This window comes from Elephas maximus, chromosome 17, assembly GCF_024166365.1.
Source record: "Elephas maximus indicus isolate mEleMax1 chromosome 17, mEleMax1 primary haplotype, whole genome shotgun sequence".
NCBI classification, from domain to species: Eukaryota; Metazoa; Chordata; class Mammalia; order Proboscidea; family Elephantidae; genus Elephas; species Elephas maximus.
This window is the reverse complement of record NC_064835.1, coordinates 9711139-10281762: the sequence shown is the minus strand read 5'-3', so window position 1 is coordinate 10281762 and position 570624 is coordinate 9711139. Positions and strand designations below refer to the sequence as shown.

The window sequence follows — 570624 nt, the reverse complement described above, 5'->3', positions numbered from 1 at the left end:
TTCTCCTTAGAAACGAGACCTTTCCCTTCTCTCTCAAGCTTCTTAGGGGTGTAGGTTGAAAGACGATGGGGGGAAAGGACTAAGATAGAGGAAAAGCAGGATCTGAAAAAAAAAATGCATTCCTTTAGCTCAGGACATCTATTCCAAGTGCTGTCGAGTGGGTTCCGACTCATGGCAACCCCATGTGTGTCAGAGTAGAACTATGTTCGATAGGGTTTTTAATGGCTGGTTTTTCAGAAGTAGATTGCCAGGCCTTCCTTCTGAGGTGCTTCTGGGTAGACTCAAACCTCCAACCTTCCAGTCAGCAGCCAGGCGTGTTAACTTTTCACACCACTCAGGGAATTCAGAACATCTATAGAGGCTACAAAAATCACGGATGGGGGTGGTGGGTCTTCTCAACTGGTCCAGGGTCTCCAGGGAGATGTGTGTATGCAGAGGAGGAGTTTCTGGTGATATTTTCCTGTGGTCCTTGGATTCCAGGCTTCTCCAGGTACCAGCCAAATTTTCTGGCTCTGTCAACTCTGTTGACTGCTGAATTTCCATGAAATTTCCCTGGGGAAGAAGGGGAGGGTGGAAGGAGTGCATTGAGGGTAGGGAAGATGAAGTCTCTTTGGAGAAGGAGCCAATTACAGCCTAGTTGTCAATCCAGATGCCTCTGGGGCTTGGTTAGATTCCCAAGGGCCATTGTTTCCCATAATTGCTTCGTCTTTATGTCGATGTAATTGGAGGACGTCGGGAGATGGATGTGGACAGCGCCTCGTATTGTTGATGATAATGATCATACCCAGTAACCCAGTGCCGTCAATCAATTCTGACTCATAGCGACCCTCTAGCTTTTGCTGAATGTTTGCTATATGCCAGATGCTGAACCGAACATCTGATGTGTATTATCTCCTGTAAGTGCAATAACCCTGTGAAATAGGCATTGTTATTACCCCTGTTTTAAAGATGAGAAAACAAAGGCCAAGATAAGCACGTTTCCCGAAAGGAAACTACGGCTAAGTGGTGGGGCTGGACTTTGAATCCAGGCTGCCTGATTTTAAAAGCTGCTTTCCAAAGCCAGGTGGAACCCTTCAAGCTCTGATCTCATAGGGTCTGCCATCTGGCTCTGTGTATCTTTCTACCCCAGGCCTCTGGTGTGGGAGGGACAGGATGGGACAACTTCCCAGAGGAGGTTGGGCACACCCCTCAGAGTGTCACACGAACAGAGGCCTAGACCATGGGAGGGGGGTTCCTGACACCTACCCCACCCTAGTCCCAACTGCATGGTTCCTGGGAGGCCCTCCCATGCTATGACAATCTGTCACTCCAGGACACCTCCTGGTCACCTTGATATGGGTGGATGGCTCTGAAAGACACATGCCACTAATTCCCCACCTCCTCTGCACTGGCCCAGGCCTTCTGTCTCTTGTAACAGCTGCAATCAACCCAGGAAGCAATTGCCACCTGGTCTTATAATGAGCCTGCCCAGAGAACAGGGAGGACTGTACTCTGGGGAGTAGCAGCCTGGACCATCCAGGCAGGAGGCTCTTTTGGATGAGTCCTCTAAAAAAGGTGAGAGTACTAACCACAGCTCAGCTCCTTCCAACAGGACATGGGCGTGGAGACAACAGCATGCCTCCTCTGTCCAAGCCCTGAGTCCCAGAAGAAGTTCTTTACTTTTCGTACAAGGAGGGGGCTGGGAGTCTGCTTTGGATAATTCCTTTTAATTACCCTGTTGTAGTGGAGAGAGCACTGGAGTTGGAACTGGAGTACCCAAAGGTATAAATTCTAGCTCTACCAATTAATTACGTAGCTCTGTGACCTTGGGCAACAGGTGAGGTTTACAGGTGACCTTGGGCAAGCCAACCTCTCTGTTTCCTCACATGTAAAATGGAGTTATCTAGCCCACATGTTGTGAGCTTAAATGGGATGTAAACACACAGTACATAGTGACTGGCATATTGTCATCCCTCAACAAACGTTGAATTGGCAGCAAAGGGGTGTGATCCTTCACTCCCACAGCCCTTTACTCATACTGGATACCAGCAAAACCAGTTGCCATGAGCCAATTCTGATTCATGGTGACCCCATGTGAGTCAGAGTAGAACTGTGCTCCATGAGGTTTTCAATGGCTGGGTGGACTCAAACCAGCAACCTTTCAGTTAGTACCCTAGCACATTAACCATTCACACTACCAATGAGATGCCCACTGCCATTGAGTCAATTCCAACTCATGGAGACGCTATAGGAAAGAGTAGAATTGCCCCATGGGGTTTCAGAGGCTGTAAATCTTTACGGAAACAGACTGCCACATCCTTCTCCCACAGAGTGCCTGGTGGGTTCAAACATCCGACCTCTTGGCTAGCAGCTGAGTGCTTTATACCAATGAGATAGGTGAGGAAAATTTAAATAAATCTTCAGATCATAGGAAATGTGGGATTTCTTTGAAGAAAATTTCCCCCTAATCTTCTAGCAATGGGCTGATCTTCCATGGAGCATGGAGCATACGAATGTCTGATGGTTTCTCTAAGTCATATGGTTCTACTGAGTTGAGCTTACTCTGCTCTCTCTTGTAACCGATGGGATCAGGATGGCAACATGTCCCTGGAAGAGTTCTCCTCTAGAAGTTAGTGCCCCGCCCTGGTGACCTCTGACTGCTTAGCCAATGGAACTGACAGTTCAGGGCTGTGAGAGGGCACATATTTTTACCCCCCACCCCAAGCATTCCTTAACCCACAGCCATCTGGTTCCTGCCCCACCATGCCTGTGAACTCACCAAGGCCACCAGGGACCAACCTCCATGTTGCCAAATCTAGTGCATACTTTTTAGTCATGATGTTACTGAAACTCTCTGCAGCATTTAACAGTTGAGTACATCCTACTTTGTGAAACTACCATGGCTTCCACGGCATCAAGCTCTCTCAGTTCCTCCGGCTGCTGTTTCTCAGTCTTCTGAAACCTCTGTAAGTAAATGTTGGTGTTCCCCAGGGGATCAACCGCTGCTCTCTTCTCACAGTAAATGCTCACTACTGGCCATCTCATCCATTCCCAGCTTTTCACCTAACACCTATGGAGCCAGCAGGAATTTGCTCCATGTCACTAAGGGACAAGAAATATCACCTTTCTTTTAAAAATCAGATTAATCTGACTTTGAGCTGCTGCAGCCCGGCTAAAAAACATCCCCCTTCATGCTCTTCCCCAGGAAACACAGCTGGAGGAGAGCCTGCCCACCGCTCTCCAGCCTGGGTGCTTTGTCTGCAGTGCTTGCAGCTACCTCTCAGAGGTCCTCTGGCCCTCTCTGTTGCACAGGTGAAGGGGAAATCTCCTAAATGTGCCATCCTCTGTACCCCCAGTCTCAGGAATCCCACAGTCCCTGGAATAGGGTTCAGGCTGTCCCCCTCTTCTCAACCCCTAGAACTCCATTTCCTTGCAGACAGTTCAGATGTGTCTCCCTTAGGAATATTGGCTTTGAAAACAAAGGCCTTTAAATTGTCTTTTGGATCAAAGCCTTCCTTCCTGATGAGACTACTACAGAAATCAAGATAACTGTATATTTCAATATTTGTGTACAGATTTTCATGTGAACATGCCTTTTCATTTCTTTAGAATAGAAATAGATTCTATAGATAGAAATAGATTCTATAGATAGAATTGTTGGGTCATAGACTTTTGTAAGCAACTGCCAGGCTGTATTCATAGTGTACCATTATGCATTCTCACCAGCTACGTAGGAGTTCTGGTTGCTCCACATTCTTGTCAGCACTTGGTATTGTATTTTTTTTTTTTATTAACTTTTATTAAGCTTCAAGTGAACGTTTACAAATCCAATCAGTCTGTCACATATAAGTTTACACACATCTCACTCTCTACTCCCACTTGCTCTCCCCCTCTTGAGTCAGCCCTTTCAGTCTCTCCTTTCGTGACAATTTTGCCGGCTTCTCTCTCTCTCTCTATCCTCCCATCCCCCCTCCAGACAAGAGTTGCCAACACAATCTCAAGTGTCCACCTGATATAATTAGCTCACTCTTCATCAGCGTCTCTCCCCCACCCGCTGACCAGTCCCTTTCATGTCTGATGAGTTGTCTTCGGGGATGGTTCCCGTCCTGTGCCAACAGAAGGTCTGGGGACCATGGCTGCTGGGATTCCTCTAGTCTCAGTCAGACCATTAAGTTTGGTCTTTTTATGAGAATTTGGGGTCTGTATCCCACTGATCTCCTGCTCCCTCAGGGGTCCTCTGTTGTGCTCCCTGTCAGGGCAGTCATCGATTGTTGCCGGGCACCAACTACTTCTTCTGGTCTCAGGATGATGTAGGTCTCTGGTTCATGTGGCCCTTTCTGTCTCTTGGGCTCTTAGTTGTCGTGTGGCCTTGGTGTTCTTCATTTTCCTTTGCTCCAGGTGGGTTGAGACCAATTGATGCATCTTAGATGGCCTCTTGTTAGCATTTAAGACCCCAGACGCCACATTTCAAAGTGGGATGCAGAATGATTTCATAATAGAATTATTTTGCCAATTGACTTAGAAGTCCCCGCAAACCATGTTCCCTAGACCCCCGCCCTTGCTCCACTGACCTTTGAAGCATTCATTTTATCCCGGAAACTTCTTTGCTTTTGGTCCAGTCCAATTTAGCTGACCTTCCATGTATTGAGTGTTGTCTTTCCCTTCACCTAAAGCATTTCTTATCTACTGATTAATCAATAAAAAACCCTCTCCCACCCTCCCTCCCTCCCCGCCTCGTAACCACAAAAGTATGTGTTCTTCTCAGGTTTACTATTACTCAAGATCTTATAATAGTGGTCTTATACAATATTTGTCCTTTTGCCTCTGACTAATTTCGCTCAGCATAATGCCTTCCAGGTTCCTCCATGTTATGAAATGTTTCACAGATTCGTCGCTGTTCTTTATCGATGCGTAGTATTCCATTGTGTGAATATACCACAATTTATTTACCCATTCACCCGTTGATGGACACCTTGGTTGCTTCCAACTTTTTGCTATTGTAAACAGAGCTGCAATAAACATGGGTGTGCATATATCTGTTTGTATGCAGGCTCTTGTATCTCTAGGGTATATTCCCAGGAGTGGGATTTCAGGGTTGTATGGTAGTTCTATTTCTAACTGTTTAAGATAACGCCAGATAGATTTCCAAAGTGGTTGTACCATTTTACATTCCCACCAGCAGTGTATAAGAGTTCCAATCTCTCCGCAGCCTCTCCAACATTTATTATTTTGTGTTTTTTGGATTAATGCCAGTCTTGCCGGTGTGAGATGGAATCTCATCGTAGTTTTAATTTGCATTTCTCTAATGGCTAGTGATCGAGAGCATTTTCTCATGTATCTGTTGGCTGCCTGAATATCTTCTTTAGTGAAATATGTATTCATATCCTTTGCCCACTTTTTGATTGGGTTGTTTGTCTTTTTGTGGTTGAGTTTTGACAGAATCATGTAGATTTTAGAGATCAGGCGCTGGTCGGAGATGTCATAGCTGAAAATTCTTTCCCAGTCTGTAGGTGGTCTTTTTACTCTTTTGGTGAAGTCTTTAGATGAGCATAGGTGTTTGATTTTTAGGAGCTCCCAGTTATCGGGTTTCTCTTGATCATTTTTGGTAATGTTTTGTATTCTGTTTATGCCTTGTATTAGGGCTCCTAGGGTTGTCCCAATTTTTTCTTCCATGATCTTTATCGTTTTAGTCTTTATGTTTAGGTCTTTGATCCACTTGGAGTTAGTTTTTGTGCATGGTGTAAGGTATGGGTCCTGTTTCATTTTTTTGCAAATGAATATCCAGTTATGCCAGCACCATTTGTTAAAAAGGCTTTCTTTTCCCCAATTAATTGACAGTGGTCCTTTGTCAAATATCAGCTGCTCATACGTGGATGGATCTATGTCTGGGTTCTCAATTCTGGTCCATTGGTCTATGTGCCTGTTGTTGTACCAGTACCAGGCTGTTTTGACTACTGTGGCTGTATAATAGGTTCTGAAGTCAGGTAAGGTGAGGCCTCCCACTTTCTTCTTCTTTTTCAGTAGTGCTTTGCTTATCCGGGGCTTCTTTCCCTTCCATATGAAATTGGTGATTTGTTTCTCTATCCCCTTAAAATATGACATTGGAATTTGGATCGGAAGTGCGTTAAATGTATAGATGGCTTTTGGCAGAATAGACATTTTTACTATGTTAAGTCTTCCTATCCATGAGCAAGGTATGTTTTTCCACTTAAGTATGTCCTTTTGAATTTCTTGTAGTAGAGCTTTGTAGTTTTCTTTGTATAGGTCTTTTACATCCTTGGTAAGATTTATTCCTAAGTATCTTATCTTCTTGGGGGCTACTGTGAATGGTATTGATTTGGTTATTTCCTCTTCGGTGTTCTTTTTGTTGATGTAGAGGAATCCAAGTGATTTTTGTATGTTTATTTTATAACCTGAGACTCAGCCAAACTCTTCTATTAGTTTCAGTAGTTTTCTGGAGGATTCCTTAGGGTTTTCTGTGTATATAATCATGTCATCTGCAAATAGTGATAACTTTACTTCTTCCTTGCCAATCCGGATACCTTTTATTTCTTTGTCTAGCCTTATTGCCCTGGCTAGGACTTCCAGCACGATGTTGAATAAGAGCGGTGATAAAGGGCATCCTTGTCTGGTTCCCGTTCTCAGGGGAAATGCTTTCAGGTTCTCTCCATTTAGAGTGATATTGGCTGTTGGCTTTGCATAGATGCCCTTTATTATGTTGAGGAATTTTCCTTCAATTCCTATTTTGGTAAGAGTTTTTATCATGAATGGGTGTTGGACTTTGTCAAATGCCTTTTCTGCATCAATTGATAAGATCATGTGGTTTTTGTCTTTTGTTTTTTTTATGTGATGGATTACATTAATGGTTTTTCTGATATTAAACCAGCCTTGCATACCTGGTATAAATCCCACTTGATCATGGTGAATTATTTTTTTGATGTGTTGTTGGATTCTATTGGCTAGAGTTTTGTTGAGGATTTTTGCATCTATGTTCATGAGGGATATAGGTCCATAATTTTCTTTTTTTGTAATGTCTTTACCTGGTTTTGGTATCAGGGAGATGGTGGCTTCATAGAATGAGTTGGGTAGTATTCCGTCATTTTCTATGCTTTGGAATACCTTTAGTAGTAGTGGTGTTAACTCTTCTCTGAAAGTTTGGTAGAACTCTGCAGTGAAGCCGTCCGGGCCAGGGCTTTTTTTTGTTGGGAGTTTTTTGATTACCGTTTCAATCTCTTTTTTTGTTATGGGTCTATTTAGTTGTTCTACTTCTGAATGTGTTAGTTTAGGTAGGTAGTGTTTTTCCAGGAATTCATCCATTTCTTCTAGGTTTTCAAATTTGTTAGAGTACAATTTTTCATAATAATCTGAAATGATTCTTTTAATTTCACTTGGTTCTGTTGTGATGTGGTCCTTCTCGTTTCTTATTCGGGTTATTTGTTTCCTTTCCTGTATTTCTTTAGTCAGTCTAGCCAATGGTTTATCAATTTTGTTAATTTTTTCAAAGAACCAGCTTTTGGCTTTGTTAATTCTTTCAATTGTTTTTCTGTTCTCTAATTCATTTAGTTCAGCTCTAATTTTTATTATTTGTTTTCTTCTGGTGCCTGATGGATTCTTTTGTTGCTCACTTTCTATTTGTTCAAGTTGTAGGGACAGTTCTCTGATTTTGGCTCTTTCTTCTTTTTGTACATGTGCATTTATCGATATAAATTGGCCTCTGAGCACTGCTTTTGCTGTGTCCCAGAGGTTTTGATAGGAAGTATTTTCATTCTCGTTGCTTTCTAAGAATTTCCTTATTCCCTCCTTGATGTCTTCTATAACCCAGTCTTTTTTCAGGAGGGTATTGTTCATTTTCCAAGTATTTGATTTCTTTTCCCTAGTTTTTCTGTTATTGATTTCTACTTTTATTGCCTTGTGGTCTGAGAAGATGCTTTGTAATATTTCGATGTTTTGGACTCTGCAAAGGTTTGTTTTATGACCTAATATGTGGTCTATTCTAGAGAATGTTCCATGTGCGCTAGAAAAAAAAGTATATTTTGCAGCAGTTGGGTGGAGAGTTCTGTATAAGTCAATGAGGTCAAGTTGGTTGATTGTTGTAATTAGATCTTCCGTGTCTCTGTTGAGCTTCTTACTGGATGTCCTGTCCTTCTCCGAAAGTGGTGTGTTGAAGTCTCCTACTATAATTGTGGAGGTATCTATCTCACTTTTCAGTTCTGTTAAAATTTGCTTTATGTATCTTGCAGCCCTGTCATTGGGTGCATAAATATTTAATATGGTTATGTCTTCCTGATCAATTGTCCCTTTTATCATTATATAGTGTCCTTCTTCATCCTTTGTGGTGGATTTAAGTCTAAAGTCTATTTTGTCAGAAATTAATATTGCTACTCCTCTTCTTTTTTGCTTATTGTTTGCTTGATATATTTTTTTTCCATCCTTTGAGTTTTAGTTTGTTTGTGTCTCTAAGTCTAAGATGTGTCTCTTGTAGGCAGCATATAGATGGATCGTGTTTCTTTATCCAGTCTGTGACTCTCTGTCTCTTTATTGGTGCCTTTAGTCCATTTACATTCAGTGTAATTATAGATAAATAAGTTTTTAGTGCTGTCATTTTGATGCCTTTTTATGTGTGTTGTTGACAATTTCATTTTTCCACATACTTTTTTGTGCTGAGATGTTTTTCTTAGTAAATTGTGAGATCCTCATTTTCATAGTGTTTGACTTTATGTTAGTTGAGTTGTTACATTTTTCTTGGCTTTTATCTTGAGTTATAGAGTTGTTATACCTTTTTGTGGTTACCTTATTATTTACCCCTATTTTTCTAAGTAAAAACCTAACTTGTATTGTTCTATATCGCCTTGTATCACTCTCCATGTGGCAGTTCAATGCCTCCTGTATTTAGTCCCTCTTTTTGATTATTTTGATCTTTTACCTATTGACTTCCATGATTCCCTGTTATGTGTATTTTTTTTTTTAATTAATCTTAATTTGTTTGTTTTTGTGATTTCCCTATTTGAGTTGATATCAGGACGTTCTGTTTTGTGACCTTGTGTTGTGCTGATATCTGAGATTATTGGTTCTCTGACCAAACAATATCCTTTAGTATTTCTTGTAGCTTTGGTTTGGTTTTTGCAAATTCTCTAAACTTGTGTTTATCTGTAAATATCTTAATTTCACCTTCATATTTCAGAGAGAGTTTTGCTGGATATATGATCCTTGGCTGGCAGTTTTTCTCCTTCAGTGTTCTGTATATGTCGTCCCATTCCCTTCTTGCCTGCATGGTTTCTGCTGAGTAGTCTGAACTTATTCTTATTGATTCTCCCTTGAAGGAAAACTTTCTTTTCTCCCTGGCTGCTTTTAAAATTTTCTGTTTGTCTTTGGTTTTGGTGAGTTTGATGATAATATGTCTTGGTGTTTTTCTTTTTGGATCAAGCTTAAATGGGGTTCGATGAGCATCTTGGATAGATATCCTTTTGTCTTTCATGATGTCAGGGAAGTTTTCTGTCAGGAGTTCTTCAACTATTTTCTCTGTGTTTTCTGTCCCCCCTCCCTGTTCTGGGACTCCAATCACCCGCAGGTTATCCTTCTTGATAGAGTCCCACGTGATTCTTAGGGTTTCTTCATTTTTTTTAATTCTTTTATCTGATTTTTTTTCAGCTATGTTGGTGTTGATTCCCTGGTCCTCCAGATCTCCCAGTCTGCGTTCTAATTGCTCGAGTCTGCTCCTCTGACTTCCTATTGCGTTGTCTAATTCTGTAATTTTATTGTTAATCTTTTGGATTTCTACATGCTGTCTCTCTATGGATTCTTGCAACTTATTAATTTTTCCACTATGTTCTTGAATAATCTTTTTGAGTTCTTCAACAGTTTTATCAGTGTGTTCCTTGGATTTTTCTGCAGTTTGCCTTATTTCATTTGTGATGTCTTGAAGCATTCTGTAAATTAGTTTTTTATATTCTGTATCTTATAATTCCAGGATTGTATCTTCATTTGGGAAAGATTTTGATTCTTTTGTTTGGGGGGTTGGAGAAGCTGTCATGGTCTGCTTCTTTAAGTGGTTTTATATGGATTGTTGTCTCCGAGCCATCATTGGGAAACTAGTTTTTCCAGAAAATCCGCTGCGTCCAGTCCAAATCCCGGCAGGATGGTTCCCCGGCTGGGACGCTGCTCTCCCTGTTCCAAGACCAGTCACTGCCTCCCGGGGACTTCTTCTACCGACTGCGTCCCATGCCGCCCGCGGAACTGGCTGGTCCCCCTCCCGGGGTTATTTCAGGGGGGTGGAGCAGCTCTCTGTGCTTGTGCCGTACCTGACTGGTATGCTGGCTCCAGGCTCTGAAAACAATCGCTGCTTCCCCGTATTAGTTCGTTCTCCGCCTCTAAATCTGTGTTTGTTGTTCAGGGTTCGTAGATTGTTATGTATGTGATCGATTCACTTGTTTTTCCGTGTCTTTGTTGTAAGAGGGCTCCGAGGTAGCGTCTGCCTAGTCAGCCATCTTGGCTCTGCCCCCGGTATTTTATTTTTACTGTAGCCATTCTAATAGATGTATAATGGGATCTTTTTGTGGCTTTAATTTGCAAGTCCTTAATGACTAATGATGCTGAGCTTTTTTTTTATGTTTTTATTTGCCGTATTTGATGGTGCCTGTTGAAATCTTTTGCCCATTTGCTTGTTGGGTTGTTTATTACTTACCGCTAAGTTTTGAGAGTTCTTTGTATATCCTGGATTCAACTTCTTTTTTGAATATGTGATTTGTAAATATTTTGTAGCTTGTCTTTTCTTTCTCTCAATTGTGTCCTTTCAAAGAAAAAGCTTTTAATTCAGTGAAGGCCAATTTATCATTTTTTTCTTTTTGGATCATGATTCTGGTGTCATATTTAAGAAAGCAATGCTGAATCCAAGCTTATAAATACTTTCTTTGATGTTTTCTTTTCAGAATCCTATTGTTTTATGCTTTATATAGATCAAGAGGCAGTCATTTGAACAGAACGAGGGGATATTACGTGGGTTTAAAGTCAGGAAAAGTGTGCTTCAGGGTTGTATCTTCTCGCCATACTTATCCAATCTGTATGCTGAGCAAATAATCTGAGAACCTGGACTATATGAAGAATGAGGCATCAGGGTTGGAGGAAGACTCATTAACAACCTGCATTATGCAGATGACACAACCTTGCTTGCTGGGGTGAAGAGGACTTGAAACACTTACTGATGAAGATTAAAAAACTATAGCCTTCAGTATGGATTACACCTTTACATAAAGAAAACAAAAATCCTCACAACTGGACCAATACGCAGCATCATGATAAATGGAGAAAAGATTGAAGTTGTGAAGGATTTCATTTTACTTGGATCCACAATCAACACCCATGGAAGCAGCAGTCAAGAAATCAAATGACCCACTGCATTGTGCGAATCTGCTGCAAAAGACCTCTTTAAAGTATTAAAAAGCAAAGATGTCACTTTAAGGACTAGGGTGCGCCTGACCCAAGCAATGGTGTTTTCAATAGCCTCATATGCATGTGAAAGCTGGACAGTGAATAAGGAAGGCTGAAGAAGACTTGACACCTGTGAATTGTGGTGTTGGCTAAGAAATTGAATATACCATGGACTGCCAAAAGAAAGAACAAATCTGTCTTGGAAGAAGTCCAACCAGAATGCTCCTTAGAAGCAAGGATGGGGGGACTTCATCTCACATACTTTGGACATGTTATCAGAAGTAATCGGTCCCTGGAGGAGGGCATCATGCTTGGTAAAGAAGAGGGTCAGCAAAAAAGAGGAAGACCTTCAACAAGATGGATTGACACAGTGGCTGCAACAGTGGGCTTAAGCATAACAACGATTGTGAGAGTGGTGCAAAATTGGGCAGTGTTTCGTTCTGTTGTACATAGGGTCGCTATGAGTGGGAACCAACTTGATGGCACCTAACAACAACTTGCTTTATATTTAAGTTTTTGATCCATCTTGAGTTAACTTTTGGATACTGTTGAGGTATATATTTCAGATTGAAGGTGTTTTGTTTGCTTGTTTTTGCAAATGGATGTCCAGTTGTTCCAGTACCATTTGTTGAAAAGACTACTTTTCCACCCAATTGCCTTTGTCTTTTGTCCAAAATCAGTGGAGCATATTTGTGTGGGCCTATGTCTAGGCTCTATTCTGCTTCATTAATCTACATGTCTATTCTTTCACCAGTACCCGGCCTGTCCTAATAGCTGAAGCTTTATATTATGTCTTAAAATCGAGTAGGCTGACTTCCCCAATTTTTTTCTTCCTTTTAAAAATTATTTTGGCTCTTTTACCTGCTTTACACATTCTTTATAAGTTTTAGAATCAGGTTATCTATATCTACAGTGAATCCTGTTGGAATTTTGATAGGGACTGTGTTAAATCTATAGATCAATTTGAGAAGAATTGCGTGCTAACTCTACTGAGTGTTCTATTTCCATCTGTCAGTTTGTTGTACTGTGGTGGCTTGCATGTTGCTATGATGTTGGAAGCTATGCCACTGCTATTTCAAATGCCAGCAGGTTCACCCATGGTGGACAGGTTTTAGTGGATCTTCCAGACTGCAGTGCAATGGGTTTCTTTCATATATGGCCTTTCTGGACTTGGGTTTATAATTCTGTCAAAGGTGATTGACTGGGCCACATCTTGCAACGGATTTGATTGATAACTATGCAAACTGAGTGGCTTGTGGTCTACCAAGGTGCTTGGTCAGCTCATGGTCTGGCTGGGAGGGACATGCCTTGAAATTGAATACAAGGGCCAATCCCACAGAGGCTAGGTGGAGACCTCTCTACCATCAAGAGCCTGGAGCAGAGCACATGCTAAGGATCCAGGGGCCCTATGCTGAGAACCTCCTAGATCCAGAAAAGAGAGCTGTAACACTGAAGATGGCAAGAAGACAACAAACAGTAGAAGACAGCTGTGGTTTGCCAGCCCACAGAACGAGAGAGAACTGAGCACGTTTGGGCAGAAGGCTTGCCAGCAGAGTGAGGTGCCACTGGGCACTTGTTGGCAGAGCTAAAGAGCTATAACATTTGCCTGAGCAGGGCAGAGGCCTAGAGAGGGGTCTGCTGGCACAACCAACAGGATGGCTCAACCCCAGGGCATGACCAAGAGGGAGCTGTGTTCGGTCCTGGTTGGCAGCTGTCCTGGTTGGTAAAGTTGATCCTGTCTCCTGAGTTATATCCTGTTGCTTCCATGTTGATCCTGATCCCAAGTTGTAGCCTGTTACTTCCATAATAAACCTCATAACTGTGAGTATGGTCTGTGAGTTCTGTGTGGCCATCGCAACAAATTATTAAAGCAGCAAAGACACAGAGAATGTTTTGGAGGGCAGCGGCCAGTGTCAGAAATGGTGAAAAAGTTGGAGAATGGAGGTATTTCTGACCTCCACCTCATAGGAACCAGCTTTATGCTGATTCTTATTCTCATCCTCCTCAAGAACTTAGAGGAGTTCTGATGCTAGATTACATAGACTAAAACAGATGAGGAAGGAAGGCTGCCTAATCTACTTCTGAAAATTAGCCAGTGAAGACCCTATGGATCACAGCAGAATACTGTCTGACACACTTCTGAAAGATAAATCCGCTAAGTTGGAAGGCACTCAAAATACACAGTGGCTACAACAATGGCCGCAACGATGCCAACAATAGTACAGGTGGTGCAAGACTAGGCAATGTTTGTTCTGTTGCACGTGGGATCGCCGTGAATCGGAGTCAACTCAAAAGCAGCTAACAGCAACAACACATGAACATGTCTCTCCATTTATTTAGATCTTTTTTGATTTATTTCTTCCAGGTTTTGTAGTTTTAGCATACAGGGCCTGCACCTATTTTGTTAAATTTATGGCTACGTACTTCATTACATATTAACATAAATAACATCTTTTATTTAAAATAACTACATTTTCCAAAACAAAAAAAAAAAAAATCAGGAGAAGAGTGGCATTGTTTTACACTTCTGCAAATCTCTTTAATGGTTGGCTTAATAAAAGACAACTGGATTCTCATCTCTACTTCTGCATTCAATCTGTTGTGATATGTTGTTCTGGTTTAAGTGTATGAAGAAAATCCAATTTCACACAGATATGTAGTATTTTTTTTTTATCATATAATTGTGGATATATTCTTTGGTATTATGCTCAAATTTGATAAGTAGTAGTTTCTTAAAAGCTATGTGCAACGTGAAATCTGAAACTGTCTCAATGAACTTTTTGTACTCAATTATATTACAACCTCTTGGTCTATGCTACAATCTAGATGGATCTTTTACCTATGCCTAAATAATAATTTTTTAATTTTATACTCCATGCATTGGTCCCTTGGAAAATATTGGTTCTGTGAATTATGACCATCTTTCTAATGTTGACACATTTTATTATAAAATATTAAAAAATTATGTGTGTTAATATCACACTAATCTCATCAGAATTTTAAGAATTGGGAAGCTGTCAAGCTCATGGTGAACAAAAATCCAAACCCATTGCCGTTGAGTCAATTTCGACTCATTAGCGATCCTAAAGGACAGAGTAGAACTGCCCCATAGGGTTTCCAAGGAGCACCCAGTGGATTTAAACTGCTGACCTTTTGGTTAGCAGACGTAGCTCTTAACCAGTACGCCACTCATGGTGAAGGAAGAAAAATTAGAATTCATTAAATTTTATCATCAGCCACAAATACTGTCAGTTGTTTTCTTTGAGATGACAAGCTCATTTCATTCATTTTTGGAGAAAATGATTGCCAACTATCAAGTCTGAAAAACCATAGTTGGTCTTCCAGTTTTCCTTCAAGTAAAAACAGGAAGAAAAAAAAAAAACCCACAGCTAGTTTAGCTCGCAACTCAAAAAATTATACAAGTGCTTTTCCTTGAAACAACCATGGTACTTTAGTATGGAGCCAAAGTAGTTTATGCAGACTTCACATTTTGTCACACAAAATATCAAAAAGATGTGTACTCAGGAACAAGATTTAATAAAACTAATCATTTCTACTGCTTCATCAAGGATGTTCTTAAGTGGAACTGGCAATGTTTTTATTGCAAGTGGGTGACAATGAAAAACACAATGATTACTAGTACAATTTGTTGCCACTGCCTTGAATCATGTGAAATTGCCAGCAGAGCAAATGTCAACACAGTGAAAAAGGAAAATGACATCACAGCATTATTATGAAATAGTTTTGATGCTGCTGATCCCCTGAACATGACTGGGGGACCCCCAGGTATTCTCAGACCACACTTGGAGGACTGCTGTATTAGACCACACAACAAGACACAAAAAGGGAAATCTGCAGATACTTTATGAATAGGTACTTACTGGAAATCCTGTTGGAACCACGTCCTTACTTTACCCTCATTGTCCACCCTCAAGATAAGGCAAACCCGCCATCGTCTGAAGAGGACTAAAGCTAGACAGCTTTATGCTGTGATATTGAGTCTTGTTGAAGAACAGAGATGTTAATTTAATTGCAGTTTAATGAGGAGTTCAGTGGATGGGAGAAAGAAGAGTGATTGGGAATTTGCGTTTTCTTAACTTTCTGGGCTTGATAAGTCCCAGGTGAATGCTCAAATTCTGGTTAGAAATGCTTCAGTCATTCTGCCCAAGCTGGGGGAGGGAGGCTGATGCTGTCAATAATAGAGATGAAGTCTGGGGTGGGGTCTGCTTTGTGGTTGGGACTAGAGACCAGAAATCCATTAGGTTCCTCTCTGATAATCCCTTCAAGTGGACAAATGTTGTTGATAGGTGCCATAAAGCTGCTTGTAATTCATAGTGACCCTATATACAGCAGAGCTAAATTCTGCCCGGTCCTGCACCATCCTCACAATCATTGTTATGCTTAAGCCCATTGTTGCAGCTACTATGCCAATCCATCTTGTTGATGGTCTTCCTCTTTTTCCACTAACCCTCTGCTTTATTAAGCATGGTGTCCTTCTCCTTATCCTCCTGGTAACAAGTCCAATGTGTGTGAAGTCTCACCATCCTTTCTTAGGAGGAGAATTCTAGCTGTACTTCTTCCAAGAGAGATTTGTTCATTCTTTTGTCAGTCCATGGTATATTCAATATTCTTTGCCAACATCATAATTCAGAGGCATTGGTTCTTATTCTGTCTTCTTTATTCATTGTCCAGCTTTCACACACATATGAGGTGATTGAAAACACCATGGCTTGGGTCAGGCGCACCTTAGTCCTTAAAGTGATGTCTTTGCTTTTTAACACTTCAAAGAGGTCTTTTGCAGCAGATTCGCCCAATGCAATGCATCTTTTGATTTCTTTCTTTTTTTTTATTCTACTTTAGATGACATGTCAACACTCTCCCTTCTCGACTGGGGGTTTCCTTTTTCCAGCTTTCCTGTTCCGTCCTGCCTTCTAGTCCTTGCGCCTGGGCTGGTGTGCCCCCTTAGTCTTGTTTTGTTTGATGGCCCTGTCTAATCTTTGGCTGAAGGGTGAACCTCGGGAGTGACTTCATTACTGAGCTGAAAGAGTGCCTGGGGGCCGTACTCTGGGGTTCTCCAGCTTGTCAGAACAGTAAGTCTGGTCTTTCATTGTGCCTTAGAATTTTGTCCTACATATTCCTCCAACTCTGTCCAGGACCCTCTATTGTGATCTCTGTCAGTCCGTGGTGGTAGCTGGACACCATCTAGTTATACTGGACTCAGTCTGGTGAAGGCCGTGGTAGATGTGGTCTATTAGCCCTTTGGACTAATCTTCCCTTGTATCTTTAGTTTTCTTCATCCTTCCTTGCTCCTGAAGGGGTGAGACCAGTGGAGTATCCTAGATGGCTGCTCACAGGCTTTTAAGACCCCAGATGCTACTTACCAAAGTAGAATGTAGAACATTTTCTTTACAAATTATGTTATGCCAATTGAGCTAGATGTTCCCTGGGACCATGTTCTTCACAGCCCTCGGCCCAGCAATTCAGTCCCTCAGGGAGTTTGGATGTATCTCTGGAGCTTCCATGACCTTGCCTTGTACAAGTTGTGCTGGCTTCCTCAGTATTGTGTACTGTCTTACCCTTCACCAATGTTACAACTTATCTATTGTCTATTTAGTGTTTTTCCATTCCCACCCCTCCCCTCCCGCGTAACCATCAAAGATCGTTTCTTTTTGTGTGTAAGCCTTTTCATGAGTTTTTATAGTCGTGGTCTCATACAATATTTGTTCTTTTGTGATTGACTTAATTTCACTCAGCATAATGCCCTGCAGATTCATCCGTGTCATGAGATGCTTCACAGATTCATCGTTGTTCTTTATTGTTGTGTAATACTCCATCGTGTGTATGTACCACAGTTTGTTTATCCATTCTTCTGTTGATGGGCATCTAGGTTGTTTCCATCTTTTTGCTATTGTCGACAATGCTGCAATGAACATGAGTGGGCATATGTCTATTTATGTGACAACTCTTATTTCTCTAGGATATATTCCAAGGAGTGGGATTGCTGGATCATATGGTATTTCTATTTCTAGCTTTCTAAGGAAGCTCCATATCATTTTCCAAAATTATTTTATCATTTTGTATTCCTAACAGTAGTGCATGAGAATTCTGATCTCCCCACAGCGTCTTCAACATTTGTTATTTCCTGTTTTTTTGATTCTTGTCAGTAATGCCAGGGTGAGATGGTATCCCATTGTGGCTTGGCTTTGCATTTCTCTAATGGCTAGTGATCGCAAGCATTTCCTCATGTGTCTGTTGGCCACTTGAATGTCTTCTTTGGTGAAGTGACTGTTTATATCCTTTGTCCATTTTTTAATTGCATATTTGTCTTTTTGTTGTAGAGGTGTTAGATTTTCTTGGAGATTTTAGAGATTAGATCTTTGTCTGATTTGTAATAGCTAAAAAATTTTTTTGACTCGACGGCAGTGGGTTTAGGTTCTCTTTTTACTCTTTTGGTGAAGTCTTTTGCTGAGCATAAGTGTTTAATTTTTAGAAGATCCCAGTTATCTAGCTTATCTTCTGGAGTTTGTGTACTGTTGGCTGTGGTTTGTATCCTGTTAAAGCCATGTATTAGGGTCTCTAGCATTGATCCTATTTTTTCTTCTATGAGCTTCATCATTTTTGGCTTTATATTTTGAATTAGTTTTTGTATATGCTGTGAAGTATGGGTCCTGTTTTTTTTTCCTTCTTTTTTTGCAAACGGACGTCCAGTTTTGCCAGCACCATTTGTTAAAAAGGCTGTCTTTTTCCCAAATGATGGAATTTGGGCCCTTGTCAAAGATCAGGTGACCATAACCCAAACCCACTGCAGTCGAGTCAATTCTGACTCATAGCAACCTATCGGACAGAGTAGAACTGCCCCATAGAGTTTCCAAGGAGCACCTGGTGGATTTGAACTGTTGACCTCTTGGTCAGCAGCCGTAGTACTTAACCACTACACCACCAGGGTTTCCCCAGGTGACCATAGGTGGATGGATTTATATCTGGGTTCTCAATTCTGTTCCATTGGTCAATGTATCTGCCATTGTACCAGTACCAGGCTGTTTTGACTACCGTAGCTGTACAGTAGGTTCTGAGGTCAGGTAGTACGAGTCCTCCTACCTCATTCTTCTTCAGTAGTGCTTTACTTATCTGGGGCTTCTTCCCTTTCCATATAAAGTTCATGATAAGTTTTCCATCTCTTTAAAGAATGTTGTTGGTGTTTGGATCAGGATTGCATTGTATTTGTGAATTATTTTGGGTAGAATTGTCATTTTCATAATGTTGAGTCTACCTCTCCATGAGCATGGCATGTTTTTCTATTTATGTAGATCTCTTTTGGTTTCTTGCGGTAGTGTTTTGTAGTTTTCTTTGTATAGGTCTTTTACATCCCTGGTTAGATTTATTCTGAAGTATTTAATTTTCTTAGGGTCTATTTTATAAACAGTATTGTTCTCACAATTTCCTTTTCATTGTTATCTTTATTGGTGTATAGGAATCCAATTGATTTTTGTGTGTTTATTGGTTAAGTGCAGCCATAGCTAAACAAAGGGTCAGCAGTTCGAATCTGCCAGGCGCTCCTTTGGAAACTCTATGGGGCCGTTCTACTCTGTCCTATAGAGTCGCTATGAGTCGGAATCGACTCGACGGCACTGGGTTTTTGGTATCTTGTATTCTGCTACTCTGCGGAATCTTTCTATTAGTTCCAGTAGTTTTCTCGTGGAGTCTTTTGGGTTTTCTATGTATAGTATCATATTATCCACAAATAGGGACAGTTTGACTTCTTCATTACCGGTTTGGTTGCCCTTTATTTCTTTTTGTTGCCTTATTGCTCTAGCTAGAACTTCCAACACAATGTTAAATAGTAGTGGTGATAAAGGGCATCCTTGTCTTGTTCCTGTTCTCAAGAGGAATGTTTTCAGTCTCTCTTAAGAATGATGTTGGCCATTGGTTTTGCATAGATGCCTTTTATTATGTTGAGAAATTTCCCTTCTATAGTTGTTTTACTGAGAGTTTTTATCAGTGTTAGACTTTGTTGAATGCCTTTTCTGTGTCAACTGAGATGATCATATGATTCTTTTCTTTCCTTTTATTTATGTGGTGGAATATGTGGATTGATTTTCTAATTTTTAACCATCCTTTCATACCTGGTATGAATGCTACTTGGTCTTGGTGTATTATTTCTTTGATATGTTGCTGAATTCTATCGGCTAGAATTTTGTTGAGGATTTTTGCATCTATATTCATGAGAGATATTGGTCTGTAATTTACTTTTTTTGTGGTATCTTTGCCTGGTTTTGGTATCAGGGTTATGCTGGCTTCATAGAACAAATTCAGCAGTATTGCTTCCTTTTCTATGTTCTGAAATAGTTTGAGTAGTACTGGTGTAAGCTTTTCTCTGAATGTTTGGTAGAATTCTCCAGTGAAGCCAACTGGGCCAGGATTTTGTTGTTGTTGTTGTTGTGAGGTTTATTATTATTATTACCTTTTCAATCTCTTCTTTTGTTATGGGTCTTTTCAGATTTTCAACATCATTTTGAGTTAGTTTGGGTAGGTAGTGTATTTCTAGAAATTGGTCCATTTCCTCTGGGTTTTCAAATTAGTTGGAGTATAGTTTTTCATAATACTCTGTTATGATCCTTTTTATTTCAGTTGGGTCTGTTGTAATGTCTCCCATTTCATTTCTTATTTGGGTTATTTGCACCTTCTTGTTTTTCTTTAGTCAGTTTGGTCAGTGGTTTGTCAATTTTGTTGATCCTTTCAAAGAACAAATTTTTCATTTTGTTGGTTCTGTTGTTTTTCTATTCTTAATTTCATGTATTTCTGCTCTGATCTTTATTATTTCCTTTCTTCTGGTGGCTGTGGCCTGCTTTTGCTGTTTTCCTTCTCTTTGTTCAAGTTGTGTAGCTAATGTTTTGATTTTGTGTCTTTCTTCTTTTTTGATGTGTGCATCTATTGCTATAAATTGACTTCTGAGCACTACCTTTGCTGTGTCCCAAAGGTTTTGGTATGATGTGTTTTCATTATCATTTGATCTAGGAATTTCTTGATTCCATCTCTGTTTTCTTCTGTTACCCAGTGGTTTTTCAGCTTGGTCTTATTCAGTTTCTGTGTAATTGATTTTTTTCCTTGCTCTTCCTATTGTTAATTTCTACTTTGATGGCATTGTGGTCAGAGAAGATACTTTGCCTTATCTCAATGTTTTGAATTTTGTTGAGGGTTGCATGGCCTAAGATGTGGTCTATTCTGGAGAACGTTCCATATGTGTTGGAAAAGAACATGCACTTTGCAGCTGTTGGGTGGAATGTTCTATATACGTCTGTGAGATCAAGTTGGTTAATTGTGCCCTCTAGCACTTCTGTATCTTTGTTGAGTTTCTTTCTAGATGTTCTGTCCTTTACCAAGAGTGGTGTGTTGAAGCCTATTCTTGTGGAACTGTCAATTTCTGTTTTTAGTGCTGTTAGAGTTTGTTTTATGTATTTTGGAGCCCTGTCATTGGGTGTGTAGATGTTTATTATTTTTAGGTCTTCAAGATGGATTGTTTCTTCAGTCATTATATAGTGCCCTTCTTTGTCTTTTATGGTGGATTTTGTTTTAAAGTTGGTTTTTCTGAGGTTAGTATTGCCACTCCTGCTCTTTCTGGAAGTTATTTGCTTGATATATATTTTTCCATTGTTTGATTTTTAGTAAATTTATATCTTTGTTTCCAAGGTGTGTCTCTTACAGACAGCGTATTGTTGGATCCTGTTTTTTTGTTTTAGTACATTCTGTAATTCTCTGTCTCTTTATGTGTACATTTCGGTCATTTACATTTAGTGTAATTATTGATAGGTGTGATTTTATTGCTGTCATTTTGTAGTACGGACATTTTCTTTGTTCCTCTTACTCTCCTGTGCTGAATTCCTTTTGTTTGTGGAATTCTTTTTCATTTCTTTTGTTTTTACTGTGACTTTGTTTTTCTTCTTTATTTCGATGAGTAGGTTTGTTAACTTTCTTTGTGGTTACCTTGAAATTTATTTTACCCTTATCTTCCTAGTTTTGAGCCAGTCTATTATTACTTGGTATTGCCTTGCCTTCCTTTCCATCAGAAAGTTCTATGCCTATACTTTTTTTTTCCCTCTTTAATTGTTCTGACATTATTGTCATTTACAGATTAATCCCTCTGGTTCCCTGTTGCAATTTTTTTTTTTTTTTGAATAGTCCTTGGGAGTTTATTTCCTAGGTTGGCACCTGGCTGGTACAGTCTTGCATCCTAGATTCAGGCTGTGGTCTGATGTTGTTTGTTCTCTGACCGAAGGACTCCCTTTAATAATTCTTGTAAGTTTGTTTTGGTTTTTACATATTCCTTTAATTTCTGTTTATCTGGGAAAATACTAATTTCATCATCATATTTGAATGAGTGTTTCACAGGGTATATTATTCTTGGTTGGCAATTTTTTTCTTTCGAGGTTTTACAGATGTCATCCCAATTTCTTCTTACCTGCATGGTTTCTGCTGAATAAAAAAAAAAAAAAAAAAGAGCTTAATCTTACTGTTTCTCCTCTGTATGTGATTTTTTGTTTTTCTCAAGATGCTTTCAGGATTTTTTCTTTGTGTTTGGTTTTAGCGAGTGTGATTACAATATGACTTGGTGATTTTCTTTTGGGGTCTATCCTATATGGGGTTCATTGAGCTTTTTGGATGGGCAGCTTTTCATCTTTCATGATGTTAGGGAAGTTTTCTGTCAGCAATTATTCAATGATCCTCTCTGTGTTTTCCATTTTCTCCCCCTGTTCTGGAACTCTGATCACTTGCAAATTTTTGCTTTTGATTGTATTGCACATAATTCTCAGGGCTTCTTCAATTTTCTTCATTCTTTTTTCTGATTTTTCCTCAAAGTCATGTCCAAGTGTTTGTCTTCCACTTCACTGATCCTGTCTTCCATCATTTCAAACCTGCTCCTCAGCCTATTTATGATGTTGTCCATTTCTGAAATCCTGTTGTTTAACTTTTGGATTTGTATTTGTTGTTTTTGTATGATTTATAGTTATATATTTATTTTGATATTTTGTTCCTGTATTATTTTCCTGAATTCTTCCATTTTTTTGTCTGTGTTTTCCTTGAATTTATCTATCTTTTCCATGATTTTGTCTATTTTTTCCTCATTTTTGTCTGCTTTTTGCTTCAACTCTTGGATAGCTCTGAATATTAAAGATCTGAATTCCCTATCAGGTACTTCTAGTGCCTTTTCTTCTACTGGAAAATCATTTGGTGTTTTATTTTGGGTGCCTACTGGAACCATCCTGTTCTTTTTTTTTTTTAATTTTGGTATTGTTTGCTGTCTTCAGGACATTCAATAGTTAATTTTTTCATTTATTGACTTTAGTTCTGTTTGTTTTGTCCTGCTTTTTTGTTTTATTTGGTTATGTCTGAGCAGGTGGGCTGTGCATTCTTTGTTGTTTACTTGTCTGTGTTCATGATACTTTTCACTTCCTTGTCCAATGGGCATGGCCAGATGCTCATCTACGGTGCAGCAGGGCAGGCCCAACTGAAGGGGAGGGGCTGGGATGCGTTGTTTGTGGCACGTACTGGGGCCAGCAGGGCAGGCCGGGAATCAGTGCATGGCAGGTTCTGGTAGGCTGTGCCTGTGCTGCCCTGGGGTGTGATGTTCAGCACATGGCGCAGGTAGGCAGGCAGGAGGGTGGAGTTTGTCGTGTGTGAAGCTGATATGGGTACGGGAAAGAGGAGAGAGAAACAGGAGCCAAAAACAAACAAAAAAAGAGTGCTAAGGGAGCTTGCCATTGGAGTGGAGAGATGAAAAACTGAGAAATGGAGAAAAACAAAATGGAAAAAAAGAAAAAGGGAAAAAGGAAAAAATAACTAGATAAAAATTTGGAAGAAAAGAAAAGCCATGGGGGCCCCACTGGTACAGCTGCAAAGACCAGGAACATGGCTCCCGGACTGTGCAGTATAACCTGGTTAGAGGTGGGACATATGTCACAAAGCACCAGGTGTTCAGGAAACAGGAAAAGAAGGTAAGTACAGAGAGGTGAGAACTGAGCAATGAAGAAAGACAGAAAGGGGGAAAAAAAAAGAAAGAAAAAGAAATGCCCCCAGGAATTCCACCTGCATAGCTGCACAGATTGGGGAAGTGGCTCTTAAGCTTGCGGTGCAGCCTGCCGGAAGGGGCTCCCAAGACATGAAAAGAAAAAGAAAACAAATAAACAAAACAGAACAAAATAAAACAGAATAATAAATAAATCCCCAGGGATCCCACCAGCATGGTGTCATGGGCAGGGGGAGTGGTTCCCCACTCGAGTGGCACTTCACGACCTTTCAAGAGGAAGTGAAAATGGCACATGGAGCCAGGTTTTCAAGAGAAAGGAGGGGGAGATGGTGGGAGGGACAGAAAAAAACAAAAGAAACAGAAAAAAAGCAACATCACCAGCAGACAAAAGCTCAGAGAGCTGGCCAGTGTGGGCGGGGTGAATCCAAGCAGCCCAGGGCTGAAGCAGTTGCCTCTGGGCTAGGAGACTGCAGCCAGCAGTAAGCAGAGGAGGCTGGGTAGGGAGGGGGAAGAAGCGTGGGGGTTAGGAAAGCATATATCACTGGTTACCAGGTGGTCTGTCTCCTGCTGGGAACTACGTGAAGCTGCTTTCCAATACTCCTTGTCTGCCAATCTCCAATGTGGGTGGGGCAAATCCAAGCAGCATGGACGTTGCACTTCCCTGTCGGCTGAGCTACTGCTGCCTGCCAGGAAGCACAGAGGTAGAGCAGTGAGGAGAGGATTGGGGGTGGGAAAACGTGTGTTGCTTGTTACTGGGTATTCTGTCTTCTGCTGGGAGCTTCTTGAAGCTGCTTCCCCATGCTGCCGGTTCGCCAATCTCCAACAGGAGTCTAAGATTCCAAATCCGTGCTGTGTTAGCTGATCGGAGACCTCCGCAGATATCTCTCTTCCCTCTCTGTTCTTTGTTTTCTCTGTCAGTTTCTTATTCTATTCAGTGCTTAGCTGAGTTTGTTATCTCTTCATTTGAAACTTCGGGTTCCAGGACTGACGTTTGTCTTTGTTTTACTTAGTTTTTTGGGTCTTTGCTGTGGAAGGACAGTGTGGTGCTTCTGTGTATGGTGCTGTGTTGGCCAGAAGTCTCAACTGATTTCTTGACTGCTGCTTCCATGGGCATTGATTGTGGATCCAAGTAAAATGAAAACCATGACAACTTCAAACTTTTCTCCATTTATCATCATGTTGCTTACTGGTTCAGTTGTAATAATTTTTGTTTTCTTTATGTTGAGGTGTAGTCCATACTGAAGGCTGTAGTTCTTTGATCTTCATCAGTAAGTACTTCAAGTCCTCTTCACTTTCAGCAAGCAAGGTTGTGTCATCTGCCTATTGCAGGCTCTTAATGAGCCTTCCTCTAACCCTGATGCCACACGCTCCTACTTTCCACCCCGGATTTCCCATGTCCATTCAACCAGCTCCTGTCCCTTTTTGCCATCTCATCTAGCTGCTAGACAGGAGCTGCTCTTTTATTCTCATGTATCTACTTGAGCTAAGAAGCACTGTCTTCGCAAGTATCATTTTATGTCTTATAGTCCAGTCTAATCTTTGTCTGAAGAGTAGGCCTCAGGAATGATTTCATTTCTGGGCTAACAGAGAGTCCAGGGGCCATGTCTTCTGGGGTCCCTCCAGTCTCAGTCAGACCATTAAGTCTGATCTTTTTACTGGAATTTGAGTTCTGCCTCCGCTTTTCTCCTGCTCCATCAGGGACTCTCTGTTGTGTTCCCTGTCAGGGCTGTCATTTGTGGTAGCTGGGCACCATCTAGTTCTTTTGGTCTCAGGCTGATGGAGTCTCTGGTTGATGTGGTCCTTTCTGTCTCTTGGTCTAATATTTTCCTTGTGTCTTTAGTGTTCTTCATTCTCCTTTGCTCCAGGTGGGTTGGGACCAATTGATGCATCTTAGATGACCACCCGCTACCTTTTAAGACCCCAGATGCCACTCACCAAAATGGGATGCAGAACATTTTCTTAATAAACATTGTTATGCCAATTGACCTAGATGTACCCTGATACCATGGTTCTCAGACCTCCGACTCTGCTACTCTGTCCCTCAAAGTGTTTGGTTGTATTCAGGAAACTTCTTAGCTTTTGGTTTAGTCCAGTTGTGCTGACTTCACCTGTATTGTGTGTTGTCTTTCCCTTCACCTAAGATAATTCTCTGGTTAGTGAATACCCCTTTCCCTCCTTCCACACTCTCGTAACCGTCAAAGAATGCTTTCTTCTGTGTTTAAGCCTTTTCTTGAGTTGCTATAATAGTGGCCTCATACAATATTTGTCATTTTGTGACTCACTAATTTCACATGCATAATGCCTTCCAGATTCATCTGTGTTATGAGTAAATTTCCCATTCTTTGCAATGTTATCCATAATTTATTATGATCCACACAGTCAATTGCCTTTGCATAGTCAATAAAACACAGGTAAACATCTTTCTGGTATTTTCTGCTTTCAGCCAAGATTCGTCTGACATCAGCATCGATATCCCTCATTTCATGTACTCTTCTGAATCTGGCTTGAATTTCTGACAGTTCCCTGTCGACATAGTGCTGCAACCACTTTTGAATGATCTTCAGCAAAATTTTACTTGTGTGTGATATTAATGATGTTGTTCAATAATTTCATTATTCTGTTGGTTTCCCTTTCTTTGGAATGGGCACAAATATGGATCTCTTCTAGCTGGTTGGCCAGGTAGCTGTCTTCCAATTCCTTGGCACAGATGAGTGAGCACTTCCAGTGTTACAACCGTTTGTTGAAAAATCTTAATTGGCATTCCATCAATTCTTTGTTTTTTGCCAATGCCTTCAGTGAAGCTTGGACTTCTTCCTTCAGTATACCAGTCCTTGATGATATGCTACCTTCTGAAATGGCTGAATGTTGACCAATTCTTTTTAGTACAGTGACTCTGTGTATTCTTTCCATCTTCTTTTAATGCTTCCTGTGTCATTCAATATTTTGCCTATAGAATCCTTCAATATTGCAACTTGAAGCTTGGATTTTTCCTTCAGTTCTTTTGGTTTGAGAAATGCTGTATTCTCTTTTGGTTCTCTAACTCCAGGTCTTCGCACATTTCGTTAAAATACTGTACTCTTTCTTCTCAAGCAGCCTTGAAATCTTTTGTTCAGCTCTTTCAGTTAATCATTTCTTCCATTCACTTTAGCTACTCTACATTCAAGAGCAAGTTGCAGAGTCTTTTCTGATGTTCATTTTGCTCCTTTCTTTCTTTCCTGTCTTTTTAATGACCGATTACTTTCTTCTTGTATGGTGTCCTTGATATCATCCCACAAATCGTCTGGTTTTCGGTCATTAGTGTTCAGTGCCTCAAATATATTCTTGAGATGGTCTCTAAATTCAGGCGAGATATACTCCAGATTGTACTTTGGCTCTCATGGACTTGTTTTAATTTTCTTCAGCTTCAACTTGAACTTGCATAAGACCGATTGATGGTCTGTGCCACAGTCATCCCCTGGCCTTGCTCTGACTGATGATAATGAGCTTCTACATTGTCTTTTTTTTCACAGATGTAGTTGACTTGATTCCTGTGTATCCCATCTGGTGAGGTCTACATGTATAAAAGAAAAAAAAATTTTTTTTTTCATGTATAGTCACTGTTAATGTTGTTGACAAAATGTATTTCCAATGAATAGGTCATTGGTCTCACAAAATTCTGTCATATGATCTCTGGCATTATTTCTATTACCAAGGCCATATTTTCCAATGACTGATCCTTCTTCGTTTCCAACTTTTTTGTTTCAATCACCAGTAACTATCAATGTATCTTGATTGCACGTTTGATCAATTTTAGGCTGCAGAAGTTGGTAAAAATCTTCCATTTCTTCATCCTTGGCATTAGTGAGTGGTGCATAAATTTGAATAATAGTAATATTAACCAGTCTTCCTTATAGGCGTATGTATATTATTTTATCACTGACAGCATGGTACTTCAGGATGGATCTTGAAATGTTTTTTTGACAATGAATACAGTGCCATTCCTCTTCAATTTGTCATTCCTTGCATAGTAGACCATATGATTGTCTGATTGAAAATGGCCAATACCAGTCTATTTCAGCTCACTGATGCCTGAGATATTGATCTTTATGTGTTCCATTTCATTTTTGATGACTTCCAATTTTTCTAGATCCATACTTTTTACATTTCGTGTTGTGATTATTAATGGATGTGTGCAGCTGTTTCTTCTCATTTTGGGTCATGCCACATCAGCAAATGAAGGTCCGAAAAGCTTGACTCTAACCACGTCATTAAGGTCAACTCTACTTTGAGGAGACAGCTCTTCCTCAGTTGTATTTTGAGTGCCTTCCAATGTGAAGGGCTCACCTTCTGGCACTATATCAGACAACATTATGCTGGTTATTCATAAGGTTTTCTCTGGCCAGTTTTTTCACAAATAGACTGCCAGGTCATTTTCCTAGTCTGTCTTAGTCTGGAAGCTCTGCTGAAAACTGTCCTCCATGGATGACCCTGCTGGTATTTGAAATACTGTTGGTGTAGCATCCAGTATCACAGCAACATGCAAGCCACCACAGCACCACAGTATGCTGTGTATAAATTATCATTTTACTCAATGTATCAGTGGACATCTAGGAAGGTAGTTTGTTTCCAGTTTTTTACATTATGAAGAATGCTCCAATTAATTTTTTTGCACATGTGCATTTCCATTCTGAAGCAATGATCTCCTACGGATAAATTGCTATAATTAGGATTGTTTACATTTTTATTCAAAATGCTAAATTATCTTTCAGAAGAGTTTCATTAATTTCTACACCTTCCAGCAGTGTCCAAATCCTTTCCTTGAAAGAATGCTAAAGGAATGCATTAAAGTACATGTGAATGTGTGTTTTTGTATGAATACTTTTCTGTGTATGTGTATTGTCCACATGTGTAAGGGTTCATTTATTTATGTATTCATTTAATAAATATATTTTGAGCATGTATTATGGGGCAGACATTGAATTAGGGATGCAACTTTAGGAAACACAACATGAGCCCTGCTCTCATGGAGCCATTCACCAAAACCAAACCAAACCTGTTGCTGTCAATTTCGACTCATAGTGACCCTATAGGACAGAGTAAAACTACCCAATAGGGTTTCCAAGGAGCAGCTGGTGGATTCAAACTGCTGACCTTTTGGTTAGTAGCCAAACTCTTAACCACTGTGCCACTAGGGCCCTAAAGAGTAAGTCACACATACATTAAAAAACAAACTGATAAGTTCACAAAGAAAAATTCTATAAAGATAGGACCTCCTGTAACTAGACCTGTCCTGGTCTGGTCAGATGGTGATGGCTGGGGGTAGTAGGGGGAGATCAGGGGAGGTGTCTTAGGCTGGGTTCTCTAGAGAAGCAAAACCAGAGAAGCAGATATATATAGACAGAGAGAGATTTGTATCAAGGAAATTATTTGTGTGGTTGTAGAGGCTGGAACATCCCAAGTCTGTGAGTCAGGCATCAGGCTGGAGGCTTCTCCTGACTCACGTAGCTGCAGGGTCTGATGAACCGAAGACTGGCAGGTCAGATGGCAGGCTGCCGGCTCACAGGTTGTGGAAGCTGATGAATCCAAGATCAGCAAATAAGACAGCAGGCTGCTGCTTCAAGTCCCAAGAACCAGAGGTCAGATGATGAGCCAGATGCAGGATCCAGAGCAAGCAAAACCAATGAGATGTTCCAGAAAGTCCATATATATTGGATGCAGGTTATGCCCAACGGAGACTCCCTTTCAGCTGACTAGCTTCTCATAGCAGATCTCATCATGGAGGTGATTGCATCATTACATAACTGACAGACTACATCAGAACTGCCAAACCATTGAGAATCATGGCCCAACCAAGTTGATGCACAACTTAACCATCATAGTCCACCTTTGTCCACTTGGTACCTGCACATATCTCCTTAAACCACACATAATTTCTATAAAGACAATTATAAAGTCCTACTTGAGCCTAACATGATACAACTAACAAGCATACAACTGAAAATGCACTAACTCTGTTTGCATCTTGTGTTTTACAAATGAAGAAAACAAAAACATTTGATGCACACATATAAGGAAGAAATACAGTAATTACAGTCCTCATTTCTGCAACTGGTCACGTGTTCGTATTTAGAACTACTTTCTTCCACCACCCATTCTGTATTTCCTCTACCCTCAGCAAGCACCTCAGCTGGTTGTGGTTCTTTGCCTGATGGAGTGACCCAAACCCAAACCTTAGTCATGTCAGAATTGGTTCCTGTAGCTTCCCATTGGGTTTAATCACAGGGCATGGAAATACTGAGAGACATACTAAGGAATCTCTTGTACTGTAGACATACTCTTCTTTAATTCCATTATGTAACATCAGTCCAATTTCCTCTTGGTAATCAGAGTCAATCGCACCAGTCAATATGGTAACTTTCTTCTTTGCCTGTTGATCCAGAGGCGTGAGGAGGAGCCCAAAGCGGCTGGGTGGCATTCATAACTTCCAGTTCAATGGAATCAGTGTTGTGCCTCTTGGTAGGAGCATTCCTCACTTTGGAACTAAGACCTCTAGACCCACAGAGCATAGAGTCATAGGGACAAGAAGCAAAAATCTTGCAAGAGGATCACTAGGGATAATAGTGTTTGGTGCCACTCCCATTTCCATCCCTTGATTCCTGGACCCATGAATCCTGGCTATGGGATAAACAGCACCATATACTGGACACAGGTTTAGAGCATATACAGCCTCCTGGAGAACATTGCTACAACGCTGCAAGGTACTGCCACCTAGCTGGCACCGTAATTGTTCTTTAGAAGGCATTCCACTGCTCTATCAAGTCAGCTATTTCAGGTTGGTGGGGAACATGGTAAGACCAGTGAATTCCATGCACATGGACATATTGCTGCATTTCATTTGCTGTGAGGTGAGTCCCTTGATTTGAGGTGATGCTGTTCGGGGTACTATGACAGTGTATAAGGCATTCTGTAAGCCCACAGATGGTAGTTTTGGCAGAAGCATTGGATGTAGGAAAGGTAAATCTTATCCAGAGTAAATGTCTATTCCAATAAGAATAAAACACTGCCCATTCCATGATGAAAGTAGTTCAGTGTAATCAACCTGCCACCAAGTTGCTGGCTCATCACCTCAAAGAATGGTGCCATGATGGGGTCTCAGTGTTGGTCTTTGTTACTGGCAGATTGGGCACTCAGCAGTGGCCTTGGCGAATGGAAGTCCATGTTGCTGAGCGCATGCATAGCCTCCATCCTTGCCACCATGGCCACTTTGTTCATGAGCCCATTGGGCAATGACAGGAGTGGTTGGGGAAAGAGGATGACTGGTTTCTACAGAAAGCATCATTCTATCCACTTGATTGCTAAAATCCTCCTCTGCTGAGGTCACCCTTTGGTGAGCATTCTTATGAGACACACATATCTTCACTTCTATCATGGATTGAATTGTGTCCCCCCAAAATATGTGTCAACTTGGTTAGGTCATGATTCCCAGTATTGTGTGGTTGCCCTCCATTTTGTGATTGAAATTTTACACTAAAGAGGATTAGGGTGGGACTGTAACACCTTCACAAAGGTCACATCCCTGATCTAATTCAAAGGGAGTTTCCCTGGAGTGTGGCCTGCACTACCTTTTATCTTAAAATAGATAAAAGGGAAGGGAAGAAAGCAGAGAGAAGGGACCTCATACCACCAAAAAAGCAGTGCCGGGAGCAGAGCATGCCCTTTGGACCTGAGGTTCCTGCACGGAGAAGCTCCTAGGTCAGAGGAAGATTGATGATAATGACCTTCCTCCAGAGCTGACACAGAAAGCCTTCCTCTGGAGGTGACACCTTGAATTTGGACTTGTAAATTACCAGACTGTGAGAGAATAACTTTCTCTTTGTTAAAGCCATGTGCTTGTGATATTTCTGTTATAGTAGCATTGGATAACTAAGACAACTTCTTTGGCCCATTTGGTGAGGTGTATTCACATACTTCTTCCCCATACCTCTTTGTCATCAATTTTCCAATCATGTTCCTTCCAAGTCTCTGAGCATCCAGCCAAACCATTGGCCACAGCCCATAAGTCAGTATACAATGGCATATCTGGCCATTTCTCCTCCCACACAAAGTGAATAACCAGGTGTACTGCTTGAAGTTCTGCCCACCAGGAAAGTTTCCTTTCACCACTGTCTTTCAAGGAGGTTCCAGAAGTGGGCTGTAGTGCTGTTGCTGTCCACTTTTTTTTTTTTTTAAATAATTTTTATTGTGCTTTAAGTGAAAGTTTACAAATCAAGTCAGTCTGTCACATATAAGCTTATATACACCTTACTACATACTCCCATTTACTCTCCCCCTAATGAGTCAGCCCACTCCCTCCTTCCAGTCTCTCCTTATGTGACAATTTTGCCAGTTTCTAACCCTCTCTACCCTCCCATCTCCCCTCCAGACAGGAGATGCCAACACAGTCTCAAGTGTCCACCTGATACAAGTGGCTCACTCTTCATCAGCATCTCTTTCCAACCCAATGTCCAGTCCCTTCCATGTCTGATGAGTTGTCTTTCGGAATGGTTCCTGTCCTGGGCCAACAGAAGGTTTGGAGACCATGACCGCCGGGATTCTTCTAGTCTCAGTCCAACCATTAGGTCTGGTCTTTTTATGAGAATTTGGGGTCCGCATTCCACTGTTCTCCTGCTCCCTCAGGGGTTCTCTGTTGTGTTCCCTGTCAGGGCAGTCATCGGTTGTGGCTGGGCACCATCTAGTTCTTCTGGTCTCAGGATGATATAAGTCTCTAGTTCATGTGGCCCTTTCTGTCTCTTGGGCTCATAGTTATCAAGTGACCTTGGTGTTCTTCATTATCCTTTGATCCAGGTGGGTTGAGACCAGTTGATGCATCTTAGATGGCTGCTTGTTAGCATTTAAGACCCCAGATGCCACACTTCAAAGTGGGATGCAGAATGTTTTCATAATAGAATTTATTTTCCCAATTGACTTAGAAGTCCCCTTAAGCCATAGTCCCCAAACCCCGGCCCTTGCTCCACTGACCTTCGAAGCATTCAGTTTATCCCGGAAACTTCTTTGCTTTTGGTCCAGTCCAGTTGAGCTGACCTTCCCTGTATTGAGTATTGGCCTTCCCTTCACCTAAAGTAGTTCTTATCTACTAACTAATCAGTAAATAACCCTCTCCAACCCTCCCTCCCTCCCCCCTCTCGTAACCACAAAAGAATGTGTTCTTCTCAGTTTATACTATTTCTCAAGATCTTATAATAGTGGTCTTATACAATATTTGTCCTTTTGCATCTGACTAATTTCGCTCAGCATAGTGCCTTCCAGGTTCCTCCATGTTATGAAATGTTTCACAGATTCGTCGCTGTTCTTTATTGATGCATAGTATTCCATTGTGTGAATATACCATAATTTATTTAACCATTCATCTGCTGATGGACACCTTGGTTGCTTCCAGCTTTTGGCTATTGTAAACAGTGCTACAGTAAACATGAGTGTGCATATATCTGTTCGTGTAAAGGCTCTTATTTCTCTAGGGTATATTCCGAGGAGTGGGATTTCTGGGTTGTATGGTAGTTCTATTTCTGACTTTTTAAGAAAATGCCAGATAGATTTCCAAAGTGGTTGTACCATTTGACATTTCCACCAGCAGTTTATAAGAGTTCCAATCTCTCCACAGCCTCTCCAACATTTATTATTTTGTGTTTTTTGGATTAATGCCAGCCTTGTTGGAGTGAGATGGAATCTCATCGTAGTTTTAATTTGCATTGGGTTTGGGGTTTAATGGCTAATGATTGAGAGCATTTTCTCATGTATCTGTTAGCTGCCTGAATATCTTCTTTAGTGAAGTGCGTGTTCATATCCTTTGCCCACTTTTTGATTGGGTTGTTTGTCTTTTTGTGGTTGAGTTTTAACAGAATCATATAATGATTTTAGAGATCAGGCGCTGGTCGGAGATGTCATAGATGAAAAATTTTTTTCCGGTCTGTAGGTGGTCTTTTTACTGTTTTGATGAAGTCTTTAGATGAGCATAGTGTTTGATTTTTAGGAGCTCCCAGTTATCTGGTTTCTCTAAATGTCATTTTTGGTAATGTTTTGTATTCTGTTTATGCCTTGTATTAGGGCTCCTAAGGTTGTCCCTATTTTTTCTTCCATGATATTTATTGTTTTAGTCGTTATGTTTAGGTCTTTGATCCACTTGGAATTAGTTTTTGTGCATGGTGTGAGGTATGGGTCCTGTTTCATTTTTTTGCAAATGAATATCCAGTTCTGCCAGCACCATTTGTTAAAAAGACTATCTTTTCCCCAATTAACTGACACTGGGCCTTTGTCAAATATCAGCTGCTCATATGTGGATGGATTTCTATCTGGATTCTCAATTCTGTTCCATTGGTCTATGTGCCTGTTGTTGTACCAGTACCAGGCTGTTTTGATTACTGTGGCTGTATAATAGGTTCTAAAATCAGGTAGAGTGAGGCCTCCCACTTTCTTCTTCTTTTTCAGTAATGCTTTAATTATCCGGGGCTTTTTTCCCTTCCACATGAAGTTGGGGACTTGCTTCTCCATCACATTAAAAAATGTCATTGGAATTTGGATCAGAATTGCGTTGTATGTATAAATGGCTTTTGGTAGAATAGACATTTTTACTATGTTAAGTCTTCCTATCCATGAACAAGGTATGTTTTTCTACTTATGTAGGTCCTTTTTAGTTTCTTGCACTAGTACTTCATAGTTTTCTTTGTATAGTTCTTTTACATCTTTGTTAAGATTTTTTCCTAAGTATTTTATCTTCTTGGGGGCTACTGTGAATGGTATTGATTTGGTGATTTCCTCTTCGATGTTCTTTTTGTTGATGTAGAGGAATCCAAGTGATTTTTGTATGTTTAGCTTATAACCTGAGACTCTGCCAAACTCTTCTATTAGTTTCAGTAGTTTTCTGGAGGATTCCTTAGGGTTTTCTGTGTATAAGATCATGTCATCTGGAAATAGAGATAATTTTACTTCTTCTTTGCCAATCTGGATGCCCTTTATTTCTTTGTCTAGCCTAATTGCTCTGGCTACGACCTCTAGCACAATGTTGAATAAGAGCAATGATAAAGGGCATCCTTATCTGGTTCCTGTTCTCAAGGGAAATGCTTTCACGCTCTCTCCATTTAGAGTGATGTTGCCTGTTGGCTTTGTATAGATGCCCTTTATTATGCTGAGGAATTTTCCTTCAGTTCCTATTTTGCTGAGAGTTTTTATCATGAACGGGTGTTGGACTTTGTCAAATGCCTTTTCTGCATCAATAGATAAGATCATGTGGTTTTTGTCTTTTGTTTTATTTATATGGTGGATTACATTAATGGTTTTTCTAATATTAAACCAGCCTTGCATACCTGGTATAAATCCCACTTGGTCGTGGTGGATTATTTTTTTGATATATTGTTGAATTCTATTGGCTAGAATTTTGTTGAGGATTTTTGCATCTATGTTCATGAGGGATATAGGTCTGTAATTTTCTTTTTTTGTGGTGTCTTTACCTGGTTTTGGTGTCAGGGATATGGTGGCTTCATAGAATGAGTTAGGTAGTATTCCATCATTTTCTATGCTTTGAAATACCTTTAGTAGTAGTGGTGTTAACTCTTCTCTGAAAGTTTGGTAGAACTCTGCACTGAAGCTGTCCGGGCCAGGGCTTTTTTTTGTTGGGAGTTTTTTGATTGCCTTTTCAATCTCTTTTTTTGCTATGGGTCTATTTAGTTGTTCTACTTCTGATTGTGTTAGTTTAGGTAGGTAGTGTTTTTCTAGGAATTCATCCATTTCTTCTAGGTTTGCAAATTTGTTAGAGTACAATTTTTTGTAATAATCTGATATGATTCTTTTAATTTCAGTTGGGTCTGCTGTGATATGGCCCATCTCGTTTCTTATTCAGGTTAGTTGTTTCCTTTCCTGTATTACGTTAGTCAGTCTAGCCAATGGTTTATCAATTTTGTTAATTTTTTTCAAAGAACCAGCTTTTGGCTTTGTTAATTCTTTCAATTGTTTTTCTGTTCTCTAATTCATTTAGTTCAGCTCTAATTTTTATTATTTGTTTTCTTCTGGTGCCTGATGGATTCTTTTGTTGCTTGCTTTCTATTTGTTCAAGTTGTAGGGGCAAATTCTCTAAGCTTGTGTTTATCTGTAAATGTTTAATTTCACCTTCATATTTGACAGGGAGTTTTGCTGGATATATGATCCTTGGCTGGCAATTTTTCTCCTTCAGTGCTCCATATATGTCATCCCATTGCCTTCTTGCCTGCATGGTTTCTGCTGAGTAGTCTGAACTTATTCTTATGGATTTTCCTTTGTAGGAGACCTTTCTTTTATCTCTGGCTGCTTTTAAAACTTTCTCTTTCTCTTTGGTTTTGGCAAGTTTGATGATAATATGTCTTGGTGATTTTCTTTTTGGATCAATCTTATATGGGGTTCGATGAGCATCTTGGATAGATATCATTTTGTCTTTCATGATGTCAGGGAAGTTTGCTGCCAACAGATCTTCAACTATTCTCTCTGTATTTTCTGTTATCCCTCCCTGTTCTGGAACAGCAATCACACGCAAGTTATTCTTCTTGATAGAGTCCCACAGGATTCTTAGCGTTTCTTCATTTTTTTTTAATTCTTTTATCTGATTTTTTTTCAGCTATATTGGTGTCAATTCCCTTATCCTCCAGATCCCCCACTCTGCATTCCAATTGCTGAGTTCTGCTCCTCTGACTTCCTATTGAGTTGTCTAATTCTGTAATTTTACTTTTAATCTTTTGGATTTCTGAATGCTCTCTCTCTGTGGATTCTTGCAGCTTATTCATTTTTCCACTATGTTCTTGAATAATCTTTGTGATTTCTTCAAGTGCTTTATCAGGGTGTTCCTTGGCTTTTTCTGTAGATTGCCTTATTTCATTTTTGAGGTCATCCCTGATGTCTTGAAGCATTCTGTAAATTAGTTTTTTATATTCTGCATCTGGCAATTCCAGGATTGTATCTTCATTTGGGAAAGATTTTGATTCTTTAATTTGGGGAGTTGTAGAAGCTATCATGGTCTGCTTCTTTATGTGGTTTGATATCAACTGCTGTCTCTGAGCCATCTATTAGATATTGTAATGATTTATTTTATATTTGCTCACTGAGTCTTATCTTGCTTTGTTTTCTTTCAATATACGTGGATGGGCTACTAGATTGTGCTGTCTTGATTGTTGTAGCTTTTGAATCACTTATGTCCTATTACCAGCTGGTTTGGGCTATTGCCAGATATATAAGCCTAAAAGTCCATTCACTATTCTTGAGTAGAATCTGATTTTGGGTCACCAAGTGTCCGGTGTAGACTGTCACCTCTTCACAGAGGAGTAGTGGTGATAGTTGTGTGCACCAGATTCTAGTAGCAGCAGGGGGTCACACTCTGGCGGGGGCAGGAAGCTGACAGGCTTCCCCCAAGTGCCAGTGAGGTAGGTGTGTCTCTATTCCTAAAGCACTTTGGTGGGTGGGTTCTGCAGCTGTACCTTAGGCACCCAATGCACGTACCTCTACAGATTGGTAGGTGTCACTATCCTCAGACCCCTATGGCTGGAGGCTAGGTGGTTTGGGTAGAGCTTCAGCCCTCAGTTCCCTGTTGTGGGTCAGCGAGGGCTCTGTTTAATAGGTAGAGATATCAGACCTGGGAAACTTGTCTTTCCAGTAATCCGCTAAAACAATTACAGTCAGATCACTATCAGAATTGCCTTTGCATTATAATAGCCACCTTGTTCCCTGTAGGGATGAAAGCCCCAGACTGGATCTCATATGCTTGGCTGGAGCTGGTTCTGTATTTTTAGTCCAATTTGGGGAAGTCAGGGAAGGATTTTTGGTCCCTGGGTTTTTTGTAGCTGCCTCTCTCAGGCCAGGAGAATCGATTAGGAAAAGACGAAAACAAACAAACAAAAAACCGCAGAGCACTTCACTCTCTGGCCCAGAAATTCCAATGTTAATGAAGCCACCTGGGAAGGGGAGGGGAGGGATCAGATAGATAGGAGAGTAGCACCCAGGAATATAGACAAAGTTACTTATCTTGCTTGGTGATGACTGTTTTATCTGAGATTCCTGAGGGGTGCATAGCCTGTCCACGTTGGCTGGGTTGAGATTGCCCCCGAGGGTCAGGACCGTGTCCTGTGCTTGTGCTGTCTCAGAAGCCGTGGTCAGTTCCTCTGCTCCCAGTCCAAAGCCCAGCACCAAGGTTCCCCGGCTGGGGCGCCACATTCCAGGCTCCAAAACCAGTCACTGCCTCCTGGTGACTTTTCCTCCTGTCAGCCGCATCACTGCGCTGCCTGTGTGCACTGGCTGGGCTTCCCGCGAGGTCACTTCTGGGAGCTAGGGCTGCATCCCGTGTTTGTGTCATCTCAGGATGCCGTGCTCAGCTCCCCTGCGATGAGCCCAAAGCCCGGCGCCAAGGTTTTCTGACTGGGACGCTGGCTCCAGGCTCCGAAAACAGTCACTGCTTCCCCGTGGTTGCTCGTTCTCTCGTTAGCCACGTCAGTGTGCAGCCTACTTGCGCTGGCTGAGTCTCTACGGAGGTAACCCCAGGGGGCTAGGGGTTAGGGCTGTGTCCTGTGCCTGCCCCGCCTCAGCAAGCTGCAATCAGCCCCGCCTCTCGGCACCAGGGAACTGCGAGGGCTCAAGGCTGTGGTGCTGGATGCCGGCTCCAGAGGCAGTTGCTGCTTCGGGATGCAGCTTTTCACTCACCTGTCACTCAGGTCAACTCTTTAGATCTGTGTTTGATGGTCAGGGTTCATAGATTGTCATGTGTGTGATTGATTCACTTGTTTTTCCGAGTCTTTGTTGCAAGAGGGATCTGAGGTAGCTTCTACCTAGTCAGCCATCTTGGCCCCCCATCTGCTGTCCTCTTTTGAGTGGTGCCTGCGTATCATGCAGAACCATCTCTTTCTCAGTCAACTGATCATAAGGAACTCCCCATGAGGCCATAGGTGCGGACTGTGAGATGGAAGGTAATATGACAAGAGTGGAGACCATGGGCATTTGGGCCACTTCCTCGTGTAACTTACTTGTGTCTTCAGATCCTGCTCAGGCCTGATGTCATATATAGCACTTCCACTTAATGATGGAGTGCTGCTATGCATGTCCGAATTTATGACTGTGTGGGTCAGACAACACTCAGTCCGTGATGGGTAGCTCAGGCCATATGGTGACTTGGTGGGCCATGATTCAGCCTTCAGTCTCTACTAAGGCCCAGTAACAAGCCAAAAGCTGTTCCTCAAAAGGAGAGTAATTATCTGCAGAGGATGGCTGGGCTTTGCTCCAAAATTCTAAGGATCTATACTGCGAGTCACCAATTGAGGCCTGCAAAAGACTCCAAAGAACATCTCTATCTGCCACTGCCATTGCCACTTAAAGCACCATTGGATTAGCCATATTATATGGCCCAAGGCACGGAAGTGCTTGCATGGCAGCCTGAACCTGTTGCAGGGCCTTCTCTTGTTCTGGGCCCCACTCAAAACTAGCAGCTTTTCCAGTCACTTGATAAATAGGCTGGAGTAGCACACCCAGAGGAGGAATATGTTGCCTCCAAAATCCAAAGAGGCCAGCCAGGCATTGTGCCTCCTTTTTAGTGGTAGGAGGAACCAGGTGCAATAACTGATCTTTCACTTTAGAAGGAATATCTCAACATGCCGCATACCACTGGATCCCTAGAAATTTCATTGAGGTGAAAGGCACCTGAATTTTTATCAGATTAATTTCCAAACCTCTAGCATGCAAATGTTTTACCAATAAGCCCAGGGTCATTGACAGCTCTTCCTTACTAGATCCAGTCAGCATGATGTCATCAATGTAATGGACTAGTGTGACTTCTTGTGGAAGTGTGTCTTAGTTATTTAGTGCTGCTATAACAGAAATACCACATGTGGGTGGCTTTAACAAACAGAAATTTATTCTTTCACAGTTTAGGAGTTTAGAAATCCAAATTCAGGGTGCCAGCTCCAGGGGAAGGCTTTCTTTCTGTGTTGGCTCTGGGGGAAGGTCCTTGTCATCAATCTTCCCCTGGGTCTAAGAGCTTCTTAGCGCAGAGATCCCAAGTCCAAAGGACACATTTTCTTCAGACTCTTCTTTCTTGCAGGAATGAGGTCCCTTTCCTCTCTGATTGCTTCTCTCTTTTATATCTCAAAAGAAGTTGTCTCAAGATACAACTTAATCCATAGATTGTGTCCTGCCTCATTAAAATAACTGCCTCTAATCGTGCCTCATTAACATCACAGAGGTTAGGATTTACAACACATGTGATAATTACATCAGATCACAAACTAGAGGACAACCACATAATAGTGTAAATCATGGCCTAGCCAAGTTGACACACATTTTGGTAGGACACAATTCAATCCATAACAAAGGGAAAGGTGATTAAGGTCCCCGAAGATCAAATTATGACATATGGCTGGAAAGTTGATATACCTTCGAGGTAGGACAGTGAAGGTTTATTGCTGGACCTGCTAGCTGCAGGCAAACTGCTGCTGGTGTTCCTTCAAAACTACAATTGAGAAAAAGGCATTGGCCAGATCAATAGCTGCATACCAATTACCAGGAGATGTATTAATTTGCTCAAGCAATGAAACTACACCTGGAACAGCAGCTGCAATTGGAGTCACCACCTGGTTAAGTTTACAATAATCCACCGTCATTCTCCAAGATCCATCTGTTTTTTTCACAGGCCAAATAGGTGAGTTGAATGAGAATGTGGTGGGAATCAGAACCCCTGCACACTTCAAGTCCTTGATGGTGGCAGTAATCTCTGCAGTTCTTCCAGGAATGCAGTATTGCTTTTGGCTTACTCTTTTCCTAGGTAGGGGCAGTTCTAATGGCTTCTATTTGGCTTTTCCTACCATAATAGCCCTTACTCCACTTGTCAGAGATTCAGTGTGGGGGTTCTGCCAGTTGCTGAGTATTTCAATTCCAATTATGCATTCTGGAACTGGGGAAATCACTACAGGATGAGTTCAGGGATACAGTGGACCCCCTGTGAGATGGAGATGAGCCAAGACTCCATTCATAACCTGATTTCCATATGCCCCCATTCTGACTGGTATGCCACAGTGACATTTTGCATCACCTGGAATTAGTGTCAGTTCAGAGCCAATATCTAATAATCCCTAAAAGTCTGATTATTTCCTTTTCCCCAATGAATAATCGCTCTTGTAAAAAGCTGTAGGAAGCCTGGGAGAAAGATTAACAGTATAAATTGTTGGCAGAGTAGTGAGGTCCTTCCTCAAGCAGGCCTGGCCTCCCCTTCATTCAAGGGAATGTGGGTTTGTAAACTGGCTCAAGTCTGGGAATTGACTGAGGGGCCATGACTCTCTATTCTGGTGGTCCAAATTAGACAGCCGTTCACTTGACTTAGAATACTTTCACATGCACAGATCAAGTAAATATTTAGTAGATTTCCCATCTATTTCACTCCTAGGAACACCATGACTAAGTAGCTGATGCTATAAATCCATACGAGTCAGATTATTCTGATTATTGCTCTGACTCCACTGTCCATTACAGTAACCTTGCCCGCCTTGTCTTTATCAACTGAGTGTTGCCACTTGGCCCCTACCACCATGGGGTCCAATTAGCCGCATTGTAGTTAGATGTCTTAATTCAGTTAGGGCAGTTCCCACTGTCAAATCTGACTTATATAAAACAGCAATCACAGCAGTCTTCAAGGATGCTGGGGCTTCCTTAATAAATGTTCTCCTCACCATTGCAGTAAAAGGTATGTCCTCAGGGTACTCCATGTGTGGGCCTGTGGGTCTAACCTGATAAATCCACTTTAACATACCAATTTCACTAAGCTTCTGGATATCTTCTTCTACAGTACACCAGGTCTGGTACTTCAACTTGATTTAGTATAGGCCACTGCATAATCCATACTTCAGCAAACCAATCAAATAAACTATTAGCTCCTTTCCTAACCTTTCAAGCTGAAACCTTGAATGAAGAACCTGTGCTTCATGGGCCCGTATCAGTAAATTCAGACTGATCCATCTTTATGTTCTTTGCACCATTATCCCACACCCTTAACAGCTTTTCCTACACATATTCCCCAGGTTTCTGTTTGTACATATTAGAAAAGTCAAGCAGTTCTTTTGGAGTATGGTGTATTTCCTCCTGGGTCACACTTCGTACTTTACTTCTTGGGGCTTTCTGGGACTTAAGTCTAGTTATAGGTCTAGACACAAAGAAATGTGGTGGGAATGTCTTTTGATAACATTCAGCAATGTCTTCTAAGTCATCTGCTGCCATAGATTGAATTATGTCCCCTCAAAATATATGCCAACTTGGTTAGGCCATGATTCTCAGTATCGTGTGGTTGTCTTCCATTTTGTCATTTTTCCTATGTGTTATAAATCATAATCTCTGCCTGTGGTTAAAAAGGATTAGGGTGGAATGTAACACCCTTGCTCAGGTCACGTCTCTGATCCAATGTAAAGGGAGTTTCCCTGAGGTGTGGCCTCTACCACTTTTAATCTTACAAGAGATTAAAGGAAAGGGAAGCAAGCAGAGAGTCGGGGTCCTCGTACCACCAAGAAAGAAGTGCTGGGAGCAGAGTGCATCCTTTGGACCTGAGGTTCCTATGCTGATACGTTCCCAGACTGAGGGAAGATTGATGACAAGGACCTTGCTCCAGAGGGGACAGAGAGAGAAAGTCCACCCCTGTAGCTGGTGCCCTGAATTTGGATTTCTAGCCTACTGGACTGTGAGAGAATAAACGTCTCTTTGTTAAAGCCATCCACTTGTGGTATTTCTGTTACAGCAGCACTAGATAACCAGGACATCTGCCTTAGGGGATGTCTGTGGCAATGGCTCAGGTGCTTCCCCTGGCGATATCTCAGACAAAGGCTCTTTAGACACAACTGGGTTAATTTCATCAGATGGCAATAGATGGGTTAATGGTTTTGTTGGCAGGAGCGATTCAACAAAATTTAGGGGCTCAGAGTCCCCAGCTCCCTGATTATCTGCCCATATGTGCCTATTGCAAGTTTCAGCATCCCATTTCTTCCCAACTAATGCCCTCACCTTAACTTCAGACACTATTCGAGTATGGGAATTCAATGAGTGTTGTAATTCAGCCACTCTTACAATAAGACTCTGGGTTTGGTTTTCGACAATATCATCTCTGTTACTATAAGAAGCAAGGCTTTTTTTCAGGGCACAAGTGGCGACTTTGAGGTCATTTATGTGACACTTGAGCTTTGACGCTGAAACCCCTAGCTCATCTCTTTCTTTTACCACTTTGTCTAGTGAAAGTAGGACCAACCAACCAGCTTCCTTATACTTCTCATTCTAACAAAATTGTAGGAAATATCAAACATGAGATCACCCAGAACCCTGCCTCTCACCAATACTTGATCTATCGGTGGAGATATTTTGTTTATTTCTATTGTCGCCTCACATCATGCATTAACAGTGCTCTTAGTACTTTTTTTTTTTTTTTAGTACTACTGGAAGCAGAATCACCAACATCTTTGAGACTAAGCAGACTTGAGAAGCAGTTTAGAAAACTCATCCTTACAATTTTGTTTCTCTAGAACCATTCTCAGTACCAAATATCTTAGGCTGAATTCTCTAGAAAAGCAAAACCTGTGAGTGTATGTATGTATGTGTATATATATATGTGTATATGTGAGTATATACATAAAACCAAAAACCAAAACCGCTGCCATAGAGTCAATTCTGACTAATAGCGACCCTATAGAGCAGAGTACAACTGCTCCATAGAGTTTCCAAGGAGCGCATGGAGGATTTGAACTGCTGACTTTCTGGTTAGCAGGCGTAACACTTAACCACTACGCCAACAGGGTTTCCAAATATATACATTATATATATATTTGTTGTTGTTAGATGCTGTTGAGTCAGTTCCAACTCACAGCGACCCTATGCACAACAGAATGAAACACTGCCCAGTTCTGAGCCATCCTCACAATCGTTATTATGCTTGAGCTCATTGTTGCAGCCACTGTGTCAATCCACCTCGTTGAGGGTCTTCCTCATTTCTGCTGACCCTGTACTCTGCCAAGCATGATGTCCTTCCCCAGGGACTGATCCCTCCTGACAACAAGTCCAAAGTATGTAAGATGTAGTCTCACCATCTTTGCTTCTAGGGAGCATTCTGGTTGTACTTCTTCTAAGACAGGTTTGTTTGTTCTTTTGGCAGTCCATGGTGTATTCAATATTCTTCGCCAACACGACAATTCAAAGGCGTCAATTCTTCAGTCTTCCTTATTCACTGTCCAGCTTTCACATGAATATGATGTGATTGAAAATACCATGGCTTGGGTCAGGGACACCTTAGTCTTCAAGGTGACATCTTTGCTCTTCAACACTTCAGAGAGGTCCTTTGCAGCAGATTTACCCAATGTGATGCTTCTTTTGATTTCTTGACTGCTGCTTCCATGGCTGTTGATTGTGGATCCAAGTAAAATGAAATCCTTGACAACTTCAATCTTTTCTCCGGTTATCCTGATGTTGCTCACTGGTCCAGTTGTGAGGATTTTTGTTCTCTTTATGTTGAGGTGCAATCCATACTGAAGGCTGTGGTTTTTGATCTTCATCAGTAAGTGCTTCAAGTCCTCTTCACTTTCAGCAAGCAAGGTTGTGCCATCTGCACAACGCAGGTTGTTAATGAGTCTTCCTCCAATCCTGATGCCCCGTTCTTCTTCATATAGTCCAGCTTCTCATATTATTTGCTCAGCATACAGATTAAATAGGTATGGTGAAAGAATACAACCCTGACGCACACCTTTCCTGACTTTAAACCAATCTGTATCCCCTTGTTCTGTCCGAACAACTGAGTCTTGATCTATGTAAAAGTTCCTCATGAGCACTATTACACACACACACACACACAGAGACATTTTTATCAAGGAAATGGCTCATGCAGTTGTAATGGCTGAAAAGTCCCAAGTCTGAGGGTCAGGCTTTTCCTGACTTATGTAGCTGCAGAGGCTGATGAACCCAAGATTGTCAGGTCAGGTGGCAGACTGCTGGCTCACAGGCTGTGGAGGCTGACGAACCCAAGATTGGCAAGTAAGACAGCAGGCTGCTAGCTCAAGTCCCAAGAACTAGAGGTCAGATGATGATGAGCCAGGTACAGGATTCAAAGCAAGCAAGAAACAGCGAGATTTGCCAGAAAATTCATATGTATTGGATACAGGCCATCCTCCAAGGAAAATTCCTTTCAACTGATTTGCTGCGTATCGTGGAGGACATTGCATCATCACATAACTACCAAACCATTTAGAATCATGGCCCAGCCAAGCTGACACACAACCTTAACCATCAGAGGAGGCTTCCTTGAAAAATGGATATTAGAGCAGAGATTTGAAGGGTGAGGAGGCATAAACTAGACAAAGAGTAGGAAGAAGAGTGCTCCAGGCAGAGAGAAAGTTTTTTTCTCTTGTTCCTACCTCACAGGTAACCATCTTGCCAGGAAAATCTCCTGCCATTCCCATACATGACTGTTCCTGCCTTTCTGCTTTTGCTTGCTGTACTCTTACCTTTTTCCTCTTGAGGCAGGAGGAGCATAGCTTGAAGAATGCAAAGAAGGCTGGAGAAGCTGGAGCCTAAAGGGAAGCCAGAGGATGAAGAGTTAGGCAGGGACCTTGTGTTTGAACATGTATATGCATTTGATTCCACTCGTGGATACCTAAGTGTTTTTGGAGACATTGGTAGTTCGATGGTAGAATTCTTGCTTCCCATGCTGGGGACCTGGGTTTGATTCTCTGCCAAAGCACCTCATGTGCAGCCACTACCTGTCTGTCAGTAAAAGCCTGGGTATTGCTATTATGCTGAACCAGCTTCAATGGAAAGTAGGTAGGACCAACCAACCAGCTTTTAGACTAAGATGGACTAGGAAGAAAGGCCTAGTGATTTACTTCTGAAATTTGGCCATTGAAAACCCTATGGATCACAATGGTCCAGTCTGCAACCAATCATGGGGATATTGTAGGACCAGGCAGTATTTTGTCCCATTGTACCTGGTGTCACCATGAGTTGGGGCTGACTTCATGGCAGCTAACAATGACAAATGATGTTGGGCAGTATCCCAACATCAGTATCAGTGCAGTCGTTCTCAAAGTGTGATTCTCTGAGCAGAATCACCAGCATCACCTGAGGCTGGGCCTGCAACCTGTGTTTTATCAAGCCCTCCTGGTGATTCTGATCATGCTATGGTTTGAGAACCACTGGCCTGGAGAATGTTGGTCTGAATGTACTTGTGTGTGAGGCTTAGGGATATTTGACTCGCAGGTGGAGATTTGCATCTAGGCTTCCTAAGAGCAGGAAGCCCACTACATCTCACTTGACCTTGTCTTCTCAGAACACTCCTGAGTCTAAGGCAGGCACTCTGGAGTACTTAGCAAAGATTAAATGATGATGAAGATGATGGTAGCCAGATACATCTCCAGCCGAGAACCTGTTTCTTACCAGGCCCTGGGGTATACTCACCACAAGGTATCATCCCTTTATCACAGACAGAAATCTAATCTCAGCAGTGCAGGAAGCAGGAGACTGGCACTGGGAGAGCAAGAGAAATGGCCAATTCAGCATGGAAAAACACCCCCCTGCACTTCCCTACACAGATTGCTGGGGCAAAGAAAACAATTTCCTGCCGATCCCTGGCTAGTGGCTCTGAGCATGCTGAGTGAGACAGAGAGGGCAGGGGTGGGGACCAGAACTTCAGCCCCACAGGGGAGGGTGTCCCGGCAGGATTCTTCATTGGAAGAAGGGGCTGGAAGTACAGAATGCCTGAAAACAGTGGGCCAAAAGTGCATCTTCCCCAAACAAAACCCTGATCAAGTACCTATGCGGCTCCAGACTGGAGGCCTGGCTCTGCCAGTTAGAACCTGAGCAACTTTGGGAAAATTACTTAAATTCTTTCAGGCTCAGTTTCCTTGTCTCTAAAATGGGGGTAGTAACTGTATCTATATCACAGAGCTATTATGAGGATTAGATGAGGTGACTTACGTGAGCTGATTAGCACCATGCCAGGCATATAATACTCAGCTAAAGTAGTTGAATTTGTGTTACTTCCTCGAAGCCTTTCCCAGCCAGAGAATTACAATTAGTTCTCTCGCTCCGCTACCTGACCCAGCTCAATAAGTTAAATTGGGTTGATCAGGGTCCCCCAGACATGGGGCTGATGTCAAGACCTCTTCCATCCCTCCTGGAGCACTCGGTTTCCTGGTAACCTGCAAAGATATACTAGCTCAGAAAGCAGTAGGCATATTCTTCTCACTTCACAGTTGTTGCTGTCTTATGTCTCCACACCGTGACTCAATGCTCTCCTCATGGTCTGTGACATGGCAGATCTCACCATAAAGAGAATCAGTGGTAAAATGGGGAAAACGCCTACCCCACAAGGTTGCCCGTGGTAAGGTGCCTAGTTCAGTGCCTGGCACATAGTCGGTACATAATGTTATTAGCAGCTGTCTTGTCGGCCCTGGTTCGTGAAGACCCCATGCACAAAAAGATTGGACCGTTGTGAGCCATAAGATTTTCATTGGCTGATTTTTGGGAGGTAGATCACCAGGCCTTTCTCCCTGGTTTGTCCTAGTCTGTAAGCTGTGCTGAAACCTATTCAGCATCATAGCAACGTGCAAACCTCAACTGACAGGCAGGCGGTGGGCGCACATGAGGAATTGAACCTGGGTCTCCCGTGTGAAGGGCAAGAATTCGACCACTAAACCACCATTACCACTAGATCTAACAGGAGTCAGTTAAAGATGAAGTACTATGTTGGGGCCGGTCAAAGTGGATTTAGTTAGTGCAGGAGAGTTAAAGAATGAATAGTTATTAAGCAATTATCATTGCCAAGCACTGCGGCAAGGATTTTATATGTGTTATCTCAATTGATCCTCACAACAAACCTATGGAATAAGTGATATTATTAATACCGTAATAACACATGGTGAAACTGATGCTCTAAGAAGCTAAGCAACACCAACAGTAATTAAGTGGCTAATCCTGGATTCCAATTAATGATTGTCTATGCTCATTCCACCACACTCTCACTGCCTTCCAGAAGAAACCTGTTCTTCGGCATGAAACTGCAGACAGCATTATTGATCTCTTCAATGAACAAGAATCATTTGCCAAGGAAATAAATTTACCAACCTCACTTGTTTTGCCCACTCAGATCACAGGGAGATTTCTTCCCTCTATCTGGACTTGACCCCTCCTTCAGGCAAGATTCCTTCTCTCAAAAAAACAAACAAACAAAAAAAACAAACCAGGCTTGCTGATCTGGCGGAGACTGGAGAAATCCCTAGAGTATGGTCCCCAGACACCCTTTTAACTCAGTGCTAAAGTCACTCCTGAGCTTCACCCCTCAGCCAAAGATTAGACAGGTCTATAGGGCCAACAATAACACAATTGATGAGGAACGTGCTTTGTAGTTCAATTTAACATAGGAGACTAATGGGCACACCAGCCCCAAAGCAAAGACGAGAAGGCAGGAAGGAACAGGAAAACTGGACGAATGCAAACAGGGTGCCTGGGGTGGAGAACGGGAGAGCATTGACACATCGTGGAATTGGCAACCAATGTCACAAAACAATTTGGGTATTAACTGTTTAACGAGAAAATAATTTGCTGTATAAACTTTCACCTAAAGCACAATTTAAAAATAAGGGGGTGGGGGGAGGGGGAGAAGTACAGTAGAAGCAAACATGAAAAGAAAAAAAGATTCCTTCTTTCTTGTTTAGTCCTCAGCAAATGGCAGCTGGGAACATTGAAATCGCTTGCTCCATGCCAAGTGGCTCTTAGGAAAGAATGGTAAACTAAAAATAAACTCGGTGGGGTGGTGTCTCTGAGGCCATCTTTCATGATAAAAAGGGGCTGAGTCTTTGAGGTGAAAAAGGCAGAAAGCAGGAGACGGGATGCCAGGTTCCGTAGCTCATTTGGTTGTGGGGGCTGGCCCTCCCCCGGGCCAGCATGGTGGGGCCTGGGTGAGGGCTTGGGAAGTCTGTGCGCCAGGTCATCCCACTTGGGCACTAGCCAGTCCTCCCTCCCCTCTGCTGGTGGAGGAACCAGATGTCCTTAGATGTAAACTGTTAAAACACTTTTTACATCACATCAGGACCTTCTGTACTTGCCAAGCACATCAGCCTGTGCCTTCCACACATCTCGTTTCCTACCCCTGTGTCTCAGCTTGTGCTTCTCCCACCCCAAGTCCCTGTCTACCTCCTCCAAAGGCCAACTTTTCCAGGAAGATGTCCCTGATTAGTCCCGCCCCCTCTTCTGAGCCTTCTCTTCTTTCTGGGTGCTTTTGGTATTTGAGCCTTAGTTGGGGCATTAATAATTGGCACTCTAAAGTACATAGCTTAGTTTAATGTTTCAAAATATTTTCCATGCATTTAGAAAACTGCATGTTTTCTCACTCCTCAGAACACAGAAATCCCAAGAGACCCATGGGGCAAGGGAAAGAGGATTGGATCAGCACTCAGGAGACTTCATTCTATTCCTGACTCAGCTGCTAACAAGTTATGTGACTGTTACGGATTGAATTGTGCCCCCCACCAAAAAAAAATATGCATTGAAATTCTAACCCATGTTTCTGTAAATGAAGTCTCTGGGTGGTTCAAACAGTCAAGTGTGCAGCTACTAACCAAAAGGTTGGTGGTTCAAGCCCACTCAGAGTCAACTTGGAAGAAAGGCCTGAAGGCCTGCTTCTGAAAGGTCACAGCCATGAAAACCCTACGGAGTGCAGTTCTACTCTGCAGCACATAGGGTTGCCATGAGTCAGAAGCAACTTGACTATAACTGGTGCCTGTAAATATGACCCTGTTTAGAAATGAGGGGGGTTCTTTTTTATGTTAATAAGGTCATATCTGAGTAGGGTGGGTCCTAAACCTAATCATCGTCTAAATTATAAAAACAGCAAAGTAGACACAGACACACAGGGAAAGACAGACACCAAAGAAAGCCAAGGAATGTCAAAGAATGCCAAAGAACTCTTGGAGCTAACAAGAGCCTCCACCTAGATCCATGCCCTGAATTTGGACTTGTAGCCTTCAGAATTGTGAGATAATAAAGCTCTGTTCTTTAAAGCCACCCACTTGTGGTATTTCTGTTATAGCAGCAGTAGGTAACAAAGACAGTTGCTTTCAGCAAGTCAGTCACCCTCTCTTGGCCTTGTGCTCCTCATTTGTGAAATGTTCTCTAGGGTCTCATCTGGCTCAAATAGTCTGTGGCTCTTTCTCTTTGGTTCTCCTCCCTTGTCTAGTTCAGGGCTCCACATACTGCAATCTCTCACTCCTACTCTTCCATGGCTCCGCCTTTCTGAGGTTGTCTGATCCCTCTTACATGAGCATCCCCAAGTGGTGCTAGGGCTCAGATTCACTGTGTGTGCCAAGACTTCAGACCCACCAAGATTGCAAGTCATGGCGGAACCAGGCCACAGGGGAAGTCAGTGGGAGACTCGACTCTATTTCCTAGCTCCAGGGAGGTTAGTTTCCATCCTTCAGTGTAAATCAAAATCACTGGGGGTTCGTTAAAAAGCACAGGTGCCCAGGTCCTGTCCCTGGAGAGTCAGATTCATGGGCCTGAGGTCAGGCCCAGTCACCCTGTCCAGTCCTCGACTGCTGCAAAACAAATACCCCCAAACTTTATGTTAGAACAGCAACCATTTTATTTGCCCATCATCTGTGGATTAGGAATTTGGTCAGGGTCCACTAGAGGGGCTGTGTTCATCTGGGAACTTGGCTGGGATGGAAATGTCCAGGCCTCTCTCTCCCCACATGTTCCCTATTTAGTCTCTACATGGTCTTTCTCTCTCTCCAGCCAGGCAGTCTGACTTCTTACAAGGCAATGGGCACCCAAGACGCAGTATTATTCCAGATACCTAAGGCAAAAGCTGAAGATCTCTGAAGGTTCCGTCTAGAAAAAGTCATACGATGATAGTTGTGTCCTGTAGCTATTTGTTAAAATAAATTACAGAGCCAGCTAAGATGGAAGTGGAGAGGAAATAGACTCCAGCTGTCACTGGGAGAAAGATTCATTGCAGGAGAACATGTGGACAGGAAGGTGGCGTCAAGGCTATCTTTGGAAATACAGCTTGCCACAACATTAGAAACACTCACTAGATGTGCCCAGGGTCTGTGACCCATGTCCCAGGGGCCTGCTAGCCATCTCTCCCTTTCTCCTACCAAGGTGGCAGCATCAGACTGACTCACAGATCATTGATGCTTATTGGTTTTCTCTGTCAGTACCTTTCCTAGCTTTAGAGTTCACCAAATATTCACTACACACCCATTAGATTGGCAAGAAGGAGCCTTGGTGGCACCATGGTTAAACAGCTTTGCTGCTTTTCAAAAAGTTGGAACCCACCAATGGCTCTGCGGGAGAAAGGTGTGGCAATCTGCTTCCTTAAAGATTACAAACTTGGAAACCCTATGGAGCAGTTCTACTCTTGTTTTGCAGGGTGACTACAGGTTGAAATCGACTTGATGACAATGGATTAGTTTTTTTTTTTTTTTTTTTTAATTGGCAAGTAGCAGGCATTCCTTGAATAATGCCGTTTTCTTACATGTTATGATTTTCCTGGGAGAGACAAAGTGAGCTTTTATTTCAGACTTTTCCCCACCCGACTGCATTGGCTTCCTTCTCTTCCCCAAATCAAGACCCTGCTATAAAGGTATCTGAGGAAAGGAACTGTGCAGGATCCACTCCAAGAAGAGAATCGCTGGTGAAAAGAGTTAAAAACATAAGCCAGACACCCCTTCTAGTTCTCAAGTTATCCACCATATAAGAGCATAGAACTTAGTCTCCTGGGCTAAGTCACCATATCCTTTCTCCTGATTCTAGAACAGAAAGTTCTGAGTTATAGTTAAGGAAGACACTGTGGACTCTGTTTTTAACAATGTGCCAGGAACAAGATGAGTTTCAAAGGCTAATGACAGAGTGAATGGCCAGAATGGTGAGGGTTTTATGCTCATTACCCCCACCAGCCACATCTAAGGTCCATACAAGGCCTGAAAAATGAAATCAATAGAGATAATGCTTTAAATGGTGGACATGAAACATGGCCCCGGTCTAACAGGCAGTAACATAAACAGAATCATCAGAGAGATTACTGAATTACAGGAGGGCTGGGAGGGATGGACAAGTCAATAGATCCAAGAGCCCATTATAAACAGATAAGAGAGGGAGTGCCCCTATGGCCACAGTGGTCTGCTCAGCTGCCCAGCATCCTTCTTGGATACCCATGGCCATAAGAGATGAGCCCTCTTCCCAAGACAGGTCAGGTAGATCTAGGATGCTGGCCTCTGGGCACGTTGTGCCTCCTTGGGAGAAATACAGGTTTGTGTACAAGCACCGAGTTTGCTCCATAGGGAAGCACTTCTCTACCCTCTTGGCAGTTAGCCAGCAGGCTTCATGCGACTTCCTTATAAAGAAGTTCAACTATCTACCTACCAGTCCCAAATCATTTTTATCATCTTTCCAAACATCAGCCCCAGCTTTGGGGTGATGCAAAGGAGAATAAGTGGATTCAAGTCAGTCTTACTCACCAAGCAAAAATGACTGGGCAAGTGAGTTAATGTCTTGTTGCAAAGTGGTTCTACAAGCTGAATGGAGGTGCCTGCTGGGTCCCTGTGATTTCTCCTGGCTCAGAAAACTCAGTGACAGCCTCTGTTCTGAGCCTGGATCTGGCGGTTTGGAGGACAGCGTATGATGATAAACAGGTGCCTCTCCCCACGAATGCTGGCTCCAGGCACTCAGGGAGGGGTGAGGCGTTCAGTCGCCTGCTTCTGCTAACAGGCTGTCAGTTTTTCTGTGTACGAGGAAAGCAGAAACATGAAGCTATTCTGGTTTTGTCCAAGGAGCCATTATGTCTTGAATTTCCAATGTCATTATCTCCAAAAGGCAATATCACTCAGATTTTCTCCCATTTGCATTCACTGGGAAAAGACAAATGGCTGCATGTTTGCAGGGGGAAAAGGCTACGGGGAGGAGCGGTCATGTGCTCGAATTTGGATAACCAGCAGCTCTGGAAGGTGTGTGCTCATAATTAGAGATCAGCACCTCGAGGTGACATTTCACACTTATAAGGCAAGTTGAAGTTAATCAGGCAGCAGTTGGCTCTCCAGGCTAACGGGATTGGGGTGGATCTTTCACTCAGAAACAAATCTCATCCATCTTTCGGCATGCCCTAAATAATGCCGTTTTCTTTCATATGTTATGAGCTTCCTGAGGGTGAGACAAAGTGAGATTTTATTTCATACTTCTCCCCATTGCAACTCCCTTTGCTTCTCCCGTTCCCAAAAATCAAGACCCTGATATAAAGGTATTTAAGGAAAGGAACCATGCAAGGCCCATTCCAAGAAGAGAAATGCTATATTGGTTTCTGTTTTTTGCTGTGCTGGCATCTGACAGGAGTGTGCTAATGGGGTTCACGTGGTATTACTGGGGAGTGCCCATGGGGCTGCAAGTGGTAGGTAGAGGTCTTCTAGGGGAGAAGGGGTAGTGCAGCTTTACAGAATAGGAGTTTAATTTTCTCACATAACAAGAAGTCTGGAATGAGATTATTCATGGCTAGTGTAGCAACTCCACAATGTTGTGGAGCTCCTTCCAGCTTCCTGCCCTTCGATTCTTAGTTGGAGGCTTCTTTCCTCACGGTTGCAAGGGGGCTGCTCTACTTCTAGCCACCAAGTCCTTATTCCTGAAAGGAAAAAGAAGGAAGAAGGAAGGACAAAAGACAAATGACACATACCTTTGAGTCTGTCCCTTTTTATTAGGAAAACAATTGTCTTAGAAGTCCTACTCTGTATAATTCTGTTCACATCTTGGCCAGAACTGGGTCATATGGACACCCCTAGTTGCAATGGAGTTTGGTAAAGTGAATAGTTTAAACTGAGCACATTGCTGCTCAGTTTGAAAAATGTTGTCTTTATAAAGAAAAAGAAGAGAATAGATCTGAGGTCCACCCAGATCTGGGGTAGGCAACCAGCAATGTCTGCCACAACACCCAGTCCCTCCTGAGCAGCTCAGCGCCAGTGTTATCTGCTCTTCCTCTGAGTCAGTCTGGCCTAGGAGGTCCCCAGGACCCATGGCCTGGGAGAAGGCCTTCATGTGGGGATGATCAGAGCCCCACGAGGCTCACTACCCTCACTACCCATTTTTCCTCTGCCCGGGGCCTCAACAACACCAGGTTCTTCATCCCTTCACCTTGGGAAGAAAGAACAAAGCAATGCATTCACAGATGTAGTCTAGGCCCAGGGAATCAGTTCTAAAGCCCCCTTTTGGTTAAGCTGGGAGGTTGCTGGCTGGAGAGAGAGCAAGGAAGGAGGTGTTCAAAATAAGTCTGACCAGGTTGATTGGGGCAAGATCATACAGTGTCTCATAGTCAATAGCTACTGTTCACTTAAATTCAACAAGTTATAGGTGGGGCACTGTGCAAGGCATTAGGACCGATAAATGGAGTAAGATGCCAGGCCTGACCACAAGGAGCTCCCATTCTATTGGGGAAGCTGATACATGCATGAGTGAAACTCAGAATATGATTTATACAGTTAGAGATGGAGAGACGCAACGCTGTTAATGACAAGACGGCACTAATTTTGATAAGGTACTATTTGAATTTAACTTTGTACAGTAGGTAGGATTTTTACAAGTAGAGAAGGGAAGGGAGAGGATGTTTCAAGCAGAGAAACCTGTATGAGCAAAGGTTTGGGGCAATAAAGAAGGCAGAGTGCTTAGATAATTGTGAGGGGCCCTGTCTGGCTGGGGCACAGCGTTTGTAAGGATTGGGGTATTGAGGGCGATAGGGTTGGGTAAGGAAGGGCAGAGAGTGGGTCAGGAGATAAAGCAGGAAAGGCAGGTAGGGGCCAGGTTGTCAAGAGTGAATGTCATGTTGAGAAGTTGGACTTTACCTTGTAGAAGATAGGGAGATGTTGAAGGTTTTCATCACATTTGAGTTGTGGAAGACAACTCTACCAAGCAAAAGTTGATAGACTAGGGGTGGGGAGAGGAGGCAGAGTCACTAGTGGGAGGCTGACACACGGAGGTCTGGCCTTGAGCAGAAACAGTGGGGCTGGAGGGAGCTACAGTGATGAGAAGCAGCATGGAGAGAGGAGTGAGGATAGCACATTCTTTCCTGGTGAGGAACCAGTTTGGGACAGTGCCCTTTATAATCTAAGGGGGACATGGGGAGGGCGGAAGCGGCTGTGAGGAGTTTGGTGATGGATTGATTAGGAGGAAGGCCCTGGGGTTTACTTGTCTGGGTCTCTGGGGAGAGGACCAGGCTGGAGACTGTGGGGCCATCAGCCCTAAGTGGGATGGTAAAACCACGGTCGTGGATTACATTGTCCAGGAAATATGTAAATGACAAATTGCCCAACAAAGCTATCCAGGGAGAAGTGGAGGAGTTCGAGAAAGAAAGGTCAGGGTAGGAGGGGTCCAGGATCAGGAGTGGCTTGGAAGTGATAAGAGCTCTATTCAGCCAAGGAGTTAGGAAAGCACTGTTCTGTCCTAGACACTGGGGCTCATCATTTGGCTGAGGGGCGAAGACACACACTCAAACTTGGACAGAGCAAAACCAGTTGCCGTTGAGTTAGTTCTGCCTCAGGACGACAAGGTGTGTGTCAGGATAGAGCTGTGGCCCGTGGGGTTTTCCCAAGCTGGTTTTTTGGAAATAGATCACCAGATCTTTCTTCTGAGGTGCCTCTGGGTGGACTCGAACCCCCAACTTTTCGGTTAGTAGCTGATCATGATAGCCATTTGCACCACCCAGGGACTGTATGAAGCAAAGTGAATGCGAATGGCACAAAGCAGCAGTTTGTGAGCTGCAAATGGTCCGGGCCAGGTGCTGCCTGGCAGGGTCTGCTCAGGTTCTACAGTCTACGCCCCGGTATGAAATGACATCTCATAGCTTCCCGTGGCCGCCTTGGACAGTTACCTGCTAGGAGTGGCAGGGGGTGTTCCCTGATACTTCTGGTCTCCCTTCTTGTCAGTGGCTGGGTAACCCAGGCACTAACTTGTCGAAGGGCTATTTTTGCCACAGTACAAGTGGCACGAGTGCTATCCAGATGGGGTTTTAACTACACAGTTGTAGGGTACTTAGCTCAGCACAAGCTTGAAGTGTGGAGCAGTCGCTTCCATGCCCAAGGATGATGCTATCCTCTTAGTCCTAGGTCTTCCCGTGGCTCCAATTTGGGGGTGGGTAGGAATGGTTCCTGTTCTTTCTTGATCTCCTTCCACCACTGCTGTGAACCTCTTTGTATCTTGGGCCTCTAGAAGAGCCTTCTAGAAGGACCCTCTAGCCCTAGAGAACGACCAGGCCTACTGCTCAGCAAGTTACCACTGTTTTCCTCACAGTGCCCTGAGCCCTGACTGCGGGGTCCGTCATTCTTGCTTGTAACAGTTTTCTTAATGTCTTTCAGTGGCTTCCCACTGCCCTAAGGATAAAAGCTGGAATCATCCAGGGACTACCAGGCCTGCCCTAGCCTGACCTCTGCTTCCTTCTCCAGCGTTCCCACTCTGCTCTATGGCCACACTGGCTTCCTCCTGCCTCAGGGCCTTTGCCCATGCTTCTTCTGTTCCTGTGGCAGAATCGTTTCTCAGCCCTGCCTGGCACACCAACTCCTGGCCCCTTCATTTCATCCTCCTGACCCTTCAGCTTGCTTCTCACATGCTACATCCTCAGGGCCCTGATCAGTGTTTTGATGACACACTTATTGCAGGACTATTTGATGAATATCTATCTTTCCCATTAGGTATACTTCACAAAGGCAGGGACCGTGACTTTACTGTCACCACTGTCTCCCCAGAGCTTGGTCCAGGGCTCAGCAGAGTGGCTCCTCAAATCAGTTAAATGTGTTGAAAGAATGGTAGCAACTGGTGACCTCTTTTTATCCAGACCTGCATTTTTCATAGGGTAGATGCATTTCTTTTTCCGCTAGAAGGGAGACGTGACCCCCCCCCAGAACAAGCTGGTTTGTGACTGTAACATCCCAAATTCCTTCAGCAGTGCCCTGGGATGGAATGTGAAGAAGCACTATCTGAGGTCAAGCCACGACTGTTCCTCATGTGAATGTGGCTGCTACTATCCTGTCACTGGTCTGCAGTGACAGGCAAGGTGACATGGGGGTAAAGTGGCCAAACACTTTAGAATTCCCTGGCAGAAAAGGGGCTGGCACCAACAGGTGGCCCAGCTTTGGAGTCCTGACCCATTGGCCCTTCCTTTCTCAAACAGGTCTGCAAAGCCTAGGTTTTTTACATGTCCTCACCAATAGGATCCCTGAAAGGAACACAGAGAGGTGGCCAAAAGGCAGACGTCAAGGGTGCCTGGAAGGGATTCATCTACTTGCCCAAGGACATGCGCCTAGCAAGTGGTGCAGCTTTGCCTCTCCCACCCAGAGGAAATGCAAAGGGGATAAGACAGTTGTAACAAAGTGCTCAGTTAAAAAAGGAAAAAACAGAGGAACAGAACGATTATTTGGTCTGTTTAACGTCACAGAGCTGGGCAAGATTTGAGGTAGAAGAGCTTTACCTTTTACCAGAACCCAGAGTTTGCAACTGGGCCACAGCGGGGTCCATTCTCCTCAAGGGCTTGTGCTAAAGGGGCCAGACTTGTCTTCCCAAGGGTTGCCCTGGTGGGGCTCTCTTCCCCTCTCTTTCTCAGTAGTCATTTATGGTTCCTCTCTCTACTGGCTCCAAACATACTCAAATCCTTCTTAAATTAATTTCTCTCTTATGCCTTGGGGTATTGAGACTCAACCATTTATTAAAATAATTAAATCATCTAGGGTTAGAATGGCATCCACCAGACGGAGTCCAGTACAACAAGATGGTGCCTGGCTACCACTGCTGGCTGCTCTGACAGGGATCACAATAAAGGTTCCCGGACAAAGCCGGAGAAAAATGTAGAACAAAACCCTAGCTCACCAAAAAAAAAAAAAAGAGGAGACTTACTGGCCTGATAGAGACTGGAGAAACCTCAAGAATATGGCCCCCAGGACACCCTTTTAGCTCAGTAATGAAGTCATTCCTGAGGTTCACCCTTCAGCCAAAGATTAGACAGGCCCATGAAACAAGACATAAAGCAAGACTAACGGGTCACGCCAGTCCAGGGGCAAGGACTAGACGGCACGGTTTCCAGAAGGCAGGAGGAGACAGGAAACCTGGTCATAGGGAATCCCAAGGTAGAGAAGGGAGAGTGTTGACATGTCATGGGGTTGTTAACCAAGGTCATAAAACAATACGTGTACTAACTGTTTAATGAGAAGTGAGTTTGTTCTATAAATTTTCATCTAAAGCACAACACCAACAAAAAAAAGAACTTAAGTAGAGTCTATTAGAAAAAGTATTTTTTGGGGAAATATGGAACTAAATACTTGTTCACTGCTGCTCCTTCAGTGATAGCACAATTCCTGGTGTTCAGTAAATCTTTGTTGAATAAATGAACAGAGTGCTACAGCAGGATGAGTAATGGCCCCCGAAGATATCCAGACCTAATCTCTGGAACCCGTGAACGTTACCCTGTATGGTGTAAGAGATGGTGCATGTGTGATTAAGTTAAGGATCTTGAGCTGTGGAGATTACGCTGGATCATCTGAGCGGGCCCTAAATTAATCACAACTGTCCTTTTTTGTCCTTATCAGAAGGAGGCAGAGGGAGATTTGACTATACAAGAAGAAGGTGGCTATGAGATGACAGGCACAGGGGAAAGATGGCAATGCAGCCACAAGCCAAGGAAGGATGCTGGCCTCCAGATGTTGGCAAAGGCAAGGAAACTTTCTCCCCTAGAGCCTCCAGAAGGAACCAGCCCTGCTGACACCTTGGTTTTATCGCAGTGAGACTGATTTTGACTTTGGAAATATAATAAATATGTGTTGTTTTAATAAATAAATAAATAAGTAAATCATCTAGGGTTAGAGCTGAAAGGGACTGTGGGGAATATTTAATCCTCACCCTTATTTCACAAATGAGAAAACTGAGGCCCAGGGCTGGGGATGTGGAGGCAGGGCTGGGTCTCCTGATCCATTACCCAGCTCTTCCTAGAAGCATCTATCACCATAGGGTTTGGGGTTTGTAAGGAAGACCCTGTGGCCCTACCCAGACTTGGACTGTCACAGTGTCTTTCAGGACTGCCCCCTTTTCACCCCTTCCCTCTCACATCTTGGCTCAGGCTGAGCAGCCTCCACCCACTTTCTGGGTACTACCAGCATGGCTGCCCCTCGCTGTGTTCCTGTGGTTTCTGCCTGTGCCTGGCCTTCCTGTCTTCCTACAGGCTCTCCTCCCGGTAGTCACAGCCAGTTTTTCAAGCGCTCACCGTGAGCACTGCGCTAAGCCTTCCAAGAGGTCAGTGTTAATCTTCGCCATTTTCACATGAGGAAACTGAGGCTCAAGAGGGTCCTTCTGTGATTTGCCCAAGATCACGGAGGCCAAATCTAAAAATTCGCAGTTGTCATCTGGAACTTTGACGCGTGAGGACTGGAGTGGAGCGGGGCTTGAACAGGGAGCAGTGAGGGGACCGAGCTGTGGCCTGAGAGTGGGGTGGGGGTCTTGAAAAGCGGGCCTGGGTACATCTGTGGTAGGGATGAGGGCCCCGCCGCCAGCACCCCACCTGGCTCTCACTGAAAATGACAGCTACAACCAGAGCTGGCTCCTGCGCCTACGACACTGCCATTCATGCTTTTAGTTCACTTCCCCTTAATTGCCAAGGCTCCCAATTAACGTGGGTTGCTGTGTCTGGTGCTGCGTTCTTTTCTCTGATTTTTCCGTTCCCCTCAGTTTACTATTTCACAGAGTCACTGGCTCTGGCACTGTGTTTGTCTCGCTCCCTTCCCACCCGCGCCAGAGGAAAACCAAAAAGCAACAGCCGGGCGCAAATCGCTCCCGCGCCGCACGCCCCCACGGGCAGGCTCCTGTTGCTTCTCCGAGCGCCGCTGGCCTCGGGAAAAACCGCCCAGACGGAGGGCTGCGCGCGAGCCGGAGCGGGCCGGAGGCAGGGGACGCGGCCCGCGGCCAGCAGCCAGCCGACGCCGAGGCACCGGGCCAGGGGCCCGGCCCCCAGCAGCCCCCGCCCGGCAGGCCGCGCCCCTCGGGCCCCGGCGCCGCCGAGCGGGGAGGCGGGAAAGCGCGGAAGCCGCGCCCAGCGCCCGCCCCCAGCCCAGCCACTCCCCGGCGCCTCGGGGCTCGGCACGTCCTCCAGGATCGGCTCCCAGGGGTCCGGGCTGAGCAGGTAAGGCGCTGGGGTGGGGCGGGGAGGCCGGGTTAGGTTCTTCTTCGAAGGAGGGCAGGAGGCTCGGGTGGGACCGACCCCCGGGAGCGGCGGGCTTTGTCTGTGACCGTGGATGTGTGCGGTCCTTCGTGGCCAGCGGCCGTCCTCGTCCCCGCCTGAACAGCTGGAAGCGGGTCTGGGGATGTAAACAAGGAGGTGGGCGTCGGAAGGGCCTAGGAGCCGCCGAGGGGAGCCAGGTAGCGCGGTGCGGGTGAGGCTGGTGACTGGCAAATGCTCAGGATGCTGCCTTGAGCTTGGGGCTATGGTTTTGGGAGAATGGCAGGGCGGCTCCCACCATGTCTTATCCGGAGGGTGTTTTTCCTTTGTTACTTGGAGGCTGTGGAGACTTGGCGTGGGGCGTGTGGATGTGAGGACGAGGGAGTGTGAGCACACGAGCCATACAAAATGGAACTTGCTTGTTTGGTGCGTGGGGGTCATGGCCAGGGATTGGAGCTGGGCAGCAGGCAAGGGGGTGGGGGCAGGTAAAGAAGGGCCTGGAGTTCCAGGGTATGGGGATTGAGGAGAAGGTCTGCATCAATTTTTTCCCCGGTTCTTCTTTCCAATCTGTTTTCTTCCCAGGGTGGAGGGTGGGGGGACCCAGTCCTATTCCCTCCTCTCCCTCATGTCCAGCCCCTCTTTCCTAACAGGGCTGACCTCAATGGAGCCAGGAACCCTGTTTCCCCCACTGTTTCCTTGGGCTTCGGTGGAGAGTTGGCTGAGCAGCCTGGGTCTCCTGGTGCTTGCTTCCAGCTGTTACAAGTGGTGGCTGGTAGAGAAAGTGCCCAAGGGTGGGAGCAGAGAGCAGCCATCCAGGAGAAATGGATCTGCCCATCCCCTGCTGCAAGCCTCCAGGTGCAGGGGCTGTGGCAGCCAGGGGCTTCTCCCACAAACGTGGCCTCTGTCTTCACTTCCTTTGTCTCTTGGCGTTGTGCTCTATGGCCGGGCCAGAATTTCCAGGCTTGGAGATGGATCAGTGGGCAGCCCACTCTCTCTATGACAGAACCTGCACTCTGGAGCTCAGCCGCCCTCACATTGTATATGTGTGGATGTGTATATCTGTTTCCGCAACTTAGCCTTTTGCATGTGACCTGCCTGGTGGTTGCCATGGAAACTCCTCTCTAATTCTCAGCCTCCCTCCTCCTTTTTCTGCCCATTCCTCACCTCCATTTCTCTTCCCCTCCCCCCAATATGGTTGCCTGGATACTGGTTACCCTGGCTTCTCTGGATTGGAGACCCTGGATCTCAAGCTCCCGCCCTAACCTGACACGGCCCCTTACCACAACACGCACATGCACACACCACTTCACACACACCCTATAAACGTACTCTTAAACACACACCCCACATATATACTACACACGCTCTGTAAGTACACCCTCACACATACTCCACACACACACACCCCCCACATCCTACTTGCCACGTAAAAAAAAACCAGTACTCCATAAACACAACCTCACACACCAGACACACATATCACACTTGTATCCTGCACACACACCACCCACAATGCTACACATACACCCTACCTCATGCTGTGCGTGCTCTTACATGCTGCCAATAATAACATGTACCATCACCTTCCTCAGCACACACCCCTTCTTCCCTCTAAACAGGTCTCAGGCTGGGATGAGGGAAGGAAGACAGAGGGAGTTTCCTGCCTCATCTACCTCTATGCTCTGGGGGGTGAAGATGTGGAGGCTCAGGAGCCTAGAAGAAAAACCTTAGCATCTCCCTGGGTGCCCTGAAGAAGGTGGAGGAAAAGTTGCTTCTAGATTCCCTCAAAATCAGAAACCCTCTCCTAGGTGCCAGACTCGAGCCTAGACGTGGACCAAAATTGCTTCTGTATGCAGTGGGCCCAAACATAGCAATGATCTTGAGGCTGGCTCATGGCTGGACAACGTTTCATTCCATCGCACATCCTCGCCTCCATATGATCTTGAAATCTTTCGACAGATTCTCTTAAGTAATGCACTCAGCTGCTAACTGAAAGGTTGGCAGTTCAAGTCTACTCAGAGGCACCTTGGAAGAAGGCCTGGTGATCTACTTCTGAAAAATTAGCCATTGAAAATCCTGTGGATCACGGTTCTGCTCTGATACACGGGGTTGCCATGAGTCGGAATCAACTCAATGACAGCTGGTTTATGTGCTAGGTGACATATTAATTGCTGGGGACAGATGGTGAAGAGGGAGACACGGTCCCTAAGCTCAAAAGCCTAGATTTCTCAGAGCTGGAAGGAGCTTTGAGGGAACATGCAGTCTGGACATTGTAGATGGGGAAACTGAGGCTCAGGTCACATGACAATAGGGGCTGGGGCCTTCTGACTCCTCAGCCAGGAGTTTTGACCCTACACTGCCTGTACTGTATTCCTTGCCATCCTTCCTTTATGACCATCAGCCCTCTGGAGATTGGGATGTTCCTTATAAAGTGTGGCTCCTCTAGTGGGCAGGGACCATCAGAGCACCTGCTCTTTTATGTTTACTTGGAAGGTGAGGCTGGAGGGTACAGCAAGGCTGTGGAGAGGAGCAGCTCCCTAGACCCTGGGAACTCCCCACAAGCCATGGGTGAGTCAACCTCACCCTAGATCTGCCCTCCCATAAACCAGAACATGTATTCTCCCCACCCTCAGCCCCGCTGGATTTAGTCTGCTGCCATCTGGATGGCAGACTGCCAGGTAGCCCCCAGGACTCATCATCTAATGAATCACCCACACTAGCTTCTGCCCCAGTGCCCTGGAGGAAACAAACCCTCATGAAAGGCACAGCCTGAAGGAGGCAGAGAGCCTGGAGGCTCAGACGTGGGTTCTAGTCTTAGCTGTGCATCCCAAAGGCAAATGCATTCATTCCACAGAGATCTTTTCAGACGCACATTGGGTTCCTGGTGGAACCCAGAAATGGACTAAGTTTGTGCGCAGTAACAGAGCCTCCACGATTTTAGACCTCTGTTTCTGCATCTGGCAAGAAGGCGGTTTAGATTTCATGATTTCTAAGATTCTTCGTGTTCTGAATTTTTATGGATTATACCGCCTTGAAAGATAAGCTGTTTTCTCTCCAGGTCCCAAATTGTACATACTGTTCTGCAATCAGGGCTGCAGCTGAGCTGAGCCGGAAATGGGCTGATCTCTGGTTACTGCAGAGAAGTCTCTCCTTTCTCCCAGTGGGACAGAGGTGCTCAGGAAGTTGAGAGCAGGGTTTTTCCTCTCTCGCTGAGGGGGCCGCCCCCTCCTGAACGCTGTGGTCTGCCTGGTCTGTTCTGCTAGGCTGTGAACTGGAGCTGGGTGGAGCCTTTAAAGAGATGTCCTCTAGAGAGCATGAGATCCAGGCCCACTGTTTTGTGGGTCTATGAAATTCTTTGGTGAAGGGCAGTGATGGTCCGGTGGTAGAATTCTCGCCTTCCATGTGGGAGACCCAGGTTCAGTCTCCAGCCAGGGTACTTCCTGCACAGCCATGCCCATCTGTCAGTGGAGGCCTGCGTGTTGCTATGGTGCTGACCAAACAGGTTTCAGCGGAGCTTCCAGACTGAGAAAGACTAGAGAGAAGGACCTGGTGGTCTATTTTTTAAAATTAGCCAGTGAAAACCCTATGGATCACAGTGATCTGAGCCTCAACCGATCATGAGGATGGTACAGGACCAGGCAGCGTTTCGATCTGTTGCGCATGGGGCCTCCACGTGTCGGGGCCGACTCCACTGCAGCCAACAACATGAAATCCTTTGGAGGGAGAGCCTTTGGGCAGCCTAAGACAGGAGGCGCTGGTTATGGGCAGACCACACTGGCTGTCTGTCCTTGGCATCCGAGAAGCAGGACAAAGGCTTGGAACCAATTTGGCAGCACATTTCTGCTCTGGAATGGGTGGGAGGCCCTGATCTGGGAAGCTGTGGATTCAGCTTGGAGGCTATACAGGCACAAGCTTATTATAAAGATATGCGGGGGAGCACAGGGCCCAGGAAGGGGCTGGGCCACGTGGGCAAGGCTGGGACAGGGGAATGCGCTGCCCCAGCTCAGAGTATCCAAGTTGTGACAGAAAGGGCCAGGAATGAGGGGGCATCACTTTGGGGTGACAGTGACTGGCCTCACAACCACTCTTCCACTCTACCCAGCAGAAGGGCAATGCCAGGCATTGGTTGTGAGACCAGAGCTCTCAAATCCTTTTAATAAATATTCACTGAGTCCCTCCTTTATGCCAGGCCCTGCGGGCTTCTTGCTGGAGCCCTCCTGCTGGGGGGATGCGGGGGGGACCAATTAATTTGTCCTGACTCTTCCTCTGTCCCCCTGCCACCCTCACATCCACTCCTGCTTTGGGATTAGGGTTGGAAGCTCCACTCCCACGAGGAAGGCTCTTCAGCCTTCTTCTTCATCAGGAAACCCCTCCCCATGCACTCACCCTTGCGCACACACTCCCTTTCTCACGCACAGGTAACCTGACACATAGGCCTGAGCTGCCAGGTTCCCATACACCTCCTCGCCTCACCCAGCCCAGCAGCAGTCTCTCACCCTCCTACCTCTCACCCAGTGGTCCTCCAACTTCCATTCTCAGAGCCCCACCCCACCATACCCGCAGATCCAGTTATACCACTCCTCTACTCAAAATCCTCCCCTCATTCTCCACTAAGGAGCCCTGGTGGTGCAGTGGTTAAGCACTCCATTGCGAATGGAAAGGTTTGAACCCACCGGGTGCTCTGCGGGAGAAAGATATGGCAGTCTGCTTCCATAAAGGGTACAGCCTTAGAAACCCTATGTAGCAGTTCTACTCTGTCGTATAAGGTCGCTGTGAGTTGGAATCAACTTGATGGCAATGGGTTTATGTTTTTTTTGGTTCTCCATTGCCTATGAATCAGTACTGATGCCTGCCACTGACATTCAAAGCTCTCTGTAATCTGGCTGCAGGGACCTGTCTTTCCAGGCACTCTCCCAGGCTAAGTAGAGAGTGGCAGAGTTCGGAGACAGACACGCGTGGGTTCTAATCTGGGCTCTGCTACTGTCTACTCACCTTAACTTTTCTAAACCTCCATTTCCTTACTTGTGATATGAACAGGAGGATTGAGTAGTATAAGCTATGTGAAGTGCTTAGCATGGTACCTAACTCATAGTAAACACTTAGTAAATATTTTCTGGAGCCCTGATAGCAAAGTGGTTAAGAGCTCAGGCTGTTAACCAAAAGATCAGCAGCTTGAATCTACCAGCTGCTCCTTGGGAACCTTATGGGGCAGTTCTAGTAGGTCCTGTAGGGTCGCTGAGTCCGAATCGACTTGACAGCATACAGCAGCAGCCAATATTATCTGCTATAATAACGATAGTAACGGCAGATTCTCATCATCGTCGTAATCATCACATGGGCGTGAGTGACAGGAAGGGACTCAGCTTTGAGGGGCAAGTGGACTGCTGGTGGGTGAGGACCTTCATCACATCCTTCAAAGCTCCTCCCAAGTATTCATTTTTTCAAGTAGCTTTTCCTAATCCCTGGGAAACACCCACTTTCCCCCTCCCCTGTACACATCCCACTGGGCCTGCGTTTATATTCACCTTCTCCCCTCTACCCCACTTATCTCTCCAAAGGCAAGGTCTGCCTTATACACGGTATCCCCCACAGTGGCTGGCGTGGTGTTGGACACATGGACAAAACCCAGTCAACATGTACGGATGGACATGTATGGGGAAAGCCCTACCCACCAGCGGGTGTTAAAAGCCCACTTGCCCCTCAAAGCTGTGTCCCTTCCTATCATTCGCGCCCACATGCATACAACACATCCCTGCCCACGTGTGTATTTCTTCATCCCCTGTCATCCCCTCATCCGCCCCGTTCCTTTGTTAGGGTCTAAAAGCAAGGACTCTGACTCCTCTGAGGTCTGGGAGATGCTCAAGGGCTGACGTCAATGGAGGGAGGCTGGTTCTCCATGGCGTTTTGGTGGTTGGGATTTGACAGACCCAGCCAGCAAGAATGAGGAAAGGGGGCACAGAGAAAGAATTTAAATTCCTTTAAAGTTCCGTACAGATCGTGGGGTTGTTCTGAGGTCAGATGGCATTACAACTAAATGGGATGATGCCACTGTAGCGTCCGTTTATTCATTCATTGGCACTTACTGAGCAGCTACTGTGCTAAGTGCTGGGGACACAGAGATGCCCAGAGTGTGCCTCTGTCCCCAAAGAATTTATAGTGTGATGGGGGAGGCACACGCACTAGTGATGGCTAGCCCTGGGAATCAGGGAAGGTGACAGGAAGGGAGGGGACCATATGTTTCCTGAAACAGAGACAGACAGGGTTGAATAGCCCCTGCCTTCCATTGGTAGGGCACATATCCAGTATCCCGCCCATGGTCAGGGCACATCCCCATGCTGCCCCCACCCCCAAGGAAATGGCGGGGAATGTACGCAGAGCTCTGTGGGCTGTCTGGGCTGTGCTTTAAAGGAGGTAGGCTATTGCGCAGACAGCGGAGGGGGCCAGCCCAGCCACCTGGCACTGTGGCCTGGCTGTGGGCAGCCTGGCCCTGGCCACTGCCCTGGGTGTATACTTCAGTGCTGGGACTGCTTGTCTGGCCTCTCTTGAATGGACCTTTGTTAGCAGGCATGTGAAGGAGGCAAGCCACACTGCCCTGACATACTCTCCCCTGCCCAGCCTGTGGGGACTGGCCTGTGACTTCTGGGCAGTGCCTCGACATGAACTCTTTGGAACCTGGCTGAAACCCTCTCAGGGCTGGGGGCCTCAGGTCACTGTGCTGGCAGGCAGGAGCCTGAGTCCCAACCCCTGACTCACTTTGTACAACTCATGTCGTTGGTCTGTGCTCACGTTTCTTTTTCTGCAGAGCTGGCCAAACAGTACTGCTCTGTGTGCCTCTAGGGGCTGTTATGAGAAGCCCTGGAATAATGGTGCATTAGATCTTAGTTGGCAGTGACAGTCAGGATAGCAGCCGGGCACTGGTCCAGTGGTGGGCCAGCATGGGGTCTTTCCAGGGAGACTCCTAAAAACCAGGCCTGCTTGCCTTTCTCTCTTCATGGCCAGCTCTTTCTCTCCTATCTTTTTTTTTTTTTCTTCCTTTGACCATGTTTCTCTTCCCCAGAAGATTAAGGGGTGCCCCAGGATAAGACAACAAGTCTGTTGCAATGTAATAAAGAGACCGGCCTCACCTGCCCCACCTGTGCATCCAGCCGGGTTAAGGCTGGATCCAGGGCTGGGCTCTAGGGAGACAGGTTTGATTGATGGGGATCTGAGTTGCCTCCTGAACTGACTGCCTTCAAGAGTCCAGCCTCCAGCCTCCCACCTGTGGGGCGGTGAGTAATGGTGGGGCAGAATCCCAGCCACTGGGCCACTCAAGGAGGCCCTGCCAAGCTCGAGGGCCTGGTAATAGAGAGGAACCCAGTGGGAAGGGTCCAGCCCAGGGAGGGGTCAGCAGCAATGATCTGGGCCAGAGGTGCCCCTCCCCCACTCATAAGCTGTCCAGGGACCTTCAGGGCAATGTGGGGAATTCGGTAAGGGTGTCCCCAGCCCCTGAGACTCCTGGTCTCCTGGCATGTGCTCTCTCCTCATCCCTAGCCTTTTGAGTCCTCTCTCGTCATCACTCCTTCTCTGGAACTTTGTAAGGAGGCCAATCATTTCAAGTTAGGCTATTAAACAGAATAATTGGTATTTGTTTATTTGATGGGCATTTAAAATGCAAATTGAAGAAACAAGTTACATTTCCCCCAGAGGCCACAGATCCATCACTGGCCTCCTTTGGACCCAAAGCACTTGTTTTAAAAGCTTTAAAAGCCTTTGTTGGCTTTTGACTGTGTGGTTCTGAAGCACAGTCCCCATTACAGGAGCACCGAATGCGGTAAACAGGGCAAATAGTTTATGCCGCCAGTCAGGCAGGGTGAGCAGATGTGGGAATGCTGCCGTGGGTTGTGGGACTGGTTTTTTAAGATGAATTAAAAAGTTAAAAAAAAATTATTAATAGACTATTTTTTTTAGAACAGTTTTAGATTTATGGAAAAAATTGAGCAGATACGACAGAGTTCTCGTATACCCCTTGCACCCAGTTTCCTTATTATTAAGATTTTTACATTTGTTGCAATTAATGAAGCAATACTGATACATTGTCATTCACTAAAGCCAATACTTTATTCAGATTTCCTTAGTTTTTCTGTTCCAGAATCCCATCTGGGATACCACATTTAGTTGTCATTTCTTCTTAGCCCCCTTTGGCTGTGACAGTTTCTCAGACTTTTCTTATTTCTGATGACCTTGACAGTTTTGCAAAGCACTGGTCAGCTATATTGCAGGCTATCCCTCAGGTGGGATTTGTCTGATGTTTTTCTCGTGATAACCACTACCAGTTGCCATCTACTTGATTCCAACTCATGGCGACTCCATGTGTGTCAGCGGAGAACTGTGCTCCGTAGGGTTTTCATAGAAGTGGATCTCTAGGCCTTCCTTCTGAGTTGGCTCTGGATGGATTCAAACCTCCAACCTTTCAGTTAGTAGCCAAGCACGTTAATCATTTACCCCACCCAGGGACTGCTTTCTCATGATGAAACGGGGATTTGGGGTTTTTGGAAGGAAGATTACAGATGTAAAGTCCCATTGTCATCATATCATATCAAAGGTACATACTGTCAACATGATTTATCACTGTTGATGTTGACAAGATTGGGTTTTTAACTCCTTTTTAGTGTCCCCATCCAGCACGATGCCAGCACCAGGGGATTGGTGCTGTGTTCTTTCTACTCCTCCAGACAAATGTATCAGCTTGTCAGCCAGCACTTACTGGGTGTCTGCACCATTCTCAGGTCTTGCAAGTCATAGGGTAACACGGAGACTTTTCAGATAGAACTTTATCAAAAAGGGCATAAGACAGAATTGCTATGTGCCAAATCAGTTTGTGCTAACAGCAGACAACAGACGCTTGTTGAGTCTGGAGAAAGAAGCAATGAGTCTCCAGGCTGGAGTGGTGGTTGGACAAAGGCAACAGTTCTCAACCTTGGCTGTACCTTAGTCAGTGGGGAGCTTCTCATAATTACTGATGTCTTGGCCACCTCCCCAGAGTTTAGAATTGAGTGGGGCATGACTATCATTAAAAAAAAAAAAAAAAAAATCCCCTGAGTAGTTGGGGCTGGGGCCTGGGGACCATAGTCTTGGAGGATATCTAGGTCAATTGGCATAACATAGTTCATAAAGAAAATGTTCTACATTCCACTTTGGTGAGTAGCGTCTGGGGTCTTAAAAGCTTGTGAGTAGACATCTAAGATACATCTATTGGTCCCATTCCATCTGGAGCAAAGGAGAATGAAGAAAAGCAAAGACAAGGAAAATACTAGCCCAGAGGACTAAAGGAGCGCTTGAACCGGAGACTCTCTCAGCCTGAGACCAGAAGAACTAGATGGTGCCCAGCTACCACCAACAACCACTCTGACAGGGATCACAACGGACAGCCTTGGACAGAGCAGGAGGAAACAGAATTCAAATTCATGAAAAAAGACCATACTTACTGGTCTGACAGAGACTGGAGGAACCCCCAAAACTATGGCCCTGGGACACTGCTAACCCAGAACCGAAACCGTTCCCAAAGCCCACTCTTCAGACAAAGATTAGACAGGCCTATAAAACAAAAAATAACACACGTGAGGAACATGCTTCTTAGTTCAATCAAATAAATGAGACCAAATGGGCAACTCCTTTCCAAAAGCAAGATGAAAAGGCAGGAAGGGACAGGAGCTAGACAATGGACACAGGGGACCTGGGGTAGAAAGGGGAAGCATGCTTTCACATTGTGGGGATTGCAACCAATGTCGCAAAGCAATATGTATATAAATTTTTGAATGAGAGATTAACTTGTACTGTAAACTTTCACCTAAAGCAGACACATACACACAGACACAGACACACACACACATGCACACAAGCCTGTCCATGTGATCTGAAGGTACAGCCAGGGTTCAAAAGTGAAATAACGGAGACTGAGAGGGCATTCTAAGTAAAAAAAAAAAAAAAAAGTAAAGGGACTAGAAAATACAAAGCACGGAGATAGATATGCACAAGGCAGGAGACTAGGCTATCTTAGCTGAAAGTAATGCCAGGAAATACTGGAAGGGTAGGAAAAGGCTAGACCTAAAAGTACTTACAGAAACCCCGGTGACGTAGTGGTTAAGAGCTGCACCTGCTAACCAAAAGGTTGGCAGTTCAAATCCACCAGTGGAAACCTTGGAAACTCTACAGGGCAGTTCTACTCTGTCCTATAGGGTTGCTATGAGTCGGGATCAACTTGATGGCAACAGGTTTGTTTTTTGTGGAAGTACTTACATGCCATAATGAAAAGTGTGGATTTTTTTTTTTTTTTTTTTTTTAAACTATATAAGACACTGAAGCACCACTGAATATGTTGAGTTTGGGAGAGAAGTGATCAGTATACACTTTAGGGAGATTAGTCATGCGGTTGTCAGTCAATGTCCAGGACCGATTTGAGGGAAGAGGTTAAAGAGGGGTGACCTTTACGTAGCTACTACAACAATTCAGGAGAGCAACAATTAGGATCTGAACTGGAGCCAGCAATGGAAGAGAAGGGCCAGATTTTAGATTATTACAGGAGTAAGCATGGCTAGGAACCCCAGTGGTGCAACGGTTAAGCGCTTGGCTGCTATCCAAAAGGCTGGCTGTTTGAACCCACCCAGTGGCCCCCTAGGAGAAAAAAATCTGGTTATCTGCTCCCGGAAAGATTACAGCCTAGAAAATCCCATGGGACAGTTCTACTCTGTCGTAGAAGTGTGGCTAGGACTTTGCCACAGACACAGTGTGGAGGCTGGGAGAGAAGGAAGCACTTAACTCCACTATATTCTAAGCTCTGTGAGGCAGAGACTGCGTCTGTCTTGTTCATTGCAGTACCCTCAGGCATGAGCAAAGTGCCTGGAAAACAGCAGGCAATCCACAAATGTTTGTTGGTTTGATTACCGAAAGACAATGGTGCCTTTCTTTCCAAAATGATACCCTGTTCCAAAATACCCGTCTCTTTCTCTCCCAATTTCTCCACCTTAATGCACACAGATCTCAGCCATAGGGAAAGCAATCTGATTTAAATAACTCACCAAAAGAAAAACGCAAACCCTTTTCCATCAAGTTCGTTCTGACTCATAGTGACCCGACAGGACAGAGTAGAACTGCCCTATAGGGTTTCCAAGGAGTGGCTGGTGGATTCAAACTGCCGACCTTTTGGTTAGCAGCTGAGCTTCTAACCACTGCAGCACCAGGGCTCCAAAACTCACGTCAAGATATAAATGACTGTTAGGATTGGGAGTATTTACCTTTTAAAAGAAACCTTTTTTGAAATTTTAAAAATCTGTCCTTGAGAGAGTGTTGGGGTGGGGAGGTATTTTTGAGTAGGGGTGGTCTTTATTTCAATTCTATACTGTAATCTAATCCTGAGCCAGACCAGAAAAAAGGGGATCTTCAGCTTGGCAGCCCACTCACGAAAGGCTGCCATTCCCTGGGCTAGCAGCTGTATTGGCATCCCCTGTGACCTGGGCTCCGATGGGCAGGATCCCCTACAACTGGTCCTGGGAGGTGGTCCAGCTCCCAGCATAGATGGTTCTGCTGGGCAGAGAGCAGCAGGCACCATAGCTGCTAGGAGGTAAGTGGAGGCTGAGGAGGGAGATGAGAAGACCTTCGTCATGCTGAAGCTCAGCCGGGAGCCGTGGGCCATAACTGACAGCCAGGGTCCAACAACAGCTGACAGATAATGCTAGCCCTCTTTTCTCCTCCTAAGAGGCTCCAGGGTCGCCGCCTCACCCCAACCTCAGCCACAGCGGGCGAAGCAGAGTTGAGCAAGGATAACTGTGAAGGGAAGAAAATCACACATGTATGTCGAAATTAAATAAAGCTAGATTTTGGATTATCTGTGGCTTTGGTTATTCTCACCATAGCTATTCTCCTCCAGCCTGGATAAAGAATCAAAACCAAACCAAACCTGTTGCTGTTGAGTTGATTTCAACTCACAGCCACCCTATAGGACAGAATAGAGATGCCCATAGGGTTTCCAAGGACCAGCTGGTGGATCTGAACTGCCAACCTTTTGGTAGCAGCCGAGCTCTTAACCACTATGCTACCAGGGACAAAGAACACCCCCATCAAATGAGCCCAACTTGGTTGTGAAACAGGGTCAACATTTTCATTTCCCTTAAGCCAGTTGCCATCAAGTTATTTTGATTCATGGCAACCGCATGTGTGTCAGAGTAGAGCTGTGCTCCATAGGGTTTTCAAGGGCTGATTTTTTGGAAGCGGATTGCTAGGCCTTTGTTCCAAGGCATCTCTGGGTGGACTCGAACCTCCAACCTTTCCGTTAGCAATGAGTGCTCTCTGCACCACCCAGGGACCCGTCATTTCTCTTAGTCTGTGTATTACCACACTTGTCAGGAAGGCAACACCAAAGGGTGGAAAGAGCATAGCATTTGGAATAACGGAATCAGGAGCTATGCCATTGTTAGCTGTGGGACCTTAGGCAAGTAACTTAACTGTGAGCCTCACGTTTTCTAATCTGTAAAATGGCAGTAGTAACCAACATCACAGGTAGTTGTGAGATCCTTTGAGCTAATACTTGTGGAGTTGCCTGTTCAATAAGTTATCTTAGAAATGCTTCGTGTTAAAAATGCTTGTGTTAACATCGTCACAGTCATCGTGTCCTTCAGACACATGGGCAGGGAAGAGGAACAGTGGGGTGTGGAACATACAAAACACAGTGGTTCCCCTCTCTCATCTGACAGCCACAGGCACGCTGGAGGGTCTAGGACTGAGGGCTGAGAATCCCTGTCCTGCTGCATCTGGCCCTGACTTCTGAACCTGAAGAAGCAAGAGGACCAGCATCACAGAAGTCCACTTAGCTCTGCCTGTGTTCCAGGGCCCAGCCTGCCTAGAGAGGCACACTGCAGGGGCCCCTGGGGAAGGAAGAAGATTGGGCCTGCTGTCCAGAGGTGTGGGGGCAGGGGGGAGGTAAAGACCTCAAAGGCTGGACCTCAGGCTGGGGCAGCACGGTTCCTGGCCCTTGGGAAGCGGCTGCCTGGACAGCAGAGACACTGTCTTCCATTGGCAGCCCCGTGCAGCAAGGGGGAGGGGGTGAGATGTTTTCTCCCAGGAAGAGCAGCTGTCTGTTGACTCCCCCGCTCCCCCCCCCACACCATGCTCAGCCCTGGCACGTTGTCCTTTCTCTGCTCTTGAGAGCATCAGTGTGTGGCTAGGTCACCCAGGGGCAAGGTTGAGGCAATGGGGCAGCCGAGGGGCAAGGGCCCAGCTAGAGCTATGAGGGAGGAGAACAGCGTGGGGACTTGCCAATGTTTCCCCCAGAGCAGATTTTCTTTTCTCTGGGCCATCTCCACCTGTCCTTACTCTGCCACCTACGTCCCTCCCTGCCCCTCACACCCAGTTCTGCCGTGACCCCTGCCCCTCTGCCAGCCTCCATTTGGTCTTGCATCCTCTTTCTTTTGCTTTGCCCTCCTCTCCCCACTTCTCTGGGCACCTCCCTGTTTCAGTTTCTCTTCCTCTGGGGTTTCTCTCCTCTTCTGCTGCGTCATCTTCTCTGTTCTCTTTTTCTTGCTTCTGTGTCTCATAGTGGGGGCATGGAAGGATATCACCGGTCTCCAGCTGCCCCGTCCGATGTGCTCTCCCTATGCCACCTGCCTGCAGCCCTGGATGACGCAGACTGTTTTTCTTGAGGCCGGAGAAGGCAGTGGCTCAGGGGAGCCTTTTTCATCTGTCAAGCCCTGCTCTGCCCTGTCAGCTGTGGACTGAGGCCCCTCCTGCCCTGTGTCAGCACAGGAAGTATGCTGGAGCCTTCCACAGGCTAGAGCGCAATGAAAGCAGGAAGCAAGGGAAGTGAGAGGAGGTGACTGGGACCCCATTCCTTGGTCCTTGTCTCTCTCTCTTTCCTATCTTCCAGGAGAAGGTAGAAAATGGAGGAGGAGGTTGAGGAAAGAGTCGGGGAATGATAATAGTATCAATACTACTCACAGTTGATGCCCAACAAGCAATCACTACTGGCGAGCATTGCGCTCAGCTCTTTCCACGTGGCACCTCTCTTCACTGCAAGTGACAGGGATGGAACTCAGTTGTCTAGCAAGGCAGGAGTTACCGGTTCACAGAGTCAAATTGTAGTTTGAGAACCCAGCCAGGACCCTCTCCCTTCTGTTCTCCCTCCTTCTCTCTGCCTGCTGCTGGGCTCTTTACCTGCCTGCTGTTGGCAGCTCAGTCCCCCCACCACTCCCCCCACACATTCTTTTCAAAGCTTTTCTGCTGGCATGTGCCCTCCCTCCCCTGGTTCTTCTGTGACAACACCTACTGGAAGGCTGACATCTCATACTCATTCCTTTTAGCTACAAGGGAGGGGCTGTGGTTGGCTGCCTCCAGGAGGCCACCATGGTTGGAGTCTGGGAAAATAAGTCTCCAAAAGGAAGTAGAGCTCACAGAAGCCAGGGGTGCAGACAAATGAGACAATAATTGCCGCAACACAAGGGCTACCTCATCTAATCTTCCCAACTCCTGAGATGCATATTAGTATCTTCATCTTGCTGTTGCAGAAGCAAAGACTCAGAGAGGTTGAGTGACTTGCTCAAGGCCACAAAGCCACTAAGTAGCAGAGAGGCAGGATAGCAGAGTGGTTCAGAGCAAGAACTCCAGAGCCAGGCTGCTTGGATCTGAATCTTGACTGTGCTGCTTTCTAGCTCCAGGACCTTGGGCAAGTTACTTAACCTTCCTGGCTTCAATTTCCCCATCTGTATAATGGGAATGATCATAATTGCCACTTCCTAGGATTGCTGTGAGGATTGAATGAGTTCATATGTGTAAACCACTTGGAACAGCACTTGGCTTAGCATGAGTGCCTAATAAATGTTAGGTATTGTTTTCACACTGCTTTAATTTTTTTATAGTTTACAAAGAACCTTCAAGTGCAGTATCTCCCTTGACCCTTATAGTAGCTTTGGAAAGTGGGCAGGGGACTGGACTGGTTGATTGCCCACTGCCCCACCCCATACTCTCGTCCCAGACCTAATCAGGTACACAATTCTATAATCTGTTTTTTTTAAAAAATTACCATCTAGGGTAAGCAGCAAGGGAATATAAATTCTCTCTCAGGAGTGAGCTGGCAGGGACTGTGCATCCTGCTGTCTCTCTTTCTCTGGTATTTATGAAGCTGGAGATGTTGGGGAGCCTGGTTGGTAAATGTTTACCTAGAGCCTAACCCCTTCCTTGTGGCCCTTTTCAGAGCTTGCCCTGAGCCAGCTGAGTCTTGCAGCCCTACCTGCCGGGCTAGGGTAGGAGAAAGAAACAGGATAGCAGTGCCTGGGGGAGACGGGGAGCCTCTGGAGAGCCACAGTGCAGGTGGGTCATCATGCCCTTCACTGCTGAGTGGGTGAGGGCTGTCCTCTGGGGTGTCGGGCAGGAAGACCACTCTTCCTCCAACAAAGGGACAGACAGCAGGGTTGACGTCTGGAATCCAGCACTCACTTGCCAGAGGACCTCTCTCTCTGCCTTAGTTTCTTTACCCATAAAATGAGTTTGATGGTAACACATACTTGATAAGCTATTTCTAAGGGTTAAATGAGAATAAGTATTTAAAACGCTAAGAATAGTGTCTGACCTGTGTTGTCTGTCATGATTATTATTGTCACCTCTTGTACCCCATCTAGACTGCTAGTCTGGGCCTCAAATATGGGCTTTCTACCTCGAATGTTCAGTTCTTCTCATGTCCTTCTTTGGAGTCTATGCTCCAGCCAGACTTTTGTCCCTCACCCCCAAACACCCAACCACTAGCAACTTCCTACCAGCAAGCTCACCACTCTCTCCACCTAGAAAACTAACTTGTCTTCTCTCCACCTTCCCTTTCACGTTTTGTCCAGGGCTTCTGGCCCCGGAAGTGTGCAGTGTAGGTCGGGGTGGGCTCCGTCAACCTGCAAGGAGCTTCAACCCTGAGCATCCCTCTTCAGGAGGTCCTTGCTCTCTGGCCCTGGAGGTCCAGGGTGCCCTCTTCACTGTGTGTGGGAGGACCTGGGAATCAGGGCCCACTGTCCTAGGCTGGCAGCATTGCACAGAGGCTCTGCCATCCAGGGAGGATGGAGCTGTATCTTGTAGCTACACCAGGAAAGGGAGCTTCGAAAAGCTTCTCAAAAGACGCCAGAGATGAAGAAGAACTAATCCTCTGTTTTCATAAAACAGATGATGAAACTCTGGGTCACTGTGGCCAGGACCTTAGCGGTTAGAGAGTTTAGGGCACAAAGTTGTGCGTTTGAGGCCACAGTGTGGTCCTTACAACTGTGTGTATGTCGCATATACAGTCCCTGACAAGCATGTCACATAGGACACGAGGTGGGGGCAGCACGCAGCGATCCCTGAAAGCAGATCTGATACTGAGGGGGAGCTGGAGGCTGGGGTCAGCTGGGAAGGACCCCAGAAGAGCCCCCTCTGGAGCTCTTCTAGAAATGGATCAGTCAAGCAGATAACAGTCCCTTTGTTCTTTGCTTTCTTAAAAAAAAAAAAAAAGAAAAAATTGTCAGCAAGTAGATTTCAACTCATGGCAACCCCATGTATGTCAGAGTAGAACTGTGCTCCATAGGATTTTCAATGGCTGTGACCTTTCGGGAACAGATTGCCAGGTCTCTCTTCTGAGTTGCCTCTGGTGGATTCGAACCTCCCACCTTTTGGTTAGTAGCTGAACACATAGCCATTTGTGCCACCCAGGAACAACCTGCTTACTTTTTCACTCCTGCACATAAACCCCAAGAGGACTTTAAGCCAAGACATCTTAGATGTGAAGCAGAAAGATAACGAGCAGTTTGCAGAGGAAAAGGGTGGCTGTGTGTGCACAGAGGTGGCTTGTTTTGGCGCCAAGGTCATCTGCTCACCCCAGCGGGGAAGCAGGGAGACACAGGTGGTGGTGAGGTGAGGGGTGGATGAGTAGGGGTGCACTGAGGCCTCACTGAAACCATCACGATGCCTAAACTCCCGTAAAAGTAAAACTGCACCCCAACAGCAAGCCCAGGGTTTGGGCCTTGTCTGCCACTTTGTACTGACCACCAAACCCCACTCATTAGCGTGTGTAGTAGAGAATGGATGGTACCGCCTATAATGTGCACACACAGCCCTTACATAGAATCTGAAGGCTAACAAGGCCTTCAGGGCCAGTCCGCTCTCTCCAAAAAGGTCTTGCTAACATAAGTCCCTCAGACCACCCTCCTTTATTCTCTTCCCAAACAGTAAGACTTACTAATGGCTTAGAAATATGAAGTACTCGCCTCTCTGCCACTACACCTGACCAGTTTGTCCGTGATAATTTTCAGCCCTTAGGCCAACCTCAGACTGCTCAGGTGTGTGCTGCGGTAACAGGCACCTGTGCCAAGCTCACCCACAGCACAGCCAGCAGAACCGGAAAGGGCTCCTCTGATCATCTGTCTGCTCCTGCAAAAGTGAGTTGGGTTTGATGCCTTCAAGTAAAAGGGAAAAAGAAGCCACTAGTTGATGATATAGCAACATGCTACATTATTTTTGATTCTGTGCAGCAGTGAGGTAGGTCAGAATACATGATCCCACCACTCGCCTTCCCAGGAGTCAGCACCGGCCCCCAATCAGAGATTGTCTTCTCGTGGTGAACCGAGGAGCCTCTGTCAGTTGCTCCCTCCCCACCTCCTCTCATTGTCCCGGCCCCCCTTGTCCTCTGCCTTGGCTCCAATTACCTCCAGCCTTCCTTGCTTATCCTGTGTGGCCACTGCTCTCCACCAGCCCTGCCTGCCCACCTCCCAATCCCAGCACTCCAGAGCAGCAGGAAGGAGCTGAAACGTGGGTTCTGAGCCAAACTCTGCACCTGACTACCTAGGTGAAGCAGGTACATCACTTCTCTTGAGCCTCAGTCTTTGATCTCAGCCGTTCTAATCCACTCTGGCATTCTGTGATTCTAACTCCATCTGGTCCACTGTACATACTGCTAATACCTCATTTATACACAGTTGACACTTATTTTAACAGCGTTCTTTAGTGCGAAGATTTGAATATGTCACAGGCTAAATTGTGTCCCCAGGCATACAGTAATAATCCAGGGCAACCAGGTAGCCTCAACAACGGGGCCAAGGCGCTCTGTGGCCCCAGGAAGGGTCCCTTCCGGTATGCCCTGCCTGGAGTGGAGGCCTCATCTCTTCTTTCTCAAGTACTCAGGCCTTGGTGAGCACTCTGGCCTGTTTTCAGCAGACGGAGTCTGAAGGAGGCAAACAGGTGGGTTAGGAGGGAAGGACAGCAAGGTTTTGAGAGCGGAGGGAGAGAGGCAAAAGGGGGAGGTGATGAAGGTTCACTGTAATTTGTAGCCTATGCCTTTTAAAGGGAGGTTGTTTCTGAGTTTTTTAACAACAAAAACTGGGCATTCTGATCTACCTCACTGCTGTGTGGAATCGAAAATAACGTAGCGTGTTGCTATATCATCAGCTAGTGGCTTCTTTTTCCGACCGGCTTTTACCCAGCAATTAACGTGAAATTATGTGACTCAGTATGGAAAGAATAGCCACCGAAACTCTTCTGATTGCTTTTTCTTGTACATGCTGAGAGCAACTGCTCCAACGGCAGGGAGATCAGAGAGAAAAATTAACATGGAAATGCTGCTGCCAACCAAAACGTCCGCTATTTACCAATACAGAGATGAATGAGAACAGGAAGGGAGAAGAGAACTGAGCGGAAACCTTATTAATGATTTCTCATGATATACCCAAAACGAATCAGCTGCTATCAAGTCGATTCCAACTCAGGGCAACCCCATGTGTGTCAGAGCAGAACTGTGCTCTGGAGGGCTTTCGGTGGCAGTGCAGACCTTTCTTCCAAGGTGCCTCTGGGTGGATTTGAACTGCCAACCTTTCAGTTAGTAGCCAAGCTCTGAACCATTTTCCGCTACCCAAAGACCCATAATATACTAAAGAGAAAGCAGTAACAGAATTGATCCTGTTTTCCACATGAGGAGAATGATCTGAGTTACAGAGTTGGGGAGCAAGAGGGTGAGGAGGCTCCAGAGTCTCCCACTCTAGCACCTGATGATTTCTCAAGTGCCCTATCCCAGGGAGCCAGGCCCTCAGGCCCTGAGGCCCTCAGACCCCCAGGCAGGGGGTGTGGGCCTCACAGTGAGGCCCCCTACACGTGCACATTGAGGATAATGCAGCGTTCCTGATCCCCTCGCTCCCAGATCTACCCAGCTCTGCCTTGCTTTTCACTCTCTCCTAAAGATCCCCTCCTCTGCTCTTCCACCTATTTTGTGGCCTGGAAATGAGCTGTATCACTGCCCTGTCTCTGCCAGCAAGCCAGCCCCATGCAGCCCAGCCTCCTCCCTCCCCAAGAGAAGGGAATGTGTAGAGGGGAAGCTGTGCCAGAAGGAGGAAGGGGAGCTGAGATACAGTTTCTGGATGCACTAGTGAGACAAAGACATTTTGTGTCCCCTCAGAGGGTATGTGTGTCTACTTGGCCACTGGGCTCAGGGTCATGCCAGCACCACCACTAATAAAACATGTTTTAAAATGGATTGAGGGGTCAAGAGACTGATGCCCCTTGAGGAGACCTGTGCTGAGGTGTGGCTGGTGTAGCCCAGGCCCAGGGCAGCAGCTTGAAGAGTAGGGAATTGGTGGCTTTTCAAACCTATAACAGTGTTTCCTTCAGCACACTGTAACTTGATCAGAAATGTTATTTTTAGAATACAAAGACAGGTCTTAACTCCTTAACTTGACATTCAAAGCCCATTGCAATCTGACTCCTGCTGTCTTACTGGAATTTTCACCCCTGACTCCCACTTTACTCAAACTGGTGCCACACCCCCTCCAGGGCTAGGCAAACATTACTAATGTGGATGAAAACACTCCCTCCTGCTGAACTTTATTCAGAATCCTTCTTGGAAGCCACTTCAGGCTGCTACTGCCAATGGATTGGAATGCCTTGAGACTCAACTTGAACTGAAGTTGAACCTGAACTGAATCCTGTTTGTCATTCCTGCTTTCCATTTTCCACTCTTCATTGCCTTTGCTTATGCTGTTTCCTCTGCCAGAGTGGCCTTCCTTTTCTGTCTCTCTATCCCTGACTATCAAAATTCTGTCCTGTTTTCAAGGTTCCATTGAAATGTCTTCTCCTCCATGAAAACTTCCCAGGTTCCCCTAATAAGCCACTTTTTGCCCTGCTGGACTCTCCTGCATTGAGTCTCTACCTCTTGCGAAGCTCTCTTCAAATTTGCCAACGTATCAGCCCTTTGCTTTCAAACCCTGTATCAGCTTGGAAGCCAAGGCTGTATCTTGTTCACCTGTTTATACCTTGCACAACCCAGAGTAGTATGGCTCTTTCTAGGAATGCAGTGTTTGTGGAATTGTTTTGAACTTGAGCATCTATGGAGGTGATTGTGGGGAGATGAGGGGAAGGAGCAGCAGTGACCTGAGCTGCTGACCATTGTGCCCAGCAGCCTGAGACCCTTGGCATGTGTCTTTCGTACTCTTAGGAGGGCCCCTACTTGCCTAACCCTCTCCTGGCTAGAGCTGGTCAAGGGGCCACTCTGAGAAGCCTGACCCGTTTGTCCTTCCTCTGTCACCTCCGATCCAGTATTCACCTCATGACCTAATTTAGGATTTGAAGATTTTACTGTCCAGTTTCATACTCTTTCCAGGTCCTGAGTCCAGTCTGCCCACTGACTGAGCAAGCTGCAGAATGAACTTGAAGATGTAATTTGGAGATGGGACTTAGTCTGGGAAGTAGCAGGAAACCTGCCCCCTTCTCTCCCAAACAAGGAAACATAAAGGTTTTGCAAATAGCAAGTGCTCAGAACTAATTTTATTACATAGTTTGACAGAAATGTAGTTAAGGCAGTGTGGTTGGCTGATACATTGAAGGAAATTTCCACTACAAAAGACTTGATCCTGTGTAAACCAGGTTTGTTATTACAGGGTTTAACTCAGAAGAAGTAAGGGAAATTTCCAGTCACCTGTTACCATAACCTCCCTCACACCAAAAACTACCCAAAACTGAAAATGCCAAAAGCCATCAGATAAAACTAGCACTGCCTACGTGAAGTGTAACCAGAGTGAAGCCAGATCTCCACTGAAAACAGATGCTCATTGACATCACTGCATTCCGGAGACTCAACAAAATTGGGAAGCCAACTCTGAGACTCACATTAAGCCCAAACCAAAAACCAAACCCATTGCTGTCAAGTTGATTCCGACTCATAGTGATCCTATAGGACAGAGTAGCACTGCCCCACAGGGCTTCTAGGGAGTGGCGGGTGGATTCAAACTGCTGACTTTTTGGTTAGCAGCCGTAGTTCTTAACCACCGGACCACCAGGGCTCCAGTCCAGGACCCTTAAAATGGGCTCAAGTGATCTTAGTTGGTATCTGCACCCCCTCAGGCTCCAAGATAAAGCAAACATGAATCCTCTCTGGAGAAAAGCATTCCATTTTAGAACTGCCGATTTTCCATATATTAAAATCGAGCAAATAGAAGCTCATGATCAAAGATTACCAAACACAGAAAAATAAATAAATAAAAACCACTATGATTGAGAGCTACAGAAACAACAAATAAATTCAGACCCCAAGATTTAAGATTTTGGAATTATCGGATATCGGATACAAGTTATAAAATAACTATGTAGGACATGTTGGAAGAAATCGAGTGGGATCACATAATGAGGAGGCATTATGCCCTCTCACATTTGAGGGGAGGGGATTATACAAAGGCTTGAACACTGGAAGGTGGGAATTACTGGGGATCACCTCAGGTTTGTCATTTCACAAGGGTGAAATGAAAACATTTGTCAGTTAAGCAAATAGATTTTCATTAAAGAAAATTCTAAACTGTTCTTCAGGAATAAAGAAATGGTTTGAAGGATGGCTAGAATTCAAAAAGAATGGGGAGTAAATCAATTAGTAAATATGTTGTTTTAGTTATCTATTACTGCTTAACAAATTACCCCCAAATTCAGCCGCTTAAAACAACAAACATTTATTATCACACCAGTTTCTGAGGGTCACGAATCTGGGTACAACATAGCTGGGTGGTTCTTGCTCAGGATCTTCAATGAGGTTGCCATCAAGCTGTCAGGCAGGGTGGTAGTCATCTGAAGGCTCCAGGCTTCTACGTCCAAATTCACTCATGTGGTTCATGGCAGGTCTTAAAACCTCACGGGCTTTTGGACTGAGGCCCTCAGTTCTTTGCCACATGGACTTCTCTACAGGGGTGCCTACGTATCCTCAAGACATGACAGCTAGCTCCCCCCAGAGCAATCTGAGAGAGAAAGAAGCCTTTTATGACATACCATCACTTCTGTCACTTCCATGGTCACACAGATCAAGCCTGGCACATTGTTGGAGGGGCCCATACAAGGATGTGAACACTGAGAGGTATTGGATGCCACCTTCTAGGCTGGCTTCTACACACATGGATAAATCTAAACAAACATTGTTTTCATGAAATACAAATACTAATAGCCACATCGTAGGATTAAATAAAAGACAGGGCTGAAATTTTATTGTACAGTAATAGCATATATATCAGGAGGGGGGTGATTTGAATCAAAAAGTTCTGCTATTCTATTTTTCAAGGAGGGTATTATCTACTAACTATTATACTTATTGGAGCCCTGGTGGCGCAGTGATTAAGAGGTTGGCTGCTAACCAGAAGGTCAGCAGTTTGAATCCACGAGCCGCTCCTTGGAAACCCTGTGGGGCAGTTCTAGCCTGTCCTGTAGGGTTGCTGTGAGTCAGAATTGACTCGATGGCAGTGGTTTTTTGTTGTTGTCTATTATACTTATTAACTAGACATTTTGGTCTTTGTTAAATGGAATAAAAATTGAATACACATCGTAAAATTCCAAAGGTAACCACTAGAAGGCTAGAAATCGCTTGTATAATTTTTAAACCAGTAGAAAGGGAAATGAATAAGAAAAAAAAAAAAGTCCAAAAATAAAGTCAAAATAAAGAAGCACAAGGAAAGTGGGAGGGGAGGAGGGAGAATGGCAGAAACAGGACCAAATACATCAATAATCACCTTGGCAGATAATAGAGACTATCAGGTTGATTTTTTAAAAAAATATTTCCAGCTCTTTGCTGTTTATAATGGACACACGCAGCACATAAGGACAGAAAGAGGTAGAAAGTGAAATAGAATTTAAGACAGAGAAATCACTACATAGTCCTCGAAGATCCAACTCCTAAAATATAACAATTTTAAACTTTCTGTTAGAATATTATAAAAAAACACAGGGATAAATTTATAAATGTTCCCTCGTAGTAGTAAATTTCAAAGCACCTATCTCAAAAAAAAAAAAAAAAAAAAATAGAAAGGACATAAAAATGTAAACAACACAATAATTTAAAATATTTGGGACTTACATAGAACTTCCTTCCCAACAATTCAGGAATTCACAATCTTCTAAGCATACATGGAACATAAGTGCTTAAATAAATAGGCCATAAAAGAGTCTCAGTACATATCAGGGCATCTGTATAATATGGAGCACATTCTCTGATCACAGTGCACTTAAGTTAGAAATCAATAACAAAAGTAAATTAAAAATCACCATAAAAAAAAAAAAAACCCAGTGCAGTCGAGTCACTTCTGACTCATAGCAACCCTATAGATTTGGAAAATTTTAAAAACATAACTCTTAATAAAGCATGAGTCAAATAAGAAATTATAGTGGAAGTTAAAATTACTAAGAACAGAAATTTTAAAAAGTCATAATGGGAAAACCTGTATGATGGAGCAAAAGTGGCACTTAGAAATTTATAGTCTTAAATGCTTATATTAGAAAACAAGAAATTAATGAATTAGGTATCCAACATAAGATACACATAAAGAAAGAACAATATAATAAGCCCAAAGAATGTACAAGGGCAAGATGCAAACTTGAAACATACAATAAAGAAGATCAATAGAGGCAATAATTGGCTCTTTGAAAAGATTGATAAACCTCTGGTGATACTGATGGAGAATAGAAGCAGTTGTCGCAAGCAATATTAGGAATGAAAAATGGACATACCTACAGATCCGGCAGAAATTAAAATAGTAATACATGAAGATGTTAAAAAAAAAAAAAAACCCAACTATGGTAATAAATTTGAAAGCAGGAAATTATATTTTGTATAAAATCATGACTTCCTTAATGTACTGAGGAAGAAATAGAAATCTGAAGAGTGCCATGACCGTTCATCAATTAAACAGGCAATTTAAAAGTCTTCCCATAAAGAAAACACCAAGTCCAGATGGTTTCACAGGTTACTTTTACCAAATTTTCAAAGAACAGATTATTTCAATCTTCTGCAAACTCTTCCAGGGAATAGCCAGAGAGGGCATACTTGTTCTGTGAGGCTAGTACTGTCATGATACCCAAACCAGGCAAGGCCAACACAGTAAAATCACACTTATAGCCCAGTCTCACTCATGCACACTGAGGCAAAAATCCTAAATATCAGCAAACCAAACCCAGGAGTTTATTAAAAAAAAAAAAGTTGCCATAGACTCATGGTGACCCCATATGTGTCAAAGTAGAAATGTGCTTCATGGGGTTTTCAACGACTGATATTTTCAGAAGTAGATCACCAGGCCTTTTTTTCCTAGGCACGTTGGGGTGGATGCAAACATCTAAGCTTTCAGTTCACAGCTGAGAGTGTTAATTGTTTGCCCCAGAAATGCAAGGATGGTTTAGAATTAGAAAATCCATATGTATAGTTTACCTCATTGATAGACTAAAGGAGAAAAAGCGTAAGATCTCAGTAGATACAGAACACTCATTCATAATTAATGAAAACAGAAGCCTCTCAGAAAACTAGGATTAGAGGAGAACTTCTAAATTACTAGAAGCACTCCATTTAAAATCAGGAATAAAACCAGGGGGGATGTGTGTGTCCCTTACCACTGTTACCCCTTATTTTACTGGAGGTCCTATCAAGGGGAGTTAAGACAAGAAATAGAATTAAGCAGTATAAGAATTGGAAAGAAACAATCCTGCATCATTTACAGAGGACATGTCTACAAAGAAAATCTACAGGTAAATTATTGGAAATAATGAGAGTTTAGCAAGATTACTGGATTTAAGATCAGTACATAAAAATCAGTTGCTTTTTTCTATACCGGCAAAAATTAGAACACACACACATAAGTTAGCACTTAAGTAGTAATAAAAATTATAAGATACCTAGGAATAAGGTAATAATGGGATATCATAGCTGATGTCACATGGATCCTAGCTGAAAGCAGAGAATACCAGAAGGATGTTTACCTGTGTTTTATTGACTATGCAAAGGCATTCGACTATGTGGATCATAGCGAATTATGGTTAACATTGTGAAGGATGGGAATTCCAGAACACTTAATTGTGCTCATGGGGAACCTTTACATAGATCAAGAGGCAGTTGTTCGGACGGAGTAAGGGGATACTGAGTGGTTTAAAGTCAGGAAAGGTGTGCGCCAGGGTTGTATTCTTTCACCATACCTATTCAGTCTGTATGCTGAGCAAATAATACGAGAAGCTGGACTGTACGAAGAAGAACGGGGCATCAGGATTGGAGGAGGACTCATTAACAACCTGCATTATGCAGATGACACAACCTTGCTTGGTGAAAGTGAAGAAGACTTGAAGCACTTACTAATGAAGATCAAAGACCACAGCCTTCAGTATGGACTACACCTCGACATAAAGAAAACAAAAATCCTCACAACTGGACCATAAAAGCAGCATCATGATAAATGGAGAAAAGATTGAAGTTGTCAAGGATTTCATTTTACTTGCATCCACAGTCAAAACAAAAGATGCCTTGCATTGGGCAAATCTGCTACAAAAAAAAAAACCTCTTTAAAGTGTTGAAAAGCAAAGATGTCACCTTGAAGACCAAGGTGCGCCTGACGCAAGCCATGGTATTTTCAGTTGCCTCATAGGCATGTGAAAGCTGGACGATGAATAAAGAAGAATGAAGAAGAATTGATGCCTTTGAATTGTGGTGTTGAAGAACGAAAAACCAAACCAAACCCGTTGCTGTCGAGTCGATTCCGACTCAGGTATTGGAGAGGAGTGCTGAATATACCATGGACTATGAGAAGAACGAACAGATCTGCCTTGGAAGCACAGCAAGAATGCTCCTTCGAAGCAAGGGTGGCGAGACTGCGTCTCACATACTTTGGACATGTTATCAGGTGGGATCAGTCCCTGGAGAAGGACATCTTGCTTGGTATAGAGGGTCAGTGAGAAAGAGAATGACCCTCAACGAAATGGATTGACAAGGTGGCTGCAACAGTGGGCTCAAGCGTAGCGGCAATTGTGAGGATGGCACAGGACTGGGCAATGTTTCGTTCTGTTGTACAGAGGGTCGCTGTGAGTCAGGACTGACTTGACAGCACCCAACAACAACAACAGGAATAAATCTAACAGAAGATGTGTGTGATTGTATTAGGGTTAGGATAACTCAAAATCAGAAAATGTCAGTTCTCCCGAAGTTATTTTTCTATAACTAGATCCTTTGCAATGCCCATGAAAATCCTATATATGCGTGTGTGTTATATATGAAGACATTCCTGAAGGAGGAGGAGGAAGAACAGAAAAAGAAGGGAGACGCTTCTGCTGCCACATGGCAAGATTACTATTTGTTGTTGTTACCATCAAGTCAGCCCTGACTCATGGCAACCCCATGTACAAATCAAAACAGCTACATTGAACAATATATTATTTATATTTTCATATCCATGTGGTAAATGTGTTTTTGAAAAGAGAATATTGCTCTGCTATAAAAAAGGAATGAAGTTTTGATACAGGCTACAAAGTGGATGAAGTTTGAAAAGAATGCTAAGTGAAAGCCAGATGCAAAAGGCTGTATATTTTGTGATCCCATTTATATGAAAAGTCCAGACGAGGCGAATCCACAGAGACAGAAAGTAGACTACTGGGTGCCAGGGGCTGGAGGGAGGGGGAGATGGGCAGTGTCTGCTAATGAGTATGGGGCTTCTTTCTGAGGTGATGAAAGTGTCCTGTAAACTGCTGATGGGAAGCTCAGGTCCCTGGATGGTGCAGATGGTTTGCGCTTGACCACTAGCCTAGAGGTTGGTGGTTTGGACCCACCCAGGGGTGCCACAGAAGAAAGGCCTGGCAATCTCCTGTACAAATTACAGCCAAGAAAACCTTAAAACCTTATGGAGCAGTTCTACTTTGTCATGAGAACCAACTTTACAGCAACAGGTTTGGTTTTTGGTTTTGGATGAGAGCAAAACTTTGTGAATATACTAAAATCCACTTAAAATGGTGAATTTCGTGGCATGTGAAATATGTCTTAGTAAAAAAATTTCTTTAAAATAAATATGAGGGAATACTTAAAAATATATATTTTTATAATACTGGCTACCTCTAGGAGGGAAGGAGGGGGAGGGACTGGAGGAAAATATCGGCAAGTACAGCATTACTTGTGAAGTTTTAGTTCTTAAAGTAGATGCTTATGGGTGTTTATCTCATTGGCATTATATTCTGCATGGATACAGATATGTAGCATGTCTTTCATTGTGTGTGTGTTTTGCGTTATATTTTATACATATACAAATATACGTAACATATAATGAAAGATACGTATGTATTACATATTTGTATACATATAAAATGTAATGCAAAAATTAAAAGAAATAAAAATATTGAATAGCCTTAAAAGCAACTTACTTTTTAGGCTTTTCGAAAAACGCGTTTTGCATTGCTCCTCTGAGCCCAAGGTTTGTGCCTTGGGCCTGGCTCTGGACGTGGTTGTTCTGACCTCTGGTGGCTGAAGGGTGAAGAGCAACAGTTGCTACTTAATCCAGACACCTCTGGGGCCTGGGAAAACCCACTTCGAACCCCTGCTGAGAGTTTGCATCCCTAACAAGTTCCCTGCTGAGAATTTTTATTTCCACCCCAGATATACTGAATCAGAATCTACATTTTAACAAGATCCCTGGGTGATTCTTAGGCATAACTTCCTGGGAACTTATTACACATGCAAATTCTCAGCAAGGGTACAAACTGGAATAGCCCTGTTTGAAGCCCTGGTGAAAACAATGTGGGTGACCCCTCAGAGCAAGCCCTGCGTGGTCCTGACCACTAGACCTGTATTCAGGGGTTCAGGCCACTGCCAGACCCACCCCACTTGGAAAAGAACAAAGGGTTTGGGGCTTTCCTGGTTTGGGTTCCTTCCGCCTTTTCCTCTCTGGCTCTTTACATATCTAATTCCAGCCATGAGGTGTGTGTAACTCCCCCAAAATTTGTCTCTCAGAGGGACCAACTGGTCCTACCTCTGCCTCCACCCAGATGGCCCACCTGGGGCCCCCACCCGAGACCAGGGACTTGAACTCATGAACAGAGCTTGGGTATCTTCTGGGGAAGGTGCGGCCAGGTGTTGAAGCTCAGAGAACCCTATCTCTGAGCTCCCTTTGTTTAACCGCCTCTTCTGCTGGAGGCTCTTGGAGGATTGTGGAAGAGTTGACTTGGGTGCCGTAGCCATGAGGGTGTGAGGGGACCTTCAGGGAGAACAGGGCTTACCACACAGAGTACAGTAAACAGTAAGCTTCCCTCCATCTGGCTGACTAGATTAGCAGGTTGTGGGTTTACCGGCCCCCCATTTAATCTGGACATGAACAAGAGTTTCTGACGGTACATGCTGGCTGTGGGGAGCCAGGCCAGAAAGTCCTAGACATCTTAATGAACAAGGGTTGGCCACAGAGGGTGGCCTGGAGAGAAGGGCCCAGATGAGATCATCCCCAAGGTCCTTACGGCTTTGGCACCAGACAGGCAGTGTGGCGGAGGGGTTACAGAGCTGGCTTGGGATCTAAGCTCTGCCACTCACTATCCTGGGTGTTATTTAACCTCTAAGCTTTAAGTTCTCTACCTGCAAAGTGAAGTTAGTAACAGTGCCTGCTCGTAGTATTAACTCAAGTGTATGAATTGAATTAATGCATGCAAAACATTGTGAAAGTTTGATACATGTCAGCTGCCTCTGCTTTGGTGGTGGTTCGAACTCTCACATAGACAGCAGAGCTGGGGAATCCCACTCCACCCTGGTTAGGCTGGTGGTTGGGTGGGGGGTCTCCTATCCAGAGACTCTTTTTCCTCCCTCTGTCCCCAGACGCCATGGAGGTGGTGCTGGTCTTTCTATGCAGCCTTCTGGCCTCTGCGGTCCTGGCCAGTGGTAAGTGCCCCTCTACGAGCTGGCTAGGGCAAGATCCGGTCACAGCCCTTTCTGGTCGAAGCTGCTGGCCCTTTGAGACATTTAGGGTTGGGGGTCCTACTTTTGACCTGACCCTTGGGCGTCAGACCTGCACATCAGGCTCAGAATCGTAATAAAGCAACTTTCGCCCGATGCAAGCTGCTTGTCTTTCCTTAGCTCGTGTTTCCTTGTCTGTAACAAGAGGATAACCACCCCTGCCTTTGGGGGCGACATGTGCTCTGATGTGCTGTGCAAGCAGGGTCTCTGCTGGGGCTCTGAGCCGTGCCTGTCCTCGGCTCGCAGGTGGGGCCTGACAGCAGGCCCACCCTCCGGTGCTTTTCTAGGTGACTGTGCTTATTGGGCCCACTTCCCAGGAATCCCTTTATGGGGGGTGGATCTGTGAGGCAAGGGAAGGGAGTTGGGAACCAGGATGTAGGCGTAGAAGTGGCTGTCTTCCTCCTGACCGTGTCTGTTTATTGTTTGCAGCAACTGAGCAGGAGAAAGAAACGGACCCTTTTCATTATGGTGAGCGGTGGAGGCACCCCTGGGTGGAGAGACGTGAGGGTGAGGGTGCATGCAGGGAGGTACATTCTGTCCAAGGGAGGGACAGACAGGCTCTCTCTGGCTCCTCCCTTCTTCCATCTCTCATCCTTGGTTCCATTGGCAGACTATCAGACCCTGAGGATCGGGGGCCTGGTGTTCGCCGTGGTTCTCTTCTCGGTGGGGGTCCTCCTTATCCTGAGTAAGTGTGATTGTTCTTTTGCTCGCTCTGTAATGACTGAGGCTGCTAAGTGGGTGAACAGTGTAAGAGCTTGGCTATAATCTCTTCTGGAGAGGGAATGAGCCTATCTGTCCTCCGTGGTATCTCTAGGTCCTGACACAGTGCTGGGCACATACTGAGTGCTCAGTAAAACAGTGGAACAGGAACAGAACACATGCTGGGTGAAGGGAAGCCCAGATAAGATGGGCAGGGTGAGCCCTCTGGGTGCCGTATCCAGCAGGGCATGAGTGGGGAGCCACAGGAGATGGGTGGGAGGTACTGTCCTTGGGGTGCCCTGCAGGATAAGTCTTGAGTTGGTTTCTCCACGTGACCCTGGTCTGCACAGAGCCCTCGGCACCTTCACAATCACGCAGCCTGTGGCGGTGTAACCCCCAGAGCTGTCCAGTGTACCACCTTGTCCTCCTGAGGCCTCTACTTCCACACAGGGTTGCCGCATAAACCTGTGCAGCTCCAGGGGTGCCGTTTCCACAGTCACAGGACTACACAGACTCGGGGCAACCAGCAGCCTGACCTTGCGTGGTTTCTTTGCCTTTCAGGTCGGAGGTGCAAGTGCAGTTTCAGTCAGAAGCCCCGGTAAGGCGCCGTGGCTGTGGACATCTGGGGTGACACTAGGAGGGGACATGGACGGGCCCGTGTTGTGTGGCTCCCAGTGGGCGTCCTCTTGGATTTTTGTCTCAGAAAGAGGGTGTGTGTTGTAGATGGTAGGGGTAGAAGTTTGAGGACTGTCAGGCAGACTTTGGGGCAAAGGAAAGGTCAAAACATGGAGAGTTAGCCCATCTCTGACTCTCCTGATGGAAACGGGTGGGTAAGAAGGTCCTGGAACCTTGTCTGCAGAGCAGCAGAGGGCTGTGTGGCCTCCCTTGATGTTCATCCCCTCTCTGTAGGACTGGGGCACGGTCCCTGCTCGCCACTTGTTCATTTTGCTTTTGGGGCTGAGTAGAAACTTGGACCCCCTTTCATTTCTCCCTCTCCCTTGCATAAAGGTCACACCCCATAAAGGTCACACCCACACGACCTGAGCCCCCATGTGGCCGTAGGCCACCCCTTCCCAGTACTCGGTTCTCTCGGGGGCTGACATTGAAGGATGCTGTGAGTTCCTGCTGACGGGCCCCTTCAGCCCCGCTCCTCCCTCTGCTCCTGTGCCCATGGTAGAGCGTGCTCCAGCCCCTCAGGTGACTTGAGACTGATCACGTGGCCCTGTCCCAGCCATGGTCTTCCCTGGGCATCTCTGACGAGGCTGTGTCTCTTCTCACAGGGCTCCAGGGGATGAGGAGGCCCAGGTGGAGAACCTCATCACTGCAAATGGTAACTCCCCATGGCCACCTGCCCAGAGGGACTGAGGGAGTAGGAGAGGGTACTTGTATGGCTGGGGACGGGACTGTCACCAAGGTACCTTAGCCTTCCTAGAGCCAGCCAGACATGTTCCCACAGTGCCAGGAGAGAGGTCCCCAGGACCTCAGTGCATTACCATCCTCACACCCCCAAACTCCCAGTGACAGCCACTGTTGACTGCGCACCTGCTTTGAGTCAGGCACCGTGCAGTGTGTGACAGGCCACATCATGTTTAACCTGCGCATGGCCTCATAAGGTGGCCATCACTCTCCACAGTTTACAGCTGAGGAGCTCAGTTCCTGTCACCCACGAGCAGTAGGGTAAGGTCCAGCCCCCAGGCCTGTCTGACTCTGAATCCCTTGGCTCCCCCAGGGTCAGGTATTGGCATGGCTGCTGTGGGGGTGGCCCACCGTGGTCAAGCTCCCCCGGAGTCAGGCACTGGCATAGCTGCCGTGGGGCGGCCCACTGTGGTTAAGCTCCCCCAGAGTCTGGCATTGGCACAGCTGCCATGGGGTGGCCCTCTGCAGTAAGGGATCTGTTTTCTACAATCTGTCCTGATTTTCTTTCTAGCAACGGAGCCCCAGAAAGCGGAGAACTGAAGTGTGGCCCTCGGATGGGGAGGTGAGAGGCTTTCTTCCTGGATCTTTCCCTGTCACCATCACTATCCTCGACAAGGTCTGGGCCATTGCTAGAGGAGGCCCTATCAGCCAGGTGTGGGAAGTTTTGGGCTGGCTTTTGCAGCAAGCACAGCTCTTACTGGGATTCATCCAGGAATCTCTTAATTTACAATTTCAGATAAAGGTATATATCTGTATATTATACTTTATTTTATGGGAAAAAAGAAAGCAGAAATGAGCTATAAGTTGGAATCGACTCGACGGCAGCGGGTTTGGTTTTTTTGGTTTGATATGTCTGAAAGGAAACCCTGGTGGTATAGTGGCTGCTAACCAAAAGGTCAGCGGTTCGAATCCACCAGGCACTCCTTGGAAACCCTGTGGGGCAGTTCTGCTTTGTCCTGTAGGGTCGCTATGAGTCAGAATCGACTCAACAGCAATGGGTTTAGTTTTTTTTTTTGGTTTTTATGTCTGAAGGGGGCAATGATACAGCTCAGGACCAGACAAGCCCCAGGCGTCCTGTATATGCGCCCAGCAAACAGCCGAGGAGTTGGTCCTCCACACAAAGCAGTGGACACGGTGGTAGGGTGTCATCCTAGGTGCCACAGGGGCCTGACTTGGGAGAGCATTAGAATTAGTGAACTACCCTTCAGGTGATGGCTTTCAGTCATGATTCAGGAAGTACTTTAGGACCACTTTTTTTTTTTTTTTTTTTTGAACGTTTTATTATGAAACTTTAAACCTAAACAAAAGCTGGGAGAATGATATAATGACTCACCCCCCGCCCCCCCCCCCCGCCCCATACCAGTGTTATTAGTTATCAGCATTTAGGTTCCCTGATTTAGCGTCTGTTTCCATTGTTCATTGCCATGGGCACGGGAGTGTAATAACGGTTGAATGCCTTGTTGTGAGGTGCTGTCCAGTCGATTTTTGACTCAGAGTGATTCATTGTGATAGAATAGAACTGCCCCATCGGGTTTCCTAGGCTGTAATCTTTACGGAAGCGGTTCGCCAGGTGTTTTCTCCCAGAGCCACTTAATCTTTGTGACGTACATTTAAGCCTGGCAGGAACTTAAAGAAGTAGGACAGGTGGGGTTTATCCCCCATTTTATAGATGAAGAAACGGAGTTCAGATGATGTTTAGCCACATAGACAGACTGGAACTTGAGCTCAGGGATTCTGGCCACGCTTTAGTGCCCTTTTCAGTTCATCTCCCTTCTCTTGTCTGACTTTCTGACATGTTCTGGAATATGACCGCTGGTTGCTGTCACGTTGATTCTGACTCCTGGTGACCCCACGTGTGTCAGAGCAGAACTGTGCTCCACAGGGACTTCAGTGGCTGATTTTTCAAGAGTAGATCCCCAGGCCTTTTTCCCGGTGCCTCTGGGTGAAGCTGAACCCTCAACCTTTTGGTTAACAGCCAAGCACCTTAGCTGTTTGTACCACCCTGGAATATGCAGGGGCAGGGGATCAGTCTTCTATCAACTTATTTCTGCCTTTTTTTTTTTTCTTTTTTGCATAAAATAAGGTGTAATATACAAGTATATAAGGAGCTCTGGTGGCACAGTGGTTAAAGCAATCAACTGCTAACTGAAGTGTTGTTGGTTCGAAATCGCCAGCTTCTCTACAGGAGAAAGACGTGGCAGTCTGCTTCTGTAGAGATTGACAGCCTTGGAAACCCTGTGGGATCACTATGAGTCGCCATCAACTCGATGGCAGTGGGTTTTGGGTTATACAGATATAAAACTTTATTCTAAATTGTGAATTAAGAGATTCCTGGATGATAAAATATCTGATCTTTGTTTGACCAGCTTTTACTGTGATTGTAATAATCCCATGTGCTTTCGTAGCACATTCATTGTTTTCCAAGGGCTCTTATATCCTCGTAACAGCTGGGGGTGGGCAGAGCAGGGCTCATTATATCCCTCTTCTGGGATGGAGCTCAGGAAGGTGAGTGACTTGCCTAAGTTGTGATGATGGTAGAACCCAGCCTAGGATGCAGGTACCTACATCTGATAGCTTCATGTCTACTCATCAAAGCTGGCAGATCAGACTGAGACCCTGTGGAACTGGAGTGGGAAGTTTTCTCAAGGAAGGTAGCCTTGAGCTAGGTATTGCTTTTTCATGTTTTTTTTAAACTAGGGCTTCCTGGGGGACAGTGGTTGTTCAGTGGTAGAATTCTTGCCTTTCACGCAGGAAAGCTGGCTTATGTTCTTGGCCAATGCGCCCCATACACAGCCGCCACTTGTCTGCCGGTGAAGGCTGCGTGCTGCCATGATGCTGAACAGGTTTCAGCAAAGCTTCCAGACCAAGACAGACTAGGAAGAAAGGCCTGGCAATCTACTTCCAAAAATCAGCCAGTGGAAACTGGGTCACAATGATCCAATCCCATTGTGCATGGGGCCTCCATGAGTTAACAGCTGACTTAACAGCAGCTAACAACAGGGCTTCCATAGGGTTTCCGAGGAGCGCCTGGCGGACTTGAACTGCTGACCATTTGGTTAGCAGCCATAGCACTTAATGTGTGGGTGTGTGAACAACAGGGCTTCTTCAGAAACCCCTTTTTCCTAGGTCTCAGGACTGTGAGCAAATACTGAGATGACCTCAAATAGAAAGCCCAAGTTTAATGTCTACCAGGTCCCAGCCTTGGAAGAGCCCCTCCCCTGAGGCCCACCATGCTCCTACGCCTTCATCTCCTCTCCCCGCAGACTTGTGGGCCATCCCTGTTCCTTGGCTTCACTAGGCGCAGGGGGCTTAGAACAGAGTTTCAGTGGGAAAAGGGGCTGTGCTAAAGGTAGGGAGGGAAGTAAGTGAGGATTCCTGAGATGAGCCAAAGTTTTATTTTTTAATTTAAATCAACTTCCTCCTCAGCCTCCAGTACCTGTTGATGCTTCAGAGAACCAGCCACTTCAGCAACAGATCTTTCCCCAGGAGAAGCCAAGAACTCGTGTGTCCCCTGTGCCCCCAATCCTTTCTAACACCAGTCCTCAATGTAACGATGCACCCACCACTTGCCTCCCTGTCCCCAGCCTGCGGTCTCGTCCACTCCTGTGATGTGTCTCTGTGTGTGTGTGTTTGATGACTGTGGTCTTCGTGGCTACTTGTTCGTGGGTGATGTCATATTAGTGAACCCTGGACTCACATTCCTGGGCAGACGCTGAGCCACCATCAGCTCCCCGCTGTTCCCCTGTGGCCCGCCATCACCTCCCGCTCCAAGAAGCCTGCTTTTTCCCTGAGACACCAGTCCCTTCTCTTGATTTAGGGGTGGGCGTAGGGATAGGAAGGAGCTCTGGTGGCTCAGTGGTTAAAGCACTCGACTGCTAACTAAAAGGCTGGCAGTTTGAACCCACCAGGTGCTCTGTGGGAGAAAGATGTGCCTGTCTGCTTCTGGAAAGATTACAGCCTTGGAAACCCTACGGGGCAGTCCTACCCTGTCCTGTAGGGTCGCTATGCATCGGAACCAACATGACAGCGATGGGTTTGGGGCATTTGGGTAGGGGTAGGAGCATGGGGCAGGGAGTCTCTCATGTCTTGGAACTTGGGAAGGTTTACATTACATCCCTTTTGTCATCGCTCTTCATGGCCTCTCTTCACTCCTCTTACAAGAACCTACTTCCATATTCCACACCTGACCAAGTCTGTTCTGAGGGCCTTGAAGCAATTGGAGGTTCAAAGCAAGGAGCTGTGATCCCCGGCTTTGCCCTCCGGCAGACTGCCCCTTCTGTGCTCATCTTCCATCGAGGAGTCTCCACCTCCCAGGCCCCATTGTAGAGTGGCCAGGGATTCCAGGCCCAGAGCCTCCACTCTGCCCTGGGGAATGTGCCCCTGGCTTGTCTTCTCAGCAATAACCTCATGGGCCCTGGAACTCGGCCCCACTCTCCAACCTTCCCTGCTTCCGAGACCCCGGTCTATAGCCCAGCCCCTCTAGACTCAGACTCCAGTCCCTGAAGCTGAGTCATTTGGCAGGTGATGGTGAAGGGGCCCCATTCTCTATGTGGTCAGCAATCGGGATGGGCAGCAGCAAGAGCAATGGGGTCCTTTGTTCTCCGTCCATGCCCCATGGGTCCAGCAGCTGCCACAGCTCCTGCGTCCACTGCCTGGTCCATCAGTGGGCAGCACAGTGTGGGGCCGACAGTGGTCAGAGGCTGTGCAGGGCTCCGCACAGCCCCGCTGCAGAGGGAACAACAAGAGGCTGAAGGTTATGAAGTGAAGGGAGTGAAAAGTTGAATCAAATCCCACCCCTAGTGTCCATCATATTCTCGTGGAAACTAACCAAACCGTGCCGCTGTGACCAGGACTGCTGTCCTCTGTATTGTGATCTATCCTCTCAAAAAAGGAATAAAGCGTCACTTGTTTCCTACTGGCTCTGAGGTGTTCTCTGCGCTGTAAAAGGACTTGGGTATTTGTTGGGCTTATGGCACTTAAGGAGCCCTGGTGGCGCAGTGGTTAAGAGCTCAGGCTGCTAATCGAAAGGTCGGCAGTTCTCATCCACCAGCCACTCCTTGGGAAGCCCTATGGGGCAACTCTACTCCATCCCATAGGGTGGCTATAAGCTGATATCAGCTCTATGGCAACAGGATTTATGGCCCTTAAAGGCCCCAAGCAACTCCGTCCTTAGTCGGAGGGGCCATGTGAAGACTGCAGAGCCAGCTGTGCTGGATAGGTTGGTAGGTTTGAGTGTATATTCCCACAGTTTTGCAGTTCACTCCCCACCCTCCCGCTTCTTCTCTCACCTCCTCTACCCTGTGCCCTCTTCCCTTCCCCCTTATCCCCACGCCCCCTCCCCCTCCCCCTCCCTTTTCTTCACTTCTCCCTCCACTTGCTCCCACCCTTTTCCCTTCCTCCTCCTCCCCCTCCCTTTCTCTCCCTGTTTACCTGCTTCCCTCATCTCCTTCTCCTCCCCTGTTCTCTGGGCCCAGGCTTCATCCTATACCAGAAACTATACATTTTGCATCATCTTGGAGAGGGAAGGAAACCCTGGTGATGTGGTCAAGAGCTACGGCTGCTAACCAAAAGGTCAGCAGTTCAAATCTATGAGGCGCTCCTTGGAAACCCTATGGGGCAGTTCTATTCTGTTCTATAGGGTTGCTACGAGTCAGAATTGACTTGGGGATAGGTTTTTTGGTTTTAGAGAGGGAAAGGGGGTCACAATGGCTTGATCTTGTGAAAACCGCACGCTGGACTGGAATAAAAGAGTCTAATGTTTCTCTTTGGTCAATTCTCCACCAACCAAACACTTGAAAAAGAGGGGCATGGGTGGGTCTCAGGTTATGACCAAAGCCCTTACCCACTTATCTTTCTCCCAACTCAAATACTCCCCCCTCTGCGAAGCCTTCCTGAACTTTAGGCAAATGAGTCCTTTTTGTGTGCTTGCTCCTGGCACCCTTGTTCTTGCCTGTACTGTCACACGTAATAACCTGTACCTGGAATCCAAACCGTAGCAGCCAGGCAGGTGAGCTAATTCGTGAATAAATAGGGCAGAGGGTTCTGGGATCACCTAGAATGTCCTCCCAAAGACATTCCAGTTCCATTTTTTAAAAGGTACTCTTGGTACATCCTACTTTGGTGAGTAGTGACTGGGGTCTTAAAAGCTTGCGAGCGGCCATCTGAGATACAACTATTAGTCTCTCCCCTTCTGGGGCAATAAGAAGTGAGGGAAACCAAAGACTCAAGGAAACAATTAGTCCAAAGGCCTAATGGACCACACGAACCACAGCTTTCTCCAGCCTGAGACTAGAAGAACTAGATGGTGCCCAGCTACCACTACCGACCGCTTTGACTGGGATCACAATAGAGGGTCCTGGACAGACAGAGTGGGAGAAAAGTGTAGAACAAAATTCAAATTGATTAAAAAAAAAGACCAGACTTACTAGTCTGATAGAGACTGGTAGAACCCCCTGAAACTATGGCCCTTAGACACCCTGCGAACTTGGAACTGAGCCCACTCCAGGGGAACACCTTTCAGCTGAACAGTGGGCAGGCCTATAGAGCAAAACGATAGCACCTGTGAGGAGTGAGCTCCTCACAACATTCAAATACATGAGACTAAAAGGGTAGCATTTTCTCAGAAACAAAGTTCAGAGGGCAGGAAGGGGCAGAAAAACTAGGCGAATGGAAAAGGGGAACCCAGGGTGGAAGTGGGGAGAGCACTGACACATTGGGGGAATTGCGACCAATGTTACAGAAGAAATCTGTGTACAAATTGTTGAATGGGAGACTAATTTGCTCTGTAAACTTTCACCTAAACTACAATAAAATGCTTTTTTTTTTTTTTAAATGCTGTTGGCCAAACAAACACAGCTATGGGCAGACTGGGCTTGTTGGCACCAGCATGCGGCCCCTGCCCGTTGTATGCTCTGTGTGTCTTTATCATGAGGCTGGACTCTTAAAGGGCAAGGACTATGTTTTGTTCTGTCTAGCGTAAGAACACCTGGAGCATATTAGGGTCTCGATGAATCCTTACATAGCAAGGCATGGGTCCTGGAGGCCCGGGCTAGTCCAGCCACTCCCTGGCCACCCTGGGATGCTTGGTGTCTCTCCTGCTTCTGCTCTTGCTTCTACCCCCAGTCCACATATGCAGGACTTTGAAAAGACTCAGCTTTTTAGTTGAGATCAAGCTCAACACTATTAACCCAGTGAACACAACGGTTAAAAACAAAATCTCTGGTCACACTTAACAGTTGCCATCAAGTTGATTCCAATTCATGGCGACCCCGTGTGTGTCAGAGTAGAGGTGTGCTCCGTAGGATTTTCAGTGGCTGATTTTTTGGAAGTAGATTGCCAGGCTTTTCTTTCGAGGCACCTCTGGGTGGACTCAAACCTCCAGTCTTTTGGTGAGCAGCCGAGTACATTAGCCATTGTACCGTCAGGGCTGGTCACACTTAGTAAATAAACTAATGGCTACCATTCATGGAATGTTTATTATGCATCAGGTAATTCATAGCCCTTGTGACAGACACTCAGATTAGACCCTTAGAGGTCCTACACACACAAATGATTGCGGATACCTCCTCCATATGTTATTAAAAACAAAACATTAAACTATAAAAGTAAGTGTAAGAAAGTCCAATGGAGGAGGGTCTGGGTTTTCTCAATAATTATGTTAATAATAGAGAATATTAGTCATCAGGTCCAACATATATATAAAAGAATTGCCCCTAATTTGCTAGACTCTAAGCTCTCCCTCAGTTTTCCTCCTAATAGCCCCGAGTTATGTCTGAGATAGGTAGGATATTCACATTTCACAGATTCTGTCCGATAAATTTGTAACTGGTCTAAGACCACACAGGCAGGAGGTGGAGGCACCAAGAATTTAACCCAGGCTGCCTATCCCTGGGTGGGGCACATGGTTAACGCACTCGGCTCCTAAACAAAAAGCTGAAGGTTCGAGTCCACCCAGAGCTACCTTGGAAGAAAGCCCTGGTGATCTGCCTCTGAAAAATCAGCCGCTGAAAACCATATGGAGTACAGTTCTACGGTGATACATATGGGGTCTCCACGAGTTGGAGTCAACTCGATAGCAGCTGGTTGTGGTGTCTGTCCAGAGCTCTTTATAGCACACCACACAGCCTCGCTTCTTTCTTCAGGAGAAGGCTGATGTTTGTATGAAGGGTGGGGTATGATCTGGGCTGGTGAGGCCACATCTGGGGCATGGCTGTCCCTGCCACGCTTACACTCCCCAGCATGTGCTCTGGGGAATGGTCTGGAAACAGGACACAGAACAGTCAAGGGCACTGACCATGAAAACAGTAATAATAATAATAAATAATCAAAGCAGCCCACATTTATCCAACACTTACTGTGTGCCAGACACTGGACAACTCCTTTAGAACTCACAACAGCCCTACATGATGCATCCCTGTATTATAGATGAGGAAATTGGGGCTGGATGGGACTTGCCTGAGTTTGCACTGCTGGTGGCAAAGCCAGGGTCCAGTCCAGGCCTGCCCAGCTCCAGGCCAGTTTCACTCTGTGAGTCCAGAGGAAAGGGCTAGACCCATCAAGTGGACATAAGAGGAAGGCAGAGCTTGGCTCCATGCAAAGGAGTCCTTAGTTTCCATAGCCATGATGATGTAAGAATCCAGTGAGCTCCCCATCACGGCAAGTGGTCAAGCTGAGGGAAAAGGATCACCTGATGGGATCCTCTAGGCAAGATGGACTCTGAGAACCAGGATCATTTAGGCTCCAATTGCAAAAACCCTCCTGCTTGCTAGGAGAGACCTCCCTCTCTGGCTTAGCCCTGCTGGGCCAAGGAAGAAGAATCCAGCATCCAGGCATGGATTGCTGCTTACTGTGTCTTCCTTCTGGACCAACACACCATGATGGCAGGACCATGTATGTCTGGTCACTCGGCCTCCAGACGTGTGACGCCCATTTCCATTTGCTCTTTGTTGTTAGGTTGGACATAGCAAATGCAGCCTGACTGAAGAGGGAAGCTGCAGGGCCATTTCCCTGAAGCTGATGCTAAGTCCCCAGGTTGCCGACAGTGACCCTCAAGTGCCCTGCACATTTCACCTCCCAACTCCCTCCCTCCCCCATGAGTTCCACTCCAAAGGTTTTCGAGTCTGTTTGCATGGAGGTGTTTGCGTTACTTAAAACCACTGTAAAATAGGCCAAGCTGGCCTCTGGGCCCGAGTGGGGGCCCTCCCTATGTCTCCGGTTTTTTTTGCAGGCTGTGGATTGGAACTTGCCAGATGGTTGTTGGAAGAGAGTTAGAGGCAGAGCGCAAGCAGCGGGGAGGGAGGGCTGGCAGTGAGGGGACATCAGGCTGAAGCACACACCAAGGTCACCAGACGCCTCCCCCCTTCCCGGGCTGGAGGGGCAGCTGGATAGAGCCGGGTGGGAGAGCGCTCCAGCTCCATCTGGTTCACGCCACGATGTCCCAGGCCACTCTGCCTCCCCCTGGGCCCAGTGAGGGAGAGAGAGATCAGGTGCTTGCCTGTGCCAGGGAGAGGCTTTGGAAATACCTGTCTCCAGGCCATAAGAGGAGGAGTGACCATTAGTGTGATTCATTGCTGTCCCAGGAGAGCTCCAGGGGGCAGAGTCAGCCAGATCCAGCCGGCTGTTGATTTTGTGGAGCCAGCCCAGTCCCGTACCTGGTTGCATGACAGCGGGGCACCTGCCAAGGCAGTGATGGCTGAGCAGGTGACACTGACAACAGGTGTCCTGAAGGGCTTGGGTGCTAGGGACTGGCGGGGTGCGCCCCTGCACTGTCCAGAGAGTGGGTTCCTGCCTCAGAGTCAGGCACGGAGGCAGTCTGGTGGAGCAGAAGGGGGTCCAGGACATTCTCTTCTATTTAGCTGTGTGAACTGAGGCAGACACGCCATCCTCATCAGCTCTCTTCTCAGTAAAACAAAGTCCCTCCTAGCTGTTGATTTCTAGCTTACGAGCTCTTACGCAGAAAGAACCACGGCTGTGATGTTCTGAGTCCTATGGTAAGCTGGGTCTCTTGCTAGCTGTGTAGCCCTGGGAAAGCTACTTATGCCTCAGCTCCCTCAACTGTCAAATGGGATCATCACTATCTATACTCTTACTTCATAGGGTGAAAGTGAAGACGGACAGGTACAACGGATATAAAAACACTTCGAAAATTCCTCACAAATGCATTATGTAATTATTATCTATTATTTTTATTATCATCCATTTCCCCATCTCCTCTTTCTTTGACTGCAGGGTTCCCCTTTTGTCTGTTAGATCTGGGTTCAATTCCTGACTTGTCCACATACCACCTGTGTGACCTTGGCGGAGCCAGCCACTTGCATGTTCCTCCTCTGTAAAATGGATATCACAGAACCTGCCTCACTGCGTTTTGGGGAGGAGCGAGGCTGGTCAAGGAGGCAAGGGCTTTTTGAAACTCTTGGGGGTCATGAAATGGACGGAATTGTTAGTGAATGAGACAGCTGTTCACCAGACTCAGTGAAGACAGAAACCAAGTCATGTTCGGAATCCTCTTGGAGACCGGGGTAGATTTGACAATCTGTGAAATAAATAAACAGAATGATTTCAAAGCCACACCTGAGCTATAAGTCATGGCAGTGGAATCCAGAAGGCTGTGGAGGAAAGGAAAAAGCAGTGTGGGGTGGGCTTGCCCTGGGAGGTCTTCCTGGAGGTGGTGAGCTTCAAGTTACTTTTCACATAAGGAGGAATGTGGTTACCAGAAGGAAAGGGTTGCAGCTGGAGAGAAACCACCTCTGTTCTAGCTCAAGCACAGACGTAAGTTCTGAGAGAAGTCAAGAATGCATTCCTCTCTGGGGAATTCGCTTAGGGGGGTGAGGGTCAAATGGGTTTGCCCTCTTCACCAACCATAGAAAGAGGACAGGACGTCCCCATCCCCTGCCTGTTCAGGGAACAGAAAGGAGCCGGTGACCTTGCAGCTTGGAGTACATTGCCCTTTGGCAGCTCCCAGGACCTGCGTGCCCCACTGCTCAGGCCATCTTGAAACTAACACTTAAGGAATGGACTCTCCAGGGCCACCTCCTCCCAACCCTGCTTTATAAGACCCCAGTGACCCTGGCATCTGCAACCATAGCACTCCTAGGGGTTCAGGTCCTCCGGGCAGCACAGATTAGGCCTATAAGCCAGTGCTTTTCCTGCCAAGTGGCCCTACGCACCACGCAGCTGAGGACCAACTTCAGCAGAGAATCAGGGCCTTCTAGGGGCTTCTGGCCTTTGCTCATAGCAGCCCCTTTCCAACTGTGATTCAACACCGGGAAGAATTGATTTGGAGGCCTGGAGTTAAAGGCCGTGGGCTCTGACAGGCGGCCCTCTCAAAGCACCAGCTGGTGGAGCCGGAGAGTCCGGTGTTGGGGAGCCTGGTGGTGAAGGTCTGCCTTAGAGCACCAGGGAGGCAAATCTCAGCTGGATTCCTCACCCTCTGCCCCCCTACCCTGCCAACCAACAATGACCACCCTAGACTGCTGCCCTGAGACTTAAGAGTCAGGGGACAAGTGGAGGCCTGCTTGGGAGAGGGGGAGACTGAGGCATGGTGACCGAGGGACCAGCAGTTGCTGGCCCTGCTTGGGTTACCTCTTCACACCTCCCAAAGACTTCCTTCATCTCTGGATCTTGGGGGGAATGAAGACCATGGCTGGGTGTCTGTCTCTGCCCTCAAATCTGGAACATTCAGGCAAAGGGCTACGGGCTGGGATCTTCACCTGCCCTGTCGCCTTTCCTGGTACCTCACTGTGGACACCACAATCCCCGGAAAGACCAGAAGAACAAGAATTGGGACAAGATGCCATCAGGGAAAAGCTGTTCTGCTTGGGTTTGTACTGGGAAGGAAAGGAAGGTTGGGGATGCAGGTGGGTGGTAGGCCAGAGAGATCACCTGGGGACCAGGGAGGGGAGGTGCTCTCAGGGGAGCCTGCTTTAGAGATCACCTTGGTTGGGGACTGAGCCAAGCAGAAAGGGTTTCACTGAGTGTCCTTGGTCCCGTGAGGCCAGCTCAGAGTGAGTGACCCTGAAGCCACTGGCATTTACTAGGACCTCGTTTGCCAAGGGAGTCCCTGGGTGGTGCAAATGGCTAAAGCGCTCACTGCTAACCAAAAGGCTGGAGGTTCAAGTCCACCCAGAGGTGCCTTGGAAGAAAGGCCTGGCGATCTACTTCCAAAAAATCAGTCGTTGAAAATTCTAGGGAGCACAGTTCTACTCTGACACACATGGGGTTGCCATGAGTTGGAATCTACTCAACAGCAACTAGTTCTTTTGCCAAGTGCTTTACCTACAGAATCTCTATTTCTGCAACAGCTCTGTAAGGTAGATGCTAGCATCTCATTTTATAGATGGGAGGAGCCCCAGAGGGTTATCTTCACAAGGGCCACACAGTCCATTTGTACAGAGTCAGAACCCAAAGGGACTTTGCCCTGCTGTGTCTTGCCTGCAAAGGCATGTGGGCGGAGAGGCTCTCCTGGCTACTTCCTGGGAAGCTGGACTGGAGTGTCGTAGGGGCCAGGGCCCTTCTGGAGGAGAGACAGGCGTCTCTGAGAGAAGGGCCCCCTTTCCCAGTGTTGGCCAGGACCTATTACTTTTAGTCAGCCTGGGGAGGTCGAGGAAGAAGTCTGAGGAAGGACTTGGGTGTGAGTGAGGTGAGAGGGTTGGGACCTCCACCATCAGCTCCTGGGCCTCTCCTGAAAGAGGTAAAGGAAAGTTTCTCTGGAAATTGCCCCAGGGCTCGGGGAGGAGAGGAACCGGAATGAGGGGCAACAGGGAAATGCCCAAGAAGGACTCTGGGCAAGCTGTTGGCAGGATGTATATGTGTTTGTGTGTGTTGGCTAGGGGGGAGGGTGCTGATCACCCACTGTCTCTCTGTTGGGGGCAAACAGTCTTGTTACCCTATTGTAGGGCGGGTGATATCATGGAAAGAGGACTAAGTTAGGCACATCTGGGTCTGCCTCGGTCATTGATGAAATTATCCTACCTCTCGGGAACTCATTCATTCACTTAACAAAACTGAGGGTCCACTACATGCCAGCCCTGGTTCTAGGCTTTGGGATCTAGGAGTGAACAAAGCGGACAAAAATCCTTGCCCTCCTGGAGCTTAAATTCTAGTTGGGAGAGAGACAAGAAACAAGATAAGTAAAACACAACTTATTAGATAATAGCAAGTGCTAAGGAGAAAAAATAAAGCTGAAGGTTTGAAATGTTGCAGGGGGTGGTATGAAAATTTTAGACAAGGAGGTCAAGATGGGGTCTTCTGAGTAGGTACATGAGGAAATACTTGAGGGCAGTGTGAATTTAGCCGGGAAGCTGTCTGGGGAAAGTGTGTCCAGGAAGAGGGAGCAGCCAATGCAAAGGTCCTGAGGCAGGAGCAAACCTAGAAGGTTAGAGAACCAGCAAGGAGACTAGTGCGGCTGGAGAAGGGACAGGGAAGCAGAAGATGTGGTCAGAGAGGTCACGGGAGCCAGATTAAGAAGGTCCTTAGAGAATACAGAAAGAATCTTGGTTTATGTTCTGAGCCCTTGAAGGGTTTTTACGGGGGGAGGGGGGAATTGTTTGTAAGGTGAAGGGGTTGGGAGGGATGACCTTGGAGGCCCTTTCTGGTTAGTCAGTCTGGGACTCAGTGTCTCTGTTTGGGATGGAGCTGCCTTCTTTCCCAGAGTTAGGCCTCAATGTGGGGAGCAGAGTTTGTGTATATGTATGTCTATTCCGGCTGAGATTTCCACTTTTCTGGACCACTCATGACATGTTTGGACCAGGTAACCTTTAAAGTCCCATCCAGCCCTGAGACTTACATGCCTCTGGGGGAATTTTCCACTCAGCAGCACTGGGCCAGCCACATGTGCAGGTCTCCACCTGGAAACACTGTGACAGGCCTGACCCCGGGCAGGAGCAAGAAGCCTGGGGTCAGAGCTGCCTGCCCAGTCCTCCACCACCGCTGACCTCCCACATCACAGGCAATGTCCCTGTAGGCTTTCTGCCTATTTTCAGAACATTTTCCTGCTCCCAGGAACCTCCCCATGGCGTCATTAGTCCTTCCTTCTGGGCAGGAGGTGTCGCTGAGGAGGGACAGAGAGGTAAGTTGTCAGGGTGGCCCCGAGCAAGGGTCAGAGGCTGGGCCAGAACTGGCCCCTCATCTTCAGTGTCTGTGTTCGGGGTGGCCATGCTGGACAACACACAACGAACCCGAGGGAAACCCTGTGTCACAGTAAGCCCCAGAGACGCTCAATAGCCGGGCCTTGCTCCTGGCCATGTCAGAGGCCTTAGGGGCAGAGACCCTACTGAGCCAGGGAGGGCAGGGCCAGTGTGGTGGGCTCCTGGCTCCTGCTGGGGACAGCCTTTCCACCCCTGCCCTGGGCCCAGAGAAGTGCTACCTTCCAGCTATTCCCCTCTGGCACCAGAGAGCAGCCCACTGAGGCCTCATTAGGCTTCTGGTGTCTCCAGCTGGGCTGCTGAGGTGTGCCAGGAGGGCGGATCTGACATCATAGTCTGTGATAAGTCCCTGGGGGCTAATCGAGGGGCCAAGAGGAAAGACAGGCTATCACTGGAGTGGCCCCCACACTAGCTCCCTTTCTTGCTCCCTGCCTGCCCCCGTTCTCTGCCCGGTTACCTGAATGACCCAGGAGGCTGCAGCTGGCCCCTCAGGCCCAGGAGGGTGCCATTGAAAGCATCGCACCCCACTGGGGGCAACTTCCGAGGACCTGCTGCTCTTCTGTCCGGTCTCAGAGGCATCTAACTACAGAACTGGAGCCTTGGGGCAGGATATCTCAGGACAGAGGCCCGACTGGGATCCACCAAAAATCATCCTGCTCATCAGGGGCTGGAGGACGAAGGTACAGCTGAGTAAAGGCTCAGGTGACCCACCAATGCCCTGAGCGTCTCCCTCAGCCACTGCCACCCCGCGGGCTGGGTGGACAGTGAGTGCCCTGATCCTGCTGGCTCTGGCCCTATCCAGTGCCCTCCTGGCTTCTGGCAAGCTTTGCAGGCACCCTAGGCTGCCTGGAGGGTTTTGGCTGTGGCATACAGCCGCTGGGCTGGGGGGTGGGGGGCAAGGTTTGCTTTTCTGTGGCTTACCGCTTCCTTCTTCCTCAGGAGCCAGGTGGAGGTCAGAGAATCTCCCCCTGGTTCTCACTCTCACGTGGATCCCTTGCCCCAACTTGCCCTGCAGGTGGGCAGGAGGTGAGGGTGCCCTTGCCAGCCCCTCCTTCCTGCCTTTGTGTCTTCTTGTCTGCGCGCTCACTGAGGTGTCGAGGGAGGGGGTGCTACTCATACCATCCAGGCCCCGGCACCAAGCACTTCACGACTCTCTTCCACCTGTGGACACAGCCAGCAGCTCTACCATGGACAGGTGGTACTCAGGTGAGCCCCCTGGACCCTGCCCCTCCTAACATTCTCAGGCTCTGAGATGGTATCCATTCCATCAGTTTCCAATGCACCCACCAGGCCCCCAGGAATGGGGAGAGGCAGGGTTTCCAAACAAGGACTTCGCAGAGGAGTCCTGGGCAGGCTGTGATGCGGGCGCTTGGTGTCTCTGAGCCTGAAGAGCTGGAAATACAACTAGCCCACAGCCTCCTCTTCTATCTGTGTGTCTGTCCCTCTATCTGTCTGCATGAACTCTGAAGGCAGACTGCTGGATTCAAATCTTGGCTCCCCCACTTCCTATTTGCCTGACCTCAGACAAGTTACTTAAGTTCCCTGTGCCTCAGTTTCTTTATCTATAAAATGGGGATGATAATAGCTCTTTACCTCATAGAGTTATTGTGGGGTTAAACGAATTCATTTTTATAAAGTGCTTAAAGTAGTGCCTTGCACAAAGAGTTCAAAAATGTAACTGTCAATTTGCTTTTCCTAGTTCTTTTTTTCTCATCTATTGAGCTAGCTAGCTATCCTCCAGCTTTCCACCTATTTTTATACCCATCATTATTCCAGAAGGGATCCACAGTGGCTTACAAAGATAGTCAATACACACTAAGATAACAAGATGGTGTAAAACACAAGCAGAGGTGGGGTGGGGAGGAGTTCTGTCTTGTGAGGAGAATGACAGGAGCTTTAGAAGAGTCTTGAGAACCTGGGCTTTCTAGTCCTGGCTTTGCCTCTAACTGTGTGTTTCAGGCAAGTGCCCTTCCCTCCCTGCCCTAAATTTTTCTGGTCTTCCCAGCAAGGACCACAACAATGTCCTGCTTACCTCCAGGAGTTGTTGCAAGAAGCAAATGATCAGCTGTTTCTTTATTTGCCTATAAAATGAAGCTAAAAGGGATTGAGTGAAATGGTGCACGCAAAGACTCAGCAAAGAGGCTGGCACGTGATGAGCCCTTCCTAAGCTTAGCGCCTGTAATACTCTTCTGAGTCTATATCGCTTGGCTCTGAAAACAGAAGAAAGCTGAACGGGTGTCACGGCTCCTGGTCTGTAGGGCCATGACATTTTCTCTTTCATCTCACTCCCATGCCGTTGGCTTTCTTGGCCCCAACAGCTATGCTCAACAAAAGGCTAATGCCTGTTTTTTCTCCAGTCGACACACACGTAACAATAACCGTAATGACTTTAGTATTTCTCAAGTGCTTTCTATGAACCAGGTCTGTGTCATGCTCTTTACATGTGTTATCCTATTTACTCCTCATAACAACATGCGTTATCCTATTTACTCTTCATAACAGTCAAAATAGGTTTGATTCCCATTTTACAGAAGAGGAAACTGAGGCACAGAGAGCTTAAGTAACTTGACTGAGGCCATATGATTAGCAAGTGGAAGAGCCAGGATGTGAATTCGAGAGCCAATCCCGTCACTGCTGGAGGAGGACTTCTCTTTGGAAGGACCAAACTGCCCTTGGTGGACACTGATCACTGACCTTGGCCTTTTTGGCTAACGTTGGGCATTAGCCTTTTCTGAGAGCCAATTCAATTGATTAGGGCTTATTGACAGCTATGCAGCACCTACAGAGTGTCAGATACCAGAGTCCCTGGGTGAAGGAGGCCACAGTGGAGTGGGGAAGCTGCTAAGGAGACATGGGAGAGCACCTGACTCACCCTTCACTGTGTGACCTTGGGCAAAGCCCTCAACCTCTCTGTGCCTCAGACACCTCATCTGTAAAATGGGGGAATCACACAAAGCTCAATGTTTAGGAAACAGTTATGAAAGTGCTTTGTAAACCATAACAGCAAGGTATTCTTCCAATGATATTGGTCCCTTCCTTCAGGAGCTTACAATGCCCACTGGGAACCTGGCATGGATGGAGCAAGTGCTTAATGGCTGTAGAAGTAAAGTGCTGGGGGCGGCAGGGAAGGAGTGATTCATTAGGGGTGATTGAAGCCTTTCTGACTGAGGTATGAGCTTCAAGACCCAGCCTTGATGGGTAAATAAGATAAGATAAAAAAGGGTGTTCCACAGTGAGCAAAGGACGGAGGTGTGAACGTGTGTGGTATGCCAGGGTAGCCCATGAGCGATGTCTTGGGGGTAGGGGGCAAGGCGACTTGGGGCTACATCAAGGAAGCCTTGAGTCATCTTCAGCCAAGGAACATCAGTTGCAAAGCAGCATCCATCCACAGTGGATGGCGTGGTGGGCAGCTGTTGGGACTGGGGGTGCCAGACATTGTCCCTAAAAGCTCCCAGATGGAGTATATGTTTTGAAAATATTTTTGAAACTTCCACTTTCCTATTCCCACCGCCACAACATGGCTCCTCCGGCTGATGGGAGAATCCTACTGCTGGACTGTCCCTTGCCATTCTCTTTGGAAATTTCCTTTGGGAGGGTTTGGAAACTCAGCCAGCGCCTTCCTGACCCTCCTCACGCCACAGCAGGAGCCCTCTGTCCACATCAGGGCTTTTTTTGTGACCAGGGTAAATATTACCTGGCACTGTTAATGTTTAATGCCCCCACCTTGTACCCAGCCACCCCCCTGCCAGACACTGTCCCCGAAGCAGAGGCAGCAGGAGGAGGTTTAGGAGAGACGAGGCAGCTGGGGAGATGGCAGGGTTGTCAACGGACAATGGTGAGCGCGAGTCTACATGCGCGTGTGCATGTGTGCTTGAGTGCATGTGTGTGTGTGCACGTGTGTGTGAAGCAACGGGTTACTTCTGCTGGACCCTACTGTTCCCAGGTTCTCTTCCCTCTCATGGCATCCTGCCTTCTAGACAACCCAGCTCCCCGGTGCCAGCCTCCTCTCTAGAAAATGTGCGTTTTAAAGAGGACTTTGCCTTAAACCCAAAGAAATGTTGCCTGAATGGTAGAGCTTTAGTCACTAGGCAGAAGCTGGAGGGGGGTGGGGGGTCAACGTCCATCCTTGACTTCTTGGCAGGTTCCAGCTCTGGCTCCATGGACGGTGACTCTGCTGAGTCTAAGTCTGAGCTCAGAGTAGGAAGTGGATGGGGGCTAGGCAGGGGAAGAGCTGGCCCCTCTGGGCAGCCTTCCTGACTGGCTTTGGGGAAAGATCCCCCCAGTTCAGGACACACTTCCAGAAGGCACCCCATGAAGGGTGTGACTGAGGCCTGGAGGCCAACAAAGGCATCTGTTGACTGAGTTTTGAGTCAGATCTAGAAAAGCTGAGGGTCTTAGGGGGAGGGGAGGCTCATCAAATGATTCAAAATGAGGAAGTCAGGGAGGGGGCAGTTTCCTGGTATGGTCAGGGGACCCCTAGCTTGGGCCTAGCCACGACTCTGTTATAACTTCCTCTGTGACCTTGGACAAGATCCGGACCAAATCCAGGAAGGCAGCCCTGAAGTGCTTTGCATGGAAGGAGGGCCCTGAGCCCCCCCGGCCACCCCTTGGCCCCTGGCCTTTCTGAGTAACCACTGCCTCAGGCCCCCAAGACCAGCACTGACCCCTCCTCATCTGTCCTTTCCTGGCCTAGGGATCCGGCTGCAGGGGACAGCCGGGTTCACCAGGCCCCAAGACCTCCCACTGTAGGGCAGGGGTGGAGGCAGGGGGCATAGTTCAGCACAGCCTGGGAGGTGCCAGCTTGCACATTACTTGGGCCTCAGGGACTCCTGCCCTGGTGTGGAGAAGGGGCTTGAATAGGGCGGGAAAGAGGGACAACCCTCTGCCATGGGAGAAAAGCTCTGGCCAGGCTGCCCTCCAGCTGCCGAAGGACAAGGGTACTCAGCTGACAGGGCTGGAGGGCAGAACTGTGACATTTGTTGGCTGCTGAGCAGCTCCTGGGCAGGATGGGAAAAACCACAGGAGGCAGCGGGCAGGGCCAGATGACTTTGCCTTGAAAGGTCCCCTTCCTTCCTTCCTGTCATCTGAGAGGCAGCATATCAAAGGGGGTAAGCACTTAGGTTCTTAGCCACCCATTGCCTGAGTTCAAATCCCAGCTCTACCCCTTACTAGCTGTGTAACAGTGGATGCGTTACTTAACCTCTCTGTGCCCTTGTTTTCTCATGGGTTATATTCGAATAATAATAATGCCTCACAGGGTTGTTTTGATGAGCTACTATTTTGTAAAACCCTTAACGTGGCACATAGTCAACATTATATTAACGCTTGTTAAATAAATTTGCTTCCTCCTGAGGATGGTAATGGAGCTCTGGTGGCACAGTGGTTAAGCGTTCAGCTGTTAACCAAAAGGTCAGCAGTTCGAATCCATCAGCCGCTCCTTGGAAACCCTGTGGGTTTCCTACAGGGTTGCTATGAGTCAGAATCAACTCAACAGCAGTAGGTTTTTTTTTTTTTTTTTTTTGAGGATGGCAACAAAGGAACATGGAAAGTACCTAGAGATGTGGGTTCAAGTTCTGCTTCCAATTTCCTCTGGCACTTTGGACAAGTCTCCAAACTGGCCCTCAGTTTCCTCCTTCTGTTCAATCTGACTTTAAGATTCTATTTTATTCTTTCATTCATTTCACAAATATTTGCTAAGCACCTTCCAGTTGATTAGTTATGCGGAGAGGCTGCTAGTAAGTCTAATGGGAGGCGCCTTTCGTGGTCCTGTCTTACTTTTGCATGAAGCAAGGAGCTCGAAAGAAGCAGTCCTCTTTCAGAGTTGCTCCAGGCCCCCGCAGACAGCATAGATCTCCTCTTGGAAAAGTTGGCTGTGTCTGAAGCAGCCTGGGCAGACGCCACAACAGCCGTGGTGTTAGCAGACCCCAAGCCTCCCCTCGCCCACTTGGAGCTTCAGGGTCCGCTGGGAAGGGAAGTACGGGAATTCTGGCCGTTTGCTTCCCCCTCACCCCTCTCTGGCTCCCTCCTCAGGTGGCGGCTCCAAGGGGGATGCGGACCCATTCTATTACGGTAAGCCTGGGGACCCCCTGCTCCCCACCGTTCCTGAGCCCTGCACGCCCCACTCCCAGCCTTGCCCAGTTCTGGGTCCCTATTACATCTCCCATATGTATCTCCCAGTTACCGGGTGAGCTGAGGGAGGGGGCTGCAGGAGGGTCCAGGGAGATGACCCATCCACCTCTCTTGCCCTGTCCTTCCCGAGACTATGAGTCTGTCCGCAACGGTGGCCTGATCTTCGCTGCCCTAGCCTTCATCGTGGGGCTCATCATCCTCCTCAGTAAGTGGGCAGCCCCGATGGCGAGGGGGGTGCTGGACAAGGGACACATATCTTCTCAAAGCCACTGAACACACTGGCTTTCCAGACCCCGGGAGAGGAGTGTCCCCCCAGACCTCCCTCCGGAATGTGGGAAAGGAGAGAGGCTTCTTGGGACACCCCCACTGAGTTCTTGGGCCACACAGAGTGAGGGTTCCTCTTGCCCTAGGGGACCAGAGAGGAGCTGCCGAGATGGGAAGCTCCAGTGTAAACAGAGAGCAGGCAAGGGGGAGGGCCATCCGATCCAGGGGTTGTCTTAGACTTTAGCTACATCTTCACCCATTTGATCCTCTCAGCTTCACTGAGAGATGGCTACTATTTTGACCATTTTACAGATGGAAAAACTGAGGCCCACCCTGAGACTGCAGCCAAAAGAAAAACCAAACTGGTTGCCCTCAAGCCAGCTCTGACTCATAATGACCCAAAGTGTGTCAGAGTAGAACTGCACTTCACAGGGTTTTCAATGGCTGATTTTTAGAAGTAGATTGCCAGGCCTTTCTTCTGAGGTGCCTCTGGATGGATTTGAACCTTCAATCTTTTGATTAGCAGCCGAGTGCATTAACTGTTTCCACCTCCCAGGGACGAGAGGTGCAGCGACTTGCCAGTAATTGCTCTATAGCCAATAAGAAGTGGAGCTGGCTTCACCCGAACCCAGGTCTGTCTGAACCCTGACTGATGGAAAGCAAGTGCGGCTGCGAGTCAGAGGCCTTGGGCCCTGCTGCTAATTTACTGTGGATCCTGGACTCCCTGGGCCTCAACTTACACATCTGTTGAATAGGATTAGGACTAGCATCTAAAGTTGTGGTAGCCAAGGATGTATTTTTAGAAGGATTGGAGTAGACATGGAGTGTTCTGGAGGAGAGAAGTGTCCTTATATATATCCCCCAACCCCAGCAGACACACAACAGGTGCTTAATATTGCGTGTTGACGTGTTTTGGGTGCATCCAGAAAAAAAATACACAGCAACACAAGCCAGTGAAAAGAAAACATGTTATGTAGCAAACATGGAGCCCCTGGCTGGTGCAAATGGTTTATGTTCTCGGCTGCTAACTGACAGGTTGGAGGTTCGAGTCCACCCAGAGGCCCCTCAGAAGAAAGGCCTGGTGATCTACTTCTGAAAAATCAGCCACTGAAAGCCCTGTGGGGCACATTTCCATTCGGACACACGTGGGGTCGCCATGAGTCGGAATCAACTTGACAACGACCCACTGCTTTGTCCTGAAATTCTAACACATCAACGTTGTTATCTAAATGCTTCAGTCTGTGTATCCGGCTGGTCTCCCTGGTTGGGCCACAAGCTCCTTGCAGGCAGTGCTGTGTTGTGGCTGAGCACATCAGTGTGGGAGTAGATGGGCTGAGCAGAGATCGCGGCTCTGTACCTACTGCCACCCTTCCCAAGATCCTCTCCAAGTGCTCACTGAGCAACTGCTACGCTCCAGGCGCTGTGCTGGGGCCTCACGGTGGCCCAGGCTCGGCCGCTGCTCTCAGCGTGCTCAACACCCACGAGAAAGAGGAACTCAGGAAATGTTTGTTGACCAGCTAACTGACTTAGGCTCTTAAATGCTTATGTGAAGAGAGACACAGTTAAACTTGGCCTCCAAGCCAGACACTGTGGCAGTGCTGTCAGAAGGGAGGGAGGGAGGCAGGATGAGACGACCTGAGTCCTCCCGGGCAGAGAGGGCCTCCTAGGAAGCAAGGCTGGATGAAAACTCACCAACCCCCTTTTTTCTCCTCAAGGCAAAAGGCTCCGCTGTGGGGGCCAAAAGAAGCATCGGTGAGTGCCTGCCTAGAGAGCCTGAGGTGGGCGGGGGCAGGGCCAGGAGTTTCATCAGGGACCCCTAGACTTACCGTCTCCCCCACTAACCTCTAACCTGTCTTTTTCCTTCCCCCGCCCCCAGGCAAGTCAATGAAGACGAGCTGTAACCCAGGTAAATCTGGGAGTGTGGAGAAGGGGGCTGTGGAGGAACGAAGGGGCTTGGTTGGGACGGGCCCTTGAAGGATTTCAGGGTCACCCGTCCACCAGCGAGGCCATCTGTTGCCATTATGTGTTTCAGCTGTGCCCACCCCTGGCACGACGGCAGGCCGGGAAGCCAAGGACATTCCTGGTCTGGAGGAAGTCCCTCTTGACCCCGCCAGAGCCAGGCCCTGGGACTGACGGAGGTACCATGCTCCATGTGACCTCTGGGTGGGCACCGCCTCCTCCTGCCCAGCCACCCTCATGCTAATAATAAAGCGGCCTCAGAGAGGGCACCTTCTCTTGCCGCCTGCCTCCTCCCTCTCTTCCTTCTAGAATTGCCACGGCCCACTTCTCCATGTTGGTGTACAAATACAGCCTGTCACTCTTGTTTTTCAATGAATTGCTCGGGCACCCATTTTCCTGTTAAAGCACGAAGTCCAATATCGACACCTGTGGGCCTCTCCTCACCCCCCCGAATTGACAAGAGCCCTGGGGACAGAGGACTTGGTCTGGCTTCCAAATGACAGGCAGAGAGAAAGCTGGAGAGTCTGAAGGGTCCACAGGTTCCAAGCTGTTGGTGCTGCTGTGGCCACAAGTACTGGGTGCTGCTGGTGGAAGTTACTCCTCAAGGGAGTGGCTGCAGAGAGGCCCTGCTGCAGACTGAGCTGTCTGTGGCCGCAGACTGAGCTATTTCTGCCATGTTCCCCAAGTGCACCACCATGCACAGCTGCTGGCACCAGCCTTCTCCCTCTCACCCCATCACCTATTTGGGTGCAGGTTTGACTAGTCCCAGGGCTGGGGTGGCTGAGGGGACTGTGTGGAGGAGGCTTCCTCCAGACCCCTTGTCCATTCAGGCAGGGACCCGCCCACAGCAACCTCAGACCAAGATGGTGTTAGGCTGCCTCTCCCACCGGTACCGACTTCCTAATACTGGTGGCCAGGGCCTTTGCAGCATCCTCCCCTGAGGAGAGTTTCTGCTATCTGGAAGGAGTCCATCTGCCCTTCCCCTCCCTCCCCACCTAGGCCTCCTGAAAGACTGGATGGAATGGTGGGATCATGACGCCACCTAGTGTCTGGTTTTCAAACCCGGGTCTGCAATCACCTGAGGGAAGGGAGGGGAGAAGTCCCAGAGGAACCAAGGTCTGCAGCAAACAACTGGAGTTTAAAATGAACAGAGCATGTGGGGAGACAGTGCACATGGTGTGTGAAGGGTTGTGGGGACGAGGCAGGTGAGCCACCATTCGGCTTGAGAATTTCCTTCTTTGTCTTAATCTACTGTTCCCAGGCCCTGAAAACCACCAACTGCTCACAGAATCACAGAAAGTTTGAATGGAAAAGGTCCTTAGAGAGCAAATAGACACTCCTCATTTTACAGAGGTGCCCCTGGGTGGTACAAATGGTAATCACACACAGCTGCTACCCAAAAGGTTGGAGGTTCAAGTCCACCCAGAGGCGCCAAAAAATCAGCCATTGAAAACCCTGACACACACACGGCGTTGCCACAAATCAGAGTCATCATGATGACAACTGGAATAACATTTTACAGAAGAGGAAACTGAGCACCGAGAGAGGAAGCAACTGGTCCAAGGTTACATATCTAGCCTGTATCAGAGCCAGAACTAGAATCTGGACCCTGGGCTCCCACAACAGCTGCTCAACCCTGGTTGCAGCCAGCTCACCACCCAGAGCCCTCCTGGACCCTTCCTCTGAGCCATGTTCCCAAAGCACGCATTGGCATCCAGGGCAGACAGGGGAGGTGTAAACCCCACACACCTGCCTGTGGAAAAGAGGGAAGGCCTGGGGTCGGGGGAAGCAGCTTCAGAGATCAGGAGGCAGGCTGAGAAAACCTGGGTCCTTACAACTCAGCCCCCAGGTCTTTGTGACATTCTGTTCTGACAAATAAAATGTGGCAGGCCAACCCCTAAAAAGAATTCAGTGTTTCTGTACAGGAGACAGAGGTACGCACTTGAGGCTGTCCGTGACAGCGAGGGAAATAAAGAGGAACGGGGCAGGCCCAGCCGGGGGTGGTGGTGGGGTCTATGGAAGAGGGGGGCTTTCAGGAGCTTTTTGGATTCAGCTGCAAGGTAAACCAAAAGGGGGCCTGGGGAGAAGTAAGAGCAGTGCAGAGGAGTTATGCTTCTAGAATGTTCTATTCTTAGAGCCCACTGAGCATGCCATACTCAAAGGGGAATTTCAGCTGCTCTGGAGGCAAAATGGTCATGGATGGATCACTTCCCCTCTCTGCTCTTTGGTTCCCTCCTCAGTGAAAGGTGAGGCTTCATCAGGTTGCAGACTCTGAAGAGCCTGGGACCCTTTTTAAACAATCAGATACTCTGGAGACCCTCCAGACCTATTGAATATGAGTCTTGGGGTGGGCTCACACAAGCTGGTGCTTAACAAGCTCCCAGGTGATGCTGGGGAGCAGCCAGGATGGGAAATGGCTGGTCCAAGTGACATTCTGAATCTGTGACTGCTCTCCCTTCCCTCTCCAGGAAGGCCACATGAACTGGGACCTACTGCACTTTCACTTCAATTTGGAATTTTCTGCAATTCAGACTTGTTTTGAGTCACGAAGAACAACCAAGGCTGGGAAGTAATTGGAAGACCAAAACCTTTTGCCCTCCAGTCAATTCCTTCTCATAGCGACCCTATAAGACAGAGGAGCGGTTGGTGGATTCAAACTGCCGAACTTTTGGTTAGCCGCCGAGCTCTTAACCGCTGTGCCACCAGGGCTCCGACAACTCTTAATCACACCAAAAAAAAAAAAACAAACAAGAAAACAAGCCCACTGCCGACGAGTCGATTCCGACTCATAGCGACCCTATAGAACATAGTAGAACTGCCCAATAGAGTTTCCAATGAGTGCCTGGCAGATTCGAACTGCCAACCTCTTGGTTAGCAGCCGTACCACTTAATCACTGCCCCACCAACACAGCAGCAGCAAAAACAGCCTTAGTCTGAGACCCAGAACTCGGAAACCCTGGTGGCATAGTGGTTAAGTGCTACAGCTGCTAACCAAAGGGTCAGTAGTTCAAATCTGCCAGGTGCTCCTTGAAAACTGTCTGAGGGGTGGGTGCAATTCCCTCTATTTCCACCAGAGGGAGCCTGTGGCTTATTCTGAATTCCTTTCAAATGAGCATTACCAATCTTGGCTTTCCCAGGGACCCAGGCCCTTTGCAGGGAAGAGAGGGTCTATGGAATGGTCTGCCCCTGCCCTGGCTTCCTGGAAAATCCTTGAGTTCTTCTCGTTCCGCTTTTCATCCTCTTTTTACATCTCTCCTCACCTGACTGTATTCCTGTTGTATTTCTAGGAGCCCTGGTGGTACAGTGGTTAAGAGCTTGACTACTAACCAAAAGGTCAGCAGTTTGAACCCACCAGCTGCTCCTTAGAAACCCTATGGGGCAGTTCTACCTTGTCCTCTAGGGTTGCTATGGGTCAGAATCCACTCGACGGCAACGAGTTTGGCTGGTTGGTTAGTTTTTAGCGGCATTACTTTATCCTTCACTCTTGCCTTTGCGGTGTAAGCTTTCTTTAAGCCCCTGCAAGCTGCCCAGCCTTGTGTTCCCCACACATGTCAGGAAGAAAATTATGACTCTCAATTTGATCTGATAACAAAGGTCCTTAACGTGTGGCACATCCTGGGCAGTAATAACAGCTAACACATACATTAGGTGCCGCCGGGTCACTTCTGACTCAGAGCGGCCCAATGTACAACAGAACCAAACACTGCCCAGTCCTTCGCCATGCTCACAATCATTGTTATGCTTAAGTCCATTGTTTCAGGCGCTGTGTCAATCCATCTTCTTGAAGGTCTTCCTCTTTTTTTGCTGACCCTCTGCTTTACCAAGCATGATGTCCTTCTCTAGGGACTGGTCCCTCCTTATGTAGCCTGTATATAACACTTACCACATGCCAGGCTGTGTTCTAATTGCTTTGTAATATAGTAATTCATTCAATCTTCATGAAGCCCTGTAAAGTTGGTGCTAGTATCATCTCCACTTTTCAGGTGAGGAAGCTGAGGAGCTGAGAGGCTGAGGAAACTGTACAAACTTGCCTAAGGAGGAAGTGGCTGAGCAGGGTGACCACGGCTTTCAATCCGGTTTGAACCCCTGCTGAGAATTTGCATTTCTAACAAGTTCCCAGAAGTTATACATAAGAATCACCTTGGGGCCTTGTGAAAACGTAGATTTTGACTTAGTATATCTAGGATGGAAATGCAAATTCTCAGCAGGGGTTTGAACCTGAACAAACTGGTTCAAAGCCCTGATTCAGATCCAGGTGCTCTGGCCCTAGAGCAGTGGTTTTCACCCTTGGAATCACCCGGGAGCTTTAAAAACATACTGATGCCTGGTCCCACCCCCAAGATTCTGATTTAGTTGATTTGGGACGTGGCCTGGCCACTGGATGAGAACCACTACACTAGACTACCACCGCCTGTCAGTTTGGCATGCTGTAGTGGCTGGAGCGCGGCTATGATGCTGGAAGTTACGCCGTGGGTATTTCAAATACCAGCAAGGTCACCTACAGTAGGCAGGTTTCAGCAGAGCTTCTAGACTAAGAAAAAATACAAATAAGGGCCTGTTGGTCTACTTCTGAAATTTAGCCAATGAAAATGAAAACCCTATGGATCACAAGAGAATATTGTCCGATATAGTGCTGGAAGATGAGCCCTCTAGGTTGGAAGGCACTCAAAATACACAGTGGCCACAGCAATGAACTTGAGTGTACTTAGGATCACGAAGACGGCACAGGACTATGTCAGAGCCTGGATTGGATTTCCAGTTTGTATCTGAAGGCTAACTTCTTTCATTCCTATATCTCTGTACTCTAATGCTGGAAAAGGGGCCACTATTTCTAGAAAGTTCCCTTGGGCCTCAGTATGTCCTGAAATTTCCTGTTACCACAGAGAGGATTTGTGCCTCACCATGCCAAAGTCCCTAGGTGGTACAAATGGTTAACCCTTAGCTGCTAATTAAAAGGTTGGAGGTCTGAGTCTACCCAGAGGCACCTTGAAGGAAAGGCCTGGATATCTACTACCCTGATTTGGCAGACTTACTTTTCAGGTTTGGCTGCCTGCTCTGACCCTGAGTGAGTAGCCCCGTCTCACCCTCCCTCCACCCCAGGAGTTGCTCCTGTAACTGCTATTTGTCTCTAGATCAATAAACCTGGTTCCCTTTTCAAGACGTTCTCACTGTTGTTTCCCTTCAGAGTTTTTTGGTGTCACCAAAAGGAATTCCCCAGGTAAGCGTGGGGCAGAAGTGAGGTAGAAGACAGGGAAGTTCCAAGCTGGAGCACGAGTCTCTGCTCAGCACAGACCAGCTTGGCAGCAGAGCAGGTGGAGAACTAGGTCGCTGCTGGCTTGGCCCTTGGCCGCCGTGTGACCTTGGGAGAGTCCAGGTCTGTAGATTTGACTTGGTGACAAAACAAACACAAGACAAAAATTCCAGGCTTTAGCTTAAAAGTCAAGAGAGTTCTGGAGAAGGAGGATCTGGCAGAAGTCTAGCTAATCCCCTTGGTCCCTCCTGACCCCCAGGAGAGCTGCCCTTAGAGGCAAGGTAGGCGCGTGCGTGCATGTGCACACACACATGCGTACGCAAACACACACACGCCACAAAATACACACTCACTTCTCCTAGTCATGAAAGCAGAGGCACCTGGCAAGTGAGGATGGCAGACACAAAGACACACTTGACAAAGCAAAGGAGATGAGGCTGGCTTGGCCCCAAGCCAGGAGTGTGTCGAACCCTCTGGTGGTCTTTGTTTCCTGAAAGGCCTATCAATCAGTAACAGAGCGGGTCCCAAGCCCAGCCTGCACAGGAACCAAGTGTCCTCCACTCTCAAGTAAATAATATTTCAGGTCTCCTGTCCAGGGAACGTATGCTCCCAACACAGATGGAAAAAAAATTAAGGAATGACTTCTGGCCTTAGACGCCAGCCATGGGATGTGGGTGGTGAGGGGCTGGGTTGGACCTTCCTGACCGACCCCCCTACACCCCTGTGCCAGGCTAGGGAAGGTGCTTGACCGGCCAGACGACACTGTGTCCAGCGATGACTGCACTTGCTCCCTGGATGCTAATCACCCTTCTGTCTGTCTGCCCCACAGTCTGCAGCCACAGGAGAGCAGGGCTTGCATCTGACTGCTCCCCTAGCACCAGTGTCTAGCTCCCTTCCGGCTCAATAAATATTTGTTGAATAAACACGTGACTGGCTGACTAGGAGGGAGAAAGATGTGGCAGTCTGCTTCCATAAAGATTTACGGCCGTGGAAACCCCACGGGGTAGTTCTACTCTGCCCTATAGGTCTCTATGAGTTGGAATCGACTCAGCAGCAGTGGGTTTGGTTTGGTTTGGGGGTGGTTAGAGGGACAAATGAATGAAGGTCATTTCCGACAGCTGGGCCCACTGCCTCTCCTGCTTCCCTAGGGACAAGGAGTGTGGTTGGATGGCTGGAGCCCACTCAGGGGGCCGGAGTAGTGGTGGGTGGGCATCCACACTTCAGATGGGGGTCTCTGAGACCTGGCCCAGTGACAGCCATCATTACTTCCGTGGCGTCATGATTGCGGCCTCAGGAGATCAGAATTTGAGCCCCAGCTTGGCCAATTATGAACTGTGTGATTGTGAAGTATGAACTCAGTTCCCCCAAACATAGAAACAAGTTCTAATTTATGAGGACTGGGCAATATTAATAATATGCTTGGTGTGGGTTCTTGCTCCTGACCAGTTCTCAGGGAATGGGGGCTGTTATGAGTATTATCTCTGAGGTCGTTTTCAGAGCTAGTACTTGGTGGTGCTACGTTTCCCTGGTCCTTCAAGGCATCTCAGCCCCTTTCCCTTGGCTTAATGTTCGAGAAAGTTCTGTCCATACACACTTTTGTCTCAGGATACAACGTTCAGACAGGGCAAGAGACAGAGGTGCCCTGCGTCCACCCTCAGGCAGGCAGGTCCCTGGGAGAGGCTGGTGCAGCCACAGGGACCAGCCCTGGCCCGTCCTTGGGGAGGCCCCACTCCCTGGGTTCTCTGGTGCCTGGCTATGGGCTCCCTCTTTCTCTTGAGACTGGTGGGAGGGGACTATGGCTCCTGTCTGTGCTGGGGCCAGGGGGTGTTTGTGAGAAAAGGTTCTCAATTGTAGGTTTCACCCAGGTGCAGGAGCATGGCAGGTGGGGAAGGGCATGTGAGGACCCTAGAAGGGGCTGGAGGGGTGTGTATCTAGGGAGGAGTGTGTGTGTGTGAGTGAGTGAGTGTGTCTGAGTATGTGTGTGTGTGTGAGTGAGCATGTCTAAGTATATGTGTGAGAGTGTGTGTGTGAGTGTGTGAGTGAGTATGCGTGTGCATGTGTGTGTATTGCTAGTGGTGTGGAATTGCAGAGGAGCAGACCAAACCAGGAAGCAAGGAAGGACTGAGCACGGTCCAGTGCAAAGGTGGACTTGGCAGCTGGAGGCCCAGGTAGAGGTTCTACTCCACTCCCCTCCCCCTCACTGTAGGTCCTTGGGCAGGTCCTGTCCACTCTCTGGAACTCAGGCTCCTCTGCTGGGAATAAGGGACCTGGGTGGGAGGATACTGGTAATCTTTCCCAGTAGTTCTCAGAGTCTGACATGCACACAGCGTGGGACAGGAGAGAAGTCTAGACTCCTGCTTCTCTTGTGAGACGCAGCTTGGGGCAAAGGGCAGGGCCCTGTATAGTAGAGAATCTGATGGGCTGAGGCCGCATTGCTGTGGCTGCAGAGCTGCCTTGGGCTCCACCGTCCTACCCTGTGGCACTAGAGGGAGCCAGACAACCAGGTTCTCCACGCAGAGGCCTGGGAATGGAGGCTTCCACAGAGGGCAGGAAAGGAATACTCGGCTGGGCGGTGGGCCAAGGCAGCAGCCTCTCCAGAGAGCATAAGCCACGCCCAAGGGGCCAGACAGAATGAGGGGGTCTCGGGATCCTGCCCTTCCCAACTGCCCTCTCCAGGGAGTGTGGATGTGACAGCTGACACCTGGGCCGACCTGTCCACCCCCACCCTGGAGCTCTGCACTGAGCCCCCTCATTGTGTGGGCAAGATTTCTCCTGATTCTGGTCCCTGGAAAGCTCCTGATGGCATCTCTCCCCGAGTCTGAGGCATTCCCCAGCAGTTCTGGAAGGCTCACTTTCCCCCAGGTCTGATATTTTTCCTCCTTACAAACCTTTCGGTGAAAATGACATGAAGCAGCAATGGTGCAGAGGAAAAGGCACTAGGAGGATGACCAAATAGGCTTGGATTTGCAGCCTGGTTCTGGCACTGACTAACTGGGCACCATTTGGCAAGTCCCTTGGTGTCTCCGAACCTCAGTTTTCTTATCCATAAAATGAGGGTTCTAATACCCAGCTCATTAAAGAGATTGAACGAGATCATGTATGTGAATAAGAAATGTAAGGGTGAAGTGTTACAGAAACATAAAGTGAGTTTTAAGGGAGAGATGAAGCAACGTGAACCAAGGTTTTCACTGTGTGAGGTGGTCACGCGCTTTTTCAGTCATTCATTCAGCAAATGCTTACTGACTACCTACTAGGTGCCAGACACTGTGTTAGGTGTTTTGACAAGCTTAAGTGGCAATTTTTTCTGAAATTACAGAAATATAAAGCCATGGGAGATCTTCTAGTCCAGTGGTTCCCAAATGCCAGTCCCTCGTTCAGCTCCTTATACCCCAATGACCTGGGAAATGTGATAAAATACAGATTCCGGGAACCACCCTAGGTTAGTCGAATTCCGTGGCCTGGGATGGTCTGGCTTTCTCGTGCTCTCTCCTGTTCTCTCTTTTCCATCACACCTCCGTGTGTGTGTGTGTGTGTGTGTGTGTGTGTGTGATGTTTAGAAGCCATTGATCTGGTTCAACCCCCTCCTTGAACATCTGAATCTGAGACTCAGAGAGGAGAAGCTCTCAGAGGACAACAGATCACAAACCAGGGTCTTTGGAAACACCTGTACCTTTGACACATATCCAGAGGGGCAAGGGCAGACACAGCCTGAACCCTAGGTCTCCTCCCAAAGGTTTAGCCTCTAGGGACGAGCCTCAGCCGAGTGGCCAGAATACGGAATTAGAAGACTGAAACTGGAGTCCAAGCGCCATCATTTAGTGGTTTCATGACCTTTAGCAAGTCACTTGATTCTTGAAGTCTTGGGTTCCTCATCTGTAAAATGGGGAACTATTGGTGCTGTCTTGCTGTGGGGTCTTTCTGTAAGCACTCTTTGAAGGCTGCACAGCTTTACTTTTGAACTCTGGGTACAGTCAGACCCAGGCAGACTTTGCTAAGGAGAAATCCCACAGGCTGAATTTTCTTCCACTTCCCCCAAATCCAGTATTAGACTCACCAAACTTGATCGAATACTGCAAGATAATCCTCTCCTTGGAGTAGCCCCCATCCACCTCATTCCTCCCCCTCCCCCAAGGTTCCTGGTACTCAGTCTTTGGGCGACACCTGCTGGCCAAGGCAGGTACTGCATCCTCCTCCAGCTAACCAAGTTTGCAGAGAAAACTTGCCCATCCCCTTGGACGTTCACAATCACGTTGCCAGATAGGGGTTATGTTCCCATTTTTACAGATAAAAGTGAGACATGATCCTTCCCGCTCAGGAGAGACAGAGTGAACTTCTGACTCCAGGATCAGTCTGCTCCATCTCCCCCACATTTACTGCTCTTAGACTGGGCAAAGCGGGCAGCCGTTCTCTTCCAGGCAGGAGAGACCACCCTAAACCATCCTGAGGTAGAACTGAGATTAGGGTCAGGGCCCGGGTTGTGGCCCAGGTCCAGGCTGGTCGAGAAGGACTTGACCACCCAGCAGAAGACCACCTTTCCGGTTTCTCCCCATTGCCAGAGGAGATCTACCAGTGGAGGGGCTTCAGCTACAGCAAGACACCCTGAGGAGGTTCAGAGGGGCAGCTTGGCCAGGCTGCAGGGTGAGAACTTGGGGCAGGCTGTCACGTGAGCTGGTTGAATTTGCACCTGGAGGGTTTTAGAGCAGAGCCTTGGCCCTGGGCTGGGGTGTCTCAGGAAGTGGCTAGCCTGAATCGGGGTTTGAGTGTTAAGGGTGGAATGGGGAAGAACGGCTGCCTAAGCTCTTTCTCAGTTGGGAGGGCATAAAGTGTAGTGACTGAGACTGAGGATTCAGCCTTATCTTTTAGAGGCGCTTACGAAAAGACCTGCGGATAGAATGGTATAACGCGTGGGATTTGCTTCAAAATAATCCCCAGTGATGGAGGGGTATAGAGGAAATAAGATTGCCCTGAGTCAATAATTGTTGCAGCTGAGAGGCGGATCCATGGGGATTCCTCATACTATCCTGTCTACTTTTGTGTATGTTTGACGTTTTCCGTATTAAAATCTTTTAAAAAATGTAATAGCAGAAGCATTACTACCATCACTACCTATAACAACATGACGAGTGAAGACCCTGAACTCAGACTGCCTGAACTCAAAGCCTGGCTCTGACACTTACAGCTCTCTGTGTGTACATTGGACAAGTTATTTAGCCTCTCTGTGCCTCAGTTTCATCATCTGTAAAGTGGAGGTGATAGGAATCATTCCTGTCTGATAGGTTGTTTTGAGGGTTAAATATGATTAGGTGTCTAAAGTCCTTAGTATAGTGCTGGGCACACAGCAAATGCTCAATTATAATAGTTGTTTTCGTTAGGAGTCACTGGCTTGGTTCTACTTTGCCAAAAGAAGAAGCTACTTTGGCTAATTCAGACAACCGTTGGCCAGTTCAGCTCAGCTCCAAGGTTCTAACTGATGAGTCTTTGAAGAGGCAGCACTGAACCCCCACGTGGCAGGATGTGAGGGTTTCTCAGATGGGCAGAGGCACACCACAGAGCTAGGTGTTCCTGGAACGCCCTGCAGGAGGTACTTCTCCTGAAGCCTGGCATGTCCTCCCTCCTGCCCTGCCTCTAGCTGTACATTCTCCTCATTCCTGCCCAGCTCACTTCCTCCCTTGTTTTCTCTAACCACACCTTTCTCTGAGGTAAACAGCTCTCTTTACAGACTCATCCAATCTCAGCCCTAAAGGAGATCCTAAAAGTCATCTAACCCAACCACATCATCATAGCTTCATTTGACAAATACTTATTGAGGGCCTATCTTGAGCTGGAGGAGCCCTGGTGGTTAAGTGCTTGGCTGCTAACTGAAAGGTTGGCTGTTCAAGCCTGCCCGGCAGCTCTGCAGGAGAAAGGCCTGGTGATTCTGTTCTCTGAAAGACTACAGCCTAAGAAAACCCACGGGGCAATTCTACGACGTGGGGTTGCTAGGAGTCAAACACTGACTCAATGGCACAGGACAACTATCCTGGGTGGTGCAGACAGTTAACATGCTCAGCAGCCAACCCAAAGGTTGGAGGTTTGAGTCCACTCAGAGGTGCCTCGGAGGAAAGCCCTCATGATCTCCTTCCAAAAAATCAGCTATTGAAAGTCCTGTAGAGCACAGTTCTAGTCTGACACGCATGGGGTCACCAGGATTTGGAATCAACTCAACCACATCCGGTTAACTGGCACCTTGGGACAGGCACCATCCTGGATGAGGATGGAGTGATGGTGAAGGCAGACACAGAGGGTGGGCAAGGGACAGAGGACAACACAAGCTGGCATATGAACACCACTGCGGAGGGAGTGCAGGCCTGGAGGTCAGGAGCCCAGTCCTGGCCACTCACAGGCCGTGTGACCTGGGATTTCTTTCATCTGTCCTGCCACTGTTTCCTCCTCTGTGAAACAAAGCATTTGGAGTAGATACTCCCTCAGATCCCTGCCTACTCTGATCTTTTGTCTCTGAGCATAAGCACCTCCCTATATTGCTCTTCTGAAGCTCTGGTGGCACAATGGTTAAGAGCTGGGCTGCTAACCACAAGGTCAGCAGTTCGAATCCACCAACCACTCCTTGGAAACCCTATGGGCGCAGTTCTACTCTGTCCTATAGGGTGCTATGAATTGGAATCTGCTTGACAACAATGTGGTATTGCTCTTTAAATTTCTTCCTACGTACTGGAATGCCAGCTCCCTGAGGGCAGGGACTCCACGATGGACCTCCACGGAATGCAGCGAGTAGCTTGCAAGGGGACTGGGGACACATTTGCTGAAAGTATGACTAAACAGACAAGATATAACTTCCCTGAGTCAAGCGCGGCAGTGGTCAGCAACAGTGAGAACACAGAGTTTTGGGAACAGAAGTAGAAAATGGGGCCCCAAATACCTCATACTATACCCACCATTTGGAGACTCATGATGCTCATTAGCATATTAAGGGCTCTAAGGAGTCCTGCAGTAAGAGAGCCCTATTTAAGTTTGGTCATTCCAATGTCTTCCAAACCTATTTCACCATAAATTAGTTCATTTTTGCATACCACCTGTTACTTTCTTATGAAAGAAACACCTGGGAAATATGGTATTAGATCTCTTTACTTCTTCAGTTGAGCTTGTTAAAAATATGGTGAAATTTGGTAAAAATACTGGGCTTTCAGTGCCACTGTGGCCTGAAATTTGGACCTCTTGATCCTCATTCCCGAATTCTTAGCTAAGTTCTGCCACCCTCCATTGGCGCTAAGCTAGGACTTCAAAGGACAAAGAGAATCTTACCCAGTGTGTACAAGTGAGGCCATCTGACCAATGCGGTACTTGCATTCATTGTCCAACAGTCCACAAACAAGGTATTCTGATCACCCTACCCCTCCCAAATAATCCACATCAGGATTACAGGGTGGGAGAGACCAGCTCAGTAGTATTTCATGGGAAAGGGCCTAGCTTTATTGGCCTGCTAGCCCCCAAAAGCCAATAAAACCTTGGGCAACAGTAAGAGAAGGTTAGATCCTGTCTTAGTCATCTAGTGCTGCTATAACAGGAACACCAAAAATGGACGGCTTCAACAAACAGAAGTTTATTCTCTCACAATCTAGGAGGCTAGAAGTCCAAATTCAGGGCATCGGCTCCTGGGGAAGCCTCTGTCTCTGTCGGATCTGGAGGAAGGACCTTGTCATCAATCTTCCCCTGGTCTGGGAGCTTCTCCTTGCAGGAACCCTGGGTCCAAAGGACATGCTTTGCTCTCAGTGCTGTTTTCTCGGTGGTATGAGATCCCCCTATTCTCTGCTCACTTCCCTTTCCTTTTATCTGTTGTAACATAAAAGGTGGTGTAGGCCACTCCCCCGGGAAACTCCCTTTGCGTTGGATCAGGGATGTGACCTGAGCAAGGGTGTTATATCCCACCCTAACCCTCTTCAACATAATCCAATCTTGCCTCTTTAACCACAGACAGAGATTAGGATTTACAACATATAGGAAAATTATATCAATCACAAAATGGAGGACAACCACACAATACTGGGAACCATTGCCTAATCAATTTGACATGTATTTTTGGGGGACACAATTCAATCCATGACAGATACTTATGGAGGGAGTAATAGCTCTTATGTGTGGGACGGCTCAGACCTCATCAGAAGTGTTGAGTTTCGTTCTGTTTTAAGAAATACGCTGCCGAAGTTGAGTATGTGCAAAAAGGGGGAACAGGATAGGGAAGGGCCTGGAAATGATGTCAGAAAAAAAGTAGTTGACAGAACTGGGATATTTAGCCTGGAAAAAGGAAGACTTGGTGGGGAGGGGCTATGGTAGCTGTTGTCATACATTTGAAAAGCTGTCATCTGGCAGCAAGCTGGCACATTTTGTGAACTCCAGAGGGCTGGGGCATATCTGGATTCAACAAAGGAAAGAACTTACACACACAATCACAGATAGTAAAAATAGGGTAGACTTCTATGTGGGGAGGGAGCCTGTTGTCACTGGGAGCATCTAATCAGAAAACGAGTTACTGCCTGTCTACGTGGTGGGGTGGTGTGGAGAGAGCCTGTGGAGTGGGAGATGGGGCCAGGAGAACTCCAGGCAACGCCCCTCTATGACTGTTGGGCTGGTATTTCCCCTGTCTCCAGACAATGTCTTTGTTTACCTTCCCTATCCCAAACAGTGTCCCACCCACTGCTATGGCAACTCTGGCTCTGTGACTTTGGCCTCCAGCAGGTGGAATCTCTGGGCTGCAGCTTTCTCTGCTCAGAGTGGCTGGAGGGCTTTACTGTGTCTTCTGGTGACTCTTGGCCTTCGAGAAGTATCTCAGTCATTCAGTGACAGGAGGGACATTGTCCCACAGAGAGACTGTAGAACTGCTCCATAGGGTTTCCATAACTGTGACCTTTTAGAAGCAGATCTGCAGGCCTTTTTCCGAGGTGCCTCTGAGCGAGTTTGAACCTCCAAACTTTCATTTAGTAGCCATTTTCATCACTTGGGACTCCTGTAGGGGGATTAGGGCAGCACTAAGGTGTCTTCCAGCCCTAAGACCCTCCGGTTTGTGGACAGGCAGGTCATGCCCATGGTAAAATAACCAATTTTCTAGGAAGAAGATGTTCAGCATCCAAGGTCGCTACCATGGGCCTGTTAGCCTGGGCCTTGGCTTCCTCTTCGCCGTGGAGGAAAATCTCTTCAAAGGGCTGTGGAATTTTTAAATACCTTTTGTGTTCAAAGCACTGTATCTGAATTCATAATTTATACACAGACTTATACTTCTGAGGCAAGAGACTGTAAGATCCCTGGGCCAGTAGCCAGAAGATCTGGGTCCTGGGCCCAGCTCAGCCACTAAGCGTGACCCTAGAAAAGCTCTTGGGGTGGGGTTAGGTTTTGTAAGCCCTGAAGCTTACACCATTTAGGGGGACCTCTTTAAGAAAAAATCCAAAATTGTGAGGTAAAATGTGAATATTTATTTAGGGTGATTAAAAAAATTGCAACAAATTACAAATCTTTGAAAAACTAAAAAGTACCACAAATGCCACAAAATCCAGATAAATAACTTAATCTATTAATTAAATGCCTGACACACCTTTACAATGCTTTTTTCCCCCAACATTTATTCTGCTCACAATTTTACACAGACTAGCTACTGGCTAAGGAGCCCTGGTGGCTCAATGGTTAACTGTGTGGTTGCTAACCAAAAGGTTGGCGGTTGGAGCTCTCCCAGTAGCTTCTCGGGAGAAAGTCCTGGCAATCTTTTTCCATGAAGATTACAGCCTAGAAAACCCTGTGGGGCAGTTCTACTCCGTCACATGGCATTGCTATGAGTTGAAAGTCAACTCAATGGCACCTAACAACAGCTTCCGCTTCTGGCTTCGTACGTTTCACATCTTGTTTCTCCTCCACTAACTACATATTCCTGGTGCAGACACCCCAGGATGTAGTAACATTGTGATATAACTTATGTCCCTGTGTCACAAAGCCAAGTGCGCTGGCCCAGTGGGCGGTAGGAGTACTCCCGGACGCCGTCACCCCAGAAGTGGCTAAATGCAAGTGACTGTGAGCCACGTGACTACACCCCAGCACATCCAAGCCACATGTATTCACAACTCAGCTTCTCCTGATCCAGACCCCGCAAACGCCCACCAGACCCACGGTGAAGTCGTGGAAGAAGGCAGCAGTAGCAATCGGTTAGAGCTTAAGTATATTATTCTGCAAAATTTTCGATAATTTCTGACTGTGTGAACACATTGCTGGGCCCTGAAGGACCCCGAAGCTTAGGCTGTATTAGCGTCATGGTAAAGCTGTCTCTCCGAGCTTCAGTTTCTTCATCTGTATAATGAGCGTAACAATTCTGGGCCTATCAGTCTATTTTTGGTGAGCATCAAAAATGAAAGAAAATGTGAAGCCCTTGGAACCTGAAAGCCCTGTGTGACGATGAGGATGATGACAATGAAGATGACAGTGATGTAGGCTGGGCAGGCCTCTTCTGAGACTTCAGCTCTAACCGTCAGGTACTGATATAGGAATTTCAAACCTTTAGGCTTTGATTTCAGTGAAAGGACGTAACACTTGAAGTTGTAATCAGGTGTTCACAACCTTGTGAGAATGAGCCCGTCCAGTCATTAAATCAACATCTACTGAGTGCACCCTAATGCAAGGAGGCACCAGGCTAATCTCTGTGGTTGCTGCTTGCTGGCTGCCATCAAATTGGCCTCCGACTTGTGGTGACACCAAGCACAAGAGAGGGAACCTTTGTAATCCCTAGGTTTTCATTGTCAGATTTTTCAGAAATAGATCACCAGGCCTTTCTTCCTAGTCTTAGCCTGGAAGCTCCACTGAAACCTGTCAAGCATCATAGCTACACACAAACCCCTAGGAAGGTGTACGAATCAAAAGGATCAGGAGTCTTACTGTCTAGAAGAGGAGACAAGCCAGGCAAGTGCCCAAATAGCCATCATTTGAGACAAGGGGATGAGAGCCAGGTCGAGTGGAGGTCGGGGCACAGAGGAGGGCTGGGTATGGCTGACCAGGGCCTTGCTGAATGAGAAGACTTAAAAAGGTGGAGAAGGGGACACTGGGTATTCCAGACAAGAGGAAAGGAAAACCAGCATGGGGGTTTTCCTGTACAGAAGATACTTCCTTAAAGCGTGCTGCCTCCATTTATGAGAGTCTTGTGGGGCCGCAGAACCACAGGGCGACTTGGGAATCCCACAGGGTTCCCTCCCACTCCTGAATTTACCTTTTTTCTTTCTCTCCTAGGTTGGATTCCTCCTACCTCCAGGCCTATCCCTAGAGGGAAGCATGACAATGAGCTTCAGGTCTATGGAATTCTGACTTCACCAAACCTCTCTGGGTTGACTTCTCTGCCACTTTCAGAGTTTTGACTTGAGAGGGGACAAAGGTGGAAGAGGCCATGGTTATTCAGGGAATTCCAGCTTCACAGAGGGCCTCGAAGCCCCTGCCCAAGCCTCCTGGGGTAGCAAGTCAGATAGAGGCCTGAAGAAAGGGATCCTAGAGTCCCCATCTGTGGGGGAGGACCCTAAGGGCTTTGGCCCTTTGTTCTAATGAGCTTAGAACTAGATGTTACAATCCAAAACGTTGAGAGGATAAGTGACAAAACTTACCTAGACATTCTCTGAGCTAAGCATACAGAATTTCAGTTTAAGGAGCACCGAGGTAATTTAATGGCGCATACTGCCTTTTTATATAGGCGGCATAGTCCCTGAGTTGCAATGATTCACCCTGCCTTGAGGAGATGGAAGTATTTTAGATGTATATGCATGCATTTGAAGTAAAAATGGTTTATTTTGTGTGAGGTTTTTTTGTTTGGCTTGCTTTGCTTTGCTTGTTTCTGAGTGTCTGTGCATGAAAAATTGTATGTCTCTGCTTGCATTATAGAACATGCATACATGATTCGCAGATGTACACACGTGCCTATGGGGCAGGACTAGGGTTGTACGCATAGTTGTTAGCCCTCATCTCATCTCTGGTGTTAAGAAGGGACCTTGGTAGTCATTCTAGCCCAACTGTCTCATTTCACTGGTGAGGAAACTGAGGCCCAGAAAGGTAAAGTGATGTATCCAAGGTCACGCGGTGGCTATGGTGGCAGAAGTGAGATTAGAAACCAAGATTTCTGACTCATCGTCCAAGACTCTTTCCATAATGTTAAAATCAGTTAGAAATTGGGGGGAGGGGGGAACCAGCAGGGAAATCCTTGTTTGTTTGTTTTTTCTCCTCCAATCAATGAATAAGTACTAAGAAGGTCAATCCTGAATTAGCTGTATAACCCCAAATGTTAAGTTTTTAACATTGACCTGGTTCGGTATTGATTCCTTTTATGAAAACCATATTTAAACTGAAATCAAGAATTTCAGAGCATATATGAAGGCTTTGTTAATTATATCTATTTGTTTTTGAAGAAAAGTAGGGAAAATATAGAAGCTGGTTGTGTGAGTTAAACAATAAAAACATATGTTGTTTCTCATGATGGCTCTAGTCCTAATATAATATGGCAAAATAATACCCCCTCCTCCCAATATCCCAGATTAACCTGGACTGGAGACAGCTCACTTCCCAGTGACTTCATTGTAGCTGCTTCAACTGGCATTGATAAATAAAACAGCTGGGTTGTCGTCCAGCTTTCTGATGCATCCAAATATTGAAATGAATATGGCTTTTAAATATGTGCTGTGTCCCTACTAGAAACAAATCTCACAAATTTGAGGGCTTTTTTGCTCTCTCTCTCTTTTTTTCAAAATTAGGGCACATGCATGGGTGCCAATGCAGAATTTTTGGATTGCATTCAATTCCGCATTTAAGCACAGGTGTGCCTGTCATTAAGTGTTTATGTTTACCTGTACACATGAATGTTTGCCTGGGCGACTGTGTTTGTTCTCACTCTGGTGTGCGTATATTTGTGTGTGGGTGTGAGGGCTTCCATCCAATTTGGGACTGCAAAGGAATCGGCCCTTTTATCAAAATACAATATGTTGCTGTTGTCGTTGTGCACCATCCAGTCGATCCTGACTCATAGCGAACCCATAGGATGGAGTAGAACTGCCCTATAAAGTTTCCTAGGAGCGGCTGGTCCATTTGAACTGCCGACCGTTTGGTTAGCAGCCTGAGATCTTAACCACTTTGCCACCAGGGCTCCAGAAAAATAAAACATAGCCCCTCCAAAATGTCCACTGTGGGAGGAGAATGTCAGGGTTTAAGGTGGGGGTGGTACAAGCCACCCAGCTCTCCCCGCAAATGTTACTTGTTTCCTGGAGTTCCTTGCTGGGATTCTTGGTGACCCTGCCATCCTAGCCCCTCAAAACAACTCCAGGGAAAGTGCACGTCCAAGCCAAGCTTTCATTTTCACAGATATTTTTCTTAAATACTAAGGAAGAGACAACACCTAGGGAATGGAAAATACAAAAAGCACAAGAACTATCTGTTTCTAGGTCCTTTCCTTGTTGGTATTTTCTCTAGCCTTGTCCATCCCAGAGGCTGCCTCCACCACCATGTTGTTGTTGTCAGCTGCTATAGTCAGCCCCAACTCATGGTCATCCCATGCAGAATGGAATGAAACATGGTCCAGTCCTACACCATCCCCATGACTGGTTATGGATCACACCACTGTGGTGCATAGGGTTTTCATTGGCTGATTTTCACAAGTAGGTCCCCAGGCCTTTCTTCCTAGTCCATCTTAGCCTGGAAGCTCCAATGAAACCTGTTCAGCATCGTAGCATTATGAAATCCTCCACTGACAGATGGGTGGCTGAGCATGAGGTGTATTGGCCAGGAATCGAACCCAAGTCTCCTACACGGCAGGCGAGAATTCTACCACTGAACCACCAATGTCCCCCCATGAGCCATCGCTACTCTCTAACCTCAAAGTGTGGCTTCTTTGTTTCTGCAGCCCCTTTCCTGGTTCCCAGTGTCTCAGCTCCAGCCTTGTTGAGGCATGGAGCTCAGGATGCCACATCAGGGCCAGTCCTCCCCTCTGCCCCCGAGACCTCAAAGTCCTAGTGAGCAAAGTTAATGCCATTAGTGATCTTTACCTGTGCTACCGCGTGCCAGTGACTGGGCTTATCTTACTGAACTTTCACGACAGCTTTCTGAGGTAGATGCTGTGGCTGTCCCACTCTACAGGTGAGAAAACCATGGCTCAGCCACCTGAATTTCCCAAAGGCATACAGACAGTAAGTGGCAGAGTTGGGGAGCCGTGTTCTTAATCATAGCAAAATCACTCCAAAGCCATACTCTTAATCACAGAATTATAAGGCCTCCCTGCTCAAGAGGGGGTCCCCAAGTCTTTCTTCCCCCTGTTCCCACCCACATGCCTCTTCTTCAGGGGAGCCAGACTGCAGTCAGTGATACAATGAATGACCTTGCCCTTCAGGTAAGACCTGGGCCTCTACACACACTGTTGTAGTCCGTTGAAGGCCCCAAGGTATATATAACATTCGGATTATAGGCAGTGCTTCAGGTGAGAGGAGAAAGGAGGGCCTTCTCTCTGCTTCTGGCTGTGGGGGTGAGACATGGAGCCAGAGCAGCTGTGCTGATATCCCCAGACTTACACCCATCTCCTCCCGAGAGATGGCAGGCAGCCCCTTTCACCCGGTCTGACTTAGTGGTTTATTTTAGGCATGGCCTGACCAGGTGCTCTGGGTCAATAGGCTTAGTTTCAAAGAACTGGATTCCTCTCAGTGACTGTTTCCTTCAGAAAAGATGGGGCATTGAGGAAGAGTGAGCGTGGCAGGTTGGGAGCTGTGAGAGGAGGAAGCTAAGACAGAAGACTGGAGATGTCTGGGCTCTGTTGCGCCCTGTCTGACCCCTGGCAAGTTCATCACTTCCCCACTTTGCATCTCAGTTTCCTCGTCTGCAATGCAGAGGGCTGGACTAGTTACTTCAAATAGCCCTTCCGGTCTGCTCCCTGTGTCTCTGTGCTATGCTTGTGCATACAGACGGCACAACAGCTGGGGAAAAAGCACGCATGCGCTTCAGAGTGGTGATGGAGCGTCGTGGAGCTGAGCCCCCAGGGGAGGCCGCACAGTGTAGAATAAGCAACCAGCTCTGAGTCAGGAGACTTGGAGTCTAGTCTTGCTTTTGTCACAAACTGGGTGACTTTGAACAAGCTAAACCTCAGTTTTCTCACCTGCCTAAAAATGGGGCAATGAGACTCACAGCAGCAATTGCACGTGAAAGCCCTTTAAATTCTAAGAGCACTGTATACAAAAAAAGCGAAAGCACACTTTAAAATCAGTTAAAATTTCTAGGGATAGTTTGGTAAAAACCGGAGAGTCAGGATTCCTGGTCTTCCTGTCTGATCATTTTGGAGAAGTAAATTTTCTTCCTCTGTCAAATGGAGCTACATGGCAGCCTCTCCACCCCATCCATCCTTCCTGCTCCGCCCCCACCCCCTGCATACCTCAGTCAACTGTCAGAACTGCGCCACATCAGGGCCAAGCAGCCAAGGGTCTTCCGAGCTGCCCCATGACCCCTCATGAGGGGAGGTCCCCATCCTGGCTAATCAGCTACTCTCAGGGCTACTGTGGATCTCCTGGTCTGGACCCTCCTTATGTTAGGATTATAATATAAGGGGGGAGTCCCTGGGTGGTGCCAATGGGTAATGAAGCTAGGCTGCTAACTGCAAGATTGGAGCTTCAAGTCCACCCAGAAGCACCTTGGAAAAAGGGCCTATCAATCTACTTCAGAAAAATCAGCCAGTGAAAACCGTATGGAGCACAGTTCTACTCTGACACACATGGGAACACACATGGTGACCACCATGAATCAGAATCAACTTGATGGCAACTGTTTATTTTTGTTCTACAATCACATATAACAACCTTTGCAAGGTAGACCTGACTCAGCCATGCCTGTGCCCTCCGTGCGTAGCCTGGTGCCTAGCACACAGCAGCTGCTGGACACTCATACTGTAACAGAAGACGCCCTCACGCAAGCCCCTTTCAATGCCAACTTTACGCAGACCGGCATAAGGAATAAACCAATTGCTGCTGAGTGGGAAAGCTATGGGAGGGGGTGTGAAGACAGAGGAAGATGAGCGAGGTAGAGCAGACATAAAGTGTTTATTACAAATAATTAGTTTAAATAATTGCCAGTGTGCCAAGTGCTGAGGAAAATTCAGGAAGAGTTCTGGGGGTGACTGGGCTCAGCTGGGGCTCTCCAGGACACCGGCTTTAGAAGTAACTTGGGGTTGGAAGAGCATGCGGCGTTGAGCTTTGGGTTTGGATTTTATCCCAGCATCCACGTTTCTCCATTCAAGGGGGTAAACTGAGTCCGAAAGAGGCCGAAAGCGATGTGCCCCAGGCAGCTGGGCGAGGAGACTCTGAGCGTCCTCGGACGGAGCGTTGGGGGCTCTTGGCACACGTATAACACATACCTGTGTCAGGGACCCCTCGCCTCTCAGACGGCGGATCCGGGTCGGGTCTATCTGGTCCCGGCCCCCACCTCCGTCCCCGCGGGCCTGTGAGGCTGGGGGCCGTCTGGGCTTGGGGCTCGCTCAGCGTTCACCCCTGGGATGCCGCGGGGGGGGGGGGGGGGGCGGGGAGAGCGGCCGCCTAGCCCAGCCCCGCGGATGACAGGAGCCGGGGAGCCGAGGAGGGAGGAGCCGCCGCCGCCGAGCGCTGGGCTGAGGAGCAGAGAGAGCGGGGCGCCGAGTGCGGGCGGCTGGGAGCGCGCTGAGCGGGGGAGAGGCGCTGCCGCACGGCCGGCCACAGGACCACCTCCCCGGAGAATAGGGCCTCTTTATGGCATGTGGCTGGTAACTTTCCTCCTGCTCCTGGACTCTTTACACAAAGGTGAGACCCTCGCGGACGCGAAGAGGAGGAGGTGGCCGGGCCAGGGTGCGCGCGGCTGGCGGCGAGGCGAGGGGCCCGGCGGGCGCCAGGTGTCCAGGGGACCGACCCGGGAGCAAGTCCCCGTGTGGGGCGCAGCGAGGGCGGGGCAAGCACCAGGAGACGGGCTGGTGAGAGTCCACTGGACCGGACCGCTCCGCTAGCCTCCAGCACCTGCCGCTTTGGGGCGCGCCCGTGGGGGTGGTTGTGAATGAGCCCCTCACCTCCCCCTCCTCGCCGAGCCGCAGTTCTGCCCCGGACCCCTCCCCCAGCCCCTGGCCTGCTTCCTGCAGCTCGGTGGCGCTGGGACCCCGGGATGCCCTCTGAATCTAGGGGTCGTCAGGCCGTGACTGTTCACCTGTGAGTCCTCGCTTACTCGGGCCTCGGTCTCAGCGGCTTTCTCTACTGTGCGCCCCTTGGCTGCCCCGACCCCCGCCCTGGCGCGAATGCGGGATCACCGCACGGCGCTTCTTGGTGCCTTGGCTGGGTGCAGGGCCAGTACAGCTGGGGGTCGCGAGACCTGGTGTCCCGGGGTAGCAAGTTTGTTCTCCAGAGGCCGCTTCCCTCACCCTACCCCACCCCCCCGCCCTGAGCTCTAGTCCGGGCTGCTGCGCTGCACCGCCTAAGCCACCTCAGCCACCTCGGGCAGCTCACCCCCAGCTGCGAGACTGTCCGCTCCGGCGCCTGGCCAGCCGGACAAGGGGACAAGTCTTCAGTCTGGCGGGGGGGGGGGGGGCGTGCCCCTCTCACCAGAGAGAAGGGGGTTGCTAGGTGTGGGTCCAGATGTCCGGCATGTCCAGACCTGCTGCTGGGGCGCAGCGCACCTGATCCGCGAGGAAGCTGGGACCGGGGGGCTGGAGGGGGCAGACTTTTTCTCCTAAAGTCACCTGGGCGTGGAGTCCTGACCAGGCCAGCGCGGAAGATCGTGCTTCCAGGTTATAGTAGAGGACGTGCCCCCGGGCGCGCAGATGGCGGGAGATGAGGCGGCCGAGCTCCGCGCCCTTGCGCGGCGGGGCACACACGCTCCTACAACCTCATCTTTACCTGTTCAGCTCTCTAACTTTTCTCCTTCTCTCCTTGGGGTCGGCTTCTTGCCTCTTTGCTCCGGCGGTTGTCCAGGCTGAACAGCAGCTCTTGACCCCTAGGCGTTGGGGGAAGGGCAATTCGGCACGAGGGTTGGTGTCTGGGGAAGGGGTCCAGTCCTTCCCTGCCAACGCCCCAGGGGTCTCTGCAACCTGACAGAGCCTACTGCAAAGGCTCGTGGGCTGGGGGAGGAGTGCCCCTTATTTTATTTGTAAATATCGTCCGGCCAAAGCCAGACTGAAGCCAAGATACTGCTGGGGTTTGCTGGGAGATTGAGGTGGAAGGTGGCTTCTGAATCATGGACAAAGTAGTTGAGTTTCTCAGACCCAGTGGGGTCCACTGGGTTCCACCCCAGAGCTGGTCAAGGCTGGTTAACCCCTTGCTTCTCGCATATCACCCCCGCATCCCACCTTAGTGGAGCAAGTAGCCTGCCTCCTGTTCAAGCCCCTTCTCCCCCCGCCCACCCCCCAGTCTCCCTCTCCCCAGACTCTTCCTGCCTCCTCCGCCCGGGCAGGCTGGCTCAGCTCACAGCTTTAATTACATTAATATTAAAAATACATAAGGTGAAGAGCGGCAGCTTTCTCTCTCCCTGGCTCTCTCTCCGCCCTCCACCCGCTTTCCCATTTTGTCAGGCAAGAAAGCAGAGGCCAGAGCTGCTGCCACCCTCCTGCCCAGTTTTGCCCTCAACCCCCCCCACCCCCTCATTACTTTCTGAAGACCTCTTCAGGGAGGGGACCCCCCTCAGCAGATACCTGAAGGAAGCTCCTCTCCCCCTCTCAGGGGCCCCGCATTAATAAATGAAGCCTAAGCTATTTGATAGTGAAGGAGCAGATGGGGTTTGAGGTGGAGAAAGCCCAGCCAGCAACAGGAAAGCCAAAGGGGCAAAATCCTTTCCAACTTGAGAGGCAAGTTGCCCCTGGCCTTGGGGTGGTGGGTAGCCTGGACTTGCCAGGTGTGGCTGGCCCCTGGGTGGCCTTTTGATCTGCAGAGCCCTGGTGCCGCTGCCATTGAGAGGCTCCAGAGTCTGCTTTGGGCGCCAGGGCGCCTCGCCAGACAGGCCTTTCTTTTCCTTGGTGCCTTAATTGGGTCTTAGGTGCCAGGCTGGTCCCCAGGGCCTGTTCTGCTTGGGGTGGCATGGTGGTGGGGGGTGGAGGATGGGATGCGGGCACGAGCAGGGAAGATGGGGCTTGGTGTATTTTCTCTCCCATTGCCAGTCACTCCCGCGGCACCAAGGAAAATGTAAATGAATGTTCAAGCCTGCTACGGAAAACAATATCCTCTTGCAATAATTTGTACGTCCATCTGTGAGGAGCGGGAGGAGGTAGGCAGAGCAGAGAAGAAAACAGGATGAGATGGAGCCTCCCCTGGATGGAATTAAGCAGTTATCGAATGTGTTTTAAGCTTCTGTTCTTTCCATTCCTCTCAAAATACCTTTCTTTGCTGAAGCCCGAGCTCAGACTGATCCCCCAGAACCAAACCGGGCAGGTGTTTTAATAACTGGCTATCAAGTCTCCAATAGCTGCCTTATTATTCCCAAAGCAAATCCGGGTTTGGGCTTCCGGATGCACCCCAGCGAGGCTTTCTCCGTCGTTACATCCAGCGTGCCAGCATCTGTGTCTCTGTATTTGCATTTTTACTGTGTGAAAGCAAAGCTTACCCGCCACTAAAATCCCTGTTTTCTAAAAGCCAAAAAATGGGTTGCATTGATTTTTTCATTTCCCACCCCAACCGGTCGGGTGGGGACTCATGGTTCTTCTCTCTTGAGAAGACCAAATTAAAAGCCTTCACCAGGCCATTAAGAAAATCTCTGTTCGGTGTTTAGATAAAAATGGGGGGCACTCGGAGAATGTGTTTTTAAAATCTTGAAAAGGCAAACACAACTTGGGGGAGGCAGACGGAGGATCAGTGGGCATGGGGAGGGAACGGGTGGGCAGAGAGGCCCTTGTTGCTAGAAGAACGTGGGGGAGAATGGAATTGCCGCGATGCCTGACAAACCTTTCCGATGCTTCATATTTTGGGGCATCAAAGCCAGCTGCCTTTAGTATATTTCTGCAGCAGAATGGGGAGCTCAGTGAGAAACAAAAAGCAAGTAAGCAGTTGACCCAAAGGCAGTGCTCAATTTGAGCAGGTCCCAGGGGACTAGCTCGAGAGGCTTATTTTTCTTGGCTTGAGAAACAGAGCTGGTGGGCAAACAAATAGGGGGTTTGGCCCAGTGATGACTTGCTGAAGAAACAGGCTCCCTACCAGGTAAGTGGGGAGCCTCAGTGCAGCTTGGGGACCTGCCCAGAGGTACTCTAAGCTGCAGAGCATCTTAGGGGCTCTTAGTGGACTGTAGGTGCCCCTGACCTCCTCCTGGCCTTCCAGAATTCCATCCTTGTGACTTGCCAGGTCCCCTACCCTGTCTGGTTAAGGAGGATTTGATTTGTGGTTGAGGAGAGGGAAGGATGACTATTCAGAGAATTTTTTTCAGGGGTCTGCGTTCCAAGCTGAGAGGTCCTACATGATCTTGAAAGAGGTGTTTCTTCGGGACATCTGAATCAGTCAAGGTGGAGAACCCTCAGCTCCCCAAGTGCTTTCTCAGTCCCAGCCAGTAGATCCTAGTGGGCACCCAGGTGTCTGAATGGGGTGAACATCAGCTGCCCAGATGGCAGGGTGCCAGGTACCCAAGGGCAGTCCCCAGATTTGCATGTTAATTTGCATATGGATTTGTATGCTCACCTAGGCAGGCCAGAGCCTGGCCCACCATGGGTAACGGCTCCATCTGAGCCCCAGGAGCAGCTGAGTGGTGGCTTCTCCTTGCAAACACTGGGGAGGGGAGGGTTGGAGAAGGGGGAGAAGGACTGGTGTTTTTTGAGTGCTTTTTACTTGCTTCTGAGCTTCAGGCCTGTAGGGGGTTCAGTAATGAGTTTACCGTCTGGCAAGGCGTTCCTGGAGCTCCCACCTCCCATATCATATCCAAGGGGTAGACAGTCAGTGGTACTGGGAATGCTGGGGTGGAATGGGTGGCACTGGGCAAAGATACCCCAAGGCAGACGAAACTCAGGGTGTGGGTTGTCCTTCTTGTGCTACAGGAAAAAGAAGAGGGTGAACAGAGGGGCACACCAGCTATAGGAATGCAGGGCCAACATCAGTTTCTGGTGAGCACACCCCCCTACAATGGAAGGAGCTGGGTGCTTACAGCTGCAGTCAGGTGGTAGAGAGGCATCAGCTGATGGGAAGTGGGTATGATGTGAGGGGGAATGCTCTTTCGCCTTCCTGGATGTCAGCCTCCACTGTGGGAGGGGGTTTGACCTCTGAAAGATTAGGGAAGAGCTCTGGCTTCTTATTCCACCATTGTTAGGGCAGCTTCAGTTGATGAGCTGTTGTGTTCTCGAGAGCCCTGGTTCCCCAGGTGGGCAATGGGAAGGCAGGCACCTGTCATAAAGGGAAGGGTGTGTATAGAGTTTGGAGTCATGCTTGAGGAACGAACACCCCAGGAGAGCTGGAGTATTCCTTCCCAGGGAGCCAGCTGGGAGGCCTGCAAAGGGAGTGAGGCTTTGGAACAGTTTTGTCTGCATTTCTGGGGCCCTGGGCAAATCCTACTCTGGCAGGTGCAACCCCAAGGCCTCCAGGGGTGTTTTCTGCACACCTAATGATCCAGGAGGGCCCTGGTCCACCAGAAGCCACACGGAGGTTTTCAAAGGATGTTGCATGGAGCTCTAAGGGTTAGGTGGGGACTTAGAGACGGGGGGCACGGGGGAAGGCATGCTTTCAACCAGCGTATTTGCCCACTTATCCATTTATCATTGCAGCTGTGACAAAAAATGAAGACTGCAACCCACTGGTGTGGGGGCAATTCAGAGTCAAGGCAAACCATTCACATCCTGACTCTACTTATTATGATGTACCTTTGAGCCTCTCTGAGTGTTGGTTTCTCTAGCTATGAAATGGGATTAAAGGAGATAATGTATATAAAGTAGTCAGAACATAATTGGTACTCAAACATTAGGCCTCTTATTTTTTTCTGCGCTGTCCCCATCCCAAAATGGATCATCCAATCCAGTCCTGAGAGGTGTATTAATTAACTACATTGGTGGCCGGGTCAGGGGGACATCAAATCCTTCTTCCTATGAGCTAGGTGGGTCTCTGGCACAATTCCTCTTCAGGAAGATAGCTGGAGCTACGCAGGCACCTGGATGTCCCGCTTCTCAGCACTCCCAGCCCTGTCCTGGACTTAATACTGTAAAACCAAGGCAAATGTCCTGCAGAGAGGGTGGGTCCCATGAAAGTGCATGTCTGGGTTGCTTTCTGCTGGGATGAGCCTCCCTATTTTTTAGGTAGTTTTGTGTATAGAGAACACCCATGGCAGCCCATGACTTTGGGGGTCCCCGGACTATTCCTCCCACCATGACCCAGCCTGCTACAAAGAGCAGCACTGATGCAGAGGCCAAGTGCTGCCCATGGCTGGGGTGGATTAACCAGTGAGCACAGTATATACCAGCTTACGGTGAGCAAGGTACGCTCGGGCTTAATTGTGCTTACTTACTAATCCATAGTGAACAGTTTCACTTTGTGCACTACGGATTAGTAAGTAAGCACAATTAAGCCCATGTGTACCTTGATCATTTGGTAATCCGTCCCTGCCCATGGCAGGTTGTGGCCCATGGTCCACGAGTGTGGGGAGGGCTGTGGGCACAGTTTGTGTGCCCTGCTGGACAGATGTTTGTCCAGCTGCTTTAGCGTGAACAGCATTAGCCTTGGGTACCGCTCATGCCACTCCAGCTGCTACTCTCCCATCCCTCCAGCCACCCCCCAGCCCATCTCCCTGCACCCTTGCTATGCATGACACTTGCACTGGCTGTTTCCAAGGCCACCATCTTCATTAAGAACAGAGTTATTCAATTGCTGACCAAGTTGCGTATTCGTTAAACTGATCTGAAGAGGTGTGTTTATACTGGAAAACCATCATCCACAGACCTGGAAAGCAAGGCTCAGCCTGCCTAACTTAAGCAGGCCACCTAACAGTTCATGTGCCTCTATTTCCTAATCTGCAAAATGGGCATACCAACCCATTCATTTTGTCCCAGCTGTGCCACAGGGTAGTTGTTACTGTATGTGTGCAAGAAGGATGAGGGGCATAAAACTAAACATCATGGAAAGCCCTTTGTAAACTGAACAAAGCAACATACAAACACACACATGTAAAAACCTCAGCCAACCAGCGCCAGCCTTCTAAGTGCTCTGCTGAAATGTAAGGTGTAATTACTGTCATTTCATCATACAGGAACAACGAAGGTCTCACAGCTGTTTGTGGCTGTCTCCCCCTCCCTGTGCCCCACACACGGAGACTTTTCCTAGTCTTCGCTTTTCATCAACACGGGGAACAGCTGATGAGGCACAGACATGCTGGCAATAGTCTTCTTGGAGCAAATTTGGCAGATTCCCTTGTGGCCTCCTTTCCCGGGTGGAAGAAGCCGACCAGCTTCTGCTCACTTCTCCATTCTCCTCCCCAAGTCCTCAAATGCAAGTTTATTCCATAGTCCTTGGACATACTCCCCCGCAGGGTGATTCTCCCCGCAGGGAATTTACAGTCTCTTGTGGGAAGAGCAGTAGGCAGAGGTCACACCCATCACTGGGATCTGGGCCCTGGGGGCCCTGCTGAGCCAAGGGCCATGGACACCCTGATTTTGGGGTGACCTGTCCATATCCACAGGGTACAGGGGAGGGCCTCTTCTGGGGGTGTGAGAAAGAGGTCTAGGTGGTTGCCATGGGTAAAAGTCTAGCAGGGTTGGAAGGTACCTTTGTTGTTCTTGTTAGTTGCTGTCCAGTTGGCTCTGACCCGTGGTGACCTCATGTACAACAGAATGAAACTTTGACCTGTCCTGTGCCATCTTCATGATCATTGGTATGTTTGAGTCCATTGTTGCGTGGCCATTGTGTCAATCCATCTCGTTGAGGGTTTGCCTTCTCTGGCCATCGCTGCCTTCGCTGGCCCCTCACTTTACCAAACTGCTGTCGTTCTTCAGCGACCAGTCCCTCCTGATGATGCATGCAAATATTCTGTGGCCCATAGGGGTTTCGTTGGCCAATTTTTGCAAGTAGATCACCAGGACTGTCTTCCTAGTCTGCCTTAGCCTGGAAGCTCCACTCAAACCTGTCTACCAAGGGTGGCCCTGCTGGTATTTGAAATACCAGTGGCATAGCTTCCAGCATCATAACAACATGGGAGCCACCACAGTACAACAAACCGGGTGGTGGGCTAGCTGTGTACCTTGAATAAATTACTATACCTTTTTAGGCCTCATTCTCCCCGTCTGTAAATGGAGGAGATTGAACAAAATAATCTCTTAAACCCTTCAAGCGTTAACAATCTAAATGGAGGAATCTCTTGGGACAACTGTGCTGTCTGAGCTGACTCCCTAGAAAGAACTTTTAGGCCATAAGGGGCCTTCCTTGACAGGCCCTGTCTAGAAGGGGCTGGAAGATTAGAGTCTGTTTGGCTGTCAGCTGTTGCTCGTAACTTCTCCTGGAGCCGATGGTGCAGGGGCCTTATAGGTTGAAGGATGGCTGCATCTTCACTGGGTCTCATAGGTTTCTAGTTGCTGGTTACAGAAACCATATTTGTGCTACAATTCTTTAAACGAAACAAACCACACACCTGTTCTGATGGACAGGGTCTAAGTACTTGGGCTAGGCTCTCCAGGCAATTCTTACGCATATTCATTTTGAGAACCAGGGTCTCGAATTGCTTTGTTCTTGTTATTACAGGTCAGCAGTAAATATTTGTTGAATAAGGATTCATTTATTCCACACTTGCTTCCCATTGGGGTAGGACCGCCTCCCTAGGGGTGTTTGGAAACGAGAGGGGGTGTTTTTTTGTCCCCTCAATGACTAGAGAAAGAGATGCTGGCATTTAGTTGTGGGGGACCGATTGTGTTGCACAAAGGATGAAATCTCTCATGCTTGGGACAGTGCCAAATAATTCAGAATTATCTTACTCAAAATGCCACTAGACCAGAAGAACTAGATGGTGCCTGGCTACCACTACCAATCGCTCTGACCAGGATCACAATAGAAGGTCCCAGTCAGAGGTGGGAAAAAAGATGTAGAACAAAATTCAAATTCATTAAAAAAACAAAACAAAACAGATTTACTGGTCTGAGAGAGACTGAGGAACCCCCAAGAATATGGCCCTAGACACCCTTCTAACTCGGAACTGAAGCCATTGCCAGATATCACCTTTCAGCCAAATCATAGACAGGCCTATAAATAAACAATAACACAAGTGAGGAAAGTGCTCCTTAGAACAATCATTTCCGTGAGACCAAAAGGGCAACATTTGCTCAAAAGCAAAGATGAGAAGGCAGGAAGGGGCAGGAAAACCAGAGGAATGGAAACAGGGAGCTCAGGGTGGTCATGGGGAGAGTGCTGACACATTGTGGGGAGTCTGACCTATGTCATGGAAAAATTTGTGTATAAATTATTAAATGGGAATATAATTTTCTGTGTAAACATTCACCAAAAGCACGCACACACACACACAATGCCGCTAGTGCAGCTGTTGAGAAATGCAGCCTGGAATAAGGGAGCCCTGAGTTTGAAACGGGGTCCCTGGGGCTCCTGGGTGGTACAAACCATTAAGGCACCAGGATGCTAACCGAAAGAGTTGGAAGTTTGAGCCCACCCAGAGGTGCCTTGGAAGAAAGACCTGGTGATCTACTTCCGAAAAGCCAGCCATTGAAAACCCTATGGCACACAGTTCTATTCCAACACACAAAGCGTCGCCATAGTGGAAGTCGACTCGATGGCAGCTGGTTTGGGTTTGCAGTGCAACCCTGTCACTGCTAGCTGTGCAAACCTAGGACTTACTCTTATCTGTAAAACGGGATCTTGAGCAGTAGCTGTGTTAAGGTTGTCATAAGGCTTAAATGCATTATAATGCAAGAAAGGGGCTTCTCGTGGTACCTAGCACACAGCACACGCTACGAGAAACGGTGGTCACGATGATGGTGGGGACGGTGATAGAGCCACAGGCAGAAGGCACAAGGCTTGGTCTCTGGCAGTTTCATCTTATCCCAAGAAAAATACAACCTGAGTTACAGGCAAGTGCTCTGATGGTGTCTGGGGTGACTGGTCCTTCTCCTCTCAAGGTTTAGACTCAGTGTCTTCAAGGCGTCATACAGGAGTAGGTCGGTCCTCACTTGGGTTTTGAATGGACGTGGTGATTGAGCTAATCTTCTCTGCTCCCACAATTTTTCTGTGAGTTGAGAACAACCATAGTGAAGGCAAATAATCTATCTCAAATGAAAACTATTGTGTGACAAGGTGGAATAATCAACCTTGCAAATCAACCCCAGAAACCTCCCCAGCCCACGTCTGCATAAAGAGCTCTGCCTGGGTGAGCAGCCGTGTGTCTATTGTGAAGCTCCACTGTTACTGACTGTGCCACTATTAGTTTAATGAACGTGATGCTATGGTCTTGTTAGCCAAGCCAGTGAGAACTATTTCTTGTTGGGAAAGGTGACAATGAAGTCCAGTGTGACAAATCTACTTTTTCTAAGGAGTGTTACTCTGAGTGAGGACAGAGACCCACCTGCCTCAGAAGTAGAGTTTCCTGGCTCCATTACAGGAGTGGTGAATCCGTAATCTAAGGAGCTGCATTTTTAACAAGCTGTCCTGTTGATTCTTATGCATATTAATGTTTGAAAACTACTATTGTTGTTATTATTATTATTATTACTGTAGGTGAGCAGTGAATATTTGTGGAATAAGGATTCATTTATTCCGTGAATAATGTTAGCCTGCTATAACAACAACAACAAATACTTATGTGGTGTGTCAGCCTCTCACATATGCCAGAGACTGTCCTCAGCTTTTCGAATATTAGCTCAACTACCCTTCATTATGGAAGCCCTGGTGGCATAGTGGTTAAGTGCTACGGCTGCTAACCAAAAGGTTGGCAGTTCAAATCCACCAGGCACTCCTTGGAAACTCTATGAGACAGTTCTACTCTGTCCTATAGGGTCACTGTGAGTCAGAATTGACTCAATGCAAATGGGTTTTTGGTTTTTACTCTTCATTACAACCCTTGAGGTAGATATTGCCACCACAATTTTCTAGATGAAGAAATTGATGCTTGGGGTGGTGAGGTACTCTTGCCTGAGGCAACATTGCTTGGAAGTAGCAGAGCAGGGATTCAAACCCCGGCAGTCTAGCACCAGAGTCTGGGCGTTTAGCCACTGCATTAAGTACCTAATGCTATGTGAGACCCAGGGGATAGAGTGGTAACCAAGATAGACGCTGTCCTCAAGGAGCTCACTACTGGCAGAGGAGAGGCTGCCTTCTCGATCCTTGGCACTGCCCGCTCTTCCTGCTCCCCACTCACCTAAAGACCCCCGCCTTCCCTCACCCATGTGGGCATGGACACCCTTTGCCGAATGTTGCCTGTTTCTGGGGGGGTGTTGCCAGCAACCCATCTGTGGGAGATACTCCTGGGCAAAAAGTCCAGTGAATGAAATGGGTAAATATGGCTAAGGATAAGAACAAAATGACTTACTTCTCCCTGTGGAGGTGGCGAGGTGTTAATATTTCAGTCCCTCAGGTTGTCATTTACAGTGGTTGGAGATGATGACGCAGGGTAATTCAGTGTCCCCATCAGAGGAAGCCTCAGTTGGGCAGCTCTTCAGGCTGTGGCTGGACACCCCCATCCCAACCAGACATGTAGGGGGGGCACACAGGTGTTGCACACACAGTGTCGCATTTCCTTCCCCAAACTAATCCTGCTGCCCAGACGGTGGGGGCAGGGGCAGCAAGCCCCTCGATGCCCACGATGGATGTCTAGGTTTCAGCGATGACCCTGGGAGCAGCCCAAATGCCTGGGGGTGATTTCTGGTTTAAAAATATTGCCATGCTATTTCTACACTTCTAATCTCTGAGCGATTTGGGGCCTGCTTTATGAAACACAGCATCAGGGTGGTGCTCAATGCTAAACGGCGGAGAAGATTAAATGGGTTTAAGTCTGGGCGTCTGTCACATCACAACCAATCCCATAACTTCCATTTTCTATTAAAAATCCATTTTCCCCTTTGACCAGAAGAAGCTTTGCTGTTGATCTAAATGCCTCTGTCTTTATTTATGAAGTGTTTTCTCCTCTTCTTTCTGTCTGTAAATACACCTGGCTCTGTCTGCAGAAGGAAGGAGCTGGGGTGGGGGTGCCTAGGATTTAGGGAGAAAGTTGTAGGGTCCTCCCAGGGCATTTGATTTTCAAATTGGGCCTGCTTTGGAGAGAAAGGTCAAGGAGAAACCTCATAAGGCCCCAAACTTTGACCTCGTCAACGTTGTGAAGAAAGAAACGCGAGTTTGGAACCAGGCAGACACTGGTTGGATTTTGGCGTCATCTCTTTCTAGTTAGCTGTGCAACCTTGGAGGAGTTTTTTATTCCCTGGAGTCTCGTTTTCCTTGCCTGTAAAATGAGACAAACAGGACTGACCTCATACCTTTGTGTGGCAATTAAGTGAGAAAAAGCACGGGAAGCACCCAAGCCCAGTGTCGGTCACGCAGTAGGTGCTTAATAAATGTCAGTCTCCTTTCCTTTTAGAACCCTGTAGGAATCGACTCGACGGCAGTGGGTTTGGGTTTTAAATAGGTATCTGTGCAAAATGATGTTGATCATCTCAGTGACCACTGCCAGAGGCTTATTCCTGCACCCTGCATTGTGTTTTCCAAAGCTTGCAAACCTCTGGATACTTCCCACTGCCCAGAGAATAAAGACCTTCCACTTTTGAGGGGGTCAAACACATCAATCCAGCTATTCATGCTGCCGCTCCCCCAGCCCACCCTGAGCTCCTGCCTAGAAGGTTTCTGCAGGGTTCCCTGAACATGCACCCCCCCCACCCCATCCTCCTCTGAGCCTCTGTTCAGGCTTTCCATTCTCTAGGATGTCTTCCCTGTGTCCTACCTCACCCATCGAATCTTCCTTGGAGGTTCAGCCCAGGCCCCTCACTCCCAAGGCCTTCTCTGTCTCCCGCCATGACTCTCGTCTGAATCAGTGCTGTGAGCATCAGCAAGTAGCTGGTGCTGTCCTGAGGGCACAGAAGTCTTCCTGGTTTCCATGTTTGGTGTGGGGTTGGGATTTTGGGATGGAGGAAAGTGTCAGAGGGGGGAAGGGGGACAGGGAAGGGTGCAGAAGCCAGCTGAGAGGATTGGAGGGTGGAGAGGGTTTTGTATTCTGCAGGGCTGCAAGGAGCAGCGGTGCCCTGGTCGTCCCTTTCAGTAACCTTAGGCACAGTGTGCCCAGAGCTGGGACACCGATAATAATCCCCCTTCCTCGTGTTCGTACTGGTTGCCTTTGAGTCAGCTTCAACTCCTGGTGACCCCATGTGTGTCAGACTAGAACTGCGCTTCACAGGGTTTTCAGTGGCTGATTTTTCAGAAGTAGGTCTCCAGGGGCTTTCTTTCTAGTCATCTCTGGGTGGACTTGAACCGCCAACCTTTGGGTTAGCGTCAGAGTGCTTAACCATTTGTACCTCCCAGGAACTCCTGTTCTATTCATTCATCCTCTTAATGGGGGTACCAAGTACTTTCACATTCCCTCTTACCTGCTCAGCAGCAGCCCTGTGAGGCAGGTAAGATAGTGTAATTGCCCCACTTCTGTGAATGAGAATCAGTAGTGGCTAATAGGGTTAAGTGGCTTGCCAGAGGTCACACAGCAGGTCCAGGTGAGTCGGCCAAGGGGTTTGTCTCTTGTACCATGCTTCCCGTGCTCTGAGCTTGTTGAGGCTGTCACTGCTCTGAGGATTCAAACTGGAGCCTGAGAAGGAGAAGCCCCCACCATAGAGGCCACGCCAGATGTCCTATCAGAATGAGGAGCTCAGTCGTTGCTGCTCCCTCTTCTATCACAGGGTGACTGACACGCTCATTGCTTCTGTAGCCACTCAGACTGAAACCCATGGAATCTGCCCTGAGCCCAGCCTGAATCTAGTGCTTGGCACGTGGCATAGATCTGAGATACCTGGTGCCCAGTGCCTCAGTTTCCCTTTTATGGATTCGCTTACTCACTCCTTTCTCCTGGCTGGTGGAGTGAGGCTAAATTAGTGTTTATTTAAGGTCTTCTGCATTCTGAGCTGACAGGTGCCTTGAGATGGTAAAATATGAACCCGACATAAGTGCAAAATGCTATTGTTTTACACCTGAGGGTTATGTTTCATAATGGCAATGCACTGTCAGAGCTGTAAGCAGAAATGAATGGCTCGTCTAATCCTCCCCAGCTCCCCCAGACCCAGAAGACAGCGGCTTGCATCCCGGGGTGGGAGAAATATGAGGCTACTTGCCTTTTGCTATAAATCTGTTGTTTCATCAGCCCTGACAGGTGGCTGGACAATCCCAGTCAGTTCATCCATTACCTTTACCTATTTGTAGTTGTAGAGAGCCTTGCGCCTTTGTCTTGGCAAGATTTCAGCCCAGAAATGCAGGGAGGCTGCCATCATTGTTGTCAATGGTCCTAGTGGAGCAAAGGGAGGCGCAGGAAGGGGCTGTCCCGAGAGGCAGGGCTGGGTGGGTTTTCGGCCATGAGAGGAGACCAGCAATGTGTGTTTGAGTTGAGGCTGGGATGGAGGAGAGAGTGGTGGAGGGGTACCCAGACTGGAAAAGTGGATTCTGTGGGTTCTTTTGACTTGTCTTCAGTGTGATTCATGCAGTAGGGCAGACTGGCCCCAGCCAGACTCTGAACAAAGGCAAAGTTGAGTTCCAATCCCAGCTCCCTCACTTACATACTGTGTATCTTTAGGTAGGTTAGTTAACTTCTCAGTCTTAATTTCCTTATCTGTAAAGTGGAAATAATAGTAATAACACCCTCCCCCCAGGGAGTTTAGATGAGATGATATCTAGAATGCGCCTAGCTGTCGTTAACAGTTAACAGTGTTCACTATTATTCCCTTTACTCCATCACGCTTGTCCTTAAATATGTTCTTTCATGTGTCAGGCAACTTCTGAATTCCTCCCCTTCAGGGACTTTTCCCAGCTTCTTAAGTCCATTTGTCAGGGACAATGTGGTAGAGTCTTACCAACCCTTGATGGATTTTGGCTCCTGAAATCCGTGAAGCTGCCACAGTGAAGGTATCTGATTACCTAGGTTGTCTCAGGAAGAACCTCATAGTAATGTCCCTGGTCCCATAGCCTAAGCATTGTCTGAAATGTCCAGAGTTCACCAGGGGCCGCTTGCAGGGGAGCCTGTGTGTGTGTACGTGTGTGGATGTGTGTATGTGTGTGTGTATTAATCCTGGTCTTCACCAGCTGAAAATGGAAGTTGGTCACCGGGTTGTGTTTGAGGAAGGTAAAAGCCTACTCTTTGTTATTGTGGTCGTTAGGCTGAGCCATAACTTACGTGCTGGCTAAGAGCAAACTCTGGGGTCAGACCTAAGGTCCACACTTGTGTGGCCTTGGATAAGTTGCTTGGATCCCTCAGTGCCTCATTTTCCTGATTTGTAGACTGGAGAAATTAATAGCACCTTTTTTTTTTTACCTCATAGAGTTGTTGTCAGGGTTAAAAGAGGTTATATACATACAGGACTTGCAGCCTTGCCTGGCACAGAGAAGATGCTTTCAAAACAGTGGGTAAGAGGGCGCAATCACCCCATTGAATGAGTCTCGGTAAGGAAGCCTCTCATAAAGTGGGCAGGAGGGTGGAAGCGGGCCCTGATGGGTGTGAGCCTAAGAGAAGCCTCTCTAAGCCTTGGTTTGATTCCTTGTTAAACAGTTTAATTCCGTCGTCTTGGGGGTAGTATAGTTGCTGCGAGTTGGGTGGGTTCTGGGGTCTTCAGGGTCCCTATGGGCCAGTTTCCGCTTCCAGAGACAGAGCAGATTTGCTCAGCCACCCACATGGAACCGTGACTGTCATGATGGAGGCAGCATGAGAAAGAGGAGAGGAGGGTGGGAAAGGTGATAGTGCTGCCCCCTCTCCAAGCGCATTTCAGCCTTGAAGGGTGCAGTGCCTGGTGGAGACAGCAAATGCATTTGCTGCTAAGAGGGCGCCCCTGACACCACAGCAAGGAGCCCACGAATGTGTTTCCAGCGTGGCTGCTAATGGCTTCGTCGAGGCTTTTTATGAGATGATGTGAATTGCTCTGGCCAATGAGGCTTAATGGCCTTCCTCCTCGAGCTGCCCGGTACAATCTCCCTGGAGGCTCGGCTCAGAGTTAAGCCAGGAATATTAATGCAGCCTGGAAGTGGGCCCTCTGTCTCCCCCTTCCCATAAAGTTGCGGAAATTGAGGTCAAGTTGGGTCCCCTGTACTGCTCTTTAAACAAGTAGCAGAGTGGCTTGTTTTTCCCTTGATCTTCCTGGTGGAGAGGGGGTGGCTTTGAGCTGGAGACCTGGGACCAGATCTTCTCTTCCTCTGGGTTTGCCTTCACTTGCTCCCAGGTGGCCCTTACTAAAGGGGCAGGTTGCGTAGTAGGGAGGTAGGGCCCCTTGATTCTAGCATTCAGAGGGCAGAAAATACTGAGGCCCTATGCTGGGATCAGAGCTCGTGGGTGGTGCAGTTAACATACTGAGTTGCTAACTGAATGGTTGGAGATTTGAGTCCACCCAGAGGCACCTTGGAAGAAAGGCTCGGTGATCTACTTGCAGAAAATCGACAATTGAAAACCCTATGGAACACAATTCTAGTCCAACACGCACAGGGTTGCCATGAGTCAAAATCAACTCAATGGCAACTGGGGGTGAGAGGAGCCCATAGGCTACCCTCCCTGTCAGGTAGTGCTGCCGTTGTCAGGTAGCTGCAACTTCGAGAATGTTCTCTCATGTGATTGAGTGTTGGCAACGTGTCAGGGATGGAAGGAGCCTTTGCAGTCTTGTGCATCCACCCCCCACTTTGCAAGTGAATAATAGACACTCCGAGAGGGGAAGGGAGTTATGTAGTCAGTCAGTGTGGGTGCTGGGTTTAGAAGCTGGGTCTCCTGACCCCTGTGCTTGGATCCTAGCCACCCACCATGCCCATTGCTCCTCATCCAGCCCTCTGAGGGCAACTTCATTTTCCAAATAGACCTCTAGAGGGTAAAGAGAGCCCTCAAGTTCTCCTGTGCTCTTCTATCTTCCAGGTGAGCATTCCCAGTGCAGCTATTCCTCTTAGAATGTGGCTTTGAGACTTTCCCCCTTTCATCTATGGTAATAAGAGCACAGACTCCTCTTTAGTTGCTCCAGGCTCAAGTCTCAGTTCTCTGACTTATTTGCTGTGCAGTCCCGGACAAACCTCGTAACTCTTCTCAGCCTACTCCTCCCAGGGTTGTGCAGGTGAACCGAGGTAATGGGTGTAAACCTGCCTCCATGTTGTAGATGCTCAAATAAATACTTATGAGCTGAGCATTTCAGTGCTCTCCTAATATGTGGGTGGCTACAGTGGAGCATGACTTTGGACTCCTCAACATAGCAGAGTCCATGGCACTTGAGTTGACATGGGAGATGAGAAGCTTTAACTTTTGCCATCCCTGTTTGAGGCTGGAAGTTTCTATAGGGCAAGGATTGTCTCTTGTTCATCTTCGTATCTCCAGTGCCCGGAATATGCCAGTGCTCAGTAAGTGCTTATGGTATGACTAGCGCTTGAATGTTGAATGGATGAGCGCTGAACTTTGCATGTCTCTGTGACCTATGCGGTGTCTTTTTATTTAAAATAATAATTTATTGTGTTTTCGGTGAAAGTTTACACAGCAAGTTAGGTTCCCACTTAACAGTTACTACATGTTTTGTTCAGAGACATTGGTTACATTTTTCACATCCTCATTAATCCCCTTCTGGATGTTTTGCTTGCAGTAACCTGGTTTCCCTGTCCCCTTACCCTTTTATCTTTGCTTTAAGGTAATTGTTGATCATTTGGTCTCATATAGATGATGTTTTACAGGTACATGGTACTCACTAGTAATATTCTTTATTTTATGAGCCAATCTGTTATTTAACTAAAAGGTGCCCTCAGGGGGTAGTTTTGGCTCAAGGTTTATGGAGTATCTCAGGGCGATAGTATAGGAGAGTCCTCAACTCTCAACTGGTTCAGTAAGTTTGGACTTCTTCTGAATTTGAGCTCTGTTCTACATTTTTCACCTCTTCTATCAGGATTCATCTATTATGACCCTGATCAAAACAGTTATTAGTGGTAGCTGGGCACCATCTATTTCTTCTGGTCTCAGGGAAGATGAGGCTGTGGTTCATGCAGACTGTTAGTCCTGTAGACTGGTTTCTTCTCTGAGTCTTTGGTTTCCGTCTTTCTCTTTTGCTCCTCTGAAATGAGAGTGATAGTTGTATCTTAGATGACCAACCTCAGGCCGTTAAGACACCAGATGCTACGCACCAAAATAGAATGTAGAACACAAACTTTGTGAACTATATTATGCCAGTTGACTGAGTTGTCCCATGAGACTATGGTCCTAAGGCTTCAAACCCAGAAATCCAATCCCTTGAGGTATTTGGTTTTGTCTAAGAAGTGTTGGTAACTGTGCCCCCTATGTGCTTTGTTATGTATATGAACATACACGCATGAACACACATATATATGCATACACACATGACTACATGTATATTGTGGACACTTTTACATACGTGTACACATACATGCATACGTATGTACATATGCAACCGCACATATACTTTTTAGTTATTGTTGCCGTTGTTGGCAACCTCTGGGATGTCTTACTGGAGCCTTTCTTTTTACCTCCCCTGCAGCCCGCCCTGAAGATGTTGGCACCAGCCTCTACTTTGTAAATGACTCCTTGCAGCAGGTGACCTTTTCCAGCTCTGTGGGGGTGGTGGTGCCCTGCCCGGCCACAGGCTCCCCCAGCGTGGCTCTTCGATGGTACCTGGCCACAGGGGACGACATCTACGACGTGCCGCACATCCGGCACGTCCACGCCAACGGAACGCTGCAGCTCTACCCCTTTTCCCCCTCCGCCTTCAATAGCTTTATCCACGACAACGACTACTTCTGCACCGCGGAGAATGCCGCCGGCAAGATCCGGAGCCCCAACATCCGTGTCAAAGCAGGTAAGGGCGAGACACCTGCTCCCCAACTGGAGCGCTTGGCTGGAAGGGCTGGAATGGGTCCGGGGTTGGATGTTTTGGTCATTCTGAGGCTAGCTGTGTGCTGTGCTTCGGGAGTCTTGGAAGAAATCATTCACTCAGGGGCAATTTTTTATCCTTCAATCTTAGCTCTAGCACTTTCTGTGTGTACTTAGGCAGAGAATGTACGTTTTTAAGCCTCAGTTTTCTCATCTCAAAGCTCATACTAGTACCTATCTTGTATGTTACTACATGTGTTGGTTAAATGAGATGTTGTTGTTGTTAGGTGCGGTTGAGTCGGTTCAGACTCATAGCAACCCTATGCACAACAGAACAAAACACTGCCCGGTCCTGCGCCATCCTTGCAATCATTGTTATGCTTGAGCGCATTGTTGCAGCCACTGTGTCAATCCACCTTGTTGAGGGTCTTCCTCTTTTCCTCTGACCCTGTACTCTGCCAAGCATAATGTCCTTCTCCAGGGACTGATCCCTCCTGACAACATGTCCAAAGTATGTAAGACGCAGTCTCACCATCCTTGCCTCTAAGGAGCATTCTGGCCGCACTTCTTCCAAGACAGATTTGTTCGTTCTTTTGGCAGTCCGTGGTATACTCAATATTCTTCGCCAACACCACAATTCAAAGGCATCAACTCTTCTTCGGTCTTCCTTATTCACTGTCCAGCTTTCACATGCATATGATGTGATTGAAAATACCATGGCTTGGGTCAGGCGCACCTTAATCTTCAGGGTGACATCTTTGCTCTTCAACATTTTGAAGAGGTCCTTTGCGGCAGATTTGCCCAATGCAATGTCTTTTGATTTCTTGACTGCTGCTTCCAAGGCTGTTGATTGTCGATCCAAGTAAAATGAAATCCTTGACAACTTCAATCTTTTCTCTGTTTATCGTGATGTTGCTCATTGGTCCAGTTGTGAGGATTTTGGTTTTCTTTATGTTGAAGTGCAATCCATACTGAAGGCTGTGGTCTTTGATCTTCATTAGTAAGTGCTTCAAGTCCTCTTCACTTTCAGCAAGCAAGGTTGTGTCATCTGCATAACACAGGTTGTTAATGAGTGTTCCTCCAATCCTGATGCCCCATTCTTCTTCATATAGTCCAGCTTTTCGGATTATTTGCTCAGCATACAGATTGAATAGGTACGGTGAAAGAATACAACCCTGATGCATACCTTTCCCGACTTTAAACCAATCAGTATCCCCTTGTTCTGTCCGAACTGCCTCTTGATCTATGTAAAGGTTCCTCAAGAGCACAATTAAGTGTTCTGGAATTTCCATTCTTTGCAATGTTATCCATAATTTTTTATGATCCACACAGTCAAATGCCTTTGCATAGTCAATAAAACACAGGTAAACATCCTTCTGGTATTCTCTGCTTTCAGCCAGGATCCATCTGACATCAGCAATGATATCCCTGGTTCCATGGCCTCTTCTGAAAAAACCAGCCTGAATTTCTGGAAGTTCCCTGTTGATATACTGCTGCAGCTGTTTATGAATGATCTTCAGCAAAATTTTGCTTGCGTGTGATATTAATGATATTGTTCTATAATTTCCACATTTGGTTGGATCACCTTTCTTGGGAATAGGCATAAATATGGAACTCTTCCAATCAGTTGGCCAGGAAGCTGTCTTCCATATTTCTTGGGATAGATGAGTGAGCACCTCCAGTGCTGCATCTGTTTGTTGAAACATCTCAACTGATATTCCATCAATTCCTGGAGCCTTGTTTTTCACCAATGCCTTCAGAGCAGCTTGGACTTCTTCCTTCAGTACCATCAGTTCCTGGTCATATGCCACCTCTTGAAATGGTTGAATACCGACTAATTCTTTTTGGTATAATGACTCTGTGTATTCCTTCCATCTTTTTGGATGCTTCCTGCATCGTTTAATATTTTCCCCGTGGAATCCTTCACTATTGCAACCCAAGCCTTGAATTTTTTCTTCAGTACTTTCAGCTTGAGAAATGCCGAGCGTGTTCTTCCCTTTTGGTTTTCCATCTCCAGCTCTTTGTACGCCATTATAATACTTTACTGTGTATTCTCGAGACGCCCTTTGAAATCTTCTGTTCAGTTCTTTTACTTCATCAATTCTTCCTTTTGCTTTAGCTGCTCGATGCTCAGGAGTAAGTTTCAGAGCCTCCTCTGACATCCATCTTGGTCTTTTCTTTCTTTCCTGTCTTTTCAGTGACCTCTTGCTTTCTTCACGGACAATGTCCTTGATGTCATTCCACAACTCGTCTGGTCTTCGGTCACTAGTGTTCAATGCGTCAAATCTATTCTTGAGATCGTCTCTAAATTCGGGTGGGATATACTGATGGTCATATTTTGGCTCTCGTGGACTTGCTCTGATTTTCTTCAGTTTCAGCTTGAACTTGCATATGAGCAATTGATGATCTGTTCCACAGTGGGCCCCTGGCCTTGTTCTGACTGATGATATTGAGCTTTCCCTTCATCTCTTTCCACAGATGTTGTCAATTTGATTTCTGTGTGTTCCGCCTGGCGAGGTCCATGGGTATAAAAATTATGTTGGTGAAAGAAGGTATTTGCAATGAGGAAGTTGTTGGTCTTGCAAAATTCTATCATTCGATCTCCGTCATTGTTTCTATCACCAAGGCCATATTTTCCAACTACTGATCCTTATTCTTTGTTTCCAACTTTCGTATTCCAGTCGCCAGTAATTATCAATGCATCTTGATTGCATGTTCAATCAATTTCAGACTGCAGCAGCTGATAAAAATTTTCTATTTCTTCATCTTTGGCCCTAGTGGTTGGTGCATAAATTTGAATAATAGTCATATTAACTGGTCTTCCTTGTAGGCGTATGGATATTATCCTATCACTGACAGCATCGTACTTCAGGATAGATCTTGAAACATTCTTTTTGATGATGAACGCAACACCAGCCCTCTTCGAGTTGTCATTCCCAGCATAGTAGACTATATGATTGTCTGATTCAAAATGGCCAATACCAGTCCATTTCAGCTCACTAATGCCTAGGATATCGATGTTATGTCATTTTTGACGATTTCCAATTTTCCTAGGTTCATACTTCATACATTCCAGGTTCCGATTATTAATGGATGTTTGCTGCTGTTTCTTCTCATTTTGAGTCCTGCCACATCAGCAAATGAAGGTCCCGAAAGCTTGACTCCATCCATGTCATTAAGGTCGACTCCACTTTGAGGAGGCAGCTCTTCCCCAGTCATCTTTTGAGTGCCTTCCTACCTGGGGGTCTCATCTTCCAGCACTATATCAGACAATGTTCTGCTGCTATTCATAAGGTTTTCACTGGCTAATGCTTTTCAGAAGTAGACTGCCGGGTCCTTCTTCCTAGTCTGTCTTAGTCTGGAAGCTCAGCTGCAACCTGTCCTCCATGGGTGACCCTGCTGGTATCTGAATACCGGTGGCATAGCTTCCAGCACCACAGCAACACACTAGCCCCCAGAGTACGACAAACTGACAGACACGTGGGGGTTAAATGAGATAAAAAATCTTTAAATTAAGTAAAATGCTCACTTCAGTGCCTGGTTTATGGAAAGCATTCAGTGAACTTCCTCTAAAAAACAGAACAAAACACCTTTTATTAAAATATAATAAAGAAGAGTGGACATGGCATAAGTATTAGCTTGATGAATTTTCATGAGGTGCAACTAGTACTTAGATCAAGAGGTAAAACATCAGCCCCCAGAAGCCTCTCTGGTGCCCTTTCAGTCCCTACTCAAGGTGATCAGTCTCCCGACTTCTAACAATATAGATCTGTTTTGCCAATTTTTGTACTTCTTATAAATAGAATCAGGCAGTATGTCCTCTCTTGGGTCTTTTACCGTATATTATGTTTGTGGGATTTATTCCTGCCATTAGGCATGGTTTAGGAGCCCTGGTGGCATAGCGGTTAAGGCACTCAGCTGCTAACTGAAAGGTCTGTGGTTCGAACCCACCAGCTGCTCCACGGGAGACAGATGTGGCACCCTGCTTCCATAAAGATTACAGCCTAGAAAACCCTATAGGGCAGAATCGACATGGCGGCAATGGGTTGGGCATCGTTGCAGGTTGCTCATTCTCATCATGTGTAGTGTGCTATTGTGTGACTATAAAAACCAGTTGCCATTGAGTTGATTCTGACTCATGGCAACCTCATGCGTGTCAGAGTAGAACTGTGCTCCATAGGGTTTTCAATGGCTCATTTTTTGGAAGTAGACCCCTGGGGCCTTTTTTCCGAGGCACTTTTGAGTGAACTCGAACCTACAACCTTGGGTTAGCAGCTGAACATGTTAATCGTTTGCACCACCAGGACTATGTATTGTATTTTATTTATCTAGTCCACTATTAATGGACATTGGAGTATGATGTATCTCATATGAACAGGCCTGGAAATAAAATTCAGGGTGGAAAACTTTCAGCACCGAAGGCTTTTGGGAGAGGCGATGGAGGAAGGAAATGAGGGCTGTCAGGTGATGTCTTTAAAGAAAATGGCCTCCTTTCTTTGGGTTAGGTCTGGAGGTGAGGGAAAGGCTTAGATCAGCTATTGTTAACTAGGATATCAGAGACTGGTGTGTCATAATCAGTTGTAAGGTGTGTCCCCAATAGTAACAAAGCACCAGCATTTTTGGATTAATTTTCTTAGAAAAGCTTTGTAAGTGTGAGAGGACAGGTGGTGTCCTGGCCAGCACGTTGCAAGGGCCCCAGGCCTTGGCTGCGCCATCTTTCTTGGAAACTGTATGGGACAGGGTGGAATGGGTCCAGGGGAGGCCTCCTGGCCACCATGCCTACTGGCAGACTCTACAAGATAAGCCGTGTGATGTCCTGGGTCCTCCTGCCTTACTTTCGGATTGGCTTTTCCGTGGACAAGGTTCTAAGTAGCTGGGGACAGGTGTGTGTAGGGGTGAGGTGGAGTGAGAGTTCCTGATTCAAGAGCTGGTGTGTCTTCACCCCACTGGTTTGTTTAGGGGTGGGGCATGAGCTCCTAGAGCCCAGGGCCATGATCAGGGGGTGTTCCCTGGGGCTCCCTGTGGGATCTCTTTTCAGGAATAAGCCCTTTGCACTCTCACCTAATAAGACAGCAGATGCTGGGCTGGGAGCCCTTAGGCCCGAGGTTTTGAGACTGGTTTTGGCCTCACAACCTGGGGGCCGGGGCCAAGGAAAGGCATGTCATATCTCCTGTTACATGCCCATCACTGGTTAGGATGCAGTCTGCACAACAATCCTGTAAATTGAAGGGACTGAGATAAAGAAAGGTTAAGTCACTTGCCCAGAGAAGTGAGGCTGTAATGAAAAGCAACATCCGTTGGGTGCTTTCCATGGACCAGGCACTTTATATCCATTATTCCATTTTTTTTATCTTCCTAACACTGTGAAGATGTGCTATTATTATTGTAGTTATTATTATTGCCATTATTATTCCCCTTTTACAAATGAGGAAACTGAGGCTCTGAAAGGTGAACTAACCATAGTCCAGGATCACACAGCTGGTCAGTGGAGGAAGTAGAGCTGCTTGCTTGATGCTCATAGCCACTAGCCTCTAGGACTCCCTGGGACTGGATCATGGGTGATCTATGCCAGAACCCAAACCCTCTTCATGCCACCACCCTGCTTCCCTCCGGGGTCGGCTCTCCTCAGGTCCCCTCTGGGCTCTCCCCACATCTGGTGGCAGTGCTGTGTCCAAATCCACGAGAGGCGGGATTACAGCCCTCAGATGGCAATGCCTCTCTTCTCTCTCCTCTACCTCTGTTGCATCGCTTCTCCATCACAGCCACAACATGGAGAAGGGAAAAGAATAAAGGTCTGGGAGGGCTGGAAGAACTGGAAACACAAGCAGTTAAGAGGCTCTTGATGATGCCAGAGGGGCTGCAGGTGCACAGAGGTTTAGCAGGGGAGAGGCAAAGGGGGGCATTTGCCCCTGGGCACAAGTCCAAGGGGGCACTAGGTGAGCACTGCCCTCCCTCCTTCCCCTGTTGACAAGAGGGGGGGACACAAACTTAGAGATTGCCCCGGGCACTCGTTATAATCGTTAAGCCTCTGCAGGTGTGCAACCAGAGGGGCTGCCAGGGCCCTAAGTGTCGCCCTGGCAACCATGGAGGGAGAGGAGGAAGGGGTGATGCCCAGGTGCCTGCTGAGGGACAAGGATGGGGGCCAGTGGGACTCCACATGTTCCAGCTCCGCTTTGTAGAGAAGGGGAGGAAGGGCAGGACAGGCCCCTGTGAGAGGTCAGGCAGAGACAGGGTCTCCTCGGTCCCATTCCCAAGGCTGGCTCTGCCCACCTATGGAACCAACACACAGAGCACTGCAGGTGACAGAGCCACATAAACCAGTGCTGGGACTCCAGCAGAAGGCCTCCACTGGACCCTGTAGGGTGTTGTGAAGGCTGGGGCAGGCTGGGCGCCAGTGGGGCCAGTAGGGGCTACAGGCAGCCTTAGGAGGAAGCAGCAAAGATGATTTGTTTTGGAGACTACTGGAGCCTGCGTGCTTGTCTCTGGGGTTCTGAATTTTCAGAGACAATCAGAGTCTCAAATATTCTCTCCCATTATCCTTATAAACCACCAAGTCTTTCCTGAAAGTTCAGTACCTGAACTACATCTCACAGATGGCCTTTCACATTCAACTGAATGAACGCCTGCATCTCAGTTTTTATCATTTAATTATGATTACCATGCCCCAAACTAATGCCAACGCAGGTCTAGGAATAATGTAGGAAATCAAGTTTGGTTTCCTTAGAAGAATTCTGGCATACTTTGTACCTACACATCCCCTTGCTGCCAGGCGCTCCTTTTGAACGTGATTACATTGTCAGACTTAGGTGCTACCCTCAAGGGACTTACAGTCTAATGTGTTGTTGTTGTTAGGTGCCATCCAGTCAGTTCTGACTCATAGTACAGAACAAAACACAGCCCAGTCCTGTGCCATCCTCACAACTTTTACTGTGCTTGAGCCCACTATTGCAGCCACTGAGTCACTCCATCTTGTTGAAGGTCTTCCTTTCTTTTTTCTGACCTTCTGCTTCACCAAGCATAATGTCCTTCTCCAAGGATTGGTCCCTCCTGATAACATGGCCAAACTATGTGAGACGAAGTCTCGCCATCCTCGCTTCTAAGGAGCATTCTGGCTGTACTTCTTCCAAGACAGATTTGTTTGTTCTGACACTTCATGGTATATAGAATACTCTTCACCATATTGAAAACTATAATCCAAAGGCATCAATTCTTTTTTGGTCTTCCTTACTCATTGTCCAGTTTTCAGATGCATGTGAGGCAATAGAAAATACCATGGCTTGGGTCAGGCGCACCTTAGTCCTCAAAGTGACACCTTTGCTTTTTAACTCTTTGAAGATGTCTTTTGTAACAGATTTGCCCAATGCAATACACGGTTTGATTTCTTGACTGCTGCTTCCATGGGCATTGATTATGCATCTAAGTAAGATGAAATCCTTGACAACTTCAGTATTTTCTTCATTTATCATGTTGTTGCTTATCGGCCCAGTTGTGAAGATTTTTGTTTTCTTTAAGTTGAGGAGTAATCCATTTTGAAGGTTGCACTCTTTGATCTTCATCAGTAAGTGCTTCGAGTCTTCTTCACTTTCAGCAAGCAAGGTTGTGTCATCTGCATATCAAAGGTTGTTACCGAGTCTACCTCCAAGCCTGATGCCACGTTCTTCTTCATATAGCCCACCTTCTTGGATTATTTGCTCAGCATACAGGTTGAATAACTATGGCCAAAGGATACGACCCTGATGCACACCTTTCCTGATTTTAAACCACTCAATATCCCCTCGTTCTGTTCAAACGACTGCCTCTTGGTCTATGTACAGGTTCCACATGAGCATAATTAAGTGTTCTGGAATTCCTGTTCTTTGTTGTCCATAATTTGTTATGATCCACACAGTCGAATGCTTTTGCACAGTCGATAAAACACAGGTAAACATCTTTCTGGTATTCTCTGCTTTCAGTCAAGGTCCATCTGACATCAGCAGTGATCTCCCTCATTCCACATTCTCTTCTGAATGCTGCTTGAATTTCCAGCAGTCCCCTGTCGATGCACTACTGCGACTGCTTTTGAATGATCTTCAGCAAAATTTTACTTGTGTGTGATATTAGTGATATTTGTTCAATAATTTCTTCATTCTGTTGGATCACCTTTCTTTGGAATGGGCACAGATATGGGTCTCTTTCAGTCAGTTGGCCAGGTAGCTGCCTTCCAAATTTCTTGGTGTAGACAAGTGAGCACCTCCAATGCTGCATCCATTTATTGAAACATCTCAATTGGTATTCTGTCAATTCCTGGAACTTTGTTTTTGGCCAACACTTACAATGCAGCTTGGATTTCTTCCCTCTGTACTATTGGTTCTTGATCATATGCTACCTCCTGAAATGACTGAATATCAACTGATTTTTTTTTTTTTTTGGTACAATGACTCTGTATATTCCTTATGTTTTTTGATGCATCCTGCATTGTTCAATATTTTGCCCACAGAATCCTTCGATATTTTAACTTGAGGCTTGAATTTTTTTTTTTTTTTCAGTTCTTTCAGCTTGAGAAATGCCTAGAGCATGCTTCCCTTTTGGTTTTCTAACTCCAGGTCTTTGCACATTTCATTATAATACTTCGTCTTCTCAAGCCGTCCTTTGAAATCTTCTGTTCAGCTCTTTTACTTCATCATTTCTTCCTTTCACTTTAGCTGTGCTTCGTTCAAGAGCACTTTTCAAAGACTCTTCTGACATCTATTTTGATCTTTTCTTTCTTTCCAGTCTTTTTAATGACCTTTGTTTTCTTCATGTACAATGTCCTTGATGTCATCCCACAACTTGCCTGGTCTTCTGTCATTCGCATCCAATGTGTCAAATCTGTTCTTGAGATGGTCTCTAAATTCTGGTGTAATATAGTTCACGAGTACTCACAGATATTGGAAAGATGAACTTGGATTCATGGTCTTGGAGAGGGAGTTTGGATATTTCTGAGGAGGACCAGGTTGCCCAGTGGAGTAGGGAGGAGGTTGATAAAGGATGTGGCTCAGGCAGGAATGAGATCATGGCAGGAGTTTTGGGCCAGGTGAGCAGGACGTGTGAGGGGAAAGGTGATGGAGGGTGAGGCCTGGGGGTGCTGAGGTAGCTAAGCTGCCTCTCTTCCTTTCTTGCTCCCCCACATTCCAGAGCAACCCTGTGACACTTGCTGCCCCCATTCTCTGTTCAGTTTTCAGGGAACCCTACACCGTTCGGGTGGAGGATCAAAGGTCAGTGCGTGGAAACGTGGCCGTCTTCAAGTGCCTCATCCCCTCTTCAGTACAGGAATATGTTAGCGTTGTGTCCTGGGAAAAAGACACAGTCTCCATCATCCCAGGTAAGAGAGACATGAGGAGCCACCACAGACGGGGGTGTTTAGAGAATAAAGTAAAGGTGCTTGAGCTGGTCATTGAGCTATACAAGCTCTTGAGGTTGATTCTGGTGAATGATTATTATTGGCCTGGTGACACTTCAGCAAAAAATCTCGACCTGGTGCATCTCTCTGTAGGGTGGGGAAGACCCACGTGTCAGTGTCCTGTGCTGGGTTTGTGAAGGTTCCATTGACATGGAGAGGGGGGCCTACTCCTCCAAAGGAGCAGGGCCATTGTCCTTCCTGACCACCAGGATTTGGCTTGACCTTGCCCTTCGGGACGGGAGACAAGGCTGGAAGCACTTGATCTGTGAAGGATGGTGAGGAGAGGAGGGCTTAGGAAGCCAGTTTGTGGCCTGTGTTCCTGATCAGTATGATCCAACATTGAATGACCAGAGCAGTGAACACTACTAGACTCTTGCAGGGCCAGGCTTGAAAAAGCATGCTGAATGGGACTGGTTTTCTTGGTTTTGTTTTTTTCCATGAACTGGCTAAAGATGTCATCAGAATTCTAGCCAGACTTTCTCTGTGGCTGATGTTGGGAGAATGGGTTAATATCTTGTTGTAGGTTCTCCTCGGTAGAGCTGCTGGTATTATTACTGGGAAGCCCTGTGCATAGGAGTGCTTCGGTGGGAACCAGGTCTGGAATCCAAGAGAGAGGGCCTCAAGTCCTCAAAATACCTCTGGACCTCAATTTATATAATTGTGGGTTTTCCCCATGACTCCAGCATCTTTCCCATCATCCCAGAATGCTGTTTGCTTTTTCTTTCTTTCTTTAGCAAGGACCATTGTTTTCCTCTCTGTAAAGTGGAGGAACTTGACTGGATGCTTTCTGAGAGCATTAATGTCCCATAGTGGGTCATACGAAATGATTTGGTTCCTCAAGGTTTGCAGGTTAGTTGGGGAAGAAAAGACTTCTAAGCACAGACACTTTAAAGCAGGGGTTCGTGATCCTGTTATGCATTAGAATCCCTGGGGAGCTTTTTAAAAAACACCAATGCTTGGGCCAACCCCAAATCAATTGAACCAGAATCTCATCAGCATTTGTTAAAGCTACCTGCGTGATTCCAGTGTATAGCCAGGGTGAGAATCACTGCTTAGGTTTATTTGCAGCTAACGTGGCAGGGTCCTTTTCTTGAGACCTCAATTTGTATTTCGCTCCCAGTACTTTTTCCTTCTCTCAGTTCTAAGCAGGTGGGCAGTCCATTATATCTCCTGGCCTGCGAGCTTTTAGCGGGGCAGGAATCAGACAGCTGTTCCTCCTATCCTTTGTAAAAGCATAAACCGACATGAACGGTTATGGTGGGTGTTCTGGCTGAGGAGGAGAGCTTCTGAGGGCAAGGAGTGACAACAGGAAATGAAAGATGCTGAGAGATGGGGATGGAACTGGAGGCTGCTCAGTGGATGGTGCTGGAGGAAGGGGCAGGACCCACAGGGACAGCCGTGTGGGGCACTGTGGTGGGTGGGGGGATGGTGGTCTAGGACTAAGGCCATAGTTCTTATGTCCAAGTAAGGCATGAAGGTGCTCAGCCCAAGACCCAAGAGGATCATGCAGGCAGGGACTCTGGGCTGGTGAGGACCAGAGGAACCCTGGACCTTGGCACATCTACAGTAAGTCCCAGTCATGATGGAGACTGACTTTCCTCTCTGCCCAGGGGAGTCTGATTTAAATTGATTTAAAGAACGTAAAGGAATGGGGTATTTCTTATGCACATAAGCTTATTATAGACTCAGATTTACACCTATTAAAAAAATAATAATATTAAAATGCATTGAGTGCTTACTATATGCCAGGTGCTGGGCTAAGAGACTTTCATACATGATCTCATTTTATTCTCACAAGAAGTCCATAAGTGTATTTTTTCCCTTCCATTTTACAGAAGAAGAAACTGTGGCTCAAAGAAGTAAAGTAACTTGTTCTGGGTTCCACATTTATTAAGCAGAATGTCCGGGCTTGAACCCAGGTCTGATTTTTTCAAACTGTGACTTAACCAGAACACAGAACTTCCTCCTCACCCTGATCCAAGTGTATCCAATAAAGCGTTGCCCTGGGTGCACTGCAACCAGGGCGCTTATCCTTCTAAACCAAAAATAAAAACAACAACAACAACAAAAAAAACCCTCTGCTGCCATGGAGTCAATTCTGACTCATAGGGGAAAAGTCAATGTTGATTTTTAGGGAAGGCTTTGTGGAAGCTGTGGACCAGTATAAGTAATTAAGAGAGTAGCATCTAGAGCCAGGCTGCCTGGCCTTTAAACTCATTCCACCATTAACTAACTGGGTAAATCATTTATCCCCTCTGCACCTCAGTTTTCCCAACTGTAAAAAGGGGAGTAATGGTACTACCTACCTCCTAGGGTTGACGTAAGGATAAAATGAGTCGATATGTGTAAAATGTTTAGTACACTGCCTGACACATACTGAGGACCACCCCCAGCTATGGTTATTACTACCAGGGGAAAGAGAAAGTTCTCGTACTGTTTCCCGTTGTAGTACATTTCCACCATCTGACACAGTCTGTGTCCCCCACTAGATTCAATCTCCCAAGGTCACGGACTGATTCATCCACTTACCTCTGGCTCCTAACACACTGCCTTGTACATTCAAGATGAATGCTCACTACATGTTCAGTGGATGGATGAACGGATGGTTGGATGAATTCTGAAGGAATATGGGGAAGAGCACGGACAAAGGCATTGAAATAAGGATGAACATGGTGGCATGGGGTAATAAGAAGACCAGATCAGACAGCACCAAGGGAGGTTAATCTGACTCCTGTGCTTCCAGCTGAAGGCAGAGAGTTCCCCCTAGGCTGCCTTGTAGTTGGTACTGCAGGGCTGCCTTTGATGTCAAGACTGGGCTGATAGCCCCATAGGGCATAATTATCAGGAAGGGGGCTTGGTGCTAATCTGCAGGGCTGTGTTAAACTTTGGTTCTATAGAACCCTTTTCTTTCCTTTAGCCTTGGTGAATTTTCCTCCCCTGTCCAGCACTCCAGCCCCATGCATAATCATTCTAGATCCTTCTACAGCTACATTTTAGATGCAAGCAGTCTTCCCAAAGCCGAGGAATCCAACTAACACACTCCCAGAGGGGTCCATGAGAGCCAAAGGGAGTGGAGCTTTGTTCCCTCACAAGATATCCCAGGATCTGTAGTTGAGGGATCGAAACTTGGATCCACATCCTGTGTGATTTAATTTTGGAAAGTGCAGATTGCTTACTGATTTTTATAAAAACAGGATTTTCTTCCATCCACACTCACACTATGCCCAGTGTGTATGAGGTGTGAGTGTGGGGGTGTGTGTGTGGGTGTGGGTGTGTGGGTGTGGGTGTGTGTGGGTGTGTGTGGGTGTGGGTGTGGGGGTGTGGGTGTGGGTGTGGGTGTGGGTGTGTGTGTATGTGGGAGGCGGGATGGCAGTTTTTCACCATAGGGGGAGATTTAATGATTAGATTACCCCGAGGCTGAGGAAGGACCAAGGTGCCAGGGTTACTTTCCTCTGGCGCTTCAAGCTAGGCTTCTGGAGCCGGGACAACTATGCTCACTTGGATCTCTGGATCAGCGGGGCTGGGCTCAGGTTCTCCACAAACCACAGGGCCAGAAGGAGCAGGTGCTAGAAAGCAGACAGACTATGGGGAGGCCCATGTGGGCCAACCTGAGCCCCAGGAAGCAGCCCCGTGGAGAGAGCAGGTACCCTGAGAGTAGGGGCCCAGTGGGGTGGGTACAAACCCCTAAGAATGCAGAGCTGGCCCTTCAGTGCCTCTTTCTGAGAGAATTTGGGAAGAATTAAAGGCTCGGGCCTGAGCAAGCTCCGTGGGTTGGGTATTTGCACAGAGGCCAGCCTCTGGCCGTCCACGGTTGGGGAGGGCAGGCCAGCCTCCCGGAGCTGGTGAATGCAGCACTAGCCAGCTTTTCAGCTGTGCTTTTCCCAGGGTGGGGAGAGGCTGGTGAGCCTACCCCACACCTACCCACCCCAGCTGGTTGGCTTCCTTCAGTCCAGCCATTTGAAGATGTGGTAAAAGCACAGTGCCTCTCACCATGGCCTGGCCGACTCCCACTTACTTCTCTTCCAAGGGACTTGGTCTTGAAGTGAGCTGGCTCTCCAGAGTGGGTGGAGTGTGGTAAGAGGGCAAAGGGCTGTGCACAAACATAAATTAAAATTAAGGCCTCTGTGAAGCTGAGATGTGGCTTAATTTCCCATCTGCACGATCACCATTACAATGCATGTTATTGGATATAAAGATAAATCCAGCCCTGTTCCTAATAGCTTTTAATTTCCACCAGACCCGATTATATCGATGTGGGCTCCTCGCGGGAGTTTCCCAGCATGCTCTGTACCAGCATCCTCACTGGCTGTCTTGGCCCCAGCGGGGAGTTTTGGACACTGTTCAGATGCAGGCCAGATGTATCTGCTGGGGCTCTGGAAGACGAGCCCAGATCAGATTCCACGTCCATGCGGCTGGGGCTTTTGAAGGCTGGGTCGTCACTATGCCTTGGCTGGGCTGGGAGTGCAGCCAGACGATGTGGCTGTTGTGGAGGGGAGAAGCAGGGGCCAGGAAGGATCTGGCTAGAGGGGTCCTTTCTGAAAAGGCGCCCTCACTGCAAGTATTCCAGTCCACCTTTGTCCAAGGTGAGGGTCAAGTAAAACCACCACTCTTTCTCCACCTCCCCTGAATAATTGTCCCCAGAGCACCAGCTTTCCGAGTTTTCCATGGATTTTCATACCACTTTGCATGTTCTCACGCCCTCTTCCAGGGGCAGATTATCCAACAGAAAAGGTAAGCACAGTGCTTACCTTGCTTTCCAGCTCATCTGTAGTGAACAATTTCACATTTTTTCACCACATCAAAGATTCTGCTTCTAGGTATGTCTGGCATCTGTCTCTCTCCCAACCCCACAGTGCCTTCCTACAGAATCAAAGCCTCTTGAAATTTATGATCCCTGACAGGGATGGATTACCCAATAAGCAAGGTAAGCACGGACTTAGTTGTGCTTACTTACTTACTTCGCGATGTGGTGAAACTCATGTAAAATTGTTCACTATAGATTAGTATGTAAACAAAAGTAAGCCCGTGCTTACCTTGCTTACTGGGTAACCCATCCCTGTTCTCTCCTCTCTCTGGTCTGTCCCCTCCTAGTGACACCCTACACGTCCTTTGTCCTTTCCTTTCTTTCACACATGTCCCCTTCCTTGAGACCTTCCCCAGCCTTCTGGGCAGGGATTCTTGCTGCTCTGACTCCATTCCTGCAGCACTTCCCTCATTTTGTCTTACGTGATAGGCCACGATTTCTACCTGTCTGCTGCAGGGGGGGGTGCGGCCATACCTTTTTCATCATTTTATCCCCAGGGCCAGCACAGCACCTGCCACAGAGTAATAATAATAACAAGATTAATGATGATCCTGTCATGGATTGAGACCTGTTTTGTGTTAGGCACTTTACACATGTTATCTCTAATCCTCACCACAACCCTTTAAGAGAGTTTTTTGTTTTGCTGTCCCCCCCGCCCCAATTTCATAGACAACAACATTGAAAACCCGTTGCTGTTGAGTCGATTCTGGCTCATAGCGACCCTATAGGACAGAGTAGAACTGCTCCATAGGGTTTCCAAGGAGTGGCTGGTGGATTCGAACTGCCAGCCTTTCGGTTAGCAGCTGTAGCTCTTAACAGCTACTCCACCAGGGTTTCCTGAGGACATTGAGGCTCAGAGAAATAAAGCAGCTTACCCAAGGCCACACAGCTAATAAGGTACGTGGCCTGAGTTTGAACTGGGGTCCTTCATTTTCCTCTGCTTCCTGCTGCTTTTTCTAGAACAGGCTCCTCTTAAGGAATCAACTGTCTCCTGTACTTGCCTGGGAACAGAAACACATCACCAGCCCTGTGCCGACCTCTGGCTGTGTGCGCAGTGACCAGAGGCTTTACCTTTCTGAAGGGCGACAGATTTCCGGCTTCAAGATCAGTGAGCTAAACAACCAGTCTAACAGGAAGGCTTTATTGAGCACTAGCTCAGTGTTTGGCCCAGTGAGAGACACACAGACGGCCATGACTTCCAGGAATTTAGGATTCAGCTCACGTTGTAAGCTGTGATGGACAGGGATGGATAATCTCAAAACAACAAACAAGCAAATGTAATCTTGGTTTGGCTTTGGAATGCGGATTAAATTTATTAATTACATTTTGCTCTGGCTGAAACTAAGCTTATCTCGTAGACTTTGAGTCTACACTGACTTGGATGGGGAGTGGGCACAGAAGAGAAGAGGGGGTGCCTGGCAACCAGTTTGGCTCACGGACAGGCCAGGTGAGGACAGAATCACCAGAGCTAGAAGGGGCCCTGCAGTTTTGTAGTCCAGCTTCCTCAGGTTCTCATAAAGAAACCCAGTCTCTCCTTCTTTCCTTTTCCTGATCATTTGCAGGGCGTGGGGTGGATGACCCAAAAGCAAGGCAAGCACAGGCTTACTTGTACATACTTATTCATCTGTAGTGAACTATTTCACATGGGTTTCACGTAAAAACATGTGAAATTGTTCACTACAGATGAGTAAGTACATACAAGTAAACCCATGCTTACGTTGCTTACTGGGTCATCTACCCCTGTCAGGGACTATAACTTTAAAAAGAGGCTTTCGTTCTGTAGGAAGGCGCTATGGGGTTGAGAGGGAGGCAGATGCCAGCCACACCTAGAAGTAGAATCTTTGATGTGGAGAAAAAATGTGAAATTGTTCAGTACAGATGATCTGGTGAGCAAGGTAAATACCATGCTTACCTTGCCTGTTGGATAATCCACCCCTGCTCAGCACACATTATTTTAATGACTTCTGGGGCACTTTTCTTTTACTACCAGGTTTCTCCTCTTCCTTATCTAAAACCTACCCATGTTTCCAAGTCTGGTTCCAATATCATTTCTTCCATGAGGCCCTTCCCCCTTTCTGCTAAGAATGGGTTTAGAAATCACCCAGTTTAACCTCCTTCTGTTTTAGGTGATGTCAAGTCAGTTTTTTATGTACAGTGAACCTGTGTGACAGAGTAGAGCTGCCCATAGGGTTTTCTAGGCTGGAATCTTTATGGAAGCAGGTTGCCAGGTCTTTCTTCTGTGGAGCCACTGGGCGGGTTCAAACCGTCAACCTTTTGGTTAGCAGCCGATTGCTTAACCGTTGTGCCACCAGGGCTCCTTACCCTCCTTCTAGGGGTCCCTTTTCTGAACTCCCCCAGAGCCAGAACTTTGTCAGTTTCCTCTGTCAAGATTCTAATCATGTTTTGTCCTGTAAGTTTATTTTAGTGTCTTATCCTCACTATGAAAATGTATTATCATCTAGGGCAGGATCTGTGTTTTATTCAGTTCCTTCTCCTTCCCAATGCTCGCAGAAGATGATTGGCAGTGATGACACTCCCTCCCCTATGGGACTGTCACGTAGAAGGGAGGAAGGGGGCTGACTTGACTAAGCTAGGTACTAACACAGCAGAGATCAGATCCACAGCTGCCTGGGCCTAGTTTGCTCAAAGTGTCCAAGCCCTGGTTCAATAGTAACTATTGTCTCCATAAAACTTCACAGTTTATATGATCTCATTTACTCTTCACCATAACCCCCATTACCTTCGCCATTTTGCAGACGAGGGAACAGGTGCAGTGAGGCTCAGGGATTTGCACGGTGAAAAGAGAAGTAAAAAGGCAGAAAACCCACGTGTTATGACATGCGTGTGTGCAGGGCACTGTGGCAGGTACCTGCACGCCATCTCATTGCATTCTCCCTGTAACCCCGTGGTGTAGGCTTGGTATCCCTACTTTTAGGTATAAATGAAACGAGATTCAGAGACTCCAAGCAATTCGCTCCAGGTCACACAGCTTATAAGTGGCAGGGCCTGGGCTTGGACCCACAGCTTTAACCAACAATGCCTGAGCTGTTTCCATTCTAACACACGTTAGTGACTCCAGGCTAAGGACTGTCCCGGGGATCACAACAATGGCAATTTCCCTTACCATGACAGTTGTAGAGAGGAAAAGCAGCTGGCCCTTAATTTGTTGTTGTTTGCTTGGTGGAGAAGGGGACACCCTACTCAAACGGCCTTGTTTTCTTCCTCAGGATGCTGAGTGAAAACCCTGCCCACTAAAGCTGTTAAAAACACTTTGCAGGTTAGAGATTACAAAGAAGCACTAAGAAGAAGCAAAGGATACTAGTGTTCATCGCAGCTCTGTTCACATAGCCAAAAGGTGGAAACAACCCGCGTGCTCGTCAACAGATGAATGGATGAACGAATTGTACCATACACACGGGATGGAATATTATTCAGCCATAAAGAGAAATGAAGTTGTGATACATGCCACGACATGCATGAACCTTGAAAACATTATGCTGACTGAAAAAAGCCAGACACTAAAGGACAAATATAGTAGGATCCCACTTATAAGAAATATCTAGAATAGGCAAATGCATAGAAACAAAAGTAATGAGTCGTTCCCAGGGGCTGTGGGGAGTTTTTACTAGGGGAAAAAAAGGAGGTGCAAAGGACTTCCCTCCCTAGTCAGGTGGCCTGAGATGCAGTGATAATCATAGTGGTAACGTGGTTGTTAGTCGCTGCTGAGGTGGCTCCAGCTCGTGGTGACGTTGTGTGTAACAGATGAAACATTGCCCGGTCCTGCGCCGTCTGCATGATCGTTGGTGTGTCTGAGTCCATCGTTGCGGCTATTGTGTGATGCTTTCTAACCTTGGAAGCTCATCTTTCAGCATTCTGTCGAACAATATTCTTTTGTAATCCATAGGGTTTTCACTGACTAATTTTTAGAAGTAGGTCACTAGGTCTTTCTTCCTAGTCTGTCCAAGTCTGGAAGTTTCACTGAAACTTGTCCACCATGGGTGACCCTGCTGCTGTTTGAAATACTGGTAGCATAGTTTTCAGCTTCATAGCAACATGCAGCCACCACAGTACAAAAAACGGACAGAAGGGTAGTGATCAGTGATAATAACGGTTACTGATAATATAAGTTATCATTACTGAGCACTTTTGTGATAAGTGCTTTTCATTTCATTTCATCTGCACAAGGGTTGTTATTATCTCCACTTTGCAGATGAGGAGCCCAAGGCCACACAGTGAGGATGTGGTGGGGCAGGATCTGAACCCAGGGCAGTTTGACTTCAGCTCTTAACAATGACTTGGGCCACTTCTCACACTGTGCTCTGCTGCTCCCCTCAGTTACAAAGCCCTTTCACGGGCAACAGCGTATTGAATCCTCCCAACCAACTTCTGATGTAACAGACAGGGAAACCAAGGCTTGAGGGACCTGCCCAAGCTCATGCAGCCAGAGCGGGGTGCCCCAGAACTCTGGTCTCGATGGCTGCACCGCAGGAGCTCTTGAGGCCTGATCTGGAGTGCATGCCCGCAGCTTGCCGGAACCCCTTCCAGCATCCCGGCAGGTGGCCGCTCTGCGGTTGCTCTGCAGTTGGTTGCTTCCAGAGCCGTCAGCTGCAGCTCCTCAGTCAAGCAGAAATGTCTCATGTTCACCAGGTGCCTCTGGCGGTGTGTGCATGTGTCGTGTTTTGCTTTTCCATTTAGTTCATGGCAGGCACTGCATTTCCAGAGCACCTACTGGGTGAATTTCAGCAGATTTCAGACAATTACAGGCAGACACTCTGCCTTGGGACCCTGCAGCGGTGGTGGACATGGAGCAAGCAGCACTGTTTGGTTAAGTTGGCACCTCCGTAAGTTACCCTGGAATCAGAGTGGAATTCTTTATAGAAGGTTATCCTACACATAAATCATCATTAGGCTACCTCATTTTTGTTTAATGCCTACCTAACTGTGCTGTCGTCTAAAAATGTGTGTTTAGTGAAGTCAAGGGTTGCAGGGAAATTATACGGTTTTCAAAAACCCATTTGCTTTGCTAGTGTTCACATCGGAATCAATCTTGCCTTTAGTTCTCAATCTCATTGCAAACATGCAGTCCTGCTCGACGAATTCTGGCATTTAATGTAGGGTAGCATTTATTCAGGAGAAGCTAGCGGTGCTTACAGAATGGTGGAGCTATGTATAGATGGCACTTCCTGCCAAGCCTGTGATTCTGAACTCTGTGGTGTGTCAACGAGACTTTGCTGCCAGACCCAGAGCCACGTGGGGACGTTGCTGTGGCTTAGAGCAGAGGCCTGCGCCGGGTGGCAGCAGGCCAGGCGGCCTGCATTCGTAATGCCACAAGCCTCATTGTGTGCCAGCACATAGTAGGCACTCAGGCGATATTTGTTGAATGCCTGGGGTAAGGTTTAACCTGGAGGGACAACCAGCCCATTGGACTAGATTGCAAATGGCAGGAATTAAAAGAAGGGAAAGGCGTTGGTTATACCTGCTTCCATGGCTGTTAAAGTCATCGTTTGCTCCTGTTACGCCTCAGATAATCAGGGCTATCTTGAAGTCTCTTTTACGATAGAGTGAAGCTGTAGCAACACTGAAACGGCATGGACTCTGGCCTCAGAGAGACATGGGTTCAAATCCTGACCCTGCTACTTACTTGCCATATGACCTTGGGCAAGTCCATTAACCTCTCTGAGCTTCACTTCCCTCAGTTGTGAGGCTTAGAAATTACATATTTTTTCTATATAGAGAGAATATATTTTCCACGTATTTTATACATATATATATATATTTTTTCTATATATAGATTTTAAATTATTTCTAGTGCTGGAAACACACACACTCAGGCTTAGTCATATTCTCCTCGAGGCCTAGAAGGCCTCTGGGAGGAGCGAGCATATAGGTGTAGGGCTGGAGGGCAAGCACTGTCATCGCGAACAGTGTCACTTGGCCTTCAGGGCTGCTGCTGAGGAGACAGAACCTCAGGGTGAGGCAGAGTCGGGGTAAGCCCTTTCATTACCCCACAAACCCCAAGCCCTAACATGCTCGCGGCTGCTGTGGTCTACCTGGCATCTTGCTGTGTGCAGAAACCTCAGGAGTTCAGACCTGGGCCTCTGTTTGATACCAAGTCTGTCTTTCACAGTGGAATGCCAGGCCAGTTGTAACCACAGAACAACGCTTCTGCTTTCCAGTGTGGTGGGCGGGAGGGGCCCTGTGGCTTGACAAAAGCCTCTGAGTTGGAAATGTTTTCCTCTCACGCCTAGGGACTCCTCCCCTCCACTTCAGGTCAGAGCAATGTGGGCCTCAAAACACATCTGAATCTCCATGTCTTTAAAAAAAAAAAAACAGTTGTCAGCAAGCCAATCCTGCCTCATAGCAACCCCATAGGACAAAGTAGAACTGCCCCATAGCATTTCCGAGGAGCTGCTGGTGGATTCGTACTGTCAACCTTTTGGTTAGCAGCCAACCTTTTAACCACTGTGCCACCAGAACTCCTTCATGTCTTTAGGGTCAGGGAATTTGCCAGAATCCTGACGAGTCTGCTGAGAAGTGAGGGAAGTATATGAAAGGGAGTGGCAGTGGGGGTGGGGCAGAGTCTGGGGCTCTGAGCTCAGTTTCTGCTTGGACACTGGTGCCAGCCAGGATGTCAGATGAGCTTCGTCCCATGTTGTGGTATGGTGGGCTCTCTGAGCCTTTGTGAATAAGAGAAGGTACTACATGTGTCTGGGGTCGCTCTTCACTGTCCCCAGAGTGCAACACGGAAAGGGAAAGAGCTTCAATGGCTTTGTGTCCAGAATGTTTCAGAACCTGCCATTACCAACACAGTTTTGCAAAGGCTGCTGGAATGCAATGGTACCCTTTCAGGGCCTGAGCCCAGGAAGGGGCATAAACTCTAATTTACTGGCTCCATGAGCTGTAGCTGTGCAATGGCATGTCTTACGTTGGTTTCATCCTCTAAACTGCTGTGTTGACATTCTAGGCAACAGTCAGTTGATTGAATTTTTAGTTCATCATTTAATTTAACAAATGTTTGTTGAGTACTTCCTGTGTACAAGATGCTGTGTTATGTAGACAGAGATTCCCAAGGGTCTTTGCTTGAGGATCTCAAGGGATTTGGAGAAATTCCTCTTCCCACACACCAAAGAAACTCATTTTAACTAAAATATATGTGTGTATGTGTATAAATAATATGTGTGATGTAATTTGTACATATTGGATATGCACATGTATGTATTCACCACCCGCCCCCACACACACACATTCATGCTTTTGCCTACTGAAAAGGAAGAGATTACCTGTGTGGACCCCCAGAAGCTCCCAGAGCAGAGAGCTGAAACAGACACCTGTCTATGTGAAAGGGGATCACTGTGGGAGTGTCTAGCTCAGGAGTGTGTCTGAATGAGCTAGGGCCTTTAGTGTTCAAATATTGGCCATTTCTCATGAACAAAGAGGACAATTGCCTTCCCCTGGGCAAGAGCAAGGGTGTGCTAGGTTTTAGGAATTTATGGGCAGCCTTAGATCAATCACAATTTAATAAGGCCTATCAGGTGTTACATGTCCCTGGGTGGTAAAAACAGTTAAGCACTTGCCTGCTCACTGAAAGCTTGGTGGTTTGAATCTACCCAGAGCACCTTGGAAGAAAGGCCTAGTGGTCTACTTCTGAAAAATCGGCCACTGAAAACCCTGCGGAGCACAGTTCCACTCTGGCACACATGGGGTCACCATGAGGCGGAATCATCTCTGTGGCAACCAGTTTATTAGGTGTTAGGAAGGGTGGGGGGACACTGTGCCTGTCTTCGAGAAGCTTGCTGTCTAACAGGCAAGATGAGCTTGGGATAGGATGACCACAACACAAGGCAGAGGGTGAGCAGGATGCAAGACAAGTATCACATTCTCCAGGGGAGTGGAAGCGGGGAGACACACCTTCTGTGATTAGAGAAGGCTGCATGTAAGAAGGGGCATTTCGAGTGGTCCTGGAGGAAGGATCAGTTTTGGCAGGCTGAGCTCTAGAGGAGAAAGTGTTCTAGGCCAGTCAGCGCTCAACTTTAGAATCATCTGGGGAGCTGTTACAAAACACCAATGTCCAGGCCCAGCCCCAGGACAAACAAATCAGGATCCCTGGGGAGAGGATCCAGGGATCTGTATGTCCTGCAGGCGATTCCAGTGAACGTCTAGATTGTGAGCCCCTGTCCTAAGTAAAGAAGAGCATGGGCGTAACTTCCTGGAGAGAGGAGAACAGAGGCCGCACTCCTGGGGGAAAGAGAGCCTCGGGTGGCTGAAGCTCGAGATATATCTGAGGGTGCAGTGTCATTGATGCTGCACTGAGGTGCCGTATGTAATTTAAAGGGCAGTGGAGAGCCATTGAAGGTTTTGAGTGGAGAATGGTCTGGAAGGACTTCTGCGGGTTGGTCTTCCATGAGCAAGGATGTTCCCAGGAACTTGGAGAACATTCCTGGACTCTGCCTTGTGGCAGAATTTCCCAGGAGTCATCACTTGGGGGTCCTCAGGCTGGCAGGCACCAGAGCAACCTCACCCCCACAGCCCACGCTCCCACCTCATTCCTGCCCCCTCCTCGGGCTGCTTTCCCATAACCCAGAGCTTGGCAAGGTGTGTATGGGAGCTTGTCAGAGAGCCTGTGGGAGCAAGGGCCCTGCAAGGCCACACCTGGAGTTGAGCAGCATGGGGATCTAAAGCAAACTAAACGGTCCTTCTTTTTTTATAGTATTAATGAGTTAAATTTATACTAGGCTTTGGAGTCCTGCTGGCGCAAATGATTAAGGGCTCAGGAGCTAACTAAAAGGCTGGTTGTTTGAACTCACCTAGTGGCTCTACAAGAGAAAGACCTGGAGATCTGCTTCCATAAGATTACCAAAAACCAAAACCAAACCTGTTGTCTGAAGCATCTTTCTCCTGCATTGTGTCTGTTGGGTTCAAACCACCGACCTTTCAGTTAGCAGCTGAGACCTTAACCACTGCCCCTTTCATAATGATTATAGCCTAGGAAAGCCCCTGGGGTAGTTCTACTCTGTCACATTGAGTTGGAATCGACTCGATGGCATCTAACAACCACAGTTTACAGCACACTTTCATAGATGCTACGATTTAATCCTCATAATGACTTTGTGTAGTGTGGAAACAATGATCCCCATTTATGGACGAGCAAACAGGCTCAGGGAGCTCCTGTGAATTTACTCTGCTGCCTCTGGAATTCCTCCTAGACTGTTCAGTTGGCCCCTGACTCATGGTGACCCCATGAGCGACGGGATTGGACTGTTCTGATCCATAGGGTTTTCACTGGCTGATTTTCAGGAGGAGATCGCCAGGTCTTTCTTCGTATTCTGTCATAATCGGGAAGCTCTGCTGAGACCTGTTGAGCATCATAGCAACATGCTCCCCTGACAGATGGGTGGTGGCTGTACTTGAGGTGCAGTGGCCAGGAACTAGGGAAAAGGAAAAAAACTTGTGATGGAAGAGAGGGAGCCCCACGGGCCAGCATTTATTCGGCATCTGGACTATGGCCCAGACACTATACTAGTCATTTTCAGAGATGTGATCGTCCATTTTAAAGGCAGAGTGCTTTCTCTTTCTTCTGGCTCATGGGCCAAGATGAATGGAGAAGTACCTGCCCACAGCAGTAATATCACTCCATGTCTAGTTCATGAGCTTACCTTGTCAAGGCCTTTCTGCGTTGTTTGATCTCAATTTATTCTGTGACAGGTGGTATCATCCCCATTTTCAGATAGGGAGACTGAGGCTAAGATAAATGCCTTGCCCAGGTAGAGTCAGAGTGAGAGATGAGGCCCTGCTGTGTGAGCGCATTGATGCTGCACTGGGGAGCTGTGTGGGATCTAGAGGGTCATGATAAAGCACTCACACAGCACTTACAATGTGCCAGGCACTTACAGATTGAGTGACACAAACTAAGCCTTTAGTCCTCCCGGTACTGCTGTGTTATCATCCCATTTTACAGATGAAGAAAATGAAGCACAGAGAGGTCAAGAAACTTGCCCAAGGTCACAGGGCAAGTAAGAAGTACAGTGAGATTCATTCCCAAGCCATCTGGCTCCAGAGTCTGTTGTTCGTCTCTAGGCCATGAGAAGGGACCTCCTGGTTCCTGGCTCTTCCATGGGACCAGACTGTCTGAGGAGGAGGAAGGGAAGACCATCAAAGGCAGGCCTTGGTCTGGGGGCCAGGTGTCCAGCTCTGAGGACATCCGAAGGTGTCCAGCTGTGAGACTTCATCTTAAGTCCAGGTGTTCAGCCTTCATGCCTCAGTCTGAGGGCCAGAGCTAGGCGTGAGTGTGAGGCCCCACTCTGGAGGCCAGGTGTCCTGGTGTGACCTCTTCAAGCCCCTCTCTGCCTCTGCCCTCTCTTCCTTTGGATCATTTTTCTAGTAGTCACCAGCTCCCCAGAGGGTAATAGGGGTATGGCTAGAAAAGTGGGGAGGGTAGGTTCCAGCCCTATCCCTAAGTAACTTTATGATTTCTCTCTGATTATCAGTTTCCTCATCTGTAATGAGGGGGCTTGTACAGGTGATCATTAAGATCCCTTTCAGTGCAATCCACTTTCACACATTTTCCTGGGTACCATGCACCCAGCACTGTGCTGGGTACCAGGGATATGGTGGCAGCTCTTTGCCCGTAAGGAGCATTCAGTCTGTAGGTGAGAAAGACAGATACGTTAAGAAAAGAGAGCCAATAAATTTATAGTCACATCTTCATTTCCTTTAGGACCAGTGTGACAAAAATACCACCGTGGGTGGCTTTGGAGAACAGAAATTTATCTTCTCACAGTTCTGGAGGCTAAAAGTTCAAATGAGGGTCACAGCTGTGTCGATTCCTTCTGTGGGCCTCTCTCCTAGTTTCTGGGTGCTGCTGGCCATCCTTGGAGTTCTTTTGCTGATTATTGATCTGTCTGCCTCTGTTATCACATAGCATCTCCCCCATTTGTGTCTCTGTGTCTATTCTGCTCTTTTTATAGGACACCATTCAGAAACCCTGGTGGCATAGTGATTAAGTGCTACAGCTGCTAACCAAAAAGTCGGCAGTTTGAACCACCAGGCGCTCCTTGGAAACTGTATGGGGCAGTTCTACTCTGTCCTATAGGGTTGCTATGAGTCAGACTTGAAGGCAATGGTTTTTTGTTATTTTTTTTTTTAATTCAGAAGTGATTAGGTTTAGGACCCACCTTACACTGGTATGAGCTCATTAACATAACAAAAGGAAGCCCCTACTTCCAAAGAGGGCCATGTTCAAAGGTACAGTGGTTAAGGCTTTCAACCACAATTCTGAAAAGGAACTCTTGCACCTGTACACAAAGAGGCATGGACAGGAATAGTCACTGCCGCTGTGTTAGTGATAGCAAAACCTTGGAAACCAATATGGATAAATTAAATCTGTTATATTCATACAGTGAAAATACTGTACTGCTGGGAAAATGCATGAACTGTTGTTGTTGGGTGTCCTCACGTTGATCCCGACACACAGCAACCCCATGTGGCAAAGTAGAACACCCCATAGGGCTTTCTTGGCTGTAATCTTATAGAAGCAGATCACCAGGCTTTTCTCCTGCAAAGCCACTGAGTAGGTTTGAACCATCAACCTTTTGGTTAGCAGTTGAGCCCTTAACCATTGTGCTACCAGGGCTCCTTCTGCATAAACTAACCCAAAACCAAAACTCAAACCCACTGCTGTTGAGTCGATTCCAACTCACAGCCACCCTACAGGACAGAGTAGACTGCCCCATAGGGTTTCCAAGGCTGTAATCTTTACAGAAGCAGACTGCCATGTTTTTCTCCTGCCGAGCAGCTGGTGGGTTCAAACTGCCAACCTTTCAGTTAGCAGCTGAGTGCTAAACCACTGTGCCACCAGGGCTGCTTCTATGGGTGAACTAATTCGTTAAACCAGACCTATTGCCATCGAGTAGATTTCAACTCGTAGCTAGCCTATAGGACATAATAGAACTGCCCCATAGTGTTTCCAAGGATTGGCTGGTGGATTCGAACTGCCAACCTTTTGGTTAGCAGTGGAGCTGTCAGCATGGTTAGCTAGTGCTCACCTCTCAGGGAGGAGGCAGGGGGCTCATGGAAGGAAATATAAGTGTTTATAGCATATCTTATTTCTTAAAATAATTCCTTTTTAAAAAGATCTGAAGGAAACTTAGCAAAAAAGAGCAAAAAGAAAAAATAGTAGAAAGAAATATAGCAGAAAATATTATTTTTATCCTTTCCTATGAGCATTTTGGAAACCTTGGTGGTGTAGTGGTTAAGTGCTATGGCTGTGAACCAAAAGGTCAGCAGTTCAAATCCACCAGGTGCTCCTTGGAAACACTAAGGAGGTAGTTCTACTCTGTCCTCTAGGGTCGCTATTAGTTGGAATTGACTCGAGGACAGAGGATTTGATTCTTTTTGGTTTGCGTCATGGTAGGATCGGGGACTGGGAGTGCAGAGGGAGGAGATTTTTGGCAAAAGCGAGATTTGGGGACAGATCCTGAGGTGGGTGTGGGTGTGCTGGGGAGAAGGCAGGTGCATATACTTATGTTCCAGCTCTGCCCTCAGTGACCTGTTTTCCTGCCCCCTTTTCTTCCCCCGGCCACCTTGGGTTGGTGCTCAATAGTTGTTAAAAAGCGGCAGTTAAAAGTGGTGTAAATATGAGAGGAGGGAAATGTATCTGCCTTGGGATCCCGTTATAATCTGTTTCCTGTTTAAAGGGAGTCTGGAGGCCCAGCATGAGGCTGCTGAAAATTAAGAATACTGGGAGTATTTATGGGGCTGCGAGGCCTCCTTGTTCTGCCGATCTCAGAAGAGCTGGGAACCACAGTGTCCTGATAGGCTCTGTTCCTCTTTCCTGAGGGGCAGTTGGTCAGACAAGCGGCCGCAAGGTAGGGAAAAGTGACTTGGGAGAAAGGCCCAGATAATTATCCACATTGAGAGGCCTACTCCCAATTCAGCTCAAATTACAAGAGAAAGCTGGAAGCAAGGTCCTTGCAAACAGGGAAACCTGAGAGAGAAAGGTGATCTCCTGGCCCACCTGCCCGGCTGGGCGTGAGCTGCCCTGGGGCTGGAGAACAGAGGGTGGGCTGGGCAGAGGGCAGGGCAGGGATCCCAGCTGCTGCCTTTTTGCTGTGACTTTCTTAGAAGCACCACCCCTGAATCCGGGGCTTGGAACTGGTGTGTTCTGGCTCTAACCCCGGTCTAACAAGCTCCCAGGTGATGCTAATGCTGCTGGTTGGGGACCAATTCTGAGAGGCACTAGCAGAGCAGTAGTTCACAAAGTTTATTATACATAAGAATCGCCTGGGGATGTTGTTAAAATGTAGATTCTGATTCAGTATATCTGGGGTGGAAATACCTGAAACAGTGATTTCCCCTGTACTGCCCTTCCTCTGGAAACACTGGTGGCATAGCGGTTAAGTATTACGGCTGCTAACCAAAGGGTTGGCAGTTCAAATCCACCAGGTGCTCCTTGGAAACTCTATGGAGCAGTTCTACTCTGTTCTAGAGGGTCGCTATGAGTCAGAATTGACTCAACAGCACTGGGTTTGGTTTTTTTTTTTTTTGGCCCTTCTTCTGTTTCCCCCACCCTCTTACAGGCCCGTGTTCCCAGGTGGCCCATACAGATGGTAGAATTAGTTCATCAGGGCTAGAAGGGGCCTTGGGAATCATGAAGTCCAATCCCAAACCAGTTGCCGAGAAAGTCAACCCCGACTCATGGCGACCCCATGTGTATTAGAGTAGAACTGTACTTCATATGGCTTTTAATAGCTGATTTTTTTTGGAAGTAGATAGCCAGGCCTTTCTTCTGAGGTGCATCTGGGTAGACTTGACCTGCCAACCTTTTGGTTAGCAGCTGAGCATGTTAACCATTTGCACTACTCAGGGACTCCTATGGGGTCCAATACATTGTTTATTTTAGAGATGCAATTTGTGGTCTTGATTGGGCCTGATACCTAGATCTCAAGAGGCATCCTACTAGAGAATACACCCTGCCTCCTGCTTGATGAGGGAGTTTGTCTCATTCTCGGTAGGGTGGATTGGTATTAGATCCTCTAAGGTCAGTAAGTGTCCTCAGAGTTTACAAAGAACACAGAATTAGTATGGGTATCAGGGTGTGTGTGCCCAAAATAGGTTGTGCCTGGTTTCTCACAAGTAGCCATATAACGTATGCCCCTGAAAAGTTACGTATCGAATTTCATCTTGAGTGGAACTCCTTAGGAAAACCTTGAGGTGCTGTTGGCATGGTATGGGTAGCTGGGCATACTCACACTCTGCAGATGTGGTGCAAACTTTCTGGAAAGCAGTTTGGCAGTATGCATCTGAAGCCTTAAAGTGCCCTTATCCTTAGGGCTCTATCCTGAAGAAGTCATCAAAGATGGCAATGAAAATTTCTGTTAACTGCAATGTTATTTACAAGAGTGAAAATAAAAAATCCTAAATAGCCAATAATAGGGGAATGATTAAATAATTTATGGTACAACAATACAAAGAAATATTTTCAATACATTTTTTATTGTATGAGAAAAAAGATCATAATATGATGTTCAGAGAAAAAACATTTTATATATGTACATACATATGTATGTATTAGAAACCCTGGTGTCATAGTGGTTAAGAGCTATGGCTGCTAACCAAAAGGCTAGCAGTTCAAATCCACCAGGCACTGCTTGGAAACTATGGGGCAGCTCTACTCTGTCTTATAGGATCGCTGTAAGTCAGAATTGACTCGATGGCAATGAGTTTGGTTTGACTGGTTTTTATGTACGTATTATGTATATGTATATGTATATGTATATGTATATGTATATGTATATGTATATGTATATGTATATGTATATGTATATGTATATGTATATGTATATGTATATGTATATGTATATGTATATGTATATGTATATGTATATGTATATGTATATGTATATGTATATGTATATGTATATGTATATGTATATGTATATGTATATGTATATGTATATATGGTAGGATTAATCCCAAATGGTTAAAAAATACACGTATGTGTGTATTTTTTGTATCACAGATGGACATCTTGAAAGAAGTACTTTAAGGCAATTAATGATTATTCTTTTTACTCTGGGAAGTGGGATTAGGAATGACTTCCGTTTTCTTTTTTATAGCTTCCTAAATTTTGTGAGTCTTTTTTTCTTTTACAATGATTATGTATCAAGAAGACTGAATATGAAGTGGTTTTGAAAACTGAAAAGCCGTGTTTAAGTGTAGGTACCACAAGGTAGCTGCTGCTGTCGCTGTTTTAGGAAGTTCCCCCTTTATGAGGTTCCTTCTTACATTGGGCTAAAATTTGCTTTCATGAGATTCATCCCGCTAGTCCTCTTCCTGCTGCTCCCTCCACCCCTGAACTCACACAGAACCCATTGCCTTGCTCGCTCTGTGGCACCCCTAGGCTGCTGGAAGAGCCTCTCATCCTCTCCTGTGCCCCTGCCTCCCCCCAGTCTCCCATTCTCCTGGCTAAAGCAACCCCGTTTCTGCAGCAATCCTTCTTACGATTTGATTTGGTCTGATTTCATCCTGGGTGCCACCTCTGTCAATGCCTTCCTCAAAACCCAGGGCCAGAGTGCGTGCCCCACACTGCAGACGGCGGGAACAGAGCGTATGAAACGGCGTCGCCCCTTCCTGGGTCTGACCAAGCTGTTTTTGACCAGCGCAGCCCAGGACCAGGCTTTTCATCAGCCGCCTCATGGCGCTGGCTCCTTCTGAGCTTACTGGTTTGTAATAACAGCTCTGGGTCCTTTACCTAAACATTGCAACTTTCTCATTTGTAAGGTAAGAATAATAGTATTTTTCCCTAAGTCAGATATCAGTAGGAAGCCCCTGATATCCCACATCCTCCCCAAGATATCGGCAAGTCCTCAGGAAAGCTGATGCTTCCATAGTCATTACTGGCTCCAGTTTCCCAACTCTCTACTCCTTGCTCTTTACTCTGTGTTTTGGGGGCGCTTCTTCATCTCCACCCTGATGCTGACTCATGTGTCCACTCAGCCTCCTTCCTGATTTTATAAAAAGCCCACGCTCAAATGCGTGTTACAGGCTTCCCTGAAGTTTTCTTGGGAAATGGATGACATGCATCACAGGAAGGCATCTGTGTCCCTACGAGCCCACTAGGTGCGTGCCATGTCCCCAAACCTTCCTCCCTGTCCCCAATCTGAACCGAGGCTGCAGTCCCGTCTCTGAGAGGTGCCCAGTGTACCTCTTTCCCGCTTCCCCCATCCACCCTGCTAACAGGGAGAATTCGGAGGGTCTTCTGAATTTTTCACAAAATTTCCAAGAGTGGGTTGGGGCGTATGAATGTATTCGTCGTTGTTGTTAGTTCCCACTGAGTCGGCTCCACCTCAGGGTGACGCTGTGTACAACAGAATGAAGCGTTGCCCGTCTTCCACCATCTTCGCCATCAATGGCGTGTTTAAGTCCGTTGTTGCGGCCACTGTGTATTTTTGAGTGCCTTTCCAACCTAGAGGGCTCATCTTCCAGCACTGTGCAGGACAATATATATTCTTGTGATCCATAGGATTTCCAATGGAAATTTTTCAGAAGTAAGTCACCAAGCCTTTCTTCCTAGTCTGTCTTAATCTGGAAGCTTCACTGAATCCTGTCCACCCTGGGTGACCTTGCTGCTGTTCAAAATACCAGTGGCATAGCTTCCAGCATCATAGCAACATGCAAGACACCACAGTATGACACAAAATGACAGAGTAAGAAAACTCGTAATAGTAAGCTGTCTTCTCCTTCACTTCTCCATGGCGTTCGTTCCCAGAGAGCAGGGCTTTTCCTACTCATAGGGCAAGGCCTTCCCTCAGGGTTGGCCAGTGCAGCGGTGGCTGTGGGTGCGGGTTCAGGCCTTCCCTCAGGGCTGGCCAGTGCAGCGGTGGCTGTGGGTTCAGGCCTTCCCTCAGGGCTGGGCAGTGCAGCGGTGGCTGTGGGTTCAGGCCTTTCCTCAGGGCTGGGCAGTGCAGCGGTGGCTGTGGGTTCAGGCCTTCCCTCAGGGCTGGCCAGTGCAGCGGTGGCTGTGGGTGTGGGTTCAGGCCTTCCCTCAGGGCTGGCCAGTGCAGCGGTGGCTGTGGGTGCGGGTTTAGGCCTTCCCTCAGGGCTGGCCAGTGCAGCGGTGGCTGTGGGTGCGGGTTCAGGCCATCCCTCAGGGCTGGCCAGTGCAGCGGTGGCTGTGGATGAGGGTTCAGGCCTTCCCTCAGGGCTGGCCAGTGCAGCGGTGGCTGTGGATACGGGTTCAGGCCTTCCCTCAGGGCTGGCCAGTGCAGCGGTGGCTGTGGGTGCGGGTTCAGGCCTTCCCTCAGGGCTGGCCAGTGCAGCGGTGGCTGTGGGTGCGGGTTCAGGCCTTCCCTCAGGGCTGGCCAGTGCAGCGGTGGCTGTGGGTGCGGGTTCAGGCCTTCCCTCAGGGCTGGCCAGTGCAGCGGTGGCTGTGGATGCGGGTTCAGGCCTTCCCTCAGGGCTGGCCAGTGCAGCGGTGGCTGTGGGTTCAGGCCTTTCCTCAGGGCTGGGCAGTGCAGCGGTGGCTGTGGGTTCAGGCCTTCCCTCAGGGCTGGCCAGTGCAGCGGTGGCTGTGGGTGCGGGTTCAGGCCTTCCCTCAGGGCTGGCCAGTGCAGCGGTGGCTGTGGGTGCGGGTTCAGGCCTTCCCTCAGGGCTGGCCAGTGCAGCGGTGGCTGTGGGTGCGGGTTCAGGCCTTCCCTCAGGGCTGGCCAGTGCAGCGGTGGCTGTGGATGCGGGTTCAGGCCTTCCCTCAGGGCTGGCCAGTGCAGCGGTGGCTGTGGGTGCGGGTTCAGGCCTTCCCTCAGGGCTGGCCATTGCAGCGGTGGCTGTGGGTTCAGGCCTTCCCTCAGGGCTGGCCAGTGCAGCGGTGGCTGTGGGTTCAGGCCTTCCCTCAGGGCTGGCCAGTGCAGCGGTGGCTGTGGATGCGGGTTCAGGCCTTCCCTCAGGGCTGGCCAGTGCAGCGGTGGCTGTGGGTGCGGGTTCAGGCCTTCCCTCAGGGCTGGCCAGTGCAGCGGTGGCTGTGGGTGCGGGTTCAGGCCTTCCCTCAGGGCTGGCCAGTGCAGCGGTGGCTGTGGGTGCGGGTTCAGGCCTTCCCTCAGGGCTGGCCAGTGCAGCGGTGGCTGTGGGTGCGGGTTCAGGCCTTCCCTCAGGGCTGGCCAGTGCAGCGGTGGCTGTGGGTGCGGGTTCAGGCCTTCCCTCAGGGCTGGCCAGTGCAGCGGTGGCTGTGGATACGGGTTCAGGCCTTCCCTCAGGGCTGGCCAGTGCAGCGGTGGCTGTGGGTGCGGGTTCAGGCCTTCCCTCAGGGCTGGCCAGTGCAGCGGTGGCTGTGGGTGCGGGTTCAGGCCTTCCCTCAGGGCTGGCCAGTGCAGCGGTGGCTGTGGGTTCAGGCCTTCCCTCAGGGCTGGCCAGTGCAGCGGTGGCTGTGGGTTCAGGCCTTCCCTCAGGGCTGGCCAGTGCAGCGGTGGCTGTGGATGCGGGTTCAGGCCTTCCCTCAGGGCTGGCCAGTGCAGCGGTGGCTGTGGGTGCGGGTTCAGGCCTTCCCTCAGGGCTGGCCAGTGCAGCGGTGGCTGTGGTGCGGGTTCAGGCCTTCCCTCAGGGCTGGCCAGTGCAGCGGTGGCTGTGGGTGCGGGTTCAGGCCTTCCCTCAGGGCTGGCCAGTGCAGCGGTGGCTGTGGGTGCGGGTTCAGGCCTTCCCTCAGGGCTGGCCAGTGCAGCGGTGGCTGTGGGTGCGGGTTCAGGCCTTCCCTCAGGGCTGGCCAGTGCAGCGGTGGCTGTGGATACGGGTTCAGGCCTTCCCTCAGGGCTGGCCAGTGCAGCGGTGGCTGCGGGTGCGGGTTCAGGCCTTCCCTCAGGGCTGGCCAGTGCAGCGGTGGCTGTGGGTGCGGGTTCAGGCCTTCCCTCAGGGCTGGCCAGTGCAGCGGTGGCTGTGGGTGCGGGTTCAGGCCTTCCCTCAGGGCTGGCCAGTGCAGCGGTGGCTGTGGGTTCAGGCCTTTCCTCAGGGCTGGGCAGTGCAGCGGTGGCTGTGGGTTCAGGCCTTCCCTCAGGGCTGGCCAGTGCAGCGGTGGCTGTGGGTGCGGGTTCAGGCCTTCCCTCAGGGCTGGCCAGTGCAGCGGTGGCTGTGGGTGCGGGTTCAGGCCTTCCCTCAGGGCTGGCCAGTGCAGCGGTGGCTGTGGGTGCGGGTTCAGGCCTTCCCTCAGGGCTGGCCAGTGCAGCGGTGGCTGTGGGTGCGGGTTCAGGCCTTCCCTCAGGGCTGGCCAGTGCAGCGGTGGCTGTGGGTGCGGGTTCAGGCCTTCCCTCAGGGCTGGCCAGTGCAGCGGTGGCTGTGGGTGCGGGTTCAGGCCTTCCCTCAGGGCTGGCCATTGCAGCGGTGGCTGTGGGTTCAGGCCTTCCCTCAGGGCTGGCCAGTGCAGCGGTGGCTGTGGGTTCAGGCCTTCCCTCAGGGCTGGCCAGTGCAGCGGTGGCTGTGGGTTCAGGCCTTCCCTCAGGGCTGGCCAGTGCAGCAGTGGCTGTGGATGCAGGTTCAGGCCTTTCCTCAGGGCTGGCCAGTGCAGCGGTGGCTGTGGGTGCGCGTTCAGGCCTTCCCTCAGGGCTGGCCAGTGCAGCGGTGGCTGTGGATGCGGGTTCAGGCCTTCCCTCAGGGCTGGCCAGTGCAGCGGTGGCTGTGGGTTCAGGCCTTCCCTCAGGGCTGGCCAGTGCAGCGGTGGCTGTGGATACGGGTTCAGGCCTTCCCTCAGGGCTGGCCAGTGCAGCGGTGGCTGTGGATGCGGGTTCAGGCCTTCCCTCAGGGCTGGACAGTGCAGCAGTGGCTGTGGGTGCGGGTTCAGGCCTTCCCTCAGGGCTGGCCAGTGCAGCGGTGGCTGTGGGTTCAGGCCTTCCCTCAGGGCTGGCCAGTGCAGCGGTGGCTGTGGGTTCAGGCCTTCCCTCAGCGCTGGCCAGTGCAGCGGTGGCTGTGGGTTCAGGCCTTCCCTCAGGGCTGGCCAGTGCAGCGGTGGCTGTGGGTTCAGGCCTTCCCTCAGGGCTGGCCAGTGCAGCGGTGGCTGTGGATGCGGGTTCAGGCCTTCCCTCAGGGCTGGCCAGTGCAGCGGTGGCTGTGGGTGCGGGTTCAGGCCTTCCCTCAGGGCTGGCCAGTGCAGCGGTGGCTGTGGGTGCGGGTTCAGGCCTTCCCTCAGGGCTGGCCAGTGCAGCGGTGGCTGTGGGTGCGGGTTCAGGCCTTCCCTCAGGGCTGGCCAGTGCAGCAGTGGCTGTGGGTGCGGGTTCAGGCCTTCCCTCAGGGCTGGCCAGTGCAGCGGTGGCTGTGGGTGCGGGTTCAGGCCTTCCCTCAGGGCTGGCCAGTGCAGCGGTGGCTGTGGGTGCGGGTTCAGGCCTTCCCTCAGGGCTGGCCAGTGCAGCGGTGGCTGTGGGTGCGGGTTCAGGCCTTCCCTCAGGGCTGGCCAGTGCAGCGGTGGCTGTGGGTGCGGGTTCAGGCCTTCCCTCAGGGCTGGCCAGTGCAGCGGTGGCTGTGGGTGCGGGTTCAGGCCTTCCCTCAGGGCTGGCCAGTGCAGCGGTGGCTGTGGGTGCGGGTTCAGGCCTTCCCTCAGGGCTGGCCAGTGCAGCGGTGGCTGTGGGTGCGGGTTCAGGCCTTCCCTCAGGGCTGGCCAGTGCAGCGGTGGCTGTGGATGCGGGTTCAGGCCTTCCCTCAGGGCTGGCCAGTGCAGCGGTGGCTGTGGGTGCGGGTTCAGGCCTTCCCTCAGGGCTGGCCAGTGCAGCGGTGGCTCTGGGTGCGGGTTCAGGCCTTCCCTCAGGGCTGGCCAGTGCAGCGGTGGCTGTGGATGCGGGTTCAGGCCTTCCCTCAGGGCTGGCCAGTGCAGCGGTGGCTGTGGGTGCGGGTTCAGGCCTTCCCTCAGGGCTGGCCAGTGCAGCGGTGGCTGTGGGTGCGGGTTCAGGCCTTCCCTCAGGGCTGGCCAGTGCAGCGGTGGCTGTGGTTGCGGGTTCAGGCCTTCCCTCAGGGCGGGCCAGTGCAGCGGTGGCTGTGGGTTCAGGCCTTCCCTCAGGGCTGGCCAGTGCAGCGGTGGCTGTGGGTTCAGGCCTTCCCTCAGGGCTGGCCAGTGCAGCGGTGGCTGTGGATGCGGGTTCAGGCCTTCCCTCAGGGCTGGCCAGTGCAGCGGTGGCTGTGGGTGCGGGTTCAGGCCTTCCCTCAGGGCTGGCCAGTGCAGCGGTGGCTGTGGGTGCGGGTTCAGGCCTTCCCTCAGGGCTGGCCAGTGCAGCGGTGGCTGTGGGTGCGGGTTCAGGCCTTCCCTCAGGGCTGGCCAGTGCAGCGGTGGCTGTGGGTGCGGGTTCAGGCCTTCCCTCAGGGCTGGCCAGTGCAGCGGTGGCTGTGGGTGCGGGTTCAGGCCTTCCCTCAGGGCTGGCCAGTGCAGCGGTGGCTGTGGATACGGGTTCAGGCCTTCCCTCAGGGCTGGCCAGTGCAGCGGTGGCTGTGGATGCGGGTTCAGGCCTTCCCTCAGGGCTGGCCAGTGCAGCGGTGGCTGTGGTTGCGGGTTCAGGCCTTCCCTCAGGGCGGGCCAGTGCAGCGGTGGCTGTGGGTTCAGGCCTTCCCTCAGGGCTGGCCAGTGCAGCGGTGGCTGTGGGTTCAGGCCTTCCCTCAGGGCTGGCCAGTGCAGCGGTGGCTGTGGATGCGGGTTCAGGCCTTCCCTCAGGGCTGGCCAGTGCAGCGGTGGCTGTGGGTTCAGGCCTTCCCTCAGGGCTGGCCAGTGCAGCGGTGGCTGTGGATGCGGGTTCAGGCCTTCCCTCAGGGCTGGCCAGTGCAGCGGTGGCTGTGGGTGCGGGTTCAGGCCTTCCCTCAGGGCTGGCCAGTGCAGCGGTGGCTGTGGGTGCGGGTTCAGGCCTTCCCTCAGGGCTGGCCAGTGCAGCGGTGGCTGTGGGTGCGGGTTCAGGCCTTCCCTCAGGGCTGGCCAGTGCAGCGGTGGCTGTGGGTGCGGGTTCAGGCCTTCCCTCAGGGCTGGCCAGTGCAGCGGTGGCTGTGGATGCGGGTTCAGGCCTTCCCTCAGGGCTGGCCAGTGCAGCGGTGGCTGTGGTTGCGGGTTCAGGCCTTCCCTCAGGGCGGGCCAGTGCAGCGGTGGCTGTGGGTTCAGGCCTTCCCTCAGGGCTGGCCAGTGCAGCGGTGGCTGTGGGTTCAGGCCTTCCCTCAGGGCTGGCCAGTGCAGCGTTGGCTGTGGGTGCGGGTTCAGGCCTTCCCTCAGGGCTGGCCAGTGCAGCGGTGGCTGTGGGTGCGGGTTCAGGCCTTCCCTCAGGGCTGGCCAGTGCAGCGGTGGCTGTGGGTGCGGGTTCAGGCCTTCCCTCTGGGCTGGCCAGTGCAGCGGTGGCTGTGGGTGCGGGTTCAGGCCTTCCCTCAGGGCTGGCCAGTGCAGCGGTGGCTGTGGGTGCGGGTTCAGGCCTTCCCTCAGGGCTGGCCAGTGCAGCAGTGGCTGTGGATGCGGGTTCAGGCCTTCCCTCAGGGCTGGCCAGTGCAGCGGTGGCTGTGGTTGCGGGTTCAGGCCTTCCCTCAGGGCGGGCCAGTGCAGCGGTGGCTGTGGGTTCAGGCCTTCCCTCAGGGCTGGCCAGTGCAGCGGTGGCTGTGGGTTCAGGCCTTCCCTCAGGGCTGGCCAGTGCAGCGGTGGCTGTGGGTGCGGGTTCAGGCCTTCCCTCAGGGCTGGCCAGTGCAGCGGTGGCTGTGGGTGCGGGTTCAGGCCTTCCCTCAGGGCTGGCCAGTGCAGCGGTGGCTGTGGGTGCGGGTTCAGGCCTTCCCTCAGGGCTGGCCAGTGCAGCGGTGGCTGTGGGTGCGGGTTCAGGCCTTCCCTCAGGGCTGGCCAGTGCAGCGGTGGCTGTGGGTGCGGGTTCAGGCCTTCCCTCAGGGCTGGCCAGTGCAGCGGTGGCTGTGGGTGCGGGTTCAGGCCTTCCCTCAGGGCTGGCCAGTGCAGCGGTGGCTGTGGGTGCGGGTTCAGGCCTTCCCTCAGGGCTGGCCAGTGCAGCGGTGGCTGTGGGTGCGGGTTCAGGCCTTCCCTCAGGGCTGGCCAGTGCAGCGGTGGCTGTGGGTGCGGGTTCAGGCCTTCCCTCAGGGCTGGCCAGTGCAGCGGTGGCTGTGGATGCGGGTTCAGGCCTTCCCTCAGGGCTGGCCAGTGCAGCGGTGGCTGTGGTTGCGGGTTCAGGCCTTCCCTCAGGGCGGGCCAGTGCAGCGGTGGCTGTGGGTTCAGGCCTTCCCTCAGGGCTGGCCAGTGCAGCGGTGGCTGTGGGTTCAGGCCTTCCCTCAGGGCTGGCCAGTGCAGCGTTGGCTGTGGGTGCGGGTTCAGGCCTTCCCTCAGGGCTGGCCAGTGCAGCGGTGGCTGTGGGTGCGGGTTCAGGCCTTCCCTCAGGGCTGGCCAGTGCAGCGGTGGCTGTGGGTGCGGGTTCAGGCCTTCCCTCAGGGCTGGCCAGTGCAGCGGTGGCTGTGGGTGCGGGTTCAGGCCTTCCCTCAGGGCTGGCCAGTGCAGCGGTGGCTGTGGGTGCGGGTTCAGGCCTTCCCTCAGGGCTGGCCAGTGCAGCAGTGGCTGTGGATGCGGGTTCAGGCCTTCCCTCAGGGCTGGCCAGTGCAGCGGTGGCTGTGGTTGCGGGTTCAGGCCTTCCCTCAGGGCGGGCCAGTGCAGCGGTGGCTGTGGGTTCAGGCCTTCCCTCAGGGCTGGCCAGTGCAGCGGTGGCTGTGGGTTCAGGCCTTCCCTCAGGGCTGGCCAGTGCAGCGGTGGCTGTGGGTGCGGGTTCAGGCCTTCCCTCAGGGCTGGCCAGTGCAGCGGTGGCTGTGGGTGCGGGTTCAGGCCTTCCCTCAGGGCTGGCCAGTGCAGCGGTGGCTGTGGGTGCGGGTTCAGGCCTTCCCTCAGGGCTGGCCAGTGCAGCGGTGGCTGTGGGTGCGGGTTCAGGCCTTCCCTCAGGGCTGGCCAGTGCAGCGGTGGCTGTGGGTGCGGGTTCAGGCCTTCCCTCAGGGCTGGCCAGTGCAGCGGTGGCTGTGGGTGCGGGTTCAGGCCTTCCCTCAGGGCTGGCCAGTGCAGCGGTGGCTGTGGGTGCGGGTTCAGGCCTTCCCTCAGGGCTGGCCAGTGCAGCGGTGGCTGTGGGTGCGGGTTCAGGCCTTCCCTCAGGGCTGGCCAGTGCAGCGGTGGCTGTGGGTGCGGGTTCAGGCCTTCCCTCAGGGCTGGCCAGTGCAGCGGTGGCTGTGGGTTCAGGCCTTCCCTCAGGGCTGGCCAGTGCAGCGGTGGCTGTGGGTTCAGGCCTTCCCTCAGGGCTGGCCAGTGCAGCGGTGGCTGTGGGTTCAGGCCTTCCCTCAGGGCTCTCCAGTGCAGCGGTGGCTGTGGGTGCGGGTTCAGTGGGATGGATGCAAGTGCAGTGTCTCCTTCCCATGATGGGATGGGGACCAGGCTGCCAGCCCATCCTCCTCGCTCTGCCACCAGGTGCCCCCCTGTTTCATCAGCGTCAGCCCCCATAGCATTTGCAGGCCCCCATGGGTGGGGAAAGTTGAGAATCTGATTTTCTGACTAAATTGCCTTTCTGACTTGACTCAGCAATTAGATTATAGTCAAGAAGAGTGGTCGTCTGCATGGCATTCCTGACCAAGGGGAACTCTCCCAGAGGGAGGAAGCTCTGGTGTAGTGGACAGAGAACAGGCCTGACAATGCAGGAGGCCCGGGAGGGAGTCTCCGGCTGATGGTTACATCAGGCAAGCTTCACACCTCTGAGAACTTCCTCATGTGTAAAATAGTGATCCAAACAAACAAACAAACAAAAAAACCAAACCCACTGACACTGAGTTGATTCCGACTCATAGTGACCCCACAGGTTTTCCAAGGCTGGAAATCTCTATGGGAGCAGACTGCCGTATCTTTCTCCCAAGGAGCGGCTGGTAGTTTTGAACTGCTGACCTTTTGGTTAGCAGTCAATGGCTTTAGCCACTGCACCACCAGGGCTCAGTAAACTATTATTATACTAATGCTGTTTCCTTAGCTATCCCTCACCTCAACCAGGAGTCTGGACCAGCTTCTAATATTTCCCTGGGAGATCTGCCTCCCTCCTTCAGGGAAGTTCTTCCTTAAACTGTTGTTGCTGCTGTTAGCTACTGTTGAATCAGCCCCCAACTCATGGAGACACCCATGCACAAGGGAACAAAATGCTGTCTGGGCCGTGCCATCTCCATGATTGGTTATAGAGACTGGTCGTGATCTTTAGGGTTTTAATTGGCTAATTTTTGGAAGTAGATCGCCAGTCTTTTCTTCCTAGTCTGTCAGAGTCTGGAATTTCATCATCATAGCAACACACGAGCTGCCGCTGACAGAGAGGTGATGGCTGCAAAGGAGGTGCAGTGGTCAGAAATCAAACCTGGGTCCCCCTCATGGAAGGAGAGAATTCTGCCCCGGAACCACCCATGTCCCCTTTTCTCAAACTCGTGTTCACATAATCCATGGTCTCTATCCCTGGTTCTGTATTTCCTCACGAGTCCTGGACTGATCTTTTGGGGGCTCCATAGAGAAAGAGGAATTAAACTCAAGTGCTGCCCAGGGACATACATAGAGACCATGGCAGACTTCCGAAGCACTGTTTCCTGGGATGCAGACCCTGAGTTTGCTGCCCAAGGGCAGTGCTTCCCCAACTTGTTTCCACTTCTCAGCACAACCAGAACAAAGGTAATATTGATTCAGCCTATTGGGGCAAAAGAGGAGGTTGTCTACAGCTGGGGTGACCATCCTCCATGGACAGGGGGCCCTGACCCACCCATTTGTGGAGCCAGTAGGCTCAGCCTTCAGGACTGCGGGTAGTGTGACATGAGGGCAACAATTTGGAAGCTGTGGTTTTCAGTGCACGAGGAGGTGCCAAGACAGTACCGAGTGGCCCAGGAAGCTTCACTGCACACCCTCGCTTTTTTCTCTCCTCTCCAAATGACTTCCTCCTGAAGGGACTTCAATTATAAAGTCACTGCTTTAAGAATAGCTAAAATGCGGTGAGCCGGTGAGCTGTCATCATCAGCTTTCAAACCCTCCCTCCTGCTGGTGGTGGGGAAGGCTCCCTCCTTGGTCCTTCTTTGCCTTCTTTCTGTAAAAATGTGTGCGTGTTGGTCCATCTGCCTGTCCACCCACCCCCTCACTGCCTGCCTGCTCCCTCCCAGTCTGGGCCCTGTGTCCTGGCCTACAATATAGTCATAGCTCCAGGTGACAGCCAGGGAAGCTTCCTTTCTCAAGGAGAACTTTCGAAATGAAGGTGTGGAAGATCAAGGAGCAAAGGCTGTTGAGGGGAGAGGGTGACAGAGACAGAGTGACGGCAGTGAGTTGAATTAATTCCCTGGTGTCGGATTTAATGAAGGGCTGCCTTCTGTGCTGCTCAGAAAGGCACGTCCTGGGTGATCGGTGCTGGGTGCGCCTACCGCTCCAATTAGGAGTTTCTGCATCTTGCAGGGGCAGGTTGTCTTTGGATCTCTAGACTCTGGGGCTTTTCTGCCCCCTCCCCCTTTCAGGTTTATGCAGTTCTAAGCCAAATGTCAGGGATCTCTGCTCTTCTTAAAGGAATAGGACTCCAGGATCTTCTTTAGCTTCCTATATACATCCCAAGTGGCCCTATTAGCTTCCATCTTCTTTAGTTGTCCGTAGTAAGGCCAAGTCACTCTCCTTTGCAAACAACACTGATTTTACCTTGTATCCAGTGACTGAATTCTAGAATCACAGAGGCTTAGAGTTGGGAGGGCACCTTGGAGATAATCCACTCCAGAGCCAAGTAGTTAGTGACAGAGTTGGGATTAGAATCAAAGTCTCTAGAGCAGTCTCTCTGGCTTCCTGCCTCTGTTGTGGCAGCGTGCGAGGTGAGTGACAGCTGTGTCCGGTGGTCTCCAGCCCAGGTACCAGGGACAAGCTCCTCTAAGTCACGGGTCTCAGCTGCCAATTCGAGGGGATTCTCAGAACCGTAGCTGAATCGGGGCAACTTAGACATGTCAGCTCAGACACTTGACAATCAACGAAAGCATACTTCCATCATCTCACATTGTATTTGCTGTGTTGAAGGCCAGGGAGACAATATTATCCCTGGGCTTGAATCCTCGCTCAGCCACTAATATGTGACCTTGTGCAACTCCTAGTGCTTAATGTCTCAAAACCTCCTTTTCTCATTTGAAAATTGAGAAAAATAACACTTATTGCACAAGTTTGTAACGGAGCAGACTCTTGTCTCGTAAGTGAAGACTAAGGCTCTGTATCTCAGAGTAGAACTGTGCTCCACAGGGTTTTCAATGGCTGATTTTTCAGAAGTAGGTCACCAGGCTTTTCTTCTGAGGCACCTCAGGGTGGACCCCAACCTCCAACCTTTCAGTTACCAAGTGAACGTGTTTGCCTTTGCATCCTACAGGGACTCCACTATTGTACAGGTAGAACCTGACTTACGACATATCTGAGTTGTGATGAACCACACTTAACGACTGTTCTTTTTTTTTTGTGCATCTTATTGTTAGTAATATGTACTACCTGCAATGTTGTGGTGCGTAATTCGCTGATGTTCTCATTCTTACGCCAACCCCCAATGACAAAGACCAGATTTATAAAAATACTGATAATAAAAGACAAGAATAATGAAAACTAAATAATAATAAGTTATTCAGCTTATGTCAGAACTGAATTACGACGTAGCCGTCAGAATGGAACCCCGCCATTAAGTCGGGGACGACCTGTCCTGGCTGCCATTGATTGAGCCTTTACTTTGTGCCAAGCCAAGCACTATGCTAAGAACTTAATATACTTTATATCATTTAATCCTGCCAACAACTCTGTGAGGTAGGTTTGAAATTTGTTCCCATTTTACATTTGAGGAAACAGAGGCTACAGTGCCCAAGATCAAGAGCTAATACGTGGTTTTGGCAGGAGCCACAGTCAAGTCTGCCTGGCTCCTAAGCCCATGCAGTTAGCCACCGTGTTGTCTTGTCACCATCCTGAGGTCGCAGCCCCACTGGGACAGCCACGGAGAAAGTGACAGGAGAGCCTTAGATACTCAAGCCCCCTGCTGGCTCACTGCCTTACTCAGCAGTGTGTTTGAGCGCCTCTGTGTGCCAGGCTGTGTGCCTGCTCAGTCCTCCTCTTTGCCTTGCCACAGAGCCCTTGTGCAAAACCCCATCCCTTGACATTCAAATTCGCAATGTTTCCTCACAGCAATAAAAATATGCTTCTTCTCCTTCGTTTTCGGAATGGGAAACTGAGGTCCAGAGAGGAAGCAGTAATCAGCAGGATCACACAGCATCTCTAGAAAACCCCAGCATCCTGATCCCCAGCCTCTGTCATTTCCCCACCAACAAAAAAGAGAGGCTCTCTGGCTAATGGTGCCTAAAAGAAGTCTTCTTCGTCCCAGTGGCCTGCTAATGGCCTCTTTCTTAGATGTGCCCTGGATGGAGGGGCTCTGGAGTAAGCCCCTTAGGTTCCGTGCCTCCCAGAGCTCTCCTCTTGACTCATCATTGAATAAAACACTGCTGTGAGACGCACTTAAGATTATATGCTCCCCAGCCCCCTCCCTCTTTTTTTTAAATTTTTTAATTGTGCTTTAGGTGAAAGTTTCCAGCTCAAATTAATTTCTCATTCAAAAATTTATACACATCTTGTTTTGTGACCTTGGCTGCCATCCACACAATGTGACAACATGCTCTCCCTTCCACTCCAGGTTCCCCGCGTCCGTTCGTCCAGTTCCTGTCCCTTCCTGCCTTCCTCTCTTGCTTTTGGGCAGGATTTGCCCATTTGGCCTCGTATATTTGATTCAACTAAGAAGCATGTTTGTCACGTGGGTTATTGTTTTCTAACCCCCCTCCTTATTGGTGAGATTATTGAGACTCTAACATGAACCACTGGAGTAAATAAAGGCAAATTATTGTCCCACCCTGTAGGTTTTGGCTGACACAGGTTTCCCCTTCTTGCCCAGCTATGGCTTTAACAATGAGCCATGCTCAGCTTTTACAGGCATGAGTTCATTTCCCTCAGGCTTCCATCAAGAAGGCCTTCTAGAATCAAAGCTCCTCTCTCCCATACCCTGAATTGGGACTCTTAATAGAAACTTGCTAGGGAGAAAGGCTCTTCCTTCTGTAACATACTCTGAGACATTGAAGCAAAAGGCAAGGACACACATACACACACACAGAGCAGAGGTTCCTCGAATTGATGTCATTAAATAACAGTCAGGTCAGTAATACCTTTTTTTTTTAAAAAAAAAACCCTTAATAAATTACATCCACTGATAATTGGCCCCCGTGAGAATCCCATTCAGAAGAAGCCCTGTTGGAAAGTGAATCCAGCCACAGATTCAGTGCCAGGAGCTGAGTCTCTTACTCTTTGAGGAAAACTGCTTTCCTTGCTCAGCTCTACTTGGAGAGGACAGAGCCAAGACCCAGGGTCAATTTCTGCAACTCCTATTGCCTTGACCTTGAACAAGGGCACTCTTTCACCCCTTGAGCCCTGGTTTTTCTCCAGAGGTCGTTCCCAGGGGTTACTTCCTAGCCATGGCTTTGAGGGCATGTGCTGGCTGTATGATTTAGGGCCTGGGCTTGGCACCAAAGCCATCTTTGAAAGGCCAATGCTTTCCTCTGCTTCTCCGAGGCTTCTTAAGAGATGGTGCCTTCTCCTCTTCCCTGTCTTCCTGCCCAAGCCTAGAGATGGTGCCCAGGCATGTTACAGAGAGAAGTAGCTTGAGAGGGGTGAGAAACTGTCTGAAATAATTCCATCCTTCCCTGGAGACTTGGCGTGAATTTTATCTAATCACCATGGCAACAGATAAAAAAAAAGGAAAAGAAAAAAGGTGTGAGCGTATCGCCTTTGCTGTGATAATTCAGATTTATATATTCAGATCAGATTGGAGTTGGAGATTTTTTTTTTAAGGGAGCAGATGCAGCAGAAGGTGTGACCGCAAATAATGTGGCACACATGTTTGATGATCCTGCCCTTTAAGAAGTGGGACGCAGTTTCCTGCAGTTTTTCCAGAATATAATTATTCCATCAAACCCATTGCAATGAGGACTCATTACGGGCCTGGATAATGCAGAGTCACGTCCGTGCCAACGACACGCCTGCGCACACACAAACACATACAAACACTCATGCATAGGCAGCCCAGCCCCCGCCCGCTGCCTCTGGCTGCCCCCGAATGGAAACCTTAGAAATCCCCACATGAGCATGAGGCCTGGGGAAGGGGCCTGAGAAGGCCAAAGGGCACGTCAGGATAGCTCAAACTCTACCCTGGAAAGGAAGAGATTCACAGCTGGTGCAGAAGAGTGGGACCTCCATCATTGGTGGCCCTGCACCTGTGAGCTGCCTGAAATCTTGTAGACATGGTAGAGCTTAAGCGGTTAGAGGGCAGGGGCTGGGCCTGGGTGGCTGTGATGTACAGTCTCTATCCAACCTGGGTGATTAATTCAGATATTTTCATAAATTATGTGATTCCACCCATTTCCTCGAGGTTAGTGGTACGGTCTGATCCAAACCAGTCTTCCAACTCCCAGGCCAAGGGTTTTTCCACTAGAGGCTTCACTTTTTGATTAGAATAAGCACAGGGGGCCATGCTCTGTTTTCTTTTATCCTGCCTTGCTCATCCCAGGAAGACTGGCATGATGCAACAGCCCATGTGCTGGGCAAACAGTAGACACCCCCCATAGATACTCTGTCTGTGTTCACCGGGCATTATTTACCCTTCTCTGCCCAACATATGTGTGTGCAGGTACCACTTTCCAGAAGCTGACCATTTCTCTAGGTCCGGTAGTCTCCAGTTGTTGGAAGTTCCGCCAATGTGATCATCATACTTTACTGTTCCCTGTAAACTGGGGGGAAACCCTGGTGGCACAGTGGTTAAGTGCTATGGCTGCTAACCAAAAGGTTGGCAGTTCGAATCCACCAGGTGCTCCTCAGAAACACTTTGGGGCAGCCGGAGTCAACTCGAGAGCAGTGGGGTTTGGTAAATTTGGGCAGTAGACTGGAGAACGTTCTTCCCATTCTAGTGAAAGAGAAACAATCCCCTAACCTGCCCTTGCCATGGGTCTAACTAGGACACAGACACCTTCATCTGCGCAGGCCAGGCCCTTCCCAGTTCCTCCTAGTGGAAGGTAGGGGCAGTGCCTGCGTCCAGGATCTTCTCGGTGCTGTCCCAGCCACTCCTTGCTGAAGGGTGAGGTCTTCGTTACTCCTCTCTCCTCCACCACATATACCACCTGAACCAACATTTCTCAGATGGGAACCAAGGCCCAGAAAGGTCACATGGCTTGTAAGGTCAAAGCAAGAACGAGAACCCAGGGCTGCTAGCTCTAGGCTATCGCTCTTCAGTGACACTTATCAACCACGAGTTTCAATATAGCAAACAATGCCTGGCTACGGGCTTGTCTTGCTTATGTCGCCACGTCCCCTTGAGGATCCCTCCTGCCCCAGGTGCTGTGTATTATTAAAGACCACCAGAGCTCAAGTCTCTACAGACCCCCGAGGTTCTCTATTCTAATACCTCCCGTGTAGTCAAGAGCCCCTTGTGGGGTTTAGCCTTAACTCTCCTGCTATAGGGAGAGCTCCTTCCATCCTCTGCGTTAGCCTGCGTGGACTTTATGCCCCGGCAGATTTCCCGGCAGACCCGCACTTCCCTGTAATTCGGTTGAGCCTGACTGTGCTGAGTTCTGGCCCATTAAGAACCCCCACCTGCAGCTGGGTGCATCCTCTGCTCTGGGCCTCTGCATCTTGCCACAGATCGAGGTTGGTCGGGTCACCTGTCCGCCTCCTCCCCAGCAGATGGGCCAATTTCCCAGAGCACGTATAAGGTCCTTGTTCCTGTCCTTCGCCCACGATCTTCAGGCTAAAGGTCGTGAAGGGTTATAGATGAGGGGCCAAGGCCCAGCCCCTCACCCTGCCCCAGCCCTGCCTTCAGTGTTAAAACGTGAGGCCCACACCCCACAAGGAAATGAAGCTGCTCCCGGGAGGACAGCTCCTTCCCTGCGTACACGTCGCCCTCGGAATGGGGAGAGGCAGGCAGCAGATTGTTTGTGTTTGGTGTGTAATTTATTTACCTGGGAAGGCACAACTCAGCGACAGCATCTGGCTTCCAGCATGTTCCCTGGTCCTCTCCCCAGCTCACGCCCCATCTGGCCCAGACGAGACCCAGGGAACCAGGGTGGAGAGGGCCAGAAGAGGAAGTAGTAATTGTGGGTCTAATCCTTCCTACTTCTGTGATAAGAATCCTCGGAAGATGGCAGTGCTTCGCCTGCCCAGAAGAAGCTGAGGAAAACTTCAGACCCCTCCCTCAGAGCCCAGCAAGAACCCAGCAAGGTGTGTGTACGGGCGGACTCTGGGCCACAGGACCACTGAACCAGTCTCACTGGGGGACCTACTCTTTTCACCAGCTCTGACCCAGGCTGCTGGGTCTGGGCAGCGGGACTCCAAGAACTCACTGCCTATGTACCCCTACCTTACCCACTCATACCCCGGAGTGGACCTGTCCTGATTTAGGTGGGCAGAGGAGGGGTCTGTCGTGCAGGCAATTCTCTGCCTCCCTAGATGGCTGGGTCTCCCTGAGCAGGTATCAGAGGGCATTGTTATGGGCTGAATTGTGTTCTACCCGCGCCCCACCCCCCAAAAAAATGTTGAAGTTCTAACACCCTGTGCCTGTAAATGTGACTTTATTTGGAAATAGGGTCTTTGCAGATATAATTATTTAATTTAACATGGTGTCATCCTGGAGTAGCATGGGCCCTAATCCAGTATGGTTAGTGCCCTTATAAAAAGAGAAGAGACACAGGCAAAAGGAAGCTGGCCATGTGAAGACAGAGGTAGAGATTGGAGTGCTGCCCCCATGAGCCAAGGAACCAGAAGCTGGGAGAGACAAGAAAGGATTTTCTCCTAGAGATGACTTTGGAGAGAGCACGGCCCTGCCGAGACCCTGGATTTGGACTTCGAGCCATCAGGAAAAAAAAAAAAAAAAATCAGAACTGTGAGGCAATAAATTTGTGTTGTTTCAAGCCACCTAGTTTGTGCTAGGTTCTTATGGCATCCCTGGGAAGTTAACCCAGGCATCCATGGCCCTGGTTTCTGCGCGTATTGGCTGGGCTGGGCTGCAAACACATGACCCGTCTGGATCCCCAACCCTCCTGTCCTCCAGTCCCCGTCTCCAGAAGGGACTGTAGGCAGGAGAGAGGCTGGGCCCCCGCACTCCGTGGGCCCCCGCACTTCGTGGGCCCCCGCACTCCTCCGTGGGCCCCCGCACTCCTCCGTGGGCCCCCGCACTCCTCCGTGGGCCCCCGCACTCCTCCGTGGGCCCCTGCACTCCGTGCCAGCTGGAATGTTTGCCATTCTGGGCCCCACACTGTAGTGTGTCAGGGCGGGTAGCCAGAGAGGAGTCAGGTCACATGAAAAAAGTTGATGGAATTGGGCAGTGTGGCTGGACACTAGACCTGGGGGAGACATGATTCCTGCCTTCCAAAGCCTGAAGTTCTGTCAGAGGGGAGAGGGAGCGGGCTTATTTTGTGAGGCTACAAAAGGTCAATTGAGGAATAGTGGGTGGAAATTACGGGGAGGACAGAAATGGCTCAATGTCAGTGTGAATTTTTCCACAACTAAGGTGATCAAGCAGTGGCTTGAATTGCCTCATGACTCAGTGAGTTCACCATTATTGAGTGTCCAAGGAAGAGCTAAATAACAATAATAAAGATAATAATAAACATTACCATTTATTGAGTGCCTACTATGTGCCAGATACTCTTGCTGTGTTCTCTTGCACATTACAACCTGCAATTTAGGTATAATTGTCCCCATATTACACAGGATGTGATAAGCTCAGCGAGGTTAAGTAATTTGCCCAAGGTCACACAGCCTGTAAATAGTCGAGCAGGTTTGTGTCCCTCCTGCCCAAAACCTGTTTTCGTCCTACTACTTTATGGGGCTTGCAGAAGGGATCCTTATTCTGGGGGGAGGGAGTGGCTCCCAGATGACCTCCAAGACTATGTCTCCTTACCAAAGATTTGATGACTCATTCTTGCTGTTATGGGTTGAATTTTGGCCCCCTCAAAATGTGTATCAGCTTGGCTAGGCAGTGATTCCCAGTATTGTGTGATTGTCCGCAATTTTGTCATCTGATGTGATTTTCCTATGTATTGTAAATCCTACCTCTATGATGTTAATAAGCCAGGATTAGAGGCAGTTATGTTAATGAGGCAGGACTCAATCTACAAGATTAGGTTGTATTTTGTGTCAATCTCTTTTGAGATATAAAAGACAGAAGGACCTCATACCACCAAGAAAGCAGTGCCAGGAGCAGAGCGCATCTTTGGACTTGGGGTCCCTGCACTGAGAAGCTCCTAGACAGGGGGAAGATTGGTGACAAGGACCTTCCTCCAGAGCTGACACAGAGAGAAAGCCTTCCCCCGGAGATGGCTCCCTGAATTTGGACTTCTGGCTTTCTAGACTGTGAGAGAATACATTTCTGTTTGTTAAGGCCGCCCACATGTCGTGTTTCTGTTGTAGCAACACTAGGTAACTAAGACATTTGCTCCCGATCCCTTGCCTTTAGTCTGACTGTCATGCTTAGGCTCACCTGGACCCTCCGAACAAGCCCACAGCCGCTTATAGCACTCTGTTCCACAAGAGTTTCATTTCTCACTCCCCATAGTTGTGTGAGTTGGCGAGTTAGTCCCCGTGCTCCAGTCAAGGGAACTGAGACTCCGAGGAGTTAGGTGGTCTGTCCAAGACTGCAAAGCTGGAAGGTCGTGGTTCCCAGACTCAGACACACCCACGCCTCCTATGGTCAGTTCCTTGTTCTGGCTACTGGGGTGTACGAGACCATTTCTCCTTTGTACCTCTCAATAAAGCATGCTGTCTTTGTTTATTCACATATTTATTTCTAAATAGGATAGGTATTCATGGAGACATCTGTAAGTCCCAGCCCTGGATCTAACATTGTGCTGATGAGGAGGGGTGGGGGAGAGGACATGCATTACTCAGTGACTGGCTGATGGCTGGCCACCCCAGCTGTGAACTTGACAGTGCTGCTGGGCACGGGGTCCTTAAGCAGCTCCAGGCCAGAATTACATCAAGATAGTACATGGGATTTGAAGAAAGCCACTCCTGGGGCTTAAGGTATAGGGTTGCTATAGGTTCAGTGTGAGTCAGAATCAACTTGATGGGAATGGGCCCCTGCCTATCTTCTTATGGACAGCTGGAGGCAGGTCGGGGTTAGAAGGCAGGGGCCTCAAGGAGGAGGTGTCAGTAGAGGTCATAAAGACTGTTCGTGTGGACCAAGGGAGGGGCAAGGGAGGGAGGGGACAGCGGAAGTGAGAGTGGCAGAGAGGCTGGCATCTGGGCCCTGGGCTGGTGGGTGACAATGAGGACTGCCAGCCCTTGGACTGATGGGTTTTTGCATTCCTCCCTCCCTTCCTGTCTTCTTCCCTCCCTCCCTCCTCCTTCATCTCTCTTACTGAGTGCTTTTGGGGGCCACTGTCCCGAGGCCACTGAACGTCATTTCTAACCCAATGTTGTTCTGCGACACTGGAGGTATGCACTGAGCGCTAAAGGAGTGTTCAGAGGAGAGGGACTGGGCCTGCCTAGGGAGGTTCCATGGAAGACGTGAGATTTCAGCTGTGTCCAAAGCATGAGCAGGAGTATGTCAGGGAGGGAGAGCTATTCTAGGCAATGGGAACAGCACTTTGCAAATGCCAGGAGGAGTAACAGGGCACTGAGTGTTTGGGCAGCACCTGAGGTCCCAAGAATAGGGGCTCACAATCCTTCCTGACGCCCCAGGGGTCCTGAGGACGAAGCAATAAGACCAGGTGCGATGGCAATGGGGAGGGTGGGCTGGATGGGAGGGACTGGTCGCTCTCCTGAAGGGCTCCGAGCACCTCCATGGGTACCACTGTGCTCCCCTTGGCCTCTTGACAGGTGAGAGGCAGGCACAGAGAGGAGCCACACAGCACTCTGGGGAGGCACTTCCCCTCAGCCACTCCACCAGCCGGATCGGCCCAGACACAAGCCCCAGGTCCCTGACCTCTGACCTCTGGCTTGTTCCAGAATGCTCATATCCAAGGTGCCTTACACATTTGCAAAATGCCGGATTATAATAATAATAAACATGACACTTACTATACACCAGGCACTGTTCTAAGCATTTTACATATATTATTGAATTTCATCCTCAGAGTAACCCTGTGAGGTAAAAAAAAAAAAATTTTTTTTTTTTTTAAAGCCACTGCCGTGGAGTCAATTCTGACTCATAGCGACCCTATAGGACGGAGTAGAACTGCTCCATTTGGTTTCTAAGGAATACCCGATGGATTTGAACTGCTGACCTTTTGCTTAGCAGCGGTAGCACTTAACCACCCTGGAAGCCACCAGGGTTTCTAGTTACTATTACTATCCTGATTTCACAGATGAAGACACTGAGGCACAGAAAAGTTAAAGGGCTTGCCCAAAATCACACAGCTAGTAAGTGGGGCAACTGGGATTTGAAGCCAGACAGTTTAGCTCAGAATCTCTGGGCTTATGCACCTTAGCACCATGAAGCAGACAAGCAATTTAAGAACTAGATGCTTTGGGATGGGGAGATGCGGAGGCACCCATCCTACATGAGTCTTCTTGGTGCCGATGTCCCACAGTCCCAGGCCCTGGTGAGCTGGATGTGCTCTGGGTCAGTAGGCCATGAAAGGGGCTTGGGGGCAGGGGACAGGGGAATCAGGGAAGGCTCCCTCTGGTCAGTGCTGAGTCACCTCCATGTGAAGGGCAGAGGGTTGAGGTTACTTGTTATTGAGACTTTAGCCCAGTTGCCCATATGGTTGCTAACTGAGAAGGAGGAACTGAGCACCCACCCCCTACCTTGTCCTTAAGAGGAGGAAAGCTCCCTCCGGGTGGAGCAACCCCAGTTCCCTCAGTGGCCTGTGCTGGTTCTGTTTTCTTTTGTTTTGTAGCCAGGTTTCTTTTTTTTTCTTAAACTGACTTTCTTCTAAAGTATGTCATGTATACAGGGAAGTACACAGACATTAAGTATAGGATCCAAGGAATTTTTACAAAGCAAACACACCTGTGTAACCACCCCCCCAGATCAGCATCACCAGCACCCCAAAAGCCTCCCTCGTGCCCCCTCCCAGCCATTCCATCTGCCCCCAGAGGAAACCACCTCCTGATGCCTGTCACTTCAGATTAGCGGTGTCTGCTTTTGAACTTGATATAAATGGAAGCGTGCAGCCTGTTCTCTTATGCCTGGCTTCTCCCACTCAGCATTATGTCGGTGAGATTCACTGTGAGGTCGCGGTTGTTGCCTAGTTTTTAATCACTGCTGCTGTCAGGTAGCCCCTCCTCCCAGCCCACCTGCCCTCTGGGACAGCACTTCCTCTGGCTAAGCCATCGGTCCACAGCGGGGTGAGGCAGGCACAGAATGAGCGGGAAGGCTGGCTGCTGACCTATGTGTCTCAGCGCTGCCCACCTCGTTCTGTGACTTCCTTCCCCTTCACCTGTTGTTTTGAGAACTTTCTCTCACCCCAGTGGCTTCCTATTGGTCTCCTTGTCCAGAATCGAAGCCAGGCGTTGCTGGGTGGAGGCTCCCTTTTCTGTCCTCTGGCTCAGGCCTGAATAGGAGGAGCAGAGGGTGTGGTCAGTGTGGACTTTGCCCCATGTGGCTCTGGTGACAGGGGTAACCAGTGGTTGGGCCCAAATGGAGAGTGAAGGGAACAATCACCCACCCACCAGAGGCCCAGACAGGGGCCCGAGGAGGCAGCCAAGGAATTGTTAAGGTTCCTTCCAACTCTAAAATTCTAAGAATCCAGGTTTCTTGCAAAGAACTCTCTTGCTGCAAGAAATGAAAGAGAAAGATGCTAATGTGTATTGAGTATCCTCCAGACCTCAGCTGGCATCACCAGGTGCTTGTTAGAAATGCAGAATCTCAAGCTCCAGCCTGACCTTCGGGATCAGAATCTGTGTAGAATGAGATCTCTGGTTTTTCTTCGACATGTCAAGTTTTGAGGAGCCCTGTCTTAGGCAGTTCTTCGAAGTGGTCAAGGGCTGGACTCTGGGACCACACTGTCTGGGTTTGGATCTTGGCTTAGCTACTTACTGTGTGACCTTTGGCAAGTTATTTAACCTCTCTGAGCTTCAGTTGCTTCATCTATAAAATGAGAATAATGCTTAACTCCTAGAGCGGTTGTGAGACTTAGATGACATAATCCATGTGAAATACTGTCAACAGTTGACAGCATATGGTGGTGCTATGGTTACTGGGAACTGTCGAGTTGATTCCGACTCATAGTGACCCTATGTGACAGAGTAGAACTGCCCCATAGGTTTTCTAAGCTGTAATCTTTATGCGAACAGATCTCTAGGCCTTTTTTCCATGGAGCAGCTGGGCAGGTTCCAAACACCGACCTTTCAGTTAGCAGCCGAGCACTTAACCGTTTGGTAAGCACTCAATAAATGTCATCTACTATTCAATGAGGAAACCCTGGTGGCATAGTGGTTAAGTGCTACGGCTGCTAACCAAGAGGTTGGCAGTTCAAACCCACCAGGTGCTCCTTGGAAACTGTGGGGAATCGACTCGACGGCAATAGGTTTGGTTTTGGTACTATTCAATGCAAGGTGTTAGGCAAGGTGCTGCCCACACATCATCTCATCTAACTCTCACAACAACCCTGAGTTTGCGTAGTATTATGATGCCTGCTTTCCCGAGTGGGTAATTAACATGCAGTATGGGTCAGTAACTTGCCCAAACTCACACCCTTTTCAGATGAAGAAGCAGGCTGATGAGCTAACTTGTTCCAGAAGACAGAAGATGACAAAAGACAGGGTTTGAAAGGACAGTTCTCTTGGTGTGGGCTAGAGAGTAGAAGCAATGACCAGAGTCCCCTTCTCTCCACATAGGTCCTGGTTGTGATTCCTGCAGTCCACAAACAGGCTGCTGGTGTGTTTATGGATATTAAATTCTGTCAGCTAATCACCAAGGATTAATAATTAAGGATGAACACAAGGTGTTTCTCTGGCTCCCAGCAAGCTCTAAACTAAATGAGAAAGAGGGTTTCAAGCAGGGACGCAGAGGCCTGCTGGAGTAAGTGAGAGTGTGCTCAGAAGGATCTGGCGTTGGGAAAGACCCAGTGCCCAGGGAACCAGACCAGGTGCTGATGCCGGAGAGTGGGAGCGGGGTGACCCAGAGGCGTCAGGCTCTGCCCAGCCTCCTGCACCTCAGGGAACTGGTGGGCAGATGGGATTAGAGCTGGCCCTTGGAGAGCTTGGGTCTACACTGCACACAGGTTTGGACAGGGGTGTCCAGAACAGAGGGATATCGGTGAGACTTGGGGCTTAAGTTGGTCAGAACTGGGCTCTGTATCTGTTTTTGCCCGTGTGTGTGTGCAGCCAAGTTGTTTCTGTGGCCCTCAGGGAGGCTAGTACCCTACCTGGGATACCCCAGTCCCTCGCCCTCTACCCCCAGACCCCACCTCTGTGCCTGGTTGTTTCCTGCTGGTCCTTCACAACTATCTTCTCCCTGGTCTGTGCTTCTTAAGACCATTTTGAAACCGCCCGTTTACTTGTTTGTCTCCCCTGCTAGACTGTGAGTTCCTCAAGGATAAGAAAACATATCTTATTCTTCTGTGTAATTTCTCACTTAGGGCAGGGCTTGGCACAAGGCAGGACCTTGATATGTTCTGGATGGATGGATGGATGGATGGATGGGTGGGTGGGTGGGTGGGTGGGTGGATGGATGGATGGATGGATGGATGGATGGATGGATGGATGGATGGATGGATGGATGGATGGATGGATGGATGGATGGATGGATGGATGGATGGATGGATGGATGGTTGGATGGATGGATGGTTGAGTGGAAGAATGAGTGGAGTGAACTCTTCTGTCTAGTCATCTAGTGCTGCTGTAATAAAAATGCCACAAGTGGATGGCTTTAACAAAGAGAAATTTATTTCTTTAAAGTGGGCTAAAAGTCCAAATTCAGGGTGTCAGCTCCAGGGGAAGCCTTTCTCTCTCCATCAACCTTCTCGTCAATCTTCCCCTGGACTAGGAGCTTCTCCGTGCAGGGACCCTGGTGTCCAAAGGACATGCTCTGCTCCTGGCACTGTTTTCTTGGTGGTATGAGGTCCCTTTTCTCTGCTCGCTTCCCTTTCCTTTATATCTCTTGAGAGATAAAAGGTGGTGCAGGCCACACCCCTGGGAAACCCTTTACATTGGATCAGGGATATGACCTGGGTAAGGGTGTTACGATCCCACTCTATCCCTCTTTAACACAAAATTACAATCACAAGATGAATGATAACCACACAATACTGGGAATCATGACCTAACCAAGTTGACACATATTATAGGGGGACACAATACAGTCCATGACAACTTCCACAGATGCACCCCTGGAAAGGACACACAGGAGACAAGGAGAGGACACGTGAGACCACAGCATCACGAGTAACTCCCCCTCCCACCCCCAGTGGGTATCACTATTGTCTGACATCTGTCCCTTGGCAAGCCAGGGCTAGATAAGGACAACGAGATGTGTACCTGAACTAGTAGCTTTCAGTATCCCAGGGCTATGCCGTGTAAGGAGCATGCAAGTAGCGCTAGCTGCAGACAGAGCAAGGGTGAATGGTGTGGCCTGGGGCATGCATCTAGATGAGCAGAGGCCCCAGTAAGAAACAGTAAATCTGCAGTCTTAGAGTGGCCCCTGCAGCACCTGTTATCACTGCCCTGGGACCAGCACCCCCTGGGGGCTCAGCCAGTGCTGAAAAAGCTCCAAGGTTCGCCCCTGTGTGCTGGATCCAGAACCATCCCTGTGTCACTTAGAGGACCCACCCCCTTCCCTGGGCTCTGCAACCCTCCTGCTGGTTATGCTGGACAGTGGCTTTAATGCCTTGGCTTTACCTTCTCTCTTTTCCCCTATCCCAAGGGCACTCTCACGTTCGTTAGCCTCAATTATGAGGGCTGAAACCTTCAAGGGCTGGGTTGGGAGGTGGAAGGATATTTGTGGTTCTCCCTGGTGACCTCCCCTCAAGACCCCAAGTCCCACTCCCTAGGGCTGGCTCTTGGTCTGGGAAGTGCACCTGGAGGTAGCGGGTGAAGATTAACAATTGCGTATGATTGGAACAAATAGCAGAGAAAGTAAAGTTGTGGGGGCTCCAAGTCTGGGCACCAGGCATACCCACAAACTGGTGCCTTTGGGGACCCTCCACTTCTCTCCAGGCTTCTGCGGGAAACACTACTGGCTGCCCACCCAGCAGCCATTTCCCCTCCTTTCTTTCCAACAGACCAATAATGTAGCTCAGGCAGCAACCTGTCCAGTGTCAAGGGATGAGTCATAGTTAGTCTAAGCGATCTCATTCCCCTGTGTCAGCACACTGGTCCAGGAGTAGGCATGAGACCCTGGACCAATGAGAAATATGCTGAGGGATTTTGAGAAAGATTTTAGCCCCTGAGAAAAGAAAGACCCAGAGGAGAAAGTCGTTTTGGCTTCCAGTCTCCTTTCTTCCTGCTTTATATGCTCTCATGTGAGGATGTGATTACTGGGCTTCAGCAGCCATATTGCGATGAGAGGTATTGTTGGTAGATTGAAGGACATAAAGAACATTGTGTTGTGGTGAGGCAGTCTGGAGAAGTGGAAAGAATAGGAGCAATTCAGCTTCCACGGTCACTGTGTATTCTTGGGAAAGTCGCTGTGCATCTTTGAGCCTGTTTCCTCATGTGTTAAGGGGAATAACACTGTATTGGTTAAGGTGACACAAGTTATTGTATAGAAAAACCTGAAATCTCAACGGCTTAACACAATAAAAGTGTATTTTTTGCTCATATAGAATCCCAGCAGGCAGGGGCAGTAGAGGTGGGAGGCAGGGTCAGCATCACACGGTCATCCAGGGAGCCAGACTAACTGAGGATTAACTATTTTAACTTGTGGCCTTCAAAGTTGTTCTGGAAGTCAACATCTAGAGGTGGATAGTGGAAGAGATAGTATGTGGAAGATGATGTGGGAAGTTTGCGTAGTGAGGCCCAGGCATGGCACTGCCTACAGACAGGGCACAGCCATATCCTTTTGACCAAGATTCAGTCACATGGCCCCACCTAGATATAAGGAAGTCTAGGAAAACAGTCCCTGTCTGGGCAGCTGCTTCCCAGCAATGACTCCACACCACGGAAAGAGAGGCACAAATCTCCGATGGACATCTCTGCCAAAAGCACCTCCTCCAGGATTGTTGCAAATATTTATAAATAAGAGAGCACGGAGAAGGTATCTGGCACGTAGTAGGTGCTGGGTAAATGTTTATCCCCCTTTTTTCTTCTCAAACAAGGATCACCCCCTTCCAGCTTGACTAACATGTCCATTTGGATCTGAAGCCTGGCTGGCCGAGAGTCTGCTGATTCACATCTCAGGTTGGAGGTACGTGCTCAGCCATGGTCTGGCTTAGCCAAACCCAGGTGGGCAGTTCCTCCCGGTTGAGCCCAGCTGAGGCTCCTTATTCGTACACTCTTCAGGAGAGGTGCGTGTACCAGTAGTAAGTCCACGGCCACAATTATTGGCAGGCCTCGTTTCTTGAATGACAAATATGTAACCTCGGAGACAGGGAGGCTCAGAATATGGCGACTGTGGCCAGGCTTGCCACTTGCTAAGACCAGGCTTGTTCCTTCTCAACGTTTGTTAAAAAAAAAAACGGGGAATCAAAGGAAGAAGAAGTGGCATGGTCAGGAAATGTGTCAGAAATGGGCTTTTCCAGGGATACATAGGGGAGGCGGGAAAGGGCTTGCCAGGGTTTTTGAGGGTCAGTAATGAGGTCTATTGAATAGAGCTGGGGGTGAAAAATAGGGAGGCACTAGAAATGGGGTCTTGCCAGCCCTAAAAATGAAGACACTTAGAGTTAGACAGGATGACCAATTCACTCCAGTTTGCCCAGGACTTTCACAGTGAAAGTCCCCCTTCACAGGAACCTTTCCAGTCCCGTGCAAACTGGGATGGTTGCTCACCCTGGTGTTAGATGTAGAACGATAAAGGGGAAAGAGTGTGAACTTTGGAGCCAGACAAGCCTAGGTACCAATCTGGCTCTGGTATACACAGGTTGCATGACCTAGGGTAACTCTATAAGCAATCTCGGCCTCAGTTTCCTCATCTGTAAAACAGAGTTTATAGTGTCCACTGCACTGAGACATTTCTGTGATCAGAGAAAATTATATATGTAAGGAGCCTGGCCCTCTTCTGCTAGGGGTAACTGTCTAGCCTCTGCCTGACTCCTCCCTGTGACCAGGGAGCCCCTCTCTCCTGAAGCAGTCCGTTCTCTCTTTGCCTGGCTCTGGTTGTTATAAACATCCCTGTCAGGCACCTCTAGCCATGGGTTCTTCTTCTAGGCTCGTCCACATCACAGCTCCTCGACTTTAAAGGTGGTGGTCATCTGCCAGCTGTTTGAACAGATGGAGCAGTGTAGAGATTGAGAAGTGCCATCTCAGAAGGGACTGGCACTGGATCTGTGGTGAGGAGCCCAAGGGCACTGGCATTAGAACCAAATGGCTGTAGGTGTGTGACGCTGCTGCGTCCCACCTCCTCATCCCGTTTCTGGTAAATCTCAGTTTTGTCCATTGAGGCCACCTCCTGGGACCTTCAGCATGGCCACCACAAATGGCTGTGCAGCAAGTCTTCAGGAGCACTGGGAACAGCCCAAATAACCGTGCACAGAGTCCAGCACACACTGGGGGCCTTAGAGGGAAGCTAGGCTGATTCCAGTGCGAGGGCACCTGCTCCCAGCACTCCATGCTGATACATAGGTCCTGTGGGATTAAAGTCCTTTTAGCTAATTGTCCATCGCTATGTCCAAGGTCATTGTTCCCAAGTTTGAGTGCAAATCAGAGTCACCTGGAGAACTTGTTAATACGCAGGCTGCTGGGTCCCTCCCCCAGAGTTCTGTCTCAGGAAGTCTGGGATGGGACCCAAGACTTTGTGTTTCTAAGAAGATCTCAGGTGCTGCTGATGCTACTAGTCCAGGACCACCTTTGCGAACCACTGTCCTGGGCTAATCTTTTAGGTTAGTATGGGAAATGCTCTGCAATGGGAGTCAGGAGACCAGGGTTCAGGTCCCTTCTCTGCCTCTTATTAGTGATATCAATTTAGGCCTGTCTGTTTACCTTTCCAAGCCTTCGTTTTCCTTCTCTGTGACTCACGAGAGACAACTGCTGCCTTTGGTACCCCAGAATGTTGTTTGAAGGGTCAAATTAGACAATATATGTTGAAATTCTGCAAGTTGTTTGATATCTGTATAGTGTTTTTAACTGCTCATTTCTTTTCTGGGCTGTGGGTGTTTCCCTCAGTCTTCTCATTGACTTCTCCTAGTCTTCCTCATTTAGGATGGACTGACACACCTCTTTATCTCTTATCAGAAGTACTGAGTTACAGGAGAGGGGCTGTTGCAGAGTGACTTCTGGCTGGATACACTCTCCCATCAAAGTCAGACCATCCCCAAACAGAGATACGATTATATTGGTACAAACGTGTGTTGTGGCTCCAAACACCACAGGTCATGAGAGATTGTCTAGGAGAGGCCAGTGCTGAACTTCTTCCCTGGGCACCGTGGAGATCCACTCAGGACAAGGAGTAAGTGCCCGGGTAGCCCAAGGCTTTGGATCTGGAAGGCCAATGGAATGGGTGGGAGACCAGTAGGCCAGATTTTCGCAAAACCATATGTAGGTACTTTTTATAGAGAGAGCTCCCTTTATGGGAATAAATGTGCTTTTAAACCTGTGTGCACAGACACAGGAGAGCAGGTGAGGATGAAGCATGGTTGACATTGACGTTGTATGACTAATGCTGAAGTTAGCCAGGGGGGTCTGGCTGATGTCAGCATCTAAGGGAAGACTTGAGAAACAGTGAGCTAATTACTGCTAGACCCACAAAATTCTTTGTAGGGAGGGAATGACCTAGAATGCAAAACAGGTTTCATTTTGTAGGGAAAACTGGGAGGATTCTCCCAAGAAAAGTACTGAGAAGGAAGGAACGGCTGGGGTGCTGGCAGAAGGTGAGAAAGGAGCTTAACGTGTGTGGGTGGAGGAGAAATTAATAGATGCTATTTGAAACCATGAAACCATCCCATTCTAGAACAATGCATAAACCGCATACAGATGTATATTCACGTTCAGTCATTCAGCAGCAAGCATCTGTTGAGTACCCTACGTGTCTTAGTCATCTGGTGCTGCTATAACAAAAATACCACAGGTGGATGGCTCTAACAAAGAGAAGTTTATTTTCTCACAGTCTAGTAGGCTACAAGTCCAAATTCAGGGCATCAGCTCCAGGGAAAGGCTTTCTGTCTCTGCCGGCTCTGGAGGAAGGTCCTTGTGATGCATCAGTCTTCGCTTGGTCTGGGAGCATCTCAGCGCAAGGACCTAAGGTCCAAAGGATGCCCTCTGCTCCTGGCACTGATTTCTTGGTGATATGAGGTCCCCAACTCTCTGCTTACTTCCTTTTCTTTTATCTCTTGAGAGATAAAAGGTAGTACAGGCCACACCCTAGAGAAACTGCCTTTATATTGGATCAGGGATGTGACCTGGTAAGAGTGTTACAATCCCGCCCTAATCCTCTCTAACGTAAAATTACAATCACAAAATGAAGGACAGTCACACAGTCCTAGAAATCATGGCCTAACCAAGTTGGTACACACGTTTTCGGAGGACATAATTCAATCCTTGACACTACGTTCTTCCAGTTTCAGGCAGCCATCGTCTTTCACCCATGCAACCTGCAACTGCTTTAGCTGACTTCGGTGCCTCCAATCTCTTTCCACCTCTGTCTAAAATACAGATCAGATCCTATCACAGCCTGACTTCAAGCCTCTCATGACTCCTCACTGTCTATGTAATTCGTATCTAAACTTGCTGTCACAGCCACACTGAACTTCTCCCAGTCCCTGGAGCCTACCATGCTGCCTCTCGCCCCTCTGGCTCTGCTCTGGTTGTTCCACTGCCAAATCACCTTTCACAAACCCCTGCTGATGTGTCTCCTCACTGAAGCCTTCCCAGGGCCCAGCAGGTGAACCCACCACAGTTGCTGGATTATAGGATGTCATTGATTCTGAGCTAGACTCTGGATTTTAAGACATACCATCTTTTTAATAAGAAGAAGAAAAAATCCATTGCCATTGAGTCTGTTCTAACTCATGGCAACCCCGTGTGCATCAGAGTAGAACCACTCCATGGCGTGTTCAAGGCTGTGACCCTTCAGAAGCAGATCGCCAGGGCTTTCTTCCAAGGCACCTCCGGGTGGTTAGTAGCTAGTGCTTAAGCACTTGAGCCACCCAGGGACTCCATTAATAATAATAATAACCCATCGCCATCGAATTGGTTCCGACTCGCAGCAAGCCTATGTAATGATAAACACCACATTAAATGTGTACATTGATTGTACAGTACATCCCAAGTTCAGGAACTTCAACACGTGGAATAGTGTGTGTTATGGCTTAAATTGTGTCCACCAAAAATGTGTGTTGGGGTCCTAACCCCTAATCCTATGCATGTGATCCTGTTTGGAAATAGGGCTTTCTTTGTTATATTAATTAGATTATACCCAAGTTGGGTAGATCCTAAACCTAATCACTTCCGAGTTAATAAAGAGAGCAAAACAGACAGCAAGACACATGCAGGAAGAAGAGGAAGACAGACGATGGAGACAGATGCACCTACAAAGATCCCAGCTACCTGAAGCTAAAGTAGACAAGGATGGGCCCCACCCCCCAGGAACCATGCCCTAAATTCAGACTTCTAGCCTTCTGAAGTGTGAGAAATAAACGCCTGTTCTTTAAAGCCACCCACTTGTGGTATTTGTGTTAGAGCAGCGCTACGTAACTATGAGTTTGCTTCTTCGAATGGCATTTGCTCTCTCCTCTCTAGACCCCGGCTCATTGTTCAGTCCCATAGAGAGTTTTATTACAACTCGCTGTGGGCCAGGCTGGCTCCTGAGCTCAAGAGCAAGCTCCCCGAGAGCAGGGCTGTGTCTTACACTCTCAGTACCTATGCACCGCTTGGCAAATAGTGGGCACTCAGTGCATACTTGTTGACTCAGTGACTGACCAACTGAACCCTGTGGGGGACATGAAATGAACCAGCTGTGGGACCCAGTCTTTGTTCACTACACTCAGACTTTGAATCCTCAAAGTCCTTTTCCATCTATTCTTTCTTTTTTATCATAGCCTAGCTGGAAAGGATAAAATAACCAAAAATGATCTTCTCTAAATTATGACTGGGGCGGGCGGGGGAGGGTTGAGGCCTAGGGAAGCTTCAAGCAACTCACCCAAAGCCAAGAAGAGAGTTCAAGCTTCCCAATTCACAGAGCGATGTTCTTTCAGCTGGACGGCGTTGCCTCTGTAAACAACAGACACTAAAGAAACAGCAGATACCGGAACCGGAGCCTGAGAACCATGTCATCGACAGCGGTTTGTGGAGTTTCCCACCGTGTGCCAGGTGGTTTACAGATACGGTCTCATTTATCCCCACAGCAACTCTGCAAGCTCAGTCTTATTGCCCACACCTTTGAGATAGGGAGCTGGCAGGTCCTAGGGACTCTATAATTCATGGTTGTCCTACTCCAGCATGTCACAGATATCTCCCACATTACTGCCGGAAGAGTTTTCTTGTCAGTAAAATGAGGATGGGGCTAATGGTTCTATGTTAAGAAACACTCCTAAGAAGCTTTGTGAAGTGTGTGTGAGTGTGTGTGTGCGCGCGTGCACGCGTGCACACGCGCACACGTGCACATGAGTTTTGAGGGGTGTCTTAGCTGTGGAATGGCTGGAGGGAGCTACACTGGCATGTAGAAGGCAGAGCCATTGGTGCCATGCTCAGCGAAGAATTGTCTCACCCAAAATGCTGTACCCCCTCCATGGTAGCCAGCCTTCAAGATGGCCCCAAGCAATCCTCTCCTACTGGTATTCACACCCTTTGTAGTGCTCTCCCACATTGTACCAGGGTCGGACTGTGTGACCAATAGCACATGAGAAAAGTGGTGATGTCACTTCCAAGATTAGGTTATAAAAGATGGCAGCTTCCTCCTAGGCTCTTGCGCTTTTTCTTCCCCTTGGATCACTTGTTCTGGGGAAAGCCAGCCTCCCCGTTGCAGCAGCCATACGGAGATGCCCATATGGTGAGGAACTGAACTCCAGCCAACTAACCAAGCCACTGCTGTTGAGTCAATTCTGACTCCTGGCGAGCCCTGTGTGTCAGAGTACAACTGTATTCCACAGGATTTTTAGAGGCTGATTTTCCAAAAGTTGATCTCCCGGTCTTTCTTCTGAGGCATCTCTGGGTAGATTGAAACCTCCAACCCATTTTGTTAGCAGCTGAGCATGTTAACCACCTGGCAGAAATCAAGACCTGACAACAACCACGTGAGTGAACTTGGAAGCAACCATCTCACCCCAGTCCAGTCTTGAGATGGCTGCAGCCATAACCACCCAGCTAGGCCGCTCTGGATTCCTGACCCTCAGAAACTGTGTGAGGTATTAAGCTGCTAAATTTGGGGGTAATTTGTTATGCAGCTGTTGTTTTGTGCCTCTGAGTCAATTCTGACTCATAGAGATCCTGTGTGACACAGTAGAACTGCCCCGTAGGGTTTCCTGGGCTCTATCTAATCTTTACAGGAGCAGATAGCCAGGTCTTTTCTCCTGCTGAGTGGCTGGTGGGTTTAAACTGCAGACCTTTTGGTTAGCAGCTGAGTTCTTAACCATTGCACCACCAGGGCTCCTCTGTGATGCAGCAGAAGGTATATAATGCAGCCCCATTAAGACACACTGGCAGTCTGTGATTTCTGGGAGAGCTGGAGGGACCCTATAGATAGGGGTTAGGTTTGGAGAGGCAGTAATGGTATTACTTATAGGAGCATGAGTCCCTGCTTACACTCAGTGGGAGCGGGGGGCCCTGGCTGTGTGCCCCAGACACCTGCCCTCTGGGCCTCTGATGTGCCCCATCTGCCTGCACCTCTCTGGAGCCCCGGGGCTGGGGGAAGGCTGGCTGCAGGAACAGCTTGTCTGCTCTCTCCTCGGTGGTGACAGTGACAGGGCACGCTGGGCACAGCTCTGCACCCAGCAGAGTCTCTGCTTTATTACAGCCCCTCTTGTTTTCCAGAACCTCTTTCATTTTGTATGAGGAGACAGATGTGAGGGCCTCACAGGCTCACACAGGCTGCCGTTCCAGCTAAAAGAAAAAGATTTTTTGTTTCCCTCTCTTGCTATGGCAGTCCAGCCTTCTTCTTGCTTTATTCTTTCATGTGCTTTTTAAAGGGGTGATTGTCCTCCTCTTGTGGAACCCGCCCCCACGCACAGCCCCTACTGGCTGCAGGGGCAGATGTCTGGGATTCTGCCCTTTTGAACCCGCGTGACCTTGAGCAAGTGCCGGATCTTCCCCGAGCTTGAGTTGTCTCCTCTACAAAATGAGGTTAGTAAGCGGTGCCCTGTGTTCTTTGTAAACTAACATGTGGCTCTGCCACTGTGTGACATTTAAAACACCGTTTGGCCTCTCTGGGCTCGAGTCCCCACAGCCTGCTTCCCTCTGTCCCCTGAGGAAAGGAGAGTGCTCCTGGCCTTCCTGGCGAGGGCGGTGGCTGTGAGCTCCCGGGCAGTCTGCCTCTCCTACCTCCCCAGATACGCTACCAGGCCAAGGGACATGGCCCCAGTTCCTTGTGCAGAGGGGGCAGTGGGTGCCCCCTCACAACCTGACCTGAATGCCATTTGTGTAGCCCCTCAAGCCCTGCAACTTTCTCATTGCAAAGGTGACTTTAGCCACCCATAGCCCTGAACAGGAGCCAGAAAGGCAAGCAACAGCACCCATGTCCGGATTTCCCTGCCCTCCCTCCTTTTCTGAGTGTCACAGTATCCAATTCGATATCCTCCAGAGCTCCGTCCCAGCCTCGGCCCTCTGAAGCTGACTTTTCCCCCATCTATCCACCTGTTAACCATTTATTCAACAGATATTTGTGTTGAGCACCAGCTATGGGCCAGGCCCCTGGGAAACAGTGGGGAATGAAGCAGGCCTGAAGAGAGCGGGAAAGAGACGTGAAACACACACACACACACACACAAACATATTGTGATAAATGCTATGGAAGAAGAGAACATGGGGAGAGAATAAGGGCAAGGGCAGGGGAGACTTTTCTGAGGAACTGACAATCAAGCAGAGGCGGGGGGGAGGAGCCTGAGGCCGCCCAATTCCACCAGGAGTTTGGAGCTTTTTTTTTTTTTTTGTCAGAGAGGAGAGTGCAGGAGAGGGGAAGGGATACTCGGTGAGGTGGGAAGGCAAGCAGGGTTTCTGCCCCTCCACCCCCGGTGTTTCGGAGACTGTTGTTATTGTTAGCTGTCACTGAGTCAGCCCCCAGTTCATGGCAACCCATGCACAACAAAATGAAACTCTGCCTAGAGCTGCACCATCCCCATGCTCAGCTGAGGATTGTACTGTTGTGATCCATGGGATTTCCATTGGCTGATTTTCAGAAATAGATTGCCAGACCTTTCTTCCTAGTCTTAGTCTAGAGCTCTGCTGAGACCTGTTCAGCATCGTAGCAACACTCAAGCCTCCTGACAGACAGGTGGTAGTTGTTCACGGGGTGCATTGGCTGGGAATTGAATCTGGGTCTCTCACATAGAAAGCGGAAATTCTACTACTAAGCCACAAATGCCCCTTCAGAGACTGAGAGTGACTCTATCTGGCCTTTTCCATCAACTGAGTCCTCCCATCCTTTAATCCCAAAGGAAAGACCCTTCCCCCAGCGTGATAGCCTGTGCTTTTGGGGATGTCCCAACAGCAGCAGTGAGGGCACTGGGCAATAACTTGGGGAGGTGGGAGAAGAGAGGTGACCAAAGAAGTGACTTCTCCAAATGGTCCTCAAAAAGACAAGACTCATATTTCTTCATGCAATCGGCCCCCAAAACCTGAAGCCTAGAAGGGCTCTCTTCGAACACCCTCTCCCCAACCCCACCCCAACTCCATGATTCCCCCCGTGGCTGGTGACCACGAGCCTGGCTGCTCCCCTGGAGGGTAGTATGGCTTTCAGATTTGGACAATGGTCACAGGCAGTTTTCATCCATAATCCTTTATTAATCAGCTAAAAACCCTGGCACCACCCTGGGCGTATCAGTCATATGGTCACAGGCATACCGAGCCATTCAGAGGGAGTGAAGACCCATGAATTGAGTCACATTGCTCAGCCTTCGCTTACTGGGTCCCTCCCACAGGCCAGGGTTCTAAGTGAGAGAATGATGTGGCCAGATCTCAGCTTCCTTTAGCACCCATTCACGATTTTTTTTTCTACTATATGCCAGGCATTGTTATTGTCATTAGCTGTCACCAAGTCAGCTACGACTCATGGAGACCTATGTACAACAGAACCAAACATTGCCTGGTCCTGCGTCATCCTCACAATCACCAGCACGTTCAAGTCCGTCGTTTGGGCTGTTGTGCTAATCCATCTCACTGAGGGTCTCCCTTGCCCTTGCTTCACCAAACGTGATGTTTCCATCCAGTAATTTATTCCTCCTTATGAGGTATCATAAGGAGGAATAAATTTTTTTTTTTTTTTATGAGGTATCAGGCAGTGTTTTGTTCTGATCCATATGGTTTTCACTGGCTGATTTTCAGAAGTGGATCACCATGCCTTTCTTCCTAGTCTCTCCTAGTCTGGAAACTCTGCTGAAATCTGCCCACCATGGGTAACCCTGCTGGTATTTGCGATACTAGTGCCACAGCTTCCAGCATCATAGCAACATGCAGCCACCACAGTGTGGCAAACTGACAGATGGATGGTGGGTGCCAGGCACGTAGGAGGCCTAAATGGGGAACATTTTTAAATGCTTTCAATAGGATTTTCAAAACACAGAGCCAGATGAGAGCTGACTGCTTGGTCTTCGGGCCTTGTAGGGCCACAGAACTCCCTCCCACCATTTTGAGTTTCCTAGGGGCAGGGCTAAGACAGCCTCTTGCAAACAAGTCAGCTGCCCTCTAACCCCACCCCTGCCCGAGCCTTGACCATTACGTAGGGTCTGACTGTCCCCTGATCTCCTGCTCCTCTTTCCTGATCCACCTCGTGTCACAGGCCCTTCCTGTCCTCCTATCCTGCCAGTTCACCACCGATGATGATATTCCTATTTAAAAATAAATCACTGCGATCTTTAATTGCAGACTAAATAATTGCTTCATTTTATTTAAATGTGGCTCTTGGAGGCTTTGGGAACAATTAGAAGAAAACATAGGGCAGTACTGGGTGCATGCTTTCAAGCCTGTAATTCTTTTTTATTATTATCATACCGGTGTTTGCAGGATCTGGAAAAAGAAAGCACGCCCCTCCTCCCGAGTTAGTCATGCACAATTTACATGCAATAATAACAATAATAATGATAATTATAATTCTTGGCCCTTTCCGGATTTCATGCTTGGCTCCCAGGGAAGCTGGGCAGTCGCCGTGCACTTTCCAGGAGAGAGGTGAGAACAGCCCCAGCTGGCATCCCAGTGACTTTTGGAAGGTACCAACACCCTGGCCCTCCTGTCTGGGAGCTGAGTTTGATATGGGCCCAGAGCTGACCTTGTGAGTAAGTAGCCTTCCATGTATGTGGTCAGAGAAGCACTAGCAGGTCCAACTGTCTCCCCTTGGGACCTCTAACAGTGTCTAAAAGTCCACCAATCATTCACAGAGCCAGAGAGTGTAATAGCTGGATGGGGCCTTAGGGATCAGTTAGTTCAAACTCCTCTTTATAATGGAGGGAATCAGGGCCAGAGAAGTGATCTTTCCATCAGATCACAAAGCTGATTAATAATAGAACCAGAAAGGGAACTCCACCTATGAAATAGGAGAGCGAAGCCCTCAGAAACAGAAAGACCAGGATCCCTGTCCTGCCATGTCACTATCGGTGTGATCCTGATTACATTCCTTGATCTCTTTATGCCTGTTTCTTTATCTGGAAAAATTGGAAAAAATGATACTTGCTTATTTTGAGGACTAAAAGTATAATAAATGTGTAGGCTTTCAGTACAGTACCTGGCACATAGTAGATGCTCAGTCAGTGTTGGGCTTCTTTTCAAAGTTCTCAGCCTTCAAGAGTTAGCTACTGACACACAAATATTCCTCTGATAGGTAGTACCTTTGATTCTGGGCCTAGACAGCAGGACCCTTGAGCATGGAGGGTACCTGTGGAGAGGGAGGTGAAGGAAGAGGAGGAGGATCCGCCCCACCCCCCAGCCCCCTTGAGCCCTCTGTCCAGTCTGGCCGTGTGTGGCTGCGTCCAGACACCCTTTTCTCTCCCAGGCTTTGATCCTTCCTTCCTCACTGCTGGAAAAATGGCCCATTGGTCCGTTTAATCCACATTTACTAAGCACTTACTATATGCAAGACACTGTGCTAGATACTAAAGCTGGAGACAAGGGTAGCCTCTGCCCTCAAGGAACTTAAAGGCTAGATAGAGTGAAAGAGACATTTAACAATTGCTAACAGAACAAAAAAAAAAAAATTTTTTTTTTTTTTTAACAGAACTACCTCAGGGGGCCATGGGAGCCTGAGGAAGCTTGAGAGCTGCTGGGTGGCTTTGGGTGGGTTCCAACCTTTAGGTTAGTAGTCCAATGTTAAATGTTTTCACCACCAGGGACCTGAGGAAGCATGGGGGATACAAATTGCCCAGTCTCTGGGTAAAGAGGCCACTAGGAGAAGCCAGATCTGAGCTGGATCTTGAGAATGTGTAAGAGTTGGGCAAAGGTCTTTTTTTTTTTTTTTTTTTTGAAGGACCTTAAAGGGGGATGGAGAGCATGACCTAGGGCTGGGAGGTGTCTAACCTTCTGAGGAACCACCAGGCATTTTCCCAAAGCGATTGCACCCTTTCACGTTCCCGTTAGCAGCAGATGAAGGTTCTGAGTTCTCCATATCCTTGCCAGTTCTTGTTCTTGTCTTTGTTGTGTTACAGCTGTGTTGGTTTGCTGTTGCTGCTAAAACAAATGCCCACAAACTCAGTGGCTCAAAACAACACACATTTATTACCTGACATTTCTGGAAGTCAGAAATCTGAAAGGGGTCTCATGGGGCTAAAATCAAGGTGTCAGTAAGGCTGCATGTTTTCTGAAAGCCCTAGGGATGAGTCTGTTTCCTTGCTTTTTCCAGCTTCTAGAGGTTGTCTGCGCTCCTTGGTTTGCGGCCCCCTTCCGTCTTCAAAGCCAGCAGAGACACCACTCCGACGTCTGCTTTCATTGTCACATCTCCTCTCGCTTCCCCCCTTTCGCTTCAGAGGACCTTTGTGATTACATTAGGACCACCTGGATAATCCAGGATCATTTCCTCATCGCAAAATCCTTAATTTAATCACCACATCTGTGATTTTCCTTTTGCCACGTAAGGTAACATATCCATAGGTTCTGGGGGATTAGGATAGTAGACATCTTGGGGAAGGTGGCATTTTTCTTCCTACCACATATGAGTAACATCATTAACCCCCAGGAAAATGCAAATCGAAACCACAATGAGATATTACTTTGCGTCCACTAAAATGGCTATTGTGGTAGGAAGAAAAATGCCACCCTCCCCGAGATGGCCACTGTCCTGATCCCCCAGAACCTGTGAGTCACAATCGACTCGACGGCGCTGGGTTTGGGTTTGGTTTTTGGAATGATGTTAAGCATCTTAATAAGCATGGCTTATTGACCATTTGTATATCTTTTTTGGAGAAATCTATTCAGATTCTTTGTATTCATGTTTTAGTTGAATTGTTTGTCTTTTTATTATTGAGTTATAACACTTCCTTATGTAGTCCAGCAAGTTCCTCATGAGATATATGATTTGCAAATATTTTCTCCCGTTCTGTGAGTTGTCTTCTCACTTTCTTAATGATGTCCTTTGAAGCCCCCAACTTTTTAACTTTGAAAAAGTCTATCTGTTTTGCTTTTGTTGCTCGTGCTTTCGGTGTTATATCTAAGAAACCATTCCCATATCAATGGACATAAATATTCACCCCTATGTTTTCTTCTAAGGTTTCATACTTTTAGCTCTTACATTTAGGTCTTTGACCAATTTTGACTTAATTTTGTGTATGGTGTGAGGTAGGGGTCCAATTTTATTCTTTTGCATGTGGATATTCAGTTGTCCCAACAGTAGAAGTGGTGAAAGTGGACATCCTTGCCTTGGTTCCTGGGCTTCATCTTTCCCAAATTAAGCCAAGGACTGTTAGCTGATAACAATGGGAATGACCACCTTCTGAGCCCACTGTATTTAAGGCTAGGCTCAGGTACCCTTTTGGGTAGTAAGCTTTCTTCAACAGCCCCCCTCCACCCACCCAGCAGCTCTAACAGCCCCCTCCTCTCACCTATGCTTTCCACATCACTCGTTACAGCACTAAGTGCTTTCTCTTATGATTGACTTTTAACTGCTGGTCTCTATTGCTACAATGCAAGCTCCCCAAGGACCAGGATTGTTATCTTACTTGCCTGGCAGATTCTCAATACATGTTTGTTAAATGACTTGTGTCTACCTGCCCAAGGAACTCTCTAGAAATTAAGAGATTGGGAACCCTTAGAGATAAGTCAGTATCTTGATATAGTATAAATGGTTTTACCTTTTTACACACCAAAATCCTTATTTTAAATGGAATCTCCTATAGAACCCTGACATCTAAAACACATAAAAGAGAAGCTGCTTGAGTTGATACAGAAGTAGAAGCCCTGAGCCTACCATCTGGGCCTCAACCTTGCCTCCGTTTCCTGCTTCATGGCAGATCTTTAGGGAGTTCCTTGAAAACCCTGTGGTTTCACAGGACAGGGATTGGAAACCACATTGAAGTGGGAAGAACCTGAACTGTCTCCATCTCTCTGACCTTGGGCATTTAGCCTCACCTCCCTGGACCTGGTTTACTTGTCCTTACAACGAAGAGCTGTACCCAAGTAAAATTGGCACAACTGCGCCATGAATGCCAAATTTCTGCTTCCCACACACCCCAGCTGATTGTGGGACTCTTTCCCACTGAACCCAGAATCCTCTACATAGAGCTCCAGGGAGCCTCAGCCATCATGAAGGAGGAGCCTATTTGCTATCCCAGGATGAAATGACCCTTGTTTTAGACTAGGTTCTATAGAGAAACAAGACCAGCTAAGTGTACATATATACATATATGTATATATGTACATGTATGTATCTATGTATATATACACAGAGAGAGAGATTTGTCTCAACGAAATGGCTCATGTGGTTGTAGAGGCTGGCAAGTCCCAAGTCCATGGGTCAGGCATCAGTCTGGAAGCTTCTTCTGACTCACGCAGCTGTAGGGGCTGATGAACCCAAGACCAGCAGGTCAGATGGTCGGCCTCTGGCTCGCAGACTGCAGAGGCTGATGAACCCAAGATCGGCAGGTCAGATGGTCGGCCTCTGGCTCGCAGACTGCAGAGGCTGATGAACCCAAGATCAGTAGGTCAGATGGTCGGCCTCTGGCTCACAGACTGCAGAGGCTGATGAACCCAAGATCAGTAGGTCAGATGGTCGGCCTCTGGCTCTCAGACTGCAGAGGCTGATGAACCCAAGACCAGCAGGTCAGATGGTCGGCCTCTGGCTCGCAGACTGCAGAGGCTGATGAACCCAAGATCAGCAGGTCAGATGGTAGGCCTCTGGCTCGCAGACTGCAGAGGCTAATGAATCCCAAGATCAGCAGGCAAGCTGCTAGCTCAAGTCCCAAGAACCAGACGTCAGATAATGATGAACTGGATGCAGGATCCAGAGCAAGAGCCTTACCAAACATCCTTTTGTATACTGGAGACGAACCACACCCCTAAGGAAACCCTCTTTCAACTGACTGGCTGCTCATAGCAGATCTCATCATGGAATTGACGATGTCATTACATAACTGCCAAATTACATCATTACATAACTACCAAGCTACATCATAACTGCCAAACCAAGTTGACGACAACCTTAACCATCACAACCCTTAGACCTTCCCTAGTCTTAACATTGTGTAATGTAGCTCATACCACCACACTCTTGTTCCCTTGCCCAGAAAAGGCAAATTGGGCTGCAGTTACAGCTCGTTCCAGGATTTATTTTATTCCTGAAATTTTTCCTAGGATACTGAACCGAGTGATTAAAGGGCAGCCTTGTCCCCTGCTGACCAGCACTGAGGGTGGGGATGGGAGCCTGGCTACTCCAGGATGGTACAGGGCAGGAGGTGTCCTAAGGCTGTGTGAAGACCCCATCACAGACACAGAGTTACTGGACCAAGAAAGACGGCCACGAGGACCCTCAGGCTTGTAGACAGGCCTGGACACAAGTGGCCGCAGTTAACCATAATCTCAATAGTCCTGACGTTAGCATAGTTGACAAAGCCCTTTCATATACATGTTCCACTTCTGATTTTGAGTTGCCCAACAGCCTTGCAAGGCAGGCAGAGCAAAGTTTTGAACCTCTACATTGTGTATAAGAAAATGGGAACTAAGGAAGTTGAGTGACTTAGTTAAGGTCAGAGAGAAGGTTAGGACTGAGCTGGAACTCCTTCTAGCTCTCTCCACGCTTGTCTGGCTCTTTTTATGCTGCTGTTTCCCCATTTACCCAGAGTCCCCACCTGGACTCAGGAGCTGGTTACACCCGAGCCCTGGGAGGCCCACCCAGACTGCAGAAGGTGACTGACCAGCAGGGGCCTCCACCCAAGGACCAGAAGCAGCAGCTCAGGCTGCAGAGGCCTGATGAGGACAGAGTATGACCCAGAAATCAGTAGCAATAACAGGAACCAAAGACACCAGCAGTGGAAAGCCTGTGTGTGCAGAGACCAGGAGAAGAGGAGACAGCTGAGCCCATGGTGATTCCTAATCTCTGGCCCCAAATAGTCTTAAGACCTGCAGGGAGTACCTGAACCCTAGTCCTTCACCTGAGCAGTGGGCACGAGGGTTGCCTTATGAGGGACGAGGACTCTGCGATTCTGACCTCCCTTTGCGGGAAGCCCTCTGTGGCTCATCCATAAATTACCTTTGTTGGGCACTTTCATGTTGTTTAGAGATGACTTCCCATTCCAAGCCTGCATCTTCACAGAGTCAGGGATAAAATACAAGCAGTGAAGTGGGCCAGCCAGACCCCATGTGCTGGGAGGGGGCCAGGACAACTTCTCCAAGCAGTCCAGGTGCTGCCTCTGATGTGGGCTGAGTGTCCAGATGTGCATGCAGGGACTCTTGGTATCTGCTGATGGTCACCTGGCTACAGTTCTACCAGCTTGCTGGGCTCCAATATTCTACAAATAGAAGTTCATTCCTTTGGTTTAAGAACTTGTCCTCAGTTAAAAGGCAAATATGTCAGGAGAAATAAAGTGTTAAGCTCAACAGCCACACCCAGCTTATGACTCAGTGAGTCCATCCTTTCTAGAAAGAGTTCTTTGGGAGAAGGGTGGAGAGTACAGGTGCTCGGGAGGTAGAGAGAGGGGGAAGGTGCTGGGGTCATTGTCGGCCCCTGGGCAGTGACCCACTGTTTTCCTAAGGCCTGTCTATAATCTATGGATTGCTCTTAACGCTGCAGTGTTTTAACAGTAAACATTATATTGGTGGTTGGAGTGGAAGCAAGTGTAGAACTTTTATCATCAACAATGATAACAGTGAACCTGGGTTCAAATTCCAGCTCTTCTACTCACTAGCTGTGTGACCTTGGGTAAATCATTCCTATATAAAGTTGGGGTATGAATACCCAAAACCCACTGCCTTCGAGTCGATTCCGACTCATAGCGACCCTATAGGACAGAGAAGAACTGCCCCACAGAGTTTCCAAGGAGCGCCTAGGTGGATTTGAACTGCCGACCTCTTGGTTAGCAGCCGTAGCACTTAACCACTGCACCACCAGGGTTTCCAGGGGTAAGAATAATACCTCCTTAGTAGGATTTTGTTAGAATTAAATGAATCAAAGAATATAAAGGGTTTGGAACTATCTGGAACATATAAGAAACTCAAAGAATGTCATTATTAATAGGAGCCAACGTTTGTTGAGTGCCATGTGCCTGATTTTAAATGCTAAATGCTGCCTGGGGCACAATATGTCATGTTATTGCTTTGACTGCTACCCCAAGGTCCCCAGTTCCTACAGAATTGCTTGTGCCGGCCCAGCTCCCTTGCAGACCCCAGGGGCTCCACACCTTAGATCCAAGGTCACCGCCCCATCATCATGCCCAATGCATACCTCCATGCTGGCGGTCAAGTAAGTCCCATCCCTGCTGCCCACTTCCCCCACCGTGAGTCCCCCTGTGGGACCCTTGGTGTCCTTTCTTGCCATCAAACTTTGTGCAGCACCACTCTGGCTTACTCAACAGATGGCTCTAACTTCAGACCTTGGGGAGAAAGAGCTGAGGTGTTAGTCGCCTTCCTCCCAGTGGGCCCTTGAGTTGCTCTGCCTTTCTCATGGTTCTGTACACCCGGGGTTGTGGTGGTTGTTGTTCGCTGCCTTTGAGTTGGCCCCCTGACTCACGGAGGCCCCATGCGCGAGAGAACACAGGGGACTGATCCTGCACCATTCCCATGATCAGCTGTGGAGGGGCTGTTGTGACCCATAGGGTTTTCACTGGCTGATTTTCAAAAGTATGTTGCCTGGCCTTTCTTTCTAGTTGTCTTAGTCTGAAAGCTCCACCGAAACCTGGACGCAAGCCCCCGCTGGCAGGTGAGTGATGGCTGAGCATGTAGTGAGTAGGCCAGGATTCAACTGGTGTCTCCCGCGTGGGAGGTGAAAAGTCTAACACTGAACCACTACTGCCTCACACCTGGCACAGGGGCAACCTTTCTAAAACCCAGAGAAAAGGTCACTTTATACCCTTTACTTGGGTCAGGAGTTACCATATATAAATAAATACAAAAATGCTATATGAAATAAATAAATCACCCAATGATTTTTCCTATAACAGCAACAACAAATTTTCCCAGGATGATGCCCTTCCTCCCCCTCCTCCCGTACAGAAGAATCTGGCATAATGGTTTAAGAGCTACCTCCTGAAGCACCCGGTTCCACACACATGACCTCATCTAACTATTAAAAAGGTGGATATTATCACCCATTTAACAGATGAGGAAACTGAGACTCAAAGAAGCTAGGTAACTTGTCCAGGCTTTTCCAGCCCCAGAACCAATACTCGTGACCACCACATTGTCCTGCCCCTCACAGTGTGGTGTCCTGTGGGCTGCAGTCCCCTCTGGGGGTGGCCCATTCAGAGAGGGTAGCCAGTCTGGCTGCCTGAACTTGGGTTGAGGCTGTCAGGCACAGGTAATTTTCTTCTGTCATCTCAGTATGGAGCCAGGGAGGAGGGCAGGTATGGGGGCTGGAGGGTCAGGTGCAACTGGAGAGGCTGCGGCGCACAGCCCGAACAGGAGTTTCTCTGTCACCTTTGAGAGCAGGACTATTGAAGTCTCGGAGGCTGAGGCTGCCTTAGCTGAGACCTGGCTGCCTGCTCTCAGCTTAGGCCTGTTTCCTCTGCAGGGGCTCCCAAAGCTTCCACCTCCCACCCCTGAGCCCAAGTCTGGGGCCACCCTTTCCCTAGGCTCAGCAGGGCCTCCCTCCTTCTCCGGAACCCTCTGCCGACCAGGCAGCAGGATAGGAGGGGTACGCTTTTCTGCACAGGAGCAGCTGATCGGAACGGATGATATGTTTTCACTCTGGTGTGTTCAACAGTGCGGATCGGACAGGGAGCGGAAACGGGAAAGATAAGTGGGAAATAAATCACCCAACTTGATTTAGTCGTAATAGCGGCTTGATCAGCGGCTGTGGCCTGTTGGGGGCAGAGATGGCGCTTCCTTTGCTTGGCACCAACCTTCTGAAGCCCCTGCAGAGGAGAGGCTGCGGGGGGACAGGCGAGGGCGGTGGGCCAGGTGGAACACACTCGCAGGTGCTGGGGGCCTGAGGCACAGGGACCTGCACTACCCCATAAGCCCCTGTCCTCCCAGAGGAGCAGCAAAGGGAATATGGTGCGAAGGGCACAGCCCACCCACCTCCTGTCCATGGAGACCCCTGCCCAGCTATGCCTGGGGGAGGGGCTCTGCCTGCCGCATTTTTTCAGCAGAGTCCGTCAGGGCTGTTGAGGGAGGCCCCCTGAAGTGCTCGTGGGACCTGACCCCCCCTATTTTTAGTGCTCTCCGGAAAGCACCTTAGCTTTGCCTTTTTCCAGGCAGGACTGGGCCCAGCTCCACCTGCCTGGCCTTCAGGATCCCCCGAGAAGGACAAGCTGCACAGTCCCCCAGACCCCTTCCCATTCCAGGCCTCACCCCTTGGAACGAGCACTCCCCCTGCATTTCCAGGCCTGTTGTGGGGTGGTAGGTGGTGACGTACACTTTTCAGGAAGACAGGCTCTGCGGTCGCCTAGTAGGGCTCCCAGGGACAGGCCCGGGGAAGAGCAGAGCATGTCGTGGGGTGCAGGAGAGGGCAGTGATTTTCAGAGCCTGGGCATTAGGGAGAAGACAGCTTAGGTGGCGCAGGAATACCTATTCCAATTCACTAAGGGATATCTGTTCTGGCAAGTTATAAAATACCATTTCCACCGAGGCTGAAGAATTACTTACAGGAGCTACAATGAAAGCAGACAACCTTTCAATCAAGCTGCCTGTTGTTCCCACTTCAAGGATGGCGAAAATACTGAGCAAATAAAGTTAGTCGGCATCCGAGCATTTTAATGAATAAAGAATAGCGTGAGATCCTGGTGAGGGGAGCAGCTGTATATCCCCGGGGCGAGGCGGCGGAGCAGAGGAGGCCTTGTGTCAGCTCCAGGTGGGTCCCATCCGCCCCCCACCCTCACCTTCTTCCTGGGGTGGCCTCCTCGTGCTTCCTTCCTGCTCTGGTCCAGGGCTCCATCCCCTGGCTCATGTGGTGATGACTGAGCTTGACCCAGCCAGACCAGGGGGCTGAGTAGCCTGCCAAATGGCCTTGGCAGAGTGCACGCAGCCCCTCAGAGCTTCACGTTCTCCACAGACAGGCAGAATCCTTTGGGGTCTGTTTATTGCTCTCTAAAGGCATATGTCAGGAAGGCTAAACCCCACATGAGGTGAGATGTGAAAAAATATGATGTTAAGGCTTTACGAAGGGCTTTTAAAGTTCTTTTGTGGCAGGCACAGGAAGGTGCATGTTTGCCGATTGGCACAGATGGTGTGATGTTTGGGGGCGGGAGAGGAAGGCAGTGGGTGAGGGAGGGGAGCATCGGTGCATAAGGAATAGAATTCTTACCTTCCACAAGGGAGATCCAGGTTCACTTCCTAGCCAGAGCACCCCATGCACAGCTACCACCCATCTGTCAGCAGAGGCTTGTGTGTTGCTATGATACTAAACAGGTTTCAGCGGAGCTTCCACACTAAGACAGACCAGCAAGACAGGCCTGGTAATCTACTTCCAAAATCAGCCAGTGAAAACCCTAAGGATCACGATGGTCCAACTGGCAACCGATTATAGGGCCGGACCGGGCAGCATTTCATTCTGTAGTGATTTGGGGCCCACTGGATGGTAGTCAATAGCAATAGAAGAAGGCAGCAGGACTGGGCTCTGCCTTGCTCGCTTATTCTTTGTCCCCGAGAAGGATGGTGTCTTAATCATCTAATGCTGCTATAACAGAAATACCACAAGTGGATGGCTTTAACAAAGAGAAATTTATTTTCTCACAGTCTAGTGGGCTAGAAGTCTAAATTCAGGGCGTCAGATCCAGGGAAAGGCTTTCTCTCTCTGTCGGCTCTGGAGCTTCTTTGGCAGGAACCCCAGGTCTAAAGGACACTCTCTGCTCCTGGTGCTTCTTTCTTGGTGGTATGAAGTCCCCATGTCTCTCTGCTCACTTCTTTCTTTTATATCTCAAAAGAGACTGGCTTAAGACACAACCTAATCTTATAGACCTCGTCAGTATAATTGCCAGCAATCCCTTTTATTACATCATAGTGATAGGATTTACCACATATAGGGAAATCACATCAGAAGATAAAATGGTGGACAATCATACAGTCAGTCATACAAGGGAATCGTGACCTAGCCAAGCTGACAGATATTTTTTGGAGACGCAATTCAATCCATAACAGTAAGACTAGGGAAGGTAGGACAACCTGGTCTGAGGGACCCACGCTCAAGATGGTGAAGAATTTGGAGGGCATCACCTTGTGCTAAATAGGTGTGTCTCTTCTGGCCCCAATTAAGTCCCTAGTGTGGGCAAGAGGCAGTGCTGAAGATGAGGTTGTTAATTCCCTGTGGGCAACTCTGGGGGACTGGGACAAGCTGGAGAGAGGGCTAGAAGTGGGGGGGAAGCCACAGACGATCCATGCATGAGCTCAGCACCAGTCCCGGGCAGACTGCTAGAATGGACATGGAATGGACGATTGTAACCACAATGGGAGGTAAGAAGTGATCACCAGAAATCAGGGTGGGCTCACTAAAAACTAGTCCCGCCAGACAAACAAGCCTCTTTTTCCTTTGTAAAATACTAGTAGGTCAAAAATACATTCTGGACATAAGACAAGGATTTCAGCCCAGCATTTGTCACATGCTTCATGGTGTCCTGCAGACAGGCTAGAGACTTGAAACCTGGGTGGTGTCCAAAGAGAAGCACTAGTGACCGGCCGAAGGAACTCACCCAAGGAGAATGACTAACAAAGACTTGAGGTCAAGCTGGAAGAAAATTTCTCAGAATATGGGAATCCCCCATTTCTAAGATTCATTATCGTGACTTTGGTTAAGATGTAAAGGACACACAAAGAAAATTTGAAAATAGTAAATCAGAAGTAATAATAATAGCTAATACTCGATAGTATTTACCATGTGCCTGGCATGACTCTAAACACATTACATGTATTAACAATTAATGATCATCATTCTCATTTTACAGATGAGGAAACTGAAGACAAAGAGGTTAAGGTCGCAGGTTGCAGAGCCACCAGGTCCTGGGCTCTTAACCCCTTGCTATAAGAAACATGACACAAACTGATTTCAATGGACTAGCATCGTGGGCCGAACATGAGATGAAATCTAATGAGAATACGTGGAAACCACTGTCTTGTGCTTCCAGAATCAAAGGGCCTCGAGAAAGGAGGGAGCATGAGGCTTGGCAGTAGCACATCTGACAAAACCTTAGGGGTTTCATTGGCAACATCTTGATCCAAATGGTAGAGTGACAAAGCTCCCTAGAGAGCTCCAGGGCAGTGACAGGCTGGCCAGTCCACAGCTGTGAACTCCGGGCCTCCTGCATCTCTAAAGGGACACTGACAAAATGTAACAGGCCTGGAGGAGGGGGTCAGGACGATGAGGTCAGGAACCCTTGACTGAAGCAACTAACTAAATAATATGTCAGCCATTGAGGGAAATACCTGGAGACAAGTTGGAGGATGGGTAATTATCGTCCTTGGACACATGCAGCCTTGGCGTATGAACAGGGGCTGGACTTACCATGGTCTCCAAAGGGAAGACCCAGGACCCATGGGCGGACATTACAGGGAGGCACGCAGTGGGAAGAAGCAACTTTCTAGCTCTTAAAGCTTTTCAATATTGGGGCAGTGACTGGCACTATGTAGGTGGAAATAATACATAACTTGCTTAGCATAGTGCTTAGTGCACAATAAGCGTACAAAAAATGGTAGCTATTATTGATTATGATTATTAATGTCAGCATTTGAATCCAGAGTCTACCACTTGTTGGTGTATGATTCTGAGTAATTCATTTTACGAGTCTCAGTTTTCTCATCTGTAAAATGGGGAATATTATACCTACCTTGGACTATTGTTGAAGATGAAAATTATATGAGATTGCATATGTGAAGGGGCCTAATATAATGCTGTCTTGGTTAGCTAGAGCTGCTATAACAGAAATACCACAAGTGGATGGCTTCAAGAAACAGAAATTTACTCTTCCACAGTCTAGTAGGCTAGAAGTTCAAATTCAGGGCATCAGCTCCAGGGGAAGGCTTTCTCTGTCGGCTCTGGAGGAAGGTCCTTGTCATCAGTCTTCCTGTAGATTAGGAGCTTCTCTGTGCAGGAACCCAGATCTAAAGGATGTGCTCTGCCCCCAGTGCTTCTTTCTTGGTATTATGAGGTTCCCCCCTGCCCTCTGCTCACTTTCCTTTCCTTTTGTCTCTTGTAAGATAAAAAGTGGCCCAGGCCACATTCCAGGGAAACTCCCTTTACATTGGATCAGGGATGTGACCTGAGCAACAGTGTTACATCCCAACCTAATCCTCTTCTACATAATCTAATCTTTCTTCATTAACCATAGACAGAGATTAGGATTTACAACACATAGGAAAATTATATCAATCACAAAATGGAGGACAACCACACAATACTGGGACTCATGGCTCAGACAGATTGATACACATATTTTAGGGGGACACAATTCAATCCATGACAAATGCCTAGTGTACAGCTTTTTTCACCTGCCATCAAATCAGCCCCCAGCTCATGGAGACCCCACACACGACGGGATCCATTGTGATCCATAGGGTTTTCATGGACTGATTTTTGGAAAATAGATCACCAGGCCTTTCTTCCTAGTCTGTCTTAGTCTGGACACTCCTCTGAAACCTGATCGGCATCATGGCAACATGCATGCCTCCCCTACAGACAACGGGTGGCTGGGCTTGGCCTGGAATTGAACCTAGGTCTCCTGCATGGAAGGCGAGAATTCTATCACTGAACCACCACAGCCCTTCTTAGTGTACAGCAGGTGCCAGTAAATGTTTCCTCAGCAAGTTCCTAAAAAGAGGAAGGCAGTGCCCTGCCCTAATGCAGGGCTTAGCGTGCCCTCAGGTGCCCACTGGTAACGATGACCATAATGGCTGCCTTTATTTTTTAAGCACTCACTATGTGTCAGGCACTATGCTAAGCATTCTCTCATGTAATCCTCATAAAACCACATGAGGTGAGTATCATTATTGTTTTCCCCGTTTTTACAGGTGAGCAAACTGGAATTCAGGAGACAGGAGAGCCGGAGGTTGAATCCAGGTCTGGCTGATTCAAGTCAGAACAACTTAAACACCATCCTGCTGCCTCTGGTTCAGCGCTAGAGTTCTAGCCTTCCATGTGGGAGACCTGGGTTCAACTCCCGGCCAGTGCACCTCATACGCAGCCATCGCCCACCTGTTGGCGGAGGCTTGTGTGTTGCCATGGTGCCGAACAGGTTTCGGCGAGCTGCCAGACTAGGAAGAAAGGCCTGGCAATCTACTCCATAAATCTCTCAATAGAAACCTTATGCAACACAGTGGTCTGACCCTCACCGATCACGGGGACAGTGCAGGACTGGGCAGTGTTTAGTTACGTTGCACATGAGTCAGGGGCTGACTGGACAGCAGCTAACAGCCTCTCTGGGACTTAGCAAATTGTCTGGGCAGTAAGAATGTGGAGAAAAAGTGGAGTTTGAAAGTGCAAGGTATGATTTTTTTCCCCCCTTCATCCAGCATTTTCTTGGGGCCATGGGTAAGAGCAGAGCACCGGCCGTGTAAAGGACAGGGCAGCTCTGCTCACCTTGTGATTCAGCTCTTGTTTTCCTCGCTGCCCTCCCCTTCCATTTGGCCCACTTCAGGCCTTTCTCTTTCAGCCTGTCTGACTCCATCTCAGTACTTTGTCCTGCTAATTCTGAGGCGGGAGGGCGTGAGCACTCTTTTTGCCGTTCAGCCCTAATTAGAAGTTCCTGACAGCTTGTTTGGGGCCCTGTCAGGCTCTCTGACTCGCTTTGCACCAATAAGTAAAAAGGAAAATTGCTATCTGCACCATACCTGGATGCCTGGGTGTCATTACGAGCGGCACGTGCGGGTGGCAGTGGCCACTGACTGCTCCTATTCTGGGCCTGCAGTGCTGACTCGGCGGATGGGGCAGGCACGGGTGGGTGGGGGCTCTGTCAGTCCAAGGTTTACCCAGGGCTCACACGCCGGGGCCAGGAGGGACTGATTGAGACTTGATCAAGGCAGCCGGCTGAGGCTGAGTGGCAGACTTCTGGGACTTTGGTTTCAAATCCTACTGACTCTGAAACCCCACATATGTTCAGGACCAGACGGCCACAGAGCACAGTCAGCTATTTATCTGGTGACTTCATTGTGGGGGACGGGCGGACATGGCAAAAGAGAGGGCCGGAGCTTAGGTTTTTCCAGTGACAAGGGAATGATGTAGCCGAGGCCTGCATCCCAGGGCCGTGTCCACTGACCTGCCTCCTAAGAATGTCTTGAACATTTTGTGGTCGGAAGGCCATATAGCATAGCCGTTGAGACACCCGACTGCGGACCCAAACTTCCTGGGTTCAGATCTTAGCTCTGCCATTGATAAGTGGTGTGTGTTTGGGCAAGTCATTTCACCTCTGTGGGACTTAGTTTCATCTGAAAAAAGGGGAATAATAATAAGGTTGTTGTAAAGATTAAATAAAGCCTTTGTAGTAAACTTGTTGTCATCAAGTCGATTCTGACTCATAGTGACCCGGTAGGACAAAGTAGAATTGTCCCATAGAGTTTCCAAGGAGCGCCTGGTGGATTCGAACTGCCGACCCTTTAATTGGTAGCTGTAGCACTTAACCTGTTCAGCAGGGTTTCCAAAACAAACCAACCTGTTTCTGTTGAGTCGATTCCAACTCAGCGACCCTATAGGGCAGATTAGAACTGCCCGCATAGGGTTTCCAAGGAGCAACTGGTGGATTCAAACTGCCAACCTTTTGGTTAGCAGCCGAACTTTTTAGCCACTGTGCTACCAGGGCTCTGATACATAGTAAGCACTATATAAATGCCAGTTATTATTATTATCATTATTATTATTACTAGAAGATTCTTAAATAGAACAGTATAGTTAAGTGGTTTGAATTTCAGCTACACTGCACATTAACTTTGTGATCTTGGGCAAGGTATCTAATCCCTGACCCTGAGTTTCCTTATTTCTAAAAAATTGGGTATAATAATAGTACCCATCTGTTAGGGCTATTGTGAGGCTTAAGTGAGGTTATGTATGTAAAACATTTAGCACACTGCGGTAAAATAGGAATCAGCAAACTACAGCCTGCAGGCCAAATCAGGCCCACCCCTTGTTTTTTGTAAGTAAATTTTATTTAACATAACCAAAAACCAAACCAAACTCGTTGCTGTCCAGCTGATTCCGACTCATAGCGACCCTATAGGACAGAGTGGAACTGCCGCACAGGGTTTCCAAGGAGTGGCTGTTGGATTCGAACTGTCAACCTCTTGGTTAGCAGCCAAGCTCTTAACCATTGTACCACCAGGGCTCCTACTTGAACACAGCCGTATGTTTTCCTTTCAGTGTTATCTATGCTGCTATAGGGCTACAATAGCAGAGTTGAGTGTGGCTCACAAAGCTGAAAATATTTGCTCTGTGGCCCTGAACAGACCAAGTTTGGTGACCCCGGCCTGGCACATAATAAGTGTTCATTAAACACCAGTTGTTATTAACAAGTCATTTTAATTCCCACATGGTATTGAAGAAGAGTCTGGAGGCCATGCTTGCAAGTACAAGTAGCTTCTAAGACTTTCTAACCAGTGGGAATCTTTTTAAATAATGGGGGGAGAGCAAGGGTTTGAACATTTATCTTGTTGGTGTGTATTTTTAGAAAGGAAAACTGGAAGCAGTATTTAGTATGGCCACACACCTTCCACTTGAGTCTCACATTTCCTGTCTGGTGGGATATCTGGAATTTGGGAGCTGTTCCTGTCTCAATTCCATTGATTAATCCTAGTGGTAGAGGAAAATTTCATTCTCCTTGTACCCCCTGCCCTGAGAAAACCCTTGCTGGGGTGCAGATATTCAAAGCTGTCTGAATTCTTGAACAGAAGTTGCTGCAGCTGTGCCTAGAGCTGAGTTTGTGATTCCCTTGCATACTTAACCACTCCCCCAGCCCAGCTTGGGGCCTTGAGAAAGGTTATCGTGTACCCACGTCAGCAGGATCCTGGGAGGCACCTGCCTGGGGCAGCCAAGCCAGAGGAGCCTTGTCAGGTCACAATAGCAATCTCCAGGCTGTACTGACAGGGGGGAGGAGGAGGCGATGGTGGTGGCTGCAGGGAGTGGCTGGAGCCAGCGCTGGCTATGCCCCACTGACCTCGAATACAGCCAGGCTATTATCCCTCAATTTTTATGCTGTGTTCCGGACACTACTCTGCCTACCCGGGGCACACGGCCGTTAAAATATCAATGTCTGGCATGTGGCAAACATTGAAAATATGCTGAGACTTGGGAGCTGTTGACCTGGGCTGGGCTTTGTTGACACGCTGCCTCACCTGGGTATTGTTTGCTAGGTAAATGCCAAGGATTCCTCCCTGAGGTTGGAACCCATCCTTCTTCCATTGCCTCTCAGTTCCTGCTGTGCCTGCATTGGCCTGTGCCCTTCCCCAGCAGTGCCTCTCCAAAACAGTTGCTGTCCAGTTGCCTCCGACTCGTGGTGACCCCATGTGTGTCAAAGTAGAACTCTGCTCTGGGGGGGTTTCATGGCTATGATCTTTCAGTAGGTCACCAGGGCTTTCTTGCAAGGCGCCTCTGGATGGACTTAGACCTCCAACCTTCCAGTTTGCAGCTCAGCTAACTGAACCATCTGCACCACCCAGGAAAGGGCTCTGTCTCACTGGACAGTTTTTTGAGAACAAGCCAAACAGGTGTGTTTTAGGGCATTTGAAAGGGCTGGTTTGGGGACTGTCGATGACAACTACCACAGAGATGCCCTGAGAGTAGCTCTGGACCAGACACTGGGGGAGTAGGAGGGTGGAGTGAACATGACTACTGCCCTCCGGAAGCTTCCAGTTCAAGGGGGGTCGGTACGGTTCACAAATGCCTAGGATACAGCCCAGAGCAGGGAAGGCAAGGGGCCCAGAATGTGCCTTAGGCCCCCTCCCATGCCCATCGAAGTCATCAGTGGTTGATCCTGAGTCTTTTTTGCTGAGCTCCCAAGCAGCCTCGCAATCCTTATCAACACAGGAAGCCACCGCCAGTCAATTGGAACCGGCCTGAGATGAAACCCATCTGTTGTCCGTGATGAAGGAAATAATGTGAGATACAAGAGAAGTTCTGGTGATGTGCTGTGGGGGCTCTGAGATGGAAGAGACCCTTCCAGATGGGGAGAGGCGAGGCTTCCTGGAGAATGTGGCCACTGAGGGATGGTAGGATGGAACATGTGACTGGGGAGGAAGACCAGTGCAGGCGGAAGGTGGTATGTGAGCCAAGGCTCAGAGGCAGGAACATGCGGGCAGGAACAGGGGTGACAAGGGGTATCTCGAATGCTTCCAGGCTCTACCAAGTAGGAGAAGCCAGCCTCATAACCATCCCAGTAATGGCAACTTGGGACTTTCTCTCATCTCTGGCTTCCTCCACAGTGGCGTCTTTAAGCTGATAAAAACCCTAGGAGATTGTTTTCTCCTTTCTAGAGACTTTCTAGAGACTTCTAGAAGGAGAAAACAATCTCCTAGGGTTTTTATCAGCTTAAAGACGCCACTGTGGAGGAAGCCAGAGATGAGAGAAAGTCCCAAGTTGCCATTACTGGGACTTTCCCAAACTAATACTTGTCATCGAGTCAACTCTGACTCATGGTGACCTCATATGGGTCAGAGTAGAGCTGTGCTCCATAGGGTTCTTAATGGCTGAACTTTTGGACATAGATTGCCAGGCCTTTCTTCCAAGGCACCTCTGAATGGACTCAAACCTCCAACCTTTGGACTAGAAGCCAAGCATGTTATCTACTTATACCACCTAGAGTCTCCATCCCAAACTAATCAGAAAGCAAATGACACAAACCCAGTCTCGGTCATCTCTAGGACCAAAGATGTCTGGCATCGCCAATCATCTAGCCATTGGCAGACTTTTTCTGTAAAGGGTCAAATAGTAAATATTTTAGGCTTTGCGGGCCATACAGTCTCTGTTGCAGCTACTCAGCTCTGCCACTGTAGTGCAGAAGTAACCATGGGAAAACAAACAGGCCTGGCTGTGCTCCAAGACTACTTTATTTATGGACATTGAAATTTGAATTTCATGTCACAAAATATTCTTCTTCTTTTGTGTTTTTTCCCCAACCAGTTCAACATTCTTGGGTCGAACAAAATAGGTAGCAGGCCAGGTTTGGCCCACGGGCTGTAATTTCCAACTCCTGAGTGGGTTTGGTTTTGGTCTTGGATCTAGCTGAACCATCATATTTCAAGTTTGGTTGGCACCTTTGACTTCTTCCAGCTCCCCTTGGCTGTCCCTCTCCACTCTCACTGGGTGTGCCCAACTGTTCTGACAGGTAGGCTGGTTTTGTGGAGCTCACGGCCCTAATGTGACTGACGTCTGTTATAGGGAAAGGAAAGATGGGGTAGACGTTGGTCACATCAAGCTTTCAAGGTGCAGGGACAGCTCTACAAGTCGTTTCTGCTCTTTCCAGGAGACCTCCTGGTCATCGATGGTCAGAGATAAGGAGACGGAAACTCAGAGAGGGCAAGTAATTTGCTCAGGGTTGCTCAGCTGGTTAATAGCACAACTGGGACAAGGACATCCAGGCCGGGATTCCTTCCATTCTACCATGAAATGAAAGCATTGGTTCAGTAATAGAATTCTCTCCTTCCATGGTTCAATTCCTGGCCAATGCACCTTATGCCCAGCTGCCACCCATCTGTCAGTGGAAGCTGGTGTGTTGCTGTGATGTTGAGCAGATTTTTAGTGGAGCTTCCAGGCTAAGACAAAGCAGGAAGAAAGGCCTGGTGATCTACTTCCAAAAATTACTCAGTGAAAACCCTATGAACCACAATGGCCTGATCTGCAGCTGATTATGGGAATGGCGCAGAACTGGGCAGCATTTTCTTCTGTTGTGCTCGGGGTCGCCATGAGCTGGGGGCCGACTTGACAGCAGCTAGCAACAACACCGTGAGATAAAAGGGTCTTCAGGTTAAGTGTTGTCTTGCCCCCTCACTCAAGGCTGTCAGGCTCCGTGCCTTTGCTGCCCTTATTACTCATGCCCACTCACTGCTGCATCTTTCTGAGCAGAGAAGGACACGACCAACAGGCAGCAGCATCAGAGTAATAAGGGGAGAAGTAAAACATGATAAATTGCTGCTAATGCTGCAGGGTGATGGAGATAAAGGCTTGATTGTTTGGGCAGCATAAATCAACATCCTGAGCTGGTTAGGAAATAAAGCAATAATTTAAGTCTATTTTCAGGGTCTTGTGGGCTGAGTGACTGACCAGGAATTGATATCCAAGGATGGAATAAAGGATGGGGAAGGGTTATATATGGTTAAAACACACAGAGTGAATATCTCCTTAGTCCCCCAGGCTTGCCACAACCCCTGTGGGTGAGCACCAGAAAGAACCATAACTTCCTGCCCCGGCTCTGTAAAGAGGTTCCAGTAATCTATCTGCCTGCCTTCCCCAGCTGGCTCACCCACAGACCTCCCTTCACTCCTCCGAGTATCCCCTTCACTTGCTCATCACACTTCATGGAGGGACTATTTTTTTATGGCCGGTGCTGGGCATAGAGGATTCAAAAAGGCATAGAACAAAATTAGGGTCACCAGACTGTAAGTTCCATGAAGGAAAGGACTACAGCAGTCAAGGTAGTCACTGTATCCCCAGTGCCTACACAGTGCCTGGCACATAAAAAAAATAATAATAATACATTTTTGTTGTTGTTGAATAAGAGAATGGATAAACCAAAAAAGCTACAATAAAGTACATTAACTGCTGTACAGAGGATGGACTGTGGCAGGGGTGTGAAGGGAGGAGAGAATGCCTAGTTACTCCTTGGAGACCTCAGGACAGTTAAGGAAAACTGAAGAAGAAAGAGACTGAGCTGAATCTTGAGATGGAAATAGAGTTGGTCAAAGGAACGAGAATGGGAGTTGGGTGTTCTAGATGATGCAAAAACCTAGAGAAGGCAGTGATGTTGCTTTCAAACCCGAAGAGCCAGGCCAAGCCAATGGGTTATAGTTTATCCCTATAGTTTCTCTTCTACCTGGTGTGGATTCTTTTGGTTTGTGATAATGCATGCAGGTGGGAGGCTAGGCGCCATCACAAGCGCAGCATGGTGTAACAGAAGACACTCGGACTGGTCAGGAGCCCCAGCTTCAAGTTCCAGCTCTGACATTGTGTAGCTGAATGGCCTGGACAAGTCCCTTCTAACACTTCTTGTTCTCCTCTTCCTCCTGTGGAAATCAGTGAGGTGGGGCGAGTTTAATTAGATGACCACTAGGTCCCCTTGAGCTGTTTGATTCTTTCTAGGCTCCCGTGGATGCTTTAAATAATTTCCAGCACCTCCCTCTGAAGCTGAGACGCTCTTTTAGCACCTAACCAAGGGCTAGGCACTTAGCAGGACTTTAATGAATATTTGGTTATGGATTAGATTAAGGGCAGATTTCTCCGTCCTTCAGAAAAGGGAGAAACACAAAATTTCCCAAGAAATACTGAAGCTGTAGATGGTTTCTAGTCTTTATCCTCAAAAATAAGCACAGGTGATATAGTGCTTACCATGTTCCAGGTAATAGTCTAAGCATCTTAGACGCATTAACTGATTTAATCAGCCAGGGTTTTTCTTAAACAACCCTAGAGGGTAGGTGCTCCTATTATCAGCATTTCACAGATGCAGAAATGGGTACCCAGAGAGACTAACTAATTGCTCAGTCCTGTAGGGTTAGTAAGTGGTAAAGCCAGGATTCGATCCAGTCAGGCTGTGCTGCTAACTACTGCACTCCAACCACTGCACTAGCCTGCGGCTGCCCTGTGCTACTCTGTGGACTGCAGGAGGGAAGGGGTGCACAGATGAGCCTCCTGAGAGGCAGTTCCAGGGACTTTCCTCAGCAGCATTGTCTGGGTGCGGGAGTAATTCCACCAACACCACCCACCACCGCCGCCCACCACCGCCCACCACCACCACCACCGCCCACCACCACCACCACACCACCACCATCCACCACCACCCACCCACCCATCTACCACCACCACCACCCACCACCACCAACAACCACAACCACCACCCATCACCACCATCCACCACCACCAACCACCACAACACACCACCTACCACCTCCATCATCTACCACCACCCACCTACCCATCCCCTACCCACCACCATCCACTGCCACCACCACACCACCACCTACCACCACCACACTACCATCCACCACCACCACCACCACACTCCACCCACCACTACCTCCAATACCCACCACCACCCACCACTACTACCACCATGATCCATCACCACCACCACCACTCACCACCATTCACCACCACCACCATCACCCACCACCATCCACCACCACCCACCACTACCACCACCACCCACCACTACCACCACCACCCACCACTACCACCACCACCCACCGCCATCCACCACCACCCACCACTACCACCAACACCCACCACCACCACCACCAACACCCACCACCACCACTGCCCACCACCACCCACCACCACCCACTACCACCACCACCACCCACCACCGCCCACCACCCACCACCCACCCACTGCTACCACCAACACCCACCACCGCCCACTACTACTACCATGACCACCATCACCACCCACCACCCAGCGCCACCACCCAGCACTACCTCCACACGCCACAGGCCACTGATCCTGCAAAGTGTCAAGATGGATGGGCTCTGTAGAATGTGTCAAGCCCTGACAAGGGGACACATCTGAACCAGTGACAGAAGCCGTAAATTTTTCTGTTCATTATGTTTGTTTTGTTTGGTGTAATTAATGGATCTATTAAACTCAATCAAGCTCTGACCTCTTTTATAACCATTATAAATCAGCTGAAATGGCTCTGGGAGCTGGGTGGTATCGTTTTGCAGGCCTCTCCGGAAGATGGTGGTCATCCCATGGAGTGAGGGCTTGGAAGTGGGGGACAGAGAGGAGGGCAATGTGGGTCCCCCAGGAACTGATTAGGGATGGGATTGGAAGCTATAAGGGGGCATTGGGAATGGAGGGGAAGGACCCATGGGGAAACTGAGGCAGGGAGCCTCATTACATGACCCCTGCTCTAGTGACATTTAATCATTAATGTTTTTATGAGTCCTGGGTGGTGGTGGGGGGTGGGGATGCAGAAAGACGTGGTGGCGGGGAGGGGAACAACAGACTCTCACACACCTTAGCCTCTTCACCCTAAAAATTGCTTCCTGAGGAAGGAAGCCACACTCCACACAGTCTCAGAAACAGAGTGGACCCAGAAGAAGAGGCAGAGGAGCCGGCAGAGGGGCCACCAGGAGGAACTGGAGGTGCAGAGCGTGGAGCCACAACAGCGGCCGTCTCTTTCCACCTCTGCTCTCTCTGCTTTGGTGAGCAGAGTGATTGAGTGGGATTGAGCGGGGTCGCAGCCGCTGAGTTCTCAGCTATTAGGATGAATGGATCCCTGGGATACCAGTGAGGATGCTGTCGGAGTGTGTGCACTTTAATAATAAAAAGGGAAACTAACAAAACACCATTCCCTGCCATTAAAATGCAGAAGCAGATAAAGAGCAGCTCCTGTGTGGTTACCAAAAATTCTTCTTTCTGTAAGACACCAGCACTTCATAAATTTTCCAACCGGAGCCTTTCTCTCCAGGGAAACTGGATTTCTATGAATATAAAAATTTGGTAATTGCCCCTGAAACTGTACTCTTCTGTGTTAATGAATAGCGGGAGCTTGCATTTGCTTGCAATGCCAGATAGAGCCTTTCCTTCCCCACCACTGTCAGTGAGCGCCCGCCCCACCACCCAGGTCCGCACATTTTATACCCATTTACCGCCTCAAGGCTCAGGTTTCAGGAAGCGTGATTTCTGCTTCCAGGAGAGAAGGAGGTGGGAGAGGACCTGCCACTCAGGACTCTAGTTCTGCATTTTCCCGTTTGCATCTGTATTCTTCCTTACGCTAGGCATGTATTTTTATTTCAGTGCAAAGTTAAAAAAAAAAAAAATGCACTAATAGATTAAAAAAACGTACAGCATTATATAGGGCATAATGCCGTGGTAGATTTTAAGCCTCTAAAAGCACACGCATTAAAGCAATTTTCTAAACTAATATAGCAAGAGGTCCACAAAAGCATTGCAACGTTTGATAATAGTTGTCATCTTCAGCTGAGGATAACGACGTTAACAAATGTAATGGGAGTAACGAGTGGAGACTCGAAAAGCTGCTTTTGTTTAATTTTTTTGTGATGCAAATTTCATTTGGGAATAAAAGATGGAGGAATGGGGGGAAAACCCCTCTTATTTGAAATGAATCTTAATCCTAGCTGATGATAGGCCAGTTGTAAGCAGAAGTGGCTTCATTGTGGAATTAAACAATGTGGAGATGCAATTATTAAGGGGATGGGGATGAAATTGGGGGAAGAGGGAGGGGGGAGAAGCTGCAAAATTGCATCTTTTTTCTTGAGCCTGGAATTACAGATGTTTGAGTCAAGAACCTCGGTATGCCATGGGCAAAGTTGCTGGAGTCATCTGTGCCTGGTAGGCAGAGGGCCTGCAGATTCCTAAATTTTAAGCACAGCTGATGTGAGGAGAAAGGGGTGACTGGAAGGCAACCGCCCTGGATCTTCACTCAAGCCAGGCTGCTCTATGGGACCCTGACTTATTTTTTCAAACTCTGCAACTGGCTCCATTCGGGATCCTCAGCAAAGCTCTCCTGTCCCTCAGTTTTCCTCATCTGTAAAATGGGAGCCTCAGTGAGTTCTCATAGTCAGCACATTTTTGAGAGTGGCTGCACTCACATCTTAATCCCTTAAAGGCAGCACGGGTGGCACAAAGCAGAGCGGCTGCGACTTCTCTCGAGCTCGTTTTTTGGTTGCCCTTGGCTGAGTGCAGCCTGCCCCATGAAGCAGAAATTACAATGACTTTGATGCACAAAGGAGAAAGCCTGTTCAAGAAGGCCATCCTGGGAGGCTCCTCTGGGGCCTCTCGGGAATGTGCTCAGTTTTCTTGGGTTTCTGTCGAGACGGCAGGAGCAGCAAAGCTCGAGCCATTGGATATGCTTCTCCAAGAGTTTGCTCATCTTAGGGTGGGCATGGGAGGAGACAGCCCTCACTGCTCACTATGTGACCTTGAGGTGAACCAAGTTCAATTGTACTAAGAACAGCTACCATGCGACTTAGAGCTGCTCTGTTTTCTTTTTGAGTAGGGCTCTCTCCCCAATTAGATTGTCAACTAGGTAGAGGGCAGGGATACTCCTGTGTCTTTGGTATTATCCACACGACCCGTCCAGGTGCTGGGCTCAGCAGAGTTTGCCAACATCTACCATTTACCAAGCTCTTCCTTTGTGCAAACACTTTTCTAGGTACTTTACATTGCTTTGGAAGCCTTGGTGGCATAGTGGTTAAGTGCTACAGCTGCTAACCAAAAGGTGGACACCTGGAATCTACCAGGCGCTCCTTGGAAACTCTACGGGGCAGTTCTGCTCTGTTCTATAGGGTCGCTATGGCTTGGAATTGACTCAGCACCATTGGGTTTGTTTTTTGGTTACATTGCTCATCTCATTTAATACTAACAACAACCTATCAGGTAGGCACCGTAAAGCCAACCAGTTGCCTTCGAGTCAGTTCAGACTCGATGGCAACTGGTCAGAGTAGAGCTGTGTGTCAGAGTAGAGCTGTGCTCCCTAGGGTTTTCAATGGCTGATTTTTGGGGAAACTGAGTCACAGAAAGGTTAAGTTGTAGGTTATAAGTGATAGAGCTGGGCTTGACATCAGTAGTCTAATTCCCGAGCTCTAGTCCCTAAAGATCATGATGCAGGCATGTGTAGGTTGCTAAAGTCAGGGGTGAGGGCTCTTCATCCAGATCCCACTGCCCACAGCCAGGAAGCAGTGACTGAAGACAGCCTCGCCCAAAAAGCACTGGCTACTGGCTGAAAGGAAGGTTTGGGGAGGTAAAACTGTTCTTAGGAAGAGAATATTGTAAAATGCTGTGATTTTGAGAGGGTGCAGAGAAATGGGGAATATGGGAGTTACAGTCACTAGCTTCCCCAGTTTACAGCTTTAATTAATCCGCAATTGCTACGTAGATTTTTATGATTAGCAGGGATATCTCAGTGAGCAGAGAAGGAACCTTTAACGATGACCCCAAGATGAATCTGGGAAATGAAGTAACCATGCAATAAGTAAGATGCTAGTAGAGGAGGCAAAGTAAAATAAAAATTCCAGGCCATCTGAACAGCCTTCTGTCAGTAGGCCCAGGCCTTCCCGGACTAGTCCCCTGCACCAAGGGCAAGACTGGGCCGTGCCTGGGTCAAGTTCAGTGATTTATTCTATGTGTGTGTTACCAAGGAACCGGGTGTGGAGACAGGAACTCTGGGCTGCTCCTTCTGTCTAATATTGTCCCCTGCCAGTTTCACCTTCAGGGGACATTGGTTCCCTCAGGGATCTGGACATTGACCAGCTCCCTGTGGTCTCATCTTTCCCACAGCCACTCCCAAGATGATGGATAAGGAAACTTGCCTGTTGCCCTGAAAATACTTATTCATTGGCTTAACATTAAGGAAGCCATTACTCCAGAGCCAGTAGAACAGGAAAGAAGAAGCCAAAGGGAGAGCAGGGTATATGGCTATATAAGCATCCCCCTCTCCATAAATCAAAACGATTTTGGGCTGCCATCTTGCTTTATGATAGCTAATAGCCACAGATAGATACTAAGCTTGGCATAAGTCAGTCACTTCATTTCAGCTTATCCCAGAATAAAAAGTCCAAAAGGTAGATAAACTGAGTCTCAGAGTTTAAACATCTTGCCTAAGTCAAAGAGCTAGTGAGCACACTTGAACGCAGGTTCTGCAGCTCTGGCAGGCTATGGTTCTGGGGTAGGACTCTGCCTTGGATGAACTGGGGTTGACTTACTGGGTGGCATATATGCCCTCCCCCCCCCCCACAAACCTTCACCCATCTCATACTGGATGGTGTTTCAGGCAGTGTGTGGCACCAGTGTTTGTGGGGAGAGAAAGGCTGTCTGCAAAGGGTTGTGCTGCTTGGATGGCTCCTCCTGCTCTCTCACCACGTCCAGAAGGACCCAGGTAGCTGTGGGCCCTGATGAAATTGTATTGCTTGTTTGTGTGTGCAATGTGCCAACTCTGACACGGACCCTTGCCCGCATCTTCAGAGCAACTGAAAGTACTCTTTCTCAGGACAGTATGTGTCTGTGTGTGTCCCTTCTGAAAGTGAAAATACCAGGAATGCCTTAGGTATGAAGGAATTTATCAGTTCCTCGAAAAGCAAAATATTAGCCACTAATATTTCTAGAGGACTTACTATGTGCCAAGCGCTATATATTTGCTATTTCACATGACCCTCACAACAGTCCTTTGAGTTGGGATTATTCCCACTTAATGAAAGAGAATGCTGAGGCTTACAGAGGTTGAGGAACTTTTCAATAGTCAAATAGAACTTAATTGGTTTGGGGAAAAAAAGTGGGAAGAGCAGAAGGGCCTTGGCTGCCTAAGATGGTTTGAGATGCAATATTAGGAAACACTTTACAGCAGAACTATCCAAAGACTAACTTCCCACCTATACAGGTAGTAAGTTTCCTGTCACTACAGGTGTTCTGTCATACGTGGACAGTCCCCCGGTGGCGGTGGGGATGATGTAACAGAGCTGTAGCTTCAGATATTGGGGTTAAACTACACAGGTTTGAAGTCCCTTTCAACCCCAAGTCCCTTAAAAGCCAAAATACCAAACCCATTGCCAATGAGTCAATTCCGACTCATAGCGACGCTAGAGGACAGAGTAGAACTGCCCCATAGTTTCCAAGGAGCGCCTTTTGGTGAGCAGCACTTAACCACTTAACCACTATGCAACCAGGGTTTCATCCAAGTCCCTTAACTCCACATAGTTAATGTGAGAAGACTGAGAGTCACAGCTGCCCTCTTGAGGGACACAGAAGGGCACAGAGAGAAAGGCAGAAAATATCGAAGACATAGTTTTGTCCTGAACAGTGAATAATTCTGAAGTTCACCAATGCTCTCATCCAGCCTAACCTTCACCCCTTGGTATACTATACTGGGATCTGGTGTCTGCTTGAACCTCTCAGGGATGGAGAGGCTACTCACCCTTCAAAGACTAGAACAATGGCCTCATGAGATTGCTTTAGAAGGCATCTGGTCTACCTACCTTTAGGCAGCTCAGACTGTTAAAAAGCTTCCTTGGATTAAGTGGGTATCTGCTTCCACCAGCATTTTGGCATACCTGGAGGTGGGCCAAGTGGGTTCGCATGGGGAGACACCCAGATTGCCCAAGGTAGTCCCTTTGGGAGGTAGATGAAGAAACATTGAGGAGAGATAGTCCAAAGGATCCCAAGATCATTCTCTCTCTCTTCCTCCTCTTTAGATGGCAAGAAACCCATTTCATTTGTTGCCACCATTTTCCTGGCTTCCAAAAGGTTGTGTTTAATCACCTGAAATTTCAGCTGACTCCTTGGGCAGGGAAGTAACTAGTATGTATTGTCTGTAATTAGTATGCTCCATTGCAGGTGCCCACTTGCCCACTACTCATCTACCTGCTGGGCTGAGGGTCTATCATGCTGGGGACTTGGAACACCAGGTCCCACAGAGCACAGAATTTCTAGGTAACTTAAAACCCATTTGGTAACCACTGGCAGCTCAGCCAAAGCCACGCCAGACCACATGGTGGAGCAGAAGGGGGACTAGATTCTGACTGCACCAATCTGCATGTGTGGGCCAGTGCAGAAGTGAGTTTGGGACCATTTGCAATGATCCGTTTACACAGGTGAGCTGATCAAAAGCCATGCAACTTCAGAGCTAGAGCACTGGCCAAGTGATACTGCTTTTGAAGGTATTTGATCTCCCTCTCATTTTACAGAGGAGAAAACCAAGGTCTACATCCAGGGCTACTAACCTGTGCTTTCACGAATTCCCTGAGATTATATATGATTTGACTCCAGGTCAGTAGTTGTGTGGAAGTTTCCAAGAAGCTACACTTTAAAATAAGGGGCCCCAGGTGATTTTTATATTTAGGCAAGTTTGGGAAATGTTGAATTAAGGGCCTAAGATATCAGTGGCAGAAGTGGGGCTAGACACTGGACCTGCTGCCTCCTATCGCACTACAGATACATGTGTGCAGATGAGGGCATTGGCTTGGGCACATGTATATTTGCACAGATGTGTCTGCCTCCGGGGATAGTTTCCACCCTCCTGGCTTGCAGGTCACCAGGGAAAGTCTGTCTGGCCCAGGAAGCATGTGGTAAAACGATTTGCTGTAAAAGGGTCTTCCCATTTATACTTTTTCCTTCTCAGCCCTTAATCCTGCTGAAGTATTCAGACTAAACACTGAGCTCTGGTTACTTTCTTCTCTCCCTGGGCATAGGCCAGTGTTGAGTCATGGAAAAGTTAGAAGTGATTAGAACTATGATTTCTATCTGCTTGTATGTTTCAGTTCCCCCAGTATCAAATAAACCAATTTCTGTCAAGTCCACTCCAACTCATGGTGACCCCACGTGTGTCAGAGTAGATCTGTCCTCCATGGGGTTTTCAGTGGCTGACTTTTCAGAAGCAGATTGCCAGGCCTTTCTTCCGAAGAGCTTCTGGGTGGATTTGAACCTCCATCCGAGGAGGTTAGCAGCTGTGCACATTGACTGTTTGCACCACCCAGGACTCCTACTATATAAGACATGTGTTAATCATGGTAGATTGTGGAGGTGAAAAGAAGGCATTTTTAGCAGGGAAACAAAATGTTTCCCCTCTATGGGAAGTACCTGGGTTTTAACAAAAGAAAAATAATATCATATCTTAAAAGAAAAACAGTATCGGTACTGACAGTTAATTAGTTCTTAATTGGGATCGTCCAAGACAAATTTAGACTCTCGAGTTGGACTCACCTGCAACCAGGAGTAACCTGGCTTCCATAGCCATCAGCGCATTCCCTCAGAATGCAAACTTATTTTAGTATCAGCCTAAGCAAAATAAAATTAGGAAGGTGAATCTGCTAGGGGGAAATCAAGTACTGCAAGTCACAGGCAAATGTGCACTATTTTTAGATTATGCATTGTAGGGGGTTATCTGCACTCCCCACCCCTGCCCAGCCCCCAGACTTCCATCCCTTGGCGTGGGCACGGAGCGCTGACACACTGCACACACATCTGAGGGCACACACATACCTTGACAACTCTCTACTTAGCTCACTACCTTCGCCACCCACCTAATGTGCAGAGGGGAAATGGAGGCGCTTTCCCAGTGTTCCTCTGAATGAAGAGCTCTCTGTTAGTCACCAGCAGCCAGGCTGGGCCCCAGTGGATAGTACCACCCTGCAAGGAGGTACCAAAATAAACGGCTTTGGAGCCACCACGGGGAAATATGCCGAGACTCACATACAGCTGAAACAGTTATTAATACTTGTGTTGTTCCTGGGGTGTGGGTGTGCACACCATCTACCTTTTCCCTTTGGCTGGAGCGAAACAAGAGAACATATGTTGTCACTGCCGGGGCTCCCAGCCTGAGTCACCGGGAGGCATGCTAAGTGTGGGGACAACGCACAGTCCTCCCTCCAGCCCCCAGCTCTCCCTGCCAGTCTGCCCAGCTTGTGCCGTGATGGTCTGCGCTGAGGAACTGGCTGTCTGAGTTGGAACCACAAGACTTCTTCAGACTTCAACTCTGCCATCTGCTTCAAAAAAAAAAAAAAAAATTAAGTGTGTCTGTGTGGTATGGGGAGGGGATATAGGGGAGAGGGCAGGGGAGGATGAAAGGGACAAAGTGGTAACAGATACTCTGACCCAGCTTGATGGGTTGTAGGAAGGAAAAGGAACAGATGTGAGCAGGCACTTTGGGCTTTTCAGGGACGTCTGAGCAATGATAATTATAGCTTTATCTTTTTTTTGGTAAATTTTGTTATCCTCTCACGGGGCTTGCTTCAGGTCAGTCTGTTTATTCTTCCTGTCTGCCTTCCTCCCTTCCCACCTTCTATCTCTTCCTTCTTTTCTTCTTCTCATCACTTTCTTTCTTTCTCTCTTCATCCTTTCATCTTCTCCTTTCTTCGTAGGAGGTAGGAGCATGACTTGGGACCCAGCTGTGCGATCCTAGACAAATTGCTTAACCTCCTAAACCTCAGTTTCCTCATCTGTAAAATGGAGGTGATAATATCTGTCAGTGTTAAACTAAGGGATATAAGTGAAGAGCTTGGCACAGGGCCCAGCACATAGCACATGCTCCACACTGGGGATACGGAAGGTAATAATTTATATTACTATGATCATCATTGTCGTCGTTGTTTTACCTTCTCCCCAACATGTATTGGGCTGCCTCTAGGTAGCAGGTGCCGGGCAGGCTCTGGAGATAGACATTCCAGTAAAGTCGCTGCCCTTGGACACCCACAGTCTTGTGGGGTGACCTGTTTGCTCTCACTGTCACTCAGCTTCCTGTAGAGACCTAAGACTCTGGATGGAGCAAGAATGACTGAAGGGGAATCCCCAATTTCCAGGTACTGGAAAGATCAGGAGTGGAGCAGAGATTTATATCTCTGTGTTTTGATGACAGGACAGCTAATGGGTCTAAAATCCATTTGTCACTTGGGAACCGAGGTTTCCTGGGACCAGAGAACTAGCAACGGCAGAAGCAGAGTTGGTTTCAGTGTCAATATTTGCCAGGCATGGTAAACAAGTCTCTCAGGTCGGAATCTAGCTGTCTGGAAGGGGAGATGGTGGTGGGCAAAGGCTGTAGTGTAGAAAAGACAGCTCTCTGGATAGTAGACAACAGGATTCAAATGGTAGGAAGAAGAAATATCTTCCCAGTTCCCCCTCAGAGTGCTAGGTGGGTGGTGAAGGCAGCCCGGAAAATCTCTAGGTGATATCGCCCTGGAGTAATTGAGAGTTGGAGGCAAAAGCTCGGAGCAACATCCCTTCACAGTCACTGGTTTGCATAATGGAGTTGCCTGGTAGCAAAGAAATTCTTCCTCTGTTGGCTCCCACTCCTTTCCCCAGCGCCCCATGTACTCTGCGGGCTGCGCACCAGGTCCTAAGCCCCCACCATCTACATCTTTGTGAGATGAACCACAACTACAGCCAGTCCCATTTCCAGAGAATCTGCAAGTTTGCTCTGCTAATTTAAGAAACCCCCAAATTCAAGCTTACCAATCTATAAATTCGGAGGTGGTTGTTTGCATTCTAGAAAGTCTTCTGTTTTACAATAGGGTTTAGCCACAAGGATCATTTAACTCTCAGCTTCTTCTAGATAATTTTGGGGTTGACTTATACCTGACAGAGGCTTTGAGGAGAGACATATAATGTTAAAGAATTAAAACCACTGTTGATTTCTCAACAGTTGGAAATGAAGATAAAGCACCTCTGATACTATGGTGTAACTCAATGGAAAACACTGATTCCCAAAAACTTGATAATGACACCTGAAAAAAAAGTTATATTAAATATTCTTTCATTCATTCCGGCAACAAACATACTTTGAATACCTACTATGTACCAGGAATTGTGATAGGAATAAGACCGTCCTTGTTTTCGAGGAAATTTTAAGGGCCAATAAGTCAAGAGGGATGGTGTGAAATGGTAAGTGCTGTGAGGAAGGTCAGCAGGAAATGCTGTAGATTCACTGAGGAGGGTCTAAATCAAAGTAGAGGTTCTGAAGGGGGAGTAGGTGTTTGCTAGCCCAAGAGGAGAAAGGGCCATCCTGGTGGAGGGAACATCCCACAGGAGGACATCGTGTTCCTGGGAACTCCAGGTGGGCAGTACATGGAGGGCGTGGGAGTGTGAGGGAGATGGAGTTAAGAAGAAGGGAGAGGCCAGAAAAGGTCACAACTTACCAAAGAGTCTGAACTTTTCCTAAATGGGAACAGACATGATCCTATCTGCATTTTAGAAAGATCATTTGGCAACAGTAAGAAGTAAGTAAGATCCCTGGATCATATATACAGGTAATGTGCTCAGCTGCTAACCTAAAGGTTGGAGGTTCAAGTCTACCCAGAAGTACCTCAAAAGAAAGGCCTGGTGATCTACTTTCAAAAAAATCAGCAATCGAAAACCTACGGAGCACAATTCTACTCCGACACATACGGGGTTGCCACGAGTCAGAATCAACACTGTATCAACTGGTGTTTTAAGAAGGGGAGCTGGGGGAGCCAGATAGGAAAGAGGAAAATCAGTAAAGAGGCTTTCCTAACAAGTCAAGTGAGAGGCCATAAGGTGCTTAACAGTATTTGTCATTTGTTGTTGTCGACAGGTGCCATCGAGTTGAATTTGACTCACAGGTACCCCATGTGACAGAGTAGAGCTGCCCCATAGGGTTTTCTAGGCTATAATCTTTTTGGTAGCAGATTGCCAGGTTATTTTCCCATTGAGCTACTGGGTGGATTCAAACCGCCGTTAGTCATTAGGGAAATGCAAATCAAAACCATATCGATATACTGCTTCACACCCTTTAGGACGGCTATGAGCAGGAAAAGAGAAAATAACAGGTGTTGGGAAGGATGTAGAGAAATTGGAAACCTCGTGCCTTGCTGGTGGGAATGTAAAATGGTGCAGCCCCTGTGGAAAACAGTTCGGCAGTTCCTCGAAAAGTTAAACTGAATTACCAGGTGACCCGGCGATTCCATTCCTAGGTATATGCCCAAAAGTCTCGAAAGCAGGGACTCAGGTACTTGTACACCAGTGTTCGTTGCAGCATTCTTCACAATAGCCTAAAGAACAGAAACAACCCAAGTGGCTGTCAACAGCTGGATGGTGGTACACGCGTGCAATGAAATATTACTCAGAAAAGGAAGTTTTCGTAAATGCTACGACATGGATAACCTTGAAAACATTATGCTGAGTGAAATAAGTCAGACACTAAAGGATAAATATTGTATGATCTCACTTTTACCAAATATATAAATTAAGCAAATGCATAGAGACAGAAAGTAGACTAGCGATTACCAGGGGCTGGGGAAGGGGGAAGGAGGAATTACTGCTTAATGAGCACAGAGTTTCTGTTTGGAGAGATGCAAAAGTTTTGGAAATAAATAGTGGTGATGATTGCAAATACATAAATAAAGGTAAGGGCCTGGACCAAGGCATTGGAAGAAGGGAGGGAGAAGTGGGCTCTGAGACCAGATAAAATACGGTGGTTGAAATTACAGGTCTGTGTAACTGTGGGGTGTCGGGGAGAGGAAGGCAGACATCTAAAGTAACAAGAAAACATGTCATAGCCACCGTGTACTGTCTGTGTACCCTGCTCAGAGCACTGTGCTGTGTGCCTTATGTACACTTGGTCTGCCGGTGAATGGGATGTGAGTTAGGAAGCTGGAGTGCTGGTGAGACACCCCTGGGACATGCAGGCCACGGGGACTGAAGGTAGGAGAGTGAAGACTGAGCCAGAAACCAAAGCAGTGCGACCAGGAATCAGAGAATGACAGAGAAGCCAAGTAGAAGAAGCTACGTCCCAACAGCCAGTTCTGGCTCCTAACGTGCATTTTTTCTTCGAAGACTCGGGAATAACTATTTAGAAGTGGAGATGGGATGGAGAAACAGGCCTGCCCCAGCCGAGCCCTGCTGCTTTTGCTGAGAGGCTCTTTTCCAGAGCCCTCTTCCTTCCTCTGAAGAAGGCTGCCTCATCTTCCACCACCCCCAGATGTTTCTCATCCTGAGTTCGGTGACAAATATCGAACTATTTTTTAGAAGGTGTTAATTGGGATTTTTAATTGACCATAAGCGGGTTATCCAAGCCTGTTTGTCTCTGGCGGCTGTTTATTCTCCAGGGGACGATCCCGTACCAAGTGGTATCATCACTCAGCAAGCACGTGTTCCCCGAGCCCCAGTTGCCTCTCTTTCTTGAGTTTGGTCTCATTTAAAAATAAAAGGAAATAAAGCAAACCCTGTTCTCTCTGAGAAGACAGGGCCTGAAATGTTTAAGTGCTGGCAATGGACACTCAGTGGCTCCAAGGCTTAATGTCACGCACAGTATTGTTGTTATGGCAGAAAGGAGTCCTGGATGACACAAACTAATTAAGTGCTTGACTACTAGCCAAAAGGTTGGTGGTTCGAACCCACCCAGGGGTGCCTCAGAAGACAGGTGCAATGATCTGCTTTTGAAAGGTCACAGCCTCGAGAACCCTATGGAGCGGTTCTGCTCTGCGCACAAGGGGTTGCCATGAGTCAGAATCGACTTGAAGGCAGCTACCGACAGTAACAATAACAACACCAGTAGAAAGGTGCTACTTTGTTGCTGCCTGGGTAGGATGGAAGCCCTGAGCACACAGTAGGGCCCTACCCCTGGCATCAGCCTAATTTGGGACCATGGCTGGTACAAATTAGCCTCAGTCATAGTTGCCACTCCAGCCCTGGAGACTGGGCTCACACTTCTCCACACCGATCAAGGCTCCTTAGATACAGCCTGGGAACTGGGTGAGTCATAATTGAGGCATTAGCTACTGATAGTGCAAAGTAGGCCAGTCAACAGCCACTTGCCCTCAAGCATCCTCTCTCTGACCTCACACCAGCATTGTGCTCTGAGCTGCTGCTTCTCTGGGCTTGGGTTGGAATTGGCTGGGATGCCCTAGTGGTTATGAGGGGACTTGGGACAAGGGCCATGCACTGCTGTCCAGGGGGGCTCTGGATGAAAGGATTTCACTGGCATGAAGGAGGAGTAGGAAGTGGCATGTTCTAATCTGGTGGAAAGAGTCCTGAGGCTGCGTTCGACTCCCTCCAGCTCTCTGGACCTTAGTTTAGCATCTTTGAGATAGTCCCTGCCAACCTACTTCATAGGGTTGTGGAGAGAATGAAATGAGAGGCTAGACTTGAAAAGACTTGGGACATTTTTAGAGCACAGCTCTGATGAATAAATTCATTAATTCTTCAAACATCTATTGAGCAGACACCAGGCACTATTCAAGTCCCCTTGGACTCAGAGTTGAATACATCAAGGATTCTGAAACACTCCCCTGCAACCCATGGGCTCCCAAAACAGAAGGATACTCGGAAAGTGTGAGATCTCATTGTTAAGTGTCCTCCCACCCACCAAAAAAGGAATAAGTTGGTCAATGTGTGCCTTTGTACCGTGCTTTTGGTCACTAAGGCTCTATTGTCTGTAAACTTAAGCTGTCCTTGTTCTGATTACCATTCATCCTCCAGAAGTGATGGGGAGGGCAAGCCCAGGAGGGAAATAGGATGTACTGGAGATCTGGCGGAGGGTGTCCGGATATTTTCTGCGTAATTCTGGATCCTCCGAGAAGCAGCTGTCAAGACGGAATTAGACATGCAACAGATGTATCGAGAGAAAGGTCTGTGAAGGATCAAGGGGGAAAGGAGCAGAAGTAGGTTGGGGAAACTCATCAGGAGCAAAAGAGGAAGAAGGAAACCAAAGTCTCAGAGAAGAAACTAGTCTACAGGGGTAATAGTCTACATGAGCCATGGCCTCATCTCCCCTGAGACCAGAAGAACTAGGTGGTGTTTGGTGACCACTACCAGCTATTCTAACCACAGTCACCATAGATGGACCCAGGTAGAATGGGAGAAAAAGATAGAACAAAATTGAAACTCTTAAAAAAGGTAGACTTACTGGACCAGTTGAGACCAGAGGACTCCCTGAGACTATCGCCCTGAGATACTCTTTAAATCTTGAGCCAAAACTATCACCTTTTAGCAAAATAACAGAGTGGCACACAACATAAAGAATATCACCTGTTAGTACTGTGCTCTACTAAAAAAATATCCATATGAGGCCAGAAGGTCAACATTTACTCAAAAGCAAAGATGAGAAGATACGGGGGCAGGGAAACTAGAGTACTGGAAATGGACCAACCAGAACACAATTAAAGAGAATGTTGACGTATTGGGAAAAATATAACTACTGTCACTGACCAATTCGTATAGAAATTGTCAAATGGAAACCTAATTTGCTATGTAAACTTTCACCAAAACACAATAAAATATTAATTAAAAAAAAAAAGAAGGAGAAGTAAGTGGGGCGAGTAGGTGAGTCTGACCCCTGTGACCCGAAACCAAAGCCATTGCTGTCAAGTTGATTCCAGCTCATAGCGACCCTATAGAACAGAGTAGAACTGCCCCATAGAGTTTCCAAGGAGCGGCTGGTGGATTCGAACTGCTGACATTTTGCTTAGCAGCCGTAGCACTTAACCACCATGCCACCAGGGTTTCCTGACCCCTGTGACAGAGGGGAAAGAAGGAGGGTAGAAAGATGGTGCAGGCAGAGCCTCAGACTGCAGCGCAGCTTGGAGAAGGTCTCAGCCAGGAAGCCTGAGAGCAAAGATTGCCTGTTAGCAGAGTCCTCGGAGTCCTGGATGGGCAGGGATGGCCCAGCCCTGGTGCCTCTGCTGCACTCAGTCTTCAGCTGGGAGCAGCCCTGAGAGAGGCTGGCCCTGGCGTCCAAGCTTAGGCGATGCTGATGGTGCTGAGGCTGCCGGGGACTATACTCTTGCCAGTGGTTCTCTCCTGAAAGTCAATCTGAGCAGCCCACTCCCATGGCTGCTACCTCCTGCTCTCCCACATCTGCCCCTCCTCACTTTTGACATCTTTGGTTTCATTGCAACTCCCGCCCCTACACTCTGGAGTGGCCTCATTAAGCCAAAGCTCCTGGTTCACTTTCTCTTCTCTGAGCCACTTGCCCCCAACTAATTCTTCTTCTCTGATTCCCGTATAACCTTCCTGTTCCCAACTGAGACAGAGCCAGCCCCCTCTCTGTGTAATGATTCCCTCACTCCATCTTGTCATCGACCAAGGAAAGGGCTTCCCCCCCAAGTTCTGGTTCACAGCCACCTTGGGTAGTCCCTGTCCTTGTTTACTCAGACCCTGTTGGCCAAATTCCTGGATGCCTGCTGCTGGGTCCTCTTTCCCTCCCTCACTATGGAATTCCATCAGGTTCTGCCTTCTCCCTCACGAGAACTTGCCTGTCCTGGGCCTCTGTCCTTGATGGATGACCAGGTAGCTACACAGGTTAAGGAATTCAAGCTAAAGTGTTAATGAGTCATAGTGGTTTGATGAATTACCTCTTCCAGGTAACATTTACACATTGACAGAAGTTTTCAGTGTCTTTGCCCAAAGAGTACAGTGTTGTGCATAAATGTTAGGTCTCTGGCAAAGCTAGCAGGATGGGGTGGGGCAGAGGGATTCCTGTTGCTACCTCAGAGCACACCCTCTTCTGGTGCTGGCAATGACAGGTTCTCAGAATGTGTGTGGAGGTGCTGGTATAGATGGCAGAGGGTTAAAGTTTTTTTCTAAACGTCATAGTTTGTCATAAGAGAAGACACAGACAAATAGGTTGACTCCAGGTTTGCCAGACACTATCTATTTTGCATCTTCCTATTTATTTACTCCTCCCTATATTTTTTTTTTTTTATATTAGGATATGCTACAGGGCAGGACCAAAGCCTTGAACATAGAGGTTAGAAACCAGGAGGGACAGCCAAAAGGGGTCCCTGCAGAAAAGGAGCTTCAAGAGGGTACAGGAGGCTGAGCACAGGAATGGGAATCAGTCAACTTGGGTTTGATCTCGTTGTTGCCAACTCAATGCTGTGTGTCTTTGGACAAGTTATCCAGCCTCTCTTAGTCCTTGTTTCCTCATTGATAACATGGAGCAACAATACTAACAGCACCTGAGCTGATGTGAGGCTAAATGCAATCTGTCTGTAAAGTGTGTAAGGAGGTCCCTAACAAGTAGAAGGCCCTTGTTAGATGTTAGCTCCTGTTTTAGTCCCTGAAGATTCTGTGGGGGAGGTGGGTTTTCAGGCTGTTTAAATGCCAGTGGCTGCCTCAGATGACAAGGGAGGTTGTACTATTAATGGGTAAGCATGTGAGATGTCCTTTTCCATGGTGTAAGGCAGGAATTTAACATGTTGGCAGTGAGCTGAATAGTGACTATTAGCTTGTGGTTGTAACTATGGGAAATTAGCATCCCTAGCCTCCCTATGAGGCCAGGTAACCTGGAAAGGAGGGTAAGTAGATGAGCGCTTGGGAGCCTCCACTCTGTGCCAGGTGCCGTTCTCAGCACCTGGGGACAACAGACAGGAAGACCCAGGCCTTGTCCTGATGTCCATCCCAGGCAACACAGCGAATGAGTGTCGAGATGGAGAAGCCCATGGGCTCCTGACCCACCCAGGGGGTGGGGTGCTGCAGGGAAGATTGATGAGCAAGGAAGGTGCAGCCTCCCCTGGGAAGAAGACTCAATGTTGACAGGTCACTGAAACCTAAAAAGGCAAAAGTACCTAACTCCTATTTTTGTTTAGTAAATAACCTTCAAATCGCACATCATGCATTTATGATTTCCCATCCGAGCTGTGCCTTCAGTGCTCCTTGGAATACTTTTCTTCACGCCCTGCTTCATTCTTAATGGCCACTCCAAGCCTTACTAACCTCTGTTAACACCCCAAGCCAGCTTGTTCCCCTCTCAGCAGATGTCATCATCTGATACACATCACCTGGAAAGACAAAGGCCATTGGGTGTGGACCAGCTCGACTTTCCTCTCTGTCATCTATCTCCAAGGCACCCTTCTGTGTGTCTGGAAGTAGAAGCAGTCGTATCCTGGGCTAAGCTTCCTGCTCCCATCTCCTCCCATCTCCTCTAGGGCCTTCCTTCATCATCAGAGATTACTCTCCAGTCTTGCCTTTTTCATTTTCCCTCTTCCCTCGCCTTTCATCCATATTTAAACCTTTTCATTTAAAAAAAAAAAAAAAAAATTTTTTTTTTTTTTAGTCTAGTCTTACTTCTTTTTCAAGCTATTCTCCAATTCCCCCTTTCACTAAATCTCCAAATTTCCCGTTTTGGTTAACATTTACCGAGCATCTATTCTATGCCAGCGTGGTTCAAAGTGCTTTATTTATATTATCTTATTTAATCCTAACAACAGTCTACTAGGTAGGTCCCCATTTTACAGGTGAAGAAACTAAGGTTCAGTGGCTTAATAACTTGCCCAATATCACATGGCTGATGAGTAGATTTAAACCCAGGTTCACTACAACTACCTCAGCCGCCTGCAACAATTCCTCCAGTGTCACTTCTTGTGGTCTTCACCCCCTGGATCTCTCTGTACCCCTCAGTGCTGTAGTGTTTGAAATTTGCTCCTTTGGGTTGCATGATACTGCTCTCTCCTGGCACCCCTCTGCAAGCTTTCCTGCTACTCATCATTAGCCCTTCTTTCTCTGTCCACACCTTACATGTTGGTTTCTCCCCAGGCTCCGGCCTTGTCTTGTCCTACGTGGCTCTCTGGGTTAGTTTAGGTGCTCTTTATTTTAACCATCCCCTGCACACCGAGGACTCTAACACATGTATCTGAAGTCCCTACCTTACACAACATGTCTAAAAATAAACTCACAGCCTCTCTTCTTTCAAATATGTTCTTTCTCCTTTCTTCCTTATATTGGTTGGCAAAACCATCATATTGCCAGACATTTAAAGTAGAAATCATGGATAAAAATAATCCATGATTTCTTTCTCTTTTCTCTAAATCTAATTGGCCGCCAAGTCCTCTTGAGTATACCTTCTAAAATTGCTAGGGACTCTCTTTCCTTCCCTTGTTGCCACGATCACTGCTCTTGTTAGGACCTTGTAATATTTCCCTTGGACTCTTAGTGCCTTGTTTCTGGTGTCTTCACCTCTAATCCATCCTCTCCATTGCTGCCAGGTGTCCTTCTAAAGCCCGATCTATCATTCTGCTCTAAAACATTCCCCATCTTCCAACTCTCTAGAGGCTGAAGTTCAAATTCTGAGCGGGCATTCGAGGCCACTCACAATCTGGCTCCAATTTGCCTGTGGCCTCATCTTCCATAACACACCCCACCACCACCCTTCTGCACCCTAGACTTCCTTCATACTAGCTACTTACCAGTCCCTAAAAGTGAAGCACACATTCATGCTGTGTCACAGACCTACCTGCCACACGATGCTGTCCTTAGCCCTGCAGCCAAAATGGATGGCTTCCTCTTCTGGGTCCTCACCAAATTTAGTTCCAACCACCAATGTGGCACTAACCAGTTGCTGCTGAGTCAGTCCAACTTATGGCGACACCCTGTGTGTCAGGGTAGAACCATGCTCCACAGGATTTTCAGTGGCTGATTTTTTGGAAGTAGATCACCAGACGTTTCTTCCAAGGTGCCTCTCAGTGGACTCAAACCTCCAGCCTTTGGTTAGCAGCTGAGCGTGTTAACTGTTTGCACCACCTGGGGACAGTGTAGCACTAACCACACCATATATGGTTAATTGTCCGAGTGCATGCCTCCTTGGCTGAATGGGGCTGGGACCTTGGTTTTCTCCGCTGTGGCTCTCCAGTGCTCCACACTGGTATAAAAGTAGATGGCATGGAGGTGTGGCACATTTTTTGCACTCTATAGATGATACCTAAAAATAAAAAAAAACAACCCATGCTATTGAGTTGACTCTGACTCATAGCGACCCTGTAGAACTGCTCCAGAGGGTTTCCAAGGCTGTAAGCCATCATGGAAGCAGACTACCACACATCTTTCTCCAATAGAGCCGCTGATAGGTTCGAACTGTTGATCTTGCAGGTAACAGCCAAGCACTTAACCACTGCGCTACCAGGGCTCCCTACAGATTATAGTTTCCCTTTGTTTTAAAACATAAATTGAGCAGAGAAGAGGCAACAGTAGACAATAGATGGACACGTATCCTAATTTGCCGGAAAGCAGAATAAGAGCCTAAAAATGGCAGGGGGAATGAAACGCCTACCCTCTCCACGAAGCCATACTGCATTTAGAAAAGAAAGCATGGCCATTAGGAACCAGCTTGTGTTCATTTAGGACAAGCCATGCCAAACAAGCTCATCTCCTCTTTGCATAAGGACACCGGGCTGGTAGGAGAAGAGAACATTATAGCCACAGGATATCTTGATTTGAGTAAGGCTGTTGACAAAGTCTCTCACTGTGTCCTTGTGGGTGAGGCTGAGATATATGGTTGGAGGACAGTCATGATCCATTAAAGTGTTGAGCTAGAAAACTTAGGGGCCGTTCAATCTAACCTTCTCACATTACAGAGGAAGAAACTGAGGCCCCGAAGGCTCATTTACTCAAAGAAACACAGCTCATTAGCAGAGAACAGGACCCAGACAGAATCTATTTCTCTCAGCTCTTGAGGCTGTACTGACACAAAGCTTTCCCCAGAGTCCATAGGTCTGTAGCCCAGTGAACAATCATGCCTCCAAAATGCTGTCTAATGGGCTGATGTGTACCTGAAGGAAGGTGTCAAATAGTGTGCTACCAGTTTGGACCTTGACCCTGCCTATTAAGTAATTTATCAAGCTTTGGAGTAAAGCCTAGGAGGTGTGTTTTTCAAATAAGTGTATGACACAAAATACAAGAAGGGGCAGCTGACATGTAGGATTCCAGGATCAGGACTCAGGATACCTTTTAGGCTGGCATGATGGGGGGAAAGTTAGAAGATGAAGCTTCGCAGGAATAAATGGAAAATCCTGCATTTAGGTTTCTAAAAAATCAATTCCATAAGTACAGGCTGGGGAAAACTTGACTTGAGGTAGGTTCAGGTAGTAAAGGCCTAATGAGTTTGAGCTGATAACAAGAGGACCTAAGTGTGTCCTGGCTGCTGAAGCAGCCACAACAAGCTACTGAAGACGCCACAACAAGCTACTGAAGACAGTTCTTCGGCTGAATTAATAAAAATTGGATCTCCAAGTGGAGGACATCTTGTTTCCACTGTCCTCTTTGCCGGTGAGACACATCAGAGCCTGGGATCCAGGTCTGAGGATCATCCTTTTGGAGAGCCTTTGACGAACTGAACATGTTGGCCACAGTCACTGAGGATGGTGACAGCTCTGGAAATCCCGTCAAATGAGGAACACTTAAGTAAACAAGAATCCTTAGTCTGGAGACAAGGATTACCGAAGACAGTTGTCATGTTCTAGAGGAAGTATGCCAGTTCCATGGGCCCTAAAGGGCAGAACTTGCAAACTACAGGGCAACAGATTTGGACTCTATGCAGGGAGGACATTTTAATCGAGTCTTCCCATCCAACAATGTGTCTGAGCAAGTCATCAACTCTACGTCACTGAAGGTATGCAAGTAGGGGCTGGGTGGTCCTCTTTCTAGGAAGCAGAGGAAGGCAGTCCTTGGGGAAAAGCTGATTTGGGTCATCTTCGGAGTCCCTTCCAATTATAAAGCTGCTATGATTCTATGACCCTGCATACATTTATAAAACTGAACTTTGAAAAAACAGTTCTCCCCTTTTCTCAGCCCAGTGCCCTCTTCAAGCTAAGTGATAGTTTTTAGTTTAAAATTCCAACTGTGCTATAGATTCCCAGGGCTGCCATAACAAAATACCGCAAACAAAATTGGGTGGCTTATAAGAACAGAAATTTATTGTCTCACAGTTCTGGAGGCTGAGAGTCTAAATCAGGGTATGGGCCACGTTGATTTCTTCTGAGGGCTCTGAGGGAGAGACTGTTCCTTGCCTCTCTCTTAGCTTCTGGTAGCTCCAGGCATTCCTTGGCTGCAGCTGCAGTATCCCATGGAGTCCTTCTTCTATCTCTGTGTCTCTTTTCTTTTATACAAAGACCTCAATCGTATAGGATTAGGGCTCACCCTACTCCAGTATGACCTCACGTTAACCTCACTGATAACATCTGCAGAGACCCTACTTCCAAACAGAGTCACATTCATAGGTACGGGGATAGGACTTTTTGTTTTTTGAGGGGACACAACTGAACCCATAACACCAACCAACATTTACTTATTGAACACCTACTGTGTACAGATTCCTATCAGAAGTGGTATTGGGGAGAGGCAGGGAGATGGAAAAGAAAAGGCCTTCACCTCTCTGCACCTCAGACAAAATCCATCCAGAACAACGTCAAGTGAGAAGATGGGGGAGGAGGATGTGACAAGCAAAAGGGGACTGTCACCTCTGCTCTCAGCCACACTGGCAAAAGCAAAGTCAAGTAAGCAAGAATTAGACATGAGAAGGAGGCTGGGGAAGGAGGGCGGGAGGGTGCCACACCAGAGGGGAGTATGGTGAGGGGGAGACAGAGGTGTGGAGGGAGTATAGAGCCTGGGAAGTGAGCTGTGCCCAAGGACTGTATCATTAGGAACCTTGCCTCAGGAAGAGGAAAGCCCACATGTCCCTCTGCAACCCAGCTTAAAGACTTCACACTCCTTTAGGCCCAGCTCACCAGCAGAAATGGACTTATTTATTTTTAATAGAGCCCATTTGAGGTAGTCGTGTTTTCAAAGGCTGCTGTACTCATAAGTACTTTTCATTCTCACAGGTTAAGGAAAAAAAAAAAAAAATTCTTTCTTTGCCAGTCAGTGGGGTCTCACTGCCATCTCAGAAAGCCAGAGATGGTGGGAGGTACCAGCGTGACTCAGGCACCAGCAGAGGAAGGTAGGGGAGGGGAGAGGTGGAAAGGCCTTTCCCCGCCACCCCCCCCCCAGTTCCTTTTCCTGAACATCTAGTGCCGATGTAGTCGTGGCTTTTAAACAACATTACACACACTCGTCGTCCAAGATAAAATGTTATTAAGATTAAATGCTGAGCAGAGAACAGAATCCGACTTCCCACTGTCATATTTCAGCTATAGTGAATGATTGCCTTTCGGTAGCCCCAGCTCCTAAGCAGGGAAACAGCATTATTATCATTAATAAGCCCATAATGGGGAAGAGAAATTATAAACATTTCTGCAACAAGCGGCCCTCCAATGTTAATATTTTATGAGCACACAGAGAAGCCTGCAACTGAATGTAAATGGCAGAATTACACGTAACTGTAATGTAAACATGCATAATTGGGTTGACTTGATGGGAGGAGGCTGAGGCTAGAGGCACTTAGGGCACAGGGCTGATCTCCAAAGGCACCCAGGGCCCCTGTCACCCAGTCTCATCTGCTCCCGCCCCTGTGGGTTTTCAGGCTGGTCCCATCTCTCTGGGACACCTGTAGGCAGGGGACTGCCCATTTCCCCCACACCTACTCCATCACCCTTTGGCACGGGGTCACTTTAGAATCCACGTGCTCTGGAGACAGATAATTATTGGACTCTATGTCACTTCCTAGGAGCTTTCAAGCCTGTTCACGTGTGTGTTACCTCCCTCTGAAAATATAGCATGCCCATCTGGAGGGCAGACATCTGCCTTCTATCCTATTTGTAACCAACAAGCGCACAGTACGTGTGTCATAAGAACCTTAGATAGACTATGTTTAGTGGTTTTGCTTTGGAATTTTCAGCAGTGGAGCCCTTTCTACAAACCAACTAATGCATGGAAGCCCAACAAACAAGAGAGCTGCTTGGGCTGAAGCAGAGTGGGGGCCCAGGCCCCACCTACCCCGCCCCATTCTTTCCCATTTCCTTCCTCTTCCAGTGGGATACCTGAGGTACCTCTGCAGAGCACAGTGTGAGAACTTCTGAAGGGTCCCCCCTCTCTGTCTCCATGACAAAACAGCCCAGAGAGGAGATATGACTTGCCTGCCCATGTCCCACAGTAAGTCCAAGGCTAGGCCTGGACTAGAACCTTCCAGGAAGGTCACACCTGGTTGAGGCTGCTGCTGGGTTCTACCTCTGGCTCTGCCATTAACTGGGTGTGTAGCCTTGGCTGAGCCTCACTGCCTTTCTGAACCACTTTCCCCTCTGCAGAATGAATGGACTCAATTAGATGACTTCTAGCATCCCCTCCAGCTCTGCAATCTATGATGTGTATAGTTGTTAAAGACGTCATATTGTCCAATGCAGTTATGCTGAAAGGCCTGAGAAGGACACCCTGGAGCTCCTTAGGTGGTTCCATACCTTGTGAGGTCTTAGTCGCTCAACCAGCATCCCCTGGCTCTGCCCTTGGGGCTTAAGATTCTTGGAATGGAGACTTGATGGGGATCTCCCCATTGCTGAGTTTGCCCACTGTGGGCTCAAAGCTAAGGGCTTGAACCATCATGAGGGCAGAGACCACAGTGCCCAACATGGTGCCTGATGAATAGCAGGTGTTCAGTGGAACCTGTTGAACAAATGAACAGTTGGATTAATGGATTGGTTAGTGGTTCAGTTAATGAACTGATACACCTCCTTCTGCAGCTTTACTGCTCCGTTTCTTTCAGTGTAGTCTGTGGGTACACTGAAAAATGTTTTTTGTGTGCCTACTACGTGCTGGCCTCATCCTAATTACTTGTGAAAGGAAGAGCAGCTCTGGCTTGAAGCCGGTCTTTTTTCCCTTCCCTCCTTCCCCTGCTCCCGCCTTCTTGATTCTGCTTTCCCTCTGCTCCCATTCATTACTTCTCTCTGCAGTTATGTTATTATTGGCCTCGGCAAAGAGTTTCAGGGGTGTCGTTTGTCTGAGCAACATTATGCAGAATTAAGTTCCAGGGTAATTTCCAATGCAAATGCCTGTCCTCCTGGAGAAGGTGAATTAAGCCTGCTGGTCTCCGCTTGACAGAGGCAGCTGCACTTGAATCCAGGTCTCTGGCAGGCAGGGAAGCTCCAGGAGGGCATGGGACTCACTCCAGCTTATCCTGGGGAGACCCCGGGTGGCCCAGGGCATGGCTCCCAGGGCAGGAAGGAACCTTGAGGTGTCATCTTCACACCTCCCATTCCATCTTAGCATGCCAGAAAGCTGAGAATCTCTGCCCCTGCCTTCTTTGTCCCCTCTGTAGGGAAGGAGCTCCTTAAGCATATTGTATAACGGGCTGGTGGGAAGTTTTTCCTTAGAGCTAACCCAGTCTTTCTTGCTGTGGTTCTACTATCCTTTAGATCAGTGCTTCTCGAATTTTCAGTGTGCCTACAAATCACCTGAGGAACTTATTAAAAGGCAGCTTCTGATTCCTTGGGTCTGGGGTGAGACCTGAGACTCTGCATTTCTAACCAGCTCTAGGTGATGCCCTTGAGTGTGATGTAAGTAGCAAGGCTTTAGGAAACAGTTGGGCAAAAAATGAATAGAAAGGGTAAAACAAACATAAAAACCAAGAAACAAACAGCCCCTACTGACTTGAGTTTATTTGTAGAGGTCCCTTAAAGGTTTCTGTCTAGAACCATCTTCTGCAGCTTCCTCAGGCTGCGGGTAACTGACTCAGTTTCCTCATCTGTGAAATCAGGATGATAGTACCTCTCTCCCTGAGTTGTTGTGAGGGTGAAAGAGAAAGTGAGTGGCACAGAGTGGAGGCTTAGCTCCTGCCAGAGGTTACCTGCTGAAAACAGATGCCCCTGGAAGGAGTGATGGGGGAGGCCAGTAGCTAGCTGTTCTACTTCCTTGGAGCTTTTAGGCAGGGAGGGAAATCTGTGTCAACTCTCGACTCTTGTGTCTGACCCTTTCGTAGGACCAGTGTCCTCAATGGTGCCTGGTAGCCAAGGGCTGAAAGGGTTATTCAGCTCCCACGGGGAGTTTGGAGGTTTCCAGCAGGTAAAGCCAATCCTCAGCCTGGTTAGATTGACGTTGGTTTAAAAGGGGGCGGGGGGACTCTATTTCCCAAACTAGAGGTATCATTCCGTACTTAATAAAAGCATTTTTGAAAAAGATGGTGATTAGATTGAATATTCATCTGAGGCTTTCGTTTTTTTCAAAGTATTTTCCCACAGCTTATCTTCACAGCCCTTTAAGGCAGGTAAGGCGGCATTAAGCATCCCTCGCTGCAGGTACAAGGCACAGAGAGGTACAGGGCCTTGCAAGGGCCCCCAGGTTGTCCTGGGTGGAGGCCACCCTGTCTCCTGCCTTCTGGTCCTGTGTTCTTCCTGCTGCCCTTAAAGATGGTGGCTTCTGTTCCCCGTCTGGCTGATGTCGGGCTGAGGAGGTAAGCCAGAAGCTGCTTCCCTCTCCCGTTCTTCCCAGCTGTCCCCCTGCTGGGACTCCAGCACAGAGGGCTGGCCTGAGGCTAGACCAGAGAACTGACCCTTCATACTCCCCTGCCTGGAGATGGGAGGGGACCCGTGGGCCACTGGACCCCCAGGTGCCATCTTTGATGGTTCATGGGCACAGCTACCACGTTCCTGCTTTTTGGGGGCTGGCACCTCAGTAGCAGCTCTACGCTATAAATTCTCTGAGTCATTTTCTTCCCAGACTCCATTCTTTTTTTTCCCCTGTTGTTGCTGCTGCTGCTCAGAATTCCATTCCTCCCTCCCCTTCTCCTAGCACTGGCTTTCACTCCCCAAGGCAGTCTCTGGGTAAGCTCTCCTTTCTAGAAGAGCTGTCAAGCAGAAGGAAGGGGAAGGGCCAGCCACACTTGTTCTGGGCCTACAGGAGGAGCCCCCCAAGTTTCTGACTCAAGGCTTCACTGGGACCCCTTGTGACTGAGACCCACGTGGCCTGCTGGGCCATAAGGACAATTTGTGGTCAGACCCGAGGTCCAGGCCATCCAGCCTTCTTTCTCCTGAGGCCTGGGGGGGCATTTGTGTGGAAACACAGGACACCTGTGTCTAGTAAGATGCCATTAACAATTTTGCTAATGACTTGACTGCTAACCGAAAGGTCAGTGGTTTGAACTCACCAGCCGCTCCAGGAGAAAAAAGACCTGATGATCGGCTCCCATAAAGATTAACCCCCCAAAACCAAACCCGTCCCTGTCAAGTTAATTCCGACTCCTAGTGACCCTATAGAACAGACTAGAACCGCCCCATAGGGTTTCCAGGAGCAGCTGGTGAATTCAAACCACCAACCTTTTGGTTAGCAGCCAATCTCTTAACCACTGAGCCACCAGGCTTCTCCTATAAAGAGCACACCCTAGGAAACCCTATGGAGCTGTTATACTCCGTGCTATAAGGTCACCACAAGTTGGAATTGACTTGTCAGCAAATAAACAACAACAAAAACAGCCTAGAGAGAAGGAGCCCTGGTGGCACAATTATGAAGCATTCGACTGTTAACCAAAAGGTTGGTGGTTTGAACCCACCCAGAAGCTCCATGGGAGAAAGACCTGATGATCTGCTCTCGTACAGGTTTCAGCCTAGAAAACCCCGTGGGGCAGTTCTTCTCTGTAACATGGGACCGCTATGAATTGGAATTGACTCAGCACCCAAAAACAAGTCTAGACAGACCACTCTTCTAAACTTTGATGTCCTCACTTTTCAAGCAAGACAGTACTATTAAGCCCCTGGGAGTGTTCAGACACCATACACTACTAGGCACACAGTAGGTGCTCAATAAATGATTGGTGAAACAAAGTGCTGCAGAGGAATTAGGTGTTAGATGCCTACTAGCCCCCAAATCCAAATAGACTTTGAAGCCCCTTGACTTCCCCATCTTCCTTTAATTTTCTTCTGTGCATGCTTTGGTTTTCCACCTACCCCTCTGGCCTCTCCTCCTTGGCCTCCTCTCTGTCCTCCCCACCCCACAAACGTCAATCTTTCCCCACAGTTCAGTCGTTGGTCTTCTTCTCACTGGTCTACGTTCTGCGTGGCTTTGTCCGCTCCTGTGGCTGCAACCTCTGGAGTGATGGGAGGTTACTAAGAGGCTGTCCACAGCCCGCAAAGCCTGCGCAGTCAGGCTCTTAAAGACTGGAAGGCATATTCAATGTCTCGTAATCCACCTTCCCACTCAGAGCCTGAATCACCCATTTTTGAAGCCAAAGTATAAAGACTTGTTGAAAAAACTGTGCTGTAAATAAATGTGAGCCCCCCTCCTCTCCCCCCTCCTCATCATCCGGCTTGTAGGGGGTGTGGTGGACGAGCTTCACCCGTTAGCCAGGATGGTTCCTGCCTCTTGTGGTTAGATTTCAGGTGCTCTGGGGGCCAAATGAATCCTGGGTAGTGCAAATGGTTAACATGCTCAGCTACTCATTGAAAAGCTGGTGGTTTGAATCCACTCAGAGGCACTCAGAAGAAAGGCCTAGTGATCTAGTTCTGAAAAGTCACACCCATTGAAAACTCTCTGGTGCACAGTTCTGCTCTGCACACATGGGGTCACCACGAGTGAGAATCAACCCCACCACAAATGGTTTGGTCTGGGGGGTCCCGGGGAGGCCCTGTGTGGTGCAAATGGTTAACACATTCCGACGCTAATCAAAAGGTTGGAGGTTCGATCGCACTCAGAGGCACCTTGGCAGAAAGGCCTGGTGATCTGCTTCTGAGAAACCAGCCACTAAAACGCTATGGAGCTAAGTTCTACTCTGACACACATGGGGTCGCCATGAGTCGGAGCCAACCCCACAGCAACTGGTTTGTTTTTTTTGGTTTTGGGGGGCCCTGGTGGCCTCTCTGCTTCTTTCTCCCACTCACGCTTACGACTGCCTCTTCCTGAAAACTCTGAATCTCCATTTCACTCAAGTTCCCTAAGTATGTTTGACAGCTTTACAGTCACTTTTACTCTGTCTGACAGAGCTGGCCGCAACCGGTAAGGAGAGAGCTTTGCTCAGGAAGGAGCCAGAGTCTCACAATGTGGATTCTGCAGAGCGGGGAAGGACACAGGGCAGGGAGGCTGATGGAACCAGGACAACTGTAGGTAGCAGTGAGAGGACTACATTCTGCTTTTAGCTCTGCCACTGGTATGATTGGCAGGTGCAATTGGCTAATGGAGTCTTTACCGGTGGAAAACTGGCCCCCGCAACCTGAGGGAAGGAGATCCTACCACATCATCAGGGGCCCGGGCTCTCCACAGGCCCTGCTTTCCAAAAGTAACCTTAAAATGAGATGAATACTGAGGTCTGCTCTTACTGCCCATGGGGTGGTTGTCACAGCACCACTAGCAATGGTCATCTCCCTTCACAAATGACAGGACTGTACAACTTACAAGCATTTCACCAGTGGGTACCTTATCTCACTACCCACCTGGGAGCCAGGTAAGGAAAGGTTATAGTGCTTTCTATCTCCTCTTGGGGAGCTCTGTTGTAGGAGTACAAAGCAAAGCACTGGAATCTTCCGGAGCATGTGTGGGTGCCCGTCTTCAAGCCTCGCCCCCACAGTCAGGAGGCCTTGCTTTCTACCACAGGCTTGCCATCCTCAGGGCTGATCTGGAGTCACGCACGCTCGATCACTCTGCCCGGGGCTGACTGCATGCTCTGACCGTCAACCTGGGGGGAGCCAGAGTCCTCCATTCTGGCCTTGCTTTCGCTCACCTGACCAGAAAAGGCAGGTGTGGGTGAAGTGGGGGGGAGGGGGGAGTGATGAAAGTAGCAGCTGCCTTGAAATCAGAAGGCCTGGATACTAGTTGCAGACCTACCATTGATTTTCTGTGTGACCTTGGACAAGTCACACAACCTCTCTGAGCTTCATTCTCCTGACCTATGAAAGGAAAGCCCTGGCTAGATGATCTCTAAAAGTCATTCCAGCTCTGAAATCCTGACTCTTACGATTTCCCACACAATTCTATTGTCCGCTATATGATCCAATGTCAATTAATGTTGAAAGGCCTGGTGGGAGCAACCTGGAGACCCCTAGATGTCCCAGGCCATGTAAGACTTTGGTCACTCTCCAAGCCTAGCCCGGCTCTGCCCTTGGGCTTTGAGCCTCCCGGGGCAGGGTCCTCCCACAGTGGACTCAGAGTCCCACCTGGACTGACCCTGACCTCTCCAATGGGCCCCAACTCAGGACTTTGGAGTCTTCTTCTCTAGAAGAGCAAAGCCCCAGCAAAACATGAAAAGGGGGCTAGACTGCATTCAACACCTAGTTTTCTATTTGTTCCCAAGCACACACACACCAGTACCCTTCGATTTACAGTACTGACTTAAAAGCGTTTAACAAAATTCAGCAATACATTTTAAATTACGCGGACCTGTTTTATCCACAAATAAAAAGTAGCGCAAAGACAAAATGGGCCACCTCTTCTGAAACCTGGTCTTGTCTTTTCTTAATGAAACTCCATCCCCTTCTCTTTTTCTCTGTTCCTCGTTAACTCTAAGTTCTGTTTATGATTTAAGTAGTTTGATATGCTAGCATCTTTACCCCACACGCCCTTTCTTTTTTTTTTTTGGTTAATGAAACGTGTGAACAGTTTGTTCCAAGCTAAAAACAAGCGCTGATGGGTTTCATACCTTTCTGTGTAGGAGGGGGAGGTAGGTTCTGAACAGCAGGCTGGCTGGCAGTGGGGGAGGCCGCCGGTGGGAGGAGAGGTAGGAAGGAGGAAGTAAAATGGGAAGATCGGTTCAAAACTTCAAGAGTGATCTGTTCCTCTTTTATCTTCTCTGTGTGCAAACCCTGCAGCGGTCCTTTTGATGGACACAGGGCACAGGGGGCCTGGGGAAGCTCCACCCTTTTTGGAAGTGAATCAGAACATCCAAGGGTAGGGCAAAGGGATTGGTGCTTGCGGGGGCCGCAAGGGGAGGAAAATACTCCTGTGGGAGTTTTTATAGCCACTCCTAGGGAGCTAGGGGAGACAAGGGATGGGTGCAAAAATGACTGCTGTTGGGCTTGAGGAGGCCATCAAGCACATGTATCTGTGTGCATTTGAGCACACACGTGTGTACCCACATCCACCCACCTGTGCCCTTCTTTAAAGCCAGCTCTTGGAAAATTAGCTGGGAGTGATGGACTGGAGACAGTCAGCTCTGTGCTATCCTAACAGTAGCTAACATTTATTTGATGCCTCATATGAGCTGGGAGTTTTGAGTGTAGTGCTCACTTAGGAGATAAGTCCATTATCCCCTCCCCCCTCTGCCATTTTATATGAGGCTTCAAGAGGTTGAGTCACTTGCCCAAAGTCACACAGCTAGTAAGTGGTGGATCCAGAATACAAACGAACCCAGATAGTTTGGCCCTGGAGTCTACTGCTTCACCCCTACGCTATGCAGGAAAAGGCCTGGAGGCAGAAAGGCTCTTCTGCCTGTCAGCTGTGTGATTTCAGACAGGTCACAACCTCTCTGAACTTCCATTTTCTTACAAGGTTATTCCACTGCCACCAAGTCAATTCTGACTCATAGCAACCCTATAGGACAGAGAAGAACTGGATTTCCAAGGAGCGACTGCTGGATTTGAACTGCTGACCTTTTGGTTAGCAGCCAAACACTTAACTATAGTGCCACCAGGGCCCCACAGGATTATTACCTGTTGCTGTTGAATCGATTTCAACTCGTAGTGACCGTGTTGGACGGAGTAGAACCGCCCCAAAGGAACTCATCAAGGCAAGGCAGGGGAGGAAACAAAGGGAATCTTGATTAGAAAGGTATGGAGGCAGTTTCAGAGAACAGGGAATCTTCAGGTTCAGGTTCATGGGTGGAGGAGGTGGGGAAAGAGGGAAGGCAGTGGGGCAGGAGCAGTGGTCCCTGGGAGATGGGACTGGAAATGTAGAGAAAGGAAGACCAGGGTGCCTTGTACACCATACCAACAGAGGTGACTTTATCCTGCATGGCTCTCAACAGAACACTGCTTGAAGGGCCAATTCTTTGTTCTTTGGGCTGTCCTGTGCATTACACGGTGTTGAGGATCCTGGTTCCCAGGTACCCAGTCTTGGTGACAACCTCAATTTCTAAACACCTTCTCTGGGTTGGTCCCACGCTCAATGAGAACCGCTCCGTCGGTGACGGAAGGCCCTGCAGGAGTGACCAGATCAAGCGTGTGCTTCGAAAGCTCTCTGTGGGGCCGATGCAGGGATGATGGAGAGCCTGGAAGCAGGGAAACGAGTTAGAAGCTTAAATAATTATATTAATTTGAGGTGATATTAATAGAAGAGGCACCTGTGGGCTGCAGAATTTTATGTAGGTGTTTGTGATTCTGCCCAGTGTCTTAAGAGGGACTCCCAAGGAGGCAGTGAAGGAGAAGTCTAAGGATTCATTTATTAAATTAATTAAAGACCGAGTGTCTACTATGTCCTTTTCCTCACGTGGGTTTTGTTTTCTTTTTCAAGGGAGGGGAAGGGGAGTGGGTGGAGCTGGGAAGAGGGGGTGGGCAGGCAGGCTCCGAGCAGCCATCAGGACTCTGCAAATTAAAAATGGGAATTCAGTAAAGGTGAGGCATGTCAGGAGACTTCCCCCACCCCACCCCACCCCACCCCACCCCGCCGCGCCACCCCCCTACCCCGACTTGAAATCCTGCCGCTAGTCCAGAGGGGCCTGTCTTGGCATAGCCTGCAAAAGCGGAAGGTTGCTTGCTTTCTTGGGTTCTGCGACCCTTCAGGATGGGGGTGGCCTTTGTCCCTGTAGCAGTGTTTCCCAAACTGTAACGCATGAGAATCACCCAAGGCTCTCATTTAAAATGCAGTTTCGGATTCCTTGGGCCCAGGAGGAGCCTGAGAGTCTGCATTTCTAACATGTTTCCAGGTGCTGCCGGTGCTGCGGGTCCAGGGACAACATTTTATGCATGACAAAACCCAAAAGCCTCATTGGATTCTGGGCTCACCTGTTTACAGGGGCGTTTTTTGGGAGGTGGTCCAGTGTGGAGTGTGTAGGAGGGACGGAGAAGGGTGGGCCTGCTTCTGTGTGGTTTTTGCTTCTGGGGCCCATACAGCTGTGGGAAGCTTGGTCTGAAAGTGCATGGGGAGAAACTGGGGTCAGAGGAGGGAGAGGATGCGCAGAGTAAAGAGACTGGGGTGATTCTGGTCTCTCCCGCCACCCTCATGCCATCCACGAGGAGCTGCTTTGGGACAATCCCTCCCTGCATTTTGCTCTTTGAATCATTTGCGGGCCTTGTAGCTTCATCATCTTTACCCCTGTGCTCTTGGAGCTGGCCAGGCCCCAGGGAGGAATGAAACCTGCTTGCCAGGTCTTCACCCATGTCCATTTACACTGCTACAAGACCCACCCACAGCCCTTTGAGGGGAGGGGGCCACAAAGGAGCCTGCTTGGTGAGGAAGGGGGTGGGGAGGCAACTGCTTAGTGCCAAGCCCCGCTCCCACCCCAGGTGCTCTGTTTTATCTATTCCTGGCCCAGCGGGAGGATTCAGGGAGGCCAGTCCCTGACCGTGGAGACGTGGAGGCTAAGCCTCGCTGTCCTTACAAAGCCCAGTAATCCCGCTGGTGAGGGGGAGTTTGTAGCTCAGAAGATGGCTGGCAGGCATGTGCTGGGTTTGCAGGGGGTGCTGGAAAGGCAGTGCCATGAGCTGCCTTGTTACAGACTCTGGCCTGAGTCAATACTCCCACATCCCAAGCGAATGCGAGCAGTTAGCCAGAAAGCCCCTCCCAGTCCTGGCCCTCCACCTCTGTGCCTGGTGTGGAGAGCCTTCTGGATCTGTTGGAAGCCCTCCTGCAGCTCCCTAAGCCCATGTACTGACTTCCTCCTCAGGGCTGTAGGGTAGAGGCAGGTTCTGGGCCTGTTAGGCAGAAAGAGCCCCCAAGTGTGGATCTTGCTGGCAGAGTGGTTGGAACAACTCAGTTTTCTAGGCCTGGGGTGCATTTGTGTAATGGAAAAAATAATCCTTGTCCTGCTTTAGCTCAATGGGGGCAGTGGTGGTTCAGATTAGAACTCTCGCCTTCCATGTGGGAGACCCAGGTTTGATTCCAGCCAATGCAGACTGGTATATTACTATGATGTTGAGAGGTTTCGGTGGAGCTTCCAGACTACAATGGACTAGGAGGAAAGGCCTGGTGATCTACTTCTGAAAGATCAGCCAGTGAAAACCCCCTAGGTCACAACAGTTCAATCCTGTTGTACGTGCAGTCCCCATAAGATGACGGCCACCTCGACAGCAGCCAACAGCAACAACGTTTTAGCTCAGGGGGATGATAAGAGGAAGAAACCCGGACTGTCGAGCTGGGCTAGGGCTCCAGAGCGTACATGGTCGGGTCCTGCCCTCAGCTTCTAGAAGGTATTACCTTCACCCAGTAGATGAGAAGCTGAAGCCAGAGGTTACGTAAGGGGCTGAGCGTGCACAGCTATTGAGTGGGTGAAGGTGGGAATACAAACAGCTAGAGCTGTTGCAAGGTGAGGTGCGAGGAAAATTCAGAGAATTATTAGAGACATAATCTGCAAGTCTAATTGCTCCCCAGATACCTGGCTCATGAGAGAGGGATTTCATATCTACCTTTTAAATTCTTTATAACCACTGCTGAGGGACCGGTGTTCATGGTGGGCATGTCTACATTCTTAAAAGTTTCCTATGCTGGGTTTCCCCCTTGTGAAGAATGAGCTGAATTAAATCTGCCTGGGAAGGTTGTTGATCTTCGTTGTTCTAGCTGCCCCAGGAATCCAGGAAAACAAGCACGGTTTTTGGCCTAAAACAATTCCTGGCATATAGTATGTGCTCAATAAGCATTTGTTATTGAATCTAAATCAAAACTTCAACCCCTTATCTATCAAGGCTTTTTCCCTTCCCCCAGCCTGGGCCTTGCCTGGGCTCGGTAACCTGCAAGGAGAAAGGAAGGATCTATTTTTTGCACACTCCTTGGAGCCCTGGTGACGCAGTGGTTAAGAGCTTGGCTGCTAATAAAAAAGTCGGTAGTTTGAATCCACCCACCACTCCTTGGAAACACAATGGGGCAGTTCTACTCTAGCCTATAGGGTTGCTGTGAGTTGGAGTCTACTCGGTGACAACAGGTTTGATTTTCCTTTTTTTTTTCCCTTTACCCTCCCCCAGCTCAGAATGGAGCTGGGGAGGAAAGATGAGAGAAGGGTGAAAGGATCATTTTACTTAGCGCTGCTGCTGTTGTTCTCAATTGTCTGTGCCCGCCCTCTCATGGAATGATTTTGTGCGTTCTTTGGAGATAGCTCTCTGAGACCTTTAAGACTGCACCATTCCCCAGGGCACACAGCGGCCTTTCGGGTTGATGTCTCCTGACTCCCAGTTAGCTCCTGCCCTTGGACACACCGCACAGCCTCTTCCTTTGGCCATGGCAGACAGTCCTTGATCAATGTCCTTTAAGACAACTTTTAGAGGCAGTATAGTATAGTGGTTAAAAACAGGGCTCTGGAACAAGGCTGCTTGTGTTCTAATACCAGCTCTTGTGCTCAATAGCTCTGTGACCTTGGGCAAGTCCCTTCATCTCTCTGTGTCTCAGTTACTGTATATAGAATATAGGGTTAATATTAGTGTTGGTTATTGTAATGATTAAATGAGGTGAACATGTAAGGTCCTTTAAACAGAGCCTGGCGCAGCCCGGCCCATAGGAAGTACTCAGTAAGTGTTAGCCACTGTTCTCATTTCTGGTGCCCTCTGTGGGGTCTACTTGCCTCTTAGTCAGCAGAAGCCCCATGTGCAGCCTTCCAGAACCTTCTTCCGGCTGCCTCTCTCCACAGGCTAGGGTTGTCACCAGCTCCTGCCTTGCAGCCCAGAACCCATATCTAGCTCTCTCAAGGGCTTCCTCAGGACCCTCCCTCTACCCCATCACTTCCTGGACATCACAGAGCCTCTCACTTGACTTGAGGGGCCACAGATGGAATGCAGCCTTCAGACATGGCATGGGAACCCACACAACTCCCCACTCTCTTCAGAGAGATCCACACTCAATCATCTCCTCAGATGGCTGGCTTGTTTACAGAGGCTGGAGCTGGGTGAGGGGCACAGGGTCTCAGAACCAGTCTCCCCGCATAGCAAACCCCTCATGGCGAGTCTAGTGCCTCTCCTTAGAGCGTGCAGGTTCTTGTCACCTGTTAGTCTCAGCTCTGGGCTTCAGAAGAAATTCCAAGATGCTAGGACACGTCCCATTTTGCATCCTTTCATAGTAAGTTTGTGATGTTAGAGCAGAAGGGAGGGGTCCCTAAGAGGAGCAAACATTTGGAACCCATCCAGAGGTGCCTCAGAAGACAGGCCTGGTGATCCGTTTCCAAAAGCTCACAGCCTTGAAATCCTTGTGGAGCACAGGTTCTATTCTGCACACATGGGGTTGCCATGAATCAGAATCGACTCAACAGCAACTTAACAACAACAGAGCAGAAAGGAGACTGGAGATATCGTCCAAACCTTTGTGTTAGATGCGAAGACACCAAGACCCAGAGAAATGAAATGGTTGGTCCAAAAGTCCCCAGCCAGCTAGGGGTCTTCTGGGCTCCTGGCTCCCCACCTGGTGCTTTCCACCCTGCCTCTTGAGCAGGACAGTGCAATCTTGTCCCTACACATAACCCTCCTTTAGTTAGCCCAGGTCTCCAGGGAAGCTTTCAGCCTACCCCTGCCCATGCCCTCCAGAATGAGCCACCTGGCAGGGGAGTAACAGTAGCCTGGGCAGCACTCACAGCCTGCGCACACGCCTCTGTTGTCCCAGGGACTGAGGTTATGGCCTACAGGGAAGCCTGTGGCTCTGGGGCTGCCCCTTGGGGAGCAGAGTGCGGCCCCACCATCTGGCCCTGTGCAATGAGACTCTGGCCCATGCTGCTTGTTTGGGAATATGTCAGCTAAGCAGCCCTCCGGTGCTGGACTGCCTGTGTTGGGGGCTGATTGGATTGGGGCAGTGACAGCTCCTGGGGGTTCTCAGGAGTGCCCCCTGTTGGCACAATGGTGGAAATGGAAACCTTTGGACTCTCAGGTCCCTGGATGGCGCAAATGCCTTGTACTCCACTGCTAACCTAAAGGTTGGTGGTTCAAACTCACCTAGCAGTGCTGTGGAAGAAAGGCCCGGCAATCTGATTCTGTAAATATTACAGCCAAGAAAACCCGATGGAGCAGTTCTACTCTGTAACACATGGGGTTGCCATGAGTTGAAATCCTGTATGGCAACGGGTTTGGTTTTGGCTGGACTCTTTCAGGACAGGGGGTTGTGGAAGCTGAGAATCAGGTGTTTGGCCTGCTCTGGTGACAGAAAGAAAAGGGACTGGAAGGAGACCAAGCTGCCTCCCAGACCCCACTCTTGCACCCACACAGGTCGGGAGCTGCTTGCATTTGCAGTGTGGAGTTAAGAGGGATTTTCCTACCCCTGGTCCCAGCTCTTTTCTGACCCTTTTGTAACTATGGAACCCTGGTGGCAAAGTGGTTAAGTGTTTGGCTGCTAACCAAAAGGTGGGCAGTTTGAATCCCCCAGCCGCTCCTTGGAAACCCTATGGGGCAGATCTTCTCTGTCCTATAGGGCTGCTATGAGTAGAAATTGACTCGACGGCAATGAGTTTTTTTTTGTAACCATAAAGGAGAGAACTTGTCAGAACCATGCCCAGTGTTTCTCATCCAGAGGCAGTTCTGCCTCTTACCCTCTTGGATTCATAAAAACCACACGTCTGGTTGTTGTTGCTGCTTTCTCCCTTCCTCCCTTATGATTGCTTTTTTAATTTTTTTTTTTGGTGATCAAAACTAGGAATGATTTTTTCTTGCCTATTTGTGGTACTATTGCCAGCCCTTTAATTGGCTTTCTGCTCTATTTTATAGTTTCAATCATAATGAACTTTTTATGAGAGAATCTGGTGGGTTTTGGAGCCCATGAGCAGAATCCCAGCTCAAAAGTCCTGTTGCCTCATCTGCTTCCCCATCTCCCCCTCCCAGCCCCAGCCCCCAGCTCATAAAAACTGTCCCGGGAGTAGGAATCACTCAGAATGGAGAAAGCATCATAATTAGGAGAGGGAACCATTCGATGCGGTTTGCATTTTACCGGGAGGAAATATTGATAAGGCCAAGGCTGAAGTGGTCAGCTGGGAGTCCGTGGGTTGCTTTTGGGGCCGCTGGTGGATGGGAGATGAGAATAGACGTCAATAGCTGACCTTTATGGAAATGAGAGACAATGCTCAAGGTGCTCCTGCTTTGGTGTCATCGGCTGGGGAGCGAGGGAGATATGCTGACAGGAGACCAGCCTCAGAGCCAGGCCTGTCCTCATAGTGAGCTCCGCACAGGATGGATTCTTCCACAAGCCCCTCTGTAGACTGGGACCCAAAGAAAGAGAAGGCCCCTGCCCAGCCGGCAGGGTAGGAGGGAGTTTAAGCCTGATATTTTGTGGTATGTTTTAAAAATGTTCAAAGCCGTGGTATTGTCTGCGTGTGTGTTTTGAGAACAGCAGAGTGAGAGAGCCTGTCCACGTGTATAATTATAAAAGCCGACACGTATCCAGACCCTGTTCTAAGCCCCTCACATACGTTGTTATTAATTCATTAAATCCACGTGACAACCTATGAGGGAGTTGCTGTTGTTATCTTCATATTACAGATGGGAAGCTGAGGCACAGAGTGGGTAGTAACTGGCCAAGGTCACACAGCTAGACAACAGTACAGCAAGGATTTGAGACCAGGCTCTGGTGCCTGTTCTCTTAACTGCTACATCATCGGCCTGATGAGCTGCTTTATAGTCTACAGATCTTTACACACATCACCCCATGTTTGCCCTTAGAATCCCTATAGGGCAGGCAGCCAGGGCAGATTTGCCCCATTTTACAAATGCAGAAATACAGGCTCAGAGAGGTTATCTGATTTGCCAAGAGTCACATAGCAGGTAGCAGCAGAGAGACTCAGAGCACACAGGAAGGGGAGACTTAAAGGGCTTGATGGGGATATTCTTTCTCTTTACACTTACTCAGCCCATAAATGTAATTGCCTATCTTTAGCCTACACAGAAGAAGGGGGGGTTGGGCTGGGGAGAACTGGGGGTCCTGGATCTGCAGAGGGACATCCCGGGGTGGGGTCGCTACCTTGGTGAATATCCTATTAAAGTCACCTTCTCCCAGAGCGGGCACGGAAGGCATGGCACAAACATGATGACAAGGTTCCTGTGCCAGCTGAGGGGCCCCCGTCTACTGAAAGGACCTGCTTCAGCTTCCCTACTACCATCACCCCAGCACCCAAAACTTACTGCATCCAAGAGTGACTGCACTTTGGTGTCCACCTAGGAGCCTCTAGTCCCTGGAGACAGGTCTGGCTGGGAAGCCCCAGAAAGCAGTACCAGCTATGTGCCAGGTACCCTCCATACCATGTGCCCAGCATACCCAAAAATCCAAACCCACTGCCATGGAGTCGAGTCCGACTCACAGCAACCCTACTGGTCAGAGTAGAACTGCCCCACCGGGTTTCCAAGGCTGTAAATCTCTACAGAATCAGACCGCCACATCTTTCTCCCTTGGAGTGGCTGGTGGGCTCGAACCCTGATCTTCAACCACTTTAACCACTGTGCCACTAGGGCCCCTGCCCAGCACGTAGGTGGGTGTGAGTCAGGAGTGGTGGACAGAACTGGCATCCCCAGGGAAATATGCGAAGGCGCAGCACAGAGGGGTGGGATGAGTACTGGCAAAGTAAGTCGCTGTGGTTGTAAGGATGCACCTGCTTCCTCCGGTGGAGAATCTTCTTTTTTAGGGGCAGGGGGTGGGGGTGGGGGCTGTTAAGGAAAACCCACCACGTGGGTGAGGCCCAAGGAAAGGTGGGAATTTGAGGGGAGGAAGAGGAATATGCTCTTTAATTGAATCTGTTTCTTGGCACTGCCTTCCTTGTCCAAGTCTAACCTGCACGTGTGCGTAGAAATAAGAAGATAAATAAATGGAAACGCCGAGTTCCAGGGAAGCCTAAAAGGTTGGGGAATGAATCAATGTTCTCCCCAGGCAGCTGTCCGGAATGAAGTGTAATAGTTAATAAAGGCTGATTGTGCACACACACAGCTGGGGCCAGCAAACGGAGCAAGCCGAGGCCAGGAGGCGCACCCTTTTCCTGGACCAGCCCCCTCCCCCACCCCAGTGGTGATCACAGGCCCATTAAATCTGACTCCCAAGCAGCGGATCCAATTAGAGGGGGTGCGGGAGGCTTGGACATTACCAGTGACTGCACAGACTCGTCAAGTAATCCTTAATCTCTCTGATTTGCTTCCCCAGGCACTGGGGACGGGGAGGACATGAGGGTAGGGGGCAGACTCCAGAAGGAAGCGCTGCATTAGCCCATCAGCACTTTGGATAAACCCTTGTGGAAAGCACTGTCTCACCCACTACGGGAAGAAAAGGGGAGGAGGAGGCAGGAGCCCTGCCCTTGGAGAGCTGAGTATCTACCGGCCGGCCGAAGTTCACACAGGGAATGGCTCAGGAAGGTGGTTAACGGAAACAGAAACGCTGGCACAGATCGTACAACAGCACAGGATACTTCAGTAGCCATTGATATTTGGCTTTGGAACCCATTGATTTTCCCTCTAGAAGATTTACCTACCTAATTCCGCTTGGCTTAAGCAAGTAATAAAAACGCGTTTGCCTTTCTTGATCACATTTAGACTGGCAGCAAGAGGCAGGAGGCTTGCAATCACGCTGGGTGGCTGGCTGGAGGAAGGTACTTAGGGTTTCCAGCCTGTCTGCAGAAACCTACAAAAGCAGGCAAGTGCAAACTGCCTGCCTTGTGGAGACAGACAAGCTCAAGGAAGCACACCTGTTCCTAGGGAGGTTGGATCCGGGCAGGTGGTCTAGGGAAGTTTCTGGAGGAGGTTCCACTTAACTTTGGGAATAAGGATGGAAACTTACATCCTCCCAAACATTTCTCCTTCCACCACCCCCAGAATAGGTAAACCAAACAGCATTCGTCTTCTTTCCTGGCGTAAATGACTAGGCATTCTGTGTGGGTGATTGTCCTTAGCGCGAATCAGCTTGGCAGGTATACCAGGCCCATAGCAGGCCCACTACCAGTTGCCGTTGAATAGACTCTGACTCATGGTGACCCCATGTGTGTCAGAGCAGAACTGTGCTCCACAGGGCTTTCAGTGGCTGTGATCTTTCAGAAGTAGATCACCACCCCTTTCCTTTGAGGCGCCTCTGGGTGGATTTGAACCTCCAGCCTTTTGAATAGCAGCCAAGTGTGTTAACCACTTACACACCCAGGGAGTCCCATAGTAGCCTATTTTAAGGGCTGTAGGAGAAGAGTCAGGCCGAACCCAAATGGTACAGATGTGTGCCAGATAAGGCCGTGAGCTACTGTGACAAACAGAGCAGGATGTGTAGGTCTGTATTTACTGCCTCCTGGTGGGACCACCCTGGGTGGCCACAAAGAACCCCTGAAGGTGGTGCCATTGCTTCTCCAGGAATGGCTTCAGGCACATGTGCACGTGTTGAGCCTCCTGAGTGAAAACGCACCCTCACCCTCTGAGGGCTTCCCGCTGGCTTTGCCGGAGGGACGTTGACGTATAAGGCCGCTGGCAGCTCTGTGAGTATCTGCGTTTGTGGAAAAGGGCCATGTGTTTGGGGCGGGGAGAAAATGGCCCCTTGGAAATCTAGTGAGTGCCCCTAAGGAAAAGCTGCCAGCAAAGCCCCGGTGATATTCCTACCACATCCCCAAGTTACACAACAGGAATGTCGCCTTCTCTTAAAGGGTACTGCACTAGTTGTCAGGTGGCCTGGATCTAATCCTTGTTTTGACACTAGCTGCTGGTTCCCTTAGATTGAAGTTGTTGGGTGGTGTAAATGGTTAAGTGTTTGTCTGCTAAACAAAAGATTGAAGGTTCGAGTCCAGCCAGAGATACAGCAGAAGAAGGGCCTGTCCATCTACTTCTGAAAAATCAGCCATTGAAAACCCTATGGAGCTCGGTTCTACTCTGACACACACGGGGTCACCATGAGTTTGAGTTGACTCAGCGGTAACTGTTTTTTTGTTCGTTTGTTTGTTTTTCCTTCAGACTAGCCCCTCAACCTCCCTGAGCCTTGGTTTCCTCATCTCAGCAATGAGGGGGTCAGATGGAGTGATCCTCGAAATTTTTTTGACTACATACCTGCGATGCTAGGAGATGGAGAGACTTTGTCTTTCTAATCCTGTGGCCACAGGGCTTCAGTTTTCATTTCCTCCCATGTTACAGGATCTGAGCATCACTTCTGACTGACTGTAGGTGTAATAGAATTTGTACTTTCTTAAAATTTAATTACTAGCAGTAAACAATCAATCAATCCATTGATTAACTACGTATTGATTCCCCATGACATGGCTCTGAGACGGTTAGGCTGTGGTTGAAACACAATCCTTTGATAACTGGCTTATCCTGCTGGGCGCAGAGCCTTTGTTAAAAGGCATTTGGGTCTTGGTCAATGGCTTTTCATCTAAGTCTTTATTTCTCAGATCCCAGAACTGCTATTAGGAGACATTTTATGCGTGTGCTAGGTTTTAGGCGGTAGGCTCTGAGATGTAAACATGCACTCCCTATGGCTGCCTGAAATCTGGGATAGGAGATTTGAGCCCTTTAAAGGAGGGTCCCAAGATAACTCATTTCACCTCACTGAGCCTCTGGTTAGAAACAAACAAACAAACCAACAGTTGCTGTTGCGTCGATTATGACTCGTGGAGACCCCATGTGTGTCAGAGTAGAACTACACTGCATAGGGTCTTCAATGGCTGTGTTCTTTCAGGAATAGATCGCTAGGGCTTTCTTTCAAGGCATCTCTGGGTGGCTTTGAACTGTCAACCTTTTGCACCACCCAGGCACATCTGCACCTCTGGTAGTTCCTCTATGCAATGAGAGTTCCATGGTCTCTATGGGCTGAAATACCTTAACTCTAATTCTGACTGTCCATTTCACAAACAGCCTAGCTTACAGAAGTGGAAGGTTTGCGTGTCAAACACTGCTGCAGGCTCAGGTTGCCCAGGCTGTGCCCCTCTTGGGGAAGATGTGGACCCCATTGGTGCTTTGAAGTATTAGCATGAGGTGGATTCCTTGTGCCAGGCACAGGCCAGAGGGAATTGGTCTTATACTTTCCAAGTGTGCACTGCTTTCAAGGTGCAGCCAGCTCCCAGTTATCCATGTGGGCATAAGCCTGGAGAAATGACTTCTGCCAACTCCCTTTGCCACCCAGGCCCTCTGGGCTCTTTCCCTTCCATCTAGTTATTGTGTACCCAGGAAGGCAAATTCATCTCCCTATCAACATCAGCAAAATGGCACCAGGGGATAGACTTGCTCCCTTCTTCCCTTTCCTCAGCCCAAACCCTAAATGAATTCTAAAGTCAAGGAGAAAGGGTCTTTGGAATATCTGTTGCTTTGGAATACCATTTTAGGGCATACAAATAACTGGAACACAATTGAAGTAGGCATAAAATGTCACTCAAACACAGAGGCGAGGCCCTTTTACTCTGTCCCAAGGAGTAGGCAAAGCCTCAAAGAGGAGTTGCCGCCTCTCACTGGGTGATCACAGTGGCCTCTGGCCGTGGCCACAGTGAGCCCTTCCGGGCCCCTCCACACAGCAGCCAGAGCCTCCTCAGGCAGCTCCAACCTGATTCTGTCACTCTCTTCAAAGTGTCTCCCAGCTTCATAATCACCGCCAAACTCCCCGCCTTGACATACAAGGCCTGTTCTCCTGTCCCAGCCACACTTACCACCTGCCTCCTTCCTGCCCACATGACTACAGTGCACATAAATACCAGTCGCCATTGAGTTGACTCTGACTCATGGCGAGCCCATGTGTGTCAGAGTAGAACTGTGCTCCGCAGGGTTTTCGATGGCTGATTTTTTGGAAGTAGATCACCAGGCCTTTCTTCTGAGGGGCCTCTGTGTGGACTTGAATCTCCAACCTTTCAATTAGTAGCTGAACACATTAACTATTTGCACAAGTAAATGTGGAGTGAATAAATGGATGAATGAGTGGGTTTGGTCTTGAAGGCACGAGGATATGATAGCATATTAAGAAAACCAATCCCGTTGCCGTCGAGTCAATTCTGACTCATAGCAACCGTATAGCAACCCTATAGGACAGAGTAGAACTGCCATATAGAGCTTCTAAGGAGCACCTGGTGGATTCAAACTGCCAACCTTTTGCTTACCAGCCGTAGGCACTTAACCACTACACCACCAGGGTTTCCATGAAAGCATACCGTATACTTAAAATTATGGGCAAGTGACAAGGGTCGAAACTGCTGTTTTAATGTCTGTCCTTCCCAAAAGGCAGACAAAGGTCCCTGAAGACCCAGGAGCCAGAAAGGTTTCCTCCTTTTGAGAGGCTCTGGCATCACAGGGTTGGCAAGACCATCAGCCTAAGCTTGACATTTTCATTGTCAATTCCGAATACCACACTGGGCCCATAAGGCCTCATGGTCTTTCCCTCGCACCCTCTGACCATTTCATGTCATGGTCCCCCTTGCTCATTGAGCTGCACTGATCTCTTAGTTTCTTAAACAAACAGGCTCTTTCTCCCCCAGGGCCTTTGCACATGCTGTTCCTTCTGCCTGGAAAGCCCTTCTCCCATGCTTCACATGGTTGGTTGGCTCCATCTCATTCTCCAGGACCCAGTGTAGATGTCCTTTTTCCCAGAGAGGACTTCTCCGACCATCTGTCTTAATTAGCCCTTGTCCATTATTGTGCATGTCACTCCTTTCTTGGTTTCCACCCCAGCACTCCCACCTTTACTATGGTGGTTGTTTTTATCTGATCTCCTGACTAGGCTGTGAGCCCTGTTAGCACAAGGACCATGTCTGTCTTGTTCACTGGTATAACCCCAGGGCCTAGAACAGTGCTTGGCACTGATAAATGTCTACTAAGTGGTTGTTGAATGAATGACTGACCCAGCGTAGAAGTCTTGGACTGGGAGAAGCCATGCCAGCCCAGGCCCAGCCGCCATCTCTCACCACTCACCAGCCCAGGCAGATGGGGGCCTTAAAGGTCTCGCAGGGCAAGATGCCACCTCTGGCCATGTGAGGCAGAGCTTTCTCTGCTCCCGCCCGAGGGCCTGTACCCTGCACCATCTGCCCACCCTGATGCCCGCCCATGCCAGGGCTGCCAGAGCCATTGAAGCTGCCCTTCAATGGAGAACTTGTCTCTGAGGGCTGTGCTCCCCAGCGGGAGGCCCTTTGGCTTTCTTCTATGGGGAATTTTTGCTGTTGGATTGACTGTAATTGTCGAATTTGCATTTGGTACACCTGCAGCAAGAGGCCCCCGGGGGCAACTAGGCCTTTGGAAATCAATGGAATAAACAAACAAATATATTCATAGGCACGGGACCTACAGAGGAGGGGCAGCTGGAAAGGAAGGGAGAAACAAATCTAAGTGCCAGGCTCGCCAGTCTGCGGCAAAAGACCGCCTTCCCCTCCCTTCCACCACCCCCACTAGACCGACTCCAAGAGCAGTGCCAAAGTGCCCCGCCTTCTGTCACTACAGTGAAACCGAGACTGTCATTTCGGCGCTAGCCTGAATGGGTTCATTTCTTTTTATTAACTCCAGCGTTGAGGTTTTAGGCAAGCCGGCTATTGTTCGAGCTGTGCTCTTCTTATCTCCACTCCCCACGCTGTGAGGTGGCAGGAACAGCCCGAAGGAGATGGCACCGAGCAGGAGAGGCCAGTGAGAGGCGCGTTCTCCTGCAGTCAAATGGAAGCCAGAGCCCAGTGGCGGAGAGGGGAGAGCAAGCTCCATCTCCCTGGAACCCGGTGCCAGGGCCTGGCACAGTGCACCTTCTCAGGCTTGCCTGCTCTTGTCCCGCAGTTGAAAGAGGATCAGGCCAGCTTCCCAGGTATCCATTGGGAGGCAAAATCAGCCAACAGGTACAGGTCTACTCTGCTTTATACTTTCCTGCTTCCGTTGAGGCCATGGAGTCAACCCTGACTCATAGCAACCCCGTGTGAGTCCATGTAGAACTGTGCTCCATAGGGTTTTCGACGGCTGATTTTTTGGCAGTAGATCACCAGGTCTTTTTTTCGAGGCACCTCAAATTGCCAGCCTTTCAGTTAGCAGCAGAGCACATCAACCGTTGGCACCACCCAGGCCCTGCACTTGACACTCTGTAAAATGCCTTCACATTTCTTCACGGGCCCCGGAGTGGCACCCATGGGGTTGTCCTGAGTAGGAATCACCTTGACAGTAGCTGATTTTGTTGGGTTACATTTCCTCATGTGTAAGTTAGTTTTAAGGAGCCCTGGTGGCACACTGGTTAGGTGCTAGGCTGCTAACTGAAAGGTCAGTGATTCAAACCCACCATTGGCTCTGCAGGAGAAAGATGTGGCAGTCTGCTTCCGTAAATATTTACAGCCTTGGAAATCCTAGGGGGCAGTTCTACTCTGTCCTATAGGGTCGTTATGAGTGGGAATCAATTTGATGGCAGTGGCTTTTTTTTTTTTAAGCTGTTTTTTGGGGAGGGCCTCCACCAGACTCCTGAGATACCCAGCTGCTGGCTGGGGGGCTGCTCTGGAATGAACTAGTCCCATGGGAGCTGTAGATGGCAAAGCACCATGCAGAGAGCTGTAAGGCATTTGTATCCCAACTGAGAGCAGATAGCATGTGGCCTTGGCCAACAGTTCTGGGCCCCATCTGGGTCATAAGCTCCCATGAGAACAGGGACCATATCTGTCTTAGTCCTTATTCACTCTGTTCCTACTGCCACACCTGGCAGGTAGTAGACATTTAGAAATATTTTTTAAAGAATTAATGAAAAATGAAAGAAAGAAGATAACAATATCCACTTCCTAGGTATTGTGGGAATCAATGGGATGATGTGTATAAAGCCTTAAAACCAAAACACCAAACCCATTGTTGGCAAGTCAATTCTAACTCATAGTGGTCCTACAGGACAGAGTAGAACTGCCCCAAGGGTTTCCGAGGAGTGGCTGGTAGATTTGAACTGCTGACCTTTTGATTAGCAGCTGAGTTCTTAACCACTATGCCACCAGGCCTCTGTATAAACTCTTTGCACCTAGGAAATGCTAATGGTGTCTATTGTTGTTACATTGTTTTCAGAGGCCTTAACTTGCTTGCTCCAATGTCAGGCACCTAGTGAGCAGATCTTCTGGTGCTAGGCCCCATCTCCCTTCTTTTCCAGTAACGGAATTATAAAAACAAATACTACTTTAAGTGTTTGGAATCAGGATCACTCCCTGGACTGGAGAAAGAGCTGGAAAACAAAGGGATGGGAAGCAGCATCTCCTCCTGGGTGACGGACTGCCTGCTGCCAAGTTTCTAGCCACATTTATCTAGGTGGCTGGATTCTGTGTCAGGGCTGGGGGTGGCTTCAGAGGGCACGCAAAGCAGAGGAGGGAGCCAGGGTAGAGCAAAGTTGTAAACTGAGTCCTGGTGCAAAGAGGGAGAGAGGGTTGAGAAGCAGGGAGTGGTCGGGTAGCTGCCTGCAACCACCCTCATTGTACAGCTGTCTCTTCAATGCCCACAGAGGTAAGGGTGAAAATCCTGCCCATGAGAGCGCCATGGACTGGACCCATTACTAACGTCAACTTTGTTGAAAAGACAGAGCTTCCAGCCGCCCTTGCCCTCACTCTCCCCAGCCATCTCCGGGAAGCTGGGTGTTGCTCCTTGGGCCCCCAGCTGTTCTGTCCCGATTTCTGCACTGGACGAACCAACTACCTAGAACCAGACTGCTAACACCTGCCGATGGCCATCTGACAGCCCCAGCCCTGAAAATACGTGATAACGAAGACATTGATGGTGACGGTAATTATATTTGTGACAGTGGCTACCATTATGGAGCCAGGCACTGTGCTAGGCACTCTACATCCATCACTGCAGTTAATCTTTCCCCCCACCCCAGGAGAGGCCAAAGCATTGTTATCACCATCTTACGGAAGAGGAGATCAAGGCTTGTAGACCCCCTGGGTAGCCACGTCTTCTAAAACCAAGCCAAAATCTGCCACATTCCTTTGGACAATGTATTTCTGCCGGGGCCAGCCCTTCAGAGGGGTCTTTTGCCCACAGCTTGGGTCTCACTTTTATGTCCTGGCACTCTCCATCCCTCGGGGTGGAGGCAGTCTCAGCAGACTTGGTGGTTATGCCACAGGCCTGTTGAGACAGGTTCAGAAGAGACAGCCTAGGGGTTTCAGGGAGGAATAGGCAGGTAATGGGGTGCGCAGCAGCAGACTTTCATCATTAAGGGCACTGGCGGCAGCTGTGGGGCCAGATCACAGGTCCACAGTCCTGACCCAGGAGGTGGAGCTGGTCACGAAACGGACAGAAAGTCATGCCAGGAGATAAGACAAGGACACAGGCCTCAAAGTTTTAGGGAACACTGTTATAACGTAACAGTGGGTCGCCATGAATTGTAATCAACTCAATGGCAACGGGTTTGGGTTTTTTTTGGTCACAATGTATGAGTCCAATTATTAGATAGAGGTGAGGGGACTAATATTGATTATGCATTATCCATATTCGTTATGGAGCCCTGGTGGCATAGTGGTTAACAGCTCAGCCGCTAACCAAAAGGTCAGCAGTTCAGATCCACCAGCCACTCCTTGGAAACCCTATGGGGCAGTTCTCAGTCTGATAGGGTTCCTATGAGTCAGAACCAACTCAACAGCATCTAACAACAATAACAATCTTCATTACGGAAAATTCTAATCACTGTGCTGGTTCTTTTTGTCTGTGATCTCATTTGGTCCCCCAACACCCTTTGCAGTGAGTATGAACACCCGCAACTTACAGTTGAAGACATTGAGGCTCAAGAGGCTGGCTCAAGCTTCCATAGTTTGGAAGTGCCAGAGGTTGGTCCTGACTACAGGGCCTTCTGCGGTCTAAGTCCCTCCCACCACACAACACGGCTTCCTGGAACACAGTAACCAGAAGGCTGACAGATTCCAGGGTTGTGGGTATGGAACTGTATTAAGTTTTCCTTTCCTGTGAATCAGAAAGGCTAAGCATTCAGGGAAGACTGTGTAACCTATTATGGGGACTTGAGGCAGGGGAGGTGGCACCAAGCAAGGAGTCACTCTGATCATTGCAGGGGTCTCAGAGTAGCCCTGGGCTTAAGCACTGTGACCGAGAAGCAGGACCACCCTCTAAGCAACCAGCCAAGTCATTCCTCAATTGCTATGCAGGGTAACAGAGAGAGTGTTGACCTGCTTTTGGGAAATACAGGCTCTGTCCCTAGCGTTGTTGCTACCGCATGCCTTTGCAAAAATCACCTAACTTCCCAGAACCATGGGTTCCTCATCTATGCAATGCAAAGGGTGGGCTAATTATCTATCCCAGTTTCTTTCCTTCCCTAACTTTTGATCTATCCGTGAATCAGCAGTATCTAAGGGTTACGTGGTATTTCCTCACACCTTGTTTTTCCCTCATGCTGGGCAACAGATTGAGACAGATGAGATTATGGGCTCTGGTTCCACACTTCCTGGACTTGAGTCCCAGTTTCACCATATGCTAGCTGCGTGACATTAAACAAGTTATATATCTCTCTGGGCTTCAGTTTCCTCATCTGTAAAATGAGGACAATAACAGTATCTACCTGCAGAGGTAGATTTGCCATGAATGAAACTTAAGCTTCAGGGCATCTCATTTGCACAGACCCATTCTAAGACTCTATTTTTTAAAATACCTGTTACCATACAGCTCCGTCCGACTTGTAGCGATCCTATAGGACAGAGTAGAACTGCCCCAGAGGGTTGCCAAGGCTGTAATCTTTATGGAAGCAGACTGCCTCTTCTTCCTCCCTCAGAGCCCCCTGGTGAGTTCGAACCACCATTTTGTTTAGCAGCCGAGCTCTTAACCACTGTGCCACCAGGGCTCTGTTTTTTAAATAGACTGCCAAAATTGCATAAACTTTGGTAAGACCCCAAAAACTTGGATCCACCTCTACCTGCTCTTAGACCAATGACTGCTTATACTAGACACTCAACAAGTGTTAGTTGTTATGGTTACTCCTGTCATTATTGTTATTTCATTGAGGTAGCCCCACTTTATAGAGCAAGAAACCAAGTCTCTGAAATCCTATTTGGTTTGTCCAGAACTACTCTAGTAAGAACGAACCAGTTTCTGCCATGCAACTTTTTCTCTTTGGCAGCCACATACAGCCTAGTACCGTGTTGTCTCCTTTGGGATGCCAAAGGGAAGGAGAGCCAGTCCCTTGCTTCCATGGGCTAACTGCTGCTTAGGGAGACTGTACCAGCCTGAACAGCACGACCCTCCAACAGTGAGTGCAAAAATCCAGACGTGATTAAACGCTGACCTCAGAACAAAGTAAGAGCTCAGGGAAAGAGACGTGTGAGGGCAGTTTTCAGCACAGACCTCATGAGGGAAATGGGATTTAGTGAGATGGCAGGCAAGAAGTGAGAGGGACAAGAAGCAAAGGCAGAAAAGGGTGCTGGGCCTGAGGGTCCACAGGTCAGCGAGCAAACCGCAGTGGCCGTTGCCAGGATGAACGGGATGGGAAGCCTGCTGTCATGAGTCCACGGGCTTATCATTTCTAAGTGAGCTGGAAGCCTTTGAGGATGCCGGGGGCCCCCTCACTGCACCATGTACTCACATCAGGATGTAAACAGGCCATTGGGAAGCCGGTCTGCAAAACCTGGGTACTCACACCACTCGCCAACCAGAAATGCACCGAGAGTCTTTATGCACGATCCATCAGGGGCGGGACATCGGCTAGGGACTTCATATACTGGCCTTAACACTCCAAAACATTGATCCAAGGTACATATTGTCGTCCCTATTTTTTCAAAAAGGGCAACTGAGCCTCAGAGACATTATATGACTTGCCCCAGATCACCCAGCAGGCACGTGTCAGAGCAGCCACTGGAACATAGATCTGTCTGGATCCAAAGTCCAACCCCTTTACCGTACCACAATTCATAAATGTCCTTATTCCTGCAAATTGTTGAATGCCTCACAAAACCTGTCGCCAGCCAGTGCTTCCTAGAGTAGCACTGTTCTTGATTTGACTACTGGTCTACTGCGGACCCACACAGGCCCAGGCCTCTGGTTCTCTGCGAGCTTAGCTTAACATAGGTTCCTTTTGCCTAGAAATCACCGTTCCTCCCTGTACCCTAAGTCTTGATCCCTCCCTCTGCCCCCTCTCCCTGCACCCTCTCTCCTCCTCCCCTGCCCTGCCCCTCTCCTCTTCCGTCTCCTCCTGGCTGCGTGTGCCAGAGCGTTTCCAGGGTGCACTGTCGTGTATCGAACGTTTGGTGTTTGCGCTGAGCGATACGGAACCGCGGCACGGCCTTGCTGTACTTGTTACAGCTCAGTGGAAACACCAGTGCTCTTTGGAAAAGCAGGGGAGGAATAAATGTTTGTCACGCTATAAATAATGTAGCGGGGAAGATGTTGTGTAAGTGGTGCTCTGGGTTTTGCCAGGAGCTATGTTTTCCTTCTTTCTTCCTTTTTTTTTTTTCCAGCCCCCCTTTTTTTTTCATTCAGTCCGATACAGAATGCCTCACACCAGGGATCAGAGGAAAACAGCTTTGCTCGAAGGGAAGGAGGAGATTAAATTGTTGAAATGAAACACATCAATCCCTGTAGGGAAAGGGCAGAGGGGAGGGAGTCTGGCCTGACTGGGCACTTGGCAGCTTACTGGGGACTGAGCCAGAGGGAACCTCCTAGAGGAGGCCAGTTTGGGTTTCCTTCTGACGGTGGAGGTGGGGAGGAGGGGCATGACAGGAAACACCATAGGGAGGAGGTGCTGCCTGGAAATGGAGGGTTGGGATGCCATTCTAGACCCTTTATCTTTCAGTCTCAGCCCAGCAAGTGAAAGAAATCTCAGGGGGAAGCCAACTGAGTTCTGCTTACAGGCATGGAGCAAAAAGCCAGGGAATTGCATGGGAATGACCCCAAGGTGTAGATCCTGAGGGTCAGGCTGGATGCCAAAGACAGGGAAGCCAGAAGCAGAGCCCAAATCATGGTAAAGGGCAGGAGCCCAAGACTGAACCTGGGTAGGAGGGGGAGGATGGAGCCATTAATGGGAAGGTAAGCTGCAGGAGGGGACATGGGTGTTTCAGTGGTAGAATTCTTATCGCCCACATGAGAGACCCTGGTCTGATCCCCAGCCAGTGCACCTCATGTACAGCCACCGCCCATCTGTCAGTGGAGGCTTGGGTGTTGCTATGATGCTGAACAGGTTTCAGTGGAGCCTCCAGACTAAGATGGACTAGAAAGAAAGGCCTGGTGATCTCCTTACAAAAGCCAGCCAGTGAAAACCCTATGGATCACAATGGTCCAGTCCGCAACCCATCACAACCTATCATGGGGAAAGCGCAGGACAAGACACCATTTTGTTCCGTTGTGTGTGGGATTGCCATGAGATGGGCGGGGGTGGGGGGGCTGACTCAACAACAGCTCACAACAATAACAAGCCGCAAGGTCAGAGGCATCATGGGAGATGGACAAGCTCTTGGGACTGATTCTGAAATGTGGCCAGGACATCAGAGGACAGCTTTTCAGTGGCATGAAATGTATGGTTGGGAGATGGGTCTTATGCTGAAAGATGCCTTACTCTTCTTCTTGCTGGTCTGGACCTCAGTGTTTCCTGGGGTTCAGCCAGAACTAGATTTGCTCCATCTCCAGGGGCAAATGGGCATGGTAACTCAAAGCCAATGGCAACTCCAATGGGGCTGACATCAAACAACAAACAAGAAGAACCCATGGCTTTTTCCTAGGTCGACATTTCTTAAAATGCTGTCTGGCAGTCCCAGGCCTGGAAATCATCTGGGGGCTTGTTTTAAAAGGCACGTTTCTTATTCTCATTCCAGATCTACTGAATCTAGATTTCTAGGGACAGGACCTAAGAATCTGCATTTTAAGTGCCACACCCTGGTGACTCTTTCTTACATGAAGTTTGAGAACCCCTGCTAGGAGCTACTTCAGTACCTTTTGTTGGTATGAGGTTAGCTGGAGAAGATCTCTGCTGATTTCCCTATGTAATTAAACATTATTAACTTGACAATCAGAAAGCATTGTTGACCACCTGCTGTGTACAAGGTATGCTGGAGGCTGTTGCTTGGAGCCACAGATGCAGAGTCTTAGGCAGAAAGGGCCTCAGAGACCATCTGCCACCCAGTGAGAGCCTCTTCTATAGTGTCCTTGATAAGTGGCCCTCTTAGAACTCACTGCTCTGGGAGGCAGCCAGGTCCATGGTTGGCTGGCTTACAGGACCCATATTCTGCCTCTAGGCACACAGGCCAAGTTGATGCCTCTCATACAGGACAGCTCTTCCAATTTTTTTTTTAATTGTTTTTTTTGCTGTACTTTAGGTGAATGGAATCCACTCGACGGCAACGGGTTTGGTATTGGTTTGGTTTAGGTGAAAGTTTATAGAGCAAATTAGTTTCTCATTAAACAATTAATACACAAACTGTTTTATGACATTGGTTGCCAACCCCGTAACATGTCAACACTCTCCCCTTCTCGACCTCAGTTTCCCCACTTCCATTTGTCCAGTTTTCTGTCCCTTCCTGCCTTCTCATCCTTGCTTTTGGGGACAGCCCTTCCCATTTTGAAGTCAGCTGTTATGTTCCTTGGAAATCCCTTTTCTAGACTAAAAACTACCAGTTCCATGAGAGCAAGAGTTTTTCCAGGCCTCCCAGCTTTCTGGTTTCCCCTCTCTGAACATTTGGATTTGTGGCCGTCTTCCTTAAAGAACGGCACCCTTGGCAACCAATGTCACAGAACAATTTATGTATTAATTGTTTAAAGAGAAACTAATTTGCTCTGTAAACTTTCCCTAAAGCACAATTTAAAAAATAATAATAATAATGGCACATTGCTCCTGGGGTGGCTTAACCAACCAGAAGTGAGAGATGGAGGCAAACCCTGTCTTCTTTTCTGGATACTGACCAGCCTTTGGCCTGGAGTTGCATTTAGAGGAGGGAGACTGGTTCCCCCAGGATGGCCTTTGATGGTAGAAGGACGTCCAGGAAAGGCAAGAAGCAAGGTGTGTCCAAGCCACTCCAAGCCTTCCACACTCCTTAGTGCTGAGGGCTTAGTTACCCAGAGTCTGTGCAACAGTATCTGGCCTTTGAGGAAATGTCTACCAGGCTTCAGCCAGCAGGTGGGCCATAACCCTAAAAAAAAAAAAAAAAACCAAACCCAGTGCCATTGAGTCCGACTCATAGTAACCCTATAGGACAGGATAGAACTAACTGCCCCCATAGAGTTTCCAAGGAGCGCCTGGCAGATTCAAACTGCCGACCCTTTGGTTAGCAGCCATAGCACTTAACCACTACGCCTCCAGAGTTTCTGCCATAACCCTAGACCATGCTAAAAGGTGTTAACTCTCTTGACCACATCCCACCATTCCTCTTCATAGGCCCAGTCTCCATGAATCTATTATTCACCATCTGATAGCCTCAATCTTCCTCTCAATCAAGTCAACACCCAGATAAAGCTGCTCATTAGCGGGGAAAGAAAAAGGCAGAGAAGTACCCCCTCGATGGAGACACACCCAGAGATGCCACTACCGCCGGGGTCATACTTTGTCACACTGGCCTTGGGAAGGGATGTAGGAGAGGAGACTTAAGAGGACCAGGTGGCAGGCAAGGAAGATGATTTGAGCGATGGCATTTGGGACTGATTGGAGGGAAGAGAGTCTGGGGCTGGGGAGGCTTCATTAAAATAATTGTACCCTTCCCCTGCAGTTACGACCAGGCAAATGTAACTTGATGTTTGTAATGAGCCATAATTAGACAATCACCAAAAGTTGCAGTGAGTCGAGGGAATTCAAAACCCAGCCAGGAGTGCTACCCCGTGTAGTCACTGTTCATGTGCACCTGTGTATTCTCATTTTCCTCCTCCCTTGTTGAAGAAGCCCCAGGGGAAGGCTCTCCATTGCCATGACTACCTCCTTGGCTGCTCTGTTGTTACTTAGCCCAGGTCTGCGGTCCTCTGAGGTGCCTCTCTGGTTCCCACCCCTTGGGCTTCCTCCTGCTGTTTGGGGCTCTTTGAATCAAGCTCCAGGATAATTACCTCTGAGGAGGCTGAGCAAAACTCTAGGATATCGGACCCCAAGGAAAGAGTCCAGCGTCCAAGCCATCGCAGCGCCCCTCATCCCTGGAAAAGTGGCCTGGGTATATTTGTCACTGTTTCTAAGAAAGAACAGGACTGGTGCCTAAGACTGCACAGCTAGGAAGTGACCAATAATGAAAGATATTACCGCTGCTGCGCTATTTGCCTACCAAATGGAGCATAATCCCTAACTCACAGGAACCTCTGATGATGGGATTTTAGATACCAAAGTGTATATAGATGGGTGGGAAGATATTTGGGAGTCTTTCTCACAATCGAGCCACATAGGTGACCACTTATTTCACCTCTAGATACAGCTCGCTCTGTCTCTGAGCTAAGCTCGGCCTCCTCTTGCGTGGGTGTTCAATGTGAATGAGAGCCCCTAATGGAATTTTGCTTTGGAAACATATACCAGGCACCTTTTAGTGCTAATGATGGCCAGTTGTGCCCTGACCCCTCTCAGCAGCTGGGCCCCAGCTCCCAGGGTGGAGAGAGCTAGAATGTTTATAACATTTACATTTTAATTAAAATCTTTTTTGGGCTCTCCAGAGTTTCCATGAATCTATTAGCCTCTTCTACAGCCTCCCCTTTTATGGCAAAGCCATTTCAGAGAGTGGGATCTATACTAGGACTTTGCTCTTGCTGCTTATCAAATGCATCCTCACAGAGAATCAGAGTGGTAAAGGGACTTGGGGATTACAGAATCCAACCTGCCCTTTTTCAGATGAGGAAACTGAGGCCCGGACAGGGAAAGCCATTTACTCAAGGACACATGGACTATGGCAGAACTGGGTATTTAATCCAGGTCTGGCCCCGTATCGGTGCTTTTGCCATTAGATCATGATACCAGCTGCTCCCCAAAGCAGAGGGCCTGGGGAGGGGCAGGCTGTTGGTGGTTTCAGTCTCCCCTTCCCGGAGCTTTGAGTTCTGAGCTCATTCTCTGGGGGCACATGAAAAAGTAACAGTGCCGTCAAGTGGATTCCAACTCTTAGTGACACCGTAGGGCTTCCGAGGCTGTGAATCTCTTTGGAAGCAGGTTGCCATATCTTTCTCCAGTGGAGCCGCTGGTAGTTTCAAAGCTAACTTTTCAGTTAACAGTTGATTGCTTTAACCACTACACCACCAGGACTCCTTTATGGGGACAAAGGAGGGAATCTAAACTCTGAACCAGAGACCCTACTTATGTAATTGGAGCCTCTCCCACAGCCAGTGTCGGGAGGGGAAATCGAGGGGGAGAGGGCAAAGCAGGAAAAGATGATGGGAAAAGAGAGATGTCTGGGTGAGGTTAGGACAGGGCTGTGGAGTAGGGGACGGACAGTGCGTCCTGCAAGCCAGAGACCTCAGACGGTGAGACCACAGGCCAGAGCAGAATCCTTCCACCAAGCCAAGCCCAGTGGTCTCCTCCACCTCCTCGGGACCTCAGTAAGGCCTGTGCTTAGGCAACAAAACTGTCTTGACAAGAGCCTAGATCTGCCGAGGCATTTTGGAAGACAGTCTCATCTCGCTGAAGAGGTGGGAAATCTGATTTCTGGTCCTGACTTCACCATTAACTGTGTGGTTTTGATTAAGGCACCTAACTTCTTTGGGCCTTGGTTCCTTATTGTTAAATGAGAATAGTGTTATGGGCTTCATATTGCTGGGGTCAGGTTTACATCAGATACATGTGAAAATGCTCCATAAACTAAAAAGCACTGTAACAATCTCCAAACGTTGGGTGTGAGTGGTCACCGCTGCTGGAGAGCCGGTGCTGTTATATTTACCTCTGGGAGCAAGGGGAACTCTGCACAAAGGAAAAACAGTCTTTCAAAAATTAAACCAAGCTCACCTTAAACCCCAACCGCTTACCCTTCCAGGAACTCATTGAAATAGTAACATTGCTTACCCAGGACTGGGTAAGGACTGGGTACCCAGAAATCAGGAAAGGGGGTCAGTGGAAAAAAAACAAACAAAAAAACCCAAACCCATTGCCATAGAGTCGATTCCAACTCATAGCAACCCTATAGGACGGAATAGAACTGCCCCATAGGGTTTCCAAGTAGTGGCTGGTGGATTCGAACTGCCAACCCTTTTTTTTTTTTTTTTAATTGCCCTTTAACTGAAAGTTTACAATTCAAGTCAGTTTCTCATACAAAAACTTATACACACATTGTTATGTGACCCTGGTTGTTCTCCTATAATGTGACAGCACACTCCTCCTCTCCACCCTGTGTTTCCCATTTCCATTCAGCCAGCTCCTGTCCTCTGCCTTCTCATCTCGCCTCCAGACAGGATCTGCCCATGTAGTCTCATGTGTCTACTTGAGCTAAGAAGCACACTCCCCACCAGTATCATTTTACATTGTATAGTCCAGTCTAATCTTTGTCTGAAGAGTTGGCTTCCAGAATGGTTTTAGTTTTGGGCTAACAGAGTCTGGGGGCCATGTTCTCTGAGGTCCCTCCAGTCTCAGTCAGACCATTAAGTCATGTCTTTTTACTAGAATTTGAGTTCTGCATCCCACTTTTCTCCTGCTCCATCAGGGATTCTCTGTTGTGTTCCTGTCAGGGCAGTCATCAACGGTAGCTGTGCACCATCTAGTTCTTCCAGTCTCAGGCTGATGGAGTCTCTGGTTTATGTGGCCCTTTCCGTCTCTTGGGCTCATATTCTTCTTGTGTCTTTGGTGTTCTTTATTCTCCGTTGCTCCAGGTAGGTTGAGACCAATTGATGCATCTTAGATCGTCGCTTGCTAGCTATTAAGACCCCAGACGCCACTCACCAAAGTGGGATGCAGAACGTTTTCTTAATACACTTTGTTATGCCAATTGACCTAGATATCCCCTGAAACCATGGTCCCCAGACCCCCACCCTGGCTAGTCTGTCCCTTGAAGTGTTTGGTTGTATTCAGGAAACTTCTTAGCTTTTGGTTTAGTCCCGTTGTGCTGACTTCCCCTATATTGTATGTTGAATTGTATCCCCCCAAAATATGTGTCAACTTTGTTAAGCCGTGTGTGGTTGTCCTCCATTTTGTGATTTTCCTGTGTGTTACAAATCATAATCTCTCACAACACTGCCTGTGGTTAAAAAGGATTTGGGTGGGATGTAACACTCTTGCTCAGGTCACATCCACGATCCAGTGTAAAAGGATTTTCCCTGGGGTGTGGCCTGCACCACCTTTTATCTTACAAGAGATGAAAGGAAAGGGAAGCAAGTAGAGAGACGGGGACCTCATACCACCAAGAAAGCAGTGCCGGGAGCTGAGCACGTCCTTTGGACCTTAGGTTCCTGCGCTGAGATGCTCCCAGACCAAGGGAAGACTGATGCATCACAAGGGCCTTCCTCTAGAGCCAACACAGAGAAAAAGCCTTACCCTGAAGCTGATGCCGTGAATCTGGACTTGTAGCCTACTAGACTGTGAGAGAATAGATTTCTCTTTGTTAAAGTCATCCACTTGTGGTACTTCTATAATGGCAGCACTAGATGACTAAGACACCTTCCCTTCACCGAAAATAATTCTTGTCTACTATCTAGTTAGTGAATATCTCATTCCTTCTCCACCCTCGTAACCATCAAAGAAAGTTTTCTTCGGTGTTTAAACCTTTTCTTGAGTTCTTATAATAGTGGTCTTATACAATATTTGACCTTTTGCGACTAATTTCACTCAGCATAATGCCTTCCAGATCCTTCCATGTTCCCAGGATTCATCGTTGTTCCTTATCATTGCATAGTATTCAATTGTGCAAATGTACCATAATTTTGTTTATCCATTCATCTGTTGATGGGCACCTTGGTTGTTTCCGTCTTTTTACTATTGTAAACAGTGCTGCAATGAACATGGGTGTGCATATATCTATTCGTGTGAAGGCTCTTATTTCTCTTGGATGTATTCCAAGGAGTGGGATTGCTGGATCGTATGGTAGTTCTATTTCTAGCTTTTTAAGGAAGCGCCAAATCAATTTCCAAAGTGGTTGTACCATTTTACATTCCCACCAGCAGTGTATAAATGTTCCAATCTCTCCACAGCCTCTCCAACATTTATTATTTTGTGTTTTTTGGATTAATGCTAGCCTTGTTGAGGTGAGATGGTATATCATTGCAGTTTTGATTTGCATTTCTCTAATGGCTAATGATCTTGAGCATTTCCTCCTGTATCTGTTCGCCACCTGAATGTCTTCTTTGGTGAAGTACCTCCAACTGCCAACCTTTTGGTTAGCAGGCAAACATTTAACCACTGTGCCACCAGGGCTCCAATCATTGCTACAACCTGTGGTTATGGGCCAGTGCATGCAGCGCAGACTCTCTGAAAATCAGAACTATGTCTAGACTGAAGGTTGGGACAGAACAGCTGAATAGAGAAGCCAGAGACCCTGCTCCTCACCTGATGACCTGGGAGCATTTGGTTAACTAGTTCTTGCTTACGCTTCACAAGTAAAGGTATCTGGATGTTGAGATGCTGGGGAAAGGCTTGTTTCATTGACACTTTTGCTTCTGCAGTTAGTTCATGACGAAGCAGCCCAGTCTACCTAAGTGGAGACTCTGCTGCTTGAAAATGTGTTTATCCTAATCCTGAACTGATAATCGTCTCTTCTTAGATAAACTGTCTGGAAGCTGACTCCAGCTTATGTCACTCTCTTCTGAGATGTTAACCCTTGCCTGGCTCCGGGCATAGCTGCTGACTTAGGCCCTTGGATGGGGTCCACCTTTCTTCGTAAAGATACCGTCTTTGTTAAGATCACACCCTATCAACGCTCATTGTAAGACCAATGTGTGATCTCACTCTGAAGATATGGGCGTTAGTTCTTGCTCTGCCAGTAACTGGCAGTGTGACTTAGAGCAAGTCATTGCTTTCTGGGCTTTTACAGTTTCCCAACCTGTAAAATGAGGGAGTTGAACTTTCTTGCCCTGACAAATGGATCAAGAAAATCTCCTTGGCATCAGAAGACGAGATAGAGGTGGCGCCACGTAACTTGGCCATGACATTGGCAAATTGTTCGAGCTAAGATCACCTGGTACTGCTCCTAAGAGGAGCATGTAGCAGAAGCTCTGAAGATCCCAGGGCTGCAGAAGGGACGCCATGGTGGCTTCTCTTATGCTTTTTAAAAAGCGAGTCCTAAGGCTTGCATTCTGTGCTCGTTGTAAAGACAGCCTCGTGACTTGTGAGGGCTTTGTTGTCGATTAGCAGGCCGTTGCATTGTGCAAAGACCATTGTTCTGGGGTAGTCAGCTCATGGTGCCTCTGTGCCAGCTGGCATCCTGTGACCAAGCCCAGCTCCAGTGCTGCGAGGTGACGCCAGCAAGAAGCAGTGGTCTGTGCTCGTTGTGTTGTGCCAGTGCACGCACGCAAGTCAATCACTTCTTGACATTCCAGGAGCAGAACACCTTTTTCCAGTAGGCAATGAGGAGGCTTGGGTTTTGGGGTTTTTTTTTTGCAGAAGATGAACTTGGCAGCTATTTATTTATTGAGCGCAGTACCAGAATCTCAGGGTTAAAAGGATCCTTAAAAGGTCATCTAATCCAACTCCCTCCTAATGAATCTTCCTCTGCAATCTGGTGCCCGTTTATGTGCTCCGTTGCTGTTTGTTGCCATTGAGTTGGCTCCAGCTTATGGCCTCCTCATGTATAACAGAATAAAATGTTGTCAGGCCTGCACCACCTTCGTGACCGTTGGTATGCTTGAGTCCCTTGTTGCAGCCACTGTGTATTTTGAGTGCCTTCCCACCTAAGGGGCTCATCTTCTAGCTCCATATTCGACAATATTCTGTTGTGATCCATAGGGTTTTCATTGGCTAATTTTTTGAAAGTAGATCACCAGGCCTTTCTTCCTAGTCTGTCTTAGTCTGGAAGCGCCACTGAAACCTGTCCATCATGGATAACCCTGCTGGTGTTTGAAATACTGATGTCATAGCTTCCATTATCATAGCAACACACCAGCCACCACAGTACAATAGACTGACAGATGGGTGGTAGAATGTGTGTTCTACCATCTTCCAAAAAGGAGAATTGAGACCTATTGACAGTGACAAATTAAGTCAGAAAAGTATATCCCCATATAGATGAAAAGATGGGGTGAGGAGGAGATCATTTTTCCAGAGACCTGGGATTAGATGGTTACTGACATTGAGCATTAAATTCAACTCTGAGCTTTTTGGCAGCAAAGGCATAAATGGAAATATGATTGTTATATAGGTGTCTGATAATAGGATTCATGGCAGGAGAGACACTTTTCCCTGGTACTAAATTTTAAAGCAAGTCACGTTCATTTACTGGCCAGGGAAGGTGACCCTGGAAGTTGCAACTTCATGTTTCTGTTTTCCTTTTCTTACTCTGGTACCCTTATGTTCCAAGATTCTGTAAGACTTCTTGGGACTTTCTCTGATTGGGTCCTTTTTCTGCATCCTGTGAACAGAAGCCCATTGAATTATGGTATTGACCTGACATCCAAAAGCCAAATCCCCTTTGGAACCATCTAGACTGTTGAGAATCTGGCAGGAAAGCATTTGACTTAGGATGTGGATGTTAAATGACAGGGCAGGAGCATCACCTTCAAGGACTGGCTGCTGGTAAGCCTGGGAGCAGTGGGAGGCCTGGGTAGGGTATGTGTGCCTCTGACCCTGGGCTATACAGCTGATACAGACCCACCTTAGAGCCTATGCATTTTAGCAGCCTCCAGTAACTGATGTGAAGACCACTTACGCCATACAACTCTTAAGCTGATAAAAATGTCTCCCTTAGAGTAATAGGTACGTTTCTGGTTCTCCATTTAATTGGTGCAATGGGTAGACCCAGATAGCACAACATTGGCCCCTCCTAGTAAGCTCCTGGAAATCCTGCTGGCAAAAGGTTGGCAGTTCAAATCCACAAGGCACTCCTTGGAAACCCTATGGGGCAGTTCTACTCTGTCCTATAGGGTTGCTATGAGTTGGAATCAACTCAGTGGCAATGAGTTTGGTTTTTGTTTTCTTTTTTAAAATAAGCTTCAAGCTCTGGTAGCACAGTGATTAAAGTTCCCAGCTGCTAACCAAAAAGTCAATGGTTTGAGCCTACCAGCCACTCCAGGGGAAAAAGATGTGGCAGTCTGCTTCTGTACAGAGTCACAGTCTTGGAAACCTTATGGGGTAGTTCTACTCTGTCCTATATGGTCCCTATAAGTCAGAATGGACTCGACGGCAGTGGGTTCAGTAAGCTTCTGGCTCCTCGCAGGAAATACCATGTACATGTTCCCCCCACCCACCAGGCACTGCACTGGGCAGGGTCTGAGCGTCATTACTAGAGACTTTTAGGAGCTGCATAGTGTGGCAGTTCAGACCACAGTCTCTGGATTCAGAGGACCTAGGATTCAAGCATCAGCGCTGCCACTAACTTGATTTTATGACCTAGGCAAATTTCTCAGCCCGCTGAGCCTTGATTTTCTGCTTTCTAAAAGGGGTCTAATGATAATACCTACCATACTGGGTAGCTGAGAAGCTTAGGTTTAGATAGATGAGATAGACATACATACAGATATAGATGATACATAGAATACAGTCATCCTTGGCACAAGGTAAATGTTATATGAGCCTTTACCATCATCATCATCATACTCAGAGCATCTCAGTGCCGTAGGTATTATTCTCCCCATTTTACAGCTGATGAAATTGAGTCTCAGACAAATTAAGTTCCTCATCAAAGGCAACACTAGGGTTAAGTGGGGGAGCCCCGATTTGGATCCAGCTCTGCCTTACTCCAGTTCCTGTGCTCTCTTCCCATGTCATGCTACCTTGCACATCAGTTCAAAGAGTGTGAGCAGTCACCTCGCCTTGTCCCACCTTCCGAGATGGTGAGTAGACCCTTCCCTGTACGGCAGCCACCATGTACACTCCCAGCTCCGCACCACCAGCACTGACCAGGAGTCACTTCTAGTGGGTAGAAGGCAAGTCGGTCTCAGCAGCTGAGGAAAAGGGAATGAAGGACGATGCTGCGGCCAGACTCCTCCTAGGGACAGGTCCACAGTGCCCAGGTTTGCCTTCCAGCCCAAGGCCTTCCCAATATGCCTCTTCTCCCAGGTGTCTCCATCCTAAGATTAAACAGAATCCCCTCATAATGCCTGACATAAATGTGGTTTAGGGCACCTGACATAAACGTGATTTGGAGCTGGACCCAACTCACCTGGAGCCTGAGGAGTTGCCTGAGATTGCCTTCTGCAGAGCAAGCAGCTCTCAGGACGCCGGGCACCTCTGGGCTTTTGGCTCCTAGTGAAAGGCCTGAGGGGTTGGGGCATGGCTCTCACTTTCCACTCATTTTACATCAGGCTGACCTAGTTCTAAATTCTAGCTCTACCATTTACTGTGTGACTTTAGACAAGATACTTAACCTCTTTCAGCCTCAATTTCGTCATCTATTAAATGAGGATGAAACTATGTACCTCACTGGGTTGTTCAAAGTATTGAGTAATGCTACCTGTAAAGTCCATGCCTGGAGCATGGCAAAGTGGAAGCTATTTATTATTGTTCTTATTAGTAGTGTGATCATTACCATTATTATAATCCTGCTGACCCAGAACTTCAAGGCGGGCAGTGGTGGTTCAGTGGTAGAATTCTCGCCTTCTGTGCAGGAGGCCCGGGTTCAATTCCTGGTCAGTGCACCTCGTGCGCTATCACCACCCGTCTCTCAGTGGAGGCTTGCATGTCGCTATGATGCTGAACAGGTCTCAGCAGAGCTGCCAGGCCAGGGCAGACTAAGAAGAAAGGCTTGGCGATCTACTTTCAAAAATCAGCCAATGAAAACCCTGTGGATTACAATGATCCAGTCTGCAACTGATCATGGGGTTGCTGTAGGCCTGGGAAGTATTTTGTCTCATTGTGCACGGGGTTGCCATGAGCCGAGGCTGGCTTGACAGCTGATAACAACAACGACAAAAACAAATGATCATTATCATTATTATATCTTCCTGCCCCAGAATTCAAAGCCCTGAAATGGTCAGCCCTGCACGTTGCACCCATCGCCATTGTGAGCCTGGGCACACCCGCATCCCTGTGGTGCACAGGCCCAGCCTGGCGCCTGCTGCTGTGGCCGCCCCTGTTGACAGGCCGCAGTATCAGGGCATCAAGGTGGCAGCTGGGACTGCGGGCCTGAGCATGAATTGGAGCTGTGCCCAGGGGTTGCCGCAAGGCTCGCAGCCATGGCTCAGCCTTGGACTGTGCACTTCAGGTCTGGAGAGAGAGAATGGGCTGGCAGCTGCCGCAACATCTGGACACTTGGCATGGGGACCGGTAGGCGAGCCTGGGAGGGGGGTTTTCTGTTTCAGGGAGACTGTTGCATCCGATTCCGTATTTTACATCCTGGGGTAGACATGAGCAGAAAGGCCATTCCAGGTGGCCCCACCAGGGAACCCAAAGTGAAGCACTGCCATTGGTACCTGCTGTTTCCTCCATCAGCTCAGCACTCTGCACACCACAGATAAACGTTTGTTGGCGGGTTGGGGGGGCGCGTGTACCGGGGTGAGAACAGGGCAGTCCTAGCTGTGTTCTTGATTGATCTCTAAGGTCCCTTCCAACTTAACATCCTGCGGGGCTCTGAGCCCATAACTCAAGGAAGCTGCTGTTTCCTAGAGCGGTGACATCTCACCGGTAAATCTTGCCCATTTAAATAATGCCTCTGTTCCTATTCCACTTGCTAACGTGCTGTCCATCCCTGGATCCCTCATGGGGCCCCTCAGAGGCAGGAATCTCAGGGATGGCCCAACAGGAGCTCAGAGGATAAGTGACGCTTCTAGTGTCAGAGCGAACTGGGGGTGCATCTAGTGTAGAAGCCCATGTCTCCTGATTCCAGTTTGATGTGTGCTCTCTTGCTTTTTAATTTTTTATAACAGCTTTATGAGATATAATTCACATACTTTACAGTTCACCTACCTCAAATATAAAATTCAGTGGTTTTTTAGTACATTCACAGACACGTGCAACCATCACCACAGTCCGTTTTAGAACATCCCATCACTGCGAGAAGAAACCCCGAAATCTTTAGCTATAGCCCACCCACCCCATCCCTGGAGCCCTAGAACTACTCATCTACTTCCTGTCTCTATGGAGTTCCCTAATCTGGACATTTCATAGAAGTGGAATCATACATCATGTGTTTCCCTGTGACTGGCTTCTTTCACTCAGCGTAATGTATTCTGTTCATCCAGGTTGTAGTGTGTACCAGTGCTTCATTCTTTTTTATGGCCAAGTAACATTCCATTGTTTATCCATTTTGTTTATCCATTCATCATTTAATGGACATTTGTGTTGTTTCCACCTTTTGATAACTATGAATAATGCAGCTATGAACATTCACGTACAAGTTCTTGTGTGCATGGATTTGTTCACTTCTCTGGGATATGTACCTAGGAGTGAAATTCCTGGGTCATCTGGTAACTCTGTGCTTAACTGTTTGAGGGACTACCAGGCTGTTTTCCAAAGTGGCTGCCCCATTTTGCATTCTCACCAGCAGAGTTCCAGGTTCTTCACATCCCCACCACAACTGATGGTCTCTTAAACCCTCACCTATGCTGCCTTGCTGCCTCCTATTGAGTACTTACAGTCAAGCTAAGGAATGCACTGGAAGAGGAGGATGACCTGAGACAGGGCTTGATTTAGGTCAAATTATGGATGAGTGATTGGGGATAGAAATCTCTCCTGGGGAGCTCTGTCTCCAGCCATCCAGAAGTTATCCTGGTATCAGGCTTGAACAAAGACCAGAATAATCTGGGAAGGCTTCTCAGGAGGCAGGACTTGGGGAGGGATATGTTTCAGACAGGCAGAGAAGGAGGGAGGACTCGGCAGGCTGGGAATATGGGAAGGAGCAAAGGTCTAGAAATGAGAATTTCCTGGGCCTCTTTGGGAATGAGTGGGTAGCCCAGGCTGTTGGTATTGCAGAGAGTTGAGAGAGGTGTCCAAAAAGGAAGGTTGGGAGCAAATTTGGGACCTAGGAATTCAAATATTATTCAGTAGGCAGTGGGGAGCCTGAAGGTTTTTTTAGCCAGTGGTACTTTAAGACAATTATTCTCACAATATAATGAGAGGTTGGTTCAAAGAGGCCAAGACCAAAGCAGGGAGAGCAGTGTCAGTGGTCAAGACCACAGCAGGCATGAGTCCAGGCCTGACCAGCGTGCATGTGTGCATGCGTGGGGGGTGGGGGCAGGGGGTGCAGTGGGGCCAGGACAGGGAGCACAGATGCAGGAGGTGGAAGGCAGAACTGACAGCCCCAGGGGGCATGGGAGTGAGGAAGGTAGGTGGGTGAAAGGTGTTAAGACTTTGAATCTTTGTGCCTGGAAGAACAAGAGTATGACTGATGGAGACAGGGAACGTGTTGGCGCTGGGAGACCGATTTTAAAGGAAAGGTAGTTATTTTGAGTCTGAGGTAGAGATAATGTAGGAAAAGCACTGGCACTTACAGAGGATATGCTCAAGAATGTGGGGTTGCTGTATTTGTTGAGGTCGTTGTTCTAAAGACAGGCTGTGTTGGAGCTTGTAGGAATCTCCCATTCTCCACTGTTGATATGATTCTCTGTTGCCGACCTCACCTTCCCAGGAACCACCAAGCATTTGGCTTTGTACAGGTTTCCACTTCCTGGAGGCCTCCCTTGGGGTCTGGGCCACCTGGGTTGCAGGAAGCGTAGGAGTAGGGACTGGAGAGGAAGGAAGTAAATATTTATTGAGCAACCACCATGAGCCACAGTCTGCACCAAGTGCCCGGACTTGTATTCTTTCTTTCTTACCCCACACAACTGAGAGACTTAGGTGTTACCGCCACCCGCGTTTTGCATAGAAGGCGAGACACTCACCCTGGGTCACTCACCCTGTGGTTAGGGGCTGAGCCAGTCACGAACTCATGTCTGTCTGACCCCTTTCACTCAGACACATCACTTTCTCACTTAAGAATCCTTTCTGCTTTTCTTCCGTCTCATTTTTTTTTTTTTTTTCTTCTGTCTCCAGCATCCAGTAGAAATTACATACGAGGAATCCAAGTCGGTCCCTGAGCGATCCATAGAAGGCAGAAGGAGCCTGTAGGGCTTTGGAGCTCGGGAAGTGGTTGCCCACTCAACCTTGGCCTGCCCCTGAAGCCCAGGAGCACCCTCATTCCCCACCCCCACACCTCCCCTAAGTCTCCAGAGTGGAAGTAATCCACCCCAAGGACACACAGCTGGGCAGAACAATCAGCACCCCTGCTTTCCAGGTCACTGCAGCCCCTTTGACAGAGGGCGGTGCATGGAGATGGCACAGATGGTGCTGGGGGAGAGAGGGAGTCAAGGGGACTTGGGATGGGACAGTGGTTGATCACTTGTGTGGGGTAAGCAAAAGTCCTCAGGCAAAGCTGGATGGCATGACTGCCTTGCCAGGCTGCTTCTGGGCTCTGGTGCCTGTGAGCCAGCACCTCTCTGCATTTGTGCATATACCCACTGGACTGGAAGGCCCCACCTTGCAGGCAGAACATGAGGGTACCCACCACAATGACATGGGGTCACACTTCTACTCCCACTTCCCTGGTCTCGCTCTCTCTGCCCTTCAGCCTTGGCCTTTATGCAAACAGCGACCTCTCCCTCAGCCATCGGCCGTGTGCTCCAATGACACAGAAGCCTGCCATGGCACAAGTTTGCACCTATTCTCTTTATGTCCCTCCACCTCGAGGCTCATCCCTGGATCTCTGGAGTCTCAAGCTGCCCTAGGACCCTGAGAAACATCCTCCTGGGAAGGCAGGCAAAGACAAGGGCAGGCCCCCTGACCAGTTTGCTGGCCTTGTCCTTGAACTTGGGTTGCCAAGGGACCTGAGAGTTGAGTGAGCTCACCATACCTCAGAAGGCTGGCTGGGGAGAAGACCCCAACCCAGACCACTTCCCATCATTCTGACACTGCCCACCTACCTGGTTTATTAACCCAAGTCAATTCAAGTGTTGGCTAACCACCGACTGGACCCTAGCCCTTTCCTGGAAAGCTTCGTAAGGACATAAGAACAGGAAGTGCTTAGGGCTTCTTCATTCCCCTCTCTGTGCCTTTGCCCTCCTGCTCACTCAACCTTCTTCAAAGCCCAACGCCGTTCTCCCTCCTCCCACATTTCTCTGTTGCCATCAAGTTGATTCCAACTCATAGCGACCCTGTATGAGTAGAACTGCCCCATAGGGTTTCTAAGGCTATAATCTTTACAGAAGCAGACTGTCACATCTTTCTCCTGCAGAGCAGCTGGTGGGTTCAGACAGCTGACCTTCTGCTTAGCAGCTGAGTGCTTAACCACTGTTTAATCCTCCTAACAGCTCGGTAAGGTAGGTAGTATTACTATGCCCATTGTACAGATGAGGAGACTGAAGCTCAAAGCTGGGAAGTGGCAGATCCGAGGTTTAGATCCTGGCAGTCTGGCTCCAGACCATAAACGCTGCTGCTGCTCATCACATTGGCCCAAATTCTGTATGTGTTGCCTGGTTACCGCTTAGCTCTTCCTGTGCTTGTTCTTGTTTTCTCTACCAGGAAGTAGCAAATATTTGCTGAGGTTCTGATAGCATGGCACACCCTGCACAGAAGGTGCTGTCTCAAAAGAAATGGGTGACCAGGTCACTGTTCTTGAGGAGAGAGAACCCCACACTTACCCCTATACATCCCCCCCCACCACTAAGGCACACATAGTTGCTGTTGTTAGTTGCTGTCGAGTCAATTCTGATTTGTGGCAACCCATGTGAGCAGAGTAGAACTGCTCCACAGGGTTTTCAAGGCTGTGACCTTTTAGAGGCAGATCTCCAGGCCTGTCTTCTGAGGTGCCTACAGGTGTGTTCGGTCAACCTTTAGGCTAGTAGTGGCTTACACCACCCTTTTAAATGCAGATATTCTTGGGCCTGATTAATACCAGTGGAAATGTTTAACAACCAACTGTCAGGAAAGGGGGGAGCTCTGATTTGTAGCATTTGAGATTTCCATCCATAAATTCTCCTGTTAGGTGCCATCGAGTCGGTTTCCACTCATAGCAACCCCTCGTGACAGAGTGGAACTGCCCCATAGGGTTTTCTTGGCTGTGATCTTTACAGAAGCAGATCACCAGGTCTTTCTCCACGGAGCTGCTGGGTTGCTTCAAACCACCAGTCTTTTGGTTAGCAGCTGAGCACTTAACCATTGTGCCACCATACTCCTACAAGCAACCAATATAATGTCACTGAAAGCAGAGTTGGAAAGAGATACAATTGGCTTCCATGAGCTGGTCCGAGTCAGTTTCAATACACACAATCTGTTAACACCTTGGCAGGTGCACATAACCCATTGCCATCAAGGCGATTCTGACTCATAGAGACTCTATAGGACAGAGCAGAACTGCCCCATAGGGTTTCCAAGGAGAGGCTGGCGGATATGAACTGCCAGCCTTTTGACTAGCAGCTGTAGTTCTTAACCACTATGCCGCCGGGGTTCATAAAAAATAAACCAAACCCATTGCTGTCGAGTCAATTCAGACTCATAATGACCCTATTGGACAGAGTAGAACTTCCCCGTAGAGTTTCCAAGGAATGCGTGGTGGATTCAAACTGCTGACCTTTTGGTTAGCAGCCTTAGCACTTAACCACTACTCCACCAGGTTTTCCCCAGGGTTCATAAAAAAATAAGAAATATAAAGTAAGAAATAGCTAGCAGCTCCCTGGGAGCAAGGGAGCCCTGGGGACACAATGGTTAAGCACTCAAGAAGGAGACACAGGAACATATAGGGTGGGGACGGGGAGGTAGGAAACCCAGAAAATCCTACCCAGGTTCAGACTTCCCACTCGTGCCTCCTCCCTCTCAGACGCCTCTTTCCTCATCAGACGTTCTAGGTGGGGCTCCAGCTTGATAGAAAACACTTCCCTGGGATTCCAGGCTTTTCTAGGGGGTCTATAGCAACTTCCCTCCCCGCCCCCCCCATCAGGCCACAGCCACGGGGACTGCATTTTTCCAACAAAAAATCAAGACTCGTGGTCTGACAGAGGATTTTTTTTCTGATTTTGAATGTATTTAAATGAAGTCTCCCAAGGTTTAAAAATTAAATCCTGGTTATACATTTAATGAAATGCCTTTATTGGAAAGAATGAAACTATTTTATATGTGAAAAGAGGTATAAAGAATCAGCTAACCATGTAAAGCAGCTAATACCATATTTGAAAATAGGAAGCACTCAAGGTATTAGGATTTGTTAATACTGGGTAGTGGGTGCACAGTATTGGTTATATAATTCTTTATGCTTTCCTGTACATTGGAAATATTTCGTAATACAAAAAGAAAGAAAGAAATGCCTCAAGAAATCAAGAAGCTTCAGCTTTCCTAATTTCAGCCCCAATCCTCCTTGGAATTCCTCTCCTCACCCCTGTTAATCCCAAGTAGGGGAGAAAACCACCGGCAGTTGCCCTGAATCCTCAAATAAGAGGGTGCTGAGGGTGTACTTAGGGGTACCCCAGGAATGACCCTTTTTTCTCTCTGGGAGTCATCCATCAAACCAGGGGAGGGAGTTTTCCACAGCCTCTGAGGACCTTTGAAGGTGGTCTTTTGAGGGCCTTGTTGGGTGCAGCCTGGCTATCCCCAAACCTTCCCTGGGAAGGGTAATCCTCACACCCAGGCCCCATCTATGACTCTGAGGCAGCCCCGTGGGATCTGGGACAGAGTGTGAGGTGATTGAGGCGGGTCTGTGTGAGGGTGAACTAGTTCTCCTCCCCCACAGCTCTCCTCCTGCCCACCTCGGTGAGCTCTGTCCTTGGAGGGCCTGCCCTGGCTGAGTCCCTCAGCCCTTGATCTCATGGGTAAACTGTAAGCCCATTTCCTCCCCCTAGCATTACAGCTGGGGGTGTCCCTTCAGCTCTGCCTGTTACAGAGAATCATTTGTAGAAGGAGGTTCCCTGGCCTGGAGGTTCAGACAGAGGCTGCATGGCTGAGAGGACTCCCAGCCTCCCCCTCAGCTTCTCTGTGACAGCTACAAATAGGTTCTTGAACGTATTTAATAAACCCCGGGAAGGAGTTGTGGCCGCCTCGCCTCTGTTAAGGAAAGTGATGGATGTCTTCAGTGGGAGAGAGGAAAGAAAACTTTGTAACTGGTCTCAATTTAGGAGGGGAAAGCGGTCTGGCGGGAGCTTTTTGGGTGCCAGCACATACACGTGTGCGTGCACACGGGCCCATAAGCATCTTTGCCACCCTAGCTTGAGCTGGAAGTGCCCGCCTGGGAGTAGCTAGGACATACTTCCCTGTGTGGACCTAGGCCAGATTTCAGCCTCAGGGCAAGAGTTCTGTCAGGAAGACAGGCCTCCTGGGGAATCTCTTCTCCCTGAGGCCTTTAGGTTTCTTGCTTTAAAATAAGAGTGGATTAGATGACCCCTAAGCATTTTGGGATTCTAAACCCAAAAAAACCAAGCCCGTTGCTGAAGAATTGTCTCAAACTCATGGCAGCCCTACGTGTGTCAGAGTAGAGCTGTGCTCCATAGGTGTTACGATTGAATTGTACCCCCCAAAATTATATGTGTTGTAAACCCTGACCCCTTTACTTGTGGATGTAATCTCTTCTGGGAATAAAGCTTTCTTTGGTATGTTAATATTATGTTAGTGAGGCCATATTGGTATAGGGTGTGTTTTAAACCAAGGACTTTTGAGATATAAAAAGAGCAGATTAGGCATAGAAGCAAGGAAACACAATCGGAGAAAGACTGATACCACGTGGAGGTCACCAAAGAACCAAGGAAGAGAAGCTGGAAGAGACAAAGACTCCCCCCCCGGAGCAGGTAGAGAAACCCCTCTCCTAGAACCAGGGCCCTGAATTGGAACTTCTACTCTCCTAAACTGTGAGAAAACAAATTTCTGTTCCTTAACTTCAACCCATTTTTGGTATTTCTGTTATAGCAGCACTAGCAAATGCAGACACTAAGGTTTTCAGGAGCTGGTTTTTCAGTAGATCACCAGGATTTCTTCCAAGATGCCTCTGGATGGTATTGAACGTCCAACCTTTCTTTTAGCAGCCAAGCACATTAACATTTGCCCTACCCAGGGACTCCTTTGGGATTCTCAAATACGCCCTTATTTCCTGAAAGGAGCCCTTGAATCACGTACCCCGAACACTGCATGACTTGGGGTGGAGGGTGGGATGGCTGTGATGGTGTTCTTTCAGAAGAGAAGAAGCGAGTGAGTTGGGGAGTCAGACAGACCCGGGTGGCCTTGAGCACAGGGCTTACCCATGGGCCCTGTGTAAGGAGCTGTGAGCCACGGAGCGGGGAGAGAATTGGAGGCCCAGGCAGGGTGTTCAGTCAGGCTCTAGCCCACATTAGTTGCATAGCCCCTCCATGCCCCACCTCAGACAGGCTGATAAGTAACATTTCAGCTCTGCCACATGCCAACCTCATGATTGGGTGGCCTTCAATCCTCTTTCCTCATCTGTGGAAGGCAAATCCACCCCACAGGGTGACGGTGAGGATCAATGAAATGAGGTATATGGGGGCACTTAGTCAACCTGGTCAAGGGTGACCAGTGTAAGTGCTGCCAGGGATGACGACAGTGGGCTGATGGCTGCCCAGACATCGTTTCTGTGGCGGATGTCACCAAAGCCCTCTGCTTCAGAAAACAAGGGTCTGGTCAGTGCGTGAGGGACACTCTGGGCTGCCCAACTCGCCTCCAACTGTACAGCCCTAAATTGGGTGAGATCCGTCTTTAGAAAATGATTTGGCAGTTCTCCTTGGATGAGCTATGGGGGATGAACAAAAGGTATATGGAGAAGAATTCTCCACCCTCTGGAAAAATAAAATAAAAGATAAATTTGTAGAATTTCTCCCATGGGCCAGTCTTATAGGGAAGGGTTGAATTTCCCTTCTGGACACCAATCTCAAAGGGTAAAAAAAAAAATATAGGGGCCTGGAAAAAAAGTCTTAAGAATATGGGCAGGGCGTATGTACTTCCCCACCATACACACACACACACACACACACAATTATATATGCATACACAGGCACTTTGGTTTTCTTCAATTATTCAGTATAGTTCTGACATGCGTGAATTGAGCCAAACCATCTCAGAAGCGATTTCTATTTTTAGCTTGTCCCACGTCTTGGGGTTAGATGTTCCACAAGTTTATAAGTGTCTGTGTGAAGTTGCACTTCTTTCCTGATCTTAAACTAGCCCCATAAAAGCTTCAAAGGGAACTACGTGGAAACAAGCAGACATAAAGGGAGCTGGTGGATAAATTCAGACTCAGAACTAGGTAACAAGTACACCAGAGGCGAAGTCTGAAATCCCTGCAGGGTGAGGGTTAAGGGCTGTAGTGGAGAGCTTGGTACACGTAAATCCAAGCAGTATCACGTTTCTGGAGAGGCTGGTTGAGGAAAATTGTCTTAGCTTCTCCTTCTGTTATTCCCTGAGGGCTTCCTGGAGGAGGCAACATTCTCAAAGCTGCTTGAATGCAGGTCAACTTTGGCAACCAGGGCCAGTGAGGGTGTTTCAGGCAAAGATTCAAAGGTGGAAGGGAGATGATGGAATCCAAGAGCAGGATGGACATCATCAAGGGGTATTTCTTAGCCCCTCCAATCTGGCGTCTTCCCCTTAGCAGCAGCCAGAGCTGGGATCATGGCAATCCCCTGGCCCAAGAAGGAAGCCGGAATCTCAGAGTGCAATCTAAGCCACTGCAGCCAGGCTCATGGAGCAGAAGGCTCCGCTGGGTGCTCCTGCCCATCCACAGGGCCACTGCCCTCCTATGTCTCAGAGTCACTCTTTTCCAAACAATCGCCTGTCTCCCTCATGCCCCTGCTCTCCCAGCAGCCACTTGTGTGGCTTTGCCAAACTCATGGCCCACCTGCATCTTGACAGGAGGCCTGATTGTTTCCATTCTCCCTCTCCGTATGGTGCCAAGGTGGCCTGTGGGGGCGAGGCTTTTGTACAAGCCGGTGGTATAGAGTACAGCCTTTTGGAGGTAGGACCAGAGCCTGAGAAAGACAAAAAAGGAGGGCAGGTGTGAGAAGGTGAGGAAGAGGAGTGGCCCAGAACTGGACAGAGATACTGACCTCATGGGGGTGCCAGGGGGATTAAAGAGATGGTGCATTCAAAGAACTTAGCACAGTGGCTAGCCTGGAGTAAGTGCTTAATGAATGACAGCTGGGAGTGTCCAGCCCCAAAGAATCACCTGGCCTCCAGCACGTGACCCACTAAAGTGGGCTTCCTGTGCTTGACTGAGGTTGACCACTAGTTGTTTTGTTTTCTGCTGTTTGGGGCTATAAGATCTGAGCCTTCTCCTGTTGTTTTTGTTGTTGTTAACTGCCATTGAGTCAGCCCCTGACTCATGGCGACCCCATGGGATGGCCTGGGAAGTAGTAGTAAGTATGTAATGATTGGCAAGGAGAGGGCAAAAGCCAGTTGGTGCCTCCCACTTACACATGCTTGGGCCGGCCCTGACCCATACCACCTGGCCCTGTGTGATAACTGTTTTAACACCTTGAATCTGCTTAGTCAACAGCACTGTGGGGTCCAGAAATGTGCTACAGGCTCTGGGATATAACAGGAACCTAAATCCTGGTTTCTGCCCTTTAGGGGCTTCCAATCCATTGGGGTTGGGAATGGGGGAGAGCAATGGTAAGGGCTAAGTGGGAGGTAGAGATGAATGCAGTGGGGAGTTCAGAGAAGAGGGGTGTCACCAGGGACTGGGGAGTGGGGAAAGGTGCTGGGGAGAAGCAGGTGGTATAGCAGAAAGGGCATCAGCCTGGTAGCAGAAGACATGGGAAAAATGAACTCAGTAAAACCTCTTCACAGCACACGAAGGGTCTAGCTGTGAATGAAACACAGTAAGCTCCATAGATGCTGATTTCCTTTCTCCCTCAGTTCCGTGGGGAAGATGGGCCTTGAGTCAGCCCTCAAAGGGGACATAGGATTGGTTGCAGGGTAAGGCTACGCCCTCAGTCTCAGTTCCCACCATGTCCTAGGGCAGGAATCAGCAACCAGGAAGCTGCTGTTATTGGCCCTCAGCTTTGGCATCTTCTCTCTCCTGTGAGTCTGCCTCCCTCTTCTGAGTCAACCCCTCTCATCTGGGAGTTTAAGGAGGTTCTGCTCTATCATCCAGAGATGATGCTGACCCAACAAGCTCCATGCCCTTCCTAGGCAATTAAAAAGCATCCTGGTCACATGGGAAGGCTGCTACAGTCACATGGCAGCTGGGTGTGGAGGCGAGCATGTGCCTGCACGGTGGGGCTGGATGTGTGTGCACAAGGCACTGGGGAAGTCATTATATCCTCATCTTGGATGCAGACTACTGACCATAAGAGGCATTCTTGCACTAATGTGATCGCCAAGGATGGTGAAATCAGACTTGAAAGATAAAGAGCAAAGACCAGGATTGCCCACTCTCATCAGCTCCTGCAGCCTTCAGAGTGATCACATTCCAAGGTTAGGGGAGCAGGTGGCATCTGGCCATCTGCGTTGCAAGGGATCCCTGTCTGGAACCCTTGGGCCAACTAGTCCCTAGTCCTGGCATTAAATCAGACCTGGCGTACTTGACAGGGTAGCAGGGGAATTGAGATGCATTTTTGCCTCTAATGGAGACATGCACTGGAGTGGTTCTAACCTGGTCTGCAACAAAATGCAATAAGTGTATTCCCCTCTATAAAAACAAAAAAAAAGGAGAGGGGGAGAGGTAGAGTAGGTGAGCATTTGACAAGAGCTACGGCCATGTGCCTGGTTTTTGTGTCATTTTGGTTGACGCCAGAGTGCATATGTATGTGCTCATGGATGCACATATGCAAGCGTGCGTGCACACACACACGGGGAAAGAAAAAGCTCATCTTGCTTCTATTCCCTGACACATCTCAGTGAGTCACAGTTCTGTGTCTCGCACTGTGCTAGGGGAAATTGAGGAGGGAAGAAATGGAAAACACACGCCCCACCAAGGAAAGAGCAGGAGCAAGCCCAGCTTGTGTGGGGGGCAGGGAGGAGGTCAGTGAGGGGCGGAGGGTAGACACAGGAAAGAGGTGTTTGTAGTCATCCACGTGAGAGATGGTAGCAGCCTGAGCCGTGGAGGAGGTGACGAGAAGTGGTCAGATTAAAGGTATAGTTTGAAGGTAGAACCAACAGGATTTTCTGATAGATTAGGTGCACCTGTGAGATTCCATTTATATGAAGTATCTAGGCAAATCTGTAGTGATAGAAAGTAGATCGGTGGTTGCCTAGGGCCTAGGGGAAGGGAGGAACTGGGGAATGATGGCTAAAGGGCACGGAGTCAAGGATGGTGCCCAGGTTTTTGGCCTGAGCAACAGGAGAATATATGAATGGACTAGAACCCAGAGGCTGACTTTGAGTTCTGAGTATGGCACTTGCCCCTGTATGATTAGAGCAAGTCATTCAAACAAGCTTAAAATAAATAAGAGCAATAACCCCTCTCCCTCCCAAGATTCTCCTAAATTAAACAAGATAATGTATGTCAGGGTTCCCTACCACCATGTTGGTATCGTGGTAACCATTAACAGCAGCAGGTTGCCCAACGACTGAATGGGCTGCCTTGGGGGAAAGGGCTCTTCATCCAGATGGTAGTCAAGCCCATACAGGAGCCCACGTGGTCTTTACTGGCTTTGTGTGTGGAACGAAAGGTAAGGTGAGATGGCCTTGATGGCCTCTTACCACCCTAGAATTCTAGGATTCCAGGAAACAGGTATAAATACACAGCAAGCTGGAACGGGGGTTTACATGTGTGAGTGGGAAGCAGGGTGAGGAAGGCATCAGGAAAGACAGAGCCACAGCCCAGGCACTGAGGACTGAGCAGTGGTCTGGCTGCGTGTTGGAGGACCCGGATGGCAAATGCGATGTGACCACTGCATCTGAAGCCCGTGGACAGCCCCAAGCACTAAAATGCCATTCCACACTCCCCACCCACGCAAATCAGAGCACCCTGATAAGTCTGCTCACTTCTCCATGAGAGAATATTCCTGGCCTGCTGACATCCCTTCTGTGGCGAGGTTTGTCACCCTCTGTAGAACCCAAATCTGACTCCCCGTAGTGTTTACCAGCTTGTTTGGGGTCTCCCCCTGGAGACATCCAGAGCACTTCTGGTCCCACACACTCCCTGGGGCCGCGCAGCAGACTTCTGAAGGGAGACATCGGGAGAGGCCTACTCCATCACCACTGAGCAAACATCCTCTGCCCCTCACCCACACCTCGGTGTGCAAAGAGCGCGTCCTGTTATCGTTCTGGGGGCCCCCACAGAATGGGCTCTGTTTTGTTGGAGGGCATGTGAAGGAGGGGCCTGGATCAGAGTCCTCCTGCTGCGGTTCACCTGTGCAAAGGAAGCAGAGCCAGCAACGCCCCCCGCCCCCACCTGAAGAGTATTTGTCCATCAGTGCGGCCACACTGCACTGGCTAATTGTGGAAGGCCATATCGCAACTGTGGGCCCAGTGAGACCCCCAGCTGTTCACATGTGAATTGTCACTTCCATTGCCACTTTTCCCTACTGGTTTTGAAAACTTTCCTGCTTGTATCTCATTTTCTCTCTGGCTCGTTGAGCACCTGCTGTGTGCAGTAACATGGAGATACCACTGTGTACAAGGCCTGGCCCCTGCTCTTTGGAGCTGCCAGTCTCAAGGAAGGGTTCCAGCCCCTTACACAGGGGGTTCTGATGCTCTGAGATAAATGCTGCAATGGTGGTATGCACACGGAAGCGACTTCCAAGCTGAGAGCTGATGGGTGAATAGGAGTTGGCCCTGCGAAGTAAGTAGGCAGGGACGTAGGAGTGAAAATCGGGTTCCTGGTCAGGGAACAGCATGCACGAAGGCCAGGAACAAGAGAAAGCATGGCCCCACCAGCTCTGACACAGTTAATTGGAGAAATAAGCATGGACTAATGTGCTCATGAGGAGCCCTGGTAGCACAGTGGTTAAAGCGCTCAGCTGCTAACCAAAAGGTTGGTGATTCGAACCCACCAGCCACTCTGTGGAAGAAAGATGTGGCAGTCTGCATCCGTAAAGACTTACAGCCTTGGAAGCCCTATGGGTTAGTTCTACTCTGTCCTGTAGGGTCACTGCTCAGAATCAACTTGACAGCAACGAGTTTGGTTTTGGGGTTTTAATGTGCTCATGGGACACGGAGCATTTTATGTGGCTTCTGGAAGTAGTTTATCTTGTCTCCAAATAAAATAATAATAATGAGTCAGTGACAATAAAAAGCTTCCATTTAGGTCAGCTCAACTGGACTGGACCAAAAGCAAAGAAGTTTCCGGGATAAACTGAATGCTTCAAAGGTCAGCGGAGCAATGGCGGGGGTTTGGGGACCATGGTTCAAGGGGACTTCTAAGTCAATTGGCAAAATCATTCTATTATGAAAACATTCTGCATCCCACTTTGAAATGTGGCGTCTGGGGTCTTAAATGTTAACAAGCGGCCAACTAAGATGCATCAATTGGTCTCAACCCACCTGGAGCAAAGGAGAATGAAGAACACCAAGGTCACACGATAACTAAGAGCCCAAGAGACAGAAAGGGCCACATGAATCAGAGACCTACATCACCCTGAGACCAGAAGAACTAGTTGGTGCCTGGCCACAATCGATGACTGCCCTGACAGGGAGCTCAATAGAGAACCCCTGAGGGAGCAGGAGATCAGTGGGATGCAGACCCCAAATTCTCATAAAAAGACCATACTTAATGGTCTGACTGAGACTAGAGGAATCCCGCCGGTCATGGTCCCCAAACCTTCTGTTGGCACAGGACAGGAACCATTCCCAAAGACAACTCATCAGACATGAAAGGGATTGGACAGTAGGTAGGAGAGAGATGCTGATGAAGAGTGATCTAATGATATCAGGTGGACACTTGAGACTGTGTTGGCATCTTCTGTCTGGAGGGGGGATGGGAGGATAGAGAGAGATGGAAGCTGGCAAAATTGTCACTAAAGGAGAGACTGGAAGGGCTGACTCATTAGGGGAGAGCAAGTGGGAGTACGGAGTAAGGTGTATATAAACTTATATGTGACAGTCTGACTTGATTTGTAAACGTTCACTTGAAGCTCAATAAAAGTTAATTTAAAAAAAAAGCTTCCATTTATTTATTGTCTACTATTTAGGTTGCTGGAGCCCTAGTGGCACAGTAGTTAAGTGTTCGGCTGCTAAACAAAAGGTTGGCAGTTCGCATCCACCAGCCACTCCTTGGAAACCCTGTGGGGCAGTTTTATTCTGTTTTATAGGATTGCTATGAGTTGGAATCAACTCAACAGCAATGGATTGTTTTTGTTGTCGTTATTTAGGTACTAGGAGTCCCTGAAAGTTAAGCATGCGGCTACTACTAAACAGAGGGTTGGTAGTTTGAACCCACCTGGAGAAAGGCCTGGTGATCTGCTTATGAAAGGTCACAACCATGAAAACCCTATGCAACACGGTTCTACTCAGAAACATAGGGGGGCTCCATGAGTTGGAATTGACTCGACGGCAGCTGTTGTTTTTTGTTTATTTGTTTTTGATATTCGGAATCGACTTCACTATGCTAGGTTCTTTCCTTACAACAACCCTACAAAAATATAAAATTTATATTTTACAGATTAGGAAGTTGAAGCTCAGAGGAACCAAGGAATTGCCCAGGGCCACATAGCTAATATGTGATGAAACTGGGTATTAAGCCCAGGCCTGAAAATAGCAAACCAAACCCACTGTCATGAGTCAATTTTAACTCATAGTGACCCTATAGGACAGAGTAGAATTGCCCCACAGGGTTTCTAAGGAGCGGCTGGTGGATTTGAACTGCCAACCTTTTGGTTAGCAGCCGAATGCTTAACCACTGCGCTACCAGGGCTCTTCCTGATTCCAGAGCCAGATTTCTTCCCAGCAGCACTCTGAGTAGAGAGTTTGGGGAGTTCCAACCCATCTGGGGGTGATGTGGCTCCCTCTTCTGTCCCCCTCCCTTGGGAAGTAGGAGAAGTGGTACCTGCCAGCACAGGGGCCTCCCATGCTGGCCTGCCTAGGATGAAGCCACAGGAAGCAACTACTTAGCTGCATTGGGAGGCAGGTGTAGGGACAATTTCTAAGAAAAATAAGTCTTGTTAGTATGTTCGTACATGCTGAGTTACTGGGTCCCAGGTGCTGGTTTTGCTAATCCCAATACATTGGGAATTGTTTAATAGGATTTTTTCCTTTTAATTAAAATATGATAATGAAACTTGGGCTCTACTCTTAAAAAGGATGCTTGAAAATACCCACCTATTCCCGAATGTTCAGGCCGGGGGAAACACGGATATGATTTTATTCACCGGAGCCATAACACAGGTGAAGGGCTCGGCTCTTCATTACCCACATACAGTGCTCACATCATTGCCACATTAACCTTTCCGTCTCTAATGCCCCTTCACCCGCGAGGGCAAGGCCCCTGGCTTCAGGGAGCAGGGTGGGGTGTCAGGGTGACTGGTTGTGATCTGGTCGCGCAAAAAAGGGAAATGACCAAGACCCCGCATCTGAATGCAGTCTGGTCAGGTGCTCTTTACACCTGCATCTGAATGCAGTCTGGAAGGGTACTGTTTGGAAGGCTATGGATGAAAGCAATAAACGGCTGGGGGCAGGGGGACCTGTAACTGTTTTTTAACCACTGGTTTAAGTCATTTAAGTTATGCAGTCTACGGGAGGTACAAACAGTTAACATACTCAGTCGGCAAAGTAGGTAGGTAGGGATGTGGGGGTGAACTTTGTGTTCTTAGTCAAGGAACAGCACGTACAACAGCCAGGAACAAGAGAAAGCATGGCCCCATCGTGCTCACCTGCTAAAGAAAGGCTAGCAGTTCGAGTCTACCCAGAGGTGCCTCAGAGGAAAGGTCTGGCGATCTATTTCTGAAAAATCAGCCATTTAAAACCCTATAGAGCACAGCTTCTCATTTCTTCTTTTTTGCCCCTCTGATCACCCCTTTTCCTTCCCTTTCCTCATTCTCTTCCTATCTCTCCCTTCTCCACAAAAATGGTTCTGAGGCTCATCTCCCTCCTTCCCCTGGGCCCCCGGTGCATTCTGGGAAATGGAGATTTGACAAGGGAGTCACAGAATTAAAAAAAATAAATTAAAATTGGGAAATTCTGCATTTAAAGCCATAAAACCCAACCACTGGCACCACGTCCCTTGGATCTCCGTGACTCTGGCGCTGGGAAAGACAGCTCACAGTTTACTGAATTCCTGACCAGCCAGGGATGAAATGGTAGCACTGAATTTGCCTGGAAATAACAGGCGTGCAGAGCTGGGCCCTCTCTCCCCCTGCCCACCTCCTCCTCCTCCTCTCGTCCTCCCCATTCTGTGCATCAAACCGAATGTGATTGTGTGCCGCTGCAGAACATCAAAGAGCAGAGAATGGCTTAAGAAGAAAATACTGGGGTTATGCGTTTGAGAGCAGCCTCAGCTTCCTGTAACCTCAGGGGCTGTGCATCCATCTTTAGTCAGCCCCAAAAGGGCAATTTGCTTACTCTTGAACAGCATAACGGGGACTCTGCTGGCGGCAGACATGGTGGTGCCAACAGAGGGAGGAGAGGGTTTGTGGCTTGGCCACACTCAATCCCTGTGCCTAGTCCGCAGCCCAGTGTCAGGGCCGAAATCCGATTTCAAGGTCCATTTATTGCCAGAGGCCTTGGCTTTTGAGAGACAGCAGACTTTAGCTCCCCCTGGGACCAGGAGAAGCCCCAGTCTGTGACAAGGTGAGGCTCAGCAGCAACCAAGCTCCAATCCGTGTCCACCGCCATGAAGGCAGCCTGGAGTGTGACAGGTGGACCACCTTGCAGCTTGGGGCCCAGATTCATGGTGTGTTGGGGGGTGATGGCAGAAGCACCGAGGATTTGCAAGTGATGTAGCCTTGGGGTCCTACTGACCAGCTGCTGCCACCAGAGCATTAAGGAGAACTCACTAATGCAAACTCCAGGCAGCACTGACTCCGGGCTTACAGGAGGGCCCTAAGCAACTTGAATTAAATCCACAGGCCCACAACATCTTGCCATTTATTGCCTTTTCCTGGCCTTCTAAATCCTCATATAGGAGCTGGAAGGGACTTTAAAGATGGCCTGTTTGACCAAGCAGAAGAGGCAGAAGAGGGGGACAGCTGCAGCTTGACATCACACTATGAGCGGAGTCTCAGAAGGGTGTAGCGATAGACCAGAGGTCACACAGCTAGTGACAGGGTCCAGCCCAGAGCCCAGGTCTCCCTGATTCCTATTGGCCCTCTTCCTGCTCAGCACAGAATAACCTTTGAACATCCAAGATTCTAACCCACAAGAAGCACGGCCCCATCCATGTTCTCCTACCTCTCTGTGAAGCCTCCCAAGAGAGCTAATAATTTTCCCCGGCAATTGTTGCCCCCATTATAACCTGTGTTCCAATCTGCCCTGTATCAGGATTCTCTGGGTGTCTAGCTGCCTTCCCTAACAGACTGTGATTTCTTCAAGGAAACTATAAAGTTTTACTCACCATTGTACCCCCTGCAGTGCCTAGCATATAATAGGTTATTAATACACATTTGTTGACACTGAGGCTGCCTGGGTGGTGCAGACAGTTAAGTGCTTGGTTGGTGGTTCAAGTCCACCCAGAGATGCCTCAGGAAAAAGGCCTGGCAATCTACTTCTGAAAGACCACAGCCATTGAAAACCCTATGGAGCAGGTCTGTTCTAACACACGTGGGGTCACCGTGAGTCAGAGCTGACTCGATGGCAATTGGTTATTTTTGTTGTTGTTGACACTGAGTGTGAATCTGCCCCATCGCTTCCCCTCCTTGCCCACACCCACGGTGCCGCTCCAGGGAACAGGGTCACGGTCAACACCGACCCCGGCTGTGGTGTCTGAGCCTCCCCCTTACCACAGGGCCCCATGTCGCAATCGCAGATGTCTGGAGGACACGCGGCGTGGGTGCCGTTGACGAGCAGCAGCCCCGCCCTCTGCCTCAGCCTCCTGGAGGAGGAGTCCTTGCGCGGTACTGAATTGTGAAGAGACGAAGGGTTCCCCCCACCCTTCAGTCCCAAGGAGGGATTTGCATTTTGATTATTTTTGAAAACAGGTTTGTGTAAAATTTGATTTGAGAAAACATTCTTCTCCCACATGCTGAAGGATTGAGGGCCTGTAATCCCTCTCAAATCACCCAGACGAGGTTGGTATTGCAATGTCAGTATCAGAGCTAACAAAGGGGGATTAGCAAGGAAAATTCTGCGTGAAAACCTGCCACCGCTGAAGGCTTTCAGTGTAAAGCAGATGAGATAGGTATAGCCAAGCCATTTGTAACCCAGTTTTGAAAGCACTCAGAGCCCTCCTTCTGTGCCGGCAGGAAGCAAGGGCCAGATTTAGTCACGTATCTCTCCTCCCTGCCCCTCTGCCCTCTCAGCTGGGGCATGTGTTTTTTGTAGGAGGGGAAGAACCTCCTTCACTGAAGGCAAAAAGAGCCCGGGCTGGCCAAGGTATAGCTGGGCAGGAAGGCACAACTCCTGTCCTCCACAGGCCAAAATAGATACACGCTATCCCAGCTGTCCCCTAATTTGTGAAGGAGAGTTGTCACCCCACGTTCCAGAACATAGGGAAGGAGAGCTTGTTTTGTGTCGTCTTTCCTGATCAGAAGGCTGAAGGACAAGGCGACATTGTCCTAGGGTGGGAAGGACACTTAGAGCTCACCTGGCCCAGCCCTATCCTGAGAAGCTGTGGGCTTAAAGAGTAGGACTCCAGCTTCAGAGTCACCACGGTCTTTTTGTGTAAATGTGCAAGCTAACTCCTGTAAGGCTGTTTTCTTTTCTTTAATGAATAGTGTCCACCTCATGCTTTCTTGCGAGAATTAAATGAGATATTAGGGGTAGAACCCTTTTCATACCAGAAAAAAAAAAAAAAAAGTTACCATCGAGTCAGCTCTGACGCATGGTGACCTCACGTGTGTCAGAGTAGACCATGCTCCACAGGAGTTTACTCATGGTGACCTCACCTGTGTCAGAGGAGACCGTGCCCCACAGGAGTTTACTCACGGCGACCTCACGTGTGTCAGAGTAGACCGTGCTCCACAGGAGTTTACTCACGGCGACCTCACGTGTGTCAGAGGAGACCGTGCTCCACAGGAGTTTACTCACGGCGACCTCACGTGTGTCAGAGGAGACCGTGCTCCACAGGAGTTTACTCACGGTGACCTCACGTGTGTCAGAGCAGACCGTGCTCCACAGGAGTTTCACTGGCTGGGTTTTTGAAAGTAGATCACCAGGACTTTCTTCCAAGGCACCTCTGGGTAGACTCGAACTTCCAACCTTTCTGTGTGCGTTACTGTTTGTACCACCCAGGGACTCTGCCTGGCACATAATAAATGCTTAACAAATAGTAGTTACGATTATAATGAATGGATTATTGCTACCATTGGGAGGAAAAAAACCCTTTGCCATTGAGTCGATTCTGACTCATAGTGACCCTACAGGTCAGAGTAGAATTGCCCCATAGGTTTTCCAAGCAGCAGCTGGTGGATTCAAACTGGCAACCTTTTGGTTAGCAACCAAGGTCTTAACTGCTGTGTCACCAGGGCTCCATTACTACCATTAGATATGGAGAAATTAAAGTCCTTTGAGGGAAAGTGACCCACATAAGCCTAAATTTTCTGAATAGGGGACATTTCTGCACTCATTCTCCTCAATAAAACCCCCCTCTAGACCTGACCAAACATTGAGCCATACCATAAAATTCAGTACAAGACTTGGCCACACTCTTGAGCTCCTTGTAAGCACTGATGTTTTTGACCAGGTTGGATAGTGGCATCCCAGCTCCCAGAGCCCATCCCTTTGATGGCCTACTTCCCCGCAGTATGTGGGGAACAGCCTGGTGAGGGGCTGGAAGCTCACCAGATAAGGAAAGTTTAGAAGAGAAGACTTCGAGAAAACACAGCCCCCACCTCCAGGTGCTAAAGGCCTAGGAGAAAGCAGAACTAGTGCCAAGGGATGAGAGTTGGAGAGAATCGATCCTTATTTACTACAACCCAGTATCTAGAGCTGCCTGGAAACACAGTGGCCTCTCTGAGAGGTGGTGAGTTTCCCATCCCTGGGAACACCTAGCAGAACACATGGATGACCTCAGATGAAGAGGCTGTAGAAGGCATTCCTTTATGGGATGGGGGCTTCCACTAGTTTACTCACAAAAACTCAAAAACCAAACCCATTGCCATCGAGTCGATTCCAACTCATAGCAACCCTATGGGACAGAGTGGAATGCCCCATAGGGTTTCCAAGACTGTAAATTTTTTTTTTTTATGCTTTAGGTGAAAGTTTACCCAACAAATTAGTTTCCCATTCAACGATTCACACACAAATTTTTCCCAAACAATGGTTGCGATCCCCTCATTGTCAGCACTCTCCCTGTTTCCACCTGGGGTTCACCATTTCCATTCCTCCAGTTTCCCTGTACCTTCCTGCCTTCTCATCATTGCTTTTGGAAAAATGTTGCCCATTTGGTCTTATATAGTTGATTGTTCTAAGAAGCACATTCCTCATGGGTGTTATTCATTGTTTTATAGGCCTGTCTACTATTTGGCTGAAAGCTGATCTCTGGGAGCAGCTTCTGTTCCAAGTTAGAAGGGTATCTTAGGATCATAGTCTCGGGAGCAGGGGTGCAGGGAGGTTCCCCTAGTCTCTATCAGACTAGTAAGTCAGTCTTTTTTATGAGTTTGAATTTTGTTCTATATTTTTCTCCCACTCTAACCAGGACCTCCTATTGTGTTCCTAGTCAGGGCAGTAGGTGGTGGTAGCTGGGCACCATCTCGTTCTTCTGCTCTCAGGCTGGAGGGGGCTGTGGCTCATGTGGGCTGTTAGTCCTTTGGACTAATTGCTTCCTTGAGTCTTTGGTTTTCTTCACTCTCCTTTGCTCCAGGTGGGAGGATACCAATAGTTGAATCTTAGATGGCCGCTTGAAAGCTTTTAAAACCCCAGACACTACTCACCGAAGTAGGATGTAGAACGTTATCTTTATGAACTACCTTGTGCCAGTTTACCTGGATGTCCCCTGAGACTATGGTCCTTTGCCTTCAAGCCCAGTAACTTAGTCCCGCGAGGTGTTTGGTTATGTCTGGGAAGTTTCCATAACTGTGCCCTCTGTGTGGCCTGTTATATATATGAATGAACGTGCAGCACAAACAAATACGTATGTAGAAAAATCCACAGCCAAACCGATACATACATGCACGCGGGTGTACTCCCGTATGACCTCCCACACCTATTTAACCTACACGTCTACCTATGTATCCACTCATAAACTGTTGTTTGTTATTCCTGTTACAGGGTTGTGTATGTTATAGTATTTGCCGTAGTCACCCTTTTTTCTTGCATACCTTTCAGTGTCTTCCTTTGCCAAGGTTGTAAGTCTTTACGGAAACAGACTGCCACATCTTTCTCCTGCAGAGTGGCTGGTGGGTTTGAACCACCAAACTTTAGGTTAGCAACCAAGCGCTTAATCACAGTGCCACCAGGGCTCCTGTAGTTTACTCATAACCAAAAACCAAACCTGTTGCCGTCAAGTTGATTCTGACTCATAGCGACCCTATAGGACAGAGTAGAGCTGCCCCACAGGGTTTCCAAGGAGCAGCTGGTGGATTTGAACTGCTGAATTTTTGGTTCACAGATGAGCTCTTAACCACTGCGCCACCAGGGTTTCTGTAGTTTACTCATAATTCTCTCTAATTCTAACAGTCTGTGGTGACCAGCTAGCTAATTCTCTCTCCGGGCTGCCACATTCTCATCTGTAAACCAGACACTTTGCCACTGCTTAAGTTCCCTTCCTGCTCTGGCCTGGTAGGAGCCTGTGACTCAGCCAGGGGGGCTCCTGTCTGTAGGTTTTTCCTCCTTTACTTAGATGGCTTCTCCTCAGGAACAGGGACCAGGTCTCTGTCCGCTGTCACCTGTGAGCTTATGTCAGGGCCTGGCCCAGGGAAAGGGCCCAAAAATGGGGGCTAGTGGGAGGTTAGATGGGCATATGGTTGATTTAGGAAGTAATGGGACACACATACACACGCACACACACACACATGCGTGCATGTTATACATGCTTATACACACATACACACATGCACACACTCGCATGCATGTACTCACACATGCTCATATATGTAAACATATTCACACATACATGCACGCGTATGCTAGCATAAATGCACACACATGTTCGCAGGCACACACATGCGTGCACACACGTGTGCACAGGCAAACAAACACAAGCTCACTGAAATAGATGCCTTCCCTCAATGTCTGATATTCTAATGTATCATTTTGTAATAAGCATTGTTTTCTCCCTCTGGGCTTCTTTCGAAATGCAAATGCCTTTAAAGAGACTGCCCAGTAGGCTGAACTGAACTAATTTCTCTGATCGCCTCCAAGACGTGGCCAGCTGAGAATTCTGGAATCCAGTGGAAAGAGGACACAAAGAACATTGTTTGGGAGCATTGGTTAAAAAGGGGAACATTGTGTGGGGCCTGTAGCCCACGGGTCTCCTCTGGGTCTTTTTAGGGAACAAAGGATGTAGAAACAGGTGAGGCTGGGGTTCCAAAACCCCTGCTAGAGCTTCCCTCTCTCCCTTTTCCCAGGGCAGGTGTCTGCAGGAGAGGCTGTCTGGTGGGCTAGAAAAGCCTCTTTTCTCTGCTGAGCTGGGATAATATTGCTTGGCCAAGGAGCAGCAGGAATCCCCAGGAAGCTCAGGTTTGGGGCTTCTCTGGGATTGCAATGTCCAGGCAAGCAGGACCTCTGGCCCTGGGACTACGAATGGGTGGAGTTGTTTCTCTGAAGGTCCCTTCATCTCCATGAGGGTCCCTTTCTTCCCTTTCACCCACCCTTTCTCCACTTCTGACACTGATGCTCTCCTCACTAGAAATAACCAGTATTTACTGAGCACCTACTATGTGCCAGGTACCGTTCTGAATGCTTTATGCTCCCTATCTCATTCCATCTTCACAACCCCTTGCCATGAATCCTGTTATCCCAGTTTGTAAGTGAGGAAGCCAAGGCACAGAGAGGCTAGGTGGCCTGCCCAAGGTCATGGGTGCCATGTCAAGTGTCTTAGAGAATGTCAGAGGTGGGATCTGAACCCAGGCACTCTTCATCTGACTGTGTTCTCAGTCACCACACTGAAGTGGTCAAACAGGGGCACTGTTTTCAGATCCTACCCTGCCTCTATCAGTTATATAACCTTGGGCAATTTATTTCACCACTCTGTGCCTCACTTTCCACACCTGTAAAGTGGGGGCTACACCAGCTTTACTTGGTAGAGCTGCTGTGAGCCTCAGTGCAGTGGGGCCTTAAAGCTCCTGTCCCAACATCCGAGTGTGCGCTCAGCTGGAGTCGGTAGTGGTGGAGAGGCAGGCCACCAGGCCCTCTCTGGTGCCCACAGAAGGGGTCCACGTGGCGGGGGCCTGCCTGCCTCCTCTTCCTCTCCCCAAATCCACACCCCAGAGTGTTCTGGGGGCTAGGAACCAGCAACTTTCCCTGGAATGGCAGGACTCGCTCGCTGTGGGCTTTGTTGTGGAAGTCTGAATGTCTCCAAGGCCACTGGGATGAGCAGATGTGTGTTTTGTTTGTTAGGCCAATTAGCAGCAAGCAGGCACAGTAAGCGCACTCAATGACCCGTTTAAGCAACATGGTTGGGCCCACTTGCGCCTATCCGGCTGCCCTCCCCTCCCCACACTCCTCCTTCCAGCAGGCTAAGAACTGTGGGAAGAAAGCAAAGAGTTCTCTCAAGTGGGAGCGTTTCCAGTGCCCTGTGGGCTGGGGGCGGTGAGGGGGACGGTCTCCACAGGAACTCCAAGTGGCTGTCTGCGGTCTGCTGTCACACTGCCTCCATTTGCTGTCTCTCAGTTTCCTGTGTGGCTTCATCTGGCGTGCCTCTTTTAAGTCCCTCTCTTTGCCCTCCCCCACATTTTCAAGCTGTCTCTGAGTCTCAGTGTCTCTCTCTGGCCGTCTCCTTGTCTCTGTCCATCTCTCCCACTGTCTGTGTCTGTCACGTGCAGTTTCTGTCTTGCTCTCTCTGCCTGACCGTCTTACTAGGAGTCCTTCATCATCTCCTGCCCAGCCTGGCCAGGACCCTCTCTCCTGCCTCTGGGGCGGGACAGCAGTGTCCTCTGTCCCCAGGGCTCCCCGTGATGCCTGCGTTTGGCCCTCTCACCACTCGCCTGCCCTGCATGCCCAGCCCAGTGCTCAGCACGGCAGCCATCAGCTTCCGTGGCTCTGGCTCTGGAAGGAGCAAGCCTGGAACCCTCCTGTCTTCCTAGTCAGCCCTGCAGGGAGGCAGGCCTTTTAGAGAAGGCCGAGAGGTAACTGGGGCCACTCGGGTCTCAGCACCAAAGATGCGGCCTTGCCAGAGGCACTTGCCTGTCAGTGAAGCCGAGCCCCCACAGCCAGACCTCACACCCCACACGTGCCCTGCACACACACACCCCCACCACCTCCAGAAAGCGACCTATATTATTGAAAATAACCACATCGCCTGCCTGTTGACCAGATTTATGCTTGAGGTAGAGCTGATTCTTCATCTTTTTTTTTTTTTTGAATCCCTGGATCTGTGTGTGTGTTTTTTTTTTTTTTTTTAAGCCTCATTAACACCCATTGATCTGCCATTTCTAATTCCCACCCAAGTTTGGGAAGTGCAGGCTCCCCTCAGCTTAGCCATGCTCAGGACCTGCTTACTGCAATGACCATCCCACCCACTGCATCCTTGGCTTCCCACAAGAAAGGCTGGGCCAGGGTGGGGGTTGAAGGGCAGAGTCGTCTAGCTAACAGTTGGCTGGAATGGGATGAGCACTGGACTGGGAGCCAGGGGCCTGGAGTCTAGGTTTAGCTCTGAGACCTTGGACAAGATCCTTTATCTCTCTGGGCCTCACTTTCTTCACCTGTCAAATGGGAGCTTTGGACCATTTGCTTTCCAAGAGAAATGACTGCCAGCGCTAGATAGATGGTTCTAGACAGGACAGAAGTGTGGGAGGACATAAAAAACAAACAAAAAAAACTTGTTACTGTCAAGTCGACCCAACTTATGGCAGTCCCATGTGTTACAAAGTAGAACTGCTCCATAGGGTTTTCTTGGTAATAATTTTTACGGAAGCAGATCACCAGGCCTTTCTTCCACAATACCACTGGGTGGGCTCCAGCTGCCAACTTCAGTGCAAAGAGGACAAAAGCCCACATATAATTGCTCCTTTCTCAAGGAGCTTTCAATCCCGGAGGTCTGTGCATCAAATATACCCTTAACAGTAATATAAGTCAGAGTGTGATCGGTGAATGCCATTTTTTAAAACAGCAAGTGCTATGTATGGGCTAGAGAGTGCAAGTCAAAAGAGGGAGGACAGGAAATGCTTGAAGGAAGAGGTGGCATTGAGATGGTCTTGAAGAATGAACAGGAATTATACGAGCTGTTGTTAGGTGCCATTGAGTCAGTTCCGACTCATAGTGACCCTGTGTACAACAGAGCAAGACACCGCGTGGTCCTGCACCATCCTCACAACCATCGCTATGTTTGAGCCCATCTTTGCAGCCATTGTGTTAATCTTTCTTGTTGAGGCTCTTCCTCTTTTTCACTGACCCTCTACTTTACCAAGCATGATGTCCTTCTCCAGGGACTGGTACCTCCTGATAACATGTCTGAAGTCTGTGAGATGAAGTCTCGCCATCCTTGCTTCTAAGGACCATTCTGGCTGTACTTCTTCCTAGACAGATTTGTTCATTCTTCTGGAAGTCCATGGTATATTCAATATTCTTCACCAACATCATAATTCAAAAGCATCAATTCATCTTCGGTCTTCCTTATTCATTGTCTAGCTTTCACATGCATATGAGGCAACTGATAATACCATGGTTTGGGTCAGGAACACTTTAGTCCTCAAGGTGACATCTTTGCTTTTGAACACTTTAAAGAGGTCTTTTTCAGCATATTTGCCCAATGCAATACATCTTTTGATTTCTTGACTGCTGCTTCCATGGGTGTTGATTGTGGATCCAAACAAAATGAAATCCTTGACAACTTCAATATTTTCCCCATTTATGTTGCTCATTGGCCCAGTTTTGAGGACTTTTGTTACTTTATGTTAAGGTATAATCCATATCAAAGGTTGTAGTCTTTGATTTTCATCAGTTAAGTATTTCAAGTCCTCTTCACTTTCAGCAAGCAGGGTTGTGTCATCTGCATATTGCAGGTTGTTAATGAGTCTTCCTCCAATCCTGATGCCCCATTCTTCTTCATATATTCCAGCTTCTCGGATTGTTTGCTCAGCATACAGATTGAATAAGGATAGTGAAAGGATACAACCCTGATGCATTCTTTTCCTGATTTTATACCATGCAGTGTCCCCTTATTCTATTTGAACAACTGCCTCTTGGTCTATATACAGGTTCTGCATGAGTATAATACAGTGTTCTGGAATTCCCCATTCTTCACAATGTTATCCATAATTTGTTATGATCCACACAGTTGAATGCCTTTGCATAGTCAATAAAACCAAGTAAACATCTTTCTGATATTCTCTGATTTCAGCCAAGATCCATCTGACATCAGCAATGATATCCCTCATTCTATGTCCTCTTCTGAATCTAGCTTGAATTTCTGGCAGTTCCCCACTGATGATGTACTGCTGCAACCATTTTTGAATGATCTTCAGCAAAATTTTACGTGCATGTGGTATTAATGATATTGTTCGATAATTTCTGCGTTCCGTTGGATCATCTTTGGAATGGGCACAAAAATGGATCTCTTCCAGTCCATTGGCCAGGTAGCTGTCTTCCAAATTTCTTGGCATAGACGGGTGAGCGCTTCCAGCATTGCATTCATTTGTTGAAACATCTCAACTGGTATTCTGTCAATTCCTGGAACCTTGTTTTTCACCAAGCCTTCAGTACAGCTTGGGCTTCTTCCTCCCATACCATCAGTTCTTTATCATACACAACCTCCTGAAATGGTGGAACATCGACCAATTCTTTTTGGTACAGTGACTCTGTGTATTCTTTTCATGCTTCCTGTGCCATTCAATTTTTTGCCCATAGAATCCTTCAATATTGCAACTGAAGGCTTGGAATTTTTCTTCAGTTCTTTCGGCTGAACACCGAGCGTGTTCTTCCCCTTTGGTTTTCTAATTTCAGGTCTTTGCACATTTCATTATAGTACTTTACTTTGTCTTCTCGAGCTGCCCTTTGAAATCTTCTGTTCAGCTCTTTTACTTCATCATTTCTTCCTTTTGTTTAGCTACCCTACATTTAGCAGTAATTTCCAGACACTCTTTTGACACCCATTTTGGTCTTTTTCCCCCCAGTCTTTTTAATGATCTTTTGCTTTCTTCATTATGATGTCCTTGATGTAATCCCACAACTCATCTGGTCTTTGGTCATTAGTGTTCAATGTGTCAAATCTATTCTTGAGTTGGAATTTTATGAAAGGAACCATAAAATCAGAATAAAGTTGGGCTAGAAACACTTTTGCCCTCATCTTGTCCAACTCCCTCATTTGACAGATAAGAAAACTGAGACCTAGACAGACATAATGACCTGCCTAAGGCCACAAGGCTGTGGCAGATCTGGTTTAGAACCTAAGCCCACTGACTCATTTCAGAGGCATCTAACAGCACCTAAAAAGAAAATGCAAGACCCATTCCAGGAGTAGAACTTAGGGCAGCTTAATGGGGAGAGAGTGAAAGAAGGACAAATAAGGACAATAGCGCAGGCTGGGCCCATATTGTTGAGGGAGCTGGATGCCAATGGAGGCTCAGAGTAACTTCAGCAGGTGGAGACACAATCAGGACTGATGTGGGCAGCCACATATGGTGTATATCAGACAAAAGGTAAGGGGAGGCAGAAGGATGTTTGGAGGCCATGCTGGTGGTCTGGGCATGGAGAAGATGGGCTGAACTAGGGAGGTGGGAGGAGAAAAGGCAAGGGGGGTGGACAGAGGAGACTCCTGGTAGGTGTGAGTCCTAGAGAAGCCAGAGTGTGTGGTGGGAGGTGGGCCAAGACCTCTGTGTGCTGCCCAAGGATGTCAAGGATGCCAGAGTGGGCAGGCAAAGTTCAAGTTCCATCTGGGAGGCAGTACCAGGTATCAGATTCGAGAGGAGAATCAGAGAAAGAGGAGCCAATGGTCAAGGGAAGGAAAGAAGGGGATAGAAGAGGTCATTTCAGGGCATAGGTGGAGTCTACTGCTCAGGGAGTTAGCTGTCCATCAGGAGTGTGTCCCAGGTGCCAGAGAGGTGGACGTGGCCGTGGGAAGAAACTGTCTGGGTCCCACCCACATAGATTTAATATGATTTAGCACAGATCAGGTACCAAAGGCAAGCAAGAGGAGAAAGCCAGAATAATAAAAACTAATACTTAAAAAAAAAAACTTAACTGAGTACTTATTACAGGATGGAGGCATTTTACAGAGGGGAAACATGAGGCCTGAGATGGTCAGTATCTGACCCAAGGCTGCACTGCTAGGACATGGGGCCAGCATGTGAATCCAGGCATTCTGGCTTCAGAGCCCAAGGTTTTGATCATGGTACCAAAGATAGGTCCGAGGTTTGAAATCCAGTTGACAGGAAAAACGATGGCTCTGTGAAACACTACAGAAAACCCTGGTGGCGTAGTGGTTAAGTGCTACGGCTGCTAACCAAAAAGGTCGGCAGTTCAAATCTGCCAGGCGCTCCTTGGAAACTCTATTGGGCAGTTCTACTCTGTGCTACAGGGTCGCTATGAGTCAGAATTGACTCGGCAGCACTGGGTTTGTGTTTTTTTTTTTTTTTTTTTGATTTATGAAACACAACAGGGACATCACTCTAATGAAATGTCAAACCCAGTCTACAAGCCCTCCATGATCTGGTCCCATCTCTCTCTCACCCTGCCTTATTCTGCTCAAGCCACACTGGCCTCCTGCCCCAGGACCTTTGCACTTTCTCCCAGCCATCCACATGGCTCACCCCATCCTGTCCTGCAGGCCTGTGCTCATGCATCACCTTATAACAGAGGCCTTCCCTGACCCTCTTTATAAGTTGTTGTTGTTATCTGCCGTTGAGTCAACTCTGATTCATGGCAACCTTAGGCACAACAGACGGAAATGTTGCCCAGTCCTGGGCCATCCCATGCTCATGGGTAGGTTTGAGTCCATTGTTGTGGCTACTGTGTCAATCCGTCTCATAGAGGTCTTCCCTCTTTTTCATTGGCCTTTTAAGTTTGGAAAATGGAACACTATGAAGTTTAGAGAGGATGTGAAGAGTCAACCAAAATAAACCCAAACCCACTGCCCTGGAATCTATCTATTCTGACTCATGGAGACCCCATGTGTGACAGAGTAGTACTGCTTCATAGGGTTTTCTTGGCTGTGATTTTATGGAAGTAGATCACCAGGGCTTTCTGGTGGGTTAGTAGTCGAGCACAAACAGTACATGCCTGCCAGAGACCTCCTGGAGAGCTTCATGGCTGATAAAAATAGAGGAATGTGGGAAATGGGAGGGGGGCAGGAGAAAACTCATGGGCTTTGGGCTAGACGCTCATCCCGGGACAAGCAAGAGGTTAAAGACAAGGCACTTAACCTCTTTGAGCCTTTGTTTCCTCAGCTCCAAAATGAGGATAATGAAACCTCCTTCGAAGATTAAATCAAATAATATATGCAAAGTACCTGGTGCAGACAGGAGTTCCTGAATTTCCCTCCTAGACAGCTCTACTAGATGCTGTCGAGAAAAGCACATGCAAAGACTTATGGTGGTTGGGCTGAAATCCGAGCCAAGCTGTGGATGACGGACAGGGTTTTAATAGAAAGGGGGCCTCCAGGTGGTGGGGAACTATGACTCCAATGGCCCAGAGGTGGGGGTCAGGGTGGTGATATGGGTCTGTGAGAGATAGGACAGCTTTACCAGGGGCTCCACCCAGGGATGGATTATCCAATAGGCAAGGTAAGCACAGTGCTTGCCTTGCTTACTAGATCATCTGTAGTGAACAATTTCACATTTTTTCACCACATCAAAGACTGCTTCTAGGTATGGTTGGCATCTGTCTCTCTCCCAATCCCATAGCACCGTCCTACAGAATCAAAGCCTGTTTCCAAATTTACAATCCCTGACAGGGGCAGAGGTGTCCTGGTAGCACAGTGGTTAAAGCAATTGACTGCTAACCGAAAGGTTGGCAGTTTGAAACCACCAGCGGCTCCGTGGGAGAAAGATGTGGCACTCTTACAGCCTTGGAAATCGTATGGGGTCACTGTGAGTCTGAATTGACTCAACGGTAGTGAGTTTTGGACAGATGACCCAGTAAGCAAGGTAAGCTTGGGCTTAATTGTGCTTACTTACTAATCTATAGTGAACAATTTCACACCATGTGGTGAAACCCACGTGAAACTGTTCGCTACAGCTTATCTGGTAAACAAGCTAAGCACCGTGCTTACTTTTTCCTCTGAGAATATCAGCCCCTGGTCCACCATGAAGGAGATGAGATAGGCTTTCAGTCAGAGCCTTGAGAATAGGCACCAGCCTAGGTGTCTGAGGCCAAAGGGAAACTGGGAAGATCTAGTGAAAACCATCTCAGTTGGTGGTAGGGAGGGCGCTTTTGAATGAGAACAACGTCCGAGAGGGAGTGGAAGGCTTGGGGAGTTGCTTGAACCTCCAGGAATATCTTGGTGAACCAGGGACTGAAGAGGAAAACTTTCCCTGTCGTCCTGGGTGCTAGGAAGGCTGACTGACAGGGGATGAGCTCAAAGCATATCTGCCCAAGAAGAAAAGAAAGAAATTATGTTTCTCTTATAATGTGTGGCCACCTAAAAAAGAATTAGAAAATTAATTATCTGCTGTAATTAGTGTAACGACCTATCCCATTAGAGGTTATTTACCACAGAAATACAACTTCCCACCGTAACCGTCCGCTCAGCCTCTGGAACGTAAAGTCTCCCAGTCACCACTCCCAGCAGGCCTGGCTGATTTCTTTTGTAATTTTTTTTCCCTTCCCTCTTTCTTCCTAGTGAATTAAGGTGCTAGGAGTGGGCAAGCAAGTAACAGGCCGTTATCGCTGTTAGTTACCGTGGAGTCCACTCCAGCCCATGGCCACTCCGTGTACAACAGAACTGAGTGTTGCCTGGTCCTGCGCCGTCGTCACCATCGTTGGCATGCTCCAGCCCGTTGTTTTGGCCACTGTGTATTTTGAGCGCCTTCCAGCCTAGGGGAACAATATTCTGTTGCAGTCCACAGGGTTTTCATTAACTAGTTTTTGGAAGCAGATCACCAGGCCTTTCTTCCTGCCTAGTCTGTCTCAGCCTGGAAGCGCTGCTGAGATCATGGGTGACTGCTGGTATTGGAAGTACCAGTGGCATAGCCTCCAGCATCACGACAACACGCCTGACATACTGACAGGCGGGTGGTAGGAGTAACAGGCCCCCCGGTATATATCATGAGATCTACTTACTGCATAGCTGCTACCCCTCGCCATGCCCCCTGGGTCACCCCTCAGGTAGGAAGATGTGAGGGGTGGTTCTCGGAGGCAGCAGGCCAGGGAAACCAAGCCCTACCTGGCTGAGGTGTGCAGTTGTGGCCCTAGAGGCAAAGGGGCATTGGGTGCCTGAGAGGAGGATGAGAAAAAAAAGCAACCACTGTGTGTAGGGTCGCTACTAGTTGGAACCAACTTGATGGCAATGGGTTTTTTTGGGGGGGCGGGGGTATAGCAGAGGGTTTTGTTTGTGTAAGGCCTATAGTCTGCCACGCACTTTTATACGTACTTTGCCTCATTTGGAAACCCTGGTGGCTCAGTGGTTAAGAGCTATGGCTGCTGACCAAAAAAGTCAGCAGTCTGAATCCACCAGCTGCTCCTTGGAAACTCTATGGGGCAGTTCTGCTCCATCCTATAGGGTCGCTATGAGTCGGAATTAACTCGATGGCACTGGGTTTTTTGGGTTTTGGGTTTTGCTTATCTGCGCCACATCACGATAAGGCAAACAGCATTAGCTCCCCTTTATGGATGAGGAAACTGAGGCTCAGGGAGGGCAAATGCTTGGCCGAGTAAACAAAGTCACCAGGCTCTTTAACTATGTGATAATAGCCTCAATCTATCCTTGCCTCACTATCAAATCAGCAAAGTATAAATATGCTTAGATTAAGAGGAGATGGCACCCCACAAAGCAAACAGGCAGCAGCCCGAGTGCCCAAATTCACTCCTCAGGAGCCTGGCACATGGGTAGCTTTTCATTCTACCCAAGAAAAGGCAGCCCTCCCTGGCAAGCCCTTTCCTTTGTGTAGCATCCACAGGGGACCGAGGCCACTCTGGGCCAAGCAGGGGCAGATGGTCAATTGGGCTACTCCTTGCCCAGGTCGGATACCAGAAGAGGAGGGGTCCCAGCAGGAGGGTGCAGTGCCAAATGCCACCCAGGGGGAAACTTTACCCTTTGACCTGAAGCTAGTATCAGGGTCTTCAGCCTCCCATGTACACTGGGCTCCTTAGAGCATAATGAGGCAGTATCCCAGAGGCCTTAGGGAAACCCAGCTGCCCAGGAACTGGCCTGTAGGGCCTGCCTGGGGCAGCCGCTTCCTCTGCCCACTCCATCACCAAGCCTGCAAGCATGGGACCAGTGCTGCTGCGTTGGGCCTTGGGGAAAGATGGGTGTGTTGTGCCTCATAAGCTACTGCGACCCAGTGATTAACAGTCTTACTCAAAGGAGATGCTAACACGCTTGGGGTTGGACAGCTCTTCCTTTAGCAGGACTGTCCACACGCTGCAAAATGTCTTTGTGTCCTGGGGCTGCCCTAACAAACACCACAACCTCGGTGGCTTATAAGAACAGAAACTTACAGTCTGATGGTCTGGAGGCCAAGAGCGGGGTGTCAGCTGCATTTATTCCTTCTGAAACTCTGAGCAAGAATCTGTCCGATGCCTCTCTCTTAGCTTTTGGTCACCCTGGGTGTTCCCTGGCTTTTGGGTAGGTGTTCCTTGGTTCGCAGCTGCAGCATCACGTGGCATCCTTCCTCTGCTTCTCTGTCTCTGTGTCTCTTCTCCCATTTTGTAAGCCCACCCTACTCCAGTATGACCTCATGTGAACCGGACTGATAATATCTTCAAAGACCCTATTTCCAAACAAGGTCACACTCACAAGTACCAGGCATTAGGTCTTCAACACTTCTTTTTGAGGAACACAAATGAACCCATAACACAGAAGGTTTTGTGCCCTTAGCCTCTGCTCACTTAACGCTAATAAAAATGTGTTAAGTATATTCACACAATGGAATACTACGCATCGATAAAGAATAGTGAGGAGTCTGTGAAACATTTCATAACATGGAGGAACCTGGAAGGCACTATGCTGAGTGAAATTAGTTGCAAAGGACAGATATTATATAAGACCACTATTATAAGAACTCGAAAAATAGTTTAAACTGAGAAGAAAACATTCTTTTGTGGTTACGAGAGAGAGGAGGGAGGGAGGGTGGGAGAGGGGTATTCACTAATTAGATAGTAGATAAGAACTACTTTAGGTGAAGGGAAAGACAGCACACAATACAGGGGAGATCAGCATGATTGGACTAAACCAAAAGCAAAGAAGTTTCTTGAATAAACTGAATGCTTCAAAGGCCAGTGTAGCAGGGGCAGGATCTGGGGACCATGGTTTCAGGGGACATCTAAGTCAATTGGCATAATAAAATCTATTAAGAAAACATTCTGCATCCCACTTTGAAGAGTGGCGTCTGGGGTCTTAAACGCTAGCAAGCAGCCATCTGAGATGCATCAATTGGTCTCAACCCACCTGGAGCAAAGGAGAATGAAGGACACCAAGGACACAAGGTGATTACAAGCCCAAGAGATAGAAAGGGCCACATGAACCAGCGACTACACCATCCTGAGACCAGAAGAACTAGAAGGTGCCCGGCTACAACCGATGAGTGCCCTGACAGGGAACACAACAGAGAACCCCTGAGGGAGCAGGAGAGCAGTGGGATGCAGACCTCAAATTCTCATAAGACCAGACTTAACGGTCTGACTGAGACTAGAAGGACCCCGGTGGTCATGGCCCCCAGACCTTCTATTGCCCCCAGACAGGAACCATTCCTGAAGCCAACTCCTCAGACATGGATTGGACTGGACAATGGGTTGGAGAGGGTTGCTGGTGAGGAGTGAGCTTCTTGGATCAGGTGGACACTTGAGACTATGTTGGCATCTCCTGCCTGGAGGGGAAATGAGAGGGTGGAGGGGGTTAGAAGCTGGTGAAATGGACACGAAAAGAGAGAGTGGAGGGAGACAGCAGGCTGTCTTATTAGGGGGAGAGTAATTGGGAGTGTGTAGCAAGGTGTATATGGGTTTTTGTGTGAAAGACTGACTTGATTCGTAAACTTTCACTTAAAGCACAATAAAAATTATTAAAAAAAAAAATGTGTTAAGGTCAAGTTGGTTTTGGCTCATAGCGACCCTGTAGGACAGAGTAGGATTGCCCCATAGGGTTTCCAAGGAGCGCCTGGTGGATTCAAATTGCCAATCTTTTGGTTAGCAGCTGAGCTCTTCACCACTGCACCACCAGGGCTTCAGCAAAGGCATTGTTGATAATCAAAATATCCCCTGATAAATTTCTAAGGGCCTTCTTGGGGCAGTCCCATACCTGATGAAAAGATTCCATGGACACCTCCAAGATGCATCTCCATTCTTTGGGATCAAAGCCAGCCCTGCACCAAGTTGTATCAAATGTGAAGCATGTCCTCTCTGCCCAAGACTCTACTGCTGACTTACTGAGCAGTGACCTTGACCAGGTCATGTCATGCCTCGGGCACCCTGTTTCCTCCTGTCTAAAATGAGGGGATCCCCTCTAGCATTAGCATTGTCACACTCCTCCCCATGCCAGACGGTCAACATAGCCAAGTTATCGCTCTCCCTCCTCATTGGTCATTTATAGCTTAGCAGGAACTGGAGCCTCTCTCTTTCTCCTCCCAAGGACATTGCTGTTTAAAGGCTGATCTCTCACTCTGGAATAAAGAGCTTGGTCCCAGAGAAAGGTGTGGCAGGAGTTAGGAAGTAGGCAGGAGAGATGTTTTGAAAGCCAAACAGTGCTTTCAAAATCCCTTTATTCAGGCAACTGCCTTCACTTTAAAGCGGCTGTGAGGAACGGACTCCCCAGCAATCTATTCTGCCCACGGAGAATGCGTGCCTTTGGGGTGGGAGAGGTGGAGGCCGGGTTTGAAATGCAACTCCTTCTTTGAAAGATCTTAGGCCAGTGATTCCCAAACTTGACAGCACATTGGAAACACCTGGAGATCTTTTACAACAAGCCCATGCCACACTCCAGATCGATTCAGTCACAATGTGTGGGGGTGAGAACAGGTATCCATGTTGATTTTTTCATTGTGGTAAAATATCTGTGACAGAAAACTTGCCACTTTAACCATTTTTGTGTGTACAATTCAGTGACATTAATTATATTCACAGTGTTGTGCAACCATCACCATTGTCTATTTGCAAAATTTTTCATCACCACATACAGAAACTCTGTACCTTAGAAAAAAAAAATAATAATTCCCCATTTTCCTCCTCCCCAGCCCCTGGTAACCACAAATCTACTTTGTCTCTATGCATTTGCCTATTCTAGATATCTCAGGAAGTGGGATCATATAATGTTGCCCTTTTGTGTTTGATTCATTTCACTCAGCACAGTGTTTTCAAGGTTCATCCGCATGGTAGAATGTATCAGAACTTCATTTCTCTTTATAGTTGAATAATATTCCATTGTATGTTTATGTGCATTTTGTGCCCATTCATCTGTTGGTGGACACTTGGTCGTTTCCACCTTTTGGTTATTGTGAATGATGCTGCAATGAACACTGGTTTTTGAAGCTCCTCAGGTCATTCCAAGGTGCAGACCAGTTAGCAAACCACTGACCTAGACTCAGAGCTCTGGTGGTGCAACGGTTGAGAGCTGCAACCCAAAAGGTCAGCAGTTTGAATCCACCAGCCGCTCCTTAGCAACTCTATGAGGCAGTTCTGCTCCGTCCTATAGGTTTGCTATGAATTGGAATTGACTTGACAGCAATGGGTTGAGCTGTTGGGTTGGGACCTGGACTCAAAAGCCAGCTCTGCCTCCCGACTCTGGTTCTCTCTCTCCTCTGCCAGGCCACACGTTAATGTGTGCCCCTGCCAGGGAACTATTGCTACGTGGTTCTCTCCCCAGCAGGTGGGCTCCTGATGTTGCCATTCTACCCAGGGGTTGCCATTTGAACCTGGGCCTTACAGTCTCTCCATGAGGGAGGGCTGGAGATCTCCCTGGACCAGGCCTAGGAAGGCAACACAGTCAAGGCTTGGTGTGATGACTGTGAGGCTCTTGCCTGGGGCCACCAGTGTATATGAGAATGCCTGTCACAATAAAGGGTTATCTCACCTGTACTCAAGCTATCAATAAAAAGGCCAAAATACAGAACAAAAGGAGCACTGCCCAAGTGTACCTGATGCATTCTTTCCTAACTTATAATGGACTTACTTTCCATCGCTCTCTCCCTCACATGGAGTCCCTGGGTGGTTCAAAAGGATAGTGCACTCAACTGCTGACTGAAAGGTTAGAGGTTCAAGTGCACCCAGAGGAACCTCAGAAGAAAACACCGGTGATCTAGCTGAAAAACCAAACCTGTTGCCATCGAGTCGATCCCGACCCATAGCGACCCTATAGGACAGAGTAGAGCTACCCCATATGGTTGCCATCGAGTCGATCCCGACCCATAGCGACCCTATAGGACAGGGTAGAACTACCCCATATGGTTGCCATCGAGTCGATCCCGACCCATAGCGACCCTATAGGACAGGGTAGAACTACCCCATAGGGTTTCCAAGGAGCAGCTGGTGGGTTCAAACTGCCAACTTTTTGGTTAGCAACTGAATTCTTAACCACCGTACCACCGTTAACAACCCTGTGGAGCAAGTTCTACACATGGGATTGCCATGGGTCGGGGTCAACTGGATGACAACTCAGAGCCCATTTACAGATGGGTTTTCAGCAGTCAAATCTTCTTCTATTTGCAAGTTAATATTGCCTTCTCACTCATTATTCTGTCAAGAGCCACAGGCCAAGAATGTCTCTGGTCATTCTTGATGGGCTAAAGAATAGGCCCTCCTATGTCCAGGCCTCCCCCGGCTCTTGTTGCTGAAAGAAGCTGCTCCTCCTGAGCCTTCTCACCGTCCTGTGTGAGCGCCCTGTGACGCTGTCACTCCGAGTCAGCTCATTTCAATCAAGTTGCAGCTGGTGGGTGGCTTTGCGAGTTGGCTAGGCTTATTTTAATTTGAAACCAACAAATGGTGAAGAGAAAGTTAATCATTTAGTGAAGGTAAGCTATTCTATTCCTTCACTGTTCCTCCTGAACAGAAAGCTCTCTCTCCCACCTGTCTTGTATGGCGCCTGAATGCCCACCGTTATTCTCTTTGGAGGAAAGCCCTGACAGCTCCCATGAAAATTGTTAACTATGTTTTTATAAAGGCGAACAGCAAGTCATTATCTCCCAGCAGTGTCTTAGCATACGTTATTCAGATTAGTCAGGATCCTGTAAGGGAAATGCCAGTGGTCTTGGTGTCAGAGAGCCTGGGCCCAAACCCCAGGTGTGTCATTTTGGGCAGGTTACTTAACTGCATGAGCCTCTGCTTCCTCATCTGCTGTGAAGTTTGGTTTGCAACAACTAAAAAAAAGAAAATTTGCCGTTGACCTAACTCCAACTCATGGTGACCCCACGTGTATCAGGATCGAGCTGTGTTCACAGGGTTTTCAATGGCTGATTTTTCAGAAGCAGATCACCAGGCCTTTCTCTCAAGGTGCCTCTGGGGGGACTCCTGCCTTTCAGTTAGCAGCCAAGCACATTAACCATTCCACACCCAGGGACTCATAGGCAAGATTTTATACGGCACTGGGTTTTTATATATATACTTTAGATGAGGGTTTACAGAGCAAACAAGTTTCTCATTAAACAATACACATATCATTTTGTGACATTGGTTGCCAACTCCATGACATATCAACACTCTCCCCTTTTCCACCTTGGGTTTCCTATTACCAGCTTTCCTGTCCCCTCCTTTCTTTTTATCCTCGCCCCTGGGCTGGCGTGCCCATTTAGTCTTGTTTTGTTTTGTGGACATGTCCAATCTTTGGCTGAAGGGTGAACCTCAGCAGTGACTTCATTACTGAGCTGTATGGGTGTCTGGGGGCCATACTCTTGGGGTTTCTCCAGTCTCTGTCAGACCAGGAAACCTGGTCTTGTTTTTCTGTGTGTGAGCTAGAATTTTGTTCTACATTTTTCTCCTGCTCTGTCCAGGACCCTCTATTGTGATCCTGGTCAGAGCAGTCAGTGGTGGTAGCCAGGCACCATCTAGCTGTGCTGGACTCAGCCTGGTGGAGGCCCTGGTAGTTGTGGTCCGTCAGTCCTTTGGACTAATCTTTCCCTTGTGTCTTTAATTTTCTTCATTCTCCTTTGCTTCAGATGCGGTGAGACCACTGGTGTATCTTAGATGGCCGCCAACATGCTTTTAAGACCCCAGACGCTACTTACCAAAGTAGAATGTAGGACATATTCTTTATAAACTCTGTTATGCCAATTGAGCTAGATGTTCTCCGAGATCATAGGCAAGATTTATTGAACATTTTCCACATGTCAGGTGCTGTACTACGTGTTTTAGATGTATTGTCTTACTTAATCTTCATAGCAATGCAGTAAGTGTTCATATTATCCCCATTTTAGAGGTGAGCAAACTGACTCTCGAGTTATTTAATTTTCCCAGGGCTCCACAGTTGGTGAGTGATGGAGCTAAGACTGACCCCAGATGCCATGATAAGGGGCCCTCTACCTGGAAGAGTTCAGCATTTTCAACAAGCAGATGCCCCCACATTGTAGGGGCTTTTAATTGATGTGAACTGATAAAAACCTGGGTTTTTCATGCCCAATGAGAGTGTGTGTGTGGCGGGAGGAGGGTTGGAGCAAGGATTAGAGATATTAAATAACACGCCTAAGGCACTGGGTTTTTAAGGCCACACCATTAGAAAGTGGTAGAGCCAGGATTTGAACTCACATTCACCTGCTCACAGTGAGCACTCATATTGGCTGTGCTCTTCCGCCCAGGAGAAGAGCTCACGTATGTATGTGCCCTCACAGCATCTGCTCCATAGCGTGGGCTCAGTACATAGTATTTCCTTCCTGAATCTGCTGCCTGTAGGATCCTGAAGAAGTGCAGTGCCGGAAATGCCCTGCATGCTGGTTGCCTTGGTGGGGAGTGGGAGAGCCAGGAGAACCGAAATGTGTTAAGTTGAACTTGATGTGATTCATAGCTTTGCTGAAGGCCCTGGGTCCTGGGTCTCCCTCTGCCCCAGCGGATTAGGGCTCTGGTCATTCAGAATTGGATATAGTGGGAGAAACCAAACACGAGCTGTTTCCTCCAGGAGTTTGCAACAGAGTGGGAGCCCCAGATGGCACATATGAAAAGTACTGCATGTGAGAATGTCAGGAACAGTCAGCTCAGTCAGTTAGGACAGTGTTCCCCAAGACCCAGGCTGTGTGTGTCTGGTCCACATATGGGCTGTTAGCTCTACAGGTGCCACCTCCGTCGCCAGCCAGCTCCCTCCTAACTGTGCACCATCAATCACGATGGGAAATGAGGGAAGACAACGTTGTACAACCTGTCCCTGCTTCTGGAAGACAAACAAAAATTCACATCTTAGAGATGGTGGCGTCTAGGCTTCCTCGTCTTCAGCCAAAGATGGTATGCATCTCCACGGTGAAGCCAGCATCCTGGTGCAGAGATACTGCACCACCCTGCCTGTTCTGGCCTAAGATGTGTTTAAGAGGGCAAGAGTGTTTCCTCTATGATGTGGGGGAGGAGAGAGGGGCCTAGAGAGGAGGCATGGCCAGGTGGGGGGCCCTAGTCCAAACTGGTGGCAAGTAGGCAAGCCTGTTTGAGCAATGGCTTGGAAATCTCCCCCTCTGGTGTTAATTTCAATCACAGTGTCTTTCCTATTAAGCCTAGCAGTTGGTTGGCTCCAGGTGTCAGAATGGCCTTATAAAATCAGAATCCAATCTAATCCTAGAAGGCGGTGTGTTGTGAGGGGAGAGGTGGGTTGAGGAGAGGGAGCTGGCAGTGTTTACAGGTACCGGTTGGGTAAAGAGAGCAATTTGTTCCTCTCCACTGTGGGTGGCTGATGAAATTCAGACCTAGTTCCGGTTTGTGCAGAGAAGGTGGATTATGTCCCACATCTGCTGGTCTGAGCTGCTTCCTCATCTGCATTAAGAGCCTTACCAGGGCTTTGTCTGTGTTCTGGGGAAGCTAGGACACTGCTTTGGGACTGTTCACATTTGGGACCTCAGAATCACAAGGCTGTCATTGACCAGGCTAATCTTTTCCCAGCAGTGACTTACTGTGTCCGGTATGCCAAACACTGTGCTAAGTATTTTACCAAGTTTGTTTTCACTAATCCTCTCACCAAATGTATGAATGTGGCATTATTATTCCCATTTTACAGATTAGGAAGCTGAGGCTCAGAACATTTGTCCACAATCACAAAGTTAATAAACAGAAGGGTCAGAATGCGAAGCCAGGTTTTTTACTCTGCAGTCCCCATTATTTCCCTGTGCGTCAGGCATCTTAGCACCTGGCCAGAGAATTTGCTGAGGAAAGCAGCAAGAGAATTAGGTACCCTCTGACCTGCTGTGGAAGGAGCCCTGTTGGCTCAGTGGTCAAGCACTCACTGCTAACTGAAAGGTCGGTGGCTTGAACCCCTCAGCCGCTTGGTGGGAGAAAGATGTGGTGGTCTGCTTCTGTAAAGATTTCCAGCCTTGGAAATCCTATGGGGCAGTTCTAGTCTGTCTTATAGGGTCGCTATGAGTCAGAACCGACTCGGCGGCAGTGGGTATAGTTTTTGGTTTGGACCTGCTGTGGATACATGCAAGCATGTAGAAATGTATCTGAACCTGGTTCTCCACTAACAAAAAAGGTAAGATGGTACAAAGGAAACCTTGAATTTCCCAAAATGTAGTTAGTTTTTTTTTTCCAAATCTTTATACTCTTTTAAGCACACCAACATGAAAGTTTTGAAAACAAAATATGTTATCCATAATCCACTTTTAAGTTCTTTAGCTAACAAGGAACTACAGATTTGCAAAGGGCACAAAAAAAAAGATTAAACATATTTTCCATTTTCCTGCAAATCTTAAATTTTCTAAAATGTATCTCTACCCCATGGTCTACGGATTCACAATGAGTGGGACACTCCTGCCTAAAAGGGTCTTGCTCACCTGAGTCCTGTGGCAGGCTGGCCTCGGTGCCCCTCAGGTGCCCCAGGCCAACAACCATGCCCCTGCTGCATCCCGCCATGTCCGAGGCCTGGCCCTGACACAGCAGCCAGGCTGTTTCCTAGCGACGACATTGGGCAGAGAAAGCCTCAGACCAGCCGCCCGCCCAGGGTTGGGGGAAAGTCACTGAGCACCAGGCCCCGACTTGGCAGTCCTTGCAGGAAGCATATGGGACTAAACAGATGGGCTGGGCACAGGCACCCTGAGCTAGAACTATAAAGGCAAAAGTGGTGCTGGGGACGGAACAGAGAGAGGCAAAGGAGACCTGTCCAGAACTGGCTCGCTGAGCTGGGCTGGGAGAGGTGCTTTGGGGCAAGCTTGATGCTGGGATTGTTGGGACAAAGGAACACAGCTCTTGCATTATTCAGCATCTCTGCATGAAAGGCCTTGCTCCCCTGGGGAACCTCTCCCCACAGTGAGTGCTGGTGGCACTTAGACTATCCCCAGGGAGGCTGAGGGACCTGTAGCAGCTCCTAGCAAGGCCTCCCAGCCTGCAGACCAGGTCTTAGGCTGCCTAACAACCTCAGATGCAAGAGGGCCCATTTCTCAATCCCCTTCTCTCTTTGCCCCATTGATATGTCCCTTCTGGTCCCTGCTTCTCATCTTCCCCAGCCTCAAATACAAGCATCTACTTGCCTGCAAAGACTGATTTTCTTTTTTCTTCTTCCTTTTTTTGCAAACCAGATTTAAAGCCACTAGAAAGAGATGATGACGGTCACACGGACTATTTAGACTAGGAACTTATCTTATTTCAGGGCTAGAACTCATTTGCGGTGCTATTCAGATTGGTGGATTTCTGAAGCTGGCTGAGGATGGTCTGATTAGAAAAGGTGTCTAGAACTGGGGCTCATCAGCCCAGGAAAGAGAAGACTGGGGATGGTTGGGGGAGCCTGGCTCACAGTCAGATGTTGCAAACCTGAAGAGCTGTCATATTGTCACATGAAAGAGGAAGCTGACTGCTTTTCCAAAGAGTAGAACCAGTGGGTGGAGGTTCCAGGGGCGTAACTTGAAGCACTAGTATATGGAAGAGTTTTCTCATAATTAAAGCTATCTTAAAACAGAGTGGAAGCCTTTAGAAGGTAGCAAGCTCCCCATCAATGGAAGTGTTCAAGCAACGACTGAACAACCACCGGGCAGCATGTCACAGGAACCATTCAAGCACTGAATGAGGTCAAGGCCCTTTCCAATCCTGCATGTCTATGAAATTTTATGAAAGGAGCTGTATTGAATAGCTCAAAAATTTGATTCAAGTAACTCTGAATTCCATGTTCCTAGGCAATTGTCCTTTATGAACGAGAAGTCATCCTGAAAAAGGTATTGTGGAGATCAAAGGTAGCGGAGTTGAGAGAGAGAGAGAGAGAGAGAGGCGATTAGAGACCCAGTTTATTAAGAGCCCCTGCCAACCGCTCAGGGGGCATTGACCTGCATGGTTACCTGGGCACAGACAGACAGAGTGTCCTTCAACAAGTGCCAGCAGGACCAGACCCTGCCAACCCCTCCTCTGAGCTTGGCGAGGTAGGAGAAGGGTGCAGGAGTACACTGAGGTGTGCCATTTTCTAGCACTTTCCAGAAGCGCCACCATCCTGGGGCCTGGAAACAGGGACTCATTCTGGCTCACAGGCCTGCAGGGAGTTCTGCAGCGAGTGTGCGATTGTGCGTGCATGTGCCTGTGTGTGTGTGCCTGCGTGTGCCTGTGCCTGTGCCTGCGTGTGCCTGTGCCTGTGTGTGCCTGTGCCTGTGTGTGCCTGTGTGTGCCTGTGCCTGTGCCTGCGTGTGCCTGTGCCTGCGTGTGCCTGTGCCTGTGTGTGCCTGTGCCTGTGTGTGCCTGTGCCTATGTGTTGCTTTGTGGCTGTGTGTTGTAGGTTGTTGGTTTTTTCTAAATGGCTTAATACACCAATGTTTGTGGAGCATTCTTGGAATCAAAGTATCTTTGGCATAATTATTGTTAATTGTGCAGACTATTCTATAAACTCATCCAATTAAGAGAAAGTTATTAACTTTATAAAATATCGCAGGCATCCCACAGTGCCATGTGTAGATGAAATAACAGTTTGAGAGGCAGAGTCAGCGTGAAATATCATGCAAATGAGGAAGGTTATTTACTTCTTTTTAAAAATATGACAACATCCACACTACAGGGGGTGGGTTTCCTAGCAGTTGGCCAGGAACACTTGAGCCAGTGGCCGAGCCTGGAGAGCTTCCCAACCCAGCCCGGCTTTCTGTAGACGGGGCCCAGGGGTACATTTAGTTGAGGGATCCCAGGACTCAGAAGGTACCTTGGGCCCTCAACAGCAGACTCTGGAACACCAGTTGTACCACTTAGCAGCTGTGTGACCTTTTAGTGCCTACATAACTTCTCTGGGCCTCAGTTTCCTCCTCTGCAAAATGGGAATACTAATAGTACTGACTTCCTAGTGTAGTGAGAATTCGGTGAATTAATAGATGGAAACATCTGAAACAGTGTCTGACATATAGTGATAGGCACTGAATTTTGGTGAATAATGATATCGTTATTATTGTTAGACTCTTCACAGTAATTCCTTGAAATATTAGTATTTCCCTTAAAGTTTCCTCCTATCTGTTGCACCTTAGTAAGAAATTGTAAAGTCCCGTAACACTATTCATTACAGTATTATTGGTACAAGCTCAGTCATGGTAGGACTATAACTTTTTAAATACATGTTTTAATGAAGTATGACATACATGTCTCAAAGGACATGAATTATAGCTTGATGATTTTTCATGAAGCAAACATACTTACATAATCATCACCTAAATCCAGAAATAGAACATTGCTAGCATCCTAGAAGCCCCCACTGTGTTCCCCTTCCAATCACATAAATCCCCCGACCCTGAATAAAGTATAAAATCAAATACTACAAGTGTACTCTTTTGGGTCTGCTTTCTTTTGCCAACCTTATACTTGTGACATTCATTTGTGTGAGATTTATGCATTCAAAACTGGAACAAACTCAAATGTCCATCAGCAATACAATGGATAAATGAGCTGTGGTACATCCACGCAGTGAAATACTATACGGCAATGAAAAGGAGCAAACTACGTAGGCCCGTATGAATGCAGCCTTCCTGATGAGGATGTGAGGAATGTTTCTGCCTCTGAAAAACTGGCTGGGACCAGCTAGAGGTCACCGTAATGCTTGGACCACCAGCTGTGGCCACCTTCCTGAGCCCCTGGGCCAACCGCAGCAGCAGGATGAGTTACTCCAGCTCTGTCTCTCCCTTATGTGGTGGGTATAGTGACTTTCCAGACTTGCTGAGAGTGCTGAACCATGCCTCAACCCGATTAGTCAATGAGTAGGGCATTTGAATGAAAACCTTGGGAGTTAGTGAGACCCCCTTCACTAAAAAACAAACCAGTTGCCGTTGAGTTGATTCCGACTCATAGTGACCCTATAAGACAGAGTAGAACTGCCCCCTGTGGGTTTCCAGGGAGCACCAGGCGAATTTGAACTGCTGACCTTTTGGTTAGCAGCCATAGCCCTTAGCCACTATGCCACCAGGGTTTCCTCTCCATCACTAGAAGCATGTAAATAAATACTAGAAAGGCCGCTTGCAAATGAGATCCAAACATCAAATGGCCAGCTGGATTGATGATGACCTCAATGTCCCTTCCTTCTTTGTGATTCTGTTCATTACAAGGTTGCCATGTTTGATATCCTGAATGGGCTCCAGCCATTAAGCCCAGCAGTGGGACAATTTCAGGGATATCTCTGTGAGCTGGAATTGACTCGACAGCAACGAGTTTGGTTTTTTGGGTTTTTTTTATATTAGGTAAAAATGGTGATTGTGTCCAAGCAAGCACAAGCTTTCCAGCAAGTTTTTCCAGGGCTCGCCACACTACTCCCATCCCTGGTCATAAGAGTAACACTCAGCAAATGACCAATGACCAATGACCCAAATGTCATTGATGAGGCCACTTCAGCCAACAGCTGCTTGTTAACCTGTCCCAGTCAGATATGGGAGATTCCATCTCTGAGGTTTTTCTTCCTGGGAAGGGGTTGCTGCCCTTCTATCCCCCTATTCTGGGCTTCATTAGTTCCAGTACACAGATTAACTTTTCTTCTGTACCACCCGGCCAGCCCTATTGTCCCAGTGAGAGTGGAGGACACCTGGTGAGCCAAACACCCAAACGTGAGGGACCCACCCCCACCTCCCTAACACTGGCCTTGAGGACTAGCAGGCCCAGGTCACTGGAATTCTCCCCTAGTGGCACAGTGGTTAAGAGCTAGGCTGTTTACCAAAAGGCCTGCGGTTCAAACCCACCAGCCGGTCCATGGGAGAAAGATGTGGCAGTCTCCTTATGTAAAGATTTATAGCCTTGGAAATCCTGTGGGGCTGTTCTACTCTGTCCTATAGGGTCACTAGAAGTCAGAATTAACCCAGCAACAACGAGTTTTTTTTTTTTTTTACACCCCTTTAGTCACATCTTCCATGAAATCTTACCCAACTTTAAGAAAGCAAACTCATGCTGATCAGAAGTTCATGCAGTGAGGGTCACAGTAGGATTTGCTGCCAAAGTTGGCTCCTCGGTAGGCAAGTGTCAGACCTCAGGGTGTGACGTGGAGGCTCGGGGTGCAAGAGAAGAAAGCAGAGGCCAACACTCTTCCCAGGTTGGAGAGCAATCAAGCTCTACAGCATTTGCTTTCTGTTTTAAAAATCATTGCCACCTTTGTGCTCTCATTTCACCATCTCAGCAGCCCAGTGATTAGGACACTATTATCCTCATTCTCCAGATGAGAAAGCAGACCACCAGGGATTTAAGTGACCCTCCCCAAATCAACAGACCATCATTCCAAATCTATTGTTTTCAGAGCACAGGTGAACCAAAGGCAACCTGAGATGGACGATTTTGCTGTAGATTCTCTACGGACTTTTTCTGTGCCCTCTGTTTATCTGCCAGGCTTCCAGCCATTCCCTTGCCCTGGGCTTGCCCCCAGCCTCACTCAGCCCTGGGCCAGACTCCCTGCTGAAGCAGCGCCCATGCTGAGCTGACCTTGAGTGGTGATCCTGGCTTCTCCTTGAGCACCTTGCTTCTCTTCTGCCCGCCCCAAGAAATGAGTCGCTCTCTGTCGTAGGTCAAGTTCCCTGTATGTCAAGACCCCTCCACATGGTTTCCACTGGGAGGCAGGGAGATCAGGCTGGATTGGGCCCAGGCCACTGTCCCAGGTCAGTGTAGATTATTTGCCCAACCCTGGGGAAGTGACTTAATTTTTTAAATCCCACAGTGGTAATGATCCTTGCCCTGCCTACCTCAAGAGGTTGTTTTAAGAATCAACAAACCAAATCAAAACAAACTCATTGCCCTCAAGTCGATTCCAACTCATGGCAACCCGATGTGTGTCAGAACAGAACTGCACTCCATAAGGCTTTCAGTGGCTGTGATCTTATGGGCGCAGGTGGCCAGGCCTTTTTTCCGCAGAATCCCCGGCTGGATATGAACCACCAACTTTTCAGTAGTCATGCGCAAACTGCACCACCTGTGTGATCCTAAGAATCAACAACAGAGGATTAAAGGAAGGGGAAGAGAGGAAGGGAAGAAGAAGGCAGCAAAAAGCAGGATCAACTGAGAGAACCGAAAGTGTTTTCATTAGATAATGTGGCTTGACATTGGAATCACCTGGGAGCTTGTAAAACTCTGGCTGCCCGGGCCACACCCCAGACCAATTAAATCAGAGTCCAGGCATCCAGGTGATTCCACTGGGCAGCCAAGTTGAGAACCAGTTGTGTAAAGTACCCTGCTGACATGAAAGGTATATTAGTTTCCTGGGCTGTATAGCAAAAAGTACCACAGAGTGGGTGGCTTAAAACAACAAAAATTTATTCTCTCACAGTTCTGGAGGCTAAAAGTCCAAAGTCAAGGTTACACCAGGGCCATGCTCTCTCTGAGGGCTCTAGGCAAGGGGCCTTCATTGCCTCTTCCAGCTTCTGGTGGTTGCCAGTCATCCTTGGCATTCGTTGGCTTCTAGTATCACTCCAATCTCTGTCTCCATCTTCACATGGCCGCCTTCACCGTTTCTGTCTCTGTGTCTCTTCCCTTCCCTAAGGACACAACTCACATGGGATCAGGACCCACCGTACTCCAGAAAGACCATGTGTTAATGTAACTGATAACATCTTCTAAGACCCTATTTCCAAACAAGGCCACATTCACAGAGACAGGTGATCAGGACTTCACGTCTTTTTAGGGAACAGAATTTAATTCATTCTTGGGGGTGTTGGCATGATCATCATTTCATCTGTTAATTCGCTCACTGAGGGCTGCTACAGCTGGGCACTGGGCTAGATGCTGGGGATGGAACGGTGAGCAGAGACATGGCCCTTGCTCTCGGGGTGCTTATGGTCTACGGGAAAGGTGGACATCAGATGAACGGAGAACATGTTCTGAAGGAAAGGAATGAAGTTCTCTGGATGGGAGGTACCTATCTATTTATCTATCTGTCCTTTATCTGGAAACCCTGGTGGTGTAGTGGTTAAGAGCTACGGCTGCTAACCAAAAGGTCAGCAGTTCAAATTCACCAGGTGCTCCTTGGAAACTCTATGGCTCAGTTCTACTCTGTCCTATAGGGTCCCTATGAGTCAGAATAGACTCGATAGCAATGAGTTTGGGTTTTTTGATCAATCTATCTACCTATCATCCACCCATCTATCCATCCATCCATCTATTTGCCTATATTGTTGTTGTCGTTAGGTGCACTGAGTCCATTTCAGCTCCTAGCGACGCCATGGGACACGGTAGAACTGCCCCACAGGTTTTCTTGGCTGTAATTTCTATGGAAGCAGATTGCCAGGTCTTTCTCCCATGGAGCCACTGGGTGGGTCTGAACCACCAGCCTTTCAGTTAGCAGCTGCGTGCTTAACCATTGTATATAGGAGCCCTGGTGGTGCAATGGTTAAGCATTCAGCTGCTACCCAAAACATTCATAGTTCAAACCCACCCAGCAGCTCCACGGGACAGTATAATCATACATATGTACATGTAAAATTCAGGAACCTTTTCTTCCCTTTGGCTCTGTTCTCCCCCCATCTCAGGGAAGCATGTGGGAAAGGGCACCATAAATATCTAAAGCAACCGCTCTCTCACCTAGAGAGTCCCCAGACATCCCAAAACCCCTGCCCCACCCCAGCAGCCAGATCCAATGTAGTCAACAGGCCTCAGCGGTCTTCCCTCCAGACCCTGGTGTTTGGGGAGGAGGAGGGGTGACTGGGGGCTGCTTGCACCTCTGAGCTCTGCACTAGCCTGCTCCTGCCCACCCATGCACCCTCCCCTGGCTCTGGCAGGAGGCAGCTGGGAAGAGCAGCTTTAGTCCCTGACCCCCTGGGGTGGGTTAAATTTGGATGTTAAAAGTAATGACACATCTCCACACAGCCCTCCTGCCTGCCTGCCTGCCTAACGGGGGTGAAGTCTCCTGGCAGGGAGGGGCTGGCTTATATTTAGGTCTGGCATTCCCTGGTAGGCATCCTGTTCTGAAATGGAAATTCTTTTAATAGCTAGCCAGCCCGGAGCATTTAATGAGCTGGGGTTCGACTTTTGAGTTCTTGTTCTTGGTGGAAGACTGTGAGCTACCTCAGCTAATTGAGGGTCCCCCCCAACAAAGCACTCCATTTTTTAGCATTGGGGAGAAGAGAGAGCACCCTATGATTCCTCAATGCCCCTTCACTTTTCCTCTTTAAGCTCCTCTCTTGCCTGAGAACATTGCTTTCTTGTCAAAATATACTCCTTCCAGGAAGTCTTCCCAGTTTACCCCTTTATTACTCCAAAAGCACCCTTGAGTTTTCTGGGGTGTCTGCTGAGTGTCCCCAGCAGTGTCAGCAGCACTGCAAGAATGCCTGCCTCGTGTTTGGGGTCAAAGAATGCTAGTGCTGAATTCATCATCTAGAGTCAAGGGTCTCTTTAAGAATATATTAGGGTGGGGTGGGAAAGAACATGGATTCTTTACTCAGAAAAAAAAATATGCATATATATATATATATATATATATACAGAATTTGAAGACAATTTCAGGGATACATGGGTTCCCTGAAGCCCTTATCTAGTCTAACCTCCTTGGTTTATGGGGACAGAATCTTTGGCCCAATCAGAGATGAAAAGGGACTTGCCCAAGGTCACACAGCCAGTAGTGGGCAGAACTGGGACTTGAACCCAGACCTGCTATCTGTCCCTTACCCCACCCAAGCTCTTCCACCAGCACGGTCCTGTACACCTCTTTGTAGGCTCTTCACCCACCCCCTGGACCCTGGGCAGGGGGCTCTGCACACAAAGGATGCTCGTCCCTGATGGTGACTGATGACTCCTCAGCAAGGAGAGACAGGCTAGCCTGGTCCTGGGCACACAGGGCCTCGGCAGTGCCCGGATGCCCAGAAAGTGTGAAAGGAGAGAGGGAGGGGGGCAAATGACAGGGAGGCTATGTGGTGTGGTCTTGGCAGCAGGACACAAGGACAGCACTGGCCCCTCGCTCCTGAACATTCTAGTGTAAGCAGTATTGATCCCTGTATTACCTCCTGGAAGGGCAGCTTCATTTGTCAAGCAAAACCACCTTTGTATCTGAAACCCAGGAGCTGATCTGCGGCAGGGGCTACTGGTGTGTTGTGGGTGGAGTAGGAGGCAGGCCTAGGAAGCAGGTGGAGAAGAGATTGATAGCATGATACTGATGTGGAAAATGAAAGTAGAAACCCTCCATGCTGATGAGAAACATCTGACTTGTCTAATGATATTGACTGGGTTCTGGGATAGGGATGATGCAGTTTGAAAGTTGGCAAACCACTGGATTTGGCATGTCTGTGCCAGCGAGGAGGGAGGAAAGAAAGAGTTCGCTTTGGTCTTGCTGGCCCCACGGAAGCTGTCTAAAGAAGTCTCTCCAAAAGTATAAGAAGCCAAGACAGGCTGTTATGGACTGAACTGTGTCCCCCCAAAACATGTGCTGTAAATCTTAACCTCTATGCCTGTGGTTATGATCCCATTTGAGAATAGGCTGTCTTTGTCATGTTAATGAAGCAGGGTTAGTATAGGGTGTGTCTTGAGTCAATCTCTTTTGAGATATAAAAGAGATTAAACAAGCATGTGAGGAGCGGAGATGGGGGAAGAGAGATGTCAAGCCACATGAACATCACCCAGGAGCAGAAGCTCAGAAGAGACAAGGACCTTTCTCCAGAGCCCACAGAGAGAGAAAGCCTTCCCCTAGAGCCGGCACCCTGCTAGCCTCCTAAACTGTGAGAAAATAAATTTCTGTTTGTTAAAGCCAGCCACTTGTGGTATTTCTGGTATAGCAGCACTAGATAACTAAGACACAGGCCCATTTTGCTTGAGCATCCTTTGGCTTTTGTCTATCCAAAGTTTACCAAACACCTACTATGTACAGGAGGACGGTGGTCGTTCAGCGATAGAATTCTCACCCTCCATGTGGGAGACCTGGGTTCAATTCTCAGCCATTGCACCTCACGCATAACCACCACCGATCTGTCAGTGGAGGCTTGCATGTTCCATACTAAGTCAGACCAGGAAGAAAGACCTGGTGACCTACCTCTGCAAACCAGCCAGTGAAAACTCTGTGGATCACAACAGTTCAGTCTGCAGTGGTCACGAAGATGGGGCAGGGTCAGGCAACGTTTCATTTTGCTGTGCGTGGCATCTCCATGAGTTAGGGGTCGACTCAATGGCAGCGAACAACAATTACTATTGTGTACAGGGTGCCATGCTCGGGGCTGAAGGAGATACAGAGATGAACAAGATTAGTGCCTTGTTCCCCAACACTTCACGTCTAGTGTGGGAGTGGGTTGGGGGGGGAGTCAGAAAAATCCGTAGATGACTCCAGTATTCAACCAAGGAAAAGGCACTTCAGAAATACGAAGTCTTACGGGACTGTGGGAGAGGAAGAAGTTAAATTGGACTGGTAGCGCTGGAGACTTTCTTAGGAAAGATGGTTTATGTCTTAGAGGATGAACAGGACGTCATCAGGCAAGGTAAGGAGGGAGCAGGCACTGCAGGTAAGGAAACATAAACAAAGATCTTGAGGTGGAAGAAGGGTTTCTACTGCAGTGTCCAGTGATGTGACAATGTCTGGATGTGGAGGGAAAAGACAAAGCAGGAGTTAAAGAGAATTGTCAGGTTTCTTGCCAAGGTACTAGAAAGACACTGATATCTTTCACTAAGAACATGAACAAAAGACAAGAAGTGTGATGGAGAGAAGTGATGAGCTTGTTTTAACCTTTTGTTCAGTTGTTCAATAAATTTTTCAAGGCCCTCTCTAAGCCAGGTGCTGTGACCTGCTCTTGGAAATACCATGGTGATCAGAAACAGACATGCTTCCTGCCTGCATGGAGCTTGGAGCTTAGACAGGCCTTTCTCAAGTGGTCCCACACACCACTGTAAAGCTGTTCCTGTGATGACAATGGGGAAGGCCGCCATACTCTAAGATCCTGGACAAGAGGCTGAAGGCTGGCCGGGGAATTCAGGGAAGACACCTCTGAAAAAGCATTGCATTGGCTTATAGCTGAAGTATAAGTAAGGGGAGAAGGTAGAGAAGAACATTCCCGGCGAAGGACTGCCATATGCAAAGGCTGTGGACAGCAGGAAGGAGGGAGGGGAGAGTGACCACCTGAGAGGCCGAGAAGAGGAAGGCTGGGGCCACACAGGGCTTTGTCGGCCATGTTGGGAGTTTTGTCTTTTTCTAATTGTGCTGGCAATTGTATGGGAAAAAGTACTACCCCATGCCACTGGTAGAAGTGTAAACAGGTACATCCTCTAGGGAGGGTAACTGGCAGGAGACATAAACATTGGTCAAGTGCATACCCTTTGACTCAGGAATTCTGCTTCTAGTAATTTCTCTTCCAGAGGTGAAGTATCTATTTGTACATGTGCAAAGAGACCTATACACAAGTGTATATTTTACAGTGCTACTTGCAATAGCAGAAGCCTGGAATCAACTTGTTGTTAGGTGCCATAGAGTCAATTTCGACTTCTATTGACCCCATGTGGTAGAGTAGAACCGTCCCATAGGGTTTTCTAGGCTGTCGTCTTTATGGAAGCAGATGGCCAGGTCTTTCTCCGGAGGAGCCACTGGGTGGTTTCAAACCGATAACCTTTTGGGCAGCAGTGGAGGGCTTAGCCATTGCACCACCAGGGCTCCTTAGAAGCAACTTAAATGCTCAGAAATAGAGAACTGGTTAAATAAATTAATATAGCAGCATGTAATTGAATACTGTGCAAAACCATTACAAAGAATGAGGTAGCTGTGTATGTACTAATGAGGAATAACCTCCAAGATATTTTAAAGGGCGGGGAGGAAGCAGAAAAGTAGAGCCAAAAGTATACAGGCTGGTCCTAGGGCAGGTCCGTGCTGAAAGACCTAAGGCCACACCTCCATTACCCCTTAGTCCCCAGAGTCTGCCCTCACTCCTCCTGGAGCCCTGGCGCCTGCTAATTGATGCATAGTTGCTACATTTAGGGAGAATGGGGGGGGGGGTTGCCCCTAGAAACGAATTAGAATTGGTTTGTAAAGAGATTATTGAGGACAAGGTCCACGTTGACTTAGCAACCCCTTAGTCAGAGGACCAGATAAGAATCTCCACCACCCTCCCAACTCTAACCCCCCAGCAGCTTGTGTTTGTACGACTAGAAGGTGTAAGTGAATGTGTAGGTGAGAGGGGGTAGTTTTGGAAGATGTGGCTGGAAAATATAGTTGTAGCAACAAAAGGGGGTGGGAGGAACTGGTCTCTGGAACTCCCTGTTGACTCAGCAGGGAAAGAGAAGAGCAGTCAAGAGTGTCTCCTTGGCATTGTGAACGTGCATGAACAATCATTTGGAACCGATCACAATTTCTCTGCCCAAGCTGTCGGTTGGGAACAGCTTGAAAGCCTAAATGTGGATAGTGTTAGCGCCACCCTGCGGAGGCAGGTTGCTTTGTTGTGTTTGTTTTGGGGTTTGTTGCTCTTTAGAGAGGAAGTGGGGAAAGCACCCCCTGGATGGTGCGAATGGCTAATGCACTTGCCTGCTAACCAAAAGGCTGGCAATTCAGAAGCTGCTTTGAGGAAAGACCTGGCAATCAACTTCTGAAAGATCACAGCCATTGACTGAAAACTCTCTGGAGCACAGTTCTACTCTGATACGTATGGGGTTACCATGAGTTGGAATTAACTCAATGGCAACTGGTTTTTTTTTTTTTTTTTTTTTTTTTTGAGGGAGAGGCAAGGAAAGGTTTTCAATTAAAGACTGATCCGTGGTGTATCCTCAGATGTTCTTTTCAAACATCAGTGAAGGTTTTGGAGAGGACAGGGAAACAAGGTCAGTTCTATTAAAAAAAAAAAAAAAAAAACAAACCCATTTCCGTCAAGTCAATTCCAATTCATAGCGACCCTATAGGACAAGGTAGAGCTGCCCCATACAGTTTCCAAGGAGAGCCTGGAGGATTCGAACTGCAGACTTTTTGGTTAGCAGCCATAGCTCTTAACCACTATGCCACCAATTAGGCCACAGGAGAAGGCCAGAGTAGAAAGCCAGCCTCCCAGACTGTTAAACATTACACCTACCACTTTTTGTCATCAAACAAATACTGTATATAAAATTAAAAGGCTAACTACAAACCAAGAAAAAAACTACTTGAAATAAATATGGCAATTGGGTTAAAAAAAAAAATCTTTAAAATATAGTGGTCTTCTAGATGATTAATAAATACTACCATTCAAAAAGGAAAATGGGCAAAGAACATGACAAAGAGTTTGCAGAAGGAATAAAAATAGTTGAAAAGGTATGAAAAAACAATCAACCTCATTAGTAATCCAAAACGCAAATTAGAAGAACCTGCCATTTTTGCCCTTTCAATTTGACACACATTTTAAAATCTGTAATGCTTCGTGTCAGCAGAGGTGAGAAGGACACACATGGGCACACTGCTGATGATAGTGTGAATTGATACAATATTTACAGTGATATGTAGCAACATAACATTTATTACAACATGTGTTAGGAGCCTTAAAAGTATCACTTCCTGTAGACCTATTCCTAGGAATTTATCCTAATAAAATAATCAGATATACAAATAAAAGTGTAAAATAGTGAAAAATCAGAAATGGTCTAAATATCCAGTAAAGGGATTGTTTAAATACATGACGATACATCCATGTGGTAGAATACCTTGTGAGCATCACACAAGCCGGCTGATGAAGAATGTTCAAAGAAGGTAAAAATATTCTCAGTATAATGTTGAGTGAATAAGCAGGAAATAAAACTATAAACAATATGACCTCAACTAGACCTATATGTGCATGTGTGTGTAGAAAATGACATAAAAGAAATACACCAGAATGTTGACAGAGGTTACCATAGCGCAGTGGGATGGTAGGTTTCAATTCTTTCTTTTATACTCTTCAATATGTTTCCATTTTTTTTTTAAATAATAAACCTGCTTTATTTTTATGGTCAGAAAAAAATTATTCAATAAAAGTTACATCTATTTATAAGACTGTTAACCACACCAGATCATTAAGCATTGATGGCATCTCTCCACTGTGGACTTGCTATATTCCACAATTACACTGTTGCTGAAGTTTTCGTTCATTCATACCTGTCTCCCACCTGGATTTCCCCATGAGGCCTTATCCATCTTATTAACCTTCCAGTACTTGGCTCAATGCTCTTACACAGAGCCCTCAAGGTGCATATGTCATGGGTCAGATTTTACATACTGCAACCCAGACGAAACATCTTTTAGCTTCCGTGTCAGATCTCATTGCTCAAGAGCCCCTATTCCCTCTGATGCAGGTAGACAGGAAAAAGAAAAAAAAAAAAAAACCCATTCCCATCGAGTCAATTCCAACTATAGCAACCCTGTAGGACAAATTAGAACTGCCCCATAGGGTTTCCAAGGAGCACCTGGTGGATTTGAACTGCCAACCTTTTGGTTAACAGTGGTAGCATTTAACCACTACGCCACCAGAGTTTCCCAGGTGGACAGAGGAGGTCTTAAACATGCCATTTAAAGAGAAGACAGTGTCTTCAAGTTTAAAACATTCTGTTGGGACTTAATGCATGAATACTCTTGCAAAGTTCACACGTTTTATCAGTGTTCTTTCTTCCATACAAATAAAAACCAGACCAGTCGATTCCAAATCCTGGTGACCCCACGTGTGTCAGAGCAGACTGCACTCCACAGGGTTATCAGTGGCCCTTTGGAAGTAGATCGTCAGATTTTTCTTCCAAGGTGCCTCTGGGTGGATTCGAACCTCCAACCTTTCATTAGTAGGTGAGTGCTTAACTGTTTGCGCCACGTAGGGCCTCCCCCTACTAATAAGGCCTCTCTATTCTTCCTTTCCAAGACGACCTGTGGGTACAGGGGACAGGACCCTCTGGTTCCTCTGTTGTCCTCCTGTTGTGGAGTCTTGCCCTCCCCACCTGCGTGGCTAAGGTCTGGTATGACCAAATTCTGTTTTCTCAGAAATACGATGTGGGGATTTCTTGCTGAGAGCCAGGCCTCCTCCTCCTGCTGCTGTGGCCCTACCTCAGCTTTCACTGAGGTGCTGGGATCCACCTGTGACTGGCTGCTGGTCTCCGGGTGCGTCAACACCTCTTGTTCGTTCCTGTAACCCTGCCCACACCTCTCTAGATAGTCCCTTCATTAAAGCCTCTTCTTTTGAATCATCTGAGTTGAATTTTGTTTCCTGTTGGGACCCTGACTGATTCAACAGTGCACGATGATCTCAGCTGTGGCTGGTGGCTCCAGGAGGCTGAGTTGGTTAGGGGCTATGAATGGCAGAAAGCCAGACCAGAGCTGCAGATGGTCTCACTTTGGTTCAGCACCTACATATACACGCCTCTTCCCTGAGGAGGGTAAGCCTGACTAGCACTCTAGGTCTGTGGGCTGCCACCCCGTTTGCATCTCTCCTTCCCCTTCTTCTGAAGCACGTTCAGGCTCAGTCTCCAAGGTGGGTAGACTCACAGGCACAGGGCACCAGAGAGGCTGCCTTGATGTCTTGAGACAAGATCACAGGGAACTTAGCACCAATGGAGTCATGGAGGGCCAAACTCACATGTCGTAAAAGACCACCAGTACCCTGCCCTGCTCCCCTCCCACCTTCTGGTGGCCTCTTTATGAAAAAGGCTTTTCTTCTGCACAGTTAATTCTTGAAGCCTAGCGTCTAGAATAGTGTCTGGTCCCATGAGATGGTGAGTTTTCTAAGGATAGACTGTAATTTAGTTCTGTCTGCATGCTCAGTACATAGCACTGTGCTCGGCATGTGGAAAGTTCACTGTAAATATAGACTGACTAAATGAGTCAACACTCTTGCCCTAATGAATTTCCCTTTCCGTCTTCCACCCATCCTCCAATGGCCCACTGAAGGTGCCATCTCAAGACGACAGACCTCAAAGTCAGAACCCAAGCTAACCTTCTCAGGCTGCTTTTTTTTTTTTTTTTTTTTTAATTGTGGTGAAATATATGTAACAAAATATTTGCCATTTTAACCAATTATGTCACCATTACCCATTTCCAAACTTTTTCATCGCCCTTAACAGACACTCAGTGCCCCTTAAGCAATACCTCCCCGTTTTCCCCTTTCACGTGCCCCTGATAACAACTGATAAACTTTGGTCTTGATGCAGTTGGCTATTCTGGATATTTCATGTAAGTGAGATCATAAAATATTTGTCCGTTAGTATCTGACTTATTTCATTCAACATCATGTTTTCGTGGTTCATCCTTGTTGTGGCACGTATCAGAACTTCGTTTCTCTTCATGGCTAAATAATATTCCATTGTGTGTAGGTGTCACATTTCATTTATCCATCCGTCTCTTGATGGACACTTAGGTGGTTTCCATCTTTTGGCTGTTGTGAATAATGCTACGATGAACACTGGTGTACAAGTGTCTGAGTCTCTGCCTTCGAGTCTTTTAGATATATATCTAGGAGTTGAAGGAGTCCTGGTGGTGCAATGATTAAGCACTCAGCTGCTAGCGGAAAGGTTGGCAGTTCGAACCCACCCATCAGTTCCATGAGAGAAAGACCTGGCAATCTGCTTCCGTAAAGATTACAGCCAAGAAAATCCTATGGGGCAGTAGTACTCTGTCACATGGTGTCACCATGAGTTGGAATTGACTCAACGACACCCAACAACAATATGATAGTTCTATGTTTATCTCTTCGAGGAACTGCCGTACTGTTTTCTACAGCAGCCGCATCATTTTACATTCCCATCTGAGGTGAATGCGAGTTCCAGTTTCTTCAGATCCTCATCAACACTCACTGTTTTCTAGTTTTCTGATAACAGCCATTTTAGTGAGGGTGAAGTGGTATCTCATGGTGGTTTTGATTTGCATTTCCCTGATAACTAGTGACAGATCTGCCTTGGTGAAATGTCTTTTCAAGTCCTTTGCCAATTTTTTAATTGGGCTGTTTGTCTTTTTATTGTTGAGTATGATGGGCTACCTCTTGCGAGATGAGATATAATAGAGTTAGATAGGATCCCTACAAATCTTCTGTCCGAGTAGAAAAAGGAAGAATCTGACTTACCGGTTACCCATAGAACAAGAGCAGGGGTCTAGGTGGGCTGGTGGAAGCATGGATGGAATCCAAGTCCAATGAAGGTGAATATGTTATAGCTGAGAGAAGAGAATATTTAGGAGGGTTTTGCAGCTGTCTTGAAATACTTGAAGGGGCATCATATGGAAAAGATCATATTTATTTTAAGATGTACTTAGAATCAGTGGGTGAACGTCTAAGAAAGTGGGTCTTAGCTAAGTTTTGAAGGATGTTTTAATCATTGGAGCTGTTTGCAGATGGAATGGTCTATGTGTAAGGGGTACATTACAGCCAGGGTTTAAACAAAGGTGGAGTGACCTTCTCCGGATAGGTGACAGGGAAGGTAAATTCCTGCATCGTGTCTGCTCCCTTTGGGAGCCACTGGAGCCAGGTAAGGAAGAGAAAATATTCCTAACCTTATGATGTCCTCTCCGGTCCTCAGAGTTTACTCACAGGGAAATTTCAGGAAGGCAGAAAGAGCTCTGAGAGGCCCGACCCCTCAGTCCACAGCAAACCTGAGAGCCCCATGGAAGAGTCATCCCAGCTACTTGGGGTCTCCTCCTCCACTTCAGGGATAAGTTCCCACCTACCCAGCAGAAGAACTAAGCCTTGCTCTCCAATACGCGGAAAGGAAAACTGAGACTAGAGAGTGGAAAGGATAATAATTACAATGGTGGTTGTTTTGAGCAGTTAGCAGGCCCTGGTCTAAGTGTTGTGTACACATGGCCTCTAATCCTTACAACAGCCCACAAGGAGGCTGGAGTGAGCCTCCGTTGACAAAGGCAGAAACTGAGGCTCAAGGCAATGAAGTGATTGCCCCCAAACAGCACAGCTAGAAAGCCCCCAAGCTTAGGTTCAAATCCAAGTCTGCTGGCTCCAGAGCTCTTTTCACAGCATGTGACAACCTTCCCTGGGGACAGGAGGCGCTCACCCAGAGAACTTGAACCACAGTCAGAGCCCCTCCGCAAACCCCTCGCCTCTCCCCACCACCCCAAAGCTCTCTGTCACTTGTCCAACCATGGCCTCCTCAAATACCTCCCTCCTCTCACCACCAGCTAGCCCGATCTAAACAGAAGCCCAATCTAAACAGAGGGATCTAGTCCAGCAATGACAGACTCCATGTGCCCAGGACTCAGAGAAGCCAGGTGGCAGAGTAAACGAAAGTTGGCCCAGGGCCTCCATTTAAGTGCTTTTCCATTCCGCCTTGTCTGCATTCTGGGCTGGGCTGCGTTTGCACGTGACTCGGTGTGTTTTGAGGGGACTCTGTTTGCTGCAAAAACATGTTCTCTCGAGGAGTCTGGTAATGGGAGGAAAAGGGGAAGGATGTGGGAGGCAAGGGGAGGGCCTGTGCTGATCTAAAACCTGAGGGAGGGAGGGAGACAGAGTCAGAGGAAGAAGGACGCACTTTAGTGTCGTGGGTTCCACCAGCCCCCTCTGATCAGGTCCCTCCCCAAACCTCCAGTCAGCAGCCGGCTGTGCCATAGACCAGGCAATGGCAGTCCCCAGAGCACCTGTCTCCATCCCCATGGCAGGGAGCCCTGGATCCCAGACAGGCCTCGTTGCCAGGGAAGCACAGGCTGCAGACTGGCATGGGAGAGATCTGTTTCCATTTCCAGTCTCTGGCTCCTATGTCTCCGGGCTCCTGGGACAGTCAAGCCACTTGCCTTCCCATCTCATCTTTCACAGGAGCCCTTGGAGAGAAGCTTTAGTAGGACTGGAAGGAAAGGGGGACGGAGAGCAGAATTCAGTGAGGGAAAGATGTCTGCAAACAGGCTTGGCCCACCCCACTCAAGCATGAATAAATAAACAACTGCAATCATGAACTGAAGCCTTGGCACACGGCTTCGCCAGCCAGGAGAGAAATTCTTCAAAAGACAGAGCCGGGTGCAGGTTCATGATGCATGAGCAGGAGCCCACCAAGTTTGCCTGTGTTGTTTGTTGCAATTTAACAGGAGTCCTAGTGGAGAGGAAGGAGGGAGGCTCGAGGGGAGCAAGGCTGAGAGGCCTCTGTGCAGCAGCCCAACGCGTAAGAGGCCAAGTTCACGGGAACCATTTTGGTACAGCTCATCCTGCTCTCACAGTGACAATGGTCTGGGTGCCACCACGCTGGACCACTTCTCAAAAAAGTCACCTCTCCACCGCCTGGTACATGAAGTAGATTTATGCCACCAAGTGTTGATTCAATAAGCATGTACTGAACGCCAGCTGTGGTCAGACACTGTAAGCGGGCAGGGCTCACGAGGATGAATAAGATGGTTGTTACCTACAAGGAGTTCATATTGTAGGAATTTCTGGGTATGGGAGGCAGTCCACTTAGGAGAAAGACCTGGGTTTTGAATCAGACAAGCTTGGAATCGAATGCCAACTCTGCCAGTAGCCTGACTAAGCCACTTGCCCTTTCGAGCTTCAGTGTCCTCACTGACTGCATGGGGATAATGAAGTGTGACTTTGAGGACCATAAATAAGACATGTGGCACATAAAAAATTTTTTAAACACCAATGCCATCAAGTCGATTCCGACTCATAGCAACCCTATAGGACAGAGTAAAACTGTCCCATAGGGTTTCCAAGGAGCGGCTGATGGATTTGAACTGCCCACCTTTTGGTTACCAGCCGAGCTTTTAACCACTGCACCACCAGGTCTCCCATGTGGCACATAGTAGACACTAAATAAATTAGAACTAGTGGTAGTTGTGGTCTTTTACCCTCTGATGAAGTATCTTGGGTTTCAAAATCATTCAGGAAATTGCCTAGCTTTTTCCACTATTTTCCAGAGGTTTGAAATTTCTTAGAGTTACTCTTGCGGTAGCCCCGCTTACCCAGAACTGTCCACTATTGCGCCTTGGAGGAAAGAGTTGGTCTTCCCTCATTAAACTTAAAAATCTTCCTTCAGAAAGAATTCTACTGCATGAACCTTACAACATTAGCCTTATACTTTAGTAAATAATAATAAAAAATAGTATTTTATGTATATTAATATAATATTAAATCAATATTTAATAAATAATAATAAGTAGGTTACTATGTGACAGGCACTGTGCTAAGTGCCTTATATCCATGATCTCATTTGACATTGACAGCAAAGTTTGACATAGGTAGTTCCCTGTCACCAATGTACAGATAAAGAAACCCAAGGTTTAAAGTGTTTAATGCACCCACAGTCACACGGTAGGGGACAGAGCAAAGATTCAAATACTCCTGACCCCTGAGCTCTTAACCACCAGGCTATTTACACATGGACTTTCTTCAGCTAGAAGCCAGGTGCAGTGGCGACTGATTCCACACAAAGGGTCACAGATGGACAAAAGATTAGAACCAAGTTTAGTAGCAGTTCTAGGTGTGGGTTGCAACCCAGTGAGAATTTCTGGGCTAGGAGGTGGAAGAGTCTGACTCCCTGCATAGCCAGGTCTGTAGATTATGTGTTGAGTCTTTCTCATGTGGGACTTTGCAATGCTTCTCAACTAGATTGCGTGTTCCTCAAGGGCAGAGGCTGGCAACCATCAACAAGTACTTACTGAGCACGTACTGTGTGCCTAGTCTTGTGCTGAGTACTGTAGAGTCTAAAGATAGGAACTCTGCCTCCAGGGGGTCACAGGTCAGCTGGAGGACAGAGACACACACCAGTGCTGAGCCACCGGCCACACCAAGCCACCCATGCCCAGGACCATTAGAAGGAGCACCCCTGGCTGGCACCATGTCAAACATCTCCCCATATTTTGAAGCACAGAGTGGATGCTCCATATCTACCTGACAAATTGAAGTTCCTCTTTATAGAGGTCACTATAAAGTGGTGCCTCTAGGGCCTTGCCCAGGTGGGGTTGCTGATTCTGAGGTGGAACAGAGGCAGGAAACACAATTGTCCTTTTGATAAATCTATGGTGGTTCGGTGGTAGAGTTCTCACCTTCCACGTGGAAGGCCGGGCTAAATTTCCAGCCAGTGCACCTGATGTGCAGGCTGGCATCTTGCTGTGTGGCTGAATAGGTTTCAGCAGAGCTTCCAGGCTAAGACAGACTAGGAAGAAAAGCCTGGTAATCTACTTCCAAAAATCTGCCAATGAAAACCCTATGGATCACAACAGTTCAATCCATAACTGATCATGGGGATTGTGCAGGACTGGACTGCCTTTCATTCCATTGTACATGGGGCCACCATGAGTCTAAGCCAACTCGACGCAGCTAACAACAACATGCATTTAAAAGAGAGACAAGCCTGTGTTTTGTGGGTATATGGCCTTAGTACAGCAACAGGGGATGTACTTAGACTAAAAGATAATTCTTGTGGCTGCCATTCAGGGATTGAGCACAGAGCCTTGCTGCCCCTGGAGACCTAAACTTAGGATAGATACCACTCAGCTTGATTAGCTTGGGTCCCACTTTGCCCAAATCTCTCCATCCCAGGAACCAAGGACTCAGAACTGGCGCTGGAAAAAAATATGAGGCAAGTCAGGTTTCCAGACCTGGATTCCTTGCCCTGCATTTTTCCTCCTGCTGGTGAAACCTGCCCCCACTCACTTCAAGGGCATCATATCACATGTCTCTTTCTCTGTCTCCTGCTTCCTTTATAATCAATGCTTATTCTCAGAAAAGGGTGGAAAAATGTATTCTTATTAAGGAGTAAACAACTGAACACATTATATAGTGTTGCCTCTCTCAGGGATATTTGCATTTAAACTAGAATCGAAGGTTTAAATGAAAGGAATAAAACATGGATAGGGGAATTTCAGATCTTAGCAGATACCAATAGTGTTTCCATGATTCCAGATCTTTCCTAATAGAACCCTAGCCAAGGACTTCCTGGGTGGTACAAAACAGCTAATGCACTCGGTTGGAGATTCAAGTCCACCAGAGGTGCCTTGGAAGAAAGGCCTGTTGACCTACTTCCAGAAAAGCAGCCACTGAAAACCCTGTGGACCACAGTTAAACTTGGACACGCAAGGAGTCACTATGAGTTAGGGTCTACTCGGCAGCAACTGGTGACTAGTTACTCTAACTAAATGTAGGCTAGTCCAGATGTGGGTGTCTCAGCTGGGCCCTCTCTTGGCTAGAGTTTCTGCCCCCCACCCCGTGGCCAGCCCTGGGGAGAAGGCCTTTGAGCCCTGGTTTCACGATAGGCCTGTGGAGCGTATCTGACCCAGTTGGGGAATCAGCGTGAGCTCCTTTGCCTCTGGGTCTTTGTCTTCGTCTCTCTCCTGTTTCTGAGGACAGAGATGCTGGAGCAGCTCAACAAGCCATGGTAGCGTTTGGCTCTCACTGTGGTTTATTTGGAGCTCGGGGTGGGGGAGGATGGAGAGGAGAAGTAGTGGGTGCTGGGTGGGGGCAGGGAACAGCTGGAGTGCCTTTGAGTGAGCAGCTGCTACGGAGCCTGCTCTGTGGGTGTACAGCAAAATGGTGGCTTTTAATACTTTTTAAGGGATAATCTTGTTCAATAAATCCCAGCTGAGGAGGTGGGAACTACCCTCAGATGATACGTCCCCCCCCCGCCGTCCTGCTGCAGGGCCCTCTAGAGACCCTCCCCACTGCTCAAGCACAGTGCGTCCCTGAGGTCCGATTGCTTCGCCCCCCCACCCCCACCCCACATCCTGCTGCAGCTCCGGACTCTTGACCTCTTATGGAGGCCAGGAAGGGCAGGAGGGAAGGTTCCGGACCCTCCTCAACCACCTTCGCCTATCTCCCTGCCTGGCAGTGCCCAGGGAAAGGAAGCCGCCATGCCAAGAGATAATGACAGGTTGAATGTTCTCCGCCTGGTGAGGACTTGCGTGCAAAGGACTCATCTCTGAATGGACTTAATTGTCACCTCCTGATGTGGTGGCTCAGGCAACCTCCCTCCCTCCTCTGTTGGGAGAAAGTGCAGCAGGGAGCAAAGGGGATCCTGTGGTGTGGGGAGGAGTGGACACGACATAGCCAGTGGGACCTGGAGCCCTAGGGAGAGGAAGCTGGCGTTTCCCCTCGGCCACAGGCTGCTAGTGCACAGCTGTGAGCAGAGTGGGGACTCGCTCCCCCAACGTGATCATGACTGAAATGTGGCTCTATAACCGTAAATCCCCTTACGCATCGCAGTGCAGCCGTGAGAGGCTGTCACGTGCCTGCAAGATGCTCCTGCTTGGCCAGCACCCCTCCCTGTGAAGAGGGGTGGGGTGAGGAGTGGGTCAGAGAACAAGCCAGAAAGTGCCCTCCCTCTGGGTTGCATGGAGCCCTGCCCCAGCCCACACTTCAGCACCGGGGGGCGCTGACAGAACTTGGCACAGAGACCAGGCAAGGAAGAGGTAATGGGGTCAGTAGTAAAGATGCCAATGTTTAGTGGGTGCTTCCTTCCTTTAGGATATTATTTCAGTATTTCAAGCGTTTTAGGCATGCCAGTGCTTTTACATGACATGTATTCACTCACTCACTTCCCACCATAGCTCTATGATGTACCCATTGCCGTCGAGTCAATTCCCACCATAGTGACCCTATAGAACAGAGTAGAACTGCCCCTATAGGGTTTACAAGGCTGTAATCTTTATCGAAACACACTACCTCATCTTTCTCCCTCGGACTAGCTGGTGAGTCCAAACTGCTGGCCTTTTGGTTAGTAGCCAAGTGCTTAACCACTGCACCACCAGGGCTCCTTAGTCTGTAATGTAGCTTCTGTTATTATTATCCCCCACATTTACAGATATGAAAAATGAAGCAGGAAAGGTTAAGTGTTTTGCTCCAGATTAGACCCTTTGACAGAGCAAAGATTCAAATGCAGAAGAATCTAGAATGCCTTAGACTGGCACTCAGCTATTCCACGTCCCTACGGTAATGAACCACTTGCCAGGGCTCTCCTGGAGTCAGGACAGCAGCCATGAATCCTAGATGCTAAACTGGGTGTTAGTGTCCATTTGTGAACGCACACTTCTGTCTGTCTGATGTGTGTGCAGCTCAGCGTGGTGTATGCCCATCTTCCGGAAATCCTCTGACCCAACCAGAGCCAGATCCTGCAGCCCTTACTGGGTTGAACCCTGGAGTGGAATCCATTTGACAAAGGAAACACAGGGAGGTGTCAGATGTCTTACACTGAGGAGGAGAAGGCTGGGGAAGAATTCAGTGAGCACGTTGACACAATGTGGGAGGGGGTGAGGGTGGGGGTACTGCTGGGCTTTCCCACAGAGCATCCCCTTTTTCATTTATTTTATACGTTGGGGATCATATGTGTTCATTTGAATAAAGGCATCCATACTCCAAAGAAAAGTCTATCCAGCCCTAGAAGGCTTCTAAGAGTCCATTCTATTGTTCTATGAGTCTAGGTAATGAGGAGCCACTGATCATTTTTTAAATTGTAAATCCCCTACAAGACGCAAATATTCCAGGGATAGGAAAGAGTACAGACAAGAGCTAAAAATGGACGTTCAGTGGCCAGGGGCTGCCTAATGAAGAGGAGAAGACATGGGGCTTGATCCAATGTCACCTCCTCAGAGTCAGCCTAGGAAATGGGGCAAGAAAGAGGAAAATTCTGGAAGGGGCAAGATTCACCTGTGAGGTTCTAGGTAAAGGTTTCTGATTTTGCAATGACCACCCAGAAACTTACCCCAAGCCACTGCAGAATGTTTCATGTTAATTTCATCAGGAATTCTCTAATCAACAAAAGGAAACTGGTGTTGAGATCAGTATTACTGCGATAATTCTGTAATTCAGCCACATTAGTGTTATTAAATGTTGCTGAGTGGTTGCTTTCCAAGAGTTTAAACTGTTAATGCATTTATCCAGTCAAAACTTTGGGCACCAATGTCAAAAAAGACAACAGCAAAAACCCTGCTTCAAAATGGAAGAGTCTGGAGGCGTTCTCAAAACTCTCAGAGCTCATAATCACTTTAAAGTAAAGCACCTTAAACCCGATTTTCAGACAAGGACAAACTTACTTTGGGATCTGCCTAACAGCATCCTCAGATGTTGAAATGAAGGTTGGCAGTGCTCCCCCGCCCTCCACACAAAGTGCCCCTGCTCCCCTTTGCCCCTCCTCCAACACCTTTGCCCCATTCACTCCAAATGCTGAAATGATATAGACAAGGGTGAAGAAAGGTTTAGAGTTTGTATTAGCATCCGAGAGCAGCTGTAACAAAATACCACAAACTGGATGGCTTATGAGAACAGAAATTTATTGCCTTCCCGTTCTGGAGGCTAGAGATCCAAATCAATGTGTCAGCCAGGCCATTCTCCTGCCAAAGTCTCTAAAAGAACCTTTCTTGTCTCTCCAAGCTTCTGGTAGCCATAGTCAATGGTTGGATTGTAGAAGCATCTTCACATAGCTGTCTTTCCTCTGACCCTCTGCGTCTCTTTTTCTCTTTTATCAGGAACATCACTCAGATTGGATTAGGACCCACCCTACTCCTGTATGACCTCATGTTAACCTAACTGATAACATCTTCAGAGACCCTATTTCCAAACAAGGTCACATTCGCAGGTACCAGAGGTTAGGACTTCAACATGTATTTTTGGGGGACACAATTCAATCCATAACAGAATTTATGTTGGGAGAATAAGAGATGAAATCAGTTTGAATGGGACTGAATGTAGACGGAGGTGAAAAATCCAGAATTGCTTCATAAAGTCAAGAACTCCCAAAGTAAAAACCAAACCTGTTGCCATCAAGTTGATTCCAACTCATAGCAACTGCCCCATAGGGCTTCCAAGGCTGTAATCTTTACAGGAGCAGACTGCCAGGTCTTTCTCCCGCAGAGCGGCTGGTGGGCTCAAACCACCAATCTTTTGGTTAGCAGGCAAGCATTTTAACCACTGTGCCACCGGGGCTCCAAGGATTCCCCAGGTAAGGGGAAAAAGCATAATGGAGCCCAGCCCTGTTTCAGCCTGGTTTCCAAAGCTGCACCCTGGAGGGCTGCCTCTCCTAAATCACCCTAGCTGCCCACAGTATAGAAGGGTGTGCCCTGGACTGGGAATTAGAACATCTGAGATCTAATCCTCGCTCTGCTCTTCAGCTTTGGGCAAGTCACTGAACCAATGCCTACTCTTCAGTTAAATGGGGTAATAAGTTCTACTCCACAGAATATGGGAAAACTTTAAGGTTCTATGCAAACTATTGACATTTTTGTCTTTACCTTGTAAAAATGCATAATATCAAAGAGATTTCCCTTGGAAATCTCAGGAAATGACCAGAATGGGGAGATCTCTTTAGCTGGCACAGCGGGAGAGAGGGGCGAAGAAGAGTTGGAGAGATTATTTGAAAAGTGTCATGTTCTGCTTACTTTCGTAAGCTATGACTATCCATCCTCTTGGTGGGAAATGCTAAATCATTAAATGACCAATAAATGTTTCATTTCTTTCCTGCACATTTTTTTTTGCATCCCCGTAGAAGGCCTGACCTGAGTTTACAGGTAGGGCTAGGCACAGACTAGATGCTCTTTATTGAATTTCCTTCTTTTTTTTTTTTTTAATAATAAAAATATTCCCAAAGATGCAAGAAAGAAGTGAATTTATGGACAGTCCTAGGGTTGGCAATTTTCTTCCCAAGTTAGAGAAGAAGCATCAAAGCTGTAAAAACAGGTCAGGAAAAGGCAGCACCCAAATGAAAAATCAAAAGAATCCATGGCAGCGCCTTTCCCCAGGCTGTCAAGGGCCTTGGCCTTGAACTCAGGTTGAGTCTTAACTGCTCATTGCCCTGCAACACACCTTCCCTCTTGTTCGCTTCTTGCAGAGGTATTTCTAGTATAAGGTGACTGAGGCCATTCTGGCACAGTCCCGGGTCTAGAAATGCCACCAGTTCCTGTCTTGGTGATTGAAGTGGCTCTGGAACGCTCCCTCTAGTCAGCTGTTGTGTGGAAACTAATTTCCATATACTAACATTTTGTTATTGGTTATAAATCATACAGACAGTAAGGTGACTGGGTTATGTCATTATTTGCAAACCTACAGAATGTAATTATAATATGTCTGAAAACCTCCATGCAGAACAGTGCTGTTCCAGCTGCAGCACCTTCCAATAATAATAAAAATTTATATTGTACTTCATATAACTGCTCATCACAGTAGCCGTTCTGTGCCAAGGGAAAAGAAAGCCCACAGCAGTGACAAATCTATGAACATGGGAACCTTGTAAGTGCCAAACCAGTTGATCCCAAAGCTGGGATTCCTCCTCTTTTTTTTTTTTACCCTGAGCCTTTTATAATAACAGATTGGGTGTCCAATTTTGCCTCTGCGTTCAAAACAATGAGCTTTTCTGGGAGTTTCTTTTTTCTGCTTTAAATAAGCATGCATCGGCTTTGGCTGATATTGGTTCCTAATGACCAGGTCTTTGAACAGAATACCTGTATTGCTCCCTTTCACTATTTTCTCCCTGTGTCCCTGTCTCCCACCTCCCACGCCTCATCATTAGTCTTCCCAAATGCATGGCTCTTTTGCTTTCTGTGTGCACAGTAATGCAGGTTCCCTGGTAGTAACTGAGGGACATACTAGTTATTCATCTTGCCTCTGTTTCCAAAATTTCCTCTCTTGTTGAATTTCATCTTAGAATAAACCAGTTGCCATCAAGTCAATTCCAACTCATGGCGACCTCCATGTGCGTCAGAGTAGAACTTAGCTCCATAGGGTTTTCAGTGGCTGATTTTTTGGAGGTACATCACCAGGCCTTTCTTCCAGCGTGCCTCTGGATGGACTGGAACTGCCAACCTTTTGGTTAACAGCCACCTGTGCTAACCATTTGCACCACCCAGGGACTCCCACCTCAGAAGAGAAATACATTATCGCAATTACAAATGAGCTGTCTCCAACGCTATCTCTTTCCTAACCAGCTACAGACTTCTCTGTGCCTCTGGCATGCCCTGCTGGGATTTTTTTCTGAGAGGGATGGAGGGTTCCGACTGATCTGCGGATGCTCTAAAGTTCCAGGGAGATTGTGAAGGAATTCCACTAATAGAAGAGCCTTGTAAGTCCAAAAGATCTGGACTTCAGAGTAGCAATTCGTCACCATTCGGCACCTCGAGCTCTTTTATAATTCTGAGGAAGCATTCCCCTACTTCAGCTGCAGTCGTCTTACTTTTATTACATGTGTGGTGGTGGCAGCTCTCTAAGATAATTTTGTTTAGGGCTGTGAAATTTGCCTTCCAACCCGAAATTGAATTCAATCCACTGCTTTCACCAGGAATGATGGGCTTATGTGTATATCTCTTTCCCAGGGATGTTTGCAGTTATTGGTGCTGAGTGTGGCCATTTATCATGGACAATGCCGAACAAAAAAAGAATTTATTAATAAGTCTCCTGCTCCCCTGTGATTTCTCTTGGCGCTTAAGACATGGCATTTTGTTCCCTAGCCATCTTTATCTGTGTATTTCCATACCTGTCCCCTTCTATCCCTCCATTTTGGGAGGTCTGTTGAGGAAAGGTGGTCTTAGGCTGGTTGTCTGGGAATGAGAGCGTGAAAAGTTGCTTTTGTTACCATGCGTATGGTTGACAAAAAATCCATCTCAGGGTGGCCTACTCAAGGGTGGGACGGGGCTAGGGACTGACGTTGACAAGCTCTTCCTGACTGTGAAGGAAGTAAGGTCACGAAATTGCATCTTCACACAGAGGGGTTGATCCTCTGCCTCAAGAGGTTTTTATGGAATTACTAGGCAGGGCCAAGCCTACAATCTTAGGGACCTGGATAAATGTGAACGCATCACAGCCTGACCATGGAGAGGATATCTTCTAGTCCTTAAAAGGTGCTTTTGAAGATGATTTAATGGTACAGAATAAAAGCCCTTATTGAAATATAAAGTGAAAAAAAGAAAAAACAAAAAATCCAGCGTATAAAACTATATATGCAGCCTGATCTCCACCCCTTCCCACCTGCCAAAAAAAGACTGAAAGGAAGTGCACCAAAACAAGAAGTTTCTCTCTCTTGTTGGTGGGATTACAGGTAATTTTATCTTCTCATTTATGCTTTCCTAAATTTCCCAGATTTCTTGTGATGAATATGAATTCTATTAGGCTCAGAAGAAACGTTGATGTTTCAAAAGCCCTTCGGACAGTGGCTCCACTGACTTCCTCGATCCCCGTTCTAATGACTAACTCCCCAGCCCCCCCGACAACCATGAAGAAAGCCTTCTTCATTAAAGCTCCCCTATAGCCTTCCCTGGAAATCCTGGTGGCCTAGTGGCTAAGTGCTATGGCTGCTAACCAAAAGGTCGGCAGTTCAAATCTACCAGGTACTCCTTGGAAACTCTCTGGGGCAGTTCTACTCTGTCCTATAGGGTCGCTATGAGTCGGAATCAACTCGACGGCAGCAGGTTTGGTTTTGGCTTATAGCCTTCCCTCACCTTCATCTCTTCAGAGAAGTGTCTTAAGGAAATATCAAAGGGTGTGTGTGTGTGTGTGTGTGTGTGTGTGTGTGTGTGTGTGTGTGTGGCTTCCTGAGTGAAAGAGAGAGACAGAGTAATCATTATATCAGGCAGGAGGAAACCCACCATAGAAATGCAAAACAGAACAGCTGAAGAGAAAGGCAAGGGTGAACTATAGAAGAGTCCCATCTTGACAAAGCTAACAATGAGGAATTAAAATCCCATCACAGAGACTGTCAAAGGGCAAGGATGACAGAGGAACTGAATAATAGGCTCTATCCCAGAGGAGGAAATCCTGGTGGCGTAGTAGTTAAGTGCTATGGCTGCTGACCAAAAGGTCAGCAGTTCGAATCCACCAGGCGCTCCTTGGAAACTCTATGAGGCAGTTCTACTCTGTCCTGTAGGGTCGCTTTGAGTCGGAATCGACTCAAAGGCAACAGGTTTGGGTTTTTTTGGTTTATCCCAGAGGAAAGGGACACACTCTTTGGCCTTCCCTATTCCTCTTCCTTCCTTAGGCTCCAACCACGTTGCCGTTTGCGTTGTTGCTGTTGTGGTTAGCTGGCATCAAGTCAGCCCTTAACTTAGGGCGACCCCATGCACAGTGGAAAGAGACATTGCCTGGTCCTGGGCCATCCCCATTATCGGTTGCAGATAGGACCATAATGATCTATAAGGTCTCCACTGGCTGATTTTGGAAGTAGATACCCAGGCCTTTCTTCCTAGTTTGTCTGAGCCTGGAAGTTCCAGTTAAACCTGTTCAACATCATAGCAACGTGCAAGCCTCCACTGACAGACGAGTGGTGGCTGCGCATGAGGTGCACCGTCTGGGAACCAAACCTGGGCCTCCCACGTGGAAGGTGAGAGTTCCACCACTGAAGCACCACTGCCTCGTCCACCCGTGTAGGACTAAATAAAGATAAGACCTCTTGGGAGAGGACTGAGGATGCCACAACCCAGTGAAGGGCATGGAGAGTCTGGCCAGGGAGAGAGAACCAAGTAACTGGAGGCAGAGAAAGGGCTCCTGCGAATTTGCAGGATATTCGAGGGAGGTCGTCTAACCCGGACCACCAGGGACACCTAGAGCACAGAATGTGAGAGCCAGAGCACTGCCTCCTATTTTGCAGAAGAAGCTGACTCCCAGAAGGAAGACGTGCCTGTTCCTGGACCCAAGACAAGGGCCTCCAGCAGATGTGTGTACATTGCTGCAAGCATGTGGCTGGCAAGTCTGAAGAGCTTCTCCGCCTGGGGCAGTATGCCTCCTCGTGGGTGTTAGAAAATTGGAGGGAGGAGATACGCCCACAAAGGATCTGCTTGCCCCAAACACCAACACTGCCCCCATTGAGGAAAAATGGGTAATTTCTTCTAGGGTTGACTCTCTCTGAAATGAATCCACAAATAGGGGCCCAACATCTGTGCACCTCATTCTGGAGTTCCTTGAGGTTTCCCTTTAGGGCCCTTGTTCCTGGTTCTTTCCTTTGGAAGGACTGAGAAAGGCTGGTGTCTTGCTTCCCTAGATAATCATGCCAGGTGAAACCTGGTTCCCTTTTAAAAGGGGCACTTAGAAATGCAGCTGGTTCAATGCAGTGGTTCCAGGAAAATGGGGGCCCCTCGTCCCTGTGAAGGGCAGAAATAGAAGCCTCAGCCCCTTTGCTACATCATCTGTTTCTGACATTGGGCGGTAGTGCTGGTCCAGCCTCTGGGACTGGGGATTGTAAGAAGCTATAACGGAGCCCTGGTGGCAGTCAGCCTGTCATCTGCCCTTCCAGCTTGATCTTCACCCCTGCAGGTAGCACCGTCCAGCTTTCATGCTCATGTTCCATCTGTCTGGATCTAATTAGGGAGGCCAAACGGCAACCCTGAGGTGCCACCTGAGTGACCCAGGCCCTCAGTCCCCAGACAGGCCCGAGGAGAGGTGACCGACCGCTGCCTCAGGGACCCTGCCTTTTTGGGGAAGGTGTGCAGGAAGTAAGAAGGAGGAGGGAGGGGCTGGAGGGGTTAGAAAGCCCACGGTGAGTTAAAGGTTAGAAAGTATCCATTTGCCTCCACCCGGAGGCTGGAGTTTGCTGACCACAGAACATCTCTCTGCAGAAGACCCCTATTCTAATAGGGTTTTCAACGGCTGAGTTTTTGGAAGTAGATCACCAGGCCTTTCTTCCCAGGCTCCTCCAGATGGACTCTTATCTTCAGCCTCTTGGTAAGCAGAAATCATGTTAACTGTTTCCACCACCCCGGGGACTCCAGGGCTATTGTAGGGATTATATTAAATAGGTGTAAAGCGTGTAGAACATTACTTGGCCTGTAGTGAATGCTATTGATACAATGACTAACCCTGTTGGAGTCCCTGCGTGGTGCAAATGGCTAATGCGCTCTGCTGCTAACCAAAATATTAGAGGTTTGAGTCCATCTAGAGGTGCCTTAGAAGAAAGACCTGCCAGTCTATTTTCAAAAAATCAGCCATTGAAAATCCTACGGAGGTCAGTTCTACTCTGACACATGTGTTTCCATGGGTCACAGTCAACCCAACGGCAACTGGCAGTTAGCCCTGTGCAAGACCCCACGGGAGATCCCAAAGAAGGAAAAGACAAATCCAGCCCTCAGGGAGCTTCCAGGGAAATGAAAGGTCCTGCACTCACACTTGCACGCACGCACAGACATACACAGACATTCAGAACGATGCTTACATCAGAGCACCTTCAGACAGTGCAAACACTGCGTGTGAGTGCTAAAGGGCCACATTGCCATGGCTCCCTCCAAGCAGGTAGGCTTAGCTGAGAAGACTTCCAGGAGGAGATGCCTCATAAGTTAGGGAGTGCAGGGACAACAGGCGAGGACTTTGCAGAGAGGAGTGAGATGGCAAAACCAGGAGCTTCGGAGACCTGAGGAGAACCCTGTCTCATGATGGCAGGCATCCAAGAGCCCTTGCCCTTCCTGATCAGAAACCCTAGTCCTGGGACCCTCTGCCTGCTTCTCCAGTGAGAGGACCCACTCAGTCAGGTGTCTGTGACCTGACCCACAGGCTGGGTCTCTCCTCCAGGTCCTTTAGAGATGGTCCTCTTTACTCAGCCCTGCCTCTCCTTTGTCCAGAACCTGCAGGAAACCCACTTAGAACCAAGGACAAAGACCTGACCACCTGTAGTCTCTGAGTGGGAGCCTTCAGTGCGGAGGTGGACTCAGGTGAGGGTCTGGATGTGTGAGGAGGCAGAGTCCTAGGGAAAGAAAAAATCCCTTGGAGCTGCCTCCCTGGGCAGCGTCCCTCCCTTTTTCCAAAATGTGCAGTGCAGGGGGCTCCCCCAGGGTCTGTGGCAGAAGCAAAATTAGACACCCGCACCTGAGTCCATTAAAAGCCCGTCAGAGAGAAGGAATAATTTATGAAGAGGACTCTGAGGGAATGCAGGCAGAGCAAGGAAGGCCCAGGGAGCACCGCCCTGGACATGTAAATATCTAAAACAAATGTGTGGGTTCCTGCCTCTCCACATCCCAAGACATATAACATTACAGATTGTAGCTTGCTTGGCCCTTACATATTCCCACAGCTCTGATACAATCCAGTAAATGCATTGTGACAGTAGCTGAGTGGATTCCGTGTGCTGAACAGATGTCTTCTAGCAGACGAGGTTTCTGTGACTGTATCACATTGTGCTTTCATCAATTATACATCACTCCTCATTACAGAGGCAGGCGCTCATGACGGGATGTGGCAGCTAAGGAGAAACCTGGCCAGGTTAGGAGGCAGAAGGCAACCTTGAGGGAGCCAGGATGCCCACTGGGGTGTGGGGGTGCTGGAACCTCCTCCTCTTCCCAAAGACCCCACATAACCTCCCTTACCCTGCTACCTCCTCATAGGTTTCAATACCCCCCCTCCTATATTAGGAGTCCCTGGGTGGTACAAATGGTGAACTTGTTTGCCGCTAACTGAAAGGTTGGAGGTTCCAGTCCATGCAGAAGCACCTTGGAAGACAGGCCTGGCAATCTACTTCCAAAAAGTCAGCCATTGAAACCTTAGGAAGCATAGGTCTACTCTGACACCTAAGGGATCACCATGGGTTAGAATCGACTTGAAGGCAACTGGTTTTCTCCTATATTCGCTGAGCTAGGGTCTCTTTTTTTTTTTTTTTAATTTAAAAAATATTTATTACAAAAACTTTCAAATTAGGTCACATAATGAGTCCTATATACCCACCACCCAGAGTCCCCAGTTATCCACATTGGGCCACACTTGCTTCATCTCTCCCCCCGACTTTGTGCTGATGTGTTTTCAGGTGGACTCCAGGCCTCATGTGACTTCACGCCTACACAAGTCAGTAGGAATCTCTAAAAGAAATACGCTGTTTTCCCAGCTGACTACACCATCACTCTCACCTCTAAAACAACATTAGCGATGCTTCCTCATCATCAGCCAACACTCAGTCTGCATTGAGGGGTCTTTGCAGTCCATGACCCCCTCCTGTCCATTGCCTTTCAACACACCCATCTTCACTGTCCTAAAGGGGCTTGACCAGCAGTCCTTTCTGCAGCAGCTCTTAACCCCCACCCCTTCCCCCAACCCCAACCCCATCCATAGCTCTGGCAGTATTCTGTCCCAGTCCGGCTCCTTCTCTCGTTTGCAACAGGGACGTAGGTCTGAAAGGGAATTTACTGCAGACCTCTGGAAGGACTTGTGGGGGGCAACGAGCGGTTCTGGCTGGTACTGGGGCGGGGTGATCAGTAGTGATGAGAACTCAGCTATATCCGGCTGCAGCTCTTTGTGGCATGCCTGCACGGTAGTGTACCTGGTAATTCTAGGTGAGTGTGTGGACGAGCATTTTTTTAAGTTATGTATTGATTCTAACCTTCACTGATAATCATAATAGTAGTAGTAGAAGCAGCAAGCACATCAAGCCCGTGGTTTTACAAATATCATTGCTGCCGATGAAGCCAGCCAAAAAGATTTGGTGACTTAAGGCAATTTACATAAGAATATTAAATAAATAATAATGCCAATGGTATTAAGAAAAAAAAATCTTCAGTGGAACCCAAATATCTGACATTTGGGAGCTCTGTGGTGGAAGAAGCAGATTTTAACCAAGTTAATTTGAATTTCAATCTAAGTTCACTTAATTACTAGCTGGGTAACCTTGACTAGGAAACCCTGGTGGCATAGCGGTTAAGAGCTCAGGCTGCTAACCAAAAGGTCTGCAGTTCGAATCCACCAGGCACTCCTTGGAAACTCTATGGGGCAGTTCTACTCTGTCCTGTAGGGTCACTATGAGTCAGAATCGACTTGATGGTAGTGGCTTTGGTTTGGTTTGGTTTTAACCTTGACCAAATCACTTAACTTCTCAGGGCCTCACTTTTTCACCTGTGAAATGGGGCACTGCCTGTTATTCCCTGTTGACCACAAGCAGCCTCATCGATGTCAACCGCAAAGTGACATGATAGTATTTTTAAACAGAGAGACCCTCTATAAAGGCAAATTTTAAATATGCAAGAACTCAGTTTCAGAGTTTTCTCTACCTCACGTCACTTGCCCACTCCAGAAGCTCTACACAACACAAACCCTGGACCCAGCCCCTCTGATCAGCTCCAGACGCTGCAGGTTGTGAAGCCTGGCCACTATAATACGCATTGATTATCATTATCAGCATGATTATATTTACCTAAGATCCCCAGTGCATACAAAAATGCAAAAGGCTCTTGCACAGCCTTTGCTTTACAAGAACAATTTGCTGTGTCTAAAAGCCATTTCTAGAATTAATTTGCCTACTGCAAACAATTTATATTAATGAAAACACATTGAGTTGGGGGAGATGGGGGGGTGGCTCTGCCTGCAGAATATGTTTGCTTTGTTCACCTAGAATAAAAAGAGTTTGAGTGTGTTTGTTTGGAATAAATAAATAGCTGGGTGACAGGAGGAAGGGCCACCCGGTGCATCTAATCCAACTTGGTCTAGCAGTCTTCTCCAAGGCAGATTGCAGAGTCGGCAGGAGGCTTGCTCTGGTCGCTTGCATTTTAATACACAGCGATGTCTGTCATCTGCTTTCCTGTATCACGGGCCCCCTCTCGGGCTAGTATTTGATCATGGTAGAGGAAGAGGCCACCATCCCCTTCCCCAATCTCATCCAAGGCTTAGAATAGGCCACAGTGGGGAGTGCTGACACCCCTGACCTCAACACTCCCCAGAAGAGCCTCCCCAAATCCCACTTGGTTCTTTGCCGCTCCCCCGTGCGCGTTTATTTTATTTATTTGGGTCGATGAGGCTCATTTTCCTCTCTACAGATAGCAGCAGGGTCCCCTGATCTCAGATGCTGGGAGCATCAGACTGATGCTTCCAAGCTTGTCAGAGGCAGAGGGAGATGGGAGGAGGAGGAGGAGAGAAGGGAAGGAAGGAAGGGAGGGGTAGCTGTGAGGATGGGACAGAAACCCCCTGCCTGCCTTGCCCACCTCAGCTTTCCCTCCAGCTGGTACAGGTGCTGGTGTCAGTGTGGGGGCTGGACCTGCCCTGCCCTCCCCACTGCACCCTTCTGTTTAGATACAGCATCTCCTGTGTTTGGCCCTTGACAGTCCCTTGATGACAACGTACTTCTAGCAGGGCTGAGGCTGTGGGGTGTGAAGGCTCCGACTGCCTCACGGGCTCCTGGGCGCATGTGTGTTTGCATAATAACCTACAAAACGCTTGGTGCCCCTGATGCATTCGCTCAGGGGTCTGGTGCGGGAGGAGGGCTTTGTCAGCGCGGCTTTGTTTGGGAGCTGCAGCCCGTGTTTTTCTGGGATTAATTTGCCCCTGCAGTCTGTATGGGCTACAAAGGCCAGATGGGAAACCAGAAGTCACTGCCCTCTTGGCCCTGAAGTAGCACTTGGCCATCAGCAGCAGACCTTTCTGTCCCAGAAGGAAAGGAATGTCTGCAGCACTTGAAAATTACGCCCTCCCAGGGGATCCCTGGCAAAGCCCATGGAGGCCATACCTTGAGGTGTTCACAGCATGGACCTGCTGCCTGGGTCTCCTCTTGCCTCACCACCTACTAGATGTGCGTGACCTCTGTGCCTCCACTTCCCAGCCATAAAATGGGGTGATAATGGATTGCAACCCAGGGGGCTGTCCTCAGGAGTAAATGAAAGAATACCACTAACAGTTTAGAATGGCCGTCTGCATGTTGCGGTGCCATAGAGTATTTGTTAAATAAATGCGGTGTACTGCTTCCCACAGTGGGACGTGGGTTGCATGAGGTTTCAAATGATGGTGTCACCAAATCCTAAGATGTTATGTCTGCAGATCCTCTCGTTCTGGGCTGAAAGGGCATAGGAATATTCGGAACACAGCTCTCTCACTGCCTCTGGGTGAGGGAGCCCCTTGGTGAGGACACTCACCCAGGCTCACCCTGCATCCTTCAGAATGAAGCAGAGAGACAGAGAGGAGGCGCAGAGAGCTACTCTAAAACCAGGAGGGACTTTTTATTTTTATTTTCTGAATCGTCCCCCGCTCCTTTAGTTTATCATCGGGGCGGAACTGGGGCCCGGGTCTGTTTTAGTCACACTGACGTGATGGGAGCTGGCAGCTCAGGCTGAGGAGACATGGAGAACATGGGCCTGGCTCAGCCCTGACTGGCAGTTCCTCGTCTTGAGTCTCAGCCTCCCTAGAGGAAGCGGGAGGAAGGGGGGGAGGTGTCACTTGCACTTGAAACCTGGACCAGGATGAGGGAGTGCACTGGTGTCCCCAGACAGTGGGGCTCGGGAAGAGAGCAGCTGCTGGGGGGGCAAGGCTGAGCTGCAGTGGGGCAGGGACAGCAGGCAGCATGAGGGGAGCTTGGGAGGAGCCCAGACTGCGGTATCAGGAGTCCAGCTCTGCCACCCTCTAGCTGCTTGACCTTGGGCAAGTGACTAACCTCTTGCCCTCAGTTTCTTCAACTGTAAAATAGAGCTAATAACAGTATCCACATCATGGGTTTTTGGGGAGGATTAAATAAGGTAAGGAGCCCTGGCGGTGCAGTAGTTAAAGCACTCGGCTGCTAATCAAAAGGTCGGCGGTTTGAAGCCACCAGCCACTCTGTGGGAGAAAGATGTGGCAGCACAGCCTTGGAAACCTTAGGGGGTAGTTCTACTCTGTCCTATAGGGTTGCTATGAGTCGGAATCGACTTGACAGCAGTGGGTAAATAAGATAATGCTTTTTGTTAGGTTAGGTGCCGGTTGAGTGGATTCTGACTCATAGCAACCCCATGTGAGAGAGTAGAACTGCCCCCATAGGGTTTTCTAGGCTGTAATCTTCATGGGAGCAGATTGCCAGGTCTTTCCCCAACAGAGCCACTGAGTGAGTTCCAACCAATGACCTTTTGGTTAGCAGCCAAGTGCTTAACAATTGTGCCACCAGGGCTCCTTTATTTATTGCCTGGCATGTTAGCTATTTCAGTTGTCAAGACAGTTGAGGACGGTCACCATTCACAAGTCCTGACCTAGGGGGCATCCTCAGGGGTAGCAGCCTCAAGAACGACCCCAGCAATAGCTGAGAACCTTCTCACTGTGGACTCCTCAGCGTGTGGCCACCTGCCCCAAACGCTTGTCCAGGGCAGAGCTGATTTGGCTGTGTGTCTATCCTAGAGGGTAGTATCAGGTGGGACTGTGGCTGCTGGAGAGCCTGCCAATTTGTCTGAGTGTCTGTCTTAGAGGATAGTAGCAGGTGGGACTGTGAATCCTGGAGAACCTGCCCCTGTGGTCACCATTATGCTCCAAAAAGGCCTGCCTGGCCCTGGCAGAGCACGTGAAAAACCCAGTATCTGTCCCCAAACACTAAGGTGCCAAACACAGCGTATTGCTAAAAAACTCAGAGATGTCAACCTGGGTGATGGGAGAAAGGGTCCCTTTTTAGGAATCTGCCTCAGGCAGTATCCCTGAGGCATAGGAATCATTGCATTGCCCTTCCATAGGCTGGAACCCAAGGTTCCTCCCTGCCCTTAGAAACCCATCATGTGAGCACAGTGGATTTCTCTGCACCTGGGGGAGTCCCTTTTCCTCTGCCTTTGACTCCCCCAACTCCTCCCTGCTGGGCCCACTCTATCCCTTTGGCTGCATTGAACGCAAGGGAATTGAATGATCTGAAGCTGAGGGTAGAGAGAACTGGGCCAAAGGCTCAGGTCTGTGGCCAATAGGCTGTGTGGCCTTGGTCAGATTGCACCCCCTCTCAGGGCCACTGGCCCTCCTCTCTAAAATTAGCTGGGGTAGGGAGTTGACTAATATATTGCTAAGATCCCTTTTAGCTAGAATGTCCTATTATTCAAAGTCCAGCATTAGCTACTTGGTGGAGCCCCAGCATAAAGCATTCTCCAAACCCTAGGAAGAAATGCCCACACAGAAGGTGGAATTCCTCAGGGCCCCACACAACCAGCAATGGTTGTTGTTGTCATTGATTGCCATCAAGCCAGATATGATTCATGGTGACCCCATGAACAAAATGTTACCTGCTTCTGCATGGTAACATGGTAACCTTCATGATTGTTGTTATGTTCAACTCCATTGCTGTGGCCAATGTGTATTTTTAGTGTCTTCCAACCTAGGGTACTCATCTTCCAGCACTGTATTAGACAGTATTCTGCTGTGACTCATAGGGTTTTCAATGGCTAATTTCCCAAAGTAGATCACTAACCCTTTCATCCTAGTCCGTCTTAGTCTGGAAGCTCTGATGACACCTGTCCACCATGGATGACCCTGCAGCTATTTGAAATACCTGTGTCACAGTTTCTAGCATCATAGCAACATGCAAACCACCACAGTACAACAAACTGACAAATGAGGGGTGGAACCGCCAATAGCCCACCTTTAAAAGAGTTTGTGCCCTCTGAGGCTTCCCTTTTTTGCCAGGAAAATGCCTCCTTTATCTTCTCACTCTTTGGTACTGCTGCTGCCATTGGAGTCAGGCGTCCTCAAGGTATTGCCACGGTTCTGTCAGATGAGTTCCTTCCCCTGAACCTAATTACTGTCTGGAGCCCATATTTCAGAAGGAGGGGCGGAGAATGCATGGCAGGGCAGCCACTGCTAGCAGGGAGCCACTGAGGCTCAAAGAGGAGCTATAATCAGGGGACAATCTGTATTTCATCACTTCAGTGTGGCATTTGGAATGCAGGTCCTGCTCCATCCATCACCAACAGAACTCTGACTGGGGCTGGAAGTGGGGAAGGACAAAGTGGAAGGAAGAAAACTGCAGGGACCTACATGGAAGGAGACAGGTTCCAGGCCCAGATTAGCCATTTGCCAACATGCATAATTTACAGCAATTGTTCCCATTTCTGGAAAACCTTCTAAGGGCCAGGCACTATGCATCTCTTCATTGTTATCAAAACCCTGTAAGGGAGGCATCGTTCCTAATAAATAAAACAGCTGATGCTCAAAGAGGTTGAAGAGCTTGGCCGAGGTTACTGATCTAGAAAGAGGTCGAGCCAGGATTGGCCCGCAGTCTGGTCTGACTCCCAAGTCCATGTACTTTCCACTACATTATGCTGAATCTTAGTTAGTTTGTCTGTAAAATGGGAGTGGATACCTCATCTGGTGATGCATTACTTTGTCGGCAGTAAAGCTAAACATGCACATGGGGAAGAGGGATGCCTCCCAGGGCAGATGTGATGGTCTGGGCAGAAGGAGAAACAGAAGATTGTGGGCTAATTGGCGCACCCTTGGAAAACCCTGGCAAGCTCCCTAGGCCCAAGGAGTGCTTCGGTGAGGCCTTCCCTCTTGATGGAGCACGTTGGGCCCAGCCCCTGCAGCATATACCCCAGGCAAGTGGGAGAAGTGAGAACCTGAGAACAGGAGCCAGACGAAGCAGGTGTCACCTGGCGAGTCACTCAGTCACCGCCACGACACCTGAGCAGAGGAGAGAAGCAGGAGGAGCTGTGGGGAAAGAACACTGGGGTGGGTTTAGGCCACCTTGTGATGTCGACCCCTACCCAACACCACTGACACACCACCATGTGCTCTAGGCAGGGAAATAGGGAGCTGGGTCAAGCTGGGTCAAGCCCAACTCTTGTGCAAACTCCCTGATCTCCCCAAACACCCATGGATTTGGACTTTCGTGTCTCATGGGGGGCCTGGGTCTGCCCAAGAAGACCAGCAGAATGTTCATTTTGGGCATAGGTGGGCAACCAGGTGACTGGGGATGCTGTTCGGGGAAGACAACATGAGAAAAAAGAAGGTGTGCTTGCTAGGCCTGACTTGGGAATAGGAGGAGGGGCAAGATGCCCTGTTAACTCAAGGCATGGCCCAGCCTCGTAGGAAACTATAATAGCTCCTTGGGGTCAAAGGGCAGGTGGTCCTAAACCTAGGAATGGGAAGTTAAGCAGAAGAGCCTGTCTCTCCACTGGGAAGTTTCAAAGAGGAAGGGAACCTTCCTCAACAAGATGGCCACCTTGTGGGGTCCCAGTAGAAGGCTCTGAAGGATCAGCTGTGTCCTTGGAGGTGGGACCCCCAGCTCCCATCCATCCTACTATAGAGTGCAAACCCTACTCTAATGCCAACAGGTGGAGGAGCGGGTTCAGATGGAAGGCAGGTAGCTGTGAATGTGAGGTGTACAGAACAGGGCCCTGGGCCCAGGGCCAAGGGACCTGCATTCTAGTCTCAGCTCTGTAGTCGTGGGAATGTCACTTCCCTTCCCTGGCCTCAGTTTCCTGGATCTATAAAATGGGAAGATTGGTCCAGGTGGTCCTTAAGTCCCTCCTTCTGGCATTTCAGGGTTCTAGAATTGGTCAGTCACATCAAGGGCATCCATGCCTGTATCAGCCAGCGTTACTGAGAGCCTCCCGGGTGCAGGCATACACAGATGAATCAGAGACAATCCTGCCCTCAGGGCACTTGGGGGGACAGTCAATGCAAGGCCAGTAGTAGAGACAAAAATGCTGTGAAAGCGTAGAAAGGTGTGATTAGTTCTGACAGGAAATTGGCCAAGAAGCTTTCACAGAGGGAGTGACATTTCAACCGAGCCTCCAGGGATGAGTGGGATCTCCCCGCCCCGGAGGCTCATCCTCTCTGAGCTTCCTGGTAAAAGCGCTATTTCTCCACCAGGCTTGTCCTGCTCCCTCTTCTCCCATGTTACAGCTTAGTGAGGACCCACAGAGGGGCTGCTATTAGAACTGAATTCTGTAGCCCACCCAGTGTCTGGATGACACCACTTCAATACCACGCCTTATGTACGGTCGCTTACGTTTACAGACATTTGTAGAAAACTATGAAGCTGCTCATTTAAAACAGCATCAATGCCCCCAAATCACTGCCAATCGATTTGAAATGCACTTTTACGGATAAAACCAAAACCCATTGCCATCAAGTCAATTCCGACTCCCAGCAGCCCTGTAGGACAGAGCAGAACTGCCCCATAGAGATTCCGAGGAGCGCCTGGTGGATTCGAACTGCCGACCTTTTGGTGAGCAGCCATAGAGCTTAACCACTACGCTTTTAGGGATAGAAAATATGAATTCCTAATTCCATTTTGCTGAGCATCAAAATGAGGTGAGCACATGGAATGATCAAAAGACTACGAAGAGAGAAAGCCCTGAATAATCCTGGGATAGAATATTTGTAAGAATAATCTGGATGGAGATCATCAAAACTAGCAAATATTCAGGCCACCCATTACTAACTAGTAGTGTTTCCTGTTGCTCCAGGTTATATTGTAATAACTTCTCACATGTACTGAACACTGGCCATGTGCCGAGCACCATTCTAAGCGCCTCACTCATGTTATCTCATGGGTGATACAACAACTCTGTGAGCTAGGGACTACTGTTAAGCAACATTGAAGCTATTCAAAACCAACTAAAGTGGCTGCACTCTTGGAGATGATGAAATGTCCTATTTTTTCTGACTCAGAGCACAGAACAGACAAAATAGCAGAACTGTCACTAGCAACCCAGGCCTGAGAACTTTGCTGGGAAAGGCCAGGACAGCAGCAGTTTTGTGTCACCCTCAGCAAGTTCCCTTTATTCCACCAGGCATCCATGCGTGTGGCTCTCTGGATTGGGGCCAACCTGGTCCCATGCAATTCTTTGACACTGCCAGAGCTCAGACAAATCCCTGACTTTATAGTTCTGCTTTTGGGTTGGCTCTTCCTCCTCACCAACCTCATCTCTGGTAGAGTTGGTCCCAGCAGCTGGTAGAACTCTAACCTGCTGGTGGTGGGTCGTCAGGCTCAGAATCCCAGCATCTGAGTTATCTGCACGAAGATGGAGCTAGGACAAAGACATTGTCCCTGCCCCTCAGGGTTACAGCCCGAAGTTAGAGACAGAGGAGATGAGGCAAGCATGAGTCAGTCACCTGAATGCAAGAGGACAGAAATGGAAAAGAATTTAAATGTGTTTCTATTTTCTTAGTTCCCTGAGGACCCTTTGATGTTGCTTGGGGAGGTGGGGAAGCAAGGGGGGTGGGAAGTAGGACAATCTGCACAGAGCAGACCTGGCCCTCAGCCACAAGGAGATGGGCCCCTTCAGGGGTATTCGGGGTACTAGGAACCTCTCCGCATCCCAAAATGTCAGAGCTTCTTTGTTTGGACTGAAAGCATTGTGCCTATTAAAATGGAGATTTACGGAGAAGAGCAAATGTTGAGCTCTTGAGACACCACTGTCTCAATGAGGTCCTTCATGTAGGACCACATGGGAGTTGCAAAATCTCTGGGTTCAACCCCTTCCCATGTTATGAATAAGGAAGCACAGAGGGTAGGACCACCATCCCGGTCACAACACAAGGGGGGATCGAGCAGGCTGTCCCGAGTCCTAAACTGGTCTTGTGTTGTCAGACACCTACCCAAAGAGCACAGGGTCTAATGGGGTGGGGGTGGAGGGCAGATGTATACATGGAAAGAAAAGGGTAACCAGCAACACAAGGCAGGCTGTGGTGGCACTTGTGACAGGTGTTGGAGAAGGGAAGGAGCAGCCTGGGCCGGGATGATCAGAGAAGTCATCCTGAGGAGGTGGGACCACAGCAGAGCTTGAAGGATGGAGGCATTCAGAGTTGGATGGACAGAGGGTCCACGTGGGGCCAGATGAGACCAGGAAGTTTGGATGAGGTCAGACCTTGGAGGCTGAACTGTTAAGCTTAGATTTTGGATATGATCCCTTAATAAAGGGGGCCATGGAAGAATCCTGAGAGAGAGGAGCAATGAGGGGGAAGCAGCATTCAAGATGCGGCCAGCAGAGGGGTGTGCAGGAGGAACTGGAAGGAGGAAAAGACCAGAGGCAAGGAGACTCAGATGCAAGAGGTATAGTGATGTGAGGCTCACCAGAAATAGGTAAGGAAGAAAAGGCGAGGATCCCAAGAGTGCCAGGCCCCACAAGGTGTGTGATGAGGGGAACGGCGCGGTTTCTTGAATTAGAAAACCACCTGGTCACTAGGTGACCTTGAGTAACTCGCTTCATCTTTCTGGGCCTCCATGTCCTCATCTGTGAAATAGAAAGGATAATGTTCAAACTATGTGTCTGCCTCCTATGCAGAGTTTTTGAGAATGAAATGAGATCATATGTCAGCATTTTGAAGGGAGTGAAGGGTTATGCACAATTTTTTTTTTTTTTAAATCCTCTTTCCCACTTGGAAATCAATACTGGAAAGCTCCATGTTTCCCATACCCAGGCACCTTCGCTTTCAACCTTATTTACTTCAAAGCACAAAGAGGAAATATGTTTTCCCAGCACACTGGGGTAAACCGACTAACTGCTGCTTCCAGAGGTCACTAGTATGGGCTTCTGGGCCCACTCCTTAGGTCCCTCCAGGCCCTGCCCAGCAGCCCTGAGGGCTGATAGGATCAGTGTCCCAAAACAGATGCAACCCATTGGCCAGGGCACCCCAGTGGGAAAGCTCCAGCTCAGCCAGCCCCAGAGATGAAGTGTTCCTGGTTCCATGGCCAGGCCCTGGGAGTTCCCTCCTTGCCCATGCAATCCAGTGCTCCCTGGTTTTCTCTTGGCAGCCCTGAGGATCCCCCTCACTCTCCTTCCAAGCATCAGCAACTCTCTCCGTCCTCCTTTCCTGCCCAGGCATCCTTAGGCATAAACATTTACTTTATTTATATTTATGAAACCTCCAATTAGGTCAATGCATTTTTGTGCACATCTTAATAATTACCGATATGGTGGGGGAAGAAGAGGGTCACATGGGCTATAGGAACCCAGTTCATCCCTCTCCCTACCAGCCACGGTCACTGGGGACCCAGTTCAAGGAAAATGCCCTTGTTGGTGTACTAATTGCTGAGTCCGTATCCAACACTGCCTTCCACAGCCCCAGCTCAGCGTTTCTACAAAGGAATGGAAATGGTTTTGTGGTTTCAAACCACACTGCTCCCCCAGACCCCACTGGACTTGTAAATGCATGCTCAAAACCAAGAAAGTAGCAGCTGAAAGGAAATTAGGCACTGAGTCTAAAAGAAACCAGGCTGAGATTCTCATAACACATGAAATCTAACCTTTCATTTCTGCAAGTCCAGATCCACTTCTTGTCCCCTGAATTCGTTCCTGTCTCATTAGAACACACTGCCTCTTGATTCAGAGACCCACATCCCACGATCCTGGGAGCTTCTGCCTCCTGTGAGAACTGTGGTATTTCTATGGGAAGCTGTAACCTAGGTGTCAGTCATGGGTCTGTAAATCAAGTAGAAGAGGAAGTGAATTTTGAGGAGATAGGAATGAGTTCAGGAGACAAGAAGGGTGTCTTGAAATGAGGGTACAGTCGATGCTGGCAATTAACTAACTTTGCTAATGATGGCTTCTAGAAAGCTCAGGTCCTGATATGTCCATGGAGTCCCGTGATTAAATCCCCGGGCTTAGAGGTCAGAAATTCTGAGTTCGTTTAAATCCTGGCTCCACAATTTACTAGCTGTGTGACCTTAATCAGGTTAATTAACATTGCTACACCTCAGTTTCGGTCTGTAAAAAGAGGATAACAATAATACCTAAGTCGGAGTTGTTTTGAAGGTTGAAAGAGACCATCCACACACATAAAACTCTTAATGCGTGGATTTTATGTGCATTCATCTCAGTGCACTTTGCTCCAGCACGTCATGCCAGGTGAAAGGCGCCAGGGTCGAAAGGCTGCCTGCTGCATGATTTCATTTGTGTGTTCTAGAGCAGGCAAGACTACAGGAACAGAAGACAGATCAGGAGCTGGGATGGGGAGAGGGGTGACAACAAAGGGACATGCAGGAATTGGGGGAGGGGTGATGGAACTGTTCTAGATCCTGCTTGTGGTGGTGCTTACACAACGGTATGTGTTTCTCAAAACTTTTACAACTGTACAACAAAAAGGGGGAATTTGACTCTATGTAAAGCATGCCTCAATAAATCTGACCCCTCCAAAGACAGAGGTATTGCATTCATATAAAATTTTTAATGCCTGGTGTTTACTAAGGACCCCTGGTAGCACAGTGGCTAAAGCACTTAGCTGCAAACCAAAAGGTCAGCAGCTCAAACCCACCAGCCGCTCCATGGAAGAAAGATGTGGCAGCCTGCTTCCCTAAGATTACAGCCTTGGAAACCCTCTGGGGCAGTTCTACTCTGTCCTACGGGGTTGCTAGGAGTGGGAATTGACTCGACAGCAATGGGTTTGGGGTGTTTACTAGGTAACTAAACTTTCATAGTGAGTAGGAAATAGACGGTAATTTTTATTATTACATTATGATGGGGAGCACTTTCCTGACTCAGAGGACATGGGCATGACTCATTATTTAAAGGGGCAAACGTGCTGGGTTGGCTGTAGCCCTCCTCCAAGGGGGCAGCTTTGGCTCAGTGGTCAGCAGGAGTCCCTTCCAGGCTGTGACATTTGTTGAAGGTATCCCACCTCCTTGGCTCACCAAGTAGTTTTTGCATAAGAACGACTGTGAGTTTTTGTTCTGTTTGGAACACCTTGGCAGCCTGGCAGACCTGGGGCCCAACCTCAGAGCTTAATAGCCACTTTCTCACCTCCTCTCATTGTTCTTTAATCTGTATAATTTTAGGACCCTGTTCAGCACCTTCTCTATGCTCGTGGCTCCCATTAATAATCAGGATCAGCACTTACCTAGGTGCTTTTCATTTTCAAAGCCCATTAATTAACACTAATTAATCCACACAGCAGTGCTGGAGGGAAGGGGAGCTATCATTATCTGGGCTGCAAAAAAGCAAGGCAGAGAAAGGCTCCAGATGACTAGCCTATGGCTGCAAAGGGTAGGGAGAGAGAAGGAAATCCTAGCCAGAGAACCCTGGTACCCCAGATCCCAGCTAAAGGCCAGAACTATGGGGGGTCCTTAAAATGGCCGACAATTATTGAGCAATTACTGAGTGTGAGATAGCACACAAAGAACTTTGCATGCATTTTCTCATTTAATCGTCAAGGCAATCCTGTGACCATCTACACATGATTCTCTCCTTTTGACCCATAAAGAAACTGAGACACAGACAGATTGAGTACTTGCCCAAAGTCACATAGCCAACACACAATCCAGAGTTAACCTCTCACCCACCACACTCTACTGCCTCTACCAGATTGCCCCTTAGAGCCAGAGGTCGCACCAGGTGGGGAAGCTGCTGGTGATGTTGCCTTATCCTCACCACATACGAGGAAGGAATGAAAGAGATTTGGAGGCAGCAAGGCCAGAAAGTAGAAGACAGAACGGAGCCTGAGGACCAATATCATGGTACCTTGATATTGGCTCCCTACTCCCTACTCTCCAGCTCCATCTCCTCCCTTAGCCCATAAGAAGACCATCCATTCATCCTTCAGTGAACACTGACGGAGCTCAGCACAAACCTGAGCTCTGGGGACATTTGAAAGTGTATAAGGCATGACCCCTGCCTTTATGGAATTCACGGCTAAATATGCAAGACAGTCAAATAACTACAAGAAAAAGTGAAACTCTGTCCAATTATTCTACATTCAAAATAACATTCTTGAGCTCCACAAAACTTTTAAATGGAATAACATAATTAATTATTAAATATGCTAAATATATCACGTACCTCAAGAACTGGCAGGGAACTTGCATTTATTCATTCATTTAGTAAATATTTGTTGAGTGCCTACAATGTGCCAAGTGGTGTTCTAAGCACTAGGAACACAGTGGTAAACAAAACAAATGAAGTTGTTGTCCTTACGGATTTTATATTCTAGAGGCAAGAGATGGTCAATAGGCAAACAAACAAGAAAAATATCAGGAACTGTAAAATATCAGGCAGTTGTAAGAGCTGTACAGAGAATCAAAACAGAGTAATGTGGAAGAGAGTGCCTAATAGAACTACCATATGACCCAGCAATGCCACTCCTAGGTATGAACTCAAGGGACTTGAAAGCAGGGACTCAAACAGGCACATGTACACCAATGTTCATTATTGCATTATTCACAGTGGCCAATGGTAGAAACAACCCAAGTGTCCATCGACAGATGAATGGATAAACAAAACATGGTATATACGTACAATGTAATTTTATTTGGCTATAAAAAGAAATGACGCTCTGATACGTGCTATGATGTAGCTGAACCTTGAAAACATTGTACTGCTATAAGTTAGACACAAAAGGAGGAATATTGTATGAACCCACTTATATGAAATTTATAGAATAAACAAACGCACTGAGGCAGAAGCAGATTTTTGGTTATCAGGAGCTGGGGGGAGAAGAGAATGGGAATTTTGCTTAAGGAGTACCGAGTTCCTGTCTGAGGTGATGAAAAAGTTTTGTAAATAGATAATGGTAGTGGCAACACAATGTTATAAGTGTAATTAATGTCACTGAATTGTACACTTAAAAATGGTTAAAATGGCAATATTTATGTTATCTATGTATTTTTTCCACAATAAAATTTTTAAAAGAGGAGAGAGTACCTAGATATCTATTTCAAATTGGGTAGTCAGGGAAGGGCTGCCTGGGGAGGTTACATTTAGTTGAGTCCTAAATGCCAGGAAGGAGCCAGCCATGTGATCAGACAGACAGCTGCAAAACTGCCAAGGTGGGAAGGATTTTGTTGCACTCAGAGTAGGCAGAAAGCCAGAGTGAAGTCAACAAGAAGAGAGCAGCACAGAGATAAAGTTCAAGAGGTAGGCAGGGGCTAGATCGTGGATGACTTCAAGGTCAAGGTAAAGAGTTTGGATTTTTTGTTAAATGTCATGGCGAGTCATTGGAGGAGATGTTTTAAAAGAACACTCTAGCTGCCAAGTGAAGAATGGATCACAGGAGGTCACGAATGGAGGCAGAGAGAGCAGTCAAGCTGCAGAGCACGGGTGGGAGACCAAGGAGGTGTAGACCAGGTCATGGCAACGTACTTGGAGAGAAGTAGGTGGATCAGGGATATATTTGGAGATTGAGCCAGCAAGATTTGCTGATGACTGGATATATGCAGAAAGGAAAACCCAGGAATCAAGGGTAATGCCTACATTTTTGGATTAAACATCTGGATCCCCTTCATGGAGAATGGGAAGACTAGGGAGAAACAGGTCGAAGGGTTAGGGTGAGACCAAGTGTTCTGTTTTGGACATGTTCACTTTGAGATGGCTATTAGACAACTAGGTAAAGAAAAGCAGGCATTTCTGTGGAAAGATCAGGGCTGAGATTCAGACCTGAGAAGCCATCGGCTTATGGATAGGATTTAAAGCCACGGGAGTAGATGCAAAAACCAAGGGAGAGAGTCTAGATAGAGAAGAAGTGGGTTCAGGACACTGGGGTGCACCAACATTTAGATGTGGAACACAGAGGAAGCAGGAAACGAGATTGAGAAGGTGGGCCATAAGGGAAGAAGGGGACCAAGATAATGTGGTGTCCTGGAACCAAGAAAGTGGAGTGTTTCAATGAGGAGAAGGTGGTCAGCTGGGTGAATGATGCTGGTAAGGAAAGTAGGCTCAGAAAATATCACCTGATCCCATAGTTCCCAAACCTGCCCGTACATTAAAATCACTGTGGTACTTTTTTAAAAAATATCAATGCTCAGGCCTTACCTCAGACTAATTGAGTTGGAGACTCTGAGGGTAGGGCAGGACATCAGAACTTGTTCAAACATGCTCCAGGTGAGTCTGGTGTAGCCTGGCAATGGATCAGGGCCTGAGAAACACAAATCTAGTCCAGCTCCTGGACCAGAGACCACAGAGGTTCAGTAAGCTTGGTGACGCCAGTACCAGGGGACTCTGGAATGAGATTTACAGACTTCCTATTTCCTAATTCAGTGCTCTGTCCATTACAGCGCATTGTCACTCTGGTTTGGGGCACGTGATTTGCCATACAGAAGTAAAAGTTGTGGAAGAAATTTAACTCCAAGTCAGGGATTTTAAATTTGAAAGCAAGCTCAGCCATGTGGAAAGTGGGAAGCCTCTGTGGCGGATGCCTAAAAATATCCAAACGTGTAGTAATTAGCCTCTGAAGGCCACCGTTTCTGTGACTCCAGCCACTTTTCAACTGTCTGCATTTGGATTATCCACTTTAGCTGATGAGAATGTTGCCTCTGCAGCTGACTGTTCCCCAACAGTCAGGATTGTTTCCTGACAAGCCGAACCACTTCCCTCCAGCAGCTCCTACAAGCTCAGGAATCAAAAATGAAAAGCATTTAGAGAGAAAGAACTCATTAGGCTTTACTGGGGTTGAATGAGGCATTCCAACAGGCCAAGGGGAAGGCACAGTGGGTGGGGAGGTTTCCATTTCTTGAGCACTTACCTTGTGCCAGGCCCTGTATTAGCAGCGTCATATGTACTAGCTCACCTGATAAGCACAAGATCTTAATTCTTTTATTCATATCTATTGACTAAGGCAGATGCTGAAAGCTGGGAGGTGATGAAAGATGTTGGTGGTAGAATGAGGGGGACTGGGAGTAGAAAAGGGAGCCCTGGTGGCACAGTGGTTAAAGCACTCAACTGCTAACCAAAAGGCTAACTGTATGAACCTACCAGCCGCTCTGCGGGAGAAAGATGGCAGTCTGCTTCCATAAGGATTCACAGCCTTGGAAACCCTTTGGGGCAGTTCTTCTCTGTCACATGGAGTTGCTCAGTCAAAATTGACTCGACAACACCCAACCACAACCACAACAACATCTGAGGGGCAAGTTGGAGGCTCTTCTGGTGCAATGGTTCTCCACCCTGGCCCCGCACAGCATCGTCAGAAGTTAGGTACAATCAGATGCCAGGACCTCACCCCAAAGCGGGTAATCAGAATCTTCACCAGTGGGACCTGGGCTTCTGAACTTTTTGAAGGTTCATCAGGGTTGCTTTGCTTAGTTGACCGGACCCTCCTCCTGACGTAGCAGCTGGAGCAGAACTCAGTCCTCCAGGTCCTGGTGCCTCTCATTCTCAGGACACGGTAGTTCCGCTTATGTCCAAATCTTTCTGATAACCGTGACTGCCCACATGGACCTGAGGCCCTGGGATTCTAGTACATAGCCAGGTCCCCAGACAAGGTGGCATGTTCTCTGGGCCCATACAGAGGAGTCTTTTCATCAAGAACTGCTCTTTGCATCTGTTCCTTCATGTGGAATCTGGCTGGTGCTGGTGCCCAAGGAGGGTAAGTGCTTTGTCCTGGGCCCACCATAGGTGAGGGGCAGAGCCCAGGAGGACATCCACTCCCCGCTTGGTCCAGAGCCTGCACCTCTGCCCTTGGGAGGTGAGGAGGAGCCCAGGCCCACACGCCCTGAACTGCCCTCAGAGGAGAGATGACAGAGGGAGGCAGCGAGGAAGGTGTTACAGGCTCAGCAAGCTTGTGTCCCCCTGCAGGGGCTAAAGGGCCAGCACCATGTGTCTGAGGGAAAGGCCAGCCCTCAGTGGACTGGCAAAGGCCATCTGAGAACAGAGAGTGGGTAATTTGCAGAAAGGGCACGGGCCGCAGAGGGACAGTCCAGACCATGATAGCTCAGCTTCCAGACAACAACAGCAGGCAGCCCCCCTTCTGAGCCCACCACTCAGGAGACCTCCACCTAACACAAGGAGACAGGATCTTCCAGAGAGTGGGGCAGATACACACACCAGGCCTCTGTGGACCACTAGTATTCAGAACCGTGCTGCTCCCTCCCCTGCCCTAAAAGGGCGGGTTTCCCCGAGGATATAGTTAGTGCCCATTTGTCCTTCTGGATAGTGTCCACCTCCCGGGGAGAAGACAGAGACCAAGGGTTAGAAAGTGCCCCTCCCAGAGTGACCCAGGAATCCTTGCCCTTTAAGCCTTGAACATGGCTAAACACATGTATTCTATATACTCACACACACACATATATATACATTTATGTTGTTATTAGTTTATTAGCTGCCTTCGAGTCAGAAGGAAATGTTGCCCAGTCTGATGCCACCTTCACGGTCATTGGTATGTTTGATATTTGAGTCCATCGCTGTGGGGATATATGTATGTACATATATGTATATATACCAGTTGCTGTTGAGTAGATTCCAACACATGGTGATGCCATGTGTGACCTCATGTGTGTCAGAGTAGAACTGTGCTTCATAGGGTTTTCAATAGCTGATTTTTCAGAAGTAGATCTCCAGGCCTTTCTTCTGAGGTGCCTCTGGGTAGGTCTGAACCTCCAAACTTCCAGTTAGCAGCCAACTGCCTCAACTGTTTATACCACCCAAGGACTAGATAGACAGACAGATAGAAAAGCAATAGAGAAGGTTAGGCTGTGGTAACACATCATCGCTGTTGTTGTTAGGTCCCATCGAGTCGGTTCTGACTCATAGCAACACTATGTATAACAGAATGAAACACTGCCCAGTCCTGCGCCATCCTCACAATCGTTGTTATACTTAAGCCCATTGTTGCAGCCACTGTGTCAATCCATCTCATTGAGGGTCTTCTTTTTTGCTGACCCTCATAGATCCAAAAAAAGTATAATGGGCTCAAACACAGTAGTTTATTTCCAACGAGGGTATTCCTGGTTGGCAGGTAACTCTTTAGGCACCCAGGCTCCTTCCATTTTATGGCTCCTCCATCCCCTAGAGCCTCATGGTTGGCTGCATCCTGCTCATGGCAGGCAGAATAGAGCATGGATATACACAGCTTTGGAAAAGCCTTGGCCCCAAAACAGGACTCACTTCTATTCATATCCATTGGCTAGAACTCAGTCACTTGCCATACCTAGCTGCAAAGGAGTCTGGGAAATGAGGTCTAGCTGTGTGCCCAGGAAGAGGAGAATGCAGATGCTCCTGGGTAGCCATCGGTGTCTGCCACGGTCTAGATGGGATACTCAGGCCTGAAGGAGACCCCCAGTGGGGGTCTCTCTTCTCTTTTGGCCCTCAGTTTCTTCATGAATATGTGGGCATAAAGCACCTGGCTTTCCCACCCCACAGGGTGGTTATAAGAGTCAGACAGTGCAACTGCTCCTAAAAGGATTGCCTCCACTAAGTGCTTGACAAATGAGAGGGGTTTTGTACTATTATTGACACAGGCTGGGCCCTGCCTCCTATATGGCTGTTTGTCTCCAACTACCTAAACCCCTTAATTGTTCCTCCAAGCATGAGGAACCCACAGCAGCCTACGAAGGTGGTAGTAGCTGACAGACACTGGGCTTTATCATAACTTCAGCTATGGTGGGGGTTCCAAGAAGGGTGTGGTAGGGTTAGGTGGAAGGGAGGAAGGCATGGTCCTCCTTTAGCCAAGAAAAGGGGCGGTACATCCCCTCCAACAATCTCCTTGGGACATTGCCCTTTGGCTTCAGAGTGAGAAGAACTCAGCACTTAGGAGTTAGCACTGCAAGGGGAGGGTTTCTGATTTACTGATGTGGTGCTTGAATGAAGGGCCCAGGTGGCTGCAGAGGACAGGAGGTGTGCTGGCTTCATCTGGGAGCTGCCCTTTCTGCAGGGTCCCATCCTACCTGCGGCTACTGTGACTCAGGGATTTCCCTTGCAGTGCTAACTCCTAAGTGCTGAGTTCTCCTAAGTGCTGGGGGCTGGAGCAGAGGGTAGGCCAAGCCCAGGAGGTAGCTTAGTCTTAGGGCTTGAGGCTAAGGAATCAGGGGGAGGGCTCTGAATGGAATGGAAGGTAGGCTTCTCTGTAGCTGCCAGGAGTGACTGAGGCAACCCTGTCCAGCTGGTCCCAGCCTGGGGGTCTCGGGAGGTTCCTGCAGGCAGGTATCTGATTGAGGAGCCCCTGTGTCTGGGTATCAAAAAAACCCTTTGCCATCAATTCCATTCCGACTCGTAGCGCCCCTACAGGACAGAGTAGAACCGCTCCATAGGGTTTCCAAGGAGCAGCTGGTGGATTTGAACTGCCGACCTTTTGGTTAGCAGTCGAGCTCTTAAGCACTGCGCCACCAGGCCTGGATGCCCGAGAAAGCTGGACACAAGCTTGCATCAGGCATAGAGGTGTGATCTGCCAGCAGGAGCAGCTCAGGTTTTGGAATGTTCAAATTACCTTCTGAGTGTGCTACAGGACTCACGGGCTTTGAGTGCTGGCCAGTGCTACTTGGTAGCAGTGTTAACTTGAGCGGGGGTCCCTTAACCTCATTTTCCCCATTTGGAAACAGGGAATGGTAAAACAATACCTCTCTCACAGGGTCATGAAGGGGAGCAACTAGGATAACATCTGTAAAAGTTCTCTGCTTTGAAAAGTGTTGGCTGCTAGCACCATTATCACTACTATGGGCCATTAAGGCTGAGGGGATGATTCTATGGAAGTTACTTTTCCCCTTCCTCTGCCTCTGGGTAAAATCTAATTGAGCCCAGAACCCCGAGAGAACAGGGACTCTGAGGCCAGGGGCAGGAAGGTGGGAGAGGAACCTGCTCCTACCTACACGGGAGCAAGCGGGAGGGTACCTGATCAACACGCCCATCTCCAGTAAGGGGCAGGGAACGGTGGCAGATCGGCCGTTGTCATTTCTCTTGGATTTGACCAGGATTGCTTCCTTGCCTTCAGTCAACACAGTTCTGAGCACCCACCCTCTGCAAGGCGCATCTTCTCCCCGTATCCTAATGATTCCCCTGCAGGTACTTATTGAGCACCTCCTACATGCCCGTCATTGGTGCTCCCCGAGAAACACAGTTGGCGTTACCTAAGCACACACCGCATGGCAGGAAAGGGAAGGGGCAAGAAGGCCCCGGCAGAAGACCTGAGAGGAGGAAGGGAGGATAAAGCCTCCAAATGGATAGTACACGTTAGTAATAATGACGATCAAATACCTACCAGATATCAGGAACTCTGACTTCTCCTTCCGGCTTCCCACCAGCTGGTGATTGCCTTGTCACCCTTCTCCACCTCAGTGGCCTCAGCTCCCAGGACTAGACCCATTGCCAGTGAGTCAATTCCTACTCATAGCGACACTATAGGACAGAGTAGAACTGCCCCGTAGGGTTTCCAAGGAGGGGCTGGTGGATTCGAACTGCAGACCTTTTGGTTAGCAGCCATGCTTTTAACCACTGTGCCACCAGTGCTCCATCCAGGAGTAGGGTGGGAGTCAAAAGAGGTTTCAGCTGAGAGAGCCCTTATGAAATTCCAGAATGCCTCTGCCCTGCGGAAATTGTTTGTAATTTAGAGCAAAGGGCACAGGAGGCTGCAGAGGATAGGTGTGCTGGCTTCACCTGGGAGCTGCCCTCCACATGTGCACCTGGAGGTGGAGAGGATGGGGCAAGGGTGCAGACTGGGAGCCCCGCAGGAGGCTGGGGAGTGGCTGTGCCCACTCTTCCTCTTTGCCTTCCTCTCATCTAGCTGGTCCAAGCAGGAGAGTGGAGAACTGGGCATGCCCAGGACACAAAGGCACAGAATGACTGAGGCTTGTGCTCAGGAAGCCACAGAGAGTAGAGGAGAGAGCACTGGGCAAGGAGTCCAAAGACTGAATTTCTCCCCCCAGCTTGGCTACTCACTCACCCCATGATCTTAGGAAAATCCTTACTCTTTATGAGCTTCGTCTTCCTCCTCTATAAAACACCTATCTCACAGGGCTGTGGAGAGGACTCCATCAGCGTCTGGCATGTAGTAACTGCTCAATAAATGGAAGTAATGACTGCGATGATGAGACCAATTTCCAAAGACCCTCCTACCTCTCGTCTTTTCTCCTAGCCCAGCGATATTTCTTTGTGCTAAACCAAAGACAGTTGGGTGCAGCCACGGTCCCCTGGAGCTCACATCTCCCCACACCTTCCCCTGCAGGCTCTGATCACTGGCACTGCTGCTTCCCCTTAATGAGGGTTGAGTTTCATTATCTCATTTGTCTGGGGTTTCCAGTGCCCAGCTGAAGTATATTTGATGTGGGCACTGGGCTCTGCAAAAGGCAGGGTATTAATCCTTAAAGCTTAGCATCTACCCTGAGTTGCCATGTGTGGAAAGCTGGCCTTGCAGCTGGCGAGGGGCCAGACTGGCAGGGAGCAGAAGGCCTGATCCTGCTTTGAGCTCCTCCAGGGAACAGGGCTCCAGCCTCAGCACCAGGTTCCCGCTACCATGGCCAGTGGTTTCCTTATGTTTTAGCTAAAGCTCTCCATACCCACCCCTGCTAAGTGTCATGGCCTACAGTGACTCCTAGAATTGCAGTCAGCAGAGGCCCACATCATCTGCCACTGGGCAGCATTTGCGAAGTGTGATAGGAAGAGAAATACGACTAGGTCTTCCATACACAGAAAACTAAGTCCTTTGCTGTGGGACTTCTAAGAGCCTTAAATTGCTCAGTCATCAAAACTGCGTCGAGAACCTACTATGTGCCAGTACTCATCTAACTGCTGGGACCATGTGGTGAGTAAGATAGACAAGTTTGATGCTGTCATGGGGCTTATATTCTAGCAGGAGGGGGGAAGAAATAAATTTGTAAGTAATTTGAGAACTTCAAATAATGAGGAGTTCTATGAAGAAAGTAAAACAGCAAAGGGAGAGGAGTTGGCATGCTAACGTGCACCGGGAACCTCTAAGGGAGGGCAGACTGCTTTTTCTCTGAACAGCTCTCAGAGTGGAATTCCTTGGAAAGCCCTTGAAGAAATCCAGCTCTAGAACGATCTGTCTAAAACTCAGTCTAACGTGTCAGCCCTTGGCAAGATGGAGCTGTTTCATTACATGCATATTTACTGAGCCCCTTCTATATGATAGAGCCCTGGTGGTGCAGCAGTTAAGAGCTCAGCTGCTGACCAAAAGATTGGCAGTTCGAATCTACCACCCACTCCTTGGAAACCCTATGGGGCAGCTCTACTGTGTCCTATAGGGTAGCTATGAGTTGAAATCAACTCAATGGCAACATGTTTGGTTTGGTTTGGTTCTGTGTGACAGATGCTGATCCAGGCTCTTAGGGTATATCAGTGAATAAAACAAAGATCCCTGCCCTTGTGGGGCATATATTGTAGTAGGAAGAGAGAGACATAAGCAATCATCACAATAAAAAGGAAAATATGTAGTATATTTGGAGGTCATAAACGCTAAGGAAAAAGTTGAGTAAGGAAAGGGGAATCCGGTGGAAAGGAAGGGAGTCAGGTTGCAGTGTTAGACAGGGTGGTCAGGGCAGCCTCGCTGAGAAGGTGGGATTTAAGCAAAGACTTGGAGATGAGGCATGAGCCAGGTAGATGTAGGGAAGAGCTTCCCAGGCAGAAAGAACAGCAAGGACAAGGCCTGAGGCCAGAGTGTGCTTGATATAGCCAAGGGACAGCAAGGAGGCCAGCCTGCGGCAGTGGGCATACCTCTAGGGCCCACATAGCCCACTGATCTTAGATGATTGTTCCAGACCAGAGAAAAGTATGTTCTCGGGTGAATAAAAACAGTAATAATACTTGAAAAAAGTATTTCTGCACAAAGTAGAGAAGCTTCTCTACATACACACAGGTTCTGTTCACGAAGGCCATCAGCAGGTCCATTTACTCCCAAGTCCATCGTGCCTACAGAGGTTCACGTTTGCCTTCCCCGGGTGCATTTCTGTGAAACGGGAATGTATGTCAGTCATTCGAAGCTTCAAAACCAGGCCTACTCTTTTCCTCCTTGCAGAGGCAACATTTAACAGGCATCTTTTCCTAAAATAGGCCTGTTTGGTTGACACCAAAAATCTACTGAGGCAGTTAACCCTCCACCTTGCTGGTCTCCACCAGGGCCTCTGGGAGCTGCCAGGCAGTCATGCCGTCGGCACTTGCAGCCTCAGCTCGGTTTGATGTTGGGCAGATTCCGATGGACCTTGAGCCTAAAGAGCCTTGGCTTATTGCAAGAGCTCCATCAGTACCACTTCACCTTGCTCAGCCTTTGAACTCCTAGTTAGGCTGGCATCCAGCATAGATACCAGTCAGCACAGAGAACACTTGTTCCATCCCCTGCATCCTTTCTCCTTATAGGATTGCACAGGCCTGGTCCCATGTTGTATAATTTACTCTCTGCCCTTACAGTGGTCCTCATGCCATACAATCCATGGACCGAGTAAGCAGTGCATTGTTTGTCATTTTCTCTCCACTTTCTGTTTGTTAAATTATCCCCGCTTGGAGGTTCATCGTAATAGTACCCCTTGCCAGCATTTTCAACACTTGCCACTTTCACATTTTCCAAACATGAAGGAATTAATATAATTACCAAAAAAAACCCACTGCCGTCAAGTTGATTCCGACTCATAGTGACCCTATAGGACCGAACTGCCCCATAGAGTTTCCAAGGAGTGCATGGTGGATTTGAACTGCCAACCTCTTGGTTAGCAGCCATAGCACTTAACTGCTACGCCACCAGGGTTGGTCACAAAATACTGTATCTCCCAACTAATAAACTCAGCAAATACATGGTAGACAAACAACTTGGTGGGCAGGCCTACATGACACACGTGGACATTAAAGACATCGGTGCCAAGATGAGATTTGATTTCCCCCTGGTACATAGCTCCATTCAAATCTGTAAAAGTTTGGAAGTGGAAAGTTCACAGTAGAGGAACTTTTATCTATCAGTAGTTTTTAAAATGCAACTGGCCCCTGTATCCTCCTCCCCAGCTCCGTCTGGCTTTTTCATCTCAGTACCGGATCTAATTTTAATGGCCTCTGGAGCTAAGTAACTGGAAGGCTGCACTGTGTTACCTAAGCAGAGTGGGCTGCAGCTGTCTTGTTTTGTCTTTGAGTTTTTTCCTTCCTCTCTCTTTCCTTTATCCCCCTTTTCCTGAATCTCCCGACTTTCCCCTGCATGCAAGAAATAAACACCCTAAAATAAAATGGCCCACTGCCCCAGAGTTAGCTACAAGCAGCCTCCACTCTAAGCCCAGCTCTGGGGTTGGTGACACACTACCAGGAAGACATGGATGTGGGGCTTCAGTAACTGGTCTTGATGTTTGCTTCACTTCAGTGAGCAGTGGGCTGGGTTGGAAAGATGGTGTGGGTGCATCGATGAGTAATAATAATAATAATAACCATTTATTTTCCCTGTCAGACCCTTTCATATAGTATTTGTAAGTCTCATGACAACCCTGTGGAATAGATATGATTATTTCCATTTCACAAAGAAAGAACATGAAGTCCAGAAAAGGTAAATGCCTTCATTCATGCATTTATCCATTCACACACAATGTCAATTCTATGTCAGCTACTGGCCAAGAACTAACGTGCAAGCCTAAGTCTGTTGGGCTCCACCACTTTCCACTACCGTGTGCTTCTTTACCCCAGGCCTTGGAGAACTTACCCGCCAGCTAAGGAGACCAACATGGCAACATTCTAGTGCAATTCACAAAAGAGGGTTAAACACGGGCCTGGTAACGTCGAAAGCCATGTGCTATGGAAGCTCAGAGCAGGAAGTGATTCCAAGAGTGTCTAGGAAGGTAGACAGAAAAGCTGCATTTGCATGGGGGTGGCAGGCACATCCTGGTGGAGAGCACAAGGGCAGGGGGATTGCATCCTAGGTGGTGAGCAGGAGGAACATGTTGTAGGGGGCAGTGGGAGAGGACAGGGCAGGTGGTGAGCATGTGCGGGACCTGGGGGTAACCCTGGGGCCCCTGGCCCCAGGAGCAGCTAGTGTAATCCATTGCTTCACCAATGGACTACACTCCCTACTTGCTCTTTCCCTGGAGCCCTTATAAGTCAGATGAGAAATGCTGACCCGTAATGGGTCAGTAAGAGGAGCTTGGGTTCTTTGGGCGCTGTATGGCAGGATATATATCCCTGAAAGCTGGCGCTCAGTGCCGGGTCAGACCCAGACCCCCAGAAATTCTGCCCTCTGAACCAAGGCTGCAGGCCGAAGGGCTCCTGTGGTCAGTGGTCTGTGACATCCCATGCCCTTTAGCCCTGTCTCTCCATCCCACCCCCCTCCATCAGAGGCTGTGAGGCTACACTGACTACCTCCACATTCCTGCCCTGTCCTCTCCCACCACTCCCCACAACGTGTCCCTCCCAGGCTTCTATGCCAATGGAACCATTGCATGCAATCATTTATTCATACCACACTCACCAAGCAACTACTGTGTGCCGGCCATCATGCAAGGCACTGGAGAAACAACTAGGGTCCAAAAAGACATGCCGTTGTCCTCGGAGAACATACTCTTCAGTGGGGAAACACTAAGTACACAGGTTGTTAAAGGGGGTTGAGGGGGACAGGCAGGAGGCAGGTTGCAGTGTAAACACAGTGGTCAGAGTAGCCTTACTGAGAAGGTGGCAACTCCATGCTCTGTTATCGGACAGACCCAAGGTGCTCTGAGACCAAGTACAGCAAGTGGGGGCATCCAGCCCAATCCTGAGAGGTTCCTGAGGGGTTTAGTGGAAGGGAAAGCTGAGCTAGAACCGGAAGACAAGCAGAAGTTAACTGAGGCAGTGGGTATAGAGGGAAACAGAGACGTAGAGCATCACAGGCAGAGGGAACAGCATGTGCAAAGGCCTGGAGGATTGAGAACGAGGACATGGGGAGCTACAAGTGGTTCTGGGTGGACAGACAACCAGTAGAGATGTGGCTGGAAAAGTAGGAAGTAGCCTCGTCACGGAAAGCCCCAGGAACTGTAGAAAGGGACTTCAGTTTCGTCCTAACAGCAGCACCAAGCCACCAGGGCTTTAAGAGAAGGAGTGGCAGAATTCAGGATGTTATGGCAGGGCGAGATCAGAAATGTCATCCGGCACAGCTCCTCACTTGCACAGACCAGCCAAAGCTTGGAAGGTGACTGGCCTGGGGTCATTCAGCAGAACTGGGTAGAACTCAGGTCTCCTGACCCACACCCGTGCTCACTCCTCGGTAGGCAGTCCAACTTCCCATTCGGGAGGGGTCTAAAGATTCACAAGGGAAAAGCTTACACCCCCTCCCACTCCCCTAGTAAGACAAGGGCAGCAGTGGTGCCTTAGTCCCCTGGGTGGCTGCAGTCCTGGCCCAGCTCCGGGAACGTGGTGGCAGCAATCCAGTCCTGCTGCATGTCCCCCAGTGAGCCCTGTAGCCCGGACTATCTGGGGCGAGGCCAGGTCCAGCAGCCGAGCTTTCCTGCTCACTTGCCCCACAGAGTCGGTGCCCAGGGGCCCCGCGCCCACCCTCCTTCCCTATCCCTGAACCCTCTGAGCAGCCCAGGTACCCAGCCTTCAGGACAGCTCTTGGTCCAGGCCCAGCCAGGCGTGGGGAGTTTAAATTTTGTTAAGCATCTCCTGCTATTGCCTCATTAATTAATACAATGAAGATTAATTTTACAATAATGAGTAAAACCCTCAGAGGGGATGGGCAGCAGGAGAGAAGCCCTCTCCCATATCCGGGGCAGAAGGCTGGAGGGATGGCTCGGCCAGTCACACAGGAGCTGGACTCAATGTCACCCTCCTGAGGAGACAGGGGCAGAGCAGGGCAGGGTTGCCAGAACCAGAACCTTTGCAAGTCCCGGAGGGTTCTAGAAAGAGCCCTGGCTAAGAGTCAGAAGGCCTGTGTTCTGGTTCTGACCTTCCCATGAATGAGCTGGGTATCCTCAGTTTTCTTCGATGTAAAATGGGGTCATTGCTGCTTACCCAGTCTGCTTCATAGGGCAGCAGGCAGATCCAGTGAGAAGGTGGGTCTGAAAGGTGATGATGACAGCACAGTAGGGAAAGGAACTATGGTGACAGCCAGGGCTGTCTCTGGACAGCTTGGAGCATCACTTCACCCCCTGGGCTTAGTGTGCCCACCTCATGGAGTTACTGTGCTGATTAACTGAGGTGCTGTATTAAACCTGGATAGTGCCACGCCTGGGACCCTGGTGGCATAGTGGTTAAGAGCTGTGGCTGCTAACTAAAAGGTCAGCAGTTCGAATACACCAGTTGCTCCTTGCAAACTCTATGGGGTGGTTCTATTCTGCCCTACAGGGTCACTATGAGTCAGAATTGATTCGACAGCAACAGGTTTTGGAGTGCCACACCTGGCACAAAGTAGGCGCTCAACAAATGGTAACCAAACCCATTGCCGTTGCTAGTCGATTCAGACTCATACTGACCACACAGGACAGAGTAGAGCTGTCCCATGTGGTTTCCAAGGAGCACCTGGTGGATTTGAACTGCCCACCTTTTGGTTAGCAGCCATAATTCTTAACCACTACACTACCAGGGTTTCCCAACCAATGGAAGCTGCTGTTACAACTATTGTGATTTCCATCATCATCACTAATAAAACAGAGTCCTTTCCAGCCCTTCAATTCTTCCATTATGCACCTGGATCACAGTGGTCCTTCCGCACTTCCAATAAAGAGGCCTAACTCAGCCCCTTAAACCCCCTCATCCCGCCCCACCCCTTCCAGCTTCTTTGGTCGGCTCCACAGCATCTGAGAGACACGGTTTAATTGGACTGCCCATCCCCCTTCTCTGCTTTTTTCCTCTGATTCCCCTGGACCAGGGATTCCCAGCCTCAGCGCTGTTGACATTTTAGACCTGATAATCTCTCGTTTTGGAGGCTGCTGCCAGTAGCAGGAAACCTTGGTGGCATAGTGGTTAAGAGTACGGCTGCTAACCAGAAAGTCAGCAGTTCGAATCCACCAGGCACCCCTTGGAAACCCTATAGGGCAGTTCTACTCTGTCCTATAGGGTTGCCAACAGCAACTCGTCTCCACTCCTTCCACCCCGCCCCTGTAGTAACAACCAAAAATGCCTCTCAAACCCACCGCTGTCAACTGACAGTGACCCTATAGGACAGAGTAGAACTGCCCTATAAGGTTTCCAAGGGGCGCCTGGTGGATTGATTCGAACTGCCAACCTTTTGGTTAGCAGCCAAACTCTTAACCACTAGCCACCAGGGTTTCCACATTGCCAAATGTCCCTTGGGGGTGCAAAATTGCCCCAGTGGAGAAGCATTGCCCTAGACTGATATCCTCTCACAGCCCCTGCCTCCCTACTCTGCTCTCTCCACCCCTACCCCCTCTCTATCTTGTTCTTTCTCACTCCCCCTTTCCTCTTCTCAGAGGAGCAACTACCCTCAAACATGGCACTTTGGAGCCAAAATGGACTGAGCACCCTCCCTGCTTGAGCCACTCCCTCTTCCTTGTGGCTGCCTCAGCCAGGGCTGCCAGAATGGAGACAAAATGCAAATTGCAGATGGTGACTTGCTTTGCTAGAGCCTGAGGCCTCTCCCTTGTTTTCTGTTCAGATGAAAGGCAGGAAGAGGGGCCAGAGTGGGGCAGGCGGGACTCCTGGGAGGCTATAGCTCTTCACCACACTGTATCAGCCCCCTCTGCTGACGTCAGGGACCTCCAGGGAGGGAGGCCTGGGGAGAAGGAGGAAGAGGGAGGAGGAAAGCTGGGACTGCAGCTGGGAAGGGGCCTCTTTCCCTCTGGAACTGGAAGCCTAGGGAATGTCCCATGCTGGCAAAGGAATAGAAGGCAGGTGGGGTCCTCTTCCCTGGAAGTTAGGAGCTCTGAGGCTCATGTCTGCTCTAGTAAAGCAGCCTGGACTGGCTTGACCGGCTTCCAGCCTAGTCTCCTTAGATCACCTTCTGTCTCCCATCAGAGGCCTCTCCTGCTAAACTCTCCCTCTCTACCTGCCTCCCCAAGTCCCCACGTACATGACTCCCATCCAGTACTTTTGACTCTCACTAGAGCACCCAGGGGACATTTTTAACTGCCTTCAGCATCATTTTTCAGCATCATCATTAATAGCTCAGAGGAAATCATGTTCATTTTAAAGGTCCCTCATCCAAGCTCTAGTCCAGCTTCCTTCTTGCCTGGTCCTGTTGGGACTGGCTCTTCCTCATGTCCATCTCTAGGAGGGGCATCACAGATTGTATTGTGTCCCCCAAAAATACATGTATCAATTTGGCTAGGCCATGATTCCCAGTGTTGTGTGGTTGTCCATAATTCTGTCATCTGATATGATTTTCCTATGTGTTGTAAATCCTGTTGCTATGATGTTAATGAGATCGGATTAGTGACAGCTGTGTTGATGAGGTGGGACTCAATCTCTAGGATCAGATTGTGTATTAAATCAATCTCTTTTGAGATTTAAAAGAGAGAACTGAGCTAAGAAACATGGGAGCTTCATACCAAGAAAGCAGTGCCAGGAGCAGAGTGCATCCTTTGGACCTGGGGTCCCTGTGCTGAGAAGCTCCTTGACCTGGGGAAGACTGATGACTAGGACCTTCCTCCAGAGCTGACAGAGAGAGAAAGCCTTCCCCTGGAGCTGACATACGAATTCGGACTTCTAGCCTACTAGACTGTGAAAGAATAAATTTCTCTTCGTTAAAGCCATCCACTTGTGGTATTTCTGTTATAGCAGTGCTAGATGAGTAAGACAAGGGGCCATTGTTGTAGGCCCAGAGCCCTCTTACCAGGGAAATGCCAACATACTACCTCTCTACCAGCACCTTCTCCCCCACCAGACCAAAGCAATCTGACAAGAATGGATTAGCGCTGCAGCTAAGAAAACGTTAAACTCTAGATACCAAAAACCCATCGCCATTGAGTCAATTCTGACTCATAGAGACCCTACAGATAGACAGCTTAAAAATGATGTCCAGCCCTTCTCCAATGCACAGGAAGTCCCACATGGAGGCAGAGTGCTGGACAGGCCGACTTCTCAAGGTTCCTTGGCCCTCACTTCTGGAAGTGGCCACACCCATCTCTGCATCCACACGGGGTCAGGGGGAGGGTAGCTGTAGAATTAGACAGCTCTGGTCCCAGGGCCCTGGAGTCAAGGAGGGACCTCTCGGGGAGCTGGTCGTGTCAGGCATGTTGTCTCCAGCTTTTCCCCACTTCCCCTCTGCCTACTTCTTCTTGGCCCACAAGTAGAGCCAAGTTAGAAGGTGAGAGAAACAAGGCAGAACTTAAGATTGATGTCATGAGCCCAGAATGGCAAAGATCTGGTTCTCTCTCTCTCTCTCTCTCTCTCTCTCTCTTTCTTGCTCTTTGTCTCTGTGTGTCTATATCTCTCTGTTCCCTCCTCCCCCACCCTCTCTCTCTCTGTCTGGGTCCTGGTTCTGGCTTTCTCACAAATGAACTAGGTATCCCCAGTTTTCTCTGTCTGCCTCCCAATTCATCTTCCTAAAGCATCCCTCCCACCTTATCACACTGCCGTCCGTACACCTTGAATGACCCTCCATGGTTTATCAGATGAAATAGAACTCCTTGCTCTGAACTACCTGGGCCTGCCAGGGCCCCCAACTTACCCCTCCATTCCAGCCACAGGTTCCACTGCCCCTACACACCACACACTTACTTGGGTTGCCCCCTCCCCATTTTCCTTCAGAGTCACTGAGCACTCACTCTGTGCAGGACTGTGGCTATCACTGAGAGTGGTTTGTCTCACTTAATTCTCATAGTATGCCTCTGCAGTGACTAACCCCCTTTTAGAAGTGTGGAAATTGGGGCCCAGCAGAATGGGGAACTGGCCCTAGGGGACACTATCAATAAGTGACAGAGTTAGGACTTGGCCCCAGATAGTTCAACTGCAGAGTCTCTTCTCTTTCCTCCATACTACATCCTCCTTCTCCTCTCCCTCCTCCTCCTCTGTGCACCAGGACTCCTGCAACAGGTCCCTACTGCCTTCGAGCTGCCAATCTCTCCCCATGCAGGCCCCCTCTGCACTCCACCAGGGAGAGCTTCTTATGAATCAAAGTTGATCACAGGCGTTAAGGCAGACATGTATTGAGAGCTGACTGCATCCCCAGCACGGTCTGGCTCCAGGGCCCATGCATCCAATCACCACCCTCTCTCTCCTCTGCCGAAAGCCCTCGACAGCTACCTACAAGGTTTAGGGGTTCCCAGCTCAGTATACAGGAATCTTCACACTGTGGCTCCAGTACCCTCATGCAATCCTGCTGCGTCCCAAACACCTCTACCTGGTTGTACCAGAGCACCTTTGCATCTGTTGTTTCCTCCACCGCACTGCCAGACCCAGGAGAGGAGACACATATGTGTCCTTCAGGGCCTGGCTCAGCTGGAGCAGCTCTGACTTTCCCATACAGAGTGGTCACTCGAGCCTCTGAGCTTGCTGAGCACCTCAGGGCTGCCCCTCTCAGAGAATTGGCTTCTGAATCTGTATCAACTTGTGAACCCCTGGGGGTCATTACTAAGCCACTGCCATGTGCCTGACACCCTCACAGACACTGGGGTCCATATCCAAACAAGAACTCTGCCTTCAAATAGCTCACTGTCTAGGGGGGAAGATGGCCTGGAAATAGCCAGTTTTGAGAAAAGTGATGAATAATATCAGAGAAGTGGGCACAGGGTGCTAACGGAGCCTGAATGTGGGGTCACGAACCCACCCAGATTAATGGCTGACCTGAATGCAGAAGGCCTTGTAAGAAGCTGTCAGTCCAAGAAAGGGAGGCGCTCAGAAGAAAGAGTGGCCATACTGAGGGCCCAATGTGACAAGGGCACCAAGCATGGTGTTTTTAGGAGACGCAGGGTTCCGTCATGTCACAGAAGTCCTCACAGGAAGATGGTGGTGGAAGAGGCAGGAGGGGTGTGAGCAGTCACAGCTCTAGATGCTGTATCCCTTAGGATTGCATTTGGTTGCGTATAACCAAAAGTCATCTTTGATGGCTTAGTCAAAGTAAAGAGTTGTTTTTCTCATGTAACAAGGATGCTGGGAATAGGCAGATCAGGGGTGACCCAGTGGCTCAGGAAACCATGCTCCTTCTCCCTTCCTGCTCTGCCATCCTCATGATGCAAGATGGCCACTGCACTTTTGAGCCTAGTGTCCATCTTCCCAGAAGGAAAAAGCGGGGAGGGCAAAGGTTCAAAGGTTTATGCTGATGGAATCCACACTTTTTTGTCTGTCCATTTTGTTAGGAAAAGAAGAACTTTCCTGGAAGCCCTTCCCCACCTCCAACAAACATCTGCTTAGATCTTGTCTATCAGGGATGACTATGATGGGCACTTTGATAAAGGGAGAATGGATACTGGGTAGACAATGGGTAGTGTCTCCCCTGGCCACATGCTGAGAGGCTTGGACTTGACCCTGGAAGAGGCAATAGGCTGCCACTGAAGGACTTCAAGCATCTTTGTATCTATTGCTGAATTAGCTCAGGACCAGGTACATAATAAATGATCCATCAATGTTTCTTGAATGTTAATCTAACTTCCCTGTATCTGTAGAAACCCCATGCATCCTTTAGAACTCACTGAAAGTCTTGACTCCTTTATGGACCCCCTCCCCCTGGTGGTGCCAGCCCCATACATCCTGGCCCTTAATCAAATGCGTTCAAGTAATTGTGGAGGCGGGGAGGCATACTAGCTTGGACTGTGCTCATTGCTTTGTCCTCCTCCCCCAAATGGATGCTAAGCTTGAGGAGAGTGAGCCTGTCCTTGACCTCAATCATTTCCCGAGGAGAATACAGGGCTCAAGTTATTCTTGTTAGCTGCCATTGAGTTGGCTCCTGACTCATGGCAACCCCATGCACAATGGGATCGTGCCGTGGTGATCCATGGGTTTTTCACTGGCTGATTTTCAAAAGTAGGTCACCAGGCCTTTCTTCCTCACCCATCTTAGTCTGGAAGCTCTGCTGAAACCCATTCAGCATCATAAAAACACAAAAGCCTCTACTGACACATGGCTGGTTGTTACACTTGAGATGCACTGGCCAGGAGTTGAACCCAGGTCTTCCATGGAAGGCACGAATTCTACCATGGACCCATCAATGCTCTTGTACTGAGGCCATAAAAACCTGTTGCCATTGAACCACCGACCTTTCAGTTAGCAGTCGAACACTTTAACCACTGCACCACTAGGGCTCCACCTAACCCATAGGCAAATGAGATTGAAATCCCCTGAGACCCACTAGTCAAAGACGGGACAATGGAGTGATTTCATGGCAGAGAAATGACCTTGGATTCGAAACCAAAGGTCCAAGCCCTGGCTCACCACTTCTAGCCTCGTCACCTCCAGTGAGACACTTAACCAGCCCCGGCCAACCTGTTCGCTCAACTTTAAAATGGTGATAACAGTCACTTACCTTTTTGTGAATGTTCCGCAGATTGCAAAGCCCTCTTGCATACATTATCCTCTTTAATCCTCACAAGGACCGTGTGAAGTATGTAGGGAAGGGTTTATTTAATCTCTGTTTTCGAGATGAGGCAATGATTGCTCAGAGAGGTTAAGTGATTGGCCCAAGGACGCTCAGCTGGTAAGTGCCAGAAAGGGCGCTCTGACTTCCTAGGCCACGCAGTCACCCCCGCCCATCTCCCAGGGGTTTGTGAAAGTGCTTTGCAGACAATGGTGTTCTTTGGCTCTTTATCATCTGTGCAGATTGAGGATGGTCCTCTTTGATCGTGGGAGATGGGACAGGGTGGGGATCAGGTCAAAGAAGAAGTGTCAGGGTTCCTGTTTCTCTCCCAAGCAATTGGGAGTCCAGACAGCTGACAGGGTGGGAGGGGCCCACCACTGGGCATTTCCAACTGCCCGGCTGGGAGTTGGCTCCAAGGTAGAGCTCCCCCCCACCCCAGCCCTGCCTCATTTGAGGAGAGCAGAGACAGGCAGACAGGGGTACTGTTCCTCAGACACCAGTCACATGTCCACCCCACTGTAACCTGCAGGCTCTGTTACCGCAGCTCCCCGCCTCTCTCCTTCTTTCTCCAGTGCTGCCACCCCACCCTACTCTCCACCACCTCTTCTTCCCCCTCCCTGCTCCCTCTTTCCAAAAGCATAATGAGTTCGATAAGAAATTGTCTCCCTAACAGGATTAGCCACGGAAATCTCTTGTCCCCTCCCATTCATTCTGTAATGCTCCTCATCCTGTCCTGTCATTTTCTGCCACTATCAGAGGCTCGGGACCACCTCTGCGATATTAATTCCTACTTGTTCTTTGATCGTGTGACTGCTGATATGCCACGCAGCCCCCTGCAGCTGCTGGGCAAATGAAGCCTTGTGGGTAATGGCACCAGCCCTCACAGGCTCGCTCCCTCCAGAGTCAGCTGCTCCCTGAATTTCTGCTGCTGGGAATTCCCCTCCTGCCCCTGCCCCACCTTGGGTTCTGGCTCTGGGGACAGCAACCACCTCTGACTCAGGCCAAGGAGGCAAGCCTAAAGCTGGACTTTAGGTGGCAGAAGAATGATAAACACGTGCCTCCAGTCCTTTTCTTCCCTTTTTGCCCAACACATGTCCCTTGGAAGACTCTAGAAAGGGCTCATGGAGAGGTAGTTTGGCACAGAGGATGAGAGGGCTGAGTTTTCAACCTGGTTTCACTTCTTAGGTCTGTGACAGACAGCTTCACAATTTACCCAAACTTTCTGAGCCTTGGTTTTCTCATCTGTACATGAGGGATGCTAACACCCATTTGGCAAGGTTCTGGTAAAGCACAGAGCACAGTACCTGACACACAGTAGGTGCTCAGTCAATGCTATTTTCCTTCTCTGCTCTTTCAAGACTGGAACTTAGTGGGGGTGGGGAATACAGTTCTTGGAAGTTACCAAGAAATGCTTGTTTCAACCCTAAGTTATATCCTCAAACTCTTTCCTTGCACCGATTCCCTCTGCCCTTTGGTCCTCCCAAATCTCCTTCTCATACGCATTTTTAGGGACTGATGCGGAGGAAACTTTATGGCCTTTTCAGCCCAAAGCATTAATTAGAAGAAAGCTCAGTATATAGCATGAATTCCAAGAAGAGACAGCAAGAACAGAAGGGACTTGCCTGTCTCATGACCCCAAACCATGTTTGAGGCCAGAGCAAAGAGGCATCCCCAAGAAGAGCCCAAGTCCAGAATAGCCCTTGACCAGGCGCAAGAGGGCCATGCTGGGCAGAAACCCTGGGTCTGGGTCGGCAGGGCATATTCAGGGAGAGGGCGTCTGGAGGAGTTAACAGGAAATTGCCAGAGTTAGAAGGTGAGGCCGGAGCTAAATCTAGGTTAATTTGGAAACAGTTTTGTGATCGATTGTGCAGGAAGTGTCAGAGAGTGAGAGGTGGGAAACTGCACCTGTCTGGAGAATGAGTTCAGAATTCCAAGTGCCTGTAAAGACTGGGGCGCTGGTGCCCCTCTGGGCAATGCCAAGGAGGGGACACAGCGTGCCGAGGGAAGGATCCTGCCAAGCGAGCAGGCAGGGCCAGAGCTAAGCTGAGAGGGGGTGCAGAGTGCAGACAAGGCCTCGTGGGGCCGGTGCCAGAGCTCAGAATGTATATGCGGAAGGACAAGATACGCACAGCGTACCGAGAATCGAGAATTGTCAATTAAGCTCTCACTGTATGCCAAGACTTACTAGCTGCCATCAAGTGCTTTACAGGGTTTTCAATGGCCAGTTTTTGGGAAGCAGATTACCAGGACTTTCTTCCTAGGCACCCCTGGGAGGACTCAAACCCCCAACTTTCAGTTAGCACCTGAGCACATTAACCATTTGCATCACCCAGGGATCCCTTAGTGCCAAACTTTTGCCAACCTTTCTCATTTAATATGTGTAACATCCTGAAAGGTAGCCACCATCACCAGCTAATGGCAGTAAGTAGACCCTGAACTTGCACTACCCAGGCACTATGGAGGACTTGAGGCCTCTGTCCTTGAGGAGCCGTGGGGTGGAGAGTTCAAATCCCAATTATGATTCTTTCTGTGTGCCCTTTGACAAGTTTCTGAATCTCCCTGAGCCCAGCTTCCTTGTCTATGAAATGGAGACTGTATTGCTCACCTCTCACTCTCAGGACTTTCAGGATTAAACTGAGGCAATGTATGCAAAGCATCTAGCACTATGCCTGGCACACTGTGGGCCTCTCCAAACGAGGGGGATGTCTCTACCATCCTCCCCTTCTCCTCCCAACCACTGCCACCAAGGAAGACAAGCCATCAATGTATTTCTTAAAGTCAATAATAAAAGGCAAGTTTATGATGTTAACGGGGTAAGGGTACAGATGCCATGAGTTAGAGAAGGAAGAGATGACCATGGGCTGGGCAGGGGAGAGGGGTAGCTGGGCACAGGCGTGCTCCTGGAGAAGTAGGGTGTAATTTAGAGCTAAGACGTGGTGAAACTGTACAGAGGTGTTGAAAAGAGTGGATGGGCCAGTAGAGTTGGGCCCGGTGCATGTGTCTCATGTCATTTCAATAAGACAGGCTCACTTTGGGAGCTGATAAGACACCATTGTTGATGGGACCATGCACATTGCTACCTTTCCTGATAAGCAGCCTGGCTGACATTGCTGATATGCCACACAGTCTGCTGAACAGCCATAAATCAGAAAGGTAGTTGCTCCGAATGGCAGCACTGCCTCTGCTGTTCGAGCAGTGACAGAGGACTTTGAAGGGTTCTAAGAGGGGAATGGGACTCAGGAGCAATCTAGAACTACCAACATGTGTGGTCACTCCAAGCTCCTGAGTGGTTTCAAGGAGGCATTAGCTGGATTCTCCCTTCCCGGGAAGCCGTGTAGTCATAACAACGAGAGCAATGGATCAGCTAGGGGACCATTACTGTGCAGGCACTGGGCCAGATGCTCTGATTCTTGCCACTGCTCTGTGTGCTTTGTACTACTATTAGCACAATGTTACAGACCAGGAGACCGAGTCAGAGAGCTGAGCCTGTGCAAAGTCACATCAATGGGACCCAAGTCTGCCTGAACTCAAATCCCAAGGACTTAACCACTGATGCAGAAAGGCTGAGATCCATGCACTTATTCATTCATTCAACAAATATTTATCAGGCATCCTCACATGCCATTCATTGTGCCCCAAACTGAGCCCAGAGCAATGAACAGTGCAGGCAGCCCTGGCAGTCATAGTCTAGTTTACCAACATGAGGGGCCTTTACCTTGTCCAAGGCTCAGGCTGTGCTAGGGCCTGGGGAGGCAGAGGGGAGTAAACTGGCCAGCTGCTCCCAGCCTTTGGAGGCTTCTTCCTCTCTTCAGTGGGAGCCTCTCCTTCTCTGCAGCATGGAGTCCTCAGGGGTGGGAAGGTGGTGAATCAGAAAGCAAGTATAAAAAGGACAGAAGGGTAGTGTCCACTGCGGTTCCAGTGACCTGTGGAGCCATGCAGGGGGCACAGGGCAGAATTCAGATGGCTTCATGAGGTCACAGTGCCATGTCCCTTTCAGCCACCTCCCCTTCTGGGACACTGTCTAAGACCAGCTTTCTCATCCCCTGTCTATAACCACCTGATGCAGGGGGCCTTCAGGGAGACGAAAGGAAGGAGCAGGAGAGAAAGGAGATGGGCATCTTGGGACATCACTTTTGCAGTTGCTCATTGTACCTCACAGTAGCCCTATAAGGTGGGTATGGTATTATCACCTGATAGACAAGGAAACCAAGGCTCAGAAGGCTTCCTCTCTGGAACTTGCCTCCAGGTGAGACAGCTACTCAGAGGCAGTTTTTCTCGCTCCAGCTCCAATGCTCTTTCTACTTGGAGTGTAATCCGGCCAAAATGGATGGAGCACTTAGGGGTTCCCAGCCCTGGCCTAGGTGGGATGGGGGGTTTGGAAGAATGATATATGGTGGCCTTAAGGAACCTGCATTCCATTTGGGAATACAAGAATGACCCACATAGAACAGTTAGAATACAACCCAAATGTGAGACTGGAGGCCCTCCTGGGTCCCAGGGTATGGGCCCAATAGTAGGAGCCATGAATTGGTCTGGAAAGGGACAGGGGATCCATGTTAGCTGGATTCTCAGAGAGGGCTTCCTGGAGGTTTGAGAAAGGGCTTCTAGGGAGTGAATGGAGGTGGTTGGCATTTCCTATGGGAAGGAACTGGTGAGAATGTCCATGGCAATGCAGTATACCAGAAAGCAGAAGAGCAAAAACATGGCTTTAGATGAGGTCATGTTGTGATTTGGGGCAAGTTGCTTGACCTCTCTGATTCTCAGGTTCCTCATTTATTAGCAGAGAAGAAAAAAAAAAAAAAAAACTCTACCTCAGTAAGGCTACAGCAAGGACCAAACAAGATATGGGCATAGTGCCTGGTACCCATTCCATCGTTACTGAGGCTTCCATTCTAGAAGTGGGGCAGGCCTGTAAAGACTCACTGCCTCTTTGCCACAGCTGAAGGAGGAGAACATGAGACAGAAAGGCTCATGAGGAAGGTCTTCTTGAGTCAGGGCTTTGAGCTGAGCTCTGAGGAGTGGTCAGGATGAACTTTGGGAAGGAGGTGGGAAGAGTGTTCCAAGTGACTGCAACACTTGTGGGAAGCCATGAGGAGGACGGAGCTCTGTGCTCTGGAGGGCTAGAGGAAGGCTGGGCAGCTGGAGTTTGGGGAGAGGGGCAGAGGTGGGGCAGGTGGGGCCTGGGGATGCATCGCTGACTTTGGCTACCCCATTAAGGACTTTGGTCGTTATCCTCAGAGAAATAGAAATGGGATGGTTTTCAGCATGATCAGATTTCCATTTTAAGAGGATCCGGCTATAGTGAGGAGAACGGATTAGATGCAAACACATGTAGGTACCAGCACATGGTAAAAAACCAGTTGCCATAGAGTTGACCCCAAATCATGGTGACCCCATATCATGGTGACCCCATGTGTGTCAGAGTAGAGTTGTGCCCCATAGGGTTTTTAATGGCTGATTTTTTGGAAGCAGATCACCAGACCTTCCTTCTGAGGCACCTCTGGGTGGACTCAAACCTCCAACCTTTTGGTTAGCAGCTGAGCTCGTTAACCATTTGCACCATCCTGGGACTCCATGAGCACATAGTAGACCCTTGATAAATGGTAGCAGCATGGCCTTTATGGTACACACAGGGCACTGTGGGGATGGCCTGCTCAGCTGGAGACGAAGGGTCAAGCAGGGCATTAGGGGTCCAGGAGGATCAGGCTCTGGGGTCGGAATCGGATCTCCTACCGCTCTTACCATCTGAGGTAAAAGAAAAATCTCAACTGCTCAGAGGCCGGTGGGGGTGGGGATAGTCAATCAGGGGAGGAGCCAGGGAGTAGAGCCCCAGAGGTGAGCGCTGGGCAGGTGGTCACCGTCCTCGTCCCCAGGCCCAAGAACACATGGGTCTTCCTCCCTGCCAGCCGCCTGGCTGTTGGGTTTCTTTGGAAGCAAGGTAGTGTTCCCGAATTGTAACAACAGTTATTTCTATTATACCGCCAGCATCTGACACACGGAGCGAGGCGCTCTGAAGCCCCCAGGCAGAGAGCATAAAAGTGGGGGTGGGGTCTGGGGGGGAGGGTTGGAGGCTGTCGCCCCCGGCTGGGCTCTGCCATGTGCAGCGGGAGGAGGTCTGGGAATAAAAAGGCTTATTTCAGCACCCTGTTATTATGGCATCTTGTTTTCATAGTTTGTTCAACAAACCTCTCTCCCTCTCAATCTCCCCCCCCCCCTTTTTTTCATCTTCCTCTCTCAGCAAATCCATTTAAATGCAATTCTATTTTTAAAGCGCCCCTCTCATGCATGTCTAATGAATGTCAGGGAAACGCTATTACAATGGGGCTGAGGAGGAGCCAATCGGCAGTGTGTGTACAAGTCATTTGAGAGGAAGCCTGGGAGCGCTCCAGTTTTATTAGAGCATAATTAGAAATAAAATCTTGTTGCAATAGGAGAATGAGAGATGGTGTGCTAATCCTGTGGTCAAGAAAGACAGAGCTGTATTTGGAGAAAAAGATGCAGGGAGAGAGACGAGCCGGGGCACTTCTGCCCAGGCCAAGGCTCTCCTGCTTCTCTTGAGCCCCTTGGTTCACCACAGCCCCCTTTGACACCACTCCCTGGGGGTGGCTCCAGAGACAGTGCTGGGTCAAGCTAGATCTCAGCTGCCCATGGCAGTCAATCTGCCAGGGCCCCAGGGGAGCCAACGCTGGTCCTTCCTAGAAATCCACACCTTTCCTCCAACTTGAGAGCCCAGTCTGTGGGCAGTTAGAGGTGGTGGGGATGGTTGGAAGAGCCCTAGACTTGGAGGCAGACCCAGATCAAGTTCTCAGCCCCTCATATGTGAGCTATACATTTATTTACTCACTCAACAAATGCCTCCTGACTGCCAACTATGTTCCAGGCACTATGTTGGGTGCATTCATTAACTCATTCGATTCTCCCAAGAAATAGGTTTGGAGAGGTTAAGCAGTTTGCCCAGCATCATCCAGCTAGAAAATGGAACACATTTGGAATTCAAACCCTTCTGACTCCAGTAACTGGCTCTTTCTGTTCTAAAAAGCTATTGACTTCTCACATCCTCCTGAGTCATTCATTCATTCATCCTTCCATTAACCCCAACTTCTATAGAACCCAAAAGGCAGAGATATAGATAGTGGGACCTGGCTAATCCCTTGTGCAGGACAGAATGGAGACTCAGGGATGGGGACAGCTCAGCACAGTCAAAAAGACCAAAAATGCGAGGAAGGGTTATATCATATTCATGCAGAAGATGACTCTGGCCTGGGTTGGGAGTTGAGTCTCAGCACCCTCTCAGATCTCCAACTGAGAAAGGGCTAAAGGGGGAAGAAGTCCCCACCTCACCCCATAGGGATTTTACCCTCGCACGACCAAGTGAAGGGAGATCACGGAATCACAGAAAAGTGGAGCTTTGGAGCTACTTTCAAGGTCAAATGATTCATTTAGGGAAACCAGGACCCAGAAGGGTGATGAAACTCATCAACAAATGTCACACACAAAATCAGAAACCAGGCTTCTTGTCTCCCAGCCCAGTGCCCTCAACCGCCCTGCCTCCCTCTGCATCAGAGTTTCCAGAGGAAAGATTCCCGTAGGTGACATTTCTAGGCTATGGCACTCTTTGAAGCCAAGTCTCAAACATTCTTAGAAGTCCACAGCGTAACACAGGCATGAGGCGTGAGGAGGCTGCCCCAGTGCACTCAGTTCAAGGTCAGCTGAGCTTTAGAGCTGGTCCTGGTCCAAAAGCCTGATTTAGCATCGGGCAAGACAGCCCCTCTGTCAGTCTCAAGGAAGAAACTGAGTCTGAGTCATCGCCTGCAGGGAATAAGATAATATTGGCTTCTGTGACCATTAGCCCTCTCACCTAGACAGGTGGAGGTGGAGAAGGAAGGGCACAGACCTGCTCTCCAAAGCCTCCTGGGAACATATGGCAATACTTTGTGTGGCCCGTCAGGAGCCTGGCACGCCAAGCCCCAGCCCAGCCTGGCTCCATACTTTGAAGATGAAAATGAGGCCATGGTGTCTACCCAAGTCTCTGGGAGCCCCTGAGCCAGAAAGCAGGTACATAAACCTGTCACCTGCCAGGTCACCTGCCCTTCCTCTAGCTTTGGCATTCCCCTCACTCTTCCAGCCAGCAGAGCAGGCAGTGTCTGGCTCGGCAGGCCCTGGCATAAGCATACAAAGCCAAAGGGCCCACAGCCCCACCCACCAAAACTCAAGACACAGATATAATTTCAATTCACTCAGCCTGATTTCAATTCAGAAAGAGCTATGGGCTATGAGACAGGAGGCTTCTCTTGACATCTACCTCTGACCCAGACTAGCTGTGTGAACCATTGTGCCTCAGTTTCCCTGTGCGCAACATGAGGTGTTGGATCAGATTTGCGTCTTTGATGGAGAGTGCACGTGAACTCCTACCTGTGTTAAAAGGCCCCTGCCCAACTCGTCCCTGACCAATGCCTCCAGCTCACTCCTGCTTCACCTCACTTAGCTCCCGGCACCTGATGTACACTGAGGGCTCCAGGCTCAGGCTCTCCCTAGCCTCCCACTCTAACTCCCTGAGCCCAACAATGGTTGGTAGACATGTTGACCTTCGGGACAGCTCTTCTCTGCCCTCCTTCCCACCTCTGCCCTAAAGTCTTCACAGAGCAGGGCCTGACCCCAAAATTCCAGTACTGGAAGGGTCCTGGTGGGGGATACCACGTCTGGAGGCTCCATTACAGAGGAGGTAAGTGAGGAGGAGCTAGAACTTAAGAGCCAGCCAGGGCCAGAGCTAGAACTGGAATCCAAGCTCCTGGCTCCCATCCCATGTGCTTTGTACTATGCTGCAAATTCTTCTCGAGGGTATGAGTGGACAGCTTATACTCCTGGGAGTCCAGAGTGTCGGGGGAGGGGAGGAGGACCAGTAGGGCTTTGGCTTCCCTTGGGCTCTTCAACCCCAGGTTGGCAGGCACCCTCAGGGCCCCCACCCTCCACAGGGATATGAACAAAAGGAAGGTGTCCAGCAGAGTCAGCCTGAAATAGCTCCCTGCAGACTGTGCTGGTGCTGGGCCCCCAGACCGAGGGCTACTTCAACCAGCCAGGAAGTATCGATCACCCACCTGCCCTGCCCTGCAGCGCAAATAGCTTGGGAGGAAAGAACAGCTCTGATTGAGGGGGGTGAGTTATCTCATTAGTCTTACGAACTATCCACAGGCTCCGAGCTGACCGCATTGTTTTCATAAATCTTTATTGGATGGGGCAGTAACTGGTAACCTGTATTGATTGCAATTTCTCTTTCGGAATTGGGAGGCCCCTGGGGGCCGATAGAGGCACTTGGAGGCACTGGCGTCCTGAGGCTTCACTGGGAAAAAGACTAGGCATAATAGGCTAAGTATCTCCTCTCTTCACAGGGGTGGGTTAACCAGTAAGCATGGTATGCACCAGCTTGCATTCAGCAAGGTACACACGGGCTTAATTGTATGTACTTGCTAATCTGTGGTGAGCCAATTTCACATGGGTTTCACCACAGCAGGGGAAATTGTGTGCTACCGATTGGTGGGAAGGCACAAATAGGCCCGTTTGTACCTTGCTTATTGGGTAATCTAGTTCTGCTTCCGAAAGAGACAGAATGATTTTTCTGATCCATGTCAGAGCTGTGTCTGTGCAGAGCTCCATCCTGTTGCTCCACTCTCCCCTCACACACACAAACACACACACACACACACACAAGCCCATACCTCACAATTCCCATTGGGGTCTTCCTTGTAGGGATGAGGGTGGTGGGCAGAGCAGGTAACCTCTCCCTCAGCTTCTGGTTTTCCCGCTTCAGAAAAGCATCTGACTCTAGGAGCAGAAAAGCAGTTGCCAAGGCCTACATGAATACCTGCTCTCAGGTGTGTGCAGCATGGACACATAACCCTTGTGCTTTTGCACAATTCGTGGCGTGGTAATAACCTCTCCTTACATGTGTACAGCACAATATGAAACACAACACCCTTTCATAAAGATTGTCACATGGACACCACAAAAGAATCCTGTGAGCCAAACAAAACAGGGCTTAGTATCCCCACTTTGGAGATGAGAGAACAGAAAGGTTAAGGGTAAAATAGGCGGCGGGTCTCAAACCCGCAGCAGCTGACTGCAAAGGCAATGTTTCACACAGCACCCACTGCAGCGTACCTATCCCCAAGCTGCCGGTCCCTTCCCTGGACCCTACCATGAGCCATAATCCCATGAGAGTACACCCAACATGGGTACCTGCCCACAATCACACCTTTCCCTAACACATGACCCCTGGTCATGGCAGCATTTCTTTCCTCCCTTAGCGCCAGCAACTGAGTCCTCCCCAAACGGGTGACTGCATAATACGCCTGCCCTCTTACCTCAGTCCACACCAGCCTCCTCAGGGAGGTCATCCATCCATTCCTCCATTCAATAACTAACTATAATGCCTTCTGGATCTGATCTCATCTCACTAGTAACACCTTTCTGCCCACCCACCCACGATGGCCCTGGCCAGTGAGAGAGAAGCCTCCACCGGAAGAAGCAAGGGGTCAGGGGACCAGCCAGGCCCAGAAAGGCTGGAGAGGTCCACCTCGCAGGGAGGGGTTAGCCAAAAAAAAAAAAAAAGCCCCCTCCAAAATGCAACAGCTGGGTTTGAGGAAAATAGCTCTGGATTTGTGTTCAGGAGATTCAGGTTTGAATCCTGGCTCTTGCACTCACTAGATGTGGACTTGGACAAGTCTTTTAGCCTGAGCCACAGTTTCCTCATCTGTAAAACAAGAGGAGCAGCATGTACTTCACAAGAGGAAATATGGGGAAAAGTGCCGGCACCGTGCCTGACACATGGCACGCATGGTCAGTACATGGGTGCCCATTGATTCACGTGCCTTGGGGCGTCTTGTCTGGATCCTTCTCTAAACCCAAGGCAGACTGTACCCACGCAGGGTACCCAAATGGGCTAAAGTGAGGGAGTTTACAGCTGCAGGTCCCAGACACAAGTCATCTTCCTTAAAGCCCTAGCTATACAAACGTCTGACATCTAAGCGATTGAACCACCCAAGGCAATTAACTCTAGGGCTCCTCTGTCCTCAGAAGAGCAGAGAGTCCCTCTGCCCCACTGCTGTGCCTCAGATCTCTTCTCTGAATGTTGGCTCTTGAGACTCTAATATGGTTACGTCTGGAACCAGCAGACCTCTGCTGCTAGTGGTGTCTCCTCTGGGCAAGAGTAAGCATTTTCAATCCAGCCACCTAAGGAAGAGGTTGTCCTGGTGGCTGCTATCTGAAAGGCTGGTGGTTCGAACCCACCCAGCAACTCCATGGGAGAAAGACCTGTCAGTCTGCTTCCATAAAAATTACAACCTTGAAAACCCTATGCGGCAGTTCTACTCTGTCACACGGGGTCCCTATGAGTCAAAAATCTCAACACACAACAACGAGGATGAGGTAAGTCCTCAGGAAAGGACTATTGAAGGAGAGCCTCAGGTGTGCTGAAGGGGATGTCCACTGTCCTCCCTCTCCCGGGGTCCCATGGGTTGGGAAGCTCAGCTGGGAGGCCCTGCAGGGACTCACTATGAGGATGAGTGATCCATAGCTCACCATCCAGATTGCCTGTGCTCATATTATTGTCTTGTGTTCATTTCCCTGTTGTTAATTCCAAACCACCGCCCTTGCTGTAATGCCTCAGCCTGGCCTCTGCTAAGCTGTAGGGAGTCAAGGAAAGGATCAAAGTGGTTTAAAGGGGAAGCAGTGCCCCAAAACCATTGCATTGTGGCAGTGGTGGTCAGAGGAGGAAGATCCTAGCGTAAGGGAGACCTCAGGGACAGGAGTCCAAGCCAGAGGTCCAGCTGTCTTGCCCCATGTGGACATTTCCCCTCTGCTGCCGGCCTCAGAGTATTCATTCATTCACACATGTTCACTGAGCAGCTACTATGTGCCAGATGCATTCTGGAGCTGGGACACCATGGTGAACTAGAATAGCTCCTTGCTGTCAAATAGAAACACGTGCTGTGAAGACAAAGCAGGGTAAGGACTTGGACAGGGAGGGAGGCAGAGTCTAATTTTGAGAGAGTGGTCAGGCAGGTTCTCTCCAAGAAGCTGGCATTTGAGCAGAGGCTGGAATGAAGCCAGGGGTGAATCAAGGGAAGAGCATTTCAGGCGCAGAAGGAATAAGCAAAGGCCCTGGGATAGAAATTGGGCACACACACACAGATTTTTAAACCACTCGAGTAGATGTTTTTCAAGGGGCTTCCCAGGTCTGACATTCTTTAAGCTATGAAAATTCGTAAACTGCTGGGAGGGAAGGAACCTCAGTGATGATCTAATTGATTTCTCCCATTCAATACTTAAATCCCCTGTGCAATATCTCAGCCAAGTGTTCCTTCAGCTTCTGCTTAAATACCCCTGGTGACAGGCTACTCATCACTTCTCAAAGACACTCATGTCAATTTTTGATGATACTGACTTTTGAATGCTCGCAAATGATTATTTTTAAAGGTCTAATTGGCCCTGGAGGCATAGTGGTTAAGTGCTTGGCTACTAACCAAAAGATTGGCAGTTCTAATCCACCAGCTGCTCCTTGGAAACCCTATGTGGCAGCTCTACTCTGTCCTATAGCTATGAGTCAGAATCAACTCCACGGCAATGGGTATGGGTAACTGGATATAGTAGAAGTAGTAATTAACACAGACAAGAGGTTTGCCAAATGTAGAGGCACTCAGGAATGGGGGTGGATGTTATGGATTGCATTGTGTCCCCAAAAAATATGTGTTGTAAATCCTGGCCTCTATGCCCATGTTTATAATCCCATTTGGGAATGGGTTGTTTTTGTTATGTTAATGAGGCAGGATTAGTGTAGGGTATGTCTTGAGTCAATCCGTTTTGAGATATAAAAGAGATTAAACAAGCAAGCAAAGCAGAGATGAGGTAAGATAGATGCCAAGACACATGGAGATCTCCAAGAAACAAGGAAGCAGAAGCTGAAGAGACAAGGACCTTCCTCCAGAGCCAACAGAAAAAGCCTTCCCCTAGAGCCAGCACCCTAAATTTGGACTTCTAGCTTTCTAAACTGTGAGAAAATAAATTTCCATTTGTTAAAGCCACTTACTTGCGGTATTTCTGTTATAGCAGCGCTAGATATTGAAGACATTGGGTTAATCCAGGAAAGCTTCCTGTAGGAGGTGAGCTTTGAACTAGGATCAGACTTTTCTGAGTTGCAGTTGCCCAGTGAGTGAAATGGCTATAGAACTACCTCATACATAGAGGTCTAGGAAGGTTCATTCAGCCATTCATTCTAGAAATATTTATTGAGTCCCTATTTTGTGACAGGCACTGCCTTCACACTAAGTGAGATGGGAAACCACTGGAGAGTTTTGAACAAAGGAACCACATGACCTGACTTAGGTTTTAAAGCAGCACTATGCCTGCATGTGGAGAACGGACAGAAGAAGGGCAGGGGCAGAAGCAGGGGGCCATTTCGGAAGCTGCTGTTCTCGGCTTCATTCCCTCCCCTTCACTTGCTCTAGAGACTGGAGAGGGATCTGCCCAGTTCATGCCCTTTCCCAAGCCCTCAGCTCCCTGCTCACCTCTGCCTTCCGCCCCGTCCCCACCAAACTCAGCTTCACCCCTTCCTGAGAGCAGAGCCAGGGGCTCCACCTTTGCGGAGGGCAGATTCTCTCCAGCTCCCTCCACCCAGCCTCTCTGGGGCTGCCAGGAGCCCCAAGATCTCTATCAATTATCTCTCCATGACTCCTGCAGCTTGGGGGAGTCTCCAAGGCCCAGCTCTCTGACCTTTTAGAAAAAGACAGAAAAAACGCTGTCAGCTCACTTAGCTCAGAGCCTCAGAATAGCCAAGGAGGGGCTGCTTCTGTATTTCCAAGCTCCCCACTCCCCAAGCCAGCTCCTGGGGAGGAAGGGAGAGAATTTGTGGGAAGTGTGACCGTAGAGAGGAGCTGAGCCCCCAGCCCTAGCCTGCCCCCAGCCTTTCATCTTCCTGGGACAGGGTCCCCTCAGGCCAAAGGACTTGTCCTGGGGACTTCCACAGGCAGTATTTCATCTAATCCCCCCAGCAACCCTGTGATGAAGTACTGTTTATTATCTCCATTTTCCTGAAGGAGAAATGGGACTCCACAAGTTTAGTCTGAGCATAGAGACATCAACTGTCAGAGTGGAAGGGTCCTGAGGAGCTTATCGAATGCAGTGGTTCTCCACTCTGGCTGCACTTTTGTATCATCTAAGAAGCTTTTAAAAAAATTCAGAGATTCTGAATTTAATTTTAAAAGCTCCTTAGATGATTTTTAGGGGCCCTGTAGTAACCACTGCAGCACAGTGGTTAAAGCTCTCAGCTGTTAACCAGAAGTCTGGCAATTCAGACCCACTAGCCCATTCTGAGGGAGAAAGTTATGACAGTCTGCTTCTGTAAAGATTCACAGCCTTGGAAGCCCTATGGGGGAAGTTCTACACTGTCCTATAGGGTAGCAATGAGTTGGAATTGACTCTACGGCTCTGGGTTGTTTTTTGTTTGTGATTCTAACAATGATTCTAACTTATAAACGTGGTTAGAAGCCATTCACCTAAACCAGTTCCCTCCTTTTATGCATAGGAAAACTGAGGGGCTGACTGGAGACTGGGCTTCCCTGAGACACCCCAGCTTTAGTGGCACAGCCAGGCTCCAGCCCAGCCCCTAAACCCCATTGTGTCCTGGCCCCACCACACCAGGCAGCTTGGCTTCTCTTTATTCTCCTCCCCTCCCTCATGGCTTCCACTGAGCCACCTCCCCACCTTTCACAAACTCCCCAGCACCAACTGCCCACCCTTCATGGTAAAAGGACACTGTCATCTTCTGTGGAATCCCAGAGGGCAGAGACCAGGTCCAAGATCTCTCCACAGAGCCCAGCCCAGTTCCTAGAGACACTCCATAAAGCCTGATAATTGAACCAAATTGAACTGAATGAAAGGTAGTGAGGACCCTACTGACGGAAGCAACCAAGCAGAGGCTAGCTGACCATTTGTCCCTATGAGAGGTCCTGTTATTCTAGGAAGTTAGCCTAGCACAGAACTTTGGTAAAGTATAAGAAACGCACTAACGGTCCAGTTTCTCCCACTTACCAGCTGTGTGACCTTGGGTGGATTATTTAACCTCTCTGTGCTAATATTACTATTAGTAATATAATAGTATCCTTTTCAAAGCATTGTAGGGATTAAATGAGATAATGAATGTAAAGCCCTTGGCCTAACATGTAATAGGAGCTCAATAAATATTAGCTTTAGAGAAAAGTTGAAGCCTGCTCCAGATCATCAGGAAAGAAGATGGCTAACCAGGATAGAATATTTGTAGTAATAATAAAAAGAAGAAAAGGATTCATTCAGCATAAACAGCACTACCCTGGTTGTGAGCAGATTCTAAGGTCAACCTTTGAGACACCACAATCAAGCAGTGTCAATGGCTGTGTCCATGTTTAAACACAGCTCTTCTGACTCTATGTCCAGGGCTTGGAGCCTAAGGGAAAATGACTGTTATGGATCGAATTGTGTCCCCAAAAAATGTGTGTCAACTTGGCTATGCCATGATTCCCAGTATTGTGTGGTTATCTACCATTTTGTGATCTGATGTGATTCTACTTTGTGTTATAAATCCTGCCTCTATGATGTTAATGAGGCAGGATTAGAGGCAGTTATGTTAATGAGACAGGACTCAATCTACAGGATTAGGTTGTAGCTTGAATCAATCTCTTTTGAGATACAAAAGAGAGAACCAAGCAGAGAAGAACCTGTTGCCATCAGTCAATTCCAACTCATAGTGACCCTAAACAGAGAAGAGGTACCAACAAACAAGAAGAGCCAGGAACAGAGTGCATCCTTTGAACCCAGGGTCCCTGTGCTGAGAAGCTCCTAGACCAGGGGAAGACTGATGACAAAGACCTTCCCCCAGAGCTGACAGAGAAAGCCTTGCCCCAGAGTTGGCATCCTGAATTCGGACTTCTACCCTTCTAAACTGTGAGAGAATAAATTTTTGTTTGCCAAAACCAGAAATTTGTTATTTCTGGTGGTATTTCTGTTATAGCAGCACTAGATAACTAAGACAATATGACCTTCCAATGTAAACCCACAGGGGACAGTATCAGCATTTTGGATGGGAGAGTTCTTTATGATCGGATGTCCTGTACTCCTGGCCCTTGACCACTAAATGCCATTACCAGTTGCCATCAAGTCAGTTCCGACTGATGGCAACCCCATGTGTGCTGAGTAGAATTCCTCCATAGGGCTTTCAAGGCCTTTGGGAAGCAGATCACCAGGCCTGTTTTCCGAAGCACCTTTGGGTGGGTTCAAACCACCAATCTTTATTAGTAACCCAAAACATAACTGTTTTCACCACCTAGGGATTCCAAATGCCATTAGCACCCACAATTACAAAGTCAACCAAAATTGTTCCAACACGTTTCTGAATGGCCTTAGGGTGGGGCCACACCTGGAGGTACTGGCTTCATTGACAGTCACTCCCTCCTTCCTCCAGCTGAATGCAGTGTGGCCAAGGAGGAGAAGCCAGGGATATAGAGTAGCTTCTCCTCTATTCATTCCAGGCCGGTTGGTACCATTGGGTACAGAGTATGGGTGCCAGCCTGCTGGGGCTCCCCACAGGAGCCAGCCTGAAGGCCAGCCATGCTATCCAGCCCCAGCTGCCCAGAATCCCCCACCAGCTGGCTCTGCCCCTTCCCCTCCCAACACTGCACACTCACTCCACAGGCCTCTTGTTCCTTCCCTTCCCCAGCAGGACCCATCATCTGATTCTCATCAAACATGCCGAATTGCTGGCGCACAAGTTCCCCCCAGAGGGTATTAACATAATACCCCTGATTTCTCCTTCCCCTCTCTGTGCTGTGCAGCCCCCTGGCTGGCCCGCCTTTGTTTCAGGAGGAGCAGCACACTGTGTCTGAAAATGTTACTGCAATTAAATATGCACAGAAAGGGGGAAGGGAGGGGGGAAATGAGGACAATGAAGGATGCGAAACATCAGATGCAGCAGCTGCTTGTTGCTATAGAAACCCCAGCTCCCCACGACCATCACCGCAGCCCCCCCACTTAAATCTCAGTAGGGCCAAGTGTTTGGTCGGTCCTGGGGTGCTGGGAGCTATGGAACCACAGGGTCCTAACTGCCCAGGGTTGGAGCACCTGTGGGCTGCCAGCGTTGTGGTGTTTTTTATTGTTTGTTGTTTCTTTCTTTCCTGTTTTTCCTTGGGTGTCTAATCACCCCAACGCCACCACCCTCCTACCCTGGAACTTCTGATTGGCAGTAATACCCTCCAATAGTTCTGCATTCCAGCCCCGGTTACATAATAAATTATGGGAGAGTATCTACATTTCACTTAGCAGGTCACAACACGGAGACAAAACAGCACAGGCAGAGTTCGGTGGGGGAGCAGGCTTTAGGCTTTCTCCATGCTTCCTCCATTCCTTCTGAATATGGCAGTGGGCTCAACTCTCTTGGTTTCTTTTTGTCTTTGACCCCAGTGTGTCGGAGCAGGGTGGGGGTGGAAGGATGCAGTCCACAAGTCCCATGTTTCCAGAGGCTGTAGAATTACAGGGTTGGAACTGGCAGGCTGCCAGAGGACCTAGTGTCCTCCAGGAGAATTCCCAACAAGATTCAGCTCTACAGGGACCAGTGTGAAGCCTCAAACTTGGGTCCATATAAGCAGTTGTCCAAGATGGAGAGGGAAATGTGGCATAGCAGAAACTCATGGAGGCGAGACAAGGGCCTTTAGTCGACTGCAAGGTTATTATGAGGCCTTGCTACTTCCCTCAAAAAGTGAATGCATCAGTCCTGCTCTCTCTGGCCTTGGTCAGATGAGTATTATTGGATCCCTACTACTAAGCAAAGTGCCTGGCGTGTGGTAGGTCAGGTTGTCAATGTGGAAGAAAGGAAGGAAGGGAAGGAGGGAAGAAGAGAGAAAAAAAAAACAAACCCGCTGCTGTCCAGTCAATTCCGACTCATACCGACCCTATAGGACAAAGTAGAACTGCCCTATAGAGTTTCTGAGGAGCGCCTGGTGGATTCGAACTGCCGACCTCCTGGTTAGCAGCCCTAGCACTTAACCACTACACTACCGGGGTTTCCAAGAAGAGAGAAGAGAAGGGGAAGCAACTAGGAGGAGAGTTGTAGATAAATCAGTGTTTATGCAGAAGCAAGAGACCAGACTGATCAAGTTATTTGAAACCATATGAAATAACTATTAACAAATAGAACCCTCAGATTGTTTAGACTGAAGAAAAGTCAGAGGACATGACAGCTGCCTTCAATATCCTGAGGGAGCACGTAGGAACAAGGCCCCTGTAGAGCTCCAGCGCCTAGAACTACGGAGGGACAGCCACGGAGGGTCCCAGGGGACTCATGGAGGGAGCTACAAGGAGACCAGCTGCGGCCAAGGAGGATCTCCCCAAAGTCAGAGCCCTCAACTTCGCGCTGGGCGTCCGGGTGAGGTAGTTAACTCCCCAGCCCCGGCGTCGCTCACAGCCCGGGGAACCCCTTGGCAAAGATGTAGTCAAGCACACCCAACTTTCCAACCCTGCGGTGGGTAAGAGCCCGGCTGCTAACCAAAGGTCAGCTCTTCGAACTCACCAACTGCTCCTCGGAAACCCTATGGGTCAGCTCTACTCTTTCCTATAGGATTGCTATGAGTCAGAATCAAATCAAGGGCAACGGTTTTACGGAATCTTCTAGTCCCCACTCTTGGAATGTGTTCTTTGGTCAAGTCCCTGCCTCCAGATGCTAAGTCCTGGATTTGTACTTAGACTTGTGCCTGGGGACACCACAGAATGCTCCCAATAGAAGGGCAAGCCAGAGTCAGAACTCTTGGCATAGGTTAAGGGAGTGTCACCCCTTAAATAATAAGATTGGAAGGGAATGGCACTACCCAAACGATTTCCTATGAAAGCCTGGCATTCCAGTGTTAGTGGGTCTTTCCTGTGGATGCAGCGTCCTCTCCCCTGCAGCGTTCTTTTAGGTCACTGTTGCCATCCTGATTCCCACGCCCCGCTCCCAGTGGAAATGGCAGCCTGGGTCTTCCGTGCCTGCCTAGGGAAGCGCCTAAGGCCCCCAGAGAGGAGGCAGAGGGACCCAAAGTTGGCTTCTCAACCTAAGTCTGGCTCAGTCTTGGTGGGAGGACGCTGATGAGTTTAGGGATTCTAGAAGCCTAATGCAAGCCCCTCCCCAACTCCCAGGTCCACTTTTTAAATCAGCCTTGACTGGCTGAAGTTTAGGGTTTACTCTAGGACCTTAGACAAGAAAATTCACTTCACATCTGAGTCTTGTCTTGTAATCAGCAAAATGGACGTTACTGCCTATCTTTCCATTCATCTTCCCTTGTAAGTCCCTGTCTTCAAGGTGACAATGGATGTGGAGATAGCCGCAGCATACGGGCCGGTGTCTGCCCTTTTGCCTTGCACACAATAGGTATTCAAGAACTGGCAGTTGAACGATTATTGTGTATCTTCATCTCCCAGGCCCCACTCCTAGCATAGCTTAGCCTCAATAATTGTTTGTTGAGTGGATGTTGTTAGACGCAGGCGAGATTTTCCACTCCTAGTTTTAGTCACCCCAGGTGACAGAGTAGAAGTGCCCCAAAGGGTTTCCTAGGCTGTAATCTTTATGGAAGTAGATTTCCAGGTCTTTCTCCCATGCTGTTTGGTGGGTTCTAACCCACAACATTCTGGTTAGCAACTGAGCGTTTAACTGTTGCACCACTAGGGACCTTAAATGATGTAAATTGGAAGAAAAAGTTTTAGGCTTCTGTTTAGCTCAGTGCAGAGGAAGAGCTGGAAGTGGGAAGACTTGCATTGGGTCCACTTACTGGCAGGGTGATTGGGTCCAGTCGCTTCACCCTGAGCCTCAGTTTCCTTCTCTGTAAAATGAAGCCAACGCTCAAACAGGTGTTGTGAGAGAAAACAAGCAATGAATGCAAAAGAGTTTCGCAGACTGTAGAGAGGAAGGGATGATGTGGATTGGTCCTTACAGAGAGCACTTACTGCGTGCCAGACATGCCAGGCGCGTTTTCCTAATCGGGGACATCCATGCTGTGAAGTACTATGTGTGTCGCGTGGTGCAGATAAGGCTTAGAGAGGCTAAGTAACTTTCCCAAGATCACACAACTAATCAGTGGAAGAACCAGATCGGAACCCAGATCTTAGACTGACTCCAAAGCCCAAGCTCTTTCTGTTAAACCCTGAAGCATCCACACTTAAAGGAGCAAATACTGTAATTTCTATTTGTCATTCATTTATGTGGGGAAACGTATTCCTCTTTTGGAGATGCTCCCCCACCTCTGAGGCTGTACCAACCTCACCTTCCTGTTACCCCACTGCCTCCTCTCCCTGGGCCCAAGCCCTGGCCCTGGAGGAGACCAGCTGCAGGACTGAGCTGCCTCTGGTGGCGTGTCCAGCCAGAGGAGTAATGGGCCATGTCCCGATTGTGTCTCCAGAAAACAGGTTTTTTATTACTTACCACGGCGGGCTGTACATCTCTGACGTGCAGAAGGAGGATGCCCTCTCCACCTACCGCTGCATCACCAAGCACAAGTATAGCGGGGAGACCCGGCAGAGCAATGGGGCCCGTCTCTCCGTGACAGGTAGGCTGAGAGGGCCGGTGGAGAATGGGGTGGGGTGGGATTGCCGGAAGCACACCAGCCCACCCCTGGGACTCGGCATGTCCACACCGTGGATCTGGAAGTCCCCTGTGTACGGAGGACTCAGAGAGGGAGACCGACAAACAGGTACAGAAACCACTGGAAGGACCTTGTCCAGCTTGGTTTGGGGTGCCACTCACACAAGGACTCCAGAAATAAATGCTTTTTAGAAATCTGTTTCAAAGGAAGCTTAACTCTCCTGAAGAACAGATATGTTTTCATCTACCAAATAATGAGGATTATGGAACTCATCCTCTCCTTTTTTCTTTTCTTTTTTTTTGGCCTTTGCTGCCAGGAAGCTCATAGATAGAATCCGATGCTCAAACATGGTAACTACTAGACCACATTGGGGGGGACGTTTGTATCTCCTCATGTCTCTAAGTGTTTAAGATTCTATTTTATCAATGACTGTATATATATCTTTTATCGTAGGCCACCTCTCAACATTTAAAAGCAGGCAGACTATAATTTATAAACAAAAATATTTCTAAACAGAATGAAGGATTCTTATTCTAGTGTGCAAGGAGCCCTGGTGGTGCAGTGGTTAAGCACTCAGCTGCTAACCAAAAGGTCAGTGGTTCAAACCTACCAGATGCTCAGCAGGAGAAAGATGTGGCAGTCAGCCTCCATGAAGATTTACGCCTTGAAAACCCTATGGGGGCAGTTCTACTGTGCCCTGTAGGGTCGCTATGAGTAGAATTGACTTGACAACAATGGATTTGGGCTCTGGTATTCTGATGTGCTTACAGTTTATTAGGATGGAAGCTAATATTTATTGAATCCCCCTGTGTGCCTGGGATTTCACTCGTTTGTTGTCTGTTGGGCGCCATAAGACAACTTTGAGGTGACATTGTTCTCCCTATTTTTACAGGTGAGAAGTCAAATCTTAGGAAAGCCAAGCAATTTTCCCTAGCTATTTAACCAGTGGGCGGCACACCCAGAATTCAAACTCTGGGCCCCCAGATCCCAGGGTCCTTCTGTCAGTAGACCCCCACAGAAGGGCCAACTGAACAACCACGTACGTGCTCCAAGTCACAGAATTAAGACGGGCACACGGTGGGATGCCCCTCAAGGAAGGCCTTCTTGAGCCATGTTTGTCAAACTTCCTTGGCAGCGATCGCAGACACCCATTTTCACCACGGCCTGTGCAATGCGTGCTGGTATTTTCTGTCACATGCGTGCTGATGCATCCTGGTGCGTCTATCCTGCTCTTCTGTCCTATCTGTTTTTTGTAAATGCTGGCTGCAATTTACCAAATAGATTTGCAACCTCCTAATGGTTTGTGACTTGCAATTTGAAAATCTCTGCTCTGGAGGAGATGGGATTGGGGTGGCTTTTGGGGAGAGGATGAACTGAGAGTCAGACCACTTGGGTTCTGGGATTGTTGGTGGTGGGTGCCTTCCAGTCGGTTTTGACTCATGGCGACCCCGATATGACAGGGTAGAAATGCCCTATAGGGTTTTCCAGGTGTGATTTTTATGGGAACAGATCACCAGGTCTTTCTCCTGCAGGGCCACTGGATGGGTTTGAGCTGCCGATCTTTCATTTAGCAGCTGAGCACTTAACTGTTGTGCCACCAGGGCTCCTTTGTGTTCTAGGATTAAACCTACCAAACCATGCAACCTCTCTGGACCTCTGGAAAACGGGGTAGACTGGGTGACTTCCCTGATCCCATCTGCCTCTGACATTCTGTGGTTTGCGAGGGCTCCTCTGATTAGCAACGACTCTGCCCAGGACTCCAGTCATTTGTCTAAGACATTTGGAGACATGACCAGGAGAACAGGAACCAGGAGGGCAACGATCAGGCTCTCTCATTCACCCTTGTCGGTCCAGTGCCCTGTGCCCTGCACACAGTAGGTGTTAAATAAATGTCTGTGGAATTACTCAATGCCAAGGGAAAGTGTGCTCTCCTAGGGTGTGGCGAGAAGACCCTGCACTGTGCTTCACCATCCTTGTGGCTTGTCTTTGGAATTTGCAGCCCAATTCCCGAACGTGTTAGAGCCTGTCACTTCCAAATTACAGGGCCTTGTCTGCATGGTGTATTGCATCTCATTTACATGCTTCTCATATGGTGTGGGAAAGGCACAGAAATCCCTCCTCCCCGCAGGCAGGCTCCTTTCTCCTCCGCCTGTATCTGACCCCTTCACCCTGCTAATCTCCTAGTCGACCTCTAGCTTTTGGGGGGAGAATAGGTAGGAATCCTCATAAAAGACACTCTTTAAACTGGAGAATCTGCCAGCCCTTCTCCTTCTCCTCTTCATTTACCACCAGGAGATGAGGAGGAAGGGAGGGTGGGAAGAGAGTGAAAGACACCACGGACAGGCTCAAAGAAAAAGCCCAAAGGAGAAAGAGAGGAGTTAAGCTAGAAAGACACCCAGACAGACAAGTAGGGAGATGCGCAGGCCCAGGGAGAAAGACACAGGACAGGGGAAAAAAGCAAAACGGAGAAACATACAGAGAGACAAAGGAAGCTAGAAAGAGGAGACAGCAGTGACAGGATGAACGAGATCTAAAGGCAGAAGGAGGGCCCCGAAGGGGAGCGAGCAGAGGGGAGGGGAAGGCGCCCCACGGAGTGACATGGGCGCTGGTGATGTGATGTGACAAGACTATCTGCAAGCTGCTTGTCTCGGCAAAAATGCAACTGATACTACAGCAGGCAGTGCAGAGGGGAGTGGGTGTCAGAGGCCAAACCCCCACCCCAGCCTCCCCGGCACTTCCGCTCCCCACTTCAGATGGACTGCCCCAGAGGCAATGGGGGCAGCCTGGGAGAGGCTGGGCCTTGGTTGCAGCTGAAATATGAAATGTTTGATCTTAGTGGCCATGGCCAGTGAGCTCCTGGGACTGGTAGCCAGGAGGGGCATGGCTTCTCCCTGAGCAAAAGCTCTGAGCCAGCATCTGGAGTCCAGGGCAGGGGAGATGCGTCCGGGGGTACTTCAGTAGACGTGGACCCTGCCGTGGCACCTGGTAGCAGACAGGGTCTGAGCCGGGCAGCACCCCCAGGGATGATAGTGCGTTTGCACTAAGAATGCCCTCCCCCAGAAGACCTCCTCCCAGGGCCAAAAGGCAATAGGAACCATAGTGTGAGAGTAATACAGGTGGCATGGCATTGTCCATGATTGCTTCATGAGGGCAGGAATCATATCTGTGGTGTCATCAGTCTCAGGAATGTTTGCTAAAGCAAGGGAGGAGGGGAGGAGAGAGGTGATGAGGTGTATCAGAGAAAGGACTTATGAACGAGGCCAAAGCCTCTCACCATCTCAGCCTCACCATTCACTAGCTGTGGAACCTGGCATAAAATAATGGCTCACAGTCTCGGTTTCTCTACCTGTAAAACGGGAGTGACAAGATATATTCCACTGGGTTGCAGTGAGAATGAAATAGGGTAGCGGAGTTGAAAAGCTTAGTGTCCATCCTGTGCCAAAGGAGGCACACAACAGAGGGTAGCTGCTCATACCGTTGAGGAGGCCGTTGTCCTATTGTTGTTGCGTGAATATTCCACGGCATTCCCTAAGTGTGGGGGAGGGGCAGCTTTCAGTATTCTGCATTTTCCAAGTTAGAGGAGGCAGTTGCAAGAATAATCTGAGCCCCCCGCCCCCGCAAAAAAAAAAAAAAAAACACCACCTCATAACAACTACTCCATACGTGAAGGCGCTTTTTAGGCTCACTGAGTGCTTTCACAGGCATTAACTCACTGCATCCCCACAAGAGCTCAGTGGACTAGGATTATCATCTGCAGGTACAAACCACGACAGGACACCGGCGGCGACAAGAGAGGCTGAGACAAGCTAAGGTGCCCCAGCTCACCAATTACAGAGTGGGGTGCAGGAGCTGTGTTCCCTTTCCGTGCATCCCTGTCCAGATGGCTGAGAGAGGTCCCAGCAGCCTCCCCGGGGTGCCCCGGCCCCAGGGCCTCTCCCTCGGCACCCCCAGCCTGGCCCAGCCCTGCCCCAGCATGCCCCCAGTGATTCCCAGGGCCGGGCCATCTGTCTCCCCCAGCCCCGCACTGACGCTGGCAGCGCCTGATCCCCCCGAGCTGCCGCCGGGTACACGCCGCAGCATTTTACTTCTGCTCCAGAGGAATGAAAGAGGTTTCTTTCCCTCAGAATTTAATTTCACGCCTGAGACTCGGTGATTAATTCCCTCCTCCCGCCCTTTCCTCCACCACCCTGACGGCCCCTCCGCTTGTAAATTCTGCGGTGTGCCACGGAATTTGTGTATTTTGCATCAATTAAGTGTCACATTGAGTAATTCTTCTCTGGCATCGGGTTTGTTTATCCCAATCTTCCCACTGGGTTGTGTGGGGGGAAGAGGCCGCAGAACCCGGCAGGCAGGGAGGTGGGTGCTGAATAGTAATTGCCCCACATACTATTCATAGCAATTTAGCATCAGGAAAGCACTTTGACAAACATTCTGCCATTGATCGCCTACAACCAGGGTGTGCTCAGGAGGGATCACCCCGCCTTTGCAGATGAGGAAGCTCAGGTTCTGAGAGATCACAGGACTCACCCAAGGTCTCACAACTTACCAGTGACCCAGATAGGACTTGTACCTGGGTCCCCGCGTGGCACAAACGGTTAAGCGCTTGGCTGCTAACCCAAAGGTTGGCCATCCAGACCTACCCGGAGGCTCCTCAGAAGAAAGACCGGGTGATCTACTTCCAGAAGGTCGCAGCTTTGGAAACCCTGCGGAGCGCAGCCTACCCTGCACTCACGGGGTCTGCACGAGTCGGACTAGACTCCACGGCAACCGGTCTGGCGAGTTTTGTTTTCTCCTGATCCCAAGCCCTGGGATCTTTCTGCGGCCCCCAGGCACCTTCTGAAGAACAAGGGAAGGCAGGAAGGAAGCAGGGCAACTTCTGGAAAGTCTTCCTCCCAGAGAAGAGTCCCAGCCCTCCCCTCTCCAAGGGCGATGAGCTGAGGACAAAGGAGAGTCCCTACTGATCAAAGAGGACCCCAGGAGGGCAGTCGCTCTCTCCGCTCACTATCAAGCAGAAGTCAGTGTTCAATTATGCCAACTATTCCATCTTGGACCTCGTTTACTTGGGGGGGAGGTGGACCTGGGTCCTGATCTTGGCTCCGTGGTGTGATCCTGGGCAGATCACTGGCACTCTCTGGTCTCGGGATCTTCATCTGTCCACACCCTCCAAGGTCCCTGAACCAACACTGACATAAGTCCCGGTGGCGCAGTGATTTAGTGCTTGGCTGCTAACCAAAAGGTCAGTGTTTCAAGCCCACTCAATGGCTCCATGAAAGAAACACCTGGCGATCTGCTTCCATGAAGATTACAGTCAAGAAAGCTCTATGGGGGCAGCTTTACTCTGTCGCATGGGGTTGCTATGAGTCAAAAATCCACTCCGTTGGCCCTAACGACAACATTGAAGTTCTGCAATCTGGAGTTGTATCCAGAAAACTCAGAGCACTGGTCCACTCCATTTATTCCTCCCTCAGACTACAGCTCAACAGACACGGCCCTGCTCTGTGCCAGGTACAGGGGACCCAGCATGTGTGCAGTACTGCCTCCAGGAGGTCACGGTCCCCCAGGGAAGACAGATACATGGGCTGCTATTAACTGCTCCTGCAAAGGGCCATGGGAAAGCTGGTCACAGGGGCCGCCTCTGGGGAGGGAGATGGGTGGCTAGGGGCCAGGGGTGAGGGGAGACTCATTTTCCACTGGATTCTCTTCTGTACGTCGTGAAGTTTTGCCATGTGCATATACCACCTATTTAAAAAAAAAAAAACACTTAAGATGTTTCTTTAAAAAAAAAAAAAGTTTTTTGAAAGTAAAATGAAAGGAACGGAAAGCTTTTTGGAAATCCAGCAAGAGTAGCGTGGGGGAGGCATTCAGAAGAGGTGATGTTTAAGCAGGTTTGCGTGGGGCTGGCCCAGCAGAGCCGCCTGGCGGGCATTCCAGGTGGAGGTCCAGGTGGCGCACGATGCCACAGTGGGAGCTGTTGAGAGGAGAAGGTGGAGCAGGCCAGAGGACTGGTCGGGGCTAGATCACAGAAGGTCTTAAAATTCAAGATAAGAAGTATGGCATGTACTTCACAGCTAAAGGAAAGCCTGTGGGAGTGTTGGAGTCCCCAGGCGGTGCAAATGGTTAACATGCTTCGTTACTAACTGAAAAGTTGGAGGCTTGAGTCCACCCAGAGGCTCCTCGGAAGACAGGCCTGGCAATCCAAAAAATTAGCCACTGGAAATGCTGTGGAACACAGCTCTACTCTGACACACACGGGGTTGCCAGGAGTCAGAGTCCATGGGACAGCAACTGATTTATGGTGGTGTTAAAGCAAGGGGAGTCCCTGGGTGCAGGGTGCTTCTCACCTGGCTTACCGGATCATCTACAGTGAACAATTTCACATTTTTTCACCACATCAAAGACTCTGCCTCTAGGTGTGGCTGGCATCTGTCTCTCTCCCAATCCCACAGCACCTTCCTACAGAATTAACGCCTCTTTTCCAATCTACAATCCCTGACAGGGGCAGATGGCCTAGTAAGCAAGGCAAGCACCGAGCTTACCTTGCTATTGGATAATCCGCCCCTGCCTGGGTGGCTCCAAATGTTGAAACACTCCACTACTAACCAAAGGCTGGTGATTCGAACCCATTCAGAGGCGCCTTGGAAGACAGGCCTGGCGATCTGCTCCTGAAAGTTCACAGCCCTGAAAACCTTACAGAACAGTTCTCCTCTGCACACATGGGGTCAACATAAGTCGGAACTGAGGCCACAGCAATTAACAACAACAACAAAGCAAGGGGAGGTCCCCAGTGGGTAGAAAACCAGCCGCCACTGAGGATGAGAACTAGATAGAGACAGCAGACGGAATACTCACTGAGAAACGGCGTGGGCAGTCATGCACAGCACCCTGCCAACAAGGACCCTTGGCCCAACACAGGTTAGGGCCACAGGTTCCACAAATCACTGAGTTCAGGGTTGCAAAACAGAGGGAAATTGTTGTGGTAAGGGATTGTTGTTTGTTCTTGTTTTGTGCCCTTGAGTCAATTCCGACTCATAGGGACCCTATAGGACAGAGTAGAACTGCCCCATAGGGTTTCCTAGACTGTAATCTTTCTGGTTAAGAGCTATGGCTGCTAACAAAAAGGTCAGCAGTTCGAATCTACCAACTGCTCCTTGGAAATCCTATGGGGCAGTTCTACCCTGTCCTACAGGGTTGCTATGAGTCGGAATCGACTCAATGGCAATGGGTATTCTTTATAGAGGGAGCTCTGGTGGTGCAGTGGTTAAAGTGCTCAGTGGTGAACTGAAAAGTTCAAACCCACCAGTGACTTTGAGGGAGAAAGATATGACAGTCTGCTTCCATAAAGATTTACAGCCAGGGAAACCCTATAGGGCAATTCTACTCTGTCTTACAGGGTCGCTATGAGTCAGAACTGACTCAATGGCATTAGGTTTGGGTTGGGTTTTTTTTTTTTAATCTTTACAGGAGCAGATTGCCAGGTCTTTTCTCCGGAGGAGCTATTGGTGGATTTGAACCACCAACCTTTCGGTTAGTAGCTGAGTGCTTAACTATTGTGCCAGGAGGGCTCTTTCAGTAGGGGGTGTTAGGATTAAATTCCTAATCCTCCTGGACTCCGGTGAAAACACCAGGGCCTTCTCTGAGTCCGTCCAGATTGCAGGTGGGAAGAGACAGGACAAGGGCAGGCACATTGTTCCCCCAACCTTGGGGGCACCCTAGGCAGGTTTTAGGCCCAGAATGAGACTTTCCAAAAATTGCAAACTTGAGATGTCATGGTTCTTCTGTTACAGGGCCACAGACTCTAGGGACTGTTGGTGTGAAAGAAGCTCTCAAGCACGCTCTCTCCCTCTGCTCCTCTTGCTCTGTTTCTTTCTCTTCCACCTGTCCATCTGTCCATCTGTCTGTCATTCTAGCCCTGGACCCGGTTACAGCCTCTCCCCCTCCCAGCCCCTGCTCCCTGGCCCAGTTCTAGGGCTCAGTCTGGCCTGAGGAGAGGAGTTAGGGCCAGAGTCTGGGACACAGGGAAACACAGCAAGTCCTCCCTGAAGCATTCATCTGGAGACAAGATACCACTCCTCAAATGCTGTGGGCAGCAGGCTCCTGTACTCGGCTCTTGCCTTCCCTCTCCTACCCACCTGCCCTCCCACCCGCACCCCAGGGCTGCTGACCCTCTCTGCCTTCCAGACCCTGCCGAGTCGATTCCCATCATCCTGGACGGCTTCCACTCCCAGGAAGTGTGGGCCGGCCACACTGTGGAGCTGCCCTGCACTGCCTCGGGCTACCCCATCCCTGCCATCCGCTGGCTCAAGGATGGCCGGCCCCTCCCGGCCGACAGCCGCTGGACCAAGCGCATCACGGGGCTTACTATCAGTGACCTGCGGACAGAGGACAGCGGCATCTACATCTGTGAGGTCACCAACACCTTCGGTTCAGCAGAGGCCACAGGCGTCCTCACGGTCATCGGTGAGTCGGAGGTGAAGCCCCAGTGGTCTGGGGTGGGGAGTGGCACAGTGGGCAGCAGCAGGAGCCTCTGGCTTGTCCCCAAGGATTCATCCTCGTGGGTTGGGGAAGGCAGTTTGGTGTCTGGGAAAAACCCTGGGTTTGAAATCAGAAGATCTGCCTTTTGATTCTGGCATTTTCAGATAGTAACTGACTTTGGCCAAATCACATAACCAGGATCGTCACCTCAGCATCCTTATCTGTAAAATGGGATGATGATCCCAGCCTTCCTGCCTCCCAGAGGTCTCGAGAATCAAATAGGATGATGAGGGTGATGGTGTCAAGCTCTCCACGAGGGCTTCTTGGCCTGTTGGGAGGCAGCAGTGTCTGCACTGAGGGAAGCAATGCTAATGTGAATTCATGTCACTGAAAGAGGACATAATGCATCCCAACCTAGGGTGACATGGAGAATATTAAGCAATCCATGATAGGGACACCGATCAATCAGCTCAGATGCTGGGTGTAAACAACTGATTAGCCACACCAGGACCTTCCAGCTGGACATCAGCTCTGGTCCTTTCCTGTTCCTCCCCCATCACAGAGCCCTAGGGACCCAGGAAGCCTGAGCAGAACCCCCCACTCCCACCATGAGCAGAGAAACAGAGGCAAAGAGGCTATGTCAGGGAAGGTACCCTGGTTGAGGATCCATGAGATCAAGGGTCATGCTTGCCCCCACCCCACCCTGCCCCTTGCTTTGCGCCTGGCCTCAGGTTCCCCATCAGTAAAATGGGAGGCCCCTTCCAGCCCCTGCATCCAGAGTCTGGCTCTGAGTTCCTTGCTCTCTGTCTGCAGGGGAGGTGCCGGCAGCAGTGGGACGGGATCTGGAGACCCTTGGGGAAACCAACACCTTGGCGGCAGCAATAGCCAGAGTCCCTAAACATTGTGTCCCGAGAGCATCATGAAGTCATTCAACCTGGGCAGTGGGAAGGGGCAAGTCCAGAGGCTATCCCACCCCAAATCCTGCAAAAAGATTCATTCTGTGCTCAAGGTTGGCCAAGGAAGCCTTCCTCCCACTTCACCCCCCACCCCTGCCCAGCTCATGGGCTCTCAGCTGCAGGCCTGCAGACCCTCAGGTCACCAGGGAGCACAGCAGAGCTCACCCCTCTGGCCTTCTGCTTGATGTCCTGACTCCCCAGCCCAGATCATGGCCTGGTCTCCTTTCCCACAGAGCAGAGGGTCTTGACAGTTGGAGTGAGTTTATCTGGGGTGCTGAGGAGAGGTCCCCACACACAAATTCACTGTGAAGCTGAAAGAGCAGGAAGAACCTCAGGAAATGCCCTGGGAGGACATGAGGCAAATGCTGAGGTTAAAAGCCCAAAGCCCTGCTTCAAGGGCTGAGGGCTTCCTGTCAGACAAGCAAGCCCTAGATAGCAGAGTGAGCAGACAGAAGGAACAGGGTTGACACCCCCTTCTTTCCCTAAGCACTGTCCAAAAAAGTCTGGTCTAATATTACCTTCACCTTCTTCCTCATCCTCCTGTTGCATGTGTGTGCGTGCACACGCACACACACACACACACACACACACACAAGCTGATAGAACGTGTCAGGAGGGCAGCATTTTGCAGATCTGATTCTGAGCATATTTGGTGTTCATGGCTCCTGCCCCAATACAGACAGGCAAGGGGGTACTTTACACACGTTTACATGGCCACTTCCCCATACACGTGCACACATATATGGCTCCTGTACACACATGGGATACACACATTTCTCCACTGTGACATGCTCATATTCAAGGACATTCACACAGATATACAATAAGTAACTGCCTACAGATGTGCACATGCCCACACTGCCCACGTCTGCGAGCGGCCCTTATTCCCCTCAGACCCCCAGCTCCCCATCCCACCCCACAGTGGGCTTGGAACACTTGTCCCTGTCTTGCATCTTCCCTGACAGCCCCTCTCTGCCAAGTTCCTGGAGAAGAAAGTAATGCTTTCAGTCTACATCCCTGCCTTCCTCACCCCCACCCCATTCTACCACCAAGCCCCTGCAGGGGCAGCGAGGAGTCAGAGGCATGCGCACCAAGCCCTGACTGGTGACTGGGACAAGCAGGATGCCACCTGCCTTGTTGTGCGCTGACATTTGCTGGGCAGTGGGCAAAGGCTCTGGGGAGCCATCAGGGAGAGCCAAGTGTGAACAGTTGTATCTGTTCTGGCTGCTCCCCACCCAGGCAGGCCTGAAGTCTCTCCCTCTCCTGCAGCCTGCCTTATTAGGAGCCCCAAGCTTCTGCAGGCCAGACTCCCCTATACAGAACCCCAAGCCCCATGGAGATCAGGAGAGAGAGGCAGGCTTGGGGCTGCTAACCAGCCAGCCAAGCAGCAGACACAGCTCAGGCCACAGTAGTCATACAAAGATGAGTGTCTCCCAGCCCAGAGGGAGAAACAGACAAAAGAGGTGATTAAAAGACAGTGTGCTTAGTGCACAGGGTCCGAAGGATCCTTAACCCAGCCAGAACGGGGGAGTGGTGACCAGAAAGGCTTCCTGGAAGAGATGACACCCGAGCTTAGTTCTGAAGGATGAGTCCAGTCCAGCTGCTGGTGAGTCACTTCCAACTCATGGCGACCCACGTATGTCAGAGTAGAACTGTGCTCCATAGTTTTCAATGGCTGATTCCTCTGAAGTAGATTGGCAGGTCTTTCTTCCAAGGTGCTTCTGGGTGAACTCAAACCTCCCACTTTTTGGTTAGCAGCTGAGCGTATTAACCATTTGCACCACCCAGAGGCTCTGAAGGATGAGTAGGAGTTAGGCAATAGGGGCAAAGAGGGCTCTTAGGCAGAGGCTCTGAAGGATGAGTAGGAGTTAGGCAACAGGGGCAAAGAGGGCTCGTAGGCAGAGGCTCTGAGGCAAGAAATAGTGCAGGTGGCCGCTGCCCCAGTGTATAGCTGTGGTGGCAACAGACGGGGCTGGGAGGAGCAGGAGGGCCAGGTTTCTGAGGGTCGTGAGGACTTTGAAGGCCACACTGACGCTGAGAGCCATGGAATTTCTGACCAGGAAAGTGGTCAGCTGTAGCATGGAGGATAGATAGGGAGACAGGAGGAGGCTACTTTGAGATCCAGACAGGAGTCTGGGGCGGCAGCAGGGATGAAGAGGAGGGAGTCAACCAATCAATCCCTGTGAAGGAAGTCCAACCAGCAGAAGGCAGCCATCATCTGTATGAGTACCGGGGACAGATGGCTGGGTCAGGCGTGCCTCCCTGGTTCTGAGCACAGAGGCAGCATAAACGAAGCACAGGCATCAGAACAGGAGGTGCAGAGAGATCTGGCCGTGCCATTTGACAGATGAGTACAAGGAGGCCTAGAAAGGGGAATTCACTAGACCTATTTTTATTCCACACAAGTGGCCCTGGGGAAGCAGCTGGGCTTGACCCCAGGCCTCCTGACACCCAGGCCCTTTTGTGACCAAGCCCATCCCAGCCTCGCTCCACCCACAGTAAGCCCTTTTTCTCTTCTTTTTCTCCTCCCATTTCCCATCACCCCTTCCCTTCCTGGCTCGGCCCAGACCCCCTTCATGTGACCCTGACACCAAAGAAGCTGAAGACCGGCATTGGCAGCACGGTCATCCTCTCTTGTGCCCTGACCGGCTCCCCAGAGTTCACCATCCGCTGGTACCGCAACACCGAGTTGGTGCTGCCCAACGAGGCCATCTCCATCCGTGGGCTCAGCAACGAGACCCTGCTTATCACCTCAGCCCAGAAGAGCCATTCCGGGGCCTACCAGTGCTTCGCCACCCGCAAGGCCCAGACCGCCCAGGACTTCGCCATCATTGTGCTCGAGGGTGAGTGGGGCAGCCACGGCATAGGGGGCTGGGTTCAGAGCCTGGCTCTCCCAAACCAGGGACTCTGGACTCCCCAAGCCCCAGCTAGGAGGTGACCTGCTCCAGACCCCCTCCCTCCCCTCCCACCAAGATGGTAACAGTGAGAGGAGGCATTTATCTAGTGCTCACTCCCTATCAGGCAGATGCCTTAGGTAATCCTCCCCAGGGCCCTGCATGGAGGTACGTTTACGTTACCTATTTTGTAGTTGAGGACACTGAGGCTTCAGTCACTTGCCCGAAGAACAGAGCTGGGATTTGAACTCTGGATGCTTAACCATCATACTATATTGCCTCTGGCCTCTGACATTACTAGAACTTTACTATTAGAGGAATCTTCTTTTGAGCCCTCGAGTCTCCCAGAGGCCCTGGAAGAGTGATGTCAAGAACCTCTTGACTTTCCCACCCTCTCCCTGCCTGAGGCCTCTTCATGGCAGGCCGTATTTCTTATTACAGGCTGGGCTTTCAACCTGTTTCTCTCTCCCTTTAAAGCTGCCACCGCCTAGGGTTTCTCATGCAGGACCTCTGTGTGTGGTTGCTCAGGTTGTTCACTGCACAGGTGTCCAGTCAAGAGTGTGAGTGAGGGCTGAAATTCAGCTTGCATTCCATTTGCCAAGCCATGAGCCCTGGCACCTGGCTGTGAGCACGTGGAGGAAGTGCCTTTCTCTCATTTGCACAAAGGTGTAGTGGAGCTGAGGTCCTACCTAGCCTTACCCCAAGTTTAGTGGTTCCCTGGCTCCTCCTTTGTTGCTACATTAAAAAAAAAAAAAGCCTACAACGCTATTCCTTCCAAGGGTTTTCACTATGGTAACAGACGCCACACCCAACCAAGTCCCACAGGCATCAGGACCCTGCACAGTGCCACTGTCATGGCCAATGGGTCCTCAGCCCTTGGAGGTGGGATGAGGGAGCCAGGCACTCCCGAACCTAAGCCCTCATCCTTCACCCTGAGGGCTATGCTCAGCAAGCCGCCCTACTCTCAGCCCCTCCTACTGTCCAGCCAAATCCCTGCCCTCTTCCCAACAAGGAAGCACAGCAGTCAGGCACAGGTGAGTTTGAAACAGGTGTGATTCCTCTCAGGGGACCTCCTGTCTGCCTAATTCCCCACCTGGGAGGGGGCAGACCACGCCCACCCAGCAGAGGTTCTCCCTAAGGGCCACCCCCTTCACCTCTGGTGGAATTACAGGGGCTCTTTTTTTTTTAGAGGATAGCCACTGATGGCCAGGTCAGAACAGGGACATGGAAAGTGAGGCTGGTGGGAGGGACACAGAGGGAGGAAGGGGGCGGGGGACATCCATGAGGGGAGGGGACAGGGAAAGGAGATGAGGGGCCAAAGGCAAAGAGATCCCATGGAGCACCCCCAGCCCCTGTCAGAGCCAGGCTGCTCCTGCGTTGTAGATAAGGGTCTCCCCAGAAATGGGGGCGGGGGTTGGCAGACTGGCGGGGTCTTATACTCACATCAGCATTTTGGTATGAAATGTGGATACATGAGTAGGGTGTGAAGGAAATCATCTTGCATCTGCCTTGCTTTATTTAATTATTTATTTATTTTTAGTACTAAATGCCTATTTTAATCCTTTACAACAATCCTGTGAGGAAAGGTGGGCCAGGCTAGTAACTACATCTCCATGTTCCATGGGAGGAAGTTGGGACATAGAGGTTAATTGTCTTGTCCAAGGTGATGCAGTTAGCCAGGAAGTAAGGCCCGACCGCAGACTCCCCTGACTTCTGCTATCTGGCCCCACGCTGCCTCTGGGCACCTTGTGTTTCAGCCTCAGAGTCAGGGCCTTTGGCTAGCAGGCCACAGCACCAGCCCCTCCCCAGCTGGCATGGTCACATGGAAGGAGGACTGGACTGATACTCGCAGGTCTGGCCTGGTCAGGTCCTGGTTCCCCACTTAGTTAACCTCCCAAGCCTCCAAGGAGGAGAGAGAAGAGGCAAAGGAAACGCTGAGAGGAACAAACACTTTACACCTGCCGTGCAGGAGACCAGGTTCCCTTCCCAGCCAGCACACCTCATGCACAGCCACCGCCTGTCTGTCAGTGGAGGCTTGAGTGTTGCTGTGGTGAAGAACAGGTTCCGGTGGAGCTTCCAGACTAAGACAGACTAGGAAGAAAGGCCTGGTGATCCACATCCAACAATCAGCCAATGATCACAATGATTCAATCTGTACACCATCGTGGGGATGATGCAGGCCCTGGCAGCATTTCATTCTGTTGTGCGTGGGGTCACCGTGAGTCAGAGCCCAACTCGACGGCAGCTGACAACAACAACACTTATTAAGCACTTACAAAATGATGTGCTAAGCATCTTAAATCCATCAATCCACGTGATCCTCACAACATCTGTGAGATGGGTATAATCATTATCCCCATTTTACCAATGAGGAGATAGACTCAGAGAGGGTAAGTAACTTGCCCAAAGATACAGAGCTAACCAGCGCCTGGGGCAGGATTCAAACCCAAGAGTCTTAGCCCATATGCAGTAGTAACTGGCACTTCATAGGGTTTTGTGGATAGCAAATGAACTGATGTATGTGAAAGTTCTTTATTACTATGACAGCCGCTGCCTTGCCTCCTCCCCTGTGCGGGGCAGGTGGCTCAGCGGGACAGTCCGTCCATGGCATGGTGACCCAGAAGGGGGCTGTTTGCTCCCTGCAGATGGCACGCCCCGCATTGTCTCATCCTTCAGTGAGAAGGTGGTCAACCCCGGGGAGCAGTTCTCACTGATGTGCGCAGCCAAGGGTGCCCCGCCCCCCACCGTCACCTGGGCCCTGGACGATGAGCCCATCTTGCGGGACGGCAGCCACCGCACCAACCAGTACACCATGTCAGATGGCACCACCATCAGCCACATGAACATCACAGGCCCCCAGATCCGGGATGGAGGCGTGTACCGATGCACGGCGCGGAACTCGGTGGGCAGTGCTGAATATCAGGCGCGAATAAACGTAAGAGGTGCCTGTCTACATTTAAATATCAGAATAGGCTTTTGAGTTCCTTTGCCATGTCTGTGGTTACCATTATTCTTGTGCGACTAGTACTTATTATTCATCATTTTGATTTTAGCAGAGGTTCTCTCTCCTCTATTCCCCTTTCCCTACCCTCCACAAGTCTCAGCATCCATTCTGTGTGTATGTCTCCGGTATAGTTCTCTCCTCTTCACCTTCCCACCTCCGCTTCCTTGCCCTTTCTGCTCTCTCCCAATCCTACCCGCCCCCCACTCTCTCTACCCCATTCCTCCCTATCAAACCCCTTTGGGCCCTGGGTACACCAAGTACCCCACTAGCATCCGCCAGTCCCACCAGAGCCTTGCAAGGACAAGGAAAGGGTAATGGGGCTCAGACTTGACCTTTCATATGGGTGCCCACCAAGACTATGCTCCCGGTATCCTCCTACTGACCCCCTAAGTGTAAGCAGCCAGGATTCGGGGCAGCATCTTCTCCCAAGCCACCTCCCTCTATCCCTCCCCCACCCGTAATCAAGAGGAGGAGTCTGAGGCTGGGTGGGGGTGTCTCAAGGCAGGCAGCCTCAAGAGTGAGATGAGGGAAGGGTCTTTAAGGTGATCCTCCCCATTCCTCAGTTCTCCAAAGCCACTGTGATGAGAGCAGAGTCTTCCCTGAAGCACTTGTAGCCTTGTGGGGCCTGACAGGTCCTCATCTGACCCCACCAGCAACCCCTGACCAAAGGACAAAGGAGGAGCAGGGAGGAGGGCCCCTGGCTTGGGGGCACTGGCTGCTACCATGGGAGCAGGGAAGGGAAGCCACCTTGACTTGAGGAGTCTTAGGGCTGTGGGGGCCCCAGGAGACTCCCTAGCCCTGCCCCTCATCTTCTGAATGAGGAACCTAAAGCTGGAGAACTTCTGGTACCCTCTCCACCACTGTTACATGGGGGCCTCTGAACCCCCTGGGAACTCCACATTGCCCCCGCCCATCTGACCCAGAGGAGGACACCCTCTCTGTCCGCCTGCCTGTAGGACCAGAGCGTCCTTTCATAGCCATTTCTCAGGGACACACAATACACATTTACCTGTTGAAAGAAAATCACCAGCTCATCCCAGTGAAGATCTTATTGTTTTTCAAATATTTAACATATTTCACATCCTTTCTGGTCCGAGACCAAAATGAATGAAAGTAAAATCTCCGAGTTCCCATTTGGACTTAAAAACGTTAATTTCCCCATAAATGAGGCCTCCCCTACCCAAATCCCAGTCACTTCTTGGTGAGGCTGAAATCTGGGCGTATGCCTCTGCCTCTGGGAAGGGAATAGATTCTTGCTTCCCTACCACAGTGAGTCCTGGACAGACTATAACAACAAGAAAAAAAAAAACCCTTGCTGTGGAGTCGAATCCGACCGATAGCCGCGGGTACTCCTAATTCAAGCCTCAGCTTTTCGCCTTTTAAGAAAGGCCTCCCCCGACCCCCACTGCATTTTTCCCCTTGAAAATCTCAGGGGCCAAGCAACTGAGAACAGCGCACGGGGTGCCTGACTGTCCCTGGCTGACAGCACCACCTGCCCTCCTCTCCTCCCCTCCCCTCGACTCCCATCCAGGGCCCCCCAGCATCCGGGCCATGAGGAACATCACGGCAGTCGCAGGGCGCGACACCCTTATCAACTGCAGGGTCATCGGCTACCCCTATTACTCCATCAAGTGGTACAAGGACGCCCTCCTGCTGCCTGACAACCACCGCCAGGTGGTGTTTGAGAACGGGACCCTCAAGCTGACCGACGTGCAGAAGGGCATGGACGAGGGGGAGTACCTGTGCAGCGTCCTCATCCAGCCCCAGCTCTCCATCAGCCAGAGCGTCCACGTGGCGGTCAAAGGTAGGCCCGCCCCCCACAGCTGGGCCCCACCCACCTGTGGGCATGGTCGACCGGGATGTGTGGGTCCCTTTCCAGCCAGCCCAAGGTCAGCAGAAGGCAGTCCTGGGTGAGTAGAAGGCCAAGGAAGAGAGGCCCGGTCAGACAACTGGAAGAAAGTGACAAGGTGGAAGGCTGTGAGTGGACACAGGGGCGGTGAGCACCTCAAAGTCCCAATTCCCTCAGTGGGCAGCAGGACAAGGAAGCACTGTCCCCAGGGGCATGAGAGGTCAGTTACAGACAAAGAGGAGCCATGTCACATTCTGGGCAAGAAGCCACACTGGTCCCCTGATATAGAGATGGAGCCACCAAGAACTAAGTAGGGCACACCAGAAATGAGCAGCAGGCTCCAGGGCAGGAGCCAGAGAGCAGGAGCAGCAGGGCCTGGGTGGAGGGAGCATGCTGGGTGCCCTGACTCCCTTCTGGGGCACAGAGATGGGGCTCAGGCTGCTTCTACAGGACTGGGAATGTGGCCTCTGCTAATGTGGCCTCCTGGGCCCTTCATGCTCACCTGGGCAGGTCTGTGCTTCGTACGGGGACCCTTAGCTCAGTGCGTGGTATGTGGTGGCCATTCAGTAAATGTCTGTGGATTAAATGAGTGAATGAATATAAATGAGCAAATAAATGACCAATGTCCCCTTGGTTCTGAGGCTGTGCAGGTGTGTGAAGCTCTCATATGCGTTCTTTGGAATTGATGGGTCTGGAGGCTGTGTGGGCAATGTGTGAGGGAAGGGTGACCTGGGGCAGGGTGAGGAGGTGGGCCCTGCTGGGTCTGACTTCAGAGAGGCCAGTGAGACCAGAGGTGAGATGTCACTGACTCAGTGACGGTCATGCTGAACAGCCAGGGTGGGCTCAAGCACTGGGAGACTAACACGGTGAGCTGTCCTCTGCAGAGGGCCCCCTGTGAGCCTGAGGCTCCGGAAGCATGAAGACCAACCGCAGCCTGAGGCTCCACATAGGGGAGAGTCCAGGAGAGTCTGGGTCTCCAGCACCCTCCTGGTCTTTAGCATCAGACAGCAATCACTATAATATGACAGATATAAATCATCCCAATCCCTAAGCTAAACGTTCTATTTGCCTTGTTTTATTTAATGCCCATAACCTCCCACCCATTTAAGGCCGGGTACCATTTTTCTCCCCAGTTTCCAGGGGGAAAAGCTGAGACACAGAAATTTGACTCCAAATTGTCATATGGAGTCAGAATTTTTCCCAGATCTGTCTAACTTCAAAACCCAGGCTATAACCCAAAATGACCCAGGCTAGGAGGAAGAGCATATGCCACGCCCCACCCTCAGGAATAAAGAGCTTTGGGGACCACCTGAAAAGGAATCAGGAAGAGAGACCAGAGTCCGTGAGAGTCCTCAGCTCTTGTCACCTGGGGGCTTCCTTCCCGTGGGCATCTGTGGCCAGGGCAGTGAGAAAGGGGAAGCCAGAGACCCAGTTCCCTCTGCAGCCCCGAGGGAAGAGAGGGAAGGGGCAGCATTAACGAGGAGAGGAAAGTAGCCTGGGCCTTGGGGTCCACGGGAAGGAAGAAAAAGAGAGGAGGGGTCCAGGCCTGAGAAAGAGCCCTGACACATGAGAGACTGCCCCAGTGAGTCCCAGGCCTCTGCTTTCTTCTTTGGCTCCATGATGGGAAGCAAGATTGAACAAGGCATTGTTGGCAGGAAGAGGGAAGTCTGGGAGAAGGGAGAGTTGCGGGAGACAGATGCTGCATTTGGTTTGAGCCCTTTCAAGGTGTGATGATGGGCATTCAGGTGGACATGTCTGGTGGACACCTCGAAAAACAGATCCCTCCCGCAAAATAAGCAACAAAGCTTGTTGCCATCAAGTCTATTCCAACACAGCAATCCCGTGCGATACAAAGTAGAAATGTGCTCCATAGGGTTTTCAATAGCTGTAATCATTATGGAAGCAGTTTGCCAGGCCTTTCTTCCACAGAGCCTCTGGGTGGGTTCAAACCACCAACCTTTAGGTTAGCAGCTGATCATAAACCACTCGCACCACTCAGAAAGCAGAAGGCTGGGCCAGTGCTTCTCCTTTGTGCTCCCTGTCACCTGGGGCTCACCTTTATCAGAGCACAGGACCGTGTCATATGCATCCCCTGGACCCACCACCTATCACAGTGCCAAACAGGAAGGGTTTCCTGAACTAAAGCTGAGGAGGTTTTCTGGGTTGAAATGGCTTTCCGGGAAGCATCACTTTGAACCCAGCACCCCGAGAGAACTATGGGGATCTATGGCCATCTCAGGCCCAGGAGGGAGAAAGGAGACTCTAAGAGCACTTGGCTTCCCCCACTGCACCCCAGCCAGGCTGAGGGGCAGGCCGGCCACCTTCCCAGCCTGATCCTTGCACCCAGCCCAGGTGTGCTGCTGTGCCAGCAGAAACCTCACCACACCCAGGCCACATCCCCACCCCAGGACACGGGAGGCATCCTGGGCAAATCAGCTTAGTAGCGATGGCCTGCCTCTCCCCTCCCGGCAATGCGGACCACCTGTATCCATTTCCCGTTACAAGCAGTGGACTGAGAATTTACAGTGTAAACATCACATATTAAAACATCTAACCTTTCCTCTACTCCCTTCGCCCATCCGCACCAGCAGGCATTTGGCCAGGTTTGTTGGCTTAAAAAAAAAAAAAAGATAACAGGGCTCCAGCGAGCCTCGGAGGACACGGAACGTTCTGAAAGCTGCTTCTGCTCATCAATTATTCAGTCCCATTCAGGGAACGATCGGTCCTAATGAATTGGATCTGAAGCATTCCGTCCCAGTGACTCACTGGGCCTGTTATGATTGTGCCGAGCGAGCGACAGGGTCTCCCTTCCCAGGAAGAGGAAAAGGGGTGTGTGTGTGTGTGTGTGTGTGTGTGTTATCCTAGAGGGCAGAGTCCATGTCCCAGCACATGCCTGGCACTCATAAACAACTCACAAAGCGAGTGTCGTGTGTGCAGGGGTTTGCATGTATGTGTGCATGTGTGTAAGGATTGTGTGTGCAGGAGTGCACGTGTGTGCAGGGGTTTGCGTGTGTGTATGTGTGTAGGGATTGTGTGTGCAGGAGTGCATGTGTGTGCAGGGGTTTGTGTGTGTGTGTATGCATGTAGATACACACCTGCACACAACCCCCTTGCCCCCACCCCAGCCCCAGGGTCTGAAATTTTTCAGAAGCCCAGCCCCAGAGGAGGTGTAGCCACCTGTTTTCTCCAGACCAAGCAGTGGCATTTGTGTGAGGGGCCCTGGGATCCCCTGCCCCTGCCACTCCTAAAGGTCAGGTCCCTCGTCCCCATGGCTCCCTGGCTCTCTCACCCAACCTCATTAGAATGCACTTTTGCAGAAGAACCCATCAGAGCTGATTATGATCGCGCTGCTTGATTAGCTGACTTGCCGTTCCAGAGTTGCCTAGGAGGGGAGTGGAGGAGGTGCCCCTGGGCATGGAAAGGGGGGCCCCACTCTGAGAGGAGGAAGGAATGGGCCCAGGGACAGCACTCCAGAGCCCACTCCCCCTGCCTGGCTGGACAGTGCATCCCACCCAGAGGACCTGGAATGCAGAAAAGGGAGAGGTGGGGTGGGGTGGGGCACTAGATGCTGGAGAAAAATGGTAGCCCCTCCCCCACCATTTTGTGGGGCCGTCCTAGGCAGGGCGGGGCAAAAACCCAATGCTGCTCCGTGAGCTGGAAAAACAACTGCTGACTCCATTCCTTCTGGGACTGCTTGTCTTCTAATGAATTTTTCAAACACTGAGCTGAGAAGAGCAGAGCACGCCGCACAAGCATGCACACGTGTGCACGTGCAGACAGCTGCTACATGTCTATATGTATGTACATGCAACAAATATACACACAGAAACCTGTTCACACTTGCAGGCACACACACGTATATACACGCATACTAGCAGTTACATATTCACAAATGTTTCCTCCATCCGTACGCTCCTGCAAGGCAGCATTCCTGAGCCATCAAAGGTAACTGCAGGTGGTACCATATGAAATATTGCCCAGGCGATCCTACTGCGGCCCAGGCAAGCGGGAGGAGCAGCGGGGAGAGAGGGTGGAGGGTGATTCCAGGGCTGCCTGGGCTTTGGCACATGTAACACTGACTGGCAGGAGAGAGCCAGGCTTCGAGGAAGGCGGGTGCCTGTCTCCAGGCATTCAGTGAGATCCTTGGCAGGATGCTAAGAGGCGGGCTCACAGATTCAACCTAGATTTGGTGTCTTTAGGGCCCTCTGTCGCTGAAAAATAATGTAGTATAAAAGCCTCTCTGGGCACGCAGGCCGAATGTTTAATTAACTAAGAAGGCAGAGCTGCAACTGGGGCTGCTTGGCAGGGCTCGGTGTGAGGGAACATCTCCATCCCCACATCTGAGCCTCCTAGGGCCTCTGGAGCCAACACAAGGCCATGAGGTGCCCTGTCTATGCTCAGCAGGGCTGGTACCAGAAGGCAGTGCCAACTCCCTGTGGAGAGCAATCAGAAGAGAACACATGTACACACACGTGCACACACACGTACACACACGTGCACACACACGTACACCCTCACTCCCAAATGCCCACCATCCCTACCCACCATCCCTACCCACGTTCCTTCTTCCCTAGCTGCTCAATGCTAAGCTGCAGCTATTGCTCAAACCAGTCCCTCCCATATGCTTAGGAGCCTTTGGAGGCCTCTTCCCATCCTGGTGAATGGGAAGGGGGTTTCTGTGATCACAGGGCTTAAGAGAGAGCCAGTCCCGGGGCCAAATGCCTGCTGTTGGCAGAGGTGGAGGTTTGCAAGGAGCCCTGCTGGAATCCACCAGAAAGGAGCTCCACAGGGTCCACAGGAGGAGATTGCCTAATTGTACTTGGGGGAGGGGGCCCGCAGAAGGTGCTGCCAGCAACCCCATTCCCTCTGCAGAGGGGGCCAGGAACGTAGCAGCAGGCATCCTCCTTACTGGACAGACACGTCTCTTGATGACGATGACGATGATTATGATGAAGCACCACATCCATTTATTCATCCAGAGACATTTACTGAGCACCCACTGTGTTCCAGGCGCTACTCTAGATTCCACCAATACAGTTGTGTTCCAAACAGACAAAAACCCCTGTCCTCAGGGAGCTTACATTCTAGTGAGGAAATGGATAATATGTTAACTATGTCCTATGTCAAACAGGAAGTGAGGGTGACAGTGTCAAGTGGAGGGAGGAGTGGTTTGTAATTTTAAAGTGGGTGATCAGGGAAGGCTTTACCTGAGAAGAGACAGTTGCATGAAAACTAAAGTAGGTTATTATTATTATTGTCAGAGGTTGAAAATCTGTGTCGGGCTTTAGAGATTTTTTGATCCAACCCCTCCATTTTGCAGATGAGGAAACTGAGGCTCGGGGCAGAGGCAGGTGCTAGTAAGGAGGCAATTGTCCTAAGGTCAGTTGAGTGAATAGCAGAGTCTGGAATCCAGGTGTCCTAGCTTCCAGGCATAGCTCTTACCGGTCTCCATGCTGCCTTGCCAGGAAAGCCCCAACTTCCCGCAGGGCCCAGTCTCTGCTAACAGGTGCAGTAAATAAAAAGGCTCAGTCTCCCAGAGTGATGATGAGAGACACCATAAAATGTTTATGAGGCGAGCCCGTGGCCAGCACACCCTCACTTGTACAACCCTCTCAAGCAAGTAACTGTAAAGGGTTTACGGTCGCCCAGCACCAATGGGCCGCCACGACCTGTGTATCTTCTCAACTACTTTGTGCTCTGGCCTCTTTGCCATTGCAGCACCTTGCTCAGGTCCCACGTCCCTCAAAGCTGGCCAAGCTGGTGGCCAAGTTGCCCTCTCAGTAAAGATGGTCGTGGCCAGAGCAGAGCTTCTAGAGAGAAGGTCCTGGGTACATGACATCCCTGCCCCACCACCACCACCACATTCAGGCTAGTGGCTGGGGAAATGCTGGGACTTGGGGGCAGGAAGGGGGGCCTTGTAGACTGCAATAACACTGAAGGGGTCCCTGATGGTCACTGTGATGGAGGTGGCCAGGGAGTTCTACCTCCAAAGGGGATTGTTCCCCTACAGGGGGAAAACGAACAAGAGGCACATTAAATTGGCCGGGGTCCACCTTCTGAGCATCGGTGAGGTTCACAGATCAGAACACAGCCCATATCTGGGCAGCAGCCAAACATACATATCCCAGAGTCCCCACACCTGGTTTCTCAGAGCCTCCCACTCACAGCCCTCCTGCAAGTATTTAGCAAGTCCCAGAAAGGCCCCAGGATCCCTGGGCTTTTTTCTCCCTCCAGGTCATCCCTGTGTGTGGACTTACATTGATGTTGAAATGCTTGACTGGAACCAAGGAATTCTGTGAGCAGCTTCGGCCCCTAGCACTCCCACAAAAGAGTTCCTAAGGGGACATCTATCAGCCACAGCATCTTACGTGCCCCAGTCAACCTGTGGCAGGTGCAGGGGGGGCAGGAGGGTGCTGCTGCCTGGCAACAACATTTGTGGTAGAGGGGAGCGAGGAGTTCTGGAGTTTTCTGTCATCTGCCTCCCACAGGACAATGGTGCTCTAGGGACACTGGGCCAGCCCAGGTGGATGTCTGACCTCCCAGGATGGATGCTGGCCTCTCTCTCCTTAAATAGCCTCTCAAAGAGTCACCAATGTTATCCTGGAAGACTGGAAAGGAGTGACAGCCCCTAGCTGGCCTCTGCTCCTTGACTCAGTCTCTTCCCTCTATCATTACCCATTCGTTTTTTGAAAGCGTGTGAGTCCTTTAACTCTCAGTTCAATGCTACCTCCTTGAAGAAAACCAAAGACACGAGAGAAAAATTAGTCCTAATGACTGATGGACCACAAGTACTACATCCTCCACCAGACTGAATCCAGCACAACTAGATGGTGCCCGGCTACCACCACTGACTACTCTGACAGGGATCACAGTAGAGGGTCCCAGACAGAGCTGGAGAAAAATGTAGAACTAAATTCTAATTCACACACACAAAAAAAGACTAGACTTACTGGTCTGAGACTGGAGAAACCCCAAGAGTATGGCGCCCAGACACCCTTTTAGCTCAGTAATGAAGTCACTCCTGAGGTTCACCTTTCAGCCAAAGATTAGACAGGCCCATAAAACAAAATGAAACTCAAGGGGCACACCAGCCCAGGGGCAAGGACTAGAAGGCAGGAGAAGACAGGAAAGCTGGTATAGGGAGCCCAAGGTCATGGGGTTGGTAAACAATGTCACAAAATTAATGAGAAGCTAGTTTGTTCTGTAAACCTTCATCTAAAGTACAATTAAATAAACAAATTAAAAATAAGAAATGCCACCTCCTCCAGGAAGCTGCAACCATCCAACTAGATGACACCCCTCTCTGCTTTGAGTCCAGCGTCTGTAATCAGGTAGGGCTTGTCTAATAATCGCTGGGGGTATAGCTTACCTTCTCTGCTAATGATAAGCTCCTGGAGGGTCCATCTGAATTTTAGGCATGTTTGTACTTTGTCCAGCTCACATGGAGCATAATGCCTTCACAGAGCAGGCATTTCATTAATATTAGATGAATTAGTTAATTAATGAATTAACGTGCCTTAGTCACTTGTTCCAGTATCTGAATCTCTTCTTACTGGGAGAGACAGTCTTCCCCTTGCCCAAACCAAATCCTCCTGCCTAAGTTCAATCTGTCTCTCTCCACGTGCCCTGTCCTCAATGGAAGGATGGTGCTCTGGCCATCCATGCCTGACACCCCCTTAGCCTTCTCTCTCAGCATAACCTCCCACTCCTTGCTTTGCTCACAGGTCCTACTCCACATGGCTGCCAGGATCAGGGACAGATTAATAAACAAGGTATGCATGGGCTTACTTGTGCCTACTTAGTAATCTACGGTAGTACACAATTTCACTTATTTTTCACCGCATCAAAGATGTAGTGAAACCCATGTGAAATTGTGCGCTACAGATTGGTAAGTAAACACAACTAAGCCTGTGTGTACCTTATTTACTGGTTAGTCTGCCCCTGGCCATGACTGCACCTGCTCATGTTCAAGTGTCTGTAGCGCTCTTAAACAATAGCGAGGGCCTGGCCCCTGGGAAGGACCAAGGGGGAGGCTTCTGGTTTCGAAATTCCACAGCATAAATATGGCATCTTGAGGAGCAGCTTAGAGCCTCCTTCTTGTTCTGGGTGAACTGCTCTGTGCTCTTCCCACCTCCTGCCCACCTCACAGATGAACTTCCAAAGCCAACCTAGGAAATCATATTCAGGCAGTTCATTAATTTATTCATTCAACAAGCATTTATTGGGCATTTAAAATTTGCCAAATAAATATGCCCTCGCCACTACCCTGAAGATGCTCCTATCTCCCAGGGAAGGTGGTAATACAGTTACCCCTACTGCCGTGTGATGAGTGCCATGTCAAGGTGTGGACCAAGTGCTGCTGGGCTGTGCAGAAGAAGGGTAGGCTTCTCAGAGGAGTGGCATTTGAGCAGGGTATAAAAGGATGAGGAGGAGTTTCCCGTGAAGCCTGCTGGGCTCTAGCTTTGGGAATTTGTGGAAGGAGGACTGGACCACAACTGGTTCTTCTAGACCTAAGGACTGGGTGGCAGATCTCTGCAGCAATTCCCTCAAAAAGTCCAAGGAGGCTTAGAGAGTCCTGGATCTGATCTAGGAAAAAAAAAAAAATTAGAAGGGAATCAGCAAAGGCACAACAAGAGGATCTTCTGGAAAGTCACAGTAATCGCATTGGGCCATAACTAGTGTCAGGGTTCCAGATAAATCTATCTGGGAATATCCAAGGCCCAGGAAGCCCATGTCCCACCCCAGGGAAAAGAGGCAGCCAGAGACAGGGATGGGGAGAGTGGGACAATGACAAGAGCTCCCAGAAAACCTGGCTGTAGTTTAGGAACTGGATTTGGGCCCAGGTGGATCTGTAATAAAAAAGGTCAAAAGCCAGCCACTGGGCCAGGAAGACACATGGCGGGGGACAGATCAACAGGCCCCCAGTCGTGCTTACACAGGCATGGGCAATGGCTTGGAGCTGTGGGTGTTCATTGGGTGCTGATGGGGCTTCTGTGGCTGGAGTGAAGAGCAGGGTGGGAGATGATATTGGAAAGCCCCGTTGAAGAGTAGGCTTTCATCCCATAGGTTATGGAGGCAACATCCCCCCTAAATGTCACCTCCTCCAAACCTAGACCTCTTGGTTGAGAACTCTCCCAGGGATCCAGAGGGCTGCTGAGGATTTTCTCTCTCAATACCTGTCCCCCTCCAGAGGAGTCTCTCAGCTGAGCCCTCAAAATCCTTGGAGCACCCGGGGGTCCTTGGGCACACATGCAATGCCATCCATCCTTGTCCTCTCAGGACTCATGCCTTGCTGTGGCCACTCTGGATGGACATTGGGTGGAGAGTAGCAGGCTTCCAAGGAGGGGTGGGGCTGGTGCTTGGGAGAAGGCCAGAGGACTGTGGACAGCCTTGTAATTTAATTATTTGACTGCAGAAAGGAGATCTCATCTACTGGGTGCTCATCCTTGTTAAGCTAATTGTCTGTCTCCTTCACTGTCTTCCTCCCCCCACTTGCCGGGGAAGTCGCTGTGGTCTAATTGAGTTATCATAAAGATAATGGCTGATGCTCTAGCCAGAGCAGAGAAAGGAGGATCCTCTCCCATGGACTCAGGCTCCAGACAGGCCCCAGGGGCTGAGATGTGGGCAATAGGGGAGGGAGTTGTGTGGAGGATGCTGTGCCTGGCTGAGCTGCCCAGCCCAATTGACTGTGGTCTCAAAGACAATAGATCTCCCTCTCTGCTTTTTGCCACCATCCAAGAGGAGCTGACTTATAAGGCAAAGGGGGTTTCTGGTATAGACATTTTGGGGGCCTCCTCAGACAAGTGGGAACAGTAGTGGTTCAGTGGTAGAATTTTCCCTTTCCGTGTGGGAGACCCAGGTTCGATTCCTGGCCAGTGCACCTTAAATGTAGCCACCACCCATCTGTTAGTGAAGGCTTGTGTGTTGCTGTGATGTTTCAGCAGAGCTTCCAAACTAAGACTAGGAAGAAAGGTCTGGTGAGCTACTTCCAAAAATCCACCAAAGAAAACCCTATGGATCACAATGGTCCTATCCATGATCAATTATGGCGCAGGACTGGCCATATTTCGTATGGGGTCACCATGAGTCAGGAGGCCAATTCCATGGTAGCTCACAACTCAGAGAGGCAACTGGGCAGCATAATGAAAAGAGCTTGGATCTGGAGATTATACAGATCAGGTTTCAAATCCTACCAACACCTCTTATGACCAGGCAACCTCAGGCAAGTTACTTTTCCTCTCCTCAGTTTCCTCATCTGCAAAATGGGGACAGTTAAGCTCACCTCACATTATAGTGAGAGGATGCAGTGAGATAATTCATATAAAGCGTCCAGATGAAACAGCTGCTGCTGTAAGCTCCCACCAGTCCGTCCACCACCTGACACAGGGAGAGGGTGGGCTGGGTGATGGGACCTCTGCAGGAGAACAGAGAACAGCACTGAGCCTTGAGATGGGCAGCTATGGAGTGCACGCGGGGACTCATCTCAGCACCAGCCTTCTTCTTCTGCCATACGGAACACACCATCTCTACCCATTCCAGGTCCACAGAGAGCTGTGAGATGCATCTCTGGGGTGACAAAGTGGGCCCAGGGGTGTCAAAGAGTGGCAGGAAAGATGAGGTCGCAGCTGAGCAGTGGATCAGCAGGGACCTAGCAGGGGTCTAGAAGCACATACATCAAATCCCAGAATAAATTTAGAGGTCAGAATAAAGGCAGGCTAGCCAAGCCCCTCAACAGAGACGGTGGGGTCCAGGCCAAGAAGGCAATCCAGGCCTGGATGAGTATGGAGATGGAGCCAGGGGACAATGGCAAGGCAGCTAGGCACTTCCAGGAGAACACAGGAGAGTGTGCACCATAGGAGAACAAGTGCCCCTGGGGGGATTCTCTTTAAAGCCCACTCTGGGGGGGTGGTGGGAGGCACCCCGGAGCCCACAGGTGAGGCCGGTGGGCAGTGCTGCTGGCCAGACTGGGGCAAGTAGGGGCCCTGACAGCAGCATTCCTCTTGCCTTCCCAGTGCCCCCTCTAATCCAGCCCTTTGAGTTCCCCCCTGCCTCCATCGGCCAGCTGCTCTACATCCCCTGTGTGGTGTCCTCCGGGGACATGCCCATCCGCATCACCTGGAGGAAGGACGGACAGGTGATCATCTCAGGCTCAGGCGTGACCATTGAGAGCAAGGAATTCATGAGCTCCCTGCAGATCTCCAGCGTATCCCTCAAGCACAATGGCAACTACACATGCATCGCCAGCAATGCTGCTGCCACCGTGAGCCGCGAGCGCCAGCTCATCGTGCGTGGTGAGCAGGGATGGGCCAGCTGTGGGGGAGGGAGGGGAGCTCTGGCCAGCTGCTGACCTGGTCTCTCTATATTATGAGTGTGAATCACAGGTTCGTGGGAAGTTGCCTCTGGCGAGGGCCTTAAAGATCAAGAGGTCCAAACCTCTTATTTTCCACGACAGGAAACCAAGGTCCTAAGCGGGGGAGGGGAATTGCTCAGTCATTGGCAAAGTCAGGATTGGAACTCAGAATTCTCAACTCCCAGCCCAGTACTCAGCAAAAGGCCTCAGAATCTTGAATTTCAGGAGCTGCTGGCCCCCAACTTTAGAATGATCCAGGCAGGGCTGAAGATGCCTGGAGGACGCCTGAAGCCCCGGGAGACTTATTGGAGACTGAGATCTGCTCTCCCTGCCATCCCTCTTTCTGCAGTGCCCCCTCGATTTGTGGTGCAGCCCAACAACCAGGATGGCATCTACGGCAAAGCTGGGGTGCTGAACTGCTCAGTGGATGGCTATCCCCCACCCAAGGTCATGTGGAAGCATGCCAAGGGTAAGCCCCTGGCTCAGCCAGAATCTCTGAGCAGGGCCAGGGAAGGGGAGGGGAGGATGCTCTGCTGGAACTTGGCCCTGGACTCTACACACAACTCCCAGCTCTGGATGGGAGCCTGGGATTCTGAGCTTTAAGAGGACCCCAGGCTACCCTGATATGGAGGTCACCCTCAGCCACCACTAAGGGTCTGTGGACCAGGATTAGCTGTCATGCTGACACCAAATTTCCTCTTATTCTTATAGACTTGACCTCCCTCTCCTGCCTCCAGCCCTAGAACTCAGTGTACATACCCTCCTCCCCTACCCCCATTCTGGAGTCCCAGTGCCTCAGAGCTCCCTGCTCCTCACCAGTCAACCCATTCTGGGATCTTGATCCTTCTTGGAGCCCCACTTCACTCCAGGGATTCATTCGTTATCTGACTCAACCCTATACCAGCTTCTTACTCTAGACTGTGTCCATGGCTGACACTGTGAGAATGAGAAGGGGTGCCACAAAGCCCCCACTTGGAGGATGACTGGCCTCTTTCCTAGGCTAAGACCAGGCAACTACCACCTGGGGGATAAGTTTTTCCTTTGCCAATTACCAAGTGACCCAAAGACAACTATTTCTTCCTCTCGAAGGAATTCACCTCAGAGAGAAGCTCAGTGCCAAGGGAGGCATTGAGCTGAGGCCCCCAACTCCATCTTATTACCTTAGAGCTGAAGCAGCATCAGAGCTCCTGTTGCTCAGCAGGAGTGGTATGGGCTCCCAGCCACTTAGGGATTGTACTGGTCTGCTACAAAATGGTCCTAGATCAGCAAGAGAAAGGCATCAGGACCATTCCTTGGGCCACTCCAGTCCACTCAGTGCACTCCCTATCACAGACACAGCCCCTGCTAATTGCTGCCTCCTTCCAGGGAGTGGAAACCCCCAGCAGTACCACCCAGTGCCCCTCACCGGCCGCATCCAGATCCTGCCGAACAGCTCGCTGCTGATCCGCCACGTCCTGGAGGAGGACATCGGCTACTACCTCTGCCAGGCCAGCAATGGCGTGGGCACTGACATCAGCAAGTCCATGTTCCTCACTGTCAAGAGTAAGTCCTGCCCCCACGCAGCACTCCCAGCACCCCCACCCCCACCTCCACCCCAGTCACAGTCTAAGGCCCATCTCTGTCTGCTCTCACTTTACCTACTCCCTTGGTTTCCATTATTCAATCTGTGAAGGAGAGGCTGGAAGGCTTCCTAGTCAGAGGTGGGCTTGAGACCCTCAGGTAAGGACTCAAAAGCACTCTTATCTGAAAAAGAGGCTTCAAACCCTGAATGGCCTCAACCCAGTCTATCCTAGTAATGGTAAGCTCCTGATTTGCTGTATCAAAGTTATCATATGATATCATATTCCATTTATCAATATTGCATTTTAATATACACCTGCTTTTTTGTGTGTGTGTTTAACATATTTGTCACTTAGAAAAGAAGATATCATGTACACACTGTAGAAAAAAGGCCTTGTGGTCAGAAAGCCTGGGTCCCAGTTTCTGATCTACCTTTATGATCTTTGTGACCTCGGGCAAGTCACTTCACTTCTGTGCTCCAATTTCCTCACCTGTGCTAGAGGTTCCTGCCCAGCCCACCTGCCTCACTAAATTGTTGTAAATAACACAAGAACTAATAATGGAAAGAGGAAGATGTTTTGGAAAAGCCAAGGAGGAATAAAAGTCACGATAACTTGGTGCTTTATCTATGGCTTCGAAAACCCCAAGGACAGAGAGCTGGCCCCATGGCCCTGGAAGTCCGCCATTTATTTGCTCTCCCTGAATTCTTTTAAGTCACATACATTTCTACCAGGTGAGCCTATCCCTTTACATTATGTGTAACGGGTCTCAGAAATCTTGTCAGAAAGAGAATGTTTGGCCCTAGGTCAGGAAATGGGCCATGGGCCATGGGCCATGGAGGGCAGTGATAAGAGCCTGAGTTCAAGTGTGTGACTGAGCCAACTGTGAATCTGGGCAGTGTGACTTAATTACTGTGTGACCTTGATTGGTTTACTTGGCCTCCCTGTATCTCAGTTTCCTCATCTACAAAATGGGAATCATAATGGTACCTAGCCCACTATGTTTTGTGTGAAGAGTTGTTGTTAGCTGTTAGCTGCCATCGACTCATGGCACCCCATGCAAAATGGGATCAGAGCTTTGTGATCCATAGGGTTTTCATTGGCTGGCTTTTGGAATCAGATCGCCAGGTCTTTACTCTAGTCCGTCTTAGTCTGGAAGCGCTGTTGAGATGTGTTCAGCATTGTAGCAATACACAAACCTCCACTGACAGATAGGTGGTGGCTGCTCGTGAAGCACGTTGACTGGGAATTCCCACAGGGAAGGGGAGAATTCTGCCACTGAACCACCACAATCCCTGTGTGAAGGGCAAGTCAGATAATATCTGTAAAGCAACCAGTATGGTAACCAGCTCCCAACAGGCCATCAAAATTTAGCCACCAGCTTGATTATTCTTAACAGCAGTCTCTCCAGGACACGCGTAGGAAAGGCTGCTGAGAGCAGGGCCCTGTGAGCGGTCTGCCCAGCATCTCCCCGGAGTTCTCTCTTTTAAGAATCGTAGCGTCTTTATCGCTTGCAGAGCCCGTGTTCAGCTCAGCACAAGACAGGGAAGCCCCGGCAATCGATTCTCAGGGAGCTCCAGGCGTCGGAATCCCCGCCCTGGGGAGCCTCTTCCCTCACACTATCAAAAAGCACTTTGTCCTTAATAAAACCAGGCAATCAATCTACATCCCTCAGTCAGGGAGAACTTCGCTAATTCTGCCTGCGTGAGGAGAGAGGAATAGTAGGCACCTCATGGAACCATCCTTGGTGTTTGATCCTTTTCTCCCCACTGTCAGCAGGAGAGATGAGCCAAACCCTCAGATTCTTTTTCTTTCTTTCTTTCTTTTTTTGGTTTTTGCTCTTTTTCTCTAAGGTAGGGGATTCTGCTGAGCAAGTGTGGCTTCCAGCTTTGTGGCCTGTGGTTTCTCTGTGGAGATGAGGCATGAGGGGGCATGGTGACAGATGATGCAGTGGCCAGGAGGCAGGCTGCATGTGTGGAGACCCAGGCTCACATCAGGCTATCTCTGATGTCCTAGGGGGCTGTGGGCAAGTCACTTCAGCTCTCTGGGCCTGCATCTCTTCTATAACATCCTCACTTCACAGACCAGGCAGCAGCTACGAAACTCTGAACTCTTCAGAGGAGGCACATTTTGTAAATCCAGGGCAGCCTCATGAACTCATGCTACACGAAGTCAGACACACACACGCATACACACAGTGGTGTTAACCTCTGGTACCAACCCTTTACACAAGGGAAAGGTAGGGAATGTCTTAGCCAACTAACCAGTGGTGGACAGAATCTGGACCTGGTTTCCCTCCTTTTTCCCCCTTTGCCTTAATTTCAGCTGCCTTGTCATTTTCCTTTGCCTCTTTTGACAGTAAGGCACACACATAATCCTTTCTTACAGCTGTTAGTCTCACAAACACCTCCAGGTCATATTTTCCCACTCAGCACACTTCCCCTCACACACTCTGCCAGTCAACACAGTGTCTCTCATGCACTTCCTCACACACAAGTCTCTCCAAACCGCCAGCTCCTCTCTCCTGCACCCTCTCCCTCACATTCCAGCAAAGGCATTTTTCTCTCCTCACATTCTCTCATGTACCCTCACATAACCCTCATCTGACAGGCTGTTTTCCAGCTGCTCTCTCACACGTACGCACTCTCACACACCACCCACACACATGTGAGCTCCCTCAACTGACCTTTCCCTCACACCCTTTCTCTGTCACAGATGCCCCCTTCCATTCCAACCTCACTCTCCCCAGGGCCCCACCCAGCAGCACCAGAGGCCCCTAGACCAGACCAGCAGGAGTGGAGGAGGCAGGGCCAAGGGCATTTGAGTCTCAAGTGAAGGGGTTATGGAGGGCCGAGCATGGCCAGGACCTCTGTCTGGAGTGGAGAGTCTATCTTTTTGTAGTGGCCTAGTAATTCTGCCTGCTATCTGGCTGCCAAAAGATGCTCTTGTGACAATGTTGAGGGTGTAGCAGCTGAGAGAGGGTTACTGACCTTCTTTGAGAGCTTCCATGTATGCTGTTCCAGGGTAACCCAGCCTCATGTACGCCCCTTGAACATTCTTTCTTCCTCTATCTGCCGTTTTCCTCCTTCATTCCTCTTTATCTTTCTCCCATCTCCCCCAACTCTGGTTTTACTTTAAAGGCAGGCAGGGGAGGATCTTCAGGACCTGGGCACATGATCATCAATGAGATTATTGGTAGAAAACCATCCCTAGTCACCCCTTAGTCCATCTCAAACTCCCCCACTCAACACCAGCACTCCTTCCGGCCTACTTGCAGAACCTACCATTGGCAAAGCTATTTCAAGGCTTACTTCAACTGCGTCTAAACACTCAGCAAATTTTTGACCCAGTATGGCTGCAGCTCACACTTTTGTGAACTCCCAGGAGGCAAACTGACCTTAATCCCCACTTTGGCCAAACAGAACTTAGAAAGTAAATACATTAAAGGGAACATACATCGTAGCATTCAAGTGTCAAATTGGGCATTTGTAGCTGGCCTCCATTGGGTGGTATCTACCCCACTGATCCCCACTGTTCCCAATGGTAATTCAACAGATGTTCGTGGAGCACACTTCAAAATGGGCAATAAAGGTCTGTCACTAAGAACACAGGCTTTAGAATGAGTCAGACCTGAGTTCAAATCTCAGCTCTGCCACTTAGTAATTGTGAAATCTTGGACAATGATCTCTGTAAGCCCCAGTTTTCTCCTCTGTAAGTTTGGGATTATACATACCTTTTTCTCATTAATAAAATTTAAATGAGACTACACACTTTTAGCAGTCACCACAGTGGTGGTGTTGCTGGTTGCTGTGAGTCGATTCCCAATCATGGAGATCCCATGTGTGCAGAGTAGAATTGCTCCACAGGGTTTTCAAGGCTGTGACCTATCAGAAGTAGATTGTCAGGCCTGTCTTCCGAGGCACCTCTGGGTGTGTTCCAAGGCCAGCCTTTTGGCTAGTAGTCAAGCAGTTAACCATTTGTGCCACCCAGGGACTCCAGTTACCACAGTACTAAGCACAAAATACACATTCAATAATTGTTAGTGGTCATTAGTTTTGGGAATCTTACTCATTGCTAAATTTAGGAATTTAGCAATGAGGAAGACAGAGTTGCTATCCTCTGGAACTTTAGAATCTTAAAGAGGAGATAGACATATACCCAAAACAACTATAATAAACAAAATGAAACCAAACCAAACCTGTTGCCATTGATTCCATTTTCCCATGGCAACCCCATGTGTGTCAGAATAGAACTGCACTTCATGGGGTTTTCATGGCTGTAAATCTTTATGCAAGCAGATTGCCAGGCCTTTCTCCGGCAGTGTCACTGGGTAGATTCAAATCACCAACCTTTAGCCGTGGAGTCGATTATGACTCCTAGCAACCCAATAGCACAGAGTAGAAGAGTCCCATGGGGTTTCCAAACAGCAGCTGGTAGTTTCAAACTGTGGACCTTTTGGTTAGCAGCCATACTTCTTAACCGCTGTGCCACCAGGGCCAAGTGTAAACCATTTGCACCACCCAGGGACCCTAATATACAAAATAAGTGCCTTCAAAAGCTACAAACTGGGTGATACAAGGAGGATCAGGGATGGAGTAATCAATTCTAACCTTGGGGATATATAAGGGGACATCACAAAAGCAATAGTCTTAAGTAGGGCTTGAGAGATGAGAAGAATTTTGACAAGCACCACTAGGGGTGAAGGTCATTGCATTCCAGGGATGAGGAAACCGTGAGGGCGTGGAGGCTCCAAGGCCCGTGAATGGCATCTGATGAGTGGGAATCTAGGGTGGCTGTTGGAAAGTGAAGGAGAGGACGGACAGGGAGAATGAAAAGTGAGGTATTTGTGGGCTTTGGAAGCTAAATGGTTTCTTTCTATGTAGAGTTGACTATTGATACCTGAAACACCAAACCAGAGTTCCAGAAGCCTAGGGGTCTGGTGGGAATCAGGATTCCAGAGCTGGTTCCTGGAGACTTGCCATGCACCCCCTCTCCAAGGGGCCCTAGGGAGCTAGGGGTGTGTTAGAGTAGGCAAGTGGCTTTCCAAGTCTCTGGACATCCTTGATGGTGACCAGCGCCAGGCCCAAGTGGCCCCCCTCCTCCTGGACTCTAAGAGTGTTGGTATGGGCTGAACCATGAGTGGCTGAGCATGTAACATAGCCTTGGCACTTTCACAAGCACAGCACTTCACAGCTTATCAGTCTCTTCCCACACATTGTCTGTGAGGCAGGCAACAGCCTCTTCTCAGAAAAGTTAAGGAACTGGATCAAGATCATGGGGTAGCATACTCCCGGCTGAGACTTGGAGCTTGCTTTTGTGTATCTGTGGTTTGGTGGAAAGGGCACAGCCTTAGAGTCAAATGACTTTGAGTACCGGGCTCCCCGGCTTTGCTCCTTGAACTCTTTATTCCCATCTCTGGGCCGAGGTTTCCTCATCTGTACAATGAGAGGCCTGGACTAGGAGCTAGCTGATCTCCAAGACCCTTCCAGCTCAGTCTATGACTGTAGGAGTATGCATGGTCTTTTCAGGGCACCAGATCACCTCCAAGAACCTGGTTGAAAACAAACATAATTAACAGACAAAAATACCACATTCACAAAGCTGGCCTTTTATCTTCCTTTTAAAATTAAAAAAGAGAAAGAATGACCAAAAGGAGGAAGAGGCAATTCCTCCTCCAGCTGACAGACACATGGGGAAAATAGAGCATCTTCAAAGAGAACTGCAGTGAGAGGCAAGTACGAAGCCAAGCTGCTGAGTCTGGGGTGGAGGGAGGGTGGCTCTGTGCCACCCTGCGTGGCAGTGCCTCCTGGGACCGGGGTCTGCCCTGTCGTGCAGCAGGTTGCCTTATTAGACAGGTCCTGTTACATCCGCAGTTTCCCCCACTTTGTGAAGGTTCCCGTGGTAGGGCTACAGACCAAGCCCCATGGCCAATTAAACCCGATAAAGGCTCTTTGGTTTGAGTTTTTGATTTGTTTGTTTAGCAAAATGTCAGGCCAATTAAAGTGAGAGCCAAGAGCGCTGAGAGAGCACACCCCGAGCTGCAGAGTCACTGGGATCTGGGGGAGAGGGCGAGGGGAGGGGAGAAAAGGACTGCAGGGAGCCGGGCCTGGAATAGGAAGCCCCTGGGTCTAGGTAGACTAGATCACCTGCTAGTGATTAACCATTAATACAGAGGTCAGGATGTAAAACCTGGGAAAAGACCGCCATATATCCAATGGCCTGAGGCAGTCCTCATTTCAGTTTTACCCAAGGGAAACTCCTCCTTGTCAGGCATAAGCAGCACCTCCCTTAGACCTGGGTGACTGCTGCTCCTGCCGCTGATCCCCGGATCTAGAAGGCCTCAGCCCCTGCCCCTCCCACAGGGGAGGAATCTGTGGGCCAAAGGAAATGCCCACTCATCGCCACAACCCCCTTTCTAGACCATGCTCTGAGTACCCAAGAAATCCCCTGCCCAAATGCCCTGAGCCAATTCTAGGACCTGCAAGACCTCTTCCCCTGTCTTTCCTCCCAAGGATGAGCCTGCCACCAGTGTGCCCCTAGACCTAAGGGATGTGTGTTTGCAGGGCATGTAGATAGAGCGAGGACATGTGAATTGGGATGTCCTCACACATGTTCATAAGGCCCGTCTCAGTGCAGACCATGGAACTGAGGCACGGAGAGGTGAAAAAAACACTTGCCAGCAATTTTCCCGTGTGTTCTCTAGTGGTGGATCATGTAGCCCCACTAGACTATAGTTCCTTGAGGGCTCAGCTGAGTCTTCCCCTCCCTCTGGAGGAATTCCTGGCTACAGAGCCCAGCTCAGCACAGAGGCCTCCACCCACTTAGTCCTTCCCTGCTGACGATGACAGGCTGGCTGACCATCCACGTGCCACAGGTCCACTTCGGTTTTCCCCTGTGCCCTGACGGGATAAGGGTGAGCAGGGTATCTGCAAACAGGAAGGAGAGGAGGGGTGAGCACAATGGTGGGCAGCACCGTGGGGCTGAGGCCTGGGCTCCAAATCAGACTGCCCCAGGCTTGCCTCTCGCCCCTGCTGCAGCCAGCTGTGTAATTTGGGGCAAGGTCCTTGTTCTCTCCTCCTGGGTGGTGGGCAGCCATCAGACTCAGATGCCCAGTCTCAAGGCAGTTGGGAGGTCCTCACCCTGACCTGTGCCAGGCCAGGGGGTCTCCCCTGCAGACCTGGGACTTGGCCTCCCAGCCTCTGGTGGAGAGGGAGGGAGGAGGAGAAGGCAGGAAGGAGCCCTTTCCACTGCGATGCTTATCCAGCTGGCTCTTTGGCCTTATTGATTTCCAGACTTCATAGAGTCAGGAGAGCACTTTGTCTCCTGCTTCATCACACCAAGGAGAGCAAGGCTGGACACACATGTCCTTCCCCCAGCCCAGGTTGCCCCTGCAGCTCTCCTCTCAGGGAGCAAAGGTCAACAAACGCACCACACCGTCCCTCTCCTGGAAGGTCAGAAGTGGGCCAGCCCAGGCCCTTCCTACCCTCTGCAGAGCCCAGGGAGGCTGCCTCTGTTTCCTAGTATGCTATACCGCCAACACCGCAAGTGGGTGGCTTTAAAGAACGGGAATTTACTTTCTCACAGTTAGGAGGCTAGAAGTCCAAATTCAGAGCACCGGCTATAGGGGAAGCCTTTCTCTCTGCTTTGGGGGAAGATCCTTGTCTCTTCAGCTCCTGTAGCCCCAGCGTTCCTCAGTTCCTTGGCGATCATCACGTGGCTTCCTTCTGTGTCTGCTCTTTCTATAATTAGATCTGATTAGGTTTAGGACACACTCCACACTGATAGGGCCTCCTTCACAGAACAACGAATACCCTATTCCCAAACAGGATTTCATCCACAAGTGTAGAGGTTAGGACTCCAACTCATATTTTTGAGGGATGGAATTCATTCCATAACAGAGGCCCGAATGAGCTGATCATTTAGGGGGCAGGAAGGCCCTGAGGAGGCAGACAGGAGCCCTGGTTTATCTTCCTGGCATTCCCCACTGTTATTGCTGTTGTCGTTAGCTGCTGCTGAGTCACGTGACCCCTGACTCATGGCAACCCCATGCACAATGGGATCGGACTGTTGTGTTCCATAGGGTTTTCACTGGCTGATAATTGGGGCAGTCCTTTCCTCTCTGGGGTACTCAGTTTGCTCCTCTGTTCAAAGGGGTCTTAATCTTATTTCTTTTTCTCCCAAGGCACTAACAGAGATTAACGGTGGTTCCCATTCTACCATGCCAATGGAGAACCAGCAAGACATTGTGTTACCAATTCTGGGACCTACCTTTTAGAAGCTGTATCCCTAGGTGTTTCTAGGTTTTATAAAAAAAGTTAAGACAAGTCTGAACCAAAGAAATGTGGGAGATTTTACTGACCTTATGATGCCAGCAGTATCACAGGAGCACGCTGCATCGTATCTCAAACCTGGCCCCAAAGGGGATCTTTGTACAAAGGTTTCAAGGCAGAACAAAAGTCTGTATGTGGATGATCCCCTCCCAGCCCCACTCCCTCTCATCACCATAACAACCCAGATTCCCTTATAGGAGGAATGTGTCTACCAATGCAAACTTCACTCCCAGTTTACAAGTGCCTGTCCCCATGGGTCTCATCTGGGCCCTTATCTCCTTAGAGGCTTCAGCCTGTGGTGACATAAAGCACCTCATCCTCCGCCCTTACAACCCCCACAATCATGAGCACTGAAGAGTTTCCAGATGGGTCTGGGCTCCAAGGTAGCATTCAGGGCCTTCCCCATGTTCAGCTCCAGCAGATCGGATGAACAACAAAATTATGTGCATCCTACATGTCAACCGGGATAAAGGTGCCAGTAAAACATGCCAAGATGAGAGAGAGTTCAGGTTATCACTGGGTGGCTCAGTTTAACAAATAAGAAAATGCAGAAAGCAAAGAGCTAAAGCAGTATCCACTCTAGACAGCAACAGGTCCGAACTGTCAGCCAGAGCAGACTCGACTCCCAACCCTGCCTCTCAAGGAGAAGCCCACAACTGTCCCCCATTACGACCGAAGCCCCTCTGAGTGGTGGACCTTACCAGTTGCCTTTGAGTTGACTCTGCCTCATGGCAACCCCGTGTGTGTCAGTGTAGAACTGTGCTCCACAGGGTTTTCGGTGACTCATATTTCGGAGTTAGATTTCTTCCAAGTAGTCTTTCTTCCAAGGCGCCTCTGGGTGGCCAGGAACCTCCAACCTTCTGGTTATCGGCCAATCGTGTTGACTGTTTGCACCACCCAGGGTCTCCTTTCTGACAGTAGGGGCAGAATGCATTGTTTGATTGGAACCCAGTCCCATCTAGTCATTTATGTCCTGTTGTCAATGGCTGCTTTCAAGCTACAAGGGCAGAGTTGAGTAGTTACATCAGAGACTGTATGGCCCACAAAACCTTAAATGTTTACTGTCCAGCCCTTTACAGAAAAAGTTTGCTGACCCCGGCTCTGGAGTATTCACAGCGATGACCCTGAAGTACCTTCCAAGTGATCAGAGAAAGAGGCCCCTGACTCCTTTTGTTTCTGAAAGGGTTCTGGTGTTCAGAATCCTTTCAGAGTTAGGTGTTTTTCCATCTCTAAAATGGGCATAAAAATACTACACACCTACAAGGGCTGTGGAAGGGAGAATTTAATGAGATAATTCACATACATTAGCCATGGCATGTGACACGTAATAAGCATTTAATAAATGTTGGCTATTTTTATTATTACTCCCATTTTCCCAACATTTTGGGGAAAGCAGAGGACCAGAGGCTGGGGGAGAACCAGGCCACCACCCTTATTTGAGAATACTTCCTCTCTGTGTTTGCACTCCTTGGCGAGCAGCCAAGAGAGGAAATGACTGAGCCCATTTTAAAGCTGGAGAAAGTAAGGCCTGGTGAGTTTGAGGGTCTTAGCTGGACCCCTGTGCAGCAGAAACAGGTCTGAGATAGGTCCAGGTCAGAAAGCTCCCGCCATTCATCATGACCCCCCTTCGCATACACATTATTTCTGCTGGCTCCGCACTCCCTCCTTCCCATGCCCCCTCCCCCTTTCTCAGCAGTGGACAGCTAGTACCTCATGGGTGGGCCCCCAGCTCCCCAGTCGCCTCCCCAGCAGCTTTCAGAGCCAAGGCTGATTGCTTCCATGCAATTTGAATTAATCTCATGCTTCAGGTGGAGCTTGGCTAATCAGGGGAGACAAGAAGCCGAAGTGGGTGCAATCAAATTAACAACACTATAGCCCTGGCTCTTTAAGAAGGGAAAAATAAAGCAGGCACCAGAAGGCAACCCCCCCACCATCAGCCCTTCCCGGGGGAGGCCTGGCGCTGCTGCTGAGGCTGAACGCAGAGCTTCTCCCACCCCTTCATCCCCCCCGCCATGCACACACCCCACAACCACCCCAATGTGCCAACAATGCCCGTTTGTGGCAGCTTATCTCACACGCCAAACGAGGCTCCGTTCTTGTCAGGGTCTTGTTAACAAGGAGCAGAGACACAAGCCTTAGGGGGGAGGGAGGGGAGTGGGCTGGGTTGGGGGAAGGAGGGGCCGACTCCTATCCCTCTCCCCTCCCTCTCCCCCGTGCCTGTAGTCCTTTCAGAAACAAAAGGGGACCAGAGCCTGTGAGCAGAGGTGGCTCTTTCTCCCCTGAAATGGTGGGTTTGCGGTGCTCCCCAAGAGGTTTCAGTGCACCTGCTGCCCCTTGGAAAAGCCCCTCCCAGAAAGGCATTTTTAGCATACCGAGAGGATCCTTTCTGGCGAAAAGGTCTATGAGACTCCTGGAGAGATCTCAGTTAGACTCCCAGAAAAACTTTCCAAAAAAGCCAGGTCCCTTCCTTGGGGTTAGTGAGGAACACCATGACTTCGCTACCCTTCATCCAATCCTGTTGGATTTGACATCATTCTGCCTACGGCGGGGGAAGGAGCAGACATCCACTAGAAGGAGAAACTGAGGCACAGAGAGGGGGAGGGAAGGGAGATCCTGGAACAGTCTAAGGGACAGTCTACTGGGATGGGAAGTGGAAGAGGAGGATCATCCAGCTTTGTGGCTCTTCGCCCAGACTGTGTGTGAGAGGGAGGTATGGGGTGTTGTTGTTGTTAGGTGCCATTGAGTCGGTTCCGACTCACAGCGACCCTACGTACAACAGAACAAAACACCACCCGGTTGTGTGCCATCCTCACAATTATCGCCATGTTTGAGCCCATTGTTGCAGCTGCTGTGTCAATCCATCTCATTAAGGGTCTTCTTCTTTTTCCCTGAACCTCTGCTTTACCAGGCACGATGTCCTTCTCCAGGGACTGGTCCTTCTTGATAACATGCCGAAGTATGAGACGAAGTCTCGCCATCCTTGCCGTATGTTCTGGCTGTACTTCTTCCAAGACAGACTTGTTCGCTCTTCTGGCAGTCCACAGTATATTCAACATTCTTCATCCACACTGTATGGGCACCACTTCTTCTTTGGTCTTCCTTATCCATTGTGCAGCTTTCACATACATATGGGGCAATTGAAAACACCATGGCTTGCAAAGGCTAGTACCTTAGTCTCCAAAGTGAATACCACTTTGGGTATGAGGTCGTAGGGGTCTTATAACACCTGGGTCCCACCCTGGGCCAATTAAATTACAGCCTCTGGGGGTGAGGTCTGTGCCACAATATATTTTAAAAGCTCGTTAGGAGATTCTCAGGTGTGCCCAGGGCTGAGAACTTGTACTCAGGTCTGCTGCCTAATGGGGAAAGCAAGGCACAGCCCTGTGACCCCCTGGGGCCACCCACCTAGTGAAGAGCAGAGTAAGCCTTGCCTGTTGATCTCCCAAATCCTAAACCAGTCTTTTCAGAGAAGCTCAGAATCTGCACTCCCATTCCTGGGTCCCTGTCTCCTGCCCTTCTCTGACCAGTGTCACATTGTAGCTAAGTCCACAGGTTCTGAACCAGATACCCTGGGGCCACTTCTGGCTCTGGCTCTGCCACTGCCTAGCTGTGTGGCTTTGGGCAGTTTACTTAACTTCTCTAAGTCTCTGTTTCCCCATCTGTAAAATGGGGCTTAAAATAGGGTTGTTGTGAGGATTAAATATTTTACAGCACATCTAAGTAAGTTGTCAGAACAGTGCCTGCACATAGTAGGTCCTCAATAGGTGTGAGCTACAGTGATTGTTACTACACTTGTGCCCCCGAGGGAGATAAGGATGTGCACCAGGCTTACCTTCGGAAAGTGCCTTTCCCTGCCTCTTTGGCATTTGATTAGGCCTTTCCCAACAGCCAGTGGGATTCCCGCCTTTCCTTCCACAGTCTTCCTCCCCCACACATTGCTCCTCTCCTTTGAGTATTCATAACTGAATAGTCTCTCCCTGGTGACTTGGGGACTTGTCAGAAACACCAGCTGAGCTCCAATCACCAGGAGGAAGAGAGGGAAGGAGATAGAGACAGAGAAAGCCTGACTCATAGCCCTCGCCTCGCCCCAGCCCCAGCCCCAGCCTGCTGCCACCTGCTCAGCTTTACTCACCACAAGGATTAGTTGTACTAAAGTCGTTTCCACCCACCTTCCCACACCTGGAACTACATCTATCACCACCTATAGAAAGCTGGACTAAAACCACAGGAAAGGGCCCCAGGTGAATTTCCAGGAGTCTTTGGGCTGGGTGTCCTTCTCGCCACTCACTAGCTGTGTGACCTTAGGTAAATCACTCAACCTCTCTGAGCCTCCATTTCTTTCTCACCTTCTGTGTGGCAGGCCTGGGTTAGATTCCCGGCCGATGCGCCTCGTGCAGCCACCACTCATCTCTCAGTGGAGGATTGTGTGTTGCTATGACACTGAACAGGTTTCAATGGAGCTTCCAGACTAAGACAGACTAGAAAGAAAGGCCTGGAGATCTACTTTTGAAAATCAGCCACTGGAAACCCTATGGATCACAATGGTACAATCCCCAACCAGTTGTGGGGATGGTGCAAGGCCAAGCAGTTTTGTTCCGTTGTGCAAGGGGTCACTATGAGTTGGGGACCGACTCCATGGCAGCCAACAACATGTAGTGGATAATAATGACAGGCCACCTCCTTAACCAGAATGAAGCCCCTCACAAAGGACGCTCGGCAGGTGCAGGCTCACTCCAGGTTATCAGGTGGGATCCCAGAGAAGAGGGGAGGCTGACGGGGCAAGGGAGGGACCAGGTAGGCTGGGTCTGGGGCCCAGAACTCCTCCTCTAAAGCTGGGGAGTGGTTGCAAGGTCCATGGATGCTGGGGGAGAGCACGGAAGCAGAGCTGCCTTGGGGTATTTTAAAAATCTCTCAGCCTCTCACATCAAATTAAAATGTAAATAGCAGCTGGTCTGGGCAGGACCTCAGGGGTGACAGGAGCCAGACCCCGAGTAATTTCACAGACAGGACTGGTCACATCAGATTCCGACAACTGTCTTGTTCCTGAAATTGATTTCCTCTCCCCTCAGCTTGCTGCCCCAGGGAAGGCCCTGGAGCGAGGGAAGGGGTGACGCCTCTCCAGCCCAGGTCTCTTTCTCCTCTGGGTGGTACCTGCCAGTAAGGCCCTATTCGAACCAGAAGGAGGAAACCTAGAATTTCTGTAGGGCTCTAAGGTGGGAGCCTGAGCCCCAGATCCCAGGTGAGGCTCCTTGCTCCCTTAGGTGAGTCTGGCTGTGGACTGAGGCAGGCAGCCTGGGCCTGCCGGCAGAGCAGGAAGGGTGCCTGACACTTTAAACATTTGCGATAGAGCCCTGGACACTGTGCCAAGTGCAGGAAGACCGGGGAGTCTCACAGCCAGAGACAAGGATCCCAGAGTATAAGCTGTGGTGCCAGGGATGCCGAATGTCATAGGGCGAGCATCTGCTGTGATGTGGGGTGTCAGGCAAGGGCCTTGAAGTTACCAGGCAGCTTTTTTGGCCTCTACCAGAGTTTGTCCCAATTTGGCCATTCCCAGTGCCTGGTGCTGTGCCCGGTGTGGGGGCTAGAAAGCTTTGAAAGAGACGGGCCTGGTTCACACACAGGACCTTCCCACAGGACCCCTGAGGAAAACCCTGCTCTTCCCACCTATGGGAAGGGGCTATATATTGAGGGGTGGCTTACCCACACTCATCTCCTTAACTCACCTCTTCCCAGACCCTCCCTGCCCCCAAGGGCCCCAGAGGGTCTCCCCTGCACCCCTCTTTGTAAAAAGATATTAGGTTTCCCTGGCTGTTAATTGAATTGCATTGCAGGAAAACAGAGGAAGTTGTACCTCACTGAAGTCTCCTGTACCCTATTGGAGCAGTGAGTTGCCTTTGTGGCTGTCTTTAGCGTTTGTCCTGCGGGACTCAGCCCCAAGCATACGCTCCCCTCCCTGTCAAAAGCTGCAGCCCTTGGCGCCTGCCCTGGGAGTGGCCTGCTGAGAGAGGCGGCTCCACCACGGACAGCAAAAATCCATTTACCAAACCTAGATAGGGTGTGTGTGCTTGGCAGGCAGACAGACAGCAAGACGCAGCCAGCCCCCCCTGGCAACCACAGGCTTGGGGGAGGAAGAGCTACCTTCTGAAGCCTCAGTTTCCTCATTTGAAACATGGGGATAATAATACTTCTCATGGTTGTTGTTGGGAGGAATCATCGAGCAATGAGCCAACAGGCAGAAGCATCCAGCTTACTGCCTACTCCATCATAGGTACAGGGAGGCCAGACAGCTTAGTCAGAAATACATCCAGACACGGGCTTTGAAGCCAGGGAGTGAGAACAGGCCAATCCAGCCCAAACCTGTTGCTGAGGAGTCAATTCCCACTCATGACAACCCCATGTGCTATGCAGGGTTTCCAACGGCTGATTTTTCAGAAGTAGATCGCCAGGCCTTTCTTCCTGGACACCTTTGGGTAGACCTGAACCTCCAAACTTTCAGTTAACAGCCAAGGGCATTAACTGTTTGCACCATCCAGGGACTCCTAATAACAGTGCCACTTCATAATGTTCGATAAGGATTAGATGAGTGAATTCAAGTAAAGTGCTAAGAATACTGCCAGGACATGGTAAGCTCTCAATAAAAAAATAAAATAAAATAAAAAAATTCGTTGATATCGAGTCGATTCAGATTCATAGCGACCCTGTAGGACAAAGTAGAGCTTCCTCGTAGGGTTTCCAAGGAGCAGCTGGAGAATTTGAACTGCTGACCTTTTGGTTAGCAGCCGAGCTCTTAACCACTGCACCACCAGGGCTCCAAGCTCTTGATAAAAGATAAATAAAAAAGTGTGTGTGTGTATGTGTATGTACGTGTGTGTGCACATGCTCGTGCAGAGGGAAGGAACACTTATGTAATACAAAGGTGTGAGAAGGTGGGTATTAGACAACCACATTAGGGAATTGTCTGTGGGTTGACAGTAGCGTCAGGTTATGGTGTGTGACACCATGTGTAGGTTTATGGTTAGCGTGTCAGCGTGGGCTGAGGGTGACTGCCTGTTAGGGCATGTATGTGTGTGTGTATATACACTTGCACATGTGTCTAGACCTGCACTCCTGCAGGTGATTGCAGGTGACCATCTCTCTAGGGAACTCTTGGGGTCCGCCTTCAGCCCAGAAAGCCCGCTGGGCACAGCAGGGTCCCTGTGCAGTGAGGGTTCAATCGTGTTTATTACTGCGATTCTGTGGAGCGGAGAGACCTTGTGGTTCAGAGCAAGAAGCAAGTGGGAGCGGAGGAAAGAGGAGAGCGATGGGGCGGGGCACCTGCTGCCCAGGGCTGTCCTCCATTAGGAGAAAAAAAAAAAATTTTTTTTTCGACTGCCTCCTAAATGCAGCTAGACAGCAGCCCAGAGGCTGAGGTCCCCGTGTATGGACACAGGAGGTGCCATGGCCCTTGGAGGCTGGGGTAGGGCCTGGGGTGGGGCACTGTTTTGGAGTTCTCCGTTTGTGGGCAGAAAGACCGTATGGGGCCGGGAGAGGAGGCATAAAGGGCTTCCTGCTTCTTGCACAGGACAGAGGGGCTGAAGACTTCTCCTGTATGCCAAGTGAAGAATATGTGGCCCCACAGAATCACCTCCCTAGACAGGGAGCCCCATTCCCCAGACTACCTTTCCCTCTCTCCACAAAAGAGACCCAGACACCCCCAGGGGCCCATAGATGAGGGGCCTAGAACCAGGCCTCACCTGGATCTGCTGTGTGGTACCCTGGGTTGAGGTGCAGGCGGCTTATGGCCTCCCACTGCAGCCCTTCCCCTGAACAGTGAAAACTACTAGAAAAGTTCATCCTAGGCCAACAAGGAGGTTTGCCCTTCCCCCATGACAGGGGGCTCTCGTGCCCTGTCCCCTCCTACCCCCAGGTTACACAGTCCCAGTTTTCAGCTACTCTTCAAATGGTGCAGTTTTAAGTCTGCCAACTGCCTGGTCATACTTCAGCTTGTCAATGTCCTCATCAAGCATATGATATCATGTTTAAGGGGTGTCCTGGAACCTGCAATTCCTAGCCCTAAAGAACTGGGCAGGTGGCTTTGAGGAGTGAAATAGTTCTCCCAGGGCCTCACCTTTCACCATCATAGCTTTTCGTGTTAAGAGTTATTTTCTCCCACCTGTCTTCTTTAAAAAAAAAAAAAAAACTGATTTATTGAGGTAAAAGTCTCAGAACCATTTTAAAGTGAACGATTCTGGCGTTTAGCATATTCACGGTGTTGTACAGCCACTGCCTCTGTTTCCATCACTGCAAAGTAAAACCCTGTCTTCATTAAGCAGCTTCTCTCCATTGGCCGCTCCCCTCAGTCCCTGACAACTACCAATCTGTGTTCTGTCTCTATGAATTTATCTATTCTGGATTAGTTTGGATGTCTCATAGAAATGGAATCATATAATATGTGACCTTTTGTGTCTGGCTTCTTTCACTTACCATAATGTTTTGGAGGTCCATCGACATTGCAACATGTGTCTTGTTCCTCTTTATGGCTAAGTGGTGTTCCATCATGTATATATACCACCTTTTCTGTATCCAGTCATCCATTGGTGAACATCTGGGCTGTTTTCACCTTTTGGCTATAGTGAATAGTGCTACTATGGACATGGTGTACAAGTATATGTTTGTGTTCCTGCTTTCAGTTCTTTTGGGTATATACCTAGGAGTGGAATTACTGGGTCATGTAGTAATTTTTTTAGGGAAACCCTGCTGGCCTAGTGGTTAAGTGCTATGGCTGCTAACCAAAAGGTCGGCAGTTCGAATCCGCCAGGCGCTCCTTGGAAACTCTAAGGGACAGTTCTACTCTGTCCTATAGGGTCTCTATGAGTGAGTCGGAATCAACTCAACGGCAGTGGGTTTTTTTGGGGGGAGGGTGGTAATTTTATGTTTAAGTTTTTGAGAGCCACCAAACCATCCATCGTTTTTTAAAATGCACTTTGTTTACTAGCAGGGTGACCTTGGGTGGCCTCAGTTTCTTCATTTGTAAAGGGAGTGATCCTCATAGATGATCTAAACCAGTGCCATCCAATGGAAATATAATGTGAGCCGCATGTGTATTTTAAAATTTTCCAGTCCTCATGTGTTTAAAAAAGTGGAAACACGTAATACTATATTTAACCCAATGTATCTAAAATATTAACTTTAATCAATATAAAAATTATTAGTGAGAGAGTGTACATTTTTTTTCCTGCTAAGTTTCTGAAATCCAGTGTGTATTTTATGATTACATCTCGATTAGGGCTAACCACACATGCTTAATAGCCACAAGTGGCTAGTGGCAACTACCTTGAACTTTTAACCGGGCTTTGCAACTCTAGGCTTCTGTGATTGGGTGGAATAACCTGACAAGCAGCATCTTCAGCCAATAACTTGGGGGTACGCGTTTTATCAGAGGCTTTCCTGGTGGTGTAGTGGTTAAGTGCTACGGCTGCTAACCAAAGGGTCGGCAGTTCAAATCTGCCAGGCACTCCTTGGAAACTCAACTGGGCAGCTCTACTCTGTCCTATAGGGTCGCTATGAGTCGGAATCAACTCGACGGCACTGGGTTTGGTTTTTGTTTGGATTTTCCTTACAACAAGAGACAGACACGAGAACCTTGGGGGGCAGGAATGCTTTTGTTAGCTGCCCTTGAGTCTGCCCCTGGCTCATAGTGACCACGTGCACAACGAAACAAAACACTGCCAGGTCCTGAGCCCCCATGATTGGTTGTGGACCGGACCCTTGTGACCCATAGGTTTTCATTGGCTTATTTTAGAAAGGAGATAGCCAGGCCTTTCTTCCTAGTTCATCTTACTCTGGAAGCTCCACTGAAATCCACTTAGCCTCATAGAAACACATAAGCCCCCACTGACACGATGGCTGTATATGAGGTGCCTTGGCTGGGAATCGAACCCAGGTCTCCTGAATGGAAGGTGAGAATTCTACCACTGAACCACTACTGCCGCCAGGGGTGGGAATAGAACCCAGGGGTCTTGAGCAGTCGTTGCATGGCAAGCCCTTTACACATGCAGACTCATTTTGTCCTTGTAACAACTCTGCAGGGTAGATGTAGATGTCTTCACGTTACAAGCCATGCACCTGAGGCTCAAAGAAGTGAAGCATACTGCATTGAAGGCCACATAGCTGGTAGAGACAGAAATAGAAACCAAGCCTTCCTGGCCACCAGGCCCTTCGAGTGGGTTGTGTGGGGTGGAGGGACAAGAGCTGTCTCCCCTTCCCCATGGGTGGCCTCCCCTGAGCTGGCCCTGAGCTGAGGGTCTGTAAAGAGAGCACACGAAGAGAGAGACTGTAAAGGGGTTGTGACATGTGGTGCTCATTGCCATGATTAGCAGCCAGCTGGTGGGAGTGTGAAGGAAGCCCGCCCCAAGCCCCCGGCATGGTTGTTATGCAGGGCCGAGGGGCCAGTGGACTCTGAGTCCTGTCCAGGATCTCTGGAGGCCCCGCTGTCTCTGGCTGCCCATGTGGCTATCTCTCTGAACACAGCTGATTGAGAAGGCAAGCTCCCTGAGGTGGTACCAACATGTATGGATGCACAGGTTGTACACTGCTGACAGGTACACAGCCAAGGGGATGAGTGATGCACCAGACTGAATCTGCTGCCTTATAATTTGCACACAGGCTAGTGCAGCCCTACTTGGAGAGCAGGACAGGGATGCACTGCTGGCTTCTCACTCTGGTGCAGAGCTTTGAAATAACCGTGTTAAAGAAGGACTCTTCGTTGTCCCTCCTTCCTCTGGACTCTGATCTGTGCTGAGACTTGACCTGTCCCTACACCCTTTGACACACACAGCCCTCTGCCCAAACATCCCCAACTCCTCTGTGGCATCAGCATCGCCTCTCAGGAGCAAGGAAGGCCTCAGGGCCAAGCTGCCCAGGGATTCCAGTCCCCAGCCCACTGACACATTCCCTGTGGAACCAGCAGAAACAGCCCACGTGCCTCTCCCTCCACCCCAACCCTTGCATTTCAGTTCTCCAGTTAAAATGAAGCATCTGCAATGCAAGGCCCGACTTGTTGATGTAAAATCTTACTCTGTATTCTACGCAGGTTTATACGAGTGAATTATGCAAATCTTTGATGGAAAAATATTCCTCCGCACATCCTTGAGAGTGTAAAACCTTAGTCAATAATTCATACTCGGATGTCTCTGACTGCAGGCTTTTTCTTCATTATAACTTGCACCTAGTTATTTGTCTTTCGTGTTTTATTGTATTTCCTGGTGTAACGCCGTGCATTACAAAATTTATCTGCTTCATTATTTGATGAGCTCAGGCTGGGGAACAGGCTGAGGGACTGGTGCAAGGGCCAGGGCTGTCCTCAGCATTACAACCCGCCTGACAAGGAAGCAGTGGAGGTAGCTGGCTGTTTGGTGTGACTTCAGGGAGCCAAAAAAAACCCTTAATTCCCCCACAGCTATTCCAAATGCCTTTGCACCCCGATTGGTGTCTCAGGTCACACTGTTACGGCTCTGTGGCATCCTTCCTTTCTTCAAAGGCTTATTTGTCCTTAAAAGTCTAATGTCCCTGGAGAGCTGGCTGGGAAGAACTTCGTCTGAGCAAGCCTTTAAAACAGGAGGAGAAGGAAATCCTGAGGACACTGGGAGAGAAGGAAAGGGATCAGCCACTGAAGTGAAGCAAGAACATGGGGCGAGGGGGCAGGGGCAGGGGTGAGGGAGTGCAGAGGAGAGGAGAGAGAAGACAGCACACCTCTTTGAGCTGTTGCCAAACCAGGCCAGCTATGGGGATATGGGAAGCTGGGTCTCTACTTTGAAAATTTCAATGTGAGGAGGGGGTCCTCCCCCAAATGGAGGGGAGTATTGTCTGATTCTTGCTGCCAAGCCCAGACCCCTCCCCACCATTTATGTACTCCAGGATGGCTAAAGGGCATCCCTCCCAGGGCGAGAGTGACTGGGCCCTGTACTCTGAGAGGCAGGTTTTCCCAGGAAAGGGAAGATGAGGACAGTCCTATCGGTTGCACCAGACCACTTACCTTTCTGGGATCTGCCCCTCTTATTCCTGCCTCTGAGCCTTTGCTCAGGCAGGTTCCACTGTCCAGGGTACCCTTTCCTCTGTTCACCCACCTAAATGGCGAAAATGACAAACACTGTGTACTCTCCTAGCACAGTCCTTGCCAGGCTTTACTGCAATTACTAGTTTTCTTGTCTCCTCTCACCACTAGAGTGAAACTCCCTGACGTCACAGGTCATGCTTCTCCCTGTCACTGTTTAGCTGCAGAACCTAGCATGAGGCCTGGTACATAGTAAAACCCAGGGCTGTAGAGTTGATTCCAACTCATAGCAACCCTACAGGACAGAGCAGAACTGCCTCATAGAGTTTCCAAGGAACGCTCGGTGGATTTGAACCACCGCCTTTTTTAGTTAGCAGCCATAGCACTTAACCACTACAGCACATAGTAGGCACTCAATAAATGCTAGATGAATGAATGGATGGTGTCTTTCCAGAAACCCCTCCGTCAAAATCAATTTCTCCTAATGCCTCCAGGAACACCCATCAGATCTTCTCATACTCATGTCGGCCATGCACGCGTCTTCCCCTCCCCCTCCTGCCCCCTTCTCCTGGAATAACAGGCACCCAGGAGGCAAAGACTGTGTCTTGTTGTCATGTGTATTCCCCAACCTGGCATGGTGCCAGGGAATGGCATAGGTGCCCAATGAGTGTTTGTTGAACTGGATGGAGAAAAAGGGGACAGGGCTTCAGTGACAGAAGGGACAACCCCTGCTCCACCCTCTCCTGGGTGCTCAGGCCCAGGGGAGGGGTCAGTGAGAGAGATGCTTCTCCTTACGGCAGTGGGAGGGGCCTCCTGATGACCATCCAGGTCCTTGGTTGTTTCGTGGTGATTTTCTCAGTCAGTGGTGGGGATGGGGGCATCGCTTGTTAGCTCTGCTTGGGAAAAATTAATTGTGATGATGCCACCTAGGGTTTGGGGTTTCTCAGCTCTTTGGAAGGGACCTGCTGCCCAGAACCAGGGGACTAAAGAAGATGACCCCTGTAGAGACAGTCTTAAATGTAGAGAGGAAGTAGGGGCCCCAATTCTGTAGAACAGAGTTTTCAACCTGGGATCCCTAGGAGATCCATGGATAAGATTGGGGGTGGGGGATGGCCCATAAATTTGGAGAGGGAAAAAATTACGTCTTTACTTCACTAACCTAACTTAAATTTAGCATTTCCTTCCATTTTGAGCATAACGACAAAGCGCAGCAGCACCAGCAGTACCTATGACTATCACCAGTAGCAATCCAGATATTTTCATGTCATATCACGGTTGTTGCAGAGATCTCAAAATAGGATGTATGCTCATCACTGTTACAAAATCATGGTAACATCAGATGGTGACTGTAAGACCCGCTAAACCAGTTGCTACAGAATGGTCTCCACTGTTGAACCGTTAACTGCCCCATCCAGGGACATCACTCCTAGATTTCATAAACAGTGATCGAAAAGAACATATATTGATTCGTGATATACTGTATCACAAGTTTGCTTTTTAATGTGTTTGATATTTGTATAACTGTATTTCAATATAATCAGTTGTATTTTTTTTTTATTTAGTGTATTTAAAAATATTTTTCTGAGGTAGGGTCCACTGGCTTTACCAGAAGGGTCCATGGAATATAAGAACCCCTGGCGTAGAGAGGGAGCCCTGGTGGCAAAGTGGTTAAGAGCTGGCTGCTAACCAAAAGGTCAACAGTTCAAATCCACCAGCTGCTCCTTGGAAATCCTATGGCGGCAGTTCTACTCTGTTCTGTAGGGTTGCTATGAGTCGGAATTGACCAGATGGCAATGGGTTTGGTTTTGTTTTTGTTTGTTTTTTTGGGGGGGGGAGCTGTAGAGAGATGTTGCCCCAATCATGGATGGGGAGGAGAAAGAAGGGGACAGACAGGTAGGGTTTCCTACAGTCTGCTCTCAGGCTTCATTAAACCCTCTCCAGGAGGCTGAGGTACTCTGTAGTGGGGGGGAGTCAGGGGACAGAGGGGCTGCCTGGGGCGGGGCTTCTGCGCAGGACACGTACCCTCCCCCCACCCACCGCTGGCTTCTGCTCCTGACCCTGACTGCGGCCTCAGGCGCCTCCTCCCCTCCCCCAGTTCCAGCCATGATCACCTCTCACCCCAACACCACCATCGCCATCAAGGGCCACGCCAAGGAGCTGAACTGCACGGCACGGGGTGAGCGGCCCATCATCATCCGCTGGGAGAAGGGAGACACAGTCATTGATCCTGACCGTGTCATGCGGTATGCCATTGCCACCAAGGACAACGGCGATGAGGTTGTGTCCACGCTGAAGGTGAGCGCCCACCCCCAGCCCCAGGTGGACCCCAACTCTCAGAGAGTGGGCACCCTGAACTGTTACATCTGTGCCCAGGTAAATGGGGCTGCTGGGGAGCCCCTTCCACACACAAAAAAGTATCTCCTCTTTCCTCCTCTGTCACTATTTCCCTTCTCCGTTCAGGACTCTCTGTCTTAGAGTCTCACTGGATCTCCTCCCTGATAGCCACACACACAGCCATTAACTGTGTGGACCCCTCAGCCCCTCCCTCTCTCTTGGGACCCCTCAGCCCCTCCATCCCTCCTGGGACCCCTCAGCCCCTCCCTCCCTCCTGGGACCCCCTCATCCTCTCCCTCCCATCTGGAATTCCTTAGTCCCTCCCTTGGTGGGTTCCAGACTTCTATCCCCAGAACACACTGGGAACAGGAGCCATTGACAAAGCCCCCCGTGGGCTCCCCTCCCAGAACAAGGTGGCCTGCCGATCCCGCCTTGAGTGGGCCCCCTTCAGCCACTAGCTCTAAAAGACTCTCCCTGTTTCCTTCTTCTCTCCCTGTCCTCCTGCTGGCCCTCTCCCAGCTCAAGCCAGCTGACCGTGGGGACTCTGTGTTCTTCAGCTGCCATGCCATCAACTCTTATGGAGAAGACCGGGGCTTGATCCAGCTCACTGTGCAAGGTATCCACTGCCCCACGGTTCCCAGGCTGCTTCCCCAGAGACCCAGGTGCCCACAGCTAACTCCACCTCCAGTAGCAGGGACAAGGCCTGCACCGTGGTGGAAGATGACAGGAAATGGCCTTCTGGGGAAAAGTGTCCCTCCACCGTCCCTCCTGTCCAGGGTGGGGAGAGAAGGGCCTTTCCAAGATACTTCAGACAGCAAAGATTTGCAAAGGCTATGGCCCCAGCAGGGTCCATTACCAGTTCTAGAAATGGGAGGACTGGTTCATGGGCTCAGACTCCTGGGGAGGTATGGGAAGGGAAAATCAAGCTGGAAAAATCTGGGTACTCTTAATGGGGGAAAAAAGCTCTGAGGAATCCCTAAGAAAAGGGCCTGCCCTCTCCCAGCTAGGAAGAGAGGGAAACAAGGCAGGAGACCAAGCTGCCCTCCTCTTCCTGGAGCCCTATCACTGGGCCTCCCCTCACCCCCACCTTGTCCAGACCCCAGGGCTCCAGAAACCTTGGCTAGGCCAGGTGACACCAACCCCTAGGGGTGCAGCAGAGCCCTGATCCTCTCTAGGAGAAAGCTCTCTGCTAGCATCCTCACTACTACCTCTCCCCCACCACACCCCAGAGCCCCCTGATCCCCCAGAGCTAGAGATCCGGGAGGTGAAGGCCCGGAGCATGAACCTGCGCTGGACTCAGCGATTTGATGGGAACAGCATCATCACAGGCTTCGACATCGAATACAAGAACAAATCAGGTAGGTGCTGGGTCAGGAGGGGCAGGTTCTGCTGAGCAAGGCCCGGTGCCACATACCCTGCCAGTGCCCCACTGGGTGAGACAGCCCCTGGGGCCTCAGGCTGCTCATCCAGGGAAGACACTGACCAGTGTGCAGGAGAGATTCCTAGTTGATGTGAGGGGGTGTCAGCTCTTTGCTTCCAGGATTGTTCCTGGGCCAAGGTCTGAAAGGGTGCTTTGATATTTAAAAGTTTAAAGGCCCTGCATCTGGGGGTAGTGGACTATCTCTATTGGACCAGAGACATCACGAGTTTGGCTGGGTCATCTGAGCACTCCACATTTAGAATGGGGGTCAGAAAGCTGGACCTCCCCAAGAACAGGTTGTTAGGGCCTGGGAGTCCCTGGACAGGCTGAGATTTATCTCCTCCTCCTTCCGGAAGCCTTCCCAGACAGCTCCTATGAGGCTGCCCTGCCACTGTGAAGCACCAGGAGGCAGGGGGTCAGTGGGTGTTTAGGCCTCTGGGGAACGAGTGGTAGGGCCCCACAGTTGGGCAGCAGGAATAGCAAGGAGGGACAAGAGGACTGGAGAATGAGCCAAGCCAAAAAAGAGCTGCGGGTGCTCACTTTTGTATGTGCGTTGACTGTCTCTGGAAGGTGCCCTGAGAAACAGGCAATGAGGGTTTGCCTCTGAGAGGGAACCTGGGTAACTTCAAGGCAGCAGTGAGGGAAAATGCACCTCTAGTTCTGGGCTCTTTTGTACCTTTTAGTTGCAATACCATAAGCTTGCATTAGCATTTCAAAATAATATAAAAATAAAAATGGCTGTGTTGGCAACTCTTGACTGGAGGGGGGATGGGAAGATAGAGAAAGAGGGAAGACGGCAAAATTGGCACGAAACGAGAGACTGAAAGGGCTGACTCAATAGGGGGAGAGCAAGTGGGAGAAGGGAGTAGGATGTATGTAAACTTACATGTGACAGACTGATTGGAATGGTAAATGTTCACTTGAAGCTTAATAAAAATTAATTTTAAAAAATGGCAAATGTTGTGATATACATGCAGAAAACCCTGGTGGTGTAGTGGTTAAGGGCTACAGCTGCTAACCAAAAGGTCAGCAGTTTGAATCCACCTTGAAAACTCTATGGGGCAGTTCTACTCTGTCCTATAGGGTTGCTATGAGTCAGAATCAACTCAATGACAACGGGCTTTTTTGATATATATACTACAATAAATAAAAATAAAATTAAGTAGAACAACACCAAAGCAAGCCTGAAGACTTCAACCCTCCTCAGTTCCCCTCCCTGGCCAGCTCCAATTCATACTTCAGGTCTCAGTTAGATCTGAGGTTTTGTTTTCTCCTGACGCCTTCCAGACCTCTCTTTTCCGACTTAGCACAGCACCTGGTCACTGTCTGACTGTCTGTCTGTCCTTTCCATGTCCTATTCCCTGTTGTATTCCCAGTGCCTGGCGCAGGGCCTGGCCACATGGGAGATGCTCAGCAAATATGTGTTGAGTGAATTGAAGTGAGACACAGTAAAGCATATCTTGGGAAGCAACTCAGTCTTAGACATCGGGTTGGTCATCTTTGATACAGGTTTCTACAAAGCAGAACCCTAACATCAAGAGCTTACAGTCCAAATCGGCATAACAAAGTATATTAAGAAAACGTTCTGCATCCCACTTTGGTGAGTGGAGTCTGGGGTCTTAAAAGCTAGCAAGCAGCCATCTAAGATGCATCAGTTGGTCTCAAGCCACCTGGAGCAAAGGAGAATGAAGAATACCAAACACACAAGGAAAATATTAGCCCAAGAGTCAGAAAGGGCCATATCAACCAGAGACTCCATCAGCCTGAGACCAGAAGAACTAGGTGGTGCCCGGCTACCACCAATGACTGCCCTGACAGGGAATACAACACAGAATCCCTGATGGAGCAGGAGAGTAGCGGGATGCAGACCTCAAATTCTAGTAAAAAGACCAGACTGAATGGCCTGACTGAGACTGGAGGGACCCCAGAGGATATGACCCCCAGACTCTCCGTTAGCCCAAAACTAAAACCATTCTGGAAGCCAACTCTTCAGACAAAGATTAGACTGGACTATAGGACATAAAATGATACTGGCAACGAGTGTGCTTCTTAGCTCAAGTAGACATATGTGACTATGTGGGCAGCTCCTGTCTGGAGGCAAGATGAGAAGGCAGAGGGGGACAGGAGCGGGTTGAAGGACATGAGAAATGCAGAGTAGACAGAAGGAGTGTACTGTCACATTGTAGGGAGAGCAACTAGGGTCACATAACAATGTATAAGTTTTTGTATGAGAAACTAACTTGAATTGTGAACTTTCATTTAAAGCACAATAAAAAAAATTAAAAAAAAAAAAAAGAGCTTACAGTCCACTTGGGAAAAACAGTCCGTTCGCAATCAGAGCCATCCAGCCATCCAGGAGATCACCCTGAGTGCAGGAAAATGGGCTCTGAGCGGAGAAGGGGCTGCTGCCGACAGGGTAGTCAGGAAAGACATCTCTCTGATCCCTTGGAGATGTGGCATTAAGCTGGGTCTTGAAAATCAAAAGGCGATGGGCCAAGTTCTCAGGGAATGGGGAAGGATTCGGCACAAGTAAGGATACCGTGCCCTCCAGGGAATGGCAAGTAGTCTAGCATAGGATTCATGAACACACTTCATGGGAAAGAAGGCTTAAAATGTGCTTTGGGGCAAGCTTGTAGGGGAGGCCTTTAGGATGAGCTTTTACAGTGTTGGGGAACGTAATTCAGAACCCCTAACTGTGTTTGAGCTCCCAGAGAGTGACTGGAGCAAAATGGCACCTTAGAAAGATTCACTGGGCGCCTCTGTGAAGGATGGACATGAGTCGAAGGGGTTGGTACCCAAGAGATGAGCAAGAGGGTGGCCGTGGCTGTACAGCTGGGGAGATGGGATGAGCAGCAGGGCCCTAGAGGAGAAAAAGGGCACAGAGAGGAAAGGACAGCAGACTGTGTCCATCTCACATCTTAGGACTTCCTGGAGCTGGACAAAAGCCACCCAGGAGTCAAACAGGAAGGGGCAGGCATGTAGGCCAACATCTCCACCTGGTGGTGCAGGCACCATCTCTCTAGATCCCCAGATGGGATAAGGAACTGTTCTTCCCCAGCCCAAAACACACCAGCCAGCACAGCACAACAAACTGGCCGATGGGTGGTGCTAGAGGGGCATGATGAAAGCTCAAAGCACAGCCGCAGACTCTCTTCAACAAGGTCTTTGCACCTGTAGAAAAACAAGGATCAAGAGCACTGAGAAGCCAGCTGGTCCTTGCCCTCGCCTTCAGGTGGGGCTGTGCTGTCTCTAAGGGCTGATATGTTTGACAGGCTCTGCTCACATCTGGGGGTGGTGGTGGATGCTTGGGCTCTCCCTGGCACCCTCTCCCACCCTGCTCCTGGTTAACTGTCTCCCTGCCCACTCCCCCTTCACTGACCACTCTAATGTGTGGAAACCTTTCCAGGGGCACTGCTCAGCAGGGCAAAGCTGAGAACATCACACATCCGGAGAGCAGAGCCGGAGAAGAGGCAGGCAGGGAAGACGCTATTTTCACAGCATGTCCACATCTTCCTGTAACCCCCTCCCCAAATCCCCAGGCAGGATTAGGAACTATCATACCCCATCCCAGAACCTAGAATGCCAGGAGGGGTAGGCAGATTTGTTGTTTTTAGTTGTGTCTAGTCTCCACTGACTCCGGGCAAACCCATATAGTACAGAACAGAACGATGCCTGGTCCTGCGTCAGCTTCCAGCACTCTATCAGATAATACTCTGTTGTTATCCACAGGGTTTTCATTGGCTGATTTTTGGGAGTACATCGCTAGGCCTTTCTTTCTAGTCTGTCTTAGTCTGGAAGCTCCCCTGAAACCTGTCCATAGGTGACTGTCTTAGTCATCTAGTGCTGCTATAACAGAAATACCACAGGTGGATGGCTTTAACAAAGAGAAGTTTATTCTCTCACAGTCCACTAGTCTAGAAGTCTGAATTCAGGGCGCCAGCTCCAGGGGAAGGCTTTCTCTCTCTCTGTCGGCTCTAGAGGAAGGTCCTTGTCATAAGTCTTTCCGTGGTCTGGGAGCATCTCAGTGCAGGAAGCTCAGGTCCAAAAGACAAGCTCTGCTCCTGGAGCTGCCTTCTTGGTGGTATGAGGTCCCCATATCTCCCTGCTTGCTTCTCTCTTTTATATCTCAAAAGAGATTGGCTTAAGACACTACTTAATCTTGTAGGCCTCGTCAATATAACTGCTGCTACTCCATCTTATTACATCATAGTGATGAGATTTACAACATATAGGAAAATCATATAAAGTGGTGGACAATCACATAAAATGTTGGAGAGTCACACAATACTGAGAATCATGGACCAGCTATGTTGAGAGACTTTGGAGGGGCACAATTCAATCCATGACAGTGACCCGGCGGGTATTTGAAATACCAGTAGCTTAGCTTCTGGTCATAGCAACACACAAGCCACCACAGTACAACAAACTGACAGATGGGTGGTACTAGAGGGGGCATGATGAAAGTTCAGCCTCAGACTCTCCCTTCAACACGGTCTTTGCACCTTTAGAAAAGCAAGAATCAAGAGCACCAAGAAGCCAGCTTGCCCTTGCCTTTGGGTGGGGCTGCTCCAGACTAGCCCAGCCAGACAGGCATCTGTTGCATGCTGGGTGGTTTAGTAAAGGAGTCCCCCAGCCTCCTCTGTTGCCCACAATGGCTTTACCAAACGCTGCTTCCGTGAGAACTGCAGGGAGTTATCACTGGAGCCAGGCAAAGGCCATGGGCAGAGCCCCACTTCCTCATGGCAATGGCGGCCTCACAGGTTGGTGTTAAGGATGAAGGAGGATAAAACAGCTAGCACAGGCTGGTGTAAACCCTGAGTAAATGGAAGTTCCTTTCCCCCGCTTCTGACTCAGATACTCCATGTGGCAATTCGTAGTCCTGTGCAGCCTGCAGACTGAAATCTATGTGTCTGTCAGTCAGCAACATGTACTGCCAATTTTTTTTTTTTTTTTTTTTTTGCAGAATCATGCACCAGCCATGTGGTAGGGAAAGAAAAAGAAATAGGAGACAGAATGTTGCCCTTGGAGCTTACAATGCAGTTGGAGTGAGAACACATACATGTGCGCGCGCGCACACACACACACACACTTTCAGAAGCATTACAAAGCACTATCGAATCAAGTGTAATACACCACTAACTGTATTACATAAGAACTGGAAAAGGTATCCAAGGGAACAGAAGGGTGACTGAAAGGAGTGGTGAGCGCATGCGTGCAAGTGTGAGTGTGCGTGCTTGTGTGTGGTGTGTCTAAGCAGGCCTCTCTCTGCATCTGTGGGATAGGGGACCGAGAACTATTCTCAAAGCAGTAGACTTGGCTTGACCAAGTTCTCGAGCTGTGTGATCCCTAGCAAGTTACATCCCCTCTTTGCGCATCTCTTTATCTAGAAAATGGACGCCATCACACCCAATTCTCAGGGTGGTCATAAAATGAGATGGGTGTGATAACTAAGGTGGAGCTACCCACCACAGAGCCTGGCATATCTCTGGACCCTTTCCCAGTTCCCATCCTGGATCTCTGCTTGCCTTCTCCTCTTCCTCTTGCCCCAGAGTGTACCCATCCTGACGTGGACCATCTGCTCCTGATGTCATTCTTTGCTCTAACTGTGCCTTTGCCAGACTTTCTGCCATGTTTTTGCTCATGGTGTTAATTTTCCAAGGGAAATGACCGAATCTGCCCTCTCTAAACCATCCCACTCGCCCTGACTTTCCCTGGCCCCAGGCAGCAGAGTAATAATACATAAGAGCTGAATGATAAATAGCACCATCCACACAAATCTATCAGATGGCGCTATGCAGATTTAAAAATGCAGACACCAAATTTTGCCTCTGTTCCCCAAGCAAGGAGCAGGGATGGATTCTTCGAGGATGGCCTCCAAGGCCGAAAGGCAGCGCCATGGTGCGAGCTGGTGTGGGGGCTGTGCTAGCCACTGTGGAGTAAGCAGAAGTGTGACTATGAGAGGGACTGGTGGTGTGACGATGTGAGCTGTCCCTGTGACCCAGAGAACCTACTCTCCATGCACAAAGAGGCCATCATGTGGGGCTCAGGGCCGTGATGTACAGAGAAAACCGAGCCGGGGAATGATTTGTTTCCCAGTGCAGGCAGCTAAATGCTCCAGATGTGGCATTTGTCCAAGTGCTCCCCCTCTGCACTGAACGTGCCTCTAGAAAAACCAGACTCCCGATCCCCTCTCAGCGAGCAGCCCGCAGACTAGAAGGCACTGACATCTCCCCAGCCGCTTCCCTATTTTTTAAGAAGAATATTTGCATCATAAACCCTTTGATGAAGAAAGGGAGAGAGAGCCTTTAATGAAATATGTTAATCTGGGTAAGCCAAGCTCATATGAAAGGGAATATTAAAAGAGACAGTATTCACCAAAGCCAGCCCCATTCTCTGAGAGAGCTGAAAAGGAAGGGGAAGAAAATAGCACCCCTGATTTCATCTGTTCAGGGTCAGGGAGATGGCAGTGATCAAGTTTGGAAAATCGGCTAAAGGACTCCAGTTTTGACTCTGATGCATTAGCCTGGAAGGGTTGTGGGGAGAGGGATGTTTTGAGCCAACATCAAAGATGATTTGGGAACACAAGGTCAAATCTACCTGCAAACCGGCAAAAGGCAGGAAAAAAGGAGCCATTCTCCACGACGTCACTCCTGCCCACCTTCCTATGATTGGCAGCTGAGTGAGGCAAAGAAGGGTATTCATTGTAACCACAAAACACAAAGGCCCTCCGATTCCAAAGTAAAAATGTGGCTGGGATCTCAAACCAGGAATGGATTCTAAGTGCCCAACACATGCCAAGTGGGGGAGACAGCCAAAGATTCAGTCAGAGCTCTTGCCTTCAGGAGGCTTAGCGTCTCCTTGGGCAGTTGTCACTGAAACAGTACACTCTCCAAAGGGAATGCTGGGTGGTGAAGGGCAGCTCTACCCACCATGAGAGTTCAGAGGAGAAGCATGGTGAAAGAGGAGGCCAGAAAGGTGTGCGTGAGCCAGATGTTGCAGGCCTGGGTCCTGTTAAGAAAATATGTCTTTAATTCTAAGAGCAAGAAAAACTATTGTTATGGGTTGAATTGTGCCCCTTCCTGTCCAAAACGTGTTGGAATCCTAACCCTTATACCTGTGGATTTAATCCCATTTGGGAACAGGTTTTCTTTGTTATGCTAATGAGGTCATATCCCTATAGGATGTGTCCTAAACCTGTCACTTCTGAGTCATAAACGGTATAGATTAGATATGGGAGCAAGAACAAACAGGGGGAGGTAGATGGTACATGAAGATACCAAGGAACAGAGGAACAGAAGAGACAAGGATCTTCCCCCAGAGCCAAGAAAGAGATAGCTTTCCCCTATAGCCGGTGCCCTGAATTCAGACTTCTAGACTCTTGAACTGTGAGAAAATAATTTTCTGTTCTTTATGGCCACCCATTTGTGGTATTTCTGTTATAGCAGCGCTAGGAAACTAAGACAACTATTGAAGGATTTTATGCATGGAGGTGACAGTGTCATATTTTTGTTTTGGAAAGAGTGCTCAGTGCTTGGGCTGTAAAAGGGGCTTGAACATATTTGTAGCATGAATGATGGCTGCAGTGTAGAGGGTGGGTTGATGGGACACATCGTGGATGCTGGGAGGCTAGTTAGGAGGTTATTTCTCTGGTCCAAGTGAGGGTGACACTGGCTTGGCCAGGGGAGAACTAGAGATGAAGAGATTCATATGATCTATAGGACTTGATAGGGAAGGAGAGAGAGGGTGGAGTCAAGAACAACACCTAAGTTTTGGGCACAGCCTGGTGGATGGTGGTGCCATTCCCTAAGACAGGAAACCCAGGGAGGAGGTGGGTTTACTAGAGTTCTGTCTTGGACATGCTGAATTTGAGACATCCAAGAAGCGATATCAAGTAAACAGTAGGTTATAAAGACCTGAAGTTCAAAGGAGAAGTCCAGGATGGGTACAAATCTTTGAGTTTTCTGTGTATGGCTGGAACCAGAAGCCATGGGTGGGAGCGAGAAAAGGTGGGGCCTTGAAGAACCCTAACCATCAATGGTAGGGTAGAGAAAAATGCACCTGCAAAGGAGACATTGACCCAAGAGCTAAGAGAAAAGCCAGAGAGTGTTGTACCAGGGAAGCCAAGGGAGGTGTATTCCAAGAATACATTTGGACACTGAGAGGTCAAGTGAGAAATGAGAACTGATAAACGTCTTAGTTACCTAGTGCCGCTGTAACATGAATACCACAAGTGGGTGGCTTTAAAGAACAGAAATGTATTTTCTCACAGTTCTGGAGGCTGAATGTCCAAATCATGGTCTCAGCCAAGTTGATTGTTTCCTTGTCAGTAGCCCTGGGCATTCCTTGATTTCTTGGTGTTCCTTGGCTTGTAAATGATTTTCACATGGTGTTTATCTTCCCTCATGTATCTCTGTGTCTATTCCGCTTGCTTTATAACTCGGAAGTGATTGCGTTTAGGATCCACCTTACACTGGTATGACTTCACTAACATAACAAAAGAAAATCCTATTTCCAAACACAGTCATGTTTGCAGGTACAAAGGCTAGGAATTCAACACATATTTTCGGGGGACAGAGTCCCTAGGTGGTGCAGTGGTTAATGTGCTTACCGCTAACTAAAGGTTGGCAGCTCAACTCCATCCAGCTGTATCTCAGAGGAAAGGCCTGGCGACCTACTTCCCAAAAATTTGCCATCGAAAATCCTGTGGAACACGGTTCTGACACACATGGGGTCACCATGAGTCAAAATCACTCAATGGCAACTGGTTTAGGTTTGTTTTTTGTTTTTTTTGGTGGGGGGCAGGGGTGTGGGGAGAGACACAATTCAGTCCATAATGAGCATCCATGGGATTTAGTGACATGGAGGTCACATAAACCATGGAGGAATGGTGCTGGTGTCATATTTAAACTGTCCAGCACAGCACCTGGCACATCGCAGGTCCTTGATGAATATCAGGGCTTCTTTTCCTTAGCCTCCCCTGTTCTCAGTCACATAGTATCACCTGGGTCTCTTACCTCAGCCTGTACTCATCAAAAATGAATGCGCTGGCTCGTGATCTCTCTCCAGCTCCTAGAAACATGGGAGGATCAAATGTGATTTCTGAGCTGGCACCAGCTCCCAGGTGTCACAGAGAGAGGTGAACACCTGCCTTCGCATTGCTAGCCCATTCAGTCCCAAACCAGGATGGCGCCCACAGTAGGTAGGAGCCCACACAGTTGCAATTCTGGCTTAACCTGTCAGCACAGAATGACTCTCTGCGTGGCCGGGGTGTTTTAAAAGACAAGAAGAAAATAATGTGTTTCTGAGCACCAACAGCCTGCCATTTTGTTACTTTGGCTCATGAAACCACAGGATTAAATGCAAAGCTGCAGATGGGGAGCTGGGCCGATGCCCTTCAGAGATGCTGAGGCTGGGCACCAGTTGCTCAAAGCAGTGTTTTAAAAAATATCAAAATCTCAATTAACCAGAATCTGAAGGAATTGGGTAGGAATTGGAGAACTTGGTGAACCAGTTCTCCTGATTAACCAAGTACTAGCTTTAAAAAATCTTTATCAAAATCATTCTAGGGGAAAAAAAAAAAACTATCTAGAATGTGTCAGCCTCCTTTCCTGGTTTAGGCATTAAACTGTAGAGAATATAATTTAATCTTTTCTACTGAGAATTTTTCAGGATACTCTGCTGTGAGTTTAGAAGGCATGGAAAATTAGTAGTAGTAGTAATAATAGTAATATCAGGACATGCCCTGGAAATATTTTTAAACCCCACCATCAGCTTGTTTCCTTGTGATCTCCTTTTCTCTTTCCAAAATGAAGTTTCAATAAATGGTACCAGTTATGAATTCTGGGTTTGCAAGGTCCTAGCTGAGGCATCTTGGAAGAAGTGCAGCCAGAATGCTCCTTAGAAGCAAGGATGGTGAGACTTCATCTCACATACTTTGGACATGTTATCAGGAGGGACCAGTCCCTGGAGAAGGACATCATGCTTGGTAATGTGAAGGGTCAGGGAGAAAGAGGAAGACCCTCAACGAGGTGGATTGACACAGTGGCTGCAGTGATGGGCTTAAACATAGCAATGATTATGAGGATGGTGCAGGACTGGGTGGTGTTTTGTTCTGTTGTGCACTGGGTCTCTATGAGTCGGAACCGATTCAATGGCACCTAACAACAACAACAAAGCTGAGGCATTACTGTAACTGCAAACTTTTCACATTTTCTCTGGAATCCCTTGGTGGTACACAACAAAAATATATTGAAAATGACTGGATTTCTCTGGAAATGCAAGGTGTTTACTGCCACGGTGCCCTGAGTGGCATTTATCTGCTATTTTTCATGTTCTATGTTTTTGCTAAGTATTAGCCCTAAAATGGGCTGCCTGTCTCCCTGGATAAATCATGAGCATGTTAATGTCTTTGTTGCCTCTGACCCTAAAGACTTAGAGACCTTCCTCCTGCTGGTGAAAGAAAGAGGTTGGGATTTGCTGGGGACTCTGGCACTTGGTCTGTGCCACCCCTGCCCCCAAAGCGTAACACTCAAGACCACCACCTTACAAGTACCCAGGGAATGGAAAAACAGAATCCTATGCTTGGCTCCCACCTTTGTGTAGGGACTCTGGGGTGAATGGGGTATTTCACACTTACAGCAGGTCACTGATGTGTGAGAGACCAGGAAGAAGGGCACTGACCAATCAGATTCTCACAGATAGCAAGCAAAGGGTGATGTTAGAAGGGACCTTGGGAAACCACTCGTCTGACCCCTGTCTGAGGTTTAAGTACATAAGCTGGCCAGCAGCAGAAGAGTCAGATTCCTGATTCTCCATCTGTCCAGTGTATATGCTCCTCACCTTGACCAGACATCCCTTGGTCTGGCAAGCTTGAGCTTCATGGAATAGACCCCTCACATTCTCCGCAAAGTTACAGATTGTATGAACTTCAGTCTCTCTGCAGTCTGTGTGACTGGACGGTTTCTGGGCATTATAATTGAGATTGGGGTGTGCTGGTGCTTGAAGCTAGGGAGAAGTTCCAGAATTTGTCCAACTCTAGTTTGAAATGGGTTTCTCTCTCCAGATTCCTGGGACTTCAAGCAATCCACACGCAACATCTCCCCTACCATCAACCAGGCCAACATCGTGGACTTGCACCCAGCATCTGTGTACAGCATCCGCATGTACTCCTTTAACAAGATTGGCCGCAGTGAGCCAAGCAAGGAACTCACCATCAGCACAGAGGAAGCCGGTGAGCACCTCGCCCTGCCTCCCTGACCCACGGCCTCCGGGATCAGAGACATCTGGGGCTCACACCAACCCTGTCCTTTGGCAGTAGCTTGTAATAAGAAGATGGGAGGAGAGAGCACCCAAGGCATTTCCCCATGTCTGCCTGTGGGTCCCTGGAGAGTGTTCTCTGTGCCTCCTTTTCTAGATAGGAGTCTAGATACTGGGCTTTGAGGAGCTGTCCATGGTTGTGTCCCACTTTCCTGACTCCAGCTTGACTGGAAAGGACAGTTGTATTATCTGAAAAGGATGAGATAGTAGTCCCCTGGATGGTATTCTATGGCCTTTGTCATGAAAATTCTCTCCTGAATATTTAAACAAGAGTTCTTTCGCTTTAGTTTCTTTTTTTGTGAAAATTACACATATGTCCACTTTAACAATAATTAGAAAGTGAAAAATACTGTAACCAACATCCGCTATCAATTACCATCATGCCAGAAATCCTCCACCTGCCCTTTCCCAATCATAACTCCCTCCCTCCCCCTGAAGTAGCCACTGTCCTGACTATTATGGTATTAGCTTTCTTGCTTTTCTTTTTTATACTAACATCACATATATCTGTACACCTAAACCATATAATTTTGCCTGTTTTCCAATGGAATGGATCCATGAAATTACTCTTCATATGTTCTTTTGACTGTTGCTTGCTTTGGTTGATAGTATTTTTGCGAGCTTTATTCATGTTGTTGAAGCAGCAGTGCAGTTCGTACATGTTCAGTGCTGCGGAGTGTTCTGTTTTATGAATATACCACGGCCACTTTGTCCATTGCACTGTAGAGGGACATTGAGGTTGCTTACAGGTTGGGGCTATTGCAAACATACCTCTGTGAGCATCCTTCTGCCTATATGCTAGAGTACAGGCTCGTGCGTTTCTCTGGGGATATGACCAGCTGTACAATTGCAGAGCCATCGGATAGGCATACTTCCACCTTTAATAAAATATGCCAAAACATTTCTCAAAGTGCTGTACCAGTTTGCTCTCCCTTGATTAGTGCATGAGAGCTCCCACTGCTCCACACCGTTCCCTACACTTCATTATGTCAAACTTTTAAAAAATTTGCCCATCACCTAAGCCTGGAGTTGCATCTCATGACCATCTTTTGCTACACTTTCAGCAAATTATGGAGGGTGAAGAGGAAATTTAAACCCTGGAGGGTGAAGAGGAAATTTAAACCCTGGGGGGTTTAAATTTCAGAGGAACTGAAACTCAGGCTCTCTGTTTTTCTCAGTTTATGAGCTTTTCCTTTCTCCCCAGCAGTCCTTTAGCTCAGGAGGATGGGAGGAGGACACAGGGCCCTTTCTTCTTTTAAGACTTGACTCATAAATGTTGCTTCTTCCTCTCAGCTCCTGATGGGCCCCCCATGGATGTCACCTTGCAGCCAGTGACCTCACAGAGCATCCAAGTGACCTGGAAGGTAAGTGAAGGCGAAGGCATTTGCCCTAAAATTGCCTCCTCCCTCCTCAATCCAGGAGTGAGGCCCATAGTGGGCTGCCATTCTCTGATTTCCTGTAATGGTCACATCTGTGTTCTGCCAAACTCAGTGAGGTTTGAGGGGTGGATGGAGAAATGGCTAAAAGGGCAGTGCTACCCACCAATCCCTGCCCCCCTCCCCACCCTGGCTCTTTGATAGAGGGCTATGGCTGGGGTGGACAAAGAATTATGCAACTACAAGGAAGTTAAGATGGTTTTTTCACCACACTGGCCTGTCCCCCAAATCCCACATGTTGCGATAGGTCAGGAACAAGATTTGATTTTGTTCAAAGTTCAAAGAGACCCTCTGGAGATGCCAGGACAGGGCTGGAACCACAGTGAAGTCCCGCCCTAGTCAGGGCCATGTGACTGGAGTGGTACCCCATCTTCTTACAGTGAGTCTTGGCAGAAGCCTTGGCCTCTTCAGGTCCCTCTTCCCTCATCTATAAAGTCAGGAGGAAAATAACTACTCTATCTACCTCTCAGGGGCAAAGGGGTGGGGATGATGTAGAGAAAACAGATCACCATATGCTTTAGCCATTTCTAAGGGGCAGAGATGTGTAAGATCGGGGGGGTGCTTAAGGAAAATCCTAGAGGAGATCCACAGCTGTGCAGGGAAACAGATCAGGATAGCCTTGAACAGGACTTGCTTTCCTGGGAACTCTGGCCCTAGAGCCACATCCCCACCATGGCCCGGAAGGACTGACAATATGGATAACTTCCCGTCATGCTGTGTTTTCCAGCCTCCAAGTGCCTCCTCTCACACAACTCACTGACCTCTCGCCAATCCTGTGAGGGGGCTGGAAGAGGTGTTTTTATCCCCATCTGCCTGAGGAGGCCATGGGCACAGATGTGTGGGGTGACTTGTCTATGGTCATTCAAGTGGTGACTTAAATGCCCACAGTCTAGAGTCCAGTTCTGGTCTCCCCACACAGCCCACGCAGAGAGCTTTCTTAGGGCCCATCCAAATTCTTCTTGAAGCTTTCCCCATCTGAACAGTGGAGCTTTGGGAGTTGCCTCACCTTCATCTGGATCAAAGGTCCGAGGTCATTTTCTGACTCTAACGCCTGATGGGAAAGTCCCAGCTGCTTTATTCCTCCTTCTGGGCTCTTCATGAAGGTAGATTTGAGAATCAGAGAGATTCAGAATGGCCTAATGATGTTTCCAGAAGACTGCACATACACACACATACACCATACCACACACATGCACACACACACCCCACAACACATTACACAGCACACACATACACCACACCACACTCACACACATACATCACACCACACTCATACACACACACACCACACTCACACACACACACCACATCACACTGCATACACCACACCACACTCACACATGCACACCTCACATCATACCACAAACACATACACCGTACCACACACATGCACACACACACCCCACAACACATTACACAACACACACATACACCGTACCATGCTCACACACACACGCATACACCACATCACACCACATACAACACATCATTTTTATACACACACACTATGTCACATCACATATATCATGCTCACACACATCACACCACACACAGGTACACCATACCATGCTCTCTCACACACGCACATCACACCACACCGTGCTCACATACACACACAGCACATCACACCACACTCACACACACACATCACACCACACCACACTCACACACACATCACACTCACACACACATCACACTCACACACACACCACATCACACTGCATACACCACACCACACTCACACATGCACATCACATCATACACACATATACCACACTCACACACACACACCACGTCATACTGTATATACCACACCACACTCACATACCCACACATACACATCACACTCACACATCATACCACACCACACTCACACACACACACCACATCACACTGCATACACCACACCGTGCTCACATACCCACACATATACCACATCACATTCACGCCACACTCACACATACACAACATATGACATGGCATATACCACAGCCATGCTCACACACACATCACATCACACATACATACACTATACCACATTCACACACACATCACACCTCACACACCTCACACACCATGCACACACACACACACACACAACACCACATACATTGCACACACACACACAGCACTACAGACACACACGCACCCACACACAGCCTGGTCCCCTCCCTGTCTAGAGAAATGACCAGGAGGAAGTGGGGGCCATACCAGAGCACTTGGCCCTCCCTGGAGGCCAGCCCTGACGTACCTGTGCGTCCTCTCCAGCTTACAGACCGTGGGTGAAGGCCCGAGCTGGTCCCCAAGACTGTCTGTGTCCTGGATCCCCACCCCTTCCGGAGGGCTACTCCGAGGAGCTGGGAGGTGGGGTGGAGGATGAATAAATATGTAAAACACTGGGACATTTGGCCGCCAAACCCCAACCTGGAAGGTCGATAAAATTTAGAATCGGATTTATTTCTCCAAAGTCTCATAATGAAAAATAAAATTGATTAGAAAGTTAGAACTTCAGAATGAAACAGCCGGTCAATAAATGTTGGGCTGACTTCTCAGGGAATTTTTTTTTTTTTTTTGACACTGAGGTACAGATTAATGAAAAATAAAGATTCACTTGAAAGATAAGTCGCTTCATTTTAAGACTCCGCCAAATGGATCGCCCCTGTTTTATGACATAAATTTGCAATCAGCCCTATTGATTTCTTAATGCTTCAGAGAAATATTGTTAAGATTGATTTAAATCCTGAGAGTGCCTATCTGGGGGAGATGGGAGGATAGAGAGGGAGACAGAGGAGGAAAGAAAAAGAAAGAGGGAGAGAAGGAGGGGAGGGAGGAAGAACCTGTCAAGATTTGTATAAATTTGTGAATATATACATGTCTGTATCAGGGTAACACATATGGACACATATATATTCTCTATGTGTCACCCTAATACAGGCTATATGTATTCACATATTTGTACAAATCTTGTCAGGGCAGACCCCTGGGTGGCAGAAACAGTTTGCACTGGACTACTGACCTAAAGGTTGGCGGGTCAAACCAAGCCAGCAGCGCTGCAGAAGGGCCTGGTGATCTGCTTCTGTAAAAACCACAGCCAAAGGAAGCCTGGTGGGCAGTTCTGCTCTGTCACACATGGGGTTTCCCTGGGTCAGAGTCGACCCAATGGCGGTGGGCTTGGGTTGGTTTTTCTGGTGTCGGGGGGAGGTGCCCAGATGCCTTCTACCCAAAGCCTCTGTCTGTGTATGTAGATGGTGTGATGGTGCATACAGGCGTGTATCAGGAGAGGGCTAACTCTGGGCATGCAGCCATGCGTGTCACGTGTGTATTAAAACGTGCGTCAGTATGCGCATGTATGCATGCAATGTGGGAGCATGTTTCATTGTGAAAATGAGGGTATCTGGCTCTTGATGATATGCTGTGGCTGTAACGGATGTCTCTGTGTGTGTGTGTGTGTGTGCGCGTGCATGCATGCATGCGTGTGTGTGTGTGTGTGTGTGTGCAGAGACAAGACTCACGCAGAAGTTTGCCCACCTCACTTACAAACCAGCAGGCGGGACTGCCCAAGTGCAGAAAGTAACGTTATTCAGGCTTTAACAAAAATTCAAGGCAATGAAACACACACATACGCACACCTATTTAGTGAGTTCAAAACAATTATGTTAAATTAAAAACTTCATTTTATTGACTTAACAGTGAGCTTAAAAATGAAGCTCATTTAAAACATTCATTGAATTAAAAAAAAACAACAAGGCTGTTTTACTAACTTAATTGTTTTTGATCGCACTATTTTTTAGCACAATAAGAAGGTGGGCTTTTAAATTAACTTCATTGTTTTTAAAACCCCGATTCAAGCTGTTTTCATGTGTTCTGGGGTGGGTGCTCCCTCTCCATTTAGAGAAGGCCAAGTCTAGGCATTAAAGGAGCTGGCTTGTGTTTGTGGTGGGAATGCGTCTGACTGAGGTGGGTGTATGGATTAGGATGTTTGCTTTGATGTGCCTGGGTGTGTGTGTGTGTGTGTGTGTGTGTGTGTGAATGAGTGGTTCTGGAATGAGCAGACATAACAGAACTGTGTGTATGGGCGTGTGATCATGTATGAGAATGTTGTGTATAGGTGAATGTTTACGGGTCGATGTTTTCTCTGCTAGGATATCTTGCCTGTGTGTGTCTGGACATACGTCAGAGTCGAGCTTGGTGGTAAAAGTATGTTTTCCAGCCCCCAGACTGATGCCCCTGGTTGACTGGGATCTGTCCACTTCCCAACAGGCCAGCCAGAGGCCCCAAACACCCCATTTCACCTCCATGTCCCTGCTCATCTCTGCCCCTCTATCTAAGAGCTGGCTACAGGCCTCCTGCCCTCACCACAGCCCAGCCTCTGGCCACCATGCCCAGGGCCATTCAGCCATAGTGCTCCAAGAGAGGCTGGGCCCCAAGGAAAGTCACAGCACTCTCTTCTTTTATTCAAAACAACTGACGACATCCCTCCCTACCTGTTTTCTCTTTTGTCTACGCTTCCATTTCCCCCAGGCCCCTGAACATAAGCCAGATGGTATTCTTATTCATTAATTCAGTAAATATGTATTGAGGGCCTACTATATGCCAGACACCATTCTATACCTTCAGAGCACAATAGCAAGCAAGACAGACAAAACTCCATCTCACAGCATTTATATCCTAATGGGGACCAATAAAGCCCTCAAGTAAAATATGTCAAGTGGCAGACGATGTTGGGTGCTATGGAAGAAAATAAAGGCATGCAGGACAGAGAGCAGGAGCAATCTTACATGAGAAGCTTAAGAAGGTGACATCTCAGGAAGGGCAGGACACAGGTGAGTGTAAGCCATGTGACTATCCAGGGAAAGAGTGCCCCCCCCCCCCCAAGACAGGAGTCTGCCTGGTGTGATCAAGGAACAGCAAAGAGGCCAGTGTGGCTGGAGCGTAGAAAGCAAGGGAGAGAAAGGAGCTGGGTCCAAGAGGCAATGGAGGGCCAGACCATCTGGGGCATCTGGCCACAGTAAGGACTTTGACTTTGACTCCAAGTGGATGGGAGCCATTGAAGGGTGGGAGCAAGGAGTGACCTGGTCTGATTTGGTTTTAAGAGCATCATCTCAGAGTGCAGAGCCCTGGAGTGTCATTGTGCCTTTGTCCCCTCCGTCCTCACAGGCACCCAAGAAGGAGCTGCAGAATGGTGTCATCCGGGGCTACCAGATCGGCTACCGAGAGAACAGCCCTGGCAGCAATGGGCAGTACAGCATCGTGGAGATGAAGGCCACTGGGGACAGTGAGGTCTACACGCTGGACAACCTCAAGAAGTTCGCCCAGTATGGGGTGGTGGTCCAGGCCTTCAACCGGGCTGGCACAGGGCCCTCCTCCAGTGAGATCAATGCCACCACCCTGGAGGATGGTAAGGACACTGGCAGCAGAGAGGGCCCCAGATCTGTGGTCTGCCCTCTCCTGGGCCCCATCTTGGCCCCATGATCCACATAGGCTCCCTGGATCACCTCCCTCTCCCCTTGCCATCTGGCTCCACTCAGCACATTGGGCCTCTCCATCCATTGGACTGTTCCTCTATCCACCACACTATCTGTTGGCCTATTGGCCTGTCTGAGCACTATCCATCTCTCCATTCATGTTTTTCACTCTGCCTTTTTGTTTGCCCTCCTTCAGCATCAGCCTGTTTCTTCCTCTTTCCGGTGCCCTAACTCAACTCTCTGACCCCAACCCTTTCCTCTGTGCCTTAGGTCCTGTTTCCACCCACCCCTTATAGCTTCCAGGTTGGGAAAACAGGAGAAGCCACGTTACCTTTGCACTTCTGGGCTGGAACGTCCCACCATGTGTTTTAGGGACTTGAGATGAGGCTGTCGAGTTAAGAAATCCCAACACTCATGTTGTAGAGGATTTAGAGCCCAGTTTTTAAAACTGCACTCTTTGACAACTAACAAGGACTCCAGGCTCTGACTGGTAAATTAAGGGACCCAGTTTTTCCAGGGGAAGAGGGCTAGGATGAAGCAGAGACATGTCTGTTCTCCAAGCACAGAGAATATGCCAGCTGGCACCTGAGCCTGCGCCAGGCAGAGATGGGGCTGGGCTGGTCACAGCCCCCCAAAGAGCAGGATTAAGAAGTAGCACAGCATCTACCAAGCTTCCTTCTTGATGCCTCAGTCCAAAACAAGGGTCTGAGATTAAAACGAGCCACTGAGTTGAAGCCTGCCCACTGCTACCCCGACTGATGGCCCATGGTTCATCAGAATACCCACCAGTCCTCCAGTGGAGACCCCGTCCTCTCTGCAAAGGCTGACATCCCTAGGAGGGAGGACACACCAGGTCAGGAACACCTGACAGAAGATTAGCTCATACCAAACCCATTGCCACCAAGTCAATTCCAACTCATAGCGAACCTGTAGGACAGGGTAGAACTGCCCCACAGGGTTTCCAAGGATGTAAATCTTTATGGAAACAGGCTGCCACATCTTTCTCCCGTGGAGCGGCTGGTGGGTTCAAATTGCCAACGTTTAGGCTACCAGTTGAGCACTTTAATCACTGTACCACCAGGGCTCCTTTAGCTCATACCAGTGGCTCTTAACTTGGGCTACAAATTGGAACTGTCTGGGAACTTTAAAAAGACTGATGACTAGACTTCATCCCAGAGATTCAGGTTTCAATACCTGGGGGCACAGTCTGAGCTTTGAGATGGAGCAGCTGTCAGTGGCCCCAGAGAGCTGGGCACCTGGGAAAAAGGGTGAACACAGAAAGGGGGAAAGAGCATATAAAGCAGAGAGGTATGAAGAGACCAAGGGGGAGGCACCAGAGCTACCCTGCAGCCAGCCCATCTCTAGCCCCTTCCCCTGGCCCAAGACCCTCACTTACCCCACTAGGGCCACTGGGTTGAGGAAGCTCCGCCTGTCCCCTCTTAGTATAGCAGTACTAATTCCAAGAGACACCCTAACACGGTGGCTCTCCAACCTGAAGATACATTAGAATCTCCTGGAAGGGGGTTAACCACAGACCACCGGGCCCCACCCCCAGAGCTTCCACTTGGGTCAAGAATTTGCTTTTCTAATAAGTTCCCAGCTGATGCTGATGCTGCTGGTCCAGGGAGCATCTTTGAAAACGGTAGCACTAACAGCTAGCTCATTATCCACAAGGGCAAACCAAGGCTCCCAGAAGCTAAGTAGCCTGCCAGAATCCCCTATCTACTAACTAACAGAGCCAGGATCAAGACCAGGCCTGGCCCCAAATCCCATACTCTTTCTACTTCACCCTGTTGTTATGTTTTGCTTGGGAGCAAGGCTGGGGGCAGAAGGAAGTGACAGGGATACAGGATGCTCTGAGAAGGCACGTCCAGGTGAAACAGCTGTCCTAAGCCCACCAGCATGCCCCACCTACCCTGAGCTCTGTCCACCCCAGGCCGTGCCAGGAAACAGCCAGCCCAGGCCCCATCTCTGGTCCCTATCAGGGCACCATCTCCTTTGCTTGGTGGGGGGCCCCTAGAATGTCCAACAGGGAGAGATCAGCATGGGTTATGAAGTCATTTTCAAAACCGAGGAGGAGAGGGGGAAGAAAGTTCCAGCCGCATTTGCTCAGCAGTTTTTCATACTTAATTAAGGCCCTCGTTAGCCTGTCAGATCCTGATCATTCCCTGGCAATATTAGCACTCCTCCTGGAGTGTTCAAGGGCCCTGCTTTAGCAATAGTGTCTTTTTCATAATTATATTACCTTCATTTTGTTCGAACGGGCGATCTGTATTAGTTTATTACACTGGGTCCCTAATTACATGGTGCTTATATTTTTACACCTAAGTAATACGAAACAATAATTATTCTCAAAGAGGATCGTTAGGATGATGTATTATCATTTAAATGCTCATAAAAATTAGAGTTGCCTCTTGTGGGGCAACGGGATCTAATTACCTTCCATCCAGCCTGTGCCTTCTTTTTCCCCGTTCAGAGCAAAGTAGACATGGTCTTCCCCTTTGTCACTGCCTCCCGGGAAGACAACAGGAAGTGCCACCAAATTCCCCCTAGCCGAGGTGGATGCTGGGGCCTGGTGTCCCTGCCATCTGTCATCTTAGAAAGGGCACCTGTGCCTGGGCCAACCCACGAGGGTGGAACTTAGGTTAAACACAAAAATCATTCCCGGAGGGAGGAGGTTAAAGGCAAAGTAGACCCCCTAAACTAGTCCCAGAGAATATTTTCCCATTAGCCCAGGCTTTTTGGTGTGTTCATGCTCAGGGACAGGGGATGAATGGGTAATCGCCCCTGAAGTCCTAAAGACCTCAATGAAAACTCTTCTCCCCTTCACCACGGTTGACTGAGATCCTTGTCCCTCTTTTTCCTTGCCTTCAGCTTGACATAAGGACACAGAGTTCCAAGAGTCAGGCCTCAGCTTAGATCCCCTGGTCACATGACACAGAGAGGCTGACAACCTTTAAATAAGATAATGTTGTTTTTAACTGCCATCGAGTCAGCCTGGACTTGGGGCAACCTCATGAACAATGGAACAAAACTCTTCCTGGTCCTGCGCCATCCCCATTATCGGCTACAGATCAGACGGTTGTGATCCACAGGGCTCTTGTTAGCTGATTTTCATAAGTAGACCACCAGGCCTCTCTTCCTAGTCCAGCTTAGTCTGGAAGCTCCACTGACCACTGTTCAGCAAAATACAAGCCTCCACAGACAGATGGGTGGTGGTGGCACATGCAATGCATTGACTGGGAATCGACCTCCAGTCTCTCACATAGAAGGCAAGAATTTTACCACCGACTCACCATTGCACCCTTAAATAAGATAATGACCTAGAGGTACCCCAGATCAGACAGATGGTCTTCCAGGTTCTGTTGTATTTAACAGAGGTGGGTCCCTGGGGTCATGGTGGCCCACTGGTGACTTCCCAAGGGCTCATGCCCAGCGTTCACCCCTTCTACCCAGAACACTTGCCAGAACCAGGAATGTGCAGCCCAGAGAGCAAGAAACAGCATCAGATCTTCAGGAGAGGAGACTTTGCCCACTTTCCTGGCCTCCCAGGCCCTATTCTTAGAACTTACGGAGTCAGGACATTTTCCCCATGTCTTACCTGGAGTTCCTCTGGCTGGGCAGCAGGGCCCCACCTGAAACCCTTAAGATTTGTGCTGTTTCTTACCTCCCTGCCTGACTGGACTCTTTGGTACCCACCCGCACCCCATGCAGTGCCCAGCCAGCCCCCTGAGAACGTCCGGGCCCTGTCCATCACTTCAGATGTGGCCGTCATCTCCTGGTCGGAGCCCCCACGCAGCACCCTCAATGGTGTTCTCAAAGGCTATCGGGTCATCTTCTGGTCGCTCTACGTTGATGGAGGTGAGTCTACAGAGAGTAAGGGCTGGGGCTCAGGGTGATCAGCACAGGGTGGCTGGTGGTCAGCTTCCAGGCTTAGTCAGAGCTGAGCATCTTCCCATGGGATGTCCAGTTAAAGTGCAGCCCTCCTCTTTTCCACATGTGGAGGCCACAAGTGGAGCAATGACACTATAAGGAACAGGGGATAGTGAAGGAGTGGCTTCAGATCCAATCACCCATGACCCTTTGGGCCAGAGCCAGGAGCAAGGGTGGGTGATGCTATACATGGTCACCTCTCCAATGAGAGTGGGAAGACATCCATATATCTGGGAATTATCTGGGGTGTGATGAAGACATATTTGCTTTTTTATGTAATATGGTGGTACTCGTCTTTGGTGGCTGTACCAGTCAGGGTCCCAGCAGGAAACAGTTGGCACACTCAGTTGGGGCAATTGAAGAGCCTTTAATGAAGGGATTACTTTCAGAAGTAGTTGGGAGGGAGGGTGGAGCCCCCTGGGACTAGCAACAGCAGAAAGCCAATACTACCTAGACCTGAAGGGGCCAGAGGAGGAAGCAGAGTTACCAGAACCTGGTGAGAGCCTCCACTTGGCCAAACCCAACCAGACACAGGCTGCAAGGGAGCCCAGGTGTGCAGTCTGTGAAGATCAGCCACCCAGAGCAGGGCAAAAAAGAGCTGACGGTGGACCTAGAGGGTAGGGATGGCAGATGGAGAATACGCAACACAATGGCTCAAACTCCTAGGTACCTTTCTTCCCCTGGGATGCACTGATCCAAACGGGTTTGCACAGCCCCCCACAAGCACACCAAGGTGCTGCCAGCTGGTATTCACAAAAGACCCTGCAGTGACCAGGAAGCCTCTAGTCCATGTAAGCCTTAGGCATCCCAGACTATGAAAATGTTCTGCTGAGGGATGTAAAAATCTCAACAGACCACAAAAGGCTAAAGTGAGTTTGCCTGCTGTGAGCCTGAGTCTTCTGCCACCAGAGAGGGCCCTGTGGCCCTCTCTTCTTTCTGGGAGGGTCTGGGAATCCAGCTCACAGTCACCTCTCCAGAGCTGCAGCCATGACCTTCCACACCTGGTTTCTGCTCTGCCCATTCACGTTGCCACTAGGAAGTGTCTTTCCCTCCACCCCCTTTACTGCCTCCTGCAAAAAGCCTGGAGGCTTCCAGCCCAGGGCTTTGGTCTGTGAAGGTCTCACAAGCTCTGATGCTGTGAGCCACCAGCCCGTGCTGCTCCAGAAGTGGCCTCGCAACGTTCACGTTTATGCTGGGCCAGGGAGGAGGTGGCTCCTCACTTTTCCACACCTGGCTTCCTCTTCTATAAGCCTGGGGGCACCCTCAGCACTGCCCCCCAGGTGAGGAAGCTATCTGCCCCTCTAATCTCAAAGACTATCTGGACTTCTGGTCACGCTGCTCTTGGCCCGGATCTTTCTGGGGCTCCCATCCTGGACAGGTCTACCTGGCTCTGGACCTCATGGGAAAGGAAGGACTGCTGCCAGGCCTCTGAAATCCCCCTGCGCTGACCTGGAGTCCCCCAAGCTGTGTATGGGGGTCTCTGCCCCTGGAGCCCAGAAGATTGTTGTCCTCCCCTGGCCAGGCCTCTGCCTTGGGCTCTTTGCCTACCAGTTAGGATGAGGCCTGTGCTCAGCCAGTGTCTGAGTCTGGCTTTCTGAAGGCCCAGTAGTACTGGACAGAGGGCTGTCAGCTCAATAGCCTGTCTCTTTTCCTCTTTCTGAGACCCTGGCCCTCCCTTGGGACCTTCTCTCTAAGCTGTTCTTTAGAGTCTGGAAAAAGCTCCTTTGTAGAGTCAGGATGGTGGTCCCACCCTGAGCTTGGGAAATGGCCCAGCCCTTCCTGGCTGAGGCAGTCAACTCCAACCAGCCTCACCAGGTTCTCTGTGCAGGTTCTGCAGGGCAGGGCCCAATATCCTCGCTGATGGGGAGAAGGTAGATGGGTCACGTGTCCTCTTACACTAATAGTGCATGTCCTGGAGCAGTCAGATGCAGGGAGGCAGCCTCGTCCTGGCAGGAATCGTCCCCAGGGGGGAATGTTGCTTGGAGGGAGAGAGGTATTCTAAAGGGTGAACATCAAGTAAAAGTTAGTGCAAGGTCAGTGGGGGGCTAAGGCCAGGCCAGCATTTGCCCTTCACACTTCTTGAGCTACTTGAGGGAGGTATGGCCTGGGAACAGTGCCCAAATCTGCTTCCATGGACCTTGAGGCAGAGGGTCTCCCCATTCTGCCACCATGGAATCAAAGTCTGAGCCCAGTGGCGTGGCTGGCTGGGCAGAGGGGCAGCAGCAGGAGGGCCATGGAGGCCGGGCTGGGCTGCACTCAGCCACTACCTATCTCCGGCAGAGTGGGGAGAGATGCAGAACATCACCACCACGCGGGAGCGGGTGGAGCTGCACGGCATGGAGAAGTTCACCAACTACAGCGTCCAGGTGCTGGCCTACACCCAGGCTGGGGACGGTGTGCGCAGCAATGTGCTCTATATCCAGACCAAGGAGGACGGTGAGTCCTCACCCCAGGGCTCATCCTGTCCTCACCCCCAGGGGCAGGGTTTCCCAGGAGCCTGTGTCTGAGCCACCTCCCACCCCAGGAGTAAGAGCGAGGGCAGAGCACCATCCCTTTTCCTGTCCCTTGAGCCTGTGGGTAGCTGTGCTCTGCCTCGGGGAGGACATAGCTTACGATGCCCTGGGACTTATGCATAAACACATAAGCGGCTGTCACCAGCCCTCTGCAGCACTAGGTCAGAGGCCAGACAAACCCTCTTCTTCCACCCTCACTCCAAGATCATCCTATTTTTGATATCTGCCCCCCTGCAAGGTTCAGGCCAGTTTCCTCTGGATATAGGTGTTGGGTTGTGCGAAAGAGCGGATGGGCGACAGGGCAGGAACAGATCCTGGGTGAGAGACTTGGCGATCACTCCATGGAGGCCCCAGCATAGGCCAGGCCCTGGACTCCAGTGTGCTGGGAGGGCTGTCAGCAAGCGGAATGGGGTGTGCCCCCATTTGGAGCTATGATCTCAAAGCCCTTCCCCATGGGGCAGGACCGCAGGAAAACCAGAGATAGAGAGCCAAACTTCAAGGGTAAAGGAAATGAGGAGACCAGAAGCAGGATCACCTGAGAGAGAACAGAAAGGGAGAAGGGAGGTGCACAGCTCCAGGGGCCACCATCCATATAGAACACTTTGTCCAGGAGGGCTATGTGCGAATCATGCTTCCTGGTGCTCTTTGTGCAACTCTGGGGTCCTGCTTCCAGCCCTTCTTCTTCCCACCCCAACTGCATCACGTAGTAGGTCTTCAGTGTTCTGAACCGGGTGCTCTAAGTAGAGGAAGAGGTGGTTTATGTGAAGAGTGTCTGTCATACAGTGGACACATAATAACCATCATGGTAGCCGTCATGGCACGTGGTTTCCTCCCACTCAGCCTCAGTCGTTTCAATGAAATTGGAGACCTGTTGTCTAGGTTCAGTCCACACAATTTGCCAGAAGGTTCTGGATGGGTTAGAAGAATTGAAAAGAAGCTACTCAAGCTGGGGGTGATGGTAGAGAGTGTCCCAGTGCAGCCCAGTGCTCAGCGGCCAGACGAGCTCCCAGCTTAGCTTAATGCTCCCCATTCCCCCGAACCCCTCTCTTTCCATCAGCCCCCTCCTCAAGCTCTGAGCAATTAAATATTTACCAAGCTGCCTGCCCTACTTTTCTTGGCATTAAATCAAGGCTTCCTGGGACAGCTCTGGGCAGAGTCACTGCGCTTATATGGAGACTGAGCTGGATGGCACTCTGAGCCTGGCTGCATATGAGGCCTCAAAGCACACACACACAGGCCCTTCCTGGCCTCTAAAGATGAACTGCTTGGCCCCAGATTTCTTGCCTGCTACTCTGATGCACTACTGAGCCATAGCACATCCACATGCTTTCACTGACATAGGTGAGGCTCCATGAGGGAACTCAGAGATCTAGGGGCTCCATCCCTCCCTGCAAGGAGCTTCTAGCCCTTCACCCTTCAAAGCTAATGGAGCCACATGTAGGAAGGAATAACAGGCAGGATCCATTGTCCCAAGGAAGCAGTGATCCTCATCTCGAACAGGCAGCTTCGCAGAGGGGAAAGGGCACAGGAAAATACAGGAGAAGTACATACAAGCCTCATCCCTGTCATATGTTGTCTAGATGACCTTGGGCAAGTCACTTAACCTCTCTGAACCTCAGTCCCTCTTGACGAAATGGGGAGAGTGGTGCCTCATCAAGTTGTTACAAGAAGCAAGATAACTGTAGAATCCTTTCTAAAATGTCAGGTACTAGCAAATGTTGCTTTATGCCTGTCAAGATGCTGGCAGAGAAGTGACTGCTCCAGTGAACTCAGGTGCCCCTGAGGGAATCTGTGACCCCAAGAGGAAGCAGGAAATGCAGGAAAGGCTCTACTGTCGTATGAGACTTCATCCAAAACAGCAGTCATAGCTTGCCATGTATGTAATGTGCTTTCAGGAGGATGATTTGACCTTCCCAATAACCCTGTGAAGTAGGGATTATTTCCATTTTGTAGGTAAAAAACTGAAGCCTAGAAAGTGAAAGTAAGCTGCTGAAGGTTACTCAGCTAATAGGTGGTAAACTCAGGCTTTCTTGTCTCTGTATTCTCTAAACTTTCTGTCATGTCATGTCTATCAGTTAGGAAGCTTTTGGTTATGAGTAATAACAAAGCCAATTAAAAACATTTTAAGCAATAAGGACATTTATTATCACACATAACAAGAAGCACTGAGTTAGGGCAGCTGCAAGGTCAGTTAACTCAGTAGTTCTTAGCTTTCTGCTCTGCATCCTGAATGTGTTAGCTGCTCATCTCAAGATTTCAAGATGGCTACAGCTCCAGGCACCACAGCCAGGCAAGGCAGAGTTGAAAGTGGGAAGAGGAGGTCTCTTCCTATAGGTAGGCCTGTCTTGGGAGTGGAAGAAGCATTTCTCAGAAACCCCCTCAACAGATTATTCTCATTTCCCATTGGCCAGACTGGGGTCACATGCCTCTTCCTAAGCCAATCACTGAAAGAGAAATGGAACCATCACGACAAACTTAGCCTAAACATGATATATATATAGGTGATGGGGAGAGCTTTCCCTGAGGTTTGGAGGAGCATGGATCCTCAAGCCAAACTGAGGCCCTGTTTTCCAGGGATAGGAAGGAATGGCTGTTGGGTAGACAGGCAACTGTGCCTGCTACACCATGGCTGCCCCACCTCCACCAGGTTTCTCCAGTTTGTAGGTGGCAGTTATTCCAGTTATTACTCAGCTGGCTTGGGGAGCAGACAGTCCTGTGCTCCAGTTCCAGCTCTGCTGTGTTACCCTGGGCAAATATCCTAATCTGAAGACACTGTGACTCCCCACCTAACCCCCTCAGAATTTTGCATTTTTCCAAAGGGGAAAAAAAAAAATGATCAGGAAATTAGAGAAAAGCTAAAGAAATAAAAAAACAAAATGCAAACATGTACATTCAAGATCATTTACTAAGTCCAGATTTTCGGTCTGAGTTTGGTTTCAAGCTGACTTGGCTGGACTCAATTCATGAGCAACAAAAGTGTCTTGCCTATTCCTCACCTCCCTGTGAGTACCAAGCCAAGTAACATGGCCTCAGAGCACAAAGTTGAGTTGGATTTCAGTCTACTTTATAGACCTTTAACTGAGGAAGAGGCATGACTAGGCCTTAGGAAGATAACCTTTGCAGATGTGTGGAGGACTAATCGCAGGGAGAAAGCAGGATAAATACTAACAGAGAAACCTTTAGAACCTGTGGGCATATAGGCAGAGGTGAGGAAGATCTGTACTAGAGCAACAGCAGTGAAGATACAAGGTAGAGGAGTTGGGCAGGTTTAGAGAAACTCGTCAGAGGATTTCCATTTCCAGTAAGAGCAATCTAGGTAACTCAAACCCGTTCTTCTTTTTGCTGAGGACAGCTAGGAAATTCTGGATAAAAATTTTAAATACCTGCTTGAAGGCATCAGAGAGCTGACAAGAGTGAAGAATTACTGCACCAGTACCCAAGAGAGAATAAAAGCCCAGGAGGTGAGCCTGGCATTTGGATTCACTTTCCCCTGGGGACATTTGCTGAACCTGTGGGCAGTTTCTGAGAGGCTGAGCATCACTAGAAAGACAGGGAGTGGAGGACAGAGTCTGCCAGGGTGTGTAGGTCTCTCTGGTGAAGGCCCCTCACTTTGAGTTGAGACTCTGAAGAACAGTACTTTAGGAGTTGTGAACTAAAAGTAGTCAGCTCAGCTTTAAGTCATCTCAGACCTGGAAATTAGATTGAGATGACCCCAGATTACTAGTATCCCCAGGTGCCTGTCAGAAGCAAACATGAATCCTCTCTTTAGGAAGATAACATCATCTGAGGCCTCAAATTATTGCTACGAATAATTTTGTAAATACCGTGTCTGGAATACAATAAAAAATAATGGGGATAATGTGAGCAAAAACCATCAGGAAAAAAGAAAGACCCACAAGGGTTCTAAATATGGGTTTTATCAAATATAGACTTTAAAATAATTATGCTTCAAATGGCCAAGAAAAAAAAAAAAAGATTGAAATTTCAACAGAGAATTAGAAACTGTCAAATGGAAATTCAAGAACCAAAAAAATACAAACACCTAAAATTAAGAATTCAGTAGATGGGTTTAATAACAAATCAGACACAGCTGAAGAAATAATTAGTAAACTGGAAGATAAGTCAGAAGAAAATATCCAAAATGAAGCACAGAAATCAAATGGATGAAAAAATAAAAAGAGCAAGTAAGATACATAGAACAGTGATTCTCAAACTTTAAGATGCATACAAATCACTCAGGGATCATGTTAAAATTCAGATCCTGATTCAGTAGGTCTAGGGTACTGGGTGGGTAGGATGGAACCTGAGATTTTGCATTTCTGACATGATCCCAGGTAATGCTGCTGCTGCAGCTGCTGATCCATGGACTACATTCTGAGTATCAAGGACATAGAGGATACAGTGAGAAGAAATCCTAAAGAAGAGATGAAAGAGAATGGGGTCAAAGAGAAAATGTCTGAAAACTTTTTGAAACTGATGAAAGATATCAAGCCACAAATTCAATAAGTTCTACAAACTCCAAAAACAATAACTAAAAGAAATCCACACTGAGGCACATCATAATGAAGCTGCTGAAAGCCAAGCACAAAGGGAAAATTTTTGAAAGCAACCAGAGGAAAAGAGACACACTACCTTCAAAAGAGCAACAATTAGACTGTCAGCTAACTTCTTACCAGAAACACTGGAAGCCAGAAAAAAATGCATAATATATTTAAGATGCATAAATAAAATAGTGATCAATCTAATGATTTTATATGCAGCAAAAATATCCTTTAAGATTAAGATGAAATAAAGACATTGTAATATGAACAGAAACTGAGAGAACACCTGCCCTAGAAAAATATTAAAGGGCATTTTTTAGCTAGAAGGAAAATGATCCCAGGTGGAACCTCAGTGATGCAGGAAGTAAAAAAGAGCAATTAAATGGTGAATGTATGGGTAAATCTAAATTAATATTGACTACATAATATATTTTATTACATAAAGTGATGATGATGATAATGGTGTCTTCTCATGGGTTTAAAATATATGTCAAATTAAGATACACAGCAACAATGGCATATAAATGGGGGAGGGAGACAAGTGGAAGTTCTAAAAGTTCCTTGAACTGTCTGAGAAGAAAAGTGCCAATTACTGACATTAAATTTTCACAAGTTAAATATTCATGTTGTAATCTGTAACTACTAAAAGTAGTGAAGGACTGCATAATAGCCAAACTAATAAAGGGAGTATATAAAATATTTTTTAAAAAATACTCAATCCAAATGAAGGTACAAAAGGAAAGAGAAAGGAAAATAGAATAGGTGGGAAAAATAAAGAATAGAAAGATGGTATATTTAAATCCAAATATATAAGTAATGCACTAAAGATAAGTTAACTCAATACTACCTAAAGCAATCTACAGATACAATTCAGTCCTGATGAAAATCCAAACAGCATTCTTTGCAGAAACAGAAAAACGAATCCTCAATATTTTATAGAAGGGCAAGAGACCGATAATAGCCAAAGCAATTTTGAAGAACAAAGTAGGAGGCCTCATACACCCTGACTTCAAAACATATTACATACCTACAGTAATCAAAACAGCCTGATACTGGTTTAAAGACAGACACCTAGACCAATGGAACAGAATTGAAAAGTCAGAAATATACCCAAACATCTGTGGTCAATTGATTTTCAACAAGAGAGCCAAATCCATTCAATGGAGAAGGAACAGTGTGTTCAATAGTGGTGCTGGCAAAACAGATTATTTCCATATGCAGAAAAATGAAACAAGATCCATAACTCACATCATACACAAAAACTAATTAAAAATGGATCAAGGACCTAAATATTAAATCTAAAACCACAAAGTTCTTGGTAGAAAATATAGGAGCAAAGCTTTGGGATCTGATTTTTTTCAGTGATAGATTATCAAACACAACAATGAGTGAACAAGCAACAGAAGGCAAAATAGAAAACTGAGACCTCATAAAAGTTAAATACTCATGTTCATTGAAAGAGTAAAGAGACAGCCTACAGGCTGGGAATGAATCCTCAGGAATGATATAACTGATAAGGGTCTAATATCTAAAATATATAGAAAAATTCTGCAGCTTTACAAAAAAGACAAATAACCCAGCAAAAACTGGGCAAAGGACATGAACAGACACTTCACCGAAGAGGATATTCAAATGGCCAGCAGACACATGAAAAGATGCTCAACGTCATTAGCCATCAGAGAAATGCAAATCAAAACCACAATGAGACACCATTTCACTCCCACTAGGATGGCTAATATTAAAAAAAGAAAAACGCGCAAGACACAGCTAACTCAGAACTGAAACCACTCCTGAAGCCCACTGTCTTAGTTACTAGTGCTGCTACAACAGAAAAACCACACATGGATGGCTTTAACAAAGAGAAATTTATTCTCTCACAGTTTGGGAGGCTAGAAGTCCAAATTTAGGGTGCCACCTCCAGAGGAAGGCTTTCTCTCTGTTTGCTCTGAGGGAAGGTCCTTGTCATCAATCTTCCCCTGGTCTAAGAGCTTCTCAGCACAGACACCCCAGGTCCAAAGGACATACTCCTCTCTTGGTTCTTCATTATTGGTGGTAGGAGGTCCCCATTCTCTCTAATCAATTCTCTCGCTTTTATATTTCAAAAGAGATTAACTCAAAATACAACCTTATTTGGTAGATTGAGTCCTGCCTTATTAACATAACTCCTCATTAGCATCGTAGAGGTAGGATTTACAACACATAGGAAAATCACATCAAATGACAAAATGGTGGACAATCAATCACACAATACTGGGAATCATGGCCTAGCGAAATTGGCACACATTTTTGGTGGACACGATTCAATCCATAACACACAACTTATCAAACAAAAATTTGTTGTCGTTAGGTGCCATTGAGTTGGTTCTGACTCATAGTGACACTATGCACAATAGAACAAAACGCTGCCTGGTCCTGCACCATACTCACAATCGGTGTTATGCTTGAGCCCATTGTTGCAGCCACTGTGTCAATTCATCTTGTTGTGGGTCTTCCTCTTTTTCTCTGTCCCTCTACTTTACCTGGCATGATGTCCTTCTCCAGATTAGACAGGCCTATAAAACAATAAACATGTGAAGAACGTGTTTCTTAATTCAATCAAATATACAAAACCAAATGGGGGAGGGCGGAGCCAAGATGGCGGACTAGACAGACGCTACCGTCCAGCCCTCTGTACAACAAAGACCCCAAAAAACAGGTGAAACAAGTGTATTTGTGACAAGCTGGGAGCCCTGAGCATCAAAGGCAAGCTTAGACAACAAACTGAGGGGCAGGGGAAGGAAGAGACCGTTCAGAAGCGGAGAGGAGTTGCCGGACCTGAATCACAGGGAGACCTCAGGCACCATCCCCGGAAGGGCGGTGGCCGCAGTGGCGGGCTGGTCCTAGCATTCAGCCACAGTTTTCTCAGGGAGAAGCAGCAGCCACGCAACCCACTCACACATCCGGAACCTAAGGAGAACGGCGCTCTCGGCAAAAGCTAAGTACTTCCGTATATTTTACCACGTTCCCTCCACCCCCAAGTTGGCTTCAGCAGCTGAATCCCTGGGCCTGAGATAGACCCTGGTGAGCACCTAGAGCCATCCTCCCCGCCTTGGAGAAGGAAAAAATTTGCAAATGGGGGAAAAAGATAATTTGCTAGCTCCATTAACCAGGGGAGCTCAGAACAGAAGTGGCTCCTGCCCAGGCATAAACCGTCTGTGGACCTTTGAGCACCTTTCCCTTCTGCATGGACCTGTGTGGGCCTATTTTCAGAGAATAGGCCCTTGTTGGCAGACTCCAACCATTTCAGCTGTGCGGTGGAGAGGTGGGTGTTTGACGTCTGACATTGCTTTGCCTATTAAGCAAGGTCCTCACCTACCCACATCGGGGACCTAAGGACTGGTAGCTCCACTCAGGTCACCTAGCCACCCACGACAGGGGTCCAAAGATAACTGGTACCTTCCAGTCCTTACAACCAAAAACATTGGGTGCCCACGGTCCCTCTGCAGAACCCACCCACCAGCATGCTCTAGGGAACAGAGACACGTTTTCCTCAGAGACACCTGGGGGTCTGTTCTCAGCCCCCTGCCTTGTTCAGAGCGTGACCCCCTGCTGCAATCAGATACTGGTATATACACCAATCACCCCTGCCCCTCTAAGACTGTACAACAGAGCCTGTACCACACATTTGATATCAGCTACCTGGAAACCTGAGCTGAATTCATACAAGAAAACTGAATGGGCTCCTAGACTGACGTACCTGATAACAGCTCTAGCCAGCTGGGGACAGGACACCAGAGCTCCAAAGGTGAAAAGAATCAAGCTAGCTCACTCAAGCAACCCATAGGGGTATACCAAAACAAAACAAAGCAAGCAGCTACAACACAGTAAGCAAGCATAAACTAAACACAATAACTTATAGATGGCTTAGAGACAACAGTCGATATCAAGTCACATAAAGAAACAGACCATGATCACCTCAACAGGATCTCAAAACAAAGAATCCAGGGATCTTCTAGATGAAAGTGCATTCCTGGAATTACCTGATGCAGAATACAAAAGTTTAATATATAGAACTCTTCAAAACATCAGGAAGGAAATGAGGCAATACACAGAACAAGCCAAGGAACACACGGATAAAGTAACTGAAGAAATTAGAAAGATTATTCAGGAACATAATGAAAAGTTTAATAAGCTGGAAAAATCCATAGACAGACAGCAATCAGAAATTCAGAAGATTAACAATAAAATTACAGAATTAGATAACTCAGTAGAAAGTCAGAGGAGCAGAACTGAGCAAGTAGAAGCTAGAATTTCTGAACTCGAAGATAAATCACTTGGCACTAATATATTTGAAGAAAAATAAGATAAAAGAATTTTAAAAAATGAAGAAACCTTAAGAGTCATGTGGGACTCTATCAAGAGAAATGACCTACGAGTGATTGAAGTACCAGAACAGGGAGGGATAACAGAAAATACAGAGAAAATTGTTGAAGATTTGTTGGCAGAAAACTTCCCTGATACTGTGAAAGATGAGAAGATAGCTATCCAAGATGCTCATCAAACTCCACATAAGGCAGATCTTAAAAGAAAGTCACCAAGACATATTATAATCAAGCTTGCCAAAACCAAAGATAAAGAGAGAATTATAAGAGCAGCGAGGGATAAACGAAAAGTCACCTACAAAGGAGAGCCAATAAGAATAAGCTCAGACTACTCGGCAGAAACCATGCAGGCAAGAAGGCAATGGGATGACATATTTAAAAAATTGAAGGAAAAAAATTCCCTGCCAAGAATCATATATCCAACAAAACCGTCTCTTAAATATAAAGGTGAAATTAAGACATTTCCAGATAAACACAAGTTGAGGGAATTTGTAAAAATCAAACCAAAACCAAAAGAAATACTAAAGGGAGTTCTTTGGTTAGAAAATCAATAATATCAGGTATCAACCCAAGACTAGAGCACTGGGCAGAGCAACCAGAAGTCAACCCAGACAGGGAAATCCAAAAAAACAAAGCAAGATTATTAAAAAAGAAAAAAAAAAAAGGCCAAAACAGGGTAACAGCGATGTTATTATATAAAAGAAGACAACATTAAAATAATAAAGATGGACTAAGAAATGTAATCATACACCTTCCATATGGAGAGGAAGATACGGCTATTCAAAGAAATAAAGGTTAGTTTTAAATTTAGAAAAATAGGGGTAAATAATAAGGTAACCACAAAGGAGACAAACTATCCTACACATCAAAATAAAGTACAAGAAAAAAATAGAGACTCAGCAGAAACAAAATCAACAACAACAAATATGAGGAAAGGACAATATATAAAGAAAATCTACTCAGCACATAAAATCCAGTGGGAAAAAGAAACTGTCAACACACAAAAAAAGACATCAAAATGATAACACTAAATTCCTACCTATCCATCATTACCGTGGATGTAAATGGACTAAATGCACCAATAAAGAGACAGAGAGTGGCAGAATGGATTAAAAAACAAGATCCGTCTATATGCTGCCTACAAGAGACACACCTTAGACTTAGAGACACAAACAAACTAAAACTCAAAAGATGAAAAAAAAAATATATCAAGCAAACAACAATCAAAAAAGACCAGGAGTGGGAATATTAATTTCTGACAAAATAGACTTTAAAGTTAAATCCATCAGAAAGGATAAGAAAGGATGCTATATAATGATTAAAGGGACAATACACCGAGAAAATATAACCGTATTAAATATTTATGCACCCAGTGACAGGGCTGCAAGATACATAAAACAAACTCTATCAGCACTGAAAAGTGAGATAGACAGCTCCACAAGTATAGTAGGAGACTTCAACACACCATTTTCGGTGAAGGACAGGACATCCAGAAAGTTCCATACAGACACGGAAGATCTAAATGCCACAATCAACCAAGTTGACCTCGTAGACATATACAGAACACTCCACCCAACAACAATCAAGTATACTTTCTTTTCTAGTGCACATGGAACATTCTCCAGACCACATATTAGGTCATAAAACAAGCCTTAGCAGAATTCAAAACATTGAAATACTACAAAGCATCGTCTCTGACCATAAGGCATAAAAGTGGAAATCAATAACGGGAAAAGAAATTGAACACTTGGAAACTGAACAATACCCTGCTGCAAAAAGACTGGATTATAGAAGACACTAAAGATGGAATAAAGAAATTCAGAGAATCCAGTGAGAGTGAAAACACTTCCTATCAGAACCTTTGGGACACAGCAAAAGCAGTGCTCAGAGGCCAATTTATATCAATAAATGCACACATCCAAAAAGAAGAAAGGGCCAAAATCAAAGAATTATCCCTACAACTTGAACAAAAAGAGAGCAAAAAAAGAAACCCACAGTCACCAGAAGAAAACAAATAATAAAAATTAGAGCTGAACTAAATGAAATAGAAAACAGAAAAACAATTGTAAGAATTAACAAGACCAAAAGCTGGTTTTTTGAAAAACTCAATAAAATTGATAAACCACTGGCCAAACTGACAAAAGAAAAACAGGAGCGGAAGCAAATAACCACAATAAGAAACGAGATGGGCGATATTACAACAGACCCAACTGAAATTAAAAGAATCATATCAGATTACTATGAAAAACTATACTCAAACAAATTTGAAAACCTAGAAGAAATGGATGAATTCCTAGAAACACACTACCTACCTAAACTAACACAAACAGAGGTAGAACTACTAAATAGACCCATAACAAAAGAAGAGATTGAAACGGTAATCAAAAAACTCCCAACAAAAAAAAAGCCCTGGTCCAGATGGCTTCACGGCAGAGTTCTACCAAACTTTCAGAGAAGAGTTAACACCACTACTACTAAAGGTATTTCAGAGCATAGAAAAGGATGGAATACGCCCAAACTCATTCTATGAAGCCACCATATCCCTGATACCAAAACCAGGTAAAGACACCACAAGAAAAGAAAATTATAGACCTATATCCCTCATGAATGTAGATGCAAAAATCCTCAACAAAATTCTAGCCAATACAATTCAACAACATACCAAAAAAATAACTCAGCATGACCAAGTGGGATTCATACTAGGTGTGCAGGGATGGTTCAACATTAGAAAAACAATTAATGTAATCCACCACATGAATAAAACAAAAGACAAGAATCACTTGATTTTATCAATTGATGCAGAAAAGGCATTTGACAAAGTTCAACACTCATTCATGATAAAAACTCTCAGCAAAATAGGAATAGAAGGAAAATTCCTTAACATAATAAAGGGCATTTATACAAAGCCAACAGCCAACATCACCCTAAATGGAGAAAGCCTGAAGACATTCCCATTGAGATCGGGAATCAGACAAGGATGCCCTTTATCACCACTCTAATTCAACATTGTGCTGGAAGTCCTAGCCAGAGCAATTAGGCTAGATAAAGAAATAAGGGGCATCCAGACTGGCAAGGAAGAAGTAAAAGTATCTCTATTTGCAGATGACATGATCTTATACACAGAAAACCCTAAGGAATCCTCCAGAAAACTACTGAAACTAATAGTTCAGCAGAGTATCAGGACACAAGATAACCAAACAAAAATCAGCTGGATTCTGCTACACCAACAAAAAGAACATCAAAAAGGAAATCATCAAATCAATGCCATTTACAGTAGCCCCCAAGAAGATAAAATACTTAGGAATAAATCTTACCAGAGATGTAAACGACTTATACAAAGAAAACTACAGTACACTTCTGCAAGAAACCAAAAGAGACTTACATAAGTGGAAGAACATACCTTGCTCATGCATAGGAAGACTTAACATTATAAAAATGTCTATTCTACCAAAAGCGATCTATACATTTAATGCAATTCTGATCCAAATCCCAGCGACATTCTTTAATGAGATGGAGAAACAAATCACTAACTTCATATGGAAGGGAAAGAAGCCCTGGATAAATAAGGCATTACTGAAAAAGAAGAACAAGGTGGGAGGCCTTACTTTACCTGATTTTAGAACCTGTTTTTTGGATTATACCACCACAGTAGTCAAAACAGCCTGGTACTGGTACAACAACAGATACATGGACCAATGGAACAGAATTGATAATCCAGACATAAATTCATCCACATATGAGCAGTTGATATTTGACAAAGGCCCCAAAACAGTTAAGTGGGGAAAAGACAGTCTTTTTAACAAACGTTGCTGGCATAACTGGATATCCACCTGCAAAAAAAATGAAACAAGACCCATACCTCACTCTGTGCACAAAAACTAACTCAAAATGGATCAAAGACCTAAATATAAAATCTAAAATGATAAAGATCATGGAAGAAAAAATAGGGACAACATTAGGAGCCCTAACACATCACATAAACAGTACACAAAACATTATAAAGAATTTCAAAGAAAAACTAGATAACTGGGAGCTCCTAAAAATCAAACACCTATGCTCATCCAAAGACTTCATCAAAAGAGTAAAAAGACTACCTACAGACTGGGAAAAAGTTTTTAGCTATGACATTTCTGATCAGCGCCTGATACTGCAAATACTCAACTGCAAAAAGACAAATAAGTCAATTAAAAAATGGGCGAAAGATATGAATAGACACTTCACTAAAGAAAACACTCAGGTAGCTAACAGATACATGAGGAAATGTTCACGATCATTAGCCATTAGAGAAATGCAGATCAAAACTACAATGAGATTTCATCTCACTCCAAAAATGAGATTTCATCTCACTCCAACAAGGCTGGCATTAATCCAAAAAACACAAAATAATAAATGTTGGAGAGGCTGTGGAGAGATTGGAACACTTCTACACTGCTGGTGGGAATGTAAAATGGTACATCCACTTTGGAAATCGATTTGGGGCTTACTTAAAAAGCTAGAAATAGAACTACCATACGATCCAACAATCCCACTCCTTGGAATATACCCTAGAGAAATAAGAGCCTTTACACGAACAGATACATGCACACCCATGTTTATTGCAGCACTGTTTACAATAGCAAAAACATGGAAGCGACCAAGGTGTCCATCGATGGATGTATGGTTAAATAAATTATGGTATATTCACACAATGGAATACTATGCATCAATAAAGAACAGTGAGGAATCTGGGAAACATTTCATAACATGGAGGAACCTGGAAGGCATTATGCTGAGTGAAATTAGTCAGTTGCAAAAGGACAAATATTGTATGAGGCCACTATTATAAGATCTTGAGAAATAGTTTAAACTGAGAAGAAAACATTCTTTTGTGGTTACGAGAGGGGGCAGGGGGGGAGGTTAGGAGGGGGCATTCACTAATTAGATAGTAGATAAGAACTACTTTAGGTGAAGGGAAAGACAGCACACGATACAGGGGAGGTCAGCACAATTGGACTAAACCAAAAGCAAAGAAGTTTTCTGAATAAACTGAATGCTTTGAAGGCCAGCGTAGCAGGGGCAGGGGTCTGGGGACCATGGTTTCAGGGGACATCTAAGTCAATTGGCAAAATAAAATCTATTAAGAAAACATTCTGCATCCCACTTTGAAGAGTGGCGTCTGGGGTCTTAAACGCTAGCAAGCAGCCATCTAAGATGCATCAATTGGTCTCAACCCACCTGGAGCAAAGGAGAATGAAGAACACCAAGGACACAAGGCGATTACGAGCCCAAGAGACAGAAAGAGCCACATGAACCAGAAACTACATCAGCCTGAGACCAGAAGAACTAGATGGTGCCTGGCTAGAACCAATGACTGCCCTGACAGGGAACACAACAGAGAACCCCTGAGGGAGCAGGAGAGCAGTGGGATGCAGACTCCAAATTCTCATAAGACCAGACTTAACGGTCTGACTGAGACTAGAAGGACCCCGGTGGTCATGGCCCCCAGACCTTCTGTTGCCACAGGATAGGAACCATTCCCGAAGCCAACTCTTCAGACATGGACTGGACAATGGGTTGGAGAGGGATGCTGGTGAGGAGTGAGCTTCTTGGATCAGGTGGACACTTGAGACTATGTTGGCATCTCCTGCCTGCAGGGGGGATGAGAGGGTGGAGGGGGTTAGAAGCTGGTGAAATGGACACGAAAAGAGAGAGTGGAGGGAGAGAGCGGGCTGTCTTATTAGGGGGAGTGTAATTGGGGGTTTGTAGCAAGGCGTATATGGGTTTTTGTGTGAGACTGACTTGATTTGTAAACTTTCACTTAAAGCGCAATAAAAATTATAAAAACTAAAAAAAAAAACAAAAACAAATGGGGAACTCCTCCCCTAAAGCAAGATGCGAAGGCAGAAAGGGACAGGAAAACTGGACAAATGGACATGGGGAACCTGGGGTAGAAAGGGGGAGAGTGCTGTCACATTGTGGGGATTGCAACCAGTGTCACAAAACAAGGAGTGTACACATTTTTGAATGAGAAACTAACTGGAGCTGTAAACTTTCCCTGAAAGCACAATTAAATAAATAAATAACAAATGTTGGAGGGGATGTGGAGAAATTGAACCCTTCCTCTCTGCTGGTGGGAATGCAAAATGGTACAGCCATTATGGAAAATAGTTTGGCGGGTCCTCAAAAAAGCTAGAGGTAAAGCTGCCATGTGACTGAGCAATTCCAGTCCTAGGTATATACCCTTGGGATCTAATATAAGTGACAAGAATAGACATATGCACACCTATGTTCATTGCAGCACTATTCACAATAGCAAAAAGATGGAAACAACCCAAGTGCCCATCAACAGATGAATGGATAAGTAAAATGAGGAAAATACATACAGTGGAATACTACTCAATAATAAAGAAAAATGAGTTTCCAAACATCTTACAATGTGGATGAACCTGGAGGAAATTGTGTTGAACAAAATAAGTCAATCACAAAAAGACAAATATTATGTTGTCACTTTTATGAAATGACATGAATAGGTAAATATACAGAAACTAATGTTCATTATTAGTGGTTGTGGAGGGTGGGGGTGGGAGAAGTACTTCATAGATGTCGTTAGGTGCTGTCAAGTCGGTTCGGACTCATAGTGACCCTACAGGACAGAGTAGAACTGCCCCATAGGGTTTCCAAGGAGCAGCTGGTGGATTTCAACTGCTAACGTTTTTGTTAGCAGCCAAGTTCTTAACCGCTATGCCACCAGGGCCCCACTCCATACGTAGTAGTCATGTATTGTTAATAGAAATGGGAAAGGTGGCACAATATATGGGTGAAATTTGCACAGCATGACTGATATAACTAATGTCAGTAAGTTGTACAGAGGGAAAAGGGATGAATGGGCAAACGCTAGGTTGTGTATGGTTTTACAGCAATAACAACAACCAAAAATGGGAGGGGGGCTACAGATGCTGATACTAATTAGCCATAACCAATCACCTCATGGCATTAGTTCCCTTGGTTTGGTAACTTAGGGCTGTGGTCTCATGGGACAATCCAGTTAATTGGCATAATATAACTTGGAAAGTTTAAATTCTACCTCCCATTATGGTAAGTAACATCTGGGGTCTTAAAAGCTTACAAGCAGCCCTCTAAGATATGGCTATTGGTCTTTATTTGCCTGGAACAAAAGAGAAAGAAGGAAAACCAAGAATCAGAGAAGAAATTGGACTACCAGACTAATTGTCTGCATGACCACTGCCTCCAGCTTAAGACCAGAAGAACTAGATGGTGCCCAGCTACCACTACCAAACGTTCTGCTCAGCAACACAGTAGATGAATCGTGATAAAAGGGAGAAAATATGAAACAGAACTTCAAATTCTTAAAAAATCTAGACTTACTGGACCTATTGAGGCCAGAAGAGTCTCCAACACTACGGCCGTGAGTTGCTCTTCAATCCTGGAATTGAAACTATCCCCTGAAGTCACCTTTAGACTAAATAATATTTTGGCCCAAAGAGTAAAGATTGTCACCCTTGAGTATTGCATTTATATGTGTGTGTATGCATGTGTATGAGTTGATTCCGACTCATAGCAACCCTATAGCACAGAGTAGAACTGCCCCATAGAGTTTCCAAGGCTGTAAATCTTTGTAGAAGCAGACTGCCACGTCTTTCTCCCACAGAGCGGCTGGTGGGTTCGAACCACCAACTTTTTGGTTAGCAGCTGAGTATTTAACCATTGCACCACCAGGGATATATACATATATACATACATGTACATATATACATATATACACACACACATATATATATAACAGCTGGAGATGGAAAACCAAAAGGGAAGAACACGCTCAGCATTTCTCAAGCTGAAAGAACTGAAGAAAAAATTCAAGCCTCGAGTTGCAATAGTGAAGGATTCCGTGGGGAAAATATTAAACGACACAAGAAGGATCAAAAGAAGATGGAAGGAATATACAGAGTCATTAAACCAATAAGAATTAGTCGATGTTCAACCATTTCAAGAGGTGGCATATGATCAGGAACCGATGGTACCGAAGGGAGAAGGCCAAGCTGCTCTGAAGGCATTGGTGAAAAACAAGGCTCCAGGAATTGACAGAATATCAGTTGAGATGTTTCAACAAACAGATGCAGCGCTGGAGGTGCTCACTCGTCTATGCCAAGAAATATGGAAGACAGTTTCCTGGCCAACTGATTGGAGGAGATCCATATTTATGCCTGTTCCCAAGAAAGGTGATCCAACCAAATGTGGAAATTATAGAACGATATCATTAATATCACACGCAAGCAAAAGTCTGCTGAAGATCATTCAAAATCGGCTGCAGCCGTATATCAACAGGGAACTGCCAGAAATTCAGGCTGGTTTCAGAAGAGGATGTGGAACCAGGGATATCATTGCTGATGTCAGATGGATCCTGGCTGAAAGCAGAGAATACCAGAAGGATGTTTACCTGTGTTTTATTGACTATGCAAAGGCATTCGACTGTGTGGATCGTAACAAACTATGGATAACACTGTGAAGAATGGGAATTCCAGAACACTTAATTGTGCTCATGAGGAACCTTTACATAGATCAAGAGGCAGTTCGGACAGAACAAGGGGATACTGACTGGTTTAAAGTCAGGAAAGGTGTGCGTCAGGGTTGTATTCTTTCACCATACCTATTTAATCTGTATGCTGAACAAATAACCCGAGAAGCTGGACTATATGAAGAAGAATGGGGCATCAGGATTGGAGGAAGACTCATTAACAACCTGTGTTGTACAGATGACACAACCTTGCTTGCTGAAAGTGAAGAGGACTTGAAGCACTTACTAATGAAGATCAAAGACCACAGCCTTCAGTATGGATTGCACCTCAACATAAAGAAAACAAAAATCCTCACAATTGGACCAATAAGCAACATCATGATAAATGGAGAAGAGATTGAAGTTGTCAAGGATTTCATTTTACTTGGATCCACAATCAATAGCCATGGAAGCAGCAGTCAAGAAATCAAAAGACGCATTGCATTGGGCAAATCTGCTGCAAAGGACCTCTTTAAAGTGTTGAAGAGCAAAGATGTCACCCTGAAGACTAAGGTGCCCCTCGCCCAAGCCGTGGTATTTTCAATCACAGCATATGCATGTGAAAGCTGGACAATGAATAAGGAAGACCGAAGAAGAGTTGACGCCTTTGAATTGTGGCGTTGGCGAAGAATATTGAGTATACCACGGACTGCCAAAAGAACGAACAAATCTGTCTTGGAAGAAGTGCGGCCAGAATGCTCTTTAGAGGCAAGATGGTGAGACTGCGTCTTACATACTTTGGACATGTTATCAGGAGGGATCAGTCCCTGGAGAAGGACATCATGCTCGTCAGAGTACAGGGTCAGCAGAAAAGAGAAAGACCCTCAACGAGGCGGATTGACACAGTGGCTGCAACAATGAGCTCAAGCATAACAACCATCGTAAGGATGGCGCAGGACCGGGCAGTGTTCCGTTCTGTTGTGCATGGGGCCGCTGTGAGTCAGAGCCGACTCGACAGCATCTAATAACAACAACAACTATATATATATATATATGACCACCAAAGGGTCAAAAGCTATTTTATAGCATAGATGAGAAGGTTGAGGGTCAGGGAGATTAAGTAAATGGAAGTGAAACAACTAGAATAGAAATAACAAGCATGTTGACACAATGTGAAGAATGCAACCATGTAACTAACGTCACTGATCATTATGTCTAGAAACTGGAACGCAAGCTGGTTTTACTGTGTGTATTTTCACCAGAAACAAAATTAAATTAAAAAAAAAATTGACTGAATTCTCCAACTTAAAGATGAAGCTTGTCAGACCAGTTGGTGAAAAAACAAAATCCTGTTTACAGGAGCCATCTAAAAAAACATAAGGGCATAGAAAAGTTCAGTGTGAAAGGCTGGAAAATCATAAAAGACATACTTTGCAAAACTGTCCAAGCAGAAACTGAAATATTAATTTAAGACAAAAAGCATTGTTAGAGATAAGGAAGGACACTTCGTAATGATAAAAGGCTCAATTTGCAAGGCAGATAAAACAATTCTAAATTAGTACGCACTTAATAACATAACCTCAAAATATATAAAAACAAAAACCAACCAAACTACGAGAAGACATAGACAAATTCACAGTCATAGTGGGAGATTTTAACACACCTCTCTCAGTAAATGATAGAAAAAAACAAGCCTGCAAGGACAGAGAAATTTGAACACTACAATTAGCACTCTAGCCCCAGTGGACACCCATAGAACCCTGCAGCCCACAACTGCAGAGACACATGGCAAAGATGGAATGACAGCACTGTGGCAGTGATGGAGGACAGAATCAAGGATGATATCCAGCTTCTAGGCTTGGGCCCCTAGATGGGTGATGACCATATTATCTATTTATTTTACTTAATCCAGAATTTTTGAGCACTTACTGGATACAAAACATTGAGGTAGGTGCTAGAAGCTGAGAGTTGGGAAAGGGAGTGCATAAGTAGTAATTGTTACGATCTAGTGAGAGTCTTGCACTGTGCAAAGTGCTTTATTTTAATCAGCACTAATTTTCACAACAGTCCTTTCATGTAGCTATTATGATCTCCACTGTATAGATGGGGAAATCGAGGCTCAGGGGGTAAAATTAATTGAATAGAATACCATCACTATCCCTCAAGGAGCCTAATATCTCCCAGGGAGGAAGACAAGTATATCACCAATACACAGGAGAGATTAAGATGGGGAGTGTGGGCTGAGACAGGAAGCTCCCAATTTCCAAGACAAGTCCTGGAGATCATGGTGAGACCAGGCATGCCCTTCAAAAGAGGGTGTGGGGAGCTCAGAGGCCGTATTAGTTGGGATCCACTTAGGATAGCTTTCCCAGCCACTTCTAATGTAGACTTTCCTTCCTGAAAACAGGGCCCAGGCAACACCCATAGGTCAGTGCCCTGGGCACGTGTCAGGGCACACAGTCACTCAATAGTTGACCACTGGCCCTTGATCCTCAGACAGAGGCCTGCTCTGTGAGTCTCTGGGATTGTGGTCCCAGCCTCAAGGGCTCAAACACCAAAAGAAGAGCAAAGTGACCAGTGTGCTCAACCTAAATACGGGCTTTCAGTTATCAAGAGCATTGGGGGGAAGGAAAAGAGGGTGTGTCAGAGCCTTAAGGGTCAGGGTAAATTCCCAGGGTGTTCTGTTTCTCTCTTATTTATCCTAAGTCCTTGGTGTTCTAGCCAAACAATTTTCAAGGTGACTGCTCCCAATGTCTCCCTCTTGAAGACTGTCACAGGCCCCACATGACCACCTTTCTACTCCAACCTGTTTGCCATGCTGGAACCTTCCCCTTTCAACCATATCTCGAGGATACCTCCTCCAGGAAGCCCACCCAGATGGATCTGCCTCACTCCCGCCCCCCCACACACTCTTTCATTCTTTCCCAAAGGCTATGCTCCTCCTTTCCCTGTACTGACCCAGTCTTCTCCCTGCTCAGTTCCAGGCCCCCCCGCTGGCATCAAGGCAGTCCCTTCATCAGCCAGCAGTGTGGTTGTGTCTTGGCTCCCTCCCACCAAGCCCAATGGGGTCATCCGAAAGTACACCATCTTCTGCTCCAGCCCTGGATCTGGCCAGCCGGTAAGTGGAACTCAGGCCAGAATGATGAAGGGCTGGAGAAAGGGCAAGGTGCCCGCAGGTCAGATGGGTTCCAGCCCAGACCTCAGCTGGTTGTATCTGCATCTCTACCTGGATCCAAGCGTAAGAATGGGTGCTGTCACCCAAGAGGAATCAAACCCTTACCCAATGTCCGTTTGGCTCAGTCCTCTGTTCCCGAGGCTGCCAGAATGTCACAAGACCCCAGAGGCTCCTTTGAGACAAGTGAGTCGTGGCCAAGTAGGCAGGGTAAAAGGGAAGCCTGGGTCTCCCCTCTTCTGGGCTAGCAAGCCCCAGGGCTGTTGGCTGGAGACTGGCTGGGCCGTGGCCTCTGGGAGTGCATCTCAGCACCGCAGGTTTGCACTTGAAGGTGCTGCTGGAGCTCTGGCCTGAGTGGCCTCTTCAGTGAGGGAGGAGGAAAGACGGGTGACAGCTGAGAGAAGGCAAGGGCACTTCTCTCTGGGCCAGTGCCTGGGCCCAGCATAGTGGGGGAGACACTGCAATGTTTGTCCACACCCTGGGAGTGGGGCATGCTGGAGCACAGCAGGAGGATAGCCCCTGCCCTTCCGCTGAGTGCTCAGACCCAAGGGGTCACAGGGCCCACGGAGGGTAGGAGTACAGGGGGTGGGTGCAGTGGGAAACCCATAACCATAATATGCGTCTTTCCTCTGCCTCTTTCAGTATCTCCAGCCATTCAACCACACAGTTCCACTGAGGCCCTGCCCAGAGCAGACCCGTTCTAGTTACTCTAGCTCCTCCTCCAGGGGGCTCTCCCAGATTGACCTTGCCTCAGCTCTCCCAGTCTAGTGGAGGGGACAGAGGGAAGTACTAAGGGCTGTGAGTGCTGTCGCAGAGATGTGCTCAGGGCTGGGCGAGCGCAGAGGAGGAGGAAGGGGCTGGCGTCTCCCTCCGTCAACGACTGTGGTCAGCCAGAGCATCTGCAGATGAGCTTTCGCAGCTAGAGAGCTGTCCTGGAATTGCTCAGTAATTGTGTCATCATCTCTTCCTATTCCCTTTGGGCTCCTGTGTTGTTTCCGAATTTCCATCCAAGTGGTAGGTGGCCCAGCTCCTAGAGAGTGAGGCCAGAGTTCTATTACCGGAGGAGATGCCCAGAAACAACTGGTCCCTGTTTTCTCGATCCTCACGGCCATGGCCTCACTTGCAGAAAAGTCCACGTGTCATAACTGGACAGCTCCATGAATTTTCACAAAACACCCAAGCAACCAGCATCCAGAGCAGGGAACAGAACACCACAACACCCCAGAGGCCCCCTCATGCCCCTTCTAGTCACTACCCTCCCCAGCAAGGGTAACCACCATCCCAACCTCAACACCATAGATCAGTGTTGCCTCTTCTTGTCCTTTATGTAAACAGAGTCATATCTTATGTCTGCTTCTTTTAGTCAACATTATGCTGGTGAGTTTCATCCATACTGTTATGTGTAGTTATAGCTCACTCTCATTTCTGTACAGTTTTCCATTGTGTGCATATACTAGAATTTATTTGGTCTTTATGCTATCCATTGACAAGCATTTGAGTAGTTTTCGGTTTGGGGCGATCACAAAGAGTGCTGCTGTGAACATCCTTGTACATGTCTGTTGGTGCTCGTGTACACACATTTCTGCCAGGTGTGTACCTAGAAGGGGAATAGCTAGGCCATAGGGTCTGCAAATGTTAGCTTGAGAACATCTCACCACTGCCTCATAGTTGTACCAATCATACCCCACTCACAGTGAACGAGTTCCACTTACCATATCTGTGAACACTTAGTATTTTCCAGTCTGTGTTTCAGCCATGCCGTCTGCCGCCCCTTCTCTCCGTCTGCCCGTCATGCACGCACACATGCACACACACTCACACAAATCCACACATACCAGGCTTTTGTTACACTAAGCTTTCCACCACTCTGGACACTCACTGTGCCGTCTCCCATCTGCATACCTTTGCCCCGACAGTCCCTACCCTGGCATACTCTTTGTTCCTCCATCGCACGCTGAATGAGTTGGACGGCAACCAGTTGTTTACATATCTGTCTTCTGCACTAATCTGTGAGGCCCTGTGAAGACGGGGACAGCATCTTTTCATCTTTGGATCCCCAGTGCCAAACACTGTGCCTGAAACATCATGGTTGCTAAATGCATGTTCGATGAATAAATGACTAGCAGCCAGGCATTTATAAAGCCTTATATACATGGGCAAGTCTCCCTTCATAAGTGGGTGGGAAATGATAATCATTCTCTAGCTTGGGTTTTTGCAGTCATTTCCTCTTTTGATAATGAAATCTTTCAAAGGGGTTGGTGTCCAGGAGTTCAGCCTTCTCATTAAAGGCTTCAGGAGCCTCCAGCAGACTGATTAGAATTCTTTCTCAGGCCTCAGAACAGAGCTCCTGGTCCCCCATCCCCTCCTTCTGCTGCCAGAGACGCTGGACCCCCTCAATATCCTCTTCCATCTGGGCATTTAGGAACCTCCTCTCTCCCGGGGAGATTTCCCAGCAGACGGTGTCACACTGGGCAGGTCTGCTAGTGTGAAGAGCACGTGGTGGAGGAGTGGAGGTGGCTAGCTTAGTGAGGGACCCGGGACATACCCACCACGTGTGACATCATCACTTTGCACAAATATATTCCACATTCCACGTACAAACTCATTTATGAAAGACAGCTCCAGAATGGGTGTGTGTGTGTGCGTGTGTGTGCGCGTGTGTGTGTATACGCTAAGGGTGAAGGCACGTATGCGTATATGTGATAATGCAAAAAATTGGGTATACATGTGGGGTTAGAGGCAGATGTCTGTGAGTCTGAGTGTGCTCGCACACACTGGTGGGAGTGTATGGACTTGCACACATGGACTCCTCAGAACAGACACATGGACGTGAGTATGACATTAGCTTGTGGGAGGTTACTCTCTGGGAAGCCAGAGCTACAACGAGGCCTGTTAGAAATTTTATCAAATATTTTACAAAGTTTATTGCCTTTTTCTGAGTATAAAAGGAACGCAGTTTCATTGTAGAAAATTTCATAAAATATATAATAAAGAGGAAAGCAAAAATTACGTGTACTCTCCCTCCCTAAAGGTAAACGCACTGGTAACATTTTGCCATGTAGCTGTCCAGGCTACTCTCTTTCTCTCTATATATACATATATACACACACATGTATTTTATGATGGTTTTTTAAAAACAAAATTAAAAGTAAACTTTACATAATATTATGTAATCTCCTTTTTTCCGCATGATTTTATATGTAGGCACTTTCCCATACCATCAAATATCCTTTTAAAACATATATACACATAAGCTGTCTAACCAGCCCCCATCCTATACTTAATGTATGTTTCTAATTTTTACCGTTATAAATGATGCGTCAGCAAGCATATGTCACAAAAGTATGTGCATAGTCTACTATTTCCTTAGAATAAATTTCTAGAGGAATTCCTGGGCCACAAAGACGGTGAATATTCTTCAGGTTCTGTATACACATGTACAAACCACCCTGCAGAAAGTTGGGACCAATTTATGCTTTCACCAGGTTTATAATTCCCTATCAGTTCCCTGCACCTATGCTAATCCCAGGTTCGGGGGGCGGGGGGCTGTTTTTGTTTTTTTTCAGTTTTGCCTGTTGGATTAAAAAAGATGGTCTCCCTATTTGAATTTCAATTTTCTTATTCATTTGTAAGTTTTCTTTATATATTAAGGAAAACAGCCATCTTTCTACCATATAAATTACAAGTGTTTCTTGCCAGTTCATCTCTGAACTTTTGATTCTGTTTTTGATATACAATAGTTCTTCTTTTTATATAATTCAAATTACCTTTTATGATTAGAAAAACAAATATTTACCTATAGTTTCTTGTCTTATGATTTTATCTTTCTTTTCATCCTTTCGTTCCAATGGAGCTCTATTAGTGGGTGGGGTATGGCTGTATACTTTTGAAAGAGATTTCAAGAGATCCATGCAGAGTCCAGGTTAAAAGGAAGACATCCAGGTTCTGGGTAAGATTTTAATACTTTCAGGGGAAAGCCAAACCTCTCTGCCCTGTATACAAACGTACACTCAGATATCACTGAAATACACAGGCAAGTACACACAACTTTTCTCCCCAGCCACAGAAATACACATACACGTACACACCTCTACCTTCACAGAAAGTAAGTCCAGAGAAGAACATGTCCACATTACAGAGCAGTCACACACCCATTGCCTCACTTGGGTCTCACAGGGCAGGCAGAGCTGTTTTGCTTTCCTAGTGTGTAGGGGAAAAACTGAGGCCCCAGGAACCATGGGAGACACTAAGGTCATATACCTAGTGTCTTCGTTATCCAGTGCTGCTCTAACAGAAATACCACCAGTGCTTGGCTTTAGCGAACAGAAATTTATTTTCTCTCAGTTTACCAAACCCACTGCTGTTGAGTTGATTCCGACTCATAGCGATCCTCTAGGACAGAGTAGAACTGCCCCATAGAGTTTCCAAGGAGCACCTGGCGGATTTGAACTGCTGACCTCTTGGTTAGCAGCTGTAGCACTTAACCACTACCCCACCAGGGTTTCCTCTCACAGTTTAGGAGGCTAGAAATCTGAATTCAGAGTGCCAGCTCTAGGCTTTCCTACTCTGTCAGCTCTGGAGGAAGGTCCTTGTCTCTTCTAAGCTTCTGCTCCTGGGCGATCTTCATGTGGCTTGGCATCTCTTTTCCCCCATCTCTGCTAGCTCGCTTGCTTGTTTAATCTCTTTTATATCTCAAAAGAGATTGACTCAAGACACACCCCACACTAATCCTGTCTCATTAACATTACAAAGATAACCCATTCCAAAATGGGATTATAATCACAGGCATAGAGGTTACAAATTATAACACATATTTGGGGGGACACGGTTCAATCCATAACACCTAGTAAGAAGGGGAGGCAGGTGTTGAAGCCACTGAACCATACTACCTTAGGCACAGGTACAACCTGCAGGTAGGCACACCAGTCCCCAGACTGCAGTAGTCTGAAAGGTCTCCTCAGCTACCAGGGCTCAGGGTGCTTCTGCACCTGGCTCACCGGGGACCTCCTGGGCTCAAATCCAGACCCTGACGAGGGAGGCAGGAGGAAGAATGGGCAGGAGCCCCGTGCGTATTGTGGGGATGCCTGTGCCTCCTCCCAACATGTCCCTGTAGACAGCCTAGAGCCAAAAAGGGCATTTTTTCCTGTCCTAAGTCATTCGTGCTCCTCAGCCCTACTGTGGGGCAGGAAGAGGGGTCCCTACGTGACTTGCATGCATATGTCTATGCATCCGTGTATGTGTGAGCGTGTGCATGTGCCCATGCATGCGAGCGAGTGTGTGCAAGATCTCAAGACTGCAGAGATAACTAATTATTAGCTCCCTCTGGCCTTGGGGGGCCTCATCTGTTCCAAGGGCTGCACCTCCTCCCCAGACTTCTTCCCTGATTTCAAAGAGGGCCTGGTACAGTCCTTCTTTGCCTTCCCCGCAGCTGACCAAAAAGTAAAATAAAATGAAAGTCAACCCCATCCCGCCTGTGCCAGGGAAGAGGCTGATGGGAGGTCTGCAAACTAGCGCTTATCAAAAGCTCCTTCTCAAATTCATTTCAATATCTGAGCCTCTGGTTTCCAAGGCAACATAATCTTTTCATCAAAGCAACTGGTAAAACCACTGGGATCTGATATTGTTTTGTTGGCAACTTGTCAAAACTGTCATTTGGTTAAAAAAAATTTATAGATTTATATAGCCTACAAATATCTATGGTGATCTAGACCACTAATCATCATTAACAAAGGGCTGCCCAGCACAGCCTTCAGAGTTCCCTCTCCCACCCCTTCCTCCCCAAAGGGTCTGGTCCTGCAGAAGAAGGGTGGTAATTAGACCAGGGCTGGGAGGTGACTGGGTGGGCAAGGGCTAGGGGAGTCTGTCTGCAACTCTAATAAGGCAAAGGCAGTGATTTAGCTTCTTTCCAGAGACTCTTAGGGTTTTCCTGGGACCCTCCCTCCTCTCTTCTCCCTTCCCCTAACTCCCGCATTCAACCCTCACCCAACACACTCATTCCCTGCCCTGAAGCCACAGCTGCCTGGAGCCGGGATCAGTCGGCAGGTAAACTGAGGCTGACTCAGCAATACCCTGGAGCAGGCCCTTCTCCTCCCGGGGCCAAACCCGGTACAGAATGTTCACTGCTGCTCCACAGCTGGCAACGGGCAAACCAGACAGGACCCTGGCTCCCACCCTGACCCCAGCCATGACCATCCCAGCATCCCCTGAGCCCAGGGCACTGGGGAAGAGTTGGGAGCTGGAGGTTAGAGGGCTTGGATTCTGCTTCTAAGCACTTCTTCACCTCTGCCCACAGGCTCCCAGTGAGTATGAGACAAGCCCAGAGCAGCTTTTCTACCGGATCGCCCACCTAAACCGGGGGCAGCAGTACATGCTGTGGGTAGCCGCCGTCACCTCTGCAGGCCGAGGCAACAGCAGTGAGAAGGTCACCATCGAGCCTGTGGGAAAGGGTGAGGAGCCCGGGGCTGGGCAGAGGGCAGAGGCTGTGCTGCCAGGAGCTTGCAGGCTCCCTTCCAGAAGTCTGGTTCTCTCCACAGAGAGGCCCACTCTCCTCTGCACCCTATCTGAGCCTGGCTGTGAGGAGCTGGCCATTCGCCTCCTCCTGCATCTGCCAAGACTGAGCCTCTGCTGCCCTCTGACTCCAGGAGAGCATCACAACAGGCTCCAGCCACCCCAGTTCCCAGAGTGGGGTGGGCATGGTACCCCTCAGTCCCCCTACTCCAGACTCTACTCCCGGCTGAAAGAAGGGGAGTCATCCCAGCCCCAGCCCAAAGCCGAGCCTCTGTCCCATTGCTCAGCCCCTTCAGAGGGGGCTGGGTTGGGGTATCCCACTTCACAGAGCACCTGAGAGTTAAAAGAAAGCCCCGGGTTTCAAAGCCGGGACATCTCAGGGAAGAGATGGTTCTGCTGGCTACTGACTCATCCAGTCCACAGACATTCACCAAGTGCCTGCCAGACACGAGGCTCTGAGCCAGGCACAGAGTGACTCGGATGGGTTTTGTACTTAGGGCGTGCCCCACCAAATCCCTAACCAGCGTAAGTGTGCCATTCGGGGCATGTGTACCTCCACTTTTCAGATGAACAGCAGTTCTGAGGCCTCACCCTAGATCAAGATGATGGTGCTGCTAAGCTGCCCTTCTGTCCCTACCCTGGCCATATGGAACTAGCCACAACAAGCCTATGACAAGTACTTTGACTTTGGGCCTCCCTGGGCCCTTTCTCTATACCCTATCTCCTCCCACAGCCACTGTTTACCCAGCTGTCTCTCCAGCCCCGGGTCCCTGTGCCCTCCCTAGGGTGACTGGATTTTCCCTTGGTTTGAAGACAGTGGGCTTCAGCCCTTGCCCTGCCACAGGCTTAGTTAGCTAGTGTTCAGTTGAAGGTCTTCAGTGAGCAGAGGCCTCCCCCTTCCACCCAGTAGGGTTTATTATCCCATTTTATAGTTGAGCAGTCAGAGGCAGGAATGACATGGCCTGCAAAGACAGCAGAGAAGGTGCCTGGGTCTTCAGACTTCAAGTCAGGGCTGTTTCCACACTACCTCAGTGTTCCTTACCTCCTTCATCCTTCCACACAGGGGCTCTACCAACCCCTTCTCATGATGCTCCTCTGTATAGGAGGGAAGGGGCCTAAGAGCCTACAGTCCTCCTGGGCATCTTGGCAGAAGGGTGACCCTTCCCCTGTGTGTATTAAATGTAGCACGTTCCTAGAGGGCTTTGTACTTCCTAGAACAAATTTACATGCCTTCCCCTTCTGACCTCTCAGCAAGCAACCCTATGAGGTGGGAGAGACAGGCACTGCTGTTCACACACACACACAGACACAGAACGCTTCAGAGCATCAACCCCAATCACTCAGCAGAACCAGATCTAGAACCATGTCTCTCGAGCCTCCCTGAGGCCCCGAGGCTTCTCTCTGCCCATGATGGAGATGATTTTAACATAGGCCCCTCTGCTCGGGCCCCTCTCTGCAGGCAATCCCCCACTGCTCCTACCAGCCCTTTTTCTTCTCCTCAGCAGCTCTTCAGGACTTTCCCTACTCTCTGTAAGCTCCATCACCCCCGGCACAGCCCTCACAAGAGATCAACCTGCATTTCCTGCACCCAAACCTGTAAATATTGCTTCCTTACTTCCCTTATATTTTCTACCCCCCACCCCCGAGATGGGACCCTTGGCTCAGTGGTACCTGCTCTGGCTCTCTGAGGTACTTGGTCCCTTGTTTCATTTACCATTTCTAAACTAATGACAAGATGGTGGCCATAGTGCAGGCTGGAGGTAATGGATGACAATGGGGAGGAGATTATGGGCTCAGGGGAGAAGTGATAGGATTTGGCTCTGGGAGGAGGGAGAGGGGAGTTGAAGATGACTCCCATGATTCTGGCTGACACCATTGCTCACTTGCTGTGACATTTGACCTCTCTTGTTTTCTGTGGTGCTGATTCTCCTGATTCTTGCCTGATTTTCCTCCTGCCTCTCAATGAGCTCCTGTCTCCCTCAGGGACATTTTCTTTCTCTTCTCATGCTTGTATGTTGTTGACCCCAGGGTTTTGTTACTTCTCTGTCAATCTACATTCCCCAACCTGCTGACCTCACTCACCCCTTTCTATGACCCCCAAATCAGTGCCTCTGGTCCAGACATCTTTCTTATGCTCCAGAACATTTCTATCCCACGGCTTTCTAGCTACCCCATGTGAGTGTCCTACAGGTATCTTGGGCTCAGCATGAAGCAAAGTCTCTTTCCTGTCAGTCCTGCTTTTCCTCTGGTCTGCCTCATCTCTGTAAGGACACCATCACTCATCTTGTTGACCCAGCCAGAATCATGGGATTATCTTCAACTCCCCCCTCCATCTTCCCAAAGCCAGTCAGACCCCAGGTCCTTTCACTTCTCCCTCTGAGCCCACAGTTTCCTCCCCATTGCCAGCCATCACCTCTAGCCTGCACTGTGGCCACCATTTGTCTCTGGTATACGTCCTCCAGGATCACCTCCACCAAACCGTCCTTTGCAGGCAGCCAGTGATTTATCTAATAATGTCCTTAGATCACATCTACTTATTTCAAAGCCTCCAGTGGCTCCTCATGACTTCAAGAGGAAGTCTGATCTCCTTGTTATGCCAAACAGAACCCTCCATGATTCTACTCCTTCTCGCCTCTCCAATCCTTTCTCCTGCTCTTCCCCTCACTCACCCTGCGCTCTGGTTACCCCCAAGTACCTGCAGACCCTCACACTTGTCATGTTCAGGCCTCCATGACAAGTGTTTCCCCCTTGCTGACAGGCCTTCACTTCTCTGTTTAGTGAATTCTTCCTTAGCCTTCAAGAGTCAAATCAAAGCTTCCAGTTCCAGAAGCTTTCCCTGGCCATCAACTCTACCACCCACTTTCCAAGCAGAGTTTATTGCTCCCTCCTTTGTGCTCCCATGGTTACATGTACCTACCCCTACTAAAGAATTTTTCACTCTGCAATGATTTTTTTTAAGCATCTATCTCCCTTTTGGACAGTGAACAACTTAGAGACAGGAACATATTGTATTCATCTTTGAATTCTTAAAGTCTCAGGTCATACCTGGTCCATAATAGATATTCAATAAATGTTTGTGGAATCAATGACCCCCAGCTGAAATTCCCTGATGCTGCCTCCCACTCCAAGCCCAAGGTGGAGGTCAGGTAAGGGAGGGAAGAGCTGAAGTGTAAATCCAGGGAGCCCTGAGAGAGGGTGCTGTGGGCAGCGTGGAGGAGTAGAGTGGGGTGGCCCTCATCCTCTCTTCCTTGCAGCACCAGCAAAGATCATCTCATTTGGGGGCACTGTGACAACACCTTGGATGAAAGATGTACGGCTGCCCTGTAATTCGGTGGGAGATCCAGCCCCTGCTGTAAAGTGGACCAAGGACAGGTGTGCAGTGGGACACCCACCTACACCCTGGGAGGGATGGGGTGATACCCAGGGAGCCATGAAGAAGAGTCTGGGGTGTCCCTCCCTTCCAGCTGCCTCATGCACCCCCAGGCCCTATGGGGGCCTTGCAGGGTACAGAGCTATAGCTCTCTAGCTCTCCTCTGTTGGGGGGCCAAGGATCTTCCTTACCTGGGTTATTAAAGAAGCCAAGGTTACTGAAGACACCTAGGAAGTACTGAGCAAAAAGAATCCAGGATCCCTTAGCAAGCCTCCTCTGTTCCCAGTGACCTGGGGGAGGGTCCCAGGGCGAGGGGGTGCTTGTCATAACCCATCCCCTCCCAGCAGTGAGGACTCAGCCATCCCTGTGTCCATGGACGGGCACCGGCTCATCCACACCAATGGCACGCTGCTGCTTCGCGCTGTGAAGGCTGAGGACTCAGGCTACTACACGTGCACGGCCACCAATACCGGTGGCTTCGACACCATCATCATCAACCTTCTGGTGCAAGGTGAGACCCTGGGAGGCAGGTGGGGCTCTATGAGGACAGGGCCAGAGAAGGGGCAGGAATTCCATCATGTGAGAGAGAGGATTATTGAATGGAAGAATGAGACAAACCAAAGGGGAGACAACTTAGTAGAATCAAGGGTGCCAAATGGAAGGGGAGGCAGGTAGGGCAGAGGGAGAGTCAGAAAGAGGATGGAAAAGCTGGTGCCTGGCCCTAGATTCCCATCCTGAAGCTTTACACACCTGCAATCTTTGGACAATCAAGCATGGGAGGATGTGGGCAGGTTGGGGCACCCCCACCCCCACCCTCCCACCATCACCCTTTGTGATGAGGGCTGACGGCTTTCCCCTCACAGTTCCCCCAGACCAGCCCCGCCTCACTGTCTCCAAAACCTCAGCTTCGTCCATCACCCTGACCTGGATCCCAGGTGACAATGGGGGCAGCTCCATCCGAGGTGAGGAGGGGTCTGGAGGAGGAGGGGAAGACGGGAAGGAACTCTGGGTCCAGGGGAAGGGGAAATGCTTCACCCACTCCCACCACCTGCCCCTGCAGCACCCAGGAAATGATCTGGGGAAAGATTCAGACCACAAGGAAGCTTCTCAAGGGCCATGGAAAGCACCCTGGCATAGGAGGCTGGGCTTTAGTCCCACTACCCACCTCTGGCCCCTACTTTGCTGTGTAAACTTGAATAAGTCTGTTTTCATCTCTGGGCCTCAGTCTTCAAATCTGTAAAAAACAGACAAGTATATTATATCCATGGTTCATAAACTTGAATATGCATGTGAATCCCCAGGAGATATGATTCAGTAGGTCTGGGGCAGGGACCCAAAATTGGCTTTTCTAACAAGCTGATGCTGCCAGTCAGGGGAGCCCACTTGCAGTATTAGGGATCTAAATGGGATCTCTTTTGAGCTCCACAACTCTGGCTTTCTGTTCCTCTCCCCACCTTGGCTGCTAAACCCCAACACTAGAGCTAAAGAGAGGACAGTAAAACTTACCCAGGGACTGGACCCGTTTTGCATCTAATTTTCATATGCCCCAGAATGACCGGAGGCCCCACTCTGTCCCCTGCTGGGAGCCCAGCCCCCATGATGCCTGTTGGAGTGTCCCAGGCCGGGCTGCCCCCACCCTGCCCTGCCACCACCTGACCCAGGCCCAACTTCCCTGCCAGGCTTCGTGTTGCAGTACTCGGTGGACAACAGTGAGGAGTGGAAGGACGTGTTCATCAGCTCGAGCGAGCGCTCCTTCAAGCTGGACAGCCTCAAGTGTGGCACGTGGTACAAGGTGAAGCTGGCAGCCAAGAATAGCGTGGGCTCCGGGCGCATCAGTGAGATCATCGAGGCCAAGACCCACGGGCGGGGTAAGGCCTGCGTGACAGGGTGGGAGGGGAAGGCAAGCCTGGGGAGGAGATGGGCGGGGATGGAGGAGCCCAGGATACGGGGTGGGAGATGGCTGGGGCAGGGATGGAGGGGACCAGGGAATCAGGGAGACTGAAGGGTGAAGGCAGCCGTGCTCCCATCACTGTCACGTCTGGATGAATCCCATTAGGAAAAACTGGTCCCTGCTCTCTGCCCGGGGTGGCCAAAGTGGCCCTCTTCTTCCTTCTTCCCCCAACTCCCTTCCACCTTTGCTGAGGCTTCTTCCAGGTTCTTGCCTCTCCTCTCTGTCCTCCCTTTCCTCCTCTGTTCCCTGAGGCATCCACTCCCACCTGTGCAGACCCTGATCCCCAGGGAAATCCTTTCCGCCCTGACAGGCTCCCCTGTCAGGCTCTCTAACCTCTCTCTCTCTCTCCTTCTGACCCCCAGAGCCCTCCTTCAGCAAAGACCAACACCTCTTCACCCACATCAACTCCACGCATGCCCGGCTTAACCTGCAGGGCTGGAACAATGGGGGCTGCCCTATCACCGCCATTGTGCTGGAGTACCGGCCCAAGGGGACCTGGGCCTGGCAGGGCCTCCGGGCCAACAGCTCTGTGGAGGTGTTTCTAACAGAACTGCGGGAGGCCACGTGGTACGAGCTGCGCATGAGGGCTTGCAACAGCGCTGGCTGTGGAAACGAGACAGCCCAGTTCGCCACCCTGGACTACGATGGCAGTGAGTCCTAAAGGGTGGGAGGCTGCCCCCTCCCCGGAGGCTGGAGCAAGGTAGACACAGGAAAGCTGGCAGAGTGGTAGACACAGAAATAGATGTTGTTGCTGTTGCTAGCTGCCATACAGTCGCCCCCCAACTCATGGGCACTCCAGGCACGATGGGACTAAACGCTGCCCAGCCCTGCGCCATCCCCATCATTGGCTACCGATCAGATCAGTGCGATCCCTAAACCCACTGCTGTCGAGTCGATTCCGACTCAGAGCAACCCCATAGGACAGAGTAGAAGGGTCCCATAGGGTTCCCAAGGAGTGGCTGGTGGATTTGAGCTGCTGACCTTTTGGTTAGCAACGAGGCTCTTAACCAGTGCACCATCAGGGCTCCACAGATAGACATAAACAGATAAACAGGAAGGCAGTCAGGGAAAGAGGCTGACAGACAGGTAAGCAGGCAAAGGCAAGCAAAAGGAGCGGCAAATTGGTGGGTAGGCAGTAAGTGGGCAGAGCATGGCTCACAGGGACATGTGACTTCTTCTCTCACCCCTTTTCAGGCACTATCCCACCCATCAAGTCTGCTCAGGGTGAGGGGGATGATGTGAAGAAACTGTTCACCATTGGCTGCCCGGTCATCCTGGCCACGCTGGGGGTGGCACTGCTCTTCATTGTACGCAAGAAAAGGAAGGAAAAGCGACTGAAGCGGCTCCGAGGTGGGGGCATTTGCCATGGGCTCCTGGGATGGGGTGCTGACACCCAGCCACACTGACCGTCTTTAATTAGCTCACCCTGCTTTCTGGATGAGAGAGAGCCTGTGTTTTCATGCAGGAAGAGCTGCTGCTCTAGCCTTCCAAAACCTCCTTAGTTGTCTACTGCTTCCTGCTCCATGCCCCACGCACTCTGTGACTGCCCCAACCGGGGCCGACTTTCACAGGCACACACCACTAGAACCATGTTGATGTTGTCATTGCTACGTGCTGTCGAGTCGGTTCCAACTCATAGAAACCCTATATACCACAGAATAAAACACTGCCTTGTCCCTCACCATGGGCACAATCATTGTGACGCTTGAGCCCATTGTTGTAGCCACTGTGTCAATCCACCTCGTTGAGGGTCTTCCTCTCTTTTGCTGACCCTGTACTTTACCAAGCATGATGTCCTTCTCCAGCGACTGATCCCTCCTGATAACATGTCCAAAGTATGTAAGTCAAAGTCTCGCCATCTTTGCTTCTAAGGAGCATTCTGGTTGTACTTCTTCCGAGACAGATTTGTTCCTTCTTTTGGCATCCTATTCTTCACCAACACCACAATTCAAAGGCATCAATTCTTCTTTGGTCTTCCTTATTCATTGTCCAGCTTTCACATGCATATGATGCAATTGAAAATACCATGGCTTGGGTCAGGCGCACCCTAGTCTTCAAGGTGACATCTTTGCTTTTCAACACTTTAAAGAGGTCTTTTGCAGCAGATTTGTGCAATGCAATGTGTCTTTTGATTTCCTGGCTGCTGTTTCCAGGGGTGTTGATTGTGGATCCAAGTAAAATGAAATCCTTGGCAACTTCAATCTTTTCTCCATTTACCATGATGTTGCTTATTGGTCCAGTTGTGAGGATTTTTATTTTCTTTATGTTAAAGTGTTATCCATAAAGAAGACCGTTGTCTTTGATCTTCATCAGTAAGTGCTTCAAGTCCTCTCCACTTTCAACAAGCAAGGTTGTGTCATCTGCATAACAAAGGTTGTTAATGAGGCTTCTTCCAATCAGGATGCTCCATTCTTCTTCATATAGTCCAGCTTCTTGGATTATTTGCTCAGCATACAGATTGAATAGGTATGGTGAAAGGATACAATCCCGATGCACACCTTTTCTGACTTTAAACCACTCTGTGTCTCCTTGTCCTGCCCAAACAGCTGCCTCTTGATCTATGTACAGGTTCCTCATGAGCACAATTAAGTGTTCTGGAATTCCCACTCTTTGCCATGTTATCCATAATTTCTTATGATCCACACAGTCGAACGCCTTTGCATAGTCAATAAAACACAAGTAAATGTCTTTCTGGTATTTTCTGCTTTCAGTCAGGATCCATCTGACGTCAGCAATGATATCCCTGGTTCCACGTCCTCTTCTGAATCCGGCCTGAATTTCTGGTAGTTCCCTGTCGATTTACTGCTGCAGTCGTTTTGAATGCTCTTCAGCAAAATTTTACTTGCATGTGATATTAATGATATTGTCTGATAATTTCCACATTGGATTGGATCACCTTTTTTGGGAATAGGCATAAATATGGATCTCTTCCAGTAGGTTGGCCAGGCAGCCGTCTTCCAAATTTCTTGGCATAGATGAGTGAGCACCTCCAGCGCTGCATCCGTTTGTTGAAACATCACAATTGATATTCATCAGTTTGTGGAGCCTTGTTTTTTGCCAACGCCTTCAGGGCAGCTTGGACTTCTTCCTTCAGTACCATCGGTTCCTGATGATACGCCACCTCTTGAAATGATTGAATGTCAAGCAATTCTTTTTGGTACAATGACTCTGTGTATTCCTTCCATCTTCTTTTGATGCTTCCTGCATCATTTAATATTTTCCGCGTAGAGTCCTTCACTATCGCAACTCGAGGCTTGAATTTTTTCTTCATTTCTTTCAGCTTGAGAAACGCCGAGCTTGTTCTTCCCTTTTGGTTTTCTGTCTCCAGCTCTTTACACACTTCATTACAACACTTTACTCTGTCTTCTCAAGCCGCCCTTTGAAATCTTCTGTTCGGTTCTCTTACTTTCATCATCTCTTCCTTTTGCTTTAGCTGCTCGACATTCAAGAGCAAGTTTTGGAGTCTCCTCTGACATCCATTTTGCTCTTTTCTTTTTTTCCTGTCTTTTTAATGACTTCTTGCTGTCTTCACGGATGATGTCCTGGATGTCATGTCCTGGACTTCAGTCATTAGTGTTCAGTGCATCAAATCTGTTCTTGAGATGGTCTCTAAATTCAGGTGGAATATACTCAAGGTTGTACTTTGGCTCTCGTGCACTTGTTCTAATTTTCTTCAGCTTCAGCATGAACTTGCATATGAGCAACTGAGGGTCTGTTCCGCAGTCGGCCCCTGGCCTTGTTCTGACTAATAATATTGAGCTTTTCCATCGTCTCTTTCTACAGATGTAGTCGATTTGATTCTTGTGTATTCCATCTGGTGAGGTATATAGTCCCCATTTATGTGCGTGAAAAAAGGCATTTGCAATGAAGTCGTTGGTTTTGCAAAATTCTATCACGCGATCTCTGGCATCGTTTCTGTCACCAAGGCCATATTTTCCAACTACCGATCCTTCTTTGTTTCCAGCTTTCACATTCCAATGCCCAGTAATTATCAATGCATCCTCATTGCATGTTCAATCAATTTCAGACTGCAGATGCTGGTAAAAATCTTCAGTTTCTTCATCTGTGGCCTTAGTGGTTGGTGTGTAAATTTGAATAATAATCGTATTTACGGGTCTTCCTTATAGGCATATGGATATTATCCTATCACTGACAGCGTTATACTTCAGGATAGGTCTTGAAACGTTCTTTTCAACGATGAATGCAATGCCATTCCTCTTCAAGTTGTCATTGCCGGCATAGGAGACCGTATGACTGTCTGATTCAAAATGGCCAGTACCAGTTCATTTCAGCTCACTAATGCCTAGGGTATCAATGTTTATGTGTTCCATTTCATTTTCTACCATTTCCAATTTTCCTAGATTCATACTTCATGCATTCCACATTCTGATTATTAATGGATGTTTGCAGCTGTTTCTTCTTATTTTGAGTCATGCCACATCAGCAAATGAAAGTCCTGAAAGCTCGACTCCATTCACGTCATTAAGGTCGACTCTACTTCGAGGCAGCTATTCCCTAGTTGTCTTTTAAGTGCCTTCCAACTTGGGGGGGTGGGGCTTGTCTACCAGCACTATATCAGACAATGTTCCGCTGCCATTCATAAGGTTTTCACTGGCTAATGCTTTTCAGAAGTAGACTGCTGGGTCCTTCTTCCTAGTCTGTCTTAGTCCGGAAGCTCAGCTGAAATCTGTCCGCCGTGGGTGACCCTGCTGGTATCTGAATACTGGTGGCATAGCTTCCAGCATCACAGCAACATGAAGCCCCCACAGTGTGACAAAGTGACAGACACATGGTCGAGTAGAAGCCTATTGGTGGCTAAAATGCTTAAACATTTCCATGTTGGTTGGTGAATAGATGTTCCCTTCCACCCTGGATGCTCCATTCTCTCACCCAGGATCCCTATGGCTTTCCTGGGATCCAGCCACTAAAGAGTAGACTCACAAGTGGTCTCTAGCCCTGCTCATAGGCTGTGTCTATGCCATATCAGGGGTTAAATATTTTGAGTATCATCCCTGCCCCAACACCTGATGCCACAGTCTGGTGTGAATGAATCTGATTCACCTCAATTTCCCTAGGGACTAATACAGTGTATGGCACCTACTAGCTGCTTAACAAATGTTTATTCACTCATTTGGAAAATATCATTGAGTATCTGCTGCGTCCTAGATACTGACAGACATTAGAAATAAAGAGATGAAGGAAGAAGGGACAGCCCCTGCCCTTATAGAGTTCACAGTCTAATGTTAGAAGCCAAAGCACAACATGAGCACAGAAGAGGGAATGATTAACACTGCTAAGGGTGCTCAGGAGTTAGATGAGGATGAATGGATGGTTGAAAAAAATGATTGGATAAATGGCTGGATGAATGGATAGATGTATCATCGAATGGATGGATAATGGATGATTGGATAAATGAGTGGATAGTTGGATAGATAATTAATCGGATGGATGGATGAATAAATCATTGAATGGGTACATGAATGGTTAGATTGATGGATGGATGGGTAGGTAGATGATTGGATGGATGGGTGGATGGATGGATGGATGGGTGGGTGGATGGACGGTTGGATGGGTGGGTAGACAAATGGGTGGATAGTTGCATGAATGGGTAGGTAGATGTTTACATGGTTCTATGCAGCTATCAAACTTCACTCTGACAGATCATTCTCAGTTACCAGGGTTTGAATGGATTAGCCAAGTCTTTGCTTGTCCTCTCTTCTCAATTCCTAACCTAAAAGCCTGATCCTATTCAAGGCCTCTCACAGACAAAGCAGGGGACCCCGAATCCATTCCTGGACTTACTGAGGATAGATGCCCAGGAGGAGGAAGTGAAGCCTCCTGGGAATTTGGCCATCTGGGGCTGTCCACTGACGATCTCTGCCTCATCCTCCACTCTCTCCTCTCCCCAACAGATAACTGAGGACAGACCTTCACTGATGCCTGTCCCAGCCCCTGCTATAGTGTCTTGTTCAATTAGAGTCAATTCAGGAAGCAGATGGAGCATGTACTATGCCCCTTCTCCTTTGGGAAAGACTTCCCTATTAGATAAAAACCTGAGAAAAGGAAAACAGGTCTGACACAAATCCTGAATTGGGAGCAGTGAGATCCATCATGTTTCCGGGTCCTCACATCTCACTCTCTGCTTCCCAGCAGACCAGCCCTGGCCCCATTTTAGGGAATTCTCCCACCTTGTTGCCCACACCTCTTCCAATCCTCATCCTCCCAGACTCCTATCTTACCCAGCCTCTCTCTCTACTGTTTTGCAGATGCAAAGAGTTTGGCAGAGATGTTGATAAGGTGCGTGTCACATAGTTGCTTCCTCTCCTCACCTCTCCCCTTCTCCTTCCCACTGCAAGGGACACAGGAGCCTCCTTCTGTATTCCCAGATTATGGGGCAGTCTTTTAAATTTCCACCATCCTGCAAATTCTTCCCACCCAATCCCTTATGGCTGCTGAGCCACCCACTTTCAGCCCTTCTTCTCACAGCAAGAACAACCGAAGCTTTGACACCCCTGTGAAGGGGCCACCCCAGGGCCCGCGGCTACACATTGACATCCCCAGGGTCCAGTTACTCATCGAAGACAAGGAGGGCATCAAGCAGCTGGGTGAGTGAAGGCAGCAAAAGCTGCCTGTCCCACCCTCGGTGTGCTTCCCTTGGCCATAACCCAGGGAGGGCCACCACCAAGCCTCACAGCAGTGCCCAGGGTTCTAGCAGCAGCCCTATCAACAATTCAACAACATCAGCACTCATTGCAGCTTCTCTAAGGGCTAAGTTTTCTCCTCTGTCCAATGAGGACAATTATTCTGGCCTTGCTTGGTCTCAGTGTTGGGTAAAGACAGAGAAATTTGGGGAGCAAGGATAGTTTCTAAAAGGAAGGGCTCCTAGTGATTGTCCTTCTTCCCCCAGGAGATGACAAGGCCACCATCCCTGTGACGGATGCTGAGTTCAGCCAAGCTGTCAATCCACAGAGCTTCTGCACTGGTGTCTCCCTGCACCACCCGGCCCTCATCCAGAGCACGGGACCCCTCATCGACATGTCTGACATCCGGCCAGGCACCAGTATGCCTTCTCACCAGGGGGACAACCCTCCTCCCACGCAGGGAATCTTGGGCACAGCATGGGGGAGAGGTGATAGGAAAAGAGGAAAGGCAGCATGGAAGAATAGAAAGAGCACTGAAATTAGAGTCTGGAAACTTGATTGCAGACCTAGTTTGATGACTTATTAACTGTGACTTTGGGCATATCACTAACCTTCTTTCTCTGGGCCTCCATTTCCTTACCTATAAATTTTGAGAGTGTTGGGTGTTCTTGTTGTCCAAGGACATCTTTCTCTAACACTGTGAGTCTGGACCTAGGAATAGAATTCAGCAAGGACTGTGGGGAATGAGTGGACAGTAAGAAGGCAGCAGGAGAGGAGGCCACATTCTTCCCCAGGCTGAAGGAAAAGATGAGATGGGTGGGAAGGACAGGGATACCACCCACTGCCTCCACATCTTGACTCTCTTGCCCTCCTCCTCCGGGGCCAGCTATGTGGTCAGGAAAGGCAGCACGCTCAGCAGTGCCAGTGGGGCTTCTGTGGCTGCTTCTGCCTCCTCCCTTCCTCCCTGCTGCCCTTTCTGGTAAGTGCCAGCTGCTCAAGCCTCAGGGCCTTCAGTTGGAAGGTGCTATCTATTGCCTCCTTCTGTGCAGACCCAGTGTCCAGAAAGAACGTGAAGTCAGCACATAGCACCCGGAACCGGTACTCAAGCCAGTGGACCCTGACCAAGTGCCAGGCCTCCACACCCGCCCGCACCCTTACCTCTGACTGGCGCACCGTGGGCTCCCAGCATGGTGTCACTGTCACTGAGAGTGACAGTTATAGCGCCAGCCTCTCCCAAGACACAGGTGAGCCCAGGGCCCTGCCTGCATCCTGCCCACCCTCCTCCAGTTCCCCCATCATCCATCTGCTCCTTCTATGCTTTCCAGTTCCTACCTACCAGCTCATGGGGTCCAAGCACAAGTCGGTTTCATTTCCAGCTGGCCACTCCTTCACTGTGTGGCTTTGAGAAAAACACTTGACCTCCCTAAGCTTTGGTTTTCCAACTTTGCTTAGACAAGGATCTCATTTTGCTTTCCCCAAAAATGTCAGCAAAAACTGGTGCATATGAAGTTTGTTGGAGACAGGGTTGATTGTCCCAGGGGATGGTTGCTTATTTTCAAGAACGAAAGGTGTTCTGCCCTTCAGTATCCAAAGATCCCACTTCTGTCACCACTGCCACCTTCACAGGGGAAGTACAGGATCTTCTGAGCCTGGTGCCCTCCATAGCCCCCATCTCCTCCAAGGCTAGGCTTTCAGATGACTGCTGGGTTAGGGGCTGGGGTACTGCTCAGTTTGGTCTCACGTGTACCATGGCTCCGCATAACCCACTCTCTTCCTCTTACCTCTGTGCCCTCCATCTCCCCAGACAAAGGAAGGAACAGCATGGTGTCCACTGAGAGTGCCTCTTCGACCTATGAGGAGCTGGCTCGGGCCTATGAACATGCCAAGCTGGAGGAGCAGCTGCAGCACGCCAAGTTTGAGATCACTGAGTGCTTCATCTCCGACAGCTCCTCTGACCAGATGACCACGGGCACCAATGAGAATGCCGACAGCATGACATCCATGAGCACACCATCAGAGCCCGGCATCTGCCGCTTCACCGCCTCCCCACCCAAGCCCCAGGATGCTGACCGGGGCAAGAATGTGGCTGTGCCCATCCCTCACCGGGCCAACAAGAGTGAGTTCCCAGTCCACCTCCCTTCCCCCCTCCCCATGTAGCCCCTGCTAGACCTATACCTAACAGCACCCAGACACTGCCAGGCCAGTCTGGCTTCTTGGTAGCGCAAAGAGCAAGGTCTTAGGAGCCAGCAGATCAGGTCCACATCCTGGTTCAACCTCTTCTATCTCTGTAACCTGGGGCAAGTCATTTAACCTCTCTAGCCTTAATTTTCTCACTTGTAAAATGCAAGTGATAGTGTATACTTTGTATTGTTGTAACGGGTATTAGAGATGGTGTATGTGCCTGGCACATAAAAAAAAGGTGCTTATTAAGTAGTGATCATTTCTTTCATCTGAGGGTGCGCCAGGATGGACAGAGACACTTACGGGCACAGGACGATGGCCTCTGGTCTCAGTGCTGTTTGAACTTAATCCGGGCCCAAAGGAGCAACCCTGGCAGCCCAGCCCACAGTGGCCAAACCTCATGGTGGGCGTGATCTGGCCTGACTGGGAACTGCCTGACTCCGAGGGCCTGGTCACAGCTTATGCCTTTAGAGATTTTTGAGGGGCTTATCTGAAACAGGATTCTTGAGGTGACTCCAGGACAACAACGGGGAGGGGGAGGCCGCCAGCAGCACGCAAGGCCCAGGTGTCAAACAGTGTAGCATCTGCTCTGCTTGGCACTGGCTTGCCAAGTACCCGGCTAACCACCCCCTGGCAGGGGTGGGCCTGGGTCATCTAGAGATGACCAGGCTGATGGAAAGTACATGGGATTCAGGTACTAGCGGCCTTGGACAATACCACCCCCCTTTAGATGTGTGCATTTAGGGAAATGACTTCATTTTTCTGAGACTCGATTTTCTCATTTGCAAAATGCAGGCAGATATTACCCTACTCAGGGAGTAAATGTTGTGGGGATTAAATGAAATAACCCAAGTAAAGTGCCTGGCACAGTTCACAGGTGAGGGAAACATGTCTGCAGGTGGGCATGCTCCCAGAGCAGAGGGACCAGAGGAGGAGGCCTCAGAGAAATGTCCTATGGAGGCCGTCTAAGAAACTCTCTCTACCGTGGCTGCTAAACCCCAACACTAGAGCTAAAGAGAGGGCAGTAAAACTTACCCAGGGGCTGCACCCATTTTGCATCTAATTTGTATATTTCCCACTGGGGCAGAGGGGGCAAAGGAAGGGATGCGGATGTGCCACTGACTTCAGACATCTGGAAGGCTGCCATGAGAAAGAGGGAACCCTCTCCGTGTGAGTCCTCAGAGGACAGAATCAGGTCCAGTGGGGGGCGAAAGTGACAGGAAGTCATATTCCTTTCCTCCACAGGAAAAGCCAGGCCTTTCAGCAAGGCCTTGTCTTAGAAGTAGTGAGTGAGCTCTCCGCCACCTCAAGTATTTAAACAGAGGCCAGCCGAGTAGCCTACTAAAAAAAAGAAAAATCAAACTTGTTGCTGTTGAGTTGATTCCGACTCATAGTGACCCTACAGGACAGAGTAGAACTGCCCCATAGAGTTTCCAAGGAGTGCCTGGTGGATTTGAACTGCTGACCTTTTGGTTAGCAGCCATAGCACTTAGCCACTAGTCCACCAGGGTTTCCAAGTAGCCTATGGTGATCATTTAATAATAAGTATCAATATATTGAGCCACTACGACACGTGCCAACCACTGTAGGAAGGCATCTTACATCGTTTACCTCGCTCACTCCTCAAGATAACCCTGAGGGGAACATGATTGTCCCCATTTCACGGACGGGCAGCCGTGGTGGTTCAGTGGCAGAATGCTCACCTTGCATGCAGGAGACTCGGGTTCGATTCTCCACCAGCGCACCATGTGCACAGCCACCACCCATCTGCCAGTGGAGGCTTGTGTTCTGCTGTGATGCTGAACAGGTGTCAGCGGAGCTTCCAGACAAGGACAGACTAGGAAGAAGGGCCTGGTGATCTACTTCTGAAAACCTGCCAGTGAAAACCTTACAGATCACATGGGTTCAATCTGCAGCCGATCACGGGAATGGTGCAGGGCCACACAGCACTTCATCCCACTGTACATGGGGTTATCCTGAGTCAGGACCAACTCGACGGCAGCTAACAGCAACAAGGAAGCCCTGGTGGCATGGTTGTTAAGAGCTATGGCTCCCAACCAAAAGGTTGGCAGTTCAAATTCACCAGGCGCTTCTTGTCCCGTAGGGTTGCTATGAGTCGGAATCAACTCAACGTCGGTGGGTTTAACAGCAAGAACGTTATTTCACAGAAAGTTTAGAAACTAAAGCTTAGAGAGTTCACATAGCTGATCTCTCCTCTCTATTGCCCATCCTGTGGAGAGGCCCCTGTGCCAGATCAGGGAGAGGATTGGGGGATGGGGAGCAGCTGAACAAGCTGGTTTCCAGAGGCCTCTGCCGCTAACATTCTCTGCTTCTGATTCCAGGTGACTACTGCAACCTGCCCCTGTATGCCAAGTCAGAGGCCTTCTTCCGAAAGTCAGAAGGGCGTGAGCCCTGCCCAGTGGTCCCACCCCGAGAGGCCTCCATCCGGAACCTGGCTCGAACCTACCACCCGCAGGCTCGCCACCTGACCCTGGACCCTGCCAGCAAGCCCCTGGGCCTTCCGCACCCAGGGGCCCCTGCTGCCACCTCCACAGCCACCTTACCTCAGAGGACTCTGGCCATGCCAGCTCCACCAGCCGGCACGGCCCCCCCAGCACCTGGCCCTACCCCCGCCGAGCCCCCCACTGCCCCCAGCGCTGCCCCTCCAGCCCCCAGCACCGAGCCTCCTCGGGCCGGGGGCCCACACACCAAAATGGGGGGTTCCAGAGACTCACTTCTCGAGATGAGCTCGTCGGGGGTAGGAAGATCTCAGAAGCAGGGGGCCGGGGCCTACTCCAAATCCTACACCCTGGTGTAGGGGTGCAAACGGAGGAGCACCCCAACGCTTGGACCTGTCTGAACCTCTAGCCCTCACACACCAACTTGGCTGTTTTCCTGCTTTATTTATATCAAACTGACAAAAACAAACCAACAACAAAAAGAGACCCCCCCCCAAGTCATGAACGCTTGTACATAGAACTCTTTTGTACAAATGAAACTATTTTCTTCTTCTCCATGAAGCCAGGGCACAAAGAATTTGACAGTACAAGTCAAACCCCCACCCCACAAAATACGTGTAGAGACATGTATACCTATATAGCGTAGTAGGAACACACCAACAAGCTATATATCTATATATTTCTCTACCTTCTTTGGAGAAAGAGGCACAAGGACTCCGCAGTTTTTCCCTCCTGCTCCCCTCTCACCTTCCAATCTAGGCGGTTTTAACAAAGACCAAAATCCCAACTCAGAGACACTGCATGCGATTTTACTGTTCCAAGAAAACCAGGAGTTGCTTCAACCTGCAGACGCTTATGTGTTAATACCTTTTTCTATGAGAAAAGACCCAGCGCCGTGTGCAATAAAGGTTATGTTTCTATGTGGTGGCTTTTTTCCCATCTGGCAAGAGGCCAGTGGGGAGGGAGGAGACACCCCTCAACCAGGCGGTCTGTTTCTCATGGAGAGGCTTTGGGAAGAGGCTTTTGACTCAGCACTTTGTTTTTTTTGTTTTAACATTTTACTGTGGTTTGGGTGAAAGTTTACAGAGCAAATTACTTTCCCATTCAACAATTCATACACACTTTGTGTTGTGGTATTATTAGGTGCCGTCCCGTCAATGGACAGCACTATAACCCTTTCCTCCCTGGGTCCCTGTTTCCATTCGCCATCTTTTCCTGCCCCTCCCTGTCTGCTGAACTTTGTTTTTGGCCAACTGCTGCCCTTTTGGTCTTGGATGGTTGATTGTTCTGAGGAGCACGTTCCTTACGGGTGGTATTGTTCACTTTACAGGCCTGTCTATTGTTTGGCTGAAAGGTGGTCTCCGGGAGTGGGTTCAGTTCCAGGTTTGAAGGGCGTCTAAGGGCCATAGTCTCAGGGGTTCCACCAGTCTCTATCAGACCAGTAAGTATGGTCTTTTTTTATAAATTCGAATTTTGTTCTAGGTTTTTCTCCCAATCTGTCTAGGAACTTCTAGAAAGACTTTCAGTTAGTCAGGGTGCATCCACTGAGCAACTGTTCAGTTCTCAGATCAGTGCTGGGCCCTGAGGGAAGACCAGCTCTGTGGCTTTGAGCAAGGTACTAAACCCTTCAGAGCCACAGTTTCCTTATCTATACATTGAGGGGAGCTTGTAGAGGATGAAATAAGGCCACCTTGTGAGAGCTCTGGGGAGCCTGGTGTGGGGGAGGGGGTGTCTCTCGGCTCCTATCCTCCAGGAAATGACCGTGTAGCCAGGGGGGAAAAGTTACATGAAACTGCTAGGGAGCAGTGAAGCTATTAAAAAAAAAAAAAAAGTTGCCATCAAATCCATTTCAATTTTTGGCAGCGCCGTGTGTATCAGAGCAGAACTGCGCCCCACAGGCTTTTCAGTGGCTGGCTTTTCAGAAGCATATTGCCAGGGCTTTCTTCTGAGGGGCCTCTGGGTAGGTTCAAACTGCCAGCCTTTCAGTTAGCGGCTGAGTGCTTCATCGTTTGCGCCACCCAGGGACTCCTAAGTTATACAAGAGGTGCCTATAAGTTGGGGAGAAACTGGTGGCGCAGTGGTTAAGAGCTACGGCTGCTAACCAAAAGGTCGGCAGTTCGAATCCACCAGGCACTCCTTGGAAACCCTATGGGGCAGTTCTGCTCTGTCCTATGGGGTCGCTATGAGTCAGAAACAACTGGGTGGCAATGGGTTTGGTTTTAGTTTCATAAACTGGGGGGAGAAGAAGAGATTATGTATACCTCAGGGACTGGAACACGGCCTGAAGTCCTGAGCTGATTTTTGTGGCAAGGTGAGGTCAGAGGGAGAGGGGTCCTCAGAAGTCAGAGAGGTGAAAAGGGCTGATGGAGGTGAGGGATGGAGCTCAGCCAAAGAGAATCAGGCCAGCAGGCATAGTCGGTACCTCACCTGGTTTCTGAGGAGTGGGCAACAATATTGCCAGGCAGGAAAAGACAGGTCTCCAGGGTGGTGCAGGCAAGGTGCTCTAGGTGTGCAGAAGAGCCGCTTCTGACTGGAGCATCAAGAGGGAGGCAGCATGGGGGTTGGATCTCCAAGGCCGTGAAGGGTGTGGATAGGCAGAGGAGAGGAGAAGGCCCAGGCCAGGAGACTAGGGGCATGGAGTGCGTGGTCTGGAGGAGGGGGAGAGGCTGCTCCCTCTACCATGGCCAGGGCCCCTTGGTGGAAAGGAAGTACCCCCAAGAAATGCAAAGGGGACTTCTAAGCTCAGCACCCCAAGTTGAGGCTAAGCTGTGGATTGGGAATCTAGAAGGAAGGTAAGTCTGGGATCTCCTGTCACCCTGAAGTTGAGAGGAGGAGCTAGGATGGTGACGGAAGGGCTGGGGAAGAAGTGAGGGGTTTGTGCCGGATGCAGGTATATTGCACCTGTCAGTCTGGGCCTCAGTCAGGCCCTACCTGGAATACATGGCCCTTAACAGAAGCACCTTCCAGGAACCAGCTTATTCCACAAATATTCCCTGAGTACCTAGTGTGTACGGGACACAGAAGCACTTCCTCTCAGGGAAACTGCACTGCAAGGTAAGAGAGCTGATGCCACAAGAGGGGAGCGGGAAAAAATTACATATACCTTGGTGATTCCTAGGCCCTTGGGAAAATCCCCACTCACCCCCATGACCCAGCCCCAAGAGCCAGCTAATGGCATCAGTGAGAAGGAAGGCCCTTATTTCCACACCTCTGGTGACAGTCCAGTTTCACTCCATCCCTGGGAGGAAGGGACGCCTCCCAGGGCTCTGCACGCCATCTGCAGGTCCCCTCCCAAACTGCAAGCACAATGATGAAACCTGGGATTTCTTCCTAGAACTTGATTGAGAGCGCCACACCCACCCCCAGCATGCTGGGCACTGGGAAAACAAACACAAATCAGACACAACCCCTGCTAGTGAGGGCATCCCGACCAGCCCAGGGGAATGAACAATTCCCCAGAGGCCAGAGTGGGCAAAGGTGGAGGCGCCTACCTAAGAGACTGCAAAGGGAACTACATTACAGAGCCCAATACCATATGTCAGAGTCCCTGGGTGGTGCAAACAATTAATGCATTGCGCTGCTAACTGAACAGTTGGAGGTTTGAGTCCACCCAAAGGCACCTGGGAAGAAAGGCCTGGAGATCTTCTTCCCAAAAAATCAGCCATTGAAAACCCTATGGAGCACAGTTCTACTCTGACACACAGGGTCGCCAAGAGTCAGAGCTGACTCAGTGATAACTGCTTTATACGATGTGTCAGGCACTGGGCTAAATGCTCCCTTTGCACTGGCTGTGTGGCCCTCATTGCAGCTTTGGGAGGTAGGTAGGTAGGTATCATGATGCCCATTTCACAGGTGAGAAAGCTGGGGCTCTGAGGAGTTGAGTAAGTTATCCAAGATTAAAGGAGCAGGAAGAGGCAGAGATGAGATTCAAACTCAAAGGTGCCCGATTCCTTACCCGCTGGACCATACTGCCCAATGTGTCATTGTTCAGAGGCTGAGTTTAGTTCTGCCCCAAGGATGTGGCCAGGACCAGGCAAGCAAGTTGGATTTACCAGCAGGACACCAACGTGGAATTGTTAGTAAAAAAAAAATTCAGGCTGATGATCCAGGAAGTGCTGGGCTGGCTGCAACGGGGAGTCCTAATGTACTTTCCGGAGTCCTGGTGGTGCAGTGGTTAAGAGCTTGGCTGCCAAACAAAAGATCAGCAGTTCAAATCCACCAGGTGCTCCTTGGAAACCCTATGGGGCAGTTCTACTCTGTCCTATAGGGTCGCTAAGAGTCTGACTCGACGGCAACAGGGTGGGAATGTACTTTCTTCTGATGAGGTGCGGTTGGAAGAGGGGAGAGCTTCAACCCTGCAGTGCTATCACAGAAGGCCTGGGACCTAGGGTGGGCTGGGTTGGGTGAGAGGCAATAGGAAAACTAAGTATTAGCCCGTTTAACTTGTGTTAAACTGAACAGGGCCCCTTACTATAAAACACAAGATCTGAGAAATTCAAACAGATTTATGCAAAATACACTATTTGGTAATAATTCCTAACCTTGATGTCTTCTTTGGCTAAAGCACAAACTTGCCTGTTTGAACTATAATCAGAAGCTAATTCACAAATCAGCTAAATTCCTGCCCCTTCTCACTCAACCCCGACTAGTCTACATATCTGGAGAAGTCCTCCTAAACATTTTCTTGCCCCTCTCCAGATCTCCACGTTTTCCTCTACAGCTTTCATACTCAGAGTGTGGTCCACAGACCAGCAGCATTAGCATCTCCCAGGAGCCCGTGAGAAATGCAAAATCTCAGGCCTGACCCAGAACTACCGAATCAGAATCTGTATTCTAGCAAGAGCCTCAGGAGGTTGGCGTGCGTGTTAAAGTCTGAGAATCCCTTCTTCCAACGGCCTTCGGAGGACCACCCCTGCTCTCCCTCTTCTGCCAACAGCCAGAGTTCAACTAGTTCTTAAACTTGACTGCACATCATGGTCACCTGAGGAGCTTGTTAAAGAATACAAAAGCCCAGATCTCACCAAGCCTGACTATCAGAATCTGCGGGCGTGCAGCCCAGGCATCTGTATTTCTAACAAGCAAGATGATACCCAAGTACCTGTTCATTCGCCAGATGCTCCTTAGCATGTCCCGTGAGTGACCTGCCACTTCATGGGGCTGTCTGACGTGTGGGCAAACTTGCAGAGGCCTAAGGAGGGAAGCCTGGGAGAGGGGATGTGAAAGCCTCATGGTCCCCCTCCACAGAGTAGAGCCGTTGCTGGGAAATGGCAGCCCAGCCAGTGGCCACAGTTCCCAGACCCCCTACTTCTAGATGGGGCCAAGCGACTGAGTTCTGACCAGTGGAATGTGGCAGAAGCGATGCAGGCTGCTTCATCAAACCTCCCTCGTCACACTCCTCTCTCCAGCTAGCTAGCAATGCCCAAGGTGAGCTTGAAAGCCACTTATTAAAGATGAGGACCTCTGTCCGCCTAGGTTCCCATACGTCTATGCAGAACAGAGGCCCCTCTGGCCCCACCAATGCCGACTAGATTTTGTGAAAGCAAGAAATAAGCTTTTAATGCACTAAGCCACTGTGGTTTTGGAGTTTATTTTTACAACAGCTAGCATCATCTTAACTTACGCAGGAGATGAGGGGGGACGTGGCTCCCCATGGAAACCCTCTCCTCATAACCCAGATCATGGCTTCTTCCCCCCATGCCACCTCCCCTCCTACCACATCTTGGGTTCCTACGCTGGAACCCAAAGTGTGGGGAACAGCATCTGATGAGCTCCGAGGTGGGCATCTGTGTGCCTGTAGGAGAGAATGGGAGGACCAGGCTCTCTCCTTCCTCCCAAAGTCCACACCTTCTTCTGGGAAGTGGCAACAATGCTTTCAGCCAGAAAAGGGAATAGCTTCCAGTTGTGTGTTACCCTGGAGGGGATCCAGGTTTGGTTTTAGCATCTCTAGAAGTCAGAGGATCTTGCAACTGAAAGAGGCCTTAAAGGCCTCCTAATCCAGGCTTCCATCCAAATCTCGAATCCCTTCTGCAGTCATCAAGGATCATCTTGCCTTCACATGAATACCTCCTTATGAAGAGCTCATCACTTCCCAAGCCAGTCCATTTCACCTTTGGACAGTCTCCCTCACGCTTAGCCTGCTCTGCCTCCTCTGACTTTCACCCAAAAGGCTTAGTACCCCTCCTGGGGGCCACATAGAACAAGTAAGTCTCTTTCCTCCCCAACATGGCAGGGAGCCTTCTAACCATGGCATTTGAACACTGGTCTTAGCTGATAAGCTCCCCAAGGGCAGGGAACTGTTTTATTCATTTCCTGTTACACCCAGGACTGCGCCTGCCTTCAAAGGAGCATGAGAAATGTTAGATAGATGGAGGGAGTATAAATAGTGGGAGGTGGGCAGGGGGTGAAGGAAGATCAGTGTCCGAACTTTCGTGAAATATTGATTCTCTCAGCATAGTGGCCCAAGAATAAAGAAAACGGTAGAATAGCAACCGCTGCCATTTATTTTGAGTCTACTATGTGGTACGCACTCTAACCACTTAACATGGATACTCTCCTATCTTTACAACTGCCTTGTAAGAAAGTGCAACTCCCACGGATACAAAATCCTATGTGGTTCTGTGTCAGAGCGCTGGTGCCGGTCAAAGAACCTCAGTCCAGAAACTAAAAGAAAACTTTGAAATAACTCATTATGAGCTTTGGTTTTTGTGACCTTGAAGGGGTTCTCGATAAACAGTTGAAAGTACATCCATTTACACCCTCCTCTCCTGTCCAAGGAAACCCCAGTGGTATAGTGGTTAAATGCTACAGCTGCTAACCAAAAGGTCGGCAGTTCGAATCCGCCAGGCACTCCTTGGAAACTCTATGGGGCACTTCTACTCAGTCCTATACGGTTGCTATTAGTTGGAATTGACTCAAAGGCAGTGGGTTTGGTTTGGTTTTGGCTCCTGTCAAGTCTTCACACCCTGCAGCTCTACCAGGGCCTCTGCCTCCAGCATCTCCCAAAACTCCTCCCTTTCCTTCTCAGCTCTATCCTCTTCGCCTCCTGGAAAATGTCCCCTAGCCCTCTCCTTTCTCCTGATTTTGTATTACAAAACAGTGATGGTTGGGTTGGGGGAAGCTGGGGAGGTGGGGAGAAACAGGCAGTGATTTGTGGTAAGGAGCTCATGACTTTTGCCCTAAAGAGGTATTATTAGCTCCATTTTATAGGTTCAGACAGAAGGCAAAGAGGTCGGGTGACTTGCACAAGGTCACTGGCTCGGTGAGAGGTACAGCCAGGGTTTGAACTCCAAAGCCAGGGCTCATCAAGCTTTCTGGGACCCTTTACAGGAACCCAGGGGACACCTGAAAGGCAGCATTTGCTGAGAACCTACCATGTGGCAGGCACCATGCTAAGCTCCATGATGGAAAAAGAAGGGAATGTGGACTCAAATCCCAATGCTCATTTATCATCAGCATGACCCTGGGAAAGCAGCTTCATCTCCATGGGCCTCGATTTTCTCTTCCGTTAAATGGGCAAATAATCTCTGCACTTCCAGGCTGATGAGATTGAAAGGCCATAAGGTGGGTAAAAGTGCTTTTAACTGTGAAGCAAGAACAAGGCAGGATAAAGATCATCCCGAGGGCCAGGTCTCAGAGAAGCCAGAATTTGACCTGGTGCTTATGTCCAGGGGAGCAGGTGGGAAATGAAATTCTCCAGCAAAGCAAAGATGTCACTTTAAAGACTAAGGTGTGTCTGGCCCAAGTCTTGCTGTTTTCTATCGCCTCATATGCATGTGAAAGGTGGGCAATGAGTAAGGAAGACTGAAGAAGAATTGATGTATTACGGTGTTGGCGAAGAATATGAATATACCATGGACTGCCAGAAGAACAAACAGATCTGTCTGGGAAGAAGTGCAGCCAGAATGCTCCTTAGAAGTGAGTATGGCAAAACTTCGTCTCACATACTTTGGACATGTATCAGGAGGGACCAGTCCTGGAGAAGGACATCATGGATGGCAAATTAGAGGGTCAGCAGAAAAGAGGAAGACTCTCAACGAGATGGATTGACACAGTGGCTGCAACGATGGGCTCAAGTATCACAGCGATCAAGAGAATGGCACAGGACTGGGCAGTGTTTTGTTCTGTTGTACATGAATCGCTATGAGTTAGAACTGAGTCAATGGCACCTAACAACAACAACAAAGCAAACCCTTACAGTATCTTTCTCCACGGAATGAAGCTCTGAAGGCCCAGAAGACTTTGACATAACTTCAAAACCACAATCGCCAGTGGCAACCAAGAGCTAGCACTTGGCCACCTGCCCCTAAACTGGAGTCACCCAAGCAGAGGTGCCTACATGGGTTTAACCTCCCACCTCCCCACCCTGGGCCAATGCCCTAACTCCCCCCAGAGGAGGCCTCGCCCACGTGACAAGCTCCTCTCTAAAGCCCTCCTGCTGCTGTTGGTGTCATTATTTTTCTCTTGAGTTCGAACACCTCCCCAGGCAGGTCATGGCCCTGTGTGCTGGGGCCCAGACCAGGAAGAAGTCTGGGCCCTCTGCAGCCACCAGTGCCTCCTTGACACATGGCGACAGCGAGTGCTCTACATGAGCACTCAGAACAGACACCAGCAGCCACCATGGGTCCTGTAGAGCATCCCACATGGATTCCCCGGAGGGCACACATGTAGGCGGGCTTTTAGTACTGGGCCCCAGCCATCCTGACAAGGGTATGGAGGCCTCCCTCCACTCAAATGTTTCTAAAGCCTTTGACTCTATGCTGCCATCCCGGGATCCAAGCGCTGGACCCCTCCAAGAAGGAGAGACTAGATGAGAGCTTGGCCTCCCCTTGTGGGGGAACATCAGCACTTCCGCACTCTTGCCCCACCCCCCACACACCTCAGGGTGGGAATCATCACTGCTTCGCTGTCCCTATCCCCACAAGACTGCTGGATTACCCTCAAGCCAAGCAAAGGAGCAGCCTATGAGCTGAGCAGGGCTTTGTTGTAGGAGGCAGGGGGGCTTTGGAGGCTGCAGGGGCCCTGGGGTGTCTGGACAGCAGAAGAGGGAAAGAGGGAATTAGATGGGGGTCTGACAGAGGAGGAAAATCTTCCAGGCGCTAGGGGCACAGGGTGACAGTCACTTGTCCAGGGCACAGAGGTGGTAAGTAGCAGATTCAGGGCTTGAGGGTGGGTCGGTGTGACCCTGCCCTCAGCCCTCAGCTGCATCCCTCGACTGGGGCCTTAAATTCCCAGGAGGAAACTCCCAAGGGGTGGGAAGAGGCACATCTCCAGGAAATCAGGGGACCTGAGGCTGTGGAGGAATGCCGAGGCACATGGCCCCCAACCTCTCGTGGCTGCAGCTGAGTGGATGCTGTTGTGGCCCTGGCGCCTGGCAACCTCCAAGAGGAAATGGGCTGAGGAAGGAGATACGTTACTCATTTTAAGGCACAAACTCTGGCCTTCCTTCATTCAGAGGCTCTACTGGCCTCTGCAGGCAACAGGAGCAGTAGGAAAGACAGGAGAAAGGGTAGACCAGAAGGCTTTCCTCTCTTCACAGGAAAAGTTGTTCCAAATCTCCTGCCCTAGCCCTCCTCGCCCCCAATTGCCCACCATTCCTAGTGCCAGGAGGGCAGGTACATAGTCATCAGGGTGTAGGCATTTGCACCCACAAGTGCCCACATGCACAACCATTTCTGAAAGCATGACTTATTCTGATCCGGGTTTGGATTCTGACACCTACTAGCTTAACCTTTCCAAGCCTTGTTTTTTCCAATCTGATAAAATGAAGCTAGTACTGCCTACCTCAGAGGATTGCTGTGAAGATTCAATGTAGGTACCGTAGCACTGGCTCATGATATATAAATAAAACCAAAAAACCTCACTGCCATTGAGTCGATTCCAACTTAAAGAGACCCTATAGGACAGGGCAGAACTGCACCACAGGGTTTCCAAGGCTGGAATCTTTATGGAAGCAGACTGACTGCCACATCTTTCTCTCATACAGCCACTGGTGAGTCCAAACCACTAACCTTTCGGTTAGCAGCTGAGCACTTAACCACTGTGCCACCAGGGCTCCTTCATGATACGTAAATACAGTCTGTAATTATTAAGAGGCCCTGTGAGAATAATATGTGCACTACGCTTTAACTCCCATGCATGCTTTTGAGTGGGGTGGAGGGGAAGGATAGGGTGTCAGTGATCACTCTGTTTCACAGGACAGTGCATTTTTTCTGTGTGGCTCCCGAGAGCAAAGCTAAGAGAAGGCTCCCAGTGGCCATCTAAGATACAGCCATTGGTCTCTACTCATCTGGAACAAAACAATGAAGGAAACCAAAGACCGAAACAAGAAACTAGTCCACAGGACTAAAAGCCCACATGAACCACAGCCTCATCTAGCCTGAGACCAGAAGAACTAGATGGTGCCCAGCTACCACTACCGATCATTCTGACCAGGGACACAATAGTAGGTCCCGGATAGAAAGGGAGAAAAATGTAGAAAACTCAAATTCCTGAAAAAAGTCCTGACTTACTGGACCAATAAAGACTAGAGGAACCCCTGAGACTATTGCCTTAAGATGGATACCCTTTGAACTTGGAACTGAAATTACTCCCAGTGGCCACATTCATCAAAATAATAGATTGGCTTATCACATAAATGACATCACCCATAAGTAGTGTTCTCCCTTAAACAATCAACTGTATGAGACCAAACTGTCAACATTTACCCTAAAGCAAAATGAGAAGCTAAGGAGGGGCAGGAGTGCTAGATTAATGCAAACTGAACAAACAGAATGGAAATAATGAGAATGTTGACACATTGTAAAAAATGTAACCAATGCCATGGAACAAGCTGTGTAAAAATTGTTAAATGGGAGCCTAATCTGCTATATAAACTTTCACCTAAAACACAATATTTAAAAGAGAGGGAGAAACCTCCCTACTAGCCAGAGCTCAGAGCCATTCAACAGCAGGATGGGCTACCTTGTGGGTGATAAGCATCTTGTCCTTGGAAGTACTCAGAGACTGGAAAATAACTTACAGTTCCATAGTACTCTGCAGTTTACAGCAATTCAGGGCACTTCACCCAGGGTGCCTAACATAGATTACTTCATTAATTCTAAGTAGTGTGAGGTATTTTCAGCCCCATTATACAAATGGGGAAATTAAGGCCTAGAGAGATGAACTGTTTCCAAAACATGGCCCACTAGTAAATGGAAGGCTGAATTTGAGCCCAGGCCTTTTAAAGGCAGCATAATATTGACCCTTGGAGCCATACTTTGGTCTTAAACTCAACTGAACATAATAGGTACTCAAAAAAGCCTATCATCTCCCCCTACTTTTGCCCCTTTCCAGTCCTAGGCTGAGGTCCTACAGGTGGACTGGTCACTAAGAGGGATAGTGACTGAGTCTGCGGCCCTACAACTTCCAGAGTCCATGCAGTTGGTAGGCGCTCTCGCCTTGTGGGGCACTCTGGGAGCAGGCCTTCCATTCCATCCCAGGTGCTTTCTCCAGGCGGGCACTCTCTCCTTTCCTCTGCCTCCTTCCTGCCCGCCTTCCAGCCCCAAGGCCTGTGCTTCCGAGGTTCCACTCTCGTGATTCCTTGGGGTTCTCCTTCACACATGACTGGCTAGGAAGGAGAACACTTCCCCAGCAAATTCCTTCCTTGCTGTCCGTTTTTGTCTTTTTTGTCATGGGGAAGTCACACAAGTTCCAGGATCTCAGTAATGGTTTGACTTCCTTGCAGGAATAATGATAGTAACAATAGCTAACATTTATTGAGTCCTTAGGAGTCCTGAGGTGGCACAAACAGTAAAGCACTCAACTACTAGACGAAAGGTTGGCACTTTGAACCCACTAAGAGGTGCCTCAAAAGACAGGCCTGGCGATCTGCTTCTGAGAGGTCAGAGCCTTGAAAACCCTATGGAACAGCTCTACTCTGTACACACGGGGTCACCATGAGTCAGAATCGACTTGACTAACAACAATTGAGTCATTACCATGCGTTGAGCTCTATTCTGAGGACTTTACGTGGATTAACTTTTTTAATCCTCATAAGCCAATTTATGGGACAGGTACTACTATTAACTCCGTTTTACAGTGTGAAAGTTGAGGCACATAGATGGGAAAGTCGAAGAATGGTGACTAGAAGCCATTGTTTGATTTACACCCTCACTGCTTTTGACCTTGAGAATGGGACTCACCAAACCATCCCTCTGCTTCCTACCTCCTAAGAGCAGGTGTCCCTCTTCCTCTAAGAAGGCCCTCTTCTCAAAAGAAGCATCCAGACAGGCCTCCAACCCCCTCCACTCTGCTCTGGAAAGCAAAAGCTGACTGCTCCCATCCTAGAGGAATTTTTAAAGGTAGGAGAGGACCTGCCCCACGTCCAGCCTGAGCTGGGGGAAGGTCTGTGCTTCCCGGAGATGGGGTGGCCCCTCCCACGCCATGGTGCCTACCCACAGATCACTTCATCACAGATAAGAGCAGCTATTCCTGCACAGTTAGGAGGCTGCTGGAGGGACACTGGCGGCTCCCGGGAGGGCAGGCTAGTGCTGACTTAAGGAAGCCAGTAGTGCTCTCTCTCAACTCAGGATCAATCATCCCAGTGATCTAGATCCAGCCCCCTGTCTGATTAGAGGGCCAAGGGCCTGGGGTAAGCAATTGACAAACGAATGGGATGAAGGTGATCCGGTTCATTCAAATAAATAAAGGAGAGAGGAAACTAACCAGCTGGTCTGACCCAACCAAGAAGAGGCATCAAGTGTGACCAAGGAGCCTTCCTCCTGTGCCATCTTGTCCCAAGCCTTGCCTCCAAGCAAACTGTAGTCATTAGTCCTGGAGGTGTGGGGTGCCAACATCTCCACAGAAGCTCTGCACCCCACCCCATGTACTCCACCTCAAGGGGCTCTGAGATCCCAACCTGAGCCTATAGGATCAGAGATAACATTTCTGGGAACCTCTCAACAGTCCCACAAACCTCAGAGCCCTGGAAAGGAAACGTGGGAGCTACTGGGCCCTTCAGTAATGGGTCTTCCGAAGGAGGACGTATGGAGCTCCACTGGGGGGGAGTTTCAGTGCTGACGACAGTTCCCAGCTGGGCCAGAATGGGGCCTCCCACACTCTCTCACAAGAGATACCACTAGACCTTCTAAAAGCACTGACATGAACAGCCACCATGAGGGTGATAAGCCTGATGGTGGACAGTGTAAGATGATCCCAAAGACAAGACCTTGGGGTTCAACTCAGCATAGAAGACAGTTTCTAACCCATAACGGAGTTCAGAACTCCGCTGCGTGTCCGTGTGCATGTGGGTGTGTGGGTGTGTGTGTGTGTATGTGTGTACATGCTGTCCAGGAAGGTACTATTTGAAATAGAATCCCTGACCACTTACTCCCCTCCCATCTGATAAAAAAGTTGGCAAAT

General features: G+C 48.6%; 3 protein-coding genes and 1 non-coding gene across 7 annotated transcripts; all 4 read left to right on the top strand.

The window, feature by feature from the left end:
• The first annotated feature begins 59495 nt into the window (after positions 1-59495).
• Positions 59496-94491, top strand: FXYD6 (FXYD domain containing ion transport regulator 6). Of its 3 annotated transcripts, XM_049856694.1 has the most exons (10): positions 59496-59603; positions 74857-74972; positions 76928-77053; positions 88723-88785; positions 89290-89328; positions 89471-89545; positions 90121-90157; positions 90840-90889; positions 91487-91537; positions 94402-94491. In XM_049856694.1, exons 4-9 carry the CDS (start codon positions 88728-88730, stop codon positions 91513-91515), a joined length of 288 nt encoding a protein of 95 aa, XP_049712651.1. In that variant the 5' UTR covers positions 59496-59603; positions 74857-74972; positions 76928-77053; positions 88723-88727; the 3' UTR covers positions 91516-91537; positions 94402-94491. The 3 variants fall into 3 exon arrangements, with proteins under 3 accessions (XP_049712651.1, XP_049712652.1, XP_049712650.1); XM_049856695.1 differs by lacking the exon at positions 76928-77053; XM_049856693.1 differs by lacking the exons at positions 74857-74972; positions 76928-77053.
• An 11101-nt stretch (positions 94492-105592) lies between these two features.
• FXYD2 (FXYD domain containing ion transport regulator 2) lies at positions 105593-115423 on the top strand. Its single transcript, XM_049856692.1, has 7 exons — positions 105593-105796; positions 106132-106322; positions 111147-111185; positions 111376-111450; positions 113225-113261; positions 113386-113415; positions 113542-115423. The coding sequence occupies exons 2-6, from the start codon at positions 106304-106306 to the stop codon at positions 113408-113410; spliced, it is 195 nt and encodes a 64-aa protein (XP_049712649.1). The 5' UTR covers positions 105593-105796; positions 106132-106303; the 3' UTR covers positions 113411-113415; positions 113542-115423.
• Positions 115424-135298: 19875 nt separating this feature from the next.
• Positions 135299-557707, top strand: DSCAML1 (DS cell adhesion molecule like 1). Of its 2 annotated transcripts, XM_049856636.1 has the most exons (33): positions 135299-135521; positions 153326-153643; positions 162851-162997; positions 434508-434654; positions 442869-443147; positions 446686-446961; positions 449658-449954; positions 451548-451820; positions 462878-463156; positions 463565-463684; positions 464581-464757; positions 487231-487430; positions 487989-488085; positions 488699-488827; positions 499952-500119; positions 501499-501569; positions 506799-507039; positions 510821-510967; positions 513320-513475; positions 533924-534063; positions 540410-540563; positions 543879-543996; positions 544342-544505; positions 544858-544956; positions 545674-545862; positions 546308-546595; positions 547140-547295; positions 552212-552242; positions 552432-552550; positions 552853-553005; positions 553636-553830; positions 554391-554702; positions 557110-557707. In XM_049856636.1, the coding sequence occupies exons 1-33, from the start codon at positions 135299-135301 to the stop codon at positions 557583-557585; spliced, it is 6339 nt and encodes a 2112-aa protein (XP_049712593.1). In that variant the 3' UTR covers positions 557586-557707. The 2 variants fall into 2 exon arrangements, with proteins under 2 accessions (XP_049712593.1, XP_049712594.1); XM_049856637.1 differs by lacking the exons at positions 552212-552242; positions 552432-552550; positions 552853-553005; ... (1 more) ...; positions 554391-554702; positions 557110-557707 and having other exon boundaries at positions 135395-135521; positions 544339-544505; positions 547140-547409.
• TRNAR-UCU (transfer RNA arginine (anticodon UCU)) lies at positions 304424-304494 on the top strand. The gene has a single exon. It is a non-coding gene; the product is annotated as a tRNA-Arg (tRNA).
• Positions 557708-570624: the final 12917 nt, after the last annotated feature.

Coding starts and splice junctions, on each gene's coding strand:
- FXYD2 (XM_049856692.1), top strand. Junction 111,451..113,224: donor GGGGCTCATCATCCTCCTCA/GTAAGTGGGCAG, acceptor TTTCTCCTCAAG/GCAAAAGGCTCCGCTGTGGG. Junction 113,262..113,385: donor GGGGGCCAAAAGAAGCATCG/GTGAGTGCCTGC, acceptor CCCCGCCCCCAG/GCAAGTCAATGAAGACGAGC.
- DSCAML1 (XM_049856636.1), top strand. CDS start 135,299: ATGACAGGAGCCGGGGAGCCGAGGAGGGAGGAGCCGCCGCCGCCGAGC. Junction 488,086..488,698: donor GATCCAGCTCACTGTGCAAG/GTATCCACTGCC, acceptor ACCACACCCCAG/AGCCCCCTGATCCCCCAGAG. Junction 540,564..543,878: donor CATCGAGCCTGTGGGAAAGG/GTGAGGAGCCCG, acceptor TCTTCCTTGCAG/CACCAGCAAAGATCATCTCA.
- FXYD6 (XM_049856693.1), top strand. CDS start 88,728: ATGGAGGTGGTGCTGGTCTTTCTATGCAGCCTTCTGGCCTCTGCGGTC. Junction 88,786..89,289: donor CTCTGCGGTCCTGGCCAGTG/GTAAGTGCCCCT, acceptor TATTGTTTGCAG/CAACTGAGCAGGAGAAAGAA. Junction 89,329..89,470: donor AACGGACCCTTTTCATTATG/GTGAGCGGTGGA, acceptor TTCCATTGGCAG/ACTATCAGACCCTGAGGATC.